This window comes from Lactuca sativa, chromosome 3 (genome assembly GCF_002870075.4).
Source record: "Lactuca sativa cultivar Salinas chromosome 3, Lsat_Salinas_v11, whole genome shotgun sequence".
Classification (NCBI taxonomy): Eukaryota; Viridiplantae; Streptophyta; class Magnoliopsida; order Asterales; family Asteraceae; genus Lactuca; species Lactuca sativa.
In genome coordinates, this window is record NC_056625.2 from 279,117,722 (window position 1) to 279,694,437 (window position 576,716).

General features: G+C 39.2%; 3 protein-coding genes across 3 annotated transcripts; all 3 read right to left on the minus strand.

The window, feature by feature from the left end:
* Window positions 1-238,765: 238,765 nt before the first annotated feature.
* LOC128133104 (uncharacterized) lies at window positions 238,766-241,418 on the minus strand. Its single transcript, XM_052770111.1, has 2 exons — window positions 241,372-241,418; window positions 238,766-240,352 (listed from the first exon to the last, which is right to left on the minus strand). The coding sequence occupies exon 2, from the start codon at window positions 240,343-240,345 to the stop codon at window positions 239,170-239,172; it is 1,176 nt and encodes a 391-aa protein (XP_052626071.1). The 5' UTR covers window positions 240,346-240,352; window positions 241,372-241,418; the 3' UTR covers window positions 238,766-239,169.
* Window positions 241,419-293,211: 51,793 nt separating this feature from the next.
* Window positions 293,212-294,138, minus strand: LOC111877365 (uncharacterized). Its single transcript, XM_023873894.1, has one exon. It carries the CDS (start codon window positions 294,136-294,138, stop codon window positions 293,212-293,214), a length of 927 nt encoding a protein of 308 aa, XP_023729662.1.
* Window positions 294,139-566,075: 271,937 nt separating this feature from the next.
* LOC111877369 (ethylene-responsive transcription factor 13) lies at window positions 566,076-566,790 on the minus strand. Its single transcript, XM_023873897.3, has one exon. The coding sequence runs from the start codon at window positions 566,673-566,675 to the stop codon at window positions 566,166-566,168; it is 510 nt and encodes a 169-aa protein (XP_023729665.1). The 5' UTR covers window positions 566,676-566,790; the 3' UTR covers window positions 566,076-566,165.
* Between the last annotated feature and the right edge of the window lie 9,926 nt (window positions 566,791-576,716).

The following is a 576,716-nucleotide window of genomic DNA, read 5'->3' on the forward strand; positions in this document are numbered from 1 at the left end:
GGTCTGATTTAATGAAGGACTCGGTGGGTCCAAGCGCGGACTCGGCGAGTCCACGCTTTTAAATGAAACCCTAAATCTCAGGGCCTGAGCCCTATTTAAGGACCTTTATAGCCACCATTTGCGGCTACCAGACCCTTGAGAGAAAAACCTACAAGTGCTTGAGCGTTGTGTGAGGGAAGAAGCCATTATTTGACCTTTGTGGGTTTGTTTTTGCAAGAAGAAGGTGGTTCCAACTTAGAGGAGGCCAAGGAGTTTTCATAGCTGTTGATTTCAAGCAAAGGACATTATCCTTGAGGTATCATGTCGATCCTTCTCTGTTTTGTTAAAGAATCCTTGGATCTAGGGTTTTCTATACCCTTTATTGGGTTAGTTTGTTGGGAATATGGTCCCTTATCATGTTTAGACTTCAGATCTGGACCCATAGTGGTCTAGAGAATGTTATCCATCTTGCTTTATGATGAGTTATGGATGAAATGGACTTAGGAGGTTGTATTTGGGGCTATCTCATCAAGTAGAGTTATTTAGACGTCGCATGAGTACCAAGATCGAACCTTTACATGTTTATTGAGCTTGGGAAGGTCAGATCTATGGATTAGAGGAGCAGATCTGACCTCAGAAGGAAATTTGAGTATGAGCATAGCAGCAACTCGCCGAGTCCATAAGTGGACTCGCTGAGTCGATTCGGGGTTGCCCCGCGATTCGTGACAGGTGTAACCCGTCGACTGGAATGATGACTCGACGAGTCAAGAGAAGCTGAAAGGATTCAGAAGACCCGCATGGACTCGCCGATGCGCCTATTTGCACTCGACGAGTTGGGTCAAAGTTTGACCATTGACTTTCGTTGACTTCAGGGTTCTGGTCAAGACTGATTCAGGAGAGTTTAGGGAAGGGTAGAATGACCTTCTACCCAATTTGTAGAGATTAGATCATGAGAGAATATTGATCAAGATGTTATTCGAATGATAGGAGGAGGCTAAGTCGGGACGTCGAACATGAGAGATTATCCGACTTGATTGAGGTGAGTGTTCTCACTATATTGTACCTGGAAGGGTACCTATGTGTGACCGGAAGGTCTTGTATGCTATATTGTGTATGCTATATGTGGTTATGTGATATGTGTGACTGGGAGGTCTTATATGATATGAGATGTATGTGCTATATGCGGTTATGTGATATGTATGTTATGTATGTTAAGGACCGGAAGGTCAAGATGATATGGGCCGGAAGGTCAAGGGGTTATGGACCGGAAGGTCGATACGGGTAGGACCGGAAGGTCTACCGGGATTTGTGACGGAAGTCCCCTGAGACATAATGATCGGAAGATCCTACTGAGTTATGACCTGGAAAGGCGTATGTGTGGTATGTGGTATTTGGGGAACTCACTAAGCATTTATGCTTACAGTTGTTATGATATGTGTTTCAGGTACTAGCAAGGAACGCAGGAAGGCGCCGACGTGATCCGTACACACTTATAGAGTTTATGTTATTGAGATTCTAGGAATATGTTTTGTTATGAGACAGTGATACATTATGTTTTGTGATTATCATGTGAATGAAAAATTGTTTTGAAAATTTATGTCATTACAAGTTGGTATCAGAGCCTTGGTTTGAGGGATTCGGATGCACCTTCGGGCGTATCTGAACTCAAACTGAGGATTTCAGAAAGGTTTTCATAAAATAAACAATTTTTCTAAGAAAGTAAAAGATTTTGTGAAAAGAAGAAGGAAGTAGTGTGTACGATCAGCCAACGCCCGAACGGTGAATTCCCAAAATACCCTTATATTATGTGTTATGAGATATGATATGATATGATATGCATGCTACAGTTGGATAGGTATTTATAATAGGACTAGAGTGGCCTGATTTTGTGATGCCTTAGCCTAGGAAGGATTTTGCTGCTATGTGATGCTTGAGAGCGAGTAGGTAGCAGTGAGGAGCTGATGAGGGGTCTACCGAAGGGTAGCCTATGCCAGTGAGATATATAGTACTTGTGATTCAGGATTCAAGGAGGAGGACTTAGGGTGAATATTGATGCGGTGCGGACAGTAGTATAGGGCCCGTACTACCAAAGACACTGGAGTAGTGTGCACTCTAAGTAAGAATCCTTTGGGTACTAAGGAACAAGTAGGGTTGAGTTATCAAGTGCAAGTATGCTTGAGCGAGTATCAGACATTATTATGTTGTATTTCAGAGACATCATGGTTGGAACACACCACAGACCTGAGGCGAGCGGTGTGAGTGACGAGGAGCTTCGTTAGATGATCCACGATGAGGTGGCAGCGACGATTCAAGCCGAGATTTTGGAGATGTTTGGGACTATCAAGACCACATTGATTGAGGCTTTTGATAAGCGATATGAAACGGTGACTGAGGCTGCGGCTGCTGCAGCTATTGCAGCCGTGGCTTCTGCCAGACCTCAGGGAGGTGACTCGTTGTTGTTTTGGGAGTTCAGCAACACGAAACCAACCGAGTTTGATGGGACGCGGGATCCGATCGCTGCGACAAGATTGTTGATATCGAGGGATGCTTCTACACATTTTCATGTCTGGAGCATCTGAGGGTACGGTTCGCGCTGAACCAGCTTCGCTTGGGAGCGAAGGACTGGTGGAAGTTCGTGATGATGAGCTTCACGGTTGTAGAGATTTCAGAGGTGACCTGGGAGAGGTTCACCACCATGTTCAGAGACGAGTATGTTCCCCTGGTGGAGAGGGAAAGGTTGATTCAGGAGTTCTTGACCCTCAAGCAGGGTACTGATTTTGTTACTGTGGTTACCAGGAAGTTTCATCAGAGGGCGATGTTCTGCCCTGAGAAGGTATCTACCGAGTAGGCACGCATGAGCCGGTATATGGACATTTTGAAGAGGGATATTTGGGAGTTCGTATCAAACTGGAGTTACCGGACATTTGTTGAACTTCAGGCAAATGCCTGGAAGAAGGAGATTGAGTTGGAGACTTAGGCCAGGGAGGTGGCTGTGTCTCAGAGGATGGATTGGCGGCCAGCACAGTCTCAGCTGGTAGCGAAGCGGGGCAAGCCTGCCGATACATGATCTGGAGGCCAGAAGGGCCGCACTTGTGTGAAGTGCGGCAAGGGACATGATGGAGTCTGCCGATCGGGTAGTTGCTACAAATGTGGCAAGGAGGGGCATATCGCCAAGGATTTCCCCAAGGGATTTATGGTTTTCTTTCATTGCAACCAGACTGGCCATCGGATGGCCGAGTCCTCGCAGTTACATCAGGGATCAACATAGGGATCTACTCCTGCTGCTAGGGTTACCGAGGTTCGGCCAGTGAAGGCCGAGGCACCAAAAACTCGCAGGAGAGCTTTCCAGTTGACAGCTGAGGAGGTCCCCGCAGCTCCCGATGTTGTGGGTAGTATGTATTCTTTATTTATTAATGTGGAGTTGACATATTGTGCTTATATGATGATATGCGTAGGTACTTTTGTTGTGGGTTCTGTACCTGCCTTAGTGTTATTTGACTCGGGTGCGATTCGATCGTTTGTGTCGATAGCGTTTAGTCGGCGCATCAGCAGCAGGAGAGAGGCGTTGAGTCGACCTCTATGAGTTTCCATAGCTAACGAGCGAGCAGTGTATGCTACGGAGGTGATACGAGGATGTGTACTTGAGATCTTCGGTATTGAGTTCCCGATAGATCTGGTCCCGATAGCAATGGGGGACGTGTGTGTCATAGTGGGCATGGATTGGTTGAGCCGATTTGGGGCTGTGACAGACTGCGAGCGACAGTTGGTGACGATACAAGACCCTAGTGGGGGAGTACTTACGGTGTACAGCGAGGGTACCCGATGTGGGTCAGTGTTCTGTTTGGCTGCCAGAGCGAGAAAGAGTTTACAGCAGGGCTGTAGCGGGTTTGTAGCCTATGTGATGGACACACAAGAGGCCGTTAGGAGGCCATGTTTGGTGGATGACGTTGCGATAGCGCATGAGTTCCTGGATGTTTTTCCTGAGGAGTTTCCGGGTGTGCCTCCTGAGAGGCAGGTAGAGTTCCGCATTGACTTGGTTCCGGGGGTAGCACCTATCGCCAAGGCGCCTTATCGTCTTGCACCGCCAAAGATGTAGGAGTTATCCTCGCAACTTCAAGAGCTGCTGGGGAAGGGGTTTATTCGACCGAGTAGCTTGCCATGGGGAGTGCCGATCCTTTTTCTCAAGAAAAAGGATGGTTCACACCGGATGTGTATGATGGGTTTTGATCATTCTAACACATCCTAGGTGTTCATGCAACCCTAATAACCTTGGAACTATGTTTGTCTAACAATCATAAAAAGTTGATTTCCAAGGCTATGTTCCTATCTATCATACATGGGGAACAATTCCTCATTAAATGAAAGATATAACTTGTCACACCCCAAAACCAAGAACGGCAGAAACGTTCTGGGGCGGAGGACGTCATGTATAGTATCACAACAATGAAAAGTAGTAAACAAGCAACAACATCATCCATTGCATTAATAATATAATTATTATACAAGTGTGTTCTGTCAAATTTTGATAAACACTAAAGCATAAATCAAAATGAAAGATGCGTCTTGATCGAGCGCCATCTTCCCTGAACCTTGCATCGGTACCTGTCTATTGATGACCTGATGATACAAGTTATTTTGAAAGAGAGTATCAGCTTTAAAGCTGGTGTGATCATAAGTATTTTAGTGTCTTAATTTGTATGTAAGTATTTGTAGATACATGAATTGTAAGTGTAAAAACATATATGAATTGATAGTGTAAAAATGCTTTGTATGATCCTAGGAAGCCCTATGTTTCCTACTAATCGTATCCTTCTACCAAGGCATTTAGTGTTTGTGTGTATGGCTCATGTAAGAGAGTGTATCTTCCCAAATCAGACTATCATTAACCAAAAATATAGTTTCTACATTACCGTGTGTCGTGTGAATATTCACGAAGTGAATGTAATGGGAAAAATAAATAGTACTATGGTGTAGTGTCGAACTACAACCGTACCTATTACCTTAAATCTAGGGTAATACTTCCAAGTACTGTAGTATTTGTAATAAATAACTACATCGGTACTCAATTGCCTTATTTGAGGGATAAGGTATAATGTGATGGCTAGATCCCAGGCTAGACGCTCCCTTATCAAAGGGATTTTGGGACCTACACACGACTCCTGCATATCTGCAAGCCGTGAACATCCACATTACTATGATCACGTATACCCGATATAACTATCACAATTGCGTTGTGATTCATCGGTATAGTTAGATCCTGAACTTGTTCCATGCTATAGCACCTAGTGACATCTGTTCTATGTATATGTAAGGGTACTCATGTAAGTGTGATCATGTAATTGTACTCATGTAAGTGTGATCATGTAATTGTATAGTAATGTACTATAGTGTTCTAGCTGTAATGTACGCTCTCTCTATCTAGCAAGTATAGTAATGTACTGTAATGTTCTATCTGTAATGTATGCTCTTTCTATCTAGCAACTATAGTAATGTACTGTAACGTTCTAGCTGTAATGTATGCTCTCTCAATCTAGCAAGTATAGTAATGTACTGTAATGTTCTAGAAAGTATTGACTCATGAATGAACTGACTCATTGTATGATATCACATTCTAGTATTAGTTCTAGTATCTTCCTAAACTACCCATATGGTAGTTTACTAGTAATCTAACTGGTACGCATGGACATGGATGTATACCCTTGCTACCCAAGGGCATGTGATGAACTGGAAGGGCCTTTATGACTATATATGTACACATGTTATATAACTAATATTTAAACGGCCTTCGGACGAGTACCCGATATCCCACCAGACCACATCTCAAGCGCGAAAAGGAAATAGGGTGGATAGCCTTCCTAAGTCTTTTAAACATTTCTTATATAACTATACATATAGAGGCATGCAATTTATAATATAAAAGCATAAAATAAGTTTTGTAAAACGTTTGAACATAATTGTTATCTAAGAAAAGATCGACATGATGTCAATCTATAAAACGGTTTGAAGGCATGGGTTTCATAAAACAGTTTAGTATAAAGAAACATTTGTTTTGAAACATAATTCTAGTTAAGTTCAAAATGTGACATACAGAGTAAAATGAATAGTTTATTAAGGAGTTTTAAACATATAAATTGTTTAAGAAAACCTTTGATGGAAATTGTTTAGTAAAATGGCTAATGAGTAGCGAATCATTTCAATGTTGCTTATTAATCACATGTGATTGAAATAATAATTAGCATAATTCAACTTGTATCCCCCCATAAAACATTTAAAAACAATTAAAACATTGATTAAGGGGTATGAACTCACCTGTAGCATGTGGATCGGAAGGCAGTGTCGAATAATTGATTGGTGTCAAGTGAAGACTTAGACACGCACAAAGATCCTAATTACATATGAGGGCATATGTATACAAACAATTAGTCTTTAAAAACCTAATAAATAAAGTTAAGACACTCTAAGGCAAGACAAACACTTTGTATAAGTGTTATAAGTGTTCAGGAGTGCATCTAAGTGCTGTAGGGAAAGGCTAATATGATTGGGGTTCAAGGAACACTCTTAAAATGAGTTTACTCCCTAAGGACCAATACCCCTTTAGTTTACGGTCATAAACTCTTGAGTTTACGGTCGTAAACACCTAACCTTTTGACCATTTGATGATTTGAAGTCTTCTAAGCTATTCCAAGCATTCCTACTTCACGATTTAGCCTTAGGAAGTGTTGTGTGGCATCAAAACACTCCTAAATGGAGTTTACGGTCTAAGCACCATTTCTCCATGAGTTTACTACCTTAAACTCATAAGTTTACTACCTTAAACTCATGAGTTTACTACATTAAACTCCTAAGTTTGGTATTTGGCGGTTTTCAAGTTCTTAGCTCAAACATGGCACTAGCCTAGGTTAGATTCTAGGCATAAGGAACAACCATGGGCCATTTATGAGACATTTACACAACATTTGAGGTGTTTACGGTTTTGGGAGATCCCCAAACCGTAAACACATAAAAATATATGATTTTGGTGCTTTTTATGTGATACACTCATCAAGGATGGATCTAGAAAAGTCCCTAAGGCATTGTGAAGCATCTAGACACCCAAAAGCACCCAAAGGCACCATTTTTGGTGTTTACGGTTTTGGGAGCCTCCCAAAACCGTGAGCACCTTGTTCTTGGTGTTCTTGGAGCATTTCCTTGGCATAAACATGTATATCTAGCTTTAAATGACTCTAGGATAGAAGTACTTACATTGTGGAAGCTTGAAATGAACTTTAAGTCCAAGAACACTAGTGTGTGTTCTTGGTGTTTTGGAAAACCTCACCAAAACACATAAATGAATGGATTAAAGGATGTACAATCACTAGATTAAGTGATATACTAACTTGAAAGGGTTAGAACACTTACTTGTTTGAAGATCTAGAATAAAAACTTGGATGATACTTGAGAGGATATTTTGGAGTTTACTCTTTTGGTGTTTGGGGAGTAAACTCAAGAATGACTAGTCTTGGGGAGTAAACTCATGGATAAGCATGAGTTTACAGATTTTTGGACGATTTTTCGACCCAAACATAAAAGTTTGGTCGGGAATTTCTAAGATGTGAGGTGTTTGCGGCTTTTAAAATTCAAAACCCGAGACCGCACTTTCTTTGACCCGTTCATTTACAAATAATATTAAAATAATAAAACAAACTTTAAATTTCTTAAAAATAAGAAATGATGACATTAACTTATGCTACGAAGTGGTTGACTTTTAGGGTTTGACCGAAAGAAAATTTCGAGTTGTCACATCATCCCCTTGTTAGAGGGAATTTCATCCCGAAATTAGAATTTAGGTAAGGATGTAGGTATGATTGATCGAGTCGAGAGGTGGAAAACTTCCTAATCGATTGGTTCTCGCGCTCCTAAGTGAAATCGGGTCCTCAGTTGGTATCCCAACGAACCTTCACTAAATGGCGACGGCATTCCTTTGTCCGCTTGACCTTTCTGTCGAGGGTCACTACGATTCTAATACGAAGGCGAGGATCTCGACGAGTGGACTTACAAGAGTCCTAATGGTAAGGTACGGTTTCAAGATGGAGACGTGAAAGGTAAAATGTACGTTACTGAGTGCGCGGAGTAGGTCTAGTTTGCGAGGTACAGGACCGATTATGGTAAGAATCTCAGAGGTCCTAACTATATTGGATTCAGCTTTCCACGCTTTACGAAGCGTATTAAGCCATTCCCAGAGTGAGATTTCCTAAAGAATTTGGTCTCTAACTTGGAATTCCTAAGGTTCTTTCTCTTGCTAAGCTTACCAGTCAATGGCCACCCTTTGTTGGGTCAAAGTCGAAAGGGTTTCTGTAATTTGTGAGGAGTTCTTGATGATCTATGACCGTAGGTCTATAAGACCTAGAATTTGGCGAATTCCTGTCGGTGTCTCTGTGTCGACAAATTCTCCATGGTTTTGATAAATTGACAGAGTACTCGAGAATTTCCACATCACTAATAGTGTGTCCTAGGAAATTTTAACTCTTCAATTCGAAAACACTTTTTCCGAGAACTTTGCGAAAAGTATCTCCGTGGGTAATGTCTCTGCGGGTTCCTTCTTACTACAAGGGCAGATAAGTAAGTCGTTACTTGGAGAATGACGAACTGGTCCATGTAAGAAAGACAGACTCTACTCATTAAACTCATAAATGCTTCAGGCGTATTATTCCTATCCGAAGGGTATCACTACGGACTCGAAGTGTCCGCATCGAGTTCGGAAGGTAGTCTTCCGGACATCCTTCCCTCACACTCAAACTGGTGATATTTGGATCTCAGGTCCATTTCTGAAAGTAATTTTTTCCTTGCGTTTGCTCAACCAATCCATCTATGTGGGGCAGAGACAAGGATTTCTAATGGAAAATTTTGGGCGGAGTCCTCGATAGCCGAGGAACATACGATGCAATCCGTCAATCTCTGGAAGAATATGACCGGGGCTCTCCAAGGTGAAAAGCCTAGTCTTTCATTTCTATTTTTGCGTAGTTCACTAAGTTTTACGGGCTGTTCTGGTATCTCCGTAGGTGTTTAGATTATAGGGCGATCTGTTTATAGGAGTCATACTGGGTTCTAGGTTTGTTCACATGACGATGCGATTACTCGTAGGCTTGGGCAGTTCTCCGTACTGAAGTTCATATTTAGGATTCATACATGGTTTTACAATCAAAATATCGTGTATACGAGTTGTATGTAAGTAAGATTGAAAAGGTATTCGAATAACTGATTCTTCTTTAAGCTCACATCCCATCGAGGAAAAAGAAGTTAAAGTGGAATCATCAATTCTAAACCTGTAGAACCTTGATTATATATCACTCTTATGTATACATTCCTCAGTGGTAGATCAATTGTATGAATCCTTGGATTGAACTTGACGTACTGCACGAGTGGTACTTCGGGGATTTCTTCAGAAAAGAAAAGAAATATGAGCTACTCCATGCATGAGTACTTCGGTGTTCCGAAATGACGGTTTCGCTAAAATGACGTTTACTGATAAAGAGATGTATGTATGAAGCTGTTTTCGTGGGGATCAAATTGAATCGAGTCGTATGATAATGTCGGAATCATAAGGAAACTAAAAGACATTAGATTTGAACATAAGGCGTTACAGAAAAAACACAACCGTGCAACATCAACAGAGTTACAGTACTTTAGATTTACTACAAGACTATTGTTGCGAATAAGGTATACTACAAAATACAAGTATACGCAGCACGCGCATCCCTATAGCTATAGCATCTCGCAAAAGATAGGACTCTAGTTGCACTAGTTCGGGATGTTTCATAAGTCTGTTAAAACAAAATGCCTAAATTACATTAATGTGGTCCCGGAGCAGGTTCTCCTGCAGCTGTGATCCTGAGAATTTTCCCATCTGCGCCAGAGTTCTTTGCTATAGGGAAATCCTTCTTGAAGTGCCCTGTCTCACCGCATTGGTGGCATGACAGGCTAGTACTAGCATAGGTGGCGGGAGGGCGGTGTTTAGCCAGTGATATGTGGCCACGAGTGTTCTCCTTATTTATCCACTTTGAAGCTTTCCTTTCATAGGGTCTAGTTTTAACACCACCATCGTAAGCCTGGTTGACTCTGATGTCAGGGACTTGAGTGATGGGTCGTGCCGGTGCTCCATAGCTACGAGCATGGTGCCCTATTTTTAGGCAATTGCAACATTGCATCTCATGGCAAGCCCCATGATGATGGAAACTACACTTCTCACACTTCGGGAGTTTTCCCTCGTATGGCCTGCTCTGTACGGGGATGGAAGGGGTTTCCACTTGTTGCGGTTGCATGACCAGCCTTTGGGATTTCTTGCGTTCTTTCTGGGCTCAGCGCTTTCGTTTCTTTTTCTCTGTTTTTCGGCTTTGCGAGCCTATGGTTGTTACCATTTGATGACTTCCTAGATGGATACTACGATCAGAATATTTAATCCCATCACCAGTATTGATTGTGCTGATAGCGCTACGGGGTGCAAGGACAGCTGTCACGGCAGCCATCTCGGCAGTTGTAATTGTGGTTTGAAAGGTAGCGGCGTCCATAGGAAAAGTAGAGATTTCGTTGCTTGGATGACTGTATCCGGATGACGACATGATTCTGTAACATGAAAGATAAGGATTTTTTGAGCGATTCTGGTTGACCCTAAATGTAATTCGATTGTTCAAGTAAAGAGTAAGACTATGTTCTCGAAAGGTTAACCTACATCCCTATGATGCAGTCCTAGTACTGAGTGGACGTAAGTTCGTAGAATGGTCTCAAGATGTTTTTCGTTCAAGCCGAGGTATCGATGGTTGGTGAATAACAGGATCCAACCACTAAAAGAGACTTGGAAATGTCTCCGGATTTAAATTACTATAGTCCAATGACTTGACTAACGCATGTTTTAGATAGACTCCAATGAAAGTATGATAAGAATACTTGAATGAAGAATGACAAAGAAGTTAGCCGGCTGTCAATATCTTTGATATTCACGACGTAAAGATTCGGGAAAATGACCTTGTAAAGGTCTTACATCATATCCAGAGAAAATAGTTCTTGACAGCATAAAGACCTAACCAAAAGTACTTACAGTACAAGATAATTTCATAGAAAATGCCACATCGGGCAAAGATAGAAAAATGACTCCTTTTTATAAGGAAAATAAAGTAAAGCGTCTATTACTGGCGACGGTCATCCCTCTGGTGAACTCTCAGTTCAGCCAGTTGACGTTCTACGTCAAGTAGGTGTCTTTCGTACACCCTCTGGCATACTTGGAGCTCTATGACTTCGGCTCGTGATTCAGCTAGTGCTTGCAGCAGGGTTTCATGGTTTCTCTCAGATCTGTCGCGAGCATCTTCTAGACGAATGGTGCGGAGGGTATGCATTCTCGCATCGACAACAACTTCGGTGATCTGATGTAGGGTTAGCCTGCCTTGAATCTCATTTCGGGCCACTCTGCGGACCAAGATTGGCAAGACTCTCTCTGCTGAGCCCCCATTGCTCAAGTCGTAAAAGCTTCGATCACCATTAAATGGCATGGGCCGATCTTGTCCTTGGCCCCATGTTTCCAAGCATTCCACCCACAAAGGCGTCGGGCCATGAAAAGCCGGACAAGGGTTAGGAAATGGAAAGGGAGCTGCTCGGGGTAGGTTCTTAACCTCTGGTTCGGAGTTAGCATCGTCCGAAAGGTATTCATCATGATGATCATTCAAAGGGATAGGACGATCATAATGTGGTTCTTCTCCAAACCAATCGGCAATGACTTCGTTCGGAAGATACTAGTTGTCGTGGGGATGGAGTCCATCCATGTTATCTACGCGAGAATTGGGGGTAAGAAAATAATTATTAGACGAACTATCTAGATAATTATTTAGAAAATCTTCATTAGTTACATCGCTATTTTGTGAAGTGCATACCAGTTATATGTAATCGAAATAGGATAGGCCTTCGAATAAGTGTCCTTAACTCCATATTCACACAGAATAGGGGTGAAGTAAAATTTTCACAGATTCTAACCCTATAGCATCCTAATTACATATAGCCTTAGTGTATCCACTTAGCAACTATCAACTTCGTAATGAAGATCCCGTTTTTGTTCTCAAGTATATAGTATTTATAGTAACACCAAATACCCATATAGTATTTTAAGTTTAATGTTATGTTCTACTGTTCTCATTGTGGTAGGGTTGGTAAGATTTTAGACTTGTTGCAACCACACAACTACACTTAGACACATGCTAGTCAACCCTCGGATAATATAGGTGATCAGGCTATATCTTCCCAGTTTTGACCATATGTCTCTAAGTCCACCTGTGTTGCCCAACAATCGTAATTCTTTTGTACAGTCCTAGTGACACTGATTTTAGTATGAATGCAGGCACGTATACTTACTTAAAAATTTATTCTTTAAAGTATAAACTCTTGGTCAGAGTGTTTTAATCCCAATTGGGTTTATAGTTAGTATATCTTTTATAGGTTGATATACTCAATTCACTATAAACAATGCTCTGATACCAATCTGTCACACCCCAATACCAAGAACGGAAGAAACGTTCTGGGGCGGAGGACGTCATGTACAGTATCACAACAATGAAAAGTAGTAAACAAGCAACAACATCATCCATTGCATTAATAATATAATTATTATACAAGTGTGTTCTGTCAAATTTTGATAAACACTAAAGCATAAATCAAAATGAAAGATGCGTCTTGATCGAGCACCATCTTCCCTGAACCTTGCATCGGTACCTCTCTATTGATGACCTGAGGATACAAGTTAGTTTGAAAGAGAGTATCAGCTTTAAAGCTGGTGAGATCATAAGTATTTTAGTGTCTTAATTTGTATGTAAGTATTTTTAGGTATATGAATTGTAAGTGTAACAACGTATATGAATTATAAGTGTAAAAATGTTTTGTATGATCCTAGGAAGCCCTATGTTTCCTACTAATCATATCCTTATACCAAGGCATCTAGTGTTTGTGTGTATGGCTCATGTAAGAGAGTGTATCTTCCCAAATCTGACTATCATTAACCAAAAATATATTTTCTACATTACCGTGTGTTGTGTGAATATTCACGAACTTAATGTAATGGGAAAAAGAAATAGTACTATGGTGTAGTGGCGAACTACAACTGTACCTGTTACCTTAAATCTAGGGTAATACTTCCAAGTACTATAGTATTTGTAATAAATAACTACATCGATACTTAATTGCCTTATTTAAGGGATAAGATATAATGTGATGGCTAGATCCTAGGCTAGACGCTCCCCTATCAAAGGGATTTTGGGACCTACACACCACCCCTGCATATCTGCAAGCCGTGAACATCCACATTACTATGATCATGTATACCCGATATTGATGGGTTTTGAGCATTCTAACACTTCCTAAGTGTACATGCAACCCTAATAACCTTGAATCTATGTTTTCACTATATACATGCAAATTTCTTTTTCAAGGTTATTTCCTAACTAGCAAGGCATGGGGATTACATAAACATAAAAACCAGTAGAAATACATACCTTGTTGTTGCTTGGATTCCTTCAAGACTTTGTGAGCCTAGCACCCCAAATGTTGTGCCTCAAATGCTTCACACAAGACCACAAAACATGGAATAACTTGAGAGAATACTTCTAGCACTCAAAATCGGTTATGCACTCTCTAGTAACACTAGGTCCCGATTTTGCATGCTATAGGGTTTCATTTATAGCGTGTCATAATTAGGAGTTACAAATGTAAACCCTAATTGTCATGACTCTTCATTTCTCATGATCCATGGGTTTGTAACTCCCATGGACTATCCATGGAGCTCCAAATGGTTACATCCATAACCCATAAACCATGGATCATTAATCCACCATAAAAGAATTGATGATTGTCATAATCAACCCTATATATTTAATTAGTCTCACTTTGATTACCAAATTAATACTAGATTAATAATTGATCAATACTAATTAAATAATACTATTATTAATATATTAGAAATTATAATATATTAATAATCATAAGTGCCTTATTCTCTAATTTAGTCTATCCAAGTATTGCAATGCCATGCAACCCAAATGGACCATGCTGGGTCGGGTCAAGTACATACCAAATAAAGTTATGGACTTAGACAGTATATCCAACAATCTCCCACATGGATAAGTCTAATAACTATATTTGCAAATATGACTTCAAGATCAGACTAGCAATCGTAGCTCTTTCAAAGTCTCTCGGAACTGAGATGATGATGATACGCCATTTAAGATAAGTGATCATATAATCCTCTGCTCTCTCATGATATCAGCCGGACAAACACATGGAACATGGTCTTACTTATTGTCCAACATTTGTTTGTCGATCTCTGATTTGTTTCGACATAGAACTAAATTGAACACATCAATTAGGTTCTGACCGGGCCCGGTACATAGGTCAAAACCAAATCATCGAGGGGCCCAGATATCGCTTCTATTTCTAGAAGGAACAGATAAACTTCGACTGATATGCTTGTACTAACTACTTGTTGAATTATTCACAAAGGCACGTTTTATAACATCGAGTTACCAATGCGTTTTCGTACAATCAATGAATAACCAACTCATAGTCAACAACTCATATCTCTAGGTTTGAAGATTTATATGATATTACCATCTCACGATCACTCGATATAAATTCCATGAAGTGATGCAAGTGAGCGTGGGTTGAATCCAATACTCAGCCCTTATGAGTAATCATGAATGTTGTAGCAACCATTGCATTGTCTAAAGCACTTTAGACAAATCATACAAGCCAAATTCTTGACAGTCTTGATTTATATCTACTTCCAACATATGAATAACTGTGGATGGTTTGAATAATGTGATATATACCATAACATAATTATTCTTGAAGTCAAAACATGCAAAGTGAAACACAAGAATAATACTAATCTTATATGGCCCCAACACTTTGAGTGTAAATAAAACACCTTTTATTTAAGCACCATATTGATTACTCATTATTTATGTTTCGTTTAATCAACTTTATGCTTGAATTAAAACATCAGTTGTCCCATGCTCCAAGCATGTACACTATGGTTTTCCAAACAACAATTATGCCATACTCTAAGTATGCATACTATGTTTACATATGGTCCTCTCTTTGTGAAATAGATCAATTGACAATATTCCAATGATGCTTATTTCACAATTCCAATCCTTATTGTAAATGCAAGAATACCAAACTCTTGCCATTTACTATAATCTGTTAGATTCTAAACTTATATGCAATGATCCCCTTGCAATGACTATGCACGAAGTCACAAAGACTCGGCAACAGACATTACAAAGCATTCCAATGGAAAACAATTCCATGGAAATGAAGTCTCAAATTCAAAGTACATTCCTTTGAACATCCTTCTTGCATTAAGTTCTCTAATCTTACACAGATTCAAAAAGTAACTTCCACCTATGGAAACAATTCCATATTCCTTCTTGCATTAAGTTCTATAATCTTACACAGATTCAAAAAGTAACTTCCACCTATGGAAACAATTCCATATTCCTATTTTGACCATCACTTTTGAACAAGAGTTGCCTCTTTTCAAAATATGTCAATATGGTCCTAACTCTATACTTCCAATTGTCCATGAGTAACCAATCTTTGGTAAACCTTGAACTGTCCTCGACAATTGCTTAATCATTTTAGTCATATCCAGTTCTAATCCCTTTTCCCTTCTTAATGCCCTAAGCATTAGGAAAATTTAGAATGGATGAATATTATAGTACATGCAATCGATCCTATATCCGAAGTATATGGGACACGATTCATGCTATAAAATTTTTATTTGCCATGTTTTCACCATTCGAACTATGAAGAGGTATGCCGTAATCATAATCGAATTTTAAGAACGCAACATATATAGAAGTTCCTTATGTTGAACAATTCCAACATAACATTCATATATATCCTTGACTAAAGTTGATAAAACTTAATCTAAGCTGGTAGAATTGGAATGAACTATAAAATCCTCTCCCTTAATTATAGCAAACAACCTTTCAAAGAAAATTGAAACTTTTGTTTTCTATAATTAACATTGCAAACTTGCAATACTTAACATAATCATCATGCTCCCACTAGCATAATGATTACCAACATAACACTTTATGTTCCCACTAGCTTTGACATGTACTCAGAAATCAACTGGACTTCTAGAAATCAATACTTTATTGACTTTCTTACCATAGTTCATATTTCTGATACTATATTGCTTTGATAAGACTTTATCAAAAACATACTCCTTTCCTTAGATAGCTCACATGTTTGTCTAGACCTTTTGCAATTCTCACTAGTTAGTGTGCCGGTTAGCCACACACGCTCCACTAACTATATGAGAATGCAAATATCACAACCGCTATCTACTTAAAATCTTCTTAGTGAAAGAGTTTCCTCACCATCATCTTCATGAATCGAAGAGAAACCTTATGACACTTAGATTTTATGGTGTATGTGTTCTTTTCCATGTGAATTTTGTGAAAACCATAATCACAAGACTAGGTTAGTGAGACTTCCAAATTCATATGGACTGAACTTGTGCAATCTTAATTTCTTGCCACCCCGCAGCACAAGGGCCTACCATTGCTTCTAGGTTGTTATGCAAACAGTCGAGAACTCTCAGAACTCCAATACAAATCCAACTTTAACTGGGATGAGCACAGAATATGTCAACATGATAGGTTACAAACCTCAATTCATGGGCTAGTGATTGACAAATCTCTTGATTAGTTCTTGAGCCTATCTTAAGATCTTTTTAAGACTCCCACTGACCTCTTGACATATATGATTCTCTTTGTCAAGAACCATTCCTTGACAAAACAAATATTCAATAGTTAGTGCAGATTCTTATCAAGTTAAACACTTCTCACTATTGTTCTTAGCTGGTCTTTGTTTTATCCAAAACATCACAACTTACCAATCTCAAATGTACAAGAATAGGAAACATCTTACTCTACATTTGAAAAGTGTTATGAACTTTCTAAAGACTATGTCACTCAAGTTACAATCTTGGAGTATGACTCTAAGACTTGATTTTGATGTATGATTTATCTTTTGATTTGACTATTTCAACAACTCATGATTCCTCTCCTTAGCCAAACAAATGAACTAAGGTGTCCTTAGAGGATCAATTATGATATGGTTTCATAATCACTAAGATAATCATATAACAAAATACTCAAGTACTCTCCCATCTCTTCAGATTGGAGAAGCTTTTGTCTTTCTGCCTTATTTGATTCTTCTTACTCATTCTATCTATCATTGAAACTCTTCAATGATCCAGAACTATACTTAAACTTATAAGTATAACCATATTTAATAAACTTTAGTAAATCATAATGAATAATCTTATCAACCTTTGTGGTGGACCTGACCAACACACAACCAAGTGTACCCAATCTTTTAGTCCTTCACTTGAATCTCATGTACATGTGAACAAGGAATTAGTCTTAATTTCCCAAAGATGAAAACTTCTCATTCATCACACAATACAACTTGCATGATTCCAAGTTTCTATCCAACTGAAACTTGGGTGATGAGAATCTTTCCTTATTTGGTAAATTATGACACTACCACTAATGAAAGAATCAAATCCATTTACCCATATTGCTTATCAATGGAAACATGTAGGCAACAACCTTTTTCACAAATTCCATTGTAAGGATACTTAAAATAAATAAAATCAAAACCATTTTCTTTTATTTTAAAAATTTATAGAAAACTTATCCTAACAATCCATATGGAAAACTTGTTGTTATCTATTCCTAAGCAATATATAATAACTCTTAAGTAACAACTCAAAACTCTGATCACCGAACCATGCGATCAAAATCCCTCTTCACGATCATAATCAGTATATACTTCCTTTACGTTTCTTCACTTTTCTTTGATTCTTAAACCATCAACATGTGACCCAGTCACATCATACAATAAGAATCTCAGAATAGAAACTTAATAGAGTTAGACAATGGACTTTACCTGAAGTAGAGTCAAACTTATTGACTTTACCATACTTAAGATCTTTCAGGTAAATTTAGCAGCTACGTAGCCAACGTCCCTTCCTTTGGCTACAGAAACATATGGACTCTTTGAAATGGTAAGTGGGACTATCACAAACTTAGCCTTTCTCTTTACCATTTGGTCAACCGAGTTGACTATGGCCAATCCATTTTCAATGTCCATGGAACTTTGGGAAGTAGATCTTCCAGTCTAATTTGCTTTACCAATGGTTCAAAGCATTGTTGATTTAGCATCATCAAGCAAATATATAAGATCAATTAAGGTTCACGTCGTGATCTGTCATCAGGGAGTGACCATGTCAACAGGCACCTACCTTGAGACTTCGACACCCGACTCTCCCAGCTTGTCAATATGTGACTCAATCTCCAAGAGCTAAGCACATGTAGACTTTATTTGCCAATAGGGATTGAGTGACTTAGAACTTATCAGGTCTTGAAAATTGTGGGATAGGGAGATTTATTGGATTAGGTGAAGGAAGTGAAGTATGATTTTCAGTCCCACTAATGCACAACAAAGGGATTGATCTTTCACCTTGGTTGCCATTTGGGATATCATGTTCATTAGGAAGCTTGTTCCTAAATATTTGGGAAGACCATAACTGTCTAAACTAGACATCTATAATGGGAGAAATTCAAGTTAGTTGATTTAAAGTCCTAAATATAACACCCAATATGAAATATTAAGGCTAGGACCCAATAACCTATTTATAACTGGAAGAGGGATGCCGTAATCCAAATTATAAAATAGTTAAAGGTAGGTAAATGACGATTTACCAATTTCCACCATGAAAAATGAAATTTTTATTATTAGGTTTTATTGGTTTTGAAACTCCTACATCTTTAGAGATACATTGAACTTTTCAATGACATGTTTGCATCTCGATTGTGCCCTCTCAAGTTTGTGACTGGGATGCCGAGGATCACAAACAAGGTGTGAATAACCATAAAAATTGTCTTGCTACCCTCAACAATATTACCTAATCGATGTGCCGGTTAACCACACACGCTCCGCCGATCTATAATAAAGTCAAGTTACGCTTTGCCACTGTTACTAGTCCATGTTAGTGTGCCGGTTAACCACACACGCTCCACTAACGACTTGGTAATGTACAAAGTGTAATTTTATGGGCTAGCACCAATTTCACATTTTCCTAAAGTAACTAAGATTGGGAATTTATAATTCATTATACTTTTAATGAGTATTTAAAGTTGTATCCTACCCATTCGGCTAATGACCCTTCACTGATCAAGGAAGAGGTGGGTGAGAGTGGACACCCATTAAGTCACCATTTTATAGGCAACAACCTTATACCCCCCTTATAGACCGCCTTCGTGAATGAGGCCTACTAACGGTAAGAATGACATATTCTTATACATATCTATATAATAAAATTATAATAATAGTATAAGTGTTGATTTTTAAACTCTTTAAAAATCTAAAGTTTAATTTGGAATTAAAGGATTAGAGTGCAAGACTTTTCAAATTCCAAAACTTGAGGGGAAGAATAGAAACTATTTCAAGTCTCTTCAATTTGTAACTTATGAGTTTTAATGGTTCATAAAAATGAAGACTCTTCATTATATGAAACCTCTTTTGTTCTTTAAACACAAATTAAAGAAGTGACCTTTGGTTATCCATAACTTGAGGACAAATTATGGACACCATCAATACATTTAAGATCAAGAATTAAACACACATGGTGGTTACACATAATTCCTATGATCTTCTAAAAACTCATAAGAACACAAATTCATGTCAAGCAATTTCAAGAAATCATATAAAAATATATAATACTTTGAAATTGTTAAAAGTCATGTAAAATGGATTAACATAATCATTATAATTTTGAAAAATAGATTTTACAAGTCCAAAATAGATTGGGATAATGATTCTAATCCATTTCCAGCAACAAAACTCGAAAAATATGCCCAACTCGATCCTACTCGCTGAGTGCATTATCCTACTCGGCGAGTAGGATGAATTTGTTCTTAGACTCGGCAAGTCCTCCCCATGGACTCGGCGATTACAGTCGTCAGAACGCAGAATTTTCGATTTTCAAGAAGTTTTACATCAAGTATACATAAAACAATCCTAGGCTTTGATACCACTGATGGATATTGAGCATTCTAACACTTCGTAAGTGTACATGCAACCCTAATAACCTTGAATATATGTTTTCACTATATACATGGAAATTTATTTTTCAAGGTTATTTCCTAACTAGCATGGCATGCAGATTACATAAACATAAAAACTAGTAGAAATACATACCTTGTTGTTTCTTGGACTCCTTGAAGACTTTGTGAGCCTAGCACCCCAAATGTTGTGCCTCAAATGTTTCACACAACACCACAAAACTTGGAATAACTTGAGAGAATACTTCTAGCACTCAAAATCGGTTATGCCCTCTCTAGTAACACTAGGTCCCGATTTTGCATGCTATAGGGTTTCATTTATAGCGTGTCATAATTAGGAGTTACAAATGTAAACCCTAATTGTCATGACTCTTCATTTATCATGACCCATGGGTTTGTAACTCCCATGGACTATCCATGGAGCTCCAAATGGTTACATCCATAACCCATAAACCATGGATCATTAATCCACCATAAAAGAATTGATGATTGTCATAATCAACCCTATATATTTAATTAGTCTCACTTTGATCACCAAATTAATACTAGATTAATACTTGATCAATACTAATTAAATAATACTATTATTAATATATTAGAACTTATAATATATTAATAATCATAAGTGCCTTATTCTCTCATTTAGTCTATCCAAGTATTGCAATGCCATGTAACCCAAATGGACCATGCCGGGTCGGGTCAAGTACATACCAAATAAAGTTATGGACTTAGACACTATATCCAACAGATATAACTATCACAATTGTGTTGTGATTCATCGATATAGTTAGATCCTGAACTTGTTCCATGCTATAGCACCTAGTGACGTATGTTCTATGTATATGTAAGCGTACTCATGTAAGTGTGATCATGTAATTGTACTCATGTAAGTGTGATCATGTAATTGTATAGTAATGTATTGTAGTCTTCTAGCTGTAATGTATGCTCTCTCTATCTAGCAAGTATAGTAATGTACTGTAATGTTCTAGCTGTAATGTATGCTCTCTCTATCTAGCAAGTATAGTAATGTACTGTAATGTTCTAGCTGTAATGTATGCTCTCTTTCTCTAACAAGTATGGTAATGTATTGTAATGTTCTAGAAAGTATTGACTCATGAATGAACTGACTCATTGTATGATATCGTGTTCTAGTATTAGTTCTAGTATCTTCCTAAACTACCCATATGGTAGTTTACTAGTAATCTAACTAGTACGTATGGACATGGATGTATACCCTTGCTACCCAAGGGCATGTGATGAACTGGAAGGGCCTTTATGACTATATATGTACACATGTTATATAACTAATATTTAAACGGCCTTCGGATGAGTACCCGATATCCCACCAGACCACATCTCAAGCGCGAAAAGGAAATAGGGTGGATAGCCTTCCTAAGTCTTTTAAACATTTCTTATGTAACTATACATATAGAGCCATGAAATTTATAATATAAAAGCATAAAAAAAGTTTTGTAAAACCTTTGAACATAATTGTTACCTAAGAAAAGATCGACATGATGTCAATCTATAAAACGGTTTGAAGGCATGGGTTTGATAAAAAAGTTTAGTATAAAGAAACATTTGTTTTGAAACAAAATTGTAATTAAGTTCGAAATGTGACATATAGAGTAAAATGAACAGTTTAATAAGGAGTTTTAAACATATAAAATGTTTAAGAAAACATTTGATGGAGACTGTTTAGTAAAACGGCTAATGAGTAGCCAATCATTTGAATGCTGCTTATTAATCACATGTGATTGATATAATAATTAGCATAATTCTACTTGTATCCCCCCCATAAAACATTGAAAAACAATTCAAACATTGATTAGGGGGTATGAACTCACCTGTAGCAAGTGGATCGGAAGGAAGTGTCGGATAAGTGCTTGGTGTCAAGTGAAGACTTAAACACGCACAAAGATCCTAATTACATATGAGGGCATATGTATACAAACAATTAGTCTTGAAATAACTAATAAATAAAGTTAAGACACTCTAAGGCATAACAAACACTTTGTATAAGTGTTATAAGTGTTCAGGAGTGCATCTAAGTGTTGTAGGGAAAGGCTAGTATGATTGGGGTTCAAGGAACACTCTTAAAATGAGTTTACTCTGTAAGGACCTACACCCCTTCAGTTTACAGTCGTAAAATCTTGAGTTTACGGTCGTAATGTGACAACCGTCAATTTTCAGTCAAGTCAAAGTCAACGAAAGTCAACAAGTCAAACCGGTCCACTCATTTTGCCGTGACTACTAGAGCTTATGATAAGTAACTCCTAAACAACTCTCTATTCTAACGAGAGATCCTAAATCAAAAAGTGCGTACACCTAGATCTCCTTAACCTAAAACTGAGGTACGTGGCGAGCCAAACCGATAAAACAATGTCGCATACTCATCGGGAGTATGCAAGATCCTTAAACAAGGCGTATCGGGACTTACGGACCCTGCATTGCAAAGCCGAACACTCAAAAAGGGCACCAATGAAACCTCTCTCAATCGTTTTCACTCTATCTCTTCTTATGTCAAATCTCTCCCAAATCTCTCTCAGTATGTGAAATCTCTCCAACATATCTCTTTGTATGAGAAATCTCTCCAAGTATGTCAAATCTCTCCCAAATCTCTCTCAGTATGTGAAATCTCTCCCACATATCTCTTTGTATGTGAAATCTCTCCAAGTATGTCAATTCTCTCCCAAATCTCTCTAAGTATGTGAAATCTCTCCCACATATCTCTTTGTATGAGAAATCTCTCCAAGTATGTCAAATCTCTCCCAAATCTCTCTCAGTATGTGAAATCTCTCCCACATATCTCTTTGTATGAGAAATCTCTCCAAGTATGTCAAATCTCTCCCAAATCTCTCTCAGTATGTGAAATCTCTCCCACATATCTCTTTGTATGTGAAATCTCTCAAAGTATGTCAAATCTCTCTGAGTATGTGGAATCTCTCTCAAATCTCTCTCGAAATCTCTCCCAACTTTCTATAATCTCTCGGGGCATTCCGACCCTCGAATTTGGCGAAAATAACCCAAAAACGGAAGTCTACGCGAAAAACGGACTTAAGGAAACGAACCCTCCGAACCGAAAGTACTATTCATGAACCGAACCGAAAGTACTATTCATGAAGGTCCGAACCGAGAGTACTGTTCATAAGCCGAACCGAGACTACTGTTCATCCGAGCCGAACATCGCATAAGAGGAAGAACCGAACCCGAAGGTACTGTTCATTACTATTCACAACAGTTCCTTGGTTCTGGCTTCCCTTCGGACCGAACCGCCTGACTTCGCTCCTGACTTCTCTTCGGACCGAGCCTCGGACCAATCCTTGCTTCGCTTCTCGCTTCTGGCTCGCGTCTCTCGCCTCCGAACCCTGCACCTATCTGACCGAACTTCGACCTAGGGACCGAACCTCGGCCTACGTCCGAAGGGTCTCGCTGGAAAGCTCATTTTTCACCCGGTTTCGCGTAATTTTGCGTTTAAGACCCGTTTTTAATTGTTTTAACATGAGATTTTCACCCAAAACTTTATTTTAAAATATAAGACCCCTAAATTAATGATTTAATCATATTTTAAGGGTAAAATCTTATCCAAATAAGAGTAGGTAAAGTACAAAGGTAGAGTGTTGACTTTACCTTATTTTATGACGCAAACAACCCCTATACCCACTCCATGACAACCCACACTCCTTTCCACCATACCTTGTACCTTTTACCTCCCTCACAAGCCATCCCCACGTTTTTGAGAGCTGGATAATCATCCTCTCTCCTCATTTTCTCTCATTTGCTCTCATTTCACAAGAAGATCAAACTCTTTTCTCTCTCACTTTCTCTCTCTAGAAATTCGAGATTCAAGGGCTGATCTTGAGTTTTTCCTCCACATTTGGTAAGCATAATCCATTTCCTTTATGATTATCTCAATTATTTCCACCCAAATCATGGGTATCTGACACAAACTCCATAATATTTGTGTTAGAGCTTCGAATCTTCAAGTGATTCTTCAAGTGTTCTTGGGTTGAACACTTCTCTTCTTCAACACTTATCTACTGAAACCACACAAGGTGAGTTCATACCCCTACATTTTCATGTTTTCTCAAGTTTTTAGGGGGGGGGGGGGGGGGGGGGGGGAATACAAGTTAAAATACTTAGAACATAACTACATTTTTCTAACAGCTTTCATCAGAAAAATTTCACTCCATTCACGGACTGTTTTGGACATCTTAAACATTTTTGTTTTCAAAACTGTTTTAGGTGCATGTAGTTCCACTTCTTAGCTTTAAAATGACTACTTGCACATCTCCATACGATTTTTCTACAATTTATGGTGATTTTTACAAAACTGCCTATCATTTCAAACATCAATCCGGACCAGTTTGTGATTATGGACTTTTTCACCCAAGTTAGAGGTCATTAAAAATTATAATAAAAATTATGAACAAACTAGACTCATTTTCCAAACTCTCAGAAGTTACAGAACTTGATTTGGACATTTTATGATTTTTCTACAATTTTTCCAATAACAGTTACAGAAAATGTTATTAACAGAAAAACACTATAAATTTCATTTCACCTTGTAACATGTTGAGCAAGGTATACATCATTATGTGGTTATGTGTAGTTGAAATATATGACAAATTTTGTATTCTTACATAGACATACATCAGAAAACAAATGGATTTACACCTCCACAAGCATGGGAAATATATAAATGACATTACGAGGCTATATCCATTATAAATATAAACATTGGTAAATTATGACAAGAAGGGCCTATGCTCACTACCCATACAAACAATTGATAAACTATAATAGGTATAGTTTCGGGTTACTTATATAACAAACACATTATTAAAGGTTTTACACATACAAAAGATTTACTGCCACTATGGACAATTAAGATAAACTATAATAACTATAGTTAAGCCATTATACCCCCGTAAACGAACGCACTAGTTATAGTCGGTATAGTTATGGTAAATACATATCACAAACAAAGTAATAAACTATAATAGGTATAGTTTATGTTTCATCTACCCTAGGAACTTAATTACAAGAAAGGAATTCACCATCACTTTTGATAAGCTATCATATGCATAGTTCAGGTTCACTAATCTCTATTACTCCCCGGTGAACTATGATATGTATAGGTTATATTCACCATCACCATCACTTTTGATAAGCTATCATATGCATAGTTCAGGTTCACTAATCTCTATTACTCCCCGGTGAACTATGATATGTATAGGTTATATTCACCATCACCATCACTTTTGATAAGTTATCATATGCATAGTTCAGGTTCACTAATCTCTATTACTCCCCGGTGAACTATGATATGTATAGGTTATATTCACCATCACCACCACTTTGATAAGCTATCATATGCATAGTTCAGGTTCACTAATCCCTATTACTCCCCGGTGAACTATGATATGTATAGGTTATATTCATAATAGATTTTCGTATCGTTAGACTTCAACTATAATCGTTGAGCGTATATGCTTGAGTCATACAAGAATTTAGTCTGGATTGGCTTGGAATTGGTGGTGCCCGCCTCATCTCCTGTTCCTCGTTTGGTTGTGGACCTAGGGCGGACCCATTATATTCGACGTTTTATCTAACCTAAATCTTATATAACTTATATATGCTGGACAATTATAGGGGAAATCTACGGGTCAATCTAGGGTTCATCAACACATCATATAGGAATATTCTGTTTACACTTAACTAAGAAAATATTGGATTTTCTGGAGATCAAACTCTATCGATTTTAAAAAGGAAAACGGTTTCTACTCCAAACAGAACTCTTATGAACTCACCAACTTAATTGTTGACACTTTTCAAAACTACTTGTATTCTCAGGAAATCAGTGAAACAGGAAAACTTCAGCGCTTTGAGGATGGGACGTTAAACCGTCAACAAATTATTTTTGTCATCATATTGTAATTGATTTTGAAACATGTAAACATATACTTTGATGTAACTTTTTCAATTATATTTATGATGGTTGTATTTACTTTGAGCACTATTATACACGTTGTTGTGATACTGTACATGAAGTCCTCCACCCCTGGACGTTTCCGCCATCCTTGGTTTGGGGGTGTGACAGATTGGTATCAGAGCATTGTTTATAGTGAACTCAATATATCGAACCACATAAGATATACAAACTATAAATACATTGGGACCGAAAGTCTCTGATTTAAAGTTTTCAAAACAACTATACTTTTAGAAACAAATAATTCCTCGCTAAAAGTAGGAGCATGTGCACACACACTAGGGTCAGTATCACGGTGGGATGGGACAAAAGTAACGATTGCTGAACAATACGAGTAGGCTTGGGGATGTATAGTCAGGTCTGGGAATGACATAGCCTGATCAACTATGTCTCACCCAGAAATGATTATCATATGCCCAGGAATGGTCGTAGGTGTTGCAACAAGTCTAAAAACTTACCAACACTACCACAATGAAATACCATAGGGGTATTTGGTGTTATTATAATTACTTATCTGAGAACTAAATAGATTTTTATCAATAGGTCAATAATTGCCTAGTGGATACATTAAAATTATATGTATCCAGGACATCATAGACTTAGAATCTGTGGGTCTTTGCTTTACTTCCTGTTCTCGTTGGATTGGGGATTTAGAGTTAGGATCGCTTATTCGAAGGTCTATCCTGTCCCAAATACATGTGACTAGTATGCACTAAATAATATATTGAAGTACCTGATAAAGATCACCTTATAATTATCTAATTAGTACGTCTACTTAGTTATTTCTTATATCCCCATTTCTTGCAAAGATATTATGGCTGAATTCCTTCTCCACGACGACCCGTACTACCCTAACCACGGCAATATTGAATGGCTCGGAGAGGAGCCATAGAGTGATTACCGAATCCCTTTGGATGGTCACCAAGCTGAAGGCTTTGCTGATGGTCCTGACCCCGACCCTGAAGTGGAGAACCTACCCTGATGGCCCTTGTTCCAAATCCTAACCCTCGTCCGGTTGTTCAAGGCCCAATGCCTCCTTGGGTAGAATGCTTGGAAACCTGGAACGAAGAACACGACCAACCTAGGTTGTTAAGTGGAGACATTCGAATCCTTCAGAATCCGGAGACTACACTATTCAAGGGAACCGTAGCATTGCCCAAAATCTTCTTTACGTTAATGAGATATAGACCTATTTTCCTCGAACCCTATACTACAAACAATTTACATATGGTAACTCCAAGAAATTCTTAATATATACCAAGTATATTTAGAAAGGGATCAGGCGAAACAAATCACTAGTTGCATTTGAGTCACTACTACTAAAATTCATTCATAAGGGCTTTATTATGAATTACATACAAAATACTTTTAAGACAGAACATGATACAAACAAGTCTGGCTTGATAACTTCTGACTTGTCACTATTATTAAAAACTTATCGTTTGTACGTCTCTACCAACTTATGACAGGACTATGCCGCCAAAGAAAAAGTCCAGACCCTCCGGGAGCACAGCACCGCCCCCTCCGCAGTTTGATCCCATAATGTTTCAAGCTGTCGTAACAGCAGCAGTGGCGGCAGCAATGTCGCAAATGGGTACAAATGGTTCCGGCGGCTTCGGATCCGGGAATACTAACTCGAATCAGGGGGACAGCACAGGACGCACTAAGGAGTGTTCTTACAATGACTTCACAAATGGCAAACCCGATCCTTTCGACGGAAGCGGGGGCGTCATCGCGCTGATGCAATGGTTTGAAAGGACCAAAGCAGTCTTCGAAATCTGCGCTTGTCCCGAAGCGAGCAAAGTCAAGTATGCGGCATTCACTTTTACAAGAAAAGCTCTTACTTGGTGGAATAGCCGAGTTAAGTCACTTACTCCTGCAGTGGCTAACTCTATAAGATGGGAGGATCTAAAAGCTTTAATGCTGAAGGAATATTGCCCAAGAGGCGAAGTGCAAAAACTGGAAGAGGAACTCTGGAACCTCAAAATGTCGGGGATGGATCTCGAAGCTTATACTGCCCGATTCAATGACCTAGCACTCCTCTGTCCTGCAATGGTCACCCCAGAGGAGAAAAAGATAGAACGATACCTTTGGGGGCTATCATCCCAGATCCATGATAGTGTATTGGCCTCAAGACCAACTACCTTCGACAGCGCCAAGGAGTTGGCACAACAACTCATCGACCATCGAGCCAGCCGTGACACTTCGACAACCACGCCAATTGTTGCGATTCATGTTGCCACAACCCTCACCACGCCAACTCCCATAAAGCAATACGCTGGAACCCTTCCGAAATGTAACAAGTGTAGCTTCCATCACACTGGGGCTTGTAGAGAATTGCATTGCATGAACTGCAATGCAAAAGGGCACACTACCCGTTTCTGTAAGGCACCGGTACGACCCATCAACCAGTTCCCCGGCTCTGGAGTAAGCCCAGCCTGTTACAAATGTGGAGAAACAGGCCACTTTAAAAGGAACTGCCTAAGAGCAAGGGATGCCAGTGGTGGTGGAAGGGTGCTTGCGATCACCGAAGGAGAGACCACCCCGGAACTACCCGCAAATATTAGTACGTGTTTCTAACACCGACATTTAAATTCCAAATTTCTTTATTTGATTGAGTCTAGCATCAAATAAAGCATGCATAGTAGTAATGCCAAACATTAAACTGAGAGCCATAAACAATAGGAAATTCCAAGGCCGTCATAAGACCATTCTATGAATTTGCTTCGACTCCGCAATGGGACTGCATCATAGGGATGTAGGTCAAACTTTCGAGAACATGCTTCTACTCTATAGGCGAGCGGTCGAAATACATCTAGGTTCAATGTTAGCCCTGACTAGGAACTCTAATTCATTAAGAAGGATTACTAAGTTATTTGTTATGATTTCCTCACTTATACATTCCCCAGTTATATATAACGAATACCTGGTAGATAATAGAATGTGAGAATTCTGACTTAGTTTCTTTTCCTCGTTGGGATGTGAAACTGAAATAGAATCACACATTTTACTATCCGCCCAGTATTGGTTATATCATAATGTGTATAAGCTAAGTTTTCATGTATAATAACTCGTCTCTTAGTCAAAATCAAAATAATGTAGAGCCGACCTTAGTCATTTTTAAACTCCTTGCCTGATTTCAAATTTCGGGACGAAATTCCCTCTAACGGGGGGATGATGTGACAACCGTCAATTTCCAGTCAAGTCAAAGTCAACAAGTCAAACCGGTCCACTCATTTTGCCGTGAGTACTAGAGCTTATGATAAGTAACTCCTAAACAAATCTCTATTCTAACGAGAGATCCTAAATCAAAAAGTGCGTACACCTAGATCTCCTTAACCTAAAACTGAGGTACGTGGCGAGCCAAACCGATAAAACAATGTCGCATACTCATCAGGAGTATGCAAGATCCTTAAACAAGGCGTATCGGGACTTACGGACCCTGCATTGCAAAGCCGAACACTCAAAAAGGGCACCAATGAAACATCTCTCAATCGTTTTCACTCTATCTCTTCTTATGTCAAATCTCTCCCAAATCTCTCTCAGTATGTGAAATCTCTCCAACATATCTCTTTGTATGAGAAATCTCTCCAAGTATGTCAAATCTCTCCCAAATCTCTCTCAGTATGTGAAATCTCTCCCACATATCTCTTTGTATGTGAAATCTCTCCAAGTATGTCAAATCTCTCCCAAATCTCTCTAAGTATGTGAAATCTCTCCCACATATCTCTTTGTATGAGAAATCTCTCCAAGTATGTCAAATCTCTCCCAAATCTCTCTCAGTATGTGAAATCTCTCCCACATATCTCTTTGTATGAGAAATCTCTCCAAGTATGTCAAATCTCTCCCAAATCTCTCTCAGTATGTGAAATCTCTCCCACATATCTCTTTGTATGTGAAATCTCTCCAAGTATGTCAAATCTCTCTGAGTATGTGGAATCTCTCTCAAATGTCTCTCGAAATCTCTCCCAACTTTCTATAATCTCTCGGGGCATTCCGACCCTCGAATTTGGCGAAAATAACCCAAAAACGGAAGTCTACGCGAAAAACGGACTTAAGGAAACGAACCCTCCGAACCGAAAGTACTATTCATGAACCGAACCGAAAGTACTATTCATGAAGGTCCGAACCGAGAGTAATGTTCATAAGGCGAACCGAGACTACTGTTCATCCGAGCTGAACATCGCATAAGAGGAAGAACCGAACCCGAAGGTACTGTTCATTACTATTCACAACAGTTCCTTCGGTTCTGGCTTCCCTTCGGACCGAACCGCCTGACTTCGCTCCTGACTTCTCTTCGGACCGAGCCTCGGACCAATCCTTGCTTCGCTTCTCGCTTCTAGCTCGTGTCTCTCGCCTCCGAACCCTGCACCCATCTGACCGAACTTCGACCTAGGGACCGAACCTCGGCCTAGGTCCGAAGGGTCTCGCTGGAAAGCTCATTTTTCACCCAGTTTCGCGTAATTTTGCGTTTAAGACCCGTTTTTAATTGTTTTAACATGGGATTTTCACCCAAAACTTTATTTTAAAATATAAGACCCCTAAATTAATGATTTAATCATATTTTAAGGGTAAAATCTTATCCAAATAAGAGTAGGTAAAGTAGAAAGGTAGAGTGTTGACTTTACCTTATTTTATGATGCAAACAACCCCTATACCCACTCCATGACAACCCACACTCCTTTCCACCATACCTTGTACCTTTTACCTCCCTCACAAGCCATCCCCACGTTTTTGAGAGCTGGATAATCATCCTCTCTCCTCATTTTCTCTCATTTGCTCTCATTTCACAAGAAGATCAAACTCTTTTCTCTCTCTCTTTCTCTCTCTAGAAATTCGAGATTCAAGGGCTGATCTTGAGTTTTTCCTCCACATTTGGTAAGCATAATCCATTTCCTTTATGATTATCTCAATTATTTCCACCCAAATCATGGGTATCTTATGATTTTTCACCCAAGTTAGAGGTCTATAAAAATTATAATAAAGATTATGAACAAACTAGACTCATTTTCCAAACTCTCAGCAGTTACAGAACTTGATTTGGACATTTTATGATTTTTCTACAATTTTTCCAATAACAGTTACAGAAAATGTTATTAACAGAAAAACACTATAAATTTCATTTCACCTTGTAACATGTTGAGCAAGGTATACATCGTTATGTGGTTATGTGTAGTTGCAATATATGACAAATTTTGTATTATTACATAGACATACATCAGAAAAAAATGGATTTACACCTCCACAAGCATGGGAAATATATAAATGACATTACGAGGCTATATCCATTATAAATGTAAACATTGGTAAATTATGACAAGAAGGGCCTATGCTCACTACCCATACAAACAATTGATAAACTATAATAGGTATAGTTTCGGGTTACTTATATAACAAACACATTATTAAAGGTTTTACACATACAAAAGATTTACTGCCACTATGGACAATTAAGATAAACTATAATAAGTATAGTTAAGCCATTATACCCCCGTAAACGAACGCACTAGTTATAGTCGGTATAGTTATGGTAAATACATATCACAAACAAAGTAATAAACTATAATAGGTATAGTTTATGTTTCATCTACCCTAGGAACTTAATTACAAGAAAGGAATTCACCATCACTTTTGATAAGCTATCATATGCATAGTTCAGGTTCACTAATCTCTATTACTCCCCGGTGAACTATGATATGTATAGGTTATATTCACCATCACCATCACTTTTGATAAGCTATCATATGCATAGTTCAGGTTCACTAATCTCTATTACTCCCCGGTGAACTATGATATGTATAGGTTATATTCACCATCACCATCACTTTTGATAAGCTATTATATGCATAGTTCAGGTTCACTAATCTCTATTACTCCCCGGTGAACTATGATATGTATAGGTTATATTCACCATCACCACCACTTTGATAAGCTATCATATGCATAGTTCAGGTTCACTAATCCCTATTACTCCCCGGTGAACTATGATATGTATAGGTTATATTCAGAATAGATTTTCGTATCGTTAGACTTCAACTATAATCGTTGAGCGTATATGCTTGAGTCATACAAGAATTTAGTCTGGATTGGCTTGGAATTGGTGGTGCCCGCCCCATCTCCTATTCCTCGTTTGGTTGTGGACCTAGGGAGGACCCATTATATTCGACGTTTTATCTAACCTAAATCTTATATAACTTATATATGCTGGACAATTATAGGGGAAATCTACGGGTCAATCTAGGGTTCATCAACACATCATATAGGAATATTCTGTTTACACTTAACTAAGAAAATATTGGATTTTCTGGAGATCAAACTCTATCGATTTTAAAAAGGAAAACGGTTTCTACTCCAAACAGAACTCTTATGAACTCACCAACTTAATTGTTGACACTTTTCAAAACTACTTGTATTCTCAGGAAATCAGTGAAACAGGAAAACTTCAGCGCTTTGAGGATGGGACGTTAAACCGTCAACAAATTATTTTTGTCATCATATTGTAATTGATTTTGAAACATGTAAACATATACTTTGATGTAACTTTTTCAATTATATTTATGATGGTTGTATTTACTTTGAGCACTATTATACACGTTGTTGTGATACTGTACATGAAGTCCTCCACCCGTGGACGTTTCTGCCATCCTTGGTTTGGGGGTGTGACACGTAAACTCCTAACCTTTTGACCATTTGATGATTTGAAGTCTTCTAAGATATTCCAAGCATTCCTACTTCATGATGTAGCCTTAGGAAGTGTTGTGTGTCATCAAAACACTCCTAAATGGAGTTTACAGTCTAAGGACCATTTCTCCATGAGTTTACTACCTTAAACTCATAAGTTTACTACCTTAAACTCATGAGTTTACTACCTTAAACTCCTAAGTTTGGTATTTGGTGGTTTTCATGTTCTTAGCTCAAACATGGCACTAGTCTAGGTTAGATTCTAGGCATAAGGAACAACCATGGGCCATTTATGGGACATTGACACAACATTTGAGGTGTTTACGGTTTTGGGAGATCCCCAAACCATAAACACATAAAAATATATGATTTTGGTGCTTTTTGTGTGATACACTCATCAAGGATGGATCTAGACAAGTCCCTAAGGCATTTTGAAGCATCTAGACACCCTAAAGCACCCTAAGGCACCATTTTTGTTGTTTACGGTTTTGGGAGCCTCCTAAAACCGTGAACACCTTGTTCTTGGTGTTCTTGGGACATTTCCTTGGCATAAACATGTATAGCTAGCTTTAAATGACTCTAGGATAGAAGTACTTACATTGGTGTTTTGGAAAAACTAATCAAAACACATAAATAAATGGATTAAAGGATGTACAATAACTAGATTAAGTGACATACTAACTTGAAAGGGTTAGAACACTTACTAGTTTGAAGATCTAGAATAAAAACTTGGATGATACTTGAGAGGATATTTTGGAGTTTACTCTTTTGGCGTTTGTGGAGTAAACTCAAGAATGACTAGTCTTGGGGAGTAAACTCATGGATAAGCATGAGTTTACGGATTTTTGGATGATTTTTCGACCCAATAATAAAAGTTTGGTCGGGAATTTCTAAGACGCGAGGTGTTTGCGGTTTTTAAAATTCAAAACCCGAGACGACACTTTCTTTCACCTGTTCATTTAAAAATAACATTAAAATAATCAAACAAACTTTAAATTTCTTAAAAATAAGAAATGATGACATTAATTTATGCTACAAAGTGGTTGACTTTTAGGGTTTGACCGAAAGAAAATTTCGAGTTGTCACAGAACTACATACCTTGTTGTTGAAAGTGTTCCTTAAAACCTTTTGAGCCTAGCACCTCATGTGTGATGCCTCAAATGCTTCACACAACACCAAATGCAATGAAAAAACTTGAGAGAATATTCTAACACTTGCAAAATCGGCCAAGCCCTCTTCTTTTAGTTAGTGTAGCCGATTTTGGGGAGAAACACATTGCTTATATAGTGTGTTGCATTAGGTAAACCCTAATGTAACATGAATCTTCATTTCTTGATCCATGGGTTAACTCCATAGATCATCCATGGAGCATCCTATGGGTGAACCCAACTTGATAATCCATGGAGCCTCTTAGCCCACTATATAAGATATGGAAGATTTACATAATCTACCCATATATTTAATTAGTTATCTTTTGATCACTTAATTAATTCTAAATTAATTCTTGATCAAAACTAATTAAATAATATTATTAATATATTAGAACTTATAATATATTAATAAACCATAAGTGTTATTTCTCTCATTTAGTTTATTCAATTGCATGATGCCATGCGACCCAAATCTACCCTTGTGTTTGTTCTACTACTCATTGAATTATACACAAAAGCACGTTTTATAACATCGAGTTACCAATGCGTTTACATACAATCAATGCATAACCAACTCATAAGTAACAAATCATATATCTAGGTTTGAAGACTTATATGATATTACCGTCTCACGATCACTCGAGATAAATTCCATGAAGTGATTCCAGTGAGCGTGGGTTGATACCAATACTCAGAACTTATGAGTACTCATGAAGTGTTCTCCTTAACCCTGACACCTACAAGCAACTTCATGACAGTCTTAATTCATATCTACTTCCAACATATGACTGACTATGAAGATGTGAATAATATGTAGAAACACAACATAATATTCTGGAAGTCAAAACATGCAAAAGAAATTATAGTAAATGATTGAAAAAAGATAGTAACACTTTACTCATAAATAAACAGCCAATTATTATTTATCATCAAATGTCAATTACACTTTACAAATTTCATAATTTATCTAACTACTAAAACTTATATCATCCTTTAGCCCTATGCTCCGAGCATGCTGAAGATGCTTAGCCCTACTCAGTCCCTTTGTGAGGGGATCTGCTGGGTTCTCATCTGATGATACCCTCTTTGCAACGAGGATTCCTTCTTCTATGCGATGTCTGATAAAATGATATTTTCTGTCGATGTGTCTGGATCTCCCGTGATCCATTGGTTCCTTAGCTAAGGAAACAACACTTTAACTATCACATAAAATTTACATAGGCTCCTTTATAGCTGGTACAACTCAAAGATCTCCAATGAAGTTCTTCAGCCATATTGCCTCCATTTCTGCTTCGCTCGCTGCTATATACTCTGATTCACAAGTGGAATAACCCACTGTCTTCTGCTTGGAACTCTTCCAAGTGATTGCTCCTCCGTTTAGGGTAAAGACCCAGCCCGACTAAGAGTGGAAATTATCCTTATCAGCCTGGAAGCCAACATCACTATACCATACAACTCTCAAATCATCACTCCCACCGAGGGTAAGGACCCAGTCCTTAGTCCTCCGTAGGTACTTGAGGATATTCTTTACAGCAATCCAGTGTGCCTTGCCAGGGTTCCCCTGAAACATGCTAACCATGCTCAAGGTAAAGGCTACATTAGGTCGAGTACATGTCATATCATACATGATCGATCCTACAAGCTAAGCATAAGGTAGTTGACTCATTTCTGCTATCTCAGCCTCAGTACTTGGGCTCTGAGCTTTACTCAATCTGGCATTACTCTGGATAGGTAACTCTCCTTTCTTGGAGTTTTGCATGCTGAATCTCTTCAGCACCTTGTCCAAGTAGGTACTTTGACTAAGTCCAACTAGTCTTTTACTCCGGTCTCTCAAATTCCTTATCCCTAGAATATACGCAGATTCTCCTAGGTCCTTCATAGAGAAACACTTCCCAAGCGAGGACTTGACTTCCTGCAAAGTTGGGATGTCATTTCCTATGAGTAGTATGTCATCCACATACAATACCAAGAAGCTAAATATGCTCCCACTAGCCTTGACATACACACAAGATTCATCTTCACTCCTAGAAAAGCCAAGTTCCTTGACTTTCTCATCAAAGCAAATATTCCATCTGCGAGGTGCTTGCGTTAACCCTTAAATGGATTTCTCAAGCTTACACACTCTATTAGGGTACTCGTTGCTGACAAAACCTTTTGGCTGACTCATGTAAACATCTTCAGTCAACTTTCCATTAAGGAAAGCGGTTTTGACATACATTTGCCATATTTCATAGTCATTAAATGCAACTATGGCTAACATAACTTTAATAGACATAATCTTGGCTACTGGAGAAAACGTCTCATCATAATCCAATCCTGTAGTTTGATAGAAGCCCTTTGCAACCAGTTGTGCCTTATAAGTGTGTACATTACCATCTATGTCGGTCTTCTTCTTGAAGATCCATTTGCACCCTACAGTCATATGACCTGGTACATTCTCAACCATGTTCCAAACTTGATTTTCATACATGGATTGTATCTTGCTATCCATAGCCTCTTTCCATTTAGCAGACTCGGGGCCTGCCATGGCTTCCACGTAACTGTTAGGTTCATCCAGACCTACTAGTGTCTCATCACTAATAAGTGTATCACCTTCCGTAGTAATATGGAACCCATAGTAATGCTCAGGTGCATTCCTAACTCTCATGGATCGCCTCATAGGTATAGACTCGTCAATTAGCTCAACAGGAGTTTCCTCCTCAAGTTGAGGGCTAGGGTTTGAAGTTCCTTCACCACTTGACTCTTGAAGTTCTTCAAGGTCAATTTGCCTCCCACTCTCTCCTTTTCTTATGAATTCTCTCTCACGAAAGACTCCTCTTATTGCTACAAAGACCACATTATCACTGGGTCTGTAGAAAAGGTAACCAAAGGATTTATGTGGGTAGCCGATGAAAATACACCTCTCGCTTCGGGGTTCAAGCTTACCATGAGTCTCACATCTCACGAAAGCCTCACATCCCCAAATCTTGATGTGGTCTAGTTTGGGTGCTTTACTAGTCCATAACTAGATTAAGGATATGGGCGGCAGTCTCTAAGGCATACCCCCAGAATGAGATTGGTAGCGTATCTCGACTCATCATGGAACGAACCATATCTAACAACGTTCGATTATGCCTCTCAGCCACACCATTCAACTGTGGTGTTTTGGGAGGTATCAATTGTGAGACAATCCCACATACCCTAAGATAGTCGGGCAATTCTGAACTAAGATACTCACCACCTCGATCAGATCAAAGCATCTTAATGTTCCTGCCCAATTGATTCTCGACTTCTTGTTTAAATTCCTTAAACCTTTCGAAAGTCTCTGACTTATGCTTGATTAAGTAGACATATCCATATCTACTATAATCATCAGTAAAAGTCAAATAATAACGGTTAGCATCCCTTGTGGCATGTTTGAATGGCCCACACACATCCGTGTGTACAAGATCCAACAAACATTCACCCCTCTCACAAGAGCCCACAACTATCATCTCACTTTAGGTCAAATGACTCCAAGATTCCATCCTTTTGGAGTTGGCCTATGTGTTTCTTGCTTATATGTGCAAGACGACAATGCCATAATGATGTTGTATCCAAATTATTATTATTAACAGAGCTGATTTGACAAGTGGTTTTTTCTAACTTGTAGTTTAGAGTTTTGAAATGAGTTTAGATTATACTTTTGTTATTTTTGGTTTAATATTCACTGATTTACAAGCCTGAAGTCGGGATATCAAAACTGGAAATTTTCTACTTTTCAGCTATTTGTTTTTGTACTTTGTATTCTATGAAAATGTTAACACATGCATATCTCAGTCGTTTACAGTTGGATTGACATTCGGTATTTTCCAGAGTGTAGTTTAGATGTTGTACATTTTAGACTATAATTTTGTCAATTTCGGTTTCATATTCAATGACTTACAATCCCCCAAAGTCGGGATACCAATATGAAAATTTTCAAAGTTCAAACGACTAAGTAGTAAGTAATTACCAAAAAATTCTAGTTTTTCCGAATTTTCCGATTCTAAACCCACTTTATGCATTTCCAACTGGCACTTTGATGTTTCTGAGTTTTCCGGTTCTAGACCCACTTTACCCGGAACCGAAACGGTATCGGTTCCTATATACCGGTCCGGTTTCCAGTTCTACAAAATCTTGTTAACTGGTTCCGGGTTTGGAACGAATTTCATCCCTACTGAAGAGTTCTTAGGGGATCTACTGCCCTCATGGATTTAAAATGTGTTGGGACAAGGAAGGTATCCACACCCCATATAAGGAAATGTTTCATTCTCCTTCCAAGTCAATGTGGGATCATGTACAAACCACCTTCACCCCCCCAATATAGGGTTCGATGTCCCTGTCGAATACACCGAACCGTGCCATAGCTCTGATTCCAAATTGTAACAATCTTGCCTTCGCCTCCCTTGAATCTATAAAACTAGCTGAAACACGTCTAACTCAACACGCTAAGCACGAAGCTTAGTGAGTTCCCCAAAATACCACACAAAAATAATAATCCTCCCATGGCTATATCTCGATAAGGAATCTATGGTCATGTGTCTCGATGAAGACCCTCCAGTCTCACAACTCGGTTTGGAACCTCCAGTCTTGTAACTCAGTGAGGACCATTCAGTCTGACAACTCGGTTTCGGCCGTCTGTGTAACACCTCAAATTTTCAAAAAAAAATCAAAATTTAAAAACACACTTTCATTCACAAGTATTATAAAAATGTCATTGTATCACATCTCAATCCATAAAAAAACACAACCCAAGATCATAATGTATAAAAACTCCTCATGTGTGTACTGATCATGTCGGTGCCTTCCCACAATCCTCACTAGTACCTGAAACACATAACACAACACTGTAAGCTTAAATGCTTAGAGAGTTCCCCAAAATACCACATACAACACATATTAGCCACTCGAGGCTATAAATCTGTATGACTCTCTGGTCAATGTGTCTCAATGGGACCCTCCAGTCCCATATCTCTGTGGACCCTCTGGTCCTAACTCTGTGGACCTTTCGGTCCTAGCTCTCTATACTCTGAATCATACATAGTACAAATCACATAGAAATCACATCATACAAAAGCATATAAGATACTTTGTCACATTACTCTAATTACCACTCTTTGGTAAAGTATAGTGAGAAGACGCACCTCGGGTAACTCGGTAATCTCGATCCTGGTAAAGATCCGGTCTAGCCTTCGCCTAATCACATGGAATAAGCACTCTAATTAATACTACTCTCAAGGCTGGACTATTCCCTCTCTTAGAACTCTTGGAAGGGTAAAAGACCATTTTACCCCTCTCATGGCTCAAAGACCCTAAAGTTGACCAAACCCAAAATTCAACAAAAGTCAGCTCTCCGGGTTACGTTGTGCATACCAAACTTGTACGTTGGGCGTACCCGACGACCTCACAGAAATGGGGAACGCAACCCCCTACGCCGCGCGTACTGGGATTACGCCCCGTGTAACTCCTAGTTTCAGACTCCTTAGCTCTTGAGGTCGTAAACAGTTAAGACACACGTCCAACTTCTAGATCTGACCATTTCTAAGCCTCTTAATCCATAAAGTTGGTGGCTTTAATCCTTTGCATGGATGGCCAAGTCACTAACACCCATAAAATTCCATTTCCAACCTAAGAAAAGCTCATAAATCAAGCATGACCCCATAACAACGACCAAATTGTGATTTTTATGGTTGTATAACAGAAATATCACTGAAATGTGACAAATCTAGGTCCATGGAGCCCCTTACACTCATAAAGTCTCCACCTTTGGGACTTTTAACCCTAGAAATGGTCCATGCAACACCAAACCAAAATAAAGAGGAATGTTTTGAACTTTATACCTCTAGATGAAGCTCCTTCCTCTGAAGATCTCATATCCAAACTTGCACTTAGAGCTCTAGCCTCCACTAGCTCCTCTCCTTATTCTTCACTAGTAAACCAAGGCACTTTTAGCTCAAAACACTCACACACAAGCTTAAGAAAGAAAGAAGGCTCTCTTTAGGGTTTCAATCTCTGATATGGTGGTTGAGGAATAAGCCTTAGCTTCCCTTATATAGTGCACAAGCCAAAAATTAGGGTTTGCATTTTGGCCCTCTATGCCCAACGTAACCCTGGGTACGCTCAGCGTACCTAGGCGAGTATGCGTCCAAATTAAACACATGAGTACGCGCAGCGTACCCCCAGTACGCCCAGCATAATCATTTGCCACAGAATTCACTCTTGGGCTATACTTGGCAACTTGACAAAAGAGAAGGGTTAAATAGCTTACCTGAATTTCGGGATGTTACAATGCTCCCCCACTAGAACCAGACTTCGCCCTCAAAGTCTAATGCCAAAAACAACACCGGATGTTGCTCCCGCATCTCTAACTCTGGCTCCCAAGTCAGCTCGGACCCCCTCTGATGCTGCCACTGGACCTGAGCTAGAGGCACCTCCTTGTTCCTCCAATGACGACACTTTCGACTCGTCGGCTATACATTTCCTCAGATGAGACACGTGGAAGGTATCGTGAATCTGGCTCAACTCCGCAGGTAACTCCAAATGATATGCTACCCTGCCCACCCTCACGATCACCCTAAACGGTCAAATGTACCGGGGCCCTAACTTGCCCCTTTTCCTGAACCGGATCAGTCATTTCCTAGAAGACACCTTCAGGAGTACAAAATCTCCAACCTGAAACTCGAGATCGGATCGTCGCCTATTCGTGTAACTCTTCTGGCCACTCTGGGCCGTCAGCAACCTCTGTCTAACCTGTTGAATCTGCTATGTCGTCTGTAGCACTATCTCAGTGCTGCCCATCACTCACTTCCCGACGTCTCCCCAACAGATGGGAGTTTGGCACCTCCTCCCATACAACAACTCGAAGGGAGGCATACCAATGCTCGAATGGTGGTTGTGGTTATAAGAAAACTCATCCAATGGAAGATAAGTGTCCCAACTCCCTCTGAATTCCAACATACATGCCTGAATGTATGCTTACTTTACAAAGACTAAATAAATTTAATTTCAAAAGTATGACTCTTCTCAGAGTGTTTTTGCCCAGTTGAGTTTATAGTTGTATACAAAAAAATGGTTTTGATATACTTAATTCACTATAAACGATGCTCTGATACCAATCTGTCACACCCCCAAACCAGAACGGCGGAAACGTTCGGGGGCGGAGGACGTCATATTCAGTATCATAACAGTTCATAGAAAGGAAAGTACACACCACCATACATATTAAGGTTTCCAAAATGTTTACAGAATTGTATTCGTTACATGTTCAAAAGACATAAACATCTTTCAAAAGAAGTAATTAACGTCAGCACGTTAATCCTCAAAAGTTGATTTCCAAACCTGCTTAGCGGTTCCCTGAGAATACAATTTATTTCAAAGAAAAAGTGTCAACAATTAAGTTGGTGAGTTCATAAGTAATGTTTTGAGAAAATATACGCCATTCGAAAGTTCATGTATGTTTTCCAGAAAATGCGGTATTTTCAAATGAAAAGAGTTATGATTCGTTGGGTTGAAAATGAATGTATTAGATCCAGAAAATCCCATATTTTCCCTAATAGTTGAGACGTGATTTGTTGTGCTTTCCAAGAAAAACCCTTATTTTCCTAACATAACTGGCAGTCTCTAAGACCGAAAATCGCAAGCAACCGACGTGCTTAAAAGTTGTGGCATAGTTTTATATAATAAAGCTATACGAAGATCGCACTTGTTAGATGAAGAATAGTTTTAATAGCTACTCGTTCATAAAAGCATAATACCATAATAATTGTATTTCCGATGAGTTTTATAACCATACTAAACATAATATGCCTGTAGCGACGTTCTTCAGGCGTCGTAGCGTTATGACAACTGTCACCCCAAAAGACGGACTGTAGCTAACAGTCTGGGCGCGGGATCATGACTTCCCGTATAGATCTATACACATTTGACACGTTCTCCGAACGGGAGACTCTGGTTATAGACAGGACTTGTAGCGATACCTTTTATCAAAAAGGCAGTGTTTGAAGATGTACACGTCTCATGGATTCTCAAGTAAGTCTGTATTAAAGTAGTAGTTTTGTATGCAAAGTTTATCCTTTTTCACAATGTTTGACAAGGCATAAATCACAAGTTTTTAGAATGTATAAAACGGTTTAGCAACGAAGATTACTTTGGAATTACTAAATACTTTGTATAAATCTGTTGCATGCAAAGTATAACAAGAGTTTTCACATAGTAGTACTAAATCACAAGTGATTCATTTGATAAAAATGAGTAAAGTGAAATTCTATGAAATACACAATAATAACCGTATGTTTACTTGTATTCCCCCCTTAAAGAGTATAGAAAGCATTTAAAAATGTATTTAAAGAGTGTTTGTAGGGGTATGAACTCACCTGGAAGTTTGAAGATAGCGAGATGGAAAACCGGGCAGAGTTTCGTCTCGGGAAGCGGATTTTTCTCGGGATTCTCGGGAATCTCGAGAATCTCGGGAGTAAAATCGACCTTCGGGACTTGAACAAAAATGACCAGGGCTTCGGGTTTGAACGGGCACGGAAAACGAGTCAAAACGCAAGAGAAGTGAGAAGAAATGAGCAATTTTTCCGGAGACCCTCGCATCCCTTTTATAGGGGGTCTGAGAAGCCTCGGTATGCGGGGCGTATGCTCGTACGCAGCGCGTACGCGTACGTCATGCATGAGCGAGTCCTCGACTGCCTCGGCTTCGGATGGGACGGCTGGTCGGATGGGACGGCGGGTCGGACGGGGCGACGGGTCGGTAGCTTCGCATAGGGGCGATGTGGACGGACCGAGACCAAGGCCTTCGGGTACGCAGCGCGTAACCCGGATGAGGTGCTGACTCCTCCTTCGGATATTACCGGATTTTGATATAAATTTATATATAATTTATTTAGTAAACTTCAAAAAATCATATCTTCTTCATACGAACTCCGTTTTCGACGTTCTTTATATCCACGCGTAGGTGAGACCAAGATCTACAACTTTCGTTTAGATTCCGTTGGCAAATTATGAAATTATTTTTATTATTTATTTATTAAAATGACGTGATTAAGGAATTTCTTTAAAAATTCATAACTTCTTTATCTGAACGTCGGTCGGTGCCAGACTTTTTACCGCTGAAATACCATTGAAGAGACCTTCGATTCTCGTTTAGGTCATTCCGGCCAAAAGTCGCTCGATCTCTGATTCGAGTTTTTAGCTGTCTGCTGCTAAGCCGAACTTTGAAAATTTTTAACTTCAATATACGAAGCCGGATTTGGGCGTTCTTTCTACGTACGATCATGGTTTAATGACATTTAAACATACAGGGAATTTAAATAGAACTTTTTGGACATTTTATTATCAAAGTTAATTTTATTAACTCAAAAGTGGTTACAATACTTGACTTTTTAGTTAATTACAAAGAGTTGAAATATCGGGTTGTTACATCATCCCCCCGTTAGAGGGAATTTCGTCACGAAATTTTAATACAAATAGAAGTCTTAGGGACTGAGGAAGAGGTGTGGATACTTCTGTTGCATTTGGTCTTCCCGTTCCCATGTGAACTCGGGTCCTCTCTTAGCATTCCATCGAACCTTTACTATTGGAATGCGACTCTGTTTAGTTCGTTTAACTTCCCTATCCATGATTTCGATGGGTTCTTCCACAAAGTTAAGATTTTCATTTAGCTCGATTTCATCGAGTGGAATTACAAGTGTTTCATCGGACAAGCACTTTTTCAGGTTCGATACGTGGAATACTGGATGTACCTTGTTAAGCTCGATTGGAAGTTGGAGTTTGTAGGCCACTGGACCAACTCTCGAAATGATTTCGAAGGGTTCAATGTATCTTGGATTTAGCTTTCCACGCTTTCCAAAGCGTATCATGCCCTTCCAGGGTGAGACCTTTAGTAGTACACGGTCACCAATCTGAAATTCCAAGGGTTTAAGTCTCTTGTCGGCATAGCTCTTTTGCCTGTCCCTTGAGGACTTCAGTCGTTCTCGTATTTGCACGATCTTTTCAGTCGTTTTCTTGATGATCTCCGGACCAGTGAGGGTGCTATTAGGGACTAGGCCTTTTTCCAATTGTGTGTCGCCCACTTCCGTCCAGCACAGAGGTGACTTGCACTTACGGCCGTAAAGGGCTTCAAATGGAGCGGTCTTGATACTAGTATGGTAACTATTGTTATAAGAGAACTCGACCAAAGGTAAGTGAACATCCCATGCCTTACCAAAGTCGATTACACATGCTCGCAACATGTCTTCTAAGGTTTGGATCGTCCTCTCACTCTGTCCGTCAGTTTGTGGGTGGTATGCCGTACTCATGTCCAACCTTGTTCCCATGGATTTTTACAATTATTATCAAAATCTGTAAGTGAACCTGCTGTCTCTATCTGAGATGATGGACATCGGTACTCCATGAAGTCGTACGATCTCCCGGATGTAGGTTCTTGATAGTTTTTCCATCCTATCAGTTTCATTGATCGGTAAGAAATGGGCTGACTTGGTTAATCTGTCGACGATTACCCAAATAGTATCTTGGCCACTCTGAGTTTTGGGCAGTTTGATTATGAAGTCCATGGAAATCTGCTCCCATTTCCACTCAGGTATTTCAGGTTGTTGGAGTAGACCTAAGGGTTTCTAGGGTTCTATTTTTATTTTGGCGTAGGTTAAACACTTGCTCACATAAGTAGCAATCTCCGCTTTCATGTTTGGCCACCAGTAGAGTTGTTTGAGATCTAGATACATCTTGTCTGACCCTGGGTGTACGGAGTATGGGGTCCTGTGTGCCTCGCTCATAACTACCTCTCTGAACCCACCAAACTTGGGTGTCCAGATCCGGTTCATGAGGTAGCGTGCTCCGTCACTCTTGATCTCTAAGTTCTTGTCCATTCCCCTAAGGGCCTCACCTGTCACGTTTTCGGGTTTCAAGGCCTCTATTTGAGCTTCCTTGACTTGCGCTGACAGGTGCGAATGGATCGACATGGCTAATGACTTCACTCTTCGGCCAGAGTACTCCTTTCGACTAAGGGCATCGGCTACGACGTTTGCCTTTCCCAGATGATAGCGAATCTCACATTCGTAGTCGTTGAGCAATTTGACCCAACGTCGTTGTCTCATGTTTAACTCCTTCTGGTCGAAGATGTGTTGGAGACTCTTGTGGTCTGTAAAGACAGTGCACTTGGTACCGTAAAGGTAGTGCCTCCAGATTTTAAGAGCGAAGACCACTGCTCCAAGTTCTAAGTCATGTGTGGTGTAATTGACCTCATGCGTTTTCAGTTGTCGTGAGGCATATGCAATAACCTTTCCCCTCTGCATTAGCACACAGCCCAGCCCTTGCTTCGAAGCGTCGCAATACACCACAAAATCTTCGGTCCCTTCCGGAAGAGAAAGGATAGGTGCACTGCAGAGGGCTTGTGTTCAAAGTTTGAAATGTAGCATCTTGCTTTTCTCCCCAGTTGTAGGTCACACCTTTCTGGGTTAAAGCGGTAAGAGGCTTTGCGATGCTAGAGAAATTTTGGATGAACCTTCGATAATATCCAGCAAGACCTAGAAACTGGCGAATTTCGGTTGGTGTGGTTGGCGCAGACCAGTTTTGTCACACCCCCGAACCAGACGGCGGAAACGTCCGGGGGCTGTCGTGACTCAATTGAATACCATAACATTGAATATATATGAAACATAACAACATTCGTCACCATGCATTAATATAGTACAACCGGTAGCGTTTACATGTCATACATTGTTTAAACATTACATTCCCGAAAATAAATTGTTCGATTCGTTCATAATCAAACTGCAAGCCATCACCGAATATGTTTTCCTTTGGTTCACTGGTTCCCTGAGAATACAAGTATTTTGAAAAACGTCAACATATGAAATGTTGGTGAGTTCATAAGTAGTGTTTGAAATCCAATGTTTGTATTGTTTGAAAACTACCAGAAAATCCGACATTTTCTGAAAAGAAAAGCTTTTGAAAATGTTGTGAAGATCCATAGGTATGCTTGTTTGTTTCTATGCTTGAAAAAAAATTGTTCATTTAAAATTGTATGCATTTCAAATCTGTATGTATTGAAAACCCTAGGAAAACCCGATGTTTTCCTAATTCCTTGAATTCCATGAAGTCACATTGAAAACATTGCATAGCGTATAGTGTCAGTCCCAGGCGACGTTGGATTATTTTTGAGCATGATTATTTGCTACAAACCCGCGTTACACAATAGACTAGTCTATAGTTATACTAACGATCCCGTAGGCGTCGTCCGTACTAATGACGTTATCCAATCGCCCTGACTATGTGTAGTCCCACATCCGAAGAGAAAGAGGTCACGAAGACCCCGATGACTCCATTAACCGGTTGGGGATAAAAATGTACGAGGGGTCCCCGACCCGCCTCGCATGAAATGTAGACTTTACTAGCAATACCAAAGGACCCTTGGGGATCAGTAGTATACAAGCCATTGAAAGTCCATTTACGTTGTGTCGGATCGGTAAAACCCAGCACTCCGTAAAAAATGTCTTCGGGCCTTAAGATCAGGTCATTGGGCTAGCTAGGCTCAACGAACAAGATTTTACACTTTTGGGGCCCAAAGATGGTGCGTAGACGTCTGTGCACACTCGCATGTATAATGAATTACCAAACGTTACTTGTATGAATCGTAGTATCGTAGTGTCGTAGTGTTAGTAGTTGTAGATTTCTATTGGTTCGAGACCGAGCCAATTCGTTTAACAACGACTTTTGGTATTGTAATGTATTGTATTTCGTCGATAGTCGTGGTACCATTGTTTGCATGTATTGAAATAGCCTTGAAAGTTTTCTGTTTCAGCCCCTCATTGATTGTAAAATTTACTTTTTCAACCCTTTTGTTAAATAATTTCCGGTTTGGTCCTTGAATCGATTTTCTTGACATTTTAACACCAAAAGTTATTGAAATTAATATTTTTCTGCATATTTTTCAATGAAAACAGTTTAAGTCCCTGAAATTTCAGTTTTCTCGGTTATAACCCTTCTTTTCGCAACTTTGACAATTTTGGCCCAAATTGTAATATTTTTGCAATTCTGGTCCTTTTTAAATTTAAAAAGCATTTTAAACCTTTGGAAAGGATTTGGAACACTTATGGTTCACTGTTTTACAGAAAAATACAGTTTTGGCCCTCCAAAACAGAAAATCTCGCATAATGGGCCTCATTGGGCCAAAAATGTCATTTTTAGCCCATTAAGCTTGGAATTTATGTTTTTAATCCCCTAAATGAGTATATTTCCAGAAATTGTTTTATTGAAACTGTTTTGGCACACCTCATCCATCAGAATTCGTGATATGCCAATTTGGACCCTTAATTTTGTCTTTTTCACATTTTAGGCCCAAAATTTGTGTTTTTAAGCCAAAGAAAATTGTTACTAAACCACTTAACCATTTTTCTTGAAACACTTTGTATTAAGAAATATATTTGAAGCTAAAATCATTTAACACAAGATATATCTCGGTTTTGAGGGGTTTTATGGCTAGATCCAACATTATAACACACAAATGCATACATATAAGCATGGAAATCATACAAGGCATACAAAACACATATAGATCTACACTTTCACTTGTATTCCCCCCCCCCCCCCCCCCCCACAAAACTCATAAAAACAGAAAATAGGGGGTATGAAGCTCACCTTGGGTGTGGTTTCGGTTTTTGGAAGAAAAGATAGAAGAAAACTTGATGATTTTTGGCCTTAGCACCTTTCCTTGGTAGATCTCGAGTTTGAGATGGTTCTAGGATGCAAGGTCACGATTTTTGCATAGATTAGGAAAGGATTTTGATAACAAAAAGAATCTAAACCATAGATCCAAGCATAATCTTACCTTAGATGATGATTAACTTGCAAGATCCTCTTGAAAGCCCCTAATTTTCGAGATTTTTGGAGAGGGGAGGAAGGAGTGTTCTTAAGTGATCTAGAGAGAGTTTGAGAGATTTTTGTGGTGTGTGTGTGCTTGTGGCCGAGAGTGAGAGAGAGGAAGAAGTGAGGTGATCTTTGAAGTGATACTTGCATGGAAGAATGGGATATCTTGCATGGAAATCCTATGGACAATAATGATGTGGCACAACAAGTCAACTCTTCCATCTTCTTGGGCTTGTGCATTTGGGCCGAGAATTCGGAAAGAAAAGGAAAAATTTGGGCCTTTGCCCCTTAGCCCCATATTAGTGTTAATCTTGAGTATGTTTTAAGCCTAAAAGAATGTGGTAGGACTTTCATATTTTTATTGGACTAGTTTAGCTTATTCATGTATCAAGGCTTTTAGTTCATTTCATTCTAGGTCCAACATGACCTAAAATGTTGAATTAAATAAATGTGGGTCCAATTTGAGTCCAATTAGGGCTCTAAGCCCTTGATAGTCAAATTGGAAGCTTATTGGTCCATTTGGATCCAATAAGGGAGTCCTAGCCCAAAATGGACTTAAACAAGGACTTTTAAGGTTTCCAATTGCTTGATGACTATTTGTAGTACTTGCATGATGTATTTAATTGAAGTTTTTGATTCACATTAGCTTGAATGTATAGATTACATGACACAAAATTTCCAGTTGTGACAAGTTTTCGATAGCCTTGATCTTTGAGGGGTCCACGTGGATTCCTTCCTTGCTGACCACGTGACCGAGGAAGTCCACCTTTCTAATCCAAAATTCACATTTTGAGAATTTTGCATAAAGTCTCTCAGTTCGTAACGTCTCTAAGACTTGTCTCAGGTGTTGACTATGTTCCTCTTTATTCTTTGAATAGATGAGTATATCGTCTATGAATACTATCACAAATTTATCCAAGAATGGACGACATACCCGATTCATTAGATCCATGAATACGGCCGGGGCATTGGTTAGTCCGAATGGCATCACTACGAACTCATAATGTATGTATCTCGTTCGGAAGGCCGTCTTGGAAACATCACTCTCTAGGACTCGCAGCTGGTGATATCCCAACCTTAGATCGATCTTGGAGAAATAGTTGGATCCTTGGAGCTGATCGAATAATTCGTCGATTCGGGGTAGGGGTATCAGTTCTTGATGGTAAGTTTGTTGAGTTCTCGGTTGTCGATGCACATCCTGAATGATCCATCTTTCTTTTTCACGAACAACACGGGTGCTCCCCATGGCGAGAAGCTCGGTCTGATGAATCCTTTTCCCAGTAGTTCATTCAGTTGGCTGGATAGCTCCTGCATCTCTGCCGGAGCTAATCGATAGGGTGCTTTGGCTACTGGGGTAGCTCCAGGAACCAGATCGATTCTGAATTCGACTTGCCTTGCGGGTGGTATTCCTGGAAGGTCCTCGGGAAACACGTCGGGAAAATCGCATATGTCGGGCACCTCCTTGACGTCCTGGACTTCGCGTTTCACATCTACAACATGTGCTAAAAACGTGTGACACTCCTTGCGTAGGTACTTCTGAGCTTGGAAACTGGAGATGATACTAAGAGTGGTACTAGGTTTGTCGCCCAAGACAAGGAAGGTTTCGCCGGTTGGCAGATTAAGGCGAACGGCCTTATCGTAACATAAAATGTCCGCACGATGTAAACTCAGCCAATCCATGCCAATGATGACATCGAAACTCTTAATCGAGACTGGCATGAGGTTGATTTGAAAGAGATTATCGTTTAGAGTTAGGATGCAGTTTAAATATATCTCCTTAGTGCCTTTGGTTTTCCCGTTGGCCATTTCTACTATGAATGGTTCACTTAATGATTGTGGTATTGGTTTTAGCATGCTTTTAAAGTCGTGACTCACAAAACTCCTTTCCGCTCCACTATCAAACAAAATGCATGCATACGATTTATCGAGAAGAAACGTACCCATAACAATAGTAGGGTCCGCAATGGCCTCATCTTGTCCCATTGCGAAAACTCGGCCCCTTCTGCCGGTATTCCTTTTGTTTGCCTTCGGTCAGTCCCTGTGGTAGTGCCCTTTGCCTCCGCACTCAAAGCAGGCGCAGCTTATTCCGGTATTAGCAGTGGGGGCGGATTGTTGGGTTGGCTCTTTGCAATAGCGGGCTGTATGACCCTTCTTATTGCACCTGGTGCATTGAAGGTCATGGCAGAGACCGTGGTGGTGGAAGTTGCACTGGTTACATTTCGGTAGTTTTCCATTGTATGAACTTGTGGGGGCATAGTTGGTAGGTACAATATTAGCGTGGGTCGCTACCACTTGTTGTTTCTTGGGGTTCTCCTGGAGGGTTTGTCCCCTCCTCTTGTTCCAAGGCTTACTCTGGCCCTGAGCCTCCCTAGGTGGATTTGTGGTTGCTGCAATGGTACTCTATTTCACTCCGTGGTCGATGAGGCGTTGAGCCAGGCGTTTAGCGCTGTTGTAGGTGATAGGTGATAGGGTTGGAAGCTAGGACATGCCCTTGAATCTGGGGTGACAACCCCCTAATGTACCTTTCGACCTTCTTTGATTCTGGGTTGACCATGGTAGGGCACAAAGCAGCGAGATCGTTGAACCTAGTTGTGTAGGCGACTAGATCAGATCCAACCATTTTCAAATTCCAGAGCTCCTGCTCAAGCTTTTGCACTTCGCCCCTTGGGCAGTATTCTTCCAGTAGTAGAACCTTCAGTTCTTCCCAACTCATGGCGTTGGCGACAGTGAGCGTCATTGAATTCACATGGCTTTTCCACCAAGTGAGGGCTCGATCTATGAAAGTGCAAGCAACGAATTTAACCTTGCTTGTTTCCTGGCACGAGCAGATCTCGAAGACTGCTTCGGTCTTTTCGAACCATTGCATTAGTGCAATGACTCCTCCACTTCCATTAAAAGTCTTTGGTTTTGAGTTGGAGAACTCCTTGTAAGTACATTCCCTTACATGGCCCTGGCCGGTACCACGATTGGGATGATTTGTGCTGCTTCCTATACCTCCATTTGCATTGGAGTTTATTTGAGAGAGGGCTGCTGCCACTGCTGCTGTGATAGCAACTTGGACCATTGTCGGATCATATGGTAGTGGTGGAGGTGGTGGTGGGGTTGCGTTTGTACGTGCTGATCTACGAGGAGGCATTGCACTGCCAAAAAGGAAATTGAGATATTATAAGTTTCGGTGGTTGCGAGTTGAATAATATTGAGTTAACTCCCTTTAATAGATTAAGAATTTGGTTTGGCCAACACAGGGTTTTGAGCTTGATTCATAAATAACGTTTGAATAGATGTATTTATGAATTGAACAGACTACACATAATTAAATTAAGAAAGAGATATGTCCTATATATATTAAACATATAGTTGTGTTACATTTGAGTTTAGACGAAACTTTTTGACCTTTCTAAAGGTCTCTGATTACAGAAAGTTTTAAAGAAAATTATATTCCTATCCGAAGTCCTAATTTACAACAAAATTTGAAATCCTGGCAAGCACTATTTGCGACGCAAGTTGCGCTTGGAGCTTGACTCCGCATCTGATTGCTTCGATTCCATTAGACGCCTATCAAAAGCGGCTTGTTGCTCCCTTAAATCGGCTAGGGCTGCAATCATCTGTGCCTGAAATGCCTCATATTGGAATTAGGCATGGTCCTGAATTCCATCCAGCCTACGGATGTCAGAAGTGTGGACCTGCACTTCTACGTTGATCTCGCGGATCCGGTTGGCTTGAACTCCGGATTGATAGCATTGGTTGGCTAGTTTGCCAACCGTGACCGGAAGTTCCCGGTCTGCCGATCCTCCGCCTCTGACATCATAAAAGTCTCTGCACATGTAGTAGGGAGGGCATAAGCTTTGTTGTCGGCTCCAGTGGTAGAGTTGACTTCCCCACACAGGAGTGGGTCCTTGGAAGTTCCTCACATTGACAGGAGGTTGTGGGGTCGGTAGATTGATAACCTCTGGCTCTGAATCTGTACCAGAGTCATCTCCCCCATCCAATTGTATCGGCTCTTCGTCTTCTTCAGGATCATCTTCGATCCATCCTCCATTGCCTTGGTTGGGAAAGTAGGGGTCATTGGGGTGATGGAATCCAGCCATTTAGTCTGTACGAGAATAGGGTTAAGAATTGACTATAAGCTAGAGTACATGAAATTTACCCTTAAGTTTAATAGCTGATGACAACACCAAGACTCCCTTAGAATTATGTAATGATGTGCTTTTGGTAAGTTTTAAATTTGTTGTCCATTGTAGACACTCCTTGGCATACGTTAGTCGGCTCTTGGACAAATATAGTTGATCAGGCTATATCCTTCCCAGTTCCGATTACATGTCCCAAGGCGTACCTGCACTGCACAACTTATTTATAATACTACTAAAATGGTCCGATGTGAAACTGTTATTAGTACGAAATGAATGTATGCTTACTTTACAAAAAGTAAATAAATTTAATTTCAAAAGTATGACTCTTCTCAGAGTGTTTTTGCCCAGTTGAGTTTATAGTTGTATACAAAAAAATGGTTTTGATATACTTAATTCACTATAAACGATGCTCTGATACCAATATGTCACACCCCCAAACCAGAACGGCGGAAACGTTCGGGGGCGGAGGATATCATATTCAGTATCATAACAGTTCATAGAAAGGAAAGTACACACCACCATACATATTATGGTTTCCAAAATGTTTACATAATTTTATTCGTTACATGTTCAAAAGACATAAACATCTTTCAAAAGAAGTAATGTTTTGAGAAAATATACGCCATTCGAAAGTTCATGTATGTTTTCCAGAAAATGCGGTATTTTCAAATGAAAAGAGTTATGATTCGTTGGGTTGAAAATGAATGTATTAGATCCAGAAAATCCCATATTTTCCCTAATAGTTGAGATGTGATTTGTTGTGCTTTCCAAGAAAAACCCTTATTTTCCTAACATAACTGGCAGTCTCTAAGACCGAAAATCGCAAGCAAACGACGTGCTTAAAAGTTGTGGCATAGTTTTATATAATAAAGTTATACGAAGATCGCACTTGTTAGATGAAGAATAGTTTTAATAGCTACTCGTTCATAAAAGCATAATACCATAATAATTGTATATCCGATGAGTCTCATGGATTCTCAAGTAAGTCTATATTAAAGTAGTAGTTTTGTATGCAAAGTTTATCCTTTTTCACAATGTTTGACAAGGCATAAATCACAAGTTTTTAGAATGTATAAAACGGTTTAGCAACGAAGATTACTTTGGAATTACTAAATACTTTGTATAAATCTATTGCATGCAAAGTATAACAAGAGTTTTCACATAGTAGTACTAAATCACAAGTGATTCATTTGATAAAAATGAGTAAAGTGAAGATCTATGAAATACACAATAATAGCCGTATGTTTACTTGTATTCCCCCCTTAAAGAGTATAGAAAGCATTTAAAAATGTATTTAAAGAGTGTTTGTAGGGGTATGAACTCACCTGGAAGTTTGAAGATAGCGAGATGGAAAACCGGGCAGAGTTTCGTCTCGGGAAGCGGATTTTTCTCGGGATTCTCGGGAATCTCGGGAGTAAAATCGACCTTCGGGACTTGAACAAAAATGACCAGGGCTTCGGGTTTGAACGGGCACGGAAAACGAGGCAAAACGCAAGAGAAGTGAGAAGAAATGAGCAATTTTTCCGGAGACCCTCGCATCCCTTTTATAGGGGGTTTGAGAAGCCTCGGTACGCGGGGCGTACACTCGTACGCAGCGCGTACGCATACGTCATGCATGAGCGAGTCCTCGACTGCCTCTGCTTCGGATGGGACAGCGGGTCGGATGGGACGGCGGGTCAGATGGGGCGACGGGTCGGACGGGGCGACGGGTCGGTAGCTTCGCATAGGGGCGACGTGGACGGACCGAGACCAAGGCTTTCGGGTACGCGGGGCGTACGAGGGTACACAGCGCGTAACCCGGATGAGGACGCTGACTCCTCCTTCGGATATTACCGGATTTTGATATAAATTTATATATAATTTATTTAATAAACTTCAAAAGATCATATCTTCTTCATACGAACTCCGTTTTCGACGTTCTTCATATCCACGCGTAGGTGAGACTAAGATCTACAACTTGCGTTTAGATTCCGTTGGCAAATTATGAAATTATTTTTATTATTTATTTATTAAAAACACGTGATTAAGGAATTTCTTTAAAAATTCATAACTTCTTTATCTGACGTCGGTTGTTGCCAGACTTTTTACCGCTGAAATACCATTGACGAGACCTTCGATTCTCGTTTAGGTCATTCCGGCCAAAAGTCGCTCGATCTCTGATTCGAGTTTTTAGGTGTCTGCTGCTAAGCCGAACTTGGAAAATTTTCAACTTCAATATACGAAGCCGGATTTGGGCATTCTTTTTACGTACGATCATGGTTTAATGACATTTAAACATAGAGGGAATTTAAATAGAAATTTTTGGACATTTTATTATCAAAGTTAATTTTATTAACTCAAAAGTGGTTACAATACTTGACTTTTTAGGTCATTACAAAGAGTTGAAATATCAGGTTGTTACAGCCTCTCTGCGGAACGGCTCTCACTAATAGCAAGAAAATGAGCACTCTTTCTCATCCGATCGACAATCACCCAAATTGCATCGACGCCTCTCACAGTACTCTACAATTTGATGATAAAATCCATGCAAATCCGTTCCCACTTCCACTGGGGAACCTCAAGTGGCTGCAACTTGCCATGCGGACACTGGTGCTCGGCCTTAACCCAGCGATAGGTCAAGCACCTCTCTACAAACCACGCCACATCCCTCTTCATACAAGGCCACCAATAGTCTCTTTTCAGGTCCAAATACATCTTAGTGGCCCCATGATGGATCGAAAACCTCGACCTGTGCGCCTCCTCCATCAAAATGCTACGTGCGCCGCCCTTAAATGGAACCCAAATCCAGCCCTGGAAGGTCATAAGCCCCCGGATATCGGCAATGAACTTAGATATATGTCCGATCACCCGCTCTCGCTTGCGGTTCTCCGGTCTCACGGCCTCTACCTGGGCCTCCAGAATGGTGTCCAACACCGGAGTCATCACTCTCATCCTCAAACAAACATCTCGTAATGGGGCACTCCCCACCCTACAACTCAAGGCATCGGCAACCACGTTAGCCTTGCCCGGGTGGTATAGGATCTGACACTCATAATCCTTTACCATGTCTAACCATCTTCTCTGGCGCATGTTCAGGTTGGGCTGATCCATCAGATACTTCAAGCTCTTGTGGTCGGTGTATGTGGTACACCGAACTCCATACAAATAATGACGCCAGATGTTGAGGGCAAACACCACGGCCCCCAACTCCATATCGTTAGTAGGATACCTCGCCTCATGAGGTTTCAGCTGCCTTGATGCGTATGCTATCATATGCCCTCTCTGCATCAGCACAACACCCAATCCCGATATCGACGGGTCACAATATACCACAAAGTCCTCCATTCCCTCCGGAAGGGCTAACACTAGGGCTTCGCAAAATCTCTGGCGAAGTTTCTCGAATGAGGCCAGCTGCTTCGGACCCCAACTAAAAGCCACGCCCTTTCGGTTCAGTCTGGTGAGAGGAACAAGAATCCTGGAGAAATCCTGGATGAATCTCCGATAGTAACTGGCCAATCCCACGAAACTCCTTATCTCTGAAAGGGATTTCCGCACCTCCCAACTCATCACCGCCTTAATCTTGGCCGGATGGACCAATATCCCATTCTGGTTCACGAGGTATCCTAGAAACTGGACCTCTCGTAACCAGAAATCGTACTTGGAGAATTTGGCGTAAAGCCTCTCTGATCTCAGAACTCCAAGGATCTCCCTCAAATGCTCCTCATGCTGCTCTCTGGATCTTGAATACACCAATATATCATCAATGAACATGATCACCGAACAATCCAACATCATCCTGCATACCCTGTTCATAAGATCCATGAACATCGTCGGTGCATTGGTGGGCCCAAAAGGCATCACCACGAATTCGTAATCCCCATAACGAGTCCTGAACGCTGTCTTCTGGATATCCTCATCACGCACCCTCATCTGATGATATCCAGACCTTAAATCAATCATCGAGAACCAAGACGCTCCCTGCAACTGATCGAACAAATCATCGATCCTTAGTAAGGGGTAACGGTTCTTGACCGTCATCTTGTTCAACTCCTGGTAAGCAATGTACATCTGGTGTGACCCATCCTTTTTCTTGACAAAAAGGATCAGCGCTCCCAACGGCGAGCTACTCGTCCGTATAAACCCCTTTCCCAGCAGCTCCTGAAGCTGCGAGGATAATTCCTGCATCTCTGGAGGCGCAAGGCGATAGGGCACCTTGGCGATAGATGCTGCCCCTGGAACCAAATCGATACGAAACTCCACCTGCCTCTTGGAAGGCACACCCGACAACTCCTCGAGGAAAACATCTGGGAACTCACGCACTATGGGGACTTCATCGACCGAACTTGGTCTCTCTGAACCTACTCTCGTCTCCACCACATAAGCCACAAACCCACTACAGCCCTGCTGTAGACTCTGCCTCGCCCTAGCGGCTGAACAAAATGTTGACCCTGAAGGGGTACCCTTACCATAAATCGTAAGAACTTCCCCACTAGGGTTACGTATGGTCACCAGCTGTCGCTCGTAGTCGATAACCGCTCCAAATCTGCTCAACCAGTCTATGCCCACGATGACACAGACATCTCCCATAGCAATCGGGACCAAATCAATCGGAAACTCAATGTCGAAGATCTCGAGTACACATCCTCGAATCAAATCAGTGGCATACACCACTCTCTCGTCAGCTATGGAAACCCGCAGGTCGACTCAACGCCTCCCGACAGATACTGATGTGCTGACTAAAGGCCAAAGACACAAAATACCGACTCGCACCGGAGTCAAATAACACCAAGGCAAGTACATAACTCACAAGAAATGTACCTGCGCATATCATAATAAAAGCATAACACCACATCTCAAAATAAATAGATGAAAGAATACATACCAGCCACAACATTGGGCGTAGCGCAGACCTCCTCCACTGTCAACTAGAAGGCTCTCCCGCGAGCCTTTAGCGCCTCGGCCTTCACCAGCTGACTCTCCGTAGCTCGTACGGCAGCAGGGGAAGATCCCTGCGAAGCTCCCTGAGCTCAGCCTCACAACTGTCGACACTCGGGCTTCCGGTGTCCGGTCTGGTTGCAGTGAAAAAAGACTGTAAACCCCTTGGAGCAATCCTTGGCCATGTGCCCCTCCTTGCCACAATTATAGCAAGAACCTGCCCTACACACCCCTTCATGACTCTTGCCGCACTTGCCATAAGTGCGGCCCTTCTGGTTCCCTGATCTCGAATCGGGGGGCTTAGCCCACTTTGCAGTCGGCTGGGACTGTGCCGGTCGCCGATCCCTCCCCTGAGACTCCACCTCCTCCCTGGTCTGAGTCTCTAGCTTAATCTCCCTCTTCCAAGCATTTTCCTGAAGCTCGACAAATGTCCAGTATGTCGAGTTCACCACGAAATCATGAATGTCTCTCCTCAAAATCCTCTAATATCTGCTCAAGCGTGCCTGCTCGGAAGACACGTGCTCAGGGCAGAACATTGCCCTCTCATGGAAAATCATGGTGATCACTGTAACAGACTCGGTCCCTTGCTTGAGGGTCAAGAACTCCTAGGCCAAACATTCCCTTTCCACTGGGGGAACATACTCATCACGAAACATAGCGCTGAACCTCTCCCAAGTCACCGCGGCAAGCTTTGCAGAAGAATAGTGTGCTGTCACAAACTTCCACCAGTCCTTTGCCCCCAAGCGAAGCTGGTTTAGTGTGAACCGAACTCTCAGATGCTCCAGACAAGAACACGTATAGAAGCATCCCTCAATATCAGAAATCCATCTCATCGCAGCGATCAGATCCTGCATCCCATCAAACTTTGGTGGCTTCGTGTTGCTGATCTCTTGGTACAGCAACAAGTCACCCCCCTTAGGCCTCGCAGTAGCAACGGCTGCGGTGGCCACAGGAACATCAACATCAGTAACAGCAGTGTAACGCTCATCAAAAGTCTCGATCAGGGTGGTCTTGATAGACCCAAACATCTCTGGTATCTCAGCTCGGATGGCAGCAGCCACCTCTTTATGAATCAATATGCGGAAGTCCTCATCGCTAACACCACTGCTCTCAGGTGTGTGGCGTGTCCCAACCATGATGTCTCTTTGAAATACAACACAAAATATCAGAGACTCGCTCGAGTGTACACACACTCGATATCCCATTCCTACTCGATCCCTGGTACCCTAAGGATTCTTACTTGGGTTGCGCACTGATCCGGTGCCTTCGGTAGTACGGGCCCAATACTACCGTCCACACCACATCAATATTCACCCCAAGTCCTCCTCCTAAGATCCCAAGTCCCAAGTACTCTACTCTCTATAAGCATAGTCTACTCTCTAGCAGATCCCTCATAAGCTCCTCGCTGCTATCTATTCACTCTCAAGCATCTCCTAGAAACAAAACCCCTAGGATATGGCATCACAAATCAGACCACTCTAGTCCTAATAAGAATACCTAGACTACTCTATCATGCATATCATATCATAAAATATCCTATAACTCATAATGTAAGGGTATTTTGGGAAATCACCGTTCGGGCGCTGGCTGATCATACACACTGCTCTGCTCTGCTCTTTCAGAAATGTTTTACTCTCTGAGAAAAATTTTGTGATTTTATTTTTGAAAATCTCTCAAGTCCTCAGTTTAAGTTCAGATACGCCCGAAGGTGCACCTAAATCCCTCAAACCAAGGCTCTGATACCAACTTGTAGCACCTCAAATTTTCAAAAAAAAAATCACAATTTAAAAACACACTTTCATTCACAATAAGTATAAAAATGTCATTGTATCACATATCAATCCATAAAAAACAATAACCCAAGATCATAATGTATAAAAACTCCTCATGTGTTTGCTGATCATGTCGGCTCCTTCCCACGATCCTCACTAGTACCCGAAACACATAACACAACACTGTAAGCATAAATGCTTAGTGAGTTCCCTAAAATACCCCCATACAACACATATTAGCCACTCGAGGCTATAACTCTGTATGAGCCTTTGGCCAATGTGTCTCAGTGGGACCCTCTAGTCCCATATCTCTGTGGACCCTCCGGTTCTATCTTTGTGGACCTTTCGGTCCTAACTTTGTATACTCTGAATAAAAGATAGCACAAATCACATAGAAATCACATCACACAAAAGCATATAAGATATTCTGTCACATTACTCTAATTACCACTCTTTGGTAAAGTATAGTGAGAAGACTCACCTCGGGTAACTCGGTAATCTCGATCCCGGTAAAAATCCGGTCTAGCATTCGCCAAATCACATGGAATAAGCATTCTAATTAATACTACTCTCAAGGCTGGACTATTCCCTCTCTTAGCACTCTCGGAAGGGTAAAAGACCATTTTACCCATCTCACGACTCAAAGACCCTAAAGTTGACCAAACCCTAAAAGTCAACAAAAGTCAAATCTCCGGGTTACACTAAGCTTACCAAACATGTACGATGGGCGTACCCGCCGACCTCACAGAAACGGGGAACGACACCCCCTACGTCGCGAGTACTGGGATTACACCATGCGTAACTCCCAATTTTAGACTCCTTAGCTCTCGAGGTCTTAAACAGTTAAGACACACGTCCAACTTCTCGATCTGACCATTTCTAAGCCTCTTAGTCCATAAAGTTGGTGACTTTAAGCCTTTGCATGGCTGGACAAGTCACTAACACCCATAACATTCCATTTCCAACCCTAGAAAAGCTCATAACTCAAGCATGACCCCATAACAATGACCAAGTTGGGATTTTTATGGTTCTATAACACAAATATCACTGAAATGGGACAGATCTAGGTCCATGGATACCTTTACACTCATAAAGTCTCCACCTTTGGGACATTTAACCCTAGAAATGGACCATGCAACACCAAACCAAAATAAAGAGGAAAGTTTTGAACTTTATACCTCTATATGAAGCTCCTTCCTCTGAAGATCTCAGATCCAAACTTGTACTTCAAGCTCTAGCCTCCACAAGCTCCTCTCCTTCTTCTTCACTAGCAAACCAAGGCACTTTTAGCTCAAAACACTCACACACAAGCTTAAGGAAGAAAGAAGGCTCTCTTTAGGGTTTCAATCTCTGATATGGCGGTTGAGGAATAACCCGTAGTGTAACAGCCCGGAATCTCAGGTATTATTAAAATTATGTTTTTGGGGTGATTTAAGAGGGGACTCGGCGAGTTGGAGCCTAGACTCGCCGAGTAGGATCGCGGACTTGGTCGCGGGTCCGCGACTGGACTCGACGAGTCCAGATATGGACTCGGCGAGTCGACGCTGTTCAGCAGAAACCCTAACCGTTCAGTTTGGATCGTATTTAACGCCTCTTAGGCCGTCATTTTCAGTCTTTTGGTCAATTGAGAGGAACCCTAATCGCTGTGGACGCCTAGAGCAAGGGAGAAAGCTTTGGAACTTGGAAGAATTGGTTAGGCAAGAAGAAGAGGGATTTGGCTAAAGGAATATCAAGGAGGATTGAGTCCTGAGATTTGGGGGACACAGAGAGTGCGTTTTCAGGTAATACTCGGACCAAATCTGTTATTTTGATGTATTTATGAAATTAGGGTTTATAGAACCCATTTAGTGATTTGATGAAGTAATGCCTTGTTACCCCACGACTATAGTCTTGTATTAGGACCTTTAGAGGTCCAGAAGGTCCCATGCATGTGTACTTCGGGACGAGACCTATCTCAGGAAACAGTTACTCGTCTGCATGGCATGGACTCGTCGAGTTGTTCTTCAGACTCGGCGAGTAGCTTGAAGATTTGCTGGGACTCGCCGAGTTGTTCATCAGACTCGGCGAGTGGAGTCGGGGTGGCCCCGCGATTCTTCCACGATGACCTCGTCGAGTCAAGAGGGATACTCGACGAGTAGAAAGGGAATATTCAGGGATTTGTGAGGACGACTAGACTCGCCGAGTCGCCATGGTACTCGCCGAGTCCAGTCGAGTTGACCGTTGACCGTTGACCAGAGTTGACCTAAGTCTGACTTCTTAGGGATAGTCACACTTAGATGATATGAGTGTTAATGAGTTATGTAATGTTATAGGAGGGTTGTAGCTCGTTGGTTTGTGCGCGAGTCATTTCAGGAGTTGCTAGCTTTCAGCATATACGAGGTGAGTCTTCTCACTATACTGTACCCGGAAGGGTTTGACTGTGTGACCGGGAGGTCGAATATGTTATGTGATATGTATGCTATATGTGGTAAGTTGATTGTTATATGTGCTATGTATGATATGTGGGCCGGAAGGCAAAATGTTATGGGCCGGAAGGCGATTATGTTATGGGCCGGAAGGCGTTGTATTGAGGACCGGAAGGTCAGGGCCTGGAAAGGCGTATGTGTGTAAGTGTATATTGGGGAACTCACTAAGAATTTATGCTTACAGTTGTTGTGGATGTATTTCAGGTACTAGCGAGGACCGTGGGAAGGCGCCGGCATGATCGATACACACTGAAGATTGTTTTATGATCTTGGGAGTTTGAATAATTGTATTGACCGAATAATTATACTATTTATGCCTTGTTTTAATGGAATAATTATGTTTTAAAAATGAAAAATTTGTTTGAAAAATTTGAGTTGTTACACGTAGGTTCCCTTATATAGTGCACAAGCCAGAGATTAGGGTTTGCATCTGGGCCCTCTACGCCCAGCGTAACCCTGGGTACGCCCAGCGTACCTAGGCGAGTCCGCGTCCAAATTAAGCGCATGAGTACGTGCAACGTACTCCCCAGTACGCCAAACATACTCGTTTGCCATAGAATTCACTCAAGGGGTAAACTTGGCAACTTGAAAAAAGAGAAGGGTTAAATAGCTTTCCTCAATTTCGGGATGTTTAAGCACATAATACATCAGGACATAATGCATAATATATCACATGAATCAGTATAAGCACATAATACCTTCTGGTCAATGACTTAGGCAAGACCCTCCGGTCACACACTATTACCACTCAGGTAATTATAATGTCACAACTAGAAATTTTGTGTCTTGTAATCACTATACTTAAGTAAAATGTTGAATCAAAACTTAAGAGCATGTGTGATACCTATTATTATGACATCAAAAACATCAATCAAATACATCATACAAATACTACAAATAGTCATCAAGCAATTGGAAATCCTAGAAGTTCTTGTTAGGTCCATTTTGGACTAGGACTTCCTTATTGGACTCAATGGACCAATAAGCTTCCAATTTGACTATCATGGGCTTAAAACCCTTAAATGGGCTCTAATTGGACCCACATTCACTTATTTCAAGATTTTGGGCCATATTGGGCCTAGCATGAAATAAATTAAATATTGTGAACCATAATTAACCTAAACTAGCCCAACAAGATATAAAAATCACACTTGTATCTTACAATCATCCAACTTAACTCTAATAATGGGCTTAAGGGCATTAAAGCCCAATACCCTCCTTTCTTTTTTTAAATTTCGGCCCAAAAGCCCAAGACAAAGATGAAGAGTTGACTTCATCATGCCACATCAATAATACCTCATGGATATCCATGCATTACACTCCAAACCTCCATGCAATCCCATTTCTCCATGCACATGTCACCTCAAAGACACTCTTCTTCCCTCCCCTCTCACTATCGACCAAGGATACACATACACACACATCACAAAAGTTCAATTCCAATCTCTCTAAGCCTTGAAGAGCATTCCTCCCTCCCCCTTCAAAAATTTCGAGAATCAAGAGCTTCACAAGGAGAATTCTTCACTAAAATCATTATCTAGGTAAGTTAATGCTTGGAACTATACTTTGGACTTCTTCTTATATCCAAAAACCTCTTCTTAACTCTCATGAAATCATAAACTTGTGTCTTAGAACCCCTCAAACTCGAGATCTTCAAGAAAAGGGTGCTAAGGCCAAAAATTACCAAGCTTTCTTCCATCTTTTCTTCAAAAACTAAAACCACACCCTAAGGTGAGCTTCATACTCCCTATTTTCTGTTTTATAAGTTTTGTGGGGGGGGGGGGGGGGGGAATACAAGTGAAAGTGTAGATCTATATGTGTTTTCTATGTCTTGTATGATTTCTATGCTTAAATGTGTGTTTTTGTGTGATTATGATGTTGGATCTAGCCATAAACTCCTAAAAATCGAGATATACTTTATGTTAAATGATACTAGCATCAATTATATTTCTACATACAAAGTATTTCAAGAAAAATAGCTATGTGGCTTAATAACATCTTCTTTGGGCTAAAAACTCAATTTTTGGACACAAAATGTTAAAAATATAAAGTTAAAGGGCCCAAATTGACATATTACGAATTCTGATGGATGAGAGGAGTCAAAACAGTTTCAATAAAATATTTTCTGGAAATATACTCATTTGGAGGACTAAAAATATAAATTTCAAGCTTAATGGGCTAAAAATGACATTTTCGGCCCAATAGGGCCCAATATGCGAAATTTTCTATTCTGGAGGGCTGAAACTGTGTTTTTCGGTAAAACAGTGGACTATTAGTGTTATAAGTCCTTTTCAAAGGTAAAAAATGCTTTTCATAATTAAAAAGGACCAAAGTTGCAAAAATTTTGCAATTTGGGCCAAAAGTGTAAAAATTGCGAAAAGAGGGGTTATAACCGAGAAAACTGTATTTTCAGGGACTAAAACTGTTTTCAACTAAAAAGAGGCTGAAAAATATCAATTTCAGTAAGTTTTGGTGTTAAAATGTCAAGAAAAATGGTTTAGGGACTAAATCGGAAATTTATTTATTTAAAGGGTTGAAAAAGTAAATTTACAACAAAATGAGGGGCTGTAACAGAAAAGTTGCAATGTTAATTCAATACATCAGTTGTGAACAAACACTGGCACTACGACTTCCGACGAATTATATTACACAACACCAAAAATCGTTATCAAACGAATTGATTCGGTCTCGAATCAATAACAAACCCGAAACTACTAACACGACGATAACTCGACTCATACACGGAAAATTTGGGAAACCATTACACACATGAGAATGCACAGACATCGACGCACCACCTTTGGGTCCAAAAGTGTAAAATCTTGTTTGTTGAGCCTAGCTAGCCCAATGACTTGATCTTTAGGCCCGAAGGCTTCAACGTTACGAGTTGTTGAGTCTTACATGATCCAACACAACATAAAAGGACTTTCAATGGCTTTTATACTATTGGTCCCCAAGGTTCCTTTGGTACTACTAGTAAAGTTGGTTATTCAAATGCGAGTCGGGTCAAGGGTCCTTCGCACTCTTTTTATCCCCAATCGACTAACGGAGTTATCGAGGTCTTCGTGCCCTCTTCTCTTCGGATGTGGGACTACAAGAAGTCAGGGCGATTGGATTGCGTGAATAGTACGGACGACGCCTACGGGATCGTTAGTATAGTTGTAAACTGGTCGTTTGTGTAACGCGTGTTTATAGCAATTCACAATGCGCAATAATCCGACGTCGCCTGGAATCAATGACTTCACACGCCGCGATGGTTCTACAACTACATGGAATTCAAAGTGTTAGGAAAACATCGGGTTTTCCTAGGGTTTTTCAATACATACGTTTTTCGAAATGTACACAAGTTTAATGAACAATTTTTACAACTATAGAAACAAACAAGCATACTTATGGATCTTCACAAACTTTTTCATAAACTCTTTTCAGAAAATATCGGATTTTCTGGTAGTTTTTTTTTCAAAACAATAGAAAACGTTGCTTTTCGAATACCGCTTATGAACTCACCAACATTTCATATGTTGACGTTTTTCAAAAATACTTGTATTCTCAGGTAACAAGTGAACCGAAGGAAAAATGTACTCAGTGATGGCTTGCAGTTTGTTTATCTATGAACCGAACAATTTATTTTTGGGAATGTAATGCTAAGACAATGTACTCAGTGTAAACTTTATCAGTTGTACTATATTAATGCATGGTGATGAACGATGTTATGTTTCATATATATTCAATGTCATGGTATTCAATTAAGCCACGACAACCCTCTGACGTTTCCGCCGTCTGGTTCGGGGGTGTGACATATAATGAGAAGACTCACCTCGCAAGGTAAAGCAAGTATATCCCTACTCAAACTGATGCTCCAGACTCCGCCCCTCCATAGCCTCCAATGTCCATGACTAGACTAGAACCCTAAAGTCAACGAATGTCAAAAATCAACTCGTCGAGTGCAGCTCAAAGAATCATTGAGTTCCTTCGGAAATCAGAAAATTGTGAAAACTCGCGTCAACTCTCCGAGTTGCTGGCCAACTCATCGAGTCCATGCAGTGTCCAGAAGACTAGAGCAAAACCCTAACCACTCGTCGAGTTCAGTTTGAATCCCAAAAATGAGAAAACCTGACTCAACACATCAAGTTTGATTCCCAAATCATCGATTTGTTCAACCATTACACGTTAAGCTCATTCCAGTCGATTCTAATGCTCTGAACATCAGATCCAACCTCCTTGGATGAATTTATCACGTAAAGTTGCTAACTTTACGTGCATTCAAGGCCTCACAAGGCAAAAACACCCAAAACTAAGCTCAAGAAGGGACTTAGGGAACGGACAAGGCGAAGGCTTGATAAAGTTGATCAGTTTATTACTATGGGGACCAAGAGGAGTCTGGATCTAAATTTGTGTCCTTATGACAAGCTCAAACCCGAGTGTGACTCCATTATGCCCAAAAAATGGCCATAAACACTCCCAAAAGAAGATCTAAGTATTAAGAAGTCAATGTGTTAACTTTATACCTCAGTTTGATCGCCAATACAAAGGTGATGATGGATCTACAACCTTCTTCTTGATCCAAGCTTCTCAATCTTTAAGCCTCCTTTCAAAACTCCTCAAAAGTCACCTTTTCAGCTCTCAAACACACTCAAGAGGGTACCAAGCTCGATCTAGGATTTTCTCTGGTTGAAATGTCGAGGAGGGAGGCTACAAGGGGTTATAAGTTCTTTAAATAGGGTGCAAAAACCCAAAAATTAGGGTTTTCACTAAACAGCCTCAACTCGTCGAGTTGTCCCTCCATCTCGTCGAGTTTCTTCCAAAATCCACGTGGACTGATCTCTCCGTACATGACGAGTTGGAGTAGCCAACTCGTCGAGTAGGTCCTATAATATGCATGAAACCATCGAATTTCACACCTAGGAAATCATGGTGTTACGAAGGTGGTTTGTACCTAATCCCACATCTGCTTGGGAAGAGAACAAAACATTTCCTTATAAGGGGTGTGGATACCTTCCTTGACACAATGTGTTTTAAGGCCGTGAGGGCAGCAGTTCCCATAAGAACTTTGTAGTTAAGCATGCCCAGGTGAGAGCAATCCAAGGATGGGTGACCCCCTATGATGTTTTCATGTTGGGTGCCCAAAGCGGACAATATTGTGATACGTGCCAGAAAGGGATGTTACAGTTTGGTATCAAAGCCTTAGTTTGAGGGATCGGGGTGTACCCTCGGGTATGTCTTGACTTAAACTGTGGAGTTGATAACTTTTCAAAAGAGAATAATTTTTCATCACACGATTTTTCAAAGATATTAAAGAGTTCTTAAGGAGGATTCGAAGCGGTGTAGACAATCAGCCAGATCCCGAATGGTGATTTCCCAAAATACCCTTACTTGAGTATATTATGAGATGAGTTACTATTGAGCTGATAGAATTGCATGCTAGTTATGGCTAGGGATTTGCTCAGAATTTCATGCTAGTGTGACTGTTTAGGAGAGATGCCTTTATATCTGTTATGTGAATTAGTAGTTAGAGATTCCCGAAGAGTTGAGAGGTACGATTGCCTGAGTTCGGTGATGCCTTTCGTGTTGTGGATACAACTATTGGAGTTGAATGCTAGAGAGGTTTTATGTGCAAGTGGAGGTTGCTCAATGCCCTAATGTTGCTTGCTTTGTGCTTTGTGGAACTCATGAGTGATGTGAGTTAGCTTGAAGAGCTAATTGACGTTGTGAGGACCTCCTCAACAACTGATGGCAGGGGAGAGTGGAAAACTAGGAGAGCCTAGGGATTTATTTAAGTCGATGAGAGCACTGCTTAGAGGTGAGTATTCACTTGGGAGCGAGTAAGTGAGTGGGATAGGTCGATGGGGAAGGTTGAGCAACTACTAGGGAAATCTGGGACAATCTGTGTGGAAAGTATGGGTAGATGTGGAGGGTGGTATGGGCCCGTACTATTGAAAGTAGAGGACTCATACTCGAAACAAGGAGAATTCCAGAGGTTCTAAGAAGCAGACTAAGCGGAGATAACATGGTTCAGGTACCATCTTTCATGGCAGATTGTGTTTTCGTCTTTACCGGTTGTCCTGCTACACTTGTCCAGACTAAGAGTGGATATGGTAAAATGTGGGGCTAGAGGACCATATCGGTCGAGCTCACAGCGAGTATACCTTACGATAAGAATTGAGTTTAGGTGTCGAGGAATTTGACTGGTGAGGTGCCAGTTGTTGGGTTTTGAGCAATCTAACACTTCCTAAGTGTGCATGCAACCCTAATAAACCTTGGATCTATGTTTTCTTCTAAAATACATGCAAATAATAATTTCCAAGGTTTCTTCCTAACTAGCATAGCATAAGGATTATGAATCATAAAAGTACTAGTAGAAATACATACCTTTTGATGATGGTTGATTGTTTGGAGTTTGAGAGCCAAGCACCAATAGTGTGAATGCCTCAAATGGAATCACAAATCACCACAAACACTTGGAAAACTTCGAGAGAGTGTATACACACATAGAAAATCGGCCACACACACAAAACCACACTAGTGGCTATTTCATGCAACATAAGCATGGTTATATAGTGTGCATGGTTAGGGTGAAACCCTAATAACCCATGACCTTTCCTTTTCCAAGGATCCATGGGTTAAAAGCTCCATGGATCATCCATGGACTTCCATATAAGCCTAGCCCATTAACAAATGAGTATTAGCCCACACCATATAACTTACAATATATTAATAAACATATGTGTATAACTCTCATAAAATTATCCATAAATAGTTCGGGTGAAGTGCAACCCAAATGGACCATGCCAGGCCGGGTCAAGTATGTACCAAATAAGTTATGGACTTAGACACCTTATCCAACAGACTCTCACTTGGATAAGTGTAATAACTATATTTGCGTATGTTACTTCAGGAACCAACCAGCAATCATAGCTCTCGAAAACTCTGTTGAACTATGAAGCGCCATTTTAGATAAGTGATCATATAATCCTATGTTCTCATGATATCAGCCGGACAAATACATGGAACAACGTCGTACTTATTATCCAGCAGTTTGTTTCCTGATTGTCGATTTGTTTGACAAAGAACTTAATCGAACACATCAATTTAGTTCTGACCGACAGGTACATAGGTCACAACAAAATCATCGAGGGGCCCAGATATCGCTTCTATTTCTAGAAGGAACATATAAACTTCGACTCATATGCTTGTTCTACTACTTGTTGAATTGTACACAAAGGCACGTTTTATAACATCAAGTTACTGATGCATTTACGTGCAATCAATGCACAACCAACTCATAGGTAACAACACATATCTCTAGGTTTGAAGATTTATATGATATTACCGTCTCACGATCACTCGAGGTAAATTCCATAAAGTGATACAAGTGAGCGTGGGTTTATTCCAATACTCATAACTTATGAGCACTCATGAATGTTGTAGCAACCATTGCTATGACTAAACCCATTTAGCCATCTACAAACTCGATTCATGACAGTCTTGATTCATACCTGCTTCCAACATATGAACGACTGTGGAGTGTTTAAATAACTTAGTCATTCGGAAAGAATAATCTAGCTATTTAGGAAGTCAAAACATGCAAAGTGAAACACAATAATAATCGAATCCAATATGGTCTCAGAACCCTTTTGAATATAAATAGAACCGCCTTTTATTTATCACCATATTGATTACACATTATTCATTGTATAATGTTTCAAACAATCAACTTAAGACTTGAATAAAAAACAACAGTCGTCCCATGCTCCTAGCATGTACACTTTGTTTTTCTAAACAATAGTTATGCCATACTCCAAGTATGCACACTATGTTTGTCTATGATCCTTACATTGTGATGTAGATCAATTGAACATGATTCCATTGATACTCATTTCACAATCCCAAATTCTTATTGTAAATGTGAGAATCCCCGATTCCTATCATTTACCGTAAATCTGTTAGATTTTAAACTTTTATGCAATGTTCCTCTTGTAATGATTATGGACAAAGTCAACAAAACCTTGTCACCAGTCATTACAGAGTATTCCAAAGAAGGTCAACTTCTATGGAACGGAACTCTCATATTCAAAGTACATTGCTTTGAACATCCTTCTTGCATTAAGGTTTTCTAATCTTACATAGATTGAATATCTTCCACCTATAGAGACATTTCCATAGTCCCATTTTGACTATCACTTCCGAACAAGAGTTACTTCTTTTCAGAACATGTCAATACGGTCCTTTCCGACAACTTACATCATACTTCCAACTTTCCCTGAGCAACCAATCTTTGGTGAACCTCAGATTATCCTCGACAATTGCTTAATCACTTTAGTCATATCCAGTTATAGACTTTTCCCTTCTCAATGCCTTAAGCATTTGGAAATTTTAGAAAATATGAATATTATAGCACATGCAATCGATCCTATATCCGAAGCATATGGGACACGATTCATGATGTTTGACATAAAGACATGATACTAGACAAGTCTTTTGCTACAATATTTTTTATTTTCCATGTTTTCAAAATTTAACTATGAAGAGGGATGCCGTAATCATAATCAAATTTTGAAAACGCAATATATATAGAATTTCTTCAAGTTGAACCATTCCAACATAAAATTCATATATATATATATATATATATATATATATATATATATATACATATATACACTTGACTAAAGATGATTAAAATCTCAAACTAAGCTTTAGAATTGAAACGAAGTATAATTTCCTCTCCCTTAATTATAGCAAAACAACTTTTCAGCCCATGCAACTTCACGAATTGAAACTTTGTTTTCTATAATTAACATTGCTAACTTGCAACACTAATCATAATTATCATGCTCCCACTAACATGATGATTATTAGCAAAACACTTATGCTCCCACTAGCTCTGACAGATTTCCAGAAATCTGCTGGACTTCTAAAATTTAGATTCATACACCCTTTCTTAGATAGCTCACATGTGTGTCTAAGCAATTTCAAGAACTATGAAAAGGGATGCCGTAATCATAGTCATAATTTTTTAGACCGTTTCCATTTCTCACAAGTCCATGTTAGTGTGCCGGTTAACCACACACGCTCCACTAACGACTTTTGAAAATGCAAATAACACAATTGATATCTACGTAAAGTCTACTTAGTGAAAGCGTTTCCTCACCATCATTTTCATGAATCGGAGAGAAACCTTATGACACTTAGATTTTATAGTGTATGAGTTCCTATCCATGTGAATTTGTCAAAACCATAATCACAAGATAAGGTTAGTGACAAATTCAGCCTTACATGGATTAAACTTGTTCAATCTTAGTTTCTTGTCACCTTGGTTGCACAAGGCCCACCAATGCTTCCAAGTTGAACTCTGATAACTCACATGCAAATTCAACTTATTTGAAGTAGGTACAGAAATAAGAATTATGTCAACACGATAGGTTGCAAACCTTAAGTCGCGTGCTAGTGATAAATTACAGGTTTTACTCTTGATTAATTCTTGAAACTCTTTCAGGATCTTTAAGGCTCCCACTGTCCCCTTGACATATAAGTTTCCCCAGTCAAGAACCATTCCTTGACAAAACAAATACTCAAGGGATAGTGCGGATTCTTATCAAGACTAACACTTCACACAATTGGTCTTAGTTGGTCTTTGTCTCATCCAATACATCACAACTTACCAATCTCAAATGTACAAGAGTAGAAAACATTTTACTCTTACATTTGACTAGTGTTAATAAATCTTCCTTTATGTCACTCAAAGTTACAATCTTGGAGTATGACTCTAAGAATTGTTTTGGAACGAAGTATGACTCATCTTCTTGATTTTAACCAATCCAACAATTCATGACCACTATTCTTAGCCATAACAATGCACTAAGACGTCCTTAGAGTATGAATTTGTGATATGGTTTCATAATCATTAAGATGATCATGAAATACGATACTAAAGTACTCTCCCATCCTTTCAGATTTGAGAAACTTTTATCTTTCTGCCTAATTTGATTCTTCTCATTTGTTTTTTCATACATTGTAACCTTTCCAATGTTACAGAATTATATTTAACCTCATAAGTATAATCATATTTACTAATCTTTAGTAAATCATGACAAATCAATCTTTGTGGTGGACCTTGACCAACGCACACCCAGTGTACCTAATTCCTTAGTCCTTCAATTGACTCACATATACATGTGATCAAAGAATTAGTCTTAATTTTCAAAGATGAAAATTCTCATTCATCATGCAATACAACTTGTATGATTCCGGGTTTCTATCCAATTGAAACTTGGGTGATGAAAAATTTTATTCATTTGGTAAATTCAGACACTACCATAAATGAAAGAATCAAATCCACTTTCCAATATTGCTATTACTGGAAACCTATAAGCAACAATTTTCCACAGATGCCAATGTAAGTATATTTTTTAAAATAAATAAAATTAAAACCTTTTTTTTTTCTTTTATTTTAAAACTTTGCGGAAAAACTTATCCTTACAATCCACATGAAAACCTTGTTGTTATCAATTCATAAGCAATATATTTAAGCAATAGCTCAAAATTCTGATTACCGAACCATGCGATCGAAACCCACCTTCGCAATCAGAATCAACATATACTTACTTTAAGCTTCCTATCTTTTCTTTCATTCTTAAAACATCAGCATGTGACCCATTCACATTATGTAATAAGAATCTCCAAATAGGAACTTAATAGAGTTAGACAGTGGACTTTACCCGAAGTAGAGTCAAACCTCTTGACTTGATCAACCTTATGACCTTTTAGGTGAATAGGGCAGCTTCACAACCAATTCCCTTTCCTTTGGCAACAAAACACATGGACCCTTTGGTAATGGCACATGAGACTATCTCAGACTTAGCCTTTCTCTTTACCATTTGGTCAACCGAGTTGACTATGGCCGATCCCTTTCCATTGGGAAGAGAAATCTTTTTCTAGATATCCAATGCTACCATTGTCAATGTCCATTTAAGACTTGGGAAGTTGTTCATTTAATCAAATTTGCTTTACTAGTGTTCCAAATCATTGCTGATTCCACAACACCAAGCAAATAGATAACATCATTAAGGGTCATGTCATAGTCTGTGTCATAGTAGTCCCAAAGAGAGTCACTATGTTACTAAGAAAGTGATTGAACATCCAACTTTCACGGGACTTTGACACCCGACTCTCCCGGCTTGTCAATATGTGACTTTATCTCCAAGATGTGAGCACACATAGACTATGCTTGCCAATAGGTATTGAGTGACTTTAAACTTTTCAAGAACTTGTGGGCGAGGGAGAATAATTGGAGGAGGTGGAGGAAGTGAAGCATGATGTTGAGGGACACCATATTCAAGAGATTTGGGAAGATCATAGTTGTCTGAACTAGACATCTATAATGGGAGGAAATCAAGTTAGTTGATTTAAAGTCCTTAATATAACACCCAATATGAAATATTAAGGCTAGGACCCAACACAATATTTTATAATTTGGAAGAGGGATGTCGTAATCCAAGCTATAAAATATTTGAAGGTAGGCGAATGACGATTCACCAATTTCCACCATGAAAAAAAAACAAAATAATTTATTAGGTTTTAATTGGATTTGAAATTCCTAGATCTTTTGAGATTCATTGAACTTTTCAATGGCATGTTTCAATCTCGAGTGTGCCCTCTCAAATTTTGTGACTGGGATGCCGAGGATCACAAAACAAGGTGTGAATAACCATACCAATTCACTTGGTACCCTTAATATTATCACCTAATCAATGTGCCGGTTAACCACACACGCTCCATTGATCTATGACAAACATTAAGTCACCCTTCGTGATCCTTACTAGTCCAAGTTAGTGTGCCGGTTAACCACACACGCTCCACCAACGACTTGGTAAGGTACAAAGTGTGAATTCCATGGGCTAGCACCAAATTCACATTTTTCCTAAAGTAACTAAGATTGGGAATTAAATAAAAAAAATTAGTTACTTTATAATAATCATTATACTTTTAATGAGAATTTAAAGTCATTGTCCTAGCCGTTCGGCTAACGACCCTCCACCGATCAAGCAAGCGGTGGGTGAGAGTGGACACCCATTAAGTTGCCATTTTATAGGCAACAACCTTATACCCACCTTATAGACCGGCTTCGTGAATGAGGCCTACTAACGGTAAAATGACTTGTTCTTATACATATATATAATAATTAACCATTAATCTTATAATAGTATAAGGGTAGAATTTTAACTTTTAAAACTTCTAGGGTATGGAATTAAAGTTTGTGCGAGACTTTAAAAATTCCAAAACTTGAGGGCAAGTTTTGAACAAGTCATAAACTTTTGGATATTCATAACTTATGAGTTTTAATTAAGTGTTTAAAACTTTTAATGAAGAGTCTCCTGGAAATCCATAACTTGAGGACAAGTTATGAGGTCCATAAAAGCATTTATTAGAAAAAACTCTTCAAGAAAATGTAACCTACAACTTCTTAAAAAACATTTAAAAGAAAAACTCTTGGAATTCCATAACTTGAGGACAAATTATGAATTCCATTAAAACACATAAAGATCAAGAATTAACTAACAAACAATTTGCAAATAATTCCTATGATCTAACAAAACTCATATGAACATGAACATCCACATCAACAATTTCAAGAATCATATGAACACATATAAACTTGAAATTTTGATTATAACTTTGAAATTGGTCCACCATCATCATTACCACATCAAAAACAGGTTTTATGAGTCCAAAACAGTTTAAGGTAATGATTCTAGACCAATTCCAGCACCAAAACTCGAAGATATGCTGTCTGGGGGTCCAACTCGTCGAGTGTATGAACCAACTCGCCGAGTTGGATGAATTTTGTCTTGGACTCGTCGAGTCCCTTCATGGACTCAGCGAGTCTGCTGTGCAGACAGCACATAAACTTCGATTTTCAGCAATTTGCATCAAGTATTCAAAAAAACAAGCCTAGTCTCTGATACCACTGTTGGGTTTTGAGCAATCTAACACTTCCTAATTGTGCATGCAACCCTAGTAAACCTTGGATCTATGTTTTCTTCTAAAATACATGCAAATAATAATTTCCAAGGTTTCTTCCTAACTAGCATAGCATAAGGATTATGAATCATAAAAGTACTAGTAGAAATACATACCTTTTGATGATGGTTGATTGTTTGGAGTTTGAGAGCCAAGGACCAATAGTGTGAATGCCTCAAATGGAATCACAAATCACCACAAACACTTGGAAAACTTTGAGAGAGTGTATACACACATAGAAAATCGGCCACACACACAAAACCACACTAGTGGCTATTTCATGCAACATAAGCATGGTTATATAGTGTGCATGGTTAGGGTGAAACCCTAATAACCCATGACCTTTCCTTTTCCAAGGATCCATGGGTTAAAAGCTCCATGGATCATCCATGGACTTCCATATAAGCCTAGCCCATTAACAAATGAGTGTTAGCCCACACCATATAAAACAATAGCCCACAATTTAATTAGTCTTCCTTTTAATCTCTAAATTAATTCATAATTAATTTAAGACTAAGACTAATTAAATAACTTCATATTAATATATTATAACTTACAATATATTAATAAACATATGTGTATAACTCTCATAAAATTATCCATAAATAGTTCGGGTGAAGTGCAACCCAAATGGACCATGCCAGGCCGGGTCAAGTATGTACCAAATAAGTTATGGACTTAGACACCTTATCCAACACCAGTTGGGGTCACGAGGCTCGAAAAGGAGGCGAAGGTGATGTGATGTTGAGGATTGCAGTCTGAATAGAGTGGTCGGCCAATGGTTGTGATGCCACTTTCTATGACGTGAATTACACTATTTTCTCTTCCCATGTGGAATGAAAGGGATAAGGAGCTTCCCGTTTTAGACTTTGGAGGTAAACCCCATGGGGTAGCATATAGATGTAATATTTTTTGCCAGAGTATTTTGTAATATGTCTGTTGCGAGGTATTCCTTATACTGTAAGAGAGTCATCAGTGAGGACTGAGATGGATGAGGACAAGGATATGCCTTAGTTGAGTATCGTAAGGCATATTTTAGCAACAGTTCCAGGTAATCAAGAGGAGTATACTGGGGCGACGAACCTAGGAGTCTATGTTATGTATCAACTATGAGAGTGAGGTCTCTTGCTTCTATGATGATTCACGCGATGGAAAGTTGGTTCAAGAATCGGATATGAGTTGTGTGTGATAGCCCATTATTTCCATATTAAGAGTCGTAACTAATTCAGGACAGTCGAGATGTCTGTTGGTGTGTTGATATCAGATTTTTGATGATTCGAGGCAATAACATTGAGAGGTTTCTAGGGTTACCATATGAGATCCGGAATACTTAGAGTTCTTGGGCTTATTCTGAAAGGTCTTCGAGTGTTGTGTGGTACGTCCCAAGAGTCGAGTATGGTATAGTTGGGGAGCCCGTTGTAGTGAGGTCTATGGTTATGTCAACTAGTGATGGTTCAAACCCTCAATGGGGGAGAACCGAGTAATCTGTGGAGGATCAACAATCTAATTGATTTGTGGTGGAAATGAATGGGTTGTGGGGATATACGATCCGGTTATATGAGGCTTGGGTCTTGTGGTAGTCAAGGCATAGTACACGACGAGATGATGCATGTTGTATGTGCCCAGGTGAGATTGAGTGTCTTCACAACAAGTAGACGTTGGATAGGGGTCTTATTGTGGTCAGTGTGTCTTCAGGATTCCCAATGTTCGAGTTTCGAGGCGGTTGGGTCATTGAGGTCAAGTTTCGATTGCTGAGAGATTGATAGTGTGACATATAGATTGTTCCGGGAAGGGAAACAATTGATTTGTCAATCAACTTCAGAGTCTGTATGAGTAGTTTCGTATGGGTTTTGGTTAGTAGAGGAGGGGGTTTTGGATTGTTTTCAACATGCTCTAAGTCATTAATGATTCCTCCATGCTTCAAATTATGAGTTTGAGTACTTCAAGGTTTCAAGTTGTTTAAGTGGATGATCAGGGGTCGTGGAAAGCTATCGTGAGATTATGTGACAGCGTATCGAGGTATCTGAGTATGATGACCTAAATTGTTGGATTATTATGAGACTTGGGATTTTCAGATGGCAAATGGATCATCAAGTGACTATATTTCCTGTTGTGAAACCAGCAGTTAATTGTCTTCAGGAGTAGTGAAGCTTAATCTGGGTGGGTGTGCGCACCTATATTTGTTGGGTCGCAGAGCATGGGTTTAATGAACTAAGTATAGTGATGGCTTGATGATGACATTGTTGGGTGATAAGAGACTGGATGGATCCAAGTGGGTGTAGTCACTTAGGACTGTCAGGGAAAACCGTAAAGTGAGCCCATGGTGAGTGAGAGAGTGTTATAAGATTACGGGGAGTCATAGCATTCAGTAGTCAGTGAGAGAGTATTGGAAGAATTTGGGGAGCCGTAGCACTCATTAGTCAGTGAGATTGTTGTAAGGCTAGTGGGAGCTGTAGTACTCATTAGTCAGTGAGAGAAATTTTGTAAGAGTGTGGGGTGTTATAGCACTCAATAGTCAGTAAGAGAGTGATGTAAGACAGCGGGGAGCCATAACACTCATTAGTCATTGTGGAAGTGTTGTAATTCCGCAGGGCGCCATAACATTCACTAGTCAGAGTGTAACGTAGAGGGGTCCTTAGTCCTGGGTAGCCTTAAAAATTGAGTCTTTGGGAACTTGGTGGGTGGACTAGGGGCAAGACTGGAGTCTTAGTGATGGTCGGGAACCGTTATGTATTGAGTTAGGGAGGGTTTGTTGCAAATCGAAAAGATCGAGGTGTAATGCATGCGTAGATTCATATAACACAGGTCATGAGTTGAGTATCAGATTGGATAAAAGTTGTTCCAGTTTTGTTGTCGGACCAAACTCTTGTGTTTCAGTTTAACTCTATTTGTGCAGAGAATAGATTGGTTGAGATTATGGATTTTCAGATGGGATACATTATGAGTGGCTATGATTTCCATCTGATGTTTTAGACCTAGGTGGGTCGGTTCAATTGGCTTAAGGAGGACCACCACACATGTGGGATCAACAAGCAATAGATAATGGAGGTCGGAGATGATGTGAGTCTGCAGATCAGTTAGAATATTCACTTGGGGTAAAGCGAACATGGAGATTGCATGTACAATGTGAATGGTTGAGATAGCTCGGTTGGATCGAATGACTGTGGAGTGATATTGTTAGATGTGCTCGGGTGGCATTGGCAGTCCAACTGCTCAATCGAGAGTTGATCTTGCATTCGGATCTAATGTTCAGCATTGGAAAGTAGCTAGAGTTATATTTCGGATATCAAGGGATAGTTCTGGTTGGGCATGGTCATCCAGTTCGGGGTCGGAGCTGAATCGTCCTGGGATTGATACTGGGATGGTCCAGTCTGGTGAGAGGTTAGACCTAATGTAGGTCTTCTGTCCCATGTAGATCGGCAGGTTTTCATTCAGAGTTTGAGGGAACAGCAAGCGGACGATTCATACATTCGAGAACATGCTACGCACATGTGTTATGGACTTTAGTTGGAGTTGGGATTCCTACCTGCCCTTGGCTGAGTTTTCATACAACAACAACCATCACTCTAGCATTCGGATGCCTCCCTTTGAGCTTTTTTATACGGGAGGAGGTGTTGGAGTCCCATCTGTTGGGGGAGGTCGGGCAGATAATGATGGGGAGCACTATGATAGTGCTCAAGATGGCAGAGCAAATCTAGCAGGTTAGACCGAGGTTGCTGATGGCCCAGAGTCGGCAGAAGAGCTACGTAGATCAGAGATGACCTGAGCTATAGTTCTAGGTTAGCGATTTTGTCCTCCTGAAGGTATCACCATGGAAAAGGGTGAGTCAATTTAGGAAAAGGGGCATGTTGGGCCCTAGATACTGTTGGGTTTTGTGCACTATAACACTCCTATGGTGCACATACAACCCTAATGCTTTGGAATTAAGTTTTCTCTAGTTATACATGCAACAAAATTATCCAAAGCATGAAACCTATAACTAGCAAACGACATAGATATTTGAAACATAAAAATGTAACATCCCCAAATTCAGGTAAAGCTATTTAAGCCTTCCATTTTGTCAAGTTGTCAAGATTGGTCCCTTCAGAGAGTTCTTGTAGAAAAGTAGTACGGTGGACATACTCGGGAGTACGCTGCGCGTACTCATGCACTTAATTTGGACGTGGACTCGCCTGGGTACGCTGTGCGTAACGGGTCCAGATGCAAACCCTAAATGTTTGGCGTGTGCACTATTTAAAGGATGCTAAGGCTCATTTCTCAGCTTCCATATCAGAGTGTGAAACCCTAAGACAGAGCCTTCCATCGTCCTTAGCTTGATTGTGTGTGTGTGTTTTGGAGCTAAAAGTGTCTTGGTCTGTTAGTGAATAAGAAGGAGAAGAGCTTGTGGAGGCTAGGGCTTGAAGTGCAAGTTTGGATCTAGATCTGTCCCATTTTAGTGATATTTTTGTTATAGATCCATAAAGTTTCCATCTTGGTCGTTGTTATGAGGTCATGCTTGAGTTATGAGCTTTCTAGAGTTGGGAAATGGAATGTTATGGGTGTTAGTGACTTGTCCAGCCATGCAAAGGCTTAAAGTCACCAACTTTATGAATTAAGAGGCTTAGAAATGGTCAGATCTAGAAGTTTGACGTGGGTCTTAACTGTTTAAGACCTCAAGAGCTTAGAGTCTGAAACTTGGAGTTACATGGGGCGTAATCCCAATACGTGCGGCGTAAGGGGTCGCGCACCCCGTTTCTGTTTGAACGCCGGGTACACCCAGCGTACATGTTTTGTACGCGCAGCGTAACCCGGAGAGTTGACGTTTGCTGACTTTTAGGGTTTGGTCAATTTTAGTGTCTTTGAGCCATGAGAGGGGTAAATTGGTCTTTTACCCTTCTGAGAGTACTAAGAGAGGGAATACTCTAGCCTTGAAATAATTATTGATTTAGATTGTTTATTTCGTATTATTAGGAAGAGGCTAGACCCGATTTCACAGAGTTCGAGACTACCGAGTTACCCGAGGTGAGTCTTTGCACTATACTTTGCCTAGAGTGGTAATTAGAGTTATGTGACAGAGTATTTTGTATGCTTTTGCATTATGTGATTTATGCTATGTATGTTACAGAGTTTATAGAGTTAGGACCGGAAGGTCCACAGAGTTAGGGCCAGAGGGCCTACAGAGTTATGGGACTGGAGGGTCCCACTGAGACACATTGACCAGAGGGTCAAATAGAGTTATAGCCTCGAGTGGCTAGTACATGTTGTGTGGGGTATTTTGGGGGAAGTCACTATGCATTTATGCTTACAATGTTGTGCTATGTGTTTCAGGTACCAGTGAGGATCGCGGGAAGGCGTCGGCTAGATCAGTACACACATGAGGAGCTTTTAAATATTATGATCTTGGGATGTGATGTTATGAATTGATTATGTGATACAATGATATTTTTATAACAATTATGAATGAAACTATGTTTTTAAATGTGAAAAATTATTTTGAAAATTTGGGTGTTACAAATTGGTATCAGAGCCTTGGTTTTAGGGATTCGAGTGCACCTTCAGGCGTATCTGAACTCAAACTGAGGATTTGAGAAATTTTTATCACGAGTAAAAAGTTTTTGAAAGAGCAGAGCAGAGCAGTGTGTACGATCAGCCAGCGCCCGAGCGGTGATTTTCTAAAATACCCTTACATTATGAGTTATGAGATATGTTATGATATGATATGCATCTTTGAGTAGGCTAGGTATTCTTATTAGGAATAGAGTGGCCTGATTTGTGATGCCTTAGCCTAGGGATTTTGTTGCTAGGAGATGCTTGAGAGTGAATAGATAGCAGCGAGGAGCTTATGAGAGATCTGCTAGAGAGTAGACTATGTATAAAGAGAGTAGGGTACTTGGGACTTGGGATCCTAGGAGGAGGACTTGGGTGAGTTTTGATGCGGTGTGGATGGTAGTATTGGGCCCGTACTACCGAAGGCACCGGATCAGTGCGCAACCCAAGTAAGAAACTTTAGGGTACCAGGGATCAAATAGGAATGGGATATCGAGTGTGTGTACGCTCGAGCGAGTCTCTGATATCTTGTGTTGTATTTCAGAGAGATGTCATGGTTGGGACACGCCACAGGCCAGGAACTAGCGGGGGTGGGGGGTGAGAGCGATGAGGAGTTCCGCCAGATGATTCATGATGAGGTGGCTGCTGCCATCCGTGCTGAGATTCCAGAAATGTTCGGGTCTATCAAGACCACACTGATTGAGACTTTTGATGAGCGGTATGTTGCTCTTACTGATGATGCTTTTGCTGCAGCCGCTACGGCCGTTGCTGGTGCCAGGCCGCAGGGGGGTGACGCGTTGCTGTACCAGGAGTGCAGCAACATGAAGCCACCAGAGTTTGATGGCACTCGGGATCTGATTGCCGCGATGAGATGGATGTCTGACATTGAGGGGTGATTCTACACATGTTCATGTCCGGAGCATCTGAGAGTTTGGTTCGTGTTGAAGCAGCTTCGCTTGGGGGCGAAGGACTGGTGGAAGTTTGTGACAGTGCACTATTCTTCTGCAGAGCTTGCTGCGGTGACCTGGGAGAGGTTTACCGCTATGTTTCTTGATGAGTACGTTCCCCCGGTGGAAAGGGAGCGTTTGGCCTAGGATTTCTTGACCCTCAAGCAGGGTATTGAGTCTGGTACTGTGATCACCAGGATGTTCCATGAGAGGGCGATGTTCTGCCTTGAGCATATGTCTACCGAGTAGGCACGTATGAGTCGGTATTTGAGTATTCTGATGAGGGATATACGAGAATTCATGGCGAACTCGACGTACCGGACGTTTGCTGAGCTTCAGGCAAATTCCCGAAAGAGGGAGATTGAGCCAGAGACTCGGCCAGGGAGGAGGCAGAGTCTCAAGGGAGGGATCGATGACCGGAACAGTCCCAGCCGGCAAGAGGGCCAAGGAGGAGGCAAAGTCTCAAGGGAGAGATCAAGGAACCAGAAGGGCCGCACTTGTATCAAGTGCGACAAGAGTCATGAGGGGGTGTGCAGAGCAGGGTCTTGCTACAAGTGTGGCAAGGAGGGGCACATGGCCAAGGATTGCACCGAGGGGTTTGCAGTTTACTTTCACTGCAACCAAACCGGACACAGGAAGGCCGAGTGTCCGCAGTTATGAGGGTCAGCTTAGGGAGCTTCTTAGGGATCAGTCGCTGCTGTTGTTTGAGCTACGAAGAGTCGGCCGGTGAAAGCCGAGGCGCCGAAGGCTCGCGGGAGAGCCTTCTAGTTGACAGTGGAGGAGGTCCGCGCATCACCCGATGTTGTGGCTGATATGTATTCTTTCATCTGTTTATTTTGAGTTTGTGGTGTTTAGCTTATCTTGTGATATGCGTAAGTACATTTGTTGTGTGTTATGTACCTGCTTTGGTGTTATTTGACTCGGGTACGAGTTGGTCTTTTATGTCGTTAGCCTTTAGTCAGCATATCAGTATTCGTCGAGAGGCATTGAGTCGACCTTTGCGAGTTTCCATAGCTGATGAAAGAGCAGTGTATGCTACTGATGTGATTCAAGGATGTGTACTCGAGATCTTCAGCTTTGAGTTTCCGATTGATTTGGTCCCGATTGCTATGGGAGATGTCTGTTTCATTGTAGGCATGGACTGGTTGAGCAGATTTGGAGCGCTTATTGACTGCGAGCGACGGTTGGTGACCATACGAGACCCTAGTGGGGGAGTTCTTTCGGTTTATGGCGAGGGTAGCCGTTCTGGGTCAACATTTTGTTCAGCCGCGAGAGCGAGACAGAGTCTACAGTAGGGCTGTAGTGGGTTTGTGGCTTATTTGGTGGATACGAGGGTAGGTACAGAGAGATCGAGGTCGGTCGATGAGGTCCCGATAGTGCGTGAGTTCTCGGATGTTTTCCCCGAGGAGTTTCCGGGTGTGCCTCTCGAGAGGCAAGTGGAGTTCCGTATTGATTTGGTTCCGGGGGCAACGCCTATCGCCAAGGCGCCCTATCGCCTTGCACCTCCAGAAATGCAGGAGTTATCCTCGTAGCTTCAGGAGCTGTTGGGAAAGGGGTTTATATGGCCGAGTAGCTCATCGTGGGGATCGCGAATCCTTTTTTTCAAGAAAAAGGATGGTTCGCACCGGATGTGCATTGATTACCGGGATTTGAACAAGCTGATGGTCAACAACCGTTACCCCTTACCGAGGATCGCCAATTTGTTCGATCAGTTGTAGGGAGCGTCTTGGTTCTCCAAGATTGATTTGAGGTCTGGATATTATCAAACGAGGGTGCGTGATGAGGATATCCAGAAGACAGCGTTCATGACTCGTTACGGGCATTACGAGTTCGTGGTGATGCATTTCGGGCTCACCAATGCACCGGCGGCGTTCATGGATCTCATGAACAGGGTGTGCAGGCCGATGTTGGATCGTTCGGTGATCTTGTTCATTGATGATATATTGTTGTATTCGAGATCCAGAGAGTAGCATGAGGAACATTTGAGGGAGATCCTCGGAGTTTTGAGATCGGAAAGGCTTTACGCCAAATTCTCCAAGTGCAATTTCTGGTTACGAGTGGTCCATTTTCTAGGACACCTCATCAACTAGAATGGGATATTGGTCGATCTGGCCAAGATTGTGGCGGTGATGAGTTGGGAGGTGCCGAGATCCCCTTCGGAGATCAGAAGTTTCATGGGGTTTGCTGGTTATTATCGTAGATTCATCCAGGATTTCTCCAGGATTGTTGTTCCTTTCACCAGACTGACCCGGAAGGTCATGACTTTCAATTGCGGCCCAGAGCAGTAGGCCGCATTCGAAACACTTCGCCAGAGATTGTGCGAAGCCGCAGTGTTGGCCCTTCCGGAGGGAATGTAGGACTTTGTGGTATATTGTGACGCGTCGATATAGGGATTGGGTGGGGTGCTGATGCAGAGAGGGCATGTGATAGCATACGCATTGTTAGTCCCAAAAATAACGATCCAATTCAGTAATCAATGAAGTTAATTGCAATTAAGGAGAGATGTAGAAGAAGAAGAAGTAAAATCAAGCATGCACACATCTATTATGAATAAATGTCAAGTACATCTTGAGAAATTTATAACTACTGCAGAGTTCTGACTCAAAGTAAAAAGTACAAGCTGACACAACTCAGTTGCTATAAATCGTACCCCTCCTACCAGCACAAGAGTGTGCAGCCGTACACACGTGTGCGGCTGCACACACATGTGTGGCAGCACACAATACAAGCTCAAAACAAACATTGCTGCAATACATACTCAAACATCCTGAGTAGATCTATACAAAAATTATGACTAGCTCAAACCACAAAATTATGGAATTTCGATCTCCCCCTTGGTTTGAGACTAGCATAGTCTTGAAATTCATTCGTTTGGCTTCTCAACAGGCTTCTCAAACAACCTCAGATCCGATCTCCCCATCGATCCCATCCATATTCCTCCATTGATGATTGTAGCCACCATTGTAGTGAATTCTTTAGCAGCAGCTTCCATGACATCTTTTCTGCAAATGATTTGATGACGACCCAGAGTTCGTATATCCCCTTCTCTGAAACGAAAAAGATCTTTAGCATTAATCAATCTCAAAAAATGTTCTCGATCCTTGAATTTGATAGCTGCAGTTGCAGTTTCGTCATCATAGGCCCAAAATTCCATATCATCCAGATATCCCTCATGAAAATGTTGAGGAATAGGAATTTCCTTTTGTTTCTTAGTTGCTGGCCAGAGTATGATCTTCATGGGTTTGCCTGATTCTGGATCAAGAACATCTTTGTCTTTTCTATATAGAGCTTTCGCGGTCTTCATTGATGGAAAGTTTTCTCTGACCTGTCTGTCGAGAAATCTTTTGAAATTCGAAGCACTGGGATTTTCGGAGGGATTATGGAACGGGGCCCTGGATAATTCGGCTAGATCAGTTTTGGTCTAAGAGTTGAAATCATGGGTGCTTTTGTAACATTCAGATGCTCCTGATTATCGCTTTAAAACACACACATACGTCACTATACAACTAACACATACACACTCTATTTATAGGACCACCAGCCGTACACGTGTGTACAGCCGCATACTTGTGTACAGCCACACACGTGTGTACAACCTCACACGTGTGTTCAGCCGCACACGTGTGTACAGCCGCACACGTGTGTACAGCCGCACACGTGTTTTCAGCCGCACACGTGCATACAGCTGCACACCAACTACAAACACCATTACAAATCCCAAAAACCCACCAAGACCTATATAAGATGGATGCCTATCCCAAACCACATAATTATGACCTAACAATCTCCCCCTTGGTTTGTGACGAGCATGAACTTAGGTCTTCTTGATTAGTGATCACTATCTTGAAACTTGATCATTACAGTGGCTCAAGCCTCTTCGACTATGGTCTTGAACTTGTCACCAAATTCTACAAAAAGTTTGTTCTTCAAATCAGAGTAGCCTGCTGATAGCGCACCAAGATTAAGCTGGAGATCGGAGATCTGTTTAGACTTCTGAAAGTTTTCTTCTTCATGCTCGGAAACTCGAATATCGAGGTTTCCGATCAGAACGTCTTTCTCAATGATCTTCTATTTAAGAGTAGTGATCTCTTCCTTGAGCTTTGAGATAGATGGGCCTGCTCCCCCTGAACTTCCTTCACCTATTGATATTCATTTGCCATGAGGTAAAGGATCCGAATCTTGTTGAGAAAGAAACTTGGCAAGCCTCAAAGAGGCAACATCATGCGCAGGTTGTGGAGGAGAAGAACCCCTAGGAGCAGAAGAACTCCCTACTTCAAACAAAGATCTAACGTTACTTGGTCCTTTTAGGGTCGATTGAGTTGGTGCAGCAGCTGTGGAGGGTTGTTGGACTGGTGGTTCTTGATCTTGAATAAGCACTCCCTACCTCGGATCGAGTCAACTTCTTGTTACAGAAGGCAGGGAGATTTGTGTCGGTGTCGGATCACTTGTGGATGGCACAGATGTAGGAATAGCAGAATTAAGGGGAGGAATCCTTGAAGTTGTATCCATATCGGTTGAAAGGTGTCGACCATCTGATCAAAAGTTGGAGACGTCACTTTGATAACACCACTAACTCCTTCTATCAATGATCAAGCAAAAAACAATCGTAATAGAATAAGAAGATGGAAACAAATCGAGCTTGCACATGTTTATATCTGAAAAAAGTCAGGTACAACTCGATGGAACACTTTGTAAGCACTATTTCATCGAGGTCTTCCATGCTTAACCTTATATCATTATCCGTAGTCTATAAGCTCATCTGTTAGACACTGAATAATCTACACTTTAACTCAGGAGCGTAGATGACGTTCTCAAAACTCAGCACTCCATTTACAACTATTCCTTTTTGAGTGATCTTCCCTCCATCTCCTCCCGTGAAGGAAACACAACCCCCATTAACAGTCTGAATGACGTGCAGTTGGGAGACGTCTCCTATCAATGTGCCTGGAACAAGCGCTATCGACGTACCAAGGAATGATGACATTCCTCCGCAGCTGTTCTAGCACAATGAGCGGGATTATTTAGATTTGGGCACCCAGGTCATTACAATCCCGGGTCCCAACAACTAAGAGGGTTTACGGCCGCACAAGGGATTATGGCCGTACACTTGATTACGGTTGTACACGGGTGTATGGCCGCACACAGGATCACAAGCATACACACCAACTGTACACACTTAACCATACACTCCAACCGCACACTCAACCGTACATTCCAACCGCACACTCAACTATACACTCCATCCGCACACTCAACCGTACACTCCAACTGCACACTCAACCGTACACTCCAACCGCACACTCCAACCGCACACGTTCAAAATCTCAACCGCACACCTTCAAAGTCTCAACCGTAGACCTTCAAAGTCTCAACCGCACACCTTCAAAGTCTCAACCGCACACCTTCAAAGTTCCAGCCGCACACCCAAAAATACTCAAAAAAGCCACAACTATCTTCAACCGCACACTCTTATGATTCTTCAAATTGACACTGAATTGGCTCTGATACCAATTGTTAGTCCCAAAACAAAGGATCCAGTTCAGTAATCAATGAAGTTAATTTCCATTAAGGAGAGATGTAGAAGAAGAAGTAAAATCCAACATGCACACATCTATTACGAATAAATGTCAGGTACACCTTGGGAAAATACACACATACGTCACTATACAACTGACACAGACACACTCTATTTATAGGACCACCAGTCGTACACGTGTGTATAGCCGCACACATGTGTACAGCCACACACGTGTGTACAACCGCACAGGTGTGTTCAACCGCACACATGTGTACATCCGCACACGCGTGTACAGTCGCACACGCGTGTACAGCTGCACACGTGTGTACAGCCACACACCAACTACAAACACCATTACAAATCACAAAAACCCACCAAGACCTATTTAAGATGGATGCCTAGCCCAAACAACATAATTATGACCTAACACGCATCTAGGCAGCTGAAGCCTCATGAGACGAGGTATCCTACTCACGATCTGGAGTAGGGGGTTGTGGTGTTCGCACTCTAGATCTGGCGTCACTATTTGTATGGGGTTCGGTGTACCATATACACGGACCACAAGAGCTTGAAGTATATGATGGATCAGCCCAACCTAAAAAAGTGTCAGAGGAGATGGTTGGACTGGTAAAGGATTATGAGTGTGAGATCCTATACCACCCGAGCAAGGCTAACGTGGCAACCGATGCCTTAAGTCGCAGGGTGGAGAGTGCCCCTTTGCGAGATGTTTGTCTGAGGTTGACAATGATGACTCCGGTGTTGGACACCATTCGGGAGGCTCAGGTAGAGGCCATGAGACCGGAGAACCGTAAGCGAGAGCGGGTGATCAGATAGATATCTGAGTTCATTGCCGATAGTCGGGGGCTTATGACCTTCCAGGGCCGGATTTGGGTGCCATTTGAGGGCAGCGCACGTGCCATTTTGATGGAGGAGGCGCACAGGTCGAGGTTTTCGACCCATCCTGGGGCCACTAAAATGTATTTGGACCTGAAAAGAGACTATTGGTGGCCCTGTATGAAGAGTGATGTGGCGTGGTTTGTAGAGAGGTGCTTGACCTGTCGCAGGGTTAAGGCGAAGCACTAGTGTCCACATGGCATGTTGGAGCCGCTTGAGGTTCCCTAGTGGAAGTGGGAACAAATTTCCATGGATTTTATCACCAAATTGTCGAGGACTGCGAGAGGCATCGATGTGCGTTTCACTTCCAGGTTCTTGAAGAAGTTCCATGAGGAGTTGGGTACTAGGTTGCATTTCAATACCGCTTACCACCCACAGACGGATGGACAGAGTGAGAGGACGCTTCAGATGCTCGAGGACATGCTTCGGTCATGTGTGTTGGACTTCGGAGGGAGTTGGGACACGTATCTGCCTTTGGCTGAGTTTTCCTATAACAACATCCACCATTCCAGCATTGGTATACCTCCCTTTGAGTTGTTGTATGGGAGGAGGTGTCAGAATCCCATCCGTTGGGGAGAGGTAGGGCAGCGAGTGATGGGCAGCACTGAGATAGTGCTTCAGACGATAGAGCAGATACATCAGGTTAGACAGAGGTTGTTGACGGCCCAGAGTCGCTAGAAGAGTTACGCGGATAAGCGTCCATCCGAGCTCGAGTTTCAGGTTGGAGATTTTGTACTCTTGAAAGTGTCTCCTTAGAAAGGAGTGATTCAATTCAGGGAAAGGGGAAAGTTGGGGCCCCGGTACATTGGCCCGTTTAGGGTGATCGCGAGGGTGGGCAGGGTAGCATATCGATTGGAGCTACCTGCGGAGTTGAGCCAGATTCATGATACCTTCCACATGTCTCAGCTGAGGAAGTGTATAGCCGACGAGTCGGCAGTGGTGCTATTGGAGGATATCCAGGTGAACGCATGGCTAAATTATGTTGAGAGACCGATCGTGATCTTGGATCGGAAGGTTGAAGTTCGGGGGAACAAGGAGGTGCCTCTGGTTCAGGTCCAGTGGCAGCATCGGAGGGGGTTCGAGCTGACTTGGGAGATGGAGTCAGAGATGTGAGATCAGCATCCAAAGTTGTTTTCGGCATGAAACTTCGAGGGCGATGTCTGGTTCTAGTGGGGGAGAATTGTAACATCCCGAATTTAATGTAAAGCTATTTAACCCTTCCATCTTGTCAAGTTGTCAAGATTGGTCCCTTCAGAGAGTTCTTGTAGCAGATGAGTACGTTGGGTGTACTCATGTGCTTAATTTGGACACAAACTAGCCTGGGTACGTTGGGCGTACCCAGGGTTATGCTGGGTGTAACGGGTCCAGATGCAAACCCTAAATGTTTGGTTTGTGCACTATTTAAAGGCAGCTAAGGCTCATTTCTCAGCCTCCATATCAGAGAGTGAAACCCTAAGAGAGAGCCTTCCATCGTCCTTAGCTTGAGTGTGTGTGTTTTGGAGCTAAAAGTGTCTTGGTGTGTTAGTGAAGAAGAAAGAGAAGAGCTTGTGGAGGCTAGGGCTTGAAGTGCAAGTTTGGATCTGAGATCTATAGAGAAAGGAGCTTCAACCAGAGGTATAAAGTTCAAAACTTTCCTCTTTATTTTGTTTGATGTTGCATCGACCATTTCTAGTGGTAAGATTCCCAAAGGTGGAGACTTTATGAGTGTAATGTACTCCATGGACCTAGATCTGTCCCATTTCAGTGATATTTGTGTTATAGATCCATAAAGTTTCCATCTTGGTTGTTGTTATGAGGTCATGCTTGAGTTATGAGCTTTCTAGAGTTGGGAAATATAATGTTATGGGTGTTAGTGACTTGTCCAGCCATGCAAAGGCTTAAAGTTACGAACTTTGTGGATTAAGAGGCTTAGAAATGGTCAGATCTAGAAGTTGGACGTGCGTCTTAACTGTTTAAGACTTCAAGAGCTTAGAGTCCGAAACTGGGAGTTACGCGGGGCGTAATCCTAGTACCCGCGGCGTAAGGGGTCGCGCACCCCGTTTCTGTGAGGACGTCGGGTACGCCTAACGTGTTAGGTTTTGAGCATTCTAACACTTCCTAAGTGTACATGAAACCCTAATAAACCTGGATCTATTTTTGTCTAACGTACATGCAAAATATTATTTTCCAAGGTTTATAACCTATCTAGCATGGCATGGGGTACTTTTAAACATAAAAAGACTAGATGAATTACATACCTTTTGTTGATTGTTGATTCCTTGGAGTTTGAGAGCCAAGCACCAATAATGTGAATGCCTCAAATGGAAATCACAAATCACCACAAATTTGGAAAATGTATGAGAGAGTATACTAACACTTAGAAATCGGCCACCACTGTTACACACACACTAGTGCTTTTTTCATGCAACATAAGCTTGTTTATATAGTGTGCATGGTTAGGGTGAAACCCTAATAATCCATGTCTTTTCCTCTTCCTAGGATCCATGGGTTAAAAGCTCCATGGATCATCCATGGACTTCCATATAAGCTTATCCCATTAACAAATGAGTATTAGCCCACACCATATAAATATAATAGCCCATGATTTAATTAGTCTTCCTTTGAATCACTAAATTAATTCTTAATTAACTCAAGATTAAAACTAATTAAATAACAACACTTTATATTAAAATATTATAACTTATAATACATTAATAAATCGTAAGTATACAATTCTCATAAAATTATCCATAAATAATTTGGGTGAAGTGCAACCCAAATGGACCATGTCGTGTCGGGTCAAGTATATATCAAATAAGTTATGGACTTAGAGACCTTATCCAACAGACTCCCATTTGGATAAGCCTAATAACTGTATTTTCCTATATTACTTCAGGAACCAACCAACTATCGTAGCTCTCGAAAACTCTGTTGAACTATGAAGCGCCATTTTAGATAAGTGATCATCTAGTTCTCTATTCTCATGGTATCAGCCAGAAAAATACATGGAACAATGTCTTACATATTGTCTGGCAGTTGTTTCTTGATTTCCGATTTGTTTGACAAAGAACTTAATTGAACACATCAATTTAGTTCTGACCGGGCCCATTACATGGGTCAATAAAAAATCATTGAGGGTCCCAGATATCGCTTCTATTTCTAGAAGGAATAGATAAACTTCGACTCATATGCTTGTTCTACTACTTGTTGAATTATACACAGAGGCATATTTTATAACATCAAGTTACTGATGCGTTTATGTGCAATCAATGCACAACCAACTCATAGGTAACAACTCATATCTCTAGGTTTGAAGTCATATATGATATTATCGTCTCACGATCACTCGAGATAAATTCCATGAAGTGATACAAGTGAGCATGGGTTTATTACAATACTCATAGCTTATGAGCACTCATGAACGTTGTAGCAACCATTTCTATGTCTAAACACCTTTAGCCATCTACAAACCCAATTCATGACAATCATGATTCATACCTACTTCCGATGTATGAACGATTGTGGAGGTTTGAATAAATTAATTATTCTGGAAGTCAAAACATGCAAAACTGAAACAATAGTAAATAATTGACAATGATAGCAACACTTTACTCATAAATAAATCACAAATTTTATTCATCATCAAACGTCGATTACATTTTACAAGTTTCAGAAAGGCTATCTAATCTGTAAAACTAATATCGTCCGTCTGCCCGATGCGCCTCGCATGTTGTAAATGCTTAACCCTCATCAGTCCCTTCGTAAGGGGATCTGCAAGGTTCTCATCTGACCATACCCTCTTTTCCACGAGGAGTCCTTCTTCTATCTTGTGTCTTATGAAGTGATATTTTCTGTTAATGTGTCGGGATCTGCCATGATCTCTTGGTTCCTTGGCTAAGGCAACCGCAATATTGCTGTCACAGAAAATCTCCATAGGCTCCTTAATAGCTAGTACAACTCTAAGGTCTCCGATGAAGTTCTTCAACCATATCGCCTCCTTCGTTGCTTCAGTCGCTGCTATATACTCTGATTCACAAGTCGAATCAGCAACTGTCTCCTGCTTGGAACACTTCCAAGAGATTGCCCCTCCATTTAGGGTAAAGACCCAGCCTGACTCAGAGCGGAAGTTATCCCTATTAGTCTGAAAACTAGCATCACTATAACCCAATACTCTCAATTCATCACTCCCACCAAGGGTAAGGATCCAATCCTTAGTCCTCCGCAGGTACTTGAGAATGTTCTTTACCACGGTCCAATGAGCCTTGCCAGGGTTCCCTTGATATCTGCTGACCATGCTCAAAGCAAAAGCCATATCAGGGCGGGTACAAGTCATAGCATACATGATCGAGCCCACAGCGCATGCATACAGTAATCGACTCATCTCTGCTATCTCGGCCTCTGTACTCGGACTCTGAGTCTTACTCAGTATGGCATTGCTTTTGATCAGTAAATCTCATTTCTTGGAATTCTGCATGTTGAATCTTTTCAACACCTTATCCAAGTAGGTACTTTGCCTAATTCCAATTAGTCTTTTACTCGTCTCTCTTAATATCCTTATCCCTAGGACATAGGCTGCTTCCCCTAGGTCCTTCATAGCAAAGCACTTCCCAAGCCAGGACTTAACTTCCTGTAAGGTTGGGATGTCATTTCCAATAAGTAGTATGTCATCTACATACAATACTAGGAAGCTAACTATACTCCCACTAGCTCTTACATACATGCAAGACTCATCTTCACTTCTCAAGAAGCCAAACTCTTTGACGTTTTCATCGAAACAAACATTCCAGCTACGAGATGCTTGTTTTAATCCATAAAGGGATTTCTCAAGCTTGCACACTCTATTAGGGTATTCTGCACTGACAAAACCCTTTGGCTGATTCATGTACACATCCTCAGCCAACTTTCCATTAAGAAAAGCGACTTTGATATCCATTTGCCATATTTCATAATCATGAAATGCAGCAATGGCTAGCATAACCCTAATAGACTTAATCTTTGCTACCGGTAAGAATCTTTCATCATAATCAATAACTTGAGTTTGAGTAAAACCCTTCGCAACCAGTCGAGCCTTATAAGTGTGCACTTTTCCTTCCATGTCGGTCTTCTTCTTGAAGATCCATTTGCACCCGACTGTTTTACGGCATGGTACATTCTCAACCAAGTTCCAAACTTGATTGTCAAACATGGACTGTATCTCGCTGTCGATAGCCTCCTTCCATTTTACAGACTCCGAACCTGCCATGGCTTCCTTAACACTGTTAGGTTCATCCAAATTTACTAGTGTACTATCGCTGATAAATGTATCACCTTCCGTAGTAATATGAAAACCATAATAAAACTAAGGTGTGTTCCTAACCTATGTGAAACGCCTCGGATGTACCGACTCGTCAGCTGGTTCAATAGGAGTTTCCTCCTCAGGTTCATTGCTAGTGTCTGAGGTTCCTTCACCAATTGATTCTTGAATTTCCTCAAGGTCAATTTGCCTCCTACTGTCTCATTTGCTCATAAATTATGTCTCACGAAAGACCCCTCTTCTTGCTACAAAGACCACATTCTCACCGGGTCTATAGAAGAGGTAACCGAAGGATTTCTGTGGGTAGCCGATGAAAATACACCTTTTACTTCGGGGTTCGAGCTTATCATGAGTCTCACGTCTCATGAAATCATTGCAACCCCAAATCTTGATGCGGTCCAAATTGGGAACCTTCCCGGTCCACATCTCATGAGGTGTTTTGGTAACCTCCTTTGTAGGGACTAGATGAAGGATATGGGTGGCAGTCTCTAAGACATACACCTAAAAAGAGATTGGTAGCGAAGCTCGACTCATCATAGAGCGAACCATGTCTAAGAAAGTTCGATTACGCCTCTCAGCTACACCATTCAGCTTTGGTGTCTTGGGAGGATTCAATTGCGAGACAATCCTAAACTCCTTAAGATAGTCAAGGAACTCGTTACTAAGATACTCACCACCTCGATCGGATCGAAGCATCTTAATGTTCCTGCCCAATTGATTTTCTACTTGCTGCTCTAATTCCTTAAACCTTTCAAAGGTTTCTGACTTATGTTTGATCAAGTAGACATAACCATATCCACTAAAATCATCAATGAAGGTCACCTAATACCGATTAGCATCCTTTGTGGTAGTCTTGAATGGTCCACACACATCAGTATGTATTAGGTCCAACAAACCCTCACCCCTTTCACAAGTACCAGTGAAGGGTGATTTTTTCATCTTTCCAAGTAGACAAGATTCACAACTATCATCCAATTTAAGGTCGAATGATTCCAAGACTCCACTCTTTTGGAGTTGGCCTATGTGTTTCTTGTTTACATGTCCAAGACAACATTGCCATAATGATGCTTTATCAAGGCTAGTAGAAGAATCAATATACAATACATTATTTCCTAAGTTGTCTACAACCAACACAGTTTCATACACACCATCATAAGGTAATGCTTTAAAATAAAACACATTATTAAAGAAAGCATTAATACCACCACATTCATTATCAAACAAAAAGGTAAAACCTTGTTTGTACAAACCATTAAAGGAAATAATATTTCTCGCCATTTCAGATGAGTACACACATTTATTCAAATCTAATTTTAACCCATTATTCAGCAACAAAGTATAAACTCCAATCTTGGAAACAGGTGAAGCCTTCCTATTCCCCATGATCAAGTTTATCTTTCCATGCTCCACATCCTAACTTCTTCTTAGGCCTTGCAAATTCGAACATATGTGAATACCACATCCTGTATCAAACACCCAAGAGCTAGAATATGGTGAGTTATTAGACAATATTGTGTAAATACCTGCATGGGTGCGTTTCACTTTCCCATCGTTTAGATCATGCAAGTACTTTGGGCAGTTTTGCTTCCAATGCCCCTTGTCCTGGCAATAGTAGCAATCAGCATCCTTGGGAATGGCAGAAGGAGTGAAAGAACCATTCTTGGTCCTTGATGAGGAGCCTTCAAGAGACTTTCCCTTGGTACCCTTCGAAGGGGACTTCCTCTTTTTCCCTTTGCCTTGCCTGATAGCCAAAACAGGGGTAGATGTTGGAGTAGGAGTAGTAGAGATAACAACCAACTTGCCCTTAAGACCGGTTTCAGCGGTCTTCAAGAGTCCTTGATGTTTGCTAAGAGTAACTTCCTCCTTGATCATATGATATGTCATACAAAATTGGTCATAACAAAATGGTAAGGAGTGAAAAATGATGTTAATTGCCAACTCCTCAGGGAAGTTCACATTCAGCTTGAGCAAACGGTCCACATACCTCTGCATCTTTTGCATGTCGCCCGTGATGGATTCACCATCCTTCATGCGGGTTTTTATAATGGGGGAGATTATTTCATACCGCTCCTAACGAGCACTCTGATAGTACCTTTCCATCAGATCTTGGTGCATCTCAAAAGGGTAGAAGTCCTCATAGGACTTTTGGAGCTCGGCGGTCATCGTGTCCATCATGATGCATGCCACCTTAGTAGAATCTCTCTCATGTGTCTTGAATTCAACGATCTCCTCAGGAGTATCAGTGGACTCATCAAGCTCCTTTAACTCCTTATCAAGGACATATTCCTTGTCCTTATAACAAGTAACCATCCTGGCGTTCCTAATCCAGTCCATGAAGCTAGAACAATCAAAGATGACTCTCCCACAAAGATTCATGAGAGAGAAAGAGCCAGTTGGGTTAGAGACCGAAGAATTAGTGTTGGAAGACATCTGAAAGAAGAAATCAAGTTTAGATTAGATATATAAAGTCCTTAAAAAGACACCCAAATGTAATATTAAGGCTAGGATCCAATCACAATATATTATACTTAGAAGAGGGATGTCGTAATCTAAGTAATAACATATTTGAAAGGTAGGTGAATGACGATTCACCAATTTCCACCATGAAAAACGAAATGAATTATTAGGTTTTAATTGGATTTGAAATTCCTAGATTCTTTTGAGATTCATTGAACTCTTCAATGGCATGTTTCAATCTCGATTGTGCCCTTCAAGTTTTGTGACTCGGATGCCGAGGATCACAAAACAAGGTGTGAATAACCATACTAATTCACTTGGTACCCTTAATATTATCACCTAATCAATGTTCCGGTTAACCACACACGCTCCATTGATCTATGACAAACATTAAGTCACCCTTCATGATCCTTACTAGTCCAAGTTAGTTTGCCGGTTAACCACACACGCTCCACCAACAACTTGGTAAGGTACAAAGTGTGAATTCCATGGACTAGCACCATGTTCACATTTTTCCTAATGTAACTAAGATTGGGAATTAAAATGTTTAGTTACTTTATAATAATCATTATAATTTTAATGAGGATTTAAAGTCATTTTCCTACCCGTTCGACTAACGACCCTCCACCGATCAAGGAAGCGGTGGGTGAGAGTGGACACCCATTAAACTGCCATTTTATAGGCAACAACCTTATACCCCCCTTATAGACCGGCTTCGTGAATGAGGCCTACTAATGGTAGAACGACTTATTCTTATACATATATATATATATATATATATATATATATATATATATATATATATATATATATATATATATATATATATATATATATATATATATATATAATTAACCATTAATGTTATAAATAATATAAGTGTTGAATTTTAACTATTAAAACTCTAAGGGTTGGAGTTAAAGTTTATTAAAGTGTGTGAAGCTTTTCAAATTCAAAAACTTGAGGGCAAGTTTTGTAACTATCCAAAACTTTTCATTTCATAACTTATGAATTAAAGGTTCATAAAAATGAAGACTCTTCATTTCTATGTAACTTATGTGTTTTAAATGTGTGTTTAAAAGAAGTGACCTTTGGATATCCATAACTTGAGGACAAATTATGGACTCCATTAAAACACATAAATGATCAAAAATTAATCCTAAACAATTCAGCAAATAATTCCTATCATCTTCTAAATTCATAAGAACATGAACATGATCATCAAAGTTTCAAGAATTATATGAACACATACAAAGCATGAAATTTTGATATAAGCTATTATAAATGGATTAGAACAACCATTACACCAACTAAAACAAGTTTGAAAACACCAAAACAGTTTAGGGTAATGTTTCTTGTCCATTTCCAGCAGCAAAAGTCGAAAATCTGCATTCTGAGGCTCCTACTCGCCGAGTGCACGAACCTACTCGCCGAGTAGTATGAGTTTACACATGAACTCGGCAAGTCCCCCCATGGACTAGACGAGTTCATCATACAGACAACAAAAATTTGACTTTTATTCACTATTTTGCATCAAGTATCAAACAAACAAGCCTAGGCTCTGATACCACTGTTGGGTTTTGAGCATTCTCACACTTCCTAAGTGTACATGCAACCCTAATAAACCTTTGATCTATATTTGTCTAAGGTACATGCAAAATATTATTTTCCAAGGTTTATAACCTATCTAGCATGGCATGGGGTACTTTTAAATATAAAAGGACTAGATGAATTATATACCTTTTGTTGATTGTTGATTCCTTGGAGTTTGAGATCCAAGCACCAATAATGTGAATGCCTCAAATGGAAATCACAAATCACCACAAACTTGGAAAATGTATGAGAGAGTATAGTAGCACTTAGAAATCGGCCACCATTATTACACATACACTAGTGACTTTTTCATGCAATATAAGTTGGTTTATAGCCCACACCATATAAACATAATAGCCAATGATTTAATTAGTCTTCCTTTTAATCACTAAATTAATTCTTAATTAATTCAAGATTAAAACTAATTAAATAACATGACTTTATATTATATATTATAACTTATAATATATTAATAAATCGTAAGTATACAATTCTCATAAAATTATCGATAAATAGTTTGAGTGAAGTGCAACCCAAATGGACCATGCCGGGTCGGGTCAAGTATATACCGAATAAGTTATGGACTTAGACACCTTATCCAACAGCGTACATGTTTGGTACGCGCAGCGTAACCTGGAGAGTTGACTTTTGTTGACTTTTAGGATTTGGTCAACTTTAGGGTCTTTGAGCCATGAAAGGGGTAAAATGGTATTTTACCTTTCTGCGAGTACTAAGAGAGGGAATAGTCTAGGGTTGAGAGAAGTATTGATTTAGAGTGTTTATTTCATATGATTAGGCGGAGGCTAGACCAAATTTCACAGAGTTCGAGATTACCGAGTTACCCGAGGTGAGTCTTCTCACTATACTTTACCTAGAGTTGTTATTAGAGTTATGTGACATAGTATTTTCTATGCTTTTCCATGATGTAATTTCTATGTGATTTATGCTATGTATGTTACAGAGTTTACAGAGTTAGGACTGGAAGGTCCATATAGTTAGGACCAGAGGGCCCACAGAGTTATGGGACTGAAGGGTCCCACTGAGACACATTGACTAGAGGGTCAAACAGAGTTATCGCCTCGAGTGGCTAATATGTGTTATGTGGGGTATTTTGGGGAACTCACTAAGCATTTATGCTTACAGTGTTGTGTTGTGTGTTTCAGGTACCGGTGAGGATCGCGGGAAGGCGTCGGCTTGATCAATACACACATGAGGAGCTTTTACATATTATGATCTTGGGATGTGATGTTATGAATTGATTATGTGATACATTGATATTTTTATAACAATTAGGAATGAAAGTGTGTTTTTAAATGTGAAAAATAATTTTGAAAATTTGGGTGTTACAAAAAACTAGTTAGATAATTACCTCTTGTTGTAGCTTGTAGAATTTTGCCTTTTAAGAGCTTAGCACCTCAAGTATGATGCCTCAAATGTTTCACAGAACACCATGAACAAATGGGGGACTATTAGAGAGAGGCTATGAGGCACAAAATCAGCTAGGGTTCTTGTTAAAACTCTTTGGTACCGATTTTGGAGCTAAGGCGTTACACATATTAGGTGGAATTCCTAGAGCTTCAACTTGTAAACCCTAATCCACTCGCTTGGGCCTTTAATCCAATAATCAATTTGATATGCCGTTTGGACGAAATCTTCATGGACTCCACAAATATGTAATCCAGATAATCAACATGGATCATTAGCCCAAACTATAAGTATCACTAATTTACTTAATCAGTCCCTGTTAATTTAATTAGTCTCTTTCGATCACTAAATTAATTCCAAATTAATTCTTGATCAATACTAATTAAATAATAGGATTTATCAATTAATATATTATACTTATAATATATTAGTAAATCATAAATAACCTCTTTCTCAAATATCTATGCTATCAAATTGTTCTCGTGAATGCAACCCAAAATGGACCATGCTACTATCGGGTCAAGTACATACCAATTATAGTTATGGGCTTAGACACCTAGTCCAATAGTCTCCTAGTTGGATAAGTCTAATAACTATTACAACAAGTACGCCTCTAAAATCCGATTAGCAATCGTAGCTCTCAAAAGTTGTTGTCAACTCTGATCAATAATGTGTCCATTGGGTAAGGGATCATATATTCCTCCATTCTAGATATCGTATGGACGTGAGACATGAATTATAATCATTCTGTCTGTCCATGTGTTGTTTCCCCATTTCCGATTTATGACGGCTGACTAATTGAAGAAATCAAATCAGTCCAGGATTGGCCAATCACTTAGGTGTGGCATCCCCAAATTTCTCGGCCAGAAAAGACCGATTTAGGTTATGGTTTTATAATAAAATTAGAGTGGTCTTTCAAAAACTATTGCGAAGTTTTTCCCCAAAACAAAATATGAAAAAAAAAAATTATCAAAGCATTTCTTAAAGAAATGAATTTTCATTGTATTGTAAAACCTCGGGATGTAATGTTCCGATACAGACCAAAAGCATAAACAATACCATATAGGCCTTACAACATTTATTTTTATCTACTGGCCTATAATCCAAAATCCCTCGTCATTGTCCAACTATGTTCTTGTTCCACTACCTGTAATATAGAAAACTGAGTGGGTCAAGCGTGGGAGCCTGGTGCGCTGATAGGGTTTTCAACCTTCAATAAATAAATTTATTATGCTTAAACATCAAACAATCAACCTAATTACTCAACCCCGTTATCTTATTTATTTGTTAACGCTTTACCCTAAGAATCATCGATCACTCAATTCTAAGGATTCATCTTACGGAATAGGCACAGCGTCACATCATCGCCAGGGTTTATACAACAGGCACTAAGTCCATAGCTACCCAGGTAATCAAACGAATAGGCACGAAGTCATGTCGTCGCTAGGGTTTATACAACAGGCACTAAATCCATAGCTGCCAAGGGAACCAAAGGAATAGGCACAAAGTCACATTGTCGCCCGGGTTTATACAACAGACACTAAGTCCATAGTTGCCAGGGTGTTTATACAACATGTGCTAAGTCCATAGCTCTCATTTATCGAAATATTATTCACATGAATCCAACTACAATATATGTCAATGGGTTTTTAGAGTACAACTGATGAACTTATAGTTCACACACTTACAGGTTGCGATCCTAGTAGTGTTGTACGGACCGTCTAGAATAGTCCATGGTTGTCATCCATACTCTGTTGAATGATGACACCATCGCTTGGCTTATCGCTTGGTACATCGCTTCTCACCATATTTTATCACTCATATATCATCGCTTATCTTTCATCGCACATCATTCATCTCATCTTTAATCTACCCATCTTTACCCGTCATAATTATAGTTATAAATACATATGTAGTTTAAATCATTTAAAACCTGTATAAATCATTCATTTAACATCCATCTCAAATAAAAAAATAATATATATTCACATAGCACATATTTTATATAAAATACTTCATATATATATATATATATATATATATATATATATATATATATATATATATATATATATGTATATATATATATATGTGTGTGTGTGTAAGATGAAAGTAACCACACACTCAAATGATAAGACGATGATTGGACAACGCTCGTCTCTTAAAACAATATTCTTCGATGAAATCGGGATGTTTTCTCAAAAACCGGGTTTCTCGTGCACAAAGTGTAGGCTCAAAAACTCTTTTTTTAGGGATCTTCGGGGCGTCGGGGATAATACCGGGACTTCGGGGGTTAAAAGTAGGCTAAAGAAGGGCTTTAGAATGACGACACCATCGCTTGGCTTATCGCTTGGTACATCGCCTGGCTCATCGCTTCTCACCATATTTTATCACTCATATATCATTGCACATCTTTCATCGCACAGCATTCGTCTCATGTTTAATCTACCCATCTTTACCCATCATAATTATAGGTATAAATACATATGTAGTTTAAATCATTTAAAACCTGTATAAATCATTCATTCAACATCCATCTCAAATAAACAAATAATATATATTCACATAGCACATATTTTATATAAAGTACTTAATATATATGTGTAAGATGAAAGTGACCACACACTCAAATGATAAGACGATGATTGGACAACGCTCGTCTCTTAAAACAATATTCTTCGATGAAATCGGGATGTTTTCTCAAAAACCGGGTTTCTCGCGCGCAAAGTGTAGGCTCAAAAACTTTTTTTTAGGGATCTTCGGGGTGTCGGGGATGATATCGGGACTTCGGGGGTTAAAAGTAGGCTAAAGAAGGGCTTTAGAGTGAGAGGAAGTAGAGTTTGTTAACAAAATACAGCGGCCTTGTTTTCTATTTATAGGGGCTGAAACTCGACATTTACGTCGTGAACCATAAGTGTTCACATCGTGACTTTGATCCTGGTCACCTCCTAGGCTTTCTATGTGTCTTCTAGGCTCGAAAGGTGTCGTTCATCAAGTTCACGTCGTGAATTTCTATGTTCACATCGTGAGTTCAGTCAGACCTCGAAGTTTGTGTTCTGAACTTCATAAATTCATATTTTTCGCATACGAACACCGTTTTTGACATTCTTTATATCCACGCGTAGGTGAGATTATGCTCTACAACTTTCGTTTAGACTCTGTCGGATAATTTTGAATTCAGTTTTAACAATATATTTTTAACAGGCCAGGACATGAAAAGTCCGTTAAAAATTCATAACTTGTTTATCTGACGTCTTTTTTCGTTTGTATTTTTACCGTTGCACTAATATCGACGAGATCTTTGATTCTCATTTAGATTGTTTTGGCAAAAGATCACTCGATCTAAATTTTGAGTTTTGGGTTTGCATACTTCTAAATCGAAACTTAGAAAAATCATAACTTCCTCATATGAAGTCAGATTTGGGCATTCTTTTTATGCACACTCTCGATTTAATGAACTCTACAAATTTCGTTTAGATCACTAAGGCTAAAAATTGTTCTATTGTAAATTCACTATTTACGTTACGTAGTGTTGTACCGGTTCTGTCACGAAACTTCGACAGGTCATAACTTCTTCGTTATAACTCGGATTTCGGTATTATTTATATATCCAGAATCCTTGTCACGACTACTACAACTTCCCTCATAGATATCGGCTTTATCTAATATTAATTTTTGACGCTCATATTTCTTCTTAATCATAATAATTAAGTTTAAAGCACAAAATTCATTCTTATTACTTCAAAACGAGTTCCAATGGTTGACCTAGACTATTACATCATCATTAATGCTTAGCCCATCTACACGGGCGTTACAGTTCTCTCCTCCTTAGAATGATTCAGTCCTCAGAATTACACATCAACAAACAACTGTGGATAGCGACTCGTCCTATAACTCTCCGTTTCCCCGGTGAGATTTGGCCCAGTTGAATGTTTCCATCGCACAAACACTAAATCGACCACCTTGCGTCGCAACTTCTTAGTCTTACGGTCAACAATTGCCTCCGGTTCTTCAATTAACCTCTTGTTTTCATCCAACCTTAACTCAAAAATTGGAATTACGTAGTGGACTTCTCCCGTGAACTTCCTCAAATAACACACGTAGAAAGTGTTATGAATACCATTTACTTCTTCTGGTAGTTATAGCTTGTAACCTTGGTTCCCAATCCTCGAAAGAGCTTTAAACGATCTAATAAACCTTGGACTCAACTTTCCCCGAACCATGTAACAAACTTATCTTAGTCAGAATCGATTCGATATGACCTCTAGGGTCAGAATATATCAATCATCTTCTTAGTCATTACTGAAATGATGGTAACGACATACTTGAATAAAAACGGAATCAATTACTAGCTTCTTGGTAACCTTGTCACTTTCCCGAATCCAAGTGTGAGTCATGTCCTTCAAGTAGTATAGATCTATACTACTATTCACACCTACTCATACTCGTCTCAAGTATTGTCTCGCAATCCCCAATTTCTTATTTCCTCAAATCACAAAACGATTTAACATATATAAATGTGTCCAAATAATCATAAAAATTTTCCTAGACTCTACTCGGAATTCTTCTATGCATATCTTCAATCATCAACTTTGCTTCAACTCGGTTGGTGATGGAAATGATGGGTTTTGAGCATTCTAACACTTCCTAAGTGTACATGCAAACCTAATAACCTTGAATCTATGTTTTCACTATATACATGCAATTTTCTTTTTCAAGGTTATTTCCTAACTAGTATGGCATGGGGATTACATAAACATAAAAACTAGTAGAAATACATACCTTGTTGTTGCTTGAATTCCTTCAAGACTTTCTAAGCCTAGCACCCCAAATGTTGTGCCTCAAATGCTTTACACAACACCACAAAACTTGGAATAAATTGAGAGAATACTTCTAGCACTCAAAATCGGTTATGCCCTCTCTAGTAACACTAGGTCCCGATTTTGCATGCTATAGGGTTTCTTTTATAGTGTGTCATAATTAGGAGTTACAAATGTAAACCCTAATTGTCATGACTCTTCATTTCTCATTACCCATGGGTTTGTAACTCCCATGGAATATCCATGGAGCTCCAAATGGTCACATCCATAGCCCATAAACCATGGATCATTAATCCACCATAAAAGAATTGATGATTGTCATAATCAACCCTATATATTTAATTAGTCTCACTTTGATCACCAAATTAATAGTAGATTAATACTTGATCAATACTAATTAAATAATACTATTATTAATATATTAGAACTTATAATACATTAATAATCATAAGTGCCTTATTCTCTCATTTAGTCTATCCAAGTATTGCAATGCCATGCAACCCAAATGGACCATGCCGGTTCGGGTCAAGTACATACCAAATAAAGTTATGGACTTAGATATTATATCCAACAGTCTCCCACTTGGATAAGTCTAATAACTATATTTGCAAATATGACTTCAAGATACGACTAGCAATCGTAGCTCTTTCAAAGTCTCTCGGAACTGAGATGATGATGATACGCCATTTAAGATAAGTGATCATATAATCCTCTGCTGTCATGATATCAGTCGGACAAACACATGGAACATGGTCTTACTTATTGTCCAACGTTTGTTTCTTGATCTCTGATTTGTTTCGACATAGAACCAAATTGAACACATCAATTAGGTTCTGATCGGGCCCGGTACATAGGTCAAAACCAAATCATCGAGGAGCCAAGATATCGCTTCTATTTCTAGAAGGAACAGATAAACTTCGACTGATATGCTTGTATTAACTACTTGTTGAATTATTCACAAAGGCACGTTTTATAACATTGAGTTATCAATGCGTTTTCATACAATCAATGAATAACCAACTCATAGTCAACAACTCATATCTCTAGGTTTGAAGATTTATATGATATTACCGTCTCACGATCACTCGAGATAAATTCCATGAAGTGATGCAAGTGAGCGTGAGTTGAATCCAATACTCAGCCCTTATGGGTACTCATGAATGTTGTAGCAACCATTGCATTGTCTAAAGCGCTTTAGATAAATCATACAAGCCAAATTCATGACAGTCTTGATTCATATCTACTTCCAACATATGAATGACTGTGGATGGTTTGAATAATGTGATATATACCATAACATAATTATTCTGGAAGTCAAAACATGCAAAGTGAAACACAAGAATAATACTAATCTTATATGGCCCCAACACTTTGAGTGTAAATAAAACACCTTTTATTTAAGCACCATATTGATTACTCATTATTTATGTTTCGTTTAATCAACTTTATGTTTGAATTAAAACATTAGTTGTCCCATGCTCCAAGCATGTACACTATGCTTTTCCAAACAAAAATTATGCCATACTCTAAGTATGCATACTATGTATACATATGGTCCTCTCTTTGTGAAATAGATCAATTGACAATATTCCAATGATGCTCATTTCACAATTCCAATCCTTGTTGTAAATGCAAGAATACCAAACTCTTGCCATTTACTATAATTTGTTAGATTCTAAACTTATATGCAATGATCCCCTTGTAATGACTATGCACGAAGTCAGAAAGACTCGGCAACAGACATTACAAAGAATTCCAATGGAAATGAAGTCTCAAATTCAAAGTACATTCCTTTGAACATCCTTCTTGCACTAATTTCTCTAATCTTACACAGATTCAAAGAGTAACTTCCACCTATGGAAACAATTCCATATTCCTTCTTACATTAAGTTCACTAATCTTACACAGATTCAAAAGTAACTTCCACCTATGGAAACAATTCCATATTCCCATTTTGACCATCACTTTTGAACAAGAGTTGCCTCTTTTCAAAATATGTCAATATGGTCCTAACTCTATACTTCCAATTGTCCATGAGTAACCAATCTTTGGTAAACGTCAAACTGTCCTCGACAATTGCTTAATCATTTTAGTCATATACAGTTCTAATCCCTTTTCCCTTCTTAATTCCCTAAGCATTAGGAAAATTTAGAATGGATGAATATTATATTACATGCAATCGATCCTATATCCGAAGCATATGGGACACGATTCATGCTATAAAATTTTTATTTGCCATGTTCTCACAATTCGAACTATGAAGAGGTATGCCGTAATCATAATCGAATTTTGAGAACACAACATATATAGAAGTTCCTTATGTTGAACAACTCCAACATAACATTCATATATATCCTTGACTAAAGTTGATAAAACTCAATCTAATCTGGTAGAATTGGAATGAAGTATAAAATCCTCTCCCTTCATTATAGCAAACAACCTTTCAAAGCAAATTGAAACTTTTGTTTTCTATAATTAACATTGAAAACTTTCAATACTTAACATAATCATCATGCTCCCTCTAGCATAATCATTACCAACATAACACTTTATGCTCCCACTAGCTTTGACACGTACTCAGAAATCAACTGGACTTCTAGAAATTAATACTTTATTGACTTTCTTACCAAAGTTCATATTTCTGATACTAGACTGCTTTGATAAGACTTTATCAAAAACATACCCCTTTCTTTAGACAGCTCACATGTTTGTCTAGACCTTTTGCAATTCTCACTAGTTAGTGTGCCGGTTAGCCACACACGCTCCACTAACTATATGAGAATGCAAATATCACAACCACTATCTTAAAATCTTCTTATTGAAAGAGTTTCCTCACCATCATTTTCATGAATCGAAGAGAAACCTTATGACACTTAGATTTGATGGCGTACGTGTTCTTTTCCATGTGAATTTTGTCAAAACCATAATCACAAGACTAGGTTAGTGACACTTCCAAATTCATATGGACCGAACTTGTGCAATCTTAATTTCTTGCCACCCGGCAGCACAAGGGCCTACCATTGCTTCCAGGTTGTTATGCAAACAGTCGAGAACTCTCAGAACTCCAATGCCAATCCAACCTTAACTGGGATGAGCACAGAATATGTCAACATGATAGGTTACAAACCTCAATTCGTGGGCTAGTGATTGACAAGTCTCTTGATTAGTTATTGAGCCTATCTTAAGATCTTTTTAAGACTCCCACTGACCTCTTGACATATATGATTCTCTTTGTCAAGAATCATTCCTTGACAAAACAAATATTCAATAGTTAGTGCGGATTCTTATCAAGTTAAACACTTCTCACTATTGGTCTTAGCTGGTCTTTGTTTTATCCAAAACATCACAACTTACCAATCTCAAATGTACAAGAATAGGAAACATCTTACTCAACATTTGACAAGTATTATGAACTTTCTAAAGACTATGTCACTCAAGTTACAATCTTGGAGTATGACTCTAAGACATGATTTTGATGTATGATTTATCTTTTGATTTAACCATTTCAGCAACTCATGATTCCTCTCCTTAGCCAAACAAATGAACTAAGGTGTCCTTAGAGGATCAATTATGATATGTTTTCATAATCACTAAGATTATCATAAAAAAAAATACTCAAGTACTCTCCCATCTCTTCAGATTGGAGAAGCTTTTGTCTTTCTGCCTTATTTGATTCTTCTTACTCATTCTGTCTATCATTGAAACTCTTCAATGATCCAGAATTATACTTAAACTTGTAAGTATAACCATATTTACTAAACTTTAGTAAATCATAATGAATAATCTTATCAACCTTTGTGGTGGACCTGACCAGCACACAACCAAGTGTACCGAATCTTTTAGTCCTTCACTTGACTCACATGTACATGTGAACAAGGAATTAGTCTTAATTTCCCAAAGATGAAAACTTCTCATTCATCACACAATACACCTTGCATGATTCCAAGTTTCTATCCAACTGAAACTTGGGTGATGAGAATCTTTCCTTATTTGGTAAATTATGACACTACCACTAATGAAAGAATCAAATCCATTTACACATATTGCTTATCAATGAAAACATATAGGCAACAACCTTTTTCACAAATGCCATTGTAAGGATACTTAAAATAAATAAAATCAAAACCATTTTCTTTTATTTTAAAACTTTACGGAAAACATATCCTAACAATCCATATGGTAAACTTGTTGTTATCAATTCCTAAGCAATATATCATAACTCTTAAGTAACAGCTCAAAACTCTGATCACCGAACCATGCGATCAAAATCCCTCTTCGCGATCAGAATCAGCATATACTTCCTTTAACTTTCTTCACTTTTCTTTGATTCTTAAACCATCAACATGTGACCCAGTCACATCATGCAATAAGAATCTCAGAATAGAAACTTAATAGAGTTAGACAATGGACTTTACCTAAAGTAGAGTCAAACTTATTGACTTTACCATCCTTAAGATCTTTCAGGTAAATTTAGTAGCTTCGTAACCAACGTCCCTTCCTTTGGCAACAGAAACATATGGGCTCTTTGAAATGGTAAATGGGACTATCACAGACTTAGCCTTTCTCCTTACCATTTGGTCAACCGATTTGACTATGGCCAATCCCTTTCAATTAGGAAGAGAAAGTTTTTCTGGACTTCCAATGTTACCATTGTCAATGTCCATGGAAGTTTGGGAAGTAGATATTCCAGTCTAATTTGCTTTACCAATGCTTCAAAGAATTGTTGATTTAGAATCATCAAGCAAATATATAAGATCAATTAAGGGTCACGTCGTGATCTGTCATCAGGGAGTGACCATGTCAACAGCCAGCTACCTTGAGACTTCGACACCCGACTCTCCCGGCTTGTCAATATGTGACTCAATCTCCAAGACCTAAGCACATGTAGACTTTATTTTCCAATAGGGATTGAGTGACTTAGAACTTATCAGGTCTTGAAAATTGTGGGATAGGGAGATTTATTGGATTAGGTGAAGGAAGTGAAGTATAATTTTCAGTCCCAATAATGCACAACAAAGGGATTGATCTTTCACCTGGTTGCCATTTGGGATATCATCTTCATTAGGAAGCTTGTTCCTAAAGATTTGGGAAGACCATAGCTGTCTAAACTAGACATCTATAATGGGAGAAATTCAAGTTAGTTGATTTAAAGTCCTTAATATAACACCCAATATGAAATATTAAGGCTATGACCCAATAACCTATTTATAACTGGAAGAGGGATGTCGTAATACAAATTATAAAATAGTTAAAGGTAGGTAAATGACGATTTACCAATTTCCACCATGAAAAACGAAATTTTTATTATTAGGTTTTATTGGTTTTGAAACTCCTAGATCTTTTGAGATACATTGAACTTTTCATTGGAATGTTTGAATCTCGATTGTGCCATCTCAAGTTTGTGACTGGGATGTCGGGGATCAGAAACAAGGTGTGAATAACCATACAAATTGACTTGGTACCCTTAACAATATTACGTAACCGATGTGCCGATTAATCACACACGCTCCACCGATCTATAATAAAGTCAAGTTACCCTTTGCCACTCTTACTAGTCCATGTTAGTGTGCCAGTTAACCGCACACGCTCCACTAACGACTTGGTAAGGTACAAAGTGTAATTTTCTGGGCTAGCACCAATTTCACATTTTCCTAAAGTAACTAAGATTGGGAATTTATAGTGTATAGTTACTTTATAATTCATTATACTTTTAATGAGTATTTAAAGTCGTATCCTACCAGTTCGGCTAACGACCCTCCATTGATCAAGGAAGCGGTGGGTGAGAGTGGACACCCATTAAGTCACCATTTTATAGGCAACAACCTTATACCCCCCTTATAGAACGACTTCGTGAATGAGGCCTACTAACGGTAAGAATTACATATTCTTATACATATCTATATAATAAAATTATAATAATAGTATAAGTGTTGATTTTTAAACTCTTTAAAAATCTAAGGTTTAATTTGGATGTAAAGTATTAGAGTGCAAGACTTTTCAAATTCCAAAATTTGAGGGCAAGAATTGAAACTATTCCAAGTCTCTTCAATTTGTAACTTATGAGTTTTAATGGTTCATAAAAATGAAGACTCTTCATTATATGAAACCTCTTTTTTTCTTTAAACACAAATTAAAGAAGTGACCTTTGGTTATCCATAACTTGAGGACAAGTTATGGACACCATCAATACGATCAAGACTTAAACACACATGGTGGTTACACATAATTCCTATGATCTTCTAAAAACTCATAAGAACACAAATTCATGTCAAGCAATTACAAGAAATCATATAATCATATATAATACTTTGAAATTGTTAAAAGTCATGTAAAATGGATTAACATAATCATTATCATTTTGAAAAAAATATTTTACAAGTCCAAAACAGATTGGGATAATGATTCTAATCCATTTCCAGCAACAAAACTCGAAAAATCTGCCCAGCTCGATCCTACTCGCCGAGTGCATTATCCTACTCGGCGAGTAGGATGAATTTGTTCTTGGACTCGGTGAGTCCTCCCCATGGACTCGATGAGTATAGTCGTCGGTATGCAAAATTTTCGATTTTCAAGCAGTTTTGCATCAAGTATCCAGAAAACAATCCTAGGCTCTGATACCACTGATGGGTTTTGACCATTCTCACACTTCCTAAGTGTACATGCAACCCTAATAACCTTGAATCTATGTGTTTCACTATATACATGCAAATTTCTTTTTGAAGGTTATTTCCTAACTAGCATGGCATGGGGATTACATAAACATAAAAACTAGTAGAAATACATACCTTGTTGTTGTTTGGATTCCTTCAAGACGTTGTGAGCCTAGCACCCCAAATGTTGTGCCTCAAATGCTTCACACAACACCACAAAACATGGAATAACTTGAGAGAATACTTCTAGCACTCAAAATCGGTTATGCCCTCTCTAGTAACACTAGGTCCCGATTTTGCATGCTATAGGGTTTCTTTTATAGTGTGTCATAATTAGGAGTTACAAATGTAAACCCTAATTGTCACGACTCTTCATTTCCCATGACCCATGGGTTTGTAACTCCCATGGACTATCCATGGAGCTCCAAATGGTCACATCCATAACCCATAAACCATGGATCATCAATCCACCATAAAAGACTTGATGATTGTCATAATCAACCCTATATATTTAATTAGTCTCATTTTGATCACCAAATTAATACTAGATTAATACTTGATCAATACTAATTAAATAATACTATTATTAATATATTAGAACTTATAATATATTAATAATCATAAGTGCCTTATTCTATCATTTAGTCTATCCAACTATTGCAATGCCATGCAACCCAAATGGACCATGCCGAGTCGAGTCAAGTACATACCAAATAAAGTTATGGACTTAGACACTATATCCAACAGGAAGTGCCAGACGATAAAACAACTTTATAAATTACACCAACCGTTCTTTCATCCCGCCAATCAAATATGTACATTCTGATGTACCGTACTCCTCTATACATACTTTTATTTTATTAGACGTATTCTAGAGGCAAGATACCATTCTTACGATATCTTCCGATAGGTATGATTTACCATTGTAAACCTTCTCATTTCCTCCATTTTACTAAGTTCACTATGAGTCTTCACCTTGACGTTATGTTCACAAAAGCAAGCGTTCAGTATATCAGAACGAAAATATAGATAGAGGAAGCTTTCGATGCATATTCCTCTTTATTACTTCGAAAAGTTACATTCTAGTTCTCATATCGTAATTAAACCTTTAGAATCCTCAGCACATAAAAATCCAGATCCGATCGGCAACAGACCATAGATCCGAACAAATAATATCATATATGGCAAACATATAACATTTAGCACATCAAAACATTTTAGGCATCTTTCCTAAAATATACTAGTGCTCGTGTCTAAAATATCGTAGACACTCATCCCACGATCATCACTTAGCATTCTAAGTTTAAGTCTAGAAATCCTATAAATTTGTAGTTCGCTTTAACTAATGCTCTGATACCAACTGTGACATCCCCAAAGTTCTCGGCGAGAAAAGACCGATTTAGTTTATGCTTTTAAAATAAAATCAGAGTGGTCTTTCAATAGGTGTTGCTGTATTTGTCCCTAATTATAGTTATGGGCTTAGACACCTAGTCCAACAGTCTCCTAGTTGGATAAGTCTAATAACGATTACAGCAAGTACGATTCCAAAATCCGATTAGCAATCGTAGCTCTGAAAAGTTGTTGTCAACTCTTATCAATAATGCGTCCATTGGGTAAGGGATCATATATTCCTCCATTCTAGATATCGTATGGACGTGAGACATGAATTATAATCATTCTCTCTGTCCATGTGTTGTTTCCTCATTTCCGATTGATGACGACTGACTAATTGAAGAAATCAAATCAGACCAGGATTGGCCAATCACTTAGGTGTGGCATCCCTAAATTTCTCGGCCAAAAAAGACCGGTTTAGGTTATGGTTTTAAAATAAAATCAGAGTGGTCTTTCAAAAACTGTTGCGAAGTTTTTCCCCAAAACAAAATATGAAAAAAAAAATTATCAAAGCATTTATTAAAGAAATGAATTTTCATTGTATTATAAAACCTCAGGATGTAATGTTCCGATACAGACCAAAAGCATAAATAGTACCATATAGGCCTTACAACATTCATTTATATCTACTGGCCTATAATGCAAAATCCCTCGTCATCTTCCAACTATGCTTTTTTTCTACTACCTGTAATATAGAAAACTGAGTGGGTCAGGCTTGGGAGCCTGGTGAGCATATAGGGTTTTCAACCCACAATAAATAAATTTATTATGCTTAAATATCAAACAAGCAACCTAATTACCCAACCCCATTATCTTATTTATTTCTTAAGGATTTTTCCTAAGAATCATCTATCACTCGTTTCTAAGGATTCATCCTAAGGAATAGGCATGAAGTCACATCGTTGCAAGGGTTTATACAACAGGCACTAAGTTCATAGATGCCCAGGTAACCGAAGGAATAGGCATGAAGTCACATTGTTGCCAGGGTTTATACAACAGGAACTAAGTCCATAGCTGCCAAGGTAACCAAAGGAATAGGCACGAAGTCACATCGTCGCCCGAGTTTATACAACAGGCACTAAATCTATAGTCGCCATGGTGTTTATACAACATGTGCTAAGTCCATAGCTATAATTTAACGAAAGTATTATTCATGGGAATCCACCTACAATACATGTCAATGGGCTTTTAGAGTAAAACTGATGAAGATATATTTCACACACTTACAGGTTGTGAGTCTGGTAGTGTTCCACGGACCGTCTAGAATAGTGCATGGTTGTCATCCATACTCTTTGAATGATGGAGCCATCACTTGGCTCATCGCTTCTCACCGTATTTTATCACTCATATATCATCACTCATCATTTATCTCATATTTAATCTACCAATCTTTTACCCATCATAATTATAGGTATAAAATACATATACAGTTTATATCATTTGAAACCTATAAAAATCATTCATTCAACATCCATCTCAAATAAACAAATAATATATATTCACATAGCACATATTTTATATTAAATACTTCATATCTATCTGTAAGATGAAAGTGACTACACGCTCACATGATAAGACGACAATTGGACAACGCTTCGTCCCATAAAACAACATTCTTCGATGAAATCAAGATATTTTCTCAAAAACTGGGTTTCTCACGGGTAGAGTTTCGGCTCAAAAACTCTTTTTCTAGGCATCTTCGGGGCGTCGGGACTTGCTTCGGGCATCGGGGATGATACAGGGACTTCGAAGGTTAAAAGTAGGCTAAAGAAGGGTTTTAGAGTGAGAGGAAGTAGAGTTTGTAAATAAAATATGACAGCCATGTTTTCTATTTATAGGGGCTGAAACTTGACTTTCACGTCGTGAACCATAAGTTTTCACGTCGTGAATTTGATCCTGGTCGCCTCCTAGGCTTGACATGTGTGTTCTATGCTCGAAAAGTGTCATTCAACAAGTGCACGTTGTGAGTTCAGTCAGTCCTCGAAGTTTTTGTTCCAAACTTCAGAAATTCATATGCTTCTCATACAAACTCCTTTTTTAACGTTCCTTATATCCACGCGTAGGTGAGATTATACTCTAGAACTTTCGTTAAGACTTTGTCGGCTAATTTTCAATTCATTTTTAATATTATATTTTTAATGGGACGGGATAGGAAAAGTTCGTTAAAAATTCATAACTTCTTCATTCGACGTCCGTTTTCGTCTGACTTTTTACCGTTACACTAATATCGATGAGATCTTCGATTCTCGTTTAGATTTTTTCAGCTAAAAATCAATCGATCTAAATTTCGAGTTTTGTGTTGCATACTGCTTTGTCGAAACTTAGAAAAATCATAACTTCCTCATATGAAGTTAGATTTGGGCGTCTTTTTTGTGCATGCTCTTGCTTTAACGAACTCTACGAATTTTGTTTAGATTACTAAGGATAAAAAGCATTCTATCGTAAATTCACTATTTATGTGACGTAGTGTCGTACGGGTTCTGTCGCGAAACTTTGACAGGTCATAACTTCTTCGTTATAACTCGGATTTTGGCATTCTTTATATATTAGGAATCCTTCTCACACCCACTACAACTTCCTTCATAGATATCAACTTTATCTAATATTAATTTTCGACACTTATTTTTATTCTTAATCATAATAATTAAGTTTAAAGCACACAATTCTTTCTTATTACTTCAAAACGAGTTCTAATGGTTGACTTAGACTATTATATATTCATTAATGCTTAGCCCAGAAACACGAGCGTTATATTAGGGTTGGCATCACTAACTCATTGAGGGGACCACAAATATCACTTTTATCCCTCTTAGGGCAAAAGGAACAGATAAACTTTGACTCATATTCTTGCTCTATTTACTCATCAAATCACACACAACAATATGTTTTATAACACCAAGTTACTAGTGCGTTTACATATCATTAATGTGCAACCGACTTGTAAACTACAACTATATGTCTCCGTTTCAAGAATATAAGATATTATCGTCTCACAATCACTCGTGATGAAATCCATGAAGTGATTAAAATGAGTGTGGGTTTAATCCAATAATCAAATCTTATTACAGGAGCACTCATGAACACTGTAGCGAACTTGTGCTATGTCTAAACGCTTAGACAATCTACATTCGGATTCATGACTTACTTACTTCCAAAGTATGGTTGACTTTGGATGTTTGAATAATCTTTATTATTCGGGAAGTCAAACATGCAAAATGAAACACTAGAACAATCCAATCCAATATGGACTCAACCGTATTGATTACACATTATTCATTGTATACTGTGTCAATTAATCAACCTAAAACTTGAATTAAAACAACAGTTATCCCATTATTCAAGCATGCCCACTATGATTTCCTATTCTCTTTACCTCGTGAAATAAATCAATTGAACACAATTCCGATGATGCTCATGTCACAATTTCCTAATTCTTATTATGAGTGTAAGAATCTTGTTAGATCTAAACTCACATGCAATGATCCATTTGTAATGTCAAGGCACCAAAGCAACAGAGACTTTATCAATGATATTACAAAGTGTTCCATTTGTAAATTGTTACAAGACAACTCCATAGATATGAAGTCTCACATTCAAAGTACATTCCTTTGAACATCCTTTTTGCGTAAAAGTTTCTAACCTACACATAGATTGTTAACATCCAACTCCCATTATGGAAACATTTCCATATTTACCATATGAAAACTCATTCTTAATAGAATCCTATGAATTCATAATAATGTCAATATGATCCATTCATTATTATACTTCCAACTACCCACAAGTGACAAATCCTTAGCCAACCTTAGATTGTCCTTGACATTTGTTTAACTACTTTAGTCATATCCCGTTCTGGTGCTTTTCCCTCTTAATGCTCCAGTCATTTGGAAAATCAGAATAGGTGAATATTATAACATAAGCAATCGATCCTATACCCGAAGCATATGAGATACAATTCATAATGTCTTACATAAAGACATGATACTTGACCAGTCCTTTGTTATACTATTTCCACATATAGAATTTCCTTATGTTAAATCGTTTCAACATAACATTCATGTATGTACATGACTAGATTCTATTAAAATTTAAATCTTAGCTTTTAGATTCAAAATGAAGTATTAGTTCCTCTCCCTTAGACTTTCTATAGCGAAACATATTCTCATCCTCTGCAACCTTGCAAATTTAAAACTTTGTTTCCTATAATTACTATCGCTAACTCGCAACACTTAACGTAATAATTCTACTCCTACTAGCATAATAATTACATTCTTTCTAGCATAACAATTATGCACCCACTAGCTTTGAAATGTACCCAGAAATTAGTTGGACTTCTAGAAAACAATACTTATTGACTTTCTTTCCAAAGTTCAGATTTTTGATACAAGATGCTTCGATAAGACTTTATCTAGGCTTCTCAAACTTATACAACTTTCCTTAGATAGCTCATATGTGTCTCTAAACTATTTCAGAACTTACAACATTAAGTGTTGAATGTTCAGACTATTTTCCATTTTCTCACATTTCGAACTATAAAGAGGGATGCTATAATCATAATCGAATTTGAGAACGCAATTAACACAACTACTATCTCCTTAAATTCTACCAGTGAAAACATTTCCTCACAATCATTTTCATGAAGGAGATAAAACTTTTGTCACTTAGGTTTTATGGTTTATTTGTACCTGTCCATGTGAATCTGTCATTTTCAATCATTATCATAAGACAAGGTCTATTACAAATTCAACCTCATATGGACTGAATTTGTTTAATCTTAATTTTTTGCCATTTGGTAGCACAAGGGCATACCATGTCTTCCGAGTTGTTCAACAACTCACCCTTACTAATCAATGCACTTTCATTGATCCACGTGCTTTGCCTTATGCAAAAATTTGAGAACTCATAGAACTCACATGCACAGTCAACTTTAACTGGAGTGGGCACGAAAATAAGAATGTGTCAACACGATAGTTTACGAACCTCATGTTGTCTGCTAGCGATTACAATAGGTTTACATTTGATTAGTTCTTGAAAATTTTCAATATCTTTAAGACTCCCACTGACCTCTTGACATATAGGATGTTGGATATATTGTCTAAGTCCATAACTTTATTTGGTATGTACTTGACCCGACCCTGCATGGTCCATTTGGGTTGCATGGCATTGCAATACTTGGATAGACTAAATGAGAGAATAAGGCACTTATGATTATTAATATATTATAAGTTCTAATATATTAATAATAGTATTATTTAATTAGTATTAATCAAGTATTAATCTAGTATTAATTTGGTGATCAAAGTGAGACTAATTAAATATATAGGGTTGATTATGACAATCATCAATTCTTTTATGGTGGATTAATGATCCATGGTTTATGGGTTATGGATGTAACCATTTGGAGCTCCATGGATAGTCCATGGGAGTTACAAATCCATGGGTCATGAGAAATGAAGAGTCATGACAATTATGGGTCTTCTTAATAAAACCCTAATTGTGACACCACTATAAAAGGAACCCTTTGGCTAGCAAAATTGGGACCTAGTGTTACTAGAGAAGGCATAACCGATTTTTGAGTGTAAGAAATATTCTCTCAAGTTATTCCAAGTTTTGTGGTGTTGTGTGAAGCATTTGAGGCACAACATTTGGGGTGCTAGGCTCACAAAGTCTTGAAGGAATCAAAGCAACAACAAGGTATGTATTTCTACTAGTTTTTATGTTTTATGTAATCCCCATGCCATGCTAGTTAGGAAATAACCTTGTAAAAGAAATTTGAATGTATATAGAGAAAACATAGATTCAAGGTTATTAGGGTTGCATGTACACTTAGGAAGTGTTAGAATGCTCAAAACCCATCAGTGGTATCAGAGTCTAGGATTGTTTTCTGTATACTTGATGCAAAACTGCTTGAAAATCGAAAATTCTGCATTCTGACAACTGTACTTGCTGAGTCCATGGGGACGACTCGCCGAGCCCAAGAACAAATTCATCCTACTCGCCGAGTAGGATAATGCACTCGGCGAGTAGGATCGAGCTGGGCAGATTTTTCGAGTTTTGTTGCTCGAAATGGATTAGAATCATTATCCCAATCTGTTTTGGACTTGTAAAATCTGTTTTTCAAAATGATAATGATTATGTTAATCCGTTTTACATGACTCTTAACAATTTCAAAGTATTATATATGTTTATATGATTTCTTGAAATTGCTTGACATGAATTTGTGTTCTTATGAGTTTTTAGAAGATCATAGGAATTATGTGTAACCACCATGTGTGTTTAATTCTTGATCTTAATTGTATTGATGGTGTCCATAACTTGTCCTTAAGTTATGGATAACCAAAGATCACTTCTTTAATTTGTGTTTAAAGAACAAAATAGGTTTCTTAAAATGAAGAATCTTCATTTTTATGAACCATTAAAACTCATAAGTTACAAATTAAAGAGACTTGGAATAGTTTCAATTCTTGCCCTCAAGTTTTGGAATTTGAAAAGTCGTACACTCTAATACTTTAATTCCAAATTAAACCTTAGATTTTTAAAAAGTTTAAAAATCAACACTTATACTATTATTATAATTTATTATATAGATATGTATAAGAATATATCATTCTTACCGCTAGTAGGCCTCATTCACAAAGTCGGTCTATAAGGGGGGTATAAGGTTGTTGCCTATAAAATGGTGACTTAATGGGTGTCCACTCTCACCCACCGCTTCCTTGATCAGTGGAGGGTCGTTAGCCGAACGGGTAGGATACGACTTTAAATACTCATTAAAAGTATAATGAATTATAAAGTAACTATACATTATAAATTCCCAATCTTAGTTACTTTAGGAAAATGAGAAATTTGTGCTAGCCCATAAAATTACACTTTGTACCTTACCAAGTCGTTAGTGGAGCATGTGTGGTTAACCGGTACACTAACATGGACTAGTAAGAGTGGCAAAGGGTAACTTGACTTTATTATAGATCGGTGGAGCGTGTGTGGTTAACCGACACATCGATTAGGTAATATTGTTGAGGGTACTAAGTCAATTTGTATGGTTATTCACACCTTGTTTGTGATCCTCAGCATCCCAGTCACAAACTTGAGAGGGCACAATCGAGATTCAAACATGCCATTGAAAAGTTCAATGTATCTCAAAAGATCTAGGAGTTTCAAAACCAATAAAACCTAATAATAAAAATTTCGTTTTTCATGGTGGAAAGTGGTAAATCGTCATTTACCTACCTTTAACTATTTTATAATTTGGATTACGGCATCCCTCTTCCAGCTATAAATAGGTTATTGGGTCCTAGCCTTAATATTTCATATTGGGTGTTATATTAAGGACTTTAAATCAACTAACTTGAATTTCTCCCATTATAGATGTCTAGTTTAGACAGCTATGGTCTTCCCAAATCTTTAGGAACAAGCTTCCTAATGAAGATGATATCCCAAATTGCAACCAAGGTGAAAGATCAATCCCTTTGTTGTGCATTAGTGGGAATGAAAGTCATACTTCACTTCCTTCACCTAATCCAATAAATATCCCTATCCCACAATTTTCAAGACCTGATAAGTTCTAAGTCACTCAATCCATATTGGAAAATAAAGTCTACATGTGCTTAGGTCTTGGAGATTGAGTCACATATTGACAAGCCGAGAGAGTCGGGTGTCAAAGTCTCAAGGTAGCTGGTTGTTGACATGGTCGCTCCCTGATGATAGATCACGACGTGACCCTTAATTGATCTTATATATTTGCTTGATGATGCTAAATCAACAATGCTTTGAAGCAATTGTAAAGCAAATTAGACTGGAAGATCTACTTCCCAAACTTCCATGGACATTGACAATGGTAACATTGGAAGTCCAGAAAAACTTTCTCTTCCCAATTGAAAGGGATTGGCCATAGTCAAATCGGTTGACTAAATGGTAAAGAGAAAGGTTATGTTTGTGATAGTCCTATTTACCATTTCAAAGAGTCCATATGTTTTTGTTTCCAAAGGAAGGGACGTTGGTTAAGAAGCTGCTAAATTTACCTGAAAGATTTTAAGGATGGTAAAGTCAATAAGTTTGACTCTACTTCAGGTAAAGTCCATTGTCTAACTCTATTAAGTTTCTATTTTGAGATTCTTCTTGCATGATGTGACTGAGTCGCATGTTGATGGTTTAAGAATCAAAGAAAAGTGAAGAAACTTAAAGGAAGTATATGCTGATTCTGATCGTGAAGAGGGATTTTGATCGCATGGTTCGGTGATCAGAGTTTTGAGCTGTTACTTAAGAGTTATGATATATTTCTTAGGAATAGATAACAACAAGTTTTCCATATGGATTGTAAGGATAAGTTTTCCGCAAAGGTTTAAAATAAAAGAACATGGTTTTGATTTTATTTATTTTAAGTATCCTTACAATGACATTTGTGAAAAAAGGTTGTTGCTTATATGTTTCCATTGATAAGCAATATGGGTAAATGGATTTGATTCTTTCATTAGTGGTAGTGTCATAATTTACCAAATAAGGAAAGGTTCTCATCACCCAAGTTTCAGTTGGATAGAAACTTGGAATCATGCAAGTTGTATTGTGTGATGAATGAGAATTTTCATCTTTGGTAAATTAAGACTAATTTCTTGTTCACATTCGCATGTGAGTCAAGAGAAGGACTAAAAGATTAGGTACACTTGGTTGTGTGCTGGTCATGTCCACCACAAAGGTTGATAAGATTATTCATTATGGATTACTAAAGTTTAGTAAATATGGTTATGCTTACGAGTTTAAGTGTAATTCTGAAACATTGGAAAAGTTTCAATGTATGGCAAACAGAATAAGAAGAATCAAATAAGGCAGAAAGATAAAAGTTTCTCCAATTTGAAGAGATGGGAGAATACTTGTGTATTTTTTTTATGATTATCTTAGTGATTATGGAACCATATCACAATTGATCCTCTAAGGACACCTTAGTGTGTTTGTTGCCTGAGGAGAGGAATCGTGAATTGTTGAAATGATTAAATCAAAAGATGATTCATACTTCGTTCCAAAAACAAATTCTGGATTTTACTCCAAGATTGTAACTTGAGTGACATAGTCTTTAGAAAGTTCATAACACTTATCAAATGTAGAGTAAGATGTGTCCTACTCTTGTACATTTGAGAATGGTTAGTTGTGATGTTTTGGATAAAACAAAGACCAACTAAGTCCAATTATGGGAAGTGTTTAACTTGATAAGAATCTGCACTAGCTCTTGAATATTTGGATTGTCAAGGAATGCTTCTTGACAAAGAGAAGTCTTATATGTCAAGAGGACAGTGGGAGTCTAAATGATTCTGAAATAGTTTCAAGAACTAATCAAGAGTTTTGTTAATCACTAGCCCACGACTTGAGGTTTGCAACCTATCGTGTTGACAAATTGACATATTCTGTGCTCATCCCAGTTAAGGTTGGCTTTGCATTGGAGTTCTGAGAGTTCTCGACTGTTTGCATAACAACCTGGAAGCAATGGTAGGCCCTTGTGCTGCCGGGTGGCAAGAAATTAAGATTGCACAAGTTCAGTCCATATGAATTTGGAAGTGTCACTAACTTAGTCTTGTGATTATGGTTTTGACAAAATTCACATGGAAAAGAACACGTACACCATAAAATCTAAGTGTCATAAGGTTTCTCTTCGATTCATGAAAATGATGGTGAGGAAACTCTTTCACTAAGAAGATTTTAAGTAGATAGCGGTTGTGATATTTGCATTCTCATATAGTTAGTGGAGCGTGTGTGGCTAACCGGCACACTAACTAGTGAGAATTACAAAAGGTCTAGACAAACATGTGAGCTATCTAAGGAAAGGGGTATGATTTTGATAAAGTCTTATCAAAGCAATCTAGTATCAGAAATATGAACTTTGGTAAGAAAGTCAATAAAGTATTGATTTCTAGAAGTCCAGTTGATTTCTGAGTACATGTCAAAGCTAGTGGGAGCATAGAGTGTTATGCTGGTAATCATTATGCTAGTGGGAGCATGATGATTATGTTAAGTATTGCAAGGTTGCAATGTTAATTATAGAAAACAAAAGTTTCAATTTGCTTTGAAAGGTTGTTTGCTATAATTAAGGGAGAGGATTTTATACTTCATTCCAATTCTACCAGCTTAGATTGAGTTTTATCAACTTTAGTCAAGGATATATATGAATCTTATGTTGGAATTTTTCAACATAAGGAACTTCTATATATGTTGCGTTCTCAAAATTCGATTATGATTATGGCATACCTCTTCATAGTTCGAATTGTGAGAACATGGAAAATAAAAATTTTATAGCATGAATCGTGTCCCATATGCTTCGGATATAGGATCGATTGCATGTACTATAATATTCATCCATTCTAAATGTTGGGATTAAAACTGTAACAGCCCGGATTCGCAGGTATCATTTATTCTTCTTAATTTTGGTGTTTTGTGAGGAGACTCGGCGAGTTGGAGCTCAAACTCGCCGAGTATGCTCGCCGTTTGGGAAAGGGTTCGCGTTCGGACTCGGCGAGTCCAAAAGGTGGACTCGGCGAGTCCATGCTGTTTAATGAAACCCTAAATTTCAGGGTATGAGACCTATTTAAAGGGGCTTATGGCCGTCATTTGCGGCCACCAACCCCAGAGAGAACCCTAACAGAGTCCTGGAGCATTTTGTGAGAGAAAAGAGGAAGATCCTTGACTATTTGTGGGTGATTTTGCATATAGAAGAGGATCAAGGCAAGAGGAGACCAAAGGAGGTGCTAGTCCAGTGATTCCTGAGTCCAGAGACTTCATTTGAGGTAACCATGCGTTCCTTTCTCAGCCCTTGGTGTAAATCTTGGAGTTAGGGCTTCTTTGTGGAATGATTCATGGAGTAATTGGCCTCTTTTTGTGTTGATGCTTTAGATCTGGACCCAAAGAGGTCCAGAGACTCTTTTCCCTCAAGCTTTATGAGTGTTAATGGAGGCTATGAGCTTATAATAGCATTCTAGAGACCATATCATCAAATAAGGCCTTTGGACCTTTGCATGAGCACCAAGATTGTAACTTTACGTGATAAATGTGCTTGGAAGGACTGGATCTACGAGTTATTGGAACGGATCTGACCTCAGGAGTGAGTTTGAGTTCATGCATGGCTTAGACTCGCCGAGTCCGAAGAACAGACTCGGCGAGTAGCATGAAGATTGTCCATAACCAGTCAGCGAGTGGTCCTACTGAGTTAAGGGTTGACTCAGTGAGTCAGGGAGAGTCAGAGAGGGTTGACAGGTGGACTGAGTCAAGCTGGAACTCGCCGAGTTGTTCTTGAGACTCGGCGAGTTGAGTCGTGGTGCCACGCGATTCATGCCAGGTGGAACTCGTTGAGTTAGGGGAGTACTCGACGTGTCAAGAGAGGATCCTAGGGAGTCAGTGAACACGTATAGACTCGCCGACTTGCTCTAGCACACTCGCTGAGACCGATCAAAGTTGACTGTTGACCGTTGACCAGAGTTGACCAGTGTTGACTTGATAAGGGTGGTCAACCTTAGTTGTGAAAGTGTTAATTAGAGATATATTGTGTTATAGGAGGATTATAGCTCGGAGGATTGAGTGCGAGTGATTTCCGGGATTTGCAAGTTATCGAGATACGCGAGGTGAGTCTTCTCACTATACTTTACCTCGAGTAGGTAACCAGAGTTATGTCATAGAGTATTTGTATGCTATGTGTTGTACTGCATTATCTCTATGTGATTTATGTTGTGCATGTTTACAAAGTTAGAACCGGAAGGTTCCCAGAGTTAGAATCGGAAGGTTCACAGAGTTAGAACCAGAGGGTTCACAGAGTAGGGTCCACAGACCCACAGAGTTATAGCCTCGAGTGGCTAATATGTGTTATGTGTGGTATTTTGGGTAACTCACTAAGCTTCGTGCTTACAGTGCTTTGTGTTATGTGTTTCAGGTTTCTCTCAGGATCACGGGACGGCACCGGCTCGATTGTACACACCAGAGAAAGAGTCATGTTTTTGAGGATCCTGGTTTATTATGCAAGTGAAAATGGAGTTGTGTTTTGTAATTCAATTATGAATGAGATTTTAAACAAAGTGTTTTAAGAATTAAACAATTATTTCTAATGAAAATTTGTTTTGAAATTTTCGGTGTTACAAGTTGGTATCAGAGCCTTGGTTTGAGGGATTCGGATGCGCCTTCGGGTAAATTTGGACTCAAACTGAGGAAGTAAGAAAAGTTTTCAAAGAAATAATTTTCTAAACCGAATAAGAGTTCAAAGAGAAAGCGATAAAGAGCAGTGTGTACAATCAGCCAGAGCCCGAACGGTGACTTCCCAAAATACCCTTACTTTTGTGTTCTGAGATATATATGATGCACTTTATGAGATATTATTGCATGCTAGAGACAGGCTAGGTATTCCATATCATAGTACTAGAGTAGCCTGATTTGTGACGCCTTAGCCTAGGAATTGCTGTTATATGCGATGTGCTTTTGTGTAACAACCCGAAATTCATATCCCTAAATGTAACCCTACTCGCGACTCGTTCCGATCATCTAATCGTCGTTTCCGATTTCGTTTCCGATTCCGACATTTTATTAAGTCATTAATGTATATTTTATTTTATGACTTAATAAGTGTCTTAATACCCTTAGAACTCATTCTAACGTCTCATATTAATGATCGGAACATTTCTAGAATCAACCATATCGGGTTACGGCAAATTGGTCGGGTGCGACCAAAAGCCCCGTCTAATGTCGGTATCGGGTAGAATTCTACCGTGTCCCAAACTTGGACACTATTTAAAGTGATCCAAGTCTTCATTTTGAAGCTTTTTCTCCATTCTACAACTTTCACTCCAACCTCTCTCCTCAAACTAGAATTTAAGGTCCAAATCTCAAGTTTAAGGTCTCAAATCTTCAAGGTACCTTCCTATACTCATTTTGCATCATATTGAGCCTTCAAATTCGAGTTTAAACCATGGATTAGGACCATTACCATGAGTTTACGGCCCTAGAACAGTCCTAGGCCATAAACTCATATAAATGGGGTTTTTGGAGCAACAAAACCTTTCCAAACCACAATTAGACCTTGAATATGGCTAAATGACTTTATGAAATGGAATTAGAATGCCTCAAACCATGATTTAGAGCCTTATATATGAGTTTACGGCCCAGGATGGTGCTTAGGCCGTAAACCCATATTTAAAGGGTTTTTAAGCCCTTAAACCCTTCCATGGCTCAAACAAGACTTAGATACGACTTTTAGAATATTGGTTATGGACCTAGAACACCTTAGACATAAATTTTGAGGGGTTTGTATGAGTTTACGGCGAAGGCATGTGCTTGGGCCGTAAACTCCTCAATCATGGGTGTAAACTCATTTTTAAGGTGTTAGAAAGCCATCCAACACCACCAAAAGCCTTGGAATAAATCATAGAACCAACCAAAAATAGTTTAAGGGCCTTAAACACATCAAAACTCTTCATTTGAGAGTTTACGGCCATAGAAGGTGCTCCATGGCCGTAAACTCCTAAAAACATGTGATATTGTGCCCAAAAATCATTTTAAGGCTTGTAGGAATTTTTAGAATCACATGTGATTAACTTTGGGACCTTAAAAACAATTATTCAAGGGAATATGAGAGTTTACGGCCATAGGCCCCATGCCAAGACCGTAAACTCCCTTAAGTGTTGTATTTGGTGATTTTAATTCATTCCAAGCCTTAGGTAAAATTATTCCAAGCATTTCCAAGTGATAATAGCCATTTGTGACCCATTAAGCTCCATAATCCTTGCCAACATGAGTTCATGGCCGTGAACTCATGATTGGGTAGTGTTTAGGCCGTAAAATCATTAGGAATTTTACTTTTGGGGAGTAAACTCAAATCCCAAGTCCCTCGCTTCAATTCCCGTCCGTAGATGTCACCCGGGTCACTCCAAACACCCGTTTTGAGGTGTTTTCGTTCGTTGGAGTGTGACTTCATATCTAATAAAAGTTTATGAATTTAATTATATATATTTGTATGCCATTTCATATTACATAGGAACCTCGCGTTTTATCAGGCCTCGATTCGACGTTTAGCATCCAAAACCGACGCATTTCCGCGTCCGGTGAGTTCATACCCTAACCTTTTTCCGTGTTTTCAATGGTTTTTCAATGTTTTCAGGGAGGGGGAATACAAGCAAAAGTACAAGTGTACTTTGTACTTAAACTGATTTTCAACTCAATGGTTTTACTTACTAAATGTTTTGATTTCCAAAGATTTGTGATAACTGACGTTTCGAATTGAAGGTTAAACATAGATTTCTTTTAAGAGTGTCATAACTATATTCTCTTTGAATAAGAAATCATACTAATCATATTTAAGATCAATACGAATGTAATCTAGTAGGAATACGAATACGAATACGAATACGAATTATGAATACGAATACGAATACAAATATGAATTACGAATATGAATATGACTACGAATACGAATACGAATACGAATATGTCTACGAATACGAATACAAAAACGAATACGAATACGACTACGAATACAAATATGACTACGAATACGAATACGAATACGACTACGAATGCGAATACGACTACGAATACGAATACGACTACGAATGCGAAATGACGCCTTTGGTTGACACTAAGATTTCGAAAATACAGTTAGTGTACTCCTTGAGTTTCACCAGAGTTTTGAATCTAATACAAAAATATGCCTCTGGACCTCTACTGAGTTTCAAATATATCCACCTCAAAATGTCGACAGAGCTTCGAATACACAACTAATATACTCTTTTGGAACTCAGCAGAACTTCGAAAATACAGTAATGTATGCTTCTGTGTGATTCCAAATATTCGAAAATAAAACTAAACTAGTAGATAATAGTCATTTGAATGTAGAATAACTAATGGTTTAGAACACATAACTAATACTACTCACATGGTAATTACTAGTACTACAAAATCAGACCTAAGAATCAACCACCACACATAGGAAAATATGGGATTTTCCTGGGATAACATAACAACCAGTAACGAACCTAGATACAAATAGACAACTCAGCACATAGGAAAATATGGGATTTTCCTGGGATAACATAACAACCAGTAACGAACCTAGCTACAAATAGACAACTCAACACATAGGAAAATATGAGATTTTCCTGGGATAACATAACAACCAGTACCGAACCTAGATATAAATAGACAACTCAACACATAGGAAAAATATGGGATTTTCCTAGGTAGTACAACAACACATAAATAGATAAAGTAACAAACGAATAACTAAAACTATAAGGAAAATATGGGATTTTCCTGGAATGACATAACCAACCGTTTTCAAAACTGTAACAAAGGATAACCAAACCATTTTCATAAGAAAATATGGGATTTTCTTGATCAACAACTTTTCCAGAAAGTAAAGGAACTCGTCCTTTTCAAAACTAAACCGCTTATGAACTCACCAGCTTTATGCTGATTTTCAAACTGCTTGTATTCTCAGGTCAGCGTTAGACATGTACACTGCAACCATTTGGAGAAGACGGAGCGTCCCGAAGACTCGTCTTTACTTTTGTTCATATTAAATATGTAAAACACTTGTACAACTTTTCTTTCAAACAGATGTAAACAATATTGTGTAATGTAATGTTTTGTGTTTACTGTTTTACTTTGTGCATTGGATTTGATACTCAACATGGAGTCAACCCCGGAAATGTTTCCGCCTTCGGTTTTCGGGGTGTGACAGATTGGTATCAGAGCCCTTGTTTATAGTGAACAGGTATACCAAAGCCTACATGTATAAGACTATAAACATTAAAGGGCCTAAGTGCTCTGAACTAAAAGTATACTCTATGAATATAAGTATTTTCTAAAAGTATACAAGTATACCGACCATCGAAATCCGTAACTACAAGTAGAACAAAATATAAGAAAATGGGTGTTGTACGCTGCGGTTAAACCTGGGAAGATATGTAGTCGTGTCTAGGATCAATATAGCCTGGCCAACTATATTCATTCGAGACACGGCCAACATGTGCTTGGGAGTGACTGTGGTACGCAGCATACCTAAAACTTACCTAATATCCCAAACAACGAGTCGTCGCTGCAGCGAACCATGAAATACTATGGGAGTATTTCTCGAGCCGATCCTTTGTAGAAATCCTCGTATACATGTTGTTCCTTAATCATTCCTTTAGCGATATAAATTTCTGCCTTGATCACTCTTTCCTACTTTATCGCTTAATATGGTGCTATATCTGTATTGATGAGATATTCCCTGATCCATATCTCTTGATTCAATTAAGAGGACTTATGATCCTCTCTTTCCTGATCTTTTTATATCAAGATGCCCCCGAGGAAAATACCCAACTAAAAGAACACCAACAACCCTCCGCCGCCACCACCTCCTCTTCAAATCGAGTTAGAAACACTTCAGGCAACCATTTCTGCCACCATATCAGCTCTCCTACCTCAACTAAACCCTAATGGTCCAGGAGGTGGTTCCCAAAACCAAAACCAAGAAGGTAATCAAGGACACCGGAAGGGGTGTTCCTATAAAGACTTTATGAATGCAAAACCCACATTCTTCGATGGAACAGGGGGTGTCATTGCTCTAACTCGGTGGTCAGAGAAAATAGAATATATCTTCGAGATTTGCGCCTGTTCGGAATCTGATAAGGTGAAATTTGCCGCCTGTACGCTCACCGATATGGCTTTGACTTGGTGGAACGGCCGAGTCAAATCCCTGACTCTACCTGTAGCTAATGCTATGGGATGGGATGTTATGAAGGAACTACTACGTGCGGAGTATTGCCCTCGGGATGAAATCCAGAAGCTGGAACATGAGCTATGGAACCTGAAGATGAAAAGTTCTGATATCGCCTCTTACATTTCAACGTTTGATGACTTGGCACTTCTTTGTCCGGGAATGGTTACCCCGGAAAGCAAAAAGGTAGAAAGGTTCATCTGGGGATTAATCCAACCAACAAAAGGGAATGTTATAGAAGCAAAGCCAGATACCTATGACAGCGCCAAGTGTCTGGCACAAACTTTGATCGATCACAATGATGATCAAGAGGAAGCAGGCACCACTCCCGAGCCAACAGAAAAGAGTGGCGAGAAAAGAAAGTTTTGGAGAAAGAAGAAGAAGAGTTAGTCTTCCCTAGAACCCTCAAAGAAACAACAAATAGTGGCAGTCCACGCTGCCACTACCCCTACTGCTGTTTCTGTTGTCAATTCCACATCTCAAGTACCTGTTACCGGATATGTCGGTACCCTCCCGTGGTGTGACCGATGTAACTACCACCATCGCATCCCTGGCCCTTGTCGTGCAAAGTTCTATAGAAGCTGTGGCCAAGAAGGTCACCTCGCACGAACCTGCAAAACCCCAACCCCGTCAACTAGTCAAGCTTCCGGAGCAGGTAACGGCCAAACCTGCTACAGTTGTGGAGAGGTCGGGCACTATAAGCGAAACTGTCAAAAGACAGTAACATCTGGCAACACCGGGAGAGTCCTAACTATGGGGCAAGAAAGGACAGCCGCCGATCCCACCATTGCCACAGGTATATTTCTCCTTGTTAAATTATATGTCTGTGATTCTTTTCGATTCTAACACCGACAGAAATTCGTTAACCATCCATTTGAACATTTTCTAACCCCGTCGTTTGCGAGTAACCGAATATGTATATCTTCAAGATGGTTATCACATGAGAGCGAGAATGCTTGTGTCGTATCCGTAGATTGTATTCTCAATCCAAGCGATATTGTTTTTCCATTCGACCTAGTGGCAAACTTTTTATGAGATGCTTTGATGTCACCTTTAGCATGTAATGGCTGAGCCTCATTCATGCTATCTTTCCTAGTTTCGAGAAAGCCATTTGTTCCAACATTCCTCCGACTCAACTTTCATGATCTTCGTACATCAAAGCTTAAAAAGTCTTTCCATGTATTTCTCGTCCAAGTGATCATCGAGAAACGAGAAGTCTTCGATTCCTTCCCCGATACTGTTTCCAAAGAAATCTTGGTAATTCTTTCCAAATGTGCAATCCAGTCTCGCATCGACCTAATCCTAGGAATTTCCTCGTAGCCAAACCTCAGTGAGCACGATGTGTGCAAGTCAGCAATCCGGGATTGATACGATCACTACGAGGTAGTACTGGTGCCCTTCGGTCGAACCATTTTCTTGGTCATGTAGTTAAGCAAAGCAGTCATACTCGTAAACCCTTCCAAAAGCAAAGGCAATAAAGAATTAGTCGACACCGGGAACACCCATGGAAACCTTTCGATTCTTGGGATTCCGTCGACTATAATCGTAGACTTATGTAGAAGTTTCCCTTAGAACCATCGGACCCTTAGTTACTCTGCCATGTGAAAGTGTACCCACTTGTTGGGGGTTTTACCCTAGAAAGACATAGTACGCCTTGGGAAGTGCGGAAAACTTAACTTGTGGAACCTTAGACTCTTCGAGATCCACGTTAGGAATCAATTCCATAGCCCTCTCTGAGCTATCTTCAGGACTCAGTAGCAAGCATCTAATATTCCGCATATTTATTCGTAAGGCTTGCCGACCTGACTAAACCCTAGTAATTCCTTTGAGGAGATCAAAACCAATGAAAATCTGAACCTTAATGTACGAATCAATTGAGATCGTAGATTGAGAGGTTAACCATGCGTAACAAAGCCACACCCTGACAGTGAGGGTTCGCTGGAATGTCAAGCGGAGACCCGATTCCACTTAGGAGCTTGAAGACCCGAAGCAGTAGATTTACTCTCATATCTCTTTTCACTTCGTGATCTATGTTCGAATCTTTAAATTTCAGGACGAAATTCCCTCTAACAGGGGGATAATGTAACAACCCGAAATTCATATCCCTAAATGTAACCCTACTCGCGACTCGTTCCGATCATGTAATCGTCGTTTCCGATTTCGTTTCCGATTCCGACATTTTATTAACTCATTAATGTATATTTTATTTTATGACTTAATAAGTGTCTTAATACCCTTAGAACTCATTCTAACGTCTCATATTAATGATCGGAACATTTCTAGAATCAACCATATCGGGTTACGGCAAATTGGCCGGGTGCGACTAAAAGCCCCGTCTAACGCCGATATCGGGTAGAATTCTACCGTGTCCCGAACTTGGACACTATTTAAACCTCTCTCCTCAAACTAGAATTTAAGGTCCAAATCTCAAGTTTAAGGTCTCAAATCTTCAAGGTACCTTCCTATACTCATTTTGCATCATATTGAGCCTTCACATTCGAGACCATTACCATGAGTTTACGGCCCAAGAACAGTCCTAGGCCGTAAACTCATATAAATGGGGTTTTTGGAGCAACAAAACCCTTCCAAACCACAATTAGACCTTGAATATGGCTAAATGACTTTATGAAATGGAATTAGAATGCCTCAAACCATGATTTAGAGCCTTATATATGAGTTTACTAACAGGAAGGTGCTTAGGCCGTAAACCGATATTTAAAGGGTTTTTAAGCCCTTAAACCCTTCCATGGCTCAAACAAGACTTAGATACGACTTTTAGAATATTGGTTATGGACCTAGAACACCTTAGACATAAATTTTGAGGGGTTTGTATGAGTTTACATCCAAGGCATGTGCTTGGGCCGTAAACTCCTCAATCATGGGTGTAAACTCATTTTTAAGGTGTTAGAAAGCCATCCAACACCACCAAAAGCCTTGGAATAAATCATAGAACCAACCAAAAATAGTTTAAGGGACTTAAACACATCAAAACTCTTCATTTGAGAGTTTACGGCCATAGAAGGTGCTCCATGGCCGTAAACTCCTAAAAACATGTCATATTGTGCCCTAAAATCATTTTAAGGCTTGTAGGAATTTTTAGAATCACATGTGATTAACTTTGGGACCTTAAAAACAATTATTCATGGGAATATGAGAGTTTACGGCCATAGGCCCCATGCCAAGGCCATAAACTCCCTTAAGTGTTGTATTTGGTGATTTTAATTCATTCCAAGCCTTAGGTAAAATTATTCCAAGCATTTCCAAGTGATAATAGCCATTTGTGACCCATTAAGCTCCATAATCCTTGCCAACATGAGTTCACGGCCGTGAACTCATGATTGGGTAGTGTTTAGGCCGTAAACTCATTAGGAAGTTTACTCTTGGGGAGTAAACTCAAATCCCAAGTCCCTCGCTTCAATTCCTGTCCGTAGATGTCACCCGGGTCACTCCAAACACCCGTTTTGAGGTGTTTTCGTTCGTTGGAGCGTGACTTCATATCTAATAAGAGTTTATGAATTTAATTAGATATATTTGTATTCCATTTCATATTACATAGGAACCTCGTGTGTTATCATGCCTCGATTCGACGTTTAGCATCCGAAACCGACACATTTCTGCGTCAAGTGAGTTCATACCCCTACCCTTTTTCCGTGTTTTCAATGGTTTTTCAATGTTTTTAGGGGGGAATACAAGCAAAAGTACAAGTCTATTTTGTACTTAAACTGATTTTCAACTCAATGGTTTTACTTACTAAATGTTTTGATTTCCAAAGATTTGTGGTAATTGACATTTCGAATTGCAGGTTAAACATAGATTTCTTTTAAGAGTGTCATAACTATATTCTCTTTGAATAAGAAATCATAATAATCATATTTAAGATCAATACTAATGTAATATAGTACAAATACGAATACGAATACGAATACGAATTACGAATATGAATACGAATACGAATTACGAATACGAATATGACTACGAATACGAATATGTCTACGAATACGAATACGAATACGAATACGAATATGAATACGAATACGAATATGAATACGAAAACGAATACGAATACGACTACGAATACGAATACGACTATGAATACGAATACGACTACGAATTCGAATACGACTACGAATGCCAAATGACGCCTTTGGTTGACACTAAGACTTCGAAAATACAGTTAGTGTACTCCTTGAGTGTCACCAGAGTTTCGAATCTAATACAAAAATACGCCTCTGGACCTCTACTGAGTTTCAAATATATTCGCCTCATAATGTCGACAGAGCTTCGAATACACAACTAATATACTCTTTTGGAACTCAGTAGAACTTCGAAAATACAGTAATGTACGCTTCTGTGTGATTCCAAATATTCAAAAATAAAACTAAACTAGTAGATAATAGTCATTCGAATGTAGAATAACTAAGGGTTTAGAACACATAACTAATACTACTCACATGGTAATTACTAGTACTACGAAATCAGACCTAAGAATCAACCACCACACATAGGAAAATATGGGATTTTCCTGGGATAACATAACAACCAGTAATGAACGTAAATACAAATAGACAACTCAACACATAGGAAAATATGGGATTTTCCTGGGATAACATAACAACCAGTAACGAACCTAGATACAAATAGAAAACTCAACACATAGGAAAATATGGGATTTTCCTGGGATAACATAACAACCAGTACCGAACATAGATATAAATAGACAAATCAACACATAGGAAAATATGGGATTTTCCTGGGTAGTACAACAACACATAAACAGATAAAGTAACAAACGAATAACTAAAACTATAACAAAGGATAACCAACCGTTTTCGAAACTGTAACAAAGGATAACCAAACCGTTTTCATAAGAAAATATGGGATTTTCTTCATCAACAACTTTTCCAGAAAGTAAAGGAACTCATCCTTTTCAAAACCAAACTGCTTATGAACTCACCAACTTTATGCTGATTTTCAAACCGCTTGTATTCTTAGGTCAGCGTTAGACAGGTACACCGCAACCATTTAGAGAAGACGGAGCGTCCCGAAGACTCGTCTTTACTTTTGTTCATATGAAATATGTAAAACACTTGTACAACTTTTCTTTCAAACAGATGTAAACAATATTATGTAATGTAATGTTTTGTGTTTACTGTTTTACTATGTGCATTGGATTTGATACTCAACATGGAGTCAACCCCAGAAATGTTTCCGCCTTCGGTTTTCGGGGTGTGACATTTTGAGTAGGTGATGAGTGAGAATATTTAGTTGGAATCCTTTAGGGGATTTGAGTAGAGGAGTAATCTAGGGGAGATACCTAGATAAGTGTCGTGGTACTTAGAGAAATAATAGTTAGAACCTGCGAAGGGAAGAGTTGCAGAGTTCGGTGGTACTTTCGAGGATGAGCAGAGCAAGGGGAGTTATCACCCAGAGTGAGTTATATATATTCTTCGATGCTCGAATGCTGCTTGCTTCGTGCTTTGTGGAACTCTCGATGATAGGAGTCAGCTACCAAGCGAATATGACGATATTCAGGAGGTAGATGGCTGGCATCATTAGGAGCTCTTCAGCAGCTGATGGCAGAGAAGTGTGCGAATGTAGGAAGATCCTAGGGAGTAACCTTAACCAGATGAGTGCATTGGCAAAGTAGAGAATTTCGCTGGGGAGCGAACGCGCGACAGAATTGGTGAACGGGAAGGTTGAGCAGCTACTTAGGAGCTCCGGGATAGTCTGTGTGGAAAGTATGCGTAGATGTGGCAGGTAGTATGGGCCCATACTGCTGAAAGCAGAGGACCCATACTTGATACAAGGAGTATTCTGAAGGTTCTAATGAACGGAGGGAGGAGTGATGTTATGGTTCGAGTGAGCAGATTGAGGAGTGATGTTATGGTTCGAGTACCATACATCAGAGCAGATTGAGGAATGATGTTATGGTTCGAGTACCATACATCGGAGCGGATTGAGGAGTGATGTTTTGGTTCGAGTACCATACATCAGAGTGGATTAAGGAGTGATGTTATGGTTTGAGTACCATACATCGGAGCGGATTGAGGAGTGATGTTATGGTTCGAGTACCATACATCAGAGCGGATCGAGGAGTGATCTTATGGTTCGAGTACCATACATCGGAGCGGATCGAGGAGTGATGTTATGGTTCGAGTACCATACATGGGAGCGGATCGAGGAGTGATGTTATGCTTCGAGTACCATACATCGGAGCGGATTGAGGAGTGATGTTATGGTTCGAGTACCATACATCGGAGCGGATTGAGAAGTGATGTTATGGTTCGAGTACCATACATCGGAGCGGATCGAGGAGTGAAGTTATGGTTCGAGTACCATAAATCGGAGCGGATGAAGGAATGATGCTATGGTTCAGGTACCATACACCGGAGCATATTGAGAAGAGATGTCATGGGAAGAATACCATGGTTCGTAGTGAATGATGCTTGTAGTTCTCCGGTTATCCGGTCACGATTGATGAGGTAGAGATTGGACGCTATGGGTTTTAGGCCTGTGGGCCATGATTGAGTTCGAAGAGGCGTCCCTTGAGAGGGAGGTCGAGAGCCTATCAGAGTATTTTGGTAAGGAGTTAGAGGGAGGGAGAATTTCGGTCTGAGTTTAGCAATCAGTCGATAGAGGAGATGTCACCTTCTATGACCTGAGTGGTGCTATTTATGTCCGTGTGCGGAACATGAGAGGCCTGATGTATAAGTTTTAGGTTTGGGGGTAAAACCCTGCAGGTTGTCATTGATGATGATTTTCCATCAGAGTATCAGGTAGCATGTGTGCTGCGAGACAGTGATTTACCATGAGCAGATAGTCAGTTGGGACTGAGATAGTCAAGGACCACATTACACCTGTTTGAGTATAGTAGGGCGTATTGTAGAGGTATCAGTGGGGAGTCCAGCCGAGTTAATCAGTGCAATGGTTTTTCTATCTATGTTGGGTACTGAATATGGGAGTGGGTCCCTGTTCTTGGGATGATCCATGTGTTGGAACGTTGGTTGATGAGTCGAGGTGGGGGAGTATGATGATTTCGTGGTCCAGTCTATGAGTCAGTGATGTTATTGGACAGTTGAGTTGTTTGGTATTGGATTGGTACGAGACTTGGAACGACTAGAGGCAGTCGTGTCGAGAATTTTTTTTGGATTTCATCTGAGGTTCAGAGTTATGAGATCGATTGATTTCCTTAAAGGGGACTATCGGGCATTGTGTAGCACCTTCCAGGGGCAGTTGCGTTATTGCTGGTGAAAATAGTTCGTGAGGTTGTTGATGTGTCAGATAGTGATGGTTCGAACCCTAAGTGGGGGAGAACCGGGTGGTTTATTGAGAGAACCAGAGATTTGTGCAAGAGCGGTTAGGGGTTGGATGCAGAAACCTGGGACTTGAATTCATGAGATCAGGGTCATTGGTGATCAAGGAAAGGTGCAGGGCTAGATAATGCATGTGGTGTACGCTTGAGAGAAGGATGGATGTCTCCACGGCAGGTGGTCAATGGTCAGGAATCTGGTGGTGGTCATAGTCATTTCAAGTGCAAGACTCGTAATGATGGTATGGGTAGTTGAGAACTTCTGGGTTGAAATATGGGTAGATGATTGTCGAGTAGCCAACTCCCGGGCTGGGATGTGTATTCTTTCTTGAATTTTGAGCAGTAGTGGAAAGGGTTTCGGAGGATCATCAGTGTGTTCTGAAGGGTTAGCACCTTCCTTGTATTCCAATTGAGTATTTGGATGCACTGAAGTTGCGCATTGAGTGAAATAGGAAATTATTATGGGATTCAGAGGAAATGTATTGATGTATGTGTATGGTGCTGGGAGTAAGGGAATCAGTGGTAGAGGCTGGACATTGTGATGCTTTGTTAGGGTGTTCCGTGGTTTCCGCGTATAGCGTCCCTATTTCAGAAGTTATTTAGAGTGTTGGGTTAAGATGACTAGTTATGTATCATGTATCCACGGTTCCAGTGGGAGCCCTTCGTGTATTGTCATCAAGAGGGATTATTTAAGGAAGTGGATCTCCACAAGGTAGGTTCTTTGTTATAGCGGTTGCCGCCAGAGTCTGTAATGCATATCGGGGCAAGTGTGTGTGTAACTATCTATGATAGTCTTCGGTGCATGAGTTAGTGAAGATAGTGTGGCGTTGTAATGAGAATGAGAGTACAGGGTGAAGCTTTGGGGAGCTGTAGTATTTGCCAGTCAGAGGGTGTTGTGATGCTACGGGGAGCCGTAGTACTCACAAGTTAGAGAGAGAGAGTTGTGATGCTACGGGGAGCCGTAGTACTCACAAGTCAGAGGGTGGGAGTCGTGGTACTACGGGAAGCCGTAGTACTCAATAGTTAGTTGGCGTTGTGATGCTACGGGGAGCCGTAACACTCACTAGTCAGAGGCTGTCGTAATGTTATGGAAAGCCATAGTACCCACTAGACAGCAAGAGAGTGTGATGATGGAGTGTTCTCCGATAAGTGCATGATGCATAAGAGTTTTGGGCTTGAGTAGCCTTAGTGCTGAGTTTTTGGAGCCTAGTTGTTAAACCAGGGCGAGACTGGGGTCTCCGTCTCTGTCGGGAGGGTCAGCAAGGCGCACAGGAGAATATGCACAACAAACGCTAGAGGTTAGAGCTGAGTCGATCTTCGATTGGATTGTATTTTTTTTTATGAGGAAAAGGGAATTTCGTGACTTGCGTGTCACTGGGCCGTGATAGTGGTCACGGGGAGGAAGTTAGTGAGATGTTTTGGATCATGATATGTGTGACCTTTGGGGGTTCAGCTGTGGGGCCAAAAGCTGACCTGGTCCTCGGTATCGAAGAAGAATATGAGAAATGAGCTAGAGTTTACCAGGGTGATGTCTGCAGACAGTTCAGAGCGAGCGCACGATTCAGATGCTCGAGGATATGTTTCGGGCATGTGTATTAGATTCCGGGGGGAAATTGCGGCCCATATTTGCCCTTGGCAGAGTTTCCTACAACAACAGCCATCATTAGTGCATCAGTATGCCACCGTTTAAGTTGTTGTAGGGAAGGGGGTATCGGACCCGATTTGCGGGGGAGAGGCAGAGCAACGTATGATGGGAAGTACAGAGATCGTGCTTCAGACGTCAGAGCAGATACAGCAGGTTAGGCAAAGGTTGTTGACTACTCAGAGTCGCCAGAAGAGTTATGCGGACAGGCGCCGGTCCGAGCTCGAATTTTTGGTCGGTGACTTTGTACTCCTGAAGGTCTCTCCTTGGAAAGGAGTGATTCGATTCAGGAAGAGGGGCAAGTTGGGGCCCCGATATATTGGTCCATTCTGAGTGATCGCGAGGGTAGGCTGGGTAGCCTATCGTTTGGATTTGCCAGTAGAGTTGGCGCAGATTCACGACACTTTTCATGTGTCGCAACTGAGGAAATGTATAGCCGATGAGTCGGCAGTGGTTCCATTAGAGGATATTCAGGTGGGTGCGAGCCTGAATTATGGTGAGAGGCCAGTGGCAATCTGAGATCGGAAAAATCAAGGTTCTGAGGAACAAGGAGATACCCTTGGTTTTGGTTCAGTGGCGACATCGTAAGGGGTTCGAGATGACTTGGGAGCCGGAGCTTGAGATGCGTGAGCAACATCCGGAGTTATTTGAAGAGCGAGACTTCGAGGGAGAAGTCTAGTTCTAGTGGGGGAGAATTGTAACAACCCAGATTCCCAGGTATTATTTATTCTTCTTAATTTTGGTGTTTTGTGAGGAGACTCGGCGAGTTGGAGCTCAAACTCGCCAAGTATGATCGCGGTTTGGGAAAGGGTTCGCGTTCGGACTCGGCGAGTCCAAAAGGTGGACTCGGCGAGTCATTTGCGGCCTCCAACCCCAGAGAGAACCCTAACAGAGTCCTGGAGCGTTTTGTGAGAGAAAAGAGGAAGATCCTTGATTATTTGAGGGTGATTTTGCATATAGAAGAGGATCAAGGCAAGAGGAGACCAAAGGAGGTGCTAATCCAGTGACTCCTGAGTCCAAAGACTTCATTTGAGGTAACCATTCGTTCCTTTCTTAGCCCTTGGTGTAAATCTTAGAGTTAGGGCTTCTTTGTGGAATGATTCATGGAGTAATTGGCATCTTTTTGTGTTGATGCTTTAGATCTGGACCCAAAGAGGTCCAGAGACTATTTTTCTTCAAGCTTTATTAGTGTTAATGGAGGCTATAAGCTTAGAATAGCATTCTAGAGACCATATCATCAAATAAGGCCTTTAGACCTTTGCTTGAGCACCAAGATTGTAACTTTACGTGATAAATGTGCTTGGAAGGACTGGATCTATCAGTTACTAGAACGGATCTGACCTCAGGAGTGAGTTTGATTCATGCATGGCTTAGACTCGCCGAGTCCGAAGAACAGACTCGGCGAGTAGCATGAAGATTGTCCATAACCACTCAACGAGTGGTCTTACCGAGTTAAGGGTTGACTCAGTGAGTCAGGGAGAGTCAGAGAGGGTTGACAGGTGGACTGAGTCAATCTGGAACTCGCCGAGTTGTTCTTGAGACTCGACGAGTTGAGTCGTGGTGGCCCCTCGATTCATGCCAGGTGGAACTCGTCGAGTCAGGGGAGTACTCGACGTGTCAAGAGAGGATCCTAGGGAGTCAGTGAACACGTATAGACTCACCGAGTCGCTCTAGCGCACTCATCGAGTCCGGTAAAAGTTGACCGTTGACCGTTGACCAGAGTTGACCAGTGTTGACTTGATAAAGGTGGTCAACCTTAGTTGTGCAAGTGTTAATTAGAGCTATATTGTGTTATAGGTGGATTCTAGCTCGGAGGATCGAGCGGGAGTGATTTCCGGGATTAGCGAGTTATCGAGATACGCGAGGTGAGTCTTCTCACTATACTTTACCTCGAGTAGGTAACCAAAGTTATGGGACAGAGTATTTGTATCCTATGTGTTGTACTGTATTATTTCTATGTGATTTATGTTGTGCATGTTTACAGAGTTAGAACCGGAAGGTTCCCAGAGTTAGAACCAGAGGGTTCATAGAGTAGGGTCCACGGACCCACAGAGTTATAGCCTGGAGTGGCTAATATGTGTTATGTGTGGTATTTTGGGGAACTTACTAAGCTTCGTGCTTACAATGTTTTGTGTTATGTGTTTCAGGTTTCTCTCAGGATCACGGGACGGCACCGGCTCGATTGTAAACACCAGAGAAAGACTCATGTTTTTGAGGATCCTAGTTTATTATGCAAGTGAAAATGGAGTTGTGTTTTGTAATTCGATTATGAATGAGATTTTAAACAAAGTGTTTAAGAATTAAACGATTATTTCTAATGAAAATTTGTTTTGAAATTTTCGGTGTTACAAAAACCCTAATTGAGATTTGATGAACAAGACGAGGAAAATAAGTACAAACACAAATATGAACATATGTCGAATGATCACTCGATTTATTCAATTATGAGGAACAGATTACACTTTAAGGAATAAGAATCTAACTCTACAAAAAACCTCACAACGTGGCAGCTACATTTTGCCTCACTCTTAACCCTAATTGTGAATAATACATGACTATTTATAGGGAAAAGACAAGTCTTGGGCTTTTAACCTACACTTCATCAAGGGGCCCATTGTCATCATCCATGGAGTGCTTTCAAACCCTACAATCTCCCCCTCAAAGTATGCAATGAATGACAATGCTTTAACTTCCAAAACAAACATCTAGCAAATAAAAAGATCTTGCAACGAGGAATAGATGAAGTAATCCACGACTCTTGATTCTTCATTAGTCTTCAAACACGGGCTCTAGGATATATAAATCAAGCACTGAAGTAATGTCTTTAAACTTCATTTTCGAATGTAATCCCAAAAAATCTTCATGAAAACCAAACCCGCCAAAAAAAACCCATTTAAGATCGAAGAAACCGAATCACTTCTTGTCTTTGGAGAACTCCCCCTCAAAGTCACAATGATCTTCAAATAAGCTAATGATATAAGCCATCAAAAAATATCATGTAACAACCCAAACTTTAAGATTCGTAATGCCACTTGATCAAGAAAATACTAGAAGTCGGAGATATAACAAGTCCTTAGTAGAGCTCGATAAAAAAATTCCGTTGTAAAGGATACTTCTCTGTAAAAGCTTTAGCAGAGCTCGTTGAAGAACTTCCACTGTAAAAGCTACCTTCATAATTCTACCACAGGCTTTGTCACAAATCTTCAAATTTGAAAAGTTACAAATCCAATTTCGAATGACCATATCAAATTCTCCCCCGATTTATAATCAAAAACATGATTATAAAGCCTTCAGATGGTCATGAGAATGATCATGAATGGATAAAAATGTACTAAGCTCCCACGCGACAAAATGATATACATAATGAAATATAAAATCCGAAAAAGTCGTGAAAATTTGATCTTATTGCGAAAAACGACTTTCCGAACCGCCAAGACTTGATGGAATCTTTACTTTTCTGTTCACGAAAAAATATGTGCGTTAAAGAATTCAAAACTGTTCACCAGCCCTTAAATTTGTAAAGTTTTCTGAATATTGGGCAGAAACTGTCATTTTCTGAAAGACAGGGGACAAAATTAATAACTCCGCACCACATTCCCCTTCATTTGTAACAAATTCTGGAAATGATCCACAAATGCCAAGTCATCAAAAATACAGGGACCAGAATTTTCAAATCTCTGAAGTTGCAGGGACCAAAATTGAAACTTTACTATCTTCTTCATTTAGACGCCGATAATTCATGAACACATCAATTTTCCTTCATTTCCCAAAAGCTCCGATTCCACCAAACAAACCATTCGTTCCGATCACACCAATAACAATGATCAAATCCTTTCGTTCCGCACATAGGTTATCTTTCTGTTTTTTTTGTGCCTACTGGGACTCCAAATCTGAGTCGGTTCGTAGCTCTAATTGCACGTGGTTCGGTACGAGTCAACAGATGCGAATCAAAGTCAACATTGATTCCATAGTCCCGAACGATCGTGGAAATAGAATTGCAAGCCCAGAAAACCTCGTTCAAACGATCGCAGGTAAGGCGTTCGTAGTGATCCGTTCGTAATTTTGACTTTTCGTTTGACCAACCGTTCGTCCTTAAAACATTACAGTCAAGATACAATGCCGATTGCGAAACTTATCGTCACACCTCATTCCGAATTCTGATTTCATTGCAAGTCCATTCAATACGAATTCGATAATGTTCACAACGAACCTGTTCGACCAAATTTTGTTTTTTTTTGTTGCTGACCATCGACCCCATTTTGTTTCAATCGTTTCCAGATCAAGAAGATTTATCACAACCATAACAACTTGGATTTCGATTATTAGACTCGAACAAGACTTGATTTCGATCATTGAAAAAAAAACAATTTTGTGATTTAAGAAATTGATTCAATAAACAGAAGATGTGATGAGAACGTGAGAACGAGAAACAGAAACAATCGCCAAAACTTTTGCCCTCCAGGTCAATAAAAAAATTGTGAACGAGACGTATCACGATAATCAAAAGCATTTAAGATGAGGAGTCAATTTGAACAAGAGGACTCAATTTGAACCAGATGTACAGTAATGAATTGGATTTATGGGCTGAAAGGAACGAAATTTATCCACGAAGCTTACAATTGAATTTGAATGACGATACAGTGACGAAACAAATTAATGGCAATGAAACAGATCCATCGACAATACTTTGAATTCGGATAAAACTAAGGATTAGATCCAATCAGAAAACACAGAAAAACGAATTTGATAGAAATTATACGAGATGAACAGTGATAGAATACATCAGCCTCCATGAACAGATGCTTGAACAAGAATCTTGATTCCAACACCCCAAAACACCAATAATCTTCAATAACTTGTGTATAAAATCATCAAATCAAGAATTCATACTTCAAAAATCAATAGATCTTCAAAGACCCGCTCTGATACCACTTGTTGGGATTAAAACCCTAATTGAGATTTGATCAACAAGATGCGGAAAATAGTACATACACAAATATGAAGATATGTCAAATGATCACTCGATTTATTCAATTATGAGGAACAAATTACACTTTAAGGAATAAGAATCTAACTCTACAAAAAACCTCACAACGTGGCGGCTACATTTTGCCTCACTCTTAACCCTAATTGTCAATAATACATGACTATTTATAGGAAAAAGACAAGTCTTGGGCTTTTAACCTACACTTCATCAAGGGGCCCATTGTCATCATCCATGGAGTGCTTTGAAACCCTACACTAAATTTTCCTAATGCTTAGGGAATTAAGAAGCGAAAATGGATTAGAACTGGATATGACTAAAATGATTAAGCAATTGTCGAGGACAGTTTGAGGTTTACCAAAGATTGGTTATTGATGGAAAATTGGAAGTATACAGTTAGGACCATATTGACATATTTTGAAAAGAGGCAACTCTTTTTCAAAAGTGATGGTCAAAATGGGAATATAGAATAGTTTCCATAGGTGGAAGTTACTTTTTGAATCTGTGTAAGATTAGAGAACTTAATGCAAGAAGGAATATGGAATCGTCTCCATAGGTGGAAGTTACTCTTTGAATCTGTGTAAGATTATAGAACTTAATGCAAGAAGGATGTTCAAAGGAATGTACTTTGAATTTGAGACTTCATTTCCATGGAATTGTTTTCCATTGGAATGCTTTGTAATGTCTGTTGCCGAGTCTTTGTGACTTCGTGCATAGTCATTACAAGGGGATCATTGCATATATGTTTTGAATCTAACAGATTATAGTAAATGGCAAGAGTTTGCTATTCTTGCATTTACAACAAGGATTGGAATTGTGAAATGAGCATCATTGGAATATTGTCAATTGATCTATTTCACAAAGAGAGGACCATATGTAAACATAGTATGCATACTTAGAGTATGGCATAATTGTTGTTTGGAAAACCATAGTGTACATGCTTGGAGCATGGGACAACTAATGTTTTAATTCAAGCATAAAGTTGATTAAACGAAACATAAATAATGAGTAATCAATATGGTGCTTAAATAAAAAGTGTTTTATTTACACTCAAAGTGTTGGGTCCATATAAGATTAGTATTATTCTTGTGTTTCACTTTGCATGTTTTGACTTCCAGAATAATTATGTTATGGTATATATCACATTATTCAAACCATCCACAGTCATTCATATGTTGGTAGTAGATATGAATCAAGACTGTCATGAATTTGGCTTGTATGATTTGTCAAAAGTAATTTAGACAATGCTATGGTTGCTACAACATTCATGAGTACTCATAAGGGCTGAGTATTGGATTCAACCCATGCTCACTTGCGTCACTTCATGGAATTTATCTCGAGTGATCGTGAGACGGTAATATCATATAAATCTTCAAACCTAGAAATATGAGTTGTTGACTATGAGTTGGTTATTCATTGATTGTACGAAAACGCATTGGTAACTCGATGTTATAAAACGTGCCTTTGTGAATAATTCAACAAGTAGTTAGTACAAGCATATCAGTCAAAGTTCATCTGTTCCTTCTAGAAAGAGAAGCGATATCTGGCCCCCTCGATGATTTGGTTTTGACCTATGTACCGAGCCCGGTCAGAACCTAATTGATGTGTTCAATTTAGTTCTATGTCGAAACAAATTAGAGATCGAGAAAAAAATGTTGGACAATAAGTAAGACCATGTTCCAGGTGTTTGTCCGGCTGATATCATGAGAGCAGAGGATTATATGATCACTTATCTTAAATGGCGTATCATCATCATCTCAGTTCCGAAATACTTTGAAAGAGCTACGGTTGCTAGTCGGATTTTGAATCCATATTTGCAAATATAGTTATTAGACTTATCCAAGTGGGAGACTGTTGGATATGGTGTCTAAGTCCATAACATTATTTGGTATGTACTTGACCCGACCTGGCATGGTCTATTTGGGTTGCATGGCATTGCAATACTTGGATAGACTAAATGAGAGAATAAGGCACATATGATTATTAATATATTATAAGTTCTAATATATTAATAATAATATTATTTAATTAGTATTGATCAAGTATTAATCCAGGTATTAATTTGGTGATCAAAGTGAGACTAATTAAATATATAGAGTTGATTATGACAATCATCAATTCTTTTATGGTGGATTAATGATCCATGGTTTATGGGTTATGGATGTAACCATTTGGAGCTCCATGGATAGTCCATGGGAGTTAAAAAACCCATGGGTCATGAGAAATGAAGAGTCATAACAATTATGGGTCTTCTTAACGAAAACCTAATTGTGACACCACTATAAAAGGAACCCTTTGGCTAGCAAAATCGGGACCCAATGTTACTAGAGAGGGCATAACCGATTTTTGAGTGTTAGAAATATTCTCTCAATTTATTCCAAGTTTTGTGGTGTTGTGTGAAGCATTCGAGGCACAACATTTGGGGTGCTAGGCTCACAAAGTATTGAAGGAATCCAAGCAACAACAAGGTATGTATTTCTACTAGTTTTTATGTTTTATGTAATCCCCATGCCATGCTAGTTGGGAAATAACCTGGTAAAAGAAATTTGCATGTATATAGAGAAAACATACATTCAAGGTTATTAGGGTTGCATGTACACTTAGGAAGTGTTAGAATGCTCAAAACCCATCATAGGATTCTCTTGTCAAGAACCATTCCTTGACCTAAAACTATTCAAGAGTTAGTGCGGCCTCCTTTCAAGAAAAACGCTTCACTTAATTAGTCTTAGTTGGTCTTTATTTTAGCCAAAACTTCACAACTACCAATTTCAAATGTGCATGAGTAAGAAAGCATTTCATGATGTGTTATAAACCTACTTAGGATATGTCACTCAAGACACAATCTTGGAGTATAACTTTAAGACTTGATTTTGGAACGAAGTATGACTCACCTTCTTGATTTAACCATTTCAACAATTTCTGATACCTCTTCTTTGTCATGTATATATCAAGTAAGGTGTAATTTGAGGATCAATTGTGACATGGTTCCATAATCATTAGGATGATCATAAAACACTATACTAAAGTACTATCCTTTCTTTTCAGATTGGAGAAAACTTTTATCTTTCTGCCAAATTGATTCTTCTTATTTTTTCTTCTATACATTGAAACTTTTTCAAAGTGTCAGAATTATACTAAATCATATAAGCATAACCATATTTGAGAAACTTTTAGTAAACTATGATGAATAGTCTTTATCATTCTTTGTGGTGATACTGACAAGTCCACTTCAATGTGTATTGGATCCTTCATTCTTTCACTTGACTCACATATATATGTGAGCAAGTAGTCAATCTTAATTTCCCAAAGATCAAGATTTTCATTCATCACACAATCCATATCGAATGATTCCAAGTTTCTATCCAATTGAAAACTAGGTTATGAGAATCTTTCCTTATTGGTAAATTATGACACTTTACCACAAATAACATATCTAAGAACCAAATCCATATTCAATAAAGCTATTAATATAAATATAAAACCCAATTTTCACAAATGTCATTCCAAGGATATCTTAAAATAAGATAAAATAAAATTTTTTATTTATTTATAAAATGTCGAAGACTTGTCCTTCAAATGCAAATACAAATGAAAACCATCTTACTAAATATTCCTAAGAAATTTGTCATAATTCCTAAGCAGTAGTTGATCATCGAACCATGCGATCAAAATCAATCTTTTCCCGACCAGACTCAGCTCACTCAACCTTTTAAACTTCCTTTCTTTTCCAAAATATCAAAATGGAATCTCATTACATCATGTATTAGGAATCTATAAATATGAACTTAATAGAGTTAGATAATGGACATACCAGAAGTAGAACCATACACTCTGATTTTACCCTCTCTTAGATCTCTCTGGTAGTCAGTGCAGCTTTGCTTCCAATGTCCCTTTAAATGGAAGTAGAAACAAGTGGACTCTTTGGCATTCGCACATGAAACTGTCTCAGAATTGGCCTTTCTCTTATGGTAAAATCTTTTGACCATGGCCAACTCCTTTCCCTTAGGAGAAGGAATCTTTTTTCGGATGTATATTTCATTTCCTATGTCCATGGCAATTTGGGGTGTAGATCTTCTAATCAAATTCGCTTGAACAGTGCGTCAAATCATTACTGAGTCAGCAGCAATTAGCAAATATGTAAGATCAATAAGGGTCACGTCGTGATTTGTCATATAGTAGTCTTTAACAAACTGACCATACGATTCGGGAAGTGACTGAAGAACCATGTCAACAGCCAACTTCCTCGGGAGAGTGAAACCCAATATTCCCAGCCTGTCAACATGCAACTTCATCTCCAAGACATGAGCACATACAAACTTTCAATCTTCGTGTTTACTGTCCAATAGGGCTTGCGTGACCTTGAACTTTTCAAGTCGACGAACATGTGAGTCAGGGAGAAAAATAGAAGGAGGTGGAGGAATTGAAGTATGATTTCCAGTTCCACCAATGCATGCAAAGGACATTGATCTTTCACCTAGATCGCCATGTGAAATATCATCTTCATGAGGAAACCTTTTCCCAAGAGGATAAGGAAGACCATAGTTGTCCAAACTAGACATCTATAGATGGGGAGAAATTCAAGTTACTTGATTTAATCCTTAATATAACATCCAAATGAAATATTAAGGCTTGGACCGAAAACAATAATTCACAATTCGGAAGAGGGATGTTGTAATCCAATTGCAAATTATTCAAAGGTAGGTAAATACGATTTACCAATTCCACTACGAAAACGAAATTTAAATGAATTATGTTTTAAATGAAACTCCTAGATCTTTTGAAATTAATTGAACTTTTCAATGGCATGTTTAATCTAGATTATGCCCTTTAAATTTGTGACTGGGATACTGAGGATCACAAACAAGGTGTGAATAACCATGCAAATTATCCTAGTACTCCCCATGTCATTAATCACCAAATCAATGTGTTGGCTAACCACACATGCTCCATTGTCCAGTGATAATTCATGAGCTACGCATTGCCATCCTTCATTATTCACATATTAATGTGTCGGTTAACCACACATGCTCCACTAACAACTTATAAGGTGTAATGTGCAATTTCATGGATTAGCGCCAAATTCACATTTTTCCAAAGTAACTAAGATTAGGAATTTAGAAAGCATTTATTTACTTGTATTTCAATATACTTATTAACGAAAATTTGTATCCTATCCTACCCATTCGGTTAACGACCCTCCACTGGTCAAGGGTGCATGTAACAATGTAAATTTTCAAAACAAATTTTCATTTTTTTTAAAAAACATACATTTACTCATATAATAATGTCAAAACATAATGTATCAAATGTTATCATCACAAGCATATCCCAAACATTCAAAACATATCTCCATGAGTGTGTACCGATCATGCCGGTGCTTTCCCGTGATCATCACTAGGACCTGAAACACCTAACACAGCAACTATAAGCATAAATGCTTAGTGAGTTCCCCAAAATACCACATATAACACATACGCCTTTCCAGGCCATAAATCTATGGGACCTTCCGGTCCAAGTGTCTCAGGGAACTTCTGTCCCAAACCCCGGTAGACCTTTCGGTCCGACTCGTATCGACTTTCCGGTCTGTAACCTCCTGACCTTCCGGTCCATGTCCTCATGACCTTCCGGTCCATGTCATCTTGACCTTCCGGTCTTTATCTTACATAGCATACATAACACATACATATCATATATCAGCATATAGCACATACATCTCATAGCATATAAGACCTTTCGGTCACACATAGGTACCCTTCAAGGTACAGTATAGTGAGAAGACTCACCTCGGCTATCTCGGATAATCTCGCACACGTATACACTAATCTCAAAGGTAGGTGAATACGATTTACCAATTCCACTACGAAAACGAAATTTAAATGAATTATGTTTTAAATGAAACTCCTAGATCTTTTGAAATTGATTAAACTTTTCAATGGCATCTTTAATCTCAATTATGCCCTTTAAATTTGTGACTGGGATACTGAGGATCACAAACAAGGTGTGAATAACCATGTAAGTTATCCTGGTACTCCCCATGTCATTAATCACCAAATCAATGTGTTGGTTAACCACACATGCTCCATTGATCAATGATAATTCATGAGCTACGCATTGCCATCCTTCATTAGTCACATATTAATGTGTCGGTTAACCACACATGCTCCACTAACGACTAATAAGGTGTAATGTGCAATTTCATGGATTAGCGCCAAATTCACATTTTTCCTAAGTAACTAACATTGGGAATTTAGAAAGCATTTATTTACTTGTATTTCAATATACTTATTAACGAAAATTTGTGTCCTATCCTACCCATTCGGTTAACGACCCTCCACTGGTCAAGGGTGCATGTAACAATTTAAATTTTCAAAACAATTTTTCATTTTTTTTAAAAACATACATTTACTCATATAATAATGTCAAAACATAATGTATCAAATTTTATCATGAGTGTGTACGGATCATGTCGGCGCTTTCCCGCGATCATCACTAGGACCTGAAACACCTAACACAGCAACTATAAGCATAAATGCTTAGTGAGTTCCCCAAAATACCACATACAACACATACGCCTTTCCAGGCCATAACTCTATGGGACCTTCCGGTCCAAGTGTCTCAGGGGACTTCCGTCCCAAACCCCGGTAGACCTTCCGGTCCATGTCCTCTTGACCTTCCGGTCCATGTCATCTTGACCTTCCGGTCCATATCTTACATAGCATACATAACACATACATATCATATATCAGCATATAGCACATACATCTAATAGCATATAAGACCTTCCGGTCACACATAGGTACCCTTCAAGGTACAGTATAGTGAGAAGACTCACCTCGGCTATCTCGGATAATCTCGCACACGTATACACTGATCTAGCCTCCGCCTAAACACATAAACAATTATCTCAAATCAATAACGGCTCTCCATGCTAGACTAATCTTTTCCATGTCCTGTAAGAAGGCTAAAAGACCATTTTACCCTTCAAATGGTGGACAAATCTAATTGTTGATCAAACCCTAAAATTCAACAAAAATCAACGGTCAAACTTTAACCAGAGTCGTCGAGTGCACTCGTGTGACTAGGCGAGTCCATGCATGTCCTCTTCGCCCCTGGTCCTCACTCGACTCACTGAGTCAACCCTACACTCAACAGGTTATCACGGGTCGCGAATCGTAGGGCAACCCGAATCGACTCATCGAGTCCCTTATGGACTCATTGAGTTCCTCCCATGAAAACACTCAAACGTTCTTTTGAGGTCAGATCTTCTTCACCAACCAGTAGATCTAACCTTCTAACACTCGAAAGTCACGTAAAGTTTCAAACTTTACATTCATGCAATGCTTATAAGACCAAAAATGGAGAAATAATCTATAAAATAGGGTTCTACTCTCAAGGCTCACATGAAACCTCATAAAGTTTGAAGCTCGGGACCTTTTGGAACTCTCCAGGTCCAGATCTATCATCTATACCCAAAGGGACCTCATATACTTCACAATCTAACTCAAAATTGTGCAAAGGAAACCCTAGATTCAAGGAATCTATCAAATAAACGAAATGGGAAGGAACTTTTACCTCAAAACATGAATCTTGGTGTGAACAAAACAGATCCAAGCTCCACAATCGATCTAGCTTGGATTTTCCCACTCCTTCTTGCAAGATCACACCAAAGGATGAAGAATTAGCCTCCAAATTACTCTCAAAGCTCTCTAGGGTTTTCATAGAGGAGTAGTGGCCGCAAATGACGCCCATAAGGTCCTTTAAATAGGGCTCAGGCCGTGAGATTTAGGGTTTTACTTTACAGTGTGGACTCGTTGAGTCCACTCATCAACTCGTTGAGTACGGTCATTAATCCAGACAAGAATTTGCGATCCTACTCGGCGAGTCTGAGCGTCTACTCGCCGAGTCCCTCCATAAAACTCAAGATAAATAATTAAAATAAGACACCTAGGAATCCGGATGTTACAATTCTCCCCCACTAGAATCAGACTTCGCCCTCGAAGTCTCATTCTACAAACAACTCTGGATGTAGCTTCCGCATCTCCGCTTCCGGCTCCCAAGTCAGCTCAAGCCCTTTTCGATGCTGCCAATGAACCAGAACTAGTGGCACTTCCTTTGTGACAACCCGAAATTTCCATTCTGAACAAACCATATCAATCCAATAGAAGTTAGAACAGTTACAGTGAAATTCCAGACTTCGAGTATAAGTTTGGCAGTTTTTCAGGATTTACACTTAAGGAGATATCAGGAGAGTGGATGAACTAGGGTTTTGTGCAACACTGTTATTCCAAAACACTAGGATAGTAGAGTTCATTCCGGGAATAAAAATATTTTCTGCCAAAAATATCTCAGGACTATAAATAGAATTCTGAACCAAATTCATTCATTATTCGCATTTACAACTAGAGAAAAGCCATTTTCTCTCTCACGGATCTTTGGGTTTTTTATCCCAAATCGATCATTGTGTGTGTCTAAAGTCTTCACTTGACACCAAGCACTTGTCCGATCCTTCCTTACGATAACAGTCCATTCAATTCTAGTCACTTACTACAGGTGAGTTCAGACCCCTTAAATAATGTTTTAAACTACTTTTAAATGTTTTATGGGGGGGGGATACAAGTAGAATCATGCTAGTTATTATATCAGTCACATTTGATTAATAAGTAGAATAATGCTAGTTGTTATATTAATCACATGTGATTAATATGCAGCATTCAAATGATTTACTACACATTAACCGTTTTACCAAAAGGGTTCTTCAAATGATTTTCTTAAATGTTTTATATGTTTAAAAATCGTTATTAAACTGTTCATTACACACCGTATGACCCTTTTCAAACCATTTTACTCCGATCCATTTTACTCCAAGCTATTACCAAATCGTTTTACTTCAAACTGTTTTCACTTCAAACTGTTTTATCGATTGACATCTAGTCAATCTTCTCTTAAGATAATAATTATGTTCAAAGGTTTTACCAAACTTATTTATGCTTTTATATTATAAATTGCATGCCTCTATATGTATAGTTATATAAGAAATGTTTAAAAGACTTAGGAAGGCTATCCACCCTATTTCCTTTTCGCACTTGAGATGTGGTCTGGTGGGATATCGGGTACTCGTTCGAAGGTCATTTAAATGTTAGTTATATAACATATGTACATATATAGTCATAAAGGCCCTTCCAGTTCATTCCATGCCCTTGGGTAGCAAGGGTATACATCCATTTCCATACGTACTAGTTAGATTACTAGTAAACTACCATATGGGTAGTTTAGGAAGATATTAGAACTATTACTAGAACGCGATATCATAATATGAGTCAGTTCATTCATGAGTCAATACTTACTACTAGAAGAACGTATACAACTATACTAGAGAAGAACATATACAACTATACTAGAGAAGAACATACACAACTATACTAGAAAGAGAACATATACAACGATACCAGAACGATTACATTACTATACTTGCTAGATAAAGAGAGAACACACATTTCAGCTAGCACACGTAGAACATTACAGTACACTACTATACTATTACATGATCACACTTACATAAGTACAATTACAAGATCACGCTTACATGAGTACGCTTACATATACATAGAACATACGTCACTAGGTGCTATAGCATGGAACCAGTTCAGGATCTAACTATACCGATGAATCACAACGCAATTGTAATTTTTATATCGAGTATACATGATAATAGTAATGTGGATGCTCATCGCTTGCATACATGCATGGGTCGTGAGTAGGTCCCAAAATCCCTTTGATAGGGGAGCGTATAGTCTGGGATCTAGACATCACATTATACCTTATACCTCAAACAAGGCAGTTAAGTACCGATGTAGTTATTTATTTCAAATACTACAGTACTTAGAAGAATTACCCAAGACTTAAGGTAATTAGTAAGGTTGTAGTTCGACAGTACACCATAGTACTATTTCATTTTCCCATTACATTCACTTCGTGAACATTCACACGACGCACGGAGATGTAGAAACTATCTTTTTGGTTAATGATAGTCAGACTTGGGAAAATACACACTCTTACAAGAGACACACACAGACACTGGATGCCTTGGTAGAAGGCTACATATAGATCAGTTAAGTCTTGGTAGAAGACTCCCTGTTATAATAGTAGGAAACATAGGGATTTCTAGAGTTTTTTTCAAACGTTTACAGTTGTTTTACAAACATTTTCAATACTTACAGTTCATATACAAATTCTTACATACAAATACTTACATACAAATTAAGACACTAAAATACTTATGATCTCACCAGCTTCAAAGCTGATACTCGCTTTCAAAATTACTTGTATCCTCAGGTCATCATAGACAGGTACCGATGCAAGGATTAGGGAAGATGGAGCTCGTTGAAGACTCATCTTTCATTTTGATTTATGCTTTAGTGTTTATCAAAATTTGACAGAACACACTTGTATAATAATTCTATTATTAATTCAATGGATGATGTTGTTGCTTGTTTACTACTTTACATTGTTGTGATACTGTACATGACGTCCTCCGCCCCAGAACGTTTCCGCCGTTCTTGGTTTTGGGGTGTGATGGATTGGTATCAGAGCATTGTTTATAGTGAATTATGTGTATCAACCCATAAAAGATATACTAACTATAAATACATAAGGGATAAAAATACTCTGACCAAGAGTTTATACTTTAAATTATAAAATATTTAATAAAGTATACGGGCCTGCATTCATACTAAAATCAGTGTCACTAGGACAGTACAAAAGAATTATGATTGTTGGGAAACGCAAGTGGGCTTAGAGACATATGGTGAAAACTGGGAAGATATAGCATGATCACCTATATTATCTGAGGGTTGACTAGCATGTGCCTAAGTTTAATTGTGTGGTTGCAACAATGCTAAAATCTTACCAACCCTACCACAATGAGAACAGTAGAACGTAACATTAAACTTAAAATACTATAGGAGTATTTGGTGTTACTATAAGTACGTCATACTTGAGAACTAAAACGGGATCTTCATTACTAAGTTGATAGTTGCTAAGTGGATACACTAAGGATATATGTAATTAGGATGTTATAGACTTAGAATCTGTGAAATTTTACTTCACCCCGATTATGTGTGAATTTGGAGTTAAGATCACTTATTCGAAGGCCTATCCTGTTTCGATTACATATAACTGGTATGCACTTCACAAATAGCGATGTAACTGATGAAGATTTTCTAAATAATTATCTAGATAGTTCGTCTAATAATTATTTTCTTACCCCAATTATCGCATAAATAACATGGCTGGACTCCATCCCCACGGCAACCAGTACCTTCCGAATGAGGTCATTGCTGGATGGTTTGGAGAAGAACCAGAGAATGATCATCTGATCCCTTTGAATGATCACCATGATGAAAACCCTTCGGACGGTGCAAATTCTGAACCAGAGGTTGAGAACCTACCCCAAATAGCTCCCTTTCTAATTCCTAACCCTCGTCCAGCTTTTTCATGGCCCGATGCCTGAGTGGGTGGAATGCTTGGAAACATGGAGCCAAGGACAAGATCAGCCCATGCCATTTAATGGCGACCAAAGCTTTTACGACCTGAGCAATGGGGGCTCAGCAGACAGAACCTTGCCAATCTTGGTCCGCAGAGTGGCCCGAAATGAGATTCAAGGCAGGACAGCCCTACATCAGATTATCAAAGTTGTCGCTAATGCGAGAATGCATACCCTCCGCACCATTCGTTTAGAAGATGCTCGCGAGAGATCTGAGAGAAACCATGAAACCCTGCTTCACGCACTGTCTGAGTCACGAGCCGAAGTCATAGAGCTCCGAGTACGCCAGAGAGTGTACGAAAGACACCTTCTCGATATGGAACGACAACTGGCTGAGCTGAGAGTTCACCAGAGGAATGACCGTCGTCGGTAGTAGATGCTTTACTTTATTTTCCTTGTTAAAAGGAATCGTTTTTTCTGTCTATGCCCGATGTGGCATTTTCTATGAAATTATCTTGTACTGTAAGTACTTTTGTTAAGTCTTTATGCTGTCAGGAACTATCTTCTCTTGATATGATGTAAGACCTGTACAAGGTCATTTTCCCGAATCTTTACGTCGTGAATATCAAAGATATTGACAGCCGGCTAACTTCTGTGTCATTCTTTATTCAAGTACTCTTATCATACTTTCATTGGAGTCTATCTAAAACCTGCTTTTGTCAAGTCATTGGACTATAGTAATTTAGCTCCGGAGACATTTCCAAGTCTCTTTCAGTTGTTGGATCCTGTTATTCACCAACCCACGATACCTCGGCTTGAACGACAAACGTCTTGAGACCATTCTACGAACTTACTTCTACTCATTACTAGGACTGCATCATAGGGATGTAGGTCAAACCTTCGCGATCATACTTCCATTTTCGTGCTAGGACTGCATCATAGGGATGTAGGTCAAACTTTCGAGAACATACTCTTACTCTTTGATTGAACAATCACCGTGCACCTAGGGTCAACCAAAATCGATCACAAATTCCTTATCTTTCGTATTACCGAATCATGTCGTCATCCGGAAACAATCAGTCGGACAACGAAACCTCTACCTTTCCTATGGACGCCGCGACCTTCCAAACCGCAGTTACAACTGCCGTGATGGCTGCCGTGACAGCTGTCCTTGCGCACCGTAGCGTTATCAGCACAAGCTATGCTGATGTTGGGATTGAAAATTCCAATCGTAGTATCAATCCAAGAAGTCGCCAAACAGTAACAGTTACAGGCTCGCAAAGTCGAAAGACAGAGAACAAGAAACGAAAGCGTCAAGCCCAGAAAGAACGCAAGAAATCCCAAAGGCTGGCTATACAACAGCAACAAGTTGAAACCCCTGCCATCCCAGTGTCGAGCAGGCCATATGAGGGAAAAGTCCCGAAGTGTGATAAGTGTAGTTTCCATCATCATGGGGCTTCCCATGAGATGCAGTGTTGCAATTACCTAAAAAGGGGGCACCATGCTCGTGGCTGTGGAGCACCGACACGACCCATCACTCAAGTCCCTTTCATCCAGACTAACCCTACACACGAGAGTAGTTATAAAGCCGAACGCTTTAGGAAGCAATTTCCAAGGTGGAGTAATGAGGAAGGCACTCGTGTCCACATAACACTAGCTAAACACCTCACTTCCACCACCAATATTGGTGCTTTCCAGATATGTCACCAATGCGGTGAAATTGGACACTTCAAGAAAGATTGCCCAATAGCAAAGAACTTGGGTGTTCATGGAAAGATTCTCAGGATCACAGCTGTAGGAGAGCCTACGCCGGAACCCTCGTTAATGTAACTTAGGCGTGTTGTTGTAACAGACTTATAAACTATCAAGAACTAGTGCAACAAGAGTCGTACCTTTTGCAAGATCCAGTCTGTATAGGGATTCTCGTGTTGCGTATACTTATCTTTTGTAGTATATCTTATTCGCAGCAATAGTCTTGTGGTAAATCTAAAGTACTGTAACTCTGTTCATGGTTGCATGGTTGTGTTTTGTCTGTAAACGTCTTATGTTCAAATCTAATGTCTTTAAGTTTCAGTATGATTCCGACATGATCATACGACTCGATTCAATTTGATCCTCACAAAAACAGCTTCATACGTACATCTCTTTCTTCTAGATCACTTTTCCAGCGAAGCTGTCATATCAGAACACCGAAGTACTCATGCCAGGAGTACCTCTTAGTTCTTTTCTTTTCCAAAGAAACCCTAGAAGTACCACTCGTGCAGTACGTCAAGTTTAATCCAAGGATTCATACGATTGATCTATCACTGAGGAATGTATACATAAGAGTAATATATAATCAAGGTTCTATAGGTTTAGAAGTGATGATTCCACTTTAACTTCTTTTTCCCCGATGGGATGTGAGCTTAAAGAAGAATCAGTTATTCGACTACCTTTTCAAGCTTAATTATATACGACTCGTATACACGAAATTGTGATTGTGAACCATGTATGAATTCTAATATGAACTTCAGGACGGAGAACTGCCTAAGCCTACGAGTAATCGCATCGTCATCTGAACAAACATAGAACCCAGTACGACTCTTGGAAACAGATCGCCCTATAGTCTAAACACCTACAGAGATACCAGAACAATACAAACAACTTAACGAACTGCACAACGATAGAATAAGAAGACTAGGCTTCTCACCCTGGAGAACCCCCAGTCTTATTCTCCCAGAGATCGACGGATTGCATCGTATGTGCCTCGGATATCGAGGATTCCGTCAAGATTTTCATTAGAAATTGTTATCTCTGCCTCGCATAGATGAAATGGTTGAGCAAACGCAAGGAAAGAATTACTTTCAGAAATAGATATGATATCCGAATATCACCAGTTCGAGTGTTAGGGAAGGATGTCCGGAATACTATCTTCCAAACTCAATGCGGACACTTCGAGTCCGTAGTGATACCCTTCGGATAGGACCAATACGCCCATAGCTTTCATGAGCTAAACGAATAGGGTACGTCTTTCTTACTTGGATCAGTTCATCATTTCTCCATGTAATGACTTACTTATCTACCCTTGTAGTAAGAAGGATCCCATGGAAACATTACCTTCAGAGGAACATTTCGCGAAGTTCTCTAAGCATGAGTTTTGAAATTGAAGAGTCGAATTTCTATGACACACTGTTAGTAATGTGGGAAATTTTGAGTACTTTTTCAGTTTGTCAAAACCATTGAGCATTTGTCGACACCGGAGACGCCGACAGTCATTCGCCAAATTCTAGGTCTTACCGACCTACTATCTTAGTTCATTCAGAACTCCTCGCAAATTACAGAAACCCGTACGACTTTGACCCAGCAAGGGGTGGCCTTTGACTGGGAAGTTAAGCAAGAAAAGGAACCTTTGGAATTCCATGTGAGCGACCAAGTTCTTTAGGAGAACTCACTCAGGGAATGGCTTAATACGCTTCGTATCGTGTGGAAAGCTAAATCTAATATAGTTAGGACCTCTGAGATTCTTATCAGAATCGGTCCTATGCCTCGCGCAAACTAGACCTACCCTGCGAACTCAGTAACGTACATTATACTCTTAGCGTCTCGAGCATGAAACCATACCTTTCCGTTAGGACTCTTGTAAGTCCATTCGTCGAGATCCTCGCCTTCGTATTAGAACCGTAGTGACCCTTGACCGAGAGGTCAAGCAGACGAAGCAACACCATTGCCAGTTAGTGAAGGTTCATTGGAATGCCAACTGAGAACCCGTTTTCACTTAGGTGCGCTATAACCAATCGATTAGGAAGTTTCCTCCTCACGACTCGATCATTCATACCTACTTCCTTGCCTAAATTCTAATTTCGGGACGAAATTCCCTTCAACAGGGGGATGATGTGACAACCCGAAATTTCCATTCTGAACAAACCATATCAATCCAATAGAAGTTAGAACAGTTACAGTGAAATTCCAGACTTCGAGTATAAGTTTGGCAGTTTTTCAGGATTTACACTTAAGGAGATATCAGGAGAGTGGATGCACTAGGGTTTTGTGCAACACTGTTATTCCAAAACTCTAGGATAGTAAAGTTCATTCCGGGAATAAAAATATTTTCTGCCAAAAAAATCTCAGGACTATAAATAGAGTTCTGAACAAAATTCATTCATTATTCGCATTTTCAACTAGAGAAAAGCCATTTTCTCTCTCACGGATCTTCGGGTTTTTTTATCCCAAATCGATCATTGTGTGTGTCTAAAGTCTTCACTTGACACCAAGCACTTGTCCGATCCTTCCTTACGATAACAGTCCGTTCAATTCCAGTCACTTACTGCAGGTGAGTTCATACCCTTTAAATAATGTTTTAAACTACTTTTAAATGTTTTATAAGGGGGGATACAAGTAGAATCATGCTTGTTATTATAAATAATGTTTTAAACTACTTTTAAATGTTTTATAAGGGGGGATACAAGTAGAATCATGCTAGTTATTATATCAATCACATGTGATTAATAAGTAGAATTATGCTAGTTATTATATCAATTACATGTGATTAATATGCAGCATTCAATTGATTTACTACACATTAACCGTTTTACCAAACAGGTTCTTCAAATGATTTTCTTAAATGTTTTATATGTTTAAAAATATTTATTAAATTGTTCATTAAACACTGTATGACCCTTTTCAAACTATTTTACTCCAAGCTATTACCAAATCGTTTTACTTCAAACTGTTTTCACTTCAAACTGTTTTCACTTCGAACTGTTTTATCGATTAACATCAAGTCGATCTTCTCTTAAGATAATAATTATGTTCAAAGGTTTTACAAAACTTATTTATGCTTTTATATTATAAATTGCATGCCTCTATATGTATAGTTATATAAGAAATGTTTAAAAGACTTAGGAAGGCTCTCCACCCTATTTCCTTTTCGCGCTTGAGATGTGGTCTTGTGGGATATCGGGTACTCGTCCGAAGGTCATTTAAATATTAGTTATATAACATATGTACATATATAGTCATAAAGGCACTTCCAGTTCATCCAATTCCCTTGGGTAGCAAGGGTATACATCCATGTCCATACGTACTAGTTAGATTACTAGTAAACTACCATATGGGTAGTTTAGGAAGATAATAGAACTATTACTAGAATGCGATATCATACTATGAGTCAGTTCATTCATGAGTTAATACTTACTACTAGAAGAACATATACAACTATACTAGAGAAGAACATATACAACTATACTAGGGAAGAACATATACAACTATACTAGAAAGAGAACATATACAACGATACCAGAACGATTACATTACTATACTTGCTAGATAGAGAGAGAACACACATTTCAGCTAGCACACGTAGAACATTACAGTACACTACTATAATATTACATGATCACACTTACATAAGTATAATTACATGATCACACTTACATGAGTACGCTTACATATACATAGAACAGACGTCACTAGGTGCTATAGCATGGAACCAGTTCAGGATCTAACTATACCGATGAATCACAACACAATTGTAATCGTTATATCGAGTATACATGATCATAGTAATGTGGATGCTCATGGCTTGCATACATGCATAGGTCGTGAGTAGGTCCCAAAATCCCTTTGATAGGGGAGCGTATGGTCTGGGATCTAGACATCACATTATACCTTATCCCTCAAATAAGGTAGTTGAGTACCGATGTAGTTATTTATTTCAAATACTACAGTACTTAGAAGAATTACCCAAGACTTAAGGTAATTAGTAAGGTTGTAGTTCGACACTACACCATAGTACTATTTCATTTTCCCATTACATTCACTTCGTGAACATTCACACGACGCACGGAGATGTAGAAACTATCTTTTTGGTTAATGATAGTCAGACTTGGGAAAATACACACTCTTACAAGAGACACACACAGACACTGGATGCCTTGGTAGAAGGCTACATATAGATCAGTTAAGTCTTGGTAGAAGACTCCCTGTTATAATAGTAGGAAACATAGGGATTTCTAGAGTTTTTTTCAAACGTTTACAGTTGTTTTACAAACATTTTCAATACTTACAGTTCATATACAAATTCTTACATACAAATACTTACATACAAATTAAGACACTAAAATACTTATGATCTCACCAGCTTCAAAGCTGATACTCGCTTTCAAAATTACTTGTATCCTCAGGTCATCATAGACAGGTACCGATGCAAGGATTAGGGAAGATGGAGCTCGTTGAAGACTCATCTTTCATTTTGATTTATGCTTTAGTGTTTATCAAAATTTGACAGAACACACTTGTATAATAATTCTATTATTAATGCAATGAATGATGTTGTTGCTTGTTTACTACTTTACATTGTTGTGATACTGTACATGACGTCCTCCTCCCCAGAACGTTTCTGCCGTTCTTGGTTTTGGGGTGTGACATCCTTGTTTCTCAAAACCTTGATCTTCCAATCCACCATCGACTGGCCTCTCAACATAATTCAGGCTCGCATCCACCTGAATATCCTCTAATGGTACCACCGCCGACTCGTCGGCTATACACTTTCTCAACTGGGACATGTGAAAGGTATTATGAATCTGGATCAACTCTGTAGGTAGCTCTAAGCGATACGCTACCCTGCCCACCTTAACGGTCATTCTGAATGGACCAATATACCAGGGCCCCAGTTTTCCCCTCTTCCTAAATCGGATCAATCCTTTTCCAAGGAGATACCTTCAGGAGTACGAATTCCCCCATCTGAAACTCCAGGTTGGATCGCCGTCTATCTGCATAACTTTTCTGATGAGTCTGCGCTGTCAACAACCTCTGTCTGACCTGTTATATCTGCTCCGATGTCTGAAGCACTATCTCAGTGCTGCCCATCACTCGCTGCCCTACCTCTCCCCAGCAGAAGGGAGTCCGACGCCTCCTCCCGTATAACAACTCGAAGGGAGGCATACCAATACTCGAATGGCGGCTGTTGTTATAGGAAAATTCATCCAACAGAAAATACGATGTCCGTCTGTCTGTGGTTGGTAAGCGGTACTTAAATGCAGCCTTGTGCCCAACTCCTCGTGGAACTTCTTCCATATCCTGGAAGTGAAATGTACATCCCGATCTGACACAATGGAGATCGACCCTCCATTCCGAAATACCACCTCCCTCACATACAACTCTGCCAGCCTCTCTGCAGAAGAGCTCTCACTAATAGCAAGAAAGTGAGTGCTCTTCGTCAGCCGGTCGACGATCACCCAAATTGCATCGACACCCCTTGCGGTCCTTGGCAATTTGGTGATGAAATCCATAGAAATCTGTTCCCACTTCCATTGGGGAACCTCAAGTGGCTACAACTTGCCATGCGGACGCTGGTGTTCGGCCTTAACCCTACAACAGGTCAAGCACCTCTCAAGAAACCATGCTACATCCCTCTTCATACAAGGCCAAGAATAATCTTTCTTCAGATCCAAATACATCTTAGTGGCCCCGGGATGGATCAAGAATCTCGATCTATGCGCCTCTATCAAAGTGTTGCGCGCCCCGCCTGGATACGGCACCCAAATCCGACCCTTAAAGGTCATAAGCCCGTGGCTATCGGTAACAAACTCAGGTACCTCCCTAATCACCCACTCTCTCTTACGGTTCTCAGGTCTCACGGCCTCTGCCTGGGCCTCCCGAATTGTGACCAACACCGGATTCATCACTGTCAACCGCATACAAATGTCTCGAATCGGGGCACTCTCCGTCCTACGGCTCAGGGCATTGGCTACAACATTAGCTTTTCCCGGGTGGTACAGGATCTCACAATCGTAATCATTTACCACGTCCAACCATCTCCTCCGGCGCATATTCAAATTGAGCTGATCCATCAAATACTTCAAGCTATTGTGGTCCGTGTATATGCTACACCGAACCCCATACAAATAGTGATGCCAGATCTTGAGGGCGAACACCACTTCCCCCAACTCCAGATCGTGGGTGGGATACCTCGTCTCATGAGGCTTTAGCTGCCTCGATGCATATGCTATCACATGCCCCCTCTACATAAGTATTGCACCCAACCCCGATATCGATGCGTCACAATACACTACAAAATCCTCCATCCCTTCCGGGAGGGCTAACACTGGGGCTTCGCAAAACCTATGGCGAAGTGTCTCAAACAAGGTCTGCTGCTCCGGACCCCATGAAAAAGCAACACCCTTTCGAGTCAACCAGTTAAGGAGGATGGGGGCCAACCTCTTTCATGACCCATGGCCCCAGTGTGTCACTTGGTTAGCATTTCTAGAAAAAACGGAGACTGAGAGTCAGTCTAGTTTTTGGATAGGGAAAGAGACAGAGGAGTTAGCTATAATGGAGACAATTCGGATGGAAAATATGGATTTATTCGAGATGGTTGGTGAGAGGCACGACGGTCTTGGAGAAATCCCTCATAAATCTCCGATAATAGCCGGCCAATTCTGGAAAACTCCTGATCTCGGTGGGTGATCTCGGCACCTCCCACATCATAACCGCCTCAATCTTGGCCGAATCGACCAAAATCCCATTCTGGTCGACGAGATTCCCCAACAACTGGACCTCCCATAACCAGAACTCGCACTTGGAGAATTTCGCATAAAGCCTCTTTAACCTCAATACCCTGAGAATCTCTCTCAGATGCTCCTCTTGCTGCTCTCTAGATCTCGAATACACAAAAATATCATCAATGAACACAATCACTGACCGATCCAGCATCAGCCTGCACACCCTGTTCATGAGATCCATGAACGCTGCCGGTGCATTGGTGAGCCCAAAAGACATCACCACGAACTCGTAATGCCCATAACTAGTTCTGAACGCCGTCTTCTGGATATACTCATCACTCACTCTCATATGATGATATCCCGACCTCATATCAATCTTGGAGAACCAAGACGCTCCCTGCAACTGATCGAACAAATCGTCGATCCTCGGTAATGGGTAGCGGTTTTTGACCGTCAACTTGTTCAAGTCCCGGTAATCGATGCACATCCGGTGTGAACCATCCTTTTTCTTGACAAAAAGGATTGGCGCTCCCCAAGGGGATTTACTTGGTCTAATTAACTCCTTCCCAAGCAGATCCTGAATCTGCGAGGATAACTCCTGCATCTCTGGTGGCGCAAGACGATAAGGCGCCTTGGCGATAGGCGCTGCCCCCAGAACCAAATCGATACGGAACTCTACCTGCCTCTCGGGAGGCACACCCGGCAACTACTCGGGAAAAAAATCTGGGAACTCGTGCACTATCGGAACCTCGTCAATCGAATTTGGCCTCCCAACGGCCATGCGTGTGTCCATCACATAGGCTACAAACCCGCTGCAGCCCTGCTGTAAACTCTGTCTCGCTCTGGCAGACGAACAAAACGTTGACCCACATTAGGTACCCTCACCGTACACCGTAAGTACTCCCCCAATAGGGTCTCGTATCGTCACCAACTGACGCTTGTAGTCTATAACAGCCCCACATTAGCTCAACCAATCCATGCCCACTATGACACACACGTCCCCCATTGCAATCGGGACCAGATCTATCGGAAACTCCACACCGAAGATCTCGAGTACACATCCTGGAATCACATCCATAGCATACACTGCTCGCTCGTCAACTATAGAAACTCGCAGAGGTCGACTCAGTGCCTATCGTCGGATACTGATGTGCTGACTAAACACTGAGGAAATAAATGACCGAGTCGCACCCCAGTCAAATAACACTAAAGGAGGTACAGAATTCACAAGAAAAGTACCTGAGCATATCATAATATAAGCACAACACCTCAAACTCAGCATAAATAAAGGAAAGAATACATACCAGCCACGACATCGGGCGTTGCATCAACCTCCTCCGCCATCAACTGGAAGGCTCTCCCGTGAGCTTTCGGTGCCTCGACCTTCACCAGCCGAACCTCAGTAGCTCGCACGGTGGCAGGAGCTAATCCCTGATGTGCTCCCTGCGATGTCCCCCACAACTGTGCACACTCGGCCTTCCGATGGCCCGTCTAGTTGCAGTGAAAGCAAACCATGAATCCCTTGGGGGCAATCCTTGGCTATATGCCCCTCCTTGCCACATTTGTAGAAAGCACCCGATCGAAAAACCCCCTCATGTCCCTTGCCGCACTTTCTGCAAGTGCGGCCCTTCCGCCTCCTGATCTCGAATCGGCGGGCTTTTCACGCTTGGCTGGCGGCTGACACTGTGCCGGCCGCCGATCCGTCTCCCGAGACTCGGCCTCCTCCCTGGCCTAAGTCTCCAACTCAATCTCCCTCTTCCAGGCATTTTCCTGGAGCTCGAAAAATGTTCGGAAAGTCGAGTCCGATACGAACTCCCGAATATCCCTCCTCAGAATGCCCAAATACTAACTCATGCATGCCTGCTCAGAAGACACCTACTAAGGGCAGAACATCGCCCTCTCATGAAACTTCCTGGTAACCACAGTAACAGAATCAGTACCCTGCTTGAGGGTCAATAACTCCTGAGCCAACTGTTCCCTCTCCACTGTGAAACATACTCGTCTCTGAACATTGTGGTGAACCTCTCCTAGGTTACCTCTGAAATCTCTACAAGAGTGAAGCTCGCCGTCACGAACTTCCACCAGTCCTTGGCTCCCAAGTGAAGTTGGTTCAGCGCGAACCGTACCCTTAGATGCTCCCAACATGAACACGTGTAGAAGCATCCCTCGATATCAGAAATCCATCTCATCTCAGCGATCAGATCCTACGTCCCATCAAAATCTGGTGGGTTCGTGTTGCTGAACTCCCGAAACAACAACGAGTCACCTCCCTGAGGCCTGGCAGCAGCCACAACTGCAGTAGCTGTAGCAGCCGCAACCTCAATCACCGCTGCGTACCGCTCATCAAAAGTCTCAATCAATGTGGTCTTGATAGACCCAAACATCTCCGGAATCTCGACTCGGATGGCAATAGCCACCTCCTCATGAATCAACCTGCGGTTCTCCTCATCACTAACACCACTGCTCCCAGGTGTGTGGGGTGTCCCAACCATGATGTCTCTCTGAAATACAACATAAAATATTAGAGATCCGCTCGAGCATACTCGCACTCGATAACACAACCCTACTTGTTCCTAGTACCCTAAGGATTCTTACTTGGACTGCGCACTGATACGATGTCTTCGGTAGTATGTGCCCTTATACTACCGTCCACACTGCATCAATATTCACCCCAAGTCCTCCTCCTTGGATCCCAAATCACAAGTACTCTACATCTCGCTAGCATAGGCTACCCTTCGATAGACCTCTCATAAGCTCCTCACTTCTACCTACTCACTCTCAAGCATCTAATAGCAGCAGAAATCTTCCTAGGCTAAGGCATCACAAATTAGACCACTCTAGTCCTAATATGAATACCTAGCCTACTCTAACATTTAGATCATATCATAACATATCCCATAACACATAATGTAAGGGTATTTCGGGAAATCACTGTTTGGGCGCTGGCTGATCGTACACACTGCTTCGTAAGGCCTTTCTCAAAATCTTGTACTCTCTTGGAAAAATTGTTTATTTTTTGAAAACATTCTCAAATCCTCAGTTTGAGTTCAGATACACCCGAATATGCACCCGAATCCCGAAAACCAAGGCTCTGATACCGACTTGTAACAACCTAAATTTTCAAAACAATTTTTAATTTTTTTTAAAAACATACATTTACACATCGAATAATGTCAAAACATAATGTAGCTAACGTTATCGTCACAGACATATCCCAGACTTTCAAAACATAACTCCACGAGTGTGTACGGATCATGCCGACGCCTTCCCGCGATCATCACTAGGACCATAACACAACAACTGTAAGCATAAAAGCATACTGAGTTCCCCAAAATACCACATACAACACATACGCCTTTCTAGGCCATAACTCTATGGGACCTTCCGGTCCTACCCATATCGACCTTCCGGTCCATGTTCTCTTAACCTTCCGGTCCATGTCATATTGACCTTCCAGTCCTTATCATACATAGCATACATAACACATACATATCACATATCAACATATAGCACATACATCTCATAGCATATAAGACATTTCGGTCACATATAGGTACTCTTCCAGGTATAGTATACTGAAAAGACTCACCTTGGCTATCTCGGATAATCTCGCACATGTATACACGGATCTAGCCTCCGCCTAAACACATAAACAATTATCTCAAATCAATAACCGCTCTCCAGGCTAGACTAGTCTCTTCCATGTCCTCTAAGAAGGCTAAATGAACATTTTACCCTTCAAATGGTCCATAAGTCCAATTGTTGACCAAACCCTAAAAGTCAACAAAAGTCAACGGTCAAACTTTGACCAGACTCCTCGAGTGCACTCGTCTGAATCGGCGAGTTCATGCATGTCCTCTTCGTCCCTGGTCCTCACTCAACTCGCTGAATCAACCCTACACTCAACGGGTTATCACGGGTCGCAAATCGTGGGGCAACCCGACTCGACTCATCGACTCCCTTATGGACTCGGCGAGTTCCTCCCATAAAAACACTCAAACGCTCTTTTGAGGTCAGATCTGCGTCACTAACCAGTAGATCTAACCTTCTAACACTCGAAAGTCACACAAAGGTTCAAACTTTACATTCATGCAATGCTTATAAGACCAAAAATGGAGAAATAATCTATAAAATGGGGTTCTACTCTCAAGGCTCACATGAAACCTCATAAAGCTAGAAGCTTGGGACCTTTTGGACATCTCAAGGTCCAGATCTTTCATCTATACCCAAAGGGACCTCATATGGTTCACCATCTAACTCAAAATTGTGCAAAGGAAACCCTAGATTCAAGGAATCTATCAAATACACGAAATGCAAAGGAACTTGTACCTCAAAACATGAATCTCAGTGTGAACAACACAGATCCAAGCTCCACAATCGATCTACCTTGGATTTTCCCACTCCTTCTTGCAAGATCACACCAAAGGATGAAGAATTAGCCTCCAAATTGCTCTCTAAGCTCTCTTTTCTCTCTAGGGTTTTCACATGGGAGTAGTGGCCGCAAATGATGGCCATAAGGGCCTTTAAATAGGGCTCATGCCCTGAGATTTAGGGTTTCACTTTACAGCGCGGACTCGCCGAGTCTACTCATCGACTCGTCGAGTCCGGTCATTAATCCATACAAGAATTTGCGATCCTACTCGGCGAGTCTGAGCGTCTACTCGCTGAGTCCCTCCATAAAACTCAAGATAAATAAATAAAATAAGATACTTGGGAATCCAGATGTTACAGTGTAGTGGGTAAGAGTGTATACCTAGTGGCGGTCATTTTACAAGCCTCTTCTTTAAATACCCCTTATAGACCAATATTGTTAATGGGGCCTACTAACGGCATGACTGACTTTTAACTTATACATATATAATATATCAGACTTTTAATTGTATATAGTGTAATGGTTTATTTTAAATATTTAAAATACTAAGTGGTTTTATCTGTTAATAAATTAGACTTCTAATTTAATTAAACATAAACCATGTCATTAAGGATTTATTAATTGTCTCTTTTAATTAAACACTTAATTAATTTAATAAAACCATATGAGTGTAACTTGAACTATTCAAAAACATCAAGGATCTAAATATAAAAATTCAAAACTAAAACTATTTATTTAATTTTTTAAGTTATGAAACCAAGAGTTGCACCTTTTGAAATCTTTTCAAATTACTACTTGTTTTAGAATTCAATGATTCATAAAAGAAACTTTTCAAATTCCAAAACTTCAGGAAAAGTTTTGTAACTTTTCAAAACCTTTTGACTCCAAAACATGATGGCAAGTTTTCTAACTTCTTTTAAAAAAAAAACTTTTGAACTCCAAAAGTTGAAGACAAGTTTTGTAACTCTTCAAAACATTTAGATCAGATTTTTTAACTAATAAAATACTCATATTATTTATCTTTTACCAATTTGACCTAATGCAACTCATGTGAGAAGATAACTTCAAATAAAAAAATTTACAAATAATTACCTTTATCATATAAACAAATAATCATCTTAAAATTTTGATAAGTATCTTTTAATTGGATGAGGATGATCACTACCATATCAGAAAAAACGGATTTTATAACACAAAATAGTTTGTGGTAATGAACCTAATCCAATTCCGGCCAAAAAACAGGAAAAACTGCCAACTGATGATCCAACTCGTCGAGTCGGATACTGGACTCGTCGAGTTCATCACCAAATGACTTAATCGTCGAGTCCACTGTCCAAAAAGCAATTTTTCAGTTTTTTCAACTTTCAAGAATTAACCAATGCATCAATATATCGGAAAACACCCATGGCTCTGATACCACTGTCAGTTTTTTCAACTTTCAAGAATTAACCAATGCATCAATATATCGGAAAACACCCATGGCTCTGATACCACTGTTGGGTTTTAAGCACTATAACACTCATATGGTGCAAATACAACCCTAATGCTTTGGATCTAAGTTATCTCTAGTTATACATGCAACAAAATTATCCAAAGCATGAAAGCTATAGCTAGCATACTTATGATATGTCAGTCACGACACAATCTCAGAGTCTAACTCTAAGACTTGATTTTGGAACGAAGTATGACTCACCTTCTTGATTTAACCATTTCAACAATTTCCGATACCTCTTCTTAGACATGTATATGCACTAAGGTGTACTTTAAGCAATAATTGTGACATGGTTTCATAAGCATTAGGATGATCATAAAACACGATACTAAAGTACTCTCCTTTCTTTTCAAATTGGAGAAAACTTTTATCTTTCTACCTAATTGATTCTTCTTATTTGTTCTTCTATACATTGATACTTTTCCAAAATGTCAAAATTATACTTAATCATATAAGAATAACGATATTTGCTAAACTTTTAGTAAATTATGATGAATAGTCTTTATCATTCTTTGTGGTGGATCTGACAAGTCCACTTCAATGTGTACTGGATCCTTCATTCTTTCACTTGACTCACATATACATTTGAGCAAGTAGTCAGTCTTAATTTCCCATAGATCAACATTTTCATTCACCATACAATTCATATCGCATGATTCCAAGTTTTTGTCCAATTGAAAATTTGGTGATTAGAATCTTTCCTTATTGGTAAATTATGACACTTTACCACAAATGATATATCTAAGAACCCAATCCATATTCAATATTGCTATTAATAGAAATATAAACACCAATTTTCACAAATTCCATTGCAAGGATATCATAAAATAAGTTAAAATCAAAATTTTTATTTATTTATAAAATATGGAAGACTTGTCCTTACAATGCAAATACAAACGAAAACCATGTTACTAAATATTCCTAAGCGATCAAAATCCATCTCTTCACAACCAGACTCAACTCACTCAACCTTTTAAGCTTCTTTTCTTATCCAAAATATCAAAATGCAATCATATCACATCATGTATTAGGAATCTATTAGGAACTTAATAGAGTTAGATAGTGGACTTACCTCAAGTAGAACCATAGAATTTCATTTTACCCTCTCTAAGATCTCTCAGGTAGTCAGCGCAGCTGCGTTTCCAATGCCCCTTTAAATGGCAGTAGAAACAAGTGGACTCCTTGGCATTCGCACATGAAACTATCTCAGAATTGGCCTTTCTCTTATGGTCAAATCTTTTGACCATGGACAATTCCTTTCCCTTAGGAGAAGGAATCATTTTTCGTATGTCTATGTCATTGCCTATGTCCAAGGCAATTTGGGAAGTAGATCTTCCAATCAAATTTGCTTGACCAGTGCGCCAAATCATTGCTGATTTAGCAGCAATTAGCAAATATGTAAGATCAATAAGGGTCACGTCGTGATCTGTCATATAGTAGTCTGTAATAGACTGACCATACGATTCGGGAAGTGACTAAAGAACCAAGTCAACAGCCAACTTACTCGGGAGAGCGACACCCAATATTCTCAGCTTGTCAACATGCAAATTCATTTCCAATACGTGAGCACATACAGGCTTTCCATCTTTGTGTTTACTGTCCAATAGGGCCTGAGTGACCTTGAACTTTTCAAGTCGATGAACATGTTGGTCAGGGAGAATAATTGGAGGAGTTGGAGGAAGTGTAGTATGAGTTCCAGTTTTAACAATTCATGACAAAGAGATTGATCTTTCATCTTGATCGCCATGTGAAATATCATCTTCATTAGAAAACCTTTTCCCAAAAGGATAAGGAACACCATCGTTGTCTAAACTAGACATCTACAGATGGGGAGAATCTCAAGTTACTTGATTTAATCCTTAATATAACACCCAAATGAAATATTAAGGCTAGATCTCAACACAATAACTCACAATTCGTAAGACGGATGTCGTAATCCAATTTCAAATTATTTGAACGTAGGTAAATACGATTTACCAATTCCACCATGAAAACGAAGTTTAAATGAATTAGGTTTTAAATGAAATTCATACATCTTTTTAAATTAATTGAACTTTTCAATGGCATGTTAAATCTCGATTATGCCCTTTAAATTTGTGACTGGGATACTAAGGATCACAAACAAGGTGTAAATAACCACCCAAATTAGCTTGGTACTCTCGATGTCATTAATCACCTAATCAATGTGCCGGTTAACCATACATTCTCCATTGATCAATGATAATTCACGAGCTACCCATTGCATCCTTCATTAGTCACATATTAATATGCTGGTTACCACACATGCTCCACTAACGACTAATAAGGTGCAATGTGAAATTTCATGTATTAGCACCAAATTCACATTTTTTTAAGTAACTAAGATTGGGAATTTATAAACCATTTAGTTACTTGTATTTCATTATACTTATAAATGAAAATTTGTGTCCTATCTTTCCCATTCGATTAACGACCCTCCATTGGTCAAAGGTGCGGTGGGTAAGAGTGTATACCCAGTGGCGTTCATTTTACAATCCGCTTCCTCAAACACCCCTTATAGACCAACATCGTGAATGTGGCCTACTAATAGGATGACTGACTTTTATCTTATACATATATAATATATTAGACTTTTAATTGTATATAGTGTAAGGGTCTATTTTAAATATTTAAAATACTAAGTGGTTTTATATGTTAATAAATAAGACTTTTAAATTAATTAAACATAAACCATGTCATTAAGGATTTATTAATTGTCTCTTTTAATTAAACACTTAATTAATTTAATAAAACCATATGGGTGTAATTTTCACTATTCAAAACCATCAAGGATCTAAATATAAAAATTCAAAACTATATAAAACTATTTAATTAATTTTTTAAGTTATGAAACCAATAGTTGAACCTTCAGGAATCTTTTCAAATGACTACATGTTTTAGAATCCAATGATTCATAAAAGAAACTTTTAAAATTCCAAAACTTGAGGACAAGTTTTGTAACTCTTCAAAACCTTTTGACCCCAAAACTTGAAGGCAAGTTTTGTAACTTCTTTTAATAAAACTTTTGAACTCCAAAACATGAAGACAAGTTTGTAACGCTTCAAAACATTTAGATCAAATTTTTAAACTAATAAAATACTCATATTATTTATCTTTTACCAATTTGACCTAATGCAACTCATGTGACTAGATAATTTCAAATCAAAAAATTTACGAATAAATTAGATTTATCATATAAACTAATAATCATCTTAAAATTTTGATAATTATATTTTAATTGAATGAGGATGATCACTACCATATCAGAAAAAACGGATTTTATGATAGAAAACAGTTTGTGGTAATGAACCTAATCCAATTCTAGCTAAAAAAACCCGAAAAACTGCCAACTGATGATCCAACTCGTCGAGTCGGATACTGGACTCGTCGAGTTCATCACCAAATGACCTAACTCGTCGAGTCCACTGTCCAGAAAGCAATTTTTCAGTTTTTTCCACTTTGAACAATTAACCAATGCATCAATATAACGGAAAACACCCATGGATCTGATACCACTATTGGGCTTTGAGCACTATATGGTGCACATACAACCCTAATGCTTTGGATCTAAGTTTTCTCTAGTTATACATGCAACAAAATTATCCAAAATATGAAACCTATAGCTAGCATACTGAGGGGTTTTATACAAAAGAACATCCTATGTGCTCATATAAACCCTAAAGCTTGGATCTACGTTCCTCTATTGTACATGCAATTGATCCAAGACTTAAGAACCCAAGATTTAGAAAACATATTTCGAAATTAAAGATCTAGATGATTACCTCTGCTAGAATGGCTTGCATCTTCTTCTCTTGGAGCTTAGAGTCGCAAATGTCACTCCTCTAATGGCTTACAAACACCACAATAAAGAGGATGATATTGGAGAGAGGGGAGAAGGAAAAATTTCGACTATGAACTCTTCTAGGGTTTCGAGTGGCCGAAATCTGATGTCCTAGGGGTATATTTATACTTGTGCTGCTAGGGTTTCAGTCAAAACCCTAATGCATAGCTTAGGCTTTAAGCAGTCCAAAGAACCTTCTGGACTAGGGCCGTTATGGCCGAAATTAAGATGGAAACATCCTTTATTTTGTCCATGCCTAATCAATAAGGCTTCTCAGACCAATATTCAACTATCACATAATTGACAGATCTAGTCCCCTTTATTTGAATAATGTCATTTAGCCACAAAATTAATTCTTGTCTAATATTAATTAAACTATATGATTTCTCCTTTAATATATTATTCATATAATATATTAGTAAACCATAATAACCTCTCTCTTCATAAAGCATCCTATCAAGTTTCTTTGGTGAAGGCAACCCAAAAGGACCATGCACAACCGGGTCAAGTACATACCAAATATAGTTACGGGCTTAGACACTAATCCATCAGTCTCCTATTTGGATAAACCCCTCTAGCTGACTCATGTAAATATTCCTATCCAACTTACCATTAAGGAAATCGGTTTTGACATCCATCTGTCATATCTCATAGTCACAAAATGTAGCAATGGCTAGCATCACCCTAATAGACTTTATCTTCGCAATTGGTGAGAAGGTCTCATAGTCATAAAATGCAGCATAGTCAACTTCGGGAAATTGATTGAAACCCTTCGCAACCAATTGCGCCTTATAAGTGTGTACTACCTTCCCATCCATGTTGGTCTTCTTCTTGAATATCCATTTGCACCCGATCGCCTCACGACCTGGCACATGAACTTAATCTCGCTGTCCATAGGCTCTTTCCATTTCGCAGACTCCGGACCCGCCATGGCTTCCTTGTAGCTATTAGGTTCATCCAAATTTATTAGTGTACTATCACTAATAAACGTATCACCCTCACTCGTTATATGAAAACCGTACAACCCGGGTAGAAGACTACCTCTACTAGAACGCCTAAGAGGTAAGGATTCGTCAACCAGTTTAACCGGAGTTTCCTCCTTGGGTTAAGCGCCAGTGTTAGAGGTTCCTTCATCGCTCTACTCTTGAAGCTCTTCACGATCGATTTGCCTCCCACTATCCCCTTGGCTTATGATTTCTCGCTCTCGAAAAACCCCTCTCCTCACAATGAAGACAACATTGTCACTCGGTCTATAGAAGAGATATCCAAAGGACTTCTACGGGTAGCCGATGAAAATACATCGCTCACTACGAGGTTCGATGTGACAACCCGAAATTTCCATTTGTACGAACAATATCTATTCAATAGAAGCCAGTTCAGTTTCAGTGATTTTCAGACTTTTCCGAACAAGTTTGTGTACATTAGGGTTTACGTTTCAGGAGATATCAGGAGAGTGGATGCTCCTGGATTTGTGAAACTTGAACATTCCAAGTTTCATAATGTCATAGTCCAATTTCCGGAATGAAAATATTTTCTGCCAAAATATTTCAGGACTATAAATAGATTTCTGAATTTAATTAATTCATTATTCACAATTCCAACTAGAGAAAAGCCATTTTCTCTCTGACGGATCCTCGGGTTTTCATCCCAGATTGTGAGTCTACTTTCCTAGATGTGTTTTAATATTTGTTATATGCTTTATAACATTAAGTACATGCCTAAAATGCAAGATCCGGGAGCTTACGGCCCAAGAACGTTCTTGGGGTGTAAACTCCAAAACGAGGCCTAAAAGCTTCCTAGTCCCGATTCCTTGTTAGACAACTAGTTTAGGACTTATTGTAGGATCTTTTGAGGCTAGAAATCATCCAAGATCATAAATCTTTTGGAGTTTACGGCCCAAGAGTTCTTGGACCGTAAACACCATTTCAAGGGCCAAAGTGAGCCCTAAATCACCCTTAAGGCTTAAGGCATTTACCCTCTAATGCTTGTAGCTAATTTGGACACTAAACACTTCAAAATCATAAACTTTGAGGAGTTTATGGCCAAGACATGCTCTTGGGCCGTAAACCCCTTTTTCAAGGGCAAAGTGTACCCTAAACACCCCTAAGGCTTTATGACAATTACCCTTTAATACTTAGGACTTGACTGGGGAATAAATTACATCAAAATCATCCCTTAAAGGGAGTTTATGGCCAAGGAACATCACTTGGGCCGTAAACTCCAAGTGAAGGCACAAATGTGTGCCTAATGTCCCCTTTAGCCTTAGACAAAAACATAGAAGCTATCCTACATGTGCAAGTGACTTAAAAGAATTAAAACCAACACCCCATAGGAGTTTACGGCCGTAAACTCCTCTATGGAGCATTCTAGGGCCTTAAACTACTTCAAGGAGTATTCCAACAATGCTAGGCTTATTCTAGGATTAATATAGCACTTCAAAACACCCAAAACCACCAAGTGAGGAGTTCACGGCCGTAAACTCATGGGTTCACGGCCGTAAACTCCAAAGGTGGGGTTTGTTGGGTGGTGAACTCTTATACAAGGTCTTTGGAAGCTTCAAACCCTTTTGCCTTGTCCCATATCGACTTAGATGCAACCCTTAGGACCTATAACATTTATACAAAGTGTTTTCATGTTCCTAAGTGTCCCAAATTATTTTATTAAGTTATTATTTGGCTAATTAGTTATATATATGCTTTTTATATGATAACTAGGCTCGTGTGTGTAAACAAGTCTCCGTTTGCCACCTAGCACGGTATCCGACACTACAATTCAAACAGCTCACCACAAGTGAGTTCATACCCCTTTAATCAACCTTTGAAATGATTTTAAATGTTTTAAATACTTTATGGGGGGAATACAAGTCAAACACTTATAGTCATTGCTTCAATTACATGTGATTGCATTTAATCACATGTGATTAATAACTAGGAAACTAATGATTTTATCACTGTTCAAACTGTCTATCAAACTGTTTTACTTCAAAATGTCTTACAAACTCTTTTACCTTTCAAACTCATTTACAACTGCGATTCAAACAAATGTTCCTTATACTTAAACTGTTTTATCAAACTTATGCCTTCAAATTGTTTTATAGATTGACATCAAGTCGATCTTTTCTTGAAATAATATTTATGGTTCAAATGTCTTATAAAATCTTATTTATGCTTTTACTTCTTATAAATTGCATGCCCATATATGTATAGATGTATAAATAATGTTTAAAGGGCTTAGGACGGCCATCCGCCCTATTTCCTTTTTCTCGATTTGGATGTGGTCTGGTGGGATTTCGGATGACCGTCCGAAGGTCGTTTCAATATTAATTATATATCAAATATACATATATAGACATAAAAGTACTTCCATGTTCATACGTACTAGACACATCATTAGTTAGTTACCATCGGGGTAACACAGGATCATACATATACAACTATACTATGAGAACATATACAACTATATATGAGGACATATACAACTATACTATGAGAACACATACAACTATACTATGAGAACATATACAACTATACTAGGAGGAGAACATATACAACTATACGAGAACGAGAAACATTTCATTACATATACTAGAATACTTAAATTACTATGATTTAAATCGGAGCATGACTTAGCTGTCGTGACTCAAGTCGTGGCTAGAGTCTCTTAAAGGGGGAGCGTATGTTTGCGTATAGATCTATGCTGGATTGACAATCCTACACCTTGCTGCTAGCTACAGCCGGACCTGCAGGTCTGCGGGTGCCAAACGTCATTTCTTTATTACGACCATTCATTATGTCGTTGTTACTAGTCGATAGTATGGTGCAATTTATCACATAATGCCTTAATATAAATCCGGTTTAAGGTAGTTAGTACAGCAGTAGTTCCTATAATACAAAACTACAGTACTACAAGGATTTACCCATTACATATTTTTAGTGATAACCTCGCTTAAACATAAATGTACAAACTATATTTTGTTAAATAATAGTTACACTTGGGATATTACACACTTTTACAACAAACGAGCGTACAAAACAGTTAAGCCTTGGTAGAAGGCTACTTTAATAGAAAATATAGGTTTTTCTGAGAGATTCAAACTTTTACAAACACTTACATACATTTTACAAACTTATACTTGAGGCACGTTCAAACGTTTTGATAACAAACACCGACACTAAAATACTTATGAACTCACCAGCTTAATGCTGATAAACTCTTTCAAAATAACTTGTATTCTCAGGTGATCAGTAGACAGGTACCGATGCCATCTTTTGAGAAGATGGAGCGCATTCAAGACTCATCATATTATTATTTTAATTTACATTATCTTTTTGGTGTCTAAAACTGTACAAAACACACTTGTATTAAAATTATATATTTAATGCAATGGATGATGTTGTTTGCTTATTTACATTTACTGTGTTGTGATACTTTACATGACGTCCTCCGCCCCAGAACGTTTCCGCTGTTCTTGGTTTTGGGGTGTGACAGATTGGTATCAGAGCATTGTTTATAGTGAATCAAGTATATCAACCCATAAAAGATATACTAAACTATAAACCCAAAAGGGATTAAAACACTCTGACCAAGAGTCTATACTTTAAATATTAAAATATTTAATTAAGTATACTAGTCTGCATTCATACTAAAATCAGTGTCACAATGACAAGAACAAAAGTATTACGATTGTTAAATATCACAAGTGAGCTCGGGGATGTATGGTCAGTCCTGGGAATGGCATAGCCTGATCAACTATGCTGGTCCAAGGAGTGATTAGCATATCCCCTAGAATAGTTGTGATATGTTAACAAGTCTAAAAACTTACCAACAATACCACAAGAAGATCAGTAGAACTTAAACTTAAAATGCTATAGGTGTATTTTGTACTACTAGTTACACGTATACTATATTCTTATACCTCTCTTCTCGCGTAGATTTAAATGGCTGGATTTCATCACGGCGACCCGTACTTTCCAAATGAAGGCAATGTCGGGTGGATCGATGAAGAGCCCGAAGATGAGCATCCAATTCCTTTGGATGATCACCTCGGATTAGGCTTTTCTGATGGATCCGACTACGAGCCTGAAGTCAACAACCTACCGTTAGTAGGTCAAGCCCCGAACAACAACCCTCGACCAGCTTTTCCAGGTCCTACTCCCATGTGGGCAAACAACTTGAATCGCTGGAGTGATGAACAGGGTCAACCCTTACCATACCTTGGGGACCGAAGCTTTTACAACGTCAGCAATGGTGGCTCTACTGACCGAGCTCTGCCTGTCATTATCCGCAGAGTAGCTCGTAATGTCGAGCAAGGTCGAGCAGCCATCGACCGGGTCATGGAGATTGATGCCAACTCAGGTGTCAACACAGTCCGCATCCGCCGTCTTGAAGAAGACATGGAACGGACCCTGAGAACCAATGAAACCCTGCAGCAACAGCTGGCTGCCTCAGGAGCTGAAATCTTGGAACTTCGAGCTCGTCAGAGGGCTCAGGATCGACACCTTCAAGAGGTGTTTCGTCAAGTGTCCGACCTCAGGGCTCGCCCGGGAAATTCCCATCGCCGTTAGTTGATGTCTAGTACATCTCTGTCTTTTGGTTAAGGAATAGCCCTTAACATATGTGCTCTAAGTAGCACTTGTCTGTAAAATATTCCTAACTTTCAGTACTTTAATTAGGAATCTAAGAACTGTAAATCTTATCTGTTTGGTATGATGTAAGACCTACTATTAGGTCGATTTTCCCTGAACTTATTACATCAGTAATACCAGTATTGTTGAAATCTATCTAATCTGTGGGAAAAATCTGTACACTTGTGCTTCCTACTAATATTTCTTGTTGTGATTTCAAACACTCATTCAACTGTTGGGCTATGGTTAGTTAGTCCATGTGTCACTCCCACGTTACTTACAAATTGATTCTTACCATCTTTCTTATCTTTATAAACTTATAGCTGAAAGATGCCTCCTCGCAAATCTCCCACGAATAACCCTGCACCTCCACCACCTCCTCCGCCTCCGGTCATCGATACTGCAGCCCTGAATGTTGTCGTAGCCGCAACAGTGGCAACTGCCATGGCTCAATATCATTCAACTGATGCCAGCAAAGGTGGAACCCCTGTGGAATCAACCCCGGTTGAAACCCCTGTGCGCTCGAGAGAGTGCTCCTACAAGGATGTCACCAATTGCAAACCGAAGCCTTTCTACGGCACCAGCGGGGTCATTGCCCTCTCGCAATGGCTCGAGAAGACTGAATCAGTCTTCGAAATCTGTTCATGCCCTGCGACGAGTAAAGTCAAGTACGCCGCATGCACCTGTGAAGGAAAGGCCTTGACATGGTGGAAGGGCCATGTTAAGGCACTAACTCTCGTCGTAGCCAACGACATAGGCTGGGAAACGATGAAAGACCTCATGATGAAGGAATACTGCCCGAGGGGCGAGATCCAAAAACTGGAGCAGGAACTCTGGAACCTGACCATGAAGGGCACCAATGTGATCGCTTACACTGCCTGATTTAGCGAACTGGTGGCCCTCTGCCCCAATATGGTTCCCACTGAGGGGAAAAAGATCGAACGGTACATATGGGGACTAGTGCCTCCGTATCAGGGGAATGTCTTAGCATCAAACCCCGCTACCTTCGACAGTGCCAAGCGATTGGCACAAAGACTCATTGATCATGGAGTCAAGACCCCTGCAACCACAACCACCCTAGCCATCCCAGAACCCTCCAAACCGGCTGACACTAAGTGGAAATTATGGGATGAGAAGAAGAAGCAGCGAGCTGCCAAAAGGCAGCAAATCGTGGCAGTACATGCCGCGGTAACCCCTACTACTGTTACTGCTCCGATAAAGCAGTATGCTGGAAGTTTGCCGAAGTGCAAAAAATGCAACTTCCACCACAACGGCCCCTACCGTGAAATGCAGTGCTCAAACTACAACAGAAAAGGACACACCGTCCGTTTCTGTAAGTTCCCGGCACAACCTATCAATCAAGTCCCTGGCTCTGGCGCGAGCCCAACCTGCTATGGATGTGGCGAAACAGGCCACTTTAAGAGGGACTGCCCCAAAGCGAGGAATGATGGAGGAGCAGGGAGGGTACTAGCTATAGGCCACGGGGAAGCAGTTGCTAACCCGACCGTGGTGACTGGTACGTTCCTCCTCGATAACTCCTATGCATTCATTCTGTTCGATAGTGGAGCGGAGCGAAGCTTCGTAAACCATAAATTTGCTCTCATGCTTAATCAACCACCGCACGCACTCAAAGAACTATTCACAGTAGAAATGGCTAATGGAAAAACTGAAAGTACGAGTAGCATATACTTAGGTTGTACCCTAACTCTAGATAACCATTCATTCCCAATCGACCTCATGCCAGTCTCAATAAAAAGTTTCGACGTTATCATTGGCATGGATTGGTTAAGCTTTCATCGCGCCGACATCATGTGCTACGAGAAAGCAGTCCGTCTAAACCTTCCGTCTAACGAAACTCTTATAGTCTACGATGACAAACCCGGCGCAAGTCTTCGTATTATATCAAGTATTCAAGCAAAGAAGTATCTGCATAAGGAATACCATGCATTCCTTGCTCACGTCGTCGACACGAGCCTCGAAACGAAAGAACTAAAGAACATCCCAGTAGTGAGTGACTTTCCCGACATTTTCCCAGAAGAACTACCCGGGTTACCTCCGCAACGACAGGTCGAGTTCAAGATCGACTTAGTCCCAGGAGCTACTCCAATAGCCAAGTCGCCCTACCGTTTAGCACCAGCTGAGATGCAGGAACTCTCTGGTCAACTTAACGAACTGCTCAGTAAGGGCTTTATAAGACCAAGTCTCTCACCTTGGGGAGCACCGGTCTTGTTCGTTAAGAAGAAAGACGGATCATTCCGTATGTGTATTGACTACAGAGAACTCAACAAACTGACGGTCAAAAATCGTTACCCTCTGCCTCGCATAGACGATTTATTTGACCAACTGCAAGGGGCGAACTATTTTTCTAAGATTGATCTGAGATCCGGATATCACCAGTTACGAGTGTTGGAGGAGGATGTGCCGAAGACAGCCTTCCGAACTCGTTACGGACATTACGAGTTCGTGGTGATGCCATTCGGATTGACCAATGCGCCTGCAGTCTTCATGGATCTGATGAATAGAGTATGCCGACCTTACTTGGATCAGTTCGTCATCGTTTTCATTGACGATATCCTGATCTACTCCCGAAGTAAGAAAGAGCACGGCGATCACCTGCGACAAGTTTTAGAGACATTACAAAAAGAGAAGCTTTATGCGAAGTTCTCGAAATGTGAATTTTGGATCCGAAGAGTCGAATTCTTAGGACACGTGGTAAGCGAAGAGGGAATCCACGTGGACCCATCCAAAATAAAAGCCATTGAGAACTGGTCAGCGCCAAAGACGCCTACTGAAATTCGCCAATTTCTAGGTCTCGCTAGCTACTACCGCAGGTTCATTCAGAACTTCTCTCGAATAGTGAAACCTCTTACGACCCTGACCCAGAAAGGCGTGACCTTTGACTGGGAAGAGAAACAAGAAAGAGCGTTCCAAACGCTCAAATGAGCCTTTTGCATCGCGCCAATACTATCCCTTCCCGAAGGAATAGAAGACTTCGTAGTCTATTGCGATGCATCAAATCAAGGACTCGGATGTGTTCTGATGCAGCGAGGAAAGGTCATCGCCTACGCCTCGAGACAGTTGAAGACACACGAGGTTAACTACACGACCCACGATCTTGAACTAGGAGCAGTAGTGTTTGCTCTGAAGATCTGGAGACATTACTTGTATGGAACGAAGAGCACTATCTTTACCGACCACAAGAGTTTACAACACATTTTCGATCAAAAGGAGCTCAACATGAGACAACGACGGTGGGTCGAACTACTCAGTGATTACGAATGCGATATTCGTTATCATCCAGGCAAAGCCAACGTAGTAGCAGACGCCCTAAGTCGGAAGGAATATTCCGGTCGCCAATTCAAGTCATTGTCAATAACCATCCATTCACACTTGTCTAAGCAAATTCAGGCGGCTCAACTTGAAGCCATGAATCCTGAAAATGTGACGAGTGAATCCCTTAGAGGAATGGACAAAAATTTAGAAGCCAAGGGTGACGGAACCTTATATTTCATGAACCGGATCTGGAAACCGAAACACGGTGGTTTCCGAGACTTGGTCATGACCGAGGCGCACAACACTCGGTATTCCGTCCACCCAGGTTCAAACAAGATGTATCTGGATCTTAAAAAGCTATACTGGTGGCCTAATATGAAAGCAGAGATTGCTACCTTCGTAAGTAAATGCCTTACTTGCGCAAAGGTTAAGGTCGAGTACCAGAAGCCCTCTGGTTTATTGCAACAACCAGAGATCCCGGAATGGAAGTGGGAGCGGATCACTATGGATTTCATAACCAAGTTGCCCAAGACAACGGGTGCACTTGATACCATATGGGTCATTGTCGATAGATTGACCAAGTCTGCACACTTCCTGCCTATCAAAGAAACTGACAAGATGGAGAAACTTACGAGAACATACATTAGGGAAATCGTATGGCTTCATGGTGTACCTGTGTCGATTATCTCCGATATAGATAGTAGGTTCACCTCAAGATTTTGGCAATCACTACAACATTCCCTAGGAACAAGGCTGGACATGAGCACAGCCTACCATCCTCAGACCGACGGACAGAGTGAGAGGACCATCCAAACACTGGAAGATATGTTGCGAGTCTGCGTGATTGACTTTGGGAAGGCATGGGATACTCATTTACCCCTTATCGAGTTTTCCTATAATAACAGTTATCACACGAGCATCAAGGCTGCTCCATTTGAAGCTCTCTACGGCCGAAAGTGCAGATCCCCTCTATGCTGGGCTGAGGTAGGGGATACCCAATTAGCCAGGGGGCAAGCTTCCGACAGTACTCTCACCGGACCGGAGATCATTCGGGAAACGACAGAGAAAATCGTTCAGATCCGTGAACGATTGAAAGTCTCTAGAGACCGACAGAAGAGCTACGCTGATAAACGAAGAAAACCTTTGGAAATTCAGGTGGGAGACCGAGTCCTTCTCAACGTCTCACCCTGGAAGGGCTTGATACGCTTTGGCAAGCGTGGGAAGCTTAATCCGAGGTACATAGGGCCATTCGAGATTCTTGCAAGAGTCGGCCCCGTAGCTTACAAACTCGACCTACCCAACACACTTCGTAACGTACATTCTACATTCCACATATCTAATTTGAAAAAGTGTATGTCCGACGAGACTCTTGTAATCCCACTCGACGAGATCGAGATCAACGAGAGCCTCAACTTCGTGGAAGAACCTGTAGAGATCATGGACCGTGAGGTCAAGCAGACAAAGCAAAGCCGTATCCCTATCATGAAGGTTCGCTGGAATGCCAAGCAAGGACCGGAATTCACTTGGGAACGCGAGGATCAGATGAAACAGAAATACCCTCATCTTTTCGCTTAATTAATTGTAACTTCTTATTTGCTTAAATTCTAATTTCGGGACGAAATTCCTTCTAACGGGGGGATGATGTGACAACCCGAAATTTCCATTTGTACGAACAATATCTATTCAATAGAAGCCAGTTCAGTTTCAGTGATTTTCAGACTTTTCCGAACAAGTTTGTGTACATTAGGGTTTACGTTTCAGGAGATATCAGGAGATATCAGGAGAGTGGATGCTCCTGGATTTGTGAAACTTGAACATTCCAAGTTTCATAATGTCATAGTCCAATTTTCGGAATGAAAATATTTTCTGCCAAAATATTTCAGGACTATAAATAGATTTCTGAATTTAATTAATTCATTATTCACAATTCCAACTAGAGAAAAGCCATTTTCTCTCTGACGGATCTTCGGGTTTTCATCCCAGATTGTGAGTCTACTTTCCTAGATGTGTTTTAATATTTGTTATATGTTTTATAACATTAATTACATGCCTAAAATGCAAGATCCGGGAGCTTACGGCCCAAGAACGTTCTTGGGGTGTAAACTCCAAAACGAGGCCTAAAAGCTTCCTAGTCCCGATTGCTTTATAACATTAATTACATGCCTAAAATACAAAGTGTTTTCAAGTTCCTAAGTGTCCCAACTTATTTTATTAAGTTATTATTTGGCTAATTAGTTATATATATGCTTATTATATGATAACTAGGCTCGTGTGTGTAAACAAGTCTTCGTTTGCCACCTAGCACGGTATCCGACACTACAATTCAAACAGCTCACCACAAGTGAGTTCATACCCCTTTAATCAACCTTTGAAATGATTTTAAATGTTTTAAATACTTTATGGGGGGAATACAAGTCAAACACTTATAGTTATTGCTTCAATCACATGTGATTGCATTTAATCACATGTGATTAATAACTAGGAAACCAATGATTTTATCAATGTTCAAACTGTCTATCAAACTGTTTTACTTCAAAATGTCTTACAAACTCTTTTACCTTTCAAACTCATTTACAACTGTGATTCAAACAAATGTTCCTTATACTTAAACTGTTTTATCAAACTTATGCCTTCAAATTGCTTTATAGATTGACATCAAGTCGATCTTTCTTGAAATAATATTTATGGTTCAAATGTCTTATAAAATCTTATTTATGCTTTTACTTCTTATAAATTGCATGCCCATATATGTATAGATGTATAAATAATGTTTAAAGGGCTTAGGAAGGCCATCCGCCCTATTTCCTTTTTCTCGATTTGGATGTGGTCTGGTGGGATTTCGGATGACCGTCCGAAGGTCGTTTCAATATTAATTATATATCAAATATACATATATAGACATAAAAGTACTTCCATATTCATACTTACTAGACACATCATTAGTTAGTTACCATCGGGGTAACATAGGATCATACATATACAACTATACTATGAGAACATATACAACTATACTAGGGAGAGAACATATACAACTATAATATGAGGACATATACAACTATACTACGAGAACACATACAACTATACTATGAGAACATATACAACTATACTAGGAGGAGAACATATACAACTATACGAGAACGAGAAACATTTCATTACATATACTAGAATACTTAAATTACTGTGATTTAAATTGGAGCATGACTTAACTGTCATGACTCGAGTTGTGGCTAGAGTCTCTTGAAGGGGGAGCGTGAGTTTGTGTATAGATCTATGCTGGATTGACAATCCTACACCTTGCTGCTAGCTACAGCCCGACCTGCAGGTCTGCGGGTGCCAAACGTCATTTCTTTATTACGACCATTCATTATGTCGTTGTTACTAGTCGATAGTATGGTGCAATTTATCACATAATGCCTTAATATAAATCCGGTTTAAGGTAGTTAGTACAGCAGTAGTTCCTATAATACAAAACTACAGTACTACAATGATTTACCCATTACATATTTTTAGTGATAACCTCACTTAAACATAAATGTACAAACTATATTTTGTTAAATAATAGTTACACTTGGGATATTACACACTTTTACAACAAACGAGCGTACAAAACAGTTAAGCCTTGGTAGAAGGCTACTTTAATAGAAAATATAGGTTTTTCTGAGAGATTCAAACTTTTACAAACACTTACATACATTTTACAAACTTATACTTGAGGCACGTTCAAACGTTTTGATAACAAACACCGACACTAAAATACTTATGAACTCACCAGCTTAATGCTGATAAACTCTTTCAAAATAACTTGTATTCTCAGGTGATCAGTAGACAGGTACCGATGCCATCTTTTGAGAAGATGGAGCGCATTCAAGACTCATCATATTATTATTTTGATTTACATTATCTTTTTGGTGTCTAAAACTGTACAGAACACACTTTTATTAAAATTATATATTTAATGCAATGGATGATGTTGTTTGCTTATTTACATTTACTGTGTTGTGACACTTTACATGACGTCCTCCGCCCCAGAACGTTTCCGCCGTTCTTGGTTTTGGGGTGTGACATTCGAGCTTGTCGTGAGTCTCTCTTCTTATGAAAGCCTCGCAACCCCAAACCTTGATATGTGCCAATGAGGGAGCTTTCCATGTCTATATTGATGGGTTTTGGCCATATGAACATTCCTATGTGCACATACAAACCCTAATGCTTGGATCTAGGTTTCTCTAATTAAACATGCATTGGATCCAAGACTTCTAATAACTAATAGAGTATAAGAACAATACAAAATCAGAGTTAGAAGCTTACCTTGAAACACTTGTTTGATCTTCTTGTTCTTGGAGCTTTAGAGTCACAAATGTCACTCCTCTAATGGCTTACAAACACCAACTAGCAAGAGGATGATTTTGAGAGAGAGGATAGGAAGAAATCGGCCAGGGATTCTTTGCTTTTGCAGGTGTGTCGATTTCCCTTGCCCCAAGGGTCTATTTATACTTGTAAGGCTCCTAGGGTTTCACCCTTAAACCCTAATTGGATAACTTTAACTCAAAACAATCCAAATCCTTTCCAAGATAAGCCCTTGGACGATTTGTAGCTTATTCTAAGCCCTAGAAATCGTCCAACCCTATCCATAAAGGATTTACAGCCCAAAGTGTAACTATCAAACAATTGACAGTTTATACCCTCTTATTTAATTAATATCTTTAAGTCACCAAATTAATCCTAATTAATTTATGACTTATATTAATCAAATAACAATATTATTATTCCTTATATTATTCTTATAATATATTAATAATATTTATTCTCTCATAATAAATCATCCTGTCAAGTTGCTATGGTGAAGGCAACACAAAAGGACCATGCACAATCGGGTCAAATACTTGCCTAATATAGTTGCCGCCTTACACACTATTCCAACACACATCTCCTGAGGTGTTTTGGCAACCTTCTTTGTAAGGACTAAGTTAGGATATGAGCGGAAGTCTCTAAGGCATACCCCCATAATGAGATAGGTAGCGGAGCATGACTCATCATGGAACGAAACATGTCTAGCAAGGTTCGATTACGTCTCTCAACCACACCATTCAACTGCGGTGTCCTAGGTGGCATCAATTGCGAAACGATTCTACATTCCTTGAGGTAGTTGTGGAATTCAAGAATTAGGTACTCTCTACCTAGATCCGATCGAAGCCTCTTGATTTTCCTTCCTAACTGTTTCTACACTTCTTGTTTAAACTCTTTGAACTTCTCAAAGGTTTCTGACTTGTTCTTGATTAAGTCGATAACTCTATATACACATATCTGTTATAATCATTGGTGAAAGTCACATATAAGCGGTCCACATCCCTTGTGGTGGATCTAAAGGGCCCACACACATCGTTGTGTATGAGATCCAATAAACCCTCACCCCTTGCACACGTGCCAGTGAAGGGTGACTTGGTTATCTTTCCAAGCAAACAAGACTCGCACACGTCATCATCTCGAAGGTCAAATGGCTCTAACACTCCATCCTTTTGGAGTTGGGCTATACGTTTCTTCTTGACATGTCCAAGACTACAATGCCACAATAATGCTTTATCTAAACCATTGGAAGAAACAATATGCAACACATCATTTCCTAAGTTATCTATAACCATCACAGTTGCATATATTCCATTACAAGGCAATGCTTCGAAATAGAAAACACCATTAAGATAAGCATTAATAGAACCCTTTTACTTATCAAATGAATATCTAAAACATTATCTATACAAACCATGAAAATAAATTATGTTTCTTGCCATATCTGGCGAATAGAAACACCTATTTAAATCAAATCCTAATCCATTACTAAGCGCTAAAGAGTAGACTCCAATCATGGTGACATGCGACGATCTTCTATTCCCCATGATCAAGTTTATCTTCCTATGCGCCACATCCCTATTTCTTCTTAGGCCCTGCAAATCAGAACAAATGTGAAAACCACATCCTGTATCAAGAACCCAACAAATGGCATGTGATGAATCATTAGATTTAATAGTGTAAATACCTGCGTAGGACGGCTTGATCTTTCCATCCTTGATGTCTTGCAGATATTTCGGACAACTTCGTTTCCAATGCCCTATTTCGCAGTAGTGATGACACCTTGCATCCTTGGGGTTGGAGTTGGGTTTAGCATAACCAACCTTGGTTCCACTAGAAGAGGTGCCATAATGGGACTTTCCCTTATGGTGGATCTTTGATGGAGCCTTCCTCTTCTTACCCTTCCCTTTCCCAATTGCCTAGACTGGGGCAACATTAGGAGTGGGAGTTTTTGCAACGGACTTGTCCTTGAGGTTACTGTCGGCAGTCCTCAACAGACCTTGCAGTTTGCTCAATGTGACCTCCTCTTTGTTCATGCGGTAGGTCATGCGAAACTGGTTGAAGCAGGGTGGCAGTGAATGAAGAATGATGTCAATCTCCAGCTCTTCATCGAAGTTAACATTTAACTTCAGTAGGAGGTCAACATACCTCTACATCTTCTGCAGATAAGAAGTGACAGACTCTCTATCTCTCATCTTGGTCGTGATGATCTCATACGTTTCCTGCCTCGTACTTTGGTGATACATTTCCACCAAGTCTTGATGCATTTCGTAGGGATAGAAGACCTCATAGGCCTTTTAAAATTCAGCAGTCATTGTCACTAGCATGATGCAATGGACTTTTCTGGAATCACGCTCATGGGCCTCGAAGGCAGCGATCTCTTCAGGAGTGGCAGTGTTCATATCCACCTATTTCAGCTCCTTATCAAGGACATATTCTTCGTCATCGTAGCGGGTGACCATTCTTATGTTACGGATCCAATCATAGAAATTGTTTCTGTCAAAGATCATCCTCCCACACAAGTTCATGAGTGAGAACGAGCCGGAGGCATTTTAGCCGGAAGCGTTGTTGTTCAAGTTAGAAATCTAAAAAGGAAAAGATATAAAGTGTGATTAGATAAGAATCCCCAATCAAACACCCAAATGAAAAATTAGGGCTAGGATCCAACAACATTATTTTCAATTTAGAAAAGGGATGTCATAATCTAAACATCACATAATTTGAGGGTAAGTGAATGACGATTCACTAATTTCCACCATGAAAAACAAATTAAACCTAAGTTTTAAATGTATTGAAAACTTCTAGAGCTTTTGAGATTCATTGAACTTTTCAATGGCATGTTTAAATCTCGATATGCCCCTCAAATTTGTGACTGGGATGCCGAAGTTCACAAAGCGGGTGTGAATAAACATGCAAATGTACATGGTGCACTCAATGTTATAGTCACCTATTCGACGTGCCAGTTAACCACACACGCTCCATCGAACTATGACAAACATCGAGTCACCCTTTGCCACCTTTGCTTAGAGCCCAATTAGTGTACCGATTAACCACACACGCTCCACTAACGTCTTAGCAAGGGTACAAAGTGTGATTTCATGGAAATACATCAATTCACTTTTGCCTAAAGTAACTAAGATTGTTTGTAAAAACATTTACTTACTTTATTAATTCATTATACTTTTAATGAGGAAAGGGTTGCTCTATCCTAACCGTCCGGCTAACAACCATCCACCAATCAAGAAAGCAGTGGGTGAGAGTGGACACCTATTAAACGACCATTTTATAGGCCATAACCTTATACCCCCCTTTATAGATCGGCTTCGTGAATGAGGCCTACTAACGGTAAGACTAGAATTTAAGTTATACATATATATTAATCTTATAATAAATAAAGTATAAGGTTGAATTTTAAACTTGTAAAATTCTAGGGTTTGAAATTTAAATATTGAACTTTTAATTAAAAATTCAAATTTCAAAACATGATGGAAAGTTTTGAACTTTTCAAAAAATATAGGATCAAATAGCAAATAATTTGAATATAAAAATTTAATTTAATGATTATCTATTTGATCTATTCTATTTTATTCACAAGACAACTCATCAAATAATTCAAATAATCAAATTTTATCATATAAGGAATTTATTATTTAATTAATTGGTACTTATCTTATGTTTTGGTAAGGATAATCACCTAATAATAATAAAATTCTGATTTTATGAGTCAAAAACATTTTTTGTAATTATCCTTCAGCAAAACAGCAAGAAATCCCGAGTTTCCCTTTGTCTGACTCCCCGACTCGCCGAGTCACTAACTGTACTCACCGAGTGCAGCAAGTGCCTCGCTGAGTCAGGTCGCGCAGAGGGCAGAAAAATGATTTTCAACAAGATGAACATACAAGGCATCAATACAATCAAAACCAATCATGGCTCTGATAGCATTGATGGGTTTTATACATAAGAACATTATATGTGCTCATACAAACCCAAAAGCTTGGATCTAGGTTCCTCTATTGTACATGCAATTCAACCAAGACTTCAAAACCCTAAATCTAGCATACATATTTCGAAATTATCATATAAAATCAGATCTAGATGATTACCTCTTCAAGAATGGCTTGAATCTTCTTCTCTTGGAGCCTAGAGTCACAAATATGACTTCTCTGATGGCATACAAACGCCACAAGCAAGAGGGTGATATTGGAGAGAGGGGAGAAGGCACAACTTTGGCAATGAGCTCTTCTAGGGTTTCAGTGGCCAAAATTTGATGCCCTAGGGGTCTATTTATACTTGTGCTGCTAGGGTTTCAGTCAAAACTCTAATGGATAGCTTAGGCCTTAAGAAGTCCAAGGAACCTTCTAGAATAGGGCCCTTATGGCTGAAATTAAGATGGACACATCCTTAATTTCGTCCATCCCTAATCCATAAGGCTTCTCATTCCAATATTTAACTATCACATAATTGACATTTCTAGTCCCCTTTATTTAATTAATGTCTTTTAGCCACATAATTAATTTGTTAATTAATTCTTATCTAATATTAATTAAACTATATGATTTCTCCTTTAATATATTATTCATATAATATACTAATAAACCATAATAACATCTCTCTTCATAAATCATCTTATCAAGTTGCTTTGGTGAAGGCAACCACAAATGACCATGCACAACTGGGTCAAGTACATACCAAATATAGTTATGGGCTTAGACACTAATCCAACACATACAACATAGATATTTGAAACATAAAGACTAGTTAGATAATTACCTCTTGTTGTAGCTTGAAGAATTTTTCCTTTCAAGAGCTTAGCATCTCAAGTGTGATGCCTTAAATGGTTCACAAAACACAATGAACATATGGAGGACTTTGAGAGAGAGGTTGTGAGGCACAAAATTCGCTAGGGTTCTTGTTAAAACTCTTGGGTACCGATTTTGGAGCTAAGGGGCTACACTTATAGTGTGGAATTCCTAGAATTTCAACTTGTAAACCCTAATCCACTACCTTGGGCCTTTAATCCAATAAGCAATATGATAAGGCCTTTGGACTAAATCTTCATGGACTCCAAAAAGATTTAGGCTACATAATCAACATGGATCATTAGCCCAAACTATAAGTATCACCGATTTGCTTAATCAGTCCCCATTAATTTAATTAGTCTCTTTTCATCACTAAATTAATTCCAAATTAATTCTTGATCAATACTAATTAAATAATAGAATTTTTCAATTAATAGATTATACTTATAATATATTAGTAAATCACAAATAACATCTTTCTCAAATATCCATCCTATCAAATTGTTTTGGTGAATGCAACCCAAAATGGACCATGCTACTATTGGGTCAAGTACATACCAATTATAGTTATGGGCTTAGACACCTGATCCAACAGATACATCAGTCTTTTCAGAGTTATTGCTCTAGTAGGTAAGGTAGCAGCCAGATACACTGTTGAGTGTATTTGAGAGCTTGGTACCCTGTTAAGTGTATTTGCGAGCTTTAAAGTTGACTTTTGAGGGGTTTTGAAAGGAGGCTTGAAGATTGAGAACCTTGGATCAAGATGAAGGCCATAGATCCATCATCTCCTGTGTATTGGCGATCAAACTTAGGTATAAAGTTAATACCTTGACTTCTTCATACTTACATCTTCCTTTGGGAGTGTTTATGGGCATTTTGGGGCATAATGTAGTCACACTCGGGTTTGAGCTTGTCACAAGGACACGGTTTTAGATCTAGACTCCTCTAGGTTTCCATAGTCATAAATTGATCAACTTTATCAAGTCGTGGCCTTCTCCATGCCCTAAGCCCCTTCTTGAGCTTATTTTTGGGTGTTTTAGCCTTGTGAGGCCTTGTATGGACGTAAAGTTAGCAACTTTACGTGATAACTTCATCCTAGGAGGTTGGATCTAAAGTTTGGAGGATTAGAATCGACTGGAATGAGCTTAATGTGTAATGGATAAAGAGCTCGACGAGTTGGGCATCCAACTCCACGAGTTGATTCGGTTTTTCTCATTTTTAGGATTTAGAGTGAACTTGACGAGTTGGTGGTACAACTCGATGAGTGGTTAGGGTTGTTCTCCGGTCTTCCAGAACTTGCAAGGACTCGACGAGTTGGCCAGCAACTCAGCGAGTTTATTCGAGCTTTCGCGATTTTCTTATTTCTGAAGGAACTCAACGATTCATTGAGATGCACTCGATGAGTTGACTGTAGAATTTAGTTGAGTTTAGGGTTCTGGTTAAGTCATGGACATTAGAGGCCATGGAGGGGCGGACTCTGGACTAGCAGTACAAGTACAGGATATACTTGCTTTACCTTGCGAGGTGAGTCTTCTCACTATACTTACCTGAGTGGTAATACTTTTTGGGTTATGAGCAAAACAACATTCATATGGTGTTCATGCAAAACCTAATTGCTTGGATGGAGTTTATATATTTGTACATGCAATATTGTCCAAGACTTCCAAATCTTTAACATCCTAAAAATCATGACCAAAAATTTTCATTTTTAATTTAATAATAAAACCACATGTGTCAACCATTCATTCAAAACATTTCACATCAGAGTATCATGCCTAAAACATTATTTTATTATAGCAGAGTCAAACATCCCAGGCTAAACAATCAGTGTGTGTCATGCGATCACCCCGAGCTCCTCCCTCCGAAGCTTAGTGAGTTCCCCAACCTACCACATACCACAAACATAACCGCATACTACAAGCACTGGGCCTCGCCCACTACATCGGGACCCGCCTGGCTCCGGATGAATTCGGCATCAGGCCTCTCCTGATCCAGGCCCCACGTAGCTTCGAGCACCGCTCGGTATAAAAATTTGTTTCTCTTAGGCCTAGCCTGTCTCTAGGCCTCGCCCGCTAAACACATACAAACATATAACATAACACATAACACCTAAGTTGAACACACTCTATTGTATTCCTGTACTAAGGCCCCGCCTATCTTGGTCCCCGCCCCTATCCTGCTACTGGTGAGTCATAGAACCCCGTTTATGCTCCTGCTGGTAGTGAGATGTGGGACCTCGCCCACACTCACCTCTCTCCTATTATTTGACTTATGATGACCCACTAAGGCCTAATGACCTAAGGTCCACTATATAGCCCAAACCGAGGCCCAAAACATAACAAGCCCATGACTGATAAGTATGTTGGGCGTACTCCTCTATACGCTGGGCGTACCCCCAGCCACGTCACTATCTCCTGCCCGCAAACCCTTGACCGCAAACCATGACCGTAAACCTTGACTGGTGAGTACGCTGGGCAGACTCCCCACTGTTAAGTCACTTCCCATCAAGTGCTTAATACTCTATTCCAAAGGCTACAATTACTGATCTAAGTCCTTATTAATGTCTTAATCCATAAAGTCGACTACTTGGTGGCTTTCAACACACCAAATGAGACCAAACTCAACAATCTTGGATACCAAGAGCTAGATCTCATGCATGAGCACAAATAAGTCCCAAAGATTGAAACTTTATTGCTTATGGGACTTATATGACACTAAGGGTGGCAACCCTGGTTCTAGAAAATGAGATTTCATCACAAAGATCCATCCTCTGGACTAAAAGCGTCCATAAACCCACCCTAAAGAGATCTAAATGATTAATCATCAAGTTCAAGGATGTATAACTTAAAAAGGTCTTAAGTGAAGCAACAATCCCAGATCTGAACCTTCTCCCTTGCACGAACACCTTGTCTTGACCTATGCTTCTTTGAAGACTGGATCCAAAACACCTAAATGATCTCACCATGCCTTCCATGCTCCAAAAATGCTTCATGAGGATTAGGGTTTTTGTGGGAACTATATGAAGATTATAGGCTGATAACTAGGATGTTATGTTCTTTATATAGTGGCTCAACCCTAAAAGTTAGGGTTTCGAGACTCTGAGCTTATGCTAGGCATACACCTCTCCTCACCCGTGATCACTTGCTCTGTTACGCTGGGCGTATTCTCGCGCTGTCCACCTTGCATGCATGGTCTTTCTTTGCCAACTTTCCCATTAAGGGACCATTAATCTCAATATCTTCAAAATGTTATGACTCCTTCATTCTAAGTCTGTTTCCGACGAACTTTATATCCATGAAAAGGTGGCGAGAAACCCTACGCTTGTAGCATCAAACCCCGACCCCAAACCTCTCGAATAAAAACTTCAAGACCCATAAAATATCTAAATGCCCTAAGCCTGGGCCTCTGAAATCCATTAACGGATACTTTCAGAACAGGGTGTTACAACTCTCCCCCACATAAACTAGACTTCGTTCTCTAAGTCCGCTACGGCCAACTATCCTGTAATCTGCTCAAAACATTTCTGCCCGGTGAATACATCTCTTAATGAGTCCAATCCTCGAGGGATCACTTCTATTGACCTTCCGTTCAGTCATTCGGCCAAAACTAAACCTCAAAGATAGAAACCTTGAGAGCACTCTGATCACCAGCAATCCTGGGAACATGGCATTATCCAGCTGACAATTCCTCCAGTACTCCCCGAGTACTTTCACTTGGCATCCAAGGGGATCACCCCTTTACCCTACGCCGCTACGACCTTCCCAAGGAAACGTTACAAAATCAACTCCTTTTTCCTATGTTGGTGAAGGATATACTATTCGCTATATCAGCATTTCCAGCCACTCCCAGTGTTGGTCACTTCACTTCTACCTACTAAATGCTTCCTCCTACTATATTTCAATGCTGAACAACCAACCCACCGAATGGATCAGATAACCCTTCGAGTAAAAGATTCATTCCTACAACGGTTAGACTCATATGAGAGTAGTGAAACAGGGTCAAAACCTTCCCTATGAGATTATTCAACCCTGCTGTAAGTGGCGTAGCACCTCTCGGTCAACTAGTTGCTCCACCAGAGATTTTCTTATCGCTATCCACGACTGAAGGTCCTGCTAACTCCTGTCCTCTTTCCGGACAAACTGAGACCACCCTCGTCCCAACTAATCTGCCATAATCTGGGTTACCAGACTCCCAGCAGTTGTTGCACCCAATCTCAGCGACTTCCGAAGACAACTCTGGCTAACTAAAATTGCTCTATATACCTTACCACTCTGGCTCCATAAGTCATGGGATCCTCGATCCTCTATCTTGACTCTAAGGTCTCCACAAGGTCCCACTTGCACTGCTAAAATCTCACGGGCCTCGCCCACGGTCTCACCCAAACTATATTTTAGAGCGGTCTCTCCTTCAAGTCTTACTTTTCATGCTACTATCGCAAGGGCCTCGCCCATGGGTACCACCCAAACCATACTACTGAGCGACCCTGCCCCCGGTCTCAATGGTCTAGGGCTACGCGGGTCCTAAACCATTCAGAATCCTCAATGTACTATCCATTCTTGATCTCTATTAACATTACTAGGAGATATGGTCCGTGCCCACACTCCGCTAACTAGGATATACGGGCCCTCGCCCATACTCCTCTATATAGGAGATACGGACCCTCACCAATACTCCTCTACCTAGGAGATATCGGCCCTCGCCCACACTCCTCTAACTAGCTACTAACTATTGTTGCGGCTATCTCGCAGTCTTACCACACTCTCCGTGCTGTCTCTACACCGACTACCAATCTGAAAGCATCCCATGTTAGAAATTCACTTAATCTGCATCTTCACTCACTCGAGTCCTGCTGGCTATCCTCCAACCTGGTTTTCCAAACCAGCCATATACTAATCGCAATTAAATGAACTCAACAATGGGAAGTTTCCCAAATTCCCAATTCACACGTTTATCAATCCGAACAGCCACTCGGACTATTATCCTGTTAAACAAAGTTGCAAACTCATCTCGGCTACACAATTACTTCAGTTCCTTACTATATGTGGGTTCCTCCCCCACTTCAATTCAACTAGCTCCTTACAGCTCACTGCTTGGGAAGCATTCCCAATCCTTCTTATCACTCCATGGTCAATCTGCTAAAAACTGATGCTTACCATTGTTAGTGCTCCAAAACTAACCAACACCGTGACGCTACCGCCCCTAAGAGCTAGAGAAATACTTTTCGAGTCCCAAATCACACTTCCTATAGTGACTGCATCATGGTAATCTCCTCTAATATGACATCTTTGAACTAATACTTAATCATCCAAGGTATGCAGCTGGCATATGACTTAATCGAAAGCAGGAAACAACATATTCTAAAATACACTTACTAACATCGATGTAGTACCATAACAACAAAATCATAAACAGAAGTTGAATTGAAATACATACATGCGATCTATTGCGGTACAATCTTGACTTTCTGCGGAACCATGGGCGTTGGAACTTGAACTCTCTCCACCTCCAAAATAGGACAACATGACTTGAAATGACCTGGCTGGTGACAATGAAAACATATATGAACCTTCTTCCAATCCCGATGCACATGCCTGCTTTCTCCACATTTGAAACACCTAAACTTGTGGAAAGCAAACCCATAGGTTCCCCCACACTTGCCACAAACCTCAAGATCTCCATGACTTCCTACACTCAAGTCAACCGATTCAGAACCTCCACCTTCCTTCAATCATCTTGATGTTGGTTTCCACTTCCTTTTCCCTAACTGTATAACCAAAACAAACTCTTGCTCCCAAGTTGCCTCGGCTACCCCATCAACCGTCTGAATAGTCATTGTCTGACCCTGAAACCTAGCGGTTACCCTACCATTAACAGGCTCAATAATGTCGGGTAACTCCTCGCATACGGCCCGCAAAACCTCCATAGTTATCCAGTCCTGAAGTGAATTATCCTGGAGACAAGGTGAATATCCCAACTCCGATCCCTGATGTCAAGAGATAATAACATGATCCTCCCTTCCGAGAGATCCCATAGATCCATAAACATAGGGCCCTAGAGGAACCCCAAACATGGCCACCATCTCAGCGCGAAAGGGTCCAAGCCTCTCATCCAAAATCACCAATATACACTCCTTGACAGTACCAAAGATCACAGGATTCTGGTCTAGGATACTGCATGCAACCTCTGCTGAAATAAGCTCGGCTCCTAAACCAGAGCCGGATCCCTCACCTACACCAGAACTGCCCACTAGGCTACCTCGCAACGTCACAATTCTATAACATAACATCACTATCATCAAAATACTCCTCACTACTAAGGGATCACACACTCACTACAAGTTCCCCAGTCTTATCTCAACGTTCTTGATTCGAGTATGAATCCTCTTATTTTAGTAGTACGGTCCCATACTACCTTCCACATCTATCCATACTTTCCTCAATAATTTCCTCGACTCCACCATGTCCCTTTCACTACTACTATTGCTCCCATCATTACTCTCATCCTAGGCTTGCCCTAGGGTAACCTCCAACCTGTACCCAATCCTTAGCTATTGAAGGTATCTTTATAATGCCAATTAGTCACTACCTGAATACCATCACATGTGATAAGGCTCAGATAATCCTTCGAGTAAAGGAATCGTCCTTACAACGGTTAGACTCATACGACAACTGCGCAATAGGGCGAAATCCAACAATCTGAGATTATTCAACCCTGATCATATGTGACTTGACGTATTCACCTAATGGCTAACTCCCATCACTCAGAGTTCCACAAAGCAAAAAGCAAGTAGCATTCATAAAAAGTGAGAGTCTAACCACATAATCTAATCATACTGTTGTATATCCTACTTAGGAATTTGTACATGCAATTCAAACGCTTGTAAAATTAGGCATAACCCAAACAAGCTATCATATCACTGACTGATCAGTACTAGCATGCAAGTCTACAAGCACATACAATAAGCATATAAGGCATGTCTTCCGAGATCCTTAGCTCTACTCTAGCATGCGGTTCTCATATTCATAACATAACATGACATAAACTTGTAAGGGTAAATTGGGAGTACTTCCTTGAGCTCGGCTGAGTGCATGCACCACACCCTTTTTCTCTTTTCAAAATTATTTTCCTTCTTAAAATTTCTTTTCTCTTTTTCTAAAACTGTTTTCTTTTCACAAAATTCCTTTTTACAAAAATTGATTTTCCTTTTGAAAATTTTCAATACCAATTCCTTAGTTTGAGTTCAGACAGTGTCACACCCCAAAACCAAGAACGACGAAAACGTTCTGGGGCGGAGGACGTCATGTACAGTATCACAACAATGTAAAGTAGTAAACAAGCAACAACATCATCCATTGCATTAATAATATAATTATTATGCAAGCGTGTTCTGTCAAATTTTGATAAACACTAAAGCATAAATTAAAATGAAAGATGAGTCTTCAACGAGCTCCATCTTCCCTAATCCTTGCATCGGTACCTGTCTATGATGACCTGAGGATACAAGTAATTTTGAAAGCGAGTATTAGCTTTGGAGCTGGTGAGATCATAAGTATTTTAGTGTCTTAATTTGTATGTAAGAATTGTAAGTATTGAAAATGTATATGAACTGTAAGTGTAAAAATGTTTGTAAAACAACTGTAAACGTTTGAAAAACCCTAGAAATCCCTATGATTCCTACTATTATATAAAGGGTGTCTTCTACCAAGACATAACTGTTCTCGATGTAGTCTTCTACCAAGACTTAACTGTTTTAAATGTTCGTTTCTTGTAAAAGTGTGTAATTTTCCCAAGTGTAACTATCATTAAGAAAATATAGTTTTTACATTTAATGTTTATGTGAAATGATCACTAAATATATGAAAAGGGGAAATTAATGTAGTACTGTAGTGTTGTATTATAGGAACTACAAGTGTACTAACTACCTTAAACTGGATTTATATTAAGGTAACATGTGATTAATTGTACATACTATTGACTAATACTAACGACAAGGTTAGGTCGTAATAAGAGAAATGGCGTTTAGCACCTGCAGACCTACAGGTCCGGCTTTAGCTAGCAGCAAGGTGTAGGATAGTCAATCTGGTATAGATCTATACGCAAACTCACGCTCTCCCTCCAAGAGAATTCTGGCTACAACTCGGGCCATGAAAATTAAGGCATGCTCCGATACAGTGGATCACAATTTTTGTTAACGTATTCATGTATATGTAATGTACGGAAATGTTCTATGTGTGCTAGCTGTAATGTGTGTTCTCTTTCTATCTAGCACATATAGTAATGTACTGTAATGTTCTAGAAAGCATTGACTCATGAATGAACTAACTCGTCGTATGATATCGTGTTCTAGTAATAGTTCTAGTATCTTCCTAAACTGCCCATATGGTAGCTTAGTAGTAATCTAACTGGTACGTATATACATGGATGTATACCCTTGCTAACCAAGGGCATTGGATGAACTGGAAGGACTTTTTATGACTATATATGTACACATGATATATAACCAATATTTAAACGACCTTCGGACGAGTACCCGATATTCTATCAGCCCACATCCAAATCGAGGAAAAGGACAAGGTGGATAGCCTTCCTAAGTCTTTTAAACATTACTTATATAACCATACATATAGAGGCATGCAATTTATAGTATAAAAGCACAAAATAAGTTTTGTAAAAACCTTTGAACGTAAATATTTTTTAAGAAGAGATCGACTTGATGTCGATCTATAAAAGGGTTTTGAAGGCATGGGTTTGATAAAACGGTTAAGTATAAAGGAACATTTGTTTGAAACACAATTGTAAATAAGTTTGAAATGTAATATATAGAGTAAAATGTACAGTGTAATAAGGAGTTTTAAACATATAAAGTGTTTGTGAAAATCATTTGAAGGAAACTGTTTGGTAAATCGGCTAATAAGTATTAAATAATTTGAATGCTGCTTATTAATCACATGTGATTGATATAATAAGTAGCATGATTCTACTTGTATCCCCCCATAAAACATTTAAAAATAGTTAAAACATTGATTAAGGGGTATGAACTCACTTGTTGTGGGTGACATAGATGAACCGAAAAGGTAGGACTGCTAGGTGTCAAGTAAAGACTTTAGACACACACAATGGTCCTAATTACATATGAAGACATATGTATATAAAAAATTAGTGATTATAACACTAATTAAGCATGTATAATTATCCTAATGCGAGGAAAACACTTTTGGTCAAGTGCTAGGAAGCAAATGGGTTGCAACAAAGGAGTGCAAGACCTCAAATGGAAGCTTATGGTCAAATGACCATATGTTTTGGAGTTTACGGCCCAAGGGAGTAAAATGCTGGCCGTAAACTCTAAATAAGGTTCCTAAATGAAGCTTAGAATTATTACAACTTATGTGGTGAAGTGCTTTTTTGCTTAAAAAAGTGTTTGGGCCTCTTTTTAACTCCATTTAGGAGTTCACGGCCTTGGGACCACTCCCCCATGAGTTTACGGCCGTAAACTCATGGTAAGGAGTACCATTTGATGTTTTTGAGGTTTTCAAGTCCCTAAATTAACTAGGAACTAAACTAGGCTTTTGTACTTGGGTTTAGAAGAGTTTATGGCACCATTTGGCACCATTTTATGGAGTTCACGGCCCTAGAACCTTTTGGGCCGTGAACACCTTAGTCTTGGTGTTCTAAGTGTGTTAGCTAGTCCTAAACTCATTAGGGTACATGTCTAAATTCCAGCCTAAGCCTTAGGAAGTGTTTGTGGCATCAAAACACCCCTAACTAGAGTTTTCGGCCCATTAATCATTTGGCCATGTGTTTGCGTCCGTGAACACCCCTAGGTGTTGGTATTTTGATTGTTTTGGGTCCTAGACACATCAAGGTAATGTGCTATGCTAGTCTCTTGGCTCAATGAAGGCATTTAGGGCATTTTGGCAACCGAAAATGGAGTTCACGGCCCAAGAACCTCCTTGGCCGTGAACTCACTTTCATCCTTGTTTCTAATAGATTTTGGTGTCCTAAACATGTAATGGTAGTCCCTAGGTTGAGTTCCAAGGCTTTGAGGGATATTGGGACACTTTTGGCCTTTAAAATGGAGTTTACTCCCCAAGGTGTTCTTGGGCGGTAAACTCCCAAATCTTGGGGTTTTGGTCCGATTTTGATGTTATATAACACAATCTAAGCTATATAATGTAACTAGATCTAAGTACTCACGATTTGGGATAAAAACCCAAAGATCTGTGAGAGAGAATTTGGCTTTTCTCTAGTTGTAACTGTAACTAATGAACAATTATGGTTCAGATTTCTATATACAGTCCTGGGATTTTTGGCAGAAAATATTTTATTCCCGGAACGAATTCTTAAATCGTAGAGTATTGGAATAACAGTGTTGCACAAAACCCTAGTGCATCCACTCTCCTGATATCTCCTTAGGTGCTAATCCTAAAATACGCAAACTTATACCAAAAGTCTGGAATTTCACTGTAAGTGTTTTATCCTCTATTGGCTTGATATGGTTTGTTCAGAATGGAAATTTCAGGTTGTCACATCATCCCCCTGTTAAAGGGAATTTCGTCCCAAAATTAGAATTTAGGTAAGGAAGTAGGTATGAATGATTGAGTCATGAGGAGGAAACTTCCTAATCGATTGGTTCTCGCGCCCCTAAGTGAAATCAGGTTCTCAGTTAGTATCCCAACGAACCTTCACTAATGGGCGACGGTGTTGCTTCGTCCGCTTGAGCTCTCGGTCGAGGGTCACTACGGTTCTAAAACGAAGGCGAGGATCTCGATGAGTGGACTTACAAGAGTCCTAACGGAAAGGTACGGTTTCACGATCGAGATGCAAAGAGTAAAATGTATGTTACTGAGTTCGTGGAGTAGGTCTAGTTTGTGCGAGGAACAGGACCGATTCTAGTAAGAATCTCGGAGGTCCTATCTATTTTTGATTTTAGCTTTCCACGCTTTACGAAGCGTATTAAGCCGATCTTAGAGTGAGACTTCCTAAAGAACTTGGTCTCTCACTTGGAATCTCCAAGGTTTCCTTTTCTTGTATAACTTCCCAGTCAAAGGCCACCCCCTTGTTGGGTCAAAGTCGTACGGGTTTCTGTAACTTGCGAGGAGTTCTGAATGAACTATGACAATAGGTCTGCAAGACCTAGAATTTGGCGAATGACTATCGGCGTCTCTGGTGTCGACAAATTCTCAACGGTTTTGATAAATTGTAAGAGTACTCAAAATTTCCCACATCACTAACAGTGTGTCATAGAAATTTGGCTCTTCAATTTCAAAACTCGTGCCTAGAGAACTTCGCGAAAAGTTCCTCTGTAGGAAATGTTTCCATGGGTTTCTTCTTACTACGAGGGTAGATAAGTAAGTCATTACATGGAGAAATGACGAACTGATCAGAGTAAGAATGACATACCCTACTCATTTAGCTCATGAAAGCTATGGGCGTATTGGTCCTATCCGAAGGGTATCACTACGGACTCGAAGTGCCCGCATCGAGTTTGGAAGATAGTCTTCCGGACATCCTTCCCCTAACACTCGAACTGGTGATATTCGGATCTCAGGTCCATTTCTGAAAGTAATTCTTTCCTTGAGTTTGCTCAACCATTTCATCTATGTGAGGCAGAGATAACGATTTCTAATGAAAAATCTTGATCGAGTCCTCGATATCCGAGGCACATACGATGCAATCCATCGATCTCTGGAATAATAAGACCGGGGTTCTCCAGGGTGAGAAGCCTAGTCTTCTTATTTTATCACTGTGTGGTTTGCTAAGTTGTCTGCACTGCTCTTGTGTCTCCGTAGGTGTTTAGGCTGTAGGGAAATTTGTTTACAGGAGTCGTACTGGGTTCTAAGTTTGTTCACATGACGATGTGATTACTCGTAGTCTTGAGTAGTTCTCCGTCCTGAAGTTCATATTAGAATTCATACTTGGTTTCACAATCACAATTTCATGTATACGAGTCGTATATAATTAAGAGTGAAAAGGTAGTCGAATAACTGATTCTTCTTTAAGCTGACATCCTTTCGAGGAAAAAGAAGTTAAAGTGGAATCATCAATTCTAAACCTGTAGAACCTTGATTATATATCACTCTTATGTATACATTCCTCAGTGATAGATCGATTGTATGAACCCTTGGATTGAACATGACGTACTGCACAAGTGGTACTTTGGGGATTTCTTCGGAAAGAAAAGAACTATGAGGTACTCCATGCATGAGTACTTCGGTGTTCTGAAATGACGGTTTCGCTACAAAGACGTTTACTAATAATGAGACGTACGTATGAAGCTGTTTTCGTGAGGATCAAATTGAATCGAGTCGTATGATAATGTCGGAATCATACTGAAACTTAAAGACATTAGATTTGAACATAAGACATTTTACAGACAAAACACAACCGTGCAACCATCAACCGACTTACAATACTTTAGACTTACAACAAGACCATTGTTGAGAATAAGGTATACTACAAATGTCAAGTATACGCAGCACGAGCATCTTTATACTGACAAGATCTCGCAAAAAGGTAAGACTCTAGTTGCACTAGTTCTGGATAGTTTATAAGTCTGTTACAACAACACGCCTAAATTACATTAACGAGGGTTACGGAGTAGGCTCTCCTGCAGCTGTGATCCTGAGAATCCTCCCATCTGAGCCAGAGTTCTTTGCTATAGGGCAATCCTTCTGGAAGTGTCCTATCTCACCACATTGGTGGCATGACTGGCTAGTACTTGCATTGGTGACAGGATTGCGGTGTTTAGCCAGTGTTATGTGGACATGAGTGCCTTCCTCATTACTCCACTTTGAAAATGGCATCCTAAAGCGTTCTGCCGGAGTTGCCACTGGTGGCTGTGGCATGGCAAGTCTTTGGGCTCTCTTGCGTTCCTTTAGGGCTTTACGATATCATCTCTTCCTTTCGGTCTTTAGGCTTCGCAAGTCCATGACTGTTGCCATTTGTTGGTTTCCCGATTTGGTACTACCATCGAAACTCTCGACTCCTTTGTCAGTCTTGTTTGTGTTGCCAGAGTTGATGTGTGTAAGGAAAGTTGTCACAGCAGCTGCTACTGCAGCTTATAATGTAGCGGCGTCGATATGGAGGATAGGGGTTTCGTTGCATGACTGATTGTTTCCGGATGACGAAATGATTCTGTAACACAAAAGATAAGGATTTTGTGAGCGATTCTGGTTGAACCTAGACGTAGTTTGACTGTTTACATAAAGAATAGAAGTATGTTTTCGAAAATTTGACCTACATCCCTATGATGCAGTCCTAGTACTGAGTGGAGGTGTGTTTATGAAGGGTTTGACCTACATCCCTATGATGCAGTCCTAGGAACGGGTGGAAGTAAGTTCGTAGAATGATCACAAGACGATTGTCGTTCAAGTTGAGGTATCGTGGGTTGGTGAATAACAAGATCCAACCACTGAAAGAGACTTGAAAATGTCTCCAGAGCCAAATTACTATAGTCCAATGACTCGACTAAAGCGTGTTTCAGATAGACTCCAATGAAAGTATGATAAGAATACTTGAATAAAGAATGACTCAGAAGTTAGCCGACTATCAATATCTTTGATATTCACGACGTAAAAGTTCGGGAAAATGACCTTGTAAAATGGTTTTACATCATATCTAGAGTAGATAGTTCTTGACAACATAAAGGCCTAACCAAAAGTACTTATCATACAAGATAGTTTCATAGAAAATGCCACATCGGGCATAGACAGAAAAACGATTCCTTTTAATAAGGAAAATAAAGTAAAGTGTCTACTAGTGGCGACGGTCATCCCTTTGGTGAACTCTCAGTTCAGCCAGTTGACGTTCCATATCAAGTAGGTGTCTCTCATACACCCTCTTGCGTATGCGGAGCTCTATGACTTCGGCTCGTGATTCAGCCAGTGCTTGCAGCAGGGTTTCATGGTTTCTCTCTGATCTCTCGCGAGCATCTTCTAGACGAATGGTGCGGAGGGTATGCATTCTCGCATTGGCGAGAACTTCGGTAATCTGATGTAGGGCTGTCCTGCCTTGAATCTTATTTCGGGCCACTCTGCGGGCCAAGATTGGCAAGACTCTATCTGCGGAGCCCCCATTGTTCAAGTCGTAAAATCTTCAATCCCCATTAAATGTCATGGGCTGATCTTGTCCTTGGCTCCATGTTTCCAAGCATTCCACCCACTCAGGCATCGGGCCATGAAAAGCCGGACGAGGGTTAGGAATTGGAAACGGAGCTGCCTGGGGTAGGTTCTCAACCTCTGATTCCGAGTTAGCATCGTCCGAAAGGTCTTCATCATGGTGATCATTCATAGGGATAGGATGATCATTCTTTGGTTCTTCTCCAAACCAACCAGCAATGACCTCATTCGGGAGGTACGGGTTGCCGTGGGGATGGAGTCCAGCCATGTTATCTACGCGAGAATTGGGGTAAGAAAATAATTATTAGACGAACTATCTAGATAATTATTTAGAAAATCTTCATTAGTTACATCGCTATTTGTGAAGTGCATACCAGTTATATGTAATGTAAACAGGATAGGCCTTCGAATAAGGGACCTTAACTCCAAATTCACACATAATAGGGGTAAAGTAAATTTTCACAGATTCTAAGTCTATAACATCCTAATTACATATATCCTTAGTCTATCCACTTAGAAACTATCAACTTAGTAATGAAGATCCCGTTTTAGTTCTCAAGTATAAAGTACTTATAGTAACACCAAATACTCTTATAGTATTTTAAGTTTAATGTTATGTTCTACTGTTCTCATTGCGGTAGGTTTGGTAAGATTTTAGACTTGTTGCAACCACACAACTACACTTAGGCACATGCTAGTCAACCCTCGGATAATATAGGTGATCAGGCTATATCTTCCCAGTTTTGACCATATGTCTCTATGTCCACTTGTGTTGCCCAACGATCGTAATTCTTTTGTATTGTCTTAGTGACACTGATTTTAGTATGAATGCAGGCACGTATACTTTATAAAATATTTGATTATTTAAAGTATAAACTCTTGGTCAGAGTATTTTTTAATCCCTTATGTATTTATAGTTAGTACATCTTTTATGGGTTGATATACTTAATTCACTATAAACAATGCTCTGATACCAATCTGTCACACCCCAAAACCAAGAACGGCGGAAACGTTTTGGGGCGGAGGACGTCATGTATAGTATCACAACAATGTGAAGTAGTAAACAAGCAACAACATCATCCATTGCATTAATAATATAATTACTATACAAGTGTGTTTTGTCAAATTTTAATAAACACTAAAGCATAAATCAAAATGAAAGATGAGTCTTCAACGAGCTCCATCTTCCCTAATCCTTGCATCGGTACCTGTATATGATGACCTGAGGATACAAGTAATTTTGAAAGCGAGTATCAGCTTTGGAGCTGGTGAGATCATAATTATTTTAGTGTCTTAATTTGTATGTAAGAATTGTAAGTATTGAAAATGTATATGAAATGTAAGTGTAAAAATGTTTGTAAAACAACTGTAAACGTTTGAAAAACCTTAGAAATCCCTATGATTCCTACTATTATATAAAGGGTGTCTTCTACCAAGACATAACTGTTCTCGATGTAGTATTCTACCAAGACTTAACTGTTCTAAATGTTCATTTCATGTAAAAGTGTGTAATTTTCCCAAGTGTAACTATCATTAACAAAATATAGTTTTTACATTTAATGTTTAAGTTAAATGATCACTAAATATATGAAAAGGGGAAATTAATGTAGTACTGTAGTGTTGTATTATAGGAACTACTGTTGTACTAACTACCTTAAACCGGATTTATATTAAGGTATCATGTGATTAATTGTACCATACTATCGACTAATAATAACGACAAGGTTAGGTCGTAATAAGACAAATGACGTTTGGCACCCGCAGACCTGCAGGTCCGACAGTAGCTAGCAGCAAGGTGTAGTAAAGTCAATCTAGTATAGATCTATATGCAAACTCACGCTCTCCCTCCAAGAGCATTTTGGCTACAACTCGGGCCATGACTGTTAAGGCATGCTCCGATACAGTGGATCATAATGTTTGTTAACGTATTCATGTATATGTAATGTACGGAAATGTTCTACGTGTGCTAGCTGTAATGTGTGTTCTCTTTCTATCTAGCACGTATAGTAATGTACTGTAATGTTCTAGAAAGTATTGACTCATGAATGAACTAACTTGTCGAATGATATCATGTTCTAGTAATACTTCTAGTATCTTCCTAAACTACCCATATGGTAGCTTACTAGTAATCTAACTGGTACGTATATACATGGATGTATACCCTTGCTACCCAAGGGCATTGGATGAACTGGAAGGACTTTTATGACTATATATGTACACATGATATATATAACTAATATTTAAACGACCTTCGGACGAGTACCAGATATTCTATCAGCCCACATCCAAATCGAGGAAAAGGACACAAGGTGGATAGCCTTCCTAAGTCTTTTAAACATTACTTATATAACCATACATATAGAGGCATGCAATTTATAATATAAAAGCATAAAATAAGTTTTGTAAAAACCTTTGAACGTAAATATTTTCTAAGAAGAGATCGACTTGATGTCGATCTATAAAAGGGTTTTGAAGGCATGGGTTTGATAAAACGGTTTTGTATAAAGGAACATTTGTTTGAAACACAATTGTAAATAAGTTTGAAATGTAATATACAGAGTAAAATGTACAGTGTAATAAGGAGTTTTAAACATATAAAGTGTTTGTGAAAATCATTTGAAGGAAACTGTTTGGTAAATCGGCTAATAAGTATTAAATGATTTGAATGCTGCTTATTAATCACATATGATTGATATAATAAGTAACATGATTCTACTTGTATCCCCCCCATAAAACATTTAAAAATAGTTAAAACATTGATTAAGGGGTATGAACTCACGTGTTGTGGGTGACGCGGATGAACCAAAAAGGTTGGACTGTTAGGTGTCAAGTGAAGACTTTAGACACACACAATGGTCCTAATTACATATGAAGACATATGTATATAAACAATTAGTGATTATAACACTAATTAAGCGTGTATAATTATCCTAATGTGAGGAAAACACTTTTGGTCAAGTGCTAGGAGGCAAATGGGTTGTAACAAAGGAGTGCAAGACCTCTAACGGAAGTTTATGGTCAAATGACCATATGTTTTGGAGTTTACGGCCTAGGGGAGTAAACTCCTGGCCGTAAACTATAAATAAGGTTCCTAAATGAAGCTTAGAATTATTACAACTTATGTGGTGAAGTGCTTCTATGCTTAAACAAGTGTTTGGGCCTCTTTTTAACTCCATTTAGGAATTCACGTCCTCGGGACCACTACCCCATGAGTTTACGGCCGTAAACTCATGCTAAGGAGTACCATTTGATGGTTTTGAGGTTTTCAAGTCCCTAAATTAACTAGGAACTAAACTAGGCTTTTGTACTTGGGTTTATAAGAGTTTATAGCACCATTTGGCACCATTTTACGGAGTTCACGGCCCTAGAACCTTTTGGGCCGTGAACACCTTACTCTTGGTGTTCTAAGTGTGTTATCCAGTCCTAAACTCATTAGGGTACATGTCTAAATTCCAGCCTAAGCCTTAGGAAGTCTTTGTGGCATCAAAACACCCCTAACTAGACTTTTCATCCCATGAACCATTTGGCCATGTGTTTGCGGCCGTGAACACCCCTAGGTGTTGGTATTTTGATTGTTTTGGGTCCTAGACACATCAAGGTAATGTGCTATGCTAGTCTCTTGGCTCAATGAAGGCATTTAGGGCATTTTGGCAACCTAAAATGGAGTTCACGGCCCAAGTACCTCCTTGGCCGTGAACTCAATTCATCCTTGTTTCTAATTGATTTTGGTGTCCTAAACATGTAATGGTAGTCCCTAGGTTGAGTTCCAAGGCTTTGAGGGACATTGGGACACTTTTGGCCCTTAAAATAGAGTTTACTCCCCAAGGTGTTCTTGGGCGGTAAACTCTCAAATCTTGGGGTTTTGGTCCGATTTTGATGTTATATAACACAATCTAAGCTATATAATGCAACTAGATCGAAGTACTCACGATTTGGGATAAAAACTCGAAGCTCACATAAGAGAGAATTTGGCTTTTCTCTAGTTGTAACTGTAACTAATGAACGAATATGGTTCAGATTTCTATATATAGTCCTGGGATTTATGGCAGAAAATATTTTATTCCAGGAATGAATTCTAAAATCGTAGAGTATTGGAATAATAGTGTTGCACAAAACCCTAGTGCATCCACTCTCCTGATATCTCCTTAGGTGCTAATCCTGAAATACTCAAACTTATACCAGAAGTCTGGAATTTCACTGTAACTGTTCTAACTTCTATTGGCTTGATATGGTTTGTACAGAATGGAAATTTCGGGTTGTCACAGACACACCCGAAAGTATGCCCAAATCCCTCAAACCAAGGCTCTGATACCAACTTGTAACATCCCAAAAATCATGACCAAAGATTTCATTTTTAACTTAATAATAAAACCACAAGTGCCAACCATTCAATCAAAACATTTCACATCAGAGTATAATGCCTAAAACATTATTTTATTTTATCAGAGTAAAACATGTCTGGAAAAACAATTAGTGTTCTGTGTCATGCGATCACCCCGAGCTCCTCCCTCTGCTACCAGAAGTACCTGAAACCAAAACTGAAAACCGTAAGCACGAAGCCTAGTGAGTTCCCCAACCTACAACATACCACATACATAACCACATTCTACAAGCATTGGGCCTCGCCCGCAACATCGGGCCCCACCTGGCTCCGGATGAATCCGGCATCAGGCCTCGCCTGACCTAGGCCCTGCCAGGCTTCGAGCCCCGCTCGGTATACATATCTGTTTCTCTTAGGCCCCGCCTGTCTCCGCGCCTCTCCCGCTAAAAATGTACAAACATATAACATAACATATAACACTTCAGCTAAACACACTCTACTGTATTCTTGTACTAAGGCTTCACCTCTCTTGGGCCCTACCCTTATCCTACTACTGGTGAGTCATGGAACCCCATCGATGCTCCTGCTGGTATTGAGATGTGGGCCCCTGCCCATACTCACCTCTCTCCTATCTCGGGCCTCGCCCCTGCACTGCTACTAATGAGATACGGAACCCTGTCCATACTCTGCTATTGGTGAGATACTGGACCTCGCCCACTCTCACCTCCCTACCAGGCACATACAAGTATCACACAAACAACAAGTATAAACTATCATATAAACATTCCTTGGGCGCCCACCCGGCATCGGACCTTGATCCGGAATCACATACTAGCATACAGTTCCTAGGACTAACACTTAGGTCTTCCTACATATATACTACATGGGCCGACATTGTGGCCGTAGACCCATTCACTATGAGGAGACTCACCTCGCACTCCTAAACTCTGTTAATACTCCTCTGGCTGCTGACTGGCAATTCCCGAATAGCAGACCCTTCGGCTTCCTGAATTACCAATACCAAAAATCACTTAGTCAGGTACAATAATCCTTCTTAGGGTAAAATGACCATTCTACCGTTAGTCCAACTTGGTCCATATCTAAGGCCCAAAACATATACTTGACCCCCATTACTTGACTTATGATGGCCCACTAAGGCCTAAAGACCCACGGTCCACTATATGGCCCAAACCGAGGCCCAAAACATAACAAGCCCATGACTGATGAGTACGCTGGGCATATTCCTATGTACGCTGGGCATACCCCTACCACGTCACTATCTCCTGGCCGCAAACCCTTGACCGCAAACCTTTGGGTGTAAACCATGGCCGCAAAAAATGGTCTTAAACCATGGCCGCAAACCATGGCTGTAAACATTGACTGGTGAGTACGCTGGGCGTACTTCCCACTGTTAAGTCACTTCCCATTAAGTGTTTAATACTCTAGTCCTGAGGCTACGATTACTAATCTAAGTCCTCATTAATGTCTTAATCCATAAAGTCGACTACTTGGTGGCCTGCAACCCACCAAATGAGACCAAACTCAAAAATCTTCCATACCAAGGGATAGATCTCATGCATGAACACAAATGAGTTACAAAGATTGAAACTTTATTGCTTATGGGACTCATATGACACTAAGGGTGGCAACCCTGGTTCTATAAAACGAGATTTCATCACAAAGATCCATCCTTTGGACTAAAAGAGTCCATAAACCCACCCTAAATAGATCTAAACGATTAATCATCAAGTTCATGGCTTTATACCTTAAAAAGGTTTGAAGTGAAGCAACAATCGCATATCTGAACCTTCTCCCTTGCACCAACACTTTGCCTTGACCTTTGCTTCTTTAAAGAGTGGATCCAAAACTCCAAAATGCTCTCACCAAGCCTTCCAAGCTCCAAAAATGCTCAAAGAGGATTAGGGTTTTCGTGGGAACTGTATGAAGATGAGAGGGAGGCTGATAACCAGGGTGTAATGCTCTTTATATAGTGGCTGAACCCTAAAATTTAGGGTTTTGAGACTCTGAGCGTACGCTGGGTGTACGCCTCTCCTCACCCGCGATTACTTGCTCTATTATGCTGGGCGTACCACAGCCTTATGCTGGGCGTAGTCTCGCACTAGCCACCTTGCATGCATGGTCCTTCTTTGCCAACTTTTCCATTAAGGGACCATCAATGTCAATAACTTCATAATGCTATAACTCCTTGCTTCTAAGTCTGTTTCTGACGAACTTTATATCCACGAAAAGGTGGCGAGAAGCCCTACGCTTCTAGCAACAAACCCCGGCGCCAAACCTCTCGAATAAAAACTTCAAGAACTATAAAATACCGAAATATCCCTAGCATGGGCCTCTGAAATCCAATAACGGATACTTTCAGAAGAGGGTGTTACAAAACCCTAATCTAGCATACAGCAAAACTTTGAATCAACATAAATAAACTAGTAAAAATGTTACCTTTGAATGTTGCTTGAAAATCTTTAGCTTATGAGAACCTGTCACCTCAAATGCGATGACTCTAATGAATCACAAACACCAAAGCAATTTGGAAGATCTTAGAGAGAGGAAAAGGCTCAAAATCGTCTTTTAGATCTCTAGGGTTCAAGTGGTAGCCGGAATATGAAGCATAGGGGTCCTATATCGGTCTGAGATTAGGGTTTTAGTCAGAATCCTTATCAGGTTACTTAACCACCAAGCAGCCCATAAGAATCTTCTAGATCGCTATCTTGGACGAAATCTTATGGGCTATCCATAAGGATTTTGTCCACCTTATCCCTTGGGTTTTTCAACCTACTTTGCAACTATCCAATAATTACAATCTCAGTTCCTACAGTTTAATTAATCTCTTTTGATCACAGAGTTAATTCTTAATTAATTCTTGACCAATATTAACTAAAGAAATATGATTTCTACTTTAACATATTATTCATATAATATATTAATAAACCATAATAATCTCTTTCTCCATTAATCACCTAGTTAAGTTTCTCTGGTGAAGGCAACCCAAAAGGACCATGCTACGACCAGGTCAATTACATACCAAATATAGTTATGGACTTAGACACTAATCCAACAATGCTATGTGACCGGAGGGTCTTGCCTGAGTTATTAACTAGAGGGTATTATCTGCTTATACTGAGTTATGTGATATGTTATGCATTATGTCTTTGTGATCTACGTTGTATATTATTTTCTGCATTATTGAGTTAGGACTAGAGGGTCCAAACCGAGTTGTGAGACCATGGGGTCCTTACTGAGTTATAAGACTGGAGGGTCCAAATCGAGTTGTGAGATCGGAGGGTCTTCACTAAGACACATGACCATAGGGTCCTTATCCAGATATAGCTATGAGAAACTAATTATTTTTGTGTGGTATTTTGTGGAACTCGCTAAGCTTCTTGCTTACCTGTTGAGTTAAATGTGTTTCAGGTACTTCTGTAGATTCTAAGGAGGCGAAGGCAAAATTGTACACATCCGTTGACTTATGGAGATTGGAGAATTTTGGGACACTCTAATATTGTTTTGATAATAACTTACAATCTATGTGATGACTTGAATTTATGAGTAATATTTTGAGAATTAAAAATGAAAATTGTGTCATGAATTTTGAGGTGTTACGACATAGCCGACCTCTTCCCATCAATCTTGGGCTCGCTCCCTCAAGAATCATGCAGTGAACTTGACCTTCGACCACTCAGGGCAGAAGCTCGACATCTAAGCACATTCGATGTAAGCTATCCAGTGCCTGGCTGTGATGGGGTCCTTCACCGCAAAATAAATTTGGTGCCCTACACCCCCTAAAATACCTGAAGGAGAGTATGCGGGCCCCCGAATTGCTTGCTGCCAAATCGGCCTAAAGATCCGAAGGCAATCCTCCATCAGATCCATGACAACCTCCATGATCGACCCGAACATCACCGACGTCGCATCAAAGGTGCCTCTAGTAAAATCTGATGCAATGAACTCGCGTAATCCATCATCAATCGATTCAGTGCTCGTGCCCGAACCAGATCCAGATCCTAAACCCCCTGCTTTGTGACGTGTCACCACAATAATGAAACATAACCATATAAACGATTAGCAAACAAACGATAAGGTTCACACTCTCGAGTTCCCTAGATTCATTGTGGTCTTCCCGATCTTGGGTATAAATCTTATACTTTCAGTAGTGTTGGCCCAATACTACCTTCCACACCTATTTATACCCTCCTCACGGACTACCCTGACTCCCCAAGCCACTCTTCCTAACTGATACATTCCTCAAAATATAAGGTGTCCTACACACCAATGCATCTCAACGAGACTCCCTAAGACTCCCTTCCTTACCCGTCTCTACTATCAGATGCCGAAGGAACTTCTACAAATACTACCTAACTACTACATGAACATAATTAGATACTAGTAGTAATATATAATTCTTTAATTATAGGTCCCGCATTATAATGGTTGGACTCAAACAAGTTCTGTGGAATAGAGTTAAACCTATCCATCTAAAATTATCCAATCACAATAATATGTAACCGAACGCATTCATCCACTAGTTTGATAGTGCCAACAAAATTTCCTAAAGCATAAAGCATGCAACATTCGAGCATCAGACAATTCGACTCAAAACATACCCTATACAAGCCATTATAATAAGTATCTGATCTGATACTAGCATGCAAATCTAAAATCTCATAAAAATAGGCACATAAAGGCATCTCTCCTGGTATTCTATCACGCAATTCTGAGTAGATCCTTAGCCCCTGATCTAGCATGCAATTGTCATATCATAACATAAAACATATAAATTGTATGGGTATTTTGGGAAGGCTTTCTTGAGCTCGGTTGATTGCACACATCAGAACCCTTTTCTTTTATTAAAAATCCTTAGATAAAAATGTTTCTTTTTATGAAAAACCTACAAAACCCTCAATTTGAGTCCAGGCACACCCGAGAGTATGCCCGAATCCCTCAAACCAATACTCTGATACTAACTTCTAACATCCCAAAAATACTGATCAAATTATGTTTTTAATTTCATTCAAATCACACGACACTAATATCAAAGTAGTCAAAAGAGTATTATAGTAACGTATTATCATAGTATAATTTCCCAAAATCTCTAAATGAGGAAACTATATGGTGATGTGGTGCGATCATGTCGGGCCCTTCCCCTTTAAACTAAAGGTACCTAAAAAATAAAATGAAACTATAAAGCACAAAGCTTAGTAAGTTCCCCCAAAATACCGTATAGTAAACAAACATTCTACCAAGCATATATGGGTGCTTGTCTACCCCTTCAGTCTATTTCAACCGGATACTATCAAGCATATCTAAGTGCTTGCCTACCCCTTCTATCTATTTCGACCGAATACTATACATCATATTTGGGTGCTTGCAATGTAACAGCCGAAATTCAGGTACAACCGATTAGCCCATCATCTTTATTTATTGTCATTTTGGGCCTTTGTGTTGGGCGAGTACGCTAGGCGTACAAGGAGCACGCTGCGCGTACTCGTGCGCCTCATTTAAACACGTCATCGTCGGGTATGCTGGGCGTACCCAAGGTTACGCCGGGCGTAATCGGTCTAGACCCAAAACCCTAATTTGAGTTGTTGGCTATAAAAGGAATGAGATGGCTTGGTTCCTCAGCCACCATCCTTTAGGAAGAAACCCTAAGAGAGTTGTTCCCTCGTTCATAGCTTGTTTGTGAGTGTTCCAAGCTTTGAGGTGTCATTTCAAGGTAGCAAAAGGAAAGAGGAGTCCATTGTGGAGGCTAGAAGTTGGTGTGCAAGTGTAGATCCGTGAAAAGCAAAGGTTGGAGCTTCTTCCTAAGGTAAAAAGTTCAGATCTTTCCTTGTAGTTCTTATGGTATGCTTCATGGACCAATTTCTAGGATTTTGGTCCCAAAGATGGAGACTTTATGAGCAAGTAGTCTCCATTGGCTTAGATCTACCATATTCCAGGTCCATTTGAGTTGTATGCTTATAAAAATGTGATCTTGGACGTATATATTTGGCCATGCATGAGATCTAGATCTTTGAAGGTGAAAAGGAAGGAATTAGAGGGTGTAGGAGCCTTTATAGCCATGCCAAGGCTTAAAGATTCCGACTTTATGGGTTTGGACGCTTGATGAGAGCCAGATCTGGAAGTTGAAGGAATGTCTTAACCATTTAAGACAAGAAATATGGTATGGCTAAATCTGGGATTTACGCTGGGCGTAACTCCCAGTACGTGCAGCGTAAGGGGTTGCAACCCCCAATTGTGACTCATCGACGTACACCCCGCGTATAGAAGCTGGTACGCCCCGCGTACTGTGGTCAGCTGACTTTCGTTGACTTTTAGGGTTTGGTCAACATGAGTCAAGGAAGGGTAAAATGGTCTTTTACCCTATGTGGGTTAATGATAAGGGTGTAGCCTAGTCTTGAAAGTCTATATTAATTAGAATGATATTTCATTCTGATTAGGCGGGTTTGGGTCTTCGTTTCGAGATTCGGAGATAGCGAACACGTGAGGTTCTAGACTTCCTGCAAGGTGAGTCTTCTCACTATACTGTACCCGAAAGGGTATTTGTGTGTGATCGAGAGATCGGATATGTTATGAGTTGTATGCATTGAATATGATAAGTTAACCGTTTGTATTTAACATCCGGAATTTCAGGTATTATATTTGTTCTTTTTATTTTGAGTTTTGTGGAAGAACTCGGCGAGTTGGTGCGTAGACTCGCCGAGTAGGGACGCGATTTCCCACCCGGGATAATGATCGGACTCGGCGAGTCGCAATAGTGGACTCGGCGAGTCTGGGCTGTTTAATGAAAGCCTAATTTATCGGGTTTGGGGCCTATTTAAAGGGCCTTATGGCCGTCATTTGTGCTCACCAATCCCCAGAGTGAAACCCTAGTGAGATTGAGCGTTTGGAGTGAGATAAGGAGCCATTGTTGACCTTGGAGGTGTTATCTAGCAAGGGAAAGGAAGCAATAGCCAAGGGGAAACAAGAGGATCAACTTCCTGAAAATCTGAGGTCCAGAACATCACATTTGAGGTACTATTTTCGAACAATTCTCTGTTATGGTGATGTTCATGTTGATTTAGGGCTTATTGAGCCCTTTTGTGTCTAGATCTAGTGCTTCCTTGGTGCCTTAAGCGAGTTAGGTTCTGGATCTGGACCCCCGGAGGTCCAGAGTGTCCCTTTATCCATGCTTTTTATGAATCCATGGAGGTTTTGGATTGGGGTCTTTGTGCTTGAGGTCAAAACACCATTTATGAGTCATTAGGTGTGTTATGAGCGCCAATACATGAACTTTACGTGATGAATAAGCTTGGAAGGACTAGATCTATGAGTTAGTGAGGCAGATCTGACCTCAAAAGGTCGTTTGGGGTTGTGCATGGAATGAACTCGCCGAGTCCATTTCCAGACTCGACGAGTTGGTGCGGGTTGTACAGTGATTTCGAACCAGGGTTTGAGTAACCGAGTTGGGTGAGTGACTCGGTGAGTCGGAAAGGACTCAGAGGAATCGGGTCCCCATAGGGACTCGGCGAGTCCACGCCAGACTCGGCGAGTTGAGTTGACCATTGACCATTGACCAGAGTTGACCAGTGTTGACTTGATAGGGTTAGTCAAACTTAGTTGGGAAATTGTTAATTAGAGATGTATTGTGTTATAGGAGGACTATAGCTCGGGAGATTGAGCACTAGTGATTTCAGGGATTTGTGAGTTATCGAGATACGCGAGGTGAGTCTTCTCACTGTACTTTACCTTGAGTAGGTAACTAGAGTTATGTGATACAGTGTTTGTATGTTATATATGTGTTATGTGTTGCACTGCATTATTCTATGTGATTTATGATGTGCATGTTTACAGAGTTAGAACCGAAGGGTTCACAGAGTTTGGATGCACGGACCCACAGAGTTATAGCCTCGAGTGGCTAATATGTGTTATATGTGGTATTTTGGGGAACTCACTAAGCTTTGTGCTTACAGTGTTTGGTGTTATTTGTTTCAGGTATTAGTGATGACTGCGGGAAGGCGCCGGCCTGATCAGTACACACACACGATTTTTATGTTATGAGATCTTGGGATTTTTATATGTTACGGATTTGAGTTTCAAACACTGTTAGTTTTTATGAATACTAAATGAATTATGCTTATATAAAATGCGAAATATTGTTTTGAAATTTACGGTGTTACAAGTTGGTATCAGAGCCTTGGTTTAAGGAATTCGAGTACACCTTCGGGCGTATTTGAACTCAAACTGAGGATTTGAGAAATATTTTCAAAAGGAGTAAAAGATTTTTGGAAAACACAGAGTAGAGTCGTGTGTACGATCAATCCGCGCCCGAACGGTGATTTCCCAAGATACCCTCATATTATGTGTTATGATATTAATATGATGTATTCTCATGCTAGATTAGGCTAGGTACTCCTATTAGGACTAGAGTGGCCTGATTTGTGATGCCTTAGCCTAGGGAGAGGTGAGCTACTATGAGATGCTTGAGAGTGAGTAGGTAGCAGCGAGGAGCTGATGAGAGATCTGTTAGAGAGTGGATTATGCATAATAGAGTACTTGGAACTTGGGATCCGAAGAGGAGGACCTGGGGTGTATTCTGATATGGTGCGGACAGTAGTATTGGGCCCATACTACTAAAAGCACCAGGGTGGTGTACAGCCCAAGTAAGAATCTTTGGAATGCCAAGGATCAAGGAGGGATGATTTGTCGAGTGTGAGTACGCTCAAATGGATTCTAATTTATCGAATGTTGTATTTCAGAGGTAGATCATGGTGAGGACACGTCTTATGCCTGAGAGCAGTGGGGCCAGTGACGAGGAGATTCACCGGATCATCCATGAGGAGGTGGTTGCGGCCATCAGGGCAGAGATACCAGAGATTTTCGGGTATATTAAGACCACGTTGATTGATACTTTCGACGATCGTTATGCTTCTCTTTCTGAGGCTGCTGTTGCAGCGGCCACCGTAGCTATTGCTACCGCGAGGCCGCAGGGTGGTGATGCGTTGCTGTTCTGAGAGTTTAGCAACACAAAACCGCCGGAGTTTGACGGGACGCAGGACCCGATGGTGGCTATGAGATGGATTTCAGACATAGAGGGGTGTTTCTTTACTTGCTCATATCCTAAGCATTTGAGAGTCCGGTTCGTGCTGAACCAGCTTCGCTTGGGAGCGAAAGAGTGGTGGAAGTTTGTGACGACGCACTTTACGCCTGCTGAGCTTGCGGCAGTGACCTGGGAGAGGTTCACTGCCATGTTCCGAGATGAGTACGTTCCCCAGGTGGAGAGGGAACGTTTGGCCCAGGAGTTTCTGACCCTGAAGCAGGGTACTGAGTCTGTTACGGTGATTACCAGGATGTTTCATGAGAGGGCGATGTTCTGCCCTGAGCACGTGTCTACTGAATAGGCACGTATGAGCCGATATTTGAGTATCTTGAGGAGAGACATTCGGGAGTTCGTGGTGAACTCCTCGTACCGGACCTTTTCCGAGCTTCAGACAAATGCTCGGAAGAGGGAGATCGAGCTAGAGACTCAGGCTAGGGAGGAGGCATAGTCTTAGGGGAGGGATCGGCGACCGGCACAGTCCCAGCCGACAGCCAAGCGGGCCAAGTGCGGCAAGGGTCATGATGGAGTTTGTAGAGCTGGATCTTGCTACAAGTGGGGTATCGAGGGGCATATGACCAAGGACTGCCCCCATGGGTTTGCAGTGTGTTTTCACTGCAACCAGACCGGACACCGGAAGGCAGAGTGTCCGCAGTTGCGGGGATCAGCTCAGGGAGCACCTCAGGGATCTGCCCCTGCCGCCATCAGAGCTACCGAGAGTCGGCCAATGAAGGCCGAGACACCGAGGGCACGAGGGAGAGCCTTTCAGTTGACCGCGGAGGAGGTCCGTGCAACGCCTGATGTCGTGGCTGGTATGTATTCTTCCGTGTATTTATTTTGATATTGAGATATTATTCTTATATTATGTTATGCGTAGGTACTTTTCTTGTGAATTCTATACCTGCCTTGGTGTTATTTGACTCGGGTGCGAGTCGGTTTTTTATATCTTTGGCTTTTAGTCAGCATATCAGTATTAGTCGTGAGGCGTTGAGTTGGCCTCTGAGAGTTTCCATAGCTAACGAGAGAGTGATATATGCCACGGAGGTGATCTTTGGGTGCGTATTCGAGATTTTTGGTGTTGAGTTCCCGATTGATTTGGTTCCTATTGCAATGGGTGATGTATGTGTCATTGTGGGCATGGACTGGTTGAGCAGATTCGGTGCGGTTATCGACTGCGAGCGACAGCTGGTGACCATACGAGACCCCAGTGGGGGAGTTCTTACGATGTACGGCGAGGGTACACGTTCTGAGTCAGCGTTTTGTTCGGCTGCTAGGGTGAGGCAGTATCTACAGCAGGGGTGTAAGGGCTTTGTGGTGTATGTGATGGATATGCGGGTTGATTTAGAGAGGCCGAGGTCAGTTGAGGAGGTTCCGATAGTGCGTGAGTTCCCGGATGTATTTCCAGAGGAGTTGTCGGGTATGCCTCCCGTGAGGCAGGTGGAGTTCAGTATCGACTTGGTTTCGGGGGCCGCGCCTATTGCCAAGGTGCCTTATCGCCTTGCACCTCCAGAGATGCAAGAGTTATCCTCGCAGCTTCAGGAGTTGCTGGGAAAGGGATTTATTTGGCCGAGCAGCTCGCCGTGGGGAGCGCCTATCCTTTTTTGTCAAGAAGAAGGATGGTTCACACCGGATGTGTATTGATTACCGGGAGTTGAACAAGCTGACGGTCAAGAACCGTTACCCGTTGCCAAGGATCGACGATTTGTTCGATCAGTTGCAGGGAGCATCTTGGTTCTCCAAGATCGATTTGAGGTCTGGATATCATCAGGTGAGGGTGCGAGATGAGGACATCCAGAAGACAGTGTTCAGGACACGTTATGGGCATTACGAGTTTGTGGTGATGCCTTTCGGGCTCACCAATGCCCCAACAGTTTTCATGGATCTCATGAACCGAGTGTGCAAGCCGATGTTGGATCAGTCGGTGATTGTATTCATCGACGACATTTTGGTATATTCGAGATCTAGAGCCAGCATGAGGAGCATTTGAGGGAGATCCTCGGAGTTCTGAGAACGGAGAGGCTATAGTCCAAATTCTCCAAGTGTGATTTCTGGTTGCGAGAGATCCAGTTCCTAGGACATCTCGTTAACCAGAAAGGGATATTGGTCGACCCGGCCAAAGTTGAGGCAGTGATGAGTTGGGAGGTGCCGAGGTCACCCTCCGAGATCAGGAGTTTCTTAGGGTTGGCAGGCTATTACCAGAGATTTATCAGGGATTTCTCTAAGATCGCAGTGCCACTCACCACGTTGACCCGGAATGGTGTCGCTTTTTCATGGGGCCCCGAGCAGCAGGCCTCCTTTGAGACGCTTCGCCAAAGGTTATGTGAAGCCCCAGTGTTAGCCCTCCCAGAGGGGATGGAGGACTTTGTGGTGTACTGTGATGCGTCGATCTTGGGGTTGGGAGCGGTGCTGATGCAGAGAGGGCATGTGATAGCATATGCATCGATGCAGCTGAAGCCACATGAGACGAGGTATCCCACCCATGATCTAGAGTTGGGGGCAGTGGTGTTCGCCCTCAAAATTTGGCGTCACTATCTATATGGGGTTCATTGTACGATATACACTAACCATAAGAGCCTGAAGTATTTGATGGGTCAGCCTAACCTAAATATGCGGCAGAGGAGGTGGTTGGATGTGGTCAAGGATTATGATTGTGAGATCCTGTATCATCCGGTCAAGGCTAATGTGGTAGCTAACGCCCTGAGTGGCAGGGCGAAGAGTGCCCCATTGCGAGATGTATGTTTGCGATTGACCGTGATGGCTCCGGTGTTGGACACCATTCGTGGAGCACAGGCTGAGGCCGTGAGATCGGAGAACCAGAAGAGAGAGTGAGTTTTTGGATTGGTATCAGAGTCCGTTACCGATGGTCGGGGGCTAATGACATTTCAGGGGCGTATATGGGTACCGTTTGTGGGAGGGACGCGTACCATTTTGATGGAAGAGGCTCATCGGTCGAAATTCTCGATCCATCTTGGGGCCACTAAGATGTATTTGGACCTGAGGAGAGAGTATTGGTGGCCATGTATGAAGAGGGATGTTGGGTGGTTTGTTGAGAGGTGCTTAACCTGCCGTAGGGTTAAGGCCGAGCACCAGAGACCGCATGGTAAGTTGCAGCCGTTGGAGGTTCCCGAATGGAAGTGGGAACAGATTACCATGGATTTTATCACCGAATTGCCAAGGACTGCTAGGGGAGTCGATGCATGGATTCTATCAGTGAGAGCTCTTCCGCGGAGAAATTAGCAGAGATGTGCGTGAGGGAAGTGGTATCACGGCATGGAACTAGTATCACGGCATGGAGTGACGATCTCGATTGTTTCAGACCGAGATGTGCGTTTCACTTCCAGATTCTGGAAGAAGTTTCACGAGGAGTTGGGTACTAAGCTGCATTTTAGTACCGCATATCACCCCCAGACTGACGGGCAGAGTGAGCGGACGAATCAGACGCTCAAGGATATGCTCCGGGCATGTGTGTTGGACTTTGGGGGGAGTTGGGACACATATTTGCCCTTGGCAAAGTTTTCCTACAACAATAGCCATCATTCGAGCATTGGTATGCCACCCTTTGAGCTGTTGTATGGGTGGAGGTGTCGGACCCCCATTTGCTGGGGAGAGGTCGGGCAGCGTGTTATGGGTAGCACAGAGATTGTGCTTCAGACGACAGAGCAGATACAGCGGGTCAGACAGAGATTGTTGACCGCTCAGAGCCGCCAGAAGAGTTATGCAGATAGACGTCGATCTGAGCTCGAGTTCCAGGTCGGTGATTATGTTCTCCTGAAGGTATATCCTTGGAAAGGAGTGATCCGATTCAGGAAGAGGGGCAAGCTAGGGCCCCGGTATATTGGGTCGTTCAGAGTGACCGTGAGGGTGGGCAGGGTAGCATATCGCTTGGAGCTACCTGCAGAATTGGAGCGGATTCATAACACCTTCCATGTATCTCAGTTGAGGAAGTGTATAGTCGATGAGTCGGCGGTAGTGCCATTAGAGGACATTCAGGTGGATGCGAGCCTGAACTACGCGGAGAAACCAGTTGCGATTGTGGATTGGAAGATCAAGGTTCTGAGAAGCAAGGAGGTGCCTTTGGTATAGGTTCAGTGGAAACATCGGAAGGGATCCGAGTTGACCTGGGAGCCAGAGCGTGAAATGCGGGAGCAGCATCCAGAGCTATTTCAGGAATGAGACTTCGAGGGCGAAGTCAGATCCAAGTGGGGGAGAATTGTAACATCCGGAATTTCAGGTATTATATTTGTTCTTTTTATTTTAAGTTTTGTGGAAGAACTCGGCGAGTTGGTGCGTAGACTTGTCGAGTAGGGAGGCGATTTCTCACCCGGATTAATGACCGGACTCGACGAGTCGCAATAGAGGACTCGGCGAGTCTGTGCTGTTTAATGAAACCCTAATTTCTCGGGTTTGGGCCTATTTAAAGGGCCTTATGGCCGTCATTTGTGCTCACCAGTCCCCAGAGTGAAACCCTAGTGTGCTTGAGTGTTTGGAGTGAGATAAGGAGCCATTGTTGACCTTCGAGGTGTTATCTAGCAAGGGAAAGGAACCAATAGCCAAGGGGAAACAAGAGGACCAACTTCCTGAAGATATGAGGTCCAGAACATCACGTTTGAGGTACTATTTTCGAACCATTCTCTGTTATGGTGATGTTCATGTTGATTTAGGGCTTATTGAGCCCTTTTGTGGCTAGATCTGGTGCTTCCTTGGTCCCTTAAGCGAGTTAGGTTCTGGATCTGGACCTCTGGAGGTCTAGAGAGTCCCTTTATCCAAGCTTTTTATGAATCCATGGAGGTTTTGGATTGGAGTCTTTGTGCTTGAGCTCAAAACACCATTTATGAGTCATTAGGCATGTTATGAGCGCCAAGACATGAACTTTACATGATGAATAAGCTTGGAAGGACTGGATCTATGAGTTAGTGAGGCAGATCTGACCTCAGAAGGTTGTTTGGGGTTGTGCATGGAATGCACTCGCCGAGTCCATTTCCAGACTCGACGAGTTGGTGCGGGTTGTACAGTGATTTCAAACCAGGGTTTGAGTAACCGAGTCGGGTGAGTGACTCGGTGAGTCGGAAGGGACTCAGAGGAATCGGGTCCCCGTAGAGACTCGGCGAGTCCACGCCAGACTCGGCGAGTTGAGTTGACCGTTGACCATTGACCAGAGTTGACCAGTGTTGACTTGATAGGGTTAGTCAACCTTAGTTGGGAAAGTGTTAATTAGAGATGTATTGTGTTATAGGAGGACTATAGCTCGGGAGATCGAGCACTAGCGATTTCAGGAATTTGCGAGTTATCGAGATACGCGAGGTGAGTCTTCTCACTATACTTTACCTTGAGTAGGTAACTAGAGTTATGTGATACAGTGTTTGTATGCTATATATGTGTTATGTGTTGCACTGCATTATTCTTTGTGATTTATGTTGTGCATGTTTACAGAGTTAGTACCGAAGGGTTCACAGAGTTTGGGTGCACGGACCCACAGAGTTATAGCCCCGAGTGGCTAATATGTGTTATATGTGGTATTTTGGGGAACTCACTAAGCTTTGTGCTTATAGTGTTTGGTGTTATTTGTTTCAGGTACTAGTGATGACCGCGGGAAGGCGCCGGCCTGATCAGTACACACACGGGATTTTTATGTTATGAGATCTTGGTAGATTTATATGTTATGGATTTGAGTTTCAAACACTGTAGTTTTTATGAATACTAAATGAATTATGCTTTTATAAAATGCGAAAAATTGTTTTGAAATTTACGGTGCTACATTGTATGTGCTATGTATGCTATGCTTGATATGGGCCGGAAGGCATTATGTTATGGGCTGGAAGGCATTTTATGTTATGGGCCGGAAGGCATTGTGATATGGACCGGAAGGTCGATGCGGGTAGGACCGGAAGGTTTACCGGGTCGGGACGAAAGTCCCCTGAGACACATGGGCCAGAAGGTCATGGCCTGGAAAGGCGTATGTGTGTAAGAAGTATTTTGGGGAACTCACTAAGCATTTATGCTTACAGTTGTTATGTTATGTGTTTCAGGTACTAGCAAGGACCGTGGGAAGGCGCCGGCGTGATCTGTACACACTGATGGAGGATTTATGATCTTGGGATTTATGTGATTTGTATTATGATATGATACATTGGATCTATATGACTTGTTTTGGATGAAATCATGTTTTTAAGAAATGAAAATTTTGTTTTGAAAATTTACGTTGTTACAAGTTGGTATCAGAGCCTTGGTTTGAGGGATTCGGGTGCACCTTCGAGCGTAAGTGAACTCAAACCGAGGATTTGAGAAAAATTTTCAAAAATAAAAGCATAAAATTTTATAAGGGATTTTGTGATAACCAAGGATGAAGCAGTGTGTACGGTTAGCCAGCGCCCGAACGGTAAAATCCCCAAAATACCCTTACAATATGTGTTATGAGATATGTTACGATATGTTATGCATGCTAGAGCAGACTAGGTACTCATATTAGGACTAGAGTGGCCTGATTTGTGATGCCTTAGTCTAGGGGAAATCTGCTGGTATGAGATGCTTTGAGAGCGAGTGGGTAGCCAGTGCATAGCAAGAATAGAGTACTCGTGATCCGGGGTCCAAGGAGGAAGACTTGGGGTGAATGCTGATGCGGTGTAGTCAGTAGTATAGGGCCCGTACTACTGAAGACACCGGATCAGTGGGTAGTCCAAGTAAGAATCCTTTGGGTATCGGAGGTCGAGTAGGGTTGCGTTATCGAGTGCGAGTATGCTCGATTGGGTCTCTGATATTTTTATGTTGTATTTCAGAGGCATCATGGTTGGGACACGCCACAGACCTGAGACGAGCGGTGTGAGTGACGAGGAGCTTCGTCAGATGATCCACGATGAGGTGGTTGCAACTATCCGGGCCGAGATTCCGGAGATGTTTGGGTCTATAAAGACCACACTATTGGAGACTTTTGATGAGCGGTACGCCGCGGTGACTGAGGCTGCGGCCGCTACAGCTACAACAGCTGTGGTTGCTGCCAGACCTCAGGGAGGTGACTCGTTGTTGTTCCGGGAGTTCAGCAACACGAAGCCACCCGAGTTTGATGGGACGCAGGACCCGATCTCTGCGATGCGATGGATTGCTGACATTGAGGGATGCTTCTATACGTGTTTATCTCCGGAGCATCTGAGGGTGCGGTTCGCTTTGAACCAGCTTCGCCTGGGAGCAAAGGATTGGTGGAAGTTCGTGATGGCGAACTTCACTCTTGAGGAGATTTCAGCGGTGACTTGGGAGAAATTCACCACCATGTTCAGAGATGAGTATGTTCCCCTGGTGGAGAGGGAACGATTGGTTCAGGAGTTCTTGAACGTCAAGCAGGGTAATGATTCAGTTGTTGTGGTCACCCGGAAGTTTCATGAGAGGGCGATGTTCTACCCTAAGCAGGTGTCCACTGAGCAGGCACGGATGAGCCGATATTTGGGTATACTGAGGAGGGACATTCGGGAGTTCGTATCGAACTCGACATACCGGACATTTGTTGAGCTCCAGGCAAATGCCCGGAAGAGGGAGATCGAGTTGGAGACCCATGCCAGGGAGGAGGCCGAGTCTCAGCGGGTGGATCGGTAGCCGGCTCAGTCCCAGCCGGCAGCCAAGCGGACCAAGTCCTCCGATTCGAGGACAGGAGGTCAGAAGGGCCGCACTTGCAGAAAGTGCGGCAAGGGTCATGAGGGGACCTGTCGATCAGGTGCTTGCTACAAATGTGGCAAGGAGGGACACATCGCTAGGGATTGCCCCAAGGGATTTATGGTTTGCTTCCATTGCAACCAGACCGGCCATCGGAAGGCCGAGTGTCGTCAACTTCTCCAGGGATCTGCGCCTGCTGCTAGGGTTACTGAGACTCGACCGGTGAAGGCCGAGGCCCCGAGGGATCATGGGAGAGCTTTTCAGTTGACTGCGGAGGAGGTCCGTGCGACGCCCGATGTCGTGGCTGGTATGTATTCTTTCGTGTATTTATTTTCTATGCTGAGATGTTGTGCTTATTTTATGATATGCATAGGTACTTTTCTTGTGAATTCTGTACCTGCCTTGGTATTATTTGACTCGGGTGCGAGTCGGTCCTTTGTATCTCTGGCTTTTAGTCAGCACCTCAGTATTGATCGAGAGGTGATGAGTCGACCTCTGAGGGTTTCCATAGCTGATGAGAAAGCGGTATATGCCACCGACGTGATTCGAGGATGTCTGCTCAAGATTTTTGGTGTCAATTTCCCTATAGACCTAGTTCCTATCTCTATGGGAGATGTTTGTGTCATCGTGGGCATGGACTTGTTGAGTAAGTTTGGAGCGGTCATTGACTGCGAGAAACAGCTGGTGACTATGCGAGACCCTAGTGGGGGAGTGCTTACTGTGTATGGCGAGGGGACCCGATGTGGGTCAGCGTTTTGTTCGGCTGCCAGGGCGAGGCAGAGTTTGCAGCAGGGCTGCAGTGGATTCATAGCCTATGTGATGGACACACGAGTGGCCACTGGGAGGCCAAGTTCGGTTGACGAGGTTCCGGTAGTGTGCGAGTTCCCGGATGTTTTTCCCGAGGAACTGCCGGGCATGCCTCCGGAAAGACAAGTGGAGTTCCGTATTGACTTGATTCTGGGAGCAGCACCTATTGCCAAGGGGCCTTATCGCCTCGCGCCGCCGGAGATGCAGGAGTTATCCTCGCAGCTTCAGAAGTTGTTGGGGAAGGGGTTTATCCGACCGAGTAGCTCGCCTTGGGGAGCACCGATACTTTTTGTCAAGAAGAAAGATGGTTCACACCGGATGTGTATCGATTACTGGGAGTTGAACAAGTTGACGGTTAAGAACCGGTATCCGTTACCTAGGATCGATGATCTGCTCGATCAGTTGTAGGGGGCATCTTGGTTCTCCAAGATAGACTTGAGGTCGGGTTATCATCAGATGAGGGTTCAGGATGAAGATATCCATAAGACTACATTCAGAACTCGTTATGGACATTACGAGTTTGTGGTGATTCCTTTTGGGCTCACCAATGCCCCATTTGCGTTCATGGATCTCATGAACAGGGTGTGTAGGCCGATGCTGGATTGGTCGGTGATCGTATTCATTGATGATATTTTGGTATATTGGAGGTCTAGAGAGCAGCATGAGGAGAATTTGAGGGAGATCCTTGGAGTTCTGAGATCGGAGAGGCTGTATACCAAATTCTGCAAGTGTGAATTCTGGTTACGAGAGGTCCAGTTCCTAGGACATCTTGTTAACCAGAAAGGATATTGGTCGATCCGGCCAAGATTGAGGCAGTGATAAGATGGGAGGTGCCGAGATCACCCACTAAGACCAGGAGCTTTCTGGGATTGGCCGGCTATTATCGGTGTTTTATTAGGGATTTCTCCAAGATCGCTGTGCCACTTACCAAGATGACCCGGAAGGGTGTTGCATTTTCTTGGGGTCCGGAGCAGCAGTCCTCATTCGAGACCCTTCGTTAGAAGTTGTGCGAGGCGCCGGTGCTCGCACTCCCGGAAGGGATGGAGGATTTTGTGGTATATTGTGATGCATCCATATCTGGGTTAGGGGCAGTGCTTATGCAGAGGGGCACGTTATAGCGTATGCTTCGAGGCAGCTGAAGCCTCATGAGTCGAGATATCCCACCCACGATCTGGAGTTTGGGGTTGTGGTGTTTGCCCTCAAGATCTGACGACACTATCTATATGGGGTTCGGTGTACCATATACACGGACCACAAGAGTCTGAAGTACTTGATGGATCAGCCAAACCTGAATATGCGCCAGAGGAGATGGTTGGATGTGGTGAAGGATTATGATTGCGAGATCCTGTACCACCCGGGCAAGGCTAATGTCGTATTCGATGCTTTGAGCCGTAGGTCGGAGAGCGCCCCGATCCGAGACATTTTTATGAGGTTGACGGTGATGACTCCGGTATGTGACACCATCCGAGGGGCCCAGGTTGAGGCTACGAGACCAGAGAACCAAAAACGGGAGCGGGTTGTTGGGTAGGTGTCGAAGTTCGTTACCGATAGTCAGGGACTTATGACATTTCAGGGTTGGATTTGGGTACCGTTTGTGGGCGGGACGCGTACCATTTTGATGGAGGAGGCACATCGATCGAAGTTCTCGATCCACCCCGGGGCTACTAAGATGTATTTGGACCGAAAGAAGGAGTATTGGTGGCCCTGTACGAAGAGGGATGTTGCATGGTTCGTCGAGAGGTTCCTAACTTGTCGCCAAGTTTAGGCCGAGCACCAGCGTCCGCATGGTAAGCTGCAACCGCTGGAGATTCCTAAGTGAAAGTGGGAGCAAATTACCATGGATTTTATCACCAAATTGCCAAAGACTGCGAGAGGAGTCGATGCAATTTGGGTGATTGTGGACAGGTTGACGAAGAGCGCTCATTTCCTTGCTATCAGTGAGAGCTCTTCTGCTGAGAGGTTGGCAGACTTGTATGTGAGGGAGGTGATATCACAGCACGGGGTTTCGATGTCGATTGTTTCAGATCGAGACGTGCGATTTACTTCCAGATTTTGGAAGAAGTTTCACGAGCAGTTGGGTACAAGGCAGCATTTCAGTACCGCATACCACCCACAGACGGACGGGCAGAGTGAGCGGACGATTTAGACGCTCGAGGATATGCTCCGAGCGTGTGTTTTCGATTTTGGAGGGAGTTGGGACACCTATTTACCCTTGGTAGAGTTTTCATACAACAACAGCCATCATTCGAGCATTGGTATGCCACCCTTTGAGCTGTTGTATGGGAGGAGGTGTCGGACCCCCATCTTCTGGGGAGAGGTGGGGCATCGGGTAATGGGTAGTACGGAGATTGTGCTTCAGACGACAGAGCAGATACAACAGGTCAAGCAGAGATTGTTGACCGCTCAGAGTCGCCAGAAGAGCTATGCGGACAGGTTTCGGTCCGAGCTCGAGTTTGAGGTTGGTGACCTGGTACTCTAAAAAGTCTCTCCTTGGAAAGGAGTGATTCGATTCAGGAAGAGGGGCAAGTTGGGAACTTGATACATTGGACCTTTCAGGGTAATTGCGAGAGTAGGCAGGGTAGCCTACCGATTGGATCTACCTATGGAGCTGGGTCAGATTCACGACACCTTTCATGTGTCGCAGTTGAGGAAGTGTATTGCCGACGAGTCGACTGTGGTTCCATTGGAGGATATTCATGTGGATGCGGGCCTGAACTATGTTGAGATACCAGTGGCAATTAGAGATCGAAAGGTTAAGGTTCTGAGGAACAAGGAAGTGCCCTTGGTGCAAGTGCAGTGGCAGCATCGGAAGGGGTCCGAGCTGACGTGGGAGTCCGAGTCGGAGATGCAGGAGCAGCATCCAGAATTGTTTTCGGTATAAGACTTTGGGGACGAAGTCTGGTTCTAGTGGGGGAGAATTGTAACAGCCGAAATTCAGATACAACCGATTAGCCCTTCATCTTTATTTATTGTCATTTTGGGCCTTTGTGTTGGGAGAGTACGCTGGGCGTACAAGGAGCACGATGCGCGTACTCGCGACCTCATTTAAATACGTCATCGTCGGGTACGCTGGGCGTACCCAAGGTTACGCCGGGCATAATCGGTCCAGACCCAAAACCCTAATTTGAGTTGTTGGCTATAAAAGGAATGAGATAGCTTGGTTCCTCAGCCACCATCCTTCAGAAAGAAACCCTAAGAGAGTTGTTCCTTCGTTCATTGCTTGTTTGTAAGTGTTCTAAGCTTTGAGGTGTCATTTCAAGGTAGCAAAAGGAAAGAGGAGTCCATTGTGGAGGCTAGAAGTTGGTGTGCAAGTGTAGATATGTGAAAAGCAAAGGTTGGAGCTTCTTCCTAAGGTAAAAAGTTCAGATCTTGCCTTGTAGGTCTTATGGTATGCTTGATGGACCAATTTCTAGGGTTTTGGTCCCAAAGATGGAGACTTTATGAGCAAGTAGTCTCCATTGGCTTAGATCTACCATATTCCAGGTCCATTTGAGTTGTATGTTCATAAAAATGTGATCTTGGACGTATATATTTAGTCATGCATGAGATCTGGATCTTTCAAGGTGAAAAGGAAGGTATTAGAGGGTGTAGGAGCCTTTACAGCCATGCCAAGGCTTAAAGGTTCCGACTTTATGGGTTAGGAGGCTTGATGAGAGCCAGATCTGGAAGTTGAAGGAATGTCTTAACCATTTAAGACAAGAAATATGGTATGGCTGAATCTGGGATTTATGCTGGGCGTAACTCCCAGTACGCGCAGCGTAAGGGGTTGCAACCCCCGATTGTGACTCATCGATGTACGCCCCGCGTACAGAAGCTGGTACGCCCCACGTATTGTGGTCAGTTGACTTTTGTTGACTTTTAGGGTTTGGTCAACATGAGTCAAGGAAGGGTAAAATGGTCTTTTACCCCTCTGTGGGATAATGATAAGGGTGTAGCCTAGTCTTGAAAGTCTAAATTAATTAGAATGATATTTCGTTCTGATTAGGCGGGGTTGGGTCTTCGTTTCGAGATTCGGAGATAGCGAACACGTGAGGTTCTAGACTTCCTGCGAGGTAAGTCTTCTCACTATACTGTACCCGGAAGGGTATTTGTGTGTGATTGAGAGATCGGATATGTTATGAGTTGTATGCATTGAATATGATAAGTTAACCATTTGTATGTGCTATGTATGCTATGCTTGATATGGGCCGGAAGGCATTATGTTATGGGCCGGAAGGCATTTTATGTTATGTGCCGGAAGGCATTGTGATGTGGACTGGAAGGTCGATGCGGGTAGGACCGGAAGGTTTACCGGGTTGAGACGAAAGTCCCCTGAGACACATGGGCCGGAAGGTCATGGCCTGGAAAGGTGTATGTGCGTAAGAAGTATTTTGAGGAACTCACTAAGCATTTATGCTTACAGTTATTGTGTTACGTGTTTCAGGTACTAGCGAGAACCGTGGGAAGGCGTCGGCGTGATCTGTACACACTGATGGAGGATTTATGATCTTGGGATTTATGTGATTTGTATTATGATATGATACATTGGATCTTTATGACTTGTTTTGGATGAAATCTTGTTTTTAAGAAATGAAAATTTTGTTTTGAAAATTTACGTTGTTACATGCAATCCCATTCGGTCTATTTCAACCGAATATCGGGTATATTTCACCTCCTACTACTACCACAAAATATCATAACAGGAATCACAGAGTCATCAAACAAATTCACGTATAACTGAGAACTGTCACAAAGATAATCATCACACTACATGATAAACTAGTGGCCGACATTGGTGCCTTCAATCCATGGATACTACGAAGGAAGACTCATCTCAGACTGAAGATTTTCAAATCGCCCTCGGTAGATGACTCGCGAAAACCTCTTCCTAACGCACACCTAATTAGAAATTAGACCACATCCTAACTTGAAGGTCCAAACCATAATTGTTGACTTAAGGAAAAAAGGGCTTCTTTTCCCTTTCATCATTAGGCCTCCTTCCCTCCAAAGCCCAAACCCATACAATGTCCAAAAAGGCATGAAGCCCAACTATAAGGCCTCTAAGGCCTAATATGGCCCAAGAACACCTAACATGGCCTTATTTTTTATTTTTTAAACTAAATATCGATTTGAGTTTTTAATGGTTAACAATTATAAAATTTTAAATAAGAAGAATATTAAAGATCATAATATTTTTCGTTTATATTTTTCTAAAATCATATTATTTTTGAATTATAAAATTTTGAATCAAATTATTTTGAATATATTTTAGATTAAATCATGTTTAAATCAGATGATTTTAGATCAACAATATATTCAATTAAATATTTTTTTTATTCAAAAAAAATTATGTATCATTATATATTTATAATTATTTAATTTTGAATCATGAAAGATATAATTAAGGATTATAAAATATTTGAGTTTAAATATTTTTAGCTCATAGCAAATTAAGTATCATAACCAAGTTGAATCAAAAGGTTTTTTTTTTAAATCATAACTACTTTGAATCATCACATTTTGGATTATATTATGTTAAAAAAAATTAAAATTAATATTTCTTAAAATTAAATATACATACTTCAAAAGCTTATTTTTGAAAATATCTTTTTACAAAGTCACTAGTATTGAGTAGAAGTGTCCTTAAATTTTTATGATCTTCGGAGATCTTTTTTGGGTCTTTTTATTAAAAAAGTACAAAAATAATTTTTTTTTCAATTTTTAATGATTCTATTCATTTTGCAGATAATTAAATTTTCTAAACTTTGTTTTTCATATTTTTTTCAATGAAAAAAAATTATGGCAAGAAACGAAATGGATGGAAAAATCCCACCAAATGAATGCCGCAAAGATTTGTATTCGGAGTCCTCACTTATTTTTGAATGCTCACTCTATCCAACTATTATATATATATATATATATATATATATATATATATATATATATATATATATATATATATATATATATATATATATATATATATATATATATATATATATATAAAAGAGAATTGTTTTGATATACTGAGTGATCATTTAATATATGTGCCATGATCATATAATATAGTATAAAAGCATATATAATTAAACAATGTATCCATGCATCCATTTGTTTATAACCTTTACAGATATCCAACAAAGAATAAGATCCTATTGTTCTTTTTTTAATCAATTAAATTTTAGCATATACGCATTGTTTGGTATCATTTTCATTATTTTAAACGACTTTATTTTTGTCTAGTGTTTACGTAAGATTCGTAAACACATGTTTATTCGTTTATATTGCACGCTACAAACTGTGTAGGGTGCAATATATTATACGTAACACGCATCCGCAAAGTGAAAGTGATGTCCTTTTGACATTTTTTTTTTCCTACGGAGAGGGTGGCGGTGAATTTATTGCGAAGTAATAGATTTAGAGCATGTTCATTTGAAGTGTCTTGTACAGATAATTAGAGTAAGTTACAAGAATGGTCTTTGAGTTTCCAAAATTTATAATTTTGGGATTCAAAATTTTATTTTTGTAATTTTGGTTTTTATTTTGATATTTCATGTTAATTTTGGGACCTTTCTCGAATGGCATTAAAGTTCACTCTTTAAGATGTGCATGTACTTTGCTCCATAGGGTATTGTGATTCTTGTGTTGGGGATTGGTTTATTCCAAAAATGTTTAATGTATCAACACAGCGGTAGAAAATACAATTTTAAATTTCATTGTTTTATCTGAAGTCGGATTTAACTAACACTAACTATGACCACCAACAACAACCTAGGATGTATCCTCAAATATAGGGATCATTTGGTGTCAAAAAACATTAATCATGATTGATTACCTATACCGATATCATAAAAATTGGAAAGAGTACTATCAGAAAACCAACCGATCATAACTAGTCTTCCTTCTTTATTTACCTAAGGTCTTCGATATATGACCTCAAAAAGTGAAGAAAAGAGTGCCATTTTTGGTAGATTGAGAATAAGCTAATTACGGTTTGCGTTACATAAGATCATCCACAATACCCACCACTAGCTAGGGATTTTTTCGGGTCAGAACCGGACCGAACCAATCTGAACCCAAATAACCCGAAAACCGAATAAGAGTAATTGCATGAACCGAAAACCGAACTGATTAACCAATACGGGTCGGTTCGGTTATTACCCGAATAACATGTTCAAGATGATTAAGGACCTAATATAACCGAAAAAAACCAAATAAACCGTATTATAATTTTATAACCTGAATAAACCGAATAATAGAATAAGAATATGCTTTTATACATCAACACAAAATATTAAAAGATTAATATAACACAATAACGCATTGACAGAATAACGTTTTCATAGTAGATTAACATAATGATAATTAATTTTTTACTTGAGTTTCTTGAGTTGGAGCCCAATTTTTCATTACTACACAAAGTTGGAATTCGTGAATCATTAAAGACAATAGGAAATGTTGATTTTTGAAAGTTTGAAACAAGAGGAATGATCGATATAAGTGATTTCAAGTTTGAAAATAGATGAGAAGATTGATTGATTTTGAAACGACGAGAACGAGCGTAGGTTTTTTTTTCTGTTATGAGCGACGACGACAGAAGTGTGAATCGTGATTTTAATTTCTATCGATATGAGAGAGGGAGGAGGAATGCTTATTCGGGTTCGGTATTTAAAACTGAATAAACTCTTATTTGGGTAACTCGAACCAAATAACGCTAGAACTAAATAAGCATAATGTAGATACCTGAAACCCAAATTGAATTGCTTATTCGGACCGAATTCCGTTCGGTTTGGTTCGGGTTTCGGTTTGGTTCAGATTTCGGTTCGGTTCGGGTTTTCAGACCAAATTCTCATCCATATCACTAACCACTATAGCGACGAGTGTCACATCATCGCAACAATCAACCACTAAAACTATGTTATACCTATCAATAACATTTCATTCCACATATTTTTTTTTTTTTTAAATTCAAAAGTACAATAGACCATACCATTTTTCTAACTATTTTTTCATTAAAAAAACATTACATTAATTTAAAATACTACATTACTTAAAAAAAAAGCTAGAATAGAAAAATAAAAACAAACATAAAAAATAATAATCTTCGTTCATGTTTTGTTGGTACAAATACTCCGTGTCAAATTCTCGAAGATCGAAACACGTCTTACTATTATGTATTTCAACAACTCATGCTAAAAATTTAGTCGTTCTGGGTAAAACTCTTCAATTGTGTTACAATCAATAATTTCCCATAAAGATTTTCTATATTCCATACAAAATATATACATACTGATTACAATAATGGGCTATCATAAGTGGATTACATATAATGGGCCATTTAGCATAAAAGGCTAACAAGCTAAGTAAATATACAAAAAACATACATACACTAACAGCCCCCTGTAGTTTGGCCGGGAGATCTCGAGTGGACGTTCAGACTAGATCTAAAGTCAAGAAACAAAGAAGATCGTGGCCCTTTCATAAAAATGTCAAGATATCTAAATGAGGATGGGACATGAAGAACGTGAACATGTCCCATGGCAACCTCATCCCGCACAAAATGAATGCCAATCTCGATGTGTTTAGTGAGTTCATGTTTAGCCGGATTGAAAGATAAGTAAACAGCACTGACAATGTCACAATATATGATAGTAGCAGAGAGTGGTGGGTAAAGCAGCTCACGTAGAAGATTGCGTCCCCAACTCATCTCAGCAACGACATTAGCAATACATCGATACTCAGCTTTGAGACTAGACCGTGAAATAGTGCCATGTTGTTTAGAAGACCAAGATAGCAGATTCGGGCCAAGAAAAACACATTAACCGGATGTCGAGCTTCAAGTAGAGGGACAACCGGCCCAATCAACATCAAAATAAGATACTAGACCTCGCGAAGGAGAAGAGTATAACTGTAAACCATGATCCATAGTTCCTCGAACATAATGGAGAATGCATTGGAGAGACGAGAAGTAGGGCTCCCGTGGGTCATGCATAAACAAACAAACTTGTTGAACAACGTATGTGATATCGGGGCATGTGAAGGCTACGTATTGCAGAGCTCTTGCCAGGCTGCAATAAAGAGTAGGGTCGGATACAAGAGGATCTGTGCCATCAAATTTGGCCGAAGTGTCTATAGGTGTGCAAGCAGGTTTCTAGTTAAGCATGTTTGCTCATTCCATAACCTAATGGGTATATTTTTGTTGAGAAAGAAACATGTCGTGATTGTCGCAAGTAACCGAAATACCCAAGAAATAGTTTAAAGAACCCAAATCTATCATAGAGAACTCGGATCAAAGATTCTTTATAATTTGTTGAAGAAGACCTGTGGATAAGACAGTCAAGACAATGTTGTAACAACTCAAATTTTTCAAACAAATTTTTCATTTTTAAAACATAATTATTCCATTAAAACAAGGCATAAATAGTATAATTATTCAGTCAATACAATTATTCAAACTCCCAAGATCATAAAACAATCTTCAGTGTGTATCGATCATGCCGGCGCCTTTCCACGGTCCTCGCTAGTACCTGAAATACATGCACAACAACTGTAAGCATAAATGCTTAGTGAGTTCCCCAATATACACTTACACACATACGCCTTTCCAGGCCCTGACCTTCTGGTCCTCAGTACAACGCCTTCCGGCCCATAACATAATCGCCTTCCGGCCCATAACATATTGCCTTCCGGCCCACATATCATACATAGCACATATAACAATTAACTTACCACATATAGCATACATATCACATAACATATTCGACCTTCCGGTCACACAGTCAAACCCTTCCGGGTACAGTATAGTGAGAAGACTCACCTCGTATATGCTGAAAGCTAGCAACTCCTGAAATGACTCGCGCACAAACCAACGAGCTACAACCCTCCTATAACATTACATAACTCATTAACACTCATATCATCTAAGTGTGACTATCCCTAAGAAGTCAGACTTAGGTCAACTCTGGTCAACGGTCAACGGTCAACTCGACTGGACTCGGCGAGTACCATGGCGACTCGGCGAGTCTAGTCGTCCTCACAAATTCCTGAATATTCCCTTTCTACTCGTCGAGTATCCCTCTTGACTCGACGAGGTCCTCGTGGAAGAATCGCGGGGCCACCCCGACTCCACTCGCCGAGTCTGATGAACAACTCGGCGAGTCCCAGTAAATCTTCAAGCTACTCGCCGAGTCTGAAGAACAACTCGGCGAGTCCATGCCATGCAGACGAGTAACTGCTTCCTGAGATAGGTCTCGTCCCGAAGTACACATGCATGGGACCTTCTGGACCTCTAAAGGTCCTACTACAAGATTATAATCGTGGGGTAACAAGGCATTACTTCATCAAATCACTAAATGGGTTCTATAAACCCTAATTTCATAAATACATCAATATAGCAGATTTGGTCCGAGTATTACCTGAAAACGCACTCTCTGTGTCCCCCAAATCTCAGGACTCAATCCTCCTTGATATTCCTTTAGCCAAATCCCTCTTCTTCTTGCCTAACCAATTCTTCCAAGTTCCAAAGCTTTCTCTCCTGCTCTAGGCGTCCACAGCGATTAGGGTTCCTCTCAATCGACCAAAAGACTGAAAATGACGGCCTAAGAGGCGTTAAATACGATCCAAACTGAACGGTTAGGGTTTCTGCTGAACAGCGTCGACTCGCCGAGTCCATATCTGGACTCGTCGAGTCCAGTCGCGGACCCGCGACCAAGTCCGCGATCCTACTCGGCGAGTCTAGGCTCCAACTCGCCGAGTCCCCTCTTAAATCACCCCAAAAACATAATTTTAATAATACCTGAGATTCCGGGCTGTTACAACTCTTCCCCACTTGGATTAGACTTCGCCCTCGAAGTCTCACTCTGCAAATAGTTCCGGATGCTGCTCCCGCATTTCGCGCTCCGGTTCCCATGTCATTTCTGATCCCTTACGGTGTTGCCATTGAACCAACACCAGAGGTACTTCCTTGTTCCTCAGAACCTTGATCTTCCGATCCCTGATAGCCACTGGTCTCTCCGCGTAATTCAGGCTCGCATCCACCTGAATATCCTCCAATGGAACCACTGCCGACTCATCGGCTATGCACTTCCTCAACTGCGACACATGAAAAGTGTCATGGATCTGACCCAACTCCGCTGGCAACTCCAACCGATAGGCTAGCCGGCCTACCCTTGCAACCACACGAAATGGCCCAATATACCGGGGCCCCAATTTGCCCCTCTTCCTGAATCGAATCACTCCTTTCCAAGGAGAGACCTTCAGGAGAACGAAGTCGCCGACTTGAAATTCAAGCTCGGATCGGCGCCTGTCTGCATAACTCTTCTGTCGGCTCTGGGCAGTCAATAATCTTTGTCTCACTTGTTGAATCTGCTCTGTCGTCTGGAGTATGATCTCCGTGCTGCCCATCACTCTCTGTCCCACCTCTCCCCAGCAAATGGGAGTCCGACACCTCCTACCATACAACAGCTCGAAAGGCGGCATACCAATGCTCGAATGATGGCTGTTGTTGTAGGAAAACTCCGCCAATGGTAAATACGCATCCCAACTACCTCCGAAGTCTAACACACACGCTCGGAGCATGTCCTCCAGTGTCAGAATTGTCCGCTCGCTCTGACCGTCTGTCTGGGGATGGTATGCGGTACTGAAATGCAACTTAGTACCCAGCTCCTCATGGAATTTCTTCCAGAACCTGGAAGTGAAGCGCACATCGCGGTCTGACACAATCGAGATCGGCACTCCGTGCCAAGATACCACCTCTTTCACGTATATCTCCGCTAACTTTTCCGCTGAAGAACTCTCACTGATGGCAAGGAAGTGTGCACTCTTCGTCAACCTATCCACAATCACCCAAATTGCGTCTACTCCCCTAGCAGTCCTTGGCAATTTGGTGATAAAATCCATAGTGATCTGTTCCCACTTCCACTCGGGGATCTCCAATGGCTGTAACTTGCCATGCGGTCTCTGGTGCTCAGCTTTAACCCTACGGCAGGTCAAGCACCTCTCAACGAACCATGCCACGTCCCTCTTCATACAGGGCCACCAATATTCCTTCCTTAAATCCAAATACATCTTTGTAGCACCGGGATGGATCGAGAATTTCGATTTATGAGCCTCTTCCATCAACGTAATACGCGTACCGCCCACGAACGGCACCCAAATCCGACCCTGAAACGTCATAAGGCCTCGACTATCCTTGACAAACTCTGAGATTAACCCCACAACCCGCTCTTTCTTCTGCATTTCTGGTCGCACAGCCTCAGCCTGTGCCCTACGAATATCATCCAATACAGGAGTCATCACGGTCAGTCTCAAGCACACATCTCGCAATGGAGTGCTCTCCGCCCTGCGGCTCAATGCATCGGCTACCACATTAGCCTTGCCTGGGTGGTACAGGATCTCACAATCATAATCCTTGACCACATCCAACCACCTCCTCTGACGCATATTTAGGTTGGGTTGATCCATCAAATACTTCAAACTCTTATGGTCCGTGTATATCGTACATCGAACCCCATACAAGTAGTGACGCCAAATCTTGAGAGCGAACACTACTGCCCCCAACTCTAAATCATGCGTGGGATATCTCGCCTCATGAGGCTTCAGCTGCCTCGACGCATAAGCTATCACATGACCCCTCTGCATCAACACTGCACCCAATCCCGAAATCGATGCGTCGCAATATACCACGAAATCTTCCATCCCTTCTGGAAGAGCTAATATCGGGGCTTCGCACAATCTTTGGCGAAGTGTCTCAAAGGAGGTCTGCTGCTCGGGCCCCCATGAGAACGTAACACCCTTCCGGGTCAATCTGGTGAGTGGCACAGCGATCTTGGAGAAATCCTTGATAAATCTCCGATAATACCCTGCCAACCCAAGGAAACTTCTGATCTCAGAGGGTGACTTCGGCACCTCCCAACTCATCACCGCCTCAACCTTGGCCGGATCGACCAATATCCCTTTCTGATTAACCACATGTCCTAGAAACTGGACCTCCCGCAACCAGAATTCACATTTGGAGAACTTTGCATAAAGTTTCTCCGACCTCAATACCTCAAGGACCTCCCTCAAATGCTCCTCATGCTGCTCTCTCGATCTCGAGTACACCAGAATGTCGTCGATAAATACGATCACCGACCGATCCAACATCGGCCTGCATACCCTGTTCATGAGATCCATGAACACAGCCGGGGCATTGGTGAGTCCAAAAGGCATCACCACAAACTCATAATGCCCATATCGCGTCCTAAACGCTGTCTTCTGGACGTCTTCATCCCGTACTCTCACCTGATGGTAACCTGACCTCAGATCGATCTTGGAAAACCAAGATGCTCCCTGCAACTGATCGAATAAATCATCGATCCTCGGCAACGGGTAACGGTTCTTGACCGTTAGCTTGTTCAACTCCCGGTAATCAATGCACATCCGGTGTGAACCATCCTTCTTCTTGACGAACAGAATAGGTGCTCCCCATGGCGAGCTGCTCGGCCGAATGAATCCCTTTCCCAGCAACTCCTGGAGTTGCGAAGACAACTCTTGCATCTCTGGAGGTGCAAGACGATAGGGCACTTTAGCAATAGGCGCTGCCCCCGACACCAGATCGATATTAAACTCCACTTGCCTCACAGGCGGTACTCCCGGCAACTCCTCGGGAAAGACATCTGAAAATTCGCGCACCACCGGAACTTCCTCAACTGACTTCGGTTTCTCGGAAACCTCCCGCGTATCCATCACATACGCCACAAAACCTTTACAGCCCTGCCGTAGACACTGCCTCGCCCTAGCGGCCGAACAAAAAGCTGATCCCGAACGGGTACCCTCGCCGTACACCAAAAGAACTCCCCCTCTAGGGTCTCGTATAGTCACCAACTGACGCTCACAGTCGATGACAGCGCCGAACCGGCTCAGCCAGTCCATGCCCACGATGACACAGACATCCCCCATCGCGATAGGAATCAGATCAATTGGGAATCCAATCCGGAAAATCTCTAGTACACATCCCCGAAGAACCTCCGTAGCACAAATCACCTTCTCGTCAGCTATAGAAACTCTCAAAGGTCGACTCAACGACTCACGACTAACGCCGATATGCTGACTAAAGGCTAAGGACACAAAGGACCTACTCGCACCCGAGTCAAATAACACTAAGGCAGGCACAGAGTTCACAAGGAAAGTACCTACGCATATAATAACATAAGCATAACATCTTGACATTAAAATAAATACATGAATTACAACATACCTGCCACAACATCGGGCGCAGCGCGGACCTCCTCCGCAGTCAGCTGAAAGGCTCTCCCACGAGCCCTCGGGGCCTCGACCTTCACCGGTCGAGTCTCAGTAGTCCTGGCAACAGGTGCAGATCCCTGACGAAGCTGAGGGCACTCGGCCTTCCGATGGCCGGTCTGGTTGCAATGAAAGCAAACCATAAATCCCTTGGGACACTCCCTAGCAATGTGTCCCTCCTTGCCACACTTGTAGCAAGCACCGGCTCGACACGCCCCATCGTGACCCTTACCGCACTTTACGCAAGTGCGGTTCTTCGAACCTCCCGTCCTCGAATCGGCGGACTTGATCCGCTTGGCTGCCGGCTGAGACTGAGCCGGTCGCCGGTCTGCCTGCTGAGACTCGGCCTCCTCCCTGGCCTGAGTCTCTAACTCGATCTCACGCTTCCTGGCATTCGCCTGAAGCTCAGTAAAATTATGGTAAGTGGAGTTTGACACAAACTCCCGGATCTCCCTCCTCAGAACACCTAAGTACCGGCTCATCCGAGCCTGCTCTGTGGCCACTAGCTCGGGGCAAAACATCGCCCTCTCATGGAACTTCCGCGTGATCGCCGCCACCGAATCAGTACCCTGCTTGAGGGTTAAGAACTCCTGAACCAATCGTTCCCGCTCCACCGGGGGAACGTACTCATCCCTGAACATGGTAGTGAACCCCTCCCAGGTCACTGCCGCAGTCTCTGCTAAAGTGAAGTTCGCCGTCACGAACTTCCACCAGTCCTTGGCTCCCAGACGGAGCTGGTTCAAAGCGAACCGTACCCTCAGGTGCTCCGGGCATGAACAAGTGTAGAAGCACCCCTCTATATCTGCGATCCACCTCATCGCAGCAATCGGATCCTGCGTCCCATCGAACTCTGGTGGCTTCGTGTTGCTGAACTCTCGGAACAGCAATGAATCACCCCCCTGTGGCCTAGCAGCGGCCACAGCTGCGGTAGCTGCAGCGGTTGCAGCCTCAGTCAATGCGGCGTACCGCTCGTCGAACGTCTCCATCAGAGTGGTCTTGATAGACCCAAACATCTCCGGGATCTCAGCCCGGATCGCCGCCGCCACCTCCTCGTGGATCATCTGACGAATGTCCTCGTCACTCACACCGCTCGTACTTGCCCCGTGCCGCGGTCTAACCATGATATCTCTGAAATACAACATAAAACTATCAGAGATTCTATCAAGTGTAATTGCACTCGATAACGCGACCCTACCCCGTCCCCGATATCCAGGGATTCTTACTTGGGTCTCCCACTGACCCGGTGTCCTCGGTAGTACGGGCCCAATACTACCGACCACACCGCATCAGTGTTCATCCCAAGTCCTCCTCCCCAAACTTCGGATAGTGAGTACTCTACTTCTGATATGCACTATCTACCCGCATACTAGCAAAGCATCTCGTATAAGCAAACTTCCCTAGACTAAGGCATCACAAATCAGGCCACTCTAGTCCTATCATGAATACCTAGTCTTCTAGCATGCATCACAATTCATATCATATAATATTGTAAGGTATTTTGGGGATCTTTACCGTTCAGGCGCTGACTGATCGTACACACTGCTTCTTTCTTGCTTACCACAAAACCATTTACAAAAATTTATGCCCTTATTTGAAAAGTTTCCTCAAATCCTCGGTTTGAGTTCAGTTACCCCCGAAGGTGCACCCGAATCCCTCAAACCTAGGCTCTGATACCAATTGTAACAACTCAAATTTTTCAAACAAATTTTTCATTTTTAAAACATAATTATTCCATTAAAACAAGGCATAAATAGTATAATTATTCAGTCAATACAATTATTCAAACTCCCAAGATCATAAAACAATCTTCAGTGTGTATCGATCATGCCGGCGCCTTTCCACGGTCCTCGCTAGTACCTGAAATACATGCACAACAACTGTAAGCATAAATGCTTAGTGAGTTCCCCAATATACACTTACACACATACGCCTTTCCAGGCCCTGACCTTCCGGTCCTCAGTACAACGCCTTCCGGCCCATAACATAATCGCCTTCCGGCCCATAACATATTGCCTTCCGGCCCACATATCATACATAGCACATATAACAATTAACTTACCACATATAGCATACATATCACATAACATATTCGACCTTCCGGTCACACAGTCAAACCCTTCCGGGTACAGTATAGTGAGAAGACTCACCTCGTATATGCTGAAAGCTAGCAACTCCTGAAATGACTCGCGCACAAACCAACGAGCTACAACCCTCCTATAACATTACATAACTCATTAACACTCATATCATCTAAGTGTGACTATCCCTAAGAAGTCAGACTTAGGTCAACTCTGGTCAACGGTCAACGGTCAACTCGACTGGACTCGGCGAGTACCATGGCGACTCGGCGAGTCTAGTCGTCCTCACAAATTCCTGAATATTCCCTTTCTACTCGTCGAGTATCCCTCTTGACTCGACGAGGTCCTCGTGGAAGAATCGCGGGGCCACCCCGACTCCACTCGCCGAGTCTGATGAACAACTCGGCGAGTCCCAGTAAATCTTCAAGCTACTCGCCGAGTCTGAAGAACAACTCGGCGAGTCCATGCCATGCAGACGAGTAACTGCTTCCTGAGATAGGTCTCGTCCCGAAGTACACATGCATGGGACCTTCTGGACCTCTAAAGGTCCTACTACAAGATTATAATCGTGGGGTAACAAGGCATTACTTCATCAAATCACTAAATGGGTTCTATAAACCCTAATTTCATAAATACATCAATATAGCAGATTTGGTCCGAGTATTACCTGAAAACGCACTCTCTGTGTCCCCCAAATCTCAGGACTCAATCCTCCTTGATATTCCTTTAGCCAAATCCCTCTTCTTCTTGCCTAACCAATTCTTCCAAGTTCCAAAGCTTTCTCTCCTGCTCTAGGCGTCCACAGCGATTAGGGTTCCTCTCAATCGACCAAAAGACTGAAAATGACGGCCTAAGAGGCGTTAAATACGATCCAAACTGAACGGTTAGGGTTTCTGCTGAACAGTGTCGACTCGCCGAGTCCATATCTGGACTCGTCGAGTCCAGTCGCGGACCCGCGACCAAGTCCGCGATCCTACTCGGCGAGTCTAGGCTCCAACTCGCCGAGTCCCCTCTTAAATCACCCCAAAAACATAATTTTAATAATACCTGAGATTCCGGGCTGTTACAAATGTCATCAACATAAAGCAGTATATAACCAATTCGAGCACCCTGATCATAGATGAAAAAAGACGAGTCTGATTTGCTGTCAATGAACCCGAGATTAGTAATAAAATGTGTGAATGTATGATACCACACTCGAGGAGCCTGTTTGAGGCCATAAAGAGACCTCTGAAGGAGACATACATGACCAAGAAGAGATGGATCAGGAAATCCTGGTGGTTGATGCATATATATCGTTTCCTGAATATGTCAATGAAGAAAGGCATTCTTCACATCTAACTAATGAACAGACCAACGATCGGAAATAGCAAGGATAAGAACAGTCTGGATAATAGATGGTTTGACAATGGGACTGAATGTATCATCACAGTTAATGTCTGACCGTTGGCTGCGGCCGTTTGCAACAAGTCTTGCTTTATATCGTGCTAGAGAACCATCTGCATTAAGTTTCTTTTTGAACAGCCAAATATAGTTAACAACATTAGCATTAGGTAGCCGAGGTACAAGTACCCAAGTTCCATTAGATATAAGTGCATTATATTCTTCTTTCATTGCATTTAGCCAATTAGGACCTCGAAATCCTTGAGAGTAAGTACAAGGGGAGAGATAGGTAAGACATCGGTGTGCAGATTGAGCCTTTGTATTAGTTTAGAGATCCTGCATCGATCACAAGTTAGCATGGGATGAGCGTTTATAGGAGCGGAATAAATGATAGGAGATTTAGAATTGGCGGTGGATGGTAGAACTAGGAGGGGATGTAGGGACGATATTAGTGTTTGTTGGAGAGGGAACATGGACCGGTGAAGAAACATCGACAGGAGAGTCAACATCACCAGTAGAAGCATCAGTGGTGGATGAATCAAGGGGGTGAAGAGGGCTAGTCGGGTCGTTGTAAAAATTACGAGTACTCGTGATCCAAGAAATGGTAATCAAGAGGATGGTTTGGTGTCGTATTGCCAAAACTAAAAATAGATTCGTCAAATGTGACATGACGAGAAATAATACTTTAGTTTGTATGAAGTTTAAGACACCTGAAGTGTTAGGTCCAGAAGGTGTTGCGTCTTGGGATCGCTATTTAGTCCATTTAGTCTCCGATATGGGCCTGTCCATCCGTGAGTTATTTTATAGGGTTTTGTATTTATAGGTGCTTGCATGCATCCTAGTACGTATGATTTGGAAATTATTTTGTCAAGTATTTTGATCTTTATCTTTTGTAACCCTAATATCCTCTACAGCGGAAGTTCTTAATCGAGCTCTGCTGAGGATTAAATCAATTGAATCAATCGACATATTCAGATTCATTCTTGTGTTTTATATTGTTGTTTTTCGCTTTCGCGATTTACCTGTTATAAGATCTAAACGATCAAAGAGTTTCTTAAACTCATCAATTGGTATCAGAGCAGGAGGCTGTGTAATTCATACACATCTCTTCTGTGAAAGAAGTGATTAGGGTTTATTCCGCATTTACTGATATTTATTGAGCCGTCACTCCATATTTGACGTATCTCATTATTTATTCGTCTTGCCCTAATATTACGTATTACAAGTCTGATCTTGCAACAAGTTAAACGATCAAGCATGGACGATTCTCAATCCAATCCTATCAACATCTCGAACAGTATAGGATCTACAACCAAGATTCCAATTCACTACACTCAAGATTACGAGGTTTGGGTGCATTATTTCGAAGACTACGTCATTAGATCTGAAGATAATGGGTATCTGAGATGGGAAGCCATTGTGTCTGGACCATTTGCTCATTCCAGAACATCCAGAATTATTAACACTTAAAAGGAGTATAATGATTTGTTAAAAGATGTGAAAGATGTTGCTCAGGACGAAAAGGAGAAGTTTCAGTGCAACATCAAAGCATTGAGATTGATTCGATTCTCTCTTCAATCTGACACGTTTAGATTGGTAAGTTCCTGTAGTACTGCTAAAGAAATTTGGGATCGGCTGCGAGAGCTGTATTCTACAGATGAAGATCTGGAGCACTCAATTCAGACCTTGCTCCTGTCTGAATTTGGAGAGTTCAAGCAAAGTCTAGATGAATTTGTTACACAGACGTTTGATCGCTTCAATCATCTTCTTAGCAAGATGATCAAACATGATATTGAAAGGAAACTTATTGAACAGAAGGTCACTTTTCTGAATGGTCTAAGATCCGAATGGAGAGTTGTTGTGTCAACAGTCAAAGCACACGAACAGTTCAAATCTTACTCGCTGGCGAAACTGGTGGGAATTCTAAAATCCCAAGAAAAGATAGTGCTGCAAGAGAAGAGCGTGGTTTCTAGTCTAGGGTCTCTGGCGCTCTTATCCAAGGGTAAAATTGTAGAAGAAGATGAAGAGGATCTTAATCTGGGAGATCACGATCTGACAACCGAAGACTATGCTTTAATGGTGTCAAATCCCAGAAGGTTTATCAAGAAAAAGTTTCCTTCCAACAAAAATCGTAATTGGCAAGGAAGCTATAGTTCCGAAAGAGTAAAAGATGAACCGAAAGTTGAGGAGTCGAAAAAGGAAGCTAAGGGTGAAGCTGACTCTGGTGTTAGTTGCTTCTACTGTGGGGGAAAGAATCACTACGCAAAGGATTGCGCGCTGAAGAAGATGGCTGAGAAAGATGAAGAAGCAAGTCTTATGAAAAGACTGGAAGAAATAAAAAGGAAGAAGGCTGGAACTAATCCTTCTATGAATGCTCTTATTTTTGCAGGGTTCGGCAGAGGATGATGAGTTCGGTGGCGTACAGGTGTGGTCGACCGATTCAGAAGATGATGAGGTGAGAAAGCCTTCGCATGGAAATGCTTATGTGGCAAAAGATGATGAAACCAGCGGAAGATGTCTGATGGTGACTGACATATCTTAGATGAGGGGATATAATACTGATGGTGGAAATGACGAGGCCAAGGAGCGAGAGGACTTATGTGACAACCCGAAATTTCCATTTGTACAAACAATATCTATTCAATAGAAGTCAGTCCAATTTCAGTGATTTTCAGACTTTTCCGAACAAGTTAGTGTACCTTAGGGTTTACACTTTAGGAGATATCAGGAGAGTGGATGCTCCTGGGTCTGTGAAATTTGAACATTTCAAGTTTCATAAAGTTACAGCCCAAGTCTGAGAATAAAAATATTTTCTGTCAAAATATTTCAGGACTATAAATAGTTTTCTGAATTTATTTAATTCATTATTCACAATTCCAGCTAGAGAAAAGCCATTTTCTCTCTGACAGATCTTCGGGTTTTTATCCCAGATTGTGAGTAACTCTTTCTAGTAGTGTTAGATTAAATATTAGATGATTATAACATGATTTAGTGGGCTAAAACATGAGATCTAGGAGTTTACTCCCCAAGGTGTTCTTGGGCGGTAAACTCCCGAAACAAAGCCAAAACCGACATTGATGCTAGAATAAGGCCTTAGGAAATTAGGTAAACACATTAGGGACATGAAATCACACACAAAACCACCCAAGATTGGGAGTTTACGGCCCAGAACTCTCTTAGGCCGTAAACTCCATTTCAAAGGCCTAAATGGTGGTTTTTGGACTTAAGGACTTTAAGGCTTGCATCTAGGTTATTTCCCAAGTAGCTTAAGGTCTTAAACACTTCAATTGACACAAAAGAAAGTGAGTTTACGGCCCAGAACTCTCCTAGGCCGTAAACTCCATGTAAATGGTCACAAAGGGTGTTTTCATGACACCTAAGGCCCTAGCCCTTTACAAGAAATTGTACCCACTAAATGGAAGGACCAAACCACACCAAAATCACTTAAACAAGTGAGTTTACGGCCAAGACATGGTTCTTGGGCCGTAAACTCCTATAAAGGGCACTAAGTGGTGCCTAATGCCTTCATATGCTAGGATTAAAAGTCTAGAACACATCCCACTAGTACAAGAGGCTTGAAAACAACCAAGGAATCACCCCAAGGGAGTTTACGGCCGTAAACTCCAAGGGGAAATGTCCTATAGGCCGTAAACTCCTATTTGGAGTACTTCTAGGCCTTAAACCCTTCCAAGAAAATAGCCACTAGGTTAGAATAATTCTAGAAAGCATATTGGACTTCAAAACACACCAAACACACATGTTTGGGAGTTTACGGCCGTAAACTCAAGAGTTTACAACCGTAAACTCCATGTGTGATGTTTTATGAAGAGTAAACTCTCATATGGGGTCCTTTGGAAACCCTAAACTCAAGTACCCTGTCCCACAATAGCTTAGATGAAGTCCTTACGGCTTAAAACACTTACATAAAGTGTTATCTATGTCTAAGATGTCTTAAACATTATCAATTGGTCTTTTGTGTCTAATTGAGTGCATATATGTGTGATTATATGTTCATTAGGATCGTAGAGTGTGCACAAGTCCTCGCTTGACACCTAGCAATCCGATACCGTTCAGTCCATTCCAATCACCAACTACAGGTGAGTTCATACCCCGTAATCAATGTTTTAACGGATTTTAAATGCTTTAATGGGGGGGAATACAAGTAGAAACAAACATGTTATTAAATCAGTTTCATGTATTTTATAACTATGTTTTCACTCAGTAGATTTCACATATTTCAACAGAAGTCACGTGAAATGGTTTTCTATCTTAAAATACTTGGACAACAGAAGTATTAGTTTTGAAATGTATAATGACTTCAAGTCACTTTAAATTATTGTTTCAAAGCTCCTAGATACCTTGCATAAACCTACTTGAACAACAACATACTTTTCAGTTAACTATCATAGGGATAGTCAGAGAATATCAAACGAGAGTCAGTTCATTCATGAGTCTATACTAATGCCTTACATGATACATGATTACACGTACTTAGGATTCTATGATACATGAATATGTTTACATATACTTACCTGTTACATGAACACACTACATGAATTCTAGACAGGGACACTTCTTAATAAGTACATTATTCTGTACTTACTTACCTTGGATACTTGAACTTAGATCTAAGAGGATGATTTATTAGTATTTACTGTATAAATTGTCTTTCCTATTCTCGTTCGAGGGGATGTTTTCGGCGGGACTTACCATTTCGAATCTCACTGATTAGCATCATGGATCGATGATGTCTACGGATGTCTAAGGTAGTCACTTGAATTGTGGTCAGTGACGGGACTAACTATCCCTCCGCCCGCTGTTGCAACAGTGGACGAGATGTGAATCTTCGGAGGATCATTAAGTTGACGATCTACGTCAAGAGATCGATGCAGGGACTAACCCTCCTTCCATCCTGCTGCTGCTACAGAGGATGAGGGGACACTCTTCGGATGTTCCTTAGGGTCTATCTTTCGTTTCATGCGATGTACTGTTGGTCCTAGTACCCAGTGACAACACTTACCATATCATATTTTTCCTGTTTACTTTATTCTGTGACACATTCACATAAACGATGAGTTAGACTAAGCACTTTTAGTACTAGTCTACACAAAGGAAAAACACTTCATACATACAAAACATTCGGGTCTTGGTAGAAGACTATACTTCATACATACAAAACATTCGGGTCTTGGTAGAAGGCTACACTTCATACATACAAAACATTCGGGTCTTGGTAGAAGACTACACTTCATACTTATAGAAAATAAGGGTTTTTCTAGGGATTTCATACTTACCTCAACATTTTCAATTAAAGGTGTTTCATGGCATTCATAGCAGGTTTTCACAAACAAAGCAATGACACTTATATACTGATGAACTCACCAGCTTTAAAGCTGATAGTCGCTTTCAAAATAACTTGTATTCTCAGGTCGCCAGTAGACAGGTACGGAGGCCAGGTTTCGAGAAGACGGAGCAGTCAAGTCTCGTCTTTTATTTTGATTGTATATTTTTGGTGTCTTACCACAATGAAAGAACACACATGTATAAAACTTTACTTATAATGCAATGGATGATGTTGTTGCTTGTTTATTATATTACACTGTTGTGATACTGTACATGACGTCCTACACCCCTGAACGTTTCCGCTGTTCGTGGTTTTGGGGTGTGACAACTTATGCTTCACAGCAAAACCTCTCAGTGTGCAGATCAGTGAACTTGATGAACTGATCAAGAAGGTACAATTTGTTTTTATTACGTTTAAAATTCCACAAAAATCATATGAAAAGGAATTAAATAACTTGAATTCAAGAATCTCAAATCTATTTAGTTGTTTAACTAAAACACGGGTCACAAATTCTAACCTGACCGACCAAATAAGCAGGGTGTCATCCAAGAGTGAGGAGCGAAGGATGTGGATTGAGCAGAAGGAGTTGGAGCTAATTAAGACTAGAGATGAAAACATTTATTTGCAAAGAGACAATTTGAAATTGTTAAAACAAAGGAATGTTTTTTGTTTAATCGCTAAAAGGCTTTATGCTAACATTACTCAACTGCATCTGAATTGTGAAATAGGGCAGAAGATACATCGCATGATTCTACCCTTCCTTGAGTTTAAGGAGGATGAAATCGATGCTGAAGCATACAACTGTGAAAGTGTTGTATCTTCCGATGATGTGAAAACCACTTATATGTATGGTCTGGACAAAATAGAATCTTTTATAAAGTCCAAAGATCATAAGGACAACCAATATCCACAAACAACCGAAACAGGTGAAAAATCAAAAGCAGCAGAGAAATCTTAGATACAAGAAAAATCTCTCAGAGAGAAAGCAGTTTTGGAGCTCTAAAAATCCTCACTACTCTTACCATGATAAAGATTCTAAGTCAGAGAGAAAGACTTTCGGATCAAACGAAGAACAAAACCGAAAGGATAGGTTCAGTCCCGAAAGCAACAGCAACCGCAGAGCTAATTTTGGTCCGCCAAGTAATAACAGGCAAAGACCTGATTTCAGTCCATCAAGCTTTTATAATAAAACACCATGTTTCAGACAACAGCCAACAACAACCAAAAATCCAACTTCGGCTCATCATCGAGCAGCTACCGAAGGTCTAGGTTCGGTCCCTCTAATGACCATAAACGAAAGGGTCATTTCGAACCTCAAGTTAGGAAAAACTCTCATTCTAAATTCTCTTTCTCTAATTCTTCTCATTCTAAACCCAATTCAGTTTCTACACAAAATTCAAGATCATCAACGAACTTGAAAGGAAAACGAAGGTTTCCTCAGTCAAGGAGGACCGAAAAGAGTCTAGTGCCCAAACACCTGAATTTGAATCCAAAACACCTGTAGCTAATTCTAACAAAATCAAAGTGTTTACTATTAAAAGAAAAGATGAAATAACCTTTGTAAAACGAACATATCTTGTTGATGTTTCTCTTACTATTCCTGATCCTGTGAAAGGCTCACGTGAACCCAAGAAACATTGGGTTCCTAAATCTGCTAAATTTTTGCAGGTTATTAGTGATGAGCAGTTTGACGAAGAATGGTACATTGACAATGGCTGCTCACGTCACATGACAGGAAGGAAGGAAGAGTTAAGGGAGTTTCGATCACTTCAAAATGGTGGCAACGTCAAGTTCGGTAACAACTCCTATGGAACGATAAAGGGTTATGGGATGATAACCAATGGAGATTTCACAATAAGAAAGGTGGCATACGTAGAAGGATTGCAGCATAATCTCATCAGTGTATCTCAACTAGTCGGTGGTACCGGTCTCAAAGTATCATTCGACGACGAAGGTTCAAAGATTATAGAGAAGAAATCCAACAAGGTCATTCTCAAATCAGATCGAAAAGGAGAAATGTTTCCTCTGAATCTCAGACCAATCAAAGGAAATCCAGCCATATGTCTTTTTTCCAAAGCTCATTCTGACGAAAGCTGGTTGTGGCACCGAAGGCTCTCTCATCTCAACTTCAAAGACATCAACAAGCTTGTCACCGGAGGTCATGTTCGGGGTCTTCCATTGCTCAAGTTTGATCGAGAACACTTGTGTGCTGCATGCAAAATGGGGAAACAAAGTCGTCAAAGTCACCCATCAATTATAAACACAAAAGTTATTGAACCACTTGAGTTGCTTCACATCGACTTGTGTGGTGCATCATCAATCGAGAGCATTGGCGGTAGCAAGTACATTCTTGTTGTTGTTGATGATTTCTCACGTTTTACATGGGTATTCTTTCTGAAGCACAAATCTGAAGCCACCTTTAAGCTAAAGATGTTTATCAAGCAGGTTGAAGTGCAACTGAGAAAAGTCCTTTGAAACATTAGGAGCGACAATGGACTGGAGTTCAAGAACAAATAATTCGAAAACTTTTTGGCAGAAAAAGGAACCAGTCATAACTTATCAGCCCCTGACACGCCTCAACAGAATGGTATTGTCGAAAGGTGAAACCGATCCTTGTGTGAGGCGTCCCGAACTATGCTAAGTTTTGCTTCTCTTCCCTTATATTTCTGGGCTGATGTTATTGCTGCAGCATGTTTTACGTAGAATAGGTCGTATCTTAACAAGTGTTTCTCTCTCACTCCTTATGAGATCATCAATAACAGGAAGCCAAACGTAAAATTCTTCCATGTGTTCGGTTCTCGGTGCTTCATCTTCAACTCCAAAGAACATTGTAACAAATTTGATGTTAAAGCTGACGAAGGAATTTTTCTGGGATATTCTGTTACTTCAAAAGCATACCAGGTTTTGAATAAGTGTTCTAGAAAGATTCAAGAAACCTATTATGTGACTTTTGAAGACAGCTACGTCAAGAAGCTAAAGACTACTGAAGAAGCAATTGGAGAGATTTTCTCTCAAACAGGTCAAGTCACAGCCACGATTGCTAATTTATTTTGATTAGTTCGTAGACCTGTTCGATGAACCTGAGAAAGCCACTCTCTCGGAAGCCAAGGCGGCAGACAACAAAATCGATCATCTGAAGCAGATTGTCGATGATACAGCCAAACAAATGGGAGAAGGAGAACAAGTTCGAAACGAACCTCCTCAGCACGACACTTCAGTTGAGGGGAGAATCTATTTTTTTCAAATCAACCGAACTCACACTTTCAGGGTGAGAATTCCATTCCTGTAGCACCCGAAAGCCCAGCTACACCCGAAACTCCTGTAGCACCCGAAAGCCCAGCTACACCCGAAAGTCCTATAGCACCCGAAAGCCCAACTACACCTGAAAGTCCTATAGCACCCGAAAGCCCTGCTACACCCGAAAGTCCAGTAGCACCCGACAGTCCGGCTACACCTGAGAGTTCTGTTGCACTCGAAGGTCTGAACCAACCTGAAAATCCAAATGATTCAACATCAGTCGAGGGGGAGAATTCTGATATATTCTATGATGACGATAGTCAATCTGAATTGGAAGAAATGGTCAACGCCGAATTGGATCCATCCTATGATCCAAACTATCCTCCCCTCATTAAATGGACCAGAGATCATCATGTATATCATATAGTGGGTAATGTATCTGAAAAGGTCCTGACTCGATCCCAAGTGAAGGCAAAGCAAACCTCCCTATTTTCCAAAGTAGAGTTCTGCATGTATAATTCCTTCGTATCCAAAGTTGAGCCGAAGACCGTCAATACTGCTCTTGATCATTCTGATTGGGTTCAAGCTATTCAAAATGAACTCAATGAATTTGAAAGAAACAAGGTATGATGCCTCATTCCAACACCTAAAGATGCCTCAGTCGTTGGTCTCAAATGGGTATTCAGAAACAAAATGGACAAGCAGGGCAATGTGATTCGAAATAAAGCTCGTCTTTCTGAAACAAGTAGAAACAAGGTATACTGCCAGGAAGAAGGAATTGATTACGAAGAAATATTTGCTCCGATAGCAAGGCTGGAATCTGTTCTAATATTTCTTGCCTACGTTGCACACAAGAACTTCGAGGTCTACCAAATGGATGTGAAATGCGTCTTTCTGAATGGATAACTTGAAGAAATGGTTTACGTGGAGCAACCTCCAGGTTTTGTGAATGAAAAGCATCGAAATCACTGTTACATTCTAGACAAGGCAGTTTATGGTCTGAAACAAGCGCCTAGGGCATGGTATGAAACACTAACTAAGTTCTTAAAGATGTCTAAATTCAAACAAGGTTCGGTTGACCCAACCTTCTTTCGAATGAAGGAAGTTAACCACCTTATGATAGTTCAAATCTATGTCGATGATATAATCTTTGGCTCAACGAATCCTAGCTTAACAATTGAATTCAGAAAGCTGATGGAGACTAAATTTGAAATGAGCTCAATGGGTCCGATTAACTTTTTCCTTGGTTTAAACATTAGACAGGGACCCGAAGGTATCTTTATCACCCAAGCAGCATATACCAAGACTCTTCTTGCTAAATTTGGCGTGATGGGAGATTCAAAGGTCAAAGTTCCAATGGGGTTCGGCACCAAACTCACACCATCCTTGGAAAAACCGGTAGTTGATATAACGCTATATCGAAAAATGATTGGTTCCCTAATGTATCTCACAGCTAGCAGGCCCGATATAATGTTTTCTGTGTGTTATTGTGCTAGGTTTCAGGCGAATCCTCGTGAACCACACATGCTAGCCGTGAAAAACATACTCCGGTATCTGAAGCGAACCACCTCTCTTGGTCTCTGGTATCCATCAAACTCAAGTTTCTTTGTTCAAGCCTACTCAGATGCAGACCTTGGAGGATGTGGTTTAGACAGGAAAAGCACTACGGGAGGATGTCAATTCCTCGACGGAAAATTGGTGAGCTGGCAATCTAAGAAACAAACATGTGTTTCACTATCTACAGCCGAAGTAGAATATATTGCAGCCGCTTCTTGCACATCTCAAGTGATTTGGATCCAAACTCAACTCCAGGATTACAGACTCAACATGAAAAAGATCCCACTATATTGTGACTCAGAAAGTGCAATTAGGATCTGTCATAACCCAGTGCAACATTCCAAAACCAAACATATTGCATTGAGGTATCACTTCATTATAGATCACGTACAAGACGGAAACGTAGAGCTTCATTTTGTTCAAACTACTGATCAACTGGCTAACATCTTCACCAAAGCTCTTCCTGAAGCAAGTTTCAATAAAATTCTACAAGGGCTAGGTATGATGAAATCGGAGTTAGTACCAAAAACTACTTCTCAAAACTAAATGTTGGAAGCGAAATGAACCGAACGTTCGGGTTCGGTTCCCGTGAGTGCCGAAATGAACCGAGCGCTCGGGTTCGGTCCTATTCTCTTATCTTCACTTCTCAATTAAAGGTAGTTTCTTTGGTTGTAAACTTTTGGTTGTAAACTTTTTGTACTCTTATTTCTCATTTCTTTCTTACGTTTTCAAAGTTTTTTTTTATTATTTATTTTTTTCTTTCTTTAAATCAAAAACTCCAAAAATATTTTTGTTTGTTTTTCACTTTAAATCAAAAACTCCAAAAACATTTTGTTTGTTTGCTTGTGTTCGTTAATTTTTTTTTGTGTGTGGATAATTGTGGAGCAATTCTTGTTCTCACATTTTTAATAGTTAAGTGTCCCTAGAAGCATGCTGGTGTATGTGTCCAAAGCCTCACCTGATTCTGAATAATAGCCTTACTGACTTGGTATATACAACCCTTGTCTTCCCAATTAGGCTTTTATATTTATTCTAATCATGAGCTACCTTACTCTCTTCTCACATGAGATAAGAGTTTTCTGCTTGGTCCTTATTTTACAGGGGAGGTACTTTGGGTTCTTTACACCATCTCCAATATTTTTCTCCATTCTATTCAGTTCTTACACGTAACCCTTGAGACTCTCAGCAATTACCACTGAGGTTTATGGTTACATAATTTCTGTGTTTATGATCTTAGCTTTGTGCCACTACGTGCTAAGTGAAACCCACAATTCAATACCTATTATGCATTGACGGTGAACAATTAAATTTGCTCTAGCTTTCACTAATGAATTAACTAAGTCACCCATGGGGTTGTACCTTGAAATCTCTAAATTTTCTTTTTGTGTGATTCTTATGAAATTGTTAAATCCCATAACATTTCTTCCCTTAAAATCCAGTTTTTTTTTTTTTTTTTGAGATTTCACCTAAAAGTATTTTACACATGCCACTTAAATTCTCTTCAGACCTACTTGTTCAACAGACTACATTGGTCTCACAAGTACTTCAATCGATTTTTGTCTTATGTCAAGATCCGGAATTCTGAACTGACGCGAATGACACCCACATTACCCTTCTTAAAAGATGCCTTTCAACACTTCTTAATAAGTGTTTGATCGTAATTCAACGGGAAACCACACAAACACTTTAAGGTCTCTCTTGACTTTGAAGGAAGAGATTCATGCCCGGGATCTATTGTTTCGTGTCTTTATTGACATCACAATTTCCCACATATGTATTGCTTTATTTCTTTTCTTCTACACTCTATGCACGAAAATCTTTTTGATTTTCCATAATTCTGGTTTCATTACTTACAAGAAATTTTTGGCTATGGGATTTAACATTATAAAAGAGATGTGGCTCACAATGTTACACGTGGTTATTTTGCTATATGACGACAGCACACTCTAAAGGGATAAGTTGCTGACTCAGCCGAAAGTCCAATCGGTTTGATATTTCAAACGGCGCTTGATGGGATGCTGTGTGAAGTGGAACCGTTTTTGACATTTCAAACGACGCCTGATGGGAAGGCGTGTGAAACGGGACAATTTTTCTCTCTCCTGCGTAATCATCGGGGCTCTAAACTGTCACGCGTCAATCACCTAAGCAAACTCTTCGCATTTCCCTTGAAGATTTGGGAACATATTTTGCTATCTCTTCTCGTCACGGTATAAAAGGTAACTTCCACCACAATTTACCTCTTTACTGCATTAAATATTTAGAGAGCAAGAAAAGCTTTGTTTCTTCTACTGTTCATCATCCCTCCCAAATTCTTCTCTTCGATGGCGGACTCCTCATCAGTTCATGCTACTTCTCACATTCTGCCAATCTGTCCTCAACAAAGCTTGATTATCGACCTCACTCCTCAAGTTTACGATGCATTCATGTTTCCAATCATGGAATGTCTCAAGTATTCGCCGCTGGTTCCAACTCTCACCAAGGTCGAAACAGTTCCAATGGAGTGTCTCGCGCAAATATTCTCCACAACTCACTATGACAAGTCTGTTGATCGAATCTTCTTCGACATTCTTGCTCACAAGGCCTCCATCTCCATCCTTGATCTCGTCCCACGTCTGTTTGATACTACTAAGAAAGTTCCTGCAGCTGGACCCAGCAAGCCGAAGAGATAGTCTCGCTCCAATTGACGCAAAGGGGGAGATTATTAGGTCTAGAAGGTGTTGCGTCTTGGGCTCGCTATTTAGTCCATTTAGTCTCCGGTATGGGCCTGTTCATCCGTGAGTTATTTTATAGGGTTTTGTATTTATAGGTGCTTGCATGCATCCTAGTACATAAGATTTGGAAATTATTTTGTCAAGTATTTTGATCTTTATCTTTTGTAGCCCTAATATCCTATACAGCGAAAGTTCTTAATCGAGCTCTGCTGAGGATTGAATCAATTGAATCATTCGACATATTCAGATTCATTCTTGTGTTTTATATTGCTGTTTTTCGCTTTCGCGATTTACCTGTTATAAGATCTAAACGATCAAAGAGTTTCTTAAACTCATCATGAAGCATTTGTGGTGAGACGGATAGCCGTTGAAAATGCAAGGCACAGAACGAGGTTCAAGTTTGTGAGTGTTGTTTGTTTGAGGATAACAAAGATACCCAAACACACAAAGGTCATTGTAGGAGGGAATTTTTCAAAACAGTTTGTGATAGGGTGTATCATTTTGAAGAGTCAATGACGGCGGAATATTGAGGAGGTGAGTTGCCATATGAAGGGTTTCCACCCAATATGTAGGTGGAAGATGTAGGTGGAAGATGAGCTTGAAAAGAAAGAGTGTGAATGGTGTTATTTATGGAGCGAATCATGTTGGACAAGGTGTCTAAGTCCATAACTATATTTGGTATGTAGTTGACCGGATTTGGCATGGTTCATTTGGGTTGCAAGGCATTACAACAATTGGATAGCCAAAATGAGAAAAGGACACTTATGGTTTGTCAATATATTATAAGTTCTAATATATTAATAAGATTATTTAATTATTATTGATCAAGAATTAATTTGGAATTAATTTTGTGCTCAAAAAGAGAATAATTAAATATATGGGGATTAATTTGTAAATCATTGATTCTTATATAGTGGGCTTATCGTTCATGATTCTTTAGATTGGGCTAGGACCCATTGGGTGCTCCATGGATGCTCCATGGAGGTTAAAACCCATGGATCATGGGGGAAATGAAAATCCATGCAGATTAGGGTTTTCATGGTGTAACCCTACATGTGACACACTATATAAGCAACCACTACTAGAAAAATAGTCTTTTACGATGCGCGAACAATGACACGCAATGATTTGTGATAGGCAAATGTGAGTGTCCAAAAAATAATGTCATCTCTTCCAAAATTTAAAGGATTTCAGACGTGCATTTTTGCGTGCCCTAAAATTAGTGTCTAAAAAAAAAAAAAAAAAAAAAAACACGGAGGGCACCTGTGTGTCGTCTAAGACCGTCGCTTTATAAATTTTAATAGAACGCGTGCGTTCCATCCGGGGAAAATGAAATCCCAAAAACTTAAAATCGCCGCCTTCCTTTTTTTCTCAGTCCACTTTAGTTTCCCTAGTAGCTAGGGCTTTTTTTCAAGAACTTGCCCCGATCGCGCTCATGTATTGCTCGTTCTCTCTTCAACTTCGCTTTCTCTCCTTCTCACTTCGACAAACCCTTTCTCTTCTTCTCAGTTCTCAACGTCGATAGCTTCTCCCACCTCCGACGTTTCTCTTGGTGTTGGCGCCTCCCACCTCTGACCTCCGTCTATCCCCGCCCCACCGTCCAACGCTTTCCAGCGACACCCAGCCGATGGAGCCCCTCCTATCCGACAATATCACCTCGCCTTCCCTTTCCAGCAACATTAGGTCTAGAGACCTTAGGGTCACTGCTTCTATTGCTCAAATTTACAAGCCCTATGTCTTATTAAGGTATGTTTTTCTTGATTCTAACTTCTCAATGTTTTCGTTCTTCTATAAGAACCCTAGCTTGCTAAATCTCTTTTTCTTTCCGGCTTAATTTCTCTCTATTTCATTTACGATCGAAGGAACAAACTTCCGAAATTTGGTGAAACTAACAATCGATGATGTGTGATTAGATGAAATAATCGACTAGGGTTAACTAGGAACAAAGACACATGGTACTACCGGAAAGCTTAGTTGGTAGGAGGAGTCGCTTCACTTTGGCTAATGCAGATACAACAGTCTCTGCAATATAAGACATTTTGTTCTTGGATAAAGCACCCAAGGCCCGAGCTGATTGAGTGGCAATAATTTGATTTTTGCTTGTTAAAAGCTTCATGCAAGGATGCACAACCTCATTAGTTGCAAGACTATCATATATGTTTTGACGAATGCTAAAGAGGTCAGCCAAGACAGAAGTTGCATGCTCCTGTGTTTCCTCATTTGAAGAATTAAGAATCTGAACAAGCGATCTCAACCCTTTATAAGCATCTGATCCTTTTTGAACAAGGTCATAATGTGATGCCATGGTAAGCGCATGACCTAGTACTTCAATTATGTGGGCTTTTGATTTTGGGGTGTCCCCCCAAAGCAGAGCTAGTAGCTGATTAATAGTGGCAGCATCTGCCTTGCATATAAGCTTTCTTAGTGCCTTCTAGAGGCTTCTTGTCCCTTTGTTCCACCAGTTTTCAAGAACCATAGGAAAGCAGGAATAGCTTCAACACTTTCAACACATGCATGTATATCTTCACTGTGACAGCATAAGTTCCGCAGAACATAAGTTGTGTCCTCCTTCGCTTTATCAGATCTAGTTTGTAGTAAATGTACAAGTGGCAGAATACCACCAACAGCAGTAATTTCCCACTTGCTGTGACAACCCGAAATTTCCATTCTGTACAAACTATATCACTTCAATAGAAGTTATAGCAGTCACAGTTAATTTTCAGACTTTTTCGTGTAAGTTTGAGTAATTCAGGGTTACACTTCAGGAAATATCAGGAGAGTGGGTGCACTAGGGTTTTGTGCAACCCTGTTATTCCAACACTCTATTATATGTGAAATCATTTCAGGAATAAAAATATTTTCTTCCAAAATATCTCAGGACTATAAATAGAATTCTGAACGAAATTCATTCATTATTCGCATTTCCAACTAGAGAAAAGCCATTTTCTCTCTCTCGGATCTTCGGGTTTTTATCCCAAATCGTGAGTACCTCTTTCTAGTAGTGTTAGAAATCTTAATATGTGTTTATAACATGATTTAGATGGCTAAATCACTAGATTTAGGAGTTTACTCCCCAAGGTGTTCTTGGGCGGTAAACTCCCGAAACAAAGCCTAGACCTTCCCTTGTGTTATGGTACTACCTTAGACTCATTTATATGTGTGTTAGGGACAAGAAAACAACCAAGAAACACAAACACATGGGTGTTCACGGCCCAAGATGATCTTGGACCGTGACCTCCAAAATCTTGGATCAAAGGGTGCTTTTAAGGCCCCTAAAGCCTTGGACAATTACTAGGAATTGTTTCCCACTTAAATAAAGGACTAAAACACATCAAAAGCACCCCTTCAAATGAGTTCACGGCCCTAATAAGGTTCTTGGGCCGTGAACATCAAACAAAGGAACCAAAGTGTGCCTAAGGCCTTCATATGCTTGGAATAAAAGTCTAGAACCTATACCACTTGTGCAAGAGAGTTGAAAGCATCAAAAACACCCATCCTTAAGAGTTTACGGCCGCAAAATCTAAGGGAAATGGCCTTAGGGCCGTAAACTCCTCAAAGGAGTGTTTCTATGCCTTAAACCCTTCCAAGGATTTAACCACCAAGTTGGAATAATTCTAGGGATTATTTAACACCTTAAAACAACCAAAGACATTGAGTCTTGGATTTTATGGCCATAAAGTCAAGAGTTTACAACCGTAAACTCCATGTGTGATGTTATATGGAGAGTAAACTCATATATGGGGTCCTTTGGAACCCTAAACCTAAGTACCTTGTCCCACAATATCTTAGATGCAATCCTTAGGGCTTAAAACACTTACATAAAGTGTTTATTTTATTCTAGGATGTCTTAACATTATTAATTACTAATTTAAGACTAATTGAGTGCGTATATGTGTGATTATATGTTCATTAGGATTGTAGTGTGTGTACAAGTTTTCACTTGACACCTAGCCGTCCTACCTCTTCAGTTCATCCGTATCACCCACAACATGTGAGTTCATACCCCTAATCAACATTTTCAATGATTTTAAATGCTTTAATGGGGGGGGGGGGGAATACAAGTAGAAAACAACATGTTATTAAATTATTTATATGTATTTTATAACTGTGTTTTCATTCAACAAATTTCACATACTACAAAATGTGATGCATGAAATGGTTTTCTATCTTTAAAATACTTTGTTATCAAATGTATTACTTTTGAAATTTTTATCAAAATGACATCAAGTCACTTTTATATTTGTTCAAAACCCTTAGATGTCTTACAAAACTATTTTACGTTCTTGAACTAAACTATGCATATACACTTATATTCTTGTATATGTATTGATGAAATAGTTTACATCTTTCATTTAGTTTCCCACACCCATGAGTAGTAAGAGTGTATATACCTACTTGAACAACCAATTAGCTTTCAGTAAATTATCATAGGGATAATTTGTAGATATCAAACATTATTCCTATTACAAGGAATCACACAAGAGTCAGTTCATTCATGAGTCTATACCAGTACATTACCTGATACATGAGTACATTTACATATGATTACATGATACATGAGTACGTTTACATATGCTTACATGATACGTGAATATGCTTACATGAACACATTACGTGAGTACCTTTACATAGATACATTTACCTGTGTATATTAACATGAAGACTTGTATCTCGAATTGCGAGGATGATTTATTAGTACCTTATGTGTAAATCTTCCTGCGTATCCCTAGTACCTCGGGATATCTAGACAGGACCTTATCCATAGTACCTCGGGATATCTAGACAGGACCCTATCCCTGGTACCTTGGGATATATGGACGGGACTAACCATTCCGGAACCCAGCTTTTAGCAACAGTGGGTGATGAACATCTACGGATGTCTAAGGTTATTACTTATATTTGGAGTCAATTACGGGACTAACCCTTCCTCCGCCCTGCTGCTGCTACAGAGGACAATTGGACAATCTTCGGATGTTCATTAGATTATATATGTCGTGTTAGCCCTAGTACCTCGGGATAACATTTACATACATCATGTTAGCCTTAGTACCTCGGGATAACACTTACTTTAGTATATTTTCCTATTTACTTTATTTTGTGATAGGTTATACGTTTCGCTTTACGCGATGGCGTGTTAGCCCTAGTACCTCGGGATAACACTTACATTAGTACTTTTTCCTGTTTACTTTATTTTGTGATACTTTCACATAAACGATGAGTTAGACTAATTACTTTTAGTACTAGTCAATAGAAAGGAAAAGCTATCATTATCATAACAAAACATTCGGGTCTTGGTAGAAGACTACATTATCATAACAAAACATTCGGGTCTTGGTAGAAGACTACATTATCATAACAAAACATTCGGGTCTTGGTAGAAGACTACATTATCATAACAAAACATTCGGGTCTTGGTAGAAGACTACATTGTCATAACAAAACATTCGGGTCTTGGTAAAAGACTACATCGTCATAACAAAACATTCGGGTCTTGGTACAAGACTACATCTCAAACTAATAGAAAATAAGGGATTTTCTAGGGCTTTTCATACTTACATCAACATTTTCATTTAAAGGTTTACATGACTTTTAAAATAGCTTTTAGTAAGCAAGACAATGACACTTAAATACTTTTGAACTCACCAGCTTTAAAGCTGATACTCTCTTTCAAAATAACTTGTATTCTTAGGTCATCAGTAGACAGGTACGGTGGCCAGGTTTTGAGAAGACGGAGCAGACAAGTCTCGTCTTTTATTTTGATTGTATATTTTTGGTGTCTTATTACAATGAAAGAACACACATGTATTAAAACTTTACTTATAATGCAATGGATGATGTTGTTGCTTGTTTACTATTTTACACTGTTATCATACTGTACATGACGTCCTCCACCCCTGAACATTTCCGCCGTTCGTGGTTTTGGGGTGTGACACTTGTTATCGTCTATTTGGTATGTCAAGAGTGCAAGCAGCCAGACAGCATACTCTTCATGTTCTTCACTTGATAAACCTAGAAAAGATATAAGTAACTAGATTCCCTCTTTCTTTCTAATGGCTTCCCAGATGTCCACTACATCACATCATAAACTTATCAAAGAGGTTATCAGATACTGTTGCACATCTGATGATGCCATTGTTATAAGCCCGATTAACACCTTCTTGGCTTCTGATTGATTAAGACTTGTTGAGAGTCAATCATTGCTCCGATTTCCTCAAGTATACGTTCCTAGATCAAATTATTTACCCGGGCTTCCAAAAGTGCAACTAATGTTTTCTATTTTCGTTGCATCAACTGGTTCGTCTTCAAGATTTGGTTGAAAGATCATTAGTGTGTAAGTAAGTGCTCCAATTATAATATCAACAACAAATGTAGACTGAGCAAGATCTCCTAGATGTAGGATAAGAGCAGACATTCCACCACATATGTTTGCCAATGCACGTGTTACATGTCCCTGAAGTATTTGGTCTGTCAGTTCCAATTTGCGGTTCTTGCTGTTGTTGATTCCATGAATGATGGGACTGATGCAGCCGAAGCTTTAGAAGTATTTTATTTATTGGCTAAAACAAAGAAAAATGTTAACATAACTTACTCCCCATGGTCTGCCCTTGCTGAAGTTATCTCAAGGTTACAACCTTTTGTGTGTTTTCTAGCTGAGGAGCCCGCTTCTGTGCAAGATAAGGCAATTGAAGTTCTATCCAGGCTTTGTGGAGAGAAACCTGTTGTTTTAGGTGACTTGTTGGTTTCAAATTCGAGAGCAATAGGTGCATTGGGTTACAGGATATTGAAATCTACCAGTTTAATTCAAGCTCAGGGGGTTTCGTATCTGTTTGAATTCTTTGAAAAGTTTGATGTTGTGGTTATCAGTTGCTGCTTACTTACTTGCAGGCGTTGATGCACCTTCGGTTGGAGAAGCACTTTCGGTTGGAGAAGCACTTTCAGTTGGAGTTGTAGAGCTTGGCTCCCCCTCGACATGTGAGCTTGGCTCCCCCTCGACTTGTGAGCTTGGCTCCCCCTCGACTGAAGCATCGTTGGATGGAGGTTCATCAGAAGTCGATCCTCCTTCATTCATTCTCCTGGCAGCTTATTCGACAATTTGCTTCATGTGGTCTACCTTGTTGTCTGCTGCACCTGCTTCTGAGAGAGAAGCTTTCTCTGGTTCGTCAACGAGCTCCAGAAACATCTTCTAATTGGCTGCTGGTTTAAATTTTATTTTATTTTTATAATCATTTTCATTTTAAATCTTACTAGCTTTTAATCTTTCCATCATGACAAGAATTTTGTATTCTTATCTTGCTGATAGGTCCAAAGAAACTTGAATAGGATTGGACCATTGTGCTTCCTGATTTGCTGCTTTCAATGGCTGTTGTGTGAATCCTCATTGAAGTCTTCATTTTGGTTTAAGAGAACAAGGTGGAGAGACTAAAAAGAGACAAGTTAGCAACAGAGAATCTCGTCCAATAAACAAGTTACAACAGAGAATCTTCTTCCCCTTTGTTCACACTTTACATAATCACTTTCAATAATATTATTTTCATTTTTTAATATTTTCAGGGGCTCAAGAACTTCACTAAAGGTGCCCGTGAACTCATTCAACGTCTACAAAAAATTGATGGCGACAATTATCCTGAAGTAAGTAAGATTAGTTTGCTTCATTAATGAAGTTTATTTTAGCAATAATCTTTAATTAACTTTTTTGGCACTATATATTTGTTAACAGACACTTCATCAAATGTATATAATCAACGTTGGCATGGTTTTAGACTACTGTGGAGTACTGTAAAGTCATTTCTAGATCCGAAAACAACTTCATCAAATGTATATAATCAATTCTGGCCCTGGTTCAAAGCAAACGTGGAGGGTAATCAAACTCTTTTATGCTATTGTTATCTATTTATCTGTTCTGTTATATATTATCTAATGTTTGTTTCCTTATTTTACATTGCAATCTAGACATACGATAGCCTTCGAGTCCCTATGAAGGATGAACTTCAGTTAGCTCCAGGTGGTAGTTTCACAAAGGTAACTATCATCTCTACTCAAAGTGTTGAGATTAAAACCCTAATTGAGATTTGATGAACAAGATGCGGAAAATAAGAACAAACACAATAATGAAGATTATGTCGAATGATCACTCGATTTATTGAAATATGAGGAATAAATTACACTTAAGAAATAAGAATCTAACTCTACAAGAAACCTCACGTGGCGGCTACATTTTGCCTCACTCTTAACCCTGATAATGAATAATACATGACTATTTATAGGGAAAAGACAAGTCTTGGGCTTTTAACCTAGAATTCATCAAAGGGGCCCATTGCCATCATCCATGGAGTGCTTTGAAACCCTACAATCTCCCCCTCAAAGTATGGAATGGATGACAATGCTTTAACTTCCAAAACAAGCATCTAGCAAATAAGAAGATCTGCAACGAGGAATATATGAAGCAATCCACGAATCTTGATTCTTCAATGGTCTTCAAACACGGGCTCTAGGATATATAAATCAAGCACTGAAGTAATGTCTTTAAACTTCATTTTCGAATGTAATCCCAAAGAATCTTCATGAAAACCAAACCCGCCATAAAACCCATCTCAGAACAAAGAAACTGAATCACTTATTGTCTTTGAAGAGCTCCCCCTCCAAGTCACAACGATCTTCAAATAAGCTAATGATATAAGCCATCAAAAAATATCATGTAACAACTCAAACTTTAAGATTCGTAACGCCACTTGATCGAGAAAATACAAGAAGTCGGAGATATAACAAGTCCTTAGCAGAGCTCGATGAAGAACTCTTACTGTAAAGGATACTTCTCTGTAAAAACCTTAGTAGAGCTCGATGAAGATCTTCTGTAAAAAAGCTACCTTCATAATTCTCCCACAAGCTTTATTAAAAATCTTCGACTTTGAAAAGTCACAAATCCAATTTCGAATGGCCATACCAAATTCTCCCCCGATTTATAATCAAAAACATGATTATAAAGCCTTCAAAAGGTCATGAGAATGATCTTGAATGGATAAAAATTTACTATGCTCCCCCGCGACAAAAAGATATATAAAAAAAAATCCGAAAAAGTCGTGAAAACTTGACGTAAAAAAAAAACGACTTTCCGAACCGCCAAGACTTGATGGAATCTTTATTTTTCTGTTCACAAAAAAATATGAGCGTTAAAGAATCCAAAACTGTTCACCGGCCCTCAATGTAGTAACTTTTCTGAAAATTGGGCCGAAACTGTCACTTTCTGAAAGACAGGGGCTGGAATGGTAATTCAGCATCAACAAACCCTTTTATATGTAACAAAATCTGCAAATGGTCCAAAACTGCCAAGGCATGAAAAGTATAGGGACCAGATCGTTAAATTCTTGAAGTGGCAGGGACCGAGTATGAAACATTAAGTCATCTTCCCCATTTATACAAACACAGCGACTGGAACATGATTTCAAGCGACCGCGAGTCTGAGCCACTTTCGTTTCAAGCACAACCAACCGAACCAAGTTTCGTTTCAAGATCGCCATTGATTCACGCGAACATAACCGAACGTTCGGTTCGTTTCTTATTCCAAATCGAGCTTCATCAGGCGAAACTCCTTTCGCTTTCGGTTCATCATTCGATCGCTCCAACCATTAACAACCGAACCCAGTTTCAAAAGCAAAACCGAGCATCCCGATTAGAATAAGGAGCGAAATCTTAGCCAAGCCGAATCACAGGTTCGCTTTCGGTTCATCTCCTATTTCAGTCCCAGCACAAACACGCAAATCCAAGATCGAGGTTCGTTCCATGAGCTGCTAACGCGAATCTCCCCCCTTTCGTTCCAAGTGCTACCAACCGAACTCAAGTTCGCTTTCTGTCTTCCTTTCTTTCGTTCCAAAGCAACAAACAAACCCAATCATAGATTCGCTTCAATTTCATCGATTATACCCCAATGAGAAGCACAGTAAACGAGCATTCATAGGTAAGGATTTCACAGCGATTTTGACTTTTCGTTGGTCAGGAATTGCGAATAAGCACACAACCACCCCGATTTCGTTCCGATTAAGATACCAAGCATATCCGATTTTGAAAACGAAACAGTGTCAACTGCAAAAGGTATCAAGATACGTCTTTTTGCCATCATTCAGTTCACATACGCCTTTAAACCAATTTTGACTTTATTAGTTTGACCCCAATAAACACCAAATAATTTTCTCAAATCGATTTCAAGATCAAACACCACTTCAATTGAGTTCATCATCATCGTTATCTGTACTCAAATCCCGCCAAAACACCAAAAATCTTCAATAACTTGTGAAGAAAATCATCAAATCAAGAACCGATACTTCAAAAATCAACAGATTTTCAAAGACCCGCTCTGATACCACTTGTTGAGATTAAAACCCTAATTGAGATTTGATGAACAAGATGCGGAAAATAAGAACAAACATAATAATGAAGATTATGTCGAATGATCACTCGATTTATTGAAATATGAGGAATAAATTACACTTAAGAAATAAGAATCTAACTCTACAAGAAACCTCACGTGGCGGCTACATTTTGCCTCACTCTTAACCCTAATAATGAATAATACATGACTATTTATAGGGAAAAGACAAGTCTTGGGCTTTTAACCTAGAATTCATCAAAGGGGCCCATTGCCATCATCCATGGAGTGCTTTGAAACCCTACACAAAGAATATGATCCTAATTTGAACGTATCTGATTATAATTGAATAGGTTGATGTACTTGAGCCCAAGAAGCAAAATATAGACATAAGGCAAGTCAAATGCAAATTGAAGGATATCTACTTTCCATATATCCAGGTTTCTTGGCTTACACATAACACATGGATGATATAATTTGTATTATTGGATTACAAAAATAACACCATTCCTGTTTACAGTGTGATGAATTGTCCAAGAAAGGAAGAAAAATAATGCCAATCGAATTTCAGGTTCCATTTTGTTTCTTGTACTTTTGTTGGTTCCTTTTTTTCTTTTGTTGTAACTATTTTACCTAATCGCGAACTACATTTGTTATTAATTCAAGTTTGTGAGACTTGTGCACTATTAATTACTATATAATATTTAACTATATAATGAGAATTGTATTTGTAGGTTAATGGCGACAATCTAGAAGAAATTCCAGGTGGAAAGATAGCAATTACAAATCTGAATACATGCAATGGTCCAGAATTTGTGTTGCAACTTCGTTTTCCTTTGAATCATGATAATGCTACTAGTACAGGAAGTCCAAGTTTGCTTTTTTTTTTTGTTGAGATTACTAAATTTGGTAACTCAATTTTACCCATTTGAGGAGATAAGTTTGTGATTATTTTTTTTGCTTTTTTTCCTTTCTAAGTGTGGATATGGAAACCTCATGCAAAATTTTATTATAATTATTTTCCAGGTCATATGAATGATTAAATGTTGACACTCGACATGCACCTGAATTCTATATTTTGTGGTGCTTGTAGAGTGTCATGTATTGATTGATTAATGGTTTGGTTGAACACAAGTCACATGATACTTCATGCATAGTTTGGATCATATTAAATTGTTAATGGTTCAGTTTAGAATTCAAGCAATGTCTAATGTTTAATGATCAATTTCACATGTGATGACCATACATGTGACAATGCAAGTCTTGAAGGTGAATCACGGTCATGCTCTAAGCAATTGAGAAAGCTACTTCTATTCTCTAGGAATGTTTAATGATCAATTTCACCTGGTTGCCAAGGCTGCTAGGTGAAATTGATGTTAACTCTTTTTATCTTGGATTACTTGACTGGTAGTATAGCAACCAAATGTCTCATTTTCATTAATTTGGCTAAAAAAACTATTTTTATTGCCTATTAAGTCACTAAATTAACATTTTATGTTAAATATGTCACCATGCTTACAGTTTTTTCTAACTTCAATTTTTTTATAACATAATAAAACCTCACTCGCTGATGTCATCTTTTCTGGCTTCCATTTTTCTATATAATTTTTATTTGGGTCAGGAGGCTGCTGATGACAAAGCACCACAATCTGAAAGAGGCATCAAGTCACGTGCAATTCTTGGTAGACAGGTCAAAGGAATTGTCATAGAGCAGGTTGTTATAATGCTTCACATGTTCAAAATAGCAATTTACTTTGTTTATTTTGTTTATTGTAACATTATATATTGCAAGAAATAGAATTCTATGACATTAAATTTTATGCAATGGATTGTATTTTTTTATATGGTATTTTATTTCTATTATGAGACAGTAAATGCAAATTTAATTTAAAAATTAATAAATATATAAATATATTTTTTTTAAACATTTAAATTTACGATACGCAAAAATGTGTGTCATCTTCATTTATGACATGGCCTTTCTTGACAGGGGTTTTAATGATACGCATTGTGTGTCATTAACACGCACATCGTAAGGTTACGATACGCGAATGCGTGTCGTCTTCCTTTATGACAGGGCCTTCCTTGATACACATTGTGTGTCGTAAACGCGCGTCGTCTATGCGCGTCGTCTCTCTTTATGACAGGGCCTTCCTTGACGCGCATTTGCGCATCGTCTGAGCCTTTTACGACACGCAATGAGCATCGTAAAAGGTTTTTTTTTCTAGTAGTGAACCTCATATGGAGCAAAATCGGCCACTAATACAAGACAAGGAGGGCTAGTTGATTTTTGAGTGAAAGTGTTCTCTTCTCAAGTTATTCCAAGAGTTGTGGCCTTGTGGTAAACATTTGAGACATCACATTTGGGGTGCTAGGATCACAAGGTCTTAAGGAATTAAAGCTACAGGAAAGGTATGTCATTCTAATAAGTTTTATATTACAAGTACCCCATGCCATGCTAGTTTGGATGAGAACCTTCGAAAATTTTTATTTGCATGAATATTAGAGAAACACATAGATCGAAGTTTTCTAGGGTTCCATGTACACCATATGAGTGTTAGAATGCTCTAAACCCATCAGTGGGATCAGAGTCTAGGCTTGCTTTCTTGATATTCGGTGCAAAATGCTTGAAAGAATCGAATTTTCTGCCCACTGTTCAGTGGACTCGCCGATTCCATGGGGGGACTCGACGATTCCATGTGTATCTTCATCTTACTCGTCGAGTAAGTTCGTGCACTCGACGAGTAGAATCTCCTGTGTGCAAATTTTCAAGTTTTGCTACTGGAAATGGACTAGAATCGTTATCCTAAATTGTTTTGGTATTATAAAACTTGTTTTTGATGGTGTAATGGTTATGCTAATCCTTTTTCAATGGCTATTATTAAAATTTCAAGTCTTATATATGTTTATATAATTCTTGAAATTGTTGATATGAATATTCATGCTTATGAGTTTTAGTAAGATCATAGGAATAATGTGCAAATTGTTTGATGATGTAATTCTTGATCTAAGTGTAATTGATGGAATTCATAATTTTTCCTCAAGTTATGGATTCCCAAAATTCATTTCTTTAAAAGGTCATTAAAGAACCATAGGTTACATAAAATGAAGATTCTTCATTTTAATAAACCATTAAACTCATATGTCATGAATATGAAAGATTTTGAATAGTTTCAAACTTTCCCTCAAGTTTTGGATTTTGTAAAGTCACTTTAGAAAACTCTAATTCCATACCTTAGAGTTTTAAAAGTTAAAATTCAACCCTTATACATTATAATATTATAAGTTAATAATATATATATATATATATATATATATATATATATATATATATATATATATATATATATATATATATATATATATATATATAAGAGCAAGTCAATTTTACCGTTAGTAGGCCTCATTCACGAAGCCGGTCTATAAGGGGGGTATAAGGTTGTTGCCTATAAAATGGCAGCTTAATGAGTGTCCACTCTCACCCACCGCTTGCTTGACTGGTGGAGGGTCATTAGCCGAACGGGTAGGACAAGGACTATAATTCTCATTAAAAGTATAATGAAAACATAAAGTAACTAAACCTTTTATAAATTCCTAATCTTAGTTACTTTAGGAAAATGTGAATTTGGTGCTATCCCATGAAATTTCACTTTGTACCTTACCAAGTCGTTGGTGGAGCGTGTGTGGGTAACCGATACACTAACATAGACTAGTAAGAGTGGCAAAGGGTGACTTAATGTTTATCATGGATCGGTGGAGCGCGTGTAGATAATCGGCACATTGATTAGGTGATAAAGATTAAGGGTACCAAGTAAATTTGCATGGTTATTCACACCTTGTTTGTGATCCTCGGAATCCCAGTCACAAACTTAAGAAGGAACAATCGAGATTTAAACATGCCATTGAAAAGTTCAATGAATCTCAAAAGATCTACGTGTTTCAATCCAATTAAAACCTAATAATTTATTTCATTTTTCATGGTGGAAATTGGTGAATCGTCAGTCGCCTACCTTCAAATATTTCATAGCTTGGATTACGGCATCCCTCTTCCAAGTTATAAATTATTGTGTTGGGTCCTAGCCCTAATATTACATTTGGGTGTCTTACTAAGGATTCTATATCTAATCTAAACGTGTCTTTCTTCTTTTCATATATCTTCCAACAATGCTGCTTCTGGCTCAAACCCTATCGGCTCCTTCTCTCTCATGAACCTTTGTGTGAGAGTCATCTTTGATGGTACAAACTTTAATGATTTGATCAGGAACATCAGGATGGTTACACGTTACGAGGACAAGGAATATGTTCTCGACAAGGAGCTGAAAGAAATTGATGAGTCTACTGTTACTCCACAGGAGATCGCTGACCTTAGGGCACATGAGAGAGATGCTACCAAAGTGGCATGTATCATGTTGGCCACAATGACAGCTGAATTCCCGAAGTCCTATGAGGAGTTTTACCCTTTTGAGATGCACATGGACTTGATGGACCGCTACCATCAAAGTGTTTGTCAAGAGAGGTGTAACGCCCGCAGATCCGGGCTAGTCAATTTAGAGGCAATAGGGGACGAAAACGACTTTTCGACAAAAAAATTATTTAGAATAAATAATCTTAACCAAGTTGTAGAAGATGTCACAGGGTTTCCGTACATATAAGGAACGCCGAAATCCGAGTTATAACGAAGAAGTTATGACCCATCGAAGTTTCGCGTCGGAACCGGCACGGCGCCGGGAAGCGTAAATAGTAAATTTATGATAGAGCGAGATTTAGATTTAGCGCTCTAAACGAAAGTCGTAGAATATGTTAAACTAAGAACTTCGATAAAAAGAACGCCCAAATCTGACTTCGTATGAAGAAGTTACGATTTTTCGAAGTTTCGGATTAGCAGTGTACAGTCCGAAATTCGAATATTAGATCGAGTGATTTTTAGCCAACACAAGCTAAACGAGAATTGAAGATCTCATTATTAGTAGCGTAACAATAAAAAGACAGACGAAAATGGACATCGGATGAAGAAGTTATGAGATTATAACGGACCAATCATGTCCCGGCCTGTTAAAAATATAACTTTAAAAATAAATTCAAAATTAGCCGAAGGAGTCTAAACGAAAGTTGTAGAGTGCGTCTCCACCTACACATGGATATAAAGAACGTCAAAAACGGAGTTCGTATGAATGAGTTACAAATTATAATAGCATATTTACGCATTAAAATAAAGTATAAATCATATATACGTACACATATATAGACATATGTATATATCATTAGAAAGGTATCGACGATGCGGTCATTATAAGACTACTGTTGAGTTCTTTCGACATTAGTTTAGTACAAATATCTTTAAATCTATTTAAAATAGTATTATAAAGGGGTGTTTAGCTGTTTATATAACTATAAGGTCATTAAGTAATTATGGGGGGTAGTTTTTGTAAATTCAATTACTATAAATAAGAGGCTTGGGCTCTCATATTTCTTGCACCATTCTCTTGATTCAAGAGTCTTTCTCTCCTTATCCCTCGAGCATTTCGGTCCCTCGTGATTCGACTTCTCTTTCTGTAGTTTTAGTATAGTAAGGTGAGCGCTGAAGCGCCGCACGAATCTTTCTTAGAAAGATTCAGCGACGAAGTTCTGCCCCTACAGAGCCCGACTCCTAGCTAAAATCCCCTTGTAAGTAAGTTATGCTTACCCTATCTTAAATATAGTTTATATTTAAAATTAGTATTGTTATTATAAATTTATAATAAATATTTGAGCTATTATTATGACTTATATAAGTGTCGTTATAATATCTTTTTAACTACTCGCGGTACGGGGAATCTGGTTTAAAGGGCCGCATAGGGTTGTTGGATTTCAGAAGTGCTATATGCCAAAATGGTCCTGCCCTCCGTTGTTTTATGTCTGGCCCCTGTCTGTACATAGTGGTTGGAAAGTATTGTTTAAACGCTTATATAATAATAATAATAAGACTATTAATTAGTCACGGTAAATATTAGACTAAAATCTAGTGGTAATAATAGTAGGTTTCGTCGAAGGAAATTATTTTAAAGTAAACGAAGCGCTGTGCGAGTACCGAGTCACCACCTTCTCAAGTGAGTGCATAGTTACTTTCATCTTACACATAGATATGAAGTATTTTATATAAACTACGTGCTATGTGTGCACATTATCTGAATACTTGTTGTCTATGCTGGTTGAACGTTTTATACATGTTTTAAAGGACTTAAACTGTATACGTATTTTATATATACGAAAATGTTGGGTATGAGATGGGTAGATGAATGATGAGAGATAGAAGATGACGTGAGTATTCATTGGCAGCTATAGACTTAGTACCTTTTAGACGTTGGTAGCTATGGATTTAGTACCTGTAGGAATTGGTAGCTATGGACTTAGTACCTGTTGAACATTGGTAGCTATGGACTTAGTACCTATTAGATAAAGACTGGTAGCTATGGATTTAGTACCCGATGAATAGACTATAGCAGCTATGGAATTAGTGCTTTATGAATGAACATTGGCAGCTATGGATTTAGTGCCAGTCCCATAACCCTGGAAGTAAGGGACTTCGGAATAAACGAATGCAGGATAGATGACTCTTAGGTTAAATCCTTAAAGAGTAAAGAAGATAATGGGGATGGGTAATTGGGTTGATTGTTTGATTGAACATAATAATTATATTATTGTGGGTTGAAAACCCTATGTACTCACCAGGTTTCCCAACCTGACCCACTCAGTTTATGTATATCACAGGTGACGAAGTGAAGTGACATTACACTGAGAGATTTAAAAGAGATGTAGATCACTAGTGTAAATCATTGTAAGTCTGTTTATGCTTATGTTTCGGTATTAACGATGACATCCCAAACATTTTAAAATGAAATAAATACGTTTCTTCGAAAATGTTTTAATAACGTATTTACCATGTTTTTCTGGGAACAAATTCCGCAACCTTTTTATAAAATGAAGTGCTCTGATTTTTATAAAGCGTAAACAAAATCGGTCTTCTCTGGCCGTCATTTTGGGGATGTCATAAGAGGTATGAAATCCATCACGGGCCAAATGCAGAAAATGCAAATGTTTGTGGACCGTTTGCTAAAGATGAATACGAACTTCCCCAAGGAGTTAGCTATCGATATCATACTGCACTCCTTACCTACTTGTTATGATCAGTTACAGATGACGTATCACATGAACAAGGAGGAGGTCACACTCAGTAAACTTCAAGGACTTTTGAAGACCGCTGAAACCGGTCTCAAGGGTAAATCAATTATTACTACTCCTACTCCTAACACCGCCCCTGTTCTGGCAATCGGGAAAAGTAGAGGGAAGAAGAGGAAGACCCCTTGGAAGGGTACCAAGGGAATGTCTATTGATGGCTCCTCTTCAAGTGGAACCAAATGTGGTTCTGTCACTCGTTCTTCCAACCCAAAGGAAGCTCAATGCTTCTATTGTCAGGAAAAGGGGCACTGGAAATGAAACTGCGCCAAGTACCTGCAAGGTGTTAAGGATGGGAAGGTCAAACCTACACATGCAGGTATTTACACTATTGCAAAGATTTCAGAGGTTTACCTGGGAGAGGTTCACCACCATGTTCAGAGACGAGTATGTTCCCCCAGTGGAGAGGGAACGGTTGGCTCAGGAGTTCTTGACCCTTAAGCAGGGTACCGATTCTATTACTGTGGTTACCAGGAAGTTTCATGAGAGGGCGATGTTCTGCCCTGAGCAGGTGTCCTCTGATCAGGCACGCATGTGCCGGTATTTGGGCATTCTGAGGAGGGATATTCAGGAGTTCGTATCGAACTCGACTTACCGGACATTTGTCGAGCTCCAGAAAAATGCCCGGAAGAGGGAGATTGAGTTGGAGACTCAGGCCAGGGAGGAGGCCAAGTCTCGGTGGATGGATCGACAGTCAACGCAGTCTCAGTCGGCAGCCAAGCGGGCAAAGCCCGCCGATTCGAGATCTGGAGGCCAGAAGGTCCTCACTTGCAAAAGTGCGGCAAGGGACATGAGGGGGTTTGTCGATCGGGTGCTTGATACAAATATGGAAACGAGGGGCATATAGCCAAGGATTGCCCCTAGGGATTCATGGTTTGCTTTCATTGCAACTAGACGGGCCATCAGAAGGCCGAGTGTCTACAGCTGCAGGGGACATCACAGGGAGCACAGCAGGGATCGTCCCCTGCTGTCGTGCGAGCTACTGAGGTTCGGCCGGTGAAGGCCGTGGGACCAAAGGCTCGCGGGAGAGCCTTCCAGTTCACAGCGGAGGAGGTATGCGCAACGCCTGATTTCATGGCTGGTATGTATTCTTTCATTTATTTATGTTGATTTTAAGGTGTTGTACTTATATTATGATATGCGTAGGTACTTTTCTTGGGAATTTCGTACCTGCTTTGGTGTTATTTGACTCGGGTGCGAGTCGGTCATTTATTTCCTTAGTGTTTAGTCAGCACATCAGTATCCGACGAGAGGCGCTGAGTCGACCTCTGCGAGTTTATATAGTTGACGAGCGAGTGGTGTATGCTACGGATGTGATTCTTGGATGTGTACTCGAGATCTTCGGTGTGGAGTTCCCGATAGATCTGGTCCCGATTGCAATGGGGGATGTGTGTGTCATATTGGGCGTATATTGGTTGAGCTGATTTGGGGCTGTTATAGACTGCGAGCGTTAGTTGGTGACGATACGAGACCCTAGTGTGGGAGTACTTACGGTGTACGGTTTGGGTACCCAATGTGGGTCAGCGTTTTTTTCGGCTTCCAGAGCGAGACAGAGTTTACAGGAGGGCTGCAATGGGTTTGTAGCCTATGTGATGGACACACGAGTGGGCGCTGGGAGGCCAAGTTCGATTGATGAGGTTCCGATAGTGCGCGAGTTCCCAGATGTTTTTCCCGAGGAGTTGTCGGGTGTGCCCCCTGAGAGGCAGGTAGAGTTCCGTATCGATTTGGTTCCGAGGGCAGCGCCAATCGCCAAGGCGCCTTATCGCCTTGCACCACCATAGATGCAGGAGTTATCCTCGCAACTTCAGGAGCTGTTGGGGAAGGGTTTTATTAGACCGAGTAGTTCCCCTTGGGGAGCGCCGATCCTTTTTGTCAAGGAAAAGGATGGATCACACCGGATGTGCATTGATTACCGGGATTTGAACAAGTTGACGATCAAGAACCGTTACCCATTACCGAGGATCGACGATTTGTTCGATCCGTTGCAGGGAGTGTCTTGGTTGTCCAAGATTGATCTGAGGTCGGGATATCATCAGATGAGAGTGCGGGATAAGGATATCCAGAAGATGGCGTTCAGAACTCGTTATGGGCACTACGAGTTCATGGTGATGCCTTTTGGGCTCACCAATGCACTAGCAGCATTCATGGATCTCATGAACAGGGTGTGTAGGCCAACACTAGATCGGTCGGTGATCGTTTTCAATGATGATATTTTGGTGTACTCGAGATCTAGAGAGCAGCACGAGGAGCATCTGAGAGAGATTCTCAGGGTATTGAGGTCGGAGAGGCTTTATGCCAAATTCTCCAAGTGCGAGTTCTGGTTACAAGAGGTCCAGTTCTTGGTGCATCTCGTCAACCAGAATGGGATTTTTGTCGATCTGTCCAAGATTGAGGCGATTATGAGGTGGGAGGTGCCAAGATCACCCACCGAGATCAGGAGTTTTCTAGGATTGGTCGGCTATTATGGGAGATTTATCAAGGATTTCTCCAAGATCGTCGTGCCTCTCACCAGGTTGACCCGGAAGGGTGTTGCTTTTTCATGGGGTCTGGAGCAGCAGACCTCGTTTGAGACACTTCGCCAGAGGTTATGCGAAGCCCCGGTGTTAGCCCTCTCGGAAGGGATGGAGGATTTTGTGGTGTATTGTGACGCATCGATATTGGGGTTGGGTGCAGTACTTATATAGAGGGGGCATGTGATAGCATATGTATCGAGGTAGCTAAAGCCTCATGAGACGAGGTATCCCACCCTCGATCTGGATTTGGGGGCAGTGGTGTTCGCCCTCAAGATCTAGCATCACTATTTGTATGGGGTTCGGTGTAACATATACACGAACCACAAGAGCTTGAAGTATTTGATGGATCAGCCCAATCTGAATATGCGCCAGAGGAGATGGTTAGACGTGGTAAAGGATTACGATTATGAGATCCTGTACCACCCGGGCAAAGCTAATGTTGTAGCTGATGCTCTAAGCCTTAGGGCGGAGAGTACCCCGATTCGAGACATTTGTATCCGGTTGACAGTGATGACTTCGGTGTTGGACACCATCCGGGAGGCCCAGACAGAGGCCGTGAGACCGGAGAACCGTAAGAGAGAGCGAGTGATTGGGCAGGTACCTGAGTTCGTTACCAATAGCAGCGGGCTTATGACCTTTCAGGGTCGGATTTGGGTGTCGTATGCAAGCGGGGCACGCACCACTTAGATGGAGGAGGCGCATAGATCGAGATTCTCGATCCATCCCGGGGCCACTAAGATGTATTTAGATCTGAAGAAAGATTAGTGGTGGCCCTGTATGAAGTGGGATGTAGCATGGTTTCTTGAGAGGTGCCTGACATGTTGCAGGGTTAAGGCCGAGCACCAGCGTCTGCATGGCAAGTTGCAGCCACTTGAGGTTTCTCAATGGAAGTGGGAACAGATTTCTATGGATTTCATCACCAAATTGTCGAGGACCGCGAGGGGTGTCGATGCAATTTGGGTGATCGTCGACCGGCTGACGAAGAGCACTCACTTTCTTGCTATCAGTAAGAGCTCTTCAACAGAGAGGTTGGCAGAGTTGTATGTGAGGGAGGTGGTATCGTGACATCGAGTGCCGATCTCGATTGTGTCACATCGGGATGTACGTTTCACTTCTAGGTTCTGGAAGCAGTTCCACGAGTAGTTGGGCACGAGGCTGCATTTCAGTACCGCTTACCACCCACACACGGACGGATAGAGTGAACGGACAATTCAGACGCTCGAGGACATGCTTCGGGCATGTGTGTTGGACTCAGAAGGGAGTTGGTACATGTATTTGTCATTGGCATAATTTTCCTATAACAACAGCCACCATTCGAGTATTGGTATGCCTCCTTTCGAGTTGTTATATGGGAGGAGGTGTCGGACTCCCATCTGCTGGGGAGAGGTAGGGCAGTGAGTGATGGGCAGCACTGAGATTGCACTTCAAACATTGGAGCAGATACAACTGGTAAGGTGTGGTTGTTGACAGTGCAGAGTTGTCAGAAAAGTTATGCGGATAGACGGCGATCTGAGCTGGAGTTTCAGGTGGGGGACTTCGTACTCAAGAAGGTATCTCCTTGGAAAGGAGTTATCCGATTCAGGAAGAAGGGTAAGCTGGGGCCCCGGTATATTGGTCCATTCAGGATGACCGCTAAGGTGGCCAGGGTAGCGTATCGCTCAGAGCTATCTGCGGAGTTGAGCCAGATACATAATACCTTCCATGTGTCCCAGTTGAGAAAGAGTATAGCCGACGAGTCGGCGGTGGCACCATTGGAGGATATTAAGGTGGATGTGGGCCTAAGTTATGTTGAGAGGCCAGTCGCGGTGGTGGATGGGAAGATCAAGGTTTTGAGAAAAAGGGAAGTACCACTGGTTCTGGTTCAGTGGCATCATCGAAAAGGGTCCGAGATGACTTGGGAGCCGGAGGCGAAGATGCGGAAGCTACATCCAGAGCTGTTTGTAGAATGAGACTTCGAGGGCGAAGTCTGATTCTAGTGGGGAAGAACTGTCACATCCGAATTCCCAAGTATCTTATTTTAATTATTTATCTTGAGTTTTATGGAGGGAGTCGGCGAGTAGACGCTCAGACTCGCCGAGTAGGATGGCAAATTCGTGTCTGGATTAATGACCGGACTCGACAAGTCGATGAGTGGACTCGGCGAGTCCGCGCTGTAAAGTGAAACCCTAAATCTTAGGGCCTAAGCCATATTTAATGGTCCTTATGGCTGTCATTTGCGGCCACTACTCCCCTATGAAAACCCTAGAGAGCAAAGAGAGCTTAGAGAGCAATTTGGAGGGTAATTCTTCATCCTTTGGTGTGATCTTGCAAGAAGGAATGGGAAAATCCAAGCTATATCGATTGTGGAGCTTGGATCTCTGTTGTTCACACTGAGATTCACATTTTGAGGTACAAGTTCCTTCCTATTTCGTGTAATTGATAGATTCCTTGAATCTAGGGTTTCCTATGCACAATTTTGAGTTAGATTGTGAAGCATATTCATGGGTTTTGGCTATAAGAACATCCTATGTGCTCATACAAACCCTAATGCTTGGATCTAGGTTTCTCTATTGTACATGCAAGATATCCAAGACTATAAACCCTAGATCTAGCATATGATAATCAATATAACATATAAATTAGGGTTTAGATCATACCTTGATTGTTATGTAGCAATAACAATCCCAAATCCTTCTTGTAATGACTTTAGAAAGCTTAGAGTCACAAATGTCACTCCTCTAATGGTTCACAAACACCAAGAGCAAGAGGATGAAGAAGAGAAGAGAAGGAGGCTGCCCAAAACATGTGGAACCCTAGAAGGAAGCTTGTCCACGTTTTTGGGGCATAAGGGCTCTTTAAATAGTGAGGCTATTAGGGTTATCTAACAAGGAAACCCTAATTTGGATGCTTAAGCCCTAAGCAACCCATGGGGTCTTTCCTTAAAGGCCTTGGAACGATTTCTAATGGGTTTCCCATAGAATTCGTCCACCCGTTTAATATGGAGTCCATTAGCTCAATATTCAACTATCAACCAATTGACAGTTCAAGTCCCTTAAGTTTAATTAATCTATTTTAGTCACAAACTTAATTCTTATTAATTCTTGACTAATATTAATTAAATAATATGATTTCTCCTTTAATATATCATTTTCATAATATATTAATAAATCATATTGATTCCTTTCTCTCTATTATTCATCCTATCAAGTTGCTTTGGTGAAGGCAACCCAAAAGGACCATGCACCATCGGGTCAAGTACATACCAAAATAGTTATGGACTTAGACACTAATCCAACAGTCTCCCACTTGGATAAGTCTAATAACTATTATGCGTATGACTTCAGATCCTGATCTGCAATCGTATCTTTCCAAAGCCGCTATCAACTCTGATCCTATCAGATACGCGTGTCCTTTAGATAAGGGATCATATATTCCTCCATTCTAGATATCGTATAAGACATGATTTCTAATCATTCTTTCTATGCTATTTCTCGACTTCCGATTTATGACGACTGACTAATTGAACAAATCAAATTAACCCTAGCCCGGCCGAGCGTTTACGTTTGTCATCATTAAATCATCGAGGGGCCCAAAGATATATGTTTTATCCTACTTTGGATAAAAGGAACGGATAAACTTTGATTGAATGCTCGCTTGCACTCACTCACTGAATCACACACAAAATATGTTTTATAACACCAAGTTACTGGTGTGTTTACATATTATCAATGTGCAACCGATTTGCAAGATACAACTCACACATCTCGGTTTCAAGAATATAAGATTTTATCGTCTCACCAATCACTCGTGACATAATTCATGGAGTGATCCAAGTGAGTGTGGGTTTAATCCAATGCTGAAATCATATTCATAAGCACTCATGAACGTTGCAACAAACATTTGCTTATGTCTAATACTCTTTAGACATTCCACACACCAATTCATGATAGTCTTCATTCATACCTACTTCCAACATATGAACGACTGTGGCCCGTTCGAATAATTTCACTGTTCTCAACCAATTAAAATTTTCAGGAAGTCAAAACATGCAAAGTGAAACACAAGAATAATACTAATCCCATATGGCCTCAAACCTTTGAGCATAAATAAAACACCTTTTATTTATCTTCATGTTTATTACTCATCATTTTGTTGTTTCAGGTAATCAACTTCGTACTCGAATTATTACTACACTTGTCCCATGCTCCTAGCATGCACACAATGTTTACCTATGGTCCTTACTTTGTGAAATAGATCAAATTGAACACATTTCCAATCATACTCATTTCACAACTCCGAATCCTTTTTCACAAGTGAAAGAATATCAAATTCTTGCCACTTATGGAATATGTTAGATTCTAACATTTTATGCAACGATCCTTTTGTAATGTCACTGCATTAAAGTCACAATGACTATTTCCAATGAAATCACAAAGTCCTCTATCGGAGATTATTACAAGACAATTCCTTAGATATGATGTCTCTCACTCAAAGTACATTCCTTTGAACATCCTTTTGCATAAAAGTTTCTAATCTAGACATATATTTTCAATGTTCAATTCCCAATATGGACATGTTCCCATATTTTCCATATGACAACTCATTCTTAATAGAATCTTATCTATTCATAATAATGTCGATATGGTCCATCCAATATTATACTTTCAACTACTCACAAGCGACCAATCCTCGGCGAAGTTGATAGTTGTTTAATTAACTTAGTCAAAATTTTAGAATGGTCAAATATTATTGCATTTGCAATCGATCCTATATCCGAAGCGTATGGGACACGATGCATAATGTCTTACATAAAGATTTGATACTTTATCAATCTTCCGCCATAATATTTTATGTGCTACGTTCTCAAAATTCAAACTATGAAGAGGAATGCCGTAATCATAATCGAAATTTGAGAACACACTATGTATCCTTGACTAAATTTATTAACATTCCACAACCTAAGCCTTTAGATTTGAAATGTAGCATAATATTCTCTCCTTAATTATAGCAAAACAGCTATTCAACCCTTACAACTTTGCAAGGTATGACTCTTGTTTTCTATAATTAATATTGCTAACTTGCAATACTTGCCTTAATAATCATATAATCATAACATTTATGCTCCCACTATCAAGACGATTATTATGAACATAACACTTATGCTCGCACTAGCTTTGACATGTATTCAGAAACCTTCTTAACTTCCAGAAAAACAATGCCTATCGAATTTCTTTAAGTTCATGTTTCTAATACTTAATGCTTTGAATATTTTATCAAGGCTTCTTACACTTATACACCTTTTCCATAGATAGCTCATATGTGTGTCTAAAACAATTCAGACTAATTGCCAAATCTCACAATTCGAATCATGGAAAGGGATACCGTAACCATAATCGAATTCGAGAATACAATTTCACGATCACTATCTTCTTAAAATCTCTATTAGTGAAAGCATTTCCTCACATTCATTTTCATGAAGGAGGGAATCTTTCGACACTTAGATTTTAATGGTGTATGTGTTCCTATCCATGTGAATTTGTTAAAATCAAAGTTTACGACAAATTCAAACTCATATGGACCGAACTTTCTTAATCTTGATTTCTTTCCTTATGGCAGCACTACTACCCACCATGTCTTCCAAGTATTTAAGCAGCTCACCCTTTCCTATCAATGTACTTTTCATTGATCAAGGTCCTTGCCTTTTATGCATTCAAATGCGAACTCATAGAACTCATATGCATAATTAATTCGATTGGAATGGCACAGAAACAAAATAGTGTCAACACGATAGGTTGTAAACCTCAACTCGTGTGCAAGTGATGATCGATAAGTTTTATTTTGATTAAGACTACCACTGACTCCTTGACATATAAGATTCTCTTGTCATTAAACATTTCTTGACAAACAAATATTCAAGAGTTAGTGTAGTTTTTATCAAAACACTTCATAAATTGGTCTTAGTTGGTCTTTGTCTTATCCGAGACATCACAACTTTCCATATTTGATGAATGTTATAAACCTTCCTAGTACTTGTCACTCAATATCATAATCTTAACTCTAAGACTTGTTTTGGAACAAAGTATGATTGACTTTCTGATTTAACCATTTCTTCAATTCTTGATTCCTCTTCTTAGACATGAAATTGCACTAAGACTCGCTTAGAGGATCAATTGAGATATGGTTCTTAATCATTAATACATATCATAAAGCATAAAGGTACTCTCCCTTCTTCTTAGAATAGAGAAACCTTTATCTTTCTGCCTGCTTGATTCTTCTTATTCGTTCTGCTATTGATTTAAACACTTTCAATCAATTCAGAATTACACTTAATCTAATAAGTATAATCATATTTATTAAACCTTTAGTAAATCATGACGAATATCTTTATTATTCTTGTGGTGGACTTTGATCAGCACACAACTTTGCGTACTCGGTCTCTTAGTCCTTCACTTGAGACTATGTCAATGAATTTAGTCTAATTTCCAAATATAAAATTTCTCATTCATCGTGCAACCAAGTTGCATGATTCCAAGTTTCTGTCCAATTGAAACTTGGGCGATGAGGAACTTTCCCTATTCGGTAAATTTCCACAAATAACATAAATAATTATCAAATCCATTATTGCTAATAATAGAAATATTTTAACATCAATTTTTCATACACGCCATTGCAAGGGTAAATAAATAATATAAATTCAAATTTTATTTTATTGCGGAAAAAATTTGTCCTTACAATGCAATTCATTGAAAACCTATGCTAATACATCTTTCTTAGCAATCTAATTCTAACTCCAAGTAGCAGCTCAAGAATCTAATCTTCAAGTAATGATATCGAAATCCATTCCTTCACGGTTAGATTTTGCTCACTTCTTCCCTTAAGCTTCCTCTCTTTTCTTCGATCCTACAAAACATCAATTGTAATCTTATCACATTATGTATTAAGAATCTAGAATAGGAGCTTGAAAGCGTTAGTCAATGGATTTTACCTAAAGCAGAACCATACGTTTTGACTCTCCCATCTCTTAAATCTCTTAGGTAAATAGGGCAGCTTCGTCTCCAATGCCCCTTCTCTTGGCAATAAAAACAAATTGACTCTTTTGGAACAGCACATGGAACAACTTCAGATATTTCCTTTCTCTTATGATCAAACTCTTCGATCATGGCATGTCTTTCGTTGCCATTACCTATATCGATAGAGGTCTGGAATGCAGATTCACCAATCAACTTTGCTTCTCCATTGCGCCAAACCATTGTTGATTCAGCAGCAATAAGCAAATAAGTGAGATCTATTAGGGTCACGTCGTGGTTCATCATATAGTACTCTCTTACAAACTCACTATACGAGTTAGGAAGTAACTGAAGAACCCAGTCAATAGCCATCTCCTCACAGACTACGGATCCCTACATTCTTAACCTATCAATGTGTGACTTCATCCCTAGGACGTGTGCACACACTGACTTTCCTTCTTTATGTTTACTTGCCAAAAGGGCTTGAGTGAGCTTGAACTTTTCAAGCCTTCGAACTTGTGGGTTAGGGAAAATAATTGGAGGAGGTGGTGGAAGTGAAGCATGGTCTCTTGTTCCTCGATCGAATCTTAGAATATCATCTTCATGTGGAAAGCTTGTTCCACAGGATTTGGGAAGACCATAGTATTCATACTTTGACATCTACAAAACGGGAGAAAACAAATTCAAGTTAGTTGATTGATTGAGTCCTTAATAAATCACCCAAATGAGATATTAAGGCTAGGACCCAACATAATATGCTACAACCTAGAAAAGGGATGTCGTAATCTAGTTACAGAATATTTGAAGGTAAGTGAATGACGATTCACTAATTTTCCACCATAAAAAACGAAAAAGAAATTTAAGTTTTAAATTTATGAAAACTCCTAGATCCTTTGAGATTCATTAAACATTTCAATGGCATGTTTAAATCTCGATACGACCCTCTTGTTTGTGACTGGGATGCCGAGGATCACAAAGCGGGTGTGAATAACCATGCAAACTTACATAGTACCCTCACATGTTACAGTCACCTATTCGATGTGCGGGTAAACCACACATGCTCCACCAACTATGACAAACATTGAGTCACCCTTTGCTACCTTTTCTTAGAACCATTCAGTGTGCCGGTAAACCACACACGCTCCACTAACGTCTTCGCAAGGGTACAAAGTGTAATTTCATGGAATTGCATCAATTCACTTTTGCCTAAGTAACTAAGATTGGGAATTTGTAAAAACATTTAGTTACTTTTGTAGTTCATTATACTTATAATGGAAGGTTTCTGTCCTATCCTACCCATTCGGCTAATGACCCTCCACTAGTCAAGAGTGCGGTGGGTAAGAGTGGATACCCATTCAATCGCCATTTTATAGGCAATTTCCTTAAACACCCCTTATGGACCAGTTTCGTGAATGAGGCCTACTAACGGTAAGACTGACTTTTACTCATACATATATATATATATATATATATATATATATATATATATATATATATATATATATATATATATATATATATATATATATATATATATATATATATATATATATATATATATATAATGTTAGACTTTTAATGTTATATATAGTATAGGGTGTATTTTACACTTTTAAAATACTAGGTGGTCAAATTTAACAATTATACTTTTAATTTAATTAAATTTTAAACCAAACTTTATCGATTTATTAAACCTCTTTTAATTATACATCTTAATTAATTAACATTCCTAGATTAAACAAAACAATAAGGGTGTGATTTGAACTTTTCAAAACAATACTAGGGTTTTAGAATTTAACATTCCTAAATTAAACCTTTAATCAACTTTTAAATTCCAAAACATGAGGGCAAGTTTTGAAACATTTCAAAACATTAGGGTTTAGAATTTAAATATACATCAAAATTAAACTTTTAATCGAAATTTAAATTCCAAAACTTGAGGGCAAGTTTTGAAACCTTTTTCAAAACATTAGGGTTTCAACTATTTAAATTTCAAAAAAAAACTTTTAAGTTCAAATTTAAACTATAAAACCTAAAGGGGATAAATTAAAACTTTTTCACAGGATAATTCAAATCTAGATTACAAATAATCAAATTTTATCTAATAAAACAACTGATTATCTAAATTTTGACAATTATCTTCTATTTAGGTAAGGATAATCACCAAATATTGATAAAATTCGGATTTTATAACAAAAACATGTTTATGGTAATTATCCAAAGCCAAAACAGGAAGAAAATCTCAAATCTGAGCTGGCAGACCCTTTGACTCGTCGAGTCTGGACCTGGACTCGTCGAGGACAGCTGACTCGGCGAGTTCACCAAGTGACTCGGCAAGTCAAACACTCAGAAGCTCAAAAAATCGATTTTTAGTGCTGATTTCGATCAAATATGCATCAATACAATAGAAACCAATCTAGGCTCTGATACCACTGATGGGTTTTGGCTTTAAGAACATCCTATGTGCTCATACAAACCCTAATGCTTGGATCTAGGTTTCTCTATTGTACATGCAAGATATCCAAGACTATAAACCCTAGATCTAGCATATGATAATCAATATAACATATAAATTAGGGTTTATATCATACCTTGATTGTTATGTAGCAATAACAATCCCAAATCCTTCTTGTAATGACCTTAGACAGCTTAGAGTCACAAATGTCACTCCTCTAATGGTTCACTAACACCAAGAGCAAGAGGATGAAGAAGAGAAGAGAAGGAGGCTGCCCAAAACATGTGGAAACCCTAGAAGGAAGCTTGTCCACGTTTTTGGGGCATAAGGGCTCTTTAAATAGTGAGGCTATTAGGGTTATCTAACAAGAAAACCCTAATTTGGATGCTTAGGCCCTAAGCAACCCATGGGCTCCTTCCTTAAAGGCCTTGGTACGATTTCTAATGGGTTTCCCATAGAATTCGTCCACCCCTTTAATATGGAGTCCATTAGCTCAATATTCAACTATCAACCAATTGACAGTTCAAGTCCCTTAAGTTTAATTAATCTCTTTTAGTCACAAACTTAATTCTTATTAATTCTTGAATATTTTAATTAAATAATATGATTTCTCCTTTAATATATCATTTTCATAATATATTAATAAATCATATTTATTCCTTTCTCTCTATTATTCATCCTATCAAGTTGCTTTGGTGAAGGCAACCCAAAAGGACCATGCACCATCGGGTCAAGTACATACCAAAATAGTTATGGACTTAGACACTAATCCAACACATATGAGGTCCCTTTGGGTATAGATGATAGATCTGGACCTTGAGGTTTCATGTGAGCCTTGAGAGTAGAACCCCATTTTCAAGATTATTTCTCCATTTTTTGGTCTTATAAGCATTGCATGAACGTAAAGTTTGAACCTTTACGTGACTTTCGAGTGTTAGAAGGTTAGAGCTACTGGTTGGTGAAGCAGATCTGACCTCAAAAGATCGTTTGAGTGTTTTCATGGGAGGAACTCGCCGAGTCCATAAGGGACTCGACGAGTCGAGTCGGGTTGCCCCATGATTCGCGACATGTGATAACTCCTTGAGTGTAGGGTTGACTCAGCAAGTCGAGTGAGGACCAGGGGCTAAGAGGACATGCATGGACTTTCCGAGTCACACGAGTGCACTCGACGAGTCTGGTCAAAGTTCGACGGTTTACTTTTGTTGACTTTTAGGGTTTGGTCAACAATTGGACTTGTGGACCATTTGAAGGGTAAAATGGTCTTTTAGCCTTCTTCAAGGACATGGAAGAGACTAGTCTAGCACGGAGAGCCGTTATTGATTTGAGATAATTTTTTATGTGTTTAGGCGGAGGCTAGATTAGTGTATACGTGTGCGAGATTATCCGAGATAGTCGCGGTGAGTCTTCTCACTATACTGTACCTGGAAGGGTACCTATGTGTGATAGGAAGGTCTTATATGCTATGAGATGTATGTGATATATGCTGATATGTGATATGTATGTGTTATGTATGCTACGTATGATAAGGACCGGAAGGTCAAGTTGACATGGACCGGAAGGTCAGGAGGTTACGGACCGGAAGGTCGATACGGGTAGGACCAAAAGGTCTACCGGGATTTGGGACAGAAGTCCCCTGAGACATTTGGACCGGAAGGTGCCACAGAGTTGTGGCATGTAATGGAGTATGTGTTGTATGTGGTATTTTCAGGAACTCACTAAGCATTTATGCTTACAGTTGTTGAGTTATGTGTTTCAGGTCCTAGTGATGATCGCAGGAAGGTGTCGGCATGATCCGTACACACTCGTGGAGTTATGTTTTGAAATTTGGGGATATGTTTGTGATGATAACATTTGATACATTATGTTTTGACATAGTCGTAGTACCTACTTGGATAAGGTGTTGAAGAGGTTCAGCATGCAGGATTCCAAGAAAGGTGACTTACCAGTCCAGTGTAACACTAAACTAAGTAAGACTCAGAGCCCGAGTATAGAGGCTGAGATAGCTGAGATGAGTCGAGTACCGCATGCTTTTGTTGTAGTTTAGATCATGTATGCTATGTCTTGCACTCGCCCTAATGTGGCCTTTTCTTTGATCATGGTCAGCAGATATCAAGGGAACCCAGGCAAGGCACACTGGACTGCGGTGAATAATATAGTCAAGTACATACAAAGAACTAGGGACTGGGTCCTAACCCTTGGTGGGAGTGATGACTTGCAAGTGGTGGGGTATAGTGATGCTGGTTTCCAAACTGATAGGGATAATTTCCGCTCTCAGTCGGGCTGAGTCTTTACCCTAAATAGAGGAGTAATTACTTGGAGAGGTTCCAAGCAGGAAACAGTGGCTGCTTCAACTTGCGAATCAGAGTACATAGCAGCAAGCGAGGTGGCAAAGGAGGCTATATGGCTAGAGAACTTCATTGGAGGCCCTGGAGTTATACCAACTATTAAGGAGCCTATGTAGATTTTCTGTGACAACGAGGGTGAAATTGCTTTAGCCAAGGAACCAAGGGATCACGACAGATCCAGGCATGTCGACAGAAAATACCACTTCATTAGACATCAGATAGAAGTAGGAATCCTCGTCGTAAAGAGGGTATCATCAGGTGAAAACCTAACAGATCCCCTCACGAAGGGACTGTGTAAGGTTAAGCATTTGCAGCATGCAAGGCGCATCGGGCTGAAGGATGACATCAATTTTAGAGATTAGATAGCTATTTCTGAAATTTGTAAAATTTAAATTCACATTGTTCCATGTATCTGTCCAGCTGATATCTTGAACAGAGGATTATATGATCACTTATCTTAAATGGTGCATCATCATCTTAGTTCCGTGATGTGACAACCCAAAATTTCCATTTGTACGAACACCATCTATTCAATAGAAGCTAGTTCAGTTTCAGTGATTTTCATACTTTTCCGAACAAGTCTATGTACATTAGGGTTTATGTTTAAGGTGATATCAGGAGAGTGGATGCCCCTGGTTTTGTGAAATTTGAGCATTCCAAGTTTCATAATATTACAGTCCTATATCGGGAATAAAAATATTTTCTGCCAAAATATTCCAGGACTATAAATAGTTTTCTGAATTAAATTAATTCATTATTCACAATTCCAAATAGAGAAAAGCCATATTCTCTCTGACGGATCTTCGGGTTTTCATCCCATATTGTGAGTCTACTTTACTAAATGTGTTTCAATACTTGTTAGATGCTTTATAACGTCAATAACATGTTTAGATTACAAGATCCGGGAGTTTACCGCCCAAGAACGTTCTTGGGGAGTAAACTCCAAAACGGAGCCTAAAGGCTTCCTAGTCTCGATTCCTTGTTAGACAACTTGTTTAGGGGTTAGTGTATAAACATTTGGGACTAAAAAGCAACCAAGAAACACAAGATATTGGAGTTTACGGCCAAGGAACTTTCTTGGGCCGTAAACCCCTTTTCAAGGGCATTTAGTGCCCTAAACCACCCCTAATGCTTAAGGACTTTAACCCTCAAATGCTTATGCCTATTTTAGACATCAAAACCCTTCAAAATCATATGTTTATAGGAGTTTACGGCCAAGAACCTCTCTTGGGCCGTAAACCCCTTTTTCTAGGGTAAAAAGCATTCCAAACACCCCTAAGGCCTTAAGACAATTTACCTTGAACACGTGGGACTTGAATGGAGAACAAAAGACATCATAATCAATCCTTAATAGGAGTTTATGGCCAAGGAACATATCTTGGGCCGTAAACTCCAAGTGAAGGCACAAAAGTGTGCCTCTTGTCCCCATTAGCCTTAGATAAAATCATGGAAGCCATCCTTGATGTGTAAGTGCCTCAAAACAATTAAAAGCCATCACCCCATAGGAGTTTACGGTCGTAAACTCTAGGGTAAATGCACTTTAGGCCGTAAACTCCCCTATGGAGCATTCTAGGGCCTTAAACTACTTCATGTGTTATTCCAACAAAGCTAGGAGTGTACTAGGATCAAGATAACACTTTAAAACACCCAAAACCAACATGTGAGGAGTTCACGGCCATAAACCCATGAGTTTACGGCCGTAAACTCCAAAGGGTGGGGTTTGTTGGGTGGTGAACTCTTATGCAAGGCCATTTGATGTTTCAAACCCTTTTGCCTTGTCCCGTAGCAACTTAGATGCAACCATTAGGACCTTTAACACTTATGAAAAGTGTTTACATGTTCCTAAGTGTTTTAACTTATTTATTAAGTTATTATTTGTCTAATTAGTTATGTATATGCTTATTATATGATAACTAGGCTCGTGCGTGCAAACAAGTCTCCGTTTGCCACCTAGCATGGTATCCGACACTGCAATTCAAACAGCTCACCACAAGTGAGTTCATACCCCTTGAATCAACCCTTGAAATGATTTTAAATGTTTAAATACTTTATGGGGGAGAATACAAGTCAAATACTTATAGTTATTGCTTCAATCACATGTGATTGCATTTAATCACATGTGATTAATAACTAGGAAAACAACGATTTTTACCACTGTTCAAACTATTTATCAAACTGCTTTACTATGAAATGTTTTACAAACTCTTTTACTACCCAAACTTATTTACAGACTGTGATTCAAACAAATGCTTCTTATACTTAAACTATTTTATCAACTTATGCCTTCAAATTGTTTTATAGATCGACATTAAGTCGATCTTCTCTTGAAATTATGTTTATACTTCAAATGTCTTTTCAAAACTTATTTATGCTTTTATATATTCAATTGCATGCCCATATATGTATAGATATATAAATAATGTTTAAAGGGCTTAGGAAGGCCATCCGCCCTATTTCCTTTTTCTCGATTTGGATGTGGTCTGGTGGGATTTCGGGTGACCATCTGAAGGTCGTTTCCATATTACTTATATATCATATATACATGTATAGACATAAAAGTACTTCCATATTCATACTTATCAGTACATCAATAGTTAGTTACCATCGGGGTAAAACAAGTACATATACACCTATACCAGAACCATGTACATATATAGTTATACTAGAAACATGAACATACACAACTATACTAGAAACATGTACATATACATCTATACTAGAAACAGGACATATACAACTATACTAGAAACATGTGCATATACGTCTATACTAGAAACAGGACATATACAACTATACTAGAAACATGTACATATACATATATACTAGAAACAAGACATATACAACTATACTAGAAACATGTACATATACATCTATACTAGAAACAGGACATATACAACTATACTAGAACAAGAAACATTACATATACATGAATACGTTAACAATTGTGATCCACTGTGTTGGAGCATGCCTTAAATGTCATGGTCCGAGTTGTAGCCATAATTCTCTTGGAGGGAGAGCGTGAGTTTGCGTATAGATCTATACTGGATTGACTATCCTACACCTTGCTGCTAGCTACAGTCGGACCTGCAGGTATGCAGGTGCCAAACGTCATTTCTTTTTATTACGACCATTCATTATGTCGTTGTTACCAGTCGATAGCATGGTGCAATTTATCACATTATACCTTAATATAAATCCGGTTTAAGGTAGTAGTAATTAGTACAGCAGTAGTTCTTATTATACAAAACTACAGTACTACAATAATTTACCCATTACATATTTTAGTGATAACCTCACTTAAGCATTAATGTACATACTATATTTTATTAAATGATAGTTACACTTGGGAAATCACATACTTTTACAACAAACGAGTATACAAAACAGTTAAGCCTTGGTAGAAGGTTACTTTAATAGAAAATATAGGATTTTCTTAGAGATTCAAACTTTTACAAACACTTTCAAACACTTACTTACATTTTTACAAACCTATACATTGAGACAGGTTCAAACGTTTTTACAACAAACATTGACACTAAAATGCTTATGAACTCACCAGCTTAATGCTGATAAACTCTTTCAAAATAACTTGTATTCTTAGGTCATCAGTAGACAGGTACCGAGGCCAGCTTTTGAGAAGATGGAGTGCATTCAAGACATATCTCATATTATTTTGTTTTACATTATTTTGGTGTCTATAACTGTACAGAACACACTTGTATTAAAATTATATATTTAATGCAATGGATGATGTTGTTTGCTTATTTACATTTACTGTGTTGTGATACTATACATGACGTCCTCCGCCCCAGAACGTTTCCGCCGTTCTTGGTTTTGGGGTGTGACACGTGAGAGTTTGAAAGAGCTATGATTGCTGGTCGGTTCTAGAAGTCATACCTGTAACTATAGTTATTAGACTTATCCAAGTAGGAGACTGTTGGATAAGGTGTCTAAGTCGATAACTATATTTGGTATGTACTTGACCTGATTTGGCATGGTCCATTTGGGTTGCATGGCATTACAACAACTGGATAGACAAAATGAGAAAAGGACACTAATGGTTTTTTAATATATTATAAGTTCTAATATATTAGTAATATTATTTAATTATTATTGATCAAGAATTATTTTGGAATTAATTTTGTGATCAAAAGGAGACTAATTAAATATTGATTTGTAAATAATTCATTCATATATAGTGGGATTATGATTGATGATTCACTAGATTGGGCTAGGACCCATTGGATGCTCCATGGAGGTTAAAACCCATGGATCATGGGGGAAATGAAAATCCATGCACATTAGGGTTTACATGGTGTAACCCTACATGTGACACACTATATAAGCAACCTCATATGGAGCAAAATCGGCCACTAGTACAAGACAAGGAGGGCTAGCTGATTTTTGAGTGAAAGTGTTCTCTTTTCAAGTTATTCCAAGAGTTGTGGTGTTGTGTGAAACATTTGAGGCATCACATTTGGGGTGCTAGGCTCACAAGGTCTTAAGGAATTTAAGCTTCAAGAAAGGTATGACATTCTACTAGGTTTTATATTACAAGTACCCTATGTCATGCTAGTTAGGATGAGAACCTTGGAAAATTCTTATTTGCATGAATATTAGAGAAAACATAGATCCAAGGTTTCTTGGGTTGCATGTACACCATAGGAGTGTTAGAATGCTCTAAACCCATCAAATCATTCTCTCAGATTTACTGTTTTGAGGAGATGTATAAGGACATGAAAACGCATGTGTATGCCATGATTGTCACACAAGTCATGAAATTGACGATTGTCAAATTCTTTGCCATTATCACATTGAAACATTTGAATATCAATATGAAATTGATTTTTTATATATGCACGAATGTGAAGAAATTTGGAAAACTCTTCGGATTTCATATGTAAACGGTACACCCATAGAAAATGATAGAATCGATCAAGAAAAATGACAAATATTTAATACCACAATGACTTATGACAGGAGAAGTCCAAACATCCGAATGTATAATTTGAAAAAAAAAACACAACATGAGTTTTATATAAAGTAAAACATAAATGAGTATGCTTCCCAAGTTGACAAACATGACATAATAACTTAGAATCTCTTTTATTACATGAAATCGAATTATTGGAAAGTAAATGTTGAAAACATGTTGGCCTAGATGTCCAAGTCTTTGATACCATGTGGAAGAATAGACACTAAGGAAATCTTGAGGAGTTAAAGAAGTAAATGGGTAGAGATCACTCATACTATCACACCGAAGGAGGGTTTGTTTGGCCAGGATGTCCATCACAGAAAAACCAAAAGCATCAAACACCATAGAACATTTCTTATCATGAGTAAATTTGCGCACATAAAAAAGGTTTTTAATAATTTGAGGAGTAGTAAGGACATTATGTAATTAAAAGTACGAAAGAGGTTAAGAACAAGAGTGGATTGACCAACAATGGTGACCAGAATTTGAGATCCATTACCGACTAACATAGAAAAATTATTACACTTATTACTAAAGGAGTAGAGTATACCTCGAATACTATGAAGGTGCGCGTTGGCCCTAATATCCATATACCGTTCTGAGTTTGCCAGATCTTGAAGAGTCAAAGAACTAAATGCTTGAGGGAGCGAGGTGGCTTGATCCGTATTAGAGGGATATTGAAAAAATTGCATTGTGTGAGGCTGCATTGAGGGCTGAGCTGCTGAATACATGGCCTGAGGGTAATGGATTGCATTGTTGTTGGGCTAGGTAGAGTTATTAGGAGCTGAATTAGGCCAATATTGTTGTGGGTTGCGAGTAAAGGTGTTATTATTAGGCCATTGGGTCATTGAAGGAAGCAAAGGAAGTAGCCCACGTTGAAGTGCGTAGTTTATTTGCCAAGAAGACGCTCCTACCCAACCGCCAACGAAAGGAGAAAGTCCAATACCGCCAGACCTGCCACAACCACCGCATCTGCTTGCAACCCCCTATTCCGCCATGGTGGTTCTGACCACCACCCCTTCCGCCCGTTTGAGTGTCGCCACCAGATGAGTTAGATTGTCGATTGTGGTGTTCAACATTCAACATTGTTGGAGAAGAAGGGTTGTCGGAATGGGAAGCTTGTATGTTGTAAATGTGTTCTTTATTAATTGAGCATTCCTCAAGTGTTAACATTGACTGGATATCGATAAAATAGGGGAATGGTTTTTGGGGTCGGATCGTGGTGGCAATGCAGGAGTACTTCTGAGATACACCATTCAGAGCATATATGGCTAAGTTTCTTTTTTGGACTGGGAACCCAATATTTGTAAGAAGATCAGAGATAGATTTAATTAGGGCATAGCAGTCAATAATAGATGAGTCTCCAATGGTGATGGTATGAAGCTCATCATCAAGTTCCATTGCCTTTGATTCTTTGTTCTCATGAAACAAGTTTTCAATTGCGTTCCATACCTGGGCAGCACTGGCATCAGACGTGATAATAGACTGGAGTACGGAGTGAGTGAGTGTGCCATACAACCATTGCTTAACAATATTGTCTACTTTACTCAAGTTGGTTTCATCAGCTTCAGGAGAAGACCCGTCAAGATGGTTATACACAGAATAACCAATGCAATGTGTTTTAAACAACTCTTTCCAGGAATCGTAGTTTAGACGATCTAGGTTTAGGAGGAGAAGAACATAAGATTTTATGTTCGTGATGCCATAGACCTTATCATTGACATGTCGTTTGGGATTAGAAGAACTTGTACCAGTCATTGTAGATGAAGTAAGTAATGAAAAAAGAAAAGTAGATGATGAAGATCAGCAAAAGAAGAAAACGAGAAGGGCTGAAATGATGAAAAAATACGCTGCTGTTGGATCAGATAGGGTTGATACCATGTAACAATCAATAATTTCCCATGAAGATTTCTTGTATTCCATACGGAAAAATATACATAGCGATTACAATAATCGGCTACCATAAGTGGATTACATACAATGGGCCATTTAGGATAAAAGGATAACAAGCCAAGTAAATATACACAAAGCATATATACACTAACAAATTGGAATAACTACGTCGTCTGGATCATAGGTGCAAATCGATCTATCTTCATTTTAAATAAGCATATTACGCATTATAATATATGAATTTACCATTTCTTTAATTTTATCCTTATCCCAAAGTCATGTAGAGTATTTCATTACATATCATGTTTGAGTGAGGACTCTAAATGCCCTTTTGATATGTACCCTAGCTGATTCCTGTTTTGTTTTTTGGTGAACAACTTTGCCTTTTCACTTAGCGGAACCGAGTATGACTTCATGAATGTAGAATAATCAGGGTATATCTCATCACAAATGTAGTAACCATATTTGTATGAATGCACGTTCACCATGAACGACATATCGGGTGCTTTGTAGGTCAAAATATGTTTGAAAATAGGGGATTGACCAAGAACATTAATGTCCTTGTTAGACCATGGAACTCCAGAGAACGAATGTTATATCCACAAGTCCTGAAATGCAACAATTTCTAGTGTTATACTTGGTTCACCTATATCACCTAGAGTAAATTGACTATGCCACACATTTGAACATTTTTCCCATGCAACATGCGTATAATCAAGACTACCAATCATTTCCGAAAATCCACGCTTCTTTTCATGAACCAAATAGAATATTTGAATATCATTTGCAGTAGGTTTACACAAATATTCTTGATGAAAAATCTCATACAAACATGCACAAAACGAATCTACACAATCAATTGCGGTCCTCTTGGATACTTTCAATCTCGTATCCCAAATATCTAAGTGCAGCCGCACATTTTTGTATACTACTAAAACTCATTCTTCCTATAGTATCGAGTTTTTGGTTTAAAATAATCATAACGAACATCTAAAAGCAATACTAATAGGTCAAAATTCAACCTTAATTAGACAGAAAATGACGTCTAAACGAGTCATCATTATAAAGACAATTATCGGCAAAGTAATCGCGTACAAATATGTGATGTGCAACTTTGCAATCTCGATTGACAATCGCTCTTGAATGTGAAATAGACGAACTTTCTTCATTGGGTATGTGTTGCACAACATTAAAGAACGTCGAGATGAATTCTCTGTATTCACCGGAATCGAAATTATCAAAGAAATCCATAAATATGTTTTTTTATGAGAGTATATGGTTTAAATGTTAAAAGGTTTATGTAAATACAGTGTTTATATATGTAAGGTTTATATATGTTTTTAAAAAAATAATAAATTCAATTTGTTGAGCGTTGAACGGATAAAAGGGAATAAATAGGTTTGATTGGTCGTGATCGATCGTCGAAGGCAACACGGAGGACTACAAAAATGTCCGACCACAAATGGTCGGAGTGGTGTGCACGTACAACGCTTGTGACCACGTAGACCATGTGTCGTTTCATCGTTAGTATTCCATAATTTCTAAGCTTATTTCGTTTAACTACCTATCGGCTTTGTTTTTTACATAAACCTTTTAGTGAAATTTTCAAACTTGTTTTCAAGTCAATCAGTTTATTAACTCAATCTATTAATTAATTAACTGCATTAAACAAATGTTTTTTATTTAATAAACTAACTTTATTTTTTATATTTTTTTCTCAATAAATAATAAATAACTAATTATGTCTAACCTTAACGTTATTTATTAGTTATTTATCACACAGAAATAGTTAATCCATCGCATGATGATTTTAAATAAGTTTAGAAATTAATTTTCATAATCTAAATATAGTTCTAGTTTGAAGATTTAAAAGTTGCATAAATAGTTTGGTCCTAGAAGTCTAAAAATCCGTAAGTAGTTAATCATACACGAGGAATTGATATTTAGTAAAAAAAGTCATATAAGTTTAATGTATTCTGCTACAAAGTTGTGGTCTTTTAAAATCCCATGCTCTTCCATTTCTATTTTTATTCTCAAAACCTAATTTAAGCACATACTAAAATACAAGTGTTAAGCTCGGTGAAGCCTAGTGAGTCTACTTGGGGTCAATGTTTTTAAAGAAAAAATGGTTGTGATCATCCAATTTCAAAAGCAAACCCTCATAAAAATTATTATCAACAGTATTTCATTCAAACATTTGAGAATAACCTTCTAAATGATATCAAAAGTTTCAACTTTTTTAGAAAAAATTGAACATGTAATGCACATGCAACTACTCATAATCGCAAGTCAATCTTATGTCTCAACTCCCAAATAATGGCATGGACTTCGGGCTCATTTAACAATTAAGCAAGAGGTGTTGGAAAGAAGGAAGAAGGATGTGGCAATCAACTTAAAGGAAACCAAAAAGATCTCTCATGTTTTAGCATGAGATGTGTAGACGGGAGTCTTGATGTTGTAGAAGCTAGTCATGACGTACGCTTAGAACTTGTGAAGCAAATGAATGTGTGACATCTTCATGTTCATGGCCAATTTTTTTTTTTCTTTATGCTTGCTTAATTTAGAGTATTTTTTATCGTGAAATTTGTTCCAAAAACATTATTTCAATCGAGGCCTTTTCGAAGAAACAATTTTCATTAATATATATAATTTGGGATGTCATAACGGCTATAAAACATAAGCATAAACTTCTCTTAACAAACCTTACAACATCTTATTGTACTAATGGTCTACATCCCCTCGAATCTTTCACCAGATCCAAACATCACTACTTATGTACATTTGTACCGCTACCTGTGATTCAAAGAAACTGAGTGAGTCATACTTGGGATGCTTGGTGAATACATACGATTTTCAACCCACAATAATATAATTAATTTGTTTACTTAAATATCTAATATCAAACAATTAACCTGATTACCTATCCCCGTTTTCTTATATATATATATATATATATATATATATATATATATATATATATATATATATATATATATATATAAGAAAACGGGGATAGGTAATCAGGTTAATTGTTTGATATATATATATATATATATATATATATATATATATATATATATATATATATATATATATATATATATATTCATCTCTAAGGACATGTCCTAAGGATTATCACAAGCAATAGGTAGACATTACTTCTTTGGGGATTCCAAAGCAATAAATAGACGATAAGGGAAATAGAGTACACCACATGAACACATAGTTCATCACCTACAGGTTGCGAACTTGCCAGTGTTCTACTAGACTATCTAGAATAGTCTATGGTCGTCATCTATACTATGTTAGATGACTACATCACACATCGCTAGTAAAGTCATGACCTCTCCTCATTACTTTTCATCTCTCGTCACCCATCTCTACTAATATCTTATAAGTATGAAAATGCGTATATGATTAAAGATAAATCATCTCATAATGATTCATCTAACACATAATATCTTAATCATGTATAATAAGCACATATAACATTTAATTATCTAAATATTTCATATATATGTGTATATATATATATATATATATATATATATATATATATATATATATATATATATATATATATATATGTGTGTGTGTGTGTGTGTGTGCGCGTGTGTGTGTGTGTAATATGAAAGTAACTATGCACTCACTTGTTAAAAGCAGATGACTGGTGATCTTGGCAACGCTTCACCTAACACCTTGGTTTTTCCTTTCGAAAAACCTAGGTACAAATATCAGTAAGTCGTAGTCTTATATTCCTTGTGACTAATGATAACGTCGATTTCTCACCAATCCTAATGTCTACGTCATGATCTATCAAGTAAGGAACAAGCATGTAAGATCATATCGGAGGTATGGTCTATTTGGTATAAATAGTATACTATTTAGAAATCTCACTTTAAACACCTCACTAAATCTAATATACTGTTTAGAAATCTCACTTTAATCAATATTATGACTGTTATCACTGATAAATCTTATTTGCAGATTCATAAAAACAAATATGAATATATAAGTTACACTTGAAGCATAATGAGTGCAACTTAACTTACATAGATTTTAGTGAAAACCGGGAAAGTCGCAGGAAGACTCTCAACAAGAAAGCATCCAATTATAAGGCTATCTGACACCTAAAGCCTCGCTAAAGATCTTCCAGAACTCCAATGAAAACCTCAAAATTACGAAATTGAGGCCAGAGAAAACTCAGAGAGGAGGAGGATTGATTGGTGTGAGGAAATGTATGCAAAAACCACATCTATTTATAGGATTACAGGAGACACGCCACGCCTTATAGTGGTCAGGTCCGGTTCGTCTAGGTGCCACGTGTCAAGTGCTCATTTGTATGTGTCATTCTTCTAGAACATGCCACGTGTCACCATTTCGTGTTGTCGCGTGTCCAAATCTCGTGGTGCCACATCACTTGGTCTCGTAGAAGAGTCAGCCACCGAAAATGCCACGTGGCGCCTTTCTCGTGGTGCAGCATCATCACAACAGGTAATTTCTTGAAATCTTCGAACAACCATAACTTTTTCATACGAGTTCCGCTTTTGACGTTATTTATATTCTCATAAACCAATGGACGAGCTCTACAACTTTCCTTAAGGTCTCAACAACTAATTCTCAATCTATTTTAAATTCATATTTTTAGTGAGATTAATTGTTAAAATCCATGTGAAAATCATAACTCTTTTATACGAACTCCGTTCTATACTGTCCCTATATAGACAGGTTCATATTTACGAGATCTTCAATTCCCGTTTACATTGTCTGGCTAACACTCAGCCGATCTTAATTTTGATTTCTATGTCGCACGTTGCTATACAGAAACTTCGAAAAATCATAACTTCGTCATACAAAGTACAATTTAGGTGTTGTTTATATGCATGTTCTCTCTTTTACAATTACTATTGCTTTTTTAGAGTACTTAAGGTAATAATCAACCTATCTCCACTTCAATTTTTATGACACATATAGTTTCGTCAAGTTGATCGCGAAACTTCGTAAAAGCATAACTTCTTCATACGCAGTCCAATTAAGCACTCCTTATATCTAGCTCGAATTTGTCGGTGTTACAATATGTGAGCGTTTATCTAGTAAAAGGACCAAAGAAAACTTCACACACTCTTCATCTCAAAGATATATATATATATATATATATATATATATATATATATATATATATATATATATATATATATATATATAAAGAGAGAGAGAGAGAGAGAGAGAGAGAGAGTTTCTAAATTGTAGATTTCTTTAAAACAAATATATTATTTAAAAGAAATATTCATAGTTTTAAATATCAGATTCATGGTTTAATAAACATATTAATTCCCTAATACTCGGTTTAATATTTTCATACATACATTCAATCGTATTTTAACACAAAATTTATATAAAATATACAAACTAAAACAAACCATTTTTAGTTTAATTCATAAAGTTCACATCATAATACAATCCAATATAAATAAATTCACTTATTTAAAGAAGTGAAACCAAAACTCTACGACACCCCCCACCAACTACCACACGCCTGCACTAACCACTTGTGCAACTGTCGTACTCATCATTCCTTCCAAATTATATATATATATATATATATATATATATATATATATATATATATATATATATATATATATATCATTGATTGATAGCTTAAATATTATTTTCACAATTTAATAAACCAATTAATTCAATTATTCAGAGTTTAATCCAGTATATTTATAAAAACTAATACATTCTAACATATTTATACATCACAAAAAATAAATTAATTCACAAGAAACTTACTAAAAACTTTCGTACATTTATATTTCATATTTTATTACAAAATTCATAAAAAAAATTTACAGCTTAATACAATCAGTTTACAACATAATATAGTCCATTCACAGTCCACTACACAAAATTCACAGCTTAATATAATAATTTCAGAATTTAATACACAAAAATGATGTATTCATTTCGATATTCTTAACATAAAAATTATAGTTGTAAATTTAAATATGAGGGCTAGTGCATCTTTCAAAGTTTTTTTACATAATATTCACAATTTAAATTTCACATACTTTATTTAAAATTAGATAAAATCAGATATATATATATATATATATATATATATATATATATATATATATATATATATATATATATATATATGTATATAGCGATTCTTTCATCTTATATTTCAGAAGCAAACAAAAAAATTATAAAAAAATCACAACTTAATACTAGTCAATTCGAAACTTAATACAGTCAATTCACAGTTTAATAAAAAAATACAACTTAATATAGTCAAGTCACAATTTAAACTAAATATTCACACCTTAATGCAATCAATTCACAGTTTAAAATACAAAAATAATAAATTAATACATAAAATTCGCTACTTCATACAATAAATTAACAGTTTAGTTCACAAAAATTTGCATTTACACATGTATTACCAAAACTCTTAATCAGTCGATTTACAGTTTAATACACAACTTCAGAACTTAATACAACAAATTCACAAGTTAATATACAAAATTCATAGCTTAATATAGTCAATTCATATTTTAAACAAAAGATTCACATATTAATGCAATCAGTTAACTAGTTAAAAAACAAAACGCATAGCATAATAGACAAAATTCACAGCTTAATACAAAAAGTTCACACTTTAATACACAAAAAGTATGTGTGTACAACAATATTAACAAATGGAAAAAAAGTAAGAGATTTAAACATTAAATTCGCAACTTTATAGAAGAGAAAATAATCATAACAAAAATCAACATCCTTGATGCATATCTGATGGAGTTTCATCGGAGATCAGTGTAAAAGAGATGGAGACGAGTTATTGGTGTTTCACTGGAGCAGAAAAGCAACAACGAAGGAGACGGTGGACGGAGGTCTTTGATCTGGTCTGTCAATGTCATTGGAGCTCGTAGACCTGAAGGCGTAAATCATAGATCTAAAGTAAAATATAATAGATTTGTCAACGAAGATCATAGATTGGGACCAAACCACTTCAGATCTAAGAGTCTTGTTGATGGAATTGCATGTCTAGGGTTATGCCTATGGTTTAGAATGGGAGGTAGCAGAAGGAACATTATTCAGACGCTTTGCTAAAGAAGGTGATGTCATCGGAGAAGGCAACAGAGGGAAGAATTGGCGACAGTGGGGCAATGATGGTGGGTTTCAATTCCTAGGAGGCACCAGTGGTCATTCTAATGGTTGTTCACATTAGTGATTTTTAGATCGAGATCTGATTCGTGGTGGCGGTTTCGAGATCCAGATTTGATGTAGATCTGGTGAGATTTCATGTAGAACTGATGTAAATCCAGTGAGATATGATGCAGATCTGGTGGTTCATCTAAGATCAGATATGACAGTAGCCAAAGTGAATGGAGGAGATGGTAGTAGAATTGAATAGGGGAGGTGGTGGTGGTGTGGCGCAATGCCAATTGAGTAACATTTAATTCACCAATGGTAGGGGCGACGATGGTGGGTATAACCAGAGGAAGGAAAAAGGAAATATGAAGAGTGTTTTTGAAGTCTTGTGAAAAGAAACATCTGATCATATCTATGTTGCATAAAAGTAAAGTTGACCTAAATGCCATTGTTGCTTTATCAAAAACAAAAAAAAAATCGAAATATTTGAAAATACGAAAATACCATAATGATAGCCTAAAAATAAGGGGTTCTTAAGTGTAACGTCCCACAAAATGCATAGAGATTTTTCATCTATGATATAGATTGAAACCATCCATTATCAGAGTTGAGTTTACAAAACCACAGAAACGGATATCTTCGATGCATGTGTAGAGTCCCGCCGAGCTTTTCTCATGAACAATCTGCAAAAATCATTTAATCTACAACTGTAAGCATAAACCATAGTGAGTTCTCCAGCATACCACATATTCTACCATATGTATAATGCATCCACATAATATCCTCGGCTCTATGGTCGAACAACTAAATCTACTATGGACATTTATATATCATATGTAACAAGACCAACCTAAGAGTGTACCGGTCCAATCCTACTTACATAATGTGCCCTGGCCAACCTGCATAACGGTCCTTGTCCACATACATAATGAACCCCTCCCACATACGTAACTGCCCCCCCCCCACGTAAAACATAGGCAAGACCCAACCAGTCTAGCATGTCATCACACTAAATGTTCTACACTCCTTATCCAACCGTATTACACAATCAATAGGAAAGACCCTTTGAGTCTAGAATATCATGAAACTGAGTGTCCTAAACTGCGCATGCATAACAAGGAGTGATCCTTGTCAACTATAATACTCGTACTCTAACAACACCACTACCCTAACATATAAAGCATATACATTAAGATACATGGTGTAGTGAGAAACTCACTTAAATACAACTGGAAGTCCACACCCCTCGAACGTGAGTCAACACTGGTGAAACCGCAAGCACGTACCACCTATTAAAAATTGTAGTGTAATCCTTAGTCCCTAACTTAAATCCTACCAATTTTGGCAAAAAAAAAGTTAAAATGATCAAAAGTCAATTTTTCGGCGCAATGCTCGACGTAGTAGATACCTACGCTTACCATAGGCCAACGCTCGACGTAGCTCAATGTTACACTTTTCGTAAACTATTATAGGACCAGCTTTTTGTTTATATGATTAATATGTTAAGCGGATAACCCAAACATTCTAGAATTCCAATATACTCAGAAAGGACTCATACAAATCAAAACATTATGGATATACATGTTCTATTCATGTCTTACACCATTCTAGGTAAAATAAATGGTGGAAGTATGACCTTGAGCCCATACATGAAACTAATACAAGTCCAAGCTCTATATCCAAAAGATAAAACCTTCCAAGGACATTCAAGAATGATAAAGTTGCAAGCTATATCTAGAGTTCTTCTATGAACTCTAACCAAAACTACAAAAAGAGACTCAAAGACCATAATATGCAACATCAAGTAAGGTAAAATTATAAAGGTAGGAACTTGATGACTTACAAAGGTCCACAAGATGCACAAGATGTTGGGTCTCTTCTGGAAACACTCACTCAAGCTCCAAAGAAGGATGAACTTCCTTGAACACTTCCAAAATAGAACTCACAAGAAGCAAAAGGCAGGAAAATATGGAAATAGAGGTTAGGGTTTCATTCTTTGGAGGGTAGGGGTTGATATCTAGAAAGCCTAATAATTAGAGATGCTTAAATAGAGTCCAAACCCCAAACCTAGGCTTTTGTGCCAACAGAAGCACTACACTCAACGTAGCACATACATACGCTTGACATAGCCTACGCTTGACATGGATCCCATATGCTTAGCGTAGCAACATAATCTCAAGATTCTTCATTGAATAATAACCAAGGGCATCTTGAAAAACAGATGTTACAACTCACCCCCACTTAAGTTAAATTTATTCCTCAAAATTTTTCCTTACCAATTACTCCATAAATACCCTCCAATCCGTTTGTTAGATTTCCAAGCCCACTCCCCTATAAGTGGAGTAACAATATTCCTACCACTGGAATCTACAACTACATTATAAGAATCCTGAATCCAAATGAAAAGCTCATTCCAAGCAAAAAATTACTAAAGGTCGAAATCTCGTCCACTGTAGCACTGAGACAATACTCTAAACAGACGACCTCGTTTTGACTCAAAAGTCAATTCAATCCTTAGTGAGAAACACGCGACCTAATGAAAAAGGTACACAATCATGTCGCAACTAACAAACATTGAGAAGTGCTATCTTCCTTAACCATAGTTTGAAGACTCCAAGATCATGCCTTCATTATAGGCAGACAGGGTCATCATATACATGAACCATGCTGACCAAAAACTCATAAATATAATCCTACCAGAACCTCTACGACCCTTGTGTTGTCTTTCTTGATAACTGGAAAATGAAATCAACGATGAACCGCTGAAGTCAACAACCTCAGACGTAGATGCACACAAAACTCCGAAAATAGCCTAACCGAAAAAGGCTAACCTAGCCTATACACCAACATGTCTCTAATAGCCCTAAAGTCTAAAAAAAGTGAATAATAAATAAATAATGACATATCTGCTTCAAACCAAGTGAATTCTATGGTACTCCCATAGTCTTGCAATCACTACCCCACTATAGTCTTTCTTTCCATGGTTCCTGACATGGTATTTCATATGGCTGCCACGGTACCCGCTATGGTCTTTCGTACATCTGCCATGGTCTTTCATACATTTTTCATGGTATCCACCATGGTCTTTCATATGGATTCCATAGTACCCGCCATGGCCTTTCATACAAACTACAAGATGACAAACATAAACTAACACGAGACGGACCCCTAGTCTATTGGATCCAATCAGGTATTCAAGTGATGCTTCGAACCCAAATGCATTCATCAAAAGAGAACAGGAAGAGAGGCCCTCACACAACCCTCGATAAGAGCCTACTCACTAACTCTATCTTGCGGTGTTACCGATGCTTCTAGTCTTTGAGACGAGATAAACTTGAATCATCAACATCTCCTTCCCTGATCACAACTGACTTCTAAACAACATTCCTTGCATAACCTCTAATCCTGACAACATTCCGAACCTTCTAACCTTTAACCTTCAATAAGAAACTTTAGGATGATGTACAAATCTAAAATCCTTCCATCTAATAAAGCGATTCTCCTCTACATAGAGTTGGCTAGATTTTGATGACCTCATAACCATTCAAAATTCTCGGCCAACGCCATAAATTCACTATTTGGTTCCTAACAATCATACCTGACATCAAAGGGCATAAGAGAATCTAAATCCTCAAAAAAAGACCCAAGACTTCCAACATATATCTACAATCGGACAAGAACAAGCAATCTAGCCATACATAATCATTCATAATAGAACCAAGGTTTGTTAAGAAAATACCATTCAACAGATCATTGAAGATTACATATTAAACAAGCAAACATAGCTAAAAAGGAACAAAAGGCGCCATAAAATACTACATCTGACCACATTGAAGAAAACCAATAAATCAAACCCAAGCCCTTGGGACTGCAACTGTCTTATGTCGTCCATTCTGGTAACTGCCAAGCTAAAGGTGTCAGATCCAAAACTATCCCCTCTACTCTCTAAGGATAATCAACCTCAACATGGCCTGGATGACTACAAATGAAACACACCCTCGACTCCCTTTGACTACAGTCCCGACCATAGTGACCCTCCTGACCGCATCTACAAATATCTATAAACCGACGTACAAAAACTATCCCAATGAGTCAAACCATACAGACCAAAAAAACCCTGAGTCTACCAATCTTCTGAATGAATGTTAGTCTCCCTGACCTTGTTGAATGTCGTTTCCGATGTGTGAATTTGATCATGTTTTCTCTTTCGTTTCTAACTCTCCAACTCCAGCTCTTTTTCCATAGATGCCTCCACCAAACCAGAAAGAGTCTTCTGACTTGAGATGCTTACACGTTCCCATATTTTCTTACTCGAGATATCATGGTAACAAGTCATCCTTATCTTCTCGGAAGCCACATACTGTAGGCAAAAAATGCTCTCTCTCTAAACTTGGTCGTGATCTCAGCCACCAACTCTATAGTCTTCTCAAGTGAAAAATATTGATGAGCCAACTGTTGAAACTAAAATGTCGGCAAGAACTAACTCTTGAATCTAGTGATAAAATCCTCCCATTTCAAAACTCGAATGCACGTGGTTCGAGACTCTTAACAAACTTGCACCACCAATCCCTAACTCTATCACACAGAAGATATGTTGCAAATCTTATCTTGGCCTCTGTCGGACGAAACCGGTGCAAAAGGCACTCTCTACATTAGAAATCTATTTCATATTGACAATAGGAACTTTCCTCTCTATACAATCTGGAGCCCTGGCACCATCAAACTCCTTGAAGGTGACTTTGACGCCCCATGGCCGACTGGCCTCCAACTCGGTTTGTAGAATCCTAAAGAGCTCGACTACCACTAAAATCAACTCTACTTTGATAGTGTTGCACAAACCAGGAAAATCATCTCTCATAAACCTTGAAATCTCTACAACTATGATGTCGCAAACATCCCTCTCACTCAGACTTAAATCTCCAACACGAAGGTCACCTTCCCAAATCTGAAAAAAAAAAGAACAACTAGAATCAATGCACAATGATAATCCACACTATGCATACCCACCTAAAAGTTCCTAGGTATTCTGGTAACAGTTCCTTGGCCCAAGTATGGATCTTGTGCTTTCAGTAGTATGGGCCTAATACTACCTTCCATACCTATCCATACCTGTTCCAAGGACAACTCCAAGTCTCCCAACTCACTTCGCATCACTCCTATAAACTCATTACAAACATGCAAACATCTAGACATATGCATAATGCTACACTTCCTAGACTCTCTCTCTCTATCTCTCTTTCTCGTTCTCTCTCTCTCTCTCTAGAATTCTCCTTAAACTTTGATTAAGCCTCAACTTGCAATACAAGAAATGCCTCATGAATGCGTAGTTATACATAATCCAAAATGAAGTAGACATTCAACTAAATTTATCAACCCTAAAACTATGACTAGACAAGAATAAAGCAATAAGGCCAAAACAAAAATTCTCAGGCTATAAGAATCTAGATATGTACAGTCGTTATGACATTCATTTAACAGTTCAACAATATCAGGCATAGATTTTGAAACACATACTGCAATTAGCACATAAAAGACATATGAGGCATCTATACAAATCAGCCAGTTCTAGCATGCAATCCCTGAAATAATTCATAGGAAAAATACATAAATATATGAGCATATTGAGAATCATTTACTTCATGAGCTTTGATTGACTGTACGCATCGCGTCCTCCGATTATTACAAAACATTTTTAGAGAATAATTTTCTTGAATAAAAGTACTCTCTCTCAAAAACTTATTTAGAAACAATCTCTCAGTCCTCAGTTTGAGTTCAGACGCACCATAAGGACCACCCGAATCCCTCAAACCAAGGCTTTGATACTAACTTCTAACGTCCCAAAAATTACATTGAAAATTTTCATTTATAAAATTGATTATCCAATTATAAGCTTTATCTTAAAAACCATTGGCTTACATTTTTTTTGGTACCATACATTATCAGAGTTAAATGTATAAAACCACGGAAACAGATATCTTCAATGCGTGTGTACATTCCCATCGAGATCTTCTCATGAAAAACCTGACAAGCATTTAATGCACAACTGTAAGCACAAAGCTTAGTGAGTTCTCTAGTATATCACATATTCTACCATACATACATTGCATCCACATAAAATCCTCGACTCTAACATTAAACAACCAAATCTCCTATCCGCATATAAATATCATACGTAACAAGCACAACCCAATAGTGTACTGGCCCAACCCTACTCACATAACAGGCCCCTCCCAACCTCTATAACAGGCCCCACCTACACACATAACGTGCCCCGTCCATATATATAACAGGCCCCGCCCAAGGAGAATAACAGTCCCCACCCATACCAACCTTAACTCAATTTCTTTATGGCCAAATCCTAGTCTTTCATACAATACATAAATGTGTATGTGGTCATAGATCAGATAGACAATCGAATAGGTGGTCCACCCGAAAGCAATACATCTGACAAGTACCAGGAAACCAAGCTATAACGTCCCAAAATTCTAAGAAAATTTTCATTTAAAAATAAAAGTATTTATCTGAATTACAACTTCAAAGATCTAGGTAAAAACATTTGATTCAAAACATTCATCAAAATATCATCAATAAGTTATTATGGATGCGATGCAATCGAGCCGCACTCTTCCTTTAATATATGAAAATCTAAAAACATTTAAACATGAAACCGCAAGAACAAAAATTAGTGAGTTCCTTAAAGTACCATGTACCATATGTAAGATAGAGAATGTTATGGGCCAAATCATAGTGTTACAGTCACTTCCTACCGTGGGCCAAATCATGGTCTTTCCTTATGATCCCGTAGGCCAAATCCTAGTCTTATATACAAGTGCCAGGGGACAGATCCTGATCTTGCATGAAAGTATCACGAAGAGAACTAGTATCCTACATATAAATGTTAAGGGCGAGATCCTTGTCTAACATACAGTTGCCTGGGGCAACATCCTTGTATTTTCAACATTTTCTAGGGGCAACATCCTGGGCTTTCTTACACTTTCCAGGGGCCACATCTTGGTCTTCTATGCAAGCTCACAAAAACAACTAGCATCCTACATAGTATAGTGATAAAACTTACCTTGCAGTCCTTATCCACAATTATCCACTAATACAGTCGAAAGGTAGGTGCTATACACCTCCTAATAAACCTTACAATGTAAAACCTTAGTCTACCTTATAACACTATAAATTTAACCAAAATTCAACCCAAGTCAAAAGTTAACGCTCAAGGTGAAGGCCAACAGTCAAAATAATCAAAGTTGGCTTTTACGTCGTAGCCAATCATGCCTCCACACATTGGCTATATCCAGACAAAACAGATGCGGAACCTTGATTAACCACGTTATCCCACCGAAATAACCATGTTCTAGATAGTAGGTGAAGACAAGTTATTTGTATAAGCTCTTAGTATATTAAGCCCTTAGCTTAAACTTTCTAGGAGGCTTCTAGGGACCCTAGTGGTCCATAAAAATGTCAAGTTTATGGATATGCATGACCCATACATTTCATTCACTCAAATAGGTCATTAATGAAGAGAAATGATCTAAATTACAAAGAAAGATTCACAATCTCCACCAAATCCAAGATCTGAAAGATATAAATCTCAAGGGATCAAGATGAGCCACAAAATGGCAAACATTATCTCATTGGACCATTCAAAACTCATTAAACGACCCAAACATGCTATAAAAACCCTAGATATACTAAGAGGAACCAAAAATATTAGATCTTGAAGACTTATAAATGGCCTAGAAGATGCTGTCAAAGATAGGGATGAGTTGCTTGCATGACTCTATCACCAAAACTTCTTCTCTTTGTTTCCAATTGCACTATGAACACCAAAATGAGCAAAAACTTCCAAAGGAGGTGAGGGTGTCGAGTTTGGTGGGTTGGAGGCTGAAGAGGATTCCTTAATCCTTGAGAAAGGTTGCTTAAATGTGGGAGAAAAAATAAAAATCATGGGCTTGGGCTGTGGTAGCTGCCACGTTGTGGCACTGCTCTTGCCATGTCGTTTAGCTCATTAGGAGAACGTGTTTCTTTTAAGATATACCATGTTGTGGGCATCCATGCACCACGCCGTGGAATATATTTTTTCCCCAAAACTCCATCTTTGATCTCGTTAAGCTTTTAGCTAAACCATTCGAAAAACAGGTGTTACCATTCTCCCATACTTAAAATAGATTTCTTCCTCGAAAACTGTCCTAAAAACCTATTCTTACAACACGAGTCAATACTGAAAGAACTACTAGAATCCAGTGTAATGCTGAAATAAATGCTTCAAATAGATGACCATATTCTGACACCGATACCAAACCAATCCTTAGCATAAATTGCGCAAATCGAAAAAGATAAGGACTAAATTTCTCGTCCAAAACCTGAAACCCTATACAATTCATGTCCCCCAGATGTACAGAACAATTCGAACCGTAACCACTTTGACTACAACTCACAACTCCGATCCGACCAAGATCTTCCTGGACCTACATTGCCTTACTAATAAACTGAAGGATGGAATCCACCACTAGCCATTATAGATGATAAATTCTCCCATAAGCGTAAAACGAACTCTGGACAAAACCTAAAAAACAAGGCTAAACTTGTCTATTCAGCAATGTGGCTCAAAAGCCCTGGCGGCTCATCAGAGAACAACGGCTAATCCAACAATAATAGGTCTATTCCAAGCTAGGTGACTATTATGTGCCAAATCATAGCTTTACCATTACCCAGTAACAACCTATTTTATCCTATAGGCCTATTCCATCTCAAGTGAATGCTACAGGCCAAACCATAGTCTTATAACACTCTTGCAACTACCAATCTCAGCCAACGAGTCTACCTCAACCCAAGTGAATGCTACAGGCCACATCGTAGTCTTAGAACACTTCTAAAACTACTTATTTGAGCTAACGAATCTACCTTAACCTAAATGAATGCTACGAGCCAAATCGTAGTCTTACAACACTCCTGCACATTCTGTGGACTCTTCCATTAACTTCCGAATAAAGTTACAAGGATATTAAACAAAAATAACACGGGACACACTTCTAGTCTAGTAGACCCCATCAGGTGTTCGTGTCATGATTTGAACCCCAAAGCCTCAATCAGACAAGAACGGTTAGAGAGGCCCTCTTATGACCCTCAACCTGGACCTAGACACTAACCCACACTTGCACCACTGTCGATCCTTCAATCCAGCAGATGAGATAACTTTGACTCCTCAACATATGCTTCCCTGATTACAACTAACTACTGAACATTATTCCTTGCATCAGCTTCAATTTGCAAAATTACCAAAGCCAACTATCCTCATGTCCTATAATACGTGACTTCGGGATGACCTGTACTCGAGAATACTTCCATATAACATGAGCCATTCTCCCCCACCTGGATTTGACTAAACTCTGACGACTTCATAACCATTCAAAATTTCAAGCCAACCCAATACCTTCACTATATAGTCCTTAACAACGAAACCTGACATCATCAAGTATCAGAGAATTCAGATTCTCTAAAAAACACTCAAGAGCTCCAATAACTTGCGATGTGAGGATAACACAGACGCTCCTAATGGAATGAACTTGACGACAACTAACTCTGCACTTCCGTTCTGACGAATCATAAAATTATTTCGTAGCAATGAAGGATTTTGACGAATCCTTTATAATGCGACGATAAACCTGCTAACTCTAAGCAATTTGATGGAAGCCCACCTTCCTATAATATGCTCTCATACCGCTCATTCGACTTCGTAACGTAGGCATATTGGATCATGGTGACATGTATAGTGAACAATACACAGAAATATAACACAAACGTTACTTTTACTCATTATAAATTTATTAAAATATTACACAGTTTGGTATTCAAGCACACTTCCTATTCATAACTAAACATAAAATAAACATGAATGATTTCCAGTGGATTCCTTGATAACTTCCTTGCTTCCACAGCTACCCTCCACACTTAACTGTAATTCCAAATTTTTAGGTCCCATATTGTTCATAACACCATTATAATGTGTGTCTATTATGGCTTATAGGTCTATATCAAACCTAATGGATTTGGTTGCACCAAACTGTATCTTATGATCAAGATATCAAACAAAAAAAAGATTTTAGAAAATGAATTAATACCTTTAATGCTGCAATTGGAAAAATCCTAGAACTTGTAATTACATTTTTTGATATAGGTAAAAGAAGAAAGTACATCGCCCATATTGTGATATTTTGAAAAGGAGTAATGTACGTTGCTATAATTGTATATTTTTCAAAGTACAATGCTATAGTTGGGACAATTTTTAAAAAATAAAATACAATGGAAGTAGGTTACTATTCATTACATTTCCGTATTTCTAAAATGGAATCTTGTCCTTGTAAATCATAAGTGAATCACATATGAATTACATGTAATTCGTATATGAATAACATGTAATTCACATGTAAATCAAAAGTGAGTCACATATGAATTACATGTGATTCACATGTACATCACAAGTGAGTCAGATGTGATTCACATGTAAACCAGAAGTGAAACACATGTGATTCAAATGTTAATCACATATGAATTACGTCTATATGCACACATGCATTTTGTGTGAGTGTTCTTATTTAATTATTTTTTTTAAATTTTACTGTGAATTTCACATTTGAATCTTAAAAGATACAATGACATATGAATATCATATTATATAATCACATGTGAATCTTACATGATATCATCATATATGAATCATACATGATATATATATATATATATATATATATATATATATATATATATATATATATTTATGAGTGTTCTTACGTTAATCAATTTTTTTTTAATTTTCGTGAATCATGGAAGTGACCCTCTTAAACTTCGTCTACCGCAACCCACAAGGATCCGCAGTCAAACCTTCCTCAGTAACCTCTGTAATACTCTCTATTGTCCAGTATGCCTTGCATGACTACTCTTAGAGAGTTAATCCAATGTAATTCTTGAGTCTCTATATATAGAGCTCATTCTTTCTTAGTTAACATATTCCCTTGAAGACTATCAATTACATCTCTTTATTACGCATCTCAAATCTCTCCTTACACTCAAAGTTCTCTAGAACATAACTGATAATTACTTCTCTTCGGAGCAAGTCATTCATGACTTTATCACTAAGCTTGATCTCACTCACTAACTTGGTCTGAATGCATTCCATGTTATGAATCAACTTATGTGTATACTTGATATATCACCTGTTGTCATTTATATTTCCTTACATTTCCGCAACTAACTTTCTAATTATCTAACTCTAACTTATTATTATTGTTGAGATTTCATGATCCTTTGAGATTAACTATTCCACAACTATACTTGTTCTAGCATTTGTTCAAGTATGTCTCAAGTTTTTCTCTCAAGAATTGGTATCATAGCCATAGTGGTCGCTTTTTGACAAACAAAACTCTGATTTTCAAAGGGCCTTCTATACCACTGAAGCTTATTTCCTAAATAAAACAAAGAAAAAAACAAGAAAAAAATGGCACAAGCACTATCTCTGAATGTTTCCAACAGTGTTGGTGGTTCAAATCGAGCTCCAATATTGGTGGCAAATGAATACCATCACTGTTCTCAGAGAATGGAAAGGTAGTTAAGGAGACTTGGTAGAGATGTATGGCAGTTCGTCGAAAAAGGACCACATGTCCCTATTCTTACACCTGTTCAAACTGATGGCGCCACAGCCAGACTAGGAGGAGGACAACTAGTCATGAGCTGTCCCACCAAAGATGATCTCGATAAAATGGAAAACGATGTTGTTGCTTTTTATGAAATCTCTTGTGGAGTTACTCCTGACAACTTCGACATTATCATAAACTGCAAATCAGAAAAAGGGATCTGGGATGTACTAAAGAATTTGTACGAAGGCTCAGAACAAGCTCAATATAAGAAGCTTACAACTGCCCTCAATGAATTCAACAACTTCAAAGCTCATACTGGCAAAAGTTTAGAAGATTCCTTTAAAAGATTCAATCTGATAGTCACTAAGTTATCGAATGCTAGCACCATCCGCAGTAACCATGAAACAAATCTTCAATTTCTCAATGGTGTGGGAAGAAATTGGAATACTGCCAAGATGATAGTTCAAGGGGATAGAAAAATTCATTCATTGTCTCTCTACAAGCTCTACGGGGAACTGCAAGCACAAGAATCCACCATACTCAAAAAATGTGTTGACTTCGGAGGACCACTCGCTCTTGTAGCACAAGCCCCACATAATCAATCTTACTCTCCGTCGTATGACACTACACCGCAGTCATACGAAGCCGACTCAGAGTATGATGATGATGAAGAATTTCAGAAGGCTAGTGTTCTTGTTACTCAACAGTTTAACTGACTACCACCTCCTTCTTTTCGTAAAAATCAACAATTCAACAAACCTCCATTCAACCGTAACTTCAACCCACAGAATAATCACTCTCATTATCCCAAAAGTTCTCACCTACCACTTCAATCTCAAAATACTCAACCAAAGGAAGCACTGCAGTCCTTCAAACCATTAACTCCGGTACTCCCTCAGATGACAAAAGTGATGTTATAATGTGTCACAAGGGCAACAAAGAGAATCATTTTGCAAAAGATTGCAAAGCAAATGTGGTGAAAGACAAAGCATTCTACCTTAGAATGGCTAAAGAATTGGAGGAAAAGGAAAAGGCTAGGGCATCGTGGCCCATGTGAAAAGAGACCATCAAGTTTTCTCATCTGGAAATGAAGAAGAAACCATCAGCAATATCAAAGGAAAAGGAAAAATCTCCATGCTAGCAACTGCTGATGATGATGGGTCTACAAAGCTGGAAAAGAACTACTGTTACACGGCAAAAGATGGAACTCTAAGCATCGTCGAACAGGTAAAACTCATGATTCAAACTCTAAACTATAACATGCATGACTGTCAACCCTTCATAGACAATCTTAATGACACATGTGCTTCCATCCTTCAGATTATAACAAAGCCTTAGATGAGAATAACATAGCGTCCCAAGAGATGTTTCATGTAAGAGGATGACTGGACAACAAAAGACTCAAAATGACCATGTTATAAAAGGACTTAGAGTTAGAAAAAGATGCAAGAATGTTGAGTGAAACACAACTAGAGATAGCTTTGAACCAAAGAGATGTTGCTCAGAGTGAGATTGTACGCTTAAATTTATTAATAGAAAAATTGCTCAATGAAAGTGAAGCTTTTTAAAATTTGGTTAATAATGGAATTGTGGATAATATATACTATTGGCGTTGGTCCAATGGATATCCTACCGCAAAGGATTTCTCACCCCAGTTTAACAAAGATAAACTGTATGTCCCTCTGGACCAATTCCAGTCAATAAAAAGACCTTTCCCAAAGACATCAGAACTCACTTTGGTAGACTTCATAATCTAAGCAATAATTGTGTCATTGAGGAAATTATGCCTGAGGTTTCGGGTCACACATGTGATCAAACTCTTATCTGTGGCACAATCTATTCAAATTTTTAGTCCTCATCAATTGTTGATGAATAAATTGTCATAGAAAGTCCTGAAGTCTCACAAGGCCATCAGTCTTTACCCTCAGACCGCAGTATCTCTAACTGCAGCCATGAGTCACAGAAGTCCCACAAAAGTTTTTTTGAAGTTGCAACTCAGACTTATTATGCGGTAGTCAAATCATCCTTACCACAGTCCATAATAAAAAGCTTTGTGACTCTTCAACCAATTCACCATGAATTACCCAGAGAGAACTTTGAATTAGGTCAATGCTCTCAAAACCCTGACTCTTCAAGTTCGGATGAGTCAAGCCCTCGTTTTCAAAAAATTTCAAAGGTTTGCAGGAAACCGCAGCTGAATACTAATGACCGCGGTTCTCTAAAAACCTTAGCAAAAAATGTTTTGAAAGAGGAATTTTGATCACAAGGCACAAATCGACAAACCTTTTCTAAAAATAAAAGACACATCAGATTACCAAAATTTAAGAGTCCACAAAAGTTTGTTTTTGCTCACTATTTTTCAAAACACTCTCCCATCAAGAAAACATGCACAAAGGAATGTACAGTTTCAACATCCATTCCTAACTCATCTGACACAACCCAAAAGAAAGAATGGTCTTTTCGAAGCAATGGTTTTCAGATCTATTCCTCAGATGATCCAAATGGAGGGGTATCTTACCCATTCCAACACTTTTAAAATCACATCAAAATTTCAACAAGTGGAAGGTCATTTTACCAAAGCCTAGAAAAAGGTCCAAATAATCTACACGTGCTAAATCCTTTTTGAAACAAACTTTTTCAAATTCCAACAGCACCAATGTCAGTTTTTACAAACCATGGACTAGTCACAAGCCTACCTCATCCTTCCGATCGCTGACCAAACAAAATGTCAAAACAAAAGACAAAATTTCAGCATGTCAATGTCAATGTAGTTGTCAAAAAGGTTTATCTTATGTCAAATCTGATCCTTTTTAGAAAACTTGTAACTTTTCAAAAAAAAATCACAACACTCTAAAAACTCATAAACACCCAGGACTAGAATTAAAAGTTGACACGAAACCAGTTCCTGCAACCTCGATTCATGCATCAATCATAAACTCATCTTTTGTCCCAGGCTACAAACTATTTTAGATGCCTAAACTAACCGTGTAATTTTCAGGCGTTGTGCAAGGAGGAACAAGAGGAAGAATGGTTAATCGACAATGCCTGCTCCTTGCACATGACATGAAGGTTAGAACACCTTCGATATTTCAGGCCAATTTGCAACGGTGGAAGCATGACATTTAGGAACAATGCGAATGGGATAATCCGAGGTTATGGTGTTCTTACTACAGGAAACTTCTCTATTCAAAAGGTTGCTTATGTAGAAGGCCTTAAACACAATCTCATCAATGTTCGTCAACTATGTAAGGCATGCCATCGTGTTGAATTTGATGACCAATTTTTCTATGTAATGACAAGCGATAGGAGCACTTATCTGATCAAGTCTAGATCCGAAGGTACTATGTATCCTCTGGATGTATCTCTGATCATAGGCAAACCGCATTTATGCTTCCTATCCAAGGCAGTATCCGAAGTCAGCTGGCTATGGCACCGCAAGCTAGCTCATCTTAACTTCAGATACATCAACAATTTGGTCACCGGAGAACTAGTCAGAGGTCTTCCAATCCTCAAGTTTAGCAATGATACTCTTTGTCCTGCATGTGAATGTGGAAAGCAATTCAAAGCAAGTTACCCCATGGTGATTGACTCCTCAATTTCTGAACCATTGGAACTCTTGCACATTAATATTTGTGGTCCATATACCATAGCCAGTCTCCATCACGAGAAATACATGCTGGTTATAGTGGATGACTTCACACGTTTCACATGGGTCTTCTTTCTTCGCCTCAAGTCAGAAACACCGCAGGTGTTGATCAATTTCCTCAAGGAAATTAAACTTCAGATCAATTTACTAGTTAGACGTATCCGCAGTGATAATGAAACCGAGTTTACTAACCATCTCCTAAATACTTTCTTAGTTTCCAAAGGCATTACTCACAACTTTTCAGCTCCCTACACACCGCATCAAAATGGGATAGTAGAGCGAAGGAACCACACTCTAGTAGAAGCTGCCAGATCTATGCTCAACTTTGCCCACCTTCCTCTCTACTTTTGGGCCGAAGCAGTGGCCACAACCTGTTTGGTACAAAATCGAAGCATTGTGTGCAAACGTCTCAACAAAAGAGGGCCTTAACAACCACAAGCCAAATATTCATTTCTTCCATATATTTGGGTGTAGATGCTTGGTAATCAACAACATAGACCACCTCAACAAATTCGCACCAAAGTCTGATGAATGCATCTTCCTTGGCTACTCCACTAACAAGGTTGCTTATCGAGTTCGCATTAGACGCACAAGGCTGATAATTGAAAGCTTCGATGTGAAATTTGATGACTATCACATCTGTAACACCGCTCCATCAACTGAAACCACAACAATTCTAGAAAGTGATATTCCTGCATGTTCGGGTCCGTTAAATCTAATTGAAGTAAACTATGACGATCTCTTTGACCCGGTAGATACGGCCAATTTATCTGAAGCTATTGTGTCCCTATAAGCTCAATAGCAGCATGCTGATGTATTTGGTCCTACGATGTCCGATGAGGTATCACTAAATACTTCCACCTTGCCGGTTGAGGGGGAAAACTCAACTCCGGACCATACAACAACCATCGAGGTTCCAGTACTATAAGACGCAACTCCAATCCGCAGAGATTTTCAACCATCAAACGTGTCTTCGGACTCGGATGATGAAAACATAAAGAACATTGAGACAAGAATAGATTCAAGGATTATCACGCTCCCATCCGCAATCCAGGGGGAATCTTCTCCAGTTCAAGGGGAACTCCCATCTGCACTCCAGGGGGAACCTTCACCATCTGCCCAAGAAAACTCTAATCCCTCCTTCACAGTTCAAGACAACTCAACATGATGTTCTCAAGTCCAGGGGGAACTGCCGTCTCAAACCACATAGTCTTCCAATATGAAAGACATTCCCTCCACCGCAGTTGTTGATCATCTACAACCACGTCTACATGTAAGGACGAAAGACCACCCACCAGGTCAAATCATCGGCAACCCATCCGCAAGAATCCAGACTCGATCATCCAAGGACTGATCCGATCACTGTCACCACGCAGCATTTCTGTCCTCGGTAGAGCCCTGAACTTTCAACGAAGCATTACTAGAACCAAACTGGATATCAGCAATGCAAGAAGGGCTAGAAGAATTCAAAAGAAACAAAGTATGGCATCCAGTTCTGAAGTCGCAAGGCCACACCATTTTTGGTACTAGATGGGTGTAAAAGAATAAGTTGGATGAATTCGGTGCGGTCGTTAGAAACAAGGCAAGACTAGTTGCTAAGGGATATAGTCAACTTGAAGGTATTGACTATGATGAAACGTATGCTCTGGTAGCCCGAATGGAAGCCATCTGGATCTTCTTAGCATACTGTGACATCCCCAAAATCTCAGCCATAAATGAACGATTTCATTTATGCTTTTTTTTTTAAATAATTTTAGAGTAAATCCTTTTGATTTAAAAGAGTTGTGGAATTTGTTCCCAAAACAAAATATGATACAATAATATTTATCAAAGCATTTCATCAAGAGATGCATTTTCATTATATAATCAAAACTCGGGATGTCATGTTCCGATACAGACCATAAAGCATAAACGATAACATTACAAGTCATTCAACAAATATATACATATACAGACTTGTAAACAAAACAACTCGATGATTCATCCATCTTACGCCCTTGCGCCACTTCCTGTAATACAAATAAAACTGAGTGGGTCAGGCTTGGGAGACTGGTGAGCATATAGAGTTTTCAACCCACAATAGATAATTATATTTAATTTCACCAACCAATAATAACTCGATTACCCATTCCCGTTATCCTCACTTTATGTCCCTAAAACAACATCTATCTCAAGGGACCTAATCTAGGATTTTCATCGGGACGGATATTAATGCTAAGGGGTTTCCTTCACAATAGATATCCTAAAGGCAATGATGAGGGGGATAGAGTACACCGGTGAACACATCGTTCACAACACCTACAGGTTATGAACCTGCTAGCGTTCCACAGGACTATGTAGAAAGTGTCTATGGTCGTTATCCATACTCCGCTGTATAACTAGATCAACAACAACAACATCGAGGCCTCTCATATGTTTATCACACATCAACTATCTACCCATGTTCTACCCAACATATTAGTAGATAAAAATATATATTTTTAGACATAGTTTAAAACCTGTATAGCATTCTCATTCAATACATATTCCACATAACAGATGAGGCACACCCACATAACACGTATTTCATAGAGAATAAATCAGATCTATGAGATAGAAGAAAGTTTATATACATTCACACATATAATCAACAAAATATACACATAACACGTATTTCGTATAAAATACTTCGTATTTATGCATTAGAAGAAGGTAACTACACACTCACTTAATCAGAAGATGATCGGACAGCACTACAACTTGCAGAAGTAGTATTCTTCGGTAGATCTAGAAGATCTTCAAAAAAACTGGGTTCCTCGCGGGCAGAGCTTTGGCTTGGGAATCGCACTTCTCAGGATCTTCGGGGCTTCGGAACTTGCTTCGGGGCTCGGGAATAATATCGGGGCTTCGGGATACTTCTGGCACGCAAAACGATGCAAAACGGGAGATAGATGAGAGAAAAAGAGCAAAAATATCGGTTGCCCTCGCAAACCTTTTATAGGAGGCTGAGGCCTAGCAGTACGCTGGGCGTACGCCTCCGAAACCGTCACTGCTTACGTATCCGAAGAACTCGAGTGTGAGGGTCGTCATGCTTCGCTGTACGCTGGGCGTACTTCGGATAAGTCCGGTGACTCCCCTTCGGATAATATCGCACTTAATAATTAAATTTAAATTTTAATTATTTAATAAATTTCGAAAATTCATATCTTCTTCATACGAACTCCGTTTTCGACGTTCTTTATATCCACGCATAGGTGAGACTACGCTCTACAACTCTCGTTTGGACTTCGTCGGCTAGTTTTGATTTTACTTTTATTATTTATTTTTAGTAGGCCGGGACAGGAGAACATCGTTATAAATTCATAACTTCTTTATCCGATGTCCGTTCTCGCCTATCTTTTTATCGCTTCGCTACAACTAACGAGATCTTCGATTCTCGTTTAGATTGTTTCGGCTAAAAACCGCTCGATCTCATATCGAGTATTTGGGCTGCATACTACTAAGTCGAAACTTCAGAAAATCATAACTTCCTCATATGAAGTCAGATTTGGGCGTTCTATACATATTCGGAAACCTCGTTTCGGCCACTACAACTTTATGTAAAGATATCAAGTTTATTTTACACTTAAATTTTGACGCTTATTTTTTTTATTCTTAATTAATCAAATCACATAATTAAGCAATTAAGCACAAAACACATAATACTCAAATAATACACTTCTATTATTTCAAAACGGGTTAGAAAGGTTAACCTGGACTATTATATCAACATTAATGACAAGCCCATCAACACATGCGTTACAATTCTCTCCACCTTAGAATGATTCCATCCCCGGAATCACACATCAACAAACAACTGTGGGTAGCAACTCATCATGTCACTCTCCGTTTCCCAAGTGAGATTCGGCCCATTCGTGTGTTTCCATCGGACAAGCACTAACTCGACCATCTTGCGTCGTAACTTCTTATTCTTTCAGTCAAAGATTGCCTCTGGTTCTTCAATCAACCTTTTGTTCTCATCGATTCTCAACTCCGAAAGTGGAATCATGTCGGGAACTTCTCCCGTGAACTTCCTCAAATAACACACATGAAAAGTGCTATGAATTCCATTCAGTTCTTCTGGTAGTTCGAGCTTGTAAGCTTGGTTCCCAATCCTCTGAAGAACTTTAAACGGTCCAATAAACCTTGGACTTAATTTTCCCCTTTTACCAAATCTTATAAGTCCCTTCCACAGCTAGAATTTATGCAAAACCGAATCTCCAACTTCAAAAGTCATCGGTCTTCGTTTATTGTCAGCATATCTCTTTTGACGATCCTAAGCTACTAACATTCTTTCCCTAATTATTTTCAACTTTTCAGTAGTTTGATGAACCACCTTTGGTCCCATAAACTGCTTTTCCCCAGCCTCAAGCCAACAAGACGGTGTACGACACTTTTGTCCATACAAAGCTTGATAAGCTGCCATCTTTATGCTCGAGTGGAAACTATTATTGTAGGAAAATTCTACCAAAGGTAAATGTTCATCCCAGTTACCTTGGAAATCCAGGGTACATGTTCTCAGCATATCTTCAAGTGTTTGTATCGTCCGTTCGCTCTGACCATCAGTCTGCGGATGCTAAGTTGTACTCAAACACAACTTGGTACCCAATTCCTTTCGTAAACTTTTCCAAAATCACGAGGTGAAACGACTATAACGATCTGACACAATCTTTAACGAAACACCGTGAAGCCTCACAATTTCCTTCATGTAAGTATTTGCAAGCTTATCCATAGACCATTTCTCCTTGGCTGCTATGAAATGCGCACTCTTATTGAATCGATCAACGACCACCCAAATCATGTCATGACCATTCTTTGTTCTGGGCAGTTTATTGACAAAATCCATAGCAATATCTTCCCACTTACCCATAGGCACAGGTAAAGGTTCTAAACACCCGTATGGTTTCTGATGTTGTGTCTAGACTCTCGCACAAGTCACACACTCGGCCACATACTTTGCAACATCAAGCTTCATCGTCGGCCACCAGTAGTAGGGTTTCAGGTCCGTATACATTTTAGTGCTACCGGGATGAATCCAGTACATGGTCTTATGAGCTTCTTCCATCAGAAGATCTCTGACTCCACCTGTCTTAGGTATCCAAATCCGATCTTGGAACACCTTCAGTCCATGACTGTTTATACCGAACACCAACGTTTTTCCTAAACGTTCTTCCTTTCGGTCATTCTTCTCAGAAGCTTCCTCTTGAGCTTTCTTTATACCTTCCACAATGGTCGAGACAACTTCAATTCCCAACGCTCTTGTCCTTTTCCTTTCAAGATTGACTTTCCGATTGAGATCATCAGCAACAACATTTGCTTTACCGGGGTGGTAAAGTATTTCACAGTCGTAGTCCTTAAGTAACTCTAGCCAGCGTCGTTGCCTCATATTCAATTCTTTCTGATTAAAGAGATATTGGAGACTCTTATGATCAGTGAAAAGTTTGCACTTCGTCCCATAGAGGTAATGCCTCGATATATTCAGAGCGAAAACTACCACTGCCAACTCCAAATCATGAGTCGGGTAGTTCTTTTCATGCTCTTTCAATTGTCAAGACGCATATGCGATCACCTTATCTCTTTTGGTCAAAACACAACCCAATCCAAACCCAGACGCATCGCTATAAACAGCGAAGTCTTCAACTCCATCGGGTATGGAAAGTATCAGTGCCTCACATAGTTTCTTCTTTAGCTTCTCAAATGCTTCTCTATGCTTATCACTCCAAGCATAAGTAGCTCCTTTGTGAGTCAAAGCTGTCAATGGACTAGCAATCGAAGAAAAGTCTTGGATAAACCTTTGGTAATATCCGGCTAATCCTAAAAAGCTTCGGATCTCCGTAGGACTCTTCGGTTGTTCCCACTTCATCACAGCTTCTATCTTTGCTGGATCAACCATTATCCCTTCTTTGGAGAAATTTTCATACAACTTCTCCTTCTTTAGTACTTATAACACTTCTCGCAAGTGTCTGTCATGCTCCTCTTGGCTTTTCGAATAAATCAGAATGTCATCTATGAACACTATAATAGATTTATCTAGGAACGGATTACAAACCCGATTCATTAAATCCATGAATGCTGCTGGAGCATTGGTTAGTCCAAATGACATAACCAAAAACTTGTAGTGTCCATATCGTGTTCTGAATGCACTCTTCTCTATATCCTGCTCTCTCACCTTCAGCTGATGATATCCTGACCTTAGGTCGATCTTTGAAAAAATAACTTGAACCTTGTAGTTGATCGAACATGTCATCAATCCTCGACAACGGATATCTATTTTTTATTGTTGCCTTATTCAGCTCTCTGTAATCGATGCACATCCTCATACTTCCATCTTTCTTCTTCACGAATAACACCAGAACTCCCCAGGGCGATGAACTAGGTCTAATGAAACCTTTTTCCAATAACTCCTTAAGTTGCATCATCAGCTCCTTCATCTCCGTCGGTGCTAATCGGTAAGGTGCTTTTGCTATTGGCGTCATCCCTGGTAACAAGTCTATTCTAAACTCCACTTGTCTATCAGGTGGTAATACGGGAAGATCTTCGGGAAATACTTCCAGATAATCACATACGACGGGAATGCTTTGCATCTCCTTTTTCTCCTTCTTAGCACCTATCAGAAATGCTAGATACGATGTACATCCTTTGGTCAAACACTTTTTGGCTTTCATCAATGAAATGATTCCAGAATTCACTTTGCATTTATCTCCATACTGTTGCATTAGTGTCTAAGTCCATAACTATTTTTGTATGTACTTGACCGATGGTGCATGGTCCTTTTGGGTTGCCTTCACCAAAGCAACTTGATAGGATGAATAATTGAGAGAAAGGAATAAATATGATTTATTAATATATTATGAGAATAATATATTAAAGGAGAATTCATATTGTTTAATTAATATTAGTCAAGAATTAATAAGAATTAAGTTTGTGACTAAAAGAGATTAATTGAACTTAAGGGACTTGAACTGTCAATTGGTTGATAGTTGAATATTGAGCAAATGGACTCCATATTAAAGGGGTGGATGAATTCTGTGGGAAACCCATTAGAAATCGTTCCAAGGCCTTTAAGGAAGGAGCCCATGGGTTGCTTAGGGCTTAAGCATCCAAATTAGGGTTTCCTTGTTAGATAACCCTAATAGCCTCACTATTTAAAGAGCCCTTATGCCCCAAAAACGTGGACAAGCTTCCTTCTAGGGTTTCCACATGTTTTGGGAAGCCTCCTTCTCTTCTCTTCTTGATCCTCTTGCTCTTGGTGTTTGTGAACCATTAGAGGAGTGACATTTGTGACTCTAAGCTTTCTAAAGTCATTACAAGGAAGATTTGAGATTGTTATTGCTACATAACAATCAAGGTATGATCTAAACCCCAATTATATGTTATATTGATTAACATATGCTAGATCTAGGGTTTATAGTCTTGGATAACTTGCATGTACAATAGAGAAACCTAGATCCAAGCATTAGGGTTTGTATGAGCACATAGGATGTTCGTATAGCCAAAACCCATCTGTGGTATCAGAGCCTAGATTGGTTTCTATTGTATTGATGCATATTTGATCGAAATCAGCACTAAAAATCGATTTTTTGAGCTTCTGAGTGTTTGACTCGCCGAGTCACTTGGTGAACTCGCCGAGTCAGCTGTACTCAACGAGTCCAGGTCCAGACTCGACGAGTAAAAGGGTCTGCTAGCTCAAATTCATGATTTTCTTCCTGTTTTGGCTTTGGATAATTACCATAAACATGTTTTTGTTATAAATCTAAATTTCATCAATATTTGCTGATTATCCTAACCTAAATAGAAGATAATTGTCAAAATTTAGATAATCACTAGTTTTGTTAGATAAAATTTGATTATTTGTAACCCAGATTTGAGTTATCTTGAGAAAAAGTTATAATTTATTCCCTTTAGGTTTTATAGTTTAAATTTGAACTTAAAAGTTTTGTTTTGAAATTTAGATAGTTGAAACCCTAATGTTTTGAAAAAGGTTTCAAAACATGCCCTCAAGTTTTGGAATTTAAATTTTGATTAAAATTTTAATTTTGATGTATATTTAAATTCTAAACCCTAATGTTTTGAAATGTTTCAAAACTTGCCCTCAAGTTTTGGAATTTAAAAGTTGATTAAATGTTTAATTTAGGGATGTTAAATTCTAGAAACCTAGTATTGTTTTGAAAAGTTCAAATCACACACTTATGGTTTTATTAATTAATTAAGATGTATAATTAAAAAGAGGTTTAATAAATCCATAAAGTTTGGTTTAAAATTTAATTAAATTAAAAGTATAATTGCTAAATTTGACCACCTAGTATTTTAAAAGTGTAAAATACACCCTATACAATATATAACATTAAAAGTCTAACATTATATATATGTACGAGTAAAAGTCAGTCTTACCGTTAGTAGGCCTCATTCACGAAGCTGGTCTATAAGGGGTGTTTAAGGAAATTGCCTATAAAATGGCGATTGAATGGGTATTCACTCTTACCCACCACACTCTTGACTAGTGGAGGGTCGTTAGTCGAACGGGTAGGATTGGACAGAAACCTTCCATTATAAGTATAATGAAGTACAAAAGTAACTAAATGTTTTACAAATTCCCAATCTTAGTTACTTAGGCAAAAGTGAATTGATGCAATTGCATGAAATTATACTTTGTGCCCTTGCGAAGACGTTAGTGGAGCGTGTGTGTTTTACCGGCACACTAAATGGTTATAAGCAAAGGTAGAAAAGGGTGACTCAATGTTTGTCATAGTTCGGTGGAGTGTGTGTGGTTTACCGGCACATCGAATAGGTGACTGTAACATGTGAGAGCACCATGTAAGTTTGCATGGTTATTCACACCCGCTTTGTGATCCTCGGCATCCCAGTCACAAACAAGAGGGGCATATCGGGATTTAAACATGCCATTGAAATGTTCAATGAATCTTAAAGGATCTAGGAGTTTTCATAAATTTAAAACTTAAATTTGTTTTTCGTTTTTCATGGTGGAAAATTAGTGAATCGTCATTCACTTACCTTCAAATATTCTACAACTAGATTACGACATCCCTTTTCTAGGTTGTAGCGTATTGTGTTGGGTCCTAGCCTTAATATCTGATTTGGGTGATTTATTAAGGACTCAATCAATCAACTAACTTGAATTTGTTTTTCTCCCGTTTTGTAGATGTCAAAGTATGACAACTATGGTATTCCCAAATCCTGTGGAACAAGCTTTCCACATGAAGATGATATTCCACGATTCGATCGAGGAACAAGAGATCATGCTTCACTTCTTCCACCTCCTCCAATTATTCTCCCTAACCCACAAGTTCGAAGGCTTGAAAAGTTCAAGCTCACTCAATCCCTTTTGGCAAGTAAACATAAAGAAGGAAAGTCAATGTGTGCACACGTCCTAGGGATGAAGTCACACATTGATAGGTTAAGAATGTTGGGATCCGTTGTCTGTAAGGAGATGGCTGTTGACTAGGTTCTTCAGTCACTTCCTAACTCATGTAGTGAGTTCGTAAGAGAGTACTATATGATGAACCACGATGTGACCCTAATAGATCTCACTTATGTGCTTATTGCTGCTGAATCAGCAATGTTTTGGCGCAATGGAGAAGAAAAGTTGATTGGTGAATCTGCCTTCTAGACCTCTAGGGATATAGGTAATGGCAACGAAAGACATGCCATGATCGAAGAGTTTGATCATAAGAGAAAGGCAATATCTGAAGTTGTTCCATGTGCTGTTCCAAAAGAGTCAATTTGCTATTATTGCCAAGAGAAGGGCCATTGGAGACGAAGTTGCCCTATTTACCTAAGAGATCTAAGAGATGGGAGAGTCAAAATGTATGTCTCTGCTTTAGGTAAAATCCATTGACTAACTTTTTCAAGCTCGTATTCTAGATTCTTAATACATAATGTGATAAGATTACAATTGATGTTTTGTAGGATCGAAAAAAAGAGAGGAAGCTTAAGGGAAGAAGTGAGCAGAATCTAACCGTGAAGGAATGGATTTCGATCGCATGACTTGAAGATTAGATTCTTGAGCTGCAACTTAGAGTTAGAAGTAGATTGCTAAGAAAGATGTATTAGCATAGTTTTTCAATGAATTACATTGTAAGGACAAATTTTTTCCGCAATAAAATATATTTTGATTTTACATTATTTATTTATCCTTGCAATGGCGTGTATGAAAAATTGATGTTAAAATGTCTCTATTATTAGCAATAATGGATTTGATTCTTAGTTATGTTATTTGTGGAAATTTACCGAATAGGGAAAGTTTCTCATCGCCCAAGTTTCAATTGGACAGAAACTTGGAATCATGCAAGTTGGTTGCACGATGAATGAGAAATTTCATATTTGGAAATTAGACTAAATTCATTGACATAGTGTCAAGTGAAGGACTAAGAGATCGAGTACGCAAAGTTGTGTGCTAATCAAAGTCCACCACAAGAATAATAAAGATATTCATCATGATTTACTAAAGGTTTAGTGTAATTCTGAATTGATTGAAAGTGTTTAAATCAATAGCAGAACGAATAAGAAGACTCAAGTAGGCAGAAAGATAAAAGTTTCTCTATTCTATGAAGAAGGGAGAGTACCTTTTTGCTTTATGATATGTATTAATGATTAAGAACGATATCTCAATTGATCCTCTAAGCGAGTCTTAGTGCAATTGCATGTCTAAGAAGAGGAATCAAGAATTGAAGAAATGGTTAAATCAGAAAGTCAATCATACTTCGTTCCAAAAAAAGTCTTAGAGTTAAGATTATGATATTGAGTGACAAGTACTAGGAAGGTTTATAACATTCATCAAATATGGAAAGTTGTGATGTCTCGGATAAGACAAAGACTAACTAAGACCAATTTAGGAAGTGTTTTGATAAAAACTACACTAACTCTTGAATATTTTTTTGTCAAGAAATGTTTATTCACAAGAGAATCTTATATGTCAAGGAGTCAGTGGGAGTCTTAATCAAAATAAACCTTATCGATCATCACTAGCACACGCGTTGAGGTTTACAACCTATCGTGTTGACACTATTTTGTTTCTGTGCCATTCCAATCGAATTAATTAAGCATATGAGTTCCTTGAGTTCGCATTTGAATGCATAAAAGGCAAGGACCTTGATCAATGAAAAGTACATTGATAGGAAAGGGTGAGCTGCTTAACTACTTGGAAGACATGGTGGGCAGCTGTGTTGCCATAAGGCAAGAAATCAAGATTAAGAAAGTTCAGTCCATATGAGTTTAAATTTGTCGTAAACTTTGGTTTTAAGAAATTCACATGGATAGGAACACATACACCATTAAAATCTAAGTGTCGTTAGATTCCCTCCTTCATGAAAATGACTGTGAGGAAATGCTTTCACTAATAGAGATTTTAAGAAGATAGTGATCATGAAATTGTATTCTCGAATTCGATTATGGTTACGGTATCCCTTTCCATGATTCGAATTGTGAGATTTGGCAATTAGTATGAATTGTTTTAGACACACATAAGAGCTATCTATGGAAAAGGTGTATAAGTTTAAGAAGCCTTGATAAAAGATTATCAAAGCATTAAGTATTATAAACATGAACTTAAAGAAATTCAATAGGCATTGTTTTTCTGGAAGTTAAGAAGGTTTCTGCATACATGTCAAAGCTAGTGGGAGCATAAGTGTTATGTTCATAATAATCATCTTGATAGTGGGAGCATAAATGTTATGATTATATGATTATTAAGGCAAGTATTGCAAGTTAGCAATATTAATTGTAGAAAACAAGAGTCATACCTTGCAAAGTTGTAAGGGTCGAATAGTTGTTTTGCTATAATTAAGGGAGAGAATATTATGCTTCATTTCAAATCTAACGGCTTAGGTTGTGGAATGTTAATAAATTTAGTCAAGGATACATAGTGTGTTCTCAAATTTTGATTATGATTACGGCATTCCTCTTCATAGTTCGAATTTTGAGAACGTAGCACATAAAATATTATGGCAGAAGATTGATAAAGTATCAAATCTTTATGTAAGACATTATGCATCGTGTCCCATACGCTTAGGATATAGGATCGATTGAAAATGCTATAATATTTGACCATTCTAAAATTTTGACTAAGATAATTAAACAACTATCAAAGGACAATCCAAAGTTCGCCGAGGATTGGTCGCTTGTGAGTAGTTGGAAGTATAATATTGGATAGACCATATCGACATTATTATGAATAGATAAGATTCTATTAAGAATGACTTGTCATAAGGAAAATATGGGAACGTGTCCATATTAGGAATTGAACATTGAAAATCTATGTCTAGATTAGAAACTGTTATGCTAAAGGGTGTTCAAAGGAATGTACTTTGAGTGAGAGACATCATATCTAAGGAATTGTGTTGTAACAATCTCTGATAGAGGACTTTGTAATTTCATTGGCAATACTCATTGTGACTTTATTGCAGTGACATTACAAAAGGATCGTTGCATAAAATGTTAGAATCTAACATATTCCATAAGTGGCAAGAATTTGATATTCTTTCACTTGTGAAAAGGGATTCGGAGTTGTGAATTGAGTATGATTGGAACTGTCTTCAATTTGATCTATTTCATAAAGTAAGGACCATAGGTAAACATTGTGTGCATGCTAGGAGCATGGGACAAGTGTAGTAATAATTCGAGAAAGAAGTTGATTACCCGAAACAACAAAATAATGAGTAATCGATATGATGATATATAAAAGGTGTTTTATTTATGCTCAAATGTTTGAGGCATATGGGATTAGTATTATTCTTGTGTTTCACTTTGCATGTTTAGACTTCCTGAAAAATTTAATTGGTTGAGAACAGTCAAATTATTCGAACGGGCCACAGTCGTTCATATGTTAGAAGTAGGTATGAATGAAGACTGTCATGAATTGGTGTGTGGAATGTCTAAAGAGTATTAGACATAAGCAAATGTTTGTTTCAACGTTCATGAGTGCTTATAAATATGATTTGGGCATTGGATTAAACCCACGCTCACTTGGATCACTCCATGAATTATGTCACGAGTGATTGGTGGGACGATAACATCTTATATTCTTGAAACCGAGATGTGAGAGTTGTATCTTGCAAATCGGTTGCACATTGATAATATTTAAACACACCAGTAATTTGGTGTTATAAAACATATTGTTATGTGTGATTCGGTGAGTGAGTGCAAGCGAGCACTGAATCAAAGTTTATCCGTTCATTTTATCCAAAGTAGGATAAAAGCGATATCTTTGGGCCTCTCGATGATTTAGTGATGACAAACGTAAATGCTCGGTCGGCTAGGGCTAATTTGATTTGTTTAGTTAGTCAGTCGTCATAAATCGGAAGTCGAGAAATAGCATAGAAAGAATGATTAGAAATCATGTCTTATAAGATATCTAGAATGAAGGAATATATGATCCCTTATCTAAAAGACACGCATATCTGATAGGATTAGAGTTGACAGCGCCTTTGGAAAGCTACGATTGCAGATCAGGATCTGAATTCATACGCATAATAGTTATTAGACTTATCCAAGTGGCAGACTGTTGGATTAGTGTCTAAGTCCATAACTATTTTGGTATGTACTTGACCCGATGGTGCATGGTCCTTTTGGGTTGCCTTTACCAAAGCAACTTGATAGGATGAATAATGGAGAGAAAGGAATAAATATGATTTATTAATATATTATGAGAATAATATATTAAAGGAGAAATCTTATTGTTTAATTAATATTAGTCAAGAATTAATAAGAATTAAGTTTGTGACTAAAAGTGATTAATTAAAGTTAAGGGGGTTGAACTGTCAATTGGTTGATAGTTGAATATTGAGCTAATAGACTCCATATTAAAGGGGTGGATGAATTCTATGGGAAACCCATTAGAAATCATTCCAAGGCCTTTATGGAAGGAGCCCATGGGTTGCTTAGGGCATAAGAAACCAAATTAGGGTTTCCTTGTTAGATAACCCTAACAGCCTCACTATTTAAAGAGCCCTTATGCCCCAAAAACGTGGACAATCTTCCTTATAGGGTTTCCACATGTTTTGGGCACCCTCCTTCTGTTCTCTTCTTCATCCTCTTGCTCTTGGTGCTTGTGAACCATTAGAGGAGTGCCATTTGTGACTCTAAGCTTTCTAAAGTCATTACAAGGAAGATTAGAGATTGTTATTGCTACATAACAATCAAGGTATGATCTAAACCCCAATTATATGTTATATTGATTATCATATGCTAGATCTAGGGTTTATAGTCTTGGATAACTTGCATGTGCACTAGAGAAACCTAGATCCAAGCATTAGGGTTTGTATGAGCACATAAGATGTTATTATAGCCAAAACCCATCACATACACCATAAACGATTCTTTCCCTGGCAGGTTTACCTTCACAATCTTCTTCTTGCACAATATCACGGTGTCATTGGCGCTAAGCAAATCCATTCCCAACACGATGTCAAAACCATTATGTTCTATAGGCAATAATTCTTCATGGAACTTATTCCTATTTAAGTCAATTAAGATGTTTTTCATACGATGGCTAACAGGTATAAACTTGCCACTAGCAACTTCAACTAATAAGACATTATCTAGTCTATCAACAAGCAAAGCCAGTTTCCTACCAAATTCATACGAAATAAAGGAGTAGTTGGCTCCAGAAACAAATAAAATTTGGGCAGGCAATTCGTTAACGAGAAAGGTACCTGAAGCGACATTAGCTTCATCTTTAGCAGCTTCCAGTGTCATCTGGAATGCTCTCGCCTTCGGCTTTGGCGGAATGTTGGGTCTTGCTGCCTCCTTCTTTTTCGGGCAGTCCCTCGACATGTGTCCCTCCTCACCACAACCATAGCAAACTTTCTTAGTGAGGGTTCATTCATTGGCATAGTGCCTTGGCTTTCCAAATTTGAAATTGTTGGATTATTGTCTAAGTCCATAACTATTTTGGTATGTACTTGACCCGATAGTGCATGGTCCCTTTGTGTTGCCTTCACCAAAGCAACTTGATAGGATGAATAATGGAGAGAAAGGATTAAATATGACTTATTAATATATTATGAGAATAATATATTAAAGGAGAAATCATATTGTTTAATTAATATTAGTCAAGAATTAATAAGAATTAAGTTTGTGACTAAAAGACATTAATTAAACTTAAGGGACTTGAACTATCAATTGTATGATAGTTGAATATTGAGCTAATGGACTCCTTATTAAAGGAGTGGACGGATTCTATGGGAAACCCATTAGAAATCGTTCCAAGGCCTTTAAGGAAGTAGCCCATGGGTTGCTTAGGGCTTAAGCATCCAAATTAGGTTTTCCTTGTTAGATAACCCTAATAGCCTCACTATTTAAAGAACCCTTATGCTCCAAAAACGAGGTGAACTTGTTCTCTAGGGTTTCCACACGTTTTTGAGAGCCTCATTCTCTTCTTTTCTTCATCCTCTTGCTCTTGGTGTTTGTGAACCATTAGAGGAGTGACATTTGTGACTCTAAGCTTTCTAAAGTCAATACAAGAAGGATTTGAGATTGTTATTGCTACATAACAATCAAGGTATGATCTAAACCCTAATTTATTTGTTATATTGATTATCATATACTAGATCTAGGGTTTATAGTCTTTGATGAATTGCATGTACAATAGAGAAACCTAGACCCAAGCATTAGGGTTTGTATGAGCACATAGGATGTTCTTATGACTAAAACCCATCAATGGTATCAGAGCCATGATTGGTTTCTATTGTATTGATGCCTTGTTAATTTGTTGATTTTTGAAAAATTCGATTTTTATGAAACTGCCTGATGAACTCGGCGAGTCCATATGGGTACTCGGTGAGTTCGAGCGTCAGAAAGAGGGGATTTTGGTATTTCTTGTTGTTTCACTCATGGATACTTGCCTTATCTGTTTTAGATCATTAAAATCCGATTTTATTCATAAATTTCAGTATATGCTTGGTTAAACAAAAGATAATTACCAATTGATTAAATAATAACTTCCTTATATGATAAAGATTGGATTATTTGTATTAATTGGGTAACTTATTTTGCAAGAAATTGAAAATAGGTCAAATATATTTAATGATGAAATTAATTGTTTAATTTATATTATTTGTTATTTGATCCTTGTGTTATGAAAAGTTTCAATTTTCCCCTTTAGGTTTTATAGTTTAAATTTGAACTCAAAAGATTTGTTTTGAAATTTAAATAGTTGAAACCCTAATGTTTTGGAAAGGTTTCAAAACATGCCCTCAAGTTTTGGAATTTAAATTTTGATTAAAAGTTTAAATTTGATGTATATTTAAATTCTTAACCTAAATGTTTTGAAATGTTTCAAAACTTGTCCTCAAGTTTTGGAATTTAAAAGTTGATTAAAAGGTTTAATTTAGGAATGTTAAATTCTAAAACCCTAGTATTGTTTTGAAAAGTTCATATCCCACCCTTATGGTTTTATTAATTAATTAAGGTGTATAATTAAAAGAGGTTTAATAAATTCATAAAAGTTTTGGTTTACAATTTAATGGAATTAAAAGTATAATTGTTAAATTAGACCACCTAGTATTTTAAAAGTGTAAAATACACCCTATACTATATATAACATTAAAAGTCTAACATTATATATATGTATGAGTAAAAGTCAGTCTTACCGTTAGTAGACCTCATTCACGAAGCTGGTCTATAAGGGGTGTTTAAGGAAATTGCCTATAAAATGGCGATTGAATGGGTATCCACTCTTACCCACCACACTCTTGACTAGTGGAGGGTCGTTAGCCGAACGGGTAGGATAGGACAAAACCTTCCATTATAAGTATAATGAAGTACGAAGGTAACTAAATGTTTTACAAATTCCCAATCTTAATTACTTAGGCAAAGTGAATTGATGCAATTCCATGAAATTACACTTTGTGCCCTTGCGAAGGCGTTAGTGGAGCATGTGTGGTTTACCGGCACATCAAATAGGTGACTGTAACATGTGAGGGCACCATGTAAGTTTGCATGGTTATTCACACCCGCTTTGTGATCCTCGACATCCCAGTCACAAACTAGAGGGGCATATCAAGATTTAAACATGCCATTGAAATGTTCAATTAATCTCAAAGGGTCTAGGAGTTTTCATAAATTTAAAACTTAAATTTCTTTTTCGTTTTTAATGGTGGAAATTAGTGAATCGTCATTCACTTACCTTCAAATATTCTGCAACTAGATTACGACATCCATTTTCTAGGTTGTAGCGTATTGTGTTGGGTCCTAGCCTTAATATATCATTTGGGTGATTTATTAAGGGCTCAATCAATCAACTAACTTGAATTTTTTTTCTCCCGTTTTGTAGATGTCAAAGTATGACAACTATGGCCTTCCCATATCCCGTGGAACAAACATTCCGCATGAAGATGATATTCCACGATTTGATCGAGGAAAAAGAGATCATGCTTCTCTTCCTCCACCTCCTCCAATTATTCTCCCTAACCTACAAGTTCGAAGGCTTGAAAAGTTCAAGCTCACTCAAGCCCTTTTGGGAAGTAAACATGAAGAGGGAAAGTCGGTGTGTTCACACGTCCAAGGGATGAAGTCACACATTGATAGGTTAAGAATGTTGGGATCCATTGTCTGTGAGGAGATGGCTGTTGATTGGGTTCTTCAGTCACTTCCTAACTCATATAGTGAGTTCGTAAGAGAGTACCATATGATGAACTGCGATGTGACCCTTATAGATCTCACCTATATGCTTATTGCCGCTGAATCGCCAATGGTTTGGCGCAATAGAAAAGCAAAGTTGATTGGTGAATCTGCCTTCAAGACCTCTATGGATATAGACAATGGCAACGAGAAACATGCTATGATCGAAAAGTTTGATCATAAGAGAAAGGCTATGTTTGATGTAGTTCCATGTCCTGTTCCAAAAGAGTCAATTTGCTTTTATTGCCAAGAGAAGGGGCATTGGAGACGAAGCTGCCCTTTTTACCTAAGAGATCTAAGAGATGGGAGAGTCAAAACGTATGGCTCTGCTTTAGGTAAAAATCCATTAACCAGCTCTTTTAAGCTTCTATTCTAGATTCTTAATACATAATGTGATAAGATTATAATTGATGTTTTGTAGGATCGAAGAAAAGAAAGGAAGCTTAAGGGAAGAAGTGAGCAGAATCTAACCGTGAAGGAATGGATTTTGATCGCATTACTTGAAGATTAGATTCTTGAGCTACTACTTAGAGTTAGAATGATATTGCTAAGAAATATGTATAAGCATAGTTTTTTTCGAATTGCATTGTAAGGACAAATTTTTCCGCAATAAAATAAATTTTGATTTTATATTATTTATTTATCCTTGCAATGGCATGCATGAAAATTGATGTTTGAAGGTTTCTAATATTATCAATAATGGATTTGATTCTTAATTATGTTCTTTGTGGAAAAGTCGAGAATTTACCAAATAGGGAGAGTTTCTCATCGCCCAAGTTTCAAATGGACAGAAACTTGGAATCATGTAACTTGGTTGCACGATGAATGAGAAATTTCATATTTGGAAATTAGACTAATTCGTTGACAAAGTGTCAAGTGAAGAACTAGGAGAACGAGTACACAAAGTTGTGTGCTGATCAATTCCACCACAAGAATAACAAAGATATTAGTCATGATTTACTAAAGGCTTAGTAAATATGATTATATTTATAAGATTAAGTGTAATTCTGAATTGATTGAAAGAGTTTAAATCAATAGCAGAACGAATAAGAAGAATCAAGTAGGCAGAAAGATAAAAGTTTCTCTATTCTAAGAAGAAGGGAGAGTACCTTTTATGCTTTATGATATGTCTTAATGATTAAGAACCATATCTCAATTGATCCTCTAAGTGAGTCTTAGTGCAATTGTATGTCTATGAAGAGGAATCAAGAATTGAAGAAATGGTTAAATCAAAAAGTCAATCATACTTCGTTCCAAAACAAGTCTTAGAGTTAAGATTGTGACATTGAGTGACAAGTATTAGGAAGGTTTATAACATTCATCAAATGTGGAAAGTTGTGATGTCTCGGATAAGACAAAGGCCAACTAGGACCAATTTATGAAGTGTTTTGATAAAAAATACACTAACTCTTGAATATTTGTTTGTCAATAAATGTTTATTGACAAGAGAATATTATATGTCAAGGAGTCAGTAGGAGTCTTGATGGTATTGAAAGGTTTCAAGAACAAATCAAAATAGACCTTATCGATCATCACTAGCACACGAGTTGAGGTTTACAACCTATTGTGTTGAAATTATTTTGTTTCTATGCCATTCCAATTAAGTTAATTATGCATGTGAGTTCTATGAATTCTCATTTGAATGCATAAAAGGCAAGGACCTTGATCAATGAAAAGTACATTGATAGGAAAAGGTGAGCTGCTTAACTACTTGGAAGACATGGTGGGCAGCTATGTTACCATAAGGCAAAGAAATCAAGATTAAGAAAGTTCGATCCATATGAGTTTGAATTCGTCGTAAACTTTAGTTTTAACAAATTCACATGGATAGGAACACATACACCATTAAAATCTAAGTGTCGTAAGATTCCCTCCTTCATGAAAATGACTGTGAGGAAATGCTTTCACTAATAGAGATTTTAAGAAGATAGTGATCGTGAAATTGTATTCTCGGATTCGATTATGGTTACGGTATCCCTTTCCATGATTCGAATTGTGAGATTTGGCAGTTAGTCTAAATTGTTTAGACACACATATGAGCTATCTATGGCAAAGGTGTATAAGTTCAAGAAGCCTTGATAAAAGATTATCAAAGCATTGGGTATTAGAAACATGAACTTAAAGAAATAGGCATTGTTAAGATGATTTCTGAATACATGTCAAAGCTAGTGGGAGCATAAGTGTTATGTTGTTAGTGGGAGCATAAATGTTATGATTGTATGATTATTAAGGCAAGTATTGCAAGTTAGCAATATTAATTATAGAAAACAAGAGTCATACCTTGCAAAATTGTAAGGGTTGAATAGTTCTTTTGCTATAATTAAGGGAGAGAATATTATGCTTCATTTCAAATCTAAAGGCTTAGGTTGTGGAATGTTAATAAATTTAGTCAAGGATACTGTGACAACCCGAAATTTCCATTCTGTACAAACTATATCACTTCAATAGAAGTTATAGCAGTCACAGTTAACTTTCAGACTTTTCGCGTAAGTTTGAGTAATTCAGGGTTTACACTTCAGGAAATATCAGGAGAGTGGGTGCACTAGGGTTTTGTGCAACACTGTTATTCCAACACTCTATTATATTAGAGATCATTTCAGGAATAAAAATATTTTCTGCCAAAAATATCTCAAGACTATAAATAGAATTCTGAACCAAATTCATTCATTATTCACATTTCCAACTAGAGAAAAGCCATTTTCTCTCTCACGAATCTTCGGGTTTTTATCCCAAATCGTGAGTACCTCTTTCTAGTAATGTTAGAAAGCTTTATATGTGTTTATAACATGATTTAGAAGGCTAAATCACTAGATCTAGGAGTTTACTCCCCAAGGTGTTCTTGGGCGGTAAACTCCCGAAACGAAGCCTAGACCGACCCTTGTGTTATGCAAATGCCTTAGACTCATATGTATGTGTGTTAGGGACAAGAAAACAACCTAGAATCACCCAAGTTTGGGAGTTCACGGCCCAAGAGTTTCTTAGGCCGTAAACTCCCTTTTCAAACACAAAATGGTGTTTTAAAGCACCTAAGGCTTTAAGACTTTTATCAAGACTAGTTCCCATTTAATCTAAGGCCTTAAACACATCAAAATCAATTATCAAAGTGAGTTTCCGGCCAAGACTTGTTATTGGGCCGTAAACATGAAAGGATGGCACCAAAGTGTGCCTAATGCCTTTATATGCTTTAGATAAAAGTCTAGAACCTATCCTTCATATGCAAGAGACTTGAAAACAACAAAAACACCATTCCAAGGGAGTTTACAGCCGTAAACTCCAAAGGAAATGGCCTCAGGGCCGTAAACTCCTAAATGGATTGTTTCTAGACCTTAAACCCTTCCAAGAATTTAACCACCAAGTTGGAATAATTCTAGGAATCATTTGGAACTTCAAAACTCACAAAACCCCCATGGTTGGGAGTTTACGGCCGTAAACTCAAGAGTTTACAACCATAAACTCCATGTGTGTTAGTATATGAGGAGTAAACTCATATATGGGGTCCTTTGGAACCCTAAACACAAGTGCCTTGTCCCACAATAGCTTAGATGCAATCCTTAGGGCTTAAAACACTTATATAAAGTGTTTATTATGTCTAGGATGTCTTAACATTATCAATTAGTGATTTGAGACTAATTGAGTGCATATATGTGTGATTATATGTTCATTAGGATCGTAGTGTGTGTACAAGTCCTCGCTTGACACCTAGCAATCCTATACTGTTCAGTTCATCCCAATCACCAACTACAGGTGAGTTCATACCCCTTAATCAATGTTTTAAATGATTTCAAATGCCTTAATGGGGGGGGGGGGGAATACAAGTAGAAAACGATATGTTATTAAATTAATCTTATGTATTTTATAACGATGTTTTCACTCAGTAGATTTCACATGTTTCAAAAGGTGTTACATGAAATGATTTTCTATCTTAAAATACCTTGATAACAAAAGTATTAGTTTTGAAATGTTTATTAAAATGACATCAAGTCATTCTTAATTATTGTCCAAAACTCCTAGATATCTTGAAAAACCATTATTTTACCTTCTTGAATAAAACTATACTTATGCGCATATGTTCATTTATATGTTAGAGATTATAGTTTTCATCCTTCGTTCAGTCTCCCACACCCTGGTGTATCGAGGGTGCATAAATCTACTTGAACAACCGCATACTTTCCAGTTAATTATTATAGGGATAGTTAGAAGAAACAAAACATTATTCCTGTTACAAGGAATCACACAAGAGTTAGTTCATTCATGAGTCCATACCAGTAGATTACCTGATACATGAGTAAAATTACAGTTGATTACATGATACCTGAGTACGTTTACATATACTTACTTGATACATGATTACGCTTACATGAACACATTAAATGAATACCATACAGGAACACTGTTACTTAGGTGCATTATACTGTATTTACTTACCTGGATACTTGTACTTAGAATTACGACGATGATTTATTAATATTTACTGTGTAAATTATCTTTCCTGTCCCAGTTCAATGGGATGATTCGGCAGGACTTACCATTCCAAACCCTACTTATTAGCACCAGTGGTCGATGAATGTCTACAGATGTTTAAGGTTGTTACTTACTTAGTAGTCAGTGACGGGACTAACCATCCCTCTGTCCACTGTTGCAACAGTGGATGAGATGTGAATCTTCGGTGGATCATTAGGTTAATGATCGATATTAGTAGATCGATGTTGGGACTAACCCTCCCTCCACCCTGCTGCCGCTAAAGAGGATGAGGGGACACTCTTCGGATGTCCATAGGGTCTATCTTTCGCTTCGGCGATGTCGTGTTTGTCCTGGTAACCCAAGATAATAACACCTACCTGATTATATTTTTCCTGTTTACTTTATTTTGTGATACTTTCACATAAACGAGGAGTTAGACTATGTACTCTAGTACTAGTCCATAGAAAGGAAAAGTTATCATATTACTTACAAAACATTCAGGTCTTAGTAGAAGACTACACTTCATACTTATAGAACATTTGGGTCTTCGTAGAAGACTACATAGTCATAACAAAACATTCGGGTCTTGGTAGAAGACTACACTTCATACTTATAGAACATTCGGGTCTTGGTAGAAGACTACATATTCATAACAAAACATTCGGGTCTTGGTAGAAGACTACACTTCATACTTATAGAAAATAAGGGATTTTCTAGGGTTTTTCATACTTACATCAACATTTTCATTTAATGGTTTACATGGCCTTCATGATAGATTTTCATAAGCAAGACAATGACACTTAAATAATTTTGAATTCACTAGCTTTAAAGCTGATACTCGCTTTCAAAATAACTTGTATTCTCAGGTCAACAGTAGACAGGTACGATGGCCAGGTTTTGAGAAGACGGAGCAGACAAGACTCGTCTTTTATTTTGATTGTATATTTTTGGTGTCTTACTACAATGAAAGAACACTCATGTATTAAAATTCTACTTGTAATGCAATGAATGATGTTGTTGCTTGTTTATTATATTACACTGTTGTGATACTGTACATGATGTCCTCCACCCCTGAACGTTTCCGCCGTTCGTGGTTTTGGGGTGTGACAGATTGGTATCAGAGCATTGTTTATAGTGAATAAAGTATATCAACCCATAAAAGATATACTAACTATAAATACATCGGGATTAAAACACTCTGTCTAAGAGTTATTCTTTTAAATAATAAAATATTTAACAAAGTATACATGCCTGCATTCATACTAAAATCAGTGTCACAACGACAAGAACAAAAGTATTACGATTGTTGAATATCACAAGTAAGCCTGGGGATATATGGTCAGTCTTGGGAATTGTATAGCCTGATCAACTATGCTGGTCCGAGGAGTGATTAGCATATGCCCAAGAATGGTTGTGATATGGCAACAAGTCTAAAAACTTACCAACACAACCATAAAGAAATATCATATGGGTATTTGATCTTACTGTAATTATCTTAGTTAGATCGTCTATTTTAGCTATTTCTTATATCCCTTTTCTCGCGGAGATTAAAATGGCTGGATTTCACCATGGCGATCCGTACTTCCCAAACCAAGGCAATGCTGGTTGGCTAGAGGCAGAACCAGAAGATGATCACCCAATCCCTTTGGATGATCACCATGCTGAAGGTCTTTTCGATAGTTCTGACTCGTAGCCTGAAGTCAACAACCTACCCCCAAATGCTCAAAACCCAAACCTAAACCCCCGCCCTGTGTTTCAAGGACCCACACCTTTGTGGGCCACTAACTTGATTACATGGAGTCATGAACAGGGTCAGCCCATTCCCTACAATGGAGACCGAAGTTTCTACAACCTCACCGAAGGAGGATCTGCTGATAGAGTCCTACCGATCATGGTGCGTAGGATTTCTCGGAACACGATAATGGCTCAGGCGACTATCAATCAAGTCTTGGAAGTTGACGCCAACACAGGTGTTAACACTGTCCACATTCGCCAACTAGAGTCTGCTCATGAAAGGACTCTGGTCCGCAATGCAAATCTGCAGAGGGAACTTGCTGAAACCCGAGCTGAAGTTAGAGAACTTCGAGCTCAACAAGCAAGGTCGGACAGGCGTATAAGGGACATTGAACGTCTACTGTATGGATCGATAACTCATGCTAGCAGTTCTTGTCGCCGATAGAATATCGTCAACTCATCTTTTGGATATAACCTAGTTTATGTAAAACTTTGGTCTAATTTCCTATCTGTATAAATCTTAGACCTGTTAGGTCTTGATCTAGTCTTAATTCTGTCAAAATTTTCCATCTTGGTTGATGTAAGGCCTACTTCTAGGCCATTTTCCCGAACTTGTTACATCTGTAATTCCAGTATTATTCACAGATATCTAATCTTATGGAAATTATTATCCAAATGCTATCTTCTTCAGTTAGTCATACTATTCCTTTCTGTTGTTGGACTATGGGAATTTAGTACATGAGACACATTCATTAACCATTTATTCTTATCCATGTCTTCATCTTTTAAACGTACAGTTAAAGATGCCGCCACGCAGGAATCCAAGGCGAAACCCAAACAACGAAGCACCAATACCACCACCTCCACCACCACATGCACCTCTTCAAGCACCAAATCCTTTCGATGCCAATATGTTCTAGGCAGCTTTCACAGCAGCAGTTGCAGCTGCTGTGTCAGCAATCAACGCTCTTGCCCCTAGTGGATCAAGAACAGGTGCACCACCCTCGAACCACGACAAAAGCCATGGACACCCTCAGGAATGCACTTACAAGGACTTCACAAACGCCAAACCCCTCAGCTTCAATGGGACTGGGGGTGTTATGGTGTTGAGACAATGGATTGAGAAGATGGAATCTGTCTTTGAAATTTGTGCTTGCCAGGAAGGCAACAAGGTCAAGTTTGCAGCTTGTACCTTCTCTGACAGAGCACTAACATGGTGGAACAGCCATGTTAACTATCTGACTTTGGTGGTGGCGTATTCCATCAACTGGGAAAAGTTAAAGGACATGCCGATGAAAGAGTACTGTCCTCGAGGCGAAGTACAAAAACTCGAGCAGGAATTCTGGGGCCTACAAATGGTTGGATCCGACATAACGACCTACACAAATAGGTTCTATGATCTGGCAAACTTATGCCCCGACATGGTTGCTCTCCAGAGCAAAAAGATAGAGAGGTATATCTGGGGACTGTCGCCCCAGATCCAGTCAAGTGTGATAGCTTCCAGGCCTATTACTTTCGATAGCGCCAAAGAGCTAGCACAATCTCTCATAGACCACAGGAAACCTCAAAACCCATCAATCCCTATACCCGTACCACAAAATTCCAACCCCAACCACAACAGGAAGGGGTGGAATAAGAGGAAAAGAGGGGCTTCGCAAGGAACCTCCAAGAAAAAACAACTTGTGGCGATCAATGCTACCACAGTTACTCCCATTGTCCCTGCGAACCTCTTACCAGTAAGAACATATGCTGGAACTCTCCCGAAGTTCACCAAGTGCAACTTCCACCACCACGGACCTTACAAGGAGATGCAGTGCTCTAACTGCAACAGGAAGGGACACACAATCCATTTCTACAAGACTCCAACAGCTCAGGCCGCCCAGGTTCCTAACGCTGGTATGGGCCAAACTTGCTACGGTTGTGGCGAAGTGGGCCACTACAAGAGGAATTGCCCTAAAGCAGGAATGGCTGGCGGAGTAGGAAGAGTTATGGCCCTAGGCCACGAGGAAGCGGTAGCTGATCCTACGATAGTTACTGGTACGTTTCTCCTCGATAACTCATATGCTTGCATACTTTTCGATAGTGGAGCCGAGAAAAGTTTTGTAAGTCACAAATTTGCACACCTGCTTAAACAAAAACCATGTGCATTAGATAATTCATTCACGGTAGAAATGGATAACGGGAAAACAGAGAGTACAAACTGCATATACGTAGGTTGTACCTTAACTTTAGATGGCCATACTTTCAAGATAGATCTCATGCCAGTCCCAATTAAATGTTTCGACGTTATCATCGGTATGGATTGGCTGAGTCTTCTTCGTGCCGAAATTATGTGCTTCGAAAACGCAGTTCGTCTTAACCTTCCAAAAAACGAAACTTTAGTTATCTACGGCGACAAACCTAGTACGAGCCTTCGCATCATTTCGTGCACTCAAGCCCAGAAGTGGTTACGGAAGGAGTACCATGCATTTCTCGCACACGTCGTTGATACCAGTCAAGAACTGAAAGACATCCAGAAAATCCCAGAAGTGCGCGACTTTCCCGACATATTCCCAGAAGAACTTCCCGGTTTACCACCACAACGCCAAGTCGAGTTCAGAATCGACTTAGTGCCAGGGCCTACCCCCGTAGCCAAATCTCCTTATCGTCTGGCACCGGCTGAAATGCAGGAACTTTCCAGTCAACTTAACGAACTTATCAAGAAGGGATTCATTCGACCAAGCTTCTCACCCTGGGGAGCACCAGTCTTGTTCGTCAAGAAGAAAGATGGATCGTTTCGCATGAGCATCGACTATAGAGAACTCAACAAACTTACCATTAAAAATCGTTATCCCTTGCCCCGCATTGACGATTTATTTGATCAACTTCCAGGAGCCAACTACTTCTCGAAGATAGATCTGCGATCCGGATATCACCAACTACGAGTGTTAGAGGAGGATGTTCCCAAGACAGCCTTCCGAACTCGTTATGGGCACTACGAGTTTGTAGTGATGCCGTTCGGATTAACTAACGCACCTGCAGTATTCATGGATCTGACGAATAGGGTGTGTCGTCCTTACTTGGATCAGTTCGTCATCGTCTTCATTGATGACATACTCATCTACTCTCGAAGTAAGGAGGAGCATAGTCAATATCTCCGTAAAATCTTAGAAACATTATGATTGGAGAAGCTCTACGCGAAGTTCTCGAAGTGCGAAGAGGGAATACATGTGGACCCTTCCAAAATTAGGTTCATCGAGAACTGGTCAGCACCAAAGATACCTACTGAAATTCGTCAATTTCTAGGTCTAGCTGGCTACTATCGCAGGTTCATTCAGAACTTCTCCAACATAGCGAAACCTATTACAACCCTGACCCAGAAAGGTGTGGCCTTTGACTAGGAAGAGAAACAGGAAACAGCGTTCCAAACGCTCAAACGAGCCTTGTGCACCGCCCCGATACTATCCCTTCCCGAAGGGATAGAAGACTTCATTCTCTATTGCGATGCATCCAATCAAGGACTCGGATGTGTTCTGATGCAGCGAGGTAAAGTCATAGCCTATGCCTCGAGACAGCTGAAGACACATGAGCTTAACTACACAACCCACGATCTTGAACTAGGAGCAGTTGTGTTTGCTCTAAAGATCTGGCGACATTACCTGTACGGTACAAAAAACACGATCTTTATAGACCATAAGAGTCTACAACATATTTTCGACTAGAAAGAGCTCAACATGAGACAACGACGGTGGGTCGAGCTACTCAGTGATTACGAGTGCGAAATTCGTTATCATCCGGGTAAAGCCAATGTAGTAGCCGACGCCCTAAGTCGGAAAGAATATACTAGTCATAGAGTCGGATCTTTGACTCTAACTATCCATTCACACTTGTCCACGCAAATAAAGGAGGCTCAGCTCGATGCTTTGAAACCTGAAAACGTGGCTGGTGAACCCCTTAGAGGGATGGATAAGAACTTGGAAGTCAAGGGTGGTGGAGCCTTATACCTCATGGATCGGATCTGGACACCGAAACACGGTGGCTTCAGAGACTTGGTCATGACCGAAGCTCACAACACTCGTTATTCTATCCGTCCGGGTTCAGATAAGATGTATCTGGATCTTAAAAAGTTATACTGGTAGCCTAACATGAAAGCAGATATTGCCACCTTCGTGATTAAATGCCTTACTTGCGCAAAGGTCAAGGTTGAATACCAGAAACCCTATGGTCTTCTACAACAACCGTAGATTCCAGAATGGAAGTGGGAGCGGATCACTATGGACTTCATAACCAAGTTGCCCAAGACGACGAGTGAACTTGATTCCATATGGGTCATCGTTGATAGACTGACCAAGTCTGCACACTTCCTACCGATCAAAGAAACAGACAAGATGGAGAAACTTACCAGAACTTACATTAGGGAGATTGTAAGGCTGCACGGTGTTCCTTTATCTATCATCTCGGACCGAGATAGTAGATTCACTTCGAGGTTCTGGCAGTCATTACAAAGTTCCTAGGAACTAGGCTGGATATGAGTACAGCCTACCATCCACAGACCGACGGGCAAAGTGATAGGACTATCCAAACCTTAGAAGATATGTTGCGTGCCTGTGTGATTGACTTTGGAAAAGCCTGGGATACTCATTTACCCCTTGTTGAATTTTCCTACAACAACAGTTATCATACGAGCATAAAGGCAGCTCCATTCGAGGCCCTCTATGGCCGAAAGTGCAGATCCCCTCTGTGCTGGGCTGAAGTGGGTGATACCAAATTAGCTAAGGGACGAGTTCCCGAAAGCACTCTCACGGGTCCGGAGATCATTCGGGAAACGACAGAGAAGATCGTTCAAATTTGTGAACGATTGAAAGCCTCTAGAGACCGACAGAAAAGCTACGTTGACAAGCGTACGAAACCATTGGAGTTCCAGGTGGGCGACCGAGTCCTACTGAAGTTCTCACCCTGGAAGGGCTTGATGCGCTTTGGAAAGCGTGGGAAGCTCAATCCAAGATACATAGGGCCTTTCGAGATTCTCGCGAGAATCGGCCCTATGGCTTACAAACTCAATCTACCGCAAGAACTCAGTAACGTACATCCTACCTTCCACGTGTCAAACTTGAAGACGTGTCTATCCAACGAGACCCTTGTTATTCCACTCGACGAGATCGAGATCAACGAGAGCCTCAACTTCGTGGAGGAACCAGTAGAGATCATGGACCGAGAGGTCAAGCAAACAAAGCAGAGCTGTATCCCGCTAGTGAAGGTGCGCTGGAACGCAAAGCGTGGACCGGAATTCACTTGGGAACGTGTGGATCAGATGAAAGTGAAATACCCTCACCTCTTCACTTAGTTATTTGTAATTTCTTATTTGCTTAAATTCTAATTTCGGGACGAAATTCCTTCTAACGAGGGGATGATGTGACAACCTGAAATTTCCATTCTGTACAAACTATATCACTTTAATAGAAGTTATAGCAGTCACAGTTAACTTTCAGACTCTTCGCGTAAGTTTGAGTAATTCAGGGTTTACACTTCAGGAAATATCATGAGAGTGGGTGCACTAGGGTTTTGTGCAACACTGTTATTCCAACACTCTGTTATATTAGAGATCATTTCAGGAATAAAAATATTTTCTGCCAAAAATATCTAAAGACTATAAATAGAATTCTGAACCAAATTCATTCATTATTCACATTTCCAACTAGAGAAAAGCCATTTTCTCTCTCACGGATCTTCAGGTTTTTATCCCAAATCGTGAGTACCTCTTTCTAGTAATGTTAGAAAGATTTATATGTGTTTATAACATGATTTAGAAGGCTAAATCACTAGATCTAGGAGTTTACTGCCCAAGGTGTTCTTGGCGGTAAACTCCTGAAACGAAGCCTAGACCGACCCTTGTGTTATGCAACTGCCTTAGACTCATATGTATGTGTGTTAGGGACAAGAGAACAACCTAGAATCACCCATGTTTGGGAGTTCACGGCCCAAGAGTTTCTTAGGCCGTAAACTCCCTTTTCAAACACAAAATGGTGTTTTAAAGCACCTAAGGCTTTAAGACTTTTATCAAGACTAGTTCCCATTTAATCTAAGGCCTTAAACACATCAAAATCAATTATCAAAGTGAGTTTACGGCCAAGACTTGTTATTGGGCCGTAAACATGAAACGATGGCACCAAAGTGTGCCTAATGCCTTCATACGCTTTAGATAAAAGTCTAGAACCTATCCTTCATACGCAAGAGACTTGAAAACAACAAAAACACCATTCCAAGGGAGTTTACCGCCGTAAACTCCAAAGGAAATGGCCTGATGGCCGTAAACTCCTAAATGGAGTGTTTCTAGACCTTAAACCCTTCCAAGAATTTAACCACCAAGTTGGAATAACTCAAGAGTTTACAACCATAAACTCCATGTGTGTTAGTATATGAGGAGTAAACTCATATATGGGGTCCTTTGGAACTCTAAGCACAAGTGCCTTGTCCCATAATAGCTTAGATGCAATCCTTAGGGCTTAAAACACTTATATAAAGTGTTTATTATGTCTAGGATGTCTTAACATTATCAATTAGTGATTTGAGACTAATTGAGTGCATGTATGTGTGATTATATGTTCATTAGGATCGTAGTGTGTGTACAAGTCCTCGCTTGACACCTAGCAATCCTATACTGTTCAGTTCATCCCAATCACCAACTACAGGTGAGTTCATACCCCTTAATCAATGTTTTAAATGATTTCAAATGCCTTAATGGGGGGGGGGAATACAAGTAGAAAACAATATGTTATTAAATCAATCTTATGTATTTTATAACGATGTTTTCACTCAGTAGATTTCACATGTTTCAAAAGGTGTTACATGAAATGGTTTTCTATCTTAAAATACCTTGATAACAAAAGTATTAGTTTTGAAATGTTTATTAAAATGACATCAAGTCATTCTTAATTATTGTCCAAAACTCCTAGATATCTTGAAAAACCATTATTTTACCTTCTTGAATAAAACTATACTTATGCGCATATGTTCATTTATATGTTAGAGATTATAGTTTTCATCCTTCGTTCAGTCTCCCACACCCTGGTGTATCGAGGGTGCATAAATCTACTTGAACAACCGCATACTTTCCAGTTAATTATAAGAGGGATAGTTAGAAGAAACAAAACATTATTCCTGTTACAAGGAATCACACAAGAGTTAGTTCATTCATGAGTCCATACCAGTACATTACCTGATACATGAGTAAAATTACAGTTGATTACATGATACCTGAGTACGTTTACATATACTTACTTGATACATGATTACGCTTACATGAACACATTACATGAATACCATACAGGAACACTGTTACTTAGGTGCATTATACTGTATTTACTTACCTGGATACTTGTACTTAGAATTACGACGATGATTTATTAGTATTTACTGTGTAAATTATCTTTCCTGTCCCAGTTCAATGGGATGATTCGGCAGGACTTACCATTCCAAACCCCACTGATTAGCACCAGTGGTCGATGAATGTCTACATATGTTTAAGGTTGTTACTTACTTAGTAGTCAGTGACGGGACTAACCATCCCTCTGTCCACTGTTGCAACAGTGGATGAGATGTGAATCTTCGGTGGATCATTAGGTTAACGATCGATATTAGGAGATCGATGTTGGGACTAACCCTCCCTCCACCCTGCTGCCGCTAAAGAGGATGAGGGGACACTCTTCGGATGTCCATAGGGTCTATCTTTCGCTTCGGCGATGTCGTGTTTGTCCTGGTAACCCAAGATAATAACACCTACCTGATTATATTTTTCCTGTTTACTTTATTTTGTGATACTTTCACATAAACGAGGAGTTAGACTAAGTACTCTAGTACTAGTCCATAGAAAGGAAAAGTTATCATATTACTTACAAAACATTCGGGTCTTGGTAGAAGACTACACTTCATACTTAGAGAACATTCGGGTCTTCGTAGAAGACTACATAGTCATAACAAAACATTCGGGTCTTGGTAGAAGACTACACTTCATACTTATAGAACATTCGGGTCTTGGTAGAAGACTACATAGTCATAACAAAACATTCGGGTCTTGGTAGAAGACTACACTTCATACTTATAGAACATTCGGGTCTTGGTAGAAGACTACATATTCATAACAAAACATTCGGGTCTTGGTAGAAGACTACACTTCATACTTATAGAAAATAAGGGATTTTCTAGGGTTTTTCATACTTAGATCAACATTTTCATTTAAAGGTTTACATGGCCTTCATGATAGATTTTCATAAGCAAGACAATGACACTTAAATACTTATGAATTCACCAGCTTTAAAGTTGATACTCGCTTTGAAAATAACTTGTATTCTCAGCTCAGCAGTAGACAGGTACGATGGCCAGGTTTTGAGAAGACGGAGCAGACAAGACTCGTCTTTTATTTTGATTGTATATTTTTGGTGTCTTACTACAATGAAGGAACACACATGTATTAAAATTCTACTTGTAATGCAATGGATGATATTGTTTCTTGTTTATTATATTACACTGTTGTGATACTGTACATGACGTCCTCCGCCCCTAAACGTTTCCGCCGTTCGTGGTTTTGGGGTGTGACAGATACATAGTGTGTTCTCAAAAAATCGATTATGATTATGGCATTCCTCTTCATAGTTCGAATTTTGAGAACGTAGCACATAAAATACTATGGCAGAAGATTGATAAAGTATCAAATCTTTATGTAAGACATTATGCATTGTGTCCCATACGCTTCAGGTATAGGATCGATTGCAAATGCTATAATATTTGACCATTCTAAAATTTTCCAAATGTCTAGCGCATTTAGAGGGAAAAACGACAAGAATCGGTTTTGACTAAGATAATTAAACAACTATCAAAGGACAATCCAAAGTTCGTCGAGGATTGGTCGCTTGTGAGTAGTTGGAAGTATAGTATTGGATGGACGATATCGACATTATTATGAATAGATAAGATTCTATTAAGAATGAGTTGTCATATGGAAAATATGGAAATGTGTCCATATTAGGAATTTAATATAGAAAATCTATGTCTAGATTAGAAACTTTAATGCAAAAGGATGTTCAAAGGAATGTACTTTGAGTGAGAGACATCATATCTAAGAAATTGTATTGTAACAATCTCCGATAGAGGACTTTGTAATTTCATTGGCAATAGTCATTGTGACTTTAGTGCAGTGACATTACAAAAGGATCGTTGCATAAAATGTTAGAATCTAACATATTCCATAAGTGGCAAGAATTTGATATTCTTTCACTTGTGAAAAGGATTCGGAGTTGTGAAATGAGTATGATTGGAAATGTGTTCAATTTGATCTATTTCACAAAGTAAGAACTATAGGTAAACATTGTGTGCATGCTAGGAGCATGGGATAAGTGTAGTAATAATTCGAGTAAGAAGCTGATTACCCGAAACAACAAATAATGAGTAATCGATATGGTGATAATTAACACGTGTTTTATTTATGCTCAAAGGTTTGAGGCCATATGGGATTAGTATTATTCTTGTGTTTCACTTTGCATGTTTTCACTTCTTGGATAATTTAATTGGTTGAGAACAGTCAAATTATTCGAACGGGCCACATTCGTTCATATGTTGAAAGTAGGTATGAATGAAGATTGTTATAAATTGGTGTGTGGAATGTCTAAAGAGTATTAAACATAAGCAAATGTTTGCTGCAACATTCACGAGTGCTTATGAATATGATTTGAGCATTAGATTAAACCCACGCTCACTTGGATCACTCCATGAATTGTGTCACGAGTGATTTGTGAGACGATAACATCTTATATTCTTGAAAACAAGTTGTGTGAGTTGTATCTAGCAAACCGGTTGCACATTGATAATATGTAAACGCACCAGTAACTTGGTGTCATAAAACATATTGTTGTGTGTGATTCGGTGAGTGAGTGCAAGCGAGCATTGAATCAAAGTTTATCCGTTTCTTTTATCCAAAGTAGGATAAAAGCGATATCTTTGTGCCCCTCGATGATTTAGTGATGACAAACGTAAATGCTCGGCCGGGCTAGGGCTAATTTGATTTGTTAAATTAGTCGGTCGTCATAAATCGGAAGTCAAGAAATAGTACAGAGAGAATGATTAGAAATCATGTCTCATACGATATCTAGAATGGAGGAATATATGATCGCTTATCTAAAGGACACGGGTATCTGATACGATCAGAGTTGACAGCGGCTTTGGAAAGCTACGATTGCAGATCAGGATCTGAAGTCATACGCATAATAGTTATTAGACTTATCCAAGTGGGAGACTGTTGGATTAGTGTCTAAGTCCATAACTATTTTGGTATGTACTTGACCCGATGGTGCATGGTCCTTTTGGGTTGCCTTCACCAAAGCAACTTGATAGGATGAATAATGGAGAGAAAGGATTAAATATGATTTATTAATATATTATGAGAATAATATATTAAAGGAAAAATCATATTGTTTAATTAATATTAGTCAAGAGTTAATAAGAATTAAGTTTGTGACTAAAAGACATTAATTAAACTTAAGGGACTTGAACTGTCAATTGTATGATAGTTGAATATTGAGCTAATGGACTCCTTATTAAAGGAGTGGATGAATTATATGGGAAACCCATTAGAAATCGTTCCAAGGCCTTTAAGGAAGTAGCCCATGGGTTGCTTAGGGCTTAAGCATCCAAATTAGGTTTTACTTGTTAGATAACCCTAATAGCCTCACTATTTAAAGAACCCTTATGCTCCAAAAATGAGGTGAACTTGTTCTCTAGGGTTTCCACATGTTTTTGAGAGCCTCTTTCTCTTCTTTTCTTCATCCTCTTGCTCTTGGTGTTTGTGAACCATTAGAGGAGTGACATTTGTGACTTTAAGCTTTCTAAAGTCAATACAAGAAGGATTTGAGATTGTTATTGCTACATAACAATCAAGGTATGATCTAAACCCTAATTTATATGTTATATTGATTATCATATACTAGATCTAGGGTTTATAGTCTTGGATGAATTGCATGTACAATGGAGAAACCTAGATCCAAGCATTAGGGTTTGTATGAGCACATAGGATGTTCTTATGACTAAAACCCATCAGAAACATGTGGCCACCACTTTACATTTTCCATGATGCTTCTTTTTACATTTATTGCACCATTTGGCTTCACCTCCTCCTCCTCTCGAACTAGACTTCGAGAATTTACTTTTCTTGTTGGACCCTAAAGGTCCATCGATTTTCCTCTTTTCACCAACCTCTGACTTCACTAGACCCTTTTCCTTCTGCTGGGCCTCCACATTCTTAACTGCTTGAACAGCTGTTTTCAGAGTAGTTGCCATCTTGACTGTTGGGCCAAAGTCGGCAGGCAGTCCATTAGCAAACCTCTCAATCTTGGAGAGTTCCATTGGCACTAGGTATAGAAATAAATTCATTTTCACGGTGAATGCAAGAGCATAGTCATTTATGCTCATCCTCCCCTTCTGTAAGTTTTGGAAATCATTGTTCAGATCAATCAGATCTATCTCTGAACAATATTGCACCCTTAACTGTTCCAAGAACTCATCCCATGACATTTTTAGGGCTTCTCCTAGTGGCATAGTATCTGCCAACAACTTCCACCAACTCAAGACTCCAGTCTTCAGTTGTCTAACTACAAAGACAGTCTTCTGTTTGTTGCTACAGTCGCAACTTTCAAATACCATCTCCATTTTGGAGATCTAATCCATAATCTCAACAGGCTTTGGGCTTCCAGAAAGACTTGGCGGCTTGGCGCCCAAGAAATTCTTGTACATTCACCCATCCTTGTTGTTTCTCCTTTCCGGGTCGTTCCTTCATTCTCCTTGAGTCCCAACTTGACTCACCATGCGACTATTGTTCCCTTCCTCCGATTGCATGGAAATCAATTCGGGTTCCTCAATAGGTATGATAGGTTCGTCCCTATTTTCATGCAACATTTGTCGCATTTCATCCCTTTGTTCGGCTAACATAGCCTGAATCAAGGCTTGCACCCCAGCCATCATTATTGGTTATGGTGTTGCTGCTACAACAGGTGCTTGCTCAATCACTGGCGGTTGATCCCTGTTTTTATCCGCATTTCCAACGCCACTTTTTGTTCTTACCATTTTTTATCTACACACCAAATAAGGTGGAATTAGATCCTCATCCATGATAGATAATTAAATCATCCTTATCACTCTGAAACGTTTACATGTTAGTTCTAATACCGCAGACGTACGCTTAGAATCCTACACACATAAGGTTTACAGATCCGGTCTGCAACAGACCATAGATCCAAACAAATAATATCATATATGGCAACATATAACATTTAGCACATAAAAGCATTTGAGGCAGCTTCCTAAAATATACTAGTGCTCGTGTCTATAATATATCAGACACACATCTCACAATCTCCACTTAGCATTCTAAGTTTAAGTCTAGAAATCCTACCAATTCCTAGTTCGCTTAAACTAATGCTCTGATACCAACTGTGACATCCCCAAAATCTCAACCATAAAAGACCGATTTCATTTATGCTTTTTTTTTTTAAAAAATAATTTCAGAGTAAATCCTTTTGATTTAAAAGAGTTGCGGAATTTGTTCCCAAAACATAATATGATAAAATAATATTTATCAAAGCATTTCATCAAGAGATGCATTTTCATTATATAATCAAAACTCGGGATGTCATGTTCCGAAATAGACCATAAAGCATAAACGATAACATTACAAGTCATTCAACAAATATATACATATACAGACTTGTAAACAAAACAACTCGATGATTCATCAATCTTACGCCCTTGTGTCACTTCCTGTAATACAAATAAAACTGAGTGGTTCAGGCTTGGGAGCTTGGTGAGCATATATGGTTTTCAACCCACAATAAATAATTATATTTAATTTCACTAACCAACATTAACCTGATTACCCATTCCCATTATCCTCACTTTATGTCCCTAAAACAACATCTATCTCAAGGGACCTAATCTAGGATTTTCATCGGGATGGACATTACTGCTAAGGGGTTTCCTCAACAATAGATATCCTAAAGGCAACCATGAGGGGGATAGAGTATACCGGTGAACACATCATTCAAAACACCTACAGGTTATGAACCTGCTAGCGTTCCACAGGACTGTCTAGAAAGTGTCTGTGGTCGTTATCCATACTCTGCTGAATAACTAGATCAACAAAAACAACATCGAGGCCTCTCATCTGTTTATCACACATCAACTATCTACCCATGTTCTACCCAACATATTAGTAGATAAAAATATATATTTTTATACATAGTTTAAAACCTGTATAGCATTCTCATTCAATACATATTCCACATAACAGATGAGGCACACCCACATAACACGTATTTCATAGAGAATAAATTAGATCTATGAGATAGAAGAAAGTGAATATACATTCACACATATAATCAACAAAATATACACATAACACGTATTTCGGATAAAATACTTCGTATTTATGCGTTAGAAGAAGGTAACTACACACTCACTTGATCAAAAGATGATGGGATAGCACTACGACTTGCAGAAGTAGTATTCTTCGGTAGATCTAGAAGATCTTCACAAAAACCGGGCTCCTTGCGGGCAAAGCTTCGGCTCGGGAATCGCACTTCTCGGGATCTTCAGGGTTTCGGAACTTGCTTCGGGGCTCGGGAATAATTTCGGGGCTTCGGGATACTTCTGGCACGCAAAACGATGCAAAACGGGAGAAAGATGAGAGAAAAAGAGCATAAATATCGCCTGCCCTCGCAAGCCTTTTATAGGAGGCTGAGGCCTCACAGTACGCTGGGCGTACTGCTTTACACGGGGCGTACGCCTCCGAAATCGTCACTGTTTACGTATCCGAAGAACTCGAGTGCGAGGGTCGTCATGCTTCACTATATGCGGGGTGTACGCCAGTACGCTGGGCGTACTTCGGATAAGTCCGGTGACTCCCCTTCGGATAATATCGGACTTAATAATTAAATTTAAATTTTAATTATTAAATAAACTTCGAAAATTCATATCTTCTTCATACGAACTCCGTTTTCGACGTTCTTTATATCCACGCGTAGGTGAGACTACGCTCTACAACTCTCGTTTGGACTTCGTCGGCTAGTTTTGACTTTACTTTTATTATTTATTTTTAGTAGGCCGGGACAGGAGAACTTCGTTATAAATTCATAACTTCTTTATCCGATGTCCGTTCTCGCCTATCTTTTTATCGTTTCACTACCACTAATGAGATCTTCGATTCTCGTTTAGATTGTTTCGGCTAAAAATCGATCGATCTCAAATCGACTATTCGGGCTGCATACTGCTAAGTCGAGACTTCAGAAAATCATAACTTCCTCATATGAAGTCAGATTTGGGCGTTCTATATATATTCGGAAACCTCGTTTCGGCCACTACAACTTTATGTAAAGATATCGAGTTTATTTTACACTTAAATTTTGACGCTTATTTTTTTATTCTTTATTAATCAAATCACATAATTAAGCAATTAAGCACAAAACACATAGTACTCAAATAATACACTTCTATTATTTCAAAACGGGTTACAAAGGTTAACCTAGACTATTATATCAACATTAATCACAAGCCCAGAAACACAGGCGTTACACATACGCAGCTCACAAGAACATCAAGGTTCATCAAATGGATGTGAAAAGTGCTTTCTCAATGGTGAATTAAAAGAGGAGGTTTATCTTCAGCAACCTTCGGGTTTTGAAAGTCTTGAATTCCCATACCACTGCTACAAACTTGAAAAAGCAGTCTACGGTCTAAAACAAGCCCCAAGAGCGTGGTACGAGACTCTCTCTGAATTTCTTGTCTTGTCCGGATACGAAAGAGGAGTGACCGATCTCACTCTATTTAGAAAAGAAAATGGTGATCATCTTATGCTTGTACAAATATATGTGGATGATATCATATTCGGGTCAACTGATCAAAAAATGGTGAATGAATTCGCTAAGCTCATGACCAACAAGTTCCAAATGAGCATGAATAGAGAGATTAACTTCTTTCTAGGACTTCAAGTGAAACAAATCCCTCAAGGGATATTCATTCATCAGGAGAAATACACCTCTGAACTGTTAAAGAAATATTCAATGGACAACTATTCTTCGGATAAGGTCCCCATGGCCTTCGGATATACGATATTTGCTGATCCCTCAAGCGAATCAGTTGATCACAAGACTTATACATGTATTATTGGCTCATTGACGTACGTCACCACAAGCCAACCAGATATCGTCTTTGCAACAGGTGTATGCGCAAGGTACCAGGCTGACCCTAAAATGTCACACATGATCGCAACCAAGCATATTCTATGGTACTTAAAGGGTAGCAAGACTCTTGTCTTATGGTACCCCGCAGGGAATGACTTCAACCTACAAGCATTTACTGATGCAGATCATGCCGGATGTAGACTGGATTGTAAAAGCACCTCCGGTGGATGTTAATTTTTGGCTGGAAGACTCGTCAGCTGGTCATCAAGAAAACAAATTTGTGTATCATTGTCTACCGCATAAGCTGAATATGTGGCCGCAACCAGCTGTTGTTCACAAGTCTTATGGATGAAAACACAACTATTGGACTACGGATACAGAATGCTGCGGATACCTGTGAAAACCTGAAATTTTCTATCTTGTATAGTCAAACACTTCTTTGAAAGTCAAACTCATTTATACTAACTTTTAGCCCGTTTAGAGTCTGTTTGAGCTTTCTGAGACTAGTACACTTGAGGGATAAGTGTTGGGGGTTTATCTGCTGAAGCTATAGTACAATGATCAAACCTAAAACACCATCACCATGAGTTCACGGCCACCACATTGGAGTTTACAGCCGTAAAATCCATGTGGGCCGTAAACTCACCCCATATATGCAAGATTTGATCATTTCTTTCATTTCTTCCCTTCTTTGGCCGATTTTCCTCCATTCTCTCTCAACTATCATCCTGATCTTCACCTTAGATCTTCAAAGCTAGTAAGTATTCTTCCTTGATTAGTTGATACACCTCTAAATCTAGCATTCTCTCATGATTTCGTCCATGAAAATCATGTTTTCATAGATCTTCAAGAAACACCAAGAACACACACTAGTGTTCTAGGCCAAAAACCGACCATTTCAAGCCCCTATATCGTAAGCACTCTTGTTCTAAATAGTTATGTACTACATTAAACATGTTTAGGTCTTAGAAACATCAAGATTTGAGGGTTGGATCAGAGTTTACGGCCAAGGATCTCCCAAGGCCGTAAACTCCCTTTTATGGTGCAAAGTTGCACTAATTTCCTTCCTTATGTTTAGAACTTGGATTAGAATCCTCCAGCAATGAATTAGGGACATTAAACTTTGAGTTGGTATCCAATACCATGAGTTTACGGCAGTAAACTCATGGAGGAATGGTCCTTTGGCCGTAAACTCATGCTAAGGTCAATTCTTGGACCATAAACTCATCTAGCCTCTTGTTTAACCATCGAACACTTAAACACTTGAGACTCCATACCTTTAAGACTCTAAATATGACCCTTTAGAGAGCTTACGGCTAGGAGTAAACTCCCCTGGGCTGTAAACTCCATATAATGTGGTCCATGGGCCATAAACTCAATATCAATGCCCTACACTCCTTAGATGTAACCCTAATGTACTCCTAGCACTTGAATCAAAGTGTTATCCATGTTTTAAGGTGTCTGTAATTGATAAATTAGTTGTTAATTGACTAATTGGATACATATATGTGATGGGTTTTAGCCATAAGAACTTTCCTATGTGCGCATGCAAAACCCTAATGCTTGGACATAGGCTTTCTAATTAAACATGCTTTGAATCCAAGACTTCTAATGGCTAATTAGGTTAAATAACAACATTGAAACAGATCTAGAATCATACCTTTGAATTCCTTGTTGACCTTGTTGTCTTGGAGCTTCTAGAGTCACAAATGTCACTCCTCTAATGGCTTACAAACACCAAAGCAAGAAGGATGATTTAAGAGAGAGGAGAGGGGAGGAATTTCGACCAGAGGTTCCTTACTTTAGGTTAGATGTCGAATTCCCCATGCCATAGGGTCTATTTATACTTGTAGACTCCTTAAGGGTTACAACCTAAACCCTAATTGGATAATCTTATCTTAAGGCTATCCAAATCCTTCTTAGATAACTCATATGGATGATTTTAGCTATCCCTAAGCTCTTAGAATCCGTCCACTATATATCTATAAGGATTTATAGTCTAAATCTTAACTATCAAACAATTGACAGTTTATACCCCTTTATTTAATTAATTTCTTTAAGTCACCAAATTAATTCCAATTAATTCTATGACTTATATTAATCAAATAACAATATATTATTCTTTATATTATTCCCATAATATATTAATAATATTTACTCTCTCTTAATAAACTATCCTATCAAGTTGCTATGGTGAAGGCAACCCAAAAGGACCATGCACAACCGGGTCAAATACTTGCCTAATATAGTTCTAGCCTTAGACACTATTCCAACAGTCTCCCACTTGGATAAGTCTAGTAACTATATGCACAAGTACAATTCGGTTTGCAATCGTAGCTCTCAAAGACGCTGTCAAACTCTGATCTAATCAATCTTGTCCTTTAGATAAGGGATCGTACAGTCCTCTGTTAGATATCATGCTGACAATCCTATGGAATGGTTAGTCAAGCATGTAGGTTTCTCGATCTCTGATTTATTTGACATAGAACTTAATCGAACACATCAATTCAGTTCTGACCGGGCCCGACACATAAGTCAAATCAAATCATCGAGCGGCCGAGATATCGCTTTTACCTTCTTAGATAAAAGTTACAGATAAACTTCGACTTATATGCATTTACTTATTCATTAATCAACTATACACAACAATGCGTTTTATAACATCGAGTTACTGATGCGTTTTCGCATTATCAATGTACAATCAATTAACAAATAACAAACCATATATCTAGGTTTTAAGACTATATGATATTATCGTCTTGCGATCATCCTTTTATATCATATTCCATAAGGTGATTCCAGCAAGCGCGGGTTTGTTCCAATGCTCAAAACTAGTTCATAAGCACTCATGAACGTTGCAGCAACCCTTTGCTATGTCTAACACCATTTAGACAATCTACATACCAATTCATGACAATCTTCATTCATATCTACTTCCAACATATGAACGATTGTTGAGAATTTGAACAATTCTATTATTCTAATAATTTCAATTATTCTGGAAGTCAAAACATGCAAAGTGAAACAATAGTTAAACAATTAACATAAGATAGTAACATTACTCATAAATAAAACTCCTTTATTTAATCATCAAATGTTAATTACATTTATCTATTACACGTTTCTAATACTATCTAATCTATGCTAATATCATCCTTCAGCCCGATACTCCTAGCATGCTGCAAGTGCTTAACCCTACTCAGTCCCTTCGTAAGCGGATCTGCTAGGTTATCTTCTGATGATATCCTCTTCACTACGAGTTGTCCTTCTTCTACACGATGTCTAATGAAGTGATATTTTCTATCGATATGTCTTGATCTACCATGATCCCTCGGTTCCTTGGTCAAGGCAACCGCTCCTTCGTTATCACAGTAAATCTCCATGGGCTCCTTTATGGCAGGTACGACTCCAAGATCACCGATGAAGTTCTTTAGCCATATTTCCTCCTTCGACGCTTCGCTCGCTGCAATGTACTCTGATTCGCACGTTGAATCAGCTACGGTCTCCTGCTTGGAACTCTTCCATGTCACTGCTCCTCCATTTAGGGTAAAGACCCAGCCCGACTGCGAACGGTAGTTGTCCCTGTCGGTCTGAAAACTGGTGTCACTATACCCTCACACCTTCAAGTCATCACTCCCTCCGAGGACTAAGAACCATTCGTTCGTCCTCCGAAGGTACTTAAGGATATTCTTCACCGCAATCCAATGTGCTCTGCCAGGGTTACCTTGATATCTACTAACCATGCTCAAAGCGAAGGCTACATCAGGGCGAGTACAAGTCATAGCGTACATGATTGAGCCAACTGCGGAAGCGTATGGTACTCGGCTCATTTCTGCTATCTCAGCTTCGGTACTCGGACTTTGAGTCTTACTCAACTTGGCATTACTTTGTATCGGTAATTCTTCCTTCTTTGAGTTTTCCATACTAAAACGTTTTAGTACCTTCTCTAAGTAAGTGTTTTGACTAAGTCCAATTAGTCTCTTACTTCTTTCTCTCACTATCCTTATTCCCAAAATGTAAGAAGCCTCTCCGAGGTCCTTCATAGCGAAGCACTTCCCGAGCCAGGACTTAACTTCCTGCAGAGTCGGGATGTCGTTTCCTATGAGTAATATGTCATCGACATATAGAACGAGGAAGCTTACTATACTCCCACTGGCTTTGACATATACACAAGACTCTCCTTCGCTTCGTACGAATCCAAACTCTTTGACTTTCTCATCGAAGCAAAGATTCCATCTGTGAGACGCTTGCTTAAGTCCATAAATGGACTTCTCAAGCTTACACACTCTATTCGGATGCTTCGGATCCACAAACCCCTCGGGCTGAGCCATGTAAACATCCTCAGCCAACTTTCCATTAAGGAAAGCGGTCTTGACATCCATTTGCCAAATCTCATAATCATGAAATGCGGCAATAGCTAGCATCACTCTAATAGATTTAATCTTCGCAAATGGTGAGAAGGTCTCATCATAGTCAACTCCGGGAGTTTGAGTAAAGCCCTTCGCAACCAATCGCGCTTTATATGTGTGCACGTTTCCATCCACGTCGGTCTTTTTCTTGAAGATCCACTTGCACCCAACGGTCTTACGTCCGGGCACATAATCAACCAAATTCCAAACTTCGTTATCATACATGGATTGGATCTCGCTATCCATTGCCTCTTTCCATTTCGCAGACTCCGGGCCTGCCATGGCTTCCTTTTATCTATTAGGTTCATCAAGATTTATTAGTGTACCATCACTAATATACATGTCCCCTTCGGTAGTAATATGAAAACCATAAAACTGGGGTAGAAGTCTAACTCTATCGGAACGTCTAAGAGGTAAGGACTCGTTAATCGGTTCAACCGGAGTTTCCTCCTCGGGTTGAGTGCCAGCGGTAGAGGTTCCTTCATCTGTCGACTCTTGAATCTCTTCAAGCTCAATTTGCCTCCCACTGTCTCCTTGGCTTATGAGTTCTCGCTCTCGGAAAACTCCTCTCCTCGCAACGAAGACCACATTGTCCTTCGGTCTATAAAAGAGATATCCAAAGGATGTCTGCGGGTAGCCAATGAAAATACATCGCTCACTTCGAGGTTCAAGCTTGTCGTGAGTATCTCGTCTTACGAAAGCCTCGCAACCCCAAACCTTGATATGTGCCAACGAGGGAGCTTTCCCTGTCCACATCTCGTGAGGTGTTTTGGCAACCTTCTTGGTAGGGACTCGGTTAAGGATATGGGCGGCAGTCTCTAAGGCATACCCCCAGAAAGAGATAGGTAGTGAAGCACGACTCATCATAGAGCGAACCATATCCAATAAGGTTCGATTACGCCTTTCTGCCCCACCATTCAACTGCGGTGTCCTAGGAGGCGTCAATTGCGAAACTATTCCACACTCCTTGAGATAATCGTGGAATTCAAGACTTAGGTACTCTCCTCCTCGATCGGATCGAAGCATCTTGATTTTCCTGCCCAATTGATTCTCCACTTCATTCTTGAACTCTTTGAACTTTTCAAAGGTTTCTGACTTTTGCTTGATTAAATAGATATACCCATATCTACTATAATCATCGGTAAAAGTCACGTAGAAGCGGTTCCCATCCTTCGTGGTTGATCTAAACGGTCCACATACATCGGTATGTATTAGGTCCAATAGACCTTCACCCCTTTCACATGTACTCGTGAAGGGTGATTTAGTCATCTTTCCAAGTAAACAAGACTCGCATGTGTCATCTTCCCTAAGGTCGAATGACTCCAACACTCCATCCTTTTGGAGTTGGGCTATGCGTTTCTTGTTGACATGTCCAAGACGACAATGCCACAAGGATGCTTTATCCATACTAGTGGAAGAATCTATATTCAAAACATCATTTCCTAAGTTATCAACAATCATAACAGTTTCAGATATTCCATTACATGGTATAGCTTCAAAGTAAAAGACACCATTTAGATAAGCTAAAATAGAACCATTCTCGTTATTAAAAGAAAATCTAAATCCTTGTCTATATAAACCATGAAATGAAATGATGTTTCTAGCCATTTCTGGCGAATAGCAACAATTGTTCAAATCTAAACACAAATTATTCCTAAGTACTAAAGAATACACTCCAATCTTGGTCACAGGCGACGATCTTCTGTTCCCCATGATTAGATTGATTCTTCCTTGCTCCACATCCCTACTTCTTCTTAGTCCCTGCACATTAGAACAAATGTGATAACCACAACCGGTATCAAGAACCCAAGAAATAGCATGATTAGAATCGTTAGATTTAATTGTGTATATACCTGCGAAAGATGACTTGATCTTTCCTTCTTTGATTGCTTGCAGGTACTCTGGGCAGCTTCTCTTCCAATGTCCTATCTTGTGGCAGTGGTGGCACTCTGCCTCCTTCAGGTTAGGACAGGGCTTAGTGGGATCAACTTTGGTCCCACTAGAAGAGGCACCATCTCGGGTTTTGACCTTGCGATAGTTCTTTGATGAAGCCTTCCTCTTCTTTCCCTTTCCTTGACCAATAGCCAAGACAGGAGCAGCAGGTGGATTGGGAGTTGGTGTAGCAGACTTGTCTTTGAAGTTGCTCTTAGCAACCCTCAAGAGACCTTGGAGTTTGCTTAGGGTGACCTCTTCTTTGTTCATGTGGTAGGTCATCCTAAATTGGTTGTACATCGGAGGCAAAGAGTGAAGCACCATGTCGATCGCCAAGTCTTCCCCAAAGTCAACATTTAACTTGCGAAGGCGGCCGACATACCTTTGCATCTTTTGCAAGTGTACGGTAAGAGATTCTCCATGACCCATCTTAGCGGAAATCATGTTGGTGAAAATCTCATAACGCTCTTGTCTCGCGTTCTGGTGGTATCTCTCCAATAAGTCTTGGTGCATCTCGTACGGGTACATGTCCTCGTAGGACTTTTGGAATTCGGAGTTCATGGTGGCAATCATGATGCAATGTACCTTCGTTGCATCTCGCTCATGAGTCTCAAAAGCGGTGATTTCGGCCGGAGTAGCGATTTCGGTGTTGATTTTCTCGAGCTTCTCATCAAGGACATACTCCTTATCCTCATAGCGAGCAATGGTGCGAATGTATCTTATCCATTCGCTAAAGTTCGTTCCATCGAAGGTGACCTTTTGGCAAAGGCTCATCAACGTGAAAGAACTAGCAGCAGCGTTGTTTGCGTTCGACATCTACAATTAGAAAAGGACAAAGATAGATTAGAATATGAATCCCTAATTATCACCCAATAAGAAAAATTAGGGCTAGGATCCAACAATAACATTTACATATTAGAAAAGGGATGTCGTAATCTAACATGCAAATAAATTGAAGGCAAGTGAATGACGATTCACTAATTCTCCATCACAAAAACCTAAACTATTAGTCCTAAGTGTTTTTGAGAATTCCTAGGCTCGGATAAGATTCATTGAAACTATTCAATGGCATGTTTAAATCTCGATATGCCCCTCTAGTTTGTGACTGGGATACCGAGGATCACAAAGCGGGTGTGAATTACCATGCAAATTCACATGGTGCCTTCATTGTAACGATCACCTATTCGATGTGCCGGTAAACCACACACGCTCCATCGAACTATGATAAAAAATGAATCACCCTTTGCCACCTTTGCTTAGAACCAATTAGTGTGCCGGTAAACCACACACGCTCCACTAACTTCTTAGCAAGGGTGCAAAGTGTAACTTCATGGGATTGCATCAATTCACTTTTCCTAAAGTAACTAAGATTGGGAAATTTAAAAAAAATGTGTAGTTACTTTGTATTACTTATTATACTTTTAATGAGAGGATGAGGTTGCCCTATCCTACCCGTTCGGCTAACGACCCTCCACCAATCAAGCAAGCGGTGGGTGTGAGTGTACACCCATTAAGCGCCATTTTATAGGCCGCAACCTTATACCCACCTTATAGATCGGTTTCGTGAATGAGGCCTACTAACGGTAAGACTAGCATTTAGTTATACATATATATATATATATATATATATATATATATATATATATATATATATATATATATATATATATATATATATATTATACTAGTAATATCATATTAGTATAGGGTTGTATTTTAAACCTTTTAAAATCTAGGGTTTTGAAATTTAAGTTGTCTAAATTAAAACTTTTAATCACAAATATAAATTTCAAAACTTGAGGGCAAGTTTTAAACATTTAAAACATGGAGGATCAAATAACAAATAATTCCAAATAACAATTAATATCCTAATTATCTATATTTGATTTTATTCAAGATTTCTTTGAAAGATAATTACCAAAATAATTAAAATAATTAATTAATTATCATATAAGGAAATTAAATATTTTATTAGTTGATAAATACCTTTAACTAGATCAAGATAATAGTCATATATATCAAAAAATCGGATTTAGGTTGATCTATTATGATTAAGGTAAGTTTCCATAAGATAATTATGAAAAAATCCCGAATCTGGCCATTCCTGACGCCTGGACTCGCCGAGTGCACAAAGGGACTCGCTGAGTCAAGCCTACTCGCCGAGTCCACTTTGAGACTCGCCGAGTCCATGACTTCGAAACCAAAAAATCAAATTTTGCAGGTTTGTTTCAGTTATTCAAGCAACAATTTAAAGAAAACCAAGCTAGGCTCTGATACCACTGATGGATTTTAGCCATAAGAACTTTCCTATGTGCGCATGCAAAACCCTAATGCTTGGATCTAGGCTTTCTAATTAAACATGCTTTGAATCCAAGACTTCTAATGGCTAATTAGGTTAAATAATAACATTGAAACAAATCTAGAATCATACCTTTGAATTCCTTGTTGACCTTGTTGTCTTGGAGCTTCTAGAGTCACAAATGTCACTCCTCTAATGGCTTATAAACACCAAAGCAAGAAGGATGACTTAAGAGAGAGGAGAGGGGAGGAATTTCAACCAGAGGTTCCTTACTTTAGGTTAGATGTCGAATTCCCCATGCCATAGGGTCTATTTATACTTGTAGACTCCTTAAGGGTTACAACCTAAACCCTAATTGGATAATCTTCTCTTAAGGCTATCCAAATCCTTCTTAGATAACTCATATGGACGACTTTAGCTATCCCTAAGCTCTTAGAATCCGTCCACTATATATCTATAAGGATTTATAGTCTAAAGCTTCACTATCAAACAATTGACAGTTTATACCCCTTTATTTAATTAACTTCTTTAAGTCACCAAATTAATTCCAATTAATTCTATGACTTATATTAATCAAATAACAACATATTATTCTTTATATTATTCCCATAATATATTAATAATATTTACTCTCTCTTAATAAATTATCTTATCAAGTTGCTATGGTGAAGGCAACCCAAAAGGACCATGAACAACCGGGTCAAATACTTGCCTAATATAGTTGTAGCCTTAGACACTATTCCAACAATATGTGACAATATATGTTAATTAGGATCCATGTGTAATTGATAAATTAGTTGTTAATTGACTAATTGGATACATATATGTGTTAATTGACTAATTGGATACACACCTAGCGCCTTGTCCAACACTTCCGTTCAATCGACTCACTATAGGTGAGTTCATACCCCTTAATTAAGCTTTTAAATATTTTTAATTGCTTTTATGGGGAGAATAGAAGTTGAATCATTATAGTTATTATATCAATCACATGTGATTAATAACTATAAAACTATGGATTTACCACACTTATAGTTGTTTTACCAAGTAAACTACTTCGAAATGATTTTTCAAACGTTTTTACATGTTAAACTCTTTATCATATTTGTATTATATACTAAATATTTCCTTTCAAATTCTGTTACAATTGTGTTTCAAACAAAGGATTTCTTATACTTTCAATTGTTTATATCAAACAAATTGCTTCAAATCGTTCCTCAAAATGTTTTACAAAACTTCTTTTAAACTTTTATATTGTCCGAATGTCGTCTAAATATTAGTTATATATTAGTTATACATATATGACATAAAAGTTCTATCAGTCAATTCAGTACCTTTGGGTAGCAAAGGCATACCTTCGGTTATACATGTACATTACTAGTAACTATAATAGGTATAGTTAGGAGATACTACTTACTATTCCTAGTACAAGGAATCACACAAGAGTCAGTTCATTCATGAGTCTATACAAAGATACTATTACATATTGTATGAAGAGATACTATTACATACTATATGAAGAGTTACTATTACATACTATATGAAGAGATATTATTACATATTATATGAAGAGATACTATTACATACTATATGAAGAGATACTACTACATACTACATGAAGAGATACTATTACATACTATACGAATATATACTATTACATACTATATGAATAGATACTAATACATACTATATGAAGAGATACTTCTACATACTATACGGGACTTACCATTCTATACCCTCTTGTTAGCTACAGTGGGAAACTGCACATCGACGGATGTCTACGGTTGTTCGGTTCGGCGAGATGCCACGTAGTGTTTATCCTAGTACAAAAGGATACGATTTCAATGATTATATAATTTTCCCTTTTTACTTTTATCTCGTGACACATCCACATAAACGATGAGGTAGACTATATTTTGATAATAATAGTTGTACATGGAGAAAAACCTTCATTCATACGGAGATGAAAACCTCCCAAACTGTCGGGTCTTGGTAGAAGACTACATCTTATACTAGTAGAAAATATGGGATTTTCTAGGGTTTTCATATTTATACAAACTTTTTCATCAAACATCTACAAGTCTTTTCTTTACAATTTTTACAAATCAAGGACATTAAAATACTTATGAATTCACCAGCTTAAATGTTGATCTACACTTTTAAAATAACTTGCATTCTCAGGTCACCAGTAGACATGTACTTTCATTTCTTATTCTATGAAAGAACACATTTGTATTGCAATTATACTATTATGCAATGGATGATGTTGTTGCTTGCTTACTACTTTACACTATTGTGATACTTTACATGACGTCCTCCGCCCCAGAACGTTTCTGCTGTTCTTGGTTTTGGGGTGTGACAATACCAATCTATTGTAACTCTAAAAATGCTATAGCAATTTCTCACATTCCAATTCAGCACTCCAAGACCAAGCATATTGAACTACGGTATCACTTCATTAAAGACCATATTCTGAAAGGTAACATTGAACTAATTTTTGTCCATACTCATGAAGAGATTGTTGATGTATTCACAAAGGCACTTGACTCTACAAAACTCAATAGTTTCTTACAAATTTTAGGAATGATGAATCCGGACCCACAATTCCTTTTGAATTGATAGGTACCGCAGACCATCCTTGGTCTCTGTTGCGGTCCTAATTGAAGTTATCTATGATAGATGGTTTTGATTTATCCATTTTACCGCAACCATATATCATAGTTATCCTTCAATGGTCCTTATTGTTTGTTATTACTAATCTTTGTTCAAGTGTTCTCCCCAGTTCTTCTACCGTAGTCATCCATCCGATAGCAAATGATCCATCCGCAATGAAGTTTCAATCTGCAGTCACTTTGATTGATTTTCAAACTGTTTCATTAATTTTTGAATCATGGTGTGCTATTTAATGATCCTTCATTAAATACTAAAAAAACATTAAAAAAAAACATTCTTTTTGTAAATGTCCCAGTCTTTTTGAATAAACCTTGTGTCAGCCCTATTTTAGGTATGATGACAAAAAGAACGAATTCCCAAAATCAAATCCCTTTTAAACAGTCCCTTCCTATTACCCTAAAACGTCCAATCTGTTACAACTTCCCCTTTACGCAACGTATTAATCCCACCCTCACCACACGTTCTTCAGAAGTGGTATTGAAATCTGACACTTCAATAAATGCAAACCCCTTTTGGTAAATCTCGAAAAATAGATTAAACCTTTTCTTAATTTGTGGCTGAGATTTTCTCTTCTAATCCAAAAAAATACCCAAACGTTTTTACCTAATTTCACTTAGGGTAAAATCTTTTACCGCTCCAAACTAGTCGCTATAAAACCCCTTTCTTCTTCCGAAAGAAAGCTTTACGCTTTCTAAACTTCATACTTTTTCTTCCACTATGTTTTCTTGCAAAGCTTCTTCAACTCCAAAAATGGTGAAATCAGGCATCTCCAAGAAACACTCCAAGGCATCTGGATCAGCAAACCCTACTGGTTCAGAATCTACATCAAGACACCAAATGCCAACGATTGCATCAAGCAATTTTTGGGCTGTGTTCGAAGAGCATTCCTCCTACACTGCTCTGATGAAGTTGATGATCAAGTTTCTATCCAATCACCCATTGTTTGGTCCCTTCGATTCATTCATGTATGTGGTTCCTCGTTCAACTCTTTTCAAATGTGCCTTCTCAGCGTATCGACCCCTCGAAAATCTTCAAGAGGTGCATCTAAACTTGGTAAATGATTGGTTGGTCATTCTGACTAAGGAAAAGTTCCTCACTGCCATCAACCTACTAGTTCATCCTTTAATCAAGGTTTTCACTCCAAGTATGGCGGACATCCTTTCTGCACTCTACCAAATGGATTACCAAAAGAAGATCAAAGGCATAGGCGAATTCAAGAAAAGCAGCTGCCTGAGGTATGGCAATTTGTTTTCCACTTCGTGATCCGTAGCCTGTCCGACAGAACCTGAGGCACTAATAATATGGGTCTCAAGCTCCTGGAGTTGGTGTGGAGCATTTTCACTGGCCATGATGTTAACTACGGTCAGATCTTGTGGGATGAATTCTTGCAGTACATTCCTAAAGATAGTCGAAGAGAGAACCCTACCGAACTCACATTTGCCAGGTTCTGGTCTCTATGCATTTCAGATCTTTATACGGATGTAGGACTTAGCATGGGCAACGACACCAATCTCTTCATCACTAAAGATCTCAAAATGTACAACCCCTCTACTAATCAATCTTCTTTTGGACCTATCAGATGGCTACCAGTCCACATTCTTTCTACTCTTGGTCTTGAAACTGCTGATGTATCAGACCATATAGAGGCTACGAAAGGTATTGCCCCATACCTTTCTACCCCGCCTCTATAAACCACATTCGCACTCATTGTCCCTGGTAGTACCGCAATCCCATCCTCCACCACTCTATTAAACTTGTCTTTGTCACAAAGACACAAGCAGTTAGCCTCAACTCATCAAGGCCCCACAACACCAAGAAACATGGAACTCCTAACAAAAAGGATGCTCCCAAGCAAGCTAACCCCTCAAAGAAAAGAAGAATCATCCAAACTGTGCCCACAAATGACGAACCAAATGAACATCGATCTCACTCTCCCTCTATGAGTGATTCTGATGAAGACAATTAACCTATTTCGATCTTCAAGAAAAGAAAAATCAATCCCACAGACCAAATGCGTGACCGGTTGATGTTGCAGCCTCTCAAAAGGCTCCGATAGTCCTTAGGGTAGCCGCAAACCCATTCAATACCACTATTGAATACCACACAGACACATAAAGTGTGTCTATTTCACCTCAACGTGGAGACTCACCCCTAGTTCACTCCCAAGGGGATGGAACTAGTTCCTGCCCTAAGGTCTCCAAGTCTTCCCATCTACACTTCTTTTCCCCTGAGGAGTTGAAATCCATCCTTTTGTCTATAACCCAAACACTTCAAACACCTTCCCAACCGCAAGGTGATTCTTCAGCCTTTTCCAGAACTGAGCCGAGGCCGGACTTGACCCCAGGTCAAGGAGACTGAGGAAGCTCAGGAAATCCTACTCTTCTTGCATCTGTTACAGGTGCTTTAGGCACGGAGAGCACCAATGTGCAAGGATCCGTGAACCCGAGGGACACCTCGGTGCGTTTTGAAGGAATTGACGAAATTGATCTCAACGACTCATGGAGTAAGTATAAAACAACCAATGAAGCTGAAGCAAAGAAATATGCCGCTTTCCGTAGGGCATTTCAAGCAAGAAAGGCTCGTCAAACAAAGCAGCTTCAACAGAAACAATAGGAGATTCAATCCGTAGCGAAATATTGGGCAGACGCCATCAACAATGCAAACACAGTCTCTACAATCTGCAAAGTTCAAGCCTTGATGGACGATATGGACGACACAATCTGCAAGGCTCAAGCTGAGATTGTTGATCAAGGTCTGTGAAAGCCCCCTCCAACTCCAACTGCTAGAGATTCTCAAGACGACAGAACAGCAATAGAAGTCATCTCCACTCCTAGCTTCGGATTTGATGATTTTGATCTGAATGAAGTAAATCAGCCTAACCGTTCTGATGATGATCTGATGATGTTTGATGAGGAAGAGGAATCGAGTGGTTATCAACACTCAACCTCCAAGCCCAAGGAGAAAAAGAAGAAGAAGAAGGTTGTTGTGTCTAGAAAAGAATTTTTGAGTCTACAATCCAAAGTAGATCAAATTCTTGCTGCGGTCAAGTCCACTCAACCGCAATCTGAAGACCATCCAGGACCGCAGTCCTTAATCAAAAGAACTGAAAGACTGGAAACCCATGAAAGACTGGTTGTTGAGGGAATATCTCTAAAAGATGAAATGCGAATCCAATCCCTAGATACAAGTCGCCAAGCTGATCACAAGCAATTTATGGTTGCTACAGAGCGCCTCATGTCTGAGGTATCCGTAATCAAGGAAAATTTACAAACAGCCATTGCGGACCAGTCCACTCTCTCACAGAAGCTGATAGCTGAGACTCGCACTGCCTATGAGTCCACTCTCTCAGTCCTTCATTCAACCATCAACAGACTTCAACGATCCTTATCGTCTAATTTTCATGGCCCTGAAATTCTACAACTCACAAAGGAGATTCATTGGCTACTTTTCAACAACGTCATCCCAGACAATCAACATCTGGCTGATGTTCTTAATGCTCAATTACAGGAGGTGTGTGCCAAGGTCGATGGTCTCAAACAATGGCTTGAGGAAGCTTCGGGTTTGAATTCCTCAAGAGGGGGAAGTGAAGAAGACCATCATGAAGAAGACCATCACTCAAACAACGTTTCTCATCATAGAAGCCCCCCCCCCCCCCCCCATCATAACTAAGAAAATTCCCTCACCGCAACCATCTACTCACTAGAAAACACCGCAACATCAATCTCCCTCCCAACAGAAAATTTCTCCTGAGCGACCTGAGACTCCCCCTCACTTCAAGAATATAGCATTCAATATGTCATCTGAAGACTCCAACAACTTTCCCGTGACGAAACAGAAGAAAGCAGATTGGAAAGCAGCCAAATTTGATGAACTCATCTGGAGAGATAATGGAGTAGACATCACCATGGATGAATCCTTAGTCAACTCCTGGATCAACCCCCACCACAGACTACTGGATGATGACTACAAACCCTACCTTACTTACGTTGAACCCCCTTCTGATGGTTACTGGGATATTCCAATCTCCCCAAATGCTAAATACTTCACGGTATTTGAGCAGTTTGACCGTAGCCTACCGGATCACAGAAGACTGCCCATGGAATTCGAGAGACTCAATCGATTCTATGCCAAACATGCCTCTTCCATAGAGAAAATAAGGTCTAACGATAGACCATTCGCAGTCAAGAACTTCAAGCCCCAGAAATTCATGAAAGCTGACTTCATTCAATACACACTTACAAGAAGGAATCAGGACTATGTCCGCACCCAAGCTGACTTCCCATGTATGAATCCAGAAGAAGTCTTTCTACTAGCAAAGGTGTTCCAAAACAAATGCGAAAAGCATCTAAAGATGAAGATAACACTTGAAAAGGCAAGCACATTTCTGAAGGAAACCGTCTGCGACTTTGCAAAGATTGATGCGGACATCTACCCTGTAATTGCCAAGAAGTTCGATCTACCACCAGTTGATCCTGCCAATGCCTACCGAAGGTTATCAAGAGAGATCCCTAGTTGCAACAAACTTTCCTGAACTTGGAGTCATTTTCAAAATAAAGGTCGATAAGATCAAATACTTCCTTCCCATGACCTCCATGAATCGTCTTAAAAGGAAGCAACTTGTAATCTGTCGAACCGCAGTAGAAAAATCAAGACACACGACTGTCGAAGTCAAGTTCGAGATTTTAAGAAGGATCACTAGAAAGTTTTGGTGGATTCTGATTAAGTTCGTAAAAATTGATGAGTGAAGAAAAGTTAAAGAGGTCACTTAGGGAGAAATTGTTGAATCATGGAAGTGACCCTCTTAAACTTCGTCTACTGCAACCCTCAAGGATCCGCAGTCAAACCCTGCTCAGCAACCTCATCCAAATTCATGATCCAACCGTAGCCTTACTTACTCTTTACTTAGTTTAACTTTATCAACTTTTCTGTAATACTCTCTATTGTCCAGTATGCCTTGCATGGCTATTCTTAGAGAGTTGATCCAATGTAATTCTTGAGTCTCTATATATAGAACTCGTTCTTTCTCAGTTAACATATTCTCTTGAAGACTATTAATTACATCTCTCTATTACGCATCTCAAATCTCTCCCTGCTCTCAAAGTTCTCTAGAACATAACTGATAATTACTTCTCTTCGGAGCAAGTCATCCGTGACTTTATCACTAAGTTTGATCTCACTCACTAACTTGGTCTGAATGAATTCCATGTTATGAATCAACTTATGTGTATACTTGATATATCACCTGCTGTCATTTATATTTCCTTATATTTCCGCAACTAACTTTCTAATTATCAAACTCTAACTTATTATTATTCGCACTTTTAGGACTTCCTAGCAAAAATTCACGCCACTAGTCCTTATGGTTTCAGTTCATTGCACGATTGGCCCTTGACCCTAACCCCGTCACTTTTGTACCTTTAGTGTAGGGGTAATTTTGTCTTTTCACCTCGTTGTGCATCACGTGAAAAGAAAAAAATACCCATGCACTAACGGTACAAAACCGATGGGGCTAGGGTCAAGGACCAATAGCACAATGAACTGAAACCATAAGGACCAGCGTCGTGACTTTTTGCTACCAAGTCCTCAAAGTGCGATATTTTGTAACCACAAGGACAAGCTGTGAAATTTTGTCTTTTTTTATAATTACTTACGAATATTATTGTATAAAAAAATATAAATATATGCACCTGAAAAAATATGCATATATGCATCTAAAATGTTGAGTTTTTTGGTTAAAAAATTATAGTTTTTTTTTTATATTCCAGTTTTTTTTTTTTAATTTACTAATTAAAAAAATATTTTTTAAAAAAACACAACAATTTTTTTACAATAGTATTTTTTTGTCAATTTTTTTAAATAATTCATGTTTTCTACTAAAATTAAAAAATCTGTATTTTCTTAAAAAAATCAACATTTATTATTTTTTTTAAAAAAATCTAAATATTTGATTTATTATGTTATTTTTTAAACATTTTTCATAATATTTCAAATAACAAAGAAAATTTAATATTAAATGACATTGGTAAGATGACGATCGTGTTTTTAATTAGTTAATTTTAATCTAACACACCACATTTAGTTCTCGGATTCTCAGGAAACTATGAGTTATCAACTGATCTCACCATATATATATATATATATATATATATATATATATATATATATATATATATATATATATATATATATATATATATATATATATATATATATATATATATATATATATATATATATATATATATATATATAAGTTTTTTTCAATTCGGTCCTCCATGATAACTTTCTTCAACTCACTTGGTACCCTCTCGTCTATTCACAAAGTTTCATCATAATTAAGCAAACTATAAATATATAAAGTATTGTCAAAACTATGTATTGCTTTTACTATAATATTGACTTACGGGTGAGATTTTTAGTTTCTTCATCAAGCTTTCTAGTGTTTAGAGAAGTACTACTAGAGGAAGCCTTGTTTGAACCTAGAGTAGCTGCAAAAGGAAAAGGAATAGAACACAAAATTTTAATTAAATATAAACCAAGCTATAAGTCAGACTGTTGAAAAAGATTCCATAAAAGATATAGAAAGAACATTAATAGACCATACATAGCAAAAAGAAGTTTATGAATTAGTTTCATCTATCAAGAATCTCATGACTCATGTCAACACAGAGTACAAGAATCTAAAATTAACAATATGCTTTCCCTGTGATTTAATAAGACAATTTACCCTTTGTTACATGATAAAGCAACTCTAGTTGATTAGCTTAAGAAGCATGTGATCGTTTATAAAAGGATATAGGAAGTATATTCCAATTTTGTTGTTATCCATAGTAATTCAAAGAGAACAAGCGGATGAACATTTACAATAGGAGAACATGAAAATTCATCTTAACACTAAAAAAAATCTAACTCTATATGTACGAATCCATTACGAGAATATCTAAATATCTATGCACACCTGTAAACTAGTAAATAAACAAAAAAAAAAAGTGAAATCCAAAAACTTAACTCGATATAAAAAAGTCCTAAACATAAACAAATGGATCATATGACTATATGACCATACATATTGATAAATCCTACGTTGAGAGTAAATTGACCAAAAAACAAACTTGTGACAATAGAAAATTCCTAGAATAATATATACAAACAAACAAGAAGATAAAAATGTACATATGTATGTATGATGGAGAAATGGAAAGAGCACGAATACTAACCCTCGCATAAAGTCTCAATCTCCGTACCGGAGCGACGAGCGGCATTGACAACTTTATCATCCTTTTGCGTCGCGGGTGTAACATTTACAGATTCGGGGTAGTCAATTTGAATATTATAAGTGTTAAAAGTTACTTTTCGATAGAAGATTATTTAGGATAAATAATCTTAAACAAATTTAATGTATATGCGACAAGGATTCTGTGAATATAAATAACGCTTAAACCTGAAATCGTGAGAGGAAGTTATGATTTTTCTAGTATTTCAGCGTAGCAGTATACAACTCAGAAACCGAAAGTGAAATCAATTGATTGGTAGGAAAAGAAATCTAAACGGGAGTTGAAGGTCTCATCAATAACCATCTATCGATATAACGATAGTCGAGAACAAATACCACATGAGAGATATATGAATTTTTAACGGACTATAATAGTTTAAGTTTGTTAAAAATATAACATTAAAAATGAAGTCATAAATGTAACATCCCGAGGTTCAAGTATTTTCTAATTCATCTCTATAATTTTATTATATGACATTTTGGTCCTTAAGTCCAAGAGAATGTGCCGTCAAGCCCTAGTGGCAATATTGTAATTTCAGGCAGGAGGAGTACGCTAAGCATACATGCGGGTACGCCCAACGTACTAGGGCGCGGCCTAGTACATTGGGCGTACACTTATGTAAGTTGGGCGTTCTAATGTCAGGAGGAAATGCTAAATTTTAGTGTTTGGGTGGTATTTAAGCATCCTTATGGCTCATTTGTCTCAACTTTTCAGCCTCCAAATACTTTGAGACGTTTTGCAAAACCCTAGCCCCTTAGTGTGTGTTTTGTGCTCAAGAGTGTGTTTTTTATGTGGTCAAGGAAGAAAAAGTTGCATCAAGAAGCTTGGAAGCTTGAAGCAAGGCTTGGATCTGAAGGTTTTGCTCTTTTCCCCATCATCTCAAGGTATAAAGTTCATACCTTGATAGCTTGTTTTCTAGATCTCATTTTTGGGTGTTTTTATGTTACTTTTTGTCTCAAATGTTCCATCTTGAGCGCGATATGTTCAGGATATTTTGAGTTTTCCTTTTATAGGGGTGGGTCCTTAGTCATAAAAACGAGGTCCCAGTGGCTAGAATTGCCTCATGCATCTTGTAAAAGGTCTTAATGGATTAACACCTTGTATTAAGGACTTTTTGGACATATAAAGTCATAAAGTTCAAAACTTTATGAATCTAGGGTCGATTTGGACCATGGATCTGAAGTATAGGCTTGAGTGCTTAAGCCATTAAGCCCTTAGTGATGGATTGGGGTTTATGAGGATACGCCTCGCATAGGTGGGAGTACAGCCCGCGTACTCAGTCAGCCACCCAGTAAACTGGTTAATGTGAGGCTTCGTGTACGCTAAGTGTACCTCTGGGTTATGCCCCCGTGTACTCACATGAGTCAACCCTTTTTGAGTTGAATTGGTTGCATTGACACGGCTAGGTTGACTCAGTTAGTTTAGTGGGTTTGGCCAATTGACCTTGACCTACTGACTTTGATTTTGACCAAGTTTGCCATTGAGGCTATTTTGGATATTTTGGGATTTTGATGGAATTGGTCACTTGGTGGATATAGGTGTCATGTAGAGAGCTGAGATTTCAAAGTCGGGCCTCATCAGTTTTGTCCATTTGCGAGGTGAGTTTTCCACATTGTACCTGCAGGTCGAAGTCGCCAAGGCCGACCCATTGGTTTGATAACCTGATATTCATTGATATGTTAAGTATGGAATTAATATGCATGCTACTTTTGATATGTTGAGTATGGAATTGATATGCATGTTAGTTTTGATATGCTAGTCCAGTGGATCAGTAGGACTACTTGTGATACTGTCTACACAACCTAAACAAGAATCAAAGGTATCATCAATAGTGGTACATAGATAAAAAGACAGATGGAAACAGACGTTAGATAAAGAAGTTTTGAATTTTTAACGGACTTTTCCTGTCCCGGCCTATTAAAAATATAATATTAAAAACGAAGTCAAAATTAGCCGATGGAGTCTAAACGAAAGTTGTAGAGTATAATCTCACCTACGCGTGGATGTAAATAACGTCAAAAACGGAGCGTGTATGGATAATATATGAAGTTTTGAAGTTTTAAACATAAAATTCGAGACTTATCCGAAGCCGTACGCCCAACGTACGAGATTACGCCTTGCGTACTTGGACTGGGTCAGAAGTTGGCCACGTCACCTCTTTCTTCGGATGGAGGACACCTATCTCGCACGATTGACACGCCAGTGACACTAAGCTCCTACGCCCAACGTACGAGAGTACGCTTAGCCTAGAACATCTCAACGAAGTATGCCCCGCGTACTCTAAAGATTACGCCCAACGTAATGCTGGACTTTGGTTACTATAAATGGAAAGCGAGACTCCCCGGATTTTGTTTACATTTTTCACTCTCTTTCACGCTCTACTCTCTCTAAAATTAACCTAACACCCCCCGAAGCCAAGGGAACTACCCCAACACACGAAGCAAGCCCTGGAGCACCGAAGACCCTGAGCAAATAATATTTTCAGTCGAAACTCTACCCACACAAAGCCCGCTTTTCAAAAAAAACCTCAGTTTCATCAAAGAAAGTCATCTTTAGAAACGAAGTGTTGCCCAAATTATCGTTTTATCATTCACTTATTTCACAGTGAGATCAATATAGGGACATTTGTATGTTATGTGTTATATGTGCAATGTCCTTTCCTATGTTATTCAAGCAATAGTTTTAATACCTTTGGCAATGTAGAGAATGACTCGTATCACTTTGGTATTGGCAGTGGGCTAGGTAGGGCTGAAAGCTTGTATATTCTAGAAAAATGATAATCCGAAATTGTATTTTCTGTGCCACTTGGGCTAAAGTTTTATGATATATATCATGTTGAAGTTGTTGTATCTCATTGATTTTAACCCCTTGAATAAAATCAATTGTTGATATAGAAAGCATGTCATATGATACACTTATGCCTTTATTGTTCTTTGTCCCTCTTTTGCTTCAGTCATATATATATATATATATATATATATATATATATATATATATATATATATATATATATATATATACATACATATATATATATATATATATATATATGTATATATATATATATATATATATATATATATATATATATGGCATAACGTTATATTGTATCTATTATTGAACTCCCTAAGCGCACCTGCTTATCCCTCTCAGTGTTTAACTATTGCAAGTGATAAGCATCCAGAATAGACACATTATATTGGAAGAATTAGAGTAGTTGAGATTACTACAATTATACTTGATATACATATATGTTTATGTGTTATAAGTTCCTGGGTAGTTATGTAATATATATATATATATATATATATATATATATATATATATATATATATATATATATATATACATGTAGCATGTTGCCTCGTTAGTCGGTTTGTATCCAGTCTTTTGTAATAAGACTTTTATAAAATATGTTTATAAATATGCATATAGCATGTTTAGAATAATATTGTAAAGTTTAAAGAAGGGGTTCTCACATTTAGGCACCTCAGATAAGCGTAGGAAGGCAAAGGCGTGATCGTGCACCTTCACATGTTTTGTTTTATGATTTTGGAAAAACTTTGATAATAAACATGTTGTGAAACCATTTTGTAAACAATGTTGTTTTGTGGTTTGGTTGAAAAGTTTAAATTTTTCATGAATTTTATGGATGTTACAAGTTGGTATCAGAGCCTTGGTTTGAGTGAATTGGAGGAACACTTGTGTGAATCCAGTCTAAAACTAAGAAAAAAGATGTTAAAAACGATTTTCAAAATGTTTTCAAAATAATCAAGGAGGATGTGATGTGTACGATCAGCCAAAGCTAGTAAGTAGACCGCAAAATACCACCTCAAAATACCACATTGTTATTTGATATTATGATATGTTAGAATAGCATGCTAGTAATAGGCTAAGGATCTTCATGAATTTACATGATATAATTGCATGATTATATGATGCTTGATAGACTTGGTTTCTTCTTATATGGAATTGACATCATTACTGTAGTTTCTTAGTGTATTCATCATGGTTTTACATAACTAAGATTTTATAGCATGAGAATGTTTAGCTTGGCCTTATTCATGTTCTTGTTTGATGAAGGGCTTAGTGTAGGATCAAATATTCAACTATCTATAGGGTCCAGTGTTATGAATGATTAGCATACACTAGTGTTGCAGGGTTGGTGGAAGTTTCATGGATGAGTTGTGCAGAGTCAGCCAGCCAGTTCCGAGATGATTAGCCTTTCCTCTATGGAGTGAGGATTGAGTGTATGATTATGCTAGTGTGTATTTTCAGGGTTGTTGTGATTATCCTATGAAACAAATACGGGTAGGTGTGGAAGGTAGTATAGGCTCGTACTACTGGAAGCATAGGACCCGTACGCGTAATAGGGAAGTTACAACCCTTAGGGATTTGTTGGGAGTTGGTTCCCTTGATATGATATGTGTGTTATCTGATATCACCCTGTTTTATTTTCAGTATGGTGACGATGAGGCGATTTAAGACTGGGTATGGATCGGGATCGAGAGCTAGCAGTCAGGGTGAGTCAGTTGCGTTGGATGACAGTATTAGGGAGATTCTTCGTAAGGAGGTTGTGGCTATTGTCAAGGATCATATACCAGAGTTATTTGGGTTTATTAAGGCCGCAATGATGGAGTTCTTTGACGACAGATACACAACCATGGTTGAGATTGTTGTTGTTGCAGCCTCTACAACTGTTGCAACTAAAAATGTTGGATCGATTCGGGTTTTTCAGTATCGAGACATCGAAAATACGAAGCCCCCAACATTCGATGTAGTGCAGGACCCGATCATAGCCATGGCATAGCTGTCCGATGTTGAGGGATCTTTGTTTACTTGATCATGCCCAGCTGACTAGAAGGTCAAGCGTGCTCTAAACCTTTTGAGGTCCGCAGCGAAGGATTGGTGGAGGCTTGCTACTAGTTCGTTTTCTTTTGAGCAGAGAGTTGTTGTGACTTGGGAGCAGTTCTCGGAGATGTTCCACTATATATATATATATATATATATATATATATATATATATATATATATATATATATATATGTGCCGCTGGTGGAGCTTGAGAGGTTGGGCTATGAGTATTTGGATTTAATACAAGGGACAGAGTCAGTGACGGAGATCACCATGATGTTCACCGAGAGGGCCATGTTTTGTCCTGAGATTGTCGAATCCGAGCAGGCTCAGATGACCCGTTACTTGAGCATTCTTAATATGGAGATTCGACAGTTTGTGTCCACCCAATGCTATGGTTCTTTTTGGTATTTGTAGGAGGCCGCCAAACAACATGAGAATGAGAGAGATCTTTAGACGAGGGAGCAGAGACTGGTCCCGACGCAGTCACAGCCATCACCAAAGTGGTTCAAGGTCGTTGTTGTTAGATCTCGGGTTCAGAAGGGCTGCACTTGTAGGAAGTGTTGCAAGGTCCTTGAGGGTTCTTTCAAATCATATTCTGGGTGCCACGGTTATGGTGGCAGGGCCATATGACGAGGGATTTGTTAGGGTCGAAGTGTTGTAATGAGTCGAAGTTTGTTTCTGGTGTCTTCGAACATTTTTGTAATCTATTTTACTAGGGCATTATATTCGAAGCTTAATGTTTAGTCCTTAGTATATTTTTGTACGCTTTCCTCTCCTATAAATAGGAGTGTTTACTAGAGTCATAGATACAAAGTCTTTACAGAATTTTCACTTGTACTCTATAAAAACTTGGAAGTGTAATAGAGCTGAAACAAGATCATATTTACATTAATGTTCAAATCTCGCTATCCGATTTTAAATTCACACTCTGATTAATTCAATAATCAATTCTTTGTTTCATCAGGATTGCCGCAAGCAGTCCTTAGCACTCAGTTCCATGATTTATTATCATTGCGACCAGGTTGGCCATGTGACGGAAAAATGTCCCTCACTTGCTGCTAGGTCGACACAGGCTCCAGCCCTAGCTACTGTGAGGATCACTGATGGGACTCAGGGTAGGGTGGATCCGCTGAGGGCTCTTGTTCGTGCTTTCTAGCTCATAGCTGAGGAGGCCAGATCAGCTTCAGATGTTGTGACAGGTATGTTTCTATTTATTTCTCTGTTATGATTATTTATGTGCCTCTGTTAGGTTCGTTCCTAGTGAACTCTTTGCCTGCACTAGTGTTGTTTGACTCAAGTGCAAGTCGGTCCTTTGTATCTCGATCGTTTACTAGAGAGTTTGATATACCTATTGGGGATTTAGAGTGTCCGTTGTGAGTTTCTATCGCCAACGAACACGAGGTTTCTAAATCATCATTGTATCATGGTTGTGTTCTGGAGATCTTCAGTGTCCCTTATCTGACCGATCTTATCAATATCGCCATGGGACATGTTTGAGTGATTGTGGGTATGGATTGGCTGAGCCGGCTCAGTGGTATGATTGATTGTGAGGGCCAACACATGGTAGTTCGAACCCCAAGTAGGGGAGAACTAGTTATCTATGGAGAGGGCACCATGATGCGAGGTTTTGTTCTGCAGCCAAGGCTCGAAAGTACATTCAGCATGAGTGTGCGGGCTACTTGGATTATGTGTTGAATACACGTGTTGCGGATTAGACTTTAGTTTCAGAGGTCCCGGTTGTCAGTGAGTTCGCAGATGTGTTTCTGTAGGAGTTACCTAGTGTGCCTCCCGTGAAGCAGGTCGAGTTCAGGATCGACCTTGTGCCATGTGGAGCCCCTATTGCCAAGGCATCGTACCGCTTGGCACCGTCTGAGATGCAGGAGTTTTAATCTCAGTTGCAGGAGCTGCTAGGCAAGCAACTCATCAAGCGTAGTAGTTCTCCATGGGGAGCGTTGATTTTGTTCGTCAAGAAGAAGGATGTTTCACACCGGATGTTCAATGATTACGAAGAGTTTAACAAGCTAACGGTGAAGAACCGTTACCCATCCTGCGGATTGCTAACCTTTTTTATCAGTTGCAGGGTGCATCTTGGTTCTCCAAGATAGATCTAAGGTATGGGTATCATACGGTCAGAGTGAGAAAGGAGGACATGGTGAAGACCACATTCCGGGCTCGTTATGGGCAGTATGAGTTCGTGGTGATACCATTTTCTCTTACCAATGCACCTATAGTATTCAAGGATTTGATGAATCAGGTATGCATATCGATTCTCAATTGATCCATTAGTGTGTTCATTGATGATATCTTGGTGTATTCGAAGACCAGAGAGCAGCATGAGGAGCATCTTCGTCAATTTCTGGGGGTTTTGACGCGAGAACGACTTTATGCTAAGTTCTCGAAGTGAGAGTTTTGGTTACGAGAGGTTCAGTTCCTTAGACACCTCGTTAATCAGGATGGGATGTTGGTCGATCTGCCCAAGATCAAGGTCATGATTCAGTGGAAGGTTCCAAAATCTCCCTCGTATATCAAGAGTTTCTTGGATTTGGCATGGTACTATCAGAGATTTCTCTATGATTGTAGTACCCCTTACTTTTCTGACGAGGAAAGGGTGGATTTATGATGGGGCCCTGAGCAGCAGTCGACATATCAGACCCTTCGGCAAAGGTTGTGTGAGGCCCCCATATTGACCCTCCCGGAGTGAGTTGAGGATTTCGTGGTATTCCTGGATTCATCCAACACTAGTTTTGGGGTGGTCCTCATGCAAAGAGGACGGGTGATTGCTTATGCTTTGCGACAGCTAAAGCAGCACGAGACGTGATATCCTACTCATGATATGGAGTTAGGGCTAGTGATTTTTACCCTCAAGATTTAGAGGCACTATCTTGATAGGTTCTGTTGTACTATCTACACCGATCACAAGAGTCTGAGGAATATTTTGGATCAGCCGAACTTGAACATGAGGCAGCGTAGGTGGCTCGACGTAGTCAAGGATTATCACCGTGAGATCCTTTACCATCCGGGTAAAGTGAACGTATTTGCGTATGAAATGAGCCACAAGTCGGATGGGTCTTCAGTTGAGGTGTTGTGTATGAGGATATCAATCGATTCCCCACTTTTGGGATTAATTAGGGAGGCTCAGGTTGAGGTTGCTCGGGAAGAGAATTGGAAGAAAGAGAGGATTAGAGGTGAGATTGCAAGTCGTGGGCTGTTGACCCGGTGTGGTCGGGTTTGGGTTCCAATTTCTTGTGTGATCAGGAAGGTTGTATTGGAGGAGGCTCATAAGTCTCGTTTTTCTATTCATCCTAGGGCAACCAAGATGTATCAGGATTTGAGATTGATTTATTGGTGGCCATGTATAAAGAGGCAGATAGCCTAGTATGTGGAGAGATACTTGACCTGTAGGATGGTCAAAGCCGAGCATCAGAGGCCGCATGGCAAGCTGCAGCCTCTGGAGGTTCCAATGTGGAAATAGGAGCAAATTTCGATGGATTTTATAACCATGTTTTCGAAGACGGCAAAGGGTTTTGATGCTATATGGTTCATCGTGGATCGATTGACTAAGAGTGCCCATTTTCTGGCGATTGAGAGAGTTCTTCAGCCGAGAAGTTGGCCAATATGTATGTTCACGAGATCATTTCTCTTTATGGGGTTCTGGTCACCATTGTTTCAGAACGTGATGTTTAGTTCACCTCCCATTATTGGCGGAAGTTCCATGAGGAACTGGGTACGAGGTTGCACTTCAGCACTGCTTATCATCCGCAAACCGATGGGTAGAGTGAGTGGACGATACAGACCCTTGAGGATATGTTGCGGGCCTGTGTGATCGATTTCGGTGGGATCTAGGACTCCTACCTTCCTCTTGTAGAGTTTTCCTACAATAATAGTTAGCATTCCAGCACTGGTGCTCTGCCTTTCAAGCTTTTGTATGGGCGAAGATGTCTTGGTTTGTTGGGGCGATATTGGTCACAGGGTTATGGCTCCGACTGAGGTGGTCCTTCAAAACCACAAAGCTCATTCAGCAGATTAAGCAGTGATTGCAGACCGCTCAGAGTTGGTAGAAGAGCTATACCGACTAGTGCCGATTCGAGTTGGAGTTTCAGGTCGGCAATATGGTATTAATGAAGGTCTCACCTTGGAAAAGTGTGATACGCTTCAGAAAGAGGGGGAAGTTGGGTCTCCGATATATTGGACCTTTTTCGTTGATTTCCAGGGTTGGCAGGGTTGCTTACAAATTGGATCTACCTGAGGACATCAGTCAGATTCACAACGCTTTCCATGTTTCGCATCTGCGAAAGTGCGTTTTGGATAAGGATGCGGTGCTTTCCTTGGATGATATTCAAGTGGATGAGTGCCTAAATTATGTTGAGAAGCTAGTGGCTATTCTGGAATGGAAGGTAAATGTTTCAGTAACAAGGAACTACCTTTTGGTAAAGGTACAGTGACAGCACCAGAGGGGCTTCGAGTGGACCTGGGAGCCAGAGACTGAGATGAAGGAGGATTATCCGGATTTGTTCACCGCAGCAGACTTCGAGGACGAAGTCTAGTATAAATGGGGGAGAATTATAACATTCCAAGGTTCAAGTATTTCCTAATTTATCCCCATACTTTTATTATATGATAGTTTGGTCCTTAAGTCCATGAGAATGTACCTTAAAGCCCAAGTGGCAATATTATAATTTCAGGCAGGAGGAGTACACTAAGCGTACATGAGGGTACGTTGACCGTACTAGGACAAGGACTGATCTGGTCGGGAGCTAGCGGAACATAAGCTGCGTGCCTCGAGGGGAAACCAAACGTATGTTGTAGGCTCAGGAGTAATCTAGTCTTTTAGCTGTGGACCCATCACATGTTGTTATTGTATATATGTTATTTGCTATGTGTTGGTCTTTTGGGGAAAACTCACTAGTTTTTGGCTTACAGTTTTGGGTTATGTTTTAGGTAGCTCAGATGACCGCAAGAAGGCAAAGGCGTGATCGTGCACCTCCTCGTGTTTTGTTTTTTGATTTTGGGAAAACTATGATAATAAACATATTTTGAATACTATTTTGTAAACAATGATGGTTTGTGGTTTGTTTGAAAAGTTTAAATTTTTCTTGGATTTTATGGATGTTACAAAAATTATCCAACGGTGTCTAAATAAAAGTTGCACCTTTTGTCGATAGGTACACGTGGATATAAAATCCATCGAAAACGGAGCTCATATGAAGATGATATGATTTATTTAATAAAATATAATTTCTCACATGCACCCACACACAAAGATAGCATGCGTGACGTGCACTAATACTCCACCCAAAAGTTGACACATGGAACCATCCATTCATTGACATGTCACCCTTATCTGACCAAATGAGCGGCACACACCACATTTCTGCCTATATTGTAATAGCTCGAAATCTCAGGTATTGTTTAATTATGTTTTTGGGGTGAGTTGAGAGGGGACTCGGCGAGTTGGAGCCTAGACTCGCCGAGTAGGATCGCAGACTTGGTCGTGGGTTCGCGACTGAACTCGACGAGTCCAGATATGGACTCGGCGAGTCGACGCTGTACAGCAGAAACCCTAACCGTTCGGTTTTGGATCGTATATAACGCCTCTTAGGCCGTCATTGTTCGTCTTTTGGTCGATTGAAAGGAACCCTAATCGTTGTGGACGTCTAGAGCAGGAGAGAAAGCTATTGGAACTTGGAGGAACTTGCTAGGCAAGAAGAAGAAGGAATTGGCCAAAGGAATATCAAGGAGGATCGAGTCCTGAGGTTTGGGGGAGACAGAGAGAGCGTTTTCAGGTAATACTCGGATCAATTCTGGTATTTTGATGTGTATACGAATCTAGGGTTTGTGAAACCCATTTAGTGATTAGATGGATTATTATGTTATTACCCAGACGTTTATACCCCCAGTAATAAGATGTTTAGAAGTCCAGAAAGTCCCATGATTGTATATCTCGGGACCATACGTAATTCAGGAAGCAGTTGCTCGTCTGCATGGCATGGACTCGCCGAGTTGTTCTTCAGACTCGGCGAGTGGAGTCGGGGTGGCCCCGCGATTCTCCCAGGAGTAACTCGTCGGGTCGAGGAGGATACTCGACGAGTAGATAAGGAATCTCAGAAAGTTGGAAGACGTTTAGACTCGCCGAGTCGCCATGGTACTCGCCGAGTCCGGTCGAGTTGACCGTTGACCGTTGACCAGAGTTGACCTAAGTCTGACTTCTTAGGGATAGTCACTCTTAGAAGATATAAGTATTAATGAGATATGTGATGTTATAGGGAGGTTGTAGCTCGTCGGTTGTGCACGAGTCATTTCGGGATTTGCTAGCGTTCAGCTTTTACGAGGTGAGTCTTCTCACTATACTGTACCCGTAAGGGTTTGACTGTGTGACCGGAAGGTCGGATATGATATGTGATATGTATGCTATATGTGGTAAGTTATTTGTTATATGTGCTATGTATGTTATGGGCCGGAAGGCAATATGTTATGGGCCGGAAGGCGATATGTTGTGTGATGGACCGGAAGGTCGGCGTGGGTAGGACCGGAAGGTTTACCCAACAGGGACGGAAGTCCCCTGAGACACATGGACCGGAAGGTCGGGCCTGGAAAGGCGTATGTGCGTAAGTTGTATTTTGGGGAACTCACTAAGCATTTATGCTTACAGTTGTTGTGCATGTATTTCAGGTACTAGCGAGGACCGTGGGAAGGCGCCGGCATGATCGATACACACTGAAGACTGCTTTTATGATCTTGGGATTTTGACTATTTCTATTTGACAGAATACTTAAACTATTTATGCCTTGTTATGAATGGGAATAAATATATTTTTAGAAAGAAAAATTTGTTTGAAAATTTGAGTTGTTACATATATAAACCCTCGAGTTTTAACCATGTTCTCACCCTAACTTCACCCTTAATCTCGATACTCCTGAGTTTCCAGTTACTTTAGCGAAAACCCTAAGATGTCAGATTGCTGGTGAATTGAAGCTCCGGGATCGGAGTTTTGCCGACATAATCGCTAGTTTCCAACAAAATACTTTATGAGTTAAGCTAGAAACTGTACTTTTAATTATAGTCATATTCAATATTATAAACCTATAATTAAGACTTATCAGTGATTCCAAATTCATTATACTAATTGATCTACTTAAGGGCATGATGTTTAGGATGGATTTAGTGAAGTGTTTAAAATTGGATTTCCATAGAGTATACTTTGTATACGGAACAGACCCTACCTCTTATTGATAGGCTTTGAGCATTCTAACACTCTTACGGTGTACATGCAACCCTATAAACCTTGGATGTATGTTTTCTCTATTATACATGCAAATATTCAATATTCCATGCTTCCATCCTAACTAGCATAATAAGAAGCATATACAAAACAAGAATCTAGTAGAATGAAATATCTTTTGATGGTCTTGAATGACGGGTTTTTGTCATAAGAACATCATATGTGCTAATACAAACCCTAATGCTTGGATCTAGGTTTCTCTATTGTACATGCAAGTTATCCAAGACTATAAACCCTAGATCTAGCATATGATAATCAATATAACATATAAATAAGGGTTTAGATCATACCTTGATTGTTATGTAGCAATAACAATCTCAAATCTTCCTTGTAATGACTTTAGAAAGCTTAGAGTCACAAATGTCACTCCTCTAATGGTTCACAAACACCAAGAGCAAGAGGATGAAGAGGAGAAGAGAAGGAGGCTGCCCAAAACGTGTGGAAACCCTAGAAGGAAGCTTGTCCATGTTTTTGGGGCATAAGGGCTCTTTAAATAGTGAGGCTATTAGGGTTATCTAACAAGGAAACCCTAATTTGGATGCTTAAGCCCTAAGCAACCCATGGGATCCTTCCTTAAAGGCCTTAGGACGATTTCTAATGGGTTTCCCATAGGATTCGTCCACTCCTTTAATATGGAGTCCATTAGCTCAATATTCAACTATCATAAAATTGATACTTCAAGTCCCTTAAGTTTAATTAATCTCTTTTAGTCACAAACTTAATTCTTATTAATTCTTGACTAATATTATTTAAACAATATGATTTCTCCTTTAATATATTATTCTCATAATGTATTAATAAATCATATTTAATCCTTTCTCTCCATTATTCATCCTATCAAGTTGCTTTGGTGAAGGCAACCCAAAAGGATCATGCACCATCGGGTCAAGTACATACCAAAATAGTTATGGACTTAGACACTAATCCAATAGTCTCCCCACTTGGATAAGTCTAATAACTATTATGCGTATGACTTCAGATCCTGGTCTGCAATCGTAGCTATCCAAAGCTGCTGTCAACTCTGATCCTATCAGATACGCGTGTCCTTTAGATAAGGGATCCTATATTCCTCCATTCTATATATCGTATACGACATGATTTCTAATCATTCTTTCTATGCTATTTCTCGACTTCCGATTTATGACGACTGACTAATTGAACAAATCAAATTAGCCCTAGCCCGGCCAAGCATTTACGTTTGTCATCACTAAATCATCGAGGGGCCCAAAGATATCGCTTTTATCCTACTTTGGATAAAAGGAACGGATAAACTTTGATTCAATGCTCTCTTGCATTCACTCACCGAATCACACACAACAATATGTTTTATGACACCAAGTTACTGGTGCGTTTACATATTATCAATGTGCAACCGATTTGCAAGATACAACTCACACATCTCGGTTTCAAGAATATAAGATGTTATCGTCTCACCAATCACTCATGATACAATTCATGGAGTGATCCAAGTGAGCGTGGGTTTAATCCAATGCTCAAATCATATTCATAAGCACTCACGAATGTTGCCGCAAACATTTTCTTATGTATAATACTCTTTAGACATTCCACACACCAATTCATGACAATCTTTATTCATACCTACTTCCAACATATGAACGACTGTGGCCTGTTTGAATAATTTGACTGTTCTCAACCAATTAAATTATTCAGGAAGTCAAAACATGCAAAGAGAAACACAAGAATAATACTAATCCCATATGGCCTCAAACCTTTGAGCATAAATAAAACACCTTTTATTTATCAGCATATCGATTACTCATTATTTGTTGTTTCGGGTAATCAACTTCTTACTCGAATTATTACTACACTTGTCCCATGCTCCTAGCATACACACAATGTTTACCTATGGTTCTTACTTTGTGAAATATATCAAATTGAATACATTTCCAATCATACTCATTTCACAACTCCGAATCCTTTTCACAAGTGAAAGAATATCAAATTCTTGCCACTTATGGAATATGTTAGATTATAACATTTTATGCAACGATCCTTTTGTAATGTCACTGCACTAAAGTCACAATGACTATTGCCAATGAAATTACAAAGTCCTCTATCGAAGATTGTTACAATACAATTCCTTAGATATGATGTCTCTCACTCAAAGTACATTCCATTGAACATCCTTTTGCATAAAAGATTCTAATGTGGACATATATTTTCAATATTCAATTCCCAATATGGACACGTTTCCATATTTTCCATATGACAAACCATTCTTAATAGAATCTTATCTATGCATAATAATGTCGATATGGTCCATCAAATACTATACTTCCAACTACTCACAAGCGACCAATCCTCGGCGAACTTTGGATTGTCCTTTGATAGTTCTTTGATTATCTTAGTCAAAACCGATTCTTGTCCTTTTTCCCTATAAATGCTAGACATTTGGAAAATTTTAGAATGGTCAAATATTATAGCATTTGCAATCGATCCTATACCCGAAGCGTATGGGACACGATGCATAATGTCTTACATAAAGATTTGATACTTTATCAATCTTCTGCTATAATATTTTATGTGCTACGTTCTCAAAATCCGAACTATGAAGGGGAATGATGTAATCATAATCGAAATTTGAGAACACGTTATGTATCCTTGACTATTTTTATTAACATTCCACAACCTAAGCCTTTAGATTTGAAATGAAGCACAATATTCTCTCCCTTAATTATAGCAAAACAACTATTCAACCCTTAAAACTTTGCAAGGTATGACTTTTGTTTTCTATAGTTAATATTGCTAACTTGCAATACTTGCCTTAATAATCATACAATCATAACATTTATGCTCCCACTATCAAGATGATTATTATAAACATAACACTTATGCTCTCACTAGCTTTGACATGTATTTAGAAACCATCTTAACTTCCAGAAAAACAAAGCCTATTGAATTTCTTTAAGTTTATATTTCTAATACCCAATGCTTTGATAATCTTTTATCAAGGCTTCTTAAACTTATACACCTTTGCCATAGATAGCTCATATGTGTGTCTAAACAATTCAGACTAATTGCAAAATCTCACGATTCGAATTATGGAAAGGGATACCGTAACCATAATCGAATTTGAGAATACAATTTCAAAATCACTATCTTCTTAAAATCTCTATTAGTTAAAACCAAAGTTTATGACAAATTCAAACTCATATGGACCAAACTTTCTTAATCTTGATTTCTTTGCCTTATGGTAACACAGCTGCCCACCATGTCTTCCATGTAGTTAAGCAGCTCACCTTTTCCTATCAATGTACTTTTCATTGATCAAGGTCCTTGTCTTTTATGCATTCAAATGAGAACTCATAGAGCTCACATGCATAATTAACTTAATTGGAACGGCATAGAAACAAAATAATGTCAACACGATAGGTTGTAAACCTCAACTCGTGTGCTCGTGATGATCAATAAGGTCTATTTTGATTTGTTCTTGAAACCTTTCAAGACCATTAAGACTTCCACTGACTCCTTGACATATAAGATTCTCTTGTCAATAAACATTTCTTGACAAACAAATATTCAAGAGTTAGTGTAGTTTTTTATCAAAACACTTCATAAATTGGTCCTAGTTGGTCTTTCTCTTATCCGAGACATCACAACTTTCCATATTTGATGAATTTTATAAACCTTCCTAATACTTGTCACTCAATATCACAATCTTAACTCTATGGCTTGTTTTGGAATGAAGTATGATTGACTTCTTGATTTAACCATTTCTTCAATTCTTGATTCCTCTTCTTAGACATACAATTGCACTAAGACTTACTTAGAGGATCAATTGAGATATGGTTCTTAATCATTAAGATATATCATAAAGCATAAAAGGTACTCTCCCTTCTTCTTAGAATAGCGAAACTTTTATCTTTCTGCCTACTTGATTCTTCTTATTCGTTCTGCTATTGATCTAAACCCTTTAATCAATTCAGAATTACACTTAATCTTGTAAGTATAATCATATTTACTAAACCTTTAGTAAATCATGACAAATATCTTTGTTATTCTTGTGGTGGAATTGATCAACACACAACTTTGTGTACTCGATCTCCTAGTTCTTCACTTGACACTTTGTCAATGAATTAGTCTAATTTCCAAATATGAAATTTCTCATTCATCGTGCAACCAAGTTGCATGATTCCAAGTTTCTGTCCAATTGAAACTTGGGCGATGAGAAACTTTCCCTATTCGGTAAATTTTAGACATTTTCACAAATAACATAGTTAAGAATCAAATCCATTATTGCTAATAATAGAAACATTTTAACATCAATTTTTCATACACGCCATTGTAAGGATAAATAAATAAAATTTATTTTATTGCGGAAAAAATTTGTCCTTATAATGCAATTCATTGAAAAAACTATGCTAATACATCTTTCTCAGCAATCTAATTCTACCTCTAAGTAGCAGCTCAAGAATCTAATCTTCAAGTAATGCGATCGAAACCCATTCCTTCACGATTAGATTCTGCTCACTTCTTCCTTTAAGCTTCCTCTCTTTTCTTTGATCCTACAAAACATCAATTGTAATCTTATCACATTATGTATTAAGAATCTAGAATAGGAGCTTAAAAGAGTTAGTCAATGGATTTTACCTAAAGCAGAGCCATACATTTTAACTCTCCCATCTCTTAGATCTCTTAGGCAAATAGGGCAGCTTCGTCTCTAATGTCCCTTCTCTTGGCAATAAAAGCAAATTGACACTTTTGGAACAACACATGGAACTACTTCAGATATTGCCTTTCTCTTATGATTAAACTCTTCGATCATGGCATGTATTTCGTTGCCATTGCCTATATCCATAGAGGTCTGGAAGGCAGACTCACCAATCAACTTTGATTTTCCATTGCGTCAAACCATTGCTGATTCAGCGGCAATAAGCATGTAGGTGAGATCTATAAGGGTCACGTCGTGGTTCATCATATAGTACTCTCTTACGAACTCACTATACGAGTTAGGAAGTGACTGAAGAACCCAGTCAACAGCCATCTCCTCACAGACAACGGATCCCAACATTCTTAACTTATCAATGTGTGACTTCATCCCTAGGACGTGTGCACACACCGACTTTCCTTCTTTATGTTTACTTTCCAAAAGGGCTTGAGTGAGCTTGAACTTTTCAAGCCTTCGAACTTGTGGGTTAGGGAGAATTATGGGAGGAGGTGGAGGAAGTGAAGCATGATTTCTTGTTCCTCGATCGAATCGTGGAATATCATCTTTATGTGGAAAGCTTGTTCCACGGGATTTGGGAATACCATAGTTGTCATACTTTGACATCTACAAAACGGGAGAAAAAAATTCAAGTTAGTTGATTGATTGAGTCCTTAATAAATCCCTTAAATGAGATATTAAGGCTAGGACCCAACACAATACGCTACAACCTATAAAAGGGATGCCGTAATCTAGTTGCAGAATATTTGAAGGTAAGTGAATGACGATTCACTAATTTTCCACCATGAAAAACGAAAAAGAAATTTAAGTTTTAAATTTATGAAAACTCCTAGATCCTTTGAGATTCATTGAACATTTCAATGGCTTGTTTAAATCTCGATACGCCCCTCTTGTTTGTGACTGGGATGCTGAGGATCACAAAGCGGGTGTGAATAACCATGCAAACTTACATGGTGCCCTCACATGTTATAGTCGCCTATTTGATGTGCCGGTAAACCACACACACTCCACCGAACTATGACAAACATTGAGTCACCCTTTGCTACCTTTGCTTAGAACCATTTAGTGTGCCGGTAAACCACAAACGCTCCACTAACGTCTCTGCAAGGGCACAAAGTGTAATTTTATGGAATTGCATCAATTCACTGTTGCCTAAGTAACTAAGATTGGGAATTTGTAAAACATTTAGTTACTTTTGTACTTCATTATACTTATAATGGAAGGTTTTGTCCTATCCTACCCATTCGGCTAACGACCCTCCACTAGTCAAGAGTGCGGTGGGTAAGAGTGGATACCCATTCAATCGCCATTTTATAGGCAATTTCCTTAAACACCCCTTATAGACTAGCTTCGTGAATGAGGCCTACTAATGGTAAGACTGACTTTTACTCATACATATATATAATGTTAGACTTTTAATGCTATATATAGTATAGGGAGTATTTTACACTTTTAAAATACTAGGTGGTCAAATTTAACAATTATACTTTTAATTTAGTTAAATTGTAAACCAAAACTTTATGGATTTATTAAACCTCTTTTAATTATACACCTTAATTAATTAATAAAACCAGAAGGGTGTGATTTGAACTTTTCAAAACAATACTAGGGTTTTAGAATTTAACATTCCTAAATTAAACCTTTTAATCAACTTTTAAATTCCAAAACTTGAGGGCAAGTTTTGAAACATTTCAAAACATTTAGGTTTAGAATTTAAATATACATCAAAATTAAACTTTTAATCAAAATTTAAATTCCAAAACTTGAGGGAAAGTTTTGAAACCTTTTCAAAACATTAGGGTTTCAACTATTTAAATTTCAAAACTAAACTTTTGAGTATAAATTTAAACTATAAAACCTAAAGGGGAAAAATTGAAACTTTTCATAACACAAGGATCAAATAACAAATAATATAAATTAAACAATTAATTTCATCATTATCTATATTTGACCTAATTTCAATTTCTTGCAAAATAAGTTACCCAATTAATACAAATAATCCAATCTTTATCATATAAGGAAGTTATTATCTGATCAATTGGTAATTATCTTGTGTTTTGGCAAGGATATTCATTAAGAAACAATCAAATTCATATTTTATAGGTTTAAAACAAATATGGTAATTATCCTTAAGCAAAACAGCAACAAAATCCGAAATTTCCTCTGTCTGACGCTTCGACTCACCGAGTCACACTTTGGAACTCGCCGAGTAGGGCTGACTCGCCGTCCAAGTAGTGACTCGCCGAGTCAAGTCGAACAGTAAGACAAAATATGATTTTCAGCTACATAATGCATCAATACAATAGAAACCAACCAGTCTCTGATACCACTGATGGGTTTTGGTCATAAGAACATCCTATGTGCTCACACAAACCCTAATGCTTGGATCTAGGTTTCTCTATTGTACATGCAAGTTATCCAAGACTAGAAACCCTAGATCTAGCATATGATAATCAATATAACATATAAATAAGGGTTTAGATCATACCTTGATTGTTATGTAGCAATAACAATCTCAAATCTTCCTTGTAATGACTTTAGAAAGCTTAGAGTCACAAATGTCACTCCTCTAATGGTTCACAAACACCAACAGCAAGAGGATGAAGAGGAGAAGAGCAGGAGGCTGCCCAAAATGTCACAATCAGGAATTTTGAGCCTTGTAACTACAACACTTAAGTCAAATTATGAATTAAAAACATAAGAGCATGTATGATGCTTACTCTATAACAACCGAATTTCAATCAAACACCTCATACAAGCATTTCAATGTAGTCATTAAGCAATTGGAAACCCTAGAAGTTCTTGTTTAAGTCCATTATGGACTAAGACTTCCTTATTAGGCCCAATGGACCAATAAGCTTCCAATTTGACTACCTTGGGCTTAGAACTCTTAAATGGGCTCCAATTGGACCCATTTCCATTTAATTCAACATTCTGGGCCATATTGGGCCTAGAATGAAATATAGTAATTATATGAACCATTTTGGACCATAATTAACCTAATCTAGCCTAATAAAGCATAAAAATCACAGTTATATTTTTATAGGGCCAAAAATCATTCAACCTAACTATAACATGTGCTTAAGGGCAAAAAGCCCAAGAATCTCCTCTCACCCTCCCCATTCTCGGCCCAAGCCCAAGAGAAAGAGGAGTTGACTTTGTGAATGACACCTCACCATTATTCATGGGACATTCATGCATGAGAACTCAAACATCCACGCACTCACATACTTCCAAGCTTAGCCACTCTTTTCTCCTTCCCTCTCTCTTGCTCTGCTCTCGGCCGATTTCAAGCACACACACACATTTCACTCATTTTTCTTTCAAGAAAACTCCCTCATATCTCCTCCATATTTTCGAAATCTAAGAAGGATTCAAGGGGATTCTTACACAAGTACTTCATCTAAGGTAAGATAAAGTTTCGATCTATGATATAGGTTCTTTGTTTTATCAAAATCTCCTTCTAATCCATGTAAAAATCATGATCACTCTCTTAGAAACCCTCTAACTTCGAGATCTCCAAGCAAGGTTGCTAAGGTCGAATTTTCTTCTCATTTTCTTCCAAAAACCGAAACCACACCTAAAGGTGAGCTTCATACACCCTCTTTTTCGGTTTTTATAAGTTTTGTAGGGGAGAATACAAGCAAATGTGTAGATCTATGAGTATATGTATGCCTTGTATGATTTTTATGCTTATATGTATGATCTTATGTGGTTGCGATGTTTATACTAGCCAAAAAGAACCTAAAAATCGAGATCTACAATATGATGAATGAAATAAGTATAACTTATAACATTTCACACTAATCAAGTCTTGAAAAATAACCAAGTTGGTTAGTATGAACATTTTTTGGACTTAAAACCCATTTTTGGGCTCAAAATGCTAAAAATACAAAAATAAAGGGCCGAAAACGAAAACATATGCATTCTGATGGTTGAGATGAGTCTAAACAGTTTCTAATGTGTATTTTTTGAATTTCAACACTTTTGAGGGGTTAAAAGTATGAATTTTAAACATAATGGGCCAAAAAGGGCTTTTCGGCCCAATAAAGCCCCAAATTCCGAAAATTTTATTTAGAGGGGCTAAAACTGCACATTTCTGTAAAACAGGGGATTTCTAGTGTACCAAGTCCATTTCAAGGGTCAAAAATGCTTTTCGAATTAAAAAGGGACCAAAGATGCAAAAAATTTCCTTTTTGGGCCAAAATTGTAAAAGTTGCGAAAATGGAGGTTTCAACCGAGAAAATTTCATTTTTGAAGGACTTAAGTTGTTTATAAAGTAAATTTGTTCTAAAAATGTCTTTCCAACAAGTTTTGATACTAAAGTGTCAAGAAAAATAGTTTAAGGACTAAAATGGAAATTCTTTTATACACAAAGGGTTAAAAGTGTAAATTTTATCCAAGAAAGGGCTTAAAAAGATAAACTCTAATTCATAAAACAACAAATCCCTTAAGATAAAAAAAACTAATACTACGTCTACCGGCGAAACGTAATAATAAATACACTTTGAACACCAATATCGTTACTAAACGAATTGATTCGGTCTCGAATCAATAACGAATCAAAAATCAATAAACAATGATACTTCAATACACACGCGGAAATTTACGAGAAGTCAATAGACCATCTTTGGGCTCAAAAGTTTCAAATCGTGCTTGTTGGGCCTAGCTAGCCCAATGACATGATCTTTAGGCCCGAAGGGAACGCGCTTACATGCTATTGGGACTTATATGACCTAGTTTCGTGTAAAAGGACTTTCAATAGCTTTATTGTGCTGTTGGGCCCCAAGGGTCCTTTGGTACTGCTAGCAAAGTCAAGAAGTCAAATGCGAGTCCGGCCAAGGGCCTTTCGCATTCACGATAGCCTTGACCGACTCATGGAAATAACGGGGGCTTCGTACCCTCTTTTCTCCTTGGTTGTGGGGCTATGAGAAGTCAGGGTGGTTGGATTAAGTGAGTAGTACGGACGACGCCTAAGGGATCGTTTGTATAGTTGTAAACTACTCATTTTCATTAATGCGTGATTATAACGACTCACAACCCGTAAATAATCCAATGTCACCTGGAATAATCGAAAACAACGTCGTATCGGAATAATGCTAACTCAGCTACGTAATTTAATGTATTGGGAAAACATCGGGTTTTCCTAGGAAATTCAACGCTCTTAACCATGCGATATATACAAAGTTTAACAATTATTCACATTCATAATAATCCATAAGCATACTTACGGATCTTCACACTTTTTCTTATATACAACATTTCTTTTTAGAAAATATCGGATTTTTTGTGGTTTTCAAAATTATACAAATCATTTCCTTTCAAACCTTACTTATGAACTCACCAACATTTCATATGTTGACGTTTTTCCAAAATACTTGTATTCTCAGGTAACAGGTAAATTCGAAGGAAAAATGTACCCAGTGATGTCATGTTATTTGTTTAATTAGTATCAAACAATTTACGTTTTGGAAATGTAATGTTTTGAAACAATGTACTAAATGTAAACAATACCGGTTGTAATATTTCAATGCATGGTGATGAATGATGTTATGTTTCATGTATATTCATTGTGATGGTATTCAATTGAGTCACAATAGCCCACGGACGTTTCCGCCGTCTGGTTCGGGGGTGTGACAGGTTGGTATCAGAGCTCTGTTTATAGTGAACTAGCATATCTAGCCACACATTGATATGCAACTATAAACCAAAAGAGGGACTAACACAAAATCTGAACAAAACAAGTAAAACATTACAATAAAACACCCTTGCTTGTATTAGGAACGAGAACCTAACACCGAATCAAACAAGATAATACTAGTATCTCGGTTAATCCAGGACAGTTCTTAGTTGTATCAAGGAACGGATGTAGCCTGATCAACTACATTCTTACCAAGGTATCACTACCACACGTCCTGAGGAGATCGTGATAGCTAGATAACCTAAAAACATACCCTTTTATCACCAAAACGAGAACGTCTGTTTAGTCTGTACAATAGTTGTAGCATTCTAGGAATGATGGTAGCATATTTACACACTCTCGCAGACAACATGGTTGGTTTCCATCACCACGGAGATCCTTACTTCCCTAACCAGGGAAATAACGGATGGATCGACGAAGAGACTGAGGAAGACCCCGAGGAGGAATCTTACGGGGAACCGGAGGCAGGAGCCGAGGGCGAGCCTGCCGAACCAGAAGAAGATGAAGGAAACTTTGAGGAGGAACCTGACGACAGCGAAGGGGGTGATTCGGACACGGAGTCTGAAGTCATCAACCCCCCTTACCCGATTAGGGTGCCTGCTTACCGGGTGGGCCCCACTGGTCCTGCACCCCCCTGGGGTATTGATCTTTGGAGATGGAGCAGACAGCAGGGAGAGCGACCCCCGTTCGGCATGTCACCCGAGTTCTTTGACTTGAGGGACGGAGGACCGGTCGATCGAGCCCTTCCGGTCATGGTGAGACAGTTACGGAACACTGGCGACCTTGCTCAGAGCACCGCCGACCAGGTACGCCAACTGTGGACTAGGGTCGAGCGTGCAGAGCAGGAGACATGAGACGTCCTTCGAGAGCTCCATATGAGGCAGGTGAGGTGGGAGTCTCGACTCCAGGATGCAGAACGACAGGTGGCTCGTCTTTAGGGAGCATCCACTTCCTCAGCACCACCCCCGGGCACAGCTAATCGCGATTAGGGATAGGCTTATCTGACCAGGCCATTAGGATCTATGCTATGTACCCCGACTCTATGTTTAAGTGACTACACTACTCATAGAGCCGTTATGCTGCCGAACTAATATCACTTATGTATGCTCTTCGAGAAAAATTTTCATGTATCAAATGCGGATAATATTAGTGAACTTTTACGTGTTTTATTATGAAATTACAAATTGTTATGTGTTGCGAATCCATGATTGTATGCTAATTTGTAGAAGTACTTAAGTTCGTACCATGCACCTAGTCAGTAGGATCACAACCTCACAGAACCCACAAACACTCAACATCTTTTCGTTTATGACAGAAAGATGCCTCGCCGACCTACTCGCGGAAACCCTGGACCAAACCCACCCGAAGTTGACTCCACTGCATTCCAGACAGCCGTATCTGTTGCGGCCACCGCAGCTATGGCACAAATTCACCAAGGGAACAACGGAGGAGGCAACGGGCAAGGGGCCGGGAGTTCGAACAATGGAATGAATCAAGGACCCACCAAAACCTGTACCTACAAGGACTTCACAAACGCCAAACCACGAACCTTTAACAGCACTGGAGGGGTGATCACTCTGAAACGATGGATCGAGAATGTGGAATCGGTGTTCGAGATATGCGATTGCCCTGAAGAGATGAAAGTAAAGTTTGTTGCATGCACTTTTGTCGACCAAGCGCTCACTTGGTGGAACAGGCACGTGGAAGCCATGACACTCCCCGTAGCCAATTCCATGCCATGGACAGAAATGAAGGAAATGCTGATGGCCGAATACTGCCCTCGTGGTGAGATTCAGAAAATGGAGCAAGAGTTGTGGAACCTCACTGTATGGAATGCTGATATCGATGCCTACATATCCATATTTAGTGAACTATCTCTGTTATGTCCGGGCATGATCAACTCGGAAGGAAAGAAGATTGAGCGATTCATCTGGGGACTAACCTCTCCGATCCAAGGAAACATGATAGCTGCAAATCCCGAAACTTTCGACAGTCCTAAGAGATTGGCAAAGAAGTTGTATGACCACAACAACAAGAAGGGCGAGAAACCAGCGGAGGCTGAAGGCAAGAAGGAAGGTGATGGAAAGAAGGGGAAGAACAACAAGAGGAAGGGGCGTCAAGGCCTCGAGACTTCTAAGAAGCAGCAGACAGTGGCAGTTAATGCTGCCACCGCACAAGTTCCGGCCACACCACATGCTCCAGCCTCAGCTGCTTCGAATGCTCCTAAACCTTATTCCGGTAATCTTCCCAAGTGCAACAAGTACGGTTTCCATCATAATGGAGAGTGCAAGGAGCTGCAGTGCACAAGTTGCAATCAGAAGGGGCACACGGCAAGGTATTGCAGGACTTACCCTCCTCATAATCAACAACAGGGAAGCAACAACAACAACAACCGCAACAACAACAACATCAATGTTGGCGGCAACAATGCCGGACCTAGCCACACCTGCTATGGGTGTGGAAGGACTGGGCATTTTCGTCGCAATTGCCCTAACAACAATAATCTCGGAAATGGAGGAGCAGGAAGGGTGCTGACTATGGGTCAGGGGGAGGCGATTCAGGATCCCGCTGTTGTTACTGGTACGTTTCCCCTAAACCACACTTATGCATGCATCCTATTTGACACCGGAGCCGAGCGAAGTTTTGTGAGCAATAAGTTTAAACATTTATTAAAACAACAACCCCAGAAGCTCAATGAAACCTTTACGGTGGAAATGGCCAATGGGAAAACCGAATCCACTGGGGAAATCTACACCGGATGTACCCTAACCTTAAATCAGCACGTCTTTCGAATAGAATTAATGCCTGTTTCCATTAGGAGTTTCGACGTGATTATTGGCATGGACTGGTTAAGCCCCCACCATGCTGAAATTATGTGTCACGAGAAGGCCGTTCTCCTTCACCTCCCCAATCACGAAACCCTAGTTATTTATAGAGACAAACCTAACACGAACCTTCGCCTCATCTCGTGCATCCAGGCACAGAAGCATCTACGAAAGAACGATTTGACGATTCTAGCTCACATAGTGGATAAAACCAAGGAAGAGGTTAACATTCAAGACATTCCCGTAGCACGCAAATTCCCAGACGTATTTCCTGAAGATCTTCCTGGAGTACCCCCAGAGAGATAAGTTGAGTTCCGAATTGACCTCGTTCCAAGAGCAACCCCTCTCGCTAAATCGTCGTACCGGCTAGCTCCTGCTGAAATGCAGGAATTGTCCAGCCAACTCAGCGAACTCCTGGGCAAGGGATTCATCCGACCCAGCTAGTCGCCATGGGGAGCTCCGGTCCTCTTTGTCAAAAAGAAGGACGGATCTTTTAGAATGTGCATTGATTACAGGGAGTTAAATAAACTCACTGTCAAAAATCGCTATCCATTCCCACGAATCGACGATCTATTTGACCAGCTCCAAGGAGCTAGTTACTTCTCTAAGATAGATCTCCGGTCCGGATACCATCAACTCAAAGTCCGGGAAGAGGATATTCCTAAAACCGCTTTCCGAACTCATTACGGACATTATGAATTTGTCGTAATGCCCTTCAGTCTAACAAATGCCCCTGCCGCATTTATGGATCTGATGAACCGAATCTGTCGACCATTCCTCGACAACTTTGTGAGTGACACCTCACCATTATTCATGGGACATCCATGCATGAGAACTCAAACATCCATGCACTCACATACTTCCAAGCTTAGCCACTCTTTTCTCCTTCTCTCTCTCTTGCTCTTGGCCGATTTCAAGCACACACACACATTTCACTCATTTTTCTTTCAAAAAAACTCCCTCATATCTCCTCCATATTTTCGAAATCTAAGAAGGATTCAAGGGGATTCTTACACAAGTACTTCATCTAAGGTAAGATAAAGTTTTGATCTATGATATAGGTTCTTTGTTTTATCAAAATCTCCTTCTAATCCATGTAAAAATCATGATCACTCTCTTAGAAACCCTCTAACTTCGAGATCTCCAAGCAAGGTTGCTAAGGTCGAATTTTCTTCCAAAAACCGAAACCACACCCAAAGGTGAGCTTCATACCCCCTCTTTTTCGGTTTTTATAAGTTTTGTGGGGGAGAATACAAGCAAATGTGTAGATCTATGAGTATATGTATGCCTTGTATGATTTTTATGCTTATATGTATGATCTTATGTGGTTGTGATGTTTATACTAGCCAAAAACAACCTAAAAATCGAGATCTACAATATGATGAATGAAATAAGTATAAATTATAACATTTCACACTAATCAAGTCTTGAAAAATAACCAAGTTGGTTAATATGAACATTTTTTGGACTTAAAACCCATTTTTGGGCTCAAAATGCTAAAAATACAAAACTAAACGGCCGAAAACGAAAACATATGAATTATGAAGGTTGAGATGAGTCTAAACAGTTTCTAATGTGTATTTTCTGAATTTCAATACTTTTGAGGGGTTAAAAGTATGAATTTTAAACATAATGGGCCAAAATGGGCTTTTCGACCCAATAAAACCCCAAATTGCGAAATTTTTTATTTGGAGGGGTTGAAACTGCACATTTCTGTAAAACAGGGGATTTCTAGTGTACCAAGTCCATTTCAAGGGTCAAAAATGCTTTTCAAATTAAAAAGGGACCAAGGATGCAAAAATTTTCCTTTTTGGGCCAAAATTGTAAAAGTTGCGAAATGGTGGTCTCAACCGAGAAAATTTCATTTTTGAAGGACTTAAGTTGTTTATAAAGTAAATTTGTGCTAAAAATGTCTTTCCAACAAGTTTTGATACTAAAGTGTCAACAAAAATAGTTGAAGGACTAAAATGGAAATTCTTTTATACATGGTTGGTTAGTCCATGTGTCACTCTCACGTTGCTTACAAATTGATTCTTACCATCTTTCTTATCTTTATAAACTTTTAGCTGAAGGATGCCTCCTCGCAAGTCTCCCAGGAATAGGAATAATCCTGCACCTCCTCCGCCTCCGGTCATCGATACTGTAGCCCTGAATGCTGTCCTAGCTGCAGCAGTGGCAACTGCCATGGCTCAGTATCACTCTTCTGATGCCAGCAGAGGTGGAACCCCTGTGGAATCTATTCTGGTCGAAATCCCTGTGCGCTCAAGGGAGTGCTCTTACAAGGATTTTACAAACTGCAAGCCGAAGCCTTTCTATGGCACCGGCGGAGTCATTGCTCTCTCACAATGGTTCGAGAAGACTGAATCAGTCTTCGAAATCTGTTCATGCCCTGCTGCGTGCAAGGTGAAATATGCCGCATGCACCTTTGAGGGTAAAGCCCTAACGTGGTGGAACGGCCACGTCAAAGCGCTAACTCTCGTCGTAGCCAACGACATGGGCTGGGAAACAATGAAAGACCTCATGACTGAGGAATACTGCCCGAGGGGCGAGATCCAGAAACTGGAACAGGAACTCTGGAACCTGTCAATGAAGGGCACCAATGTGGTCGCTTATACTGCCCGATTCAGCGAGCTGGTGGCCCTCTGCCCCAATATGGTTCCCACCGAGGGGAAGAAGATCGAGAGGTACATATGGGGACTAGTGCCTCCGTATCAGGGGAATGTGCTAGCGTCAAACCCCGCTACCTTCGACAGTGCCAAACGATTGGCACAACGACTCATTGACCATGGAGTCAAAACCCCTGCAACCACAACCACCTTAGCCATCCCGGAACCCTCCAAACCCGCCGATACTAAGCGGAAATTCTGGGATGAAAGGAAGAAGCATCAGGCTGCCAAAAAGCAGCAATTGGTGGCAATTCATGCCGCAGTAACCCCTACTGCTGCTACTACTGCCCCGGTTAGTCGGTATGCTGGAAGTTCGCCCAAGTGCAACAAATGCAGCTACCACCACAACGGCCCCTGCCGTGAATTGCAGCGCTCTAACTGCAACAAGAAAGGACACACCGTCCGATTCTGTAAGTTCCCGGCACAACCTATCAACCAAGTCCCTGGCTCTGGCGCGAGCCCAACCTGCTATGGATGTGGCGAAGCAGGCCACTTTAAGAGGGACTGCCCCAAAGCGAGGAATGCGGGAGGAGCAGGGAGGGTACTGGCTATAGGCCACGGGGAAGCAATTGCTGACCCGACAGTAGTAACCGGTACGTTCCTCCTCGATAACTCCTATGCATGCATTCTATTCGATAGTGGAGCGGAGCGAAGCTTCATAAACCATAAATTTGCTCGCATGCTTAATCAACCACCGCACGCACTCAAAGAACTATTCACAGTAGAAATGGCTAATGGAAAAACTGAAAACACGAGTAGCATATACTTAGGTTGTACCCTAACTCTAGATAACCATTCATTTCCAATCGACCTCATGCCAGTCTCAATAAAAAGTTTCGACGTCATCATTGGCATGGACTGGTTAAGCCTTCATCGTGCCGACATCATGTGCTTCGAGAAAGCAGTCCGTCTAAACCTCCCGTCTAACGAAACTCTTATAGTCTATGGCGACAAACCCGGTGCAAGTCTTCGCATCATATCAAGTATTCAAGCACAGAAATACCTGCGTAAGGAATACCACGCATTCCTTGCTCACGTCGTCGACTCGAACCTAGAAACGAAAGAACTAAAGAACCTCCCAGTAGTGAGCGACTTCCCCGACATTTTCCCAGAAGAACTACCCGGATTACCTCCGCAACGACAAGTCGAGTTCAGAATCGACTTAGTCCCAGGAGCTACCCCAGTAGCCAAGTCGCCCTACCGTTTAGCACCAGCCGAGATGCAAGAACTCTCTGGTCAACTTAACGAACTGATCAGCAAGGGCTTTATAAGGCCAAGTTTCTCACCTTGGGGAGCACCGGTCTTGTTTGTTAAGAAGAAGGACAGATCCTTCCGTATGTGTATTGACTACCGAGAACTCAACAAACTGACGGTCAAGAATCGTTACCCTCTGCCACGCATAGATGATCTATTCGACCAACTGCAAGGGGCGAACTATTTTTCTAAGATTGATCTGAGATCCGGGTATCACCAGTTACGAGTGCTAGAGGAGGATGTGCCGAAGACCGCCTTCCGAACTCGTTACGGACATTACGAGTTCGTGGTGATGCCATTCGGATTGACCAATGCGCCCGCAGTATTCATGGATCTGATGAATAGAGTATGCCGACCCTACTTGGATCAGTTCGTCATCGTTTTCATTGACGACATCCTAATCTACTCCCGAAGTAAGAAAGAACATGGCGATCACCTACGACAAGTTCTAGGGACATTACGAAAAGAGAAACTTTATGCGAAGTTCTCGAAATGTGAATTTTGGATCCGAAGAGTCGAATTCTTAGGACACGTGGTAAGCGAAGAGGGAATCCACGTGGACCCATCCAAAATTAAGGCCATTGAGAACTGGTCAGCACCGAAGACGCCTACAGAAATTCGTCAATTTCTAGGTCTCGCTGGCTACTACCGCAGGTTCATTCAGAACTTCTCACGAATAGCGAAGCCTCTTACAACCCTAACCCAGAAAGGTGTGGCCTTTGACTGGGAAGAGAAACAAGAAAGAGCGTTCCAAACGCTCAAACGAGCCTTGTGCACCGCACCAATACTATCCCTTCCGGAAGGAATAGAAGACTTCGTAGTTTATTGCGATGCATCGAATCAAGGGCTCGGATGTGTTCTGATGCAGCGAGGTAAGGTCATCGCCTACGCCTCGAGACAATTGAAGACACACGAGGTTAACTACACGACCCACGATCTTGAACTAGGAGCAGTAGTGTTTGCTCTGAAGATCTGGAGACATTACTTGTATGGAACGAAGAGCACTATCTTTACCGACCACAAGAGTCTACAACACATTTTCGATCAGAAGGAGCTCAACATGAGACAACGAAGATGGGTCGAGCTACTCAGTGATTACGAATGCGATATTCGTTATCATCCGGGTAAAGCCAACGTAGTAGCAGACGCCCTAAGTCGGAAGGAATATTCTGGTCGCAAAGTCAAGTCATTATCGATAACCATCCATTCACACTTGACTAAGCAAATTCAGGCGGCTCAACTTGAGGCCATGAAATCTGAAAATGTGTCAAGTGAATCCCTTAGAGGAATGGACAAGAATTTAGAAGCCAAGGGTGACGGAGCTTTATATTTCATGAACCGGATCTGGACACCGAAACATGGTGGTTTCCGAGACTTGGTCATGACCGAGGCGCACAACACTCGGTATTCCGTCCACCCAGGTTCAGATAAGATGTATCTGGATCTTAAGAAGCTATACTGGTGGCCTAATATGAAAGCAGAAATTGCTACCTTCGTAAGTAAATGTCTTACTTGCGCAAAGGTTAAGGTCGAGTACCAGAAGCCCTCTGGTTTATTGCAACAACCAGAGATCCCGGAATGGAAGTGGGAGCGGATCACTATGGATTTCATAACCAAGTTGCCCAAGACAACGGGTGGACTTGACACCATATGGGTCATCGTTGATAGATTGACCAAGTCTGCACACTTCCTGCCTATCAAAGAAACCGATAAGATGGAGAAACTTACGAGAACATACATTAGGGAAATCGTACGGCTACATGGTGTACCTATGTCCATTATCTCCGATAGAGATAGTAGGTTCACCTCAAGATTTTGGCAATCACTACAACATTCCCTAGGAACAAGGTTGGACATGAGCACAGCCTACCATCCTCAGACCGACGGACAGAGTGAGAGGACCATCCAAACTCTGGAAGATATGTTGCGAGCCTGCGTGATTGACTTTGGGAAGGCATGGGATACTCATTTACCCCTTGTCGAGTTTTCCTATAGTAACAGTTATCACACGAGCATCAAGGCTGCTCCATTTGAAGCTCTCTACGGTCGTAAGTGCAGATCCCCTCTGTGCTGGGCTGAGGTGGGTGATACCCAATTAGCCAGGGGGCAAACTTCCGACAGTACTCTCACCGGTCCGGAGATCATTCGGGAAACAACAGAGAAGATCGTTCAGATCCGTGAACGATTGAAAGCCTCTAGAGACCGACAGAAGAGCTACGCTGATAAGCGAAGGAAACCTTTGGAATTTCAGGTGGGAGACCGAGTCCTCCTCAAAGTCTCACCCTGGAAGGGCTTGATACGCTTCGGCAAGCGTGGAAAGCTTAATCCGAGGTACATAGGGCCTTTCGAGATTCTTGCAAGAGTCGGCCCCGTAGCTTACAAACTCGAACTACCAGACGCACTTCGTAACGTACATTCTACATTCCACGTATCTAACTTGAAAAAGTGTCTATCCGACGAGACTCTCGTAATCCCGCTCGACGAGATCGAAATCAACGAAAGCCTCAACTTCGTGGAAGAACCTATAGAGATCATGGACCGTGAGGTCAAGCAGACAAAGCAAAGCCGTATCCCTATCGTGAAGGTTCGCTGGAATGCCAAGCGAGGACCGGAATTCACTTGGGAACGTAAGGATCAGATGAAACTGAAATACCCTCACCTTTTTCCTTAGTTATTCGTAATTTCTAACTTGCTTAAATTTCTAATTTCGGGACGAAATTCCTTCTAACGGGGGGATGATGTGACAAACCGATATTTCGAGTCAATGTAATGTAAAACCGATCAAATTTAGGTCAAAATGTAACCTTCCTAAAATCTTGTTCGGATTAAATAAAGTAGTAGGAATCATATCAAGGTTTGCGTACATAAAAAGAACGTCCAAATCTGACTTCGGATGAGGAAGTTATGAAATTTTGAAGAAATTCCTTAATCACGTCATTTTAATAAATAAATAATAAAAATAATTTCGGAATTAGCCAACGGAATCTAAACGAAAGTCGTAGATCATGGTCTCACCTTCGCGAGGATATAAAGAACGTCAAAAACGGAGTTCGTATGAGGGAGATATGAATTTTTGAAGTTTATTTATAATAAATATAAATTTAATTATAAATTCCCGGTAATATCCGAAGGGGAGTCATCGGATTGGACCGAAGTACGCCCTGCGTACCTTCGTACGCCCCGCGTGATGAGATCGAGGGTCTCGGATCGTCCACGTCGCGCTATCCGAAGAATCTAACCCGTCCGACCCGTCCGAAGCTCCGACCCGTCCGACCCGCTGTCCCGTCCGACCCGCCGTCCCATCCGACCCGCGTACCCAGCAACCCGTCCCATCCGAACCGAGGCAGTCGAGGCTTCGGTCATGCATGACGTACGCGTACGCGCTGCGTACGAGCGTACGCCCCGCGTTCGGAGGCGGTTCAGCCTTCCTATAAATAGGATGCGAGGCTTTCCGAAAATGTTGCTCATTTCTCTCCTCTCTCTCACAACTTTGTCTCGTTTTCCGTGCCCGTTATAACCCGAAGCTCTGGTCTTTTTGCTCAAGTCCCGAGGGTCGATTTTACTCCCGAGATTCCCGATAATCCCGAGAAAAATCCGTTTTCTGAGACGAGACTCTGCCCGGTTTTCCATCTCGCTTTCTTCAATCAATCAAGTGAGTTTCATACCCCTTAATCAACCTGTTAAATATTCTAAATGCGTTTATATGCTTTCAAAGGGGGGGGGGGGGAATACAAGTTAAATACTTATAGTTATTGTTTCAATCACATATGATTGCTCTAATCACATGTGATTAATAACTAGGGAAACCAGTGATTTTACCACTATTCAAACTATCTATCAAACTGTTTTACTTCTAAATGTTTTCCAAACCCATTTACTATTCGAATTTACACTGCAACTGTGATTTAAACAAATGTTCCTTATACTTAACCTGTTTTAATCAAATCTACGCCTTCAAATGGTTTTATAGATTGACATCAAGTCAATCTTTCTTTAAAAATAATACTTATGTTTCAAATGCCTTATAAATACTTATTTATGCTTTTTTCAATTTATTATAAATTGCATGCCCGTATATGTGTAGTTATATAAGTAATGTTTAAAAGACTTAGGAAGGCTATCCACCTTGTTTCCTTTTCCTCGATTTGGATGTGGTCTGATAGGATTTTGGGTGACCATCCGAAGGTCGTTTTCATATTAATTATATATCAAATATACATATATAGACATAAAAGTACTTCCATAATCATACGTACTAAACACACTGTTAACAAGTTACCATCGGGGTAACACAGAATCATACTATTACAACTGCTAGATCAATGAGTCAGTTCATTCATGAGTCTATACTAGGAAGAGAATATATACAACTATACTACGAGAACATATACAACTATACTAGAACAAGAAACATTTTCATCACACATGCAAGAATACGATAACAAATGTGATCCACTGTATCGGAGCATGCCTTAAATGTCATGGCCCGAGTTGTAGCCAGAATTCTCTTGGAGGGAGAGCGTTGAGTTTGCGTATAGATCTATACTGGATTGACTATCCTACACCTTGCTACTAGCTACAGCCGGACCTGCAGGTCTGCGGGTGCCAAACGTCATTCCGTTATTACGACCGTTCTTTATGTCGTTGTTATCAGTCGATAGTATGGTGCAATTATCACATTATACCTTAATATAAATCCGGTTTAAGGTAGTAGTAATTAGTACAACAGTAGTTCTTATTATACAAAACTACAGTACTACAATGATTTACCCATTACATATTTTGGTGATAATCTCACTTAAGCATTAATGTACAAACTATATTTTATCAAATGATAGTTATACTTGGGTAATCACACACTTTTACAACAGACGAGTTTACAAAACAGTTAAGCCTTGGTAGAAGGTTACATTTATAGAAAATATAGGATTTTCTGAGAGATTCAAACTTTTGCAAATACTTTTAAACATTTATTTACATTTTTACAAACTTATACATTGGGACAAGTTCAAACGTTTTTGACAATGAACATTGACACTAAAATACTTATGAACTCACCAGCTTAATGCTGATAAACTCTTTCAAAATAACTTGTATTCTCAGGTCATCAGTAGACAGGTACCGATGCCAGCTTTTGAGATGATGGAGCGTATTCAAGACTCATCATTTTGTTATTTTGATTTACGTTATATTTTTGGTGTCTAAAATTGTACAGAACACGCATGTATTAAAAATTTATATAATGAAATGGATGATGTTGTTTGCCTATTTACATTTACTGTGTTGTGATTACCTACATGACGTCCTCCGCCCCAGAACGTTTCCGCCGTTCTTGGTTTTGGGGTGTGACAGATTGGTATCAGAGCATTGTTTATAGTGAATTGAGTATATCAACCCATAAAAAGATATACTAAACTATAAACCCATTAGGGATTAAACTCTGATCAAGAGTCTATACTTAAAATAATAAAATATTTAACTAAGTATACTAGTCTGCATTCATATTAAATAAGTGTCACAATGACAAGAACAAAAGTATTACGATTGTTAAATATCACAAGTGAGCTCGGGGATGTATGGTCAGTCCTGGGAATGGCATAGCCTGATCAACTATGCTGATCCTAGGAGTGATTAGCACATGCCTTAGAATGGTTGTGATAGTTTAACAAGTCTAAAAACTTACCAACAATACCACAAGAAGATCAATAGAATTTAAACTTAAAACACTATAGGAGTATTTTGCGCTACTAGTTACACGTATACTATATCCTTATACCTCTATTCTCGCGTAGATCTTGATGGCTAGATATCCATCATGGCGACCCGTACTTTCCCAATGAAGGCAATGCCGGGTGGATCGATGAAGAGCCCGAAGTTGATCATCCAATCCCTTTGGATGATCACCTCGCAGAAGGCTTTTCAGATGGGTCCGACTCCGAGCCTGAAGTCAACAACCTACCGATTGTAGGTCAAGCCCCGAACAATAACCCTCGACCAACGTTTCCAGGTCCCACACCCATATGGGCAAACAACCTGAACCGCTGGAGAAATGATCAGGGACAACCCTTACCATACTTTGGGGACCGAACCTTTCACAACGTCAGCGATGGTGGCTCTACTGACCGAGCTCTGCCTGTCATTATCCGCAGAATAGCTCGTATTGTCGAGCAAGGTGGAGCAGCCGTCGACCGGGTCATAGAGATTGATGCCGACTCAGGTGTCAACACAGTCAGCATCCGCCGTCTTGAAGAAGACATGGAACGGACCCGGAGGACAAATAAAACCCTGCTGTAGCAGTTGGCTGCCTCACGAGCTGAAATATTGGAACTTCGAGCTGGTCAGAGGACTCAGGATCGACCCATTCAAAAGGTGTTTCGTCAAGTATCCGACCGCAGTACTCGCCCGGGATTTTCCCATCACCGTTGGTTGATGTCTAGTACAGCTCCGTCTTTTAATTAAAGGATAGCCTTTAACATCTGTGCTCCAAGTAGCACTTGTGTGTAAAATATTTCTAACTTCCGTACTCAAATTTGAAATCTAAGAACTGTCAAACTTTTCTATATGGTATGATGTATGACCTACTGTTAGGTCGATTTTCACTGAACTTATTACATCGGTAATACCAGTATTTTTGAGATCTATCTATCTGGGGAAAAATCTATACACTTATGCTTTCCTACTAATATTTCTTATTAAGGTTTCAAACACTCTTTCAACTGTTGGACTATGGTTCGTTAGTCCATGTGTCACTCTCACGTTGCTTACAAATTGATTCTTACCATCTTTCTTATCTTTATAAACTTTTAGCTGAAGGATGCCTCCTCGCAAGTCTCCCAGGAATAGGAATAATCCTGCACCTCCTCCGCCTCCGGTCATCGATACTGTAGCCCTGAATGCTGTCGTAGCTGCAGCAGTGGCAACTTCCATGGCTCAGTATCACTTCTGATGCCAGCAGAGGTGGAACCCCTGTGGAATCTATTCTGGTCGAAATCCCTGTGCGCTCAAGGGAGTGCTCTTACAAGGATTTTACAAACTGCAAGCCGAAGCCTTTCTATGGCACCGACGGAGTCATTGCTCTCTCACAATGGTTCGAGAAGACTGAATCAGTCTTCGAAATCTGTTCATGCCCTGCTGCGTGCAAGGTGAAATATGCCGCATGCACCTTTGAGGGTAAAGCCCTAACGTGGTGGAACGGCCACGTCAAAGCGCTAACTCTCGTCGTAGCCAACGACATGGGCTGGGAAACAATGAAAGACCTCATGACTGAGGAATACTGCCCGAGGGGCGAGATCCAGAAACTGGAACAGGAACTCTGGAACCTGTCAATGAAGGGCACCAATGTGGTCGCTTATACTGCCCGATTCAGCGAGCTGGTGGCCCTCTGCCCCAATATGGTTCCCACCGAGGGGAAGAAGATCGAGAGGTACATATGGGGACTAGTGCCTCCGTATCAGGGGAATGTGCTAGCGTCAAACCCCGCTACCTTCGACAGTGCCAAACGATTGGCACAACGACTCATTGACCATGGAGTCAAAACCCCTGCAACCACAACCACCTTAGCCATCCCGGAACCCTCCAAACCCGCCGATACTAAGCGGAAATTCTGGGATGAAAGGAAGAAGCATCAGGCTGCCAAAAAGCAGCAATTGGTGGCAATTCATGCCGCAGTAACCCCTACTGCTGCTACTACTGCCCCGGTTAGTCGGTATGCTGGAAGTTCGCCCAAGTGCAACAAATGCAGCTACCACCACAACGGCCCCTGCCGTGAATTGCAGCGCTCTAACTGCAACAAGAAAGGACACACCGTCCGATTCTGTAAGTTCCCGGCACAACCTATCAACCAAGTCCCTGGCTCTGGCGCGAGCCCAACCTGCTATGGATGTGGCGAAGCAGGCCACTTTAAGAGGGACTGCCCCAAAGCGAGGAATGCGGGAGGAGCAGGGAGGGTACTGGCTATAGGCCACGGGGAAGCAATTGCTGACCCGACAGTAGTAACCGGTACGTTCCTCCTCGATAACTCCTATGCATGCATTCTATTCGATAGTGGAGCGGAGCGAAGCTTCATAAACCATAAATTTGCTCGCATGCTTAATCAACCACCGCACGCACTCAAAGAACTATTCACAGTAGAAATGGCTAATGGAAAAACTGAAAACACGAGTAGCATATACTTAGGTTGTACCCTAACTCTAGATAACCATTCATTTCCAATCGACCTCATGCCAGTCTCAATAAAAAGTTTCGACGTCATCATTGGCATGGACTGGTTAAGCCTTCATCGTGCCGACATCATGTGCTTCGAGAAAGCAGTCCGTCTAAACCTCCCGTCTAACGAAACTCTTATAGTCTATGGCGACAAACCCGGTGCAAGTCTTCGCATCATATCAAGTATTCAAGCACAGAAATACCTGTGTAAGGAATACCACGCATTCCTTGCTCACGTCGTCGACTCGAACCTAGAAACGAAAGAACTAAAGAACCTCCCAGTAGTGAGCCACTTCCCCGACATTTTCCCAGAAGAACTACCCGGATTACCTCCGCAACGACAAGTCGAGTTCAGAATCGACTTAGTCCCAGGAGCTACCCCAGTAGCCAAGTCGCCCTACCGTTTAGCACCAGCCGAGATGCAAGAACTCTCTGGTCAACTTAACGAACTGATCAGCAAGGGCTTTATAAGGCCAAGTTTCTCACCTTGGGGAGCACCGGTCTTGTTTGTTAAGAAGAAGGACGGATCCTTCCGTATGTGTATTGACTACCGAGAACTCAACAAACTGACGGTCAAGAATCGTTACCCTCTGCCACGCATAGATGATCTATTCGACCAACTGCAAGGGGCGAACTATTTTTCTAAGATTGATCTGAGATCCGGGTATCACCAGTTACGAGTGCTAGAGGAGGATGTGCCGAAGACCGCCTTCCGAACTCGTTACGGACATTACGAGTTCGTGGTGATGCCATTCGGATTGACCAATGCGCCCGCAGTATTCATGGATCTGATGAATAGAGTATGCCGACCCTACTTGGATCAGTTCGTCATCGTTTTCATTGACGACATCCTAATCTACTCCCGAAGTAAGAAAGAACATGGCGATCACCTACGACAAGTTCTAGGGACATTACGAAAAGAGAAACTTTATGCGAAGTTCTCGAAATGTGAATTTTGGATCCGAAGAGTCGAATTCTTAGGACACGTGGTAAGCGAAGAGGGAATCCACGTGGACCCATCCAAAATTAAGGCCATTGAGAACTGGTCAGCACCGAAGACGCCTACAGAAATTCGTCAATTTCTAGGTCTCGCTGGCTACTACCGCAGGTTCATTCAGAACTTCTCACGAATAGCGAAGCCTCTTACAACCCTAACCCAGAAAGGTGTGGCCTTTGACTGGGAAGAGAAACAAGAAAGAGCGTTCCAAACGCTCAAACGAGCCTTGTGCACCGCACCAATACTATCCCTTCCGGAAGGAATAGAAGACTTCGTAGTTTATTGCGATGCATCGAATCAAGGGCTCAGATGTGTTCTGATGCAGCGAGGTAAGGTCATCGCCTACGCCTCGAGACAATTGAAGACACACGAGGTTAACTACACGACCCACGATCTTGAACTAGGAGCAATAGTGTTTGCTCTGAAGATCTGGAGACATTACTTGTATGGAACGAAGAGCACTATCTTTACCGACCACAAGAGTCTACAACACATTTTCGATCAGAAGGAGCTCAACATGAGACAACGACGATGGGTCGAGCTACTCAGTGATTACGAATGCGATATTCGTTATCATCCGGGTAAAGCCAACGTAGTAGCAGACGCCCTAAGTCGGAAGGAATATTCTGGTCGCAAAGTCAAGTCATTATCGATAACCATCCATTCACACCTGACTAAGCAAATTCAGGCAGCTCAACTTGAGGCCATGAAATCTGAAAATGTGTCAAGTGAATCCCTTAGAGGAATGGACAAGAATTTAGAAGCCAAGGGTGACGGAGCTTTATATTTCATGAACCGGATCTGGACACCGAAACATGGTGGTTTCCGAGACTTGGTCATGACCGAGGCGCACAACACTCGGTATTCCGTCCACCCAGGTTCAGATAAGATGTATCTGGATCTTAAGAAGCTATACTGGTGGCCTAATATGAAAGCAGAAATTGCTACCTTCGTAAGTAAATGTCTTACTTGCGCAAAGGTTAAGGTCGAGTACCAGAAGCCCTCTGGTTTATTGCAACAACCAGAGATCCCGGAATGGAAGTGGGAGCGGATCACTATGGATTTCATAACCAAGTTGCCCAAGACAACGGGTGGACTTGACACCATATGGGTCATCGTTGATAGATTGACCAAGTCTGCACACTTCCTGCCTATCAAAGAAACCGATAAGATGGAGAAACTTACGAGAACATACATTAGGGAAATCGTACGGCTACATGGTGTACCTATGTCCATTATCTCCGATAGAGATAGTAGGTTCACCTCAAGATTTTGGCAATCACTACAACATTCCCTAGGAACAAGGCTGGACATGAGCACAGCCTACCATCCTCAGACCGACGGACAGAGTGAGAGGACCATCCAAACTCTGGAAGATATGTTGCGAGCCTGCGTGATTGACTTTGGGAAGGCATGGGATACTCATTTACCCCTTGTCGAGTTTTCCTATAATAACAGTTATCACACGAGCATCAAGGCTGCTCCATTTGAAGCTCTCTACGGTCGTAAGTGCAGATCCCCTCTATGCTGGGCTGAGGTGGGTGATACCCAATTAGCCAGGGGGCAAACTTCCGACAGTACTCTCACCGGTCCGGAGATCATTCGGGAAACAACAGAGAAGATCGTTCAGATCCGTGAACGATTGAAAGCCTCTAGAGACCGACAGAAGAGCTACGCTGATAAGCGAAGGAAACCTTTGGAATTTCAGGTGGGAGACCGAGTCCTCCTCAAAGTCTCACCCTGGAAGGGCTTGATACGCTTCGGCAAGCGTGGAAAGCTTAATCCGAGGTACATAGGGCCTTTCGAGATTCTTGCAAGAGTCGGCCCCGTAGCTTACAAACTCGTACTACCAGACGCACTTCGTAACGTACATTCTACATTCCACGTATCTAACTTGAAAAAGTGTCTATCCGACGAGACTCTCGTAATCCCGCTCGACGAGATCGAAATCAACGAAAGCCTCAACTTCGTGGAAGAACCTATAGAGATCATGGACTGTGAGGTCAAGCAGACAAAGCAAAGCCGTATCCCTATCGTGAAGGTTCGCTGGAATGCCAAGCGAGGACCGGAATTCACTTGGGAACGTGAGGATCAGATGAAACTGAAATACCCTCACCTTTTTCCTTAGTTATTCGTAATTTCTAACTTGCTTAAATTTCTAATTTCGGGACGAAATTCCTTCTAACGGGGGGATGATGTGACAACCCGATATTTCGAGTCAATGTAATGTAAAACCGATCAAATTTAGGTCAAAATGTAACCTTCCTAAAATCTTGTTCGGATTAAATAAAGTAGTAGGAATCATATCAAGGTTTGCGTACATAAAAAGAACGTCCAAATCTGACTTCGGATGAGGAAGTTATGAAATTTTGAAGAAATTCCTTAATCACGTCATTTTAATAAATAAATAATAAAAATAATTTCGGAATTAGCCAACGGAATCTAAACGAAAGTCGTAGATCATGGTCTCACCTTCGCGAGGATATAAAGAACGTCAAAAACGGAGTTCGTATGAGGGAGATATGAATTTTTGAAGTTTATTTATAATAAATATAAATTTAATTATAAATTCCCGGTAATATCCGAAGGGGAGTCATCGGATTGGACCGAAGTACGCCCTGCGTACCTTCGTACGCCCCGCGTGATGAGATCGAGGGTCTCGGATCGTCCACGTCGCGCTATCCGAAGAATCTAACCCGTCCGACCCGTCCGAAGCTCCGACCCGTCCGACCCGCTGTCCCGTCCGACCCGCCGTCCCATCCGACCCGCGTACCCAGCAACCCGTCCCATCCGAACCGAGGCAGTCGAGGCTTCGGTCATGCATGACGTACGCGTACGCGCTGCGTACGAGCGTACGCCCCGCGTTCGGAGGCGGTTCAGCCTTCCTATAAATAGGATGCGAGGCTTTCCGAAAATGTTGCTCATTTCTCTCCTCTCTCTCACAACTTTGTCTCGTTTTCCGTGCCCGTTATAACCCGAAGCTCTGGTCTTTTTGCTCAAGTCCCGAGGGTCGATTTTACTCCCGAGATTCCCGATAATCCCGAGAAAAATCCGTTTTCTGAGACGAGACTCTGCCCGGTTTTCCATCTCGCTTTCTTCAATCAATCAAGTGAGTTTCATACCCCTTAATCAACCTGTTAAATATTCTAAATGCGTTTATATGCTTTCAAAGGGGGGGGGGGAATACAAGTTAAATACTTATAGTTATTGTTTCAATCACATATGATTGCTCTAATCACATGTGATTAATAACTAGGGAAACCAGTGATTTTACCACTATTCAAACTATCTATCAAACTGTTTTACTTCTAAATGTTTTCCAAACCCATTTACTATTCGAATTTACACTGCAACTGTGATTTAAACAAATGTTCCTTATACTTAACCTGTTTTAATCAAATCTACGCCTTCAAATGGTTTTATAGATTGACATCAAGTCAATCTTTCTTTAAAAATAATACTTATGTTTCAAATGCCTTATAAATACTTATTTATGCTTTTTTCAATTTATTATAAATTGCATGCCCGTATATGTGTAGTTATATAAGTAATGTTTAAAAGACTTAGGAAGGCTATCCACCTTGTTTCCTTTTCCTCGATTTGGATGTGGTCTGATAGGATTTTGGGTGACCATCCGAAGGTCGTTTTCATATTAATTATATATCAAATATACATATATAGACATAAAAGTACTTCCATAATCATACGTACTAAACACACTGTTAACAAGTTACCATCGGGGTAACACAGAATCATACTATTACAACTGCTAGATCAATGAGTCAGTTCATTCATGAGTCTATACTAGGAAGAGAATATATACAACTATACTACGAGAACATATACAACTATACTAGAACAAGAAACATTTTCATCACACATGCAAGAATACGATAACAAATGTGATCCACTGTATCGGAGCATGCCTTAAATGTCATGGCCCGAGTTGTAGCCAGAATTCTCTTGGAGGGAGAGCGTTGAGTTTGCGTATAGATCTATACTGGATTGACTATCCTACACCTTGCTGCTAGCTACAGCCGGACCTGCAGGTCTGCGGGTGCCAAACGTCATTCCGTTATTACGACCGTTCTTTATGTCGTTGTTATCAGTCGATAGTATGGTGCAATTATCACATTATACCTTAATATAAATCCGGTTTAAGGTAGTAGTAATTAGTACAACAGTACTTCTTATTATACAAAACTACAGTACTACAATGATTTACCCATTACATATTTTGGTGATAATCTCACTTAAGCATTAATGTACAAACTATATTTTATCAAATGATAGTTATACTTGGGTAATCACACACTTTTACAACAGACGAGTTTACAAAACAGTTAAGCCTTGGTAGAAGGTTACTTTTATAGAAAATATAGGATTTTCTGAGAGATTCAAACTTTTGCAAATACTTTTAAACATTTATTTACATTTTTACAAACTTATACATTGGGACAAGTTCAAACGTTTTTGACAATGAACATTGACACTAAAATACTTATGAACTCACCAGCTTAATGCTGATAAACTCTTTCATAATAACTTGTATTCTCAGGTCATCAGTAGACAGGTACCGATGCCAGCTTTTGAGATGATGGAGCGTATTCAAGACTCATCATTTTGTTATTTTGATTTACGTTATATTTTTGGTGTCTAAAATTGTACAGAACACGCATGTATTAAAAATTTATATAATGAAATGGATGATGTTGTTTGCCTATTTACATTTACTGTGTTGTGATTACCTACATGACGTCCTCCGCCCCAGAACGTTTCCGCCGTTCTTGGTTTTGGGGTGTGACATCAGGTAACAGGTAAATTTGAAGGAAAAATGTACCCAGTGATGTCATGTTATTTGTTTAATTAGTATCGAACAATTTACGTTTTGGAAATGTAATGTTTTGAAACAATGTACTAAATGTAAACAATACTAGTTGTAATATTTCAATGCATGGTGATGAATGATGTTATGTTTCATGTATATTCATTGTGATGGTATTCAATTGAGTCACAATAGCCCTCGGACGTTTCCGCCGTCTGGTTCGGGGTGTGATACAAAACGTGTGGACACCCTAGAAGGAAGCTTGTCCACGTTTTCGGGGCATAAGGGCTCTTTAAATAGTGAGGCTATTAGGGTTATCTAACAAGGAAACCCTAATTTGGATGCTTAAGCCCTAAGCAACCCATGGGCTCCATCCTTAAAGGCCTTAGGACGATTTCTAATGGGTTTCCCATAGGATTCGTCCACTCCTTTAATATGGAGTCCATTAGCTCAATATTCAACTATCATAAAATTGATACTTCAAGTCCCTTAAGTTTAATTAATCTCTTTTAGTCACAAACTTAATTCTTATTAATTCTTGACTAATATTATTTAAACAATATGATTTCTCCTTTAATATATTATTCTCATAATGTATTAATAAATCATATTTAATCCTTTCTCTCCATTATTCATCCTATCAAGTTGCTTTGGTGAAGGCAACCCAAAAGGACCATGCACCATCGGGTCAAGTACATACCAAAATAGTTATGGACTTAGACACTAATCCAACATTGAAGTCTTGAACATTTAAGAGCTTAGTTCCCTAAGTGTTGCACCTTAAATGGTTCACACAACACCACGAACCCTTGGAATAACTTGAGAATAAGGACACTTGCACCAAATCGGTTTTTCCCTCTTGTGTACACACACTAGTGCCCGTTTCATGAACTAGAGACCTCTTTATATAGTGTGGAGGATTAGGGTTACACTCATGTAAACCCTAATACCCATGACCTTTCATTTCCATAGCATCCATGGGTTAAAAACACCATGGACTATCCATGCAAGCTTAACCCAACTTAAATGAACTTGCCCCACCATATATATAAGAGTCCATATTTAATTAGTTCCTTTTGAACAATAAATTGATTCTAAATTAATTCTTAATCAATACTAATTAAATAATACGATTTCATATAAATATATTAGAACTTATAATGTATTAATATAAATTGTTCCGATGCCATGCAACCCAAATAGACCATGCCAAATCGGGTCAGATACATACCAATTATAGTTGTGGACTTAGACACTAATACAACAGTCTCCCACTTGGATAAGTGTAAAACTATTATTGCGTATGAGTCCAAAACCCGACTAGCAATCGTAGCTCTTAAATCCGTTGTAGAACTAGGACCTAATCAATGACATGTCCATTAGATAAGGGATCATATATTCCTCCACTCTTAATGCCCTGGACATTTCGAAAATTTAGAAAGGATATATATTATTGCACACGTAATCGATCCTATACCCGAAGCATATGGGACACGATTCATGATGTCTCACATAAAGACATGATCCTAGATCAGTCTTTTGCTACAATATTTTTTTATTTTCCAAATTTTCATAATTCGACTATGAAGATGGATGTCGTAATCATAATCGAATTTGAAAACGCAATATATATAGAATTTCCTTAAGTTGAACGATTCCAACATAAAATTCATCTATATATCCTTGATTAAAGATAATTAAAATCTCAATCTATGCTTTTAGAATGGAAATGAAGTATAATTTCCTCTCCCTTAATTATAGCAAAACAACTTTTTCCCAATTGAAACTTTTGTTTTCTATAATTAACATTGCTATCTTGCAACACTTATCATAATTATCATGCTCCCACTAACATGATGATTATTAGCATCACACTTATGATCCCACTAGATTTGGCATGTACTCAGAAATCAGCTGGACTTCTAGAAATCAATACTTTATTGACTTTCTTACCAAAGTTTAGATTTCTGATACGATATGCTTTGATAAAACTTTACCAAAATCATACACCTTTCCTTAGATAGCACACATGTGTGTCTAAACAATTTCCGAACTATGAAAAGGGATGCCATAATCATAATCTCAATTGTTTAGATCTTTGCCATTCCTCACAAGTCCATGTTAGTGTGTTAGTTAACCACACACACTCCACTAACACCTTTGAGAATGTAAATATCACAATTGCTATCTACTTAAAATCACTTAGTGAGAGCGTTTCCTCACCATCATTTTCATGAATCGGAGAGAAATCTTATGTCACTTAGATTTTATGGTGTATGTGTTCCTATCCATGTGAATTTAGTTAAACCCATAATCACAAGAAAAGGTTAGTGACAAATCCAAACTCAAATGGAATGAACTTATGCAGTCTTAACTTCTTGCCACCTGGCAGCACAAGGGCTTGTCATTGCTTCTAAGTTGTTATGTAACCAATTGAGAACTCTTAGAACTCAAATGTAAAGCCCACTTTAACTAGAATAGGCACAGAAATAGGAATATGTCAATACGATAGGTTATAATCCTCAAGTCGTGTGCTAGTGATAAACTACATGTTTTATTATTTATTAGATCTTGAAACTCTTTCAGGATATTTTAGACTCCCACTGTCCTCTTGACATATAAGACTCTCTTGCCAAGACCCATTCCTCGACAAACAAATATTCAAGAGATAGTGTGGATTCTTATCAAGACAAACACTTCACACAATTGGCCTTAGTTAGTCTTTGTTTTATCCAAAACACCACAGCTTACCAATTTCAAATGTACAGGAGTAGAACACATTTTACTCCTACATTTGACAAGTGTTAATAAACCTTCTTTGAGATGTGTCACTCAAGTTACAATCTTCGAGTATGGCTCTAAGACTTGTTTTGGAACGATGTATGACACATCATCTTGATTTAACCACTCCAACAATTCATGACTCTTCTTCTTAGCCATAAGAACACACTAAGATGTCCTTAGAGGATGAATTGTGATATGGTCTCACAGTCATTCAGATGATCGTAAAACATGATACTAAAGTACTCTCCCATCTTTTCAGATTTGAGAAAATTTTGTCTTTCTGCCAAATTTGATTCTTCTCATTCATTCTGCCATACATCAAAACTTTTCCAATGCTTCAGAATTATACTTAAACTTGTAAGTGTAACCATATTTACTAAACTTTAGTTAATCATGACGAATAATCTTATCGATCTTTTGTGGTGGGCTTGACCAGTGCACAAGAATGTGTACTCGATCCCTTAAACCATCACTTGACTCACATATACATGTGAGCAAGGAATTAGTCTGAATTTTCCAAAGTTGAAAATTCTCATTCATCATACAACTTGCATGATTCCATGTTTCAGTCCAATTGAAACTTGGGTGATGAGAATCTTTCCTTATTTGGTAAATTTAGACACTACCACAAATGAAAGAATCAAATTCATATTTCCATTATTACTAGAAACATACAAACATCTGTCATTCATAAATGCCATTGCAAGGAGATATCAAAATAGTAAAACAAAAATTTATTTATTTATAAATGCGGAAAAAAAAACTTTTTCCTTACAATGCAACTTTAAATGAAAACTATGCTATTACATATTTTCTATCAATCTATCATAACTCCTAAGTAGTAGCTAAAGAATCCGATCTTCGAACCATGTGATTGAAATCCATCTTCGCGATCAAATACAACGTACTCTTCCTTTAAGTTTCCTTCCCTTTGCTTGATCCTGCCAAACATCAAAATGTAACCGAGTCACATTTTGTATTAAGAATCATCAATTAGGAACTTAACAAGGTTAGAAAGTGTACTTACCTGATTCAGAGTCAAACTTCTTGATTCTTCCTTCTCTTAGATCTTTTAGGTAGCAGGGCAGTTTCGCAACCAATGCCCTTTCTCTTGAAATTGAAAACATATAGACTCTTTGGGAATGGTACAACTGGGTTGACCGGTTTGACCAAGGCCGATCCCTTTCCATTAGGAAGAGAAAGCTTTTCTAGACTTCCAATGTTACCATTGTCAATGTCCATGGCAGTTTGAGAAATAGACATTCCCCCCATATTTACTTGACCATTGTGCCAAATCATTTCTGATTCAGCAGCAACAAGCAAATAAGATAGATCTATTAGGGTCATGTTGTGATCTGTCACATAGTAGTTCTTAATGAACTCACTATACGACTCAGGAAGTGACTGAAGAACCCAGTCAATAGCCAACTTCCTTGGGACAACGACACGCAACATTATCAATATGTCAATGTGTGACTTCATTCCTATGACATGAGTGCACACAGGTCTTCCATCTTTATGTTTTATTGAAAGCAGGGCTTGATTGATCGTGAACTTTTCAAGTCTTCGAGCTGTGGGTCAGGGAGAATAATTGGAGGACATGGAGGAAGAGAAGTATGATTTCCGTGAGATTTGGGAAGATCATAGTTGTCTGAACCAGACATCTACAATGGGAGAAATTCAGGTTAACTGATTTAAGTACTTAATATAACACCCAATATGAAATATTAAAGCTAGGACCCAACACAATATTTTATAACTTGGAAGAGCGATGCCGTAATCCAAGCTATAAAATATTTGAAGGTTGGCGAATGACGATTCACCAATTTCCACCATGAAAAACGAAATAATATATTAGCTTTTAATTGGATTTGAAATTCCTATATCTTTTGAGATTAATTGAACTTTTTAATGACATGTTTCAATCTTGATTCTGCCCTCTCAAGTTTGTGACTGGGATGCCGAGGATCACAAACAAGGTGTGAATAACAATGCAAATATACTTGGTACTCTTAATTTTTATCACCTAATCGATGTGACGGTTAACCACACCCGCTCCACCGATTCTATTATAAACCTTAAGCCACCCTTTGCCAACTTTGTTAAATCCAAGTTAGTGTCCCGGTTAACCAGACACGCTCCATTAACGACTTAAGCAAAGTGCAAAGTGTAATTTCATGGCTTAGCACCAAATTCACATTTTCCTAAAGTAACTAAGATTGTGAATTTATAAAAAGGTTTAGTTACTTTATAATTATCATTATACTTATAATGAAGGGAGAATTAGATTCCTGTCAAAACCATTCGGCTAACGACCCTCCACTAGTCAAGGAAGCGGTGGATGAGAGTGTACACCCATCAAACTGCAATTTTATAGGTAGTAACCTTATACCCCCCCCCCCCCCCTTATAGACCAACTTCATGAATGCGGCTTACTAACGATAAGACTAACTTTATTCTTATATATATATATATATATATATATATATATATATATATATATATATATATATATTAACTATTAATATTATAATAGTATAAGGGTTGAATTTTAACTTTTAAAATTCAAAGGGTTTAACTTGGAATTAAAATATTCATGAGGGGAAACTTTAAAAATTCCAAAACTTAAGGGCAAGTTTTGAACAATTCAAAAACTTTTGGTTTTTCATAACTTATGAGTTTATTTAAGGTTTTTAAAACTTTTAATGAAGAGACTCTTGAATATCCATAACTTAAGGACAAGTTATCGAGTCCATAAAACTATTTATGAGAAAAACTCTTCAATTATGTAACCGATGGCTTTTTAATGGATCTTTGAAAGAAATGAGTTTTGGTAATCCATAACTTGAGGACGAATTATGGACTCCATTAAAGCACATTTAGATCAAGAATTAACTAACAATTTGCAAATAATTCCTATGATCTACCATAACTCATAAGTGTATGAACAATCATATCAACAATTTAAAGAATTACATAAACACACATAAACTTGAATTTTTTATAATAACCTTGAAATTGGTTTACCATAATCATTACCACATCAAAAACAGGTTTTATAAGTCCAAAACAGTTTAAGGTAATGAGTCTAGACAAATTCCAGCCTTAAAACTCGAAGATATGTTGTTAGGGGTCCAACTCGTCGAGTGCATGAACCAACTCGACGAGTTGGATGAATTTAGGCATGGAATGGTCGAGTCCCTTAATGGACTCGGCGATTCAGCTGACCACACAACATATAAACTTCGGTTTTCAGCCTATATCAGCAAGTATAATTGAAAACAAGCCTAGGCTCTGATACCACTGACGGGCTTTGAGCATTCTAACACTCCTATGGTGTACATGCAACCCTATAAACCTTGGTTCTATATTTTTTCTATTATACATGCAAATATTCAATATTCCAAGGTTTCACCCTAACTAGCATAATAACAACCATATACAAAACAAGAATCTAGTAGAATGACATACCTTTTAATGGAGCTTGAAGTCTTGAACCTATAAGAGCTTAGTGCCCCAAGTGTTGCTCCTCAAATGGTTCACACAACACCAAGAACCCATGGAATAACTTGAGAATAAGGATGCTTGCACCAAATCGGTTTTTCCCTCTTGTGTACACACACTAGTGCCCATTTCATGAACTAGAAACCTCTTTATATAGTGTGGAGGATTAGGGTTACATTCATGTAAACCCTAATACCCATGACCTTTCCTTTCCATAGGATTCGTGGGATAAAAACTCCATGGAGTATCCATGCAAGCTTAACCTAAACTAAATGAACTTGGTCCATCATATATATAAGAGTTCATATTTAATTTGTTCCTTTTGATCGCTAAATTAATTTTAAATTAATTCAAGATCAATACTAATTAAATAATACGATTTCATATTAGTATATTAGAAGTTATAATATATTAATATAAATGACTAGTATCTGTTTTCTCATTTTGTCTATCCAATTGTTCCGATGCCATGGAACCCAAATGGACCATGCCAAATCGGGTCAAGTACATACCAATTATAGTTGTGGACTTAGACACTAATCCAACACTTATATAATCCTACATGGTTGTTCCTTACTTGATAGATCTTGATGTAGACATTAGGATTAGTGAGGAATCTATACTATTATTAGTCGTTAGGATTATAAGACTAAGACTTGGTAATGTGAACCTAGGTTACATCAAATGAAAAGAAAAAGTAAAAATGAGAATTAGGCGATGTAAGAACCGGGTCTTCATGCGATATACTCTACCAACGAATTACGAGTTCGGTCAATGTAATAATTGTATATTCAACAGGATGATTAGGCGATGAACATTAAGAAAAGTCCTTAGCAATGGAAATATAAACTGCGACAATAAGAGACGAATATTAAGAGAATCATTTAGTGATGAAAATATGTAATGCAATGATAGGTGATGGCGATGTAAGTGACGATTCTCATGAGAGGATATTAGAATAAATATAGAATAAAATGGGGATGGATAATTGGGTTAACTGTTTGATAATTAACCATATTAACTATATTCTTTTGGGATGAAAATTCAATATACAAACCAGGTTTCCCAACCTAACCCACTCAACTTATTTGAATTGTAGGTAATTAAATAAAGATACTTGGTTAATGATCTATATATATATATATGTTGAGAGATTCAAGGAGATGTAGATCATTAGTATATTTAGACATTGTAAGTCTCTGTTTGAGCTTATGTTTCTTGTATCAGTTATGACATCCCCAGCCTTAACAAATCAATGGAAACATTTCTTTGGAAATACTTTTACGAGACCAAATATGGCATTAATGAATAAAAAATGTATTAAATAAGCATAAATAAAAAGTTTTAAAATGACCGTAAGTTGCTATCAGAGCATTAGTTTTAGCGAACTAGGAATTTCCAGATTTAAACTTAGAATGCTAAGCTATTATCGTGATATGTATGTCTATTATATTTTAGGTAGTACACCTAAATTTACAAAAAAAAATTAGCTTACTTTAGGATAAGATGCCTAATTTTCTTTTATGTGCTAAATGGTTTGAATTATAACACGCCTTAGGTTGTCTATCTAAATTTTTATTATCTAATTAAGTTTAAGGTCTGTTTCCAACCTAGAATAAGGAAATTTTATGTGTTTAGGTTTCTAAAAGTTTAATTATGGTATTAGAACTGGCATGTAACTTTTTGGATTGCTATGGAGAATTATTCATCTAAACCTACCTTATCTTAATATTCTTGTCTCGATACACTGAATGCCTGCTTAGGTGTACAAAACATCATGATGAGGACACGAAGCGGATTGGGAAATGATAACATAAACCATTAGCAACCTAATCCGCCTATAATCGAGTGTGCCCCTAAAGCAGTGTCGGTAGCGGAACATGTCGTTATGGCGATGATTATGGAACTTTTAGCCGAACAAAGGGAAGAAATGAGATAGATCATTCAAGAAAATGGAAGATAACCTACTTCACCTATTTTGCAACCAGAGCTAAATGAGGATTACTCTGAAGAAGCGAAATATAGCAAAACCCTGAGTCAAGTTGCACCATGACTATTTAGGATGAACGACGTAGATGAAGGGGTTGATAGAAGAAAATGAAAGAATAAGGACTTTATGACTTTGCAATCCATCATACTTTATTGGGAATCAGATTTATGGATTGGATTTCCGAAATGGAATTATCCTTCGTTACATGTGGTTGCATGAGCAAGTTGCAAACCACCTATGCGGTAAGGCAATTCAAGGGCTCAACAGTACATTGCTGGAACATCTTGGGAAAATTGATAAGCCCTAATGATCCATTGCAATTGAAATGAGCAGAGTTCCTGCTGTATTTCAAAAAAAAATATTGTTCAACTCAGATCATACTGAAACTAGAGAACCAATTCCTAACGCTAAAAAAGGCAACATGTCCATTGACGAATATACAAATGCATTTACAGAGAAAATAGAGTTCACCTTCTGCATCGTCCCCAATGAACTATCAAAGATCTATAGGTATGACAAGGTATTTCCATGGGAATACTCTGTGCTTGTGCATCAGCAAACCACTGTAACGCCCGTAGATCTAGGCTAGTCAATTTAGAGATAATAGGTGTCTAAAACGACTTTTTGACAAAAGATTATTTAGAATAAATAATCTTAACCAAGTTTCATAATATGTCTCAAGGGTTCTGTACATATAAAGAATGCCGAAATCCATGTTATAACGAAGAAGTTATGGCCCGTCGAAGTTTTACGGCAAAACCGGCACGACACCAGGAGATGTAAATAGTGAATTTTTGATAAAAGACTTTTTAGCCTTATCGATCCAAAAAAAAGTTGTAGTATATGTTAAACCGAGAACATACAAAAAGAGAACGCCCAAATCTGACTTCGTATGAGGAAGCTATGAATTTTCTAAGATTTGGCATAGCAGTGCATGGCCCGAAACTCGAATTTAAGTTCGAGCAGTTTTTTGCCTATGAAACCTAAATGAGAATTGAAGATCTCATTAATAGGAACCCAACGGTAAAAAGACAGACGAAAACAGAGTCCGTATGTAGAAGTTATGAATTTTACGCTGACATTTAACAGTATAATATCCTCGTACGGTTAAATTTAAGATCGGTCGAGAATTAGCCGACAGAGTCAAAATGAAAGTTGTAGATCTTATTTTTACCTACGCGTGGATATAAAGAACGTCAAAAACGGAGGTGGTATGTGAAAGTGATGGATTTTAGAAGTCGGAAGTGTGTTGTGTGAAAATGGGTGATGTGGCACAATCTTGGCCATTGCTTTCTCCCCAATTCTTGCCACTAGATGGTGACATGTGGCACCGAGTTCAGCCATTTTCACCCTATAAATAGAACCTCTCCCACCCTTATTTTCTTCACACCTTTCCCATTCTTTTTTCCGTTTACTCTCTCTCTCTCTCTAGAACCTCTCTCAAGCCCCGAAACCCCCCGAAAAGCCTAGGGAACCTCCCTAGCACGAGGCGGAAGCCCCAAAGTGCTTGATAGCTCAGATAAGAAGAGCTTTTCGGCTCGGGAACGCTGCTCCAAGCAAAGCCCGGTTTTCTATAAAACCCGCTGTAAGTGAGTTACGCCTACGCTATTTTTAATATATCGTTTATTTAATTATAGTAACGTTATTAAGAACTTATAATAAGTAATTGGGCTATTATTATGAGTTATATAAGTATTGTTTAACGCTTATATAATAGTAATAATAGCTAGACTATTAATTAGTCTCGGCGAATAATAGACTAAACTCTACTCGTAATAATACTAGGTTTCGTCAAAGGAAATTGTTTTTTTAGAAGCGAAGCGATGTCTAAGTTCGGAATCACCACCTTATCAAGTGAGTGCATGGTCTCTTTCATGAACATAACTTTAATACAAGTATTAATTAAAGTATTAAATATATGATAAAGAGTTACATATTTGTTGAAGAGTTTATGTGTGAGTGCATAGTCCCATTCATGAACATGATTTTAATACAAGTATCGATTGAAGTATTAAATATATGTTTATGTGCGAATTATTTCATGTTTCCTGGGATACGTGATAAAGAACATACCTGATTATATATGCTGATTTAGGATAAAGAGTAAACCTAAATTAATTATGAGGAATATTGGGTAGTGTTTTCTTACGAGTACGAGTGAATTATACTTAGAGAATAAAACCATAGTATATGTCATTGATCCGGGAGCATGGATTAGACATAGGCATTGTCCCTAGTCCGAGAGTATGGATTAGGCATAATCATTCATCATTTATCCGAGAGTATGGATTAGTCATTCGTCCCTAGTCCGAGAGTATGGATTAGGTAAAGTCGTTCATTTCTGATCTGGGAGTATGGATTAGGTAAAACGGCTAATCTTAGGTCTGAGAGTATGGATAGTCTCGTTGTGAGGATCGACGGGGTGGAATAAGAGTTGTTTATATATATGGTGAAATTGTATATTTTGTGAGTTTTAAACTATATATATGGTATAACATTGTAGGATTGAAATCCCTATGTACTCACCAGGTTTCTCAACCTGACCCACTCAGTTTATTTATATCACAGGTGTTGATATGAAGTCACATTACACTGAGAAATTAAGGAGATATAAATCACTAGTGATAATGAATGTAAGTTCTGTTTATGCTTATGTTTCTGTATTGATGATGACATCCCAAATGTTTTGAAATGAATAAAAATACTTTTCTTCGGAAGTGCTTTGATAACGTATTTATCATGTTTTACTGGGAACAAATTCCGCAACATTTTTATTAAAAGAGGTACTCTGATTTTTATAAATCATAAACAAAATCGGTTTTTTCTGGCCGTGAAAATGGGGATGTCACATCCACTCTAGAAGCAGTCATCAGGGATGCAAAGTCTGTGGAAAACATTATCAAGGGGAGAACTGCCAACAAGATTGAAGTTGGGGAAAAAGGAACAGTGTAGGATTCCCAAAGCCCAAAAATAAGGGTACATTCTCAAAGACTGACACCACCGAAAAGAAATCTGGGGGAAATGGTGAAGCAAGTTGGTGCAATAAGTGCAAGAATAAGAACTTTGGGTGATGCAATGGGGAGGTGACCTGCTACAAATGCAGAAGACTTCTTCATTATTCCATAGATTGTATGTTCGATGACAAGAAGTGTTATGAATGTGGTGGTAATGGTCATGTTTCAAAGAATTACCCAATGAAAAACGAAACAACAAGGCCGAATATGCCACTGAAGGCTAAGGCAATAGCGTATCATATGATAATTAATGGAAAAACAAAATGGCGGGAATTTGGGGCTACTTGTTAGGAGTATTTGAAAAAAGGAGATAAATGAGTAATATTATGTTTTATGGCCTGATGTAATAGACATATAGTATAAGTAAATCATGTGCTCGTTTTACAAGAAGTAATATAATCCTTGGTTATGTTACATACCCGATGTGATGAGTTGCTATATGATTTTCATGTCTGGTGACTTGGTAAATGTGAGTCAATACTTTTGAGGAGTATGAGTAGGTGTGAAAGGTAGTAGAGGCCTATACGATCAGAAGCACATGACTCACACTTGCATCAGGAAAAGTCACAAGGTTATCAAGGCACTAGTAATTGAATTCCTTTTGTTCACATCTGTTGTTACCATCGTTTTGGTAATAATTAAGAAGATGAATGTTTTCTAAACCTAGTGGTCATACCAAATAAAGTCTGTCTATGATAAAAGCTACAAAGTGAGTTACTCGGTTTAGAAAACCAAGATCAATGTAGCATCCAACTTAAGTCAAGATATTGAAGGAAAAGACAATTAAAGCAACTGAAAAAAGTATCGAAGTCGCCGTAAAGACTAAGCAACTTGTAGCTAGAATTGCTACCTTCTATAATGTGATTATATCAAATTAGAACATGAAGGAAGGTATTTTTCATGCTAGAGTCTGACTCAAAGAGACATGAGTCTATCTATTGCATCGTATGATGAGAGGTCATTAGAACATCACCCATCGGCCCGTTACGGTAGTCGAAGTAAAGGACTTATCATGAACTAATCCTATTTAAGAAAGAGCATGAGTATCCAATGAACATAAGAGTTATGGTTATTACCTAGGTTGGAAAGGTAACATCTCGAGTTATTATACTACCCGTGTTTTTCTAATCATTCTAGGATGTAATCATCCTAAGCGGGAGATAACTATAACACCTGCAGATTCGGGCTAGTCAATTTGAATATTATAAGCGTTAAAAGCTAACCTTTTCATATAAGATTATTTAGGAAAAACAATGATTCCGTGCATAAAAACAACGCCTAAATCCAACTTTGTTAGAGAAAGTTATGATTTTTCTAATATTTCAGTGTAGTTGTTTGATACGCGTGGAATGTACTAGTTTTAATTCTAATTAACATACGGAAGGTAGTGTACCTATCGATTAGCAATTTAGTGTAGGAAAGTAAGGTATCGAACTCAGGAAACGGTAAACAATTAAAATGTTACTAATATTATCTAAATAAAAGAATTATTAAAAGGGGTTTTTTTTCTCTACTTTTGCAAGACTAGAAACATAAGCAATTACTAAACACTTAGAAAAGAGCAATTAACATCTAAAAGAGAAGCAATAAACAACTAGATGCAATATGATTAAAAGAGACTTCCGTTCAAATTTGATTCACTTATTTCTATGGTTGATTTTGTGGCAAGTGCAATTGGATTATTAGATCATCAATTACCGATTTCTAATATGATTAGGTTCATGTTCACAATTAATAATCCTTTCGCAAATAAATCAATTCAAACAGTGATAATAGCTAATCAAATTGGGTGGTTCAACTAACACATATATGGTTGGTCATCATACATGCTCACACATTAATTTAACTATTTTCTAATTAATCCTTAGCTATGTTCGCAACACTAGGCTTACAATCTTGTTTTCACAAAACCATGAGATTCAAGTAATCAAGCAGATGTTCATACAACTCAGTATACTTAGTTATCAACAAAAAATAATGTCCTTAACACATAAGGATCTTTTAACAAGCTTAACAAGATAAATAACCAAATCAATATAATCCAAAGCCACTAATCAAACCATATTCATAAGATTATCTACTCTAAACGAAAGTACAGTGTTTTAGCCCATAAATTGAGCAAATAAAAACATAAACTCGAAATATAATGTTGCAAACATGATTCACACAAAGAATTAAAAGAAAACTAGTGATTAATTACCTTTGATCTTTTCAGAAATAGCCTCTATTCGAATTCTGGTTTCCAAAGCTTCTTGAGAATCTCGCTGGCCTCCAAAAGTCGCTAAAAGTCTCCAGCCAACATTAGGGTTTCGAAAAGAAATGATCCTTAAATAGATTCTGAAAATAGGCTCAACACGTTGAGTTAGAGGACCTATACTCGCCAAGTTTTTCATTAAAATTGTGTATATGGTAAGGCACTATTTTGTCAAGATTCTTCATATCAACTCGTCAAGTTGTAGGACAAACTCGCCAAGTTGTTCTTCAATTTTTCCTTCTTTCTTCAAAATCCAAATTCCAAGCTTATAATCACTAAATCCACTTCCTTTTTTCCTTCCAAGCATGTGTTCGTTTCTGAAAATGAAATTTTAAACTAATCAAGTACCTTTTGTTAAATATTTGAGACAAAAACAACATTAAGTATTAAGATAATGCATGAATTTTATAACGAAATGTGCCCATAACAAAATACCCCACACTTGACTTTTGTTTGCCACCAAGCAAAAATGAATTTTAGCACACTAATACCACATAAGACTATCCAAATTGAACCCAGCCATTATGCCAAGACTGCATCACATGCATTTGTGTGTAATTTTTCCGAAGGACCCCCTAACCCTAAACACTCACAATCTTCATAAACACTCATCCACTTCTTTTGAACAACGCTCATTTTATGCATCCCTCTGAATCCATCTGCAGAAAACTTTCTTAACATCAAGGAATATTTGGTTAAACCCCCAAGCATACATATAGAAAAACAACCTAGAAAATAAAATTAGAAATAACTAAAAATATAACTTTTGCTTTGAATCTTTGATACTTAGTATCTCTTTTTCATGTCTTCATACTTCTAGATTCTTTCAAACGTTTAAGCACTCATTTTTTTCAACTTAACTTTTTTCACTCAAACTAAAAACCTAGAAAAAGATATGCTTATGCAAGGGGTTTCAACTTCATTCTTTATTGATTAAAGGCATTAGTCTTATGTGCAATGACTACTTAAGCTTTCCTGGATACATTTCAAGTGCATGATGCTAAACATGTGACGTCCCTCAAAGTAAGCAAGGTTGTGTTTTTTTTCATGATTTCACTAGAATAAAGGGGGCCACAAATGCAGTATAACATATATTGGCTCAACTAAACATTTAGGTCCTCAAAGAATCATCAAACACAAAACTAGCATGGAATCCTAATTGCTTTACCATAATTTTCTGAATTAATCCTAGCAATTTTTATGCAATTTTTTTTATTTTTTGCTTAGGATTCTAATGTAGCTAATGTAATCAATCCCCAACCCCACACTTATTTCATGAAATTTCCCCATTGCTTGCTATGCATAATAAAGAACATAAAAGTAAAAAAGAGAGAATTGGAACAAACTCCCCTTGGATAGAACATGCAAGGTGGATATTTCTTCTTTTGAAATCCATTTTCAGCTGACTTTGGCATGGGAGCACATCCATGCCTTGGGTGTCAAACGACTCGTGTGGTTGACAGCTCGCAACACAACTGGAAAAAGCTCTTTGGAAATCCTTGAAATTGGACTTCAAAAATATGTATAATGCCTGCCTCAAATGTAATCAAATCGATGATTAGAAAAAAAATTTAACTAAGCAACAACACGCTGAGTTGTTACTAGAAAACTTGTCGCGTTGGACTTGAACTAGGACATAAATCGTGTTTTTCCTTTGGAACTCGCCGACTTGGTTTTTGACCTCGATGAATTGAAGGTTCAAATGTGACTTTTACTCCCTTCTGTTTCAAGTCCAATTTCTTGGTCAAAGAGAGTATTAATGCGATACACCTTTCTATATTCTTCAGTAACGTGACTCTCTCTAGCAATCAAAATGACCGGACTAAAAATATCATCAAAGTATTCAAATCTTTTCAATAATGATTCGACCCCTCACTTTATCCTCTCACGCTTGAACTATTCGATCTATTATCAACCTAAGTTCTGCATAATAATAAAAAAAACTACATAATAAAAAGGAAAAACAATTATTAAATTTAAAGTTCCTAAATTATCCTACTTACTAGAAATTTTTAAGAATAAACAATCCAAAACAACCAAAACACACAAAACACATAAAAATTGTCTCAAAAACATAAAAAAAATAAATGAAAATGAAAAGGATAATTAGTCATGTTCTTCTCATCCTCTAGCTGCACTTCCTCTGGCTCCTCCTTGCCTCTCTCTCCAAATATCCTCACAACTAGGAATGCATGGATATGGAGGATGAGAATTGGGGCGTTGCATGTTCATTTGGATCATCATACATTTCAAGGTCATATCGGTGTGATTCACCCACGGGCCAAATTGTCTTGAAATTGCCTCATGGACACATTGTATGGGTCCACAGACATTTCATCTTCAACGAGTATTACTGGTGGCTCCTCGCGCATGGGTGAGGTTCTAGGCCTCACTCTTCTTCCCGGTAGCTCCGATACAAAAACCTCATCATCATCGGGGTTAGAAAAACTACCCCCTCTATTGTCTTCCAGAATCCTCGCCCTCTTGTAAATAAGTGTGTTAAATGGGCATGTGTGTATCATTGTTAGAAAGCTTTTGGCCCTTTCTCAAATATCTAGTATGACCTTGCCAACTTTGTCACAAACATGCCCCCACAAATTCGTGATGCCTTCCTATCCTTCACCCCTCTCTCTCTCTACCAAATATTTTTCCAAGCAATATGGTATATTACAAAAAGCGTTGGACGTGATGATGCTCCACAATAAAAATAAATCAAGGTTTTGAACCATGTCATCGTCTTTCTTCGTATTGATGTAGCATGCACTAAATCGGTGAAGTAACCAGTGGATTGGTGATCGGATGTCACCTTATTGTGCCGCTGATGGAATATAAATTCCATTGTCAATTTTAGTCCACCAGTTTGCTCCATTAAAACTATCCGGAAACACCATATAACAATGTTCCAGAAAAGTAACAAAAGCTTCTGTCATGACCTCCGATCTATTGTAGACACCCATCCTCCTTGCATACTCAACAATGCTACATTCTCTATGTACTCCCTAAAGACAAATATTATATATGTGTGTATCAAAAGGATCATCACCCCCCCCCCCCCCTAGGAAAACCCTCTTCGTCCCTAGGAACTTGTTGGCCTCTTTCACCTCTCCTCATCTTTTCTGCAAAAACAAACAACATAGGTGACAAATGATGTGTATTTTTAATGCACTAGTTTTTTCTTTATAATACCTAGTTTATCGCATCTAAACCACACCTTACAGGAAGTGGACCCGATCGAGTGTAGGATTGCTTTGATAAGAAAGGGTGTCGAACACATGGGAAACGATAGTGAATTAATTTAGAATGTTTGATTATAGGTTACAAAAAACACAATAAATAAGTAAGGGAGGATTTTATGGAATTACATCTCAAACAATTGACTATACAATAAATCTCGATAAACTGACCGAAGACAAATCTCCTTAGGTACTTTTGTTTAGACGAATTACATATTAAAATAATAGATAACTACACACACAAATTTATTTATTCATGTTCACCGATATCTAAAATTATTAGGTTCATGTTCACTATTACTAATCCCTTTACAAACAAGTCAATTCAAAAAGTCATCAGTTCATTAAACTAATAGGTTTCCTAGTGTTCAGTTCGAATCAAGCAAGGCTTGTAATAATAGTTAATCAAATTGGCTGGTTCAATTAACTCATATGTGGTTGGTCATCACACATCCGCACAAATTAATTTACTTATTTTATAGTTAACCCTACTTTATGTTCACAACACTAGGCTTAAAATCTTGTTTTCACAAAACCATAAGATTCAAGTAATCAAGTAAATGTTCATACAACTCAATATACTTCGTCATCAATAGAAAATAATTTTAATTAACACATAAGGATCTTTTAACATGCTTAACAAGATTAATTAAACACGAATAAAACAATCCATATAGCAATTAATCCACAAAATCAAGGGCTCATCTAATCATAAAGACAAAGCAAAGGGTTTTAACACCCAAATCATAAAGTAAATTCATAAAAAATCACATTGGAATGCTAATCGTGGTCAGAACAATGAGCCAAATGATTTTTAGCATGAATTCGCTCTCCAATCCTTCAGATATTTGCTCCTTTCAGCTTAACGGCCTTCCGGTAGCCTTCTAGTCCCTTAAAATTACTTCTTTGGGGTTTATAATCGCAAGAATCAATCTAGGGTTTAAGATCCCTCTTTAGGGTTAATTTTTGGCTCTATTTATATTTTTTAGTGTCAACTTGATGAGTTTGGACACTAACTCGTCGAGTTCTTCGTTAAAATCCCGTATTCCCCAAAATCAGTGTCAAGAATTGCGAAGCTTTTACTCAACACGAAAAGTTTGTGTTAAAATTGGCGAGTTCTTTGGGGATGACCATTTTCTCAAAATATTAGTCGTTTGAAATTGTGTTTAGTTTTTACAACATTTTGAATCTCGTCAATCAGAGTTACGATTCATGAGATATGGCAAAACACTAACAAGGGGTCAAGCTGTCTAACAACACCCCTTTTGCGTCTTTTTAACTCTATTCTCCTCATTTTGCATTCCAACTCCCATTTTAACTGTAATTTAACATTTCAAATCGTATTAAGTATTTTTTTTAGTTCTAAATAGCATAAAAACATAGTATAAAAATAATAAGAAAACGTCATAAATATATGCATAAAATAGACATTATCAAACTACCCCACACTAGTCTTTTGCTTGCCCAAAATGACCGCAATGCATGTATTTTTGTCTCAATTTTTCCTAAGAACCTCCCCAATCCTAAACACTCAAAGTCTTCATAAACACTTTCCCATTTCTTTTGAACAACGCTCATTTAAAACCTCCCTCTGAATCCATCAGCATATATTTTTCTTAACCTCAAGGTAATTTTTGTTAAAGCTCCCAAGCATACATATTGAAAAATAACATAGAAAAAAATTACAATAAATAATTACTGGTAAAGTTGTCTTGTATGTTCACTTTCTTCAAGATCTCCATACTTTGATAGCTCTTATTCACTCAAGAACAACTTTGTTTTTCAACTTTATTTTTCTTCTTTTTTCACAATTTTTTTTTTTTACTTTTTTGTCTCTTTTTTTTCATAACTCACTTTTTTCACTCAAAACTAAAAACCTAAGAAAAATATATGCTTAAGCAAGAAAACTTAATCTTCAACCTTATTGGTTAGAGATGTTAGTCTAATATGCAATGACTACATAAGGTCTCCTGAATACAATTCTCGTACACGATGCTAATATATTGCGACCCTCAAACTATGCATGGTCGTGTTTTTGTTCCATGATTTCACTAGGATATGGAAGCCACAAATACACTATAACATATATTGGCTCAAATAAACATTGAAACTCGCTTCGGATCGTCCCACACAATGCTAGCAACCTAGATCTTAACACAACAATATTTTCACTAGATTCAATTTTAGATTATTGTTTCAAATCTTACTAATAATTTTTAAATCCTAGTCATTTATCAAAATTTTAATTTATCACTAAGCTTTTATTCCTATATTCGACCCCTACCCCACACTTATTTGATGCAATGTCCCCATTGCATGCTAAAACAATTAAAAAAATAAAATTAAATAGAGAGAATTGGAACAGACTCCCCTAGGATAGTAGTGACGATATCGAATGGAGCTGCTAAAAGTTGCTCTGAAAAATGTTGAAAGACTGGAAACTGGATTGTTGCTTCTTAATGTGCCGGAAAATAAGACCAAGAACACTGACTTCTAAACTGAGGTGCAAAAGATTGCAAACTAATGCAATGTATAGTAACCACGACGTGGGAAAGTGTCGACTATGTTGTGTTGTCGAATGATGAAAAATCCATATGGAAATAATAGCATGGCCATGACATGGTAAGTAGTGGCAACATCATGGTATCGAAAATAGCAGCCTCCTCTTGTGATGAAAAGCTCCCCACGACATAGAAAAGTGTTAACCATGCCGTGGCAACCAGGATGATACTTTCGTTTTGCATCGAAATAAAACCCCATGGTGTGGGAACAGCTCTTCCATGCCATAAGAATCAATGTATAATTGAGACACCGCTCTTCGAAATAATAATCCCTACAAATATCGACACGCACCCCACACTTATTAAAAATCGTGGGTCTCGGTTAGAAACTTCAAACTCTCACACGACTTTTTTCCCATGAAAAATCAAAATTATACCCTAATTGTTGAAATTTCTGAAAGCATTTGAAAGGCAAAAATTTTGCAAACATCTGAAATATCAAGAGCATCAACATGGAAAACAAAAATTTTAACAAACTAAAAATAAAAATAAAAACTCAGTAAGATAACTAAAAAAATAGCAAACCAAAATAACTAAAAAGCATATCACAATCACTCATCTTCGTCGAAATCAAGCAAGAATTGTCTATTAAATCCCTTGCATGCAAGAAGTGGTTTGTGTAAGCCAAAACTTTTGAGACCTGTCAGACTATTTCCTTTTGTTTTCTTTGCGCCATTAACTAAAAAGTAGAACAAGAGTTGACCCAACTAGTCAAGAGTAGCAAGAGTTGGATAATTAACCAAAGTAGTAGACTAAATAAGTCAAGAAGTCCCTAATCGCTTGCAATCTCAAAACTGATGCAAAAAGTAAAACCAAGCAATGTGTATGATCACGAATTCCTGCACATAAAAACAATAACCTTCCCAACAAGTGACATGACACTAACTGAAATAAAAATAAAAATAAAAATAAAATAAAACTAAAAGTTAAAAACAAATAACGAATAATCAAACAAACTAAATTAATTAAAAGTTGTTCCCCGACAACGGAGCCAAAAACTTGATGTGTATTTTTAATGCACTAGTTTTTTATTTATTATTCTTAGTTTATCGCATCTAAACCACACCTTACAGGTAATGCACCCGATAGAGTATAGTATAGCTTTGATAAGCAAGGGTGTCGAACACAAAGGAAACGATAGTGAATTAATTTAGAATGTTTGATTATAAGTTAAAAAAACAGACGAAAGTAGTAAAGGATGATTTTATGGAATTACATCTCAAACAATTGATTAAACAATAAATCTCGATAAATTGACCGAAGAAAAATCTCTTTAGGTACTTTGGTCTAGGCAAATTACCTCTTAAAATCATAGATAATTGCACACAAATTTATTTATTCATGTTCACCGATTTCTAAAATGATTAGGTTCATATTCACTATTACTAATCCTTTAGCAAACAAGTCATTTCAAGCAGTTGTCAGTTGATTAAACTAACATGTTCCCTAGTGTTCAGTTTGAATCAAGCAATACTTGTAATAATAGTTAATCAAGTTGGTTGGTTTAATTAACTTATATGTGGTTGGTCATCACACATGATTACACATTAATTTACTTATTTTATAGTTAACCCTAGGTTATGTTCACAACACTCCGCTTACAATCTTGTTTTCACAAAACCATAAGATTCAATTAATAAAGCAGATGTTCATTTAACTCAATATACTTAGTCATCAACAAAAAATAATTGTCATTAACACATAAGGATCTTTTAACAAGGTTAACAAGATTAATTAAACATGAATAAAACAATCCAAATAGCAAGTAATCAACAAAATTGAGGGTTCATCTAATCATAAACACAAAGCAAAGGGTTCTAACACCCAAATCAGAAAGTAAATGCATAAAAAATCACATTGGAACACTAATCATGGTAAGAACAATGAACCAAATTATTTATGGCGTGAATCTGCTCACCAATCCTTCAGAATCTTCGCTTCTGTCAGCTTAACGGCCTTCCGACAGCCTTCTAGACCCTCAAAATGGCTTCCTGGGGGTTTATAATCGCATAAATCAATCTAGTGTGTAAGATCCCTCTTTAGGGATAATTTTCGGCAAACTATTCTGAATCGAAGCCATACGACCACACCAACTTCAAACAAGTTCAGTGGTTAGTTTAGGATACTAGAATATGCATATAATCAAAAGAAAAAGCGCTTTAAACAAGCAAATTTGACCGAAATCGAAACCCTAGAAATTATGCCAAGTTCAAAAATCGGGTTTTTCACCCAAATCAAACATAGTACTAAAAAAACCCCTCTTTCACTGAGTTTAAAAACTTATAAATTTTTGGTATATAAAAGGGCAACACGCCGAGTTGGGGAACCCAAAATCGTCGTGTTGGAACGAGCTACTGGGCAAAATCGCGAAAAATCACCCAACATGGCGAGTGAACTGCTCATACTCGCCGAGTTGGGGGTTCAGAAAAAAAAATTTAATATTCACACAGAATTATACGACACCCCACACTTAAGCCTTGCTTTCCCTCAAGCAACATTTAAAATATTTGAAGACTAAGACTAGAAATCCTTAACAAAACACAAATAAATAAGGGAAATAAAAGATGAAAGTGAAAAGAAAGAAAAGGAAAAGAAAGCAAACTCAAACGACGACTTGCCTCACGTAAGCGCTTCTTTTTTAGGAGTCTTTAGCCGGACTCATTCCCGCTCTACGTTGTAGTGGTTTCAAACGAAACTTCCCTCTTCACCCTTTGCTCCTTCCACCTTCTTTTGTAAGCATGTACTTTCCTTTTTACGCCTTTTTTTAGTCTTCCTTTTTCTTTTTAGTGGCATTTTCTGTTGGATTAATGTCTAAGTCCATAACTATATTTGGTATGTACTTGACCCGGTTGGAGCATGGTCCTTTTGGGTTGCTTTCACCAAAGCAACTTGACTGGATGAATAATAGAGAAAGAGGTTATTATGGTTGATTAATATATTATAAGAATAATATATTAAAATAGAAATTACATTTATTTAGTTAACGTTGGACAAAAATTAATTAAGAATTAATTTTGTGGTTAGAAGAGGTTAATTGAATTATGGGGACTGAATTGTAATTATGTGATAGTTGCAAGGTTGGGTAAGGAAACCCTAAAGGATAAGGTGGATGAACTTTAAGGATAAGGCATTAGGAATTCGTCCAAATCAAGGGTTCTAGAATTATCCTATTGGGATCTTGGTGGCTAAGTAACCAGATAAGGATAATGACTGAAACCCTAATTCCCACACCTATATAAAGACCCCTTGGACATGAGAATTCGACTACACCTAACCCTAGAAGTCTTGGAGCCGAATTTTTTCTCTCCTCTCTCTCTCTCTCTCTCTCTTGCTTCATCTAATTGCTTTTCGTGTTTGTGATTCATTAGAGGCACAACATTTGGGGTGCTAAGGTTCTCAAAGCTTCAAGATCTACAAACAACAATCAATGTATTCATCTAACTTGTTTATTTGATATCAATAAGTTTTTGTTGTATGCTATATTAGGCTTTTACAAGTCTTGGACAATATGCATGTAGAATTAGAAAAACTAGATGCAAGCATTAGGGTTTGCATGAACACCATAGGAATGTTGTTATGCCTATAACCCAACAGTGGTATCAGAGCATAGATTGTTTATTCTATTGTAATTGATGCAAAGTTTATTATTCAAAGCTTCAAAATTTGTTTGTCTATTTTTGACCAAACTTACGACGTGACCAAAGAGGGTCACAACGTGAGTACAACTGTTTTCTGTATTACGAATTTTCTGCCTTGATTTGCTTTGGATAATTACCATAAATTATTTTTTTCAAATTGAAAATCATATTTTTTAATATGGTGATTGATCTCCAAATCAAATTAATGGATAATTGTCAATTTAAGATAATTACTAGTATTATAAGATAAAAATATATTATTTGTAAATTGATTTGAATTATCTTGTTTGGAAAAGATTAGGTCAAATTATGTGATAAATATTAATAATATGATTATCTAATAATTTTCAAATTTGATCTATGTAATGTTTTGAAAAGTTTCAAACCTTGCCCTCAAGTTTTTGATTTTAAATTTTTGATTAAAAGTTTAATTTTGAAATATTTAAAATTCTAAAACCCTAGTGTTTTAGAAGTTAAAATTCAAACCTTATACTATAGTAATATTAAAAGATTAATTATTATATATGTATAAGAATATGGATAGTCTTACCGTTAGTAGGCTTCACTGACGAAACCGATCTATAAGGGGGTTATAAGGTTATGACCTATAAAATGGTCGTTTAATGGGTGTCCATTCTCACCCATTGCTTCCTTGATTGGTGGAGGGTCGTTAGCCGAACAGGTAGGATAGGGCAACTACATCCTCATCAAAAGTATAATGAATTTAATAAAGTAACTAAATGTTTTTATAAAATTTCCAATCTTAGTTACTTTAGGCAAAATGTGAATTTGATGATATTCCATGAAATTACACTATGTATCCTTGCTAAGACGTTAGTGGAGCATGTGTGGTTAACCGGCACACTAATTTGGTTCTAAGAAAAGGTAGCAAAGGGTGACTCGATGTTGGTCATAGATCAATGGAGCGTGTGTGGTCAACTGGCACATTGATTAGGTGACTGTAACATTGGGGGAACCATGTACATTTGCATGGTTATTCACACCATGTTTGTGATCCTCGGTATCCCAGTCACAAACTTGAGGGGCATATCGAGATTTAAACATGCCATTGAAAAGTTCAATGAATCTCAAAGGATCTAGGAGTTTTCAATAATTTAAAATTTAATTCTATTTTGTTTTTCATGCTGGAAATTAGTGAATCGTCATTCAATTACCTTCAAATTATTTGTTGTTTAAATTACGGAATTCCTCTTCTAAATTGCAAATAATGTTGTTGGATCCCAGGCCTAATTTCTCATTTAGCTGTTTAATTAGGGATTATTATCTAATAAACTTTCTCTCTTTTCGTTTTCAGATGTCGAACTCAAACAACAACGCTTCAGGCTCAAACACCTCCGACTCATTCTTACTCATGAATTTGTGTGGGACGGTGATCTTCGACAAAAATAATTTTAACGATTGGATCCAAAACATAAGGATGGTCACCCGCTACGAGGACAAGGAGTATATCCTCGAGAAGGAGCTGAAAGAGGTGGATGTGAAAACTGCTACTCCAGAGGAGATCGCTGCCTTTGAGGCCCATGAGCGTGATGCCACGGAAGTCCATCGCCTCATGCTAGCAACCATGACTTCTGAACTCCAAAAGTCCTACGAGGACTTCTACCCCTACAAAATGCATCTGGACTTGCTTGATAGACAAGAGAGGTACGAGATCATCAATTCGATGATCACGATCAAGATGAGAGACAGAGAATCTATCACTGCTCATCTATAGAAGATGCAAAGATATGTTGACCGCTTGCTGAAGTTAAATGCTAACTTCAATGAAGAGCGGGAGATTGACATCATTCTTAGTTCATTGCTACCCTGCTTCAACTAGTTTCGCATGACCTACCACATGAACAATGAGGAAGTCATGTTAAGCAAACTTCAAGGCCTGTTGAGAACTGCTGAGAGCAACCTCAAGGAAAAGTCTTGTGACATCCCCAGTTTCATGGTCATAAAAGACCGATTTGTTTACGCTTTGTTTTAGAAGCAGAGTAATGGTTTAAGAAAACTATTGTAGAATTTGTTCCCAGGAAAACATGATAAATATATCATCAAAGCATTTCCGGAAAAATGTTTTTTTATTCATTTTAAAACATTTGGGATGTCATCCTCAATACAGAAACATAAGCATAAACAGAAATTACATTCATTTACACTAGTAATCTACATCTCTTTTAAATTTCTCAGTGTAAAGTAACTTCATATCGACACCTGTGATACAAATAAGCTTGAGTGGGTCAGGTTGGGAAACCTGATGAGCATATAGGGTTTTCAACCCATAATAAAATATTATATTATAATCATCAAACATTCAGCCCAATTACGCACACCCATTATCTCTTTTAATTTCTTAAATATTTACTCTAAGAATGAATCATCCTTCACTCATTCGTTCCTAAGGATTATCCTAAGGAATTAGCACAAAGTTCATTGCTGCCCGAGGTTCATACAACAAGCACTAAATCCATAGCTGCCAAGGTTTATCTCGTTTATTGACATTGTCATTTTTGAGACTCCTCTCGTAATACAAGTCAAAGGGTTTTTTTGAGTACACCGGTGAACATCAAGTCCACAACACCTACAAGTTGCGAGCCTGCTAGTGTTCCACTGGACTGTCTAGAATAGTCTGTGGTTGTCATCCCTACTCTGCTGAATGACAGGGCCATCGTTAGGGTAAAGTTTTCACTCATTTTTCACCTGTCACCCTTATCTCATGATCTATATCATCTTTCATCTCATCCTCAAACTCATCTTTCTTCACACACCAACTATTTCATCTACCCATGTTCTGCCCAACATATTTGTAGATATAAATTACATATATAGTTTAAATCATTTAAAAACCTATATAAAACATTCATTCAACATCCATCTCAAGTAAAGAATATATATATATATATATATATATATATATATATATATATATATATATATATATATATATATATATATATATATATAGACATAACACGGATTCTATAACAAATACTTCATATGTATGTGTAAGTTGAAGTAACTACACACTCACATGATAAGACGATTTTCGGACAGCACTACGGCTCTTAAAGTAGTATTCTTCGAAGAAATCGGGATATCTTCACACATCGGGCTTCTCACGGGTAAAGTTTCGGCTTAAAACTCTTTTTTTCTCGGGATCTTCAGGGCTTCGGGACTTGCTTCGGGTGTCGGGATGATACCAGGGCTTCGAGGGTACTTCAAGAGGGCTAGAGAGGGTATCGGGAGTGAGAGAGTGAAGTAAGTAGGAACCAAAATCGGCTGTCCTTCAATTTCTATTTATAGGGCTGATTTTCAGGATTCACGTCGTGAATCTCAAAAATTCACATTGTGAGTTTTGTCAGGCATAGGTCATTGCATTCGTCATCAGTCCACTTGCTCTGGAAGGCGTCCAACACCTGTTCACGTCATGAACACTGTGTTCACGTCGTGAACTCTGACACAGGCCTCGAAGTTTGTGATCCGAACTTCAAAAATTCATACCTCTCACATAAGAGCTCTGTTTTCGACATTTTTTATATCCACGCGTAGGTGAGATTATGTTCTACAACTTTCATTTAGACTCCGTCGGCTAATTTTGAATTTATTTTTATTATATTATTTTTAGTAGGCCGGGACAAGAAAACTCCATTATTAATTCATAACTTCTTTATCTGACGTCCATTTTCGTTTGATTTTTTACCAATGAACTACTATCGATGAGACCTTCGATTCTCATTTAGATTGTTCCGGCTAGAAACCACTCGATCTCAATATCGAGTTTTGGGCTGCATACTGCTAAGCTGAAACTTAGAAAAATCATAACTTCCCCATACGAAGTCAGATTTGGACGTTCCTTTTATGCACGCTCTCGGCTTAACGTATTCTATAACTTTCGTTCACATCGCTAAGGCTAAAAATTGCTCTATCATAAATTCACTATTTACGTCCTACAACGTCGTGCCGAATCTGTCGGAAACTTTGATAGGTCATAACTTCTTCGTTATAACTCGGATTTCGTCATTCTTATCGTCTCTATATTGACTAGCCCGGATCTATGGGCGTTATAGTTATATCCCCCTTAGGATGATTACGTCCTGGAATCGTCAACGAAAATAGGGCTTGTATAATGATTCCATACGTAATCTTTTCATCCTAGGTAATAATCGTACTTCTATGTTTCTACGAATGAGTATCTAAATCTTGGACTTCTTGATCGTAGGCGATGCTCAATCTTGCACCTACGCCTCATACTATGTTGGACTTTCAATCGTAACCTTCAAGTTACAAAATAAATCCTTATTGAGGACTCCTTCGTCTTCTTAGAATAAGTACTTTCCTTCATTTGTTGTAACAGACCGATGGGTCATGTTCTAATGACCTCTCATCATATGATGCAACGCTTAGACTTACGTCTCTAAGAGTCAAATTCAAGAATGGAATATACCTTCCTTCATATTCTAATGTGATATAATCACATTTTTAGCATGTAACATCTCTAGCTACTAACTTCTTTAACAACGAGCGTGATACTATTGATCGTTTTGATTTCAATCTTCTGGCTTAAGTCAGATGCTACATCGACCTTGGTTCTCCGAACCATGTAACAAACTCATCATAGTTGGACTCAATTTGATATGACCACTAGGGTCAAAATATCAATCATCTTTTTAGTCATTACCGAAACAATGGTAATGACATACCTGAACAACACGGAATCAATTACTAGCTTCTTGGTAACCTTGTGACTTTCCTTAATCCAAGTGCGAGTCTTGTGCTTCTGGTAGTATAGGCCTCTACTCCCTTTCACACCTACTCATACTCGTCCCAAGTATTGTCTCGCAGTTCCCAAGTCCTAAATTAAAAAACAATTTAACACATACGAATGTGTCCAAATAATCATAAAAATTTCCCTATACTCTACTAGGACTTCTTCCATGTGTATCTTCAATCATCAATTATGCTTCAACTCGATTGGTGATGGAAAGGCCAGTCGAAGGGACAACTTCAACAATTACTCCAATCATTCCATCATCCTGCCAATCGAAGGTGTACTTCAGACGTACTATACTCCTGTGGATGTAGTGTTATTTTATCAGACATATTCTAAAGGCAAGATAACATTCTTGCGATATCCTTCGATAGGTGTCACTCACTATCATAATCCTTTCATTTCCACCATTTAATCAATTCTCTACGAATCTTCACCATGACGTTTTGTACACCCAAGAAGATGCTCGGTGTACATAGGTGAGAATTTTAAGATAAGAAATCTTTATTTATGATAAACGTATAAATCTCCTTATTACTCTGAAACGTTTACATGCTAGTTCTAATATCGTAGTCGTACGCTTAGAATCCTAAACACATAAGGTTTCCAGATCCGGTCGGAAACAGACCATAAACCCAAACAAATAATAGCATATATGGTAAACATATACTATTTAGCACATAAAGGCATTTTAGGCATCTTTCCTAAAATAAAATAGTGCTCGTGTCTAAAATATAGCATACTCATCTCACAATCATCGCTTAGCATTCTAAGTTGAAGACTAGAAATTTCGTACAAATTCCTAGTTCGCTTAAACTAATGCTCTGATACCAACTGTGACATCCCTAATTTCATGGCCAAAGAAGACCGATTTGTTTATGCTTTGTTTCAAAATCAGAGTAATCGTTTGAAGAAAATTGTTGCGGAATTTGTTCCCAGAAAAATATGATAAATATATCATCAAAGCATTTCCGAAGAAATGTATTTTTATTCATTCTAAAACATTTGGGATGTCATCGTCAATACAGAAACATAAGCATAAATAGAACTTACATTCATTTACACTAGTAATCTACATCTCTTTTAAATATCTCAGTGTAAAGTAGCTTCATATTGACACCTGTGATACAAATAAGCTTGAGTGGGTCAGGTTGGGAAACCAGGTAAGCCTATAGGGTTTTCAACCCACAATAAAATATTATATTATATTTAATCATCTAAAAATCAACCCAATTACCCACCTCCATTATCTCCTTTTATTTCTTAAAGATTTACTCTAAGAATCAATCATCCTTCACTTATTCGTTCCTAAGGATTAACCTAAGGAATTGGCACAAAGTTCATTGTTGCCCGAGGTTCATACAACAAGCACTAAATCCATAGATGCCAAGGTTTATCTCGTTCATTGACAGTATCGTTTTCGAGACTCCTCTCGTAATACAGGTCAATGGGTTTTTAGAGTACACCGGTGAACATCAAGTCCATAACACCTACAAGTTGCGAGCCTGCTAGTGCTCCACTAGACTGTCTAGAATAGTCTGTGGTTGTTATCCCTACTCTGGTGAATGACGGGGCCATCGTTTGGGTAAAGGTTTCACTCATTTTTCACCTGTCACCCTCATCTCTTTATCTATATCATCTTTCATCTCACCCTCAAACTTATCTTTCCTCACACACCAACTATTTTATCTACCCATGTTCTACCCAACATATTTGTAGATATAAATTACATATATAGTTTAAATCATTTAAAAATATGTATAAAACAATCATTTAACATCCATCTCAAGTAAACAAACAATATATATATATATATATATATATATATATATATATATATATATATATATGTGTGTGTGCGAAAACCATCAAAATTCGAGTAAGTTCTAGATTTGATAAACTTAGTTGCACATGTAGGCACGACACATACTAGAGTTAGTAATTAGAAGCTAAGTTATAACCTAATAGAAACTTGGAAACAATTAGAAACAATGGATAGTGTACTTAGATTTCACATTGATATGTGAATTCTACAACTACTTAACTGTAGTGACTATCTATATTTGGGTAACACTTTGACTCGAACACCTTTTCATGAATCATATACCACACACCATGCACTTGACCTAGTAGTAGAAATTAGGTCAAAGTCTCATAGAAACGTAAGTCAAAGTTGAAGACTAGGACTAGTATACTTGATTTCTCAATTTCGCTTGAATCTCGGAATCACTATATAAAAAGCCAATAAACCGGTAAAAATAAATTACTAATATTATTTCTAACTTGAATAAGAGTTACGAAACTCTAAAATAGTTTGAAGTCTCAAAATTTAATTAATTTTGATATCCAAAGACTTACAAACTCTCAAAAATCCTAAGTGCCCTAAAAACACATATTTATAAACTTTAATCTTAAAAATTCTATAAAAATAATTATGAACCTTATAATATTAACTTATAATCGTTAAAATTAAGAAAATTCATTCTAGGAAAATAAAATTTAATACATTAACATTTACCCTTAATTTATAAGTCAAAAGAGGTTTTATGGATATTATATAAGTTAAGGTGCATATTTTATAAAAATTTCATAATTTGATAAAAGATATGAAATTTATAAAAACAGATGAGAGGGAAACCCTCTCTAATCCCCTAAATTTCGTTCTATCTCTCCCACTATCTCTTTTTCCAAATTAGAAATCATTTAAAACAATTCTTAAACTCAACCGTCTTCTTCACTTCTCTCTCTCTCTCTCTCACACTCTTCAAATCCCAACTCCATTTTCTCTCTTCCTCTCTCTATAACCATGAAATTTTCCATCAAACAAACCTAAGAACACTCCTCAAACTTGAAATCTTCATCATATTGTGGTGTTCTTGAAGGTAAAATCGATTTCTACTTCACTATTCCTTCAAATTTTACTATTTCTTCTTCTCCATAAACACTTTTGTTTGAGATTATTCACATGCATGTTCATAACCACGATTTTTATGATTATGGTGATATTATTTAACCCAAAAACCAACATGCATGTGATGATCTTCAAGCTTAGAGGCTTCATCATCAAAGTTTGTTGTTAAAAAACATTCAAATAGGTTCATAAAGGATTTATTCAAGAATAAATATCTAAAACTTATTTTCTGATCAAATATAATTTTTCCCAGAATTCCATCAACAAAATGAAATGTTCTACAAATTTTCAGAAAATAAGTCATTTTTGTCGAATTATTATAATTATTGCATGAAAATAAGGCAATAATTCATATAAAAAAACTTTCTGAGGTTTATAAATCCTAGGTAAATTCTTGGAAGACCCATAAAGTGAATGATGACATATCAGTGACATATCATAAAACCACCTTAAGTTATGTGAAAAGGATATATATGATTTTCCGCAGAACTTAACTAATGTGGAGTACTCAGAAAAATATTTTCAGAATTTTTCATAATGCATTCCTAATTTTCTCCGATTTTTGTATTTATAATGGACTAGTAATGGGAAAAATATTTGTACTCATCCAAAATTCATGAAACTTTACCACAAGACCTTAAAATATATTAGAACTCCAAAAATTTTTTTGATGATTTTTCTATTCAGTATACTGTTTTTCTTCTATTTTCAAAGATTAAATACACTTAAATCCACAAAATCAGATTTCAGTATATAAAAATCACCATTGGTATTTTTCCCGGATTATGTACACTTTAAATGGAGTTTACAAAAAAGTTGGTAATTTACTTTAACTATTTGATAATTATTCACCATTTAATGATTATTTAAAAGGATAAAAAAAAAGAAAAATAGCAAGACTACTTGAAAAGTATCTTTTATATTTTTCTTGATCTTCTACATGTATAATAGAAGTGTTACAAAAATTTTGGCCAGTTTTGGAAAGAATTTTATATTTATTTCAATTTTTATTAGAATAAATGAACAAAAATCATAGAATTGGGTTAAACAGTTTAGAAATCCATTTATTTATTTTTCCCTACTTAAGAATGTCTAATAACAATAATACAAAAAGTTTGGGAAAATTTTAGAAATTTGTTTCTATTTATTTCAATTTTTTTAAAATAAATGCACAAAATCATAAAATTGGGTTAAACAGTTTAGAAATCCATTTTTATATTTTTTCAGCTTAACTATGTTCAATGCCAATATTATAAAAAGTTTGAGAATTTTTATCATCTGGATACTATTTTTCACGAATTTATATTGTTATTAAGGCTTAAAAATTCGGAAAAATAGTTAATCACATCAAAAATTCAAGGGAAAATTTCTGGAAGACCTCTACTGTATTTAGAATGGAAATGCAAAGTTTGACAATTTTTGGAAAGTGTTCGATAATATTTTGGATTTTTAGGAGCTTAAAACACCTTTAAATGTGTTGAAATACCCTCAATTAATATTATAAAAATCTAGAAATTAATATCTAAAATTCTCTTAATCACATGAGTTATTAAATTTCACCATTTCAGAAAAATATTTGTAACTTATCAATATTAAATTTTGACACAATATTGGCATAATTCTATTGTAGTAGTAAGTATACCAGTTTTAGATTTCGATTACAGACTCACTAGCGAATACCATTATTGTAGGAATCGGTAGCGGTACAAGTCGAACGTAGTTCAAGGAACCATTTGCATAATCTCAATGCATTATGAGTAGTCACGACTCCTCTAATTTCAGTGTTTATGTTTTGGTGTGGAAAATCATGTCCGAAAAACTATTATTTGTTCGTTGTATTTAAATTGATTTGTATCAAACTTGATTGTTATTTTATTGCTATATTCTCTATGTATGTCTATGCAACACGAAACATGAGAACTTATCGTCTTAAGTCCCTCCCCTTACACTTTTCTCCAACCATTAAATCTTTGAGCCAATGGTCATTATGGATAGCGTTATTAGGAATTGACAACTCCTCACTCGCCCGATTGCTGGAGTGCATGATACCATATATTCTATGGAACGATAAGCATAGATCTTGATAGGGCATCAGACATAGGCTTGGTTGGGAACTCATTGTTTGCTAATACACATACAAACTCGTTACTTATTATAGCAATAAACTTTGTATCTCATTATAACAACGAACTTTTGTTACTAAATACTCCCTCCGTCCCAATATTATTGTCCACAGACAAAAAACACACAGATTAAGAAAAACATTAATTACCACTAACTTTATATAATAAAATGACAGTTTTGTCCTTACTTTGCATTTAATGTTCCATTAAATGCTTAGTTGGTTAAGTAATAATGAGGGGGTATTTTGGTAAAAATGTTATTTATTTTTAGAAGTTGACTATTATTTTGGGACAAACCAAAAAGGAAAGATGGACTATAATTTTGGTACGAAGGGAGTACATATTTACTTGTTTTAGCAACAACCTTGGTCGGTCCTTATAGTAACAAACTTGTTTTCTCCTTGTAGCAACGAACTTGATAGCTCATTATAGCAATGAAACGTGTTTACTCATTTTAGTAACAAACTTTATTTCCCATGAGAATATGAACGTTGCATATCATTTGAGCAACATACTTTATCTCTCATGATGACAAAGAACTTTGTTTTTAAAAACTTATTTACTCATTTTAACAATATACTTTTGTTATCGGAAACTTTTATCAAAACTTTGATTTCAATTCATGGAACCAATATTATTTTGTTTATCTGTGAGTACTCACCAACTATCTTTATAGTTGACACTCGTTTTACATGCTTTTTCAGAAATCATCGAGTAAGTGGCACTTAGGGACACATCACTATTAGGAGCATTCGCATGTGTTGTATTTCAATTTACATTGTAATTTTGTTTTTAAATTTTTTCAAACCCATTTTGAATTTGTAATGATTTTTAATACTATGGTTGATGTTGTCTTTTAACTTTTTCTACGAAACCCTTTATACTGCCACGCCTCGTGTTTACGCTTTAGCGATGTGTGACAGAAATGGTATCAGAGCCGAAGGTTATAGAGAATACCGGTTTTCCTTTGGAGAACCACAACTATAGCCAAAAAATTTCAAAACGTTTTTAAAATACTGAACATACTACTAGTATAACTAATTCGACTACACGTTATTGGAATTTAATTAAGAATAGCCTGGCCAACTATGCTTAATTAAGGAAAGTTAATGCGAGGCTGGAAACAGTTATAGTAGAATTATGTTCAAAATGATTTTCAACTTTAAATTTTGAGAAAAAAAAAATTTCGATGTGCGTACGGGCATTACATATTGTAGGCATTCATCTAGATACACTTAGAAACTAAGTGCACTTTTATAACAATGACTTTATTTATAAATACTCTTATCCTTTATCAAGTGCTAAGTTAACTACTTAGGATATATCACTAGCCACTCTAGGAGAAATGCACTTAGTACTGAGAATGCGTATCCTTCGGTAGCTATTGACTTCAGATGTAAGGTTAGTAGCTAGATATACACTAGTAATAATCTTAAGTCGAAACCTATACCAATTATTCCTCAATACCTCTTCATCGTCTTTGTACTAGACTTACAACTAGGAAAAAGCATTTCGATACCGACACAAATGATAATTGGAGCATCGTGTAAGGAGGTAGATGAGTCGCCTCTAAGTAATCACTTGGTTACCATGGGCGGGCATTCCGGATTCGACTCACGAGGACACACGAAGGTTTAACCCATACGTGAGACTTCTCTACTACGCTACAAATTTAGCGTTAGGCTGTTTCCACCTAGAGCTTAAAACTTAACATAGGATATCCCTTTACCTCTATAAAAGGTCGGATATTGCATTGACACTTTAAAACGGTAATGACCATAAAAATTCAACCAATTTTAAACTTTTCAAAAACAACCCGGTTTCATAAAGTTATTACAAAAAGGTTTTCAATACAATTATTATCAGAGTCTTCCCAGAACCACATCATAAAACATAATCATGAGAAGCGGTGTGATCATGCCTTTGCCTTGCCACGGTCTCTTGAAGAACCTGAAAAACATTAAACCACAACTGTAAGCCCGAAAGCTTAGTGAGATACCCCAAAAACACCAACCACATATACCATACACGTATAACATGCCATATCATAACAGAACACATAACAGCCATGCACTTCGGGTATACTGCGTGACTGGTCCGCCGCACTCAACTCACATAGCACAAAGCAGGACCCGCCTCAGCATACTCAGATATCGGGACATCTGAGCCTGCTCCGAAGCGAACTCAGGGCAAAACATCGCCCTCTCAGTGAACATCCTGGTGATCTCCGTCACCTTCTCCGAATCCTGCTTCAGCTCTAGGAACTCCTAAGCCAATATCTCCCTCTCAACCCGCGACACATAACGAGTGCTAAACATCTCCCGAAACTGATCCCATGAAACCGCAGCCCTCTGCACATCCGAATATGACCCCGTGGTCAATCTCCACCAATCCTTCACCCCGAGCCTCAACAGGTTCAGAGCACACCTCACCCTCTGACCAGCAAGGCATGAACACGTGAAGAAACACTCCTCCACATCCGACAACCATCTCATAGCAACAATTGGGTCCTGAACCCCATTGAAGGTAGGAGGCTTCGTATTATCGAAGTCCCAATACTCAAAACCTTCACCGGCTCCTCCCCCTGCTGCTGCTACAGCCGCTGTAGCCGCGGCGGCAGCCGTCTCTGTGAGAGCTGCATAGCGCTCATCAAAATACTCAATCATGGCGGTCTTAATCGAGCCAAATAGTTCCGGTAGCTCGGCCCGGAACAACACAACATCCTCATCATGCAGGATCTCACGAATCCTAGCATCCAACTCGCCTGTGCTCATCTGACCAATAACCTTGGGCAGTACTGACCCGCCCTGACCGCTCTCTCCTGCTCCCGATCCCGATCCGGATCCACTCCCAGCATGCCTCAAAACCTCCATACTGAAAAACACCGCAAGATCTCAGATAATTCCCACTAACCCGGGAACCAACCCCCAACCCATCCCTAGAGGTTATGGTTTCTTTAATACGCGTATGGGTCCTGTGCATTCAGTAGTACGAGCCCATACTACCTTCCACACCTACCCATATTTGTATCAAGTATACCACAACACCATAGTGAAGAACATACATAACAAACACTCAACCCTCACTCTTAGAGGAACACTGGAAGTCTCCCACATAGGAAACCCTAGGGTAACAGGCATCATAAATCAGGCAACATTATCATGAAATCCTAAAGATCCCTAGCCTAGTACTAGCATGCTGTTTTATCATAGCTCAAAAACAAATATCATGTATGGTATTTTGGGGTTACTTACTGGCTCCGGCTGGTCGTACCTCCGCGTCCTCCTTTACTCATTTTAAAAACCATTTGAAATTCTCTTTTCAAAACTTTCCTTGATTTGAGACTGGATACACACGAATGTTCCTCCGATTCACTCAGACCAAGGCTCTGATACCAACTTGTAACGACCATAAAAATTCAACCAATTTTAAACTTTTCAAAAACAACTCGGTTTCATAAAGTTATTACAAAAAGGTTTTCAATACAATTATTATCAGAGTCTTCCCAGAACCACAACATAAAACATAATCATGAGGAGTGGTACGATCATGCCCTTTCCTTGCCACGGTCTCCTGAAGAACCTGAAAAACATTAAACCACAACTGTAAGCCTGAAAACTTAGTGAGATACCCCCAAAATACCAACCACATATACCATTCTCGCATAACATGCCATATCATAACAGAACACAGAACAACCATGCACTTCGGGTCTACTGTGTGACTGGTCCGCCGCACCGGCCTTCAGTCCACCAGGTCCACCCTCCGATTCTAGCCACATACATCGTGTCTACAGTGTGATTGGTCCGCCCGCACCGGGCCTTCAATCTACCTGGTCCACTCCTTGAGTCTACAGTATGACTGGTCCGCCCGCATTGGGCCAGTAGTCGGCCTGGTCCACTCTTCGAGCCTCGGCACGTCTGGTCCGCCCTCTTGGGGCCTACAACCTATCCGAACCGCTCGTTGGGCCTTCGGAATAACGGTCCGCCCTGGGTATGTTGTCCTACAGCACAAAGCAGGACCCGCCTCAACCAAACCCCAGTCCAACCACCATGTGCACATAAACATTCAAACATATAACAATTCACATCCAATCAAACCGATCTAGCAGATCACATAGCATAACATCATCCTAACCAGGATACCGACCTAACCGGTCACTAGCATAGCATCATCCTATATACCAGGATACCAACCTTAACCAGGTCTCTAATATATACCATCCTAATTACCAGGATGCAAACATAGCAATACAATAACATAACAACGAGACCCGGATCATAATCCGATAAAGGGCCGGTTTTGGTGCCGTTTATCCTGTCGATATAGTGAGGATAACTCACCTCGCAACTGCCGACTGAAAATATAAGCCCAAGCTGCTCCGACCACTGGCACAATCTGCACCACTAGCCAAAACCAAAACACTGAACTCAAAACAAATGCCAACAATTACCAAAATGCCCCTGAAAGTCAACTGGTCAACCCTAGGTCAAAGTCAAATTCAAAGTCAACCCCTGACTGACTCTGCTCGCCGACTCAACCCGATGACTCGCCGAGTCCTCATGCTCAGTACTTCCCCAATCCGCGACTCAACTCGCCGAGTCACCCCGAGACTCGCCGAGTCCCACAACTCTTAGTCCTTTCTCACTCAACTCACCGAGTCATCCCTCGACTCACCGATTCACAACTCAACTAGGAAAGGTTAGGACCTCACGACCAGACTCGCCGAGTCTAAGAACAGACTCGCCGAGTCCAAGTCTATCTTCAACAGACTCGCCGAGTTGTTCTTCCAACTCGTCGAGTACCTGCCTATCTTTATCCAACTCGCCGAGTTGTTCTTCCAACTCGTCGAGTTCCAGCCTATCTTCAAGCAACTCGCCGAGTACACCCTTGTGACTCGTCGAGTACCCCTAGATCTGAAACCATATAGAGGCTTTCCAAGCCATGTAGAAGCTCTAAACTATAGATCTACCCTTCTACAAGCCATCCATCACGTAAAGTGGCAAACTTTACGTGAATCCAAGTAGATCTAAGCATTTTACACTCTAGGGTTTGGGTTTGGGACAAAAGACTTCACCAACAACTCTTGAGCATACACTTTATGGCTTTCTGGATCATTAACAACCTAGATATGAGGTAGCAACCTTAGATCTTACACCAAACTTGAGATGGACCTCATTTATGCCCCAAAACCTCCACAAATGATAAATCTAAATGCACAAAAGCCCAAAAAGAAGATTATTACCTCAAATGAAGGCTCGCACTGATGAATGAACCAATTCTCTGCAAAGCTCCCTTGCTCCAATCTTCTTTCTCTTCAATTTCCCTCCAAGATTACTTCCTCCAAGGCTCTAATCTCTCACCAAGGAAAGCTGTAACAACTCAAATTTTCAAACAAATTTTTTCAATTTTAAAACATAATTGTTTCCATTAAAAACAAGGCATAAATAGTTTAATTATTCAGTCAACACAATTATTCAAAATCCCAAGATCATAAAAACAATCTCCAGTGTGTATCGATCATGCCGGCGCCTTCCCACGGTCCTCGCTAGTACCTGAAATACATGCACAACAACTGTAAGCATAAATTCTTAGTGAGTTCCCCAATATACACTTACGCACATACGCCTTTCCAGGCCCTGACCTTCCGGTCCTCATTACAACGCCTTCCGGCCCATAACATAATCGCCTTCCGGCCCATAACATATTGCCTTCCGGCCCACATATCATACATAGCACATATAACAATTAACTTACCACATATAGCATACATATCACATAACATATCCGACCTTCTGGTCACACAGTCAAACCCTTCCGGGTACAGTATAGTGAGAAGACTCACCTCGTATATGCTGAAAGCTAGCAACTCCTGAAATGACTCGTGCACAACCGACGAGCTACAACCTCCCTATAACATTACATAACTCATTAATATTTATCTCTTCTAAGTGTGACTATCCCTAAGAAGTCAGACTTAGGTCAACTCTGGTCAACGGTCAACGGTCAGCTCGACCGGACTCGGCGAGTACCATGGCGACTCGGCGAGTCTAGACGTCTTCCAACTTTCTGAGATTCCTTATTTACTCGTCGAGTACCCTCCTCGACCCGACGAGTTACTCCTGGAAGAATCGCGGGGCCACCCCGACTCCACTCGCCGAGTCTGAAGAACAACTCGGCGAGTCCCAGTAAATCTTCAAGCTACTCGCCGAGTCTGAAGAACAACTCGGCGAGTCCATGCCATGCAGACGAGTAACTGCTTCCTGAATTACGTATGGTCCCACGATATACAACCATGGGACCCTCTGGACGTCTAAGCATCTCATTACTGGGGTATAAACGTTTGGGTAATAACATAATAACCCATCTAATCACTAAATGGGTTTCATAAACCCTAAACTCACATACACATCAAAATAACAGAATTGGTCCGAGAATTACCTGAAAACGCACTCTCTGTGTCCCCCAAATCTCAGGACTCGATCCTCCTTGATATTCCTTTAGCCAAATCCCTCTTCTTCTTGCCTAACCAATTCTTCCAAGTTCCAAAAGCTTTCTCTCCTGCTCTAGACGTCCACAGCGATTAGGGTTCTTCTCAATCGACCAAAAGACTGAAAATGACGGCCTAAGAGGCGTTATATACGATTCAAACTGAACGGTTAGGGTTTCTGCTGAACAGCGTCGACTCGCCGAGTCCATACCTGGACTCGTCGAGTCCAGTCGCGATCCCGCGACCAAGTCTGCGATCCTACTCGGCGAGTCTAGGCTCCGACTCGCCGAGTCCCCTCTTAAATCATCCAAAAACATAATTTAATAATACCTGAGATTTCGGGCTGTTACAACTCTCCCCCACTAGGATTAGACTTCGCCCTCGAAGTCTCATTCTGAAAATAGTTCCGGATGTTGCTCCCGCATCTCACGTTCCGGCTCCCAAGTCATTTCCGATCCCTTACGGTGTTGCCATTGAACCAACACCAGAGGTACCTCCTTGTTCCTCAGAACCTTGATCTTCCGATCCCTGATAGCCACTGGTCTCTCCGCGTAATTCAGGCTCGCATCCACCTGAATATCCTCCAATGGAACCACTGCCGACTCATCGGCTATGCACTTCCTCAGCTGCGACACATGAAAAGTTTCATGGATCTGACCCAACTCTGCTGGCAATTCCAACCGATAGGCTACCCGGCCTATCCTTGCAATCACACGAAATGTACCAATATACCGGGGCCCCAATTTGCCCCTCTTCCTGAATCGAATCACTCCTTTCCAAGGAGAGACCTTCAGGAGAACGAAGTCGCCGACTTGAAATTCAAGCTCGGTTCGGCGCCTGTCTGCATAACTCTTCTGTCGGCTCTGGGCCGTCAATGACCTTTGTCTCACTTGCTGGATCTGCTCTGTCGTCTGTAGCACGATCTCCGTGCTGCCCATCACTCTTTTTCCCACTTCCCCCCAACAAATGGGAGTCCGACACCTCCTACCATACAACAGCTCGAAAGGCGGCATACCAATGCTCGAATGGTGGCTGTTGTTGTAGGAAAACTCTGCCAATGGCAAATACGCATCCCAACTACCCCCGAAGTCTAACACACACGCCCGGAGCATGTCCTCCAGCGTCTGAATTGTCCGCTCGCTCTGACCGTCTGTCTGGGGATGGTATGCGGTACTGAAATGCAACTTAGTACCCAGTTCCTCATGGAATTTCTTCCAGAACCTGGAAGTGAAGCGCACATCGCGGTCTGACACAATCGAGATCGGCACCCCGTGCCGAGACACCACCTCTTTCACGTATATCTCCGCCAACTTTTCCGCTGAAGAACTCTCACTGATGGCAAGGAAATGTGCACTCTTCGTCAACCTATCCACAATCACCCAAATTGCGTCAACTCCCCTAGCAGTCCTTGGCAATTTGGTGATAAAATCCATAGTGATCTGTTCCCACTTCCACTCGGGGATCTCCAATGGCTGCAACTTGCCATGCGGTCTCTGGTGTTCGGCCTTAACCCTACGGCAGGTCAAGCACCTCTCAACGAACCATGCTACGTCCCTCTTCATACAGGGCCACCCATATTCCTTCCTTAAATCTAAATACATCTTTGTAGCACCGGGGTGGATCGAGAATTTCGATCTATGAGCCTCTTCCATCAACGTAATACGCGTACCGCCCACGAACGGTACCCAAATCCGACCCTGAAACGTCATAAGGCCTCGACTATCCTTGACAAACTCTGAGATTAACCCCACAACCCGCTCTTTCTTCTGCATTTCTGGTCGCACAGCCTCTGCCTGGGCCCCACGAATAGCGTCCAATACTGGAGTCATCACAGTCAGTCTCAAACATACATCTCGCAATGGAGTGCTCTCCGCCCTGCGGCTCAATGCATCGGCTACCACATTAGCCTTGCCTGGGTGGTACAGGATCTCACAATCATAATCCTTGACCACATCCAACCATCTCCTCTGACGCATATTTAGGTTGGGCTGATCCATCAAATACTTCTAACTCTTATGGTCCGTGTATATCGTATATCGAACCCCATACAAGTAGTGACGCCAAATTTTGAGAGCGAACACTACTGCCCCCAACTCCAAATCATGCGTGGGATATCTCGCCTCATGAGGCTTCAGCTGCCTCGACGCATAAGCTATCACATGACCCCTCTGCATCAACACTGCACCCAGTCCCGAAATCGACGCGTCGCAATATACCACAAAGTCTTCCATCCCTTCTGGGAGGGCTAATATCGGGGCTTCGCACAATCTCTGGCGAAGTGTCTCAAAGGAGGTCTGCTGCTCGGGCCCCCATGAGAATGCAACACCCTTCCGGGTCAATCTGGTGAGTGGCACTGCGATCTTGGAGAAATCCTTGATAAATCTCCGATAATACCCTGCCAACCCAAGGAAACTCCTGATCTCAGAGGGTGACTTCGGCACCTCCCAACTCATCACCGCCTCAACCTTGGCCGGATCGACTAATATCCCTTTCTGATTAACCACATGTCCTAGAAACTGGACCTCCCGCAACCAGAAGTCACATTTGGAGAACTTTGCATAAAGCTTCTCCGACCTCAATACCTCAAGGACCTCCCTCAAATGCTCCTCATGCTGCTCTCTAGATCTCGAATACACCAGAATGTCGTCGATAAATACAATCACTGACCGATCCAACATCGGCCTGCATACCCTGTTCATGAGATCCATGAACACCGCCGGGGCATTGGTGAGTCCAAAAGGCATCACCACAAACTCATAATGCCCATATCGCGTCCTAAACGCTGTCTTCTGGACGTCCTCTTCCCGTACCCTCACCTGATGGTATCCTGATCTCAGATCGATCTTGGAAAACCAAGATGCTCCCTGCAACTGATCGAATAAATCATCGATCCTCGGCAACGGGTAACGGTTCTTGACCGTTAGCTTGTTCAACTCCCGGTAATCAATGCACATCCGGTGTGAACCATCCTTCTTCTTGACGAACAGAATAGGTGCTCCCCATGGCGAGCTGCTCGGTCGAATGAATCCCTTTCCCAGCAACTCCTGGAGTTGCGAGGACAACTCTTGCATCTCTGGAGGTGCAAGACGATAGGGCACTTTAGCAATAGGTGCGGCCCCCGGAACCAGATCGATACCAAACTCTACTTGCCTCACAGGAGGTACTCCCGGCAGTTCCTCGGGAAAAACATCTGAAAACTCACGCACCACAGGGACCTCCATAACTGACTTCGGTTTCTCGGAAACCTCCCGCGTATCCATCACATACGCCACAAAACCCTTACAGCCCTGCTGTAGACACTGCCTCGCTCTAGCGGCCGAACAAAAAGCTGATCCTGAACGGGTACCCTCGCCGTACACCGAAAGAACTCCCCCACTATGGTCTCGTATGGTCACCAACTGACGCTCACAGTCGATGACAGCGCCGAATCGGCTCAACCAGTCCATGCCCACGATGACACAGACATCCCCCATCGCAATAGGAATCAGGTCAATCGGGAATTCAACCCCGAAAATCTCTAGTACACATCCCCGAAGAACCTCCGTAGCACGAATCACTTTCTCGTCAGCTATAGAAACTCTCAAAGGTCGACTCAACGACTCACGACTAACGCCGATCTGCTGACTAAAGGCTAAGGACACAAAGGACCTACTCGCACCCGAGTCAAATAACACTAAGGCAGGCACAGAGTTCACAAGGAAAGTACCTACGCGCATAATAACATAAGCATAACATATCGACATTAAAATAATTACACGAATTACAACATACCTGCCACAACATCGGGCGCAGCGCGGACCTCCTCCGCAGTCAGCTGAAAGGCTCTCCCACGAGCCCTCGGGGCCTCGACCTTCACCGGTCGAGTCTCAGTAGTCCTGGCAACAGGTGCAAATCCCTGTCGAAGCTGCGGACACTCGGCCTTCCGATGGCCGGTCTGGTTGCAATGGAAGCAAACCATAAACCCCTTGGGGCACTCCCTAGCAATGTGCCCCTCCTTGCCGCACTTGTAGCAAGCACCGGCACGACACGCCCCATTGTGACCCTTACCGCACTTTACGCAAGTGCGGTTCTTCGAACCTCCCGTCCTCGAATCGGCGGACTTGATCCGCTTGGCTGCCGGCTGAGACTGAGCCGGCCGCCGGTCTGCCTGCTGAGACTCGGCCTCCTCCCTGGCCTGAGTCTCTAACTCGATCTCACGCTTCCTGGCATTCGCCTGAAGCTCAGTAAAAGTATGGTAAGTGGAGCTTGACACAAACTCCCGGATCTCCCTCCTTAGAACACCCAAGTACCGGCTCATCCGAGCCTGCTCTGTGGCCACCAGCTCGGGGCAAAACATCGCCCTCTCATGGAACTTCCGCGTGATCGCCGCCACTGAATCAGTACCCTGCTTGAGGGTTAAGAACTCCTGAACCAATCGTTCCCGCTCCACCGGGGGAACGTACTCATCCCTGAACATGGTAGTGAACCCCTCCCATGTCACTGCCGCAGTCTCTGCCAAAGTGAAGTTCGCCGTCACGAACTTCCACCAGTCCTTTGCTCCCAGACGGAGCTGGTTCAAAGCGAACCGTACCCTCAGGTGCTCCGGGCATGAACAAGTGTAGAAGCACCCCTCTATATCTGCGATCCACCTCATCGCAGCAATCGGATCCTGCGTCCCATCGAACTCTGGTGGCTTCGTGTTGCTGAACTCTCGGAACAGCAATGAATCGCCTCCCTGTGGCCTAGCAGCGGCCACAGCTGCGGTAGCTGCAGCGGTTGCAGCCTCAGTCAATGCGGCGTACCGCTCGTCGAACGTCTCCATCAGGGTGGTCTTGATAGACCCAAACATCTCCGGGATCTCAGCCCGGATCGCCGCCGCCACCTCCTCGTGGATCATCTGACGAATATCCTCGTCACTCACACCGCTCGTACCTGCTCCGTGACGCGGTCTAACCATGATATCTCTGAAATACAACATAAAACTATCAGAGATTCTACCGAGTCTAATCGTACTCGATACGCAACCCTACTCAGTCCCAGATATCCAGGGATTCTTACTTGGGCCTCCCACTGACCCGGTGTCCTCGGTAGTACGGGCCCAATACTACCGACCACACCACATCAATGTTCATCCCAAGTCCTCCTCCCCAAACTCCGGATAGTGAGTACTCTACTTCTGATATGCTCTATCTACCCGCATACTAGCAAAGCATCTCATATAGGCAACTTCCCTAGACTAAGGCATCACAAATCAGGCCACTCTAGTCCTATCATGAATACCTAGTCTTCTAGCATGCATAACAATTCATATCATATACTATTGTAAGGTATTTTGGGGATCTTTACCGTTCGGGCGCTGACTGATCGTACACACTGCTTCTTTCTTGCTTACCACAAAACCATTTACAAAAGTTTATGCCTTTATTTGAAAAGCTTCCTCAATTCCTCGGTTTGAGTTCAGTTACCCCCCTAAGGTGCACCCGAATCCCTCAAACCAAGGCTCTGATACCAATTGTAACAACTCAAATTTTCAAACAAATTTTTTCAATTTTAAAACATAATTGTTTCCATTAAAAACAAGGCATAAATAGTTTAATTATTCAGTCAACACAATTATTCAAAATCCCAAGATCATAAAAACAATCTCCAGTGTGTATCGATCATGCCGGCGCCTTCCCACGGTCCTCGCTAGTACCTGAAATACATGCACAACAACTGTAAGCATAAATGCTTAGTGAGTTCCCCAATATACACTTACGCACATACGCCTTTCCAGGCCCTGACCTTCCGGTCCTCATTACAACGCCTTCCGGCCCATAACATAATCGCCTTCCGGCCCATAACATATTGCCTTCCGGCCCACATATCATACATAGCACATATAACAATTAACTTACCACATATAGCATACATATCACATAACATATCCGACCTTCTGGTCACACAGTCAAACCCTTCCGGGTACAGTATAGTGAGAAGACTCACCTCGTATATGCTGAAAGCTAGCAACTCCTGAAATGACTCGTGCACAACCGACGAGCTACAACCTCCCTATAACATTACATAACTCATTAATATTTATCTCTTCTAAGTGTGACTATCCCTAAGAAGTCAGACTTAGGTCAACTCTGGTCAACGGTCAACGGTCAGCTCGACCGGACTCGGCGAGTACCATGGCGACTCGGCGAGTCTAGACGTCTTCCAACTTTCTGAGATTCCTTATTTACTCGTCGAGTACCCTCCTCGACCCGACGAGTTACTCCTGGAAGAATCGCGGGGCCACCCCGACTCCACTCGCCGAGTCTGAAGAACAACTCGGCGAGTCCCAGTAAATCTTCAAGCTACTCGCCGAGTCTGAAGAACAACTCGGCGAGTCCATGCCATGCAGACGAGTAACTGCTTCCTGAATTACGTATGGTCCCACGATATACAACCATGGGACCCTCTGGACGTCTAAGCATCTCATTACTGGGGTATAAACGTTTGGGTAATAACATAATAACCCATCTAATCACTAAATGGGTTTCATAAACCCTAAACTCACATACACATCAAAATAACAGAATTGGTCCGAGTATTACCTGAAAACGCACTCTCTGTGTCCCCCAAATCTCAGGACTCGATCCTCCTTGATATTCCTTTAGCCAAATCCCTCTTCTTCTTGCCTAACCAATTCTTCCAAGTTCCAAAAGCTTTCTCTCCTGCTCTAGACGTCCACAGCGATTAGGGTTCTTCTCAATCGACCAAAAGACTGAAAATGACGGCCTAAGAGGCGTTATATACGATTCAAACTGAACGGTTAGGGTTTCTGCTGAACAGCGTCGACTCGCCGAGTCCATACCTGGACTCGTCGAGCCCAGTCGCGATCCCGCGACCAAGTCTGCGATCCTACTCGGCGAGTCTAGGCTCCGACTCGCCGAGTCCCCTCTTAAATCATCCAAAAACATAATTTAATAATACCTGAGATTTCGGGCTGTTACAAAAGCTGCCATGAATTTAGGGTTTCTGGAACTCAAAGGGAAGGTAAAGAGGTTGGGGAAGAAGTGTTATGTTCTTTATATAGGGCTCAACCCCCAGAATTAGGGTTTTCTCCACTCAGCACCAACTCGCCGAGTTGGTCACTTAACACGCGACCAGGGTCGCTACCCTACTCGCCGAGTCCACTCGTGGACTCGCCGAGTTGCCCTTTCACACTTACACTTTTAGCCCTTCAACTCTAGTTCTGCTATTCCGGGATGTTACAAAAACGTATTTCAAACAATTTTTCTTGTCCTTTATCTTGGGAAAAAAGACATCGGTACTCTCCTTATGCTCGCCTTAGTATTTAGGAGCGATTAGCTACACTAAGATACTTATTCGTTACTTCTTAATCTTCCATCGAAAAGTTATTTCACTTCATTGGTTTTATTTATCATCGATAAAATATTTTATAGACACATCGTACAACTTACTAGACCTTTCCTAACAATGTAAGCCATATTCTCTCTAAAAATATTTTGACAACTTGCTTTAACTTAACACTTTTCTTCAAAACTCAATTTAACCAATATTGTTTTTAATCTTTCTATTACAATTTCATTTCAAATCCATTTCAATAGATAGATGTGCTTTTAAGGGCATATAGACCTTTTTAAACATTGCTTACCATTTTGACACGTTTTTGAAAAATTTAGAAATATTTTCTTTTATAAAAGTGTTTAAGTTGTATGCTATAAAACATAAACATATGACACTTTTAACAGCTTTCTCATTTAGACATTGTAATTTACTTTAATGTGTTTTCTCGAAACCCAACATGATATTTATGCAAATTTCTACTTCAAACATATTTATAAGACATCTCCAATGCTTGTACTTCAAAACATACCTTATTTGTGTACTTTGCTTCAATATAGTTTTATAATCTATAACGCTTTTTTTAAAGTTTATAGCATTTGAAAACTTAGTTTTCACTTTTAAGTTTCCAGTGATACACTCTCAACAATGAATAATTCTTCTTCTAAATATATTGAGTCTTTACCTTATCCATTTTAATCGTTGTTGGACTTCAGTCTAAAAAGTCAAACTTGTCAGATTTTCAATTACAAGTTTTAGTGTTTCTTCTTTTTCACAAATGGAGTTTAACTTAATAGATAACTCGTGAATTTTTAGCAAACCTTAGAAAACAGTTTAAAACTTCTGTATTTCTATTTAATTATCAATATATATCAAATATTGAAGTTTGAAATATATCTCAACCTGGTTTTAAATCTACCTATATATATTGTTCTTATAATTTTAACAATAACAATCATTGTCGCCGCTACTTTCCTTTTTCTTTCCCCTGAACTTTATTTCTCGTTGTCCTTCTGATTTTAGATCTTGCATGCCATAATATTAACATCATACATTGTCTAACTTTGTTTCTGTCTATTTAGCTTCTCCTGGTATCATGTTCGTATACAAAAAGACTAGAAGTCTACCCTTTCGTTTTGAGCGATTAATACGTGTATAGTCATTAGACGTACCTTTTATTTAGTCAATTTTGATATATTCAATTATGCTTTTTATCATATACATCTTGTTTTTATTTAGAAATCTACTATAAACAAGTGATCCTTATTACATTTGCTCTTTCGTTCTAAATTCGGAAACTTGATTTAAAATGCAAGTTTCCTTGTATTTTTCCTTATAATTAATACACAAGATGAATACCCTTATGCTTATAATTTTTCTATATACGGAAAATATATGTGAAAGATATGTTTCCATATGTTTCTTCTTTCTTTAAATACATCAAACGTTTTGAATTTTACGATTATCTATTCTCTAAATGATTGTTTTTGTAGAAACACTAAACTATGAATGCACTATTTTCAAAGATTGACATTTTTACACCTTTCTTAAAATAGTATTTTACTTTGCAATTGTCAGTGAGTTCCTAAACTCTCAAACTTGTTTCCATAAATATTCCGACTCCTCTTAAACTTGTATTTGTCTTGCCAAAAAAATATGCAATTTTTCAAAAGATTAATCTAAATATTATTTGTATAAACTCCCTTATTGATGGAATAAACCTTAACCTTTATTAATCTCCTTATTATTTTACTACTTCGTTTCATCGCCACACATGTATCTTTATTATCTTGGAATTATTACACATTTTGATAACAATGAGATATTCATCACTTCTAAACACTAAAAATGCTATCTACACAATGTAATTTAAAATATCATAAACATTCACCGCCTTCATTAGAAACAATGACTCTCTAATTATATATATTCTTCGAATATAGTTCTATTATTGTAAGAGTAATCGTAGTAGTAATTATAGCCTCGTAGATCCTCAATCATTTTGTAATTTATTTTGTAGACGACACCTAAATAGCCTTTACATTTGAAATGTACCAAAACTTCGTTTCCTACCCTTAGTACGTATTTTTAGGAACTTACCCTCTATCGCTTCCCTTTCATTCGTGCTACCCCTTCTTATTTCGAAATATATCTTTTCCATATTCAGTAGCCAACCCGGAAGTCAACAAATTGTTCCTAATCTCTTCTTTATCAGGCGACAAATTTACACTTAGTGTCGATTTAGAACGCAACTTAAGCTTCAATGCGGACTTAACGCTGAATGTTGTTGGTGCTTCGGAAAAAATTATAGCTCTCTTCATTCAGATAATATCTAATTAAATAATCTTTTCAATTAGGTCGCCATGGTTGGATCATGATTTGCATAAACCAAATTTCCCACAATCTAGACGCTAGAACTCGAATTAGGGACGCACTAATTTTATTATAACTAAAGAAGTTGGGCCCTCCCTTGAGGAATTCACCCAAAGTAATAGAAGAGCCGTCAAAGTCACCACCTCTCCAACTATACAATTATGTGCGGCTAGTTTCTAATAGAATACGTCACGAATTGAATTTCGGGGCGAAATTATTCAACCGGGGGAGAATGTAACAACCGTCAAAATTTTAGTCAGTTCTAGATTTGATAAACTTAGTTGCACATGTAGGCACGACATATACTAGACTTAGTAACTAGAAGCTAAGTTATAACCTAATAGAAACTTTGAAGCAATTAGAAACAATGGATAGTGTACTTAGATTTCACATTGATATGTGAATTCTACAACTACTTAACTGTAGTGACTATCCCTATTTGGGTCGCTCTTTGACTCGAACGCCTTTTCATGAATCATATACACACACTATGCACTTGACCTAGTAGTAGAAATTAGGTCAAAGTCTCATAAAAACTTAAGTCAAAGTTGAAGACTAGGACTAGTATACTTGATTTCTCAATCTCGCTTGAAACTCGAAATCACTACATAGGATGCCAATAAACCGGTAAAAATAAATTACAAATATTATTTCTAACTTGAATAAGGGTTATGAAACTCTAAAATAGTTTGAAGTCTGAAAATTTAATTAATAAACTTTAACCCTAAATGCCCTGAAAAACACATATTTATAAACTTTAACCTTAAAAATTCTATAAAAATAATTATGAACCTTATAATATTATCTTATAATAATTAAAATTGTGAAAATTAATTCTAGGAAATTAAAATTAAATACATTAACATTTACCCTTAATTTATAAGTCAAAAATCAAGGTTTTATGAATAATATATAAGTTAAGGTACATATTTTATAAAAATTTCATAATTTTATAAAAGATATGAAATTTATAAAAATGGCTGAGAGGGAAACCCTCTCTCATCCCCTAAATTTCGTTCTATCTCTCCTGCTATTTTTTTTCCAAATTAGAAATCATTTAAAACAATTCTTACACTCAACCATCTTCTTCACTTCTCTCTCTCCCTCTCTCTCTCTCTCACTCTTCAAATCCCCAACTCCATTTTCTTTCTTCCTCTCTCTATAACCATGAAATTTTCCATCAAACAAACCTAAGAACACTCCTCAAACTTGAAATCTTCATCATATTATGGTGTTCTTGAAGGTAAAATCGATTTTTGCTTCATTATTCCTTCAATTTTTAGTATTTCTTCTTGTCCATAAACACTTTTCTTTTAGATTATTCACATGCATGTTCATAACCACGATTTTTATGATTATGGTGATATTATTTCACCTAAAAACCAACATACATGTGATGATCTTCAAGCTTAGAGGCTTGATCATCAAAATTTGTAGTTAAAAAGCATTCAAAAAGGTTCATAAAGGATTTATTCCCAAATAAATATCTAAAACTTATTTTCTGTTCTACAAATTTTCATAAGATAATTCATTTTTCTCAAATTATTATAATTATTGCAAGAAAATAGGGCAATAATTCATATAAAATACTATCTGAGGTCTACAAATCTTAGGTAAATTCTTGGAAGTCGCCTAAAGTGAATGATGACATCTTAGTGAATTCATCGATACTTGTTACTGTTTGCTACGGTTTTGAATTTTCTTTTTGGTTAATTCAAATAAATCATACAACCACCTTAAGAAATGTGAAAAGGCTATATACGATTTTTCGCTGATCCTACCTAATGTGGAGTACTCAGAAAAATATTTTCATAATTTTTCATAATGCATTCCTATTTTTCCCCGATTTTTTATTTACAATACATTAATAATTAGAAAACTATCTGTACTCATTCAAAATTCAAGAAAATTTACCAGCGCACTTTAAAACATATTAGAACTCTAAATAAAATTTTTGATGATTTTTCTATTCATTATACTATTTTTATCCTATTTTTTAAGATTAAATACACTTAAATCCACAAAATTGGATTTCAATATATACAATTCACCATTGGTATTTTTCCAGGATTATGTACACTTTAAATGGAGTTTACAAAAATTTTAGTAATTTACTTAAACTATTTGGTAATTATTCACCATTTAATGATTAATTAAGATGATAAAACAAAGAAAAATAGCAAGACTAATTGACAAATATCTTTTATATTTTTCACATCTTCTACATGTATAATAAAACTGTTACAAAAAGTTTGGCCAATTTTGGAAACATTTTTCTATTTATTTTAATTTTTATTAGAATAAATGAACAAAAATCATAAAATCGGGTTAAAAAGTTTATAAATCCATTTTTATATTTTTCTAGCTTAACAATATTTAGTAACAGTAATAAAAAAAGATTGGGAAATTTTTCTATTTATTTCAATTTTTATTAAAATAAATGCAAAAAAATCATAAAATTCGACTAAACAGTTTAGAAATCCATTTTTATATTTTTTTTCCAGCTTAACTATGTTCGCTGGCAGTAATATAAAAATTTTGGGAATTTTTATTATCTGGATACTATTTTTCACGAATTTATATTGTTATTAACACTTAAAAATTAGGAAAAATAGTTAATCACATCGAAAATTCAAGAGAAAATTTTTGGAAGACCTCTACTGTATTTAGAAAGAAAATGCGAAGTTTGACAATTTTTGGAAATTGTTTGATAATATTTTGGATTTTTAGGAGCTTAAAACACCTTTTAATGTGTTGAAATACCCTCAATTAATATTATAAAAATCTAGAAATTAATATCCAAAATTGTCTTAGTCACATGAGTTATAATATTTCACTATTTCAGAAAAATGTTTGTAACTTATCAATATTAAATTTTGACACAATATTGACATAATTCTATTGTAGTAGTAAGTATACTAGTGCTACATTTCGATTAGAGACTCACTAACAAACACCATTATTGTAGGAATCGGTAGTGGTACAAGTTGAACGTAGTTCAAGGCACCATTTGCATCATCTCAATGCATTGTGAGTATTCACAACTCCCCTATTTTCGGTTTTTATGTTTTGGGGTGGAAAAGCATGTCCGAAAAACTATTATTTGTTTGTTGTATTTAAATTGATTTGTATCAAACTTGATTGCTCTTTTTAGAGCTTCCGTGACAAGCTTCATGTTCTCATCAATCCTAAATTCTGGAGTGGGATTTGGAAGTGGTTCTTCCAAAATTTCATCAGGGATCCGGAGAGGAGAACCCTGGTCGATCGGTGCAATTTTTGGTTCCGGAATAGGAGGTTGCATGGAGGGAGTGGCTCGGAAGGCTTGTGCTGCGAGGAGAGATTTTTCCTTGGCCATTTGAATTGCCTTTTGAAAGGCGTCTGGTAAAGAAGTTGGCTAGGAGATTGCAGACCAAATTCTCTTCTCTTCCTTAGACAGAACCTTTGGAAATATCTTCTTTGGAGCTTCAAGGCCTATAATTCCATTTGTGACGTACTAGTCTTTGTCACTGTTTTCTTCATCAGCAGAAGAGTTTCCTAGAAGTTCGGACACGATGTGGACTTCATCAACGGAATCCAAGTCCTCATCTCGAATTTTGAACTATGAGGCAGGTTTCCATGGTTTACTTGGTCCCCCTCTTGCATCGGTAGCCCTCGGAACCAGTGCAAGTAACAAGCAATCCTTGAGATCATCAAATTTGGAGAAGACTCTCTAAAGGTCAGTGTTAAGTTGAAGGGTGAGGGTGTCATGTGCTTCGGATTTTGGGGCTTGAGCAGCAAGGTGTTTAAACATGTCATCGAGGATGGATATCATCTCATCAAGCTTACGGTTCAGAACATCAACGATGTTCCAAGTTGAGAGAAGAAGTTCGATAAGGACTTGTAGAATTATCATGTTCATCTCATCCTTCTGTTTGATCTCCTTCTCCAGCCTTTGAATTTGTTTCTCATGACGAATGTGGGTCTGCTATATTAGGTCGTTGGTAGCAGCCACCAAGTCGTCATGGACTTTCAGCATAAAAGTGATTGTGTTGAGATAGTTATCAACCAGAATGTCGTATTTGGAGTCCGCTTCTTCCATTGTTCGTTTGAGTCGGAGAGAGATCAGCTGAGCCAATTGAGCTTCTCTCTCAGCAACAGATGGCCCAGACTGCTGAGAAAGAGATTAAAGAATGGCATCAAGCTTGGAATCAAGTCCAGAGACCTTTTGATCCATCTTCGTATTGAGATCAGTGACAGAGGTTTCAATGGAGGCCACTTTCTGCATGGTGTCGAACACATTCGTCTGGATCTTGGGCAGTGCGAAGGGTTCTATGTAGTCACCAACGGTGGATTCGGAATCAGAATCCGAGTTGTTTGGAGGAGCTTGTGAGGAAACATTTGTTGAAGGACCCGACTTGGTTGCATCATCATCTTCAGGAATTTTGGAGTTGAGAGTGGCATCCAGAGTGGTTGACGATGACGATCCGAATTCATATGCAAACTTGGATGTGGATGCTTTGGATTGAAAGTGTTTTGAGCTCATGAAGGTTGAGGTCGAGATACTTTTGGCTTCATCATCAAGCATAACATCCTCAGAAATTTCTTCATCCGGATTTGTGTGGAAAACACTTTGATGAGTGGTAATGGGGGGAACTCTGAAGTAAGTTCGTTTACTGCATCGGCATCAGAGGGAGGAACATAAGGCGTGTTGCTTTGAATGGCCCTATTCCTCATAGAAATAAGAATGGACTCCACTTGAGTCGTGGTGAGATCCGGACGCTTGGATGCGGCGCTGTTGACAAAGTCTTCCCAAAGAGGATCATTAGTTCCTCTTCGTCCTGTACGCCTTCCGGGTATCAGACCAGTTGAGGCTTCCGGAATTGGAGAGCTTGGGGTCCGGAATAAGGGTTCCGGAGTATGTGCATGTAGAATTAGACAATGGGATCATCAAAGGTGACATGTGGGTTTCTTATAGGGGACTACAAGGAACTATGTTCAACACCGGCATCACCTTTTTGGGAAGGTCAGGGTGGATTTGTTGCGTTTTGAGAATTCTAACAATCCTAAGTGTACATGCAACCCTATAAACCTTGAATCTATGTTTTCTCTATTATACATGCAAATATTAAATATTCCAAGGTTTCATCCTAACTAGCAGTTTATGAAGCACCTATACTACAAAGTTCTAGTTAGATGACATACCTTTTGATGTAGCTTGATGTCTTCAAGCTTTAAGACCATAGCCCCAATAGATTGGAAGCCTCAAGTGGAATCACAAATCACCAAAACACCTTAGAAGACTTTGATAATAAGAATACTTTAGTTCTCTCTAGTGAAATCGGCTAGCCCTTCTTAGTGTACCCACACTAGTGCTAATTTCACCAACCAAGGACATCTTTATTTAGTATGGAGACTAGGGTTAAACCCATGACCTTTCATTTCATATGATCCATGGATTAAACACTCAATGGACTATCCATGAAATCTTAGCCCAACCTAAATGAACTTGGCCCATTCCATATATTTAAGAGTCCATATTTAATTAGTTCATTTTGATCACTTAATTAGTTCTAAATTAAGTCTTGATCAATAATAATTAAATAATATGATTCCATATTAATATATTAGAACTTATAATATATTAATATAAATCATAAATATACTATTCTCAAAAGACTATCCATATAAATTGTGTCGGTGATGTGCAACCCAAATGAACCAAGTCGGGTCGGGTCAAGTGCATACCAAATATAGTTATGAACTTAGACATTAATCAAACAGTCTCCCACTTGGATAAGTCTAAAACTATTACTGAGTATGACCTCAAAACCTAACTGGCAATCATAGCTCTTAAAGCCGTTGTCGAACTCTGACCTTGTAAATGACTTGTCCATTAGATAAGGGATCATATATTCCTCTATTCTAGATATCATATGGACTGAGACATGGATTATAATCATTCTCTATGTCCATTTGTTATTTCCTGATTTCCAATTCATGACGACTGACTGATTGAACAAATCAAATCAGTCCTGGCTTTGCCAAGCACTCACATGTGTCATCATTAAATCATCGAGGGGCCCACATATATCACTTTTATCCTGAAGGTAAAAGGAATGGATAAACTTCGACTCATATGGCTTGTTCTGCTACTTGTTGAATCATACACAAAGGAACGTTTTATAACATCGAGTTACCAATGCGTTTTCGTGCAATCAATGTACAATCTACTCATAGTAACAACTCATATCTCTAGGTTTGAAGAATATAAGATGTTATCGTCTCATGATCACTCGTGATAAAATCCATGAAGTGATTCCAATGAGCGCGGGTTAAATCCAATACTCAGAACTTATGAGCATTCATGATTGTTGTAGAACAACAGTGTCCACCAACTTGGACCTCTACAAGCCAACCCATGACATTCTTGATTCATATCTACTTCCAACATATGACTGACTGTGGATGGTTTGAATAACTTAGTCATTCCGAAAGAATAACCTAGTTTATTCTGGAAGTTTAAACATGCAAAATGAAACACAAGAATAATTGAATCTAATATGGTATCAAAACCTATGAACATAAATAAAACACCTTTTATTTATCATCATATGATTACACATTATTCAATGCATACTGTTTCATCTATCAACTTTATTCTTGAATTAAAACAATAGTTGTCCCATGCTCCGAGCATGTACACTATGTTTTTCTAAACAATAGCTTTGCCATACACCAAGTATGCACTCTATGTTTGTCTATGATCCTTACTTTGTGAAATAAACCAATTGACCAAACTTTCAATGATTCTAATTTCACACTCTCGAATTCTTATGGCAAATGCATGAATTCCAAATTCATGCCATTTTACCGAAATCTATTAGATTCTAAACTTATATGCAATGATTCTCTTGTAATGATTATGCAGAAAGTCACAAAGACTTGACAACAAGCATTACAGAGCATTACAAAGGAGATCAACTCCTTGGAAACATCCTTCTTGCATTAAGTTTCCTAATCTTACACAAATTTATTGAACAACTTCCACCAATGGGATCATTTCCACATTCCCTTTTTGACTGTCACTTCTGAACAAGAGTTACCTCTTTTCAGAATATGTCAATATGGTCCTTCCAACAATTGACACTATACTTCCAACTGTCCCTGAGCAACCAATCTCTGGTAAACCTTAGATTGTCCTCTACAATTGCTTAATCGTTTTAGTCATATCCAGTTCTAGACCTTTTCCCTTCTTAATGCCCCAGGCATTTGGAAAATTTTAGAAAGGATGAATATAGCACATGTAATCGATCCTATATCCGAAGCATATGGGACATGATTCATGATGTCTCACATAAAGACTAAACCAGTCTTTTGCTATAATATTTTCATTTCTATTTGCCAAGTTCTCATAATTCAGATTATGAAAAGGGATGCCGTAATCATAATCAAATTTTAGAACGCAAATAATGAACCCATATATAGAATTTCCTAATGTTGAGCCATTCCAACATGAAATTAATATATATTCTTGACTAAATTTGATTAAAATCTCAATCTAAGCTTTTAGAATTGAAATGAAGTATAATTTCCTCTCCCTTAATTATAATAGAAAAACTTTTTCAACCCCTGCAGCCTCTCGAATTGAAACTCTTGTTTTCTATAATTAACATTGCTAACTTGCAATTCTTATCATAGTTATCATGCTCCCACTAACATGATGATTATTAGCATAACACTTATGTTCCCACTACCTTTGACATGTACCCAGAAATCAACTGGACTTCTAGAAATCAATACTTTATTGACTTTCTTACCAAAGTTCAGATTTCTGATACTAGATTGCATTGATAAGGATTTATCAAAATTATACACCTTATATTAGATAGCTCACAGGTGTGTCTAAACAATTTCAGAACTATGAAAAGGGATGCCGTAATCATAGTCTCAATTCTTTAGACCTTTTTCCATTTCTCATAAGTTAGTTAGTGTGCCGGTTAACCATGCACGCTCCACTAACAACTTTGAGAACTACAAATATCACAATTGCTATCTACTTAAAATCTACTTAGTAGAAGAATTTCCTCACCATCATTTTTCATGAATCGGAGAGAAACCTTATGACACTTAGATTTTATGGTGTATGTGTTCTTATCCACGAGAATTTGTCAAACCATAATCACAACACTAGGTTAGTGACAAATCCTAACTCATATGGATTGAACTTATGCAATCTTAACTTCTTGCCACCTGGTAGCTCAAGGGCCTGCCATTGTTTCCTAGTAGTTATGCACACAATTGAGAACATGTAGAACTCAAATGTGTAGCCAACATAACTGGAATGGGAACAGAAATGTCAACACGATAGGTTATAAACCTTTAGTTGTGTGCTAGTGATGAAATATAGGTTTTAATCTTGATTACTTCTTGAAACCCTTTCAGGATCTTTTGGACTCCCACTGTCTCCTTGACCTATAAGACTTTCTTTCCAAATATTCAAGAGATAGTGTGGATTCTAATCAAGACAAACACTTAACACAATTGGCCTTAGTTGGTCTTTGTTTTATCCAAAACATCACAACTTACCAATTTCAAATGTACAAGAGTAGAAAACTTTTACTCTTACATTTGACAAGTGTTTTAAACCTTCTTTAAGACATGTCACTCAAGTTACAATCTTAGAGTATAACTCTAAGATTTTTTTTTGGAACGAAGTATGAATCATCTTCTTGATTTAACCACTTCAACAATTCATAACTCCTCATCATAAGTATCAGAATGCACTTAGAGGATGAATTGCGATAGGGTCTCAAAATCATTAACATGATACTAAAGTACTCTCACATCTTTTCAGATTTGAGAAACTTTTATCCTTCTGCCTAATTTGATTCTTCTTATTCGTTCTGTCATACATTGAAAATATTTTAATGTTTCAGAATTATACTTAAGCTTGTAAGTATAATCATATTTACTAAACCTTAGGAAATCATGACGAATAGTCTTATTCATCTTTTGTGGTGGACTTGATTAGTGCACAATACTGTGTACTTGATCTCTTAGTCCTTTACTTGATTCACATATACATGTGAACAAGGGACTAGTCTTAATTTTCCAAAGCTTAAAGTTCTCATTCATCATACTATACAACTTGCATGATTTCCAAGTTTCTATCCAATTGAAACCTAGGGTGATGATAATCTTTCCTTATTTGGTAAATTTAGACACTACCACAAACGAAAGAATCAAATTCATATTTCCAATATTGCTATAAACATACAAACATCAAGTTTTCATGAATGTCATTGTAAGGAGATAAAAATAAAGTAAAACAAACTTTTATTTACTTTAACATGCAGAAAAAACTTATTCCTTACAATGTAACTTGAAATGAAAACTATGTTATTACATGTTTCCTAGCAATCTATCATAACTCCTAAAAAGTAGCTCAAGAATCTGATCTTCAATCAAGTGATAGGAATCCATCTTCGCGGTCAGATTCAACATACTCTTTCTTTAAGTTTCCTACATTTTTCCTTTGATTCTTAAAACATCAACATGTGACCTAGTCACATCATGTAATAAGAATCTCATAATAGAAACGTAATAGAGTTTGATAGTAGACTTTACCTGAAGTAGAGTCAAACTTATTGACTTTACTAGCCTTATGATCTTTCATGTACATTTGGCAGCTTCGCAACAAATGCCCTTTCCTTTTTGGCAATAGAACCATATGGATCCTTTGGGAATGGTACATGGGATAATCTCAGATTTGGCCTTTCTCTTTACCATTTGGTCAACCGAGTTGACTATGGCTGATCCATTTCCATTGGGAAGAGAATGCTTTTTCTGGAATTCCAGTGTTACCATTTTTAATGCCCATAAAGTTTTGGGAAGACGATCTTCTAATCAAATTTGCTTTACTAGCCTTCCAAATCATTGTTGATTCAGTAGCACCAAGCAAATAGATAAGATCATTAAGGGTCTTGTCATAGTCTGTTTCATAGGAGTCCTAAAGGAACTCACTGTGTGACTTCGAAAGTGATTGAACCACTAACTTTCTCAAGACTTTGACACCCAACTCTCCTGGCTTTTCAGTATGTGACTTCATCTCCAAGATGTGATCACACATAGACCTCGCTTGCCAATAGGGCTTGAGTGACCTTGAACCTGTAGGTTAGGGAGAATAATTGGAGTAGGTGGAGGAAGTGAAGTTCCAAGAGATTTGGGAAGATCATAGATGTCTGAACTAGATACATTTTGGGAGATATTCAAGATAGTTGATTTAAAGTCATTAATATAACACCCAATATGAAAGATTAAGTCTAGGAACCAACAAACTATTTTATGACTTGGAAGAGGGATGTCGTAATCCAAGCTATAGAATATTTGAATGTAGGTGAATGATGATTCACCAATTTCCACAATGAAAAACGAAATAATTTATTAGTTTTTAATTGGATTTGAAACTGCTAGATCTTTGAGATTCATTGAACTTTCAATGGCATGTTTCAATCTTGAGTGTGCCCTTCAGGTTTTGTGACTGGGATGCCGAGGATCACAAAACAAGGTGTGAAGTAACCATGCATATTACTTGATACCCTTAAGTGTTTACCCCTCAATTGATGTGCCGGTTAACCACACATGCTCCACCGATACTATGATAAACATTAAGTTACCCTTTGCCCACCTTGTTAAATAAAAGTTAGTGTGCCGGTTAACCACACACGCTCCACTAACTGACTTAAACAAAGTGCAAAGTGTAATTTCATGGATTAGCACCTTATTCACATTTTCCTAAGTAACTAAGATTGGGTATTTTTGAAAGGTTTAGTTAGTTAGTATTTATCATTAATACTTTTAATGAAGGGAGAATTCATAGTCTTTGTCCTACCCGTTCGGCTAACGACCCTCCACCAGTCAAGGAAGCGGTGGGTGAGAGTGGACACCCATTAAACTGCCATTTTATAGGCAGTAACCTTATACCCCTTATAGACCGGCTTCATGAATGAGGCCTACGAACGGTAAGACTGACTTGCTCTATTACATATATATATATATATATATATATATATATATATATATATATATATATATATTATTAACTTATAATTTTATAAAGTATAAGGGTTGAATTTTAACTTTTAAAATTCTAAGGGCTAAACTTGGATTTAAAGTATTCATAAGAGAAAACTTTTCAAATTCCAAAACTTGAGGCCATGTTTTGTAACTTTCAAAACTTTTCTATTCCATAACTCTTCAAGCTCCATAACTTGAGGACAAGTTATGGAAGACTTTAAACTAATTAAGAAAGTGACTCTTCATAATTCATAACTTATGGAAGCTTTATGAGATTAACTAAGGTTACACATATTTTATTTAATGAAGAGACTGTTGAACCTCCATAATTTGAGGACAAGTTATGGAGTCATAAAACCATTTAATGAGAACAAGATTCTTCATTTGGTAACCTATGACAATTTTTTATGAGTTTTAAGAAACTTAAATGTGACTTTTCATGTAACTTGAGGACATGTTACACAAACACATTTTAGAATCAACTTTTAGATTAAAATGTGTTAGGTCCAGTTTAGTGTTACGTCTTTTGGGCTCGTTAGCTAGTCCAAGTTTTGTCTCCGGTATGGGCCTGTCCATCCATGAGTTTTGTTTAGGGTTTATTATATATAGGTGCTTGCATGCATTCTTAACGTAAGATTAATAGAGATTTGATAGTGTACAAGTTCTTATCTTTTGTAACCCTAGAATCCTCTACAGCGGAAGTTCTTCATCGAGCTTTGCTGAGGATTGAGTTAATAAAATCATTCGACACATTCAGATCCATACTTGTGTTTTTACATCACTGTTTCTGTTTTATTAATTTACCTGTTACAAAGATCTAATCGATCAAAGAGTTTTTGAACTCATCAATTGGTATCAGAGCGGGAGGCTGTGTAATTCATACACATCTCTTATGTGAAAGAGTTTTCGATTAGGGTTATTCCACATTAACTGATATTTATTGAGCCGTCACTCCATAATTGACGTATCTCAACATTTATTCGTTTTGCCCTAATATTACATATTACAAGTCTGATCTTTCAAACAGGTTAAACGATCAAGCATGGACGATTCTCAATCTAATCCTATCAACATCTCAAACAGTATTGGATCAACGACGAAGATTCCTACTCTATACACCAAGGATTACGAAGTTTGGGCGCATCATTTTGAAGACTATGTCATAGGATCTGAAGATAATGGGTATCTTATTTGGGAAGCCATTGTGTCTGGACCATTTGCTCACTCAGGAACATCCAAGATCATTAAAACTCAGAAAGAATATAATGATTTGTTAAAAGATGTAAAAGACGTTGCTCAAGACGAAAAGGAGAAGTTTCAGTGCAATATCAAAGCATTGAGACTGATCCGATTCGCTCTTCAATCTGACACGTTTAGGTTGGTAAGTTCCTGCAGTACCGCTAAACAAATCTGGGATAGGTTGCGAGAGCTGTATTCCACAGATGAAGATTTAGAGCACTCCATTCAGACGTTGCTTTTGTCTGAGTTTGGAGAATTCAAGCAAAATTCTGATGAGACTGTCACACAGACGTTTGATCGCTTCAATCATCTTCTTAGCAAGATGATCAAACATGATATCGAAAGGAACCTGATTGAACAGAAGGTCACCTTTTTCAATGGCCTAAGATCTGAATGGAGAGTTGTCGTGTCTACAGTTAAAGCTCATGAGGAGTTCAAGTCATATTCATTGGCAAAGCTGGTCGGAATTCTGAAATCCCAAGAAAAGATTGTCATGCAAGAAAAGAATGTGGTCTCAAGTTTTGGGTCCTTGGCCCTCCTATCAAAAGGCAAGAATGCAGTGGAAGACGAAGATCTGAACCTAGAGGACTATGATCTTACGTCAGAAGATTATGCTATGATGGTATCCAATCCCAAGAGGTTCATCAAGAAGAGGTTTCCTACAAATAAAAACAGAAATTGGCAGGGGAGCTATAGTTCTGAAAAGGTAAGGGAGGAGCCGAAGACAGAGGAACCAAAGAAAGAAGCGAATGTTGAAGGAGATTCTGGCATTAGCTACTATTACTGTGGAGGAAAGAACCATAATGCTAAAGACTGTGTTCTAAAGAAAATGGCAGAGAAAGATGAGGAAAAAAATGAAGAGGCTGTCTTGATGAAAAAGCTGGAAGAGATCAAGAGGAAGAAAGTTGCTACTAACCCTTCTATGAATGCTCTTATTGTACAGGGTTCGGCAGAGGATGACGAGTTCGGTGGCGTGCAGGTATGGTCAACCGACTCAGAGGATGATGAAGTGAGAAAGCCTTCACATGGAAAGGCATATGTTGCAAGAGGTGACGAAAGCAGTGGAAAGTGTTTGGTGGTGACTGATGTATCTCACATAAGGGGATACAATATTGATGGTGGAAACGAGGACACCAAGGAGCGAGAGGACTTATGCTTCACAGCAAAACCTCTCAGTGTGCAGATCAATGAGCTTGATGAATTGATCAAGAAGGTACAATCTATCTTTATTTCATTCAAAGTCCCACAGAAATCATATGAAAAGGAATTAAATAACCTAAATTCAAGAATCTTAAATCTGGATAGTTGTTTAACTCAAACACGGGTCACCGATTCTAACCTAACTGACCAAATAAGTAGGGTGTCATCCAAGAGTGAGGAGCGAAGGATGTGGATTGAGCAGAAGGAATCGGAGCTGATTAAGTCTAAGGATGAAAACATTTATTTATAAAGAGACAATTTGAAACTTTTAAAACAAAGAAATGTTTTCTGTTTAATTGCTAAAAGACTTTATGCTAACATTACTCAACTGCATCTGAATTGTGCAATAGGGCAGAAAATACATCGCATGATTTTACCCTTCCTTGAGTTTAAGGAGGATGAAATCGATGCTGATGCATACAACTGTGAAAGTGTTGTATCGTCTGATGATGTGAATCCCACTTACATGTATGGTCTGGACAAAATTGAATCTTTCATAAAGTCCAAAGACCATAAGGACATGCTGAAAAATCTTTTGGATGGAAACGATAAGCTGAAACTAAGGACCGAAACCATACAAAAATTCGACTCATTGAGTGCTAATTTAAGTTCAAAAAATAAAATAGATGTTGAAAACGCATATGAACTTAATGAGGACGATGATATGAGTGAAATTTCTGTAGAGGATGTAGTCGACTGTTCTGAGTTTGTCAAGAGCGAACCGAAAAACCACAAAAATCTTATTTCTGAAAATTCTGTGGAGTTCGCTCGTTTGTCCCAAAATAAGTCCCCGATTCTTGAAGAAAAGGCTGTTGTGTACCAAAAGGTGAGAACAACACCAAATCAAGTGTATAAGGTCACAGGAGTAACTGAACATCAAACAGCCGAACTCACTGCCATAGTGAATGAAGATAACGCAGATGGCTGTGATGAGTTTTTCTGGTCTGCTCCTATTGATAATGCCGACGAAACTGTTGGTCTGTCAGAGTGGACGTCCTCGAAAACCAAAGGCAGATATGTACCAGAGCCACTAAACAAGCCTGACAACTTCGACGGGACAAGCACTAGTGGTACAAAAGAAGTTCCTGTAGAAGAAGTCACTTCCACAAGAGAAACATCATCTGTGAAAAGTGAACCGGCTGACAAGAAGCAGAAGCAAAAGGATAACATCCACAAACAGCCAAAACAAGTGAAAGTTCAAAAGCAGCAGAGGAATCTGAGATACGAAAAGAATCTCTCAGAGTGAAAGCAATTCTGGCGATCTCAAAACTCTCATTTCTCCTATCACGATAAGAATTCAAAGTCAGAGAAAAAGGTTGTCGGGCCACATGAGGAACATAATCGAAAGGACAGGTTCGGTTTAGAGTGCAACAACAACCGAAAGGACAGGTTTGGTTCAAACAGCAACCGAAAGGACAGGTTCGGTCCCGAAAGCAACAACCACCGAACGTCCAGGTTCGGTCCCTCCAATGACCAAAAACAAAAGGGTCATATCGAACTGCAAGTCAGAAGAAATTCCCATTCTAATTCTTTTAGTTCTCAATTCTCTTCTAAACCCAATTCTGTTCGTGCACAAAATTCTAAATCGTCAACGAACCTGAAAGGAAAATCGAAGATTTCCTCTGTCCAGGAAGACCGAAAGCAGTCTAAAGCCCAAACACCAAAACCTGAAACCAAACCCACTGTTGCTAATCCAAACAAAATCAAAGTGTTTACCATTAAAAGAAAAGATGAAACAACATTAATAAAAAGAACATATCTTATTGATGTTTCTCTTACTATTCCTGTTCCTGTGAAAGGCTCACGTGGACCCAAGAAACTTTAGGTTCCTAAATCTGCCTAATTTTTGCAGGTTATAAGTGACGAGCAGTTCGACGAAGAATGGTACATCGACAGTGGCTGCTCACGTCACATGACAGGGAGGAAAGAAGAGCTGAGGGAATTTCGATCTCTTCAGAATGGTGGGAATGTCAAATTCGGCAACAACTCCTATGGAACAATAAAGGGTTATGGGATGATAACCAATGGAGACTTCACAATTAGAAAGGTAGCATATGTTGAAGGGCTACAGCATAATCTCATCAGTGTATCTCAACTGGTAGGAGGTACCGGGCTCAAAGTTTCATTTGACGATGAAGGTTCAGAAATCATAGAGAAGAAAACAAAAAGGGTGATTCTCAAATCAGAACATAAAGGCGAAATGTTTCCTCTCAATCTCAAACCAATCAAAGGAAATCCAGCTATATGCCTTTTATCCAAAGCTCATTCTGACGAAAGCTGGTTGTGGCACCGAAGGCTCTCACATCTCAACTTCAAAGACATCAACAAGCTTGTCACAGGAGGTCATGTTAGGGGTCTCCCATTGCTCAAGTTTGATCGAGAACATTTGTGTGCTAAATGTGAAATGGGGAAGCAAAGTCGTCAAACTCATCCATATATTATAAACACAAAAGTTGTTGAACCACTTGAGTTGCTTCACATTGACTTGTGTGGTCCATCATCTATCGAAAGCATTGGTGGTAGCAAGTATATTCTTGTTATTGTTGATGATTTCTCATGTTTTACATGGGTGTTCTTTCTGAAGCACAAATCTGAGGCCACTCTTAAGCTAAAGACGTTTATTAAGCAGGTTGAATTGCAACTGAGAAAAGTCGTTTGCAACATCAGGAGGGTCAATGGACTGGAGTTCAAGAACAAAGAATTTGAAGACTTTTTGGCAGAAAAAAGAACCAGTCACAACTTCTCAGCTCCCTAAACACCTCAACAGAACGGAATTGTCGAAAGATGAAACCGATCCTTATGTGAGGCGGCCCGAACGATGCTAAGTTTCGCTTCTCTTCCTTTATATTTCTAGGTTGACGCTATTGCTGCAGCATGTTTCACACAAAACATGTCTTATCTCAACAAGCGTTTTTCTCTTACTCCCTATGAGATCATAAATAACAGAAAGCCGAACGTAAAATTCTTCCATGTATTCGGCTCACGATGCTTCATCTTCAACCACAAAGAACATCATAACAAGTTTTACGTTAAAGCTGATGAAGGAATTTTTCTGGGATACTCACTTACTTCAAAAGCATACCGGGTTTTAAATAAGCGTTCGAGGAAGATCGAAGAAACATATTATGTGACTTTCGATGACAACTACGTCAAAAAGCTAAAGGCTACTGAAGAAGCAATTGGAGAGATTTTTACTCAAACAGGTCAAGTTACGGCCTCAATTGCTAATCTGTTCGATCAGTTTGTAGAATTATTCGATGAACCTGAGAAAGCTACTCTCTCGGAAGCCAAGGCAGCAGACAACAAAGTCGATCATCTGAAGCAAATTGTCGAAGATGCCGCCAAACGAATGGGTGAAGGAGAACAAGTTTCAAACGTACCTCCTAAGCATGGTGCTTCAGTTGAGGGGAGAATCCATCTTCATCAAAACAACCGAGCTCACAAGTTGAGGGGGAGAATTCCATTCCAGCACCCGAAAGCTCATCAATACCCAAAAGTCCTGTAGCACCAAAAAGTCCAGCTACACCGGAAAGCTCATCAGTCGAGGGGGAGAACTCCGATATGTTCTACGACGACGATAGTCAATCTGAATTGGAAGAAATGGTGAATGCTGAATTGGATCCATCCTATGATCCAAATTACTCTCCTCTTGTTAAGTGGACCAGAGATCATCCTCTATCCCAGGTATTGGGTAATGTCTCTGAAATGGTCCTGACCCGATCTCAACTGAAGGCAAAGCAAACATCTCTATTCTCCAAAGTAGAGTTCTGCATGTATAGCTCTTTCGTATCAAAAGTTGAACCGAAGACATTAAATACGGCTCTTTATCGTTCAGACTGGGTTCAAGCTATGCAAGATGAACTCAACGAGTTCGAAAGAAACAAAGTATGGCGCCTCATTCCAACTCATAAAGACGCCTCAGTTGTTGGTCTCAAATGGGTATTCAGAAATAAAATGGACAAGGAAGGCAATGTGATTCGAAACAAAGCTCGTCTTGTGGTGAAAGGATACTGCCAGGAGGAAGGAATTGATTATGAGGAAACTTTTGCTCCGGTAGCGAGGCTGGAATCTGTTCGAATATTTCTGGCCTATGCTGCACACAAGAACTTTGAGGTCTACCAAATGGACGTGAGATGCGCCTTTCTGAATGGAGAACTTGAAGAAACAGTTTACGTGGAGCAACCTCCTGGATTTGTTAATGAAAAATACCCAAATCACTGTTATATTCTGGACAAGGCAGTTTACGGTCTGAAACAAGCACCTAGGGCATTGTATGAAATGCTAACCAAGTTTTTAAAGATGTCAAAATTCAAACAAGGTTCGGTAAACCCAACCTTCTTTTGTAAGAAGGAAGGTAACCACCTTATGATTGTTCAAATCTATGTCGATGATATCATCTTTGGCTCAACGAATCCTAGCTTAACAACTGAATTCAGAAAGCTGATGGAGACTAAATTTGAAATGAGCTCAATGGGTCCGATTAACTTTTTCCTTGGTTTAAACATTAGACAGGGACCTGAAGGCATCTTTATCAACCAGGAAGCTTACACCAAGACTCTTCTTGCTAAATTTGGCATGATGGGAGACTCAAATGTTAAAGTTCCAATGGCATTCGGCACCAAGCTCAAACCATCCTTGGAAAAACCGGCAGTCAATATTACGTTATATCGCCAGATGATTGGTTCTTTGATGTACCTCACTGCTAGCAGGCCTGATATAATGTTTTCTGTGTGTTACTGTGCTAGATTTCAGGCGAATCCTCGTGAACCACATATGCTTGCAGTGAAAAACATACTCCGGTATCTGAAACGAACCACGTCTCTCGGTTTATGGTATCCATCAAACTCAGGTTTCTTCGTTCAAGCCTACTCAGATGCAGACCTTGGAGGTTGTGGTTTAGACAGGAAAAGCACCACTGGAGGCTGCCAATTCCTAGACGGGAAGTTGGTTAGCTGGCAATCAAAGAAATAGACATGTGTTTCTCTGTCTACAGCCGAAGCAGAGTACATCGCAGCAGCTTCCTGTACATCTCAAGTGATTTGGATCCAAAGCCAGCTCCGGGACTATGGACTCAATATGAAAAAGATCCCACTATATTGCGATTCAGAAAGTGCAATTAGGATCTGTCATAACCCAGTGCAACATTCCAAGACCAAGCATATAGCACTGAGGTATCACTTTATTAAGGATCATGTGGAAGATGGGAACGTTGAAATTCACTTTGTTCGAACCACTGATCAACTGGCTGACATCTTCACCAAAGCTCTTCCTGAAGCATCTTTCAATAAATTTCTACAAGGGCTTGGAATGATGCAATCGGAGTCAGTACCAAAGACTACTTCTCAAAATTAAAAGTTGGAAGAGAAATAGACCGAACGTTCGGGTTCGGGTCTCATGTGTGCCGAAATGAACCGAACGCTTGGGTTCGGGTCTTGTTCTGGTATACCGAAATGAACCGAACGCTCGGGTTCAATCGTATCATCTGATCTTTGCTTATCACTCAAATGTAGTTTCTTTGGTTGTAAACCTTCTGTATTATTTTCTCAAATTCATTTCTCTTATTTTCAAAGTTCTGTTCTTTTTCAAACTTATTTTTTTTAAAACCGAAATAGACCGAACGCTCGGGTTCGGTTCCAAATTTTTTTTTTGCCGAAATAGACCGAACGCTCAGGTTCGGTTACAAAAAAAATTTTGTGTCTCATTTTATTTAAATCAAAAATTCCAAAAATATTTTTTTTACTCTTTTTCTTATTTTCTTTTCGTAAATTCAAAAACTCCAAAAATATTTTTTATTATTTTTTCTATTATTTTGTTTCGTTTTGTGTCTTATCTTTTTGTGTGTCTATTTGTGGGGAAATCATTTCAATAGTTAAGTGACTTGGTACAAACAAACCTTGTCTCCCCAATTAGGCTTTCATATTTATTCTAATCATGAGCTACCTAACTCTCTTCTCACATGAGATAAGAGTTTTCTTCTTGGTCCCTATTTTAACAGCAAAGGTACTTTGGTTTCTTTACACCATCTACACCACTTTTCTCCATCTCATTCGCTTCACAAACGTAACCCTTGAGACTCTCAGAAATTACCACTGAGGTTTATGGTTACATAATTTCTATGTTTATGATCTTAGCTTCGTGTCACTACATACTAAGTGAAACCCACAATTCAATACCTACTATGCATTGACAGTGAACAATCAATTTTGCTCTAAGCTTTCACTAACGAATTGACGGATTTATCAATGAAGATGGAAAGTCAAATCTCTAATTTTCTTTTGAGTGATTCCTATGAAATTGTTAAGTCCTATAACATTTCTTCCCTTGGAATCCAGTTTTAATTTTTTTTGAGATTTTACATAAACTATTTTATCTAGCCACTTAAATTGTTTCAAACCTACTTGTTCAACAGACTGCATTGGTCTCACAAGTACTTCGTTCGATTTATGTCTTATATCAAGATCAAGAATTCTAAATTGAAGCGAAAGCCACCCAAATTAGCCTGATTAAAAGAAGCATTTCAAGACTTCTCAATAAGTGTCTGATCGTTATTCAATGGGAAACCATACAAACACTTTAAAGTCTCTCTTGACTTTGAAGGAAGAGATTCGTGCCCGGGATCCTTTGTTTCGTGTCTTTACTGATATCACAAAATCCCTCATAGATGTTGCTTTATTTCTTTTTCTTTTACACACTAAACACGAAAATCTTTTTGATTTTCCAAAATTCTGGTTTCATTAGTTACAAGGCATAATTTTTAAATGGGATTTGCAGTTATAAAGGAGTTGTGGTTAATATTGATCCACATGGTCAATTTTGCTTTAAGATGACGTTTAATCTAAAAGGATAAGATGCTGAATCAGGCGGGAGTCCAATCGATTTGATTTTCAAACGGCGCTTGAAAGCCAGGCGTGCGAAGTGGAACCGTTTCAATTAAAAACGGCGTCTGATGGGAAGGCGTGTGAATCGGGACTGACACTCTCTCTCATGCATAATCATCGGTGATACCAACTGTCACGCATCCATCATTTCCGAAAAACCCTTCATATTTCCCTCGAACATTTAGGACAGATTCTTCTCTCCCCTCTACCCACAGTATAAAAGGTAACGTCAACCATTGTTTACCTCTTTACTGCACCCATATTTCAGAGAGCAAGAAAACCTTCAAGCATTCTACTGTTCATCATCTCTCCCATCTTCTTCACAACAATGGCGGATTCATCATCAGTTCATGCCACTTCCCACATCCTCCCGATTCGTCCCCAACAGAGTTTGATCATCGATCTTACTCCTCAGGTCTATGATGCTTTCATGTTCCCGATAATCGAATGCCTCAAGTACTCGCCGATTGCTCCTATGGAGTTCTTATCTCAGATTTTCGCCACTGCTCATTACAACAAGGCAGTCGATAGGATCTTCTTCGACGTGCTCGATCACAAGGCGTCCATCTCCAAGCAGAGGTTTTCCTCAATTTTAGAGTTTGAACCCGATTCAACTAGGGTTAACCCTGAATCGATTCCGGTGGGTCACATGTTCTCTATGTTCTACAACATGGGGTATATTGAGGTGCTGACAACGGTTACGAAGTTCAAGAAATCGTGCCTGCCTCCTCAGTGGAATGGGTTGTTTACAGTGTTGTTCAAGGGCTGTCTGAATGCAGTGTTGGATCAGACGGAGCAAGTCGTCTGTTCATCATGCTTCTCTATGGGATCTACAATGGTATCAACCTGGACTATGGGTCAGTCCTATGGCATCAACTTATTCAGACTCTGGCTTCTACATCTCGGCATTCCGAGATCTCCTATGCTCGTTTCTGGACTCTTGTTACAAAATGGGTGATGGACAAGTACCACGTCCCCATTGTTGCTGGTTCTCCAATGTCTTCGATTGGTACTTTCCATACCACGAAGATCATTGTCTCCGATGCCTCAAAATTTCAATTCATGGGCTCTATTCCTGAGACGATGTATGGAGATCTTCCTGCCGACAGCCGGATCATTCGAACCTACAAGGAGTTTCGTCGCTCTGGTCCTCAAGAGCTTACTCCAGAGATGCTCAAGTCTATTCACGAAGCTGACAAGCCTGCTCCAAGGGGAAAGAAGACTGAAAAAGCCAAAGACAAGCAGGTTGGCAAGGGAGCGAAAGGCCCTTCTCCCGAGAAGCGTAAAACTACAAACACTGTTCAGTCTACTCCGATGAAGAAGAGAAAAACCCAACCAAGGCGAAAGCTGATAATCGCTTCCTCCTCATGCGAATCTGAGGAAGAGAGTTCTGACTCTGACGACTCTCCTCGTGGTAACACTCCACCATGATCGCCTACTCTAGAAGTTCATGTTTCCACTTCAGCAATCTCTTCTCCACCAGTTACAATTCCTATTTCCATTCCCCCCATAACCTCCACCACTCAAATACCATCCACCTCCATCGCAATACTCCAACCTATCTTTACAGAAGCAACCACCACAACTGCTGAAGTAAGAACCAACGTATCTGATACGGGGGCTCCTACTACAACACCCGAACCCACTCCAACTACCGAACATACAACTCAACCCGAACCTACCACAACTACCGAACCTCCACCCTCACCACCCCCCTCATCTCCTTCTCAGGCAGTAGAGGACGAAGAACCATTCCTCGGCGGGGAGGATATGACATTTGATTCAGTCTATTACAGTCCATTTCAGGTACATAGTGATGACGATGATGATGCTCCCGTTACCAAGAAGCATCTCAAGGAGCTTCACGACAAGATCGATTCGCTCATCGCCTCCTCTTCTTCATCCCAGTCTACCATCTCTGAAGCTGCCATTCAGAAGATTGTTGATGCTTTTTCCAACGCTCATCAAGTCTCTCTAGACTCCACCACTACAGCCATTGATGCCTCAACCAAAGCCTGTGAGGCAGCGACTGGAAAAGTTGATAAACTATTCATTGATGCTTCTTCTTTGTTACATTCATTACAGGAAAATGCTGAAGCCACCAAAACAAAGCTGGAACCCATTGTCAACCAGCTGGCTACCTCAGTTGCATCAGAATTGAAGTCGTTTTCTTCTCTTCGTCAGACTCTCTCAGACGACAACTCAGCGTTTAAGGCAACGATTGAGGAATGATTGACTAAGCTCCATGAGGATCTTGCAGCTGAAAACTCACTCATGGACGCTCTTGCTAGAAAGACCACCGCTCTGAAGGTCAAGAGTCTTCAACTCTCCAATTCTCAAAAGGATATTGAGTCTCTTCGATCTAAAAGAGAGGTGATTTCATCGTGTGTTTCGGATGTCCACGCATCCATTTCAAACATCCTAGAAGCACATGACCCAATACTCAACTATTTTGTGAGGCGTACTCTTGCAGAAAAACTTGCTCATGCCCTCTCTCTCCTGAGTAAGATTGAAGGGCTCCTTGATTTCGTGTCCATTCCGAAACAAGGGGGAGAAAAAGAAAATGTGTCTCAATCGCCTCCTTCTTCAACAGCAACACACATAACCGAACCTCCTCCTACAGGCCAAGCCTCAAGTTCGGGTGTAAAAGACAAGGGCAATAAAATTGTTGAGGAGAGCGATGATGACAAAGAGACCATTGCCGACCTTCTGAAGAAGCAAGGTCGAGATAAAGATGCTGACATCAGCGCTCGTGTAGCTAGAGAGGCTGAAGAAGCCGAAAGAAGAAAGAAAGAAGCTCACGGCCTTCTCGAGAGCAGGAAAACTCCTTTTTCCTCCTTGGACTCTTGAGAAGTTGCTGAAAGAAGCTATCGATACTCCAAGCATCTTGTGGCTAGAACCGGTGATCTCTCTAGATCGTTCTAATACTGTCGATTCTCAGTTCGACATGCCACTGACCCGAAAGGCGTTCGTATTCCATGCCTTTTACAACATTGTTGAGTTACCTCATCCTCATCCAAAGGTTGACAGGGACTTAGTTGATTTCTATCTGAGGGCCGCTCAACCATAGTACCAAACATGGAGCGCTCAGAAGATTATCAATGTTCGGGTTCTAAAGTCGTACAGGGAAGGAAACTTCACCAACATTCGGTTTAAGGTGCTGAGAGGATCTGCCAAGACCGAACATGCCATCTCGCTTGCTGATCTTCCCAACTTGAATCCACATGACTGGATCATCTTGCACAACATCCTTCTTACAAACGAAGCATAATATGGTCTGATCATTGACCACTTCAAAAGGATGCTTGTCTGCTATATCATGGAAGTTGCCAAGATGGATCAGGAGATAGCGAGCGTATTCAAGAAAAAGCCTACCATATCTCCTATTGGCTCAGCAAGTGACCTAAACATGATGCGAATGGGAAAGATTGACCCGAAGAGAAACTCTGTTATGTTTACCAGAAACGAAGGCCAAAAATGCCTGATCGCTTTGGCAGACAAACATCTCTATACCACTGCATGTCTGGAACACGTCTTAGGGATCATTCATCGGTGCAAGCAGAATTCGGCGGATGACAAGAAGTACTTTGATGATATGATTCAATGGTACATTCGCTTCAGACAGACAATCCTTGCACTTATCTCACGTCTGTTTGATACAACCAAGAAGGTTCCGGCAGCTGGTCTGAGCAAGAAGAAATGATAGTCTCGCTCCAAATTGACGCAAAGGGGGAGATTGTTAGGTCCAGTTTAGTGTTGTGTCTTTTGGGCTCGTTAGCTAGTACAAGTTTTGTCTCCGGTATGGGCCTGTCCATCCGTGAGTTTTGTTTAGGGTTTATTATATATAGGTGCTTGCATGCATTCTTAACGTAAGATTAATAGATATTTGATAGTGTACAAGTTCTTATCTTTTGTAACCCTAGAATCCTCTACAACGGAAGTTCTTCATCGAGCTCTGCTGAGGATTGAGTTCATCAAATCATTCGACACATTCAGATCCATACTTGTGTTTTTACATTACTGTTTCTGTTTTATTAATTTACCTCTTACAAAGATCTAATCGATCAAAGAGTTTTTGAACTCATCAAAATGGATTGAAAACAACTATTCAATTAACTTATCTATTAATCTAAGCAACTCATATGAACAAAGATAATACACATCAAACTTTTTCATGTAATTAGCATAACTTTTAAACTAATACAAAACATGAATCTATTGACAATTATCTTTGAAATTGGATTAGCATGAACATTACCACATCAAAAACAAGTTCACAAGTTCAAAAACAACTTAGGGTAATGTTCCTAGTCCATTTCTAGCCAAAACAATCGAATATATGCTGTCTAGGGGTCCAACTCGTCAAGTGCATGAACCAACTCAGCGAGTTGAATGCATTTTGTCTTGGACTCGGCGAGTCCATCAGTGGACTCGGCGAGTCTGCTGAGCAGACAACATAAAAACTCGATTTTTTAGCCAATTTTGCAAGAATAACAAGAAAACAAGCCTAGAATCTGATACCACTATTGGGTTTTGAGCATTCTAACACTCCTAAGTGTACATGCAACCCTATAAACATTGGATCTATGTTTTCTCTATTATACATGAAAATATTAAATATTACAAGGTTTCATCCTAACTAGCATATTATGAAGCACCTATACTACAAAGTTCTAGTTAGATGACATACCTTTTGATGTAGCTTGATGTCTTCAAGCTTTAAGAGCTTAGCCCCAATAGTGTGGAAGCCTCTAGTGGAATCACAAATCACCAAAACACCTTGGAAAACTTTGAGAATAAGAATACTTTGGTTCTCTCTAGTGAAATCGGCTAGCCCTTCTTAGTGTACCCATAATAGTGCCAGTTTCACCAACCAAGGACATCTTTATATAGTTTGGAGACTAGGGTTTAACCCATGACCTTTCATTTCATATGATCCATGGGTTAAACACTCCATGGACTATCCATGAAAGCTTAGCCCAACCTAAATATACTTGGCCCATTCCATATATATAATAGTCCATATTTAATTAGTTCATTTTAATCACTTAATTAATTCTAAATTAAGTCTTGATCATTACTAGTTAAATAATATGATTCCATATTAATATATTAGAACTTATAATATATTAATATAAATCATAAATATACTATTCTCAAAAGACCATCCATATAAACTGTGTCGGTGAAATGCAACCCAAATGGACCATGTCGGGTCGGGTCAAGTACATACCAAATATAGTTATGGACTTAGACATTAATCCAACAGGATTGTGTGGAGACTCCCCGTGAGTGTGTACTTGTGATTTTCAAACATCGAGGGGTACCTCGTATGAGTGGGCAGGTGGGTGTGCGGACGGCTCGAATCATCCGGAATGTCATGGGTGACTTCCTGTTGAGAGGAGGCACTGAATTTGGCTTTCTTTTTGGTTTTAGGCTTTGTCGGAGAAGCCTTTCGCTTGGCTGGTTTCTTGAACTTGGGTCCAAACTTAGTAAGGTTGTCCTCTTCCGAAATAGGCTCAACAAAGACTCGGACAGGTTGTGTTGGGTCGAACACAACCGAAGTGTCTAGATGTTGTTTTAAGTAAAGGGAATCCAAAGGAATGAGGGCCAACATGTGGCCCGGAAGACGTCTTGTCACAACTGGAAATTTTGTGTCATGTAATCTATACATTCAAGTTAATGTGAATCAAAAACTTCAATAAAATACATCATACAAGTACTACAAATAGTCATCAAACAATTGGAGACCCTAAAAGTCCTTGTTAAGTCCATTTTGGATTAGAACTCTCCTATTGGATCCAAATGGACCAAAAAGCTTCCAATTAGACTATCATGGGCTTAGAACCCTAATTGGGCTCTAATTGGACCCACACTTATTTATTTCAATATTTTGGGCCATATTGGGCCTAGAATGAAATAAATCACAAGCTTTGATCCATAATTTAACCTAACCTAGCTTATTAAAGCATAAAAATCACAATTTTATTTTATAAGGCCAATAAGCACCCAAACTACCTCTAATGTTGGGCTTAGGGACAAAAAGCCCAAAAATCCCTTCTTCTCTCCCTATTCTCGGCCCAAGCCGAAGGAAAAAGGGAGAGTTGACCTTGGGTTGCCACCTCACTTTTATATTTTGGATTTCCATGCACATAACTCATGTTTCCAAGCAAGCATCATATCAAGATCACTTCTTTCTTCTCTCCTCTCTCACTCTCGGCCAAACACAACACACACACACTCACAAAAATCTATTCTACTCTCTCTAAATCTTGAAGAACATATCCTTCCCCCTTCTTCAAAAATTTCGTGAATCAAGGGCTTCACAAGGAAAATCCATCACCAAAAATCATCATCTAAGGTAAGTTGATGACTAATCCATGATCTAGCTACTTCATTTTATTAAAATCTCTTCTAAATTCATTCACTCTTGTGATCTTGCATCCTAGAGGTCGAAATCTTCATCAAAGGGTGCTAAGACCAAAAATCACTTCATTTTTCTTCCATCTTCTCTCCAAAACCGAAACCACACCCAAGGTGAGCTTCATACCCCCTATTTTCTGTTTTTATGAGTTTTATGGGGGGGGGATACAAGTAAAAGTGTAGATCTATATGTGTTTTGTATGCCTTGTATGATTTCCATGCTTATATGTATGCATTTGTGTGTTATAATGTTGGATCTAGCCATAAAACCCCTCAAAACCGAGATATATCTTGTGTGAAATGATTTTAGCTTCAAATATATTTCTACATACAAAGTGTTTCAAGAAAAATGGCTAAGTGGGTTAGTAACAATTTTCTTTGGGTTAAAAACACAAATTTTGGGCCTAAAATGTGAAAAATACAAAATTAAGGGTCCAAATTGGCATATCACGAATTCTGCTGGATGAAGTGTGCCAAAACAGTTTCCATAAATCAATTTCTGGAAATATACTCATTTAGGGGATTAAAAACATAAATTCCAAGCTTAATGGGCTAAAAAAATGACATTTTTTTCCCAATGAGGCCCATTATGCGAATTTTTCTGTTTTGGAGGGCCAAAACTGTGATTTTCTGTAAAACAGTGGACCATAAGTGATCCAAGTCCTTTTCAAAGTTTTAAAATGCTTTTCAAATTTAAAAAGGACCAAAGTTGCAAAAGTTTCACAATTTGGGCCAAAATTGTCAAAATTGCGAAAAAGAAGGGTTAAAACCGAGAAAACTGCATTTTCAGGGACTTAAACTATTTTCTATGAAATATATGCTGAAAAATATTATTTTCAATAATTTTTGGTGTTAAAATGTCAAGAAAATTAATTTAAGGACCAAACCGGGAAGTATTTAATAAAAGGGTTGAAAATGTAAACTTTACAAACAATGAGGGGCTGAAAACAGAAAATTCTCAAGGCTAATTCAATATACACAATTTGATCAAATAATGGCATCGCGGCTTTCGACGAAGTACAATACATTACAATACCAAAAGTCGTTGTTAAACGAATTGGCTCGGTCTCGAACCAATAGAAATCTACAACTACTAACACTACGACACTACTACACTACAGTTCATACAAATAACGTTTGGGAACTTAGCTTACATACGAGTGTGCACAGACGTCTACGCACCATCTTCGGGCCCCAAAAGTGTAAAATCTTGCTTGTTGGGCCTAGCTAGCCCAATGACCTGATCTTAAGGCCCGAAGACGCATATTTTTCTACGAAGTGTTGAGTTTCACCGACTTGGCACAACGTAGAGGGACTTTCAATGGCTTGTACACCACTGGTCCCCAAGGGTCCTTTGGTATTGCTAGAAAAGTCTGCATATTTTTGCGAGGCGGGTCGGGGACCCCTCGTACGCATATTATCCCCAACCGATTAATAGAGTCATCGAGGCCTTCGTGTCCTCTTACTCTTCGGATGTGGGACGACACATAATCAGGGCGGCTGGATAACGTGATTTGTACGGACGACGCCTTCGGGATCGTTAGTATTGCTATAAACTGGGCGTTTGTGTAATACGGGTTTGTAGTAAATAATCATGCTAAAAAATAATCCAACGTCGCCTGGGAATGAGACTTCTATTTTTTTGTAATGGTTTCAACTCAACTTAATGGATTTCAAAGGATTAGGAAAACATCGGGTTTTCCTAGGTTTTTTTTTTCAAAACATATCGGATTCGAAACGCATATAATTTTAATGAACCATTTTTACAAGTATAGAAACAAACAAGCATACCTATGGATCTTCACAACATTTTCGAAAGTCTTTCATTTCAGAAAATATCAGATTTTCTGGTGGTTTTCAACAATACAAAACATTGGATTTCAAACACTACTTATGAACTCACCAACATTTCATATGTTGACGTTTTTCAAAATACTTGTATTCTCAGGGAACCAGTGAATCAAAGGAAATCATATTCAGTGACGGTTGCAGTTTATTTATGTATGAATCGAACAATTTAATTTTTGGGAATGTAATGTTTAAACAATGTATGACATGTAAACGCTACTGGTTGTAATGTATTAATGAATGGTGACGAATGTTGTTATGTTTCATATATATTCAATGTTATGGTATTCAATTGAGTCACGACAGCCCCCGGACGTTTCCGCCGTCTGGTTCGGGGGTGTGACAGGTTGGTATCAGAGCTTTGTTTATAGTGAACTAGCATGTCGAGCCATACATTGATATGCAACTATAAACCAAAAAGAGGGACTAACATACCTCTGAACAAAACAAGTAAATAAAACACACTTGCTTGCATTAGGGATAAGGACCTAACGCCGAATCAAACACAATAATACTGGTATCTCGGTTAATTCGGGACTGCTCTTAGTGATACCAAGGAGTGAATGTAGCCTGATCAACTACATTCTCTCCAAAGTAAAACTAACACACGTCTTGATGAGATCGGGATAGCTAGGGAACCTAAAACTATACCCTTTATCACCAAAAAGAGAACGTTCGCTTAGCCTGTACAATAGTCATAGCACCTAGGAATAATGTTAGCATATTTACATACTCGCGCAGACAGCATGGCTGGTTTTCATCACCCGGGAGACCCCTACTTCCCTAATCAGGGAAACAACGAATGGCTAGAGGAGGAGGAGCCTGAGGAAGAGCCTGAAGAGGAACCTGAGGAGGACCCGGAAGAGGAATCTGATGGGGAACCGGAGGCAGAAGTCGAGGGCGAGCCTGCCGAACCCGAAGAAGACGAAGAACATTTCGAAGAGGATCTCGATGACAGCGAAGGGGGTGATTCGGACGCAGAGTCCGAGGTCATCAACCCCCCTTACCCGATCAGGGTGCTTGCTTACCGTGTGGGCCCCACTGGACCTACCCCTCCTTGGGGCATTGATCTCTGGAGATGGAGCAGACATCAGGGACAGCGACCCCCGTTTGGCATGTCACGTGAGTTCTTTGACTTGAGGGACGGAGGACCGGCCGACCGAGCCCTACCGGTCATGGTGAGACGATTGCGGGACACCGGCGACCTTGCTCAGGGCACCGCTGATCAAGTACGCCAGTTGTGGACTAGGGTCGAGCGTGCGGAACAGGAGACGCGTGACGTCCTCCGGGAGTTTCACATGAGGCAGGTGAGGTAGGAGTCTCGACTTCAGGACGCAGAACGCCTAGTGGCTTGTCTTCAGGGAGCATCCACATCTTCGGCACCACCCCCTGACGCAGCTCATCGCGGTTAGGGATAGCCTTATCATAGTAGGTCATTAGGAACTATGTTATGTACTCCGGCTCTATGTTTAAGTGACTACACTACTCATGGAGCCGTTATGCTGTCGGATTAGTGTCACTCATGTATGCTCCTACGAGCAAATTTTCTTGTGTTAAATGCGGATAATATTAATGAACTTTTGTGTGTTTTGTTATGATATTACCAGTTGTTATGTGTTGAGACGTTATGATTGTATGCTCGATGGTAGTAATGTTTAGGTTCGCATCATACGCCTAGTTAGTAGGATCACAACCTCACAGAAACCACGTACACTCAACATCTTTCCGTTTCATGACAGAAAGATGCCTCGCCCAGCTACTCGCAGAAATCCCGAACCAACCCCGCCCGAAGTTGACTCCACTGCTTTCCAGGCAGTCGTGTCTACTGCGGTCACAGCAGCTATGGCACAACTTCACCGAGGGAACAACGGAGGAGGTAACGGGCAAGGATCCGGGAGTTCGAACAACGGGACGAACCAAGGACCCACTAAAACGTGCACCTACAAGGACTTTGCGAACGCTAAACCCCGAACTTTCAACGGTACTGGAGGAGTGATCGCTCTGAAGCGATGGATCGAGAAGGTAGAGTCGGTATTCGAGATATGCGAGTGTCCCGAGCAGATGAAGGTGAAGTTCGCGGCCTGCACTTTTGTGGACCAAGCACTCACTTGGTGGAATGGACACGTAGAAGCCATGACACTCCCTGTCGCCAACTCTATTCCCTGGGCAGAAATGAAAGAAATGTTAATGGCGGAGTACTGCCCCGAGGCGAAATACAGAGGATGGAATAGGAGCTATGGAATCTTACGGTGCAGAATGGGAACATCGATGCTTACATATCGAGATTCAGCGAACTATCTCTGTTGTGCCCGGGTATGATCACATCAGAAGGAAAGAAGATCGAACGATTCATCTGGGGACTGACACCTCCCATTCAGGGGAATGTGATAGCTGCAAACCCCGAAACGTTTGATAGTGCGAAGAGATTGGCAAAGAGGCTATATGATCATAACAACAAGAAGGGTGAGAAACTAGTGGAGACTGAGAAGAAGAAGGAGGGTGATGGTAAGAAAGGATGGAACAACAAGAGAAAGGGGCGTCAGGGCCCCGAGACCTCTAAAAAGCAGCAAACGGTGGCAGTTAACGCTGTCACTGCGCCGGTTCCAGCCACACCACATGCTCCAGCCTCAGCTGCTTCAAATGCTTCAAGACCCTATTCCGGTAATTCTCCCAAGTGCAATAAGTGCAGTTTGCATCACCATGGAGAATGTAAGGAGTTCCATTGCACCAGTTGCAACCGAAGGGGACACACTGCAAGGTTCTGCAGGACATACCCTCCTCAGAACCAAAGTCAGGGAAACAACCAGAACAACAACAACCACCACAATAACAACAACACCAATACCGGCAGCAACAACGCAGGGCCTAGCCACACCTGTTTCGGGTGCGGAAGGACGGGACATTTCCGTCGAGATTGCCCTAACAACAACAACTCAGGAAACAGAGGAGCAGGAAGAATGCTGACTATGGGTCAGAGTGATGCAGTTCAGGACCCCGCAGTTGTGACTGGTACGTTTCTTCTAAACCACACTTATGCATGCATCTTATTTGATACCGGAGCGGAGCGAAGTTTCGTAAGCGAGAAGTTTAAACATTTATTAAAACAACAACCCCAGAAGCTAAATGAAACCTATACGGTGGAAATGGCCAATGGGAAAACCGAATCCACTAGGGAGATCTACATCGGATGTACCCTAACCCTCAATCAACACGTCTTACGAATAGATTTGATGTCTGTATCAATTCGGAGTTTCGATGTGATTATTGGCATGGATTGGTTAAGCCCCCACCATGCTGAGATTATGTGCCATGAAAAGGCCATTCGCCTTCGTCTCCCAAATCACGAAACCCTAGTAATTTACGGAGACAAACCCAGTATGAATCTTCGTCTCATCTCGTGCATCAAAGCACAAAAACACTTGCGAAAGAACAATTTGGCGTTCTTGGCTCACATAGTGGACAAGGCCAAAGAAGAAATTAACATACAAGACATCCCAGTAGCATGTGAATTTCCGGACGTGTTTCCCGAAGATCTTCCAGGAGTACCCCCAGAGAGACAGGTTGAGTTCCGAATCGACCTCGTTCCAGGAGCAACTCCTCTCGCTAAATCACCATATCGATTGGCTCCTGCTGAAATGCAGGAATTGTCCAGCCAACTCAGTGAGCTTCTGGACAAGGGATTTATCCGACCTAGCTACTCGCCATGGGGAGCTCCGGTGCTCTTCGTCAAAAAGAAAGACGGATCTTTCAGAATGTGTATCGATTACAGAGAGTTAAATAAACTCACGGTTAAAAACCGCTACCCACTCCCACGGATCGATGATCTATTCGACCAGCTCCATGGAGCTAGCTATTTTTCTAAAATAGATTTACGGTCCGGATACCACCAACTCAAAGTCCGAGAAGAGGATATTCCTAAAACCGCGTTCCGAACCCGCTACGGACACTATGAATTCGTCGTAATGCCTTTCGGTCTAACAAATGCACCTGCCGCATTCATGGACCTAATGAATCGAATCTGTCGACCGTTCCTGGACAACTTCGTCATTGTGTTTATCGATGACATCCTCGTCTATTCTCGAAGCAAAGAGGAGCATGGCCAACATCTCCGACAAATCTTAGAGACTCTGCGAACGGAAAAGCTTTACGCCAAACTCTCCAAGTGCGAGTTCTGGCTCCGGAGTGTGAATTTCCTAGGCCACGTAGTTAGCCAAGACGGAATTCATGTGGATCCCTCTAAGGTCAAAGTTGTGGAAGGATGGGCAACTCCGACTACGCCCACAGAAATTCGTCAGTTCTTAGGCCTAGCAGGCTACTACAGGAGGTTCATCCAAAACTTCTCTAAGATCGCCAAGCCGCTTAACTTGCTTACGCAAAAGGGCATGCCATTCAAGTGGACCGACCAACAAGAGATTGCGTTTCGAACCTTGAAGCAAGCTCTCTGTAGCGCTCCTGTGCTATCTCTACCCGAAGGAACGGAAGATTTTGTAGTCTACTGTGACGCGTCGAATCAAGGCCTAGGTTGCGTTCTCATGCAACGTGGAAGAGTGATAGCATATGCGTCCCGCCAACTAAAGACGCACAAAGTAAATTACACGACCCATGACCTAGAACTGGGAGCCGTGGTCTTCGCCCTAAAAATTTGGAGGCACTACCTATACGGTACAAAGTGCACCATCTTTACGGACCACAAGAGCCTCCAGCACATCTTGAATCAGAAGGAGCTGAACATGAGACAACGAAGATGGGTAGAATTGCTAAACGACTACGAATGCGAGATCAAGTACCATCCAGGCAAGGCCAACGTGGTAGCCGATGCCTTAAGTCGGAAGGAGTACTCTAATCGCCGTACGAAAACGCACTCGATAACCATTCAGTCTCATCTGGCCACTCAACTTGCATCAGTCCAGGCAGAGGCTATGAAAGCGGAAAATAGAACTAGCGAGGCATTACGCGGGATGGAGAAGAACCTAGAAGTCAAGGGGAATGGGGTATACTACTTCATGAACCGTATTTGGGTCCCAAAGATCGGAGGATTTACAGAGACCGTTATGAAGGAAGCCCACAAGACACGATACTCCATTCACCCTGGTTCGGACAAGATGTATTTGGACATTAAGCAACACTATTTGTGGCCTAACATGAAGGCGGAAATCGCGACTTATATTGGTAAGTGCCTTACGTGCGCCAAAGTAAAAGTGGAGTACCAGAAACCTTCCGGATTGTTACAGCAACCGGCAATCCCTGAGTGGAAATGGGAGGGGATTTCTATGGATTTCATGACCAAGCTGCCCAAGACGTCGGACGGATTGGACACCATATGGGTAATAATCGACCGACTGACGAAATCTGCCCATTTCCTGCCAATCAAAGAATCCTACAAGATGGAGAGACTGACGCGTTTGTACCTACGAGAAATCGTAAGACTCCATGGAGTGCCAAAATCTATCATCTCGGATAGGGACAGTAGGTTCACATTGCGCTTTTGGCAATCACTCCACAAGGCAATGGGAACTCATCTCGATATGAGCACCGCGTATCACCCACAAACGGACGGTCAAAGCGAACGAACCATTCAGACGCTTGAAGACATGCTTCGTGCTTGTGTAATAGACTTTGGAAAGTCTTGGGATACCCACCTGCCGTTGATTGAGTTCTCATATAACAATAGTTACCATTCAAGCATCAAGGTGGCCCCTTTCGAAGCACTGTACGGGCGTAAATGTAGGTCACCGTTATGTTGGGCTGAAGTAGGTGACACCCAACTAGCGAGAACGCATACGGCAGACAGAGCACTAACGGGACCGGAAATCATTCGCGAAACCACAGAAAAGATCGTTCAGATCAGAGCTCGATTGCAAGCGTCGCGTGACCGACAAAAGAGCTACGCCGATAAACGGCGAAAGCCCTTAGAATTCGAGGTCGGCGATCGAGTACTGTTAAAAGTCTCACCCTGGAAAGGGGTTATACGTTTCGGAAAACGGGGAAAGCTAAACCCACGGTACATTGGACCTTTCGAGATCGTCGCCCGAATAGGTCCGGTAGCCTACAGACTACAACTACCCGCGGAGCTAAATGGTGTACACCCCGTGTTTCATGTCTCTAATCTGAAGAAGTGCCTATCAGATGAAACCCTTGTCATTCCGCTTGACGAAATCGAAATCAATGAGAATCTCCTGTTCGTCGAAGAACCAGTCGAAATCATGGACAGAGAGGTGAAGCGTACTAAACAGAGCCGCATCCCAATCGTGAAGGTACGGTGGAACGCGAAGCGTGGGCCAGAATTCACTTGGGAACGCGAAGACCAAATGAAACAAAAGTACCCTCACCTATTCTAGCATTCTCAAATCTAGCTTTCAAACAGAATTTCGGGACGAAATTCCCTCTAACGGGGGGATGATGTCACAACTGGAAATTTTGTGTCATGTAATCTATACATTCAAGTTAATGTGAATCAAAAACTTCAATCAAATACATCATACAAGTACTACAAATAGTCATCAAACAATTGGAGACCCTAAAAGTCCTTGTTAAGTCCATTTTGGATTAGAACTCTCCTATTGGATCCAAATGGACCAAAAAGCTTCCAATTAGACTATCATGGGCTTAGAACCCTAATTGGGCTCTAATTGGACCCACACTTATTTATTTCAATATTTTGGGCCATATTAGGCCTAGAATGAAATAAATCACAAGCTTTGATCCATAATTTAACCTAACCTAGCTTATTAAAGCATAGAAATCACAATTTTTTTTATAAGGCCAATAAGCACCCAAACTACCTCTAATGTTGGGCTTAGGGACAAAAAGCCCAAAAATCCCTTCTTCTCTCCCTATTCTCGGCCCAAGCCCAAGGAAAAAGGGAGAGTTGACCTTGGGTTGCCACCTCACCTTTATATGTTGGATTTCCATGCACATAACTCATGTTCCCAAGCAAGCATCATATCAAGATCACTTCTTTCTTCTCACCTCTCTCACTCTCGGCCAAACACAACACACACACTCACAAAAATCTATTCTACTCTCTCTAAATCTTGAAGAACATATCCTTCCCCCTTCTTCAAAAATTTCGTGAATCAAGGGCTTCACAAGGAAAATCCATCACCAAAAATCATCATCTAAGGTAAGTTGATGACTAATCCATGATCTAGCTACTTCATTTTATTAAAATCTCTTATAAATTCATTCACTCTTGTGATCTTGCATCCTAGAGGTCGAAATCTTCATCAAAGGGTGCTAAGACCAAAAATCACTTCATTTTTCTTCCATCTTCTCTCCAAAACCGAAACCACACCCAAGGTGAGCTTCATACCCCCTATTTTCTGTTTTTATGAGTTTTATGGGGGGGATACAAGTAAAAGTGTAGATCTATATGTGTTTTGTATGCCTTGTATGATTTCCATGCTTATATGTATGCATTTGTGTGTTATAATGTTGGATCTAGCCATAAAACCCCTCAAAACCGAGATATATCTTGTGTGAAATGATTTTAGCTTCAAATATATTTCTACATACAAAGTGTTTCAAGAAAAATGGCTAAGTGGGTTAGTAACAATTTTCTTTGGGTTAAAAACACAAATTTTGGGCCTAAAATGTGAAAAATACAAAATTAAGGGTCCAAATTGGCATATCACGAATTCTGCTGGATGAAGTGTGCCAAAACAGTTTCCATAAACCAATTTCTGGAAATATACTCATTTAGGGGATTAAAAACATAAATTCCAAGCTTAATGGGCTAAAAAAATGACATTTTTTTCCCAATGAGGCCCATTATGCGAATTTTTCTGTTTTGGAGGGCCAAAACTGTGATTTTCTGTAAAATAGTGGACCATAAGTGATCCAAGTCCTTTTCAAAGTTTTAAAATGCTTTTCAAATTTAAAAAGGACCAAAGTTGCAAAAGTTTCACAATTTGGGCCAAAATTGTCAAAATTGCGAAAAAGAAGGGTTAAAACCGAGAAAACTGCATTTTCAGGGACTTGAACTATTTTCTATGAAATATATGCTGAAAAATATTAATTTCAATAATTTTTGGTGTTAAAATGTCAAGAAAATTAATTTAAGGACCAAACCGGGAAGTATTTAATAAAAGGGTTGAAAATGTAAACTTTACAAACAATGAGGGGCTGAAAACAGAAAATTCTCAAGGCTAATTCAATATACACAATTTGATCAAATAATGGCATCGCGGCTTTCGACGAAGTACAATACATTACAATACCAAAAGTCGTTGTTAAACGAATTGGCTCGGTCTCGAACCAATAGAAATCTACAACTACTAACACTACGACACTACTACACTACAGTTCATACAAATAACGTTTGGGAACTTAGCTTACATACGAGTGTGCACAGACGTCTACGCACCATCTTCGGGCCCCAAAAGTGTAAAATCTTGCTTGTTGGGCCTAGCTAGCCCAATGACCTGATCTTAAGGCCCGAAGACGCATATTTTTCTACGAAGTGTTGAGTTTCACCGACTTGGCACAACGTAGAGGGACTTTCAATGGCTTGTACACCACTGGTCCCCAAGGGTCCTTTGGTATTGCTAGAAAAGTCTGCATATTTTTGCGAGGCGGGTCGGGGACCCCTCGTACGCATATTATCCCCAACCGATTAATAGAGTCATCGAGGCCTTCGTGTCCTCTTACTCTTCGGATGTGGGACGACACATAATCATGGCGGCTGGATAACGTGATTTGTACGGACGACGCCTTCGGGATCGTTAGTATTGCTATAAACTGGGCGTTTGTGTAATGCGGGTTTGTAGTAAATAATCATGCTCAAAAATAATCCAACGTCGCCTGGGAATGAGACTTCTATTTTTTTGTAATGGTTTCAACGCAACTTAATGGATTTCAAAGGATTAGGAAAACATCGGGTTTTCCTAGGTTTTTTTTTTCAAAACATATCGGATTCGAAACGCATATAATTTTAATGAACCATTTTTACAAGTATAGAAACAAACAAGCATACCTATGGATCTTCACAACATTTTCGAAAGTCTTTCATTTCAGAAAATATCGGATTTTCTGGTGGTTTTCAACAATACAAAACATTGGATTTCAAACACTACTTATGAACTCACCAACATTTCATATGTTGACGTTTTTCAAAATACTTGTATTCTCAGGGAACCAGTGAATCAAAGGAAATCATATTCAGTGACGGTTGCAGTTTATTTATGTATGAATCGAACAATTTAATTTTTGGGAATGTAATGTTTAAACAATGTATGACATGTAAACGCTACTGGTTGTACTGTATTAATGAATGGTGACGAATGTTGTTATGTTTCATATATATTCAATGTTATGGTATTCAATTGAGTCACGACAGCCCCCGGACGTTTCCGCCGTCTGGTTCGGGGGTGTGACACGTCTGACCGGACTAGAAGAGGATTGGTCCGGAATCCTATAGGCCTTAACTATTTTAAATGAGACACATACCTCCGGAGGAATGGTGTTCACCGGAAGTGGTTCGGAAAGCTCCTTGAAGATTTGTTAGAGAGTTAGAGCCAAGAACCTAGGGCTCGAAATGTCGTTGTTCTTCCTTTTGACAGCAAACATGCAGAAATCTTGCCATAAGACCTCCGAAAGATCCACGTCGTTTTCGCGTCCGGAGTAGATACTGAAGACGACATTGAGCCAGTCCTTGCTCACGGTATCAGTTCCACCGTGCTTGTCGGACAGTCCTCTGATGATGAGGTGCATGAGTGCGGTCCATAGTCCAGATACAATAGATTTCCTGAAATCTTTGTCCTTGTAGTCGTGAGTGTAGCCAATGTAAATCAGGAACGTCTGAAACTCTTCAGTCGTTGGTTCGATGACTTTGAATCCATTTGGATTTGCTTTTACACCAATCGCCTTGAGGAAGGTCGATTTTTAGATGGGAATGATTCTGTCACCGATGATTGTGGTTTCTAAAGTATCATCTTTTAGTCTGATGCTGGTGAAAGCGTGAGGAAGGTGATGAAGTGCTAGTGGTGGTTTAGGGATTTTGGTGAGGGGAATGGAGATAGGGTGTTTTGCAATAAACTCGATCATCACCCTGATCGATTCATCGTAGTCTAGTGGATTTAGGGAGAACAATTCGGTAGTGTTTCACAGAAAGGGTTCTTGATCAACAGATGAGGATGAACCCTTTGATCCTTTGGAGGATTTCCTCCTTGCAATCGATTTCTTTGGGATTGAGGCAGTTTGAGTGGGTTTCTTTGGAGACGACATTGTTGCAGGTGGATGAATTCTTGAAGAACACAAGAACACAAACAGAAATGAGGGTTTGGAGATATTGAGCACATAAAGTGGTAAAAGGTGGGTTTGAAAGGTATTTATAAGTGAAGTTAGTGGGTCGGGTCGAAGAGTGTAATGATGAGGATCCGAAAGGAGAATGGATCGTATTAAATGGTAAATGGATTTATGGGGGATGAGGTGACCTGGTAGATGAATGGTGAGAATATTTGTGGCTAAAAATGGAAAACACATCCGTCGAGTTGATGGCTGCGATTATGGGGGCGTGCAATCGTTTCAGGAAAATCAAGGAAGATGGGATAAAGATCTTCCTAAAAAAGTAACCGTTGAGAGAAAAATGTTTCACCTTATTATCCCTTGCACTTCCAGAAGATCTATTCCGGAAAAAGTGTGATCCGGACAAAGAGTTGTGTTCCGAAACATATTTGTTTTTAAAGGAGGTCCGGAATGAGAAATATTTCGGAGTGAGTTTCAGTTTGATTCGAAAGGGTTGGTGAGTCCGGAGCAAAAATTCTGGAATGGTGATTTTAAAGAAATTCGGAATGAAGATTTTGAAAAGGTTCCGGAGTCGATTTTGAAAACTCCGAAGTCGATTTTTGAAAATTCTGGAGTCAATTTTGAAAATTCCGGAGCACTTTTGAAATTCTGGAGCGTAGAATGCAATACCTTTTCCGGAGTAGAATTTCAGGATGCCATTATGAAGTATATTCCGAGATAAGGTTCCGAATTCAAGATCAATGTGGGCTTAATACAACAATCAATCAGAATGAACTGTACAACTTAAAAACTCAAATGATGGTCAGAAATAAAGATAAGTAAAATGATCATATGTATTTCTAGAGAAAGTAGTTCCAAAATGAAAATATTTTGAGATCAAAACTAAATTTCTTTCAAATACGTCTATCAAAGAGAACATGTCTCTTGAAAGACTTGAGGATCTAGTATCATCATACCCATCTTGTTCAGAAAACCATTGAATTTGGTTTCATCTAATGCCTTGGTAAAGGCATTAGCAATCTCATCGTCAGATAGAACAAAAATGAGTTCAATGTTACCATTAGGTACATGATCTTTTATTAATTGGTACCTTATAGCGATGTGCTTGGTCAATTAGTGATGAATTAGATTGTGAGAAATCGCAGTGGCACTTTGACAATCACAATAGATAGGAATACACTGAAAGCGGTAACCATAGTCCAGGAGTTGAGATTTCATCCATAGAACTTGAGATGTACAGCTAGCAGCAGCAATGTATTCAACTTCAGCTGTAGAGAGTGCACTACAATTCTTTTTCTTGGATGGCCAACTGAACAAATGACCACCTAAGAATTGACAGCCACCCAAAGTTCTTTTTCTATCAAGTTGAAGACCACCGTAGTTCGAATTTGAATAGGCTTGAAGTAGGAAGCTTTCATTTGCTGGGTACCAGAGTCCGAGATTCTTTGTGCCTTTAAGATATCGAAAAATTTGTTTTGCAGCCAACAGATGACACATCCTTGGGTTGACTTGAAATCTGGCACATAAGCATGTTGAAAACATTATGTTCGGACGACTTGCTATGAGATAGAGTAGAGATCTAATCATTCCACAATACTTCTTTTCATCAATAGGAACACCTGAAGGGTCAGCAAAGATCTTGTGTCTGAAGCCTATTGGAACTTTAGCTGAGGCACAGGTGTCCATTGAGTATTTCTTGAGGAGTTCTGAAATGTACTTCTCTCGCTGAATGAAGATTTCTCTATTAGTCTGTTTGAGTTGAAGACCAAGAAAGAAACTTAATTCCCGATTCATGCTCATTTGGAATCGATTGATCATCAGTTTAGCAAAGTCGGCAACCATAGATGAATGCATTGATCCAAAAATGATGTCATCCACATAAATTTGTACCAGCATGAGATGTTTTCCATTTGATCTTCGGAATAGAGTGGGATGTAAAATTCCTCTTTGAAAATTGGAGCGCTTGAGAAAATCAGTGAGGGTATTGTACCATGCCCGAGGAGCCTGCTTGAGTCCGTAGACAGCCTTCCGGAGTTTGTAACAGTGGTTCGGAAAAGAAATATTAACAAAACCAGGGGTTGTTGAAGATATACTTTAGTATCAAGTTCACCGTTAAGAAAGGCGCTCTTAACGTCCATTCGGTAAACTTTGAAGTCTTTATGAGCAACATAAGCAAGAAAGATTATGATGCCTTCAAGACGTGCAACAGGATCAAAGGTCTCATCATAGTCGAGCCCTTTGATCTGAGTAAATTCTTTTGCCACCAACCTTGCTTTATTTCGAATAATAACTCCAGCATCATCTAGCTTGTTGCGAAATACCCATCTCGTACCGACAATGGGATGATTTTGAGGAGGAGGCACGAGAGTCCAAATTTCATTTCGGTCAAATTCTCCTAGTTCTTCTTGCATGCCAGTAATCCAGTCAACATGCTCCAATGCTTCCTTGATGGATTTGGGTTCAACCATGGATATAAATGTTGAAAAATGACATTCAGTTTGGATATGTGTAGCAGAACCAGTTTGTATGCCAGCATTGGGGTTACCAATTACTTGGTTCGAAGGATGATCTTTTGTCCAAACATGTAGTCATGGTAGCTCTTGCGCAGCCGTCGATCCTATATCAACTGTGGAATTGATTTTCTCTCCCTAAATGATTTGAACGTGAGGATGATGATACCCCTGAACTTCTGAACCAGAGAGATTGACATCATCATCAGAAGGGAATTCAAAGAAGTTTTCATTTTCATCATTGTTTAGAGGATTGGAATCATCGAAATCAGCAGCTGCATCTTGGAAACCATCCACATTTGATTCAAGAGAGGGATGAGCATTCTCCCCCTCAACCTGAGAAGGTTGAAAAGGTTCAGAATCAAATGGAGGGAGGCTTGGAATTGGACCGGAGACATTATGTGAAATGGGATCTTCTGAAGTATGGATTGGAATAAGATTTGGTCTTGATCGAGATTCTGAATCAAGAGCCATTTCGGAAGGGCCAAAGAGTGTTTCAAAATCAAATTCAAGAACTGTTTGGGGGTTCAGACATCCTGGCAGAGGAGCATCGAACTCCATAATGTGAGTTGTGATATGAGTTGGGCCAGAATTCTGAACGAAGTTGTCATCGAAATTAACATCAAAGCTTTCTTCCAGAACGTGAGTTCTCCAGTTAAGAACTCTGTAAGATTTCGATGTTGAGGAGTACCCAAGGAAGATGGCTTCATCAACTTTTGGTTGCAACTTGGTAAGCTGATCACAGTTGTTCTCGATGAAGCACCTGCATCTAAAAACATGCAAAAACTAGATTGATGGCTTCCGACCATTCATTTCTTCATACGGTGTCATGTTGAGGCATCGATTGATGATACTTCGATTTTAAGTGAAGCAGGCAGTAGACACGGCTTTAGCCCAAAGATAAAGTGGTGGATTTGCAAAGTTCAGCATGGATCGAGCAACTTCAACGAGAGTTATGTTACGTCTTTCAACAACACCGTTTTGTTGTGGAGTATAGGGAGCAGAGAAGTTGTGGTCAATCCCTTTTTCTATGAGAAACTTTTCAATGGTGGAGTTGGTGAACTCCGATCCATTATCACTTCGAATTCTCCTGACGGGGAGTTTGATAAGGACTTCTATTCCTTTAATGAAATTTATGAGCTTTGAGGCTGTTTCGAATTTCAGCCTTAGGAAGAAAACCCAAGTGAACCGTGTAAAATCATCAATAATCACTAGAATGTATTTCTTATGATGAAGTCTTTCTACCGTAGATGGTCCATAAAGATCGATTTATAGAAGCTTTAGTGGTTCCAAAATGGATTTTTCGATGATGACAGGATGACCCTACTTCGATTGCTTACCAAACTCACATGCAACACACAAATGATCATTTTCGAATTTGAGGAGAGGTAAACCTCTCACCATTTCACCAGATACGAGATCATTCATATATCGAAAGTTCAGATGAGCGAGTCTTCGGTGCCATAACCAACTGACGCCAGGAAGACCTTTGCTGAGAAGGCAAAGTTGCGGTTTTCCAACAATCATGTTGATGTTAAGCGGGTACATATTCTTGTTGCGAAGTGACTTGATTAAGCACTCTGTTCGATCTTCGGTCATTACATAGCTGTACTCCTTGTAAAATTCAACACGTCGATTTGAATCAGTGAGCTGAGCAACACTGATCAAATTGTGTTTCAGATCAACTACATAAGCCACATTTGAGATAGAGAAGTTTCCATTGGTGAGAATTCCATAACCACGAATTTACGAGTTGTAGTTGTTGCCATAAATCACGTAACTAGCATTTGGTGAAAGCTTTAAGTCTCACAGAAAATCTTTATGCCCCGTCATGTGCATGGAGCAAGCACTATCAATATACAATATTGTATCTTCCTCCGAAGCACAAAGTGCCTGAAAAATTAGTGAGTGATGGAGTTTTTAGGCTCCGAATTAGACTTTGGAACATAGACACGGATTTGGACTTTGATGGTGATTTTGGAACAACTTTGTGTTTTTGGGTGATATTCTTTGAAGTTTTTGGAAACAGACAGAAGGTCAATGTCTTTTCATCTATCCAGTGGTCATATTCTACGACTTGAGAATTTCGAACAGTCTTCTTCGGACTTATGCTTTCCGGAGTGTGGGTAACATTTATGCTCTCTGGAATTGGCTTTTTATCAATGGAAGTTTTGACTTTCCACAAAAGATTTTTCTTTGAAGATTTTGAGAAAGATGTTTTCCCTTTATTTTTGAAATTACTTGATGACAAGTTGGTTTTAGAAGGATTTAGTTTAAAAATTGTGCCATTAGATTTTGTAATAAAAACAGATGAAACAGTCTGAGGAGAGGTGTTTTGGATAATAGTGACACTCACGTGAGATTTAGGTTGAGTAGATCTTTCTACTTTCTTAGGTTCTACACCACTAGGAGATTTTGAGGGTCTATTGAGAATCTTATTGGGAACAAAGGAGTTTTGACTATGAGGTAATGCATGAGAACTCTGAGAGCAACTGTTTTGAAGCTTTCAGTGAATCTGGAATTTAATATAGTCTTTACTTCCATCTTATCTACATTACGAGCTTCCACTTTGGGATTCACAATATCATTCCTATTCAACATTGGTTTTCCCTTGGAGTGAATCAAGGATTTTGAGATTTGACGTGCAGATGGAATGCTAAACTTGGGAGTAATAGGAACCAACTTAGTTTTTGAGACAACTAAGGAATCTAATTCGCAAGAATCAGAGGAGACACAACTTGATTTTTCAATTTTATCATCTAAGGATGCCCATACGAACTCAGAGGAGTTGGTTTCTGTTGCCAAGGAAGGAATTTCTTTAATAACACAATTTTTTGTGTGATTACTAATACGAACATAATCTACGCAATTTGGAAGACTCTAGTTAAATTCTATGGTCTGATTCAGGTCCAAGTTGGTCAGAGGCAGAAGTGGCGTGGAATCAGGACACTTGACAACAATTGGTTTAAACTCGAGAATTAGGGACTCAAAATGATCTGTAGTCTCCTGAAGAGGTGAAAAGGGAGAAATGGGGGTGTCGGAATGTTTAATGTTCGGAACCTCTCCCACGAATGTCAAAATTTTCAATTCCTTCAGGGGACTAGCAATTGGTTTCGAAAATTCGCTTTTGAGACCAGGTGCTTTAGACCATGGGTGACGAAAATTATGAGTCATCCGAAAGTCTGCTTCAACCATGTCTACAGAATTGTGCAAAGCATCTATCTTGGCATTAAGACGTTTATTATCAGAGATCAAAACATTTCGTTTGGAATAAGTGATTTCAAATTTATCTTTCAAAATGATACATTCATCACTTAACATTACAAGTTCACGCTCTAACGACTCGATCTTCAACTTTTTATCCTCGAAACGTAACCTAAGACGATTTAACTCACACTCCTTCTTCTCATTTGCGTCTAGGTTAAACTCATATGCTCTATAGAAGGTGTTCATATCTGTTTGAATTTGGGTCAAATAAGGTTCACAAAGAGACAATTCAAAATTATTATCAGAGATCATAGATTTTACATGTTGAACGATGCTTCGTCCTGGTGGGTCATTGGTTGCCATGTAGCAATAGTGAGATTCAGCAACCTCATCTTCGTCTTCTGATCCTGAAGACCAATACCCTTCATTACATTCAATGGTTTGTCTTTCCATCAGACACATATTTCTTCCTTTTACCATGTCATCATCATCCCTGGATGACCAATATCCTTTAACATCTCTTGATAGAGTTGTGACAAAGGCCTTTTCACTTTCAGCAATCCCTTGTGCACTTCGGATGTAATCGGCGGAGTCCTTGACCTATGGCTTTTGTGGAGCATCAGCCAAACACTCTTTAGCTAAATGGTTTGCATGTCCACACTTCTAACACATATTTTTTGGTTTCTCCGATTTGAAACTTTGAGAAGGTTCCGAAGAAGACTTTGGTTTAGAGAGGTTTGGTTTGTATGCTGGAGGATTTTCTGAAGAGGGTTTAGGTTCCGGAGCTGAGTATGGTTGAGGATTGTTTTGGTGAGGAGCACAGAATCGGTTTTGGTATGATTTGTAAGAAGGATTGAAAGGACGCTTGTACTTCATTGAGAGTAGAGCGAACTCCTATTGACAACGGAGTTCAAATTCCATGGCTTCGGAATCATCAACATGATAAGTTTGAGGTGATAATGTAGGTGTGGATGTTTGAATAGATGGAACATTGGGTTTGAAAGAATCCGAAGTAGATGAGTTCGAAATAGTTGATTCAAAAGAAGTGACAAGGCAAGAGGTCCTCCGGAGAGTTCCCTTATGGTTTGAGAAACATTTGACTCATATCCTTGAAGTTCATGAAAAAGTTGATAAAGCTTCAACTTTTTCAAAGAGCCATTGCTTTGAAGATAGGATTTTACATTTCCCCATCCTTTGCCAAGATTGTTTATGAATTTAAGATTGTACTCCAAGGGAGTTCGGACAATCCCATAAGCAGTCATGTTGTTCACCACAATACAATAACGGTTGGAGGCAGAGACCACTGATTCACTAAAACATCAGGCCTCTCGTGTCTTGCACACGAACATAAATAGCACCACCCACATAGAAGGTGACCTCTCCTCTATCGACTGATTGCTCAACTCAGACCGAAATTCTCCTCTCCCTCTAACTCCTTACCAAAATACTCTGATAGGCACTCGACTTCCCTCTCGAGGGACGCCTCTCCAAACTCAATCATGGCCTACAGGCCTAAAACCCATAGCGTCCAATCTCTACCTCATCAATCATGACCGGATAACAAGATAATCACAAGCATCATTCACTACGAACCATGGTACTCATCCCATGAAATCCCTTCTCAATATGCTCCGGTGTATGGTACTCGAACCATAACATCACTCCTCAATCTGCTCCGATGTATGGTACTCGAACCATAACATCACTCCTCAATACGCTCATTAGAATCTTCAGAATACTCCCTGTATCAAGTATGGGTCCTCTGCTTTCAGTAGTACGGGCCCATACTACCTGCCACATCTACCCATACTTTCCACACGGACTATCCTGGAGCTCCTAAGTAGCTGCTCGACCTTCTAGTTCACCAATTCCGTCGCGCGCTCGCTCCCTAGCAAAACTCTCTACCCTGCCAGTGCACTCATCTGGCTAAGGTTACTGCCTAGGCTCTTCCCAGATTCCCACACTTCTCTGCCATCAGCTGCTGAAGAGCTCCTAATGATGCCAGCCATCTACCTCCTGAATATCGTCATATTCGCTTGGTAGCTGACTCCCATCATCGAGAGTTCCACAAAGCACGAAGCAAGCAGCATTCGAGCATCGAAGAATATATATGACTCACTCTGGGTGATAACTCCGCTTGCTCTGCTCCTCCTCGTAAGTACCACCGAACTCTGCAACTCTTCCCCTCGCGGGCTCTAACTAATCTTTCTCCAAGTACCACAGTACTCATCTAGGTATCTCCCCTAGATTACTCCTCTACTTAAATCCCTTAAAGGATTCCAATCAAATATCCTCACTCATCACATACTCAAAAGCACATCGCATATCACAGAAATTCCTAGGCTAAGGCATCACAAATCAGGCCACTCTAGTCCTAATATATGGAATACCTAGCCTGTCTCTAGCATGCAATAATATCTCATAAAGTGCATCATAAATATCTCATAACACAAAAGTAAGGGTATTTGGGAAATCACCGTTCGGGCTCTGGCTGATTGTACACACTGCTCTTTCTCGTTTTCTCTTTGAACTCTTATTCGCTTTAGAAAATTATTTCTTTGAAAACCTTTCTCACTTCCTCAGTTTGAGTCCAGAATTACCCGAAGGCGCATCCGAATCCCTCAAACCAAGGCTCTGATACCAACTTGTAACACCGTAAATTTCAAGACAAAATTTTCATTTAAAATAATCATTTTAATCTTAGAACACTTGTTTAAAATCTCATTCTTAATTGAATTACAAAACATAGCTTCATTTTCACTTGCATAGAAAACCAGGATCCTCCAAAATATGACTCTTTCTCTGGTGTGTACAATCAAGCCGGTGCCGTCCCGTGATACTGAAAGAAACCTGAAAACAACATAACACAAAACACTGTAAGCACGAAGCTTAGTGAGTTCCCCAAAATACCACACACATAACACATATAAGCCACTCGAGGCCATAACTCTATGGGTCCGTGCACCCAAACTCTGTGAACCCTCAGGTTCTAACTCTGTGAACCTTCCGGTTCTAACTCTAGGAACCCTTCGGTTCCAACTCTGCAAACATGCACAGCATAAATCACATAGAAATAATGCAGTACAACACATAGCATACACATAACATACACACACTAACACATAGCTCTGATTACCTACTCAAGGTAAAGTATAGTGAGAAGACTCACCTGGCAAGCAGAAAGCAGATATCTCCATACTTGAATCTCGAACTCGCCACCGCCTAACACGTAAGGCAAAACTCTCATGACTATAACTCTCGAGTCTAGAATCAATCCTCCCAATGCACCCTCTTAAGGGTAAAAGAATATTTTACCCCTCTCTTGGCCCAAAGGCCACATCGCTGACCAAACCCTAAAAGTCAACGGTCAACCCTTGGTCAAAATCAAGGTCCTCAGTCAAAGTCAACCCCTGACTGACCCTACTCGCCGAGTCAACCCTATGACTCGTCGAGTTCCTATAATCAGAACTTCACTCAATCCGCGACCTAACTCGCCGAGTCACTCCGAGACTCGCCGAGTCCAACAACTCCGAGTCCACTCGCACACAACTCACAGAGTCATCCCTTGACTCACCGATTCTCGACTCAACCAGGGAATATCGGGACTCTTCGACAAGACTTGCCGAGTCCAAGAACAGACTCGCCGAGTCTAAGACTATCATCAACCTACTCGCCGAGTTGTTCATACAACTCGCCGAGTTCTAGGCCATCTTCATCCAACTCGCCGAGTTGTTCTTCCAACTCGCCGAGTCCCAGCTCATCTTCAAGCAACTCGTCGAGTCCACTCATGTGACTCGCCGAGTACCATCGGTCTGAATCCACTCAGAAGCATTCCATGCCATGCAAATGATCCAAAACATAGGTCTAGTCTCATACAACTCGTCCATCACGTAAAGTGGCAAACTTTACGTGAATCCAAAGAGATCTAGGCCTTATTCACTTATAACTAGGGTTTGGGACATGCAAGCTTCACTAAACAGTCCAACACAGGGACTTTCATGCTCTCTGATTCTTCTCCATTTCAGATCTGAGGTAGCAACCTCAGATCTAACCTCTAGACTTCCAATTTCATCCATAGACAAGATCCCACAAACCCCAAAATGAAGAAAAAACATACAATCAGTCCAAGAACGAGATATTACCTCCAATGGACGCCCCAACTGCAATGAAATTCGAATCCAAGCAAAGCCCCTTGCCCCAAGCCTTCAATCTCACAAGATTCCTTCAACAAACTCCTCCAATGCTCCAAATACGCTCCAATCTTCTTCAATCACACTTTCTAGGGTTTCTGGACTTCAAGAGGGAATAAAGAGGCTGGGGGAAGGATATAATGTTCTTTAAATAGGGCTCAACCTCGAGAATTAGGGCTTTCTCCACTCAGCGCCTACTCGCCGAGTCCATCTCATCGACTCGCTGAGTCGGCTGCTTAACACGCGACCAAGCCGCGACTCTACTCGCCGAGTCCATCCATGGACTCGCCGAGTCGCTCTTTCCCAAATAACACTTTTAGCCCTTCAACTCTACTCTTGCTATTCCGGGATGTTACAGCGGGGTTTCATGGTTTCTCTCAGATCTCTCGCGAGCATCTTCTAGACGAATGGTGTGGAGGGTATGAATTCTCGCATCGGCGACAACTTCAGTGATCTGATGTAGGGCTGTCCTGCCTTGAATCTCATTTCGGGCCACTCTGCAGACCAAGATTGGCAAGATTCTGTCTGCTGATCCCCCATTACTCCGGTCATAGAAGCTTTGGTCACCATTAAATGGCATGGGTTTATCTTTTCCTTGGCTCCATGTTTCCAACCATTCCATCCACTCAGGCGTCGGGCGATGAAAAGCCGGACGAGGATTAGGAATTTGAAAGGGAGCTGCCTGGGGTAGGTTCTCAACCTTGGGTTCGGAGTTAGCATCATCCGAAATGTCTTCATCATGGTGATCATTCATAGGGATAGGGTGATCATTCTCTGGTTCTTCTCCAAACCAACCAGCTATGACTTCATTCGGAAGATACTGGTTGTCGTGGGGATGGAGTCCAGCCATGTTATCTATGCGAGAATTGGGGTAAGAAAATAATCATTAGACGAACTATCTTGATAATTATTTAGAAAATCTTCATTAGTTTCATCGCCATTTGTGAACTGCGTACCAGTTATATGTAATCGAAACAAGATAGGCCTTCGAATAAGTTATCTTAACTCCAAATTCACATAGAATAGGGGTAAAGCAAAATTTTCATAGATTCTAAGTCTATAACATCCTAATTACATATAGCCTTAGTGTATCCACTTAGCAACTATCAACTTAGTAATGAAGATCCCGTTTTAGTTCTCAAGTATAAAGTACTTATGGTAACACCAAATACCCCTATAGTATTTTAAGTTTAATGTTATGTTCTACTGCTCACATTGTGGTATTGTTGATAAGATTTTAGACTTGTTGCAACCACACAACTACACATAGGCACCTGCTAGTCAACCCTCGGATAATATAGGTGATCAGGCTGTATCTTCCCAGTTTTGACCATATGTCTCTAAGTCCACCTGTGTTGCCCAACAATCGTAATTCTTGTGTACTATCCTAGTAATACTGATTTTAGTATGAATGCAGGCACGTATACTTAATTAAATATTTTATTATTTAAAGTATAAACTCTTGGTCTAAGTATTTTTAATCCCATTGTATTTATAGTCTGTATATCTTTTATGGGTTGATATATTTAATTCACTATAAACAACGCTCTAATACCAATCTGTCACACCCCAAAACCAGGAACGGCGGAAACGTTCTGGGGCAGAGGACGTCATGTACAGTATCACAACAATGAAAAGTAGTAAACAAGCAACAACATCATTCATTGCATTAATAATATAATTTTAATACAAGTGTTCTGACAAATTATGATAGACACTAAAGTATAATCAAAATGAAAGATGAGTCTTGAACGAGCTCCATCTTCTCTAAACCTTGCATCGGTACCTGTCTATTGATGACATGAGGATACAAGTATTTTGAAAGAGAGTATCAGCTTTAAAGCTGGTGAGATCATAAGTATTTTAGTGTCTTAATTTGTATGTAAGTACTTGTATGTATATGAATTGTAAGTATTGAAAATGTATATGAACTGTAAGTATTGAAAATGTATATGAACTGTAACCATAAAGATGTTTTGTAAAAAAACTGTAAACGTTTGAAAAACCCTAGAAATCCCTATGATTCCTACTATTATATAAGGGTGTCTTCTACCAAGACCTAACTACTCTGAATGTAGCCTTCTACCAAGACCTAACTGCTCTGAATGTAGTCTTCTACTAAGACCCGACTGTTCTGAATGTAGTCTTCTACCAAGACTTAACTATTCTAAATGTTCGTTTCTTGTAAAAGTGTGTAATTTTCCCAAGTGTAACTATCATTAAACAAATATAGTTATTACATTTAATGTTTAAGTGCAAAAGATCACTAAATATATGTAAAGGGCAAATTAATGTAGTACTGTAGTGTAGTGCTATAGGAACTACTACTGTACTAACTACCTTAAACCGGATTTATATTAAGGCATCATGTGATTAATTGTACCATACTATCGACTAGGTAACAACGACAAATGTAGGTCGTAAAAAGGTATGACGTTTGGTACCCGCAGACCTGCAGGTTCGGTTGTAGCTAGCAGCAAGGTGTAGGATAGTCAATCCAGTATAGATCTATACGCACACTCACGCTCTCCCACCAAGAGACTCTGGCTACAACTCGGGCCATGACATTTAAGGCATGCTTCGATAAAGTGGATCACAATTATGTCAACGTATTTATGTATATGTAATGTACTGAAATGTTCTACGTGTGCTAGCTGTAATGTGTGTTCTCTCTCTATCTAGCAGTAATAGTAATGTACTGTAATGTTTTAGGTGTAATGTATGTTGTCTCTATCTAGCAAGTATTGACTCATGAATGAAATGACTCATTGAATGTTATCGCGTTCTAGTAATAGTTCTAGTATCTTCCTAAACTACCCATATGTTAGCTTACTAGTAATTTAACTGGTACGTATGAACAGGGATGTATACCCTTGCTACCCAAGGGCATTGGATGAACTTGAAGGACCTTTATGACTATATATGTACATATAATATATAACTAATATTTAAACAACCTTCGGACGGATACCCGATGTGCCACCAGACCACATCTCAAGCGCGAAATGTAAATAGGGTTGATAGCCTTCCTAAGTCTTTTAAACATTTCTTATATAACTATGCATATAGAGGCATGCAATTTATAATATAAAAGCATAAAATAAGTTTTATAAAACCTTTGATCATAATTATTATCTAAGAAAAGATCGACTTGATGTCAATCTATAAAACAGTCTAAAAGCATGGGTTTGATAAAAAACAGTTGAAGTATAAGTAAACTTTTGTTTGAAACACAATTGTAAATGAGTTTGAAATGGAACATACAGAGTAAAATGTATAGTTTAATAAGGAGTTTTAAACATATAAATTATTTATGAAAAACATTTGAAGGAAACTGTTTGGTAAAACGGCTAATGAGTAGCCAATCAGTTGAATGCTGCTTATTAATCACATGTGATTGATATAATAAGTAGCATGATTCTACTTGTATCCCCCCATAAAACATTTAAAAACAGTTAAAACATTGATTAAGGGGTATGAACTCACCTGTTGTGGGTGATACGGATGAACTGAAGAGGTAGGACTGCTAGGTGTCAAGTGAAGTCTTGAACACACTCTATGATCCTACTTAACATATAATATCACATATATATGCAACAAACTAGTCTATAAGCAACTAATAAACAAGTCAAGACACCCTAGGACATGCTAAACACCTTTATCAAGTTTTATTAGCCTCTAGGATTGCATCTAAGTGTTTGTAGGGGAAGCTATTGTGTGTAGGGATCAAGGAAAGCTCCACCATGAGGTTCACGACCCTAATGATCCTACTAAATGAGTTTACAGTCATAAACTCATGCGTTTACGGCTGTAAGCTCACACTTATGTTACCATTTGATGTTTGATGCTATATAATGATGGGTTTTTGCTATAAGAACATCCTATGTGCTCATACAAACCCTAACGATTGGATCTAGGTTTCTCTATTGTACATGCAAGTTATCCAAGACTATAAACCCTAGATCTAGAATATGATAATAAATATAACATATGAATTAGGGTTTAGATCATACCTTGATTGTTATGTAGCAATAATAATCTCAAATCCTCCTTGTAATGACTTTAGAAAGCTTAGAGTCACAAATGTCACTCCTCTAATGGTTCACAAACACCAAGAGCAAGAGGATGAATAAGAGAATAGAAGGAGGTTGCCCAAAACGTGAAGAAACCCTAATCAACTAGTTCACCACGTTTTTGACCCATAAGGGTCCTTTAAATAGTGAAGCTATTAGGGTTATCAAACAAGGAAACCCTAATTTGGATGCTTAGGCCCTAAGCAACCCATGAACTCCTTCCTTAGAGGCGTAGGATGATTTCTAATGGGTTTCCCCATAGAATTCATCCACCCCTTTAATATAGAGTCCATTAGCTCAATATTCAACTATCATACAATTGACAGTTCTTGTCCCTTAAGTTTAATTAATGTCTTTTAGCCACAAAATTAATTCTTAATTATTGGCTAATATTAATTAAATAATATGATTTCTCCTTTAATATATTATTCTCATTATGTATTAATAAATCTTAATTAATCCTCTCTCCATAATTCATCCTATCAAGTTGCTTTGGTGAAGGCAACCCAAAAGGACCATGCACCATCGGGTCAAGTACATACCAAAATAGTTATGGACTTAGATACTAATCCAACAGTCTCCCACTTGGATAAGTCTAATAACTATTTTGTGTATTACTTCAGATCCTGATCTGCAATCGTAGCTTTCTAAAGCCGCTGTCAACTCTGATCTTATCAGATACGCGTGTCTTTTAGATAAGCGATCATATATTCCTCCATTCTAGAGATAGTATAGACTGAGACATTGATTTAAATCATTCTCTTTGTCTATGTGCTGTTTCCCGAATTCAGATTTATGACGACTGACAACAGACTACAACTGAGCACATCAATTTAGTCTCGGCTTGGCCAAGCACTTAGGTGCCATCACTAAATCATCGAGGGGCCCACAGATATCGCTTTTATCCTACTTTGGATAAAATGAACGGATAAACTTTGACTCAATGCTCGCTTTCACTCACTTACTGAATCACACACAACAATATGTTTTATAACACCAAGTTACTGGTGTGTTTACATATTATCAATGTGCAACTGACTCGCAAGATACAACTCACACATCTCGGTTTCATAAATATAAGATATTATTGTCTCACCAATCACTCGTGATAAAATCCATGAATTGATCCAAGTGAGCGTGGGTTTAATCCAATGCTCAAATCATATTCATAAGCACTCATGAATGTTGCAGCAAACATTTGCTTATGTCTAACGCTCTTTAGACAATCCACACACCAATTCAGGACATTCTTCATTCATATCTACTTCCAACATATGAACGACTGTGGCCCGTTCGAATAATTTGACTGTTCTAAACCAATTAAATTATTCAGGAAGTCAAAACATGCAAAGTGAAACACAAGAATAATACTAATCCCATATGGCCTCAAAACTTGAGTATAAATAAAACACCTTTTATTTATCACCATATCGATTACTCATTATTTGTTGTTTCGGGTAATCAACTTCTTACTTGAATTATTACAACACTTGTCCCATGCTCTCAGCATGCACACAATGTTTACCTACGATTCTTACTTTGTGAAATAGATAAAATGAACACATTTCCAATCATACTCATTTCACAACTCCTAATCCTTTTCACAAGTGAAAGAATATGAAATTCTTGCCACTTATGGAATATGTTAGATTCTAACATTTTATGCAATGATCCTTTCATAATATCATTGCACTAAAGCCACAATGACTATTGTCAATGAAATTACAAATTCCTCTATCATAGATTGCTACAAGACAATTCCATAGATGTGATGTCTCTTACTCAAAGTACATTCCTTTGAACATCCTTTTGCATAAAATTTCTAATCTAGACATAGACTTTCAATATCCAACTCCCAATATGGAAACCTTTCCATACTCACCATATGACAACACATTCTCAATAGAATCTTATCTATTCATAATAATGTCGATATAGTCCATCCAATACTATACTTCCAACTACTTACAAGCGACCAATCCTTGGCGAACTTTGGATTGTCCTTTGATAGTTGTTTAATTATCTTAGTCAAAATCGATTCTTGTCTTTTTCCCTCTAAATGCGCTAGACATTTGGAAAATTTTAAAAAGGTCAAATATTATAGACTTTCCAATCGATCCTATATCCGAATCATATGGGACACGATGCATAATGCCTTACATAAAGATTTGATACTTTATCAATCTTCTGCCATAATATTTTATGTGCTACGTTCTGACAATTCGAACTATGAAGAGGAATGTCGTAATCATAATCGAAACTTAAGAACGCACTATGTATCATTGACTAATTTATTAACATTCCAAAACCCAAGCCTTTAGATTTGAAATGAAGCATAATATTCTCTCCCTTAATTATAGCAAAACAACTATTCCATCTTTACAACTTTACAAAGTATGAATCTTGTTGTCTATAATTAATATTGCTAACTTGCAATACTTGCCTTAATAATCATACAATCATAACATTTATGCTCCCACTATCATGATGATTATTATAAACATAACACTTATGCTCCCACTAGCTTAGACATGCATTTAGAAACAGCTTAACTTTCAGAAAAACAATGCTTATTGAATTTCTTAAGTTCATGTTTCTAATACCTAATGCTTTGATAATATTTTATCAAGGCTTCTTGAACTTATACACCTTTGTCTTAGATAGCTTATATGTGTGTCTAAACAATTAAGACTAACTGCCAAATCTCACAATTCGAATCATGGAAAGGGATACCGTAACCATAATCGAATTCGAGAATCCAATTTTCACAATCACTATCTTCTTAAAATCTCTCTTAGTGAAAGCATTTCCTCACAGTCATTTCCATGAAGGAGGGAATCTTATGACACTTAGATTTTAACGGTGTATGTGTTCCTATCCATGTGAATTTGTTAAAACCAAAATTTATGACAAATTCAAACTCATAAGGACCGAACTCTTAATCTTGATTTTTTGCCTTGTGGTAACATGGCTGCCTACCATGTCTTCCAAGCAGTTAAGCAGCTCATCCTTTACTATCAATGTACATTTCATTGATCAAGGTGCTTGCCTTTTATGCATTCAAATGAGAACTCATAGAACTAATATGCATAATTAACTCGATTGGAACGGCACAGAAACAAGATAGTGTCTACACGATAGATTGTAAACCTTAACTCGTGTGCTAGTGATGATCGATAAGGTTTATTCTTGATTAGTTCTTAAACTTTTCAAGACCATTAAGACTCTCACTGACTCCTTGACATATAAGATTCTCTTGTCAATAAACATTTCTCGACAACCAAATATTCAAGAGTTAGTGTAGTTTTTATCAAAACAAAACACTTCATAAAATTTGTCCTAGTTGGTCTTTGTCTTATACAAGACATCACAACTTATCAATTTCAAATGTGCAAGAATAAGAAAACCCTTTTTCAAATTCTACATTTGATGAATGTTATAAACCTTCTTAAGACTTGTCACTCAACGCCACAATCTTAACTTTAAGACTTGTTTTGGAACGAAGTATGATTGACTTCTTGATTTAACCATTTCTTCAATTCTTGATTCCTCTTCTTAGACATACAATTATACTAACACTCACTTAGAGGATCAATTGAGATATGGTTCTTAATCATTAAGACATATCATAAAGCATAAAAGTACTCTCCCTTCTTCTTAGAATAGAGAAACTTTTATCTTTCTGCCTACTTGATTCTTCTTATTCGTTCTGTTATTGATTTAAAAAATTTCAATTAATTCAGTATTACACTTAATTTTGTACGTATAATCACATTTACCAAACTTTTAGTAAATCATGACGAATATCTTTGTTACTCTTGTGGTGGACTTAATCAACACACAACTTTGTGTACTCGATCTCTTAGTCCTTCAATTGACACTTCGTCAATGAATTAGTCTAATTTACAAATATGAAATTTCTCATTCATCATGCAATCAAGTTGCATGATTCCAAGTTTCTGTCCTATCGAAACTTGGGTGATGAGAAACTCTCCCTATTTGGTAAATTCTCGACATTTCCACAAATAACATAATTAAGAATCACATCCATTTGTTGTAGAAATATGCAAACATCAATTTTTTCATAACTATTTCATTTCAAGGAAATAAATAAATAAATAAATGAGTCAAACCAAAATTTATTTTATTTATAAAAGCATCAGAAAACATTTTTCCTTACAATGCAAAATCAACTGAAAACTATGTAGTCAAAAAAAAATTCTAACAACTCTATCATAACTTTCTAAGCTCAAAATCTAATCTTCAAATCCATGCGATCGAGATCCATTTCTTCGTGATTAGACTCATCTTGCTCTTCCATCAAGCTTCCTCTCTTTTCACTGATCCTGCAAAACATTCAAATGCAATCTTATCACAATATGTATTAAGAATCAATGAATAGGAACTTAATGGAGTTAGATAGTGGATTTTACCTGAAGCACAGCCATACTCTTTGACTCTCCCATCTTCTAGAATCTTCAGGCTCTTAGGGCAGACTTGTATCGAACGTCCTTTCTCTTGGCAAAAAAACGCAGGTCGGTTCTCTTAGAACGTCCTCGGAAGCATGTTTGGTTGACTTTCCCAACAAATATGCTCCATCGCTTTGCCAAATCATTTCTGATTCAGCAACAATGAGCATGTAAGTTAGGTCAATGAGGTTTCCGTCATGATCCATCATATAATACTTTCTTTTGAACTCATTATATGATTCAGGAAGTGACTGCAGAACCCAGTTCACAGCCAACTTATTAGGGAATGACGCACCCAACATTATCAACCTATCGATGTGTGATTTCATTCCCAGAACGTGGGCACACACAGGTTTACCATCTTCATGTTTAATTTCCAATAAGGCTTTAGTGACATTGAACCTTTCAATTCTTCGATCTTGTGGTTTAGGGAGAATAATTGGAGGAGGTGGAGGAAGTGAAGCATGATTTATTGTTCCTCGATCGAATCGTGGAATATCATCTTCATGTGGAATGCCTGTTCCACGGGATTTGGGAAGACCATAGTTGTCGTACTTTGACATCTACAAAACCGGAGAACATAAATTCAAGTTAGTTGATTGATTGAGTCCTTAATAAATCACCCAAATGAGATATTAAGGATAGGACCCAACACAATACGCTACAACCTAGAAAAGGGATGTCGTAATCTAGTTGCAGAATATTTGAAGGTAAATGAATGACGGTTCACTAATTTCCACCATTGAAAAAAAATAAATTTAAGTTTTAAATCTATGAAAACTCCTAGATCCTTTGAGATTCATTGAACATTTCAATGGCATGTTTAAATCTCGATATGCCCCTCTAGTTTGTGACTGGGATGCCGAGGATCACAAAGCGGGTGTGAATAACCATGCAAATCTACATGGTGCCCCCACATGTTACAGTCACCTATTCGATGTGTTGGTAAACCACACACGCTCCACCGAACTATGACAAACATCAAGTCACCCTTTGCTACCTTTGCTTAGAACCATTTAGTGTGACGATAAACCACACACGCTCCACTAACATCTTCACAAGGGCACAAAGTGTAATTTCATGGAATTGCATCAATTCATTTTTGCCTAATTAACTAAGATTGGGAATTTGAAAAACATTTAGTTACTTTTGTACTTCATTATACTTATAATGGAAGGTTCTGTCCTATCCTACCCGTTAGGCTAATGACCCTCCACTAGTCAAGAGTGTGGTGGGTAAGAGTGGATACCCATTCAATCTCCATTTTATAGGCAATTTCCTTAAACACCCCTTATAGACCAGCTTCATGAATGAGGCCTACTAACGGTAAGACTGACTTTTACTCATACATATATGTAATGTTAGACTTTTAATCTTATATATAGTATAGGGTGTATTTTACACTTTTAAAATACTAGGTGGTCAAATTTAACAATTATACTTTTAATTCAATTATATTGTAAACCAAAACTTTATGGATTTACTAAATCTCTTTTAATTATACACCTTAATTAATTAATAAAACCATGGTTGTAAAAATCGCTCGACGTTAGCTAGTCGGTGGACTGAGGTTAAGGGATTAATCGGCTAGTCGGAGATTAATCGGGGGTTTAATCGGGGACCATTAATTGCTAATTTGTTAGATTTTAAAAAATTAAATATGACTAATATCATATAAAATTTCGTAAATACCACTAATATCATGACAAAATAGGTTAATATGATAAATACAACACTAATCATACCATAAATAGTTTCTGTTGAGATATAACTTCTTCAAAGTGTTAAAATTTAATCGGGTTCTACTGTTTCAGTCATTGTGTATGCAAGGATTAATCGCTAGGCGCCCTCTAATCGGTTGAGTAGCGCATAGGGATTAATCGGAGATTAATCGGGACCTAATCGGGATTTTTACAATAATGAATAAAACCATAAGGGTGTAATATGAACTTTTCAAACAATACTAGGGTTTTAGAATTTAACATTTCTAAACTAAACTTTTAATCAACTTTTAAATTCCAAAACTTGAGGGCAAGTTTTGAAACAATTAAAAACATTAGGGTTTCAACTATTTAAATTTCAAAACAAAAACTTTTGAGTTCAAATTTAAACTATAAAACCTAAAGGGGAAAATTGAAACTTTTCATAACACAAGGATCAAATAAAAAATAATATAAATTAAACAATTAATTTCATCATTATCTATATTTGACCTAATTTCAATTTTTTGCAAAATAAGTTACCCAATTAATACAAATAATCAAACTTTATCATATAAGGAAGTTATTATCTAATCAATTGATAATTATCTTTTGTTTAATCAAGGATATAGTCATAAATATGTTTAAAATCGAATTTTAATGACCTAAAACAAATAAGGCAAGTATCCATGAGCAAAACAGCAAGAAATCCTGAAAATAGCTTCATCTGACGCTCGAACTCGCCGAGTACCACACTGGACTCGCCGAGTTGAGGCCTACTCGCCGAGTACACTGTGGTACTCGCCGAGTTCATCAGGTAGGGAGCTCAAAACTCGATTTTGCAACTTGAACAAACATACAAGGCATCAATACAATAGAAACCAATCAAGGATCTGATACCACTGATGGGTTTTTGCTATAAGAACATCCTATGTGCTCATACAAACCCTAATGCTTGGATCTAGGTTTCTCTATTGTACATGCAAGTTATCCAAGACTATAAACCCTAGATCTAGAATATGATAATCAATATAACATATGAATTAGGGTTTAGATCATACCTTGATTGTTATGTAGCAATAACAATCTCAAATCCACCTTGTAATGACTTTAGAAAGTTTAGAGTCACAAATGTCAATCCTCTAATGGTTCACAAACACCAAGAGCAAGAGGATGAATAAGAGAATAGAAGGAGGCTGCCCAAAACGTGTAGAAACCCTAATCAACTAGTTCACCACGCTTTTAAGCCATAAGGGTCCTTTAAATAGTGAAGCTATTAGGGTTATCAAACAAGGAAACCCTAATTTGGATGCTTAGGCCCCAAGCAACCCATGAACTCCTTCCTTAAAGGCCTAGGACGATTTCTAATGGGTTTCCCCATAGAATTCGTCCACCCCTTTAATATAGAGTCCATTAGCTCAATATTCAACTATCATACAATTGACAGTTCTAGTCCCTTAAGTTTAATTAGTGTCTTTTAGCCACAAAATTAATTTTTAATTATTGACGAATATTAATTAAACAATATGATTTCTCCTTTAATATATTATTCTCGGAATATATTAATAGATCATAATTAATCCTCTCTCTCCATAATTCATCCTATCAAGTTGCTTTGGTGAAGGCAACCCAAAAGGACCATGCACCATCGGGTCATGTACATACCAAAATAGTTATGGACTTAGACACTAATCCAACATATAAGACCCTAGGAAGCATTTCTACTTAATGGCTTGGTCTTTGGAAGAGTTTAGGGCATTATATAACTCCTTTTAGGAGTTTACGTCCTTGGGACCAAATCCCATGGAGATTACGGCTGTAATCTCCTTTGGATGGGTGTTCTTGGTGTTTTCAAGTCCCTAACTCAACTAGGAACTAAACTATGCTAGTGTACAAGGCTTTAGAAGAGTTTATAGCCCCATTTGGCACTATTGATTGGAGTTCACGGCCCTGGAACTTCTTGGGCCGTGAACACCTTACTCTTGGTGTTTTAAGGGTGTTTTCTAGTCCTAAACTCATTAGGGTGCATGTCTAAACTAGTCTCTTGGCTTAAGGAACGCTTTTAGGGTGTTTTGGCACCTAAAAATGGAGTTCACGGCCCAAGAACATCCTTGGCCGTGAACTCACTTCTAGCCATTGATTCTTAATGATTTTGTGGTCTAAGCATATAATGGTAGCTTCTAGGTTTAGTTCCAAGGCTTTGAGGGGCATTGGGCACACTTTGGCCCTTAAAAGGGAGTTTACTCCCCAAGGTGTTCTTGGGAGGCAAACTAACAGATCTTAGTGTTTTCCTATGATTTCTAGTGTATTAAGCATATAAGAAGCTTTAGAACAACACTAGATAGAAGTACTCACTTTCCGGAATGAAAGTCCGAAGATCCTTGAGAGAGAATTCGGCTTTTCTTTAGTTGGAAATGTAACTAAAGAATCAATATGGTTCAGAATTCTATATATAGTCCTGCGAAATTTGGCAGAAAATATTTTATATATAGTCCCTCTTGAGCATGAAGTTCCACTAAGAACTTAGAATAGACATTTAGAGCCTTTATGGTCATGCATGCACGTAAAGTTTGAAACTTTATGTTATAAGCATGCCCTAGAAGCTTGGATCTCTGAGTTGGAGCCATTGCATGGCTCAAAATATGTCTGTATGTAGAAAAAGGACTGAATGGACTCAGCGAGTCGCAAGGTGACTCGGCGAGTCACATGAAGATGGCCGTGAACTCAACGAGTTGGATGAACAACTCGGCGAGTCCGATGAAGATCATCATAAGACTCGACGAGTTGAAGAACAACTCGGCGAGTCGGATGAGTTTTCTCTAGGATATGTATGAGTGTGTATCCGTCAAGTTGCAAGGAAGGAACTTGACAGGTGACCTTTAGTTTGATCGAGAATGAAAGGAACTCGACGAGTTACTCCGATGACTCGGTGAGCTGAAATGTACTTCAGGGAACTCGGCGAGTAGCCAAGGGTACTCGGCGAGTTAAGGTTAACGTGGACTATTGACCTTGACTGAGGACTTTGACTTTGACCAGGGGTTGACTAGTGGGTTATGGAGTACCTTATAAGGTTAAGGACTTATGAGTAAGTTGTGCTATGATGATAGGTGGTGTGACCTGTGTCAAGTGATCCAAGAGTTGGAGTTTACCTTTCGTGTCGACATATGTGTGGTGATTTATCCTCACTATATCGATAGGGTCTACGGCACCAAGGTTAGCCCTTTAGTTGTTATTGTTATTATATGATACATGTGGTTATGATCTATTATATCAGAATCAGGGTAGACAGTATGTTGTACTCTTATGATCCATAGGGATTGGTATGTTAGTGACCTGCTAGGTCGGTACTCTAGTTACAAGAGAATTCTATGTTTTATGATTGGTGTGACAGATATGTTTGATGTTTGTAAATGCCTATATATGATGGTATGCGTACATGGTTATTTGCGTGTGGTTGGGTTGAGGCGGTCCTGCTTTGTGCTGAAGGCCAATATACCCCATGAGAGGTTTGTGGAGACTGTAGGCCCACGTGGCGGACCAGTCGTGCCAAAGGCTCGGGATAGATTCAGACGGACTGCAGGCCCGGTAGGTCGGTCCAGTCAGGCCGATGGCCTAGTATGCATGATGATTGATTGATTATTACTGATATGGTATTATTAGTGTGGTATTAGTATTTTGGGGTAGCTTACTAAGCCCTCGGGCTTACAGTTTTCAGTTTATTGTTTCAGGTACTTCAGGAGATCATGGAAAGGAAAAGGCGTGACTGTAAAATTTTGGTTTTATTGTAAACAATGCTATTTGGTTTTTTTTCTGATGATTGAAAAAGCTTAAATTCGGTGTAAAATTTATGGATGTTATAAGTTGGTATCAGAGCCTTGGTTTGATTGAATTAGAGGAACACTCGTGTGAACCCAGTCTCAAATCAAGGAGATTTTTGGAACATAAGTTTTAAAATGGTTTTCAAAATAAGGATGGATGACGCAGAGTGTACGATCAGCCAGAGCCTGTAAGTGAACCCCAAAATACCATACAGTTATTTGATATTCTAATATGTTAGAACAGCATGCTAGTGTTAGGCTAGGGATCTTCAGGAATCGCATGATAGACATGCCTGATTATATGATGCCTATTAGCCTAGGGTATCTTGTATATGGAATTGACATCATAACTGTAGATGTTGGGTGTATGCATCACGACTGTGTATAATCAAGATCTTATAGCCTGAGAATGTCTTATTCGACCTTAGTGTAGGATTAGATATTCGAAAATCTATTGGGTCTAGCATTATGTGCAGCTAGCGCGCACCGTCGCTACAAGTGGATGATGGAAATTTCATGGATGTGAGAGTTGTGATAAGTGGTGAGGCTAGATGCGAGATATTTGGTATTTCCCTAGAAGTGAGGGTTGGGAGTATTTTATGTTGATGATATTGTTAGGGTGTTGTGGTGATACTTGAGACAAACATGGGTAGGTGTGGAAGGTAGTATTGGCCTGTACTACTGAAAGCACAGGACCCATGCACATAGCAAGAAAATCACAACCCCTCGGGTTTTTGGGGTTTTGGTCTCCCGACATTATGTTATTTATCTGATGACTTGCATTTATATTCCAGTATGGTGGTGACGAGATGTGTTGCTTCGGGATCCGGGTCAGGATCACGATCAGGATCGGGGTCGGGAGACGGAGGGTTGGAGGTGTCGGTAGCACCTGAGCCCGTGGTTCAGATAGGGACCGAGGAGTTGGATGCCAGGATCAGGGAGATCATGCACGATGAGATTGCGGCTGCATTCCGAGCGCAGTTGCCAGAGATGTTTGTGTCGATTAAAACTGCGATGGTTGAGTATTTTGATGAGTGATATGCAGCTCTAGCAGAGACAACTGTCACTGCAGCCACTTCGGCTGTAACTGCGGCAGGGGTTGGATGAGGAGCCGGCAGGACTTTCCAGTACTGGGACTTCGATAATACAAAGCCCCCGATGTTTGATGGTGCACAAGATGCGATTAGGGCAATGAGGTGGTTATCTGACGTGGAGGGCTGTTTCTTCACGTGCTCATGTCATGCTGACCATAAGGTCAAGTGTACCCTGAACCTGTAGAGGCTTGGGGCAAAGGACTGGTGGAGGCTGACGACTGGGTCATATACTGATGATTAGCAGGCTGCTGTTACTTGGGAGCAGTTCATAGATATGTTCTGCACCCGCTACGTTCCACGCGTTGAGCGGGAGCGGCTTGTGCAGGAGTTTTTGACATTGAAACAGGATGGGGAGTCTGTGATGGAGATTACCCGTATGTTCACAGAGAGGGCTATGTTTTTCCTGGAGTTTGCTTCAGAGCAGTCTCAGATGACTCGTTATTTGAGTATGCTCAAGACTGATATTTTACAGTTTGTGTCTACTCAGCGATGTGATACCCTCCTGAACCTTCATGAAGCCGCGCGACGGCGTGAGTTGGAGATAGAGTTGCAGCTGAAGGAGCAGCCTCAGGCACCGGCACAGACTCAGCCGTCTCCTAAGCGGTCTAAAACCGCTGATACACGGTCATGGGGTCATCAGAGTCGTACTTGTGGAAAGTGTGGCAAAGCTCATTCGGGGGTTTGTCAAGCAGGAGGTGGGTGCCACAAATGTGGCAAGGAGGGGCACTATGCCATGGACTGCCGTCAGTCCGCCCCTCCAGCAGATATGAGGATTTGTTACCATTGTCATCAAGTTGGTCATGTGAAGACCAACTGTCCGCAGCTCGCCGCCAAGCCGGCGCACGGTTCTGCGCTAGCTGCTGGGAGGATTGGAGACGGGAGGCCAGTCAAGGTGGAGCCTCCGAAGGCTCAGGGTCGCACCTTCCAGCTCACGGCCGAGGAGGCTAAGTCAGCACCGGATGTGGTTGTTGGTACGTTTTCTATTCTTTTTTTCAGTTATTGTATTTGTGTTATGCTAATTGATTGTACCTGTGATTAGGTACGTTTTTAGTGAATTTTTTTCCCGCTTTGGTACTATTTGACTCAGGGGTGAGTCGATCGTTTGTATCTCAGACCTTCTCTAGAGGGTTCAGTGTGCCAATAGATGATCTTGATTGTCCGTTGCGATTTTCGATCGCCAACGAGAACGGGGTCTCTGCTTCTTCGGTCTTCTGGGGATGCGAGTTGGAGATTTTCGGGGTGTCCTTCCCGATAGATTTGATTCCTATTCCCATGAGGGATGTATGTGTGATTATAGGGATGGATTGGCTTAGCCGTTTTGGCACCATGATCGAATGTGAGGGGCAGCGGGTGGTGGTTTGAACCCCAAGTGGGGGATAACTTGTAGTCTATGGTGAGGGCACCAGGCTGGGATCAGGGTTTTGTTCGGCAACCAGGACTCGGCAGTATAATCAGTACGGGTGTGCCGGTTATTCCAGAGGAGTTACCCGGAGTGCCTCCGGAGAGGCAGGTTGAGTTCAGGATTGGCCTTGTGCCAGGTGCGGCCCCTATCGCTAAGGTGTCGTACCGGCTGGCACCGCCAGAGATGCAAGAGTTGTCATCTCAGTTGCAGGAACTGCTGGGTAAGCAGTTTACTCGTCCGAGTAGTTCACCCTGGGGAGCACCGATCCTTTTCGTCAGGAAGAAGGACGGTTCGCACAGGATGTGCATTGACTATAGGGAGCTAAACAAGTTAACGGTGAAGAACCGTTATCCGCTTCCGAGGATAGATGATCTTTTTGATCAGCTGCAGGGTGCATCTCGGTTTTCCAAGGTTGATTTGAGTTTAGGATATCACCAGGTCATGGTGAGGGAGGAAGACATGGAGAAGACTGCGTTTCGGAATCGTTATGGTCATTAGGAGTTCGTGGTGATGCCATTTGGAATCACCAATGCGCCAGCAGTGTTCATGGATCTGATGAATCGGGTATGCAGACCGATGCTTGATCGCTCGGTCATTGTGTTTATAAATGATATCTTGGTGTACTCCAAGACTCGAGAGCAGCATGAGGAGCATCTCAGGGAGCTGCTGGAAGTTCTGAGCCGAGAATGGTCGTATGCCAAGTTCTCGAAATGTGAGTTTTGGTTACGGGGGGTCCAATTCCTCGGACACCTCATTAACCAGGAGGGGATTCTGGTCGATCCGGCCAAAGTGGAGGCGCTTATGCAGTGGGAGACCCCGAAATCTCCCTCTGATATCAGGAGTTTCTTGGGTTTAGCAGGGTATTATCGGAGATTCATTCATGATTTCTCCAAGATTTCCATACCCCTTACTCGTCTAACGAGGAAGGGGGTGGATTTCCGGTGGGGCCCTGAGCAGCAGAGGGCATTTGAGACCCTCTGGCAGTGTTTATGCGAGGCGCTAGTGTTCACACTCCCCGAGGGAGTGGAGGATTTTGTGGTATTTTGTGATGCATCCATCACTGGCTTGGGGCAGTCCTCATGCAGAGAGAACGGGTGGTAGCCTACACATCGCGGCAGCTGAAGCCGCATGAGATGAGGTACCCCACACACGATCTTGAGTTGGGAGCAGTGGTTTTTCGCTCTCAAGATTTGGAGACACTATCTGTACGGGGTCCGTTGCAGTATATACACAGATCACAAGAGTTTGAGCCACATCATGGATCAACCGAACCTGAACATGAGGCAGCGCAGGTGGCTGGATGTGGTCAAGGACTATGATTGCGAGATCCTTTACCATCATGGTAAAGGGAATGTGGTTGCGGATGCTCTGAACCGCAAGTCAGCTGGGTCCTCGACCCCAGCTAGGTGTATAAGGATAACGGTGGATTCCCCACTGGTGGGTTTGATCAGGGATGCTCAGATTGAGGGCATGAGACCAGAGAACTGGAAGTTGGAGAGGATTAAGGGAAAAAGCGCCCGGTTTGTTCTGGATAGCCGCGGATTGTTGACCCGTTACGGTCGGGTTTGGGTTCCGATGTCCGGAGGAGTCCGGCAGACAGTGATGGAAGAGGCTCATAAGTCTCGTTTCTGGATTCACCAAGATGTACCATGATTTGGGTTCAAGTTATTGGTGGCCTGGCATGAAGCAAGATATCGCTTGGTTTGTTGAGAGGTGCTTGACCTGTAGGATGGTCAAGGCCGAGCATCAGAGGCCGCATGGTAAGTTGCAGCGTCTGGAGATTCCCATGTGGAAATGGGAACGGATCGCGATGTATTTGATCATGAAGTTGCCGAAGACGGCAAGGGGATTCGATGCTATATGGCTCATCGCGGATCGATTGACCAAGAGTGCCCATTTCCTAGCCATACTGGAGAGTTCGTCGGCAGAGTAGTTGGCTGACATGTACGTCAGAGAGGTTGCCTCTCATCATGGGGTTCCGATTTCTATCGTTTCCGATCGAGATGTCAGGTTTACTTCTTGTTTTTGGCAGAAGTTCCATGAGGAACTGGGTACACGACTGCATTTTACTACGGCGTTCCATCCGCAGACCGATGGGTAGAATGAGCGGACCATTCAGACCCTCGAGGATATGTTGAGGGCGTACGTTATTGATTTCGGTGGGAGTTGGGATTCCCACCTACCGCTTGCAGAGTTCGCCTACAACAACAGCTATCATTCCAGTATTGGCACCCCACCTTTCGAGCTGTTGTATGGGCGGAAGTGTAGGACCCAAGTCTACTGGGGCGAGGTTGGGCACAGAGTAATGGGTCGGACAGAGGTAGATCTTCAAACCGCCGAGATGATACAGCAAATTAGACAACGACTGCAGACCGCTCAGAGTCGACAGAAAAGTTATTCCGACCGACGCCGAAATGAGCTAGAATTTCAAGTGGGTGACATGGTCCTCCTGAAGGTCTCGCCCTGTAAGGGTGTGATCCGCTTCAGGAAGAAGGGAAAATTGGGTCCCCGTTATATTGGGCCATTCAGGATTATTGCCAGGGTTGGAAGGGTGGCTTATAGGCTAGAGCTTCCGGAGGAGCTTAGCCGGATCCACAGCACATTTCATGTTTCGCAATTGTGAAAATACATTGAGGACCAGGAGGCAGTGGTATCGTTGGATAACATTCAGGTCGATGAGCGCCTGAACTATGTGGAGAGGCATGTGGCTATTTTTGAAAGAAAGAAGAAGATTCTGCGGAAAAGGAAATACCTTTAGTAAAGGTACAGTGGGAACATCGGAAGGGATCCGAGTGGACATGGGAGCCGGAGGCGGAGATGCGCGAGCATTACCTGGCTTTGTTTACTCCAGCGGACTTCGAGGACGAAGACTAGTTCAAGTGGGGGAGAATTATAACGCCCCGATTCTCAAGTAATTCTTAAACAAGATTCATTGGGTTAAGCTCTACTCGACGAGTTGGTTGGCCTACTCATCGAGTAGCAGCAGGGTGGGATCGCATGTTAAGTGATCGACTCGACGAGTCCATTCTGGACTCGGCGAGTGGGAGCTGACAGTGGAAACCATAAATCTCGGCTTTTGCACCTCTATTTAAAGGAGCCTTATCTTCCTTTGGCCTCTTTACAGTGTTTGAGAGCCCCTTAAAACCCTAATTCGTGTGTGTGTGCCTTGGTGTGGGTTTGAAGCTTGGAAAAGAGGATCTTGGAGGAAGAAAGCTAAGAGTGCAAAGGAAATTGAAGCAAGGGAGGAGTGGGAAGCAGGATTTACCTCAGCTAGCATCTTTTGGAGGTATCAAAGTGCCATTCTTACTTCCTTTTCTTCACTTTTGTTGAGTTTCTAGGGCTTTTTATGGATTTTCAAGTTGGGATGATGAGCTATGGGCTAGATCTGAAGTTGTAACTTCAGATCTGGACCCTCCTTGGATTCTAGAAGCATAAAGTCACAGTTTTGGTTGTGATTAAGGTCCCTCTTGAGCATGAAGTTCCATTAAGAACTTAGAATACATATTTAGAGCCTTTATAGTCATGTATGCACATAAAGTTTGCAACTTTACGTGATAAGCATGCCCTAGAAGGTTGGATCTATGAGTTGGAGCCGTTCCATGGCTCAAAATATGTCTATATGGAGAAAAAGGACTGAATGGACTCGGCGAGTCGCAAGGTGACTTGGCGAGTCACATGAAGATGGCCATGAACTCGACAAGCTGGATGAACAACTCGGCGAGTCTGATGAAGGTCATCATAAGACTCGACAAGTTGAAGAACAACTCGGCGAATCGGATGAGTTTTCTTTGGGATATGTATGAGTGTGTATCCATCGAGATGCAAGGAAGGAACTCGACGGGTGACCTTAAGTTTGATCGAGAATGAAAGGAACTCGACGAGTTACTCCGATGACTCGGTGAGCTGAAATGTACTTCAGGGAACTCGGCGAGTAGCCAAGGGTACTCGGCGAGTTAAGGTTAACGTGGACTGTTGACCTTTACTGAGGACTTTGACTTTGACCAGGGGTTGACTAGTGGGTTATGGAGTACCTTATAAGGTTAAGGACTTATGAGTAAGTTGTGCTATGATGATAGGTGGTGTGACCTGTGTCAAGTGATCCAAGAGTTGGAGTTTACCTTTCGTGTCGACATATGTGTGGTGATTTATCCTCACTATATCGATAGGGTCTACGGCACCAAGGTTGGCCCTTTAGTTGTTATTGTTATTGTATGATACATGTGGTTATGATCTGTTAGATCGGAATCTGGGTAGACAGTATGTTGTACTCTTATGATCCGTAGGGATTGGTATGTTAGTGACCTGCTAGGTCGGTACTCTAGTTACAAGAGAATTCTATGTTTTATGATTGGTGTGACAGATATGTTTGATGTTTGTAAATGCCTATATATGATGGTATGCGCACATGGTTATTTGCGTGTGGTTGGGTTGAGGCGGTCCTGCTTTGTGCTGAAGGCCAATATACCCCATGAGCGGTCCGGGGAGACTGTAGGCCTACGTGGCAGACCAGTCGTGCCGAAGGCTCGGGATAGATTCAGACAGACTGCAGGCCCGGTAGTGCAGTCCAGTCAGGCCGATGGCCCTGTATGCATGATGATTGATTGATTATTACTGATATGGTATTGTCAGTGTGGTATTGGTATTTTGGGATAGCTCACTAAGCCCTCGGGATTACAGTTTTCAGTTTATTGTTTCAGGTACTTCAGGAGATCATGGAAAGGCAAAGGTGTGACCGTACCGCTCCTCATCCTTTTGTTATGAGTTTTGGGACACTCTGATGGAAAATAATTTGAAAACATTTTGTAAACAATGCTATTTGGTTTTTTTCTTATGATTGAAAAAGTTTAAATTCGGCGTAAACTTTATGGATGTTATACAAAACTTGTTGATCAATCTCACACCATTCCTCTACGATATTTACATGTATCACATGGTGGAACGTCTTAAGTATTCGCCACTCATCAATGCTTTATCAACGGTGGAAGACGTACCAATGGTGTGCCTCTCACAACTCTATTCCACTACTACTTACGACAAAGCTACATAAAAGATTTATTTCGACATTCTCAACCAGAAGGCCTCAATCTCCAAGAACCGATTTTGCTCGCTGCTAGGGATCACTTATGAAGAATCCATGCTGAATCTTGATTCCATCTCCACAGGTCAGCTTTTTTCGATGTTTTACAACATAGAGTACACTGAAACCCTAACTACTGTGACCAAATTCAAGAAATCATGCCTTCCCCCTCAATGGATGTAACGAACAAAAAATACAACCAATTTTAACTTTTTTTTTAACATCTCGATTCCATTAAATCTTTACAAAAAGGTTTTCAATACAAAACATTTAACGTGTTCCCAGAATCACAATACTACAAAATCATGAGGAGCGGTACGATCACACCTTCGCCTTGCCACAGTCTCCTGAAGAACCTGAAAAACATGAAACCACAACTGTAAGCCCGAAAGCTTAGTGAGATATCCCCAAAATACCAACCACAAATACCATACACGCATAACATGCCATAACATATCCGATCACAGAACAGCCATGCACTTCGGGTCTACTATGTGACTGGTCCGCTGCACCGGCCTACAATCCACCTGGTCCACCCTCCGAGTCTATCCACATACATCGAGTCTGCAGTGTGATTGGTCCGCCCGCTCCCGGGCCTTCAATCCACCTAGTCCACTCTCTGAGTCTACAGTATGAATGGTCCGCCCGCATCGGGCCTTCAGTCTATCTGGTCCACTCTCCGAGCCTTCGGCACGTCTGGTCCGCCCTTTCGGGGCCTACAGCCTATCCGGACCACTCGCTGGGCCTTCGGGACAACCGGTCCGCCCTGGGTATCTTGGCCTACAGCACACAGCAGGACCCGCCTCAACCCAACTCCAGTCCAAACAACCATGTGCACATATACATACAATCATATAGCAATTCACAGTCAGTAAGCAGATCAAACAGATCACATAACATACCACCATCCTAACCAGGATACCGACCTAACAGGTCACTAACACAGCATCTCCATATCTCTCAGGATACCGATCTCAATCAGGTCTCTAACATATACCATCCTAACTCACAGGATGCAAACATATCAAAGCAGTAACATAATAACAACTACCCGTATTTCAATCCGATAAGGGCGGGCCTTGGTGCCTTAGACCCTGTTGATATAGTGAGGATAACTCACCTCGAAACTGCCGACTGAACAGATAACCCAAGCTGCTCCGATCACTGATACGATCTCCACCACTGGACAACCACCAATGCACTGAACTCAAAACAATAATCAACAATTACCAAAATGCCCCTGGAAACCACTGGTCAACCCTTGGTGAAAGACATGGTCAAAGTCAACCCCTGACTAACTCTACTCGCCGATTCAACCCGATGACTCGCCGAGTCCCCATACTTAGAACTTCCCTCAATCCGTGACCTAACTCGCCGAGTCACCCCGAGACTCGTCGAGTTCAACGACTCCGAGTCCACTCACACACAACTCACCGAGTCATCCCTTGACTCACCAATTCTCGACTCGACCAGAAAATATATTGGGACTCTTCGACAAGACTCGCCGAGCCCAAGAACAGACTCGCCGAGTCTAAGGCTATCTTCAACCTACTCGCCGAGTTGTTCATACAACTCGCCGAGTTCCAGGCCATCTTCATCCAACTCGCCGAGTTGTTCTTCCAACTCGTCGAGTTCCAGCTCATCATCAAGCAACTCGTCGAGTACACCCATGTGACTCGCCGAGTACCACCGGTCTGAATCCATTCAGAAGCATTCCAGGCCATGCAATTGCTCCAAATCATAGATCTAGCCTCCTACAACTCATCTATCATCTAAAGTGGCGAACTTTACGTGAATCCAAAGAGATCTATGCATTTTGCACATTGGGCTAGGGTTTAGGATATGATAGCTCCACTAAACACTCCAACACAGGGACTTTCATGCTCTCTGATCCTTCTCCAATCTAGATCTGAGGTAGAAACCTCAGATCTAACCTCTAGACTCCAATTACATTCAAAGACAAGCTCCCCACAAGAATTAGGGTTTTCTCCACTCAGCGCCTACTCGCCGAGTCCACCTCATTGACTCGCCGAGTCGGCTACTTAACACGCGACCAAATCGCGACTCTACTCGCCGAGTCCATCCATGGACTCGCCGAGTCACTCTTTCCCAATTTACTCTTTTAGCCCTTCCACTCTACTCTTGATATTTCGGGATGTTACAATGGAATGGACTCTTCACCCTGCTCTTCAAAGGGCTTTTTGAACGAAGTACAGGATCAGATGGTGCTAGCAAGTCTTTCATGACACTTCTTTATGGGTTGTACCATGGTATGAACCTTGATTATGGTTTGGTTTTATGGCTTCAACTAGTCCAAAGTTTGTCATCTGCTTCTCGCCACACCAAAATTTCTTGTGACCGTTTTTGGACCATTATCATTCAATGGATAATGGAGCGTTTTCATGTTCCTATCATGGCAGATTCACTAATCTCCTCCATTGCTACAATTCATACCAAAAATATCATTATCACTCATCCCTCGAAGTTTCTCTTCGTTGGCTCAATTCCAGAGTCAATGTATGCTTGTGTGTCCCCTGCAAGCAAGCTTATTCAGGAGTACAAGAAGCTCCCTTCCTCTAGCCCAAGGTAACATACTCTAGAAATGTTAAAGTCTATTGAAAAAGCAAACAAACCTGCTAAGAGGGGCAAGAAGCAAGAAGCCAAAAAGGGAGAAAAAAGAGGTAGAGTATCAAAGGTTCACTCTCCAAAGAAGTGAAAGTATGAGAAGGCAGCACCTTCCCAGCCCAAGCAGAAGAAGGTCCAGAAACCTGCTCGGAAACTTATTCTTTCATCATCAAGCGACTCTGACTCAGAGTACGTGCCTACTGGTCATCAACCGATCATTCCAAGCGAATCTGAGAGTGAAAGCTCAGATGATGAAGGTTCGGTTCGTGGTGGCACACCATCTAGTTCGCCTACACCAAAGGTATTTGTTCGCTCCCAAGCACCTTCTCCTCCACCAGTTTCCATTCCTATTTCCTTTCCTCAAATTTCTCCTATCATCTCATCTCAACCTTCTTCCATTATTCCCATTCCTACACCTATATTTTCTGAAGCTACAACCACAACTACTACTGGAGTTCAGACCAATGTATCTAATACGGGGGTTCGTACTTCAACACCCAAAACCCCTGTTACTACCAAACCTCCATCACCTACTCAATCGATAGATACCAATACCATTCTTGGTGGTGAAGATGTTGATTTCGACACCTTCCAACATAGACCCTACAGGATGCAAAGCGACGATGATGCAAATGCCCCTGTCACCAAACGCCATCTCAAGGAGCTGAATGAGAAGCTAGATAAGCTTATGGTCTCCTCCTCTACTCAGGATTCTTCTTCTGAGTCTACCATAAAAGGCTTAATGGCCACCTGGGTTCAAGAACACGAAGCTTCAATCACCAAATCCACTTCAGTAATTGATGCTTCAACGAAAGTTTGCACGGATGCGACCGAAAAAGTCGATAAACTAATTTCTAACGCAAATATTTTCCTTGAGTCTTTACAGGGTGTTGCAGCACAAAATGCCGACAAGGTCAATGCCTCGGTTTAGACCCTCACTCAATCTCTTCAACAAGAGAAAGAGCTCTTTGAGGTGTTTCGCAAGAACCTCACCTCTTATCACATTAAACATCAGGCATCTGTCTCTGAACGTTTGGATAAACTTCAAGTAGATCTTGCCTTGGAAAGCAGAGTGATAGATGAACTTGCTCTGAAGACCACTCAACTCAAAACCCAGACTATGAAGCTCAATCAAGTGAACAAGGAGCTTGAAGCATTGCGTTCGGAGCGATCTGTGGTAAAAATCTATGTTGGTAATGTTCACTCCATTCTTCTCCATCTTCTTGAAGCCTACGATTTGGTTCTTACCATCTTGGTTAGATGTCATTTAGCTGAGAAGTTACGGCCTGCTATTGATATTCTAAGCCAGGTAAAGGGTGTTCTGGAGTCCGTTGTCTCTCCGCAACAAGGGGGAGAAGAAACGAAGTCTTCATCCCAACCACCGAAACCTCAACACCCGAAACCACAACAACCGAAGGTGATTACTGAACCGAAAGGGAAATAAGGTTCATGTTCGGGTATGCAGGATAAAGGAAAAGGAACTGCTGATGATAATGATGAAGAGGATGATATTGACGATATTGAAGAAATGGTTCCTAAACCAAGTTCTCTCAAAGCCAAGCCCACTACTCAGGAGATTAAGGAAAAAGTTACTGAAGCGATTAATAAGGAGAATGAGAAGAGATAAGCGAATCAGCTTAATCAGAGGAAATTAATGTTTCCTCTGTGGTCGTTGGAAAGGCTTCGAAAGGAGGTTATTGAAGCTCCAAGTTCACATTGGCTAGAGCCTGTTCTTTCCTTCAATGTTGACAATTCTAAAGATTCTCAATTCTATATGCCAATCACTTGTAAGGCTTTCATCGTTCACTACTTTGAGCCTATAGTGGCGATTCCTCCTCCTGAACCGAAGGTTGATCAAAACTTGCTTGAATACTATCATGAATTCTCTCAACATCAGTACCTAACTTGGAGTAACAAGAAGATCACAACAGTCAAGGTGTTGAAACCCACTGCAGCAGGGAAGTTCATTATCAAGTTCAAAGTGACCCAAGGATCTGAATCCACACGATTAGATTCTCCTGAACAACATTCTACTCTCCAATCAGAAGGAATATGATCCAATCATTGATCACATCAAGCGTATTCTAGTGTGTTACATTCATGAAGTGGAAAAGATGGATCAGGAGATTGCCGCTTCTATACGCAAGAGGCCCTTAATCAAGCCAATCAGGAAGGCAGGCGACACTAAGCTGCTGGTGAAGGGAAAAATTGATCCACAGTCTCACGCCGTCATGTTTCTTAGAGGCAAAGGTCAAAGGTGCTTATTTGCTCTGGCTGACAAACATCTATTTTCCAATTCCTGCTTCGAGCACATTCTTGAGCTTATCCATGGGTGTGATCAAAACAGTGAGGCAGACAAGAAGCTATTCTCAGATATGCTTCGGTGGTATATGGCTTTCAGACAGACTCTTCTTGCCATTATTCCAAGGCTGTTCAAGGTTGTGAAGCGAACTCCACAACCTCCATCGAAGTCTCGCCCCAATTGACGCAAAGGGGGAGATTGTTGGGACCCGAAATGTTGCGTCTATGGCTCGCTCCTTAGCCTAGTTTTGTTACCGGTTTGTTTATTTTGATTAAGGTTTAAGTATTTAAGGTACATGCATGCATCCTTTGTATTAATTGCTTACATTTATTATTCCAACTATTGTACTACAAACCCTAGCTCGCCTCTACAATGGAAGTTCTTGATCGAGCTCTACTGAGGCGTGACTATTCTTGAATCATTAAGCTATATTTTAATTCTATCTTTAGTTCGTAGCGTTTATTTGTTTATTTTACTGATTAACCTGTTGAAGATCTAATCGATCTAAGAGTTTTCAACTCATCAATATTAATATATTATAAGTTCTAATATATTAATATGGAATCATATAATTTAATTAGTATTCATCAAGAATTAATTTAGTGATCAAAAGGAACTTATTAAATATGGACTCTTATATATATATATATATATATATATATATATATATATATATATAGCATGGGTCAAGTGATGGGTTTTGGGCATGCTAGCACTCCTATGGTGTACATGCAACCCTCTAAACCTTGGATCTATGTTTTCTCTAAAATACATGCAAATATGAATTTCCAAGGTTTACATCCTAACTAGCATGGCATGGGGAACTTGAATCATAAAAGTACTAGTAGAATGACATACCTTTTAGTAGTGGTTGATTCCTTAGAGTTTGAGAGCCTACAACCAATAGTTTGGATGCCTCAAATGGAAATCACAAATCACCACAAACTTTGGAAAAATATTGAGAGAATAATGCACACTTATGAATTAGCCACCACTCTTGTACACACACAACTAGTGTCAAATCAAGTGCCAAGGACTCCTTTATATACTGTGGAGGATTAGGGTTACATCCATGTAAACCCTAATACCCATGACTCTTCATTTCCAAGGATCCATGGGTTAAAAGCTCCATCGACTATCCATTGACTCCCATGCATGCCAAGCCCATTCCAAATGAGTATTAGCCCACACTATATAAAATACAAGATCCCATATTTAATTAGTCACCTTTTTTATCACCAAATTAATTCTAAATTAATTTATGATCAATACTAATTGAATAATATGATTTCATATTAATATATTATAACTTATAATATATTAACAAATCATAAACATATTATTCTCAAAAGATTATCCATACAAATTGTTCGGGTGAAGTGCAACTTAAATGGACCATGTCGGGTCGGGTCAAGTGCATCTCAAATATTGTTATGGACTTAGACACCTTATCCAACAATCTCCCACTTGGACAAGTCTAATAACTATATTTGCAGATATGACTTCAGGAATCAACCGGCAATCATAGCTCTCACAAACTCTGTTGAACCATGAAGCGCCATTTTAGATAAGTGATCATATAATCCTATGTTCTAGATATCAGTCGGACAAATACATGGAACAATGTCTTACTTATTGTCCAGCAATTTGTTCTAGATTTCTGATTTTTTTGACATAGAACTTAAGTGAACAGATCAACTTAGTTCTGACCGGGCTAGGTACATGGGTCAACATAAAATCAACGAGGGGCCCAGATATCGCTTCTAATCCAAGAAGGAACAAATAAACTTCGACTCATATGCTTGTTCTACTACTTGTTGAATCATACACAAAGGCACGTTTTATAACATCGAGTTACCAAATGTATTTACGTACAATCAATGTATAACCAACTCATAGGCAACAAGTCATATCTCTAGGTTTGAAGACTTATATGATATTACCGTCTCATGATCACTCGAGATAAATTCCATGAAATGATGCAAGTGAGTGTGGGTTTATTCCAATACTCAGCACTTATGAGCACTCATGAATGTTGTAGCAACCATTGCTATGGCTAAACACCTTTAGTCATCTACAATCCCAATTCATGACAGTCTTAATTCATACTTACTTCCAACGTATGACCGACTGTGGAAGTTTGAATAACTTAGTCATTCGGAAAGAATAACCTAGTTATTATGGAATTCAAAACATGCAAAGTGAAACACAAGAATAGTTGAATCCAATATGGTCTCAGCACTTATGAATATAAATAAAACACCTTTTATTTATCACCATATTGATTACACATTATTCTGTTTTGATTTATCAACTTAACACTTGAATTAAAACAATACTTATCCCATGCTCCAAGCATGTACACTATGTTTTCTAAACAATAGTCATGCCATACTCCAAGTATGCAAACTATGTTTGTCTATGATCCTTACTTTGTGAAGTAGATCAATTGAACATGATTCCAATGATGCTCATTTCACAATCCCAAATCTTTACTGTAAATGTAAGAATATCAAATTCTGGTCATCATTTACTATAATCTGTTAGATTTTAAACTCATATGCATTGATCCTCTTGCACTGACTATGCACAAAAGTCACAAAGACCTGGCAACAGACATTACAAAGTATTCCAGTGGAGAACAATTCCATGGAAACGAAGTCTCACATTCAAAGTACATTGCTTTGAATATCCTTCTTGCATAAAAGTTTCTAACTTTCTCATAGATTCTTAAAATCCAACTCCTAATATGGAAAACATTTCCATATTCCCATTTTTGACTTTCACGTCTAAACAAGAACTACCTCTTTTCAAAATATGTCAATATGGCCCTTTCCAAAAATTTAGCAGCATACTTCCAACTGTCCATGAGAAACCAATCTTAAGTAAACCTCAGATTGTTCTCGACAATCGCTTAATCATTTCAGTCATATCTGGTTCTATTACTTTTTCCCTCTTAATGCTCTAGGCATTTTTGAAAATTTAGAACGGATAGATATTGTAGCACATGTGATCGATTCTATACCCGAAGCATATGGGACACGATTCATGATGTCTCACATAAAGACATGATACTAGATCAGTCTTTTGCTATAATATTTTATTTGCCATGTTTTCAAAAATTGGCTATGAAGAGGGATGTCATAATCATATTCGAAATTTAAGAATACAATATATATAGAATTCCCTCATGTTGAACCATTCCAACATAAAACTCATATATATATATATATATATATATATATATATATATATATATATATATATATATATATATTCTTGACTAAATATGATTAAAATCTCAATCTAAACTTTCAGGATTGAAATGAAGTATAATCTCCTCTCCCTTAATTATAGCAAAACAACCTTTTTCCAAGCGAAACTTCTGTTTTCTATAATTAACATTGCTTAACTTGCAACACTTATTATAATTATCATGCTCCCACTAACATGATGATTATTAGCATAACACTTATCCTCCCACTAGCTTTGACATGTACTCAGAAATCAGCATGACTTCTAGAAATCAATACTTTATTAATTTTTCTTACCAAAGTTCAGATTTCTAATACGAGATGCTTTGATAAAACTTTAACAAAATCAAACACCTTTCCTTAGATAGCATACATGTGTGTCTAAACAATTTGGGAACTATGAAAAGGGATGTCGTAGTCATAGTCTCAATTTTTTAGAACTTTTCCATTCCTCACAAGTCCATGTTAGTGTGTCGGTTAACCACACATGATCCACTAACGACTTTGAGAATGCAAATATCACAATTGCTATCTACTTAAATTATTCTTAGTGAAAGCGTTTCCTCACCATCATTTTCATGAATCGGAAAGAAACCTTATGACACTTAGATTTTATGGTGTATGTGTTCCCATCCATAAGAATTTGACACAACCATAATTACAAGACAAGGTTAGTGACAAACACAAAACCTTATGGATTGAACTTGTTCAATCTTGATTTCTTGCCTCTTAGCAGCACAAGGGCCCGCCATCACTTCCAGGTTGTTATACACACAATTGAAGACTCACAGAACTCATATACATAGTCAACTTTACTGGAATAGGCACAGAAACAAGAATTATGTCAACATGATAGGTTACAAACCTCACGTCGTGTGCTAGCAATAAACAATAGGTTTTATCCTTGATTAGTTCTTGAAACTTTCAAGACCTTTAAGACTCCCACTGTCCTTTTGACATATAAGTTTCTCTTTATCAAGAACCATTCCTTGACAACCAAACCAATATTCAAGAGTAAGTGTGGATTCTTATCAAGATAAACACTTCACACAATTGGTCTCAGTTGGTCTTTCTTTTCTCTAAAACATCACAACTTACCAATATCAAATGTACAAGAGTAGAAAACATTTTACTCTTACATTTGACAAGTGTTATAAACCTTCTTTAAGATATGTCACTCAAGTTACAATCTTGGATTATGACTCTAAGACTTGTTTTGGAATGAAGTATGACACATCTTCTCGATTTAACCATTTCAATAATTCATAACTCCTCTTCTTAGCCATAATAATGCACTAAGATGTCCCCAGATTATGAATTGTGATATGGTCTCACAATCACTAAGATGATCAAAAAAACATGATACTAAAGTACTCTCCCATCTTTCCAGATTTGAGAAACTTTTATCTTTCTGCCAAATTTGATTCTTCCCATTCGTTCTGTCACACATTGAAACATTTCAAATGTTTCAGAATCATACTTACACTATTAAGTATAACCATATTTACTAAAATTTAGTAAATCATAACAAATAATCTTATCGATCCTTTTGGTGGACTTTGACCTGTACACACCTAGTGTACCCGATCCTTTAGTCTTTCACTTGACTCACATACATATGTGAACAAGGAAATAGTCTTAATTTTTCCAAATATGAAAGTTCTCATTCATTGTGCAATACAACCTGCATGATTCCAAGTTTCGGTCTAATTGAAACTTGGGTGATGAGAATCTTTCCTTATTTGGTAAATTTAGACACTACCACAGATGAAAGAATCAAATTCATTATTGCTAGAGACATACAAACATTAACTTTCCATAAATTCCATTGCAAGGAGATATAAAATAAAGTAAAACAAAAATTATATTTATTTATACAATGCGTAAAAAACTTTTTCCTTACAATGCAACTTTAAATGGAAACTTTGCTATTACATATTTCCTAGCAATCTATCATAAGTCCTAAGTAGTAGCTCAAGAATCTGATCTTCGAATCATGCGATTGACATCCATCTTCGCGATCAGATTCATCATACTCTTCTTTTAAGCTTCCTTCTCTTTTCTTGATCCTACAAAACATTAAAATGCAACCCAATCACATCATGTATTAAGAATCAACAATTACGAACTTAACAGAGTTAGATAGTGGACTTACCTGAAGCAGAACCATACATTCTGACTAAAGATCTCAGGTAGTCAGGGCAGCTTCGATACCAATGTCCCTTTCCTTGCCCTTTCTCTTATTATCATCACTTTTGACCATGGCCAATTCCTTCCCTTTAGGAGAAGGAATCATTTCTGGGATGTCCATGTCATCTTGGGAGGCAAACCTTCCAATCCATGTTGCTTGACCATAGCGCCAAATCATTGTTGATTCAGTAGCAATTAGCAAATAGGTAAGATCTATTAGGGTCATGTCGAGATCTATCACATAGCAGTCTTTAACAAACTCACTATATGACTCAGGAAGTGACTGAAGAACCCAGTCAATAGCCAACTTCCTTGGGAACTCGACACCCATCATCCTTAGCCTGTCAATGTGTGCCTTCATCTCCAAGACATGTGTACACACTGGCTTTCCATCCTTGTGTTTACTATCCAATAGGACTTGAGTGAGTTTGAACTTTTCAAGTCTTCGAGCTTGTGGGTCCGGGAGAATAATTGGAGGAGGTGGAGGAAGTGAAGCCTGATGTTGTGGGACATCATCTTCAAGAGATTTGGGAAGATCATACTTGTTTGAACCAGACATCTACAATGGGAGAGATTCAAGTTAGTTGATTTAAAATCCTTAATATAACACCCAATATAAAATATTAAGGCTAGGACCCAACACAATATTTTATAACTTGGAAGAGGGATTTCGTAATCCAAGCTATAGAATATTTGAAGGTATGTGAATGACGATTCACCAATTTCCACCATGAAAAACGAAATAAAATTAGGTTTTAATTGGTTTGAAACTCCTAGATCTTTTGAGATTCACTGAAGTTTTCAATGGCATGTTTCAATGTCGATTGTGCCCTTCAGATTTTGTGACTGGGATGCCGAGAATCACAAAAAAAAGGTGTGAATAATCATGGAAATTCACTTGGTACCCTTAATATTATCACCTAATCAATGTGTCGGTTAACCACACGCACTCCACTGATCTATGATAAACATTAAGTCACCCTTTTCCATCCTTACTAGTCCAAGTTAGTGTGCTGTTTAAGCACACACACTCCACCAATGACTTGGTAAGGTAAAAAGTGTAAATTTCCTAGGTTAGCACCAAAATCACATTTTCCTAAGGCAACTAAGATTGGTATTTATAAAAGGTTTAGTTACTTTATATTCATCATTATACTTTTAATGAGAGTTATAGTCCTTGTCCTACCCGTTCGGCTAACGACCCTCCACCAGTCAAGGAAGCGGTGGGTGAGAGTGGACACCCATTAAGCTGCCATTTTATATGCAACAAACTTATACCCCCCTTATAGATCGGCTTCGTGAATGAGGCCCACTAATGGTAAGACTGAATCGCTCTTATACATATATAGATTTTTTAACTTATAATACTATAAAGTATAAGGGTTGAATTTCATCTCTTAAAACTCGAAGGGTTGGAACTAAAGTGTGTGTGAGACTTTACAAATTCCAAAACTTGAGGGCAAGTTTTGAACAATTCAAAAACTTTTGGATTTTCACAACTTATGAGTTTAATTAAGGTTTAAAAAAACTTTTAATGAAGAGACTCTTGGACATCCATAACTTGAGGACAAGTCCATAAAACTGTTTATGATGAAAAAGACTCTTCAACTTATGTAACTTATGGCTTTTAATGGACTTTAAAAGAAAAGACTTTTGGTAATCCATAACTTTAGGACAAATTATGGCTTCCATTAAAGCACATCAAGATCAAGAATTAACTAACAAACAATTTGCAAATAATTCCAATGATCTAACAAAACTCATAACTTCATGAACATTCATATCAACAATTTCAAGAATCAAATGAACACACACAAAACTTGAAATTTTGATAATATCCTTTAAAATTGGATTAGCATAATCATTACAACATCAAAAACAGGTTTTATAAGTCCAAAACAGTTTATTGTAATGATTCTAGTCCAATTCCAGCTTAAAAACTCGGAAAACTGCACTTTGGGCCTCCTAATCGTCGAGTGCATGAACCTACTCGACGAGTAGGATGAAGATATGCTTGGACTCGTCGAGTCCCCCCATGGACTTGGCGAGTCCACTGTCCAGACAGCAAGATTTTTCGATTTTTCAAGATTTTACATCAAGTATTCAAGAAAACAAGCCTAGGCTCTGATACCACTGTTAGGTTTTGAGCATTCTAACACTCTTATGGTGTACATGCAACCCTATAAACCTTGGATCTATTTTTTCTGTAAAATACATGCAAATAAGAATTTCCAAGGTTTACATCCTAACTAGCATGGCATGGGGAACTTGAATCTTAAAAGTACTAGTAGAATGACATACCTTTTAGTAGTGGTTGATTCCTTGGAGTTTGAGAGCCTGGAACCAATAGTGTGGATGCCTCAAATGGAAATCACAAATCACCACAAACTTTGGAAAAATCTTGAGAGACTAATGCACACTTATGAACTGGCCACCACTCTTGTGGTGATTTCTTTTAGGCTCACCAACGCACCAACAACATTCATGGATCTCATGAACCAGGTATTTAGGCCCATGTTGGGTCGACTAGTGATCGTTTTTATCGATGAAATTTTGGTATATTCGAATACTAGGGAATAGCATGAGGAGCACCTGTGAAAGATTCTTGGGTCTTGAGGATGGAGAGGCTATGTGATTTCTGGTTGAGATAGTTTCAGTTTTAGGGACACCTCATCAATCAGAGCGATATTTTGGCCGACCCAACAAAAAATTAAGCGGTCATGCAGTAGGAGGTGTCAAGATCTCCATCTGAGGTTCAGAGCTTACTTGATTTAGCAGGATATTATCAAAGGTTCATCAGAGATTTCTCCAATATTGTTGTTCCTTTCACCAAGTTGACCAGAAAGGATGTTGCATTTAGTTGGGTGTCTGGACAGCAGGCATCATTTGAGACTCTTCTTCAGAGGTTGTGTGAGGTCCCAACACTTTCCCTCCTGGAGGGAGTTGAGGATTTCGTAGTCTATTGTGACACATCCATTTCCGGTCTAGGTGTTGTGTTGATGCAGAGAAGGCATGTGATAGCCTACACTTCGAAACAACTCAAGCCTCATGAGATGAGGTACCCTACTCATGATTTGGAGTTAGGGGAACTGGTTTTTGCCCTAAAGATTTGGCACCAATTTCTCTATGGTGTTCGGTCTATCATCTATATGGACCATAAGAGCTTGATATACCTTATGGATCAACTTAATTTGAATATGAGGCAGAGGAGATGGTTGGATGTAGTGAAGGACTACGATTGTGAGATCTTGTATCATCAAGGCAAGATCAATGTGGCGGCCGATGCCTTGAGCCGAAGGGTCACGAGTACGCCGATGCAAGATGTATGTACAAGGATGACAATGATCACTCCAATTTTAGAGATCATCAAGGAAGCATAGTTTGAAGCCATAAAAGAAGAAAATGGTAAGAGTGGGTGGGTAATCGATCAGGTTTCAACATTTGATATGGACAGTAGAGGGCTTTTGACTCTCCAGTAGTAGAGGTGGCTTCCCTAAATGGGAATGGGTCCTGGTTGATATGGTCTGACTTCGGGAGGATGAGGGACAGGAGGGTCGATTACTTCTGGCTCGGAGTCTGTCCCACTAGCAGCTTCTTCTTCCTCCTCGACCTCCTCATCGACTTCGAATTCCTCTCCGACTTCAACTTCGAATTCTTCTTCGACTTCCTCTTCGATTTCCTCCGGGTCTTCTTCTATCCATCCGCCGTTGCCTTGGTTTGGGTAGTAGGGATCTCCCAGTAAATGGAATCCGGCCATTTGTCTGTACTAGGATAGAGGTATGAGAATTTTATAAGAAAAGAAATTTCTATTTAACGGCATCCTAAGTTTAACTATATCTTCTGGTGTGCAGGTTTCATTGTCCTATTTTATAACAATACTCCTATAGTATTTCAAATTTGCGAGTCTAAAAATTTTATTTGGTAAGTTTTTGACTTGTTGTCCATTACGACCATTCCTCGACGTACGTTGGTCAAATCCAGGATAAATATAGTTCATCAGGCTATATTTATGCTCGATTTGATTACATACCTCAAGGCCCAATCGTAGTGTCGCAACTTGCCATAATACTTTTTAGAAAATTTTGTTCTGATACGAGACTGATACATGCGAGTAAAAATGTATATTTTTAAAAGAAAATATATTGTTTATGAAAATGTTTTGTCAGAGGGTTTTTTGGTCCCCTTTTCATTTATAGTTTGTATATCTTATGTGGTTTGATATACTTAGTTCACTATAAACAATGCTCTGATACCACTATGTCACACCCCCAAACCAGAATGGCGGAAACATTCGGGGATGGATGACTTCACGTAGTACCATAACAATTGAATATTGTAAAGAAAGTAACACAACCATCATATATATAATAAAAACGTACATTGCTGCGTTATACATGATTCCAAAAGAATATTACAATATGATGATGTAAAATGTTTAATAATAAACGCCCTTAGCGTTCCTTCTTCAAAAGCTGGTAGTTACCTGTATTACTGATTCCCTGAGAAATACAAGTGGTTTCGGAAAAGTGTCAACAATAAAGTTGGTGAGTTCATAAGTGTTTTGTATTGAAAAGAATGTCTTTATGGAAGAAAATCGATGAACGTGGTTTTCAGAAAATCCAATATTTTCCATATATAGTTTGAAAAGTTTCCAAAGTTGGAGTGCGTTAGTATTTTTCGTACTTGAATGATAAAGATAAATTTTGTGCTCAAAATAATGTAAATACTGAATGCATATATGAATCTCGTAAATCAAACTTGTTTTTATACTTTCATGTGAGTCTTATAACCATACTATTGACACAGACTGCCTGTAACAACATTCTTCAGGTGTTGTAATGTTATGACATTTGTCACCCCAGACCTGCCGGTCTAACGATAGCTAACAGTTTAGGTGCGGGGTTGTTAATCCCGTATAGATCTATACACAAGTATCGCGCTCTCCCTCCAAGAGATTATGGTATATAATACAGGACTTGAAATGCATACATAAGAGTACGTTGAAGTTTGAATATCTCACATCACTTAGTATAAATAGGTTTACGATAAGAAAGACTTCACTTCATTTTGTTGAAAGTATTTCGTTTTTCAAGATGTATACGTAAGAATGTATGAATAACTTGCTAACTATACCCATTATAGTTTTTCGGAAAGTATGTTCCATTTGGTGAAAATAACTTGAGGATATACTAAACTTTATACGTAAAGTAAGATGTTGGTATCGATAAATAATAAGATAGATGTTGCATTTATGTTTATAAAACGATACGTTTACTTGTAATGTACTTGTATTTCCCCCCTAAAACATGAAAAGACTTGAAAAGTAGGGGTATGAACTCACTTGTTTGGTTTGAAGAGAGTGGGACTAGAGTCGAGTAGAACTTTAACCGCGGAAAGCTGCGTCTTCGAGCTTCTCGGGGATCTCGGTAGCGTAGAACCTTCGTCGGGGGCTCGGGTGCGGAAATAGAGGGTGTCGGGATGGCTTCTGGTGCTTGCAAGTGTGTGAGAGTGTGTGGAATTTTGAGAATGTGTGCCAAAAATCCGGAGCTGATGCCTTCTATTTATAGTGCTGGAAAGGGGAGTACGCTGGGCGTACCACGGGAGTATGCTTGGCGTACGCGTTACGCTGGGCGTACTTCGGTTACGCTGGGCATAACTTTGCGTCATGGCTTACGACTCGAGTCTAGCTAGGCGTAGAGCTGCAGCCGATGGGACTCGACCCTGCACCTGAGTATGCTGGGCGTACTCCTGCATTACGCTGGGCGTAATCCTGGCTTCCGTCTTCTAAATTCCGTAACTTTCGCGTACGGGCTCCGTTTTTCGCGTTCTTTATATCCACGCGTAGGTGAGATTATGCTCTACAACTTTCATTTAGACTCTGTTGGCTAGGTTTAACTTTATTTTTAATGATATGTTTTTAATAGGCCGAGACTCCTAAAGTCCGTTAAAAATTCATAGTTTCTTTATCCGACGTCGGTTTTCGTTTGTTTTTTTATCATTTTACTCCTATTGTGGAGACCTTCAACTTTCGTTTACGTTGCGTTCGCGAATTATCACTCGATCTTCAATTCCAGTTTTTAGCCCTCTACTACTGTTACGAAACTTAGAAAATTCGTAACTTCTTCATACTAGGTCCAATTTGGGCGATCTTTTTATGTACGTTTACAGTTTAACGAACTCTACAAATTTTTTTTAGATACTTAAGGTTAAAATGCATTTTATTGTAATTTCACTTTTTACGTTAAATAGTGTTTTACCGGGCGTGTCGTAAATACTTGAGTGGTTATAATTTCTTCAATATAACCCGTTTTCGAATGTTCTTTATGTTTTTGGAAACCTTGGCACGATATCTAACACTTGATGTATCCCAATTTAGATATTTGAACACTTTATTTTTGAGGTTAAGTTCGTTGATTCCAAATAGTTTTCATTGTTTTTGACTTTTGAGTGTTACATTGCTTTTGGAAAATATAGGGTTGTCACATCATCCCCCTGTTAGGGGAAATTCATCCCGAAATTTAATCTAAGATAGAGTTTACAGGTTAGGAAAAAGATGCGGGTATTTTTGTTTCATCTGATCCTCACGTTCCCATGTGTATTCAGGTCCTCGCTTGGCGTTCCAGCGGACCTTTACAATAGGTATGCGGCTCTGTTTAGTCCTTTTAATTTCCCGATCCATGATCTCCACTGGTTCTTCCACGAATTGGAGATTCTCATTTAATGCAATTTCGTCTAGAGGGTTGACAAGGGTCTCATCGGTCAAGAACTTCTTTAGGTTTGATACGTGAAAGGTAGGGTGTACGTTGTGGAGTTCCTGAGGTAATCGAAGTTTGTAAGCCACTGGACCGATCTTGGCAAGGATCTCGAATGGTCCGATGTATTTTGGGTTCAGTTTCCCCCGCTTTCTGAAGCGTATTAATCCCTTCCAGGGCGAGACTTTTAGTAGGATTCGGTCTCTAACCTGGAATTCTAAGGGTTTCCATCTTTTATCCGCGTAACTCTTTTGTGTGTCCCTTGATGCTTTCAGATGTTCCTGGTTGTCCCATGCTTTGCCAAAATTGATTACGCAAGATCTCAACATATCCTCTAGGGTTTGTATGGTTCTTTCACTCTGGCCGTCAGTTTGTGGGTGATAAGCAGTACTCATGTCTAGTCTTGATCCTAGAGATTTTGTAGCGACTGCCAGAACCTGGAGGTGAATCTACTATCTCGGTCCGAGATAATGGATATGGGCACACCATGCAGTCGTACAATCTCTCTAAGGTATGTTCTAGTTAGATTCTCCAATTTATCCATTTTCTTTGATTGGTAGGAAATGCGCTGACTTAGTTAACCTATCGACGATCACCCAGATGGTGTCGAGTCCGCTTGCCGTCTTGGGTAATTTGGTTATGAAATCCATGGTTATCTGTTCCCACTTCCATTCGGGTATTTCTGGTTGTTGCAACAATCCTGAGGGCTTTTGGTATTCTATTTTGACTTTGGCACACGTCAGACATTTACTCACGTAGGTAGCAATTTCGGCCTTCATGTTCGGCCACCAGTACAGTTTCTTGAGGTCGAGATACATCTTATCGGAGCCGGGATGTATGGAATATCGTGTCTTATGGGCTTTGTTCATGACGACTTCTCTGAATCCACCGAACTTCGGTGTCCAGATTCGATCCATGAAATAAAGAACTCCATCGCTCTTGCCTTCCAGCTTTTTATCCATTCCCCTTAAAGCTTCCCCTACCACATTTTCAGATGTTAAGGCTTCTATTTGGGCTTCCTTGATTTGTGTGGATAGGTATGAATGGATTGTCATAGTTAAAGACTTCACTCTACGGCCCGAATATTCCTTCCGGCTGAGTGCATCGGCCACCACGTTAGCCTTTCCGGGATGATATCGAATTTCGCATTCGTAATCATTTAGTAGTTCTACCCATCGTCTTTGTCTCATGTTGAGTTCTTTCTGGTTGAGGATATGCTGGAGGCTTTTATCTACTTCCCGAATTCAAAATTCACACTTTGAAAATTTTACGTATAGTTTCTCTGCTCTCAATGTTTCCAAAACTTGGCGAAGGTGTTGGCTGTGTTCTTCCTGGCTTCTTGAATAGATGAGTATATCATCTATGAACACGATCACATATTTATCCAAGAAGGGACGACATACACGGTTCATCAAGTCCATGAACACTGCAGGTGCATTTGTCAACCCTGAAGGGCATTACTACAAACTCGTAGTGACCGTAACGTGTTCGGAAAGCCGTTTTGGGGATGTCTCCTTCCAGTACTCGCAGTTGGTGATAACCAGATCTTAGATCGATCTTTGAGAAGTAGCTCGCTCCCTGTAGCTGGTCGAACAGATCGTCTATGTGCGGTAGGGGATATCGGTTCTTCATCGTGAGTTTGTTCAGCTCCCGGTAATCGATGCACATGCGAAAAGATCTGTCCTTCTTCTTCATGAATAGGACCGATGCTCCCCATGGTGAGAAGCTCGGTCTGATGAAGCCCTTGCTCAGCAGCTCGTTTAATTGACTGGACAGTTCCTGCATCTCGGCTGGGGCTAAACAGTAATGCGACTTTGCTACTGGAGTAGCTCCGGGGATTAAGTCGATTCTGAACTCGACTTGGTGTTCTGGTGGGATTCCTGGAAGATCTTCTGGGAAAATGTCTGGGAAGTTGCAGACTTTCGGAATGTCTTTAATGTTCTTTGGTTCTTGTTTCTGGTCTACTATGTGGGCTAGAAAGGCATGATATTCCTTGCGAAGATATTTTTGTGCTTTAACACAGGGGATGATTTGTAAATTTGAACTAGGCTTGTCTCCATATATGATAAGAGTTTCGCCGTTTGGCAGATTGAGGCGAACGGCCCTTTCGTGACAAAGTATATCGGCATGGTGAAGACTTAACCAGTCCATACCGATGATGACATCAAAACTTCTTATCGAAATGGGCATAAGGTCGATTTGAAATAAGTGCTCATTTAAATTTAGTGTGCACCCTACGTACATAGCACTTGTGCTTTCCGTTTTACCGTTTGCCATTTCTACAGTGAATATTTTATTGAGTGGTTGGGGTTTTTGATTAAGTAGGTGTTTGAATTTATGACTCACAAAACTTCTTTCCGCACCGCAGTCAAAGAGTACGCATGCATAAATGTTGTCGAGGAGAAACGTACCCGTAACCACCGTGGGGTCAGCTATTGCTTCGTTTTGCCCTATCGCCAGCACTCTTCCTACCCCACCAGTATTCCTTGCCTTGGGGCAATCCCTCTTGAAATTCCTCGTCTCTCCACAGCCATAACATGTATGGCTTACTCCAGCACCAGGAACCTGGGTGATCGGTCACGTCAGTGCCTTACAGAAACGGGTAGTGTGCCATTTTCTGTCGCAGTTTTTACAGTGCATTTCTCGGCAGTTACTGTGATGATGGTAGTTGCATTTTTTGCACTTTGGCAGGTTCCCCACATATTGCTTCGTTGGTGCTGGGGTAGCAGGAGTTATAGTGGGGGTAGTAACGGCGTGGACCGCCACCATCTGTTTCTTTGAAGGTTCTTGAGAAGTTTGACCTTTTCTCTTGTTCCAGAACTTCTTCTTCTTGTTGTTGTTGTTGGCATTGTTGTCGTTATTGTTGCTTCCTTTGGTTGGTTCGGTGGCGACAGTTGTGACACTTTGACAGACCCCATGATCAACGAGTGATTGCGCCAATTCTTTCGCGCTGTCGAACGTTATGGGTTTGGAGGCTAACACACTCCCTCGAAGTTGGGGTGATAGTCCCCAGATGTACCTCTCCACCTTTTGGCTTTCCAGGATCAACATCCCTGGGCAAAGTATTATCAAGTCACTGAATCTGTTGGTATAGCCTGCGATGTCCGAGCCTACCATCGTAAGGCCCCACAGCTCCTGTTCGAGCTTCTGAATCTTGCCTCCTGGGCAGTACTCTCGTAAATGCATTCATTTCAGGTTTTCCCAACCCATGGAGTTTGCCACTACCAAGGTTAGTGTCTTTACGTGGCCATTCCACCACGTTAGGGCTCGTTCGGAGAAGGTAAAGGCGGCAAATTTTACCTTGCTTTCTTTAGGGCATGTGCATACTTTGAACACAGCTTCCGTTTTCTCTATCCATTGGAATAGAGCCAGTACTCCCTCAGTCCCACTAAAGAGAATAGGTTTGCCGTTGGTGAAGTCTTTGTAAGTACATTCTCCGGAACGGCCTTGGTTATGTCCATTTGTAAAGCTGTTCGTTCCTCCTCCTGACCTGTTGCTACTCATTTGTGCCACCGTTGCGGTTACCGCGGCCGTTACAGCAGCTTGGAATATAGTTGCATCCATAATTGAAGGAGGTGGTGGAGGTGATGTTGGATCTGAGTTTCTGCGTGATGATCTACGAGGAGGCATGTTCTGGTAGAGAAATAATAACGAAGACTATAATTTTTTAATGTTTTGACTAGAGGGTTGGTTATATCTTGTAATTTGTTTCGACTTTAGTTAATGGTTTCGAAGTAGACATAGCAATTTAAATAATTCTATAAGTCTTGGGAGATATGCAAAGAAATACTTCATATATATATATATATATATATATATATATATATATATATATATATATATATATATATATGTCACACCTACGGTGCGTTACATTATGCTTAGCGTTTTAGGAAAATTTGACCTATCCAGAGGTCTACGATTACAAGTTCAAAGGAAATAAGAAAAAAAACTTTATCCGAGGTCCTATTCTATATCAAAATTTGTTGGAATTGAACAAGTTCTACTTGCGGTGTGTTGCGCGTTTGGAGCTAGACTCGGCATCCGACTGTTTGACTCCCATTAGGCGCCTTTCAAGAACTGCTTGGTGTTCCTTCATCTCTCTTATTTCTGCTAGTGCTGTCACCATTTGATTCTGAAGCGTCCCTGTGTAGAGTTGGGTATTTTCGTGTGGTCCTTCCAAACAACGGATGTCTGTGGCGTTACCCTGGGTAGCAGCACTGATCTCGCGAACTCTGACCGCTTGCTTGTCTGCATGGTAGTTCTGGGTAGCTATGGTGCCCACAATAACGGGAAGCGCTCGATCAGCTGAGCCTCCCCCACTGACATTGTAAAAATCTCGACACATGCCGAAAGGAGGGCGTACACCTAGTTGGCGGCTCCAGTAGTAGAGGTGGCTTCCCCAAATGGGAATGGGTCCTGGTTGATATGGTCTGACTTCGGGAGGATGAGGGACAGGAGGGTCGATTACTTCTGGCTCGGAGTCTGTCCCACTAGCAGCTTCTTCTTCCTCCTCGACCTCCTCATCGACTTCGAATTCCTCTCCGACTTCAACTTCGAATTCTTCTTCGACTTCCTCTTCGATTTCCTCCGGGTCTTCTTCTATCCATCCGCCGTTGCCTTGGTTTGGGTAGTAGGGATCTCCCAGTAAATGGAATCCGGCCATTTGTCTGTACTAGGATAGAGGTATGAGAATTTTATAAGAAAAGAAATTTCTATTTAACGGCATCCTAAGTTTAACTATATCTTATGGTGTGTAGGTTTCATTGTCCTATTTTATAACAATACTCCTATAGTATTTCAAATTTGCGAGTCTAAAAATTTTATTTGGTAAGTTTTTGACTTGTTGTCCACTACGACCATTCCTCGACGTACGTTGGTCAAATCCAGGATAAATATAGTTCATCAGGCTATATTTATGCTCGATTTGATTACATACCTCAAGGCCCAATCGTAGTGTCGCAACTTGCCTTAATACTTTTTAGAAAATTTTGTTATGATACGATACTGATACATGCGAGTAAAAATGTATATTTTTAAAAGAAAATATATTGTTTATGAAAACGTTTTGTCAGAGGGTTTTTTTTGGTCCCCTTTTCATTTATAGTTTGTATATCTTATGTGGTTTGATATACTTAGTTCACTATAAACAATGCTCTGATACCACTATGTCACACCCCCAAACCAGAATGGCGGAAACATTCGGGGATGGATGACTTCACGTAGTACCATAACAATTGAATATTGTAAAGAAAGTAACACAACCATCATATATATAATAAAAACGTACATTGCTGCGTTATACATGATTCCAAAAGAATATTACAATATGATGATGTAAAATGTTTAATAATAAACGCCCTTAGCGTTCCTTCTTCAAAAGCTTGTAGTTACCTGTATTACTGATTCCCTGAGAAATACAAGTGGTTTCGAAAAAGTGTCAACAATAAAGTTGGTGAGTTCATAAGTGTTTTGTATTGAAAAGAATGTCTTTATGGAAGAAAATCGATGAACGTGGTTTTCAGAAAATCCAATATTTTCCATATATAGTTTGAAAAGTTTCCAAAGTTGGAGTGCGTTAGTATTTTTCGTACTTGAATGATAAAGATAAATTTTGTGCTCAAAATAATGTAAATACTGAATGCATATATGAATCTCGTAAATCAAACTTGTTTTTATACTTTCATGTGAGTCTTATAACCATACTATTGACACAGACTGCCTGTAACAACATTCTTCAGGTGTTGTAATGTTATGACATTTGTCACCCCAGACCTGCCGGTCTAACGATAGCTAACAGTTTAGGTGCGGGGTTGTTAATCCCGTATAGATCTATACACAAGTATCGCGCTCTCCCTCCAAGAGATTATGGTATATAATACAGGACTTGAAATGCATACATAAGAGTACGTTGAAGTTTGAATATCTCACATCACTTAGTATAAATAGGTTTACGATAAGAAAGACTTCACTTCATTTTTGTTGAAAGTATTTCGTTTTTCAAGATGTATACGTAAGAATGTATGAATAACTTGCTAACTATACCCATTATAGTTTTTCGGAAAGTATGTTCCATTTGGTGAAAATAACTTGAGGATATACTAAACTTTATACGTAAAGTAAGATGTTGGTATCGATACATAATAAGATAGATGTTGCATTTATGTTTATAAAACGATACGTTTACTTGTAATGTACTTGTATTTCCCCCCTAAAACATGAAAAGACTTGAAAAGTAGGGGTATGAACTCACTTGTTTGGTTTGAAGAGAGTGGGACTAGAGTCGAGCAGAACTTTAACCGCGGAAAGCTGCGTCTTCGAGCTTCTCGGGGATCTCGGTAGCGTAGAACCTTCGTCGGGGGCTCGGGTGCGGAAATCGAGGGTGTCGGGATGGCTTCTGGTGCTTGCAAGTGTGTGAGAGTGTGTGGAAGTTTGAGAATGTGTGCCAAAAATCCGGAGCTTATGCCGTCTATTTATAGTGCTGGAAAGGCGAGTACGCTGGGCGTACCACCGGAGTACGCTGGGTGTAACTTTGCGTCATGGCTTACGACTCGAGTCTAGCTACGCGTAGAGCTGCAGCCGATGGGACTCAACCCTGCACCTGAGTACGCTGGGCATACTCCTACATTACGTTGGGCGTAATCCTGGCTTCCGTCTTCTAAATTCCGTAACTTTCGCGTACGGGCTCTGTTTTTCGCGTTCTTTATATCCACGCGTAGGTGATATTATGCTCTACAACTTTCATTTAGACCCCGTCGGCTAGTTTTAACTTTATTTTTAATGATATGTTTTTAATAGGCCGGGACTGCTAAAGTCCGTTAAAAATTCATAGTTTCTTTATCCGACGTCGGTTTTCGTTTGTCTTTTTATCATTTTACTCCTATTGTGGAGACCTTCAACTTTCGTTTAGGTTGCGTTAGCTAATTATCACTCGATCTTCAATTCCAGTTTTTAGCCCTCTACTACTGTTACGAAACTTAGAAAATTCGTAACTTCTTCATACTAGGTCCAATTTGGGCGATCTTTTTATGTACGTTTACAGTTTAACGAACTCTACAACTTTTGTTTAGATACTTAAGGCTAAGATGCATTTTATTGTAATTTCACTTTTTACGTTAAATAGTGTTTTACCGGGCGTGTCATAAATACTTGAGTGGTTATAGTTTCTTCAATATAACCCGTTTTCGAATGTTCTTTATGTTTTTGGAAACCTTGGCACGATATCTAACACTTGATGTATCCCAATTTAGATATTTGAACACTTTATTTTTGAGGTTAAGTTCGTTGATTCCAACTAGTTTTCATTGTTTTTGACTTTTGAGTGTTACATTGCTTTTGGCAAATATAGGGTTGTCACAGGCAAGGTGGCTTACCGGTTGGAGCTACCGAAAGAGTTGGCTCAGATCCATGATACCTTCCATGTATCCGAGTTGAGGAAGTGTATAGCCGATGAGGCGGATGTGGTTCCCTTAGAGGACATTCAGGTCGATGATCACCCGAATTATATGTAGAAGTCTGTAGCCATCTTCGATAGTAAAGTGAAAAACTGAAGGAACAAGGTAGTGAACTTAGTCAAAATTCAGTGGCAGCACCATAAAAGGTCTGAGTGGACATATGAATCGGAGTCCGAGATGTGTGAGCAATATCTTGAGCTGTTTTCAATGGATGACTTCGAGGGCGAACTCTGATTCTCGTGGGGGAGAATTTTTACATCCCAAAATGAGTTATATTTATCGTTCTTGAATCTTTCCTTAAATTGTCAGAATTAGTCCTTCAAAGAGAAATATTGGCTTGTGAAGTACGTGGGGCGTACACATGAGTACTCACAACGTAGTCATGCACCATGCAGAATCACGAAGGGAACCTAGTACGTTGGGTGTACCAAAAGGTACAATGGGCGTAATAGGCTCAGACGCAAACCCTAATATTTCTTTGGTCCCTATATAAAGAACATTATGGTTTCATTTCTAGCCACCCTTATAAGCTTCCAACCCTCTCTAAGACCCTAATTTCGTGTATGTAGTGTGTGTGTGTGTATGTTTGCAAGTTTTGAGTGATTCTTAGCTCATGTAGTTGAAGAAGAAGGTACCATACAACTTAGAGATTCATAAACTCCCCACCTTTATGCATTATTTTCATGTATAAATCTTATACCTTGGCTAGTATTCTGCTAAATCTCTTTAGTGTAAGATTTATGAGCTTAAGTCCCCAAGTTTGGAGCTTTTTGAGTTTGGGACTCTCCAGAGAGTTTAGGTTGTACTTTCATGCATCTTAAGGCATCTAAATGGATAAAAATTCTTGCTTGATCTTCCCTTTTGTCTCATGCATAAGTATAAAAGTTTGGAATAAATGAAATGATGTTTTAGCCTCCCATAGCCATGGAAAGGCTTAAAGCCCACGACATTATTAAATAAGAAGCTTTAAATTAATCAGATATGAAGTTCGGTTGAATGTCTTAATGGTGATTCATGTGATAAGAAACAATAACCACCATTCATTTACAGACATATTGTAAAAAATAAATATATATCAATATTTCTAAGAAAACTATTATATAAAATTTCTTTTAAATAGTCACTAAATGTTAGAAATAATTTAAATTTCTTTTTTTTTTCAAATTGGCGTTATGATATAGAAAGTATTTATTTTACACCAAATTGAAACCATGTTTATAAATTGGTGCATATATATATATATATATATATATATATATATATATATATATATATATATATATATATATATATATATATATATATATATATATATATAGAGAGAGAGAGAGAGAGAGAGGAGAGAGGGAAGTTCATGTGTTCCTTATATCTTTTATGTGTTAAAATTAACGAATAAGAATTTAGTAAAAATTAAATTATTTAATCAAATAAAAATATATATTAAATGATATCCATAATTATAATTTTATTTTTATGGAAACTAATTAAATTTGATATTAGTGTCAGCAATGATATTCTTTAAGAATAAATTCACATTTAGGTTTTCATGTATGAGTTTGAGTTTTATTTCAGAACCAACTCACTTAAACTATAAAAAAGTTGTCTGAAATATGGTGAATGAGAGTGTATTCTACTGGAATACACTCTTATTATACTAGAACATGCTCTTAGGCAGTGTTTAAGAGTGATTTTTGAATTTTAAAAGTGTTTTTAGATAATAGTGTTTATTGTCTTATACTGGTGTTAAAGGGAGCTTTTTAAGAAGCGTTTGGGTTAACTTTTATGTTGAAAAAGTCAAAAAGCCAATAAGTTAAAAAATATTTGGTTTAAAAAGTGTTTTATGAAGTTATTTTAGTTAAAAAAAAATAAGCAGTTTCAAAAAACCAATTTTTAAATATTTATTAAAAAAGTGATTTTTGAAACTTATGGAAAAACTATTCTCAAAAGTGCTTTTGAGTTTGCTAAACACTTTTTTTTACTTATTAGTTTTTCAAATAGCAAATAAGCCACTAAGCTATTTTGAAAAGCAATCGAAACACCTCCTTATTCTGCTAGAATAAACTCTCATTCTGGTATAATACACTCTCGCTCTCTATGTTTTACGCAACCTTGTTGTATTTTGAGTGTGTGGGTCCTGAAACAAAACACGAACTTATACTTGAAAGCCTAAATATGAATTCATACTGAAAAAATATTATTGCTAAAATTAATGGCGAACTTAATTAATTTCATAAAAAAATGAATCGTAATTATTGATATCATTTAATATTCATATAATTACGTATATTATTTAAGATTAAATAATAATTAAATTTTTACTAAATTATATTGGTGTATTTTAGCACATAACAGATTAGGTGTGAGACCTATATATTATATAAGTTTATTTAAAAGAAAAATTAAATATGAAATTCTAAACATTTGAAGTCTGAATTAATAAAAAAAAATAAGAAAAATATTGAATTATTAAAATTAAAGTGTTTTTGTCTTTTAGATTTAAACAAATAATTTAGATATATAAATAAAGGTAACTAATGAGAGTTTAATTTAGTAATTTTAAAATTAGAAGGTAAATCTATTAATGAAAATTGATATGCATTTATTATTATATTTAAATATAATGTGAAATTTAATAAAGTAGTAAAATTATAAAATGACATGTGAAAAAATAAAAAAAAAATAAAAAATAAAAAAAAAAAGAAGCATGTTACATATTACACTAGAAAATGACAAATAACAAAAATATTTTCATTTACTAAGAAGGATATAGAAATACATAAACCTTTCATTTGAGATGATACTAAAAATGGGAGTCAGCAACATTTCTTCAAAAAAAAACCCTCCATGCGTGTGTGCTTAAAAAAAATAGTAAATTACACGAATAGTCCCTATGGTTTACGGTAATTTACATGTTTAGTCTCTAACTTATTTTTTTAACTCGAAAGGTCCCTACTTTTTGTTTTTGTTACGCGCTTGGTCCCTGACTTACCTAAAAAGACTATTTTACCCTTGATTTTTTGATTTATTTAAATAAACACACCACCAATCTCACACTCTTCACCCTATCTTACCTACCCCACCATTTTTACCTATTTAAATAAAAGTCGTTTTAACTAAGATAGGGACCAAACGTGTAACAGAAACAAACAGTAGGGACCTTCCGAGTTAAAAAAATAAGTTAGGGACCAAACGTGTAAATTACCTCAAACAATAGGGACCATTCGTGTAATTTACTCTAAAAAAAACCCACCTTCCATCCTTTGTCAAATTCAGTACCGATTCACAAAAATAATAATAATAATAATAATAATAATAATAATAATAATAATAATAATAATAATAATATAAAAAACTGCATGCTTTTTTTTTCGATCCAGCCGAATTGGTTCAAGAAATCGTTTACAAACCTTGTAATATCGACTAGTCACAGTCACAGTGGGCTAGAAGAAATTTAATAAACTAAACCTAATATTTAAATATGCATGTGGCAACATGGCATAAAAGTAATAAGAGAGTTTAATCATAATGATAAAATGTATTGGCGATATGTTTGTTTGGGAAGCAAAATGAGCCTTACTAAAGAAACATGATTAATAATTACGTATTCCTGCAAAATCAATCAAGAAATATCAATGTTTTAATAATTGATTTTTTAGTTGAACCAATATGTTATTAGTTTTTGGTTTAATCGATTTGATCGCGATTGTTTTCATCATTTTTTTCCTTATTCCTTCATATAAATATATAAATAAAAAATTTGACGTTCAAAAGTTTAAATACTAAAAACACATATAAAAAAGTTGTAGGTCAATCCAAATACATTAACATAACATATAACCATAAGTTTTACATTAATATGCATACATAAAAAAGATAAATAAAATATAATACTAAAACAAATTATAGCTTTAAATGAATATAAACGTATAAAAAGCTTCATAACATTTTTTTTTTTGTTTAGAGAAATTTAAATACATGAAAAAAAAAACCACTAAAGTTTATTATGCAAAATGGTTATTTTTTATATGTTTTTATTTTATTTAAATGATTCAACCGGTTTAATTTAACTGTTTTAACCAAATTTTTGTAAAAACATGTTCGGGTTTTCCGGTTCAGAGATATGCATAAAAACAATGATAGGCAAATCACACTATTTTCCGATTTCGGGTCCAACCAATTCCACCGGTCAATTCAAACCGGTTTTTCAAAGATTGAGAAATATATTAGATCCTGATGGTCAAAAATACATGATTTAAAGTGTTTTTCTCGGGTTTCTTGATTCTAGACCCACTTTACAAGTTTTCATGTTTCCCTGTTCATGTCCGGCCACATTTGGAACCACTTTCAACCCTACTATGAATTATGATTGTTACCAATGGAGCTCTTGGTCTTTCTCCCGCTTTGTTACAGTTGTGAAATGAATACATAACTTAACTCTAAATAATCAAACAAACATTCAAAGAAAGAACCCTAAAGAAAACGCCTTCACAAAAAAATGTAAAAACAGTTTAAGAAATAATTTCAAGCAGTTAATTAAATAAATAACTAACATGGCCTACTAGCAGAATCATCTACCGTCGTAGCATCACCGCCACTACCTGTTCTACATCGCTTTAAACCACCTTCTTCTGACAACGACAGCGGCGGAGACACAGTCTCCATGATACTCCTCCGCCTTGCAGTCACCCTCACCGGCTCCGCCATGTTAGTGCCTATCAGATGTGGGAAATTAAGCAAAGCTCGAGACCCACGTATCTTATACGCTGCTTGATCATAAGCAAAAGCTGCATCCTCCGGCGACTCATACGTTCCCAGCCATATCCGAGCACCCCGCTTTGCCGGATCTCTGATCTCAGCTGCAAACTTCCCCCATGGCCGCCGCCTGACGCCGCGAAACTTCCTCCACTCCGACGGCGCGTGGGTCCCATCTGCCACCACAGGTTCTTCCTTTCCAATCTTCTCTGAAGTACAAGTCGCTGGAAAAAGCTCAGAGATTTTTGATTGGGGAAGGTGGCTTTGATTTGAATCAAGAAAAGAAAGATTAGTATCCGACATAACTAATTCTTGGTGCAACTTTTTGTGGGGTTTTGAAATCGATCCGAAGAGATATGGGGTTATGAGAAAATATATATGATGTGAAAGAGATGTACATGCCGTTCAAAAAAATTGCATTGTAATATGAGAGGTTATTTAATAAATGTGTGCTTCAAAAAATATTGTTTTTTTTTTAACTTATTGATTTGATGAGATTGGGGATTAACTAGATAACATATGTATTTTTTTTAAAGAAAATGACATGAATGGTCCCTGCGTTTATGGGTTATTTATACGTCTGGTCCCTAGAAATTTCATTTTAACTCGGACCATCCTTGAAATTTTAATTTGTTACCCATCCAATCCCTCTCATAACTTGTTAGTCTGTTTAGCCGTTAGAAACTCCCACATTGAGGGCATTTTTTTCCTTTCACCTTTGGAGAGGCTTAAATGTAAATTTCTTTAAAAAACATCCTAATAAATGCAAAAGTAGTAGAGCACGTTATCGCATGAATGTCAACATTTTTTTAATTGCAAAAGTCAATAATGTATAATTCTCACACCATTTTTAACCAGGTGAATTCGTTTGATCACAATTTTGCTTTAAGAAATTGATGTGAAAACCAAGAAGCAATAAACTGAAACTTGGATAAAACGAAAATGAGATATTAATGATGGTCAATAAATTGGTTTGGCCTTATTTTTCAAATTTTGACCAATAGAAACATTGCATATGCTTCTCGATATTGCTTCAATGAAAACTCATACCATTGAAAACATCATTTTCATATCATCATCAAACCCATTTTGTAACATCCGCTTTTCAACTATGCTTCTTTTGAGTTAAAATCTTTTAAATCTATATTTTTATGGTTTTGGCTTGGCCACGACGGTGTGATGAAGGACGAAGAACATGGCATCTTCAGTTGAGGAACACATATTAACGAGGCACCACGACGTGGCAAGGTCTTGGCCATGACGTGGTGGCGACTGGGTTCAAAACCCTAGATTTTGGGCTTGGTGTCCTGTTTAAAGACATTAACTATAACATCCTAAAAACCCAGTACCAAAAAGTTTGTTTTTATATTAAATAAACTTCCACCAAACATGCTAGTCAAACCAATAAGAAAATCATAGTGTATCAATAATCATCCAAAATAAATCAAAGTCAACAAAGCGGAAAAATCATGGTGTATGTGCGATGCGATCATCCCGCACTCTTCCCCTTCAAACTGAGAGTACCTGAAACATAAACTGAAAACCATAAGCATAAAGCTTAGTGAGTTCTCCAAAATACCACATACCATACATACAATGGGCCATGCCTACCATCGGGCCCCGCCCGGTATACATACGAACACATATAATACATGTAAGAGTCACAAAGACATCTAGCATACTATAACATAATCAAATGGGCCAACATTGATGCCTTCGACCCGCAAGTACTATGAGAAGACTCATCTCGTTAAAAAAATAGCAAATCTCACACCCGAGTCTGCTACACAACGACTCCTCACACTAAACACAATCAATACCAACCCTAGTTACTATCTAAGGTTAAGCCCATAACATAAGGCCTAATAATGGCCCAAGACCAAACTAGGACCACTAATGGACCAAGAGAAACTAGAGATCCCTAAAGCCTAATATAGGCCCAAAAGTTCCAAAATGACCCAAAATCAATGGTCCAAGCTTCAATAGCTGACCCTCGCGTCATGACCAGATCATAGTCACATTGTGAGCATGAACTCGACCCGGTCCCAACTCAGCTGGTCAACACAGCCAATCAACTCAGCCAGTCTCGATTCCAAGCATCGTCACGTCAAGGCCACTCCCAGGTCATGTCATGACCTAAACCGAACAAAACAGTCACAATCACGGATGGCATACATTCTCGGTAGGCTCATCCTCACATCATGAGCGTTGCCTTGGCTAACTTTAAGCATTAAGCTCTTATTCCTTTAAGCCAATACTTGGGACTTTCTAGAGGGACTTCCCTCACCTAAAGGATAACAAAAATCATAGCTTTTTAGTCATGAATGTCCAATGCATGACTTAAACACTCACTAGGTCAATAGAGGGAAAATGAGATCAAGACTCATGATTGGAGTCTAAAACCAACTCCGGAACTCAGATCCAAAGCTCATAATACATAAGTTGTCTCAATGATCCATAAAAATGCCAACCTTATGGATCCCATGTATGCTATCTAACTCAACCATGCAAAAAGGAGCTTAAAAACCTAGATCTAGCATGCAAGAGGTAAAAACGCCAGAGCTTTATGACTTACAAAGGTCCAAAAGCTTTACAAGTAGGTGATGTAGAAGCTGGATTGCTAAGAGAATGCTCCACAAAAGTCTTCTTCCACTTCAGTGAGTCAGAGACTACCAAATAAGTTCTTCAAGGTCACTAAAAATGGATAAGGACCCTCAAGCAGGTCATGATTAGGGTATTCATGAGGCTAGAGAGTAAAGGAGGTTGAGGATGGGCAACCTAGCCCTCTCATTTAATTAAATACTCAAGAATTAGTGTTTTGGATTATCAGGCCGTTCTCACGTTTTGCCGCTTCATACCTCATATCGTGAGATTCGAAAACGCAGAACAAAAAGCCAATGGTCACTCACGACGTGACCACCATATCTTACGTTGTGACCCTCTTCCAAAAGGTTAGAAATTCAAGAAATTAAGTACCTCCATGATTCGGATGTTACAATTCTCCCCCACTAGAATCTGACTTCATCCTCAAGGTCCATTTCCGCAAATAACTCGGGATAATGCTCTCTCATTTCAACTTCCGGCTCCAACGTCCATTTTAAACCCTTTCGGTGCTGTCACTACACCATCATGAGATCTACATCCTTCTTTTGTAGAGTCTTTGTCATCATGTCAAGGATCGCCACTGGTCTTTCTATATAATTCAGGCGATTATCCACCTGAATGTCCTCCAATGCAGCCACTCCCGAATCATCAACCAAGCACTTTCGCTGCTGAGAGACATGAAAAGTGCTATGAATCTAACTGAGCTCCTCCGACAGATCCAAACGATTTGTAACCCTTCCCACCCAATCTAATACCCTGAAAGGACTAATATACATGGGGCCTATCTTACCGCGCTTCCTGAACTGGATGACACATTTCCAAGGTAACACCTTCAGGAGTACAATATCTCTAACCTGGAACACCAAGTCTGACTGGCATCTATTTGCGTAGCTCTTCTTTCGACTTTGTGTTATTTGAAGTCTGCCGCAGATTTGCTAAATTAATTCCATTGTATTGAGTACCACTTCGGTACTCCTCATGACCCATTGACCGACCTCTCTCTAATATATCGGGGTCCTGCACTTCCTCTTGTAGAGCATCTCAAAATAAGGTCGATCAATGTTGGCGTGATAACTGTTGTTATCAAAAATTTTGCCAAAGGAAGGTATGTATCCTAACTACTACCAAATTCCAATAAACATGCCTGCAACATGTGCTCAACTGTATGGATAGTCCGCTCACACTAACCATTAGTTTGCAAGTGGAAGGCCATACTAAAATGTAGACGAGTACCCAACTCCTTGTGGAACCTCTTCCAGAACCTGGAAGTAAATTGAACATCCCTAGCAGATACCACAAAAACTGGCACCCCATGTCATGCTACAACCTCCCGGATGTAGATATCTGCTAGCTTCTCCGCCAAAATTGTAACATCCATAAAATTCATGAAAGTTTAAAACTTTTTCAAGCATCCAAAAACATTATTTATTACAAAAGGTTTTCAAAATAGTATCATATCAGAGTATCCCATAAATCAAAATCATAAAATGGTAGGAGGTACACGATCAAGCTTTCGCCTTCCTGCGGTCATCCGAAGTACCTGAAACAAAATCCAAAACTGTAAGCCCGAAGCTTAGTGAATTCCCTCATAATACCAATGACATACAAACCATAACCATATCATATCAAACAAACAAAATGCATATAGACAGGCCCGGCCTTATACCTGGGCGGGATGTGCTAAGGCCCGAGGCAGCAACTATATGGGGGCATAAATTTAACCCATTAATTAATTCTATATATAATTTTTGGCCCATAATTTTCTTTCTGTATGCCTCCTGTATTATGTCGACTGGAGAAATCTAGACACACATGATGCACAAAATCAAATTACTTGAAGCGGCTATAATCGCAATTTGTGATTGGCTCAATCCCAATCGACGCCTAGAAAACAAATAATATAGAATCGAGGAGTCGATTGTATCTTTAATCCAAATCGGTAATCCCTAGTTATTATAATAAGTTTATGATTTCTCTTTTACAATCCAAGCTAGAAAAAGTTGATGTAGAAGTCGACTCTTCCTTTCTAAATCGACTACCATCACCTCTCCTCTTGCAATCATATTCTTCTCTTGAAATTCGTATCACATCTCCAACAGGTTACGGATGTTGTCGTACTTATCTTGTTGACTGTTAATAAGCGATTAGTTTGTGTGAGTTAGAGTTCGACATTTGATTTTGTGTTTGAGAAAGTATTTTTCTTATCGAAATTTGTATTTTTGTTATCATATTTATGTCTTTTAATTCAAGAGTTTGCTTGTAGGCCTGATTTTTATGTTTACAACTTTGCTCTAGGATTAGGAGTTTGAAATATCAAAAATTCGTTTTGAAGTTTGAATATCCAGGTCTGATTTTTAGTGTTTTTATCTTTGTTTTTTAGCATATTTTAGTTTCAAAGTCAATTGACAATTGAGTATTTCAATCATACCATCTTTTTGTTGAATCCGTTGGTAGAAGTAGTGTTCATTGTTTAATATTTTGTAACATAAGTATTGGGATTCATTATTTGTTATTTGGTGCTATAAGATAAATTATGATTTGTAGTTTATGGTTTCTTTGTAAGGAGGGATTTTATTCTGGGACATCCATTCACAAAGATGTAGGTGTTATCAAATGTTTGCTTTCATATTAAATTTGGTTTACTGCTACTTGTTATGCAAGCATCCTTGGGAAGATGTGAGTTTATGTATAATGACCCCAAAAGATGTTTCACAGTTTGGCAATTTTTACTGTTGTAAAATAGTTTTAGTTTGTGTCAAATATTACAGAATGGTTGTCACTTTTGTTTAAGAAATGTTATACCTTTAAAAGAAGTTTGTATCTCTTAGTTTGTATAGATACCGGGTCCATTAAAAGGTTTTGTTACATTATTTCTATATATATATATATATATATATATATATATATATATATATATATATATATATATATATATATATATTGTAATGGTTTGAAGTGGATCGAAGTCATAATAATGGGGCATTATTATGTTGTTTCGCCCGGGGCATGAAAAAATATTGGACCGGCCCTACATATAGACTCTTCAGTATGACTGGCCCGCCCTCACCAGACCTTTAGTCTATCTGGCTCACTCTCAGAACCTTCAGCGTATGTAATTGTAGAGGACTTTTTCACGGGTATCCCATTAATAAAAGAAAGTTAAAGTAGCTATTTGGCACACCCCATCACATGTGATTATAGGGGCAGTGCTTGGGATCCTGGTTGCTTGTATTTGTTGTCAATGTTTGCTTTAGTGTAATCTGAATTCTATGCAGGATTGTTTTATTTGAAAAAAACATTTGTTTGATTTTGGTGGATTGATTAGTTATATATAAAACAAGACATAAGTTGTTATATTATAATCCTAAAAAAATTGCAAAGCAGAAGTTTGTTGTTAGTCTCTTATTCTTCGATTGAGATCATAAAATAGCAACATATTGTTCTTTAGAACACTAACTCATTTGAATTTTTTAGAAACCCCATCTGCTAATTATCAAGTTTGATATTGATAAGACAAGACACTAAGTTTTGTTTGATTTTAAAGTTATTGCTTTTTGCTTATATACATTTTTTATGTATACATTTTGTCCATTATACAGTACATGTATAAGGGCATAAAATTTTTATTTCGCTCTGGGTATCAAAAATCAACGGATCGGCCCTGCTTTTAATTCAACAACTTATTAGTGTATTGTTTCAAGCTTAAGATCCTTAACTCCACAAATGTTTATAACCCTTAAAAACACAAACAATCAATGCAAATTTAAATTATTTACATAACAAAAACTTACTCGAATATGTTTATCCTGCCTTTTGTAATATTCAGATATCACGAGTTGAGGACATTTTTCACTATTATGAAATTAAAAAAGGAAAAATAAACTCAACCTAATTTTTTTTGGCTTAAATATGGCGAAACACATCTGCACATTAATTCCCATTTTTGTAGGGTGCCCTAGGAAGTATATGGTTAATTTAGAAAAAAAAAAAAAAAAAAAAAAAAAAAAAAAAAAAAAAACGCTATTTTTCTCTTTAATTTTTGTAAATTCTCAAGAAAAATAATTAAAATTCTCAAAAATTGTTTAACAAATTTGTAAATGCATACCAGACAAGTTATCTTTGGCTGCGGCCACCTCAGTGTAGCATCTTCAAATTTGGGCTACAACTTTTAGCCATTTTAAGAAAAATTTAAATTAGAAAAAAAAAACCAAAATAAATATACATTAATAATAAAAATGATAAATATAAAATAAATAATAGTTATATGAAGATTTTATGATGACATAATAAGATTAGAATAAACAGTTGGATTTTTGAAGAAATTATAGAGCAGGGAAATAAAGTTGTCATATTGTAAAACTTATAAGGGTAGTTTTGACCTAATGAATAACCATCACCGTTTAATTCAAGGGTATGAGTTTTCTGCTTAATTGTGAATCTCAATACTTTCACTAAAAGTCCTAATATATTATGGTGATCTAAGTATAATGGAGGAAACTTGGGGGTTATTTGTGACAAATGATGAATGATAAGAAGCTTGACCCCCTTTTTTCTCTCCCCTCATTTTCTCCAAATCGAATATAATGGGCGTGTTCGGCAAAATTAGCTGGTAGCGGGTAGCTTGTAGTTTGTAGCGATTCATTAAACGCTACATGACGTAGCATTTAGATTTGAAATGTTTGTTTAAACTAAACGCTAGAAGCTTGTAGTACCAAACAAGACTTTCTGTTCAAAATGAAACGTTTTTTCAAACGTTAGAAGCTAGAAGCTTTCAAATGCTACGTGCCAAACACGCCCTAATTGTGTAGATTGAGAGAATTGACAAATTTAGTGGACTAAATGAAGATCTAAGGTTAAATTGGTGAAGATGGAGCTATGATTTCAACATGGATCTTAGAAGGCATAACCACTTCCATTGCCATTTAATTTTTGATCTAGGATTTTGTTCATGGAGCTAAATCTTTTTTTAATCAAATTGTTTTATTTCGGTTTCTAATGTTTCTTTAGTGATCTAGACCATTGTGGGGTTACCATTTGCTCAATATGTAGTTATCTTGAACTTGTATTTCATACAGAATGACTTTACTTGGAGACATAAAATATACTTGCAAAGTGGTGCTTCCATGTTGAAGTATACACATATTTCCTTGTTATAAACAACATAACTTTGGCAACACAATGGCATACTAATGATTACCTAGTGGGAGTAAGATAATCTATATGGATATTAGGTATGATAAAGTAGTAGTATATCATTCAAACTTACCGGTGCATAACCTAATTCCTATACCATGCATCTGTTGGTGATTTTAGTGTCACGTCATTTTAAGTAACTGGAACTAACATGTGAGCTAAGGGGCTTCATAAATTGTACTCTAATATATGCACGGGGTTGTGTGGAGTGCACACATGTATAAGATCGAATTAGAAGCCGGTTCGACAACTAGTCGGGGGTCCGGGGGCAGCGCCCCTGGATTCGGGGTTTCCAAAGGGGCAGCATCCCTTTAGCGGGGTTTAGGGGTAGTGCCCCTAGCGAGGTCCAAGGGGCAGAGCCCCTGGCTGGGGTCCCGCTCTAATGAAACCTAATCTCGTTAGTTTTGGTAACCCTAAATCCTCATTAAATCCCAATTATCATGACTTGCTTCCAAAGCAATTAATGACGACCCAACCTTAATGAAACCCTAATCTTGTTTAATATATAAACACTCCTTCCTCTTCAGAAGAGGGTTACGATATTAAGCTCTCGTTTTTCATCATACTTTCACAAAATCCTTTAGCATATTGGCTTATGATTTATGTGCCTAGAATTGTAAGTGTCCACTTGGATTATCCTAGGCTGAATTTCTTGTAACCCAGGCAAAGGGTAGATATATCAGTTCAGAAAGTGATATCACAATCCAAGTTGGTATCCATATCTCCACCACAAACCCTAAATTTCCCTACAATCGAACTGATATTATGTTTCTGGAGATGGGTGGATCAATCCGCGAGATGACCACTAAGTTTGCCAAGCTGGAGAAGTTTGAAGGCATCGACTTCAGGCGTTGGAAGGAAAAGATGCACTTCATATTGACCACTCTAAAAGAAGCATATGTGTTGACTACTCCAAGACCAGCAGAGCTTGCGGAAGGTGTTGCTGAGACGACTAAAGAGACAAGAAGGAGACATAAATGGGACAATGATGACTACATCTGTAAAGGTCACATTCTTAATGGTATGTTTGATGCTTTATTTGATATCCATAGTGAAGTCTTGTGTGCCAAGGAGTTGTGGGACACCCTTGAACTGAAATACATTACTGGGGATGCTTCTAGCAAGAAGTTTTTGGTCAGTGACTTTAATAATTATAAGATGGAAGATTCAAGGTCTGTCACTGAACAATATAATGAACTCCTTGGCATATAATGTCAGTTTAAACTGCATCGTATGAATATGGATGAATCCATTGATGTGTCCACCATCATTGACAAACTGCCTCTGTCCTGGAAAGACTTCAAACATAACTTGAAACATCAAAAGGAGGAACTGTCCTTGGTTGAACTTGCTAGTCACATTCGTATTGAAGAATCTCTTCGTGCGAAGGAAAGTGACACATCCGAAAAAAACCCAAGGGAAAGGTTGACTCTGGACAGCCCTCGGTTCATATGGTTGAAAGTAAACCAAGGAACTTGAACCACAAAGGACATGGCAAACGCAAGCATGAACATGTCCCAAGCAAATCCAACAAAAAGAGAAAGGATCTGGTTTGTTGGAGGTGCAATCAAGTTGGGCATTGCAAGCATGATTGTCATGTGAATTTAGGCAACAATGGTGCTGGAAACAGTGGAACCAATGAGAAAGTGAACGGGTCTTTGGCCCAAGTTAAAGGAGGTCAGTTTTTTACTAACTTTGATAATTCTAATCAGAATTATGTTTACTATGTTTCATTTATCATTGAATCATTCTATGTGTAGGATGATGATGTTGCTTGGTGGATCGACTCTGGAGCAACGAACCATATATGCAAGGATAAACGGATGTTTGAAACATTAAATCCGCTTGAAGATGGATCGGTGCTGAAAATGGGAGACGATTATTTTATTCCTATTTGTGGTTTAGGTTTCGCGTGTCTTGAATTTACTTCTAGAAAGACAATTATGTTATTTGATGTTTTGTTTGTTCCCAAGATTCGCAAGAATCTTGTTAGCTGTAGTTGTTTGAATTCCGATGGTTTTAAACAAGTTATTGAGTTGGATAAGTTTGTTTTGTCTAAGGGTGGAATGTTTTTTGGCTTTGGATATTTAAATAATAGAATGTTTCGTTTGAATATTGTTGACAATTATTACATGTTCAGAATTCTGCATTTGTATCTTCTGCTTCTAATGTTGATAAATCTATGCTTTGGCATGTAAGATTAGGTCATGTCAAATTTAGAAGGATGCATGAGATGTCAAAATATGGATTAATTCCAGCCTTTGATATGACATTGGATAAATGTAAAACATGCATGCTTACAAAGGTAACAAAACAGCCATTTCCTAATGTCACTAGAAATTCAGCTATTTTGGAACTTGTACATAGTGACCTGTGTGATTTTCATTCCACTCCTTCTTTGGGAAATAAAAAGTATGTAGTCACCTTTATTGATGACTGCACTCGGTTTTACTATGTGTATTTTTATATTCTAAGGATGAAGCCTTGGATAAATTCAAAATATACAAAACCGAGGTGGAATTGCAATTGGGCATTCCAGTTAAACGT

Coding starts and splice junctions, on each gene's coding strand:
- LOC128133104 (XM_052770111.1), bottom strand. CDS start 240,345: ATGGTTAGACCGCGGCACGGGGCAAGTACGAGCGGTGTGAGTGACGAG.
- LOC111877365 (XM_023873894.1), bottom strand. CDS start 294,138: ATGACTGGTACAAGTTCTTCTAATCCCAAACGACATGTCAATGATAAG.
- LOC111877369 (XM_023873897.3), bottom strand. CDS start 566,675: ATGTCGGATACTAATCTTTCTTTTCTTGATTCAAATCAAAGCCACCTT.